This window comes from Bombus terrestris, chromosome 4 (genome assembly GCF_910591885.1).
Source record: "Bombus terrestris chromosome 4, iyBomTerr1.2, whole genome shotgun sequence".
Taxonomy (NCBI): Eukaryota; Metazoa; Arthropoda; class Insecta; order Hymenoptera; family Apidae; genus Bombus; species Bombus terrestris.
Genome location: NC_063272.1, coordinates 13,364,389 through 13,912,597, shown reverse-complemented (window position 1 = coordinate 13,912,597; position 548,209 = coordinate 13,364,389). Strand labels below are relative to the sequence as shown.

Sequence of the window (548,209 nt, the reverse complement as noted above, 5' to 3'; positions counted from 1 at the left end):
CGGTTCAAGGTGTTTTAATGTCTGAGACAATGGGGTGACATAGGGGGTGAAGTTGTTTGGGGAAGAAAGCGTTGTTGGATAATGTGGACGGAGACGTAAATATTGGCGGACTTGATTTGATAGGTACAAAAGAAAGTACAATGTAAAGAAGCTGCTTTATGCGAAATTATGACTTATGAACAATATTTTTATATTATGTAAGTTTAAGTGTAAGAGATAAATCGTTACATTTTTATAGCTACTTGAGTCTCTATACGTGCTACTGTTGATTCTGTGTGTAATCTACTGTATTTGACTTCAAACAAGTGAGAGTGAAATTAGTGTGAAACAAGTAGATGCGACGAAAGTTCACAGTAATTACATTTCTGTTAATAGTCTGTTTTATATAAATAACTGAATTTCTAAAATTTAAAATATGCTTCTTACCTAGGTTTTTGCAAAAAATATTCTCTATTTGTTAAAGAATAGAAAGAATAGAGTTTTTTTTTTGGTTAAAAGCTTTAACGATTTTGTAAACTATTCTTCCAGGTATCGATCTCGTATCTCTTAGGTACTTATTGCCCACTTACGCCCGATAAATCTTAAAAAGCCTAAGTCCTCCGTTAAAACAGACTACGTTTGATCCTGAACCGTTTGAAGCACAGGATCAAAGCAGAAAAAGGGACTCTCTTAACTATCAAAGGGCATTCGAGGAGTCTTGATATTCAAAGTACCAGGCGGCTTATTGAGCCACGTTTCATCCAAGGTACCTACTCGACTGACTTGACCATATCGTGAATATGTCGACAAACGCAAATCCCGCCAATAAAAACGAATCTCCAAGTCCTTCACTTATTTTGTTTCAAGAGACGATCGAGCGTCGTCAAAAGCTGCAGTACAACTAAGAAAAGGTCCATTTTAATTTGAAAATGAAGGAACCTTAAAATTTTTTTAATATATTCGAAAAATTCTCTTAACACCTGTATTCATAATATCATAAGCATAGGTTAGTAATTAGATATAATGAACCTATTACCAACATAAAGCAAAGAAGAATGATAGCGATAAAAAGATAAAAGCGTCTACCACTATAAAAAGGAGAGAAAGCTCGATCACAGAGGTCGCCTGTTCCACCCTTTATGGAAGAATGAGCTAAATAAACTAGCTAAAAGCTCAAAGAATCCACCCTCGTTTCCTCGCAAAGGGCACAACATCTCCACGTAATCTGCACCAATAATTCACAAACAAACGTTGTAGAACTTAAGCTAATTTGCCTCTGTCCTAACGTTTCCTTGCCGAAATTTAAACAGGCGTGCTTGCATTCAAGAAGGAAGACAAGGTGCCTTGACTACGAGCGAGGCGTTTTACAGTTGGGGAAACGGGCAGAATTAATGAAAGACCGAGCGTATAATACAGGGACAGAGTAGTTCGATCGCGCGCAGTCGAGTCATGAAGCCAGGCAAAAGAGACGAGTAGGGCGTCCAGCCAGCACAGTAAGAACGTAGAAAGCTGGGCAAAGAGAAACGTTGGCTCGTGAATCGAACAGAGACAAGGAACGTCGCCTCCTTCTGACACCCTCTGGAGTACCGAAGATACCATACAGAAAAGCGAAGTCGCTTTATCTGGGTTAGTGGACGTCGACCCTGACCACTTCCTACGCAAAGAGGATTGAAATAAACTCGCATTTATCAAGCGTTTCGCTGTTACGTAACCGTCGCCCGACTATCGTCATCGGTCACCATGGAGGACTTCCACGAGATCTACATCAGAAGAGAACCGAGAAGGAAGAGGAGGTTTCGTGGACGACTTCATTTTTAGAATGTCAGCTCGTGGACTCGAGAAACATTTCTCTGTGGCTATCGTGAGAGGAAAACTTCTCCAGACAACTTTCCCAGCCAGGAGGGGGAACCAAGTTTCTTCCAGTTTACGTGCCGAAAATCCTGCTGAATTTACCACCCTGAAGGTCTGTCCTTTTTATTTTAAGAATCTGGACTGGATCGAGACGCGAATAGTATTAATTATATTGAGCATGGCGTCGGTTCAGGATACCTTCCATAGGGTGGAAATTATACAACGAAGTTTTGTGCTTCTCTTTTTACGACTCTGTTTCTGACACAACTATCGCCGTGTCTTTTTTCTTCGAATGGTAATGAACACACTTTTTCTTCTTCAGTAGTTGCTTTCCCGTTGAAACTGCGAGGAAGGTTAAAATGTAATCAAGATGAAGCTTTAATGACAGAAAATGTGCGAAAAGTAAACTCTCCTCTTTGTTGTAATTCCGCATTAAAAAGGAGAGACTCTATCGTAACATTTTATTCGATGATTCTGCGATACTCCAGTGATGACAGTTTCTAAATTAGCCTTGCTTCTTCCTGAAAAATGATGCATCGAAGGTAGTCAATCATATAGCGCGCTGCTTTCTCAAGAATTTGTCACTGTACTAGGAAATATGCAAATTACAAGAAAATAAGAATCCCGCAGACTGATTCAGCTAAATGCTAATAATAATAATACCGAACAGAAAATCTGCAAAAAGAACTCTCCTTAGTTAAAATGCCCTATCTACCATTCCATTAATTAAGTTAAATTATTTTACTTAAAAGATAATCTCTGGATTCTTTCAATACATATTCCAACGTGCCTTGAAAAGTGAAAAAATACTATATAGAACATTGTAACTACGAAGAGTAGAATTTCCAACAGATTGAGACTTTACTCGTAGCAAATATGGTCAAGTCAATCCTTTAAATCCCAGATCAAACAACTCCATCGATAAAATAAAATTTATAAAACGAACTATATCAGATTTTCTCCTGAAACGTCCTCTTCCTTGTTAAGTTTCAGAAGTGGCTTCTTTAACGTCAAAGCCTCGTGAATTGAACTTCGCTGTGCAAAAGCGAGTTATCGAAAAATCACGGAAAGCTTAGCGCATTACGGTAATCGTGTAAATTCGTTCGTTGCGTTTGGATGCGTGATCTTTGAAAGACAATTGTCCAGGGGATCGAGAACGTCCAGTCACGCACGTTTCTTCGTTTGAAAAATTTCTTCGTTGGATTTTGCACGGTTGTCACGAAGCCCGCGATGTCTTCCTTCTGCGCGAAGACAAACATCTTGGCCGAGGCCCAAGAAAACTGCTGACACATTTCCGCGGATAATGTAACTCAGTTTACATGGAATCGTCGCTAACGGAATGGCAAATTCACGTGCCAACGCTCGAGAGACGCCGCGCCGTGAAAACGAGCAGAGAATAGTCGCGTGTCTGCTACTTTATCTCGTCTGGTGCGCGTATCGTTATCGATTTCGCACGTTTATTCTCCTCCAACGGGAAAATATATTTTATCGAGCACATTATTTCTATGAATTTTTCTATGAATTTTATTTCTTCTCTGCAATAGATAATTTTATTTCAGATGACGAATTTAATGCAGACAATTCGATTTCGAACCAACCGCTACGATTTTCAACGTTCCATGCAGCTTCTCGTGTATGAAAAAGGTAATAATGGTAAATCCCGTGTTTGCCACGTGTCACGATATAATTAAATCGCAGCGGAATAATGAGCCTCGTTTGAATATAAAATAGGATATATATACTTATGTTTGACCGTTATTGTCAGATTGTCCAATAATTTCGCGTTGCTGTGTATTCATACAAATTTTATACGATCGAGTTTGCAGTACGGGAAGGTATATCAAAGAAAGCGATTATTGTGCAGAGAACATTTTAATATTTATCTATGAAACGTCACGTTGTGTGAATCTCTTAAATCTTCGTAGTCAATTTTCTTCAAAATTAATCGTGAGCCCTGCAGAGAAGATCGTATTCTTCATTTCCGACTTTTCTCCACGATCTTCTTTTAAACGGGAGCATACATTATGTCGGACATCCTATATAATCCTAGAACAAGCTCGCTAATATTTTCACGCGAAAAGAAGCGGTCGGCAAACAGTCTGTTAATTCCATTTTCTGTATTTGCAGTACGTGAGAGTGAGCTGTTTTTATTATTTGCAATGATCCGGATGGCAATGCTGCACGCCGGCAAAAGTTTACAGAATGATCGAATGGCGCATTGCAAATATATTGTTCGAGAGTTGGTGTTTACACGATTGAGAAATTTTGCGTTCGCCCATGAGATGAAAAGCGTAAAAAATAATAGTAACAGAAGTTTTATTTGAATTCGTTGTATCAGTGCCCGATCCATTTTCTCGGTATTCCGAATGAAATGTACAATGGAAATCAATTTGAAATTCATTTTCTATTCGTCACGGAGCAATATCTATTGAATTGTCTCTACCAGCATTCCCATATCCCGTCGACTATTACGGTTTGCAAATATAAAACTAAAACGTGCGACTCGATACGAGGAAAGGCCGACGCGATCTTCGATACAGATACGTCATCTCATATCGAGACAATGGTTCATTCTGTCTCCTATTTCGAAGCTTCTTCGATTGTCGCTCGACGTGGATACATAAAGCGACAGCTACGAGTGTTCTCGCGTCGAAACAAAACCACCACGAAATATATATATCGACTGCGATGGAGGTCAGAGGAAGCGATATTGCGTCGCATGACGAAGATTGCTCCTTTCTCGGAGGAATGCCCGCCGCATAAATCATGATTCGACAAGGAAGCGCAAGCATCGAGTCGCGATACGCTGTTCCTCCCCAACGAAAGAGAATCGTCCACGAGCCGCCGGCGGCGAAAAAACGAGCAGAAAATGGCGCGTACCGCGACGAATCGTTCGCTCCTCTCGTTTTTCCACGCAATCAAACCGCTCCAGATTCGACGACACGGCTTTGCCTTTCTTTTGCGGCTATCGAGTATTTGCAGTCGCTTTTTTTCTACTTGCTTTTTTCACACACTCTGTCATTGTTTGCTTCCGCTCGTTCGTATGTTTGATTTTTCGCGGCATTTTATGATACTCGTACACGTTGATCGAATCGATATATTCTGGCTACTGTTACGTAATCATTTTCTAATGAAATTTTAAAATGTTTCATATAATACGTATAATATATTCATCGAGTTGTTTACCAACGTTCGAATATTTCCGTAACCCTGTGCGTACATAATTTGTAAGGTGTAGTTAATAAAATAAACTCAATTGGGAAAGAGAATCATTAATTTGATGAAAAGCGTAAAGCCAGACGGTAACCTAACGGGCATTTAGTCGTTATCGTATATAAAAGCTGTTACAAACATGATATAATGACTTGCGTGCATCATTTGTGAGATAAAAAGGTAGGGAAACACACCAATATTGGAGATATTTCGGGCCAGTGAATATCAGGCTTTAATAAATACCAGCATTATCTGTCACGCTATTATTTGTCATGGCCGATTTCGAATCAGCCGGAACTGTTCATTTCGCGAAATCGCTTCTACCCCGATAAAAACAGCTATGTCGGCTCTCCTGGTCCTGCGTTTATCGCGTACCTCGACCAACCAAAGCTTCCCTTCCTAGATAACGTTTTCACGCGAAATTAAGAGAATCGATTTCCAATTTCTTAAAACCATCTCAACCGCGTATTTTGCAACGAAGTTGCTCTCGTGATTAATCGCTCGTTCTCAGTCCCCCTAGACTTCATTCAACTCCTATTGACGATGGCTAATCACCGAAATACCACGGGTAATTCTCGCCAATTCAGATTACAGAGGAAACGTTCGACGACGTCGAAACTACCACTTCATTAACATCTCTTCGCCGTTTCTCTTGGGAATGCGTATTCTCCTTTCCTTTCGCGATGCATATAAATTAAACGCGCTTAAACACGATGTAACGGGCCCGGAGCATCGCTTATCCGTACCGATATTCGAACTTATCGTTTATAAAAATCCACGTGCACTACCGATTGCTGGTTTTTGGATTTACAATGAATCGTCCGATACGTTGCACGATATTTACGTTCTTTCGGTTCTGCAGAGTTCTTATTGCTTCTTCAGGGGATGACTGCAGTCGCAAAGTCAACAAACAAAAATAAAACTAATTTACATACCACTAAAACAGAAACAATAACAGAAATACGATAAAGTTCGTAAAAGGTAGATATAATTAATGGAAAAAGAAGAACGAAAAGAAGGCTACAGAAGTTGCCGAAGTTTTGCCAAAACTTTTGTGTTCACGCGAAACCAAAAACTCTTATCCTTCGGGTCTATCAAGAAAAAGCGAGAGATTTTATCTCGAATTTTCGATATGACGACAACTAACTTGATCGAAGCCGTTTGGATTCTAACGACGATAAATGTAGGAACACAAAAGGAATATTTCACGCGTGAAATAATTTTCATACCGAAAAAATTGCGTAAATTCGCGTCATCTGAATTTAGATGACTCGACATCTAAACTAGAATTAAGAGCTGCATTTGCTATATCGTTTGTTTCCGTGTTTCTAAACTAAGTCTCCCGTATTTCATTCCGTCCCTTTACAGTTCTCTCCCAAGTTCAGAAAATTTGCATACGAAGAATGTACTTGGGTGTAAAAGGACGAACAGTGATACTTTATGACCTTCTTTATTTTGTTGGAGACATGCGTTACGTTTTCAGTGAACACTAATTTTTCTGTGGTTGAATCATGAGCGAAAGATATGTAGGTATAGTGAACGAGCTGTATATTTTACGTTTTCGCGCGTAACACGTCCGTAAAACTACCCATTTGACGTATTGAAACTTTACGTTCTGTGGTTTACGATGTAACGCGAGAAACGGTGAAGTACGGCTGATAAAATGGGTTGAATTGCCGAAATAAATCAGCTTCATCAACGCGAAGATTGGAAATCTTATAACCATTGTTCCTAGTTATAAACATATAAAAGCATTATCAAGGAAACATTTTGATATTTATCTTTAGCAAGGTACAATTGTTTAATTCGCGTCGTAGTCTACCAGTCTACATTTCATCCCATGGGTATAGTTGAAAAATAGTACTTTAGATCTCGTCGCATCTGGCTCGATGTGGTTTTACATTGTAGATTTACGTGCGACGAGTCTAGTGCTTCCTTCTTATTTCGCCATTAGGAAAGTCGTTAATTAAGTTGGCAAAAACGAGGAACGACGGCGGCTGCGAACCACCAAAAGAAACGAATACCAATGGTGTTAGGTCGGCCGGAAACGCGGTTCGCAACTCATCGATCTTTTTCTTCGTCTCTTTCTTCCTACTTTCTTTTTCATGCTGCAACCTCTAATCCTGCGCTTCGATCTAAAGAAATTACCACTAGAATCTCTATCATTTTCTCAAATATTCGAGCCATGATTTCCCAAGATTTAATACGATATTTCAGAAAACCATATCATTAAAGCAAAACGTTATAAGCGTCTAAGATATAAGAAGTCGTTAGAAGTACTAACGTAACATATCGCTTCGGATTTCGATCGTGTTATTAGCAACTATGTTGCGCTCTCTTACGACGTTTCATGAGCATCCTAGTTCGCTTAACTAACTTAGTCCAAAGATATGTGGTTATGGAAGTTTAAAAATACCAATTAACGTTTTAAATATAAGAAGATGTAAGGACTATACAGAAACACGTCCCTACACATTTACTTTGTCTGGAAAAGTGAAGAGTAGCGAGCACCACCATGAAGATAAATCACCGTAGCGATCTGGGACGGTCAACAGAGCCAGACGATATTACTATGGTACATACCTCGACGAGACTGTGATTCATAGAGTAAACGTTCTCAGGCTACAATTACCGGGTATCAGAATGAATTTTCGATGTTATCCCGTTGTCATCGAGGAGCGGAGAAGCGGCTGTTGTCGGCCACGTGGCTTGTTAAATCCGCGTGGGCCCGAACCGAGGCCGTACATCATCCCCTACAACTTAACTGGGTTAACACGAGTTCGTACGAAGTTGCACCGATTCAAGCGTGAGTATTATACGGAAGCCGACTTGCACATAGCCCGAAATACGAGACTACCTTGATACAACGACTGTCATTACGCTGACACGCAGTTCTACCGATGTGTCTAACGTACATTACTGATGTTTGAATTGTTACTATTTACAAAGGTGCATTAAAAGTTTAAGTGGTAACTGACAATGTTTGGCTATTTCGATTCCTTAGAGATTGGCCCATTTCGTCCTAGTATGTCTCACGTGTTATTGTCGCCCTATTCTACCGATAAAGTTACGGAAATGTATCGCGTACAGTGTTGGCGATAAATATTATAAAATCCCTAATAAACTTTATTTTATTTAGTATTTTATATTACAAGGTAGATTTAGGGAATGGGCAGTGGTAAAACTCAATTTTCGCATTCGGTTTGTACTAAATATCAACGAGTGTCCCAATGTTTATGACCGACAGTGCATATTAATGGTCAAATATTCGGAATCAGTGCGTTTCTTTTATAGAATCCAGGAATTTGAAATTCTATCTTGGAAAACCTATCAAACTAAACGCTAATATTATAGATATTTATATAAATAATAGACATTTCGAATTAACATTTCGAGGTTTAAATTACTAATAAAATCAACAGGTAATTCAATATATGTAGTATAATATCGGGATTTTTGCCAGTAGTGTAGGTATTAAGGCTTTAAAAGCTGAAAAAATGCCTGCGTTCGACAATGAAATATTTTTACACGAACTGATGGCAATCATTTTCTCAGCCATTGGAGCCACCGTCATCGCGGCCTATTTATTACGGCAGAAATGTTCGATAAAACGTCGAACACCGTCGGTCGCGGTCGATTACGTAAATGCAAGCTCGCGGGTTTTAAATACAGTCACAGCTGGTACGCGTTGCGGTGAGAACCGTGATGGCGGATTCAGCACAAGAATCGGTCGGGCGTGTCGGCGACTACGCCTTCGTTGCAAGGTTACGCGGTTCTAATAATGCCAAGCTAGAAACTACATACTGCATCGCGGGTGGAAATCGATATTCCTGTGGTCAGTTTCGAGTTTCACGGAAGCCAAGTTGAATTTCGTCGAACCGTGAAATCGCTATGACACCGATCGATGAACGCACATGGAAATGTTTTCCTTTCGAGCAGAAATCGACGGGGTATAACCATATTAGGCTACATTTATACCTATGTACATAGGAAGATAATGGAGAAGAATGGCTGAATAAGTAATTTACAAACTTTTGATAAGTCTTATCTATATCGTTGCCAGGAGCAGTGATATTCTATTGTTCAATTTCACTTGGCTAGGAAGAAAGTGAAAGCGATTTGTTCCTGCGTTGGTACAGACCAATTAGGACCAATTTGTATGATGTATTATTGCAGCGGTGGAAATCGATACAGCGTTCGATAAGCCGCAGCACGAGTCCAAGATCAAGTTTCGCGGAAGAGAGCCTACGGTTTCGTCCAACCATGAAATCGTACGCCGACATGTAGAATCGCGACTCGGTTACGTAATCGAGAAAAATAGAGAAACAAGGGCATAATAGGTTTCTCGTTCACGGCGGAAAAGATGTAATTAATCAGTCAACTTTGTAAATTAACGCTAATTTGGTATTTCAATTAAATTAATTAAAAACGATCAGTTGGAAAGCGTCTCTTATATCGCATGTTTGTATAACAAGTATCGTATATTGGTAGCGATTAAGATATGAAAAGTATCGAAAATATTATGGGCTTGCCACGTGAAAATATTCTACGACGCTTAACTCCTTCTATCATGACGTTTTCTAAATTTCTCATACATCTTCAGCGTATATTTTCCCACTGCATTATCTCTGCTACACCTGTGTACATTTTCTCATTCTTCTTATGACACTGTCACCGACAGCATAATGTGTATGAATGAGAACATTTGAAGGAGATGGACAGATGCATGTAAATTGTCTCTGAGAGACAAAGGAATCTCATTCAAACGCGTGTCAGTGATCGTTGCTTTCCCAAATTAAAAAAGATAAAAAAGAATTTAGATCGAAGAGTTTAAAACGTATGTAAGTTATAAAGAACGGAACTGGCGAAATAAAATAAAAAAACATATTCGTTCACAGACGAGAAACTGAAGAGTTATTTACATTTTGACGAACCATTGTTTGGATGAAACGAGAAATTTCGAAGGTTCAATAGATTCGACGATCCTTGCAAAAAGGAACGATATTTTAACGTTTCGAATAGTCTTCGTTCGTCTCCAAAATCGATAACGCTCTCGATATTGGAAGGATCGTGGAAAGATTGATCTCTTCGAAGTTGATTTTTAGAAATTTGCAATTTTATTTCGATTCAAAATTTATGACTTAGCCGGTAGAGAAACTTGTTTCGCGTCGGGCCAGAGAAATGGATCATTACGACGTTATGCAACGCAGTCTACGCGCTTCCTATCGTTTCTAATGGCGTTCGAGGTCCAAACAGCCAGTAAATCAGCGTTCCATCGATTCCAACAATCTAGATGAGAATTTAGAATGTCTGAATCGATCTTGTTAAATAACACCTTTTGCGCGCAACATCATTTTCATACGTTTTCTAAGAATCATTTTAACATTATTGTATCTTATGTAGTCTTCCTGTGACGTTAAAAGGATAAAATTGAAATATTCTGGGCAAGCTGCAGCTTCATATGCATGTATGTACAAACATTATAGAAGTATCCTTCAATCTAATATTTGATAACGTTGTAGATCGTAGCAAGTTTCAATATTACCCCGAGGGAAAAAGGGAAAAAGGGAAAACGAAATCTGAATAGCTGAATCGCTCCCAGTGTTCTGGCGAATCGAAAACTCGATAGCCCATTCAACAAAATTCCACCGACTACAATATTGCACATTCCAAAACGCGGACTTCGACAAAAAGAGTGGATCGAAATTTTCCCATCTGGACATCATCATCTATGAGCAAACTTGATTAACCGAGGAATTTCTGCTCACGTACCTATTCCTTCGCGACCCTTCAATATCCTATTTTCTTATACGAAAGATATTTTTATCTTAGATACACGGATCAGAGATAGAAAATAAAATTTCGTACGAATAGTATAACAGTACAAAAAGTTCAATAACTAAATCCTCGGAATTTCCTGTTATTATCCAAGCTAAACGATAAAGAAAAAAGTTCGGAGTGAGTAATGTCAATCACAGCTGAAAAAGAAGTGCAAGTGGAATGTTGCAATATTGTCTCTTAATGGCTCGAACGCTGCACTTCCTGTCGCTCCAAAACTCCTCGTCCTGATGACGCAATTCATCGCCGAGGATGTCCATATTTTAATCGAGCCGACTAGATTGCAATTCTTCCTCAATGGTGGCCGGTGTTTGGCGATGCAGAGTACGCTTTCCAGGGAACGCGACCGGTTCCGCTTCTTATTAAGACATTTCGAAATTTATAGGCCGTAATCATGACCGGGACCTGTGGAAACGTGTCGTTCGGACGAACTCGAAACGAGGAAGGAATTGGAACGTTTCGGCGGCGTACGCGAAACGATCTCTCCGCGTCGTGCAGAGAGAGAGAAGGATTTCGACAGTGTTAGACGGACTTTAAACTAAAAGGCAGTGAAAGTGTTCCTGTCGAGCATGACGGGAGTAATGACACTCACACATAGGCAACGTCGGTGCATTTCTACCGGGCAGCCGTCCGTGTGGGGCCGCGATCATTGCAACTACGACTCCCTGGCCATCGGATCGTTATCGACGACTATGAGAAACCTGGCCACCAAGAAAATCCGTAGCTGCAGTCATTTTCTTGATCGAAACTCGGCTCGTCTGCAGAATTCTAAGACGAATCGATCACTCTGTACGAGAGTTAGTCGACGATGCGTGAATTTTTGATTGAGAGTTATAGAGATCTTACAGAAGAAAGATACGATACGATACATATTCTTAAGAATATCAGGTTCTTTAAGAACAGATTTATTAATGTCAAGGAAATATAATATATTATTTCTCAGTCGTATTTGTTTAACATATATTCATAAATATCAAATACAGTGCTTAAAAAAATTACAGGATATTTATTATTTATACTCATCGCTTGTATCTCTATGATGTATCTTTCTCAATGATTGTCTCCATGTGAATACCACGTCGATCTATCAAGCCTATATAAGACTTATATAACTTTGTTTGCTTATTTCATACTATAAAATCATTCGCAGTAACGATACCTTAATTGTTTTAAACAATATGTTTATTTAAAAAAAATATCATGAACCATCTAAGGTAAAATATCTTTGGTCGAAAACCAAATATGCTGGTATTTATATATACTGAAGAGTTTAATAACTGTTAAGTATAATTATAAGTTACAAAGAATTGGAAACCATAACATTGTTGCGAAAAATTGATGCGCTAGATCGTAATATCATTCTCTTCGATAAAAACGACTACACTTTGCATTAAAAGAGCATTGTAATTACATCGGCGATTTCTTGCGCGTGGCTACCACAACTTTCGACTTCGTTTTACCCAGCAACCGGTGTCGCGACTGTTGTTACACATTCGACAAACGGACATCGTTGCACGCGATCCGCGTTTCCGCGCGGTCAGAAATTTCGATCGCGAGGTGGAACGCGTGCGGAGAAGCAGGGTAAAAGCGTTCGGAACGATCGGTCTAATTTTCAAGCGGCGTTTCCTACAAGGATTGAAACGAACGTTCGATCGAGACGCGGAAAAAGGAGTAGATGGAGAGGTCCGGTTTTATTACGGGAACTTGGCGCGAAACACTGCCCACACGCGCGAGCAAATACGTGTGGGCATACGTGGCACGATGCATGTAGCACGCGCCCGCCACGTGATTAACATTCGACATAGAAATTTTCGATTAAATTCCGTGAATCGTCGAGTTTTCTTTTCGGTAATCAGAGATTATTATTCTTGCTATTTGAAGTTACGCGTTGAGCAATAGGGAAATATACTCCAGTATCTGAAAGTGAAATGGGACTGTGATGCGCGGACAATAGCAGAAGAAGAAAAGGATTAAATTTTATTAAATGTTCACTTAATAAAATACGGCTAATTTTTTTTTATAAAAGATGATACGCAAAATAAGTTAATTAATTTTACTAAAATAATATAACGTTCTATTTAATACGTTTTGTCATAAAATGTGTACATTTTTATCCCATACACTTTAAATCGTGTTCTCGTGAAAGGATTAAATAGCGAAAAATTGTCATGCTGGATTGTTGGAAATACTGTTGGAATATGAATCTTTCTCGTTGGTTCTATTTTTTTTATTTCCATTCCTTTCTCTTTTATGGAAGATTATAACCACCAATGAAAATATAAAACAATGAAACGACTAAGTGGTACGTCGAATGATATTGAATGGCTAAAGTTTGCTATGTTTGGATAAAATTACAAGGTCGTACGTAAAAGCAGTCGATGTTTGACCGAGCTACGAAATAGCAGCAATATTGAGAACCGCCGGTCGTTTAATATTTGTGCAAACAGATACAGCAGGTTGGACGTAATTGCGAAACCGTTTGAAACATCGCCGTTCTCTTGTTATTATGTCAATTATGCTCTTTCTGGTGAACACATTTTATCGTTCTAGCAAGCAGATTCTCTGATGCGAACGAAATAAAATGGAATGTGAATTCAGAACGCACAAAAATATCGAAGTGAAAAGAATTGTCATTTTCAAAGCGTCTGTCACATTGTAACCGCTTTTCTCTACACAATCGCGGAATATAGATCCAACAACGAAACACAATGTTCTCATTAACATGGCACAATAACGTAAGCGTAACATAGAAAGATGCAACGAATACGTCGTAATAACTCATTGTTTCGAACGCACAATTATTCAGCAATCTTTACACAAGATCAACTACGCGGAGCTATTTGAATTTTCCAATAAAAGCAGTCACGTTGACGAATGTATTTCGCAGAATCATTTCCACCCTCTTTTCAGTCCTTTCCATTCGAATTTGCACAAGTATTCTTTTTGTACAGCGGAATGTTTTACGTTCGAAATAGGCGAAAAAACGGAACTTTTATGGAAAAGGAGAAGAAGAACCCAGAAAAGAAAATCAAATGAACAAGTTGCGAATTACTATTAGGTCATCCGGAAAGTGTCTTTCTTTTACAGACACGTCTTTTACAGCGACGCATCTTTATACAAACATGAAACCTAATCTGTTAAACGTTATGATTTTTATCTTGATAAAACAAAATGGATCATACGTAATTCGATAAAATAATAAAAAACGAAAAACGTTGTGCATCCATTAATTCCTTATAAAACGGAAGAAACTTTCCGGACGACCCAATAGAAGCAAACACGGTTAGATTTGAACTGGGTTTGGATAAACAGGTTGTTCGGTGTTTGAAGCAGATGAAGAAGAAAAGGAACGTCTTATAAAGGAGAACCCAACGCAGAAACGGAGAAAGACTGAAAGATGGAAAATGTTAGAAGGAATTATTCAGATGGCAGACACAGCATGGAACAGGTGGAGGTTATTGCCGGAACCCGGCCACATGGCATCTCGTTACGATGCGTTTGTGGAACCGACAAGCTCACCTGGAAACACGCAACGGGAACGAGAACAAGCGTGGGCTAACGAGGAATAGAAACCCGCGTGAGAGGAACGCGGCAAAGTAGCGACAGAAAAATTATGCCGCGTAAATTTTGCGGCGAAATTATCGTTCAAGAGGAGTTACGTCTGTCGCGAAATTGAAATGACGTCGATTCAAATGGAGGAAAAGTTCTCGAGCTGATCCGGCCTCTTCGCGAACATCAGTAATGGCATTCAGATATAATGAGGCGACTGTTACGGGAGTCTTTTACTCGGTATGGATTGGCAAAAGTATAGACACCCTGGATTCGTGGATTCTAATAAACGTAATATGCTTAGGCGAATGAACGAATATAAATTTATAATTATAAAGTCCTATACTGATCATATCGGGGCTACTTTCTTCCTCTTTCCTTCGAATATCGAAATTGCTTTTAATCTGCTGATAAAAATATTTAGATCGTAGTTATGATTTACATTTGGGTTTATTTTATACGAATAAATTACAGGTGTCCTATAGAGCTATTTTTTGTAATCACTGTAAATTGCCAGTCACCCCATAAACACTTCCTCCAAGATATCAAATCGTCTTCATTTTGTGGAAAAGTTGCCTACAGATTCTAGAAATAAAATAACGGATATGCGCTCTAGCAACGAACTCTTCGAAGAACTCCAAATCGAATGTGAAACCAATCAAACGTTTCGTGATCTCAAACCTGCGGAACGTCCGAGTCTCAAAGACAATCTCGGGCGATAGCGTCTCGTCATGACTTTCAAGGGAACCAGAGACAATAAAGACGACGCGACACATTGAACGTGGATCCTCCCCAAGGAACGCGAGTCTGTTCACCTGAAATAGAGGTCCATCTGCTCGAGACGAAAGAGGCGGCGTTCAAAGATAAGTAAATGCTTCGACGCAAGGAAGAAGGAAATTCCTTGAACAAGCATAACGCATTAGCAAACCGCCTACCGGATTCTAACAATTTAACCGGCTCCTTTGTGACCGCGTAGTCCGCGATTCTCTTTGTGTCGTCTCACCGTGACTTCGACCGCTTCTTTTCCGTTTTCCAAGCGATTGTAGCTGAACATCGTCTTTTAAGGCGACTTACCCTTTTACAAACATCACGGAGGAACTACGACATCCTCCACTCGTTATTTTTCGCGCCACGAATAAATCCTTGACCATGGAAAATTCGTACGATGAGCTTCATGCTGGCGACCCACAATTTAACGATCTGGTTTAACGAAATTCATTATAAATCATCAAGGAATTGAGGAAAAACATGATTTGCATGTAATATCTTTTCTTATTCACTTGAAAAATAAATATTTAATTTCTAGAGTTTGAAGGATTTACGGTAGTGGTAAAAGAACCGTGAAATTTCTAGATAGAAAAACGAAAGAAAGAAACCGAGTCGTCGACCAAGGTTACTTCGGTGGCTTGAAGCAGAGAATGGCAGCGGACACAACGAACAAAAGGTATGCGTTATTGTGAGAATACTGTTACTCTAGAGATTTTTGATATTAGAAACCTCCAAGTCGCGAACATCGAGATTCGATGTGGTATTTCTTCGTTAGGAACGTTGACAGGTTACAGAACATGCACGCAGTATAGCAATTTTGAAAAGAATTGAATTACTCTCCTATGGTAGCTGTTCAATAATAAACTAATATTGCAACGAATGTCTAATATCGTAGTTTAGCTTCAGTAGTATGATTACGATAGTTAAAAAGTTCCCTCTGTGTATGATCGTCACATGAAACTAACAATCAGTAGAATCTAGTGAACGTTGTCTTCGATGAAATGGAATTCCTTTGTAACAAATGATTCGTAACGATTAAGTATAGATATCTAGATGCGTTGTGAAACATTTTTGTCTTTCTTCAAGTATGGACACTTTTTGTCCACCTCATGTAACAGAGACTTTAAAAAAATCCAACTTTATACCGTGAACCAACCACGCGATGATTATGTTGGATATTTTTCAAGTGCTAGATCGATGTTACGAAATCGGCGCGTATCGTAAGTCATTGTCCTTGGCAAAAAGGCGCGTGGTTTTTAATGAACGATCGTGAAACGAACGATTAATTTAGATTTGCGATAAATTCAATTGTAAGGATAATTATTGCAATCCGGACCGATCGTTCGACCTAGAAGTTTGCTTTCGCCGGCACCGTTGCACCGGAATAGTTTTCGTTTTGTCGCGATCGACCGATCCCGTTCAAGGGAAATCGTTTCTTGCCGCCGCGAACGGGAACAAAACACCTCGTCACGTCTTTCTTTGCGAAACGGAAGCAAGGACACGGCGTTTTTCTACGCGACCAAGTTCAAAAACGTCGCGGCGAATGGATTCCACGTGACCGGATAACAAAAACCCAGCTGGATCAAATCTATTCTTTAAATCTTAAAAAACCAAACTGTTCGATCATATACTCAGTAAATTTCTTAGTTTCATTATTCAGATACGTGATTCTCATCCAATTCCATGGAATTAATAATCACAAATAGTTTGAAGAATAACGTTTTCAGTGTCATTACCTGCCTATATTTTGCAATTTTAGGGAATTAACCAGTATTCCTTTTACCGTTGAGTGTTCTCTGTCTGACCTTGAACGTCCTATTCTACTTGAGTCCATTACGCTACTATACATACGCTACTACTGTATATTCCTTGCCTTATTCTTTATCTGAACTAACGTTTACTTATGAACTACCTTACTACTACTAACTTACTTACTGAACTAACATATACAAATACGCTCTAAGTTTCACGAGAAAAGGATTTGAATCCACGTCTAACAATAAGTACGATCGCCGTTCGGAACAATCGCATAAAACGCGCATTGAGTACGGAAGCACGTCCGCTTTGAAATTAAAGTCCAGTGCACGGTCCGAGCTCCTTCCTTTATCGCCAGAATATTTTTTTTTCTTCAAAATCTCACTTGGAAATCCTCCTGTCGTTCTTTGGTCGTCGGAGGGAAAAAGAACGTCGACCGCGTCCCATTCATTTCGCTGGTAGTTTTCTGAATGAAGCCTCGGGCAGACAACGCCGGTTCCGGATTCAAGGCGAACCAGGGGACAGTGCGTGTATGTCGGCTTTCTTCGAGACGAACAGAATCCCATTAGGACGCGAGATGAACTGCGAGGTGGAGCTGCCATTGCCACCGCGCCAGGATTGGAAAAATCACGAGGGAGATTGCCAAGATAATACGAAACTGCATATAACGTTTCTGAATGTCAGATTACAGTCAAACGTTTGTGCGAGCAACGTATTGGCTTCCATTTCGCACATTGACGAAATTATTTATATCGTCGCGCAATATTCTTCTGATTCGAGAGTTGATTCTGCATTGTGAGAAGATCTATCGATTCCGGAAGCAGACAGCGTCTTTTTATATAATAACCATACAATAACGTTTGCGTAGTACTTGGAATTATATTGAGATACGTCGCAATTGGAATTCATGGAATTGAAGAGGGATGAAGGATGAATGTGAAACAGAGAACACTAAATACATGACGAAGGTAAATAGAAAGTTGTTGAAAGGGTGAAGAAGACGATATGAAGCAATAATAAAGTAATGTATGGTACTTATTATTAGTGTAAACTGTTGAAGTGGGTCTCACTTCAAGGAAAACTCTACATCTTCTCTAGTGTTTAGTTTTCAGCCATTGAATAATGTTTAGCACTAAATCAATTTGAAGGATCTCTCAGCCTCATAGCCTTTTCTAGGAACATGCCTTATACAGATAGTACAGACAGATAAGTTTGTCGTAATTATATAAATACCCATAGGCCCATGGTTTCGGAGTTCTTTTTGTACAGTGACGCTGCCAGTGTGCGGATCTGGACTAACATCCAGTTTAGTTTCCTCTCTTTATTCCGAGGAGATAAAACCTCAACATAAACGCTAAGACATTAAGCTAGAGGAGATGTAGTGGGGATGTTATTTGACTACGACATTCTTCAGACCTTGCGTGACAAATGGTTAATAATACGGCTATTTCATAAAAGAAAAACACACATAACGTATTTGCATGCTCTTTTGCGTATTTCCAGAGTGCTGTAAACGAGAGGAAACTCGAGACCGAGCAATTTTATGTTCACGATATAGCTTTATGATCAACGATACAGCTATATGCTTCTGCGAGTTTGAACGATGACAATAAATAAAGAAAAACTACGTGCGCTCATGGCAGAATATATATCGACGGAACGAATAATAAAACGAATGGTAAAAGAGGGAATATCGTATTATCAGTGTTTGACGAAAAGAAGAAAAGAAAAAGAATTATCAGTGGATATATTTGACCGGTGAATTATTTCTCTGATCGCCTACCTTTTTATTTGCCACTCAAATCAAACCGTAAGTCTCTTTCAATACTGTCGAAACGCGGTCGAAGAAAGTGTAACGGAAAAAACGAGATTTCTGTTTTCTTTTGTGCTCATCTCAGCATGATGACAGTTTAACATAATTTACTTGGACTTCTTTTTTATCTCGTAGACCGAGAAGTTCGTTGCAGAGACAAGAGAAGGTAAACGGTTCCTGGAAACTATTAACAACGCGTAAACTTGTTACTTTCGGTGATAGACGGCGAAAACTTCTATTCTGGCAATTAAGCGTCCCATTAATCGTGAACGAGTGGAAGTTTGGCCCTCGAATTTGCGAAAACAGTCACCCTGTTCTCGCAAACGCGTTCGTGTCGATACGATAATTTTCCTCAGACTTTATCGCGCTCCACTGAACGATTATGCGATTTCCCGGCTACACCCTCGCTGATTACACTTTCCGCTGCGCTCGTCTGTGTTATCGCGTTAATTAATATCCCTTTAAAAGCCGAGTCTTCTAGCGTTTATTCATATTACATTCTCTTTCTCAAAAAAGTCCAATACGACTATGGTAAATATATAGGCACTGAACGTATTTTCTAGTCTAGCGTGCAATTTTTACGTATTTTGTATGTATAAAAAGAATAAAATTCGAGACAAACGTAATTTTATTTTATGGATACACCTTTTTTCAAGAAAACTATCACAATTAGGTTTATATTTATGATAACCATACCAATGTTAGGTATATGCTTATATCCTGTCGTTTAACGATTTAAATATTCGTCCACTTAAACGTAGCTTTTTCTGCGATTCTTCGTAAAGAGTGAATTTACAATTGCTTACTATAAATATCGAAGGGTCGTGACAGCTCTTTAACAATTCGTAAATGAATTCTTTTTAAAATTTCGTCAGAGATTCACGTCTGAGAAATCTCAACCACATTCTGTATGCTCCTTTTCGTTCGAGCGAATACAGGGATCACGCGTTTCCGGCGCGATTCCCTCCTAACAAGCACGAGAGGCGCAATTTGTCGAAGAATGGCTCTCCTTTAGCCCCGTGTTCGCGTCGTTACGCCAACCATGCCGACAAGTTTACATTGGGGATGAATATCGGCGGGTTTGACGCGGGAATTTCACGGATGACCAGCTGCGGATCCCTTCGGTAACATGGCAAATAGAACCTTTGACCCCTTCGCTTCTGAACTATCATATCTTCGTTTCTGCCTCTTCAAAATGCCATCATATTTGATACCACTTACGATGTCTTATCTCTTCCTGAAATTTTCAGATTTTCAATCATGTGTAATCTTATATTTTAACGTGCGACGTATAATGATTTATTTTTCGAATTTTATAGCATATTTTATAGCAGATGGATTTATTTCTGCTATTCCATATGTATCAATTTATGCAATTCAATTAGTTGCAAAATTGACAGGAAGCTGCGAAAGTCCAAAAAATATTTATCAAACGTACATATTTGGAGGCAGTGGAGCGAGTAACGGAATTATAAGGATTAATGCAGATAGCAGATAAAACAAATAAGATAAATACAAGATTATGGGATAAATACAGATTGTAGAAATTAAAAATATTTGGCAAAAGAATTGGATAATTGTGTTTTATAAAAGGTACGTAATAAGGGGCATAACAAAGTACGCATAAATACGAGATATATAATTACAAAGTATTCATCCATAATGATACAGCGATTAAAATTCTTAATAGGAATAATGTAATTGAACAAGAATATCTCACAGTCGATGCAACAGTAGCTGAACGCATGCAATTGCATGAAGAATTGCTTTTTTAGTTAATTACCTAGTAATAAAATCCAAAAGAATTCCAAGTAATCGTTTATGTAACGTCATTTACAATTTCCCATTGAACGATTCGCGATCATTGAATTGAATATACTTACATTAGCGGCTATTAATACCGGTTTGATACTTCCGATCACGTTGTTAAACGGCACAGAGTAAACGAGTTTTCCTATAAATCTCAGTCGGTAACCGCTACACAAGAATCATTAATATGCGGGAACGCGGGATCACGATAGGTGTGTTTGCTATCTTTAAACATTAATTAGCCAGCCAGAATAGTTGCATCTGATATTCTGCTCGGGAAACGGAAACACAATACTTTACTTTTTGATGCATCCTGTTTACCTGACGAGTTACGCGATCCTCATAGGAGCTTTTTAACATTTAACTGAATCTGCAACGAGCCAGCCTCGACCCGGCATCAAAGAACAAACGTCTCCACTTACGAGCTTTTGCGAGCGAATGATTCTTTTAGCCTCATCTCGGGTTTGTCGGCTTTCACGAAGCATCCAGTGTCTGCACAAAAAACATACCACCGTCTTAAAAAGATTGATATTACATTTTATTTAAAAGACCACGAAAGAAAAATATGATAGCTCAAACTTGTCGATTTTTGTGAAAAAGCGATTTTAAGATTCAATCTTATATAATTAGAGATAAGAATTGTTTGGAATTAAATATACATTTCTGACACTCCTATTGATTATTAACAATTTCATTGATTTCATTGATGATTGGAAAACTTTGTATCTGAAGTCTCAACTTCAAGATAACAACTTTTTTTCGTTGAAACAGGAGCAATTTGGAAGAGGACATAGTTTCAGGTCAGTGTTTTATTTCATCAAACAGCTGCACTTTGCATAGATACATGACAGATAGAGATACGAGGATCTCTTTGTGGTCGAATCTCCGATATGTCTCGAGAGATATGTATATACGTACATGGAGCGGAAATTCGAAATTGAATTTTACCTCGCCGCTTATTGAGCGCAACATCGAGCTTGCATAACACAGACCGTCTTTTATTCCGGGACGCTTGCTCGAATTTGTAATTATATTCCGCATATCCTTATCGGCCTTTCAAATCGGCGCACCAGCTACGCGCTCGCGAGCGCTCAGTCAATGCATGATAATTGCAAAACGCGATCGCGAGCGTTCCTATGCACGAGGTTGCATTTGCAAAATTATTCGCGAAATTGTCGCAATCGTAGGCGGTTTCCCTTTGCCGCGAACCACTTAGAACGAGGCAACGGAACTGTTAGAAAACGCGATTGTACCTTCCTTCCGCTTTCCATCGTTCTATTTTTGACCATGCGGATTTCAAGTGCAGCCCGACCATTCGAAAAGAACGCGTTGTGATAGCCAGCTGCGCTTTCTAAAACTCGCTACGAGGAAAAATAGCGTTTGCGTCGGAATTTTTGCCACGATTACGCAATATCGTACTTCGTTTAATTATTACAAATGATCGCGTTAGCAGATAGCTTCGAAAATACTTAGATCGTTTTAATATGTAATGTGCCGCACGGAGCAGAGGTGCGCGCTTTCTACAAGGAACTTGCGAAACCAAACGTTCGGAACTGACGATTTTACGGTTTCCAGTACACACACGCCATCTTATTGGCGAATTCGAAGATCTACAAATACACTGTCGCAACGTAATTTACTGCGTATTATTACGCAATTGGATTTGATCGGGCAATTCTGGGTGATCATAGAATTTTAGATTCCAACGTTTCGACTAACGTCCGAAATGAAATTTACTGGAACTTTATTGCGTAACGCTGGGTGTAAATCTTGAAAAATTACGTAACGACAAAATTTTCGCGAGAGCGACGATGATCGTTTCCGCGCAGAACTAAATATTTAACGCGGACTGACCACTGATTCGTTTCGCTACTTACTTTCCGAATCAATTTACAGAGAAACCATAAAGTCAGCGAAAGCGTATTCAAAATTAATTTCAATCTCGCCGACCGGTTGAAATTACTTTCCTTCGTACAATTACGGTTGGCTGTCGGTAACTTCGTCCTTAACTTTTGCCCTATTCGCCGGCAGGAAAAAGCAGAGCCACTAATGTCCCTGCTTCTTCCTTTATACTTTCATTAATTGCCCTTACGCGGACAATGGGGAGCGAAAGACGCCGGCTGAGAAAGACGGCGAGTCAGCGTGTTTCCTGTAATTGGACTTGGAATCTTTGTCATCGTTATGTATTATACAAGGAACGGAAGCCTCTGTAGGTGGCATAAAATATACATAAAAGACGAAGCATGTTTGCTAAGAACAATTAAGGGGTGCTATCTCGCTAAGGACGAAAAATGTCCGGGATTTACGACAGAAACTGACAATCTGATAGTAATTTCCCTTAGTCGATCAATCATCGTATATTGGCTCAGTTGATAGGAAGAACAGTTTAAAGATTCAAACATTTGAAACTTAAAGATTCAAATTCGAATTCACGTCTCTAAATTTAAAAAAAAATCTTCAAATTTAAATTCAAATTTTTTCATTTAAATTCAAATGTTCAACTTCAAATTTTCAGATCAAAATTCAATAGCTCAAATTCAAATTCAAATTTGAAATATTTAGAATTCAAATTGAAACATTGAAAGCTTGAATATTTATCGTTGAAAATCAGAAAATCGTGGACAAAGACGCGCTCGTGAAAGGCGTACGATTGCGCAACGCGGCTTGTTCCCGCTTTTTCGCTGACAACGGAATTACGCATAATGTCGAACGTAAACGAATGTTTCGTTCCACGGTGAACGTTCTAGCGACGAAACGTCGAGCAAGAACCAGCTGGAAAACGGTTAATTACCGATTAGCCGGACAGACGAAGGCTGCGGTCATGCCGCGGCATAGATCTATCGCTCGGTGAAAAAGGATCGCGTCCAAATTTTATTTCCCCTCGCTGAGTTACGCAACCTGAATGATTTTGCCTCGCGTTGCCTTTCACTTATTTCACAAAAACTTCGTGACGAAATCCGCGAATATATATTTTTTTCTCCTCTTGTCCCTTTTTTTCGAACAGCGGTTGACTCTTTAAAAATCATCGAATCATTCTTATAGATTCTTACACCCTATGACTTTTCAAAGAAGAGTTACGAGAGCCATAGATGCGGAAACATCAAGAATCCCCTTTGAAATAGCTAGCGGACGTTCGACAATATAAATTTTTTCGTTAGAGTAAAATAGAGCTATTTGAATCAAAAGGATATTTAAGTCAAATTAAACAATTAACCTTGCAATTCGCCAAATTCGATTATCAATAAGTTTCAAGCAATCTACAATTGAAAATAGATGATAAACTGTAAATTGTAAAAAGTATGAGATATGTATGTCATATGCTTACATTGACAGCTCAGATGCCATAACTTTTTTACAAGGATGTAACTTCTACTCGTCAAAAGGAGACTTCTTTATGTTTGCTCAATGTTTTCATTCTTAAATGTAATTATCATAATTCAAATGAAATGGGTATATTACTTTATTACTTACATATTCCGTGGGTATATTACTTTATTTCTGCAAGTTATCTTATTGTTTATTCTATTATTTTTTTACACATATAATATCGTCTTATCTATTTATCTATCGTTGTTAATTATCGAGAAAGTCTGACAATTAAACGGCAGCGCGTCTCGTTCATCACGATACGAGGTGAAAAAAGAAGAGAATCGTCGGTGGGATTCGGAACGAGCACCAACCATGGCGCCCCTGGGACACGTCGGTTTTTTAGTCCCGGATAGCTTCCGCTAACGCTATGAGAATTCAGCATAATGATAGGAAATTGAAAAGACCACGAATAGAATTCATTCCGAACAACTCTATGAAAGTGAACCAATGATCGTGCCTTCGATTCTCAATTCGCGATATTTTCTCCAAATCGTTTCCAAATGGTAACTGAATAATAATTCTACATTATTCTCACGCGAAAAGAGGGCTAACATTCGAACGAAAAGAGTTAAAATCAATGAACGATTGCTTTTCGCAATAATCAGCCGACATTGTGTTGATTGAGGCGAACCATAATTAATTCAATCGTTCCATTCTTCGAATACGTTTCTCTCTAACGAGAAATTGTGCAGAACTCGAAGAATTTCCTTGCAGCATTATTACGATCCTTTCGTATTGCAAGAATGTTGGTAGCAACACATGAAGTCAATTCATGGTGTGGCCGATACGGTTCTACCGGCTCGATTTTACTTTTTCTGTTTTTTTCCAAAGTTCTATTTGAAAGAGGACCTGCATTCGCCGGTTCTATCGAGAATTCGTAAAGAAACGACATCGGCAAAGTCTTTTTGCGACCATTTGAACAATTTAGATCGACGATCGCGATTGTTACACAAGCATTAGCGACTGTCGCGTTATGTAAAGGTTCGCTTTTTCTAAACTGCTCGCGGCCAGACTGGATAATCTTGTAATTGAAAAAAGTAAAGAATTCAAGGATTTAACGACACGCCATTGTTGGCCATTTAAGTGAAAATCCACGAATTAACAAGTTAAATGAGACGAAAGATTCTCAAACTAGATCCGTGCTGATAGAATCCTTTTCTTGGAATTCGCTTCTTTCTCGCCTTTTTCTTTTACCTAGGTTCTCGTATTCTCGATATTCATTTCTGGTGAATGTGTTATGCGAAGATGTGAAAGCAAATAGCACCGGTAAGAATGGAAAAGAATATTAAAAGGAAGTTCTCGGAACGAGATGCTATTCCAATTTAACCCGTAATCCCTATTTCCTTATTGCTTTTTCATCCCCATTTTAATTACTCTTCTAGCATATGCATATTTCTTCGCGCGAGTGTTGATTCGCAGAAAAGAAATGTTTCTGATTATTATTGTACGAGTAATTAGTGCTCAACACAGTGGCTAGAGTGCTTTTCCCATATCAATCCGCTCGGAAACTAAAAATCAGACAGCCGGTAAAATGATACTTAAACACCCGTAGAAAACGATCGAGAAGATAAAGCTAGTGTCATTTTTCAATTCACATCGCTTGGCTGAACGGCGAGCCACGCGTTAAGTAGTCAGAAATTCGCACGATGGAAACAACTTGGCGAACTTTATGCACTTTACAAAGCGCATAATTACAGGTGATTATGTAACGGCTTCATCTTAGTTAGCCTTAATTGCAACCTTTCACGGATAAACGAGATCTCTCTCGTCTTGAGAGCCCCGCCGCACTGAAATCTGTTAAACAGATGTTAATTAATCGCTCGCGATTCCAAAGCGCCAGGGCGTCGCATCGGCGTGCCCTCCCTGTAATCGCGATAATCGCGATAATCGCCCTCGTCTTGGTCACGCAATCAGCCTTAGAAATCCTTCGCTGTTTTATTTCCCTTTATTATAGCAGGCTTCTAGCGGCCAGCTAGCTATTATATAATCGATTTCTCGCTGCATTATCGTTGCTACCGCGTCGACGATCTTTGTCGACTTTTTCTTTCTTGGCTAGACAGCAGCTGCTTTGATCCGGAGATCTCTTAATGAAATTAGACGCTATTCTCGAGAAGCATCGTGATTAAACTAGGTGAGAGAGTTTCGAGCAAACAGCTGTTCGCAACGATTGATCTATGAGTCTACCTGTAAGGTAGAAATCAAAGGATGGATTAGTTACGTTGCTTTAACGTGTTCACTTGTCGTATTATCCAAGTACAACGAACGAATGTTTCAGCGAGATACATGAGACCACAGCAGCGAAATACTAAAGCATAATATATTACTTTCTTCCTAAGTGATACCATCCTATAAAAATTTGTTATGAAAAACACTCTTTATAGGTTAATGAAATTTGCAATGCTAAAAAAACTAATGGAAAGTTCGTTGCAGATACGATCAAAGAATCTTTGAAACACGTTACGCATAAGCACGAATCGCACAGCGTTTAATTATCGGCGTGCAGCAATTAACGATGAGAACCACTGTACCGGGCATAATGCTCGTAATACGATACGAAACAATGTAATTAACGCCAACGGCGAGAAAATACCGTACTGCGGTAATATTCGAAACGTAAGGTTTCACGTATAAAAAGTATACGCGATCTATGCTCTAAATAAATGATTGCATCGACGCGTCATTCTAGATGATAACGCCGACACCGCGTTTCTCCGCTTTTCACTCATCAAAATATAGAACCGTGACTGTGCAGTGTGCGCCATGCACGACTCGCGGTTCGAGCTTACGTCACGCGTTCGCCTCGCGAGTTTACATCTAATTAAAATCGACGATACGGCCAAAATGAGACAAACGTACCTCCCGTTTCGATGAACCACACGCACCTTTCATTTCCCGCATTCCTTTCTTTGTTCGTATCGACCTCGCGAGTTTAATCGACCGCGGAAAGTCCGTGACTTTTTTCGTGTCCGTGTCTACTCACACAAGTAGACTATAACTGGCTGGACACGGGCGCGCTATAGCGAACTATGTCACAAGCCTCCTTTTACAGTTAAATGAAGTGTGACATTTTGAAACTATTACTTAAATGGCACGCGGCTGCGACACAGATCATTCGATCTACCGTGACTATTGCGGATTTTTATGCATTCAGGGGAAACTTAAATGTGCGAAAGTACGCAGGAAAATTATATGAGATACACGTTGTAATATTTAGCTGATGAAACAAATCTCTGCTCAGCTACATTAACTGTGTTCGTAAAAATGGATCGTCATAATTATCGCGGTCTATTGACGAAGAATTAACAGCTTCGCCATAGCACGTATATTTTTGTGCTTGTAGCTTGATACAAGTTAAAAGTTGTTCGCGTAACTCTAATGTTTTTTTAAAATCTTGTAGATATTGGATTATGTAATATAAAATGTTCGACTATTATTTTACACTACCGTACATATTAGATCACGTAATACGGCGTGTTGAATTTTTTAAGAGAAATACAAGCCAATCTGTGTTGGGCAGAAGCAAATAGACGAGGAAAGTTTTAAGAGCGAATATCGGACTTGAATATGTCTTCTAATAATCCTAAATCTTACAATCCCATGTTTCATAATCATCGCGTCATATTCATCTTATCATCTACGATCCTTCAAGATAAAAATTTCCCTGCATAACGAGAAAGGTTGATTTCTATAGCCAGCGCCGAGACTCGTCGCAACTCGGAATCTGCCTCATCGGACAGACAGAATCCAGGCATTCGTTCTCTTTTCTCTTTTTTTCTTTTTTTTCTACGACCGCCGACGATGGAAGCTCGCGACAAAAACGTAGGAAGAACGGCGCGGAGACGAGAGCTGGTTGGGCAGGAAGCCGCGAACCGAAGAAAGCCACGGCTCTGCCGGCAGCCTTGCCATTGAATTAGAATTTCCGAGTCGTTAATTTCAACTGGCTTCTCCTCCCGTGAGGAGAGAACCGGCAAGAAAGGCATAAAGAAGCAGCACTTGCACGCAAGACGCGAGGGGGAGAAGATCGGAGCGTTGTGTCCGCGAATCGGCCACGTTTTTTCATTGCGTCGCGGTCGTGGTCGTGGTCGTCCACCGCTTCACTGGATAATTTCTTCTTCCAGCCAGCTTCATCCACGCTCGATTAACTCCTCTCTGGTCGAGTCCAGTCGAGACCTTGCTCGTTCAACGGTCTGTACAATTCGCAATTGCATAAGACGCATCGAGCTGACACCTACGCCTTTCTCTGCGTTCTTCGCCAACGTCTATTTCGTGCTTATTTCTCATTCCTTTGGGTAATTTCTTATACTTGTTAGTCTGCGAAATCTGTTCGTTCTTCTCCAGAGCTTGTTAAGGGTGGAGACTGGAAGCGCTATTCAATGGAGTTGGTATTGTAGATGGTTGATGCAGTTGTCAGGATATCTTTATGCTATTCGTTTTGTCGTTGTAACATTGTATTTCGTTCTTCTTTCCTTTTCTTTCAAGCCAGTTTTGTTATATTGAGAAAACTGCTTTCATCGTTGAATTGTAAATTGGATATAAATATCTTAAACAAAATTATGTCTTTCTAGAATTCAATGTTAAGGTACTTCAACGTGAATCCTATTATAAGCGCTTTTACAAATAAATACCACTTGAATAAATACGTTTCCGAATAAATACCAGTAGTTTTCGCTAACCAAAGATTTTACGATTACTGATGCGAATCTTTTAGAATGTATAAGTTAAAGGAACAGAGTTAAATGTTTCGTATTTATCGAATCGATATATTATTAGAGATCATACGAATTGAGTCAAGTGCTTCTTTGACGAAGAATCGAAGCAAACTCGATTCGTCAACACCACCTTTGAGTTTCCTCTGCTTTGAATCAACAACGTTTCCACTGAGACATACGTGTAAAATTATTTTTCACATTTTCGTGGAATCGTAATTCACGGCAAACGTTCAATTAAATCATTGATATAAAGAGTCAATGGAAATCATAGCGATTGGCCCGTAAACCGATTAAATCTTTCATCGCGTGGATTCACCAGTACTGGATCGGCAGATCGACTGTGTTTGACGTGAGCGTCGTAAATTTCCGCCGAATTTAACGTATTCAGTCTGTTTTACCGGTAATCCGTTTCGTTCGGGTGCGAATTTGAAAATGCAACGACATGCGAACGACTGAAAACATTTAACCATCGTCAATATTTAAAATACATCTGCAGAATCCTTTTATGAATATATTATGTGTGTAATACGAAACATGTTAAAATTTCATTAGCACTGTAAAGAGACTCGACTGTCATAGCTCTACATATTGATAAATTTTGAAATAAGTCTGAAAATAAATATACAGACGTAACAAAATACTTAGCATAAGCATATATTTTGTAGAAATATCAAAAATATCCAAACAGTCAATTATCTGTTATATTACAATAATAATCTTCGATATTCAGTTGGGCTATCACTGATGGCGATGCTGGAATTTCAAAATGTTTTACACGCGACGTAAAACATTTGCATAAAAATACCCAACGTTAAGTGTTCAAATTAATACTTTCGCAGGTCACTATAAATGTTTTTCGATCTCCAGAAGCTTTCATTTCAATAAACACCTCCTCGAGATCGAAATTCCGGATTGTACGAAACCACCGATTTCTGGTACACGTGACACTAGGGTCTTGTTCGCGGCGCATTTTCAACGAGGCAGAATTACGACACATTTGCTAACGGCGTTTATCGGAGCGGAAGTGACGCGTGCGGAATTCGCGCGGCTGAAACGCGATCGGGGTCGCTAGATGTGTGCACGAAAATAAAAGACGGCAGATTTCACTCGCGACCGGGCAACTTCCTAGCTTTCCCCGCGAAATGTTTACACGCTCTCGCGGCGCTTCGAGACGAGCTTCTGTGCCCGCATAACAAGTACCGATACGAGCCGAGATACGATCGTCGTCCCGTTACGATAGCGATCGAAATAAAAAATTCGATCCCCGTCTCCTTGGTTGGGCACAACGTGACAGATACGTTTGTGTTTGTGATCGATAAGATACGTTTTATACGAAATTGAACGGATAAAACGGAACATTTGCATGTGTACGCGGGCACACGTTATATAAAGCACAACAGGCGCGTGGCGATCACGAGTGAAATCGAACTAAATGGTAAAGTGGAAATCAAGGTTCAATAACTCCGTTATTCGCGGTGTTAATGGCCGAGCTAATGCGCAACCCCGGACCAAACGGACGTGTTCCATGCGAAAACGATTCACGAGCTACAATTCTTGTTATATTTGTTCTACTTCCCTGCTGATTTGCATTGGGGTTGAATTTTGGTAACGTCGTTAGCATATTTCTAGTGGGAAACGAATATTAGTGTAGTATGAAGGTACCAATGAGGTTGGTGAATTTAAAGATTCGGAATAAAATATTGTTGCGTTTCTTCGATATTTGAGTAGGATATATTCCATAGATATAAGATAACGCGTAATATTTGTTTATATTAATGAATTATATTTGAGAAATTTCCTTTTAGTTGATGTTTTCCCGCGGTGATGTTTCATGGTACATATTGACTGCATGATTAATAATAGAATATTACCGAGATATTGCATTCTCAATGTTTCCTGTTATTTATTTGTGAGAGATGGCAGCTCTCTCTCTCTCTCTCTCTCTCTGCAGAACTTAGCAGCAAATCTGAACTTCTTTGAAGTGGTTGCTATGCTAATAAAATTATACTGCTCAAACACGTACACTCTATTTTATTTTCTCTACTTTAGCATTCGATTAGTATTATAGGGTTAATTCAATCATACCAATATGAAATTCCATTTATGCGCGCCTATTTGAAGAACAAACATTTCATATAACTGAAGTTCATATAATAGCAATTCATGATTCTCCTCATTACCTATGTTTTATGCTCATATAATAGGGATTCAACCGAGTGGATTCTAATCATTTCATTTGATTGAGCATTACTGAAATTTCATTCCAATAAACGGAGTTCGGATAAATGAAATTACACTGTGTTCTATACCTATTCCCGTATCGTAGAGGTGCAATAAAATTCAAAGACAAGAGTACAAAGTTGAGGAGGAAATGTTATGAAAAGCAGAAAACGGAGTAGCAGATTTCACCGAACGACCTCACTGCGTACGATATGCATCTGTAAGGTTGAAAACACTCGACGATTTCATCAGCCAACGCAACGGAAAACGATGGCGTCGACTTCACGGAAAGGTCATCGCAGAGTCGCGCGCGGATTGCGACTAATCGGGCACTATGCTCAATCAAGTATAGTTTTTTCAGGCACGATCGAGATCGAGGCATGGCGTTGCTCGACCGGGTTGCATCGACGCGGTCCAATTATGAGCCCCGCTCTAATAGCGCTTAATTTTCCAAGCCTTCAGCTTAATTAAGACTCCTGGGAACCCGTTATGAAGCCTATCGAAATTATCCACCTCTTCAGTTCGCCTCGATTTTCACCGTCGGATGCCTAGAAATTTCGATCGTCATCCATCATCGTTCATCCGCCATTAAATCAGCCATCGTTCCAACTTACAATCGCTCGGTGATAATGAATTCTGTCGATGAAACCATTACCTAGCCGTTAAATGCAATAATAAAGGTGAGAATAAATTAATTAATTTGATAGTATAATATATAGAGTGCTATCGATTCCTGTAATTTTCTTATCGAGTAACGTTCGCTAAAGAATCTTCTTTATCTCCTTTAATTTATACCATCAATTACGACATTGTAAGCTACCGGTTTGATTCTAACGTACTGTATTATGTTATAATTATGTGTTCATAATGTATAGATATCATTATTTAAGTTTGTAAATTATCTTATTGTATTTTACTTTTATTACTTTACTTTATTACTTTGTTTTATTAATCGCGGTCGCTAATTACCATAAGAAGTGGTTTACGCGTTGTTAAATAAAATACATAATAATAATAATAATAACGTCTGCTAATTTTTATAGGAAATATCGGTAAGGCGATATATCCGTAATAAACGATGCGAAATTAATTAAATTGAATTCGTTTTAGTTTCTTAATGATTGCCAATCACCCTGAAAGCAGATCAAATTACGATATTGGATTAAACTGCAGTCGTTCGTAATAATTGATATGCGTGTCAAATACTTGTTAAGAGAAGAGAACGATATAATATCGGTCAAAAGATTACGATCGCTTCTGTACACTCTTCTATAGAACCTACGAATTAAAAGAGAAGGCAATTTAAAATTCCATTAATTTAGGAAATCTTTCTGTCAGAAAATCTATCGAAGCAACGAGAATTTGTAACATTTGTTCGCAATTACTAAAAAAAAATCAGTAGAAGATTCGGTATAAATATACGATTGGGAATTTGATACTAAATTTTTGACCAATAGTGTACGTAGATACCCGTTTTATAAAATTCTCTTCGTCGTTTATATCGTCTAATTAACCGGTGTTCAACGTATCTACGGAGAGGATATAATTATGTAACCTTAATTTAGTAACAAACTGTCAGACGCGTGGCGAACGAACGATCCTTCGGACTCATTTAATTCCCTCGAATTTTTCAGGATCCCCGTAACGAGAAATCGAACATAATTCGTTTTAACACGCGGTTGGAATCGCGGCTTGGTCAAGGTGAACGATTACCAACGAGTCACCGCTACTCGGACACGGCTATCGATAGCTCGACACGCCTGACGAGCCGCTGACTAAAAAGCGAACAGATTGCGGATTAAACCGCGCTGAAAAAACAATCATCCACGACCTGGATACATTATTCACTCTCTTTCTATATCTTTACCTCTCAGTTTAACTTCATTTTGCTCTCAAAATCTTTACTCCTTTGCAATTCAACAGCACCATTTTTGATCCACAAACGCTATCTTCAAACCCTACAATTCGCATATTAACGATGTCAAATTAAAAGACAACTAAAAATGTAAAAAACTGTTCAGGACAAATAAGATATTCATAAAACGTTCCTACGAGTGTTCTGAATACTTTCGTGTGCGGCTGCAGTTTAAACAGGCTTCGTAGATAAGTTTCTAATTGTCAGAACGAAAAGATCGAGCGGTCGGAATAGCCAGATCAGTCTGGATCGCGGCTGCAGCAGCGATCGGTCGGTCGGTGCACGACCAGCTCCGACTTAGGCGTGGTTCTTGCGTAATGCAAAAGCGAACGAGTTGCTGACTCGTTTAATACACGTATGCATTCTACGTGTACCGCCGCGCGACCTATGCGCTGTCCCGTGGCTCTCGTAACACAAGCGATAAGCGCAGAAATTCATATTCGCACGCGAGATCTCGATCCTCGAGGATCGTTACCGGCCGATAGAAAGTAGAAAGCATCTGCGCAATGGAAAATCAAGAGCGTTACCGGTTTACATACTTAAAGAGACAACAGGTAAGCCTTGTTTAATCTGAAAAAAATCTTTTAGACTCGTTTGGTAACGAGAAGAAAGTACCTCGTTATATTTGTTTTCGATTGTGCTCGTTAATTGAGATTCCGAGGAGTGGTTTGGTTAAAAGCCGCGTATGTATCGACCATGCATTACTAAGGCTGACCTTCAAGGCAATAGGGGCTTAGAAATAACGTAGCTGGATTCTCACGCGTTTAGTTTCACCAGCGCGCAATAAAATTCGATCTTTGAGACTGCTAATTGTTCCTCGAGAGCCTGAGGGAAGTAGAAAGTAATCGCCGTAATTGAGTGTTGGAAGGAAAAGTTCAAGGGAGAAATATGGGCCATTCGTATTGCCGCGAATCCGAAGCACACCCATAAGACCTGCACTTGGTGCAACCAGATGAAATGGAGCGTGCAACGTAGGGGCGTTTCTTAATTTTCCATTACGTGAACGGATGAAACGAAATTCCTAGAAAAATTGTGGAATTAACGAGCAAAAAGATTCGACGAATAAATACAATCGCGAAGCATTTTCTTGACATGGTTCGCGCCATCGCGACGCAATATACAGATATTAATCTTACATCAGCAGAGTATGACAGTAATATGAGAAAATCCCTCTCTCGTCAATGTAAAGGAACAGTCTCCTAGCTTTGGTTCGTCCAAGTTACTGAAACTCGAGTGAAAGGTGAGTTTTTCATCTTGACACCCTTCGTCGCTACTCATCGTCGGCCTTCTTCAATTTTAGTTGATTACTCGGACAATATACAGCCAACAAGGAAATGGTTCTCTTTGGCTTCGTTTATTACATCGTTCTGACAGCGCCAGGTCGCATCAGCTGCCCTCGGTTTGTCGATATAACCTTAAAGCTTCGAGCTGCGCTTGGTGAACTTTATGCGTCCACGTAAAACTGCCAATGCAACGTAACGGACACAACGGCAACGGACGTAAATTCTTTGCAACACCGGTGATACGATGTCGTGCTGGTTTTACAGGGAGCTGGATGCGTAAACCGTGAGCGATGTCGCTTCACGCTTCACGAAGGCAGTCATCTGGGCGTCTGGAAACATTGTTGAGAAACTTAGTAGACCCGTTTTTGCTTGTTGCACCCGTTACAAATTCCACGAGCGAAACAAAGTTTCGAGGATTGAATACTATTGTCCCGCCTGTAAATGGTAAACTTTTACGTCGACTCGTTGTCAGACAAAGTTTCTTGCCAGTCAGAAATCAACGGGCATGCACAGTGTAAATAACTGATTCCAAGGTTTATGTTCCTACCACTGTTACTTGTCATAATTAATTAGCCGGAAGAGCGCAATAAGCGCAACTGACAATTGCAGCATCTCGCAAGGGAACGCGTTCCGTTACACAATGTACCATAACGATGCGCTGTATGTACGCAAGGTGTTTTGACAAAGTTGACGCGAAAATGGCGTATTCTCGAAGTCAAAGGTAAGAAAGATAAATAAGAAATGTACGATTGAAAACAAGCAATATTGCGATATTGAAAACAAGTGGTGCCCAATTTGAGATTCGTTTCTCTTAATAAATATTACGTGGAATATTTGAAACATTTCATATATTTTTATATTTTTCATTAACATTTAAAGTTTTGAATAGTTGCTTGCTAATAAACGAACGATCATCTCGAATCATTATTAATTATTGCTACTATAGAAAAGTGTGAAGCTAAAAATCACCGTACAACTTTACTCAATCGATAACAAGTCTTCTATTTCTTATAACCCAGTAATAAATCATTTTCCAATATGCCTTCGCACGAAGTTTTTTCAATATCCTGACCTCTGCAATCGCTGCTTTGTATCAATTTTATACGAAGCTACTGAGACACCTGTGTATAGATGTATATATCGATAGATCGAGGAAAGATGAAACGACAACGATCGAGGGCATAACGCGCAATTTTACTCGACGATTTTACGCGACGATTTTACGCGATCGTCTACGCTCCCCCGTTTTATGAGCTTTTATATAATGCTACTGTAATAACATTCTTCTGGAATTCATTCGACGTTCTATCACTCCGCAACCAGTATTATTATATTATTATTACGTGAACCGAGGGGAGTTGCGGCTGAATGGAAAACTCGTCGCCGCAGGATTGGACGAAGCAGATCGAAGGTTGCCTGCGTGCACTCGGCTTGCTAATTATGTCGAGAAAACGTGCAGAACCTGTTAATTAAACGCGCTGTCGCTTTGATCTTATTCTGACCAAATTTACATACGGCGGCCAGCGTGCAATGTAAAAGGATAGGTGGGTCGGATGTCTTCCTTATGTCAAGGAAAAAATCTCAATTGGCAATGACTAAATTAACTAGTCTTTTCCATCATTTAGAGTGGTTTCTTCGGATTGCTCCTTGAGGCGTTTATTGCCCATAATACCCCCCATTACCACGATCTACTGTAATCCCGTTGAAGAGGTATGTATGTATATCTTCATCGTTCATGCAGATTGACATTTATAGAATTGTATTAAAATTCTACGTAAAATTGCGTACGAAATAAAATGTTTATTTGTACGGAATTTTTTCAAGATATTATTAAATTTAACCGAATAATTCAATGCATCTTTCACAACGGCTAACAAGTTTCGAAATTGATAAGAATCATTAACTCTGAAATTCTGAGATTCTCAGAATGGTGTTCTTACACGGATTTTTCACGTATTGTTAACATTTTTTTAGATAATATAAATTATTCTAAATCTCTTTAACGTTAAATACACGTATATTATAGTAGATTCCCTTTCCTTTAACGTAATTGATAATTGACGCTAGGACAAACTGTAACATCAATATCATAAAAATAGTAGCTCCTCTTCAAGAGAAGAATCCATATATTTTCTACTTCGAAACTTTGCGATGTCTCACCCTTCGTTGTACAAAGCATCTAGAGAATGAACAGTCTTCGACATTCTTTGTGAAAGAATTCTTTTAGACTTACGTACAATGAACGCAAAATCCAACTTGTAATTTTCTAACGAACGCAGCGGAGGACGTAATTAGAGCGTTCGGGACAATTTCGTTCTTGTCTCGAACGATGGAAGCGTCGCGTCGTGTCTATTAACTGACAGTCGCACGGTTTGCGCAATATAAACGCGAGCAAGCCACCGAGCTTGTTACACACGTCGCGGTCTCGTTTTATAACGAGACGAGGCTAGCTCCGCGGACCGGTTGCTCAGCCGCGATTCACCATTCACGCTGATTGGACGGTCGCTAATACTTGTCGAGGTTTTGGTCACAGACCGAACCGATCGAACCGACGACGTTTCCTTCTTCTCAAATTCTAGGTTCGCGGTTCACCCAGCCGTTTATGTAACGTGGCGCGCGTGGCGTGGATTCTAAACCGCAGGCGGTAAAGATCGAATAATACCGTTTGTGGGCTATCGATTAGCGGCTACGATTATCACGTTCGCTACAACAATGCATCCATGGAAGATTAAACAGTTGCGAGATTAGTTTTTTGGTGAATACACTGTGCGCGTTTTTTTTTTAAGTAGAATGATTTCATTTGAATCAGAAGACCAACTGAGCAACTTTATTAGGCGTATGATGCATATGGATATAATTTAGTTGTTGAAAAAGTGATACATCATCGTGTAAAATATTGTGAAAAACTGATATACAGGATAATGGGATTAGTAGAATTATGTATAATAGAAAGAAGTGTGTAAAAAAATTATTGAGAAACTTTTAGAAGGTAGACTTGATGAATCTGACTTTTAAGTGGCTAAATTACGAGGGATGTATTATATCAAATTAATCATAAATTTTTATTAACTACTGCGTTATTTAAAATTTATAAAATAAAATGTTATTTTTTATCATTTCTAACATAAACTACTTGACTTAGAAAGCTTTTAATTTAACAACCTTTTGGGAGATAAAAGGGTTTACTTGAAGTCCTTTGAACATATTGAGAGTAACGAGTGTCATCCTCAGAGAGAACGATTGCGAGTCTCGTTCAAAGTTAACAAACGTTCTCGTACGCGTGAACGATGCGTTTAATTATCATCAGCAAGCAACAGAACGGGGTACGAGAGAGTGGAAGTGGTCACGGGAGACCAACGGTAGACAGATCCACGGAGTCTCGGTGCAATCCCGTAGAAACCCGGCGACGTTAATTTCCAGGATCGTAACAGATACATGTTATACCTTGCACGCAACCATTCCACTCGTAATTCACTGATTTCACCGGATTTACGACTGCAATTCCCGACGAGTCCCGCGACTGCTCGCGTTTCCGCTTCAACAGGATTGACAACGAATCTACATAAAACTCGTGAATTGTATGCAACTGAAATGAAATATTTTATTATTAAATCGTATTAATTCTCTGGCAGATACGCAGGACGTTCTATTTATCCAGAATTTTATTTTTACAACATTCGAATTCAATAAACGGTGGTACCTCTAAAAAAAATTACATATTCATAGAAAATATTGAAAAGTTGAAATTTAATCAGGGTGTGCAAATTTATATTTTTGTGAAAGTACGACAGGACTCAATTTATTCGAGCTTCATTTATTGACAGCAAATTTTATTAATGACCAATCAACTGGACTTTCGCTGATCGAATTCACATATTTGAACGTGAATTAATATTACGCCAGTGAACAATTATAGGTTGCGGAGAAAGTTAAAATAAATGTATTTATAAATGCACAATTCGTGTTGTTGTTCGAATTTTTTGATAAATCCATGCAATTGCAAAACTCACGGAATATCTCTACCATAATGACAACGAAATGTGGAGTATATTTCTCGTAAGAGACAATCCGACACTTATGCTAACCCTTGCTCCTAGACAAACAAGAGTCGTATCCCAAAGGTAGGATCACACGCATTCCAGCGTCAGAAGTGAGTTAACGTGGTCGTTTGACTTTGACGAGAGGAATGTTACTTACGAAGGAGGATTTTATTAACATTCATGGGGAAAGTCGATCGCTGTCCATTAATTAATGCAACTCGATCGACAATCGAACATCGCGACGAAGTTGGTGGGATCCTTTGAGATCGAAATTGACTGAAACTCATCGACACGGTCTGTGCCCCTGAGTTCGTTGTCCAGATAGATTAGTTTTCAGAAAATTTCGAATACAAACATGGAAGTGAATAAACATCGGATGTTGTCGACAACATTGGTATCCGTGAAGAAACAGTTCATAAAAACTGCGCCTGATTTTGCAATTGTAATTCATTTTAATTTAAACAAAAAGAAACTTCTACAAAATTTATTTATTTCTACAAAAATTGAGTTAAAATATGCAACATATATATGTCAGAAGAATATATATATTGAATTTTCTCTATGAATATGCATGACTGTACGATTGAATTTATTAAACGTGTACATCCACTGTTATTCAGTAAATATCGAATAATCTCCATTCAACGATCGAAAATTTTACTTTCTTACGTTTATCAAAATAAAAACATATAATATATCCATATCGTTATGCGTGAATATGAAATGAACATCTGAATAGCTATCCTTTCATTTCTCTTTAATTAACATCGACTAATCTGCGTGTCTACTATAATCAAAAGTCCATATCTCTTCTTCAACTCGCCAAACCAAATAAAATCCACATCCATTCCTGACAATACCATCTCAGCTACAATCTTACGGCAACTATGGTCTCCGTTCATCGATCATCACAATCGATCATCCCCGACAGATCCATCCGCCGTGTGTTCTATTTCTATTCGAGCGAATCTTCCGGGCATCAGGGGAATAAGTGGAGTCTCAATGACTTCTGGAGACACAGCAGCTGGCTATAAGCGCGGTAACGCCTTCGGCCTGGATTCTAGAGCATGAACTTATCGGGAGCGAGCTGGCTAGCTCTATCATTGCGTAAGCCACGACTCACAATGCTTTCGGTCCGGGGCAAAAAGTGCCCGGCGAGCAAACTGGCTGCTGCTCGACCGATCGAACTATCAAGGGGATTGGTCGATCGGCCTAGTCGAGCTACGTGCACGGTAACTGCGCAGCATACTGCACCGGCACCGTTCGAAAGGGAAATCGGTTTCTTCGTCACGGGCGAAAATCGTACTCGAGGTCGATTCTGACTCGCTGGTGTCGGTTTTAAATTTGCCACGAAGGGTTGTAGAGGGAAATTAAAAATACTGAATAAATAGATAATTAAAAATACTAAATAAATAAATAATTAAAAATACGTGCACGCAATTCCGTATCATCGTACCTAAGAAAATATTATTATTATGTAAAATCGATTATTAAAGGCGTTGCTAATAATATGTGATGCAGCGAATGTCATTAGTTCTTTATGTACTGAATGTATTTTAAAGTACCGTTTCATTAAGATAGAATCTTCACATTAACTATAAGTATTACTTCTGCGGAGATTTATCTGTACATTTATATCCTAATGATTGTAAAAAACATTTAGCTATCTGTCTTGTAATATCTAGGATAAAGAAGATAAAAATAACGTAATTCAAGATGTAAAAAATTGAGCATAAAATTAAGAGAGCAGTTATGTATATATGCAATAATTGGCAAGGCTTTTAATATCTTTTTTTAATAGCGGTATTACTTGTTTGCGCGATTCTTTTAATAACAGCATTCTGCAAGCAGAGATCTTTATCCGAGATTTTGCGTTAATTTTAAAACGTAAAATTGCTAGTTTAATATAATTCCATGTTCGTCGGTGCAAACACTTTTTTCACGATGCATTGTGAATATTTCATCACGCATCGCGTGTTCTGTATTTCGAAAAAAGTCTCGGGTGCGGGGTAATTCGATCGATCGAATCAGAGTGGGATGGCGGGGCGTTATAACACAAATATCGTTTACAACGAACGTCCAACCCTCATCTTCCGTCATCGGCACGGGAAAATCGGCTTCTCGTGTCGACATTTCAAGGGATCCTAGAATTTTCTCGTAGTTAGAATCAATATTGACACGCCAGCTTTGCGAAAATCTCCGGCCGCCTTTTGTCATAAATTTTTTATCGAAACTTCCGCGAGCTTCTGACGTTTTACAATAGTCAATCCCATAAGCGGCAAACACTTTTACTAAAATCAACATCATTTAAACCTTCTATAAACAAAATACATAAAAAAATATTAAACTTTTATTTTCGAGCGAAAAAAGGATTTTAGTATAGGAGCTTTCCATGTAAAAAATTGCTGATCCGTTGAAAGTTATTGGCAAATTTCACGATCGAAAGTAGAAGTAGAGCAAAGGGGCAGGCGAAATACAACGAAGCTCTGAGTGTGTTTTTGCTGTGAATTTTATAGCTCGTAATCGCGCGGGCATCAAACCTGCAGTCAGAATAGCCATTATATGACGCAAAGAATTCAGGTTTCGAGTAATTCTGTTTTATGCACCTGTCGATCTTCGTTGTTCATATCTTAAAACCTTCTTCCGTTTTCCGTCCAAATAACAAATTGATATCATTCCTCTAATCTCACAATTGATTAAGTCTTAACTTTATTCACTGCTGTAACTTTAAATTAAACGATTTACAATTATAAACGTAGAACATTGTTTTACGAGAAATAACGGTGGATTTACACCACTCTAAGTCTCAACCCTCCGGATTTGTATATTTATAATGTAAAGTATTAAATGAGGTAAAACTGTAACAAGGCTACGGACTTCATGCATTTATGAAAAATTAAGATGTTACATTTAAACGCAAAAGACACGAAGTGCACATAATAACGGAAAATGTATAAGATTTCTAGAGTAAATTTCTCATTATAATATTTAAGAGATGAAACAGATATTTGTATACTTAGATTCCACGTGTTTAATTATGTTCACAAAAATATGAATTTGCATACAAAATTCGCGTTTTATCGAACTTATGACCGACAACGTATAGCATTTTGCATCCACCACTAGCAATCTATACCTTTCATTCTCTCCAATGCGAAACAACCAGTGCCCTTTATCGCCAGCTATTCTGGCCACAGGTGTGTACGAACGAACACTGATTCCACGAATTCACGAACGGGATCGGAGCTGTAAAAGCGCGAGGAATCGCGGTCGTTTCAGCGGAAGGAGAGTGAATCAGTAGAATTGCTGGACGAAGTCGCGTGACGTAACGGTCGTTCGTGTAGTATCCGGTAGCGGATACGCTGGTTGTACCAGAAGAAAATCTCGTCTCTGGAGACGAGTAACAAAAAGCAAACGAATCGGCACAGGTGTAATTTCTTGTTCGTGTAATCGTACAGGTCGTTGTACTTAGAAGAGACAAAAATCGCGAACCGGTGATTTCGTTTGATCGTGTTATTACTCGCGAAGAGGGAAGAGCCATTGTTCCGACGATTAACGATCGGTTGGCACGCGTGCCCGAGGCGCGCAAATCTTCTCGTTTCCGTCACCGATGTGTCACTTACAGAAGTAACTTCGTTCCATTACGTGGCTGTTACGTAAAACGCACGGTGTTCAGTTATATGGCGGGCAAAAGACTTTTCTGACAATTTAATTGGTTACAACTTCACCGGAAAGTGGTGAATACACCGTGACATCGTGCGGAACATCGAGGCGAGTTGTTAAGGCAGTGTTCGTTTATAAATGTGAATTTTAGCGTAGATTTGCCGAAGAAGAACTATGTACCTAAAATGAAAAATTTGACAATACAATGATAGATAGAAATTTCACATTTTAAAACTTTAATTTGAGAAATTTCAAGGTTTCCATGTAATGGGTATGTGTGCGATTAGCAAAGACTTTGGAAGAACGTAACGCAAACTCAACGTCAGCCTCAGACTCAAATCTAAACCAGAGACGAACCTCCTACAGGATATCCTAAAGATCAAATCTTCAACTTTTTTCCCTTCTTACGTGACATAAAATTCCACCTAATTCCACAATCTGTCCGATATCTCGAACAAAAAGAGGAAGAAATGACATGTGAAAGAAGAAGAAACAAATCGAAAAACTAACCCAATGCAGAATGAAAACTTCGCAAAGGAACTCGGAACAATTCCTTCGAAGGCTTACTATCCTGTCGAGCATCGAATCCAACTCGAATCGATCGATCGCACGCCGTTGCGAATCCGGCGAGCAATAGACACCGGTGTTTCACCGGCAGTTAATATATAGGGCGGCGTGTGTATATCGGTGCAAAAGGAGGCGAATTGTGTTCGTATACATTATACACTATAAACGAGCGGCGTCGGCTCGGACCCGTTCCGAGAGGAATGCAGTTATTATTCAACGTTTGCGCGACACGCTCGCCTGGCCGCGCGCTTAGTCGCCGTGCTAACTGGGGCCTACAGCCATTAATATGCGGTTAGGTATGCAAAAGAACTGTGTAGCTACTAGCACAGCCGATCGCTGATCCGGAAAAAAAATACCGATATGGTGAACGGGAGCACTTACAGTGGCCCGCGTGTCATACTTTTCCGCCTTGCTGTTCCTCGTCCTTGCGTTTTCTACATTTTTCCCTTACTATACTTTCATACGTTTCTTTTCTCTTCTATCTTTTTTTTTTTTATAGTTTAACCTCCTTGAAGTTGATTTAGAATTGGTTCGAGCATAATAAAATGAAATGAAACGAATTACTGCCTAGACGTATGTTCTGAGACGGTTATTATTTAGTTGAGTTTATTACCGGGTACAAGTCCTTCGGTATCAGATGCATAACGAAAGGGATGAAGTGAAATAAAAGGAAGATATAAAAAGTAAACGCGATATGTAGTTGCTAAAACGTTTCCGCGAATGTTATATTAACTTACAATCGAGTAAATATCATACTAAATTTCTACAAAATGTTATATAATCGTTGAAAGATATACGAAGGAATATGATTTAGCTTGGCATTTTATACGATAAAGAAATTAATGTACTAAAAGATTGCATCCATTTTAAAGTTCATAACCTGTATCCAATATATAAAAATTTCACTGAAAATAGGAAGTGTCCTATTACAACTTATACAAGCTTACGAATCATGCATATGTATACGTAACATGGAAAATATCGAGTTCTGGTTTTAAAGTCAAACTTAGGGCACGGTCACTAGATCAGTTTGTACTATACGTCCTGTTTGCCAGTCGCTTGAACTAACGATCGAAGAACAAGTTGATCTTTCAGATAGCTGATTTCCTCTTCTTCCATCCCGCATTCTTGGAAACACGTTACTTGGACAGGATTAATTATGCATTTAGGTATCGGAGATCTGTCGAGGAGCTGAGCAACTTGACTGGTTGAAGCAAGCCGATACGGCGAACGAAGCTGTCGGTACTGGTGAAACACGTTGAAATATTTATTGCGATTTAATCCAATTTAGCTATCCTTCTGGCAATTCGCACAATTGCTCCGAAATGATTTTTGCGATGCAACGAGTGTAACAAATCCTGTGTCTACATGCCGAAGATCGACGAGTCAGGGTCGCGGTGATCGTAGAAATGTTGTGAAACGATAGCAGGAGATAGGATTCTTTCGTATCTAAATTACATCGATGTCGTTAACGTTCGCGACTAACCGTCCAATGGTTTCCATTTCCATCGTTAAGCACCCTCCTGGTTGGCCACAGGGTTTAAAAGAAAGAAAAAGAGGAAAAAGGGAACAAAGGGTGGTGATGTCGATTTCAACGGTGGAAACAGGGAAGCCAGTGGTCGCTGGTTACAATGAAATTTCATTAAAAGGGCCTTTACACGTCGGTTCGGCTCGCGTTAACAAGAACGAGTGGTTATCCAGTTAAAGGTGTACAGATTCGAAGCGACGCGGCGCGAGAGTAAAACGGAAGAGGTGGACGCGGCATACAAAGAGAGTCATGTTTAAATTTCACCGTCTGCCGGAAATGCGAGATCTCCGTGTTACAACATTTTAATATCGTCCGTTGTAACCCAGCCGATTTCTAAGGACGCCTCTTTTTGTTTCCCAGGTCGAGAATCGATGCTCGTTCGCTGACATGGTTCAATAGTTATCGACGAGCAGAGAGATCGGCGTTCACCGAATGATACTTTGCCCTTTTTCAGGACGTTTATGCGTTCGAGCGGAAACCGCGATCCTACGATCAAACAGCTCGTCCGGAAACGTAACCTGTGCTTCCAGTCGAAGGGCCGAACGGTGATTGGTTTATATTCGGATCTGCTTAATTCCGTACAAAGTCCTTTTGTTGCGAAGAGTAGAATTGGTTCGTGCTACCATTTGATTGCGAGAATTAGGACTCTGTGAATAGCCTTCCTAAATTCGAAATAGGCGCTTCTGTTTGTGCAATGTCTATCGCATCGTAAATTAAAATTCGCAAATATTCGTTACTTATTTCTAAGAACATTTGTTTCTTATAAACGATCAAATACATTGCTCGATAATGGTTAGAAATTTTCCATTATAGAATTACCAATCAAACGAATAAGTAGAAAGAAAGTGGTATTGGTAATTATATACGTTTGAAATTACGATAAAAATTGTCTTTAGAACTTTCATCGAAATTTGCATCGAATATATCACATTGTTTGAATTCGTTTACAAATGGCCATTCGCAATAATGTTTTCTCTTTCGCCTTATTATGCAGCGCAAAGTTAGACAGACGAGGCCTCGTAATTTGGCTGCGGTTAATCCGACTCTTGGAGCCTGGTAATTGAATATAATGTTGGACGCTGCGACTTGACTTTCATTGCCTCGTTGTCCATGTTAATTTACGTTTATAGCGATCCCCAGTTTACCAGCTTATTCCATCGACTGAAAAGTGCTTAAATCTACTTTACTCCATCTTTCAAGTAATTGTTAATCTCTCTGAAGCATTTAATTCTTAAGTGCAAATTATATTATGTGACACTTGATATTTACGCATTCAACTCCTACTCATTGTTAGTTGTATCTTTCATGCACAAAAATTTAATCCTTCACACTGTTAAAGGGAATAAAAATTCGCCCACCACAAGCTTAAGTATACCAAAGGATTACAGAGGTACAGGATACAGGAAACACTACGAGGATCCACGATCCTTTCTCAATTTTTAATTCTACACACATCTCGTCCGCTACTCCAATTCCATTCTCCATCTCTCTCAGAAACAGTTCGGAACTACCATCCGTTATCCGCTTAGCCAGTCCTTTTCTATTCCGTCGAATAGAGAGGGTACGATTCAGAATTCTCGCCGCGGTCCAGCGCCCGCCAAATGGTCCGATTAGAATTTTAAATATCCATTGTACATCGAGCCTGGAGTGGATGTCTCCCAGTATCGATTAGCGTGGCCTATTGGAATTTTAGATAGCAGCACGACGAAGATATTCGAGCTCACCGTCTGTAAAATCCATCCTGGTAGCTTGTAACGAGCCTCGCTTGACACCAGAGCAACCGTGAGTATCCAAACGGGTTTCGAAATCGGCCAGTTGGAAACCGTGATTTGCATGGTTGTTCGTTTGAACGACGACTATCTATCTCATCTTTAGTTTCAATGGATCTCTATTATAAATCGAATAAGAGGATCGACTTCTCCTTCCCAGCCCCCACCGTACTCTTTCTCTCTTTCTTTCCGTGTCTTGTGTATCTTACGACCTGTTTTTACTATTTTATTATCGTTGTTTTATGGACGTATCGCAACACTTCGTTATTACACCCACAGCGACGGCCCACGATTGTGCGTTCTAGATTTTCTCCCTGACAATTACCGTACGCCAACTGACACCAATATCGTTGTCTTAATAAGATTAGCCGTGTAAGCTAGTAACAGACTAACTATATAGCTCTGTTACACTTACTTATAATTTGGAAATAATAAAGTCAAACGAAAAGTAACGAACCTTTGCATACGTAACCAGATTGCCACGATTGTCCGACAGATATATAAATATTGTTCGAAGCTTTGATATTTAAAGTTTCGTATGAATTTCGATGGAAACAAATCCAAGGAAAGAAGATCCGGATAAAAAATAGTCAAATGAAATATAGAATTAAGTATTCCGAAGCGGGTGGCCCACGCTAGGCTACACGAAAGTCGAATTCGTATCGCATCCTAAATTTTCCCTTGAACTCGTTAAACTCTAACAAAGAGTCCCAATGGGGTCGAAAGTTCTTAATGACCATAATGTCTTCATAAATATCGGGGCACATTGGATTTCTTCGAAACAAAAAGTCGAAGTTGGCCAGCCATAAAACTGGGCAGCGTAAAGCTGGAGAAACAAATCATCGAGCCTGTGAGATCCTGCGTTGCTTCACTCGATCGATCTCCGATCAGCGTGTCAGCGTGTACGCCATGCGAAAAATCATGTTTAACGAGCTCACGCTGGAAACTCGTTAACTTTCGTACATCGAGACTGGATTAGGGCAACCTGCGTTTATTTCCAAAGCGCGGACTGGACCATTTTCTACGCGGTCGGTTCTATTACCAATCGCCACATATAAAGCATACACTAGGCGTGTCTTGCTCCTCCCGAAGAAACGACAGAAACACGGAGAAAGGAGAAAAGATGAGGGGAACTAAGAATGGAAAACAGTGTAGCCACGTTTCTACATGCCACGTGTCTATATGTGTAAGCGGTTGGTTGTTACCAACCCTCCAACGCGTAGTTCGGATACCGGAAGACGGTTGCACAATCAATTAGCATACGTATACCGTATCGACTGGTGCAATCCTAACTACAATTCCAATCTCAGGGAAACCGAACTGTTCATTCGAAACGGTGCATTTTTTTTCATGCTAGACGATTCACGTCGATCGATTCCATATTCGTAAAGTGGAAATATGGTTGGTGATTTTTTTCTTTTTAGAAGATTATATCGGAGTTCCGCTTCCTTTGACGTTACCTTGGGTAAAACGTTATTACTTCATGCGTGTACAGGTAGATTGTGTAATTGGTTTCCTACATCGAGGTGTAGTTAAGAAAACTGTTTTATTATTAGTGCATGGAATTAGGTTTTATACTCATACTTGTGGTACCGGCCTAGCGACAATATTCCAGGCGACTAAAATATTCTATTAAAACAACCCTCACAGAGTTTCTTGAAAAATTGTAGGGCAGTAAAAAGTCCAAGAAGTTCAAAAGACATAAAGAAGAAAGAATTTGATACAGTATGAAACTTAACGCTGCGACGTCTTAAACATCGGAAGGTGGGTGGCAAGTAGTCTTTCACGTGTGACAGGTCCGCAGCGCCGGTGAACGTAGTCATAGCTGCTTTAACAATCTGAAACAGGCCGATCCTTATCGTCGTTATCGGTGTGTTAATTATTATCCAGCTTGACTCGTTCCTACACAAGCAATTCTAGTTCACTGACACCAGTGGACACGATCGTGTCACGAGGAGAAAAGGTACGTACGGTCGAGCTCGAAAGGCTTGTTCGCATAAGCGGCCGCCGATATTGCGGCAGAAAAGACGAAAGGGAAAAATGGTGCGCCGCAGAAAATTGCACGGCCGGCCAGCAACCACGGTTTTCCTTTTCCCTCTCCGGAGAGAGTTCCACCGTGTAATCGGCTGGTCGGTTGGAACAATGCGCCTCTGTCCTCGTTTTATTTAATTAAAAAGTTGATCCTGATTGGAAACGTTTTTTCCGAATAAGTTTGATTTAATTAAAGGATTCTCTGCCGTTCAATTAACATCCGATCGGGCATGTCCGACAACGGTGAGAACTGATACATCGCGAACCAGTAATCACGATGGAATTGTTTGTTGTTTAGTTATTTTCTCGTCCGCAACAAAAAATAATGCAACGCGGACGCTGCTAAAAAGCTATAATTGCAAAAAATGAGACCGTATACAAACTGTATATAAAGACACAAACGAGGAGAACTTTCCCGGCTATTTTTTGCAACGTCCCACATTTTCCAAATAATTTTTCTCGCTCCAGTGATATTTCAAATGCAGAGATATTTCACTGGTGTCTAGAAACCATCAAAATTATGATAAAGTACTATTCACGCCTTGTAACTTTAATATCATAGTCAATGGTTAACGTGTGTACAACACGATTCATAAATATTAGGATAGTTGCTGTTCTCATACAGAAAATTGTAATACATAAAAATTACCAAAGAAACGATTAATCGGTCAATGTTAGTCATACAAGATAACCAGAAAACAGACTTGTATTTTTCTCGTGTGATCTTTGCTTATGAACAGATGTGTACGCCATTCGAAAACAAATAAGCTATCAAATCCACTATCCATGTCTTCCAATTTTCCCAAAATACCAACAGCATGGAGATAGTGCTTGAGAAGAATATCATGGTACAGGAGCATGGGAGCACAGGTTAACGCGATTATGTTGGAATATGCGTAACGGCACAGCCACGACGAAACTCGGAAACTCTATTTCACCGTGCATCGTTGCGCGGTACGTTACGTCGGCGAAACGAAACTATCGTCCCGTCGTCGATAGCTTGGTGGATGTCAATGGATCGTACCGTGAGCTGGTAGCATCACGCGACCTGCATTAAATACGGAATTAACATAGCAAAGTAATTATTATATAAAATGCCATCGACCGTCAGCGAAATGGAGCTCGATGGGACGACTAGGGAATTTCCTTGCAACGCTAACGACGTTTTCACATCCTCCTTTGCGGCAATTATCCCTCCTGCACCGGTAACAAATTGCGTCAATGGAAGATGAGAAAAGCTGGTCACCATCGTGGAAGATGACCCAGAAATGATGCTGTTACAATAAAAAAAAAAAAAGATATTCTAAATGAACATAGTGAAATTTTCCTACTAAAATTGCTTTGATTTGTACATTAAAAATATCCTCAGTTATCTTATAATACCATAACGAAAGAGTCAATGAAATTTTGCATTCCAATCATTTTTCAAATACAACAGGTATTTCTCAAGTATTCGCAGAACTTCCAAACCATTAGCAAATTTTCCAAGAATTTCGTTCGCCGATCGATTTGTACGTTGGTTCGCGAGCTTTTACACCCGAGTGGAAAACTCTTCCCGAGAGTGGACACAAGAATGCAAAAGTCGAAAATTCAATCGCAAGGCGGCACCGAGAGAAGCAACGGTGCGGGCAATGCAGTCGATTGTCGTAGTGCACGCAGACAGAGAGGCGAGTACGCGTTTGCGACCGAGCAGTCAGTAGAACACGGAAATGATGGGCAGCTCCGCGCTGGACGGCGGTAGCCCACACTATCTCGCTTCGCCTATTGCGTAAGATACTTTCGAGTCTAGTTGCCGAAGCGAGTTATGGCACGCCGCGAACGGAGGCACGGGACTATTCGTCCTTTGTGCTTGATTTTCCTTCCTTCCATAACATCGTCCATCGTGTCAACCCTTATCGACCACGGTCTTACGGTTTACCTTGCTGCAACTTTTGAACTAATCAAAAACTTTCATAAGATTTAATAATACAATCGACGCTTGTATCGTTTATTTCTAAAGTCAACTTCATATCGTGTAGAATTTTGTTACGAATCCTCGTCCTCTCTTTTATCCGTATTTCTATTTTTGATTTCCATTAATTTTCATTTCTATTAATAATGAACAAGTGTGGCGATACTTTTGAGCGATCCTGTACATTCACGTTCTACATAGATACCCAAGAAAACTATTTCGAAAGGAGAAACATGTGATTTTGCATGGTGGAAGGATGGACGCATAGTTGCAGGCCAAGTGCATGCTATCGAGTTTCTTCTTTTTACCAACGGGGAAAGTGCACGCGCGAGCCGTGAGCAAGAATGTTACACGATTTTCAATGATAAAACGATAGAAAGCGACCTGGCGCTTGCGTAATGACAATTATGCACTTTTGACGATTCTCGTAGCCGACGGTCAATGCGATTCCATTTTGCCCTGCTATCTATTCGCGAATAAATTGTTCACGCTACAATGGTCAACCAACCACCCTATTAACTGCGTTTCGAATTTACTAATGAAAATTTCTCACTAATTTGCGGCGAATATAGCTACATATATGTATACATAATTACGGAATCGCAGCGCGATTTCCAGTTTACGCACCGTCTTCGATCGATTCGAAGCTCAAATCGCAGTTGACTATTCCTATGCCAATCCATCGCACAAGCTAGCGCACGAATTACATAAAAGGGTGAAACTTGTTGCTAATAAATCTATCCGTCGTGCTCGATGCGTGTTGGTATAAACGAGCGCACCGTTGCATTTACATTATCGAAATGCCATTATCGCCCATTTAATAGCGTTTCCTCATTGATGGAATAATTTTCATGTCGTGATAAATTGTCAAATGTTACAACGGTTATTCATAATGGACCAATTTCGTTATGTAATTTTGTATAAAATTCGCTCGCCCATGAATGAATTAAAATTCTGTACAGTTATTGTAGAAATGTTATGTGCAAACGTTTAGTAACTGTACCTGTATATAAATAGATAAGTAGGTAGTACCTAGCAAAAAGGATAAAAAATAAGAAGGCGTTAGGCAATCAAGAACACTCGTGAATGTTATATTCCGCACCTTAACCTTTAATGGTCGAGATAAGCGTTGGATTTCAGACTACGTCAAACTTTCCTGCTCTCGCTTTGTGAATGGAGGTAGCGTATCGAACACTGTTATCAACCTTCCACTTACAAACACACCTTCAATTTCCGCACTAATGTCTTTTACCCTCCACTCTACTTTGTGAAATTCCATCAGAGATCACATTGTAAAGCAAAATGAAATTACAAGAATGTATTTCTCAGACTATTAATGACGAAGTTTTCCCTATTTATAAATAACATAAATAATGTTAATCACATTAATTCCTCGAAATCAATTGCACGAGGTGCGTACAAATCTTCTTTATCCTTTGCTCTTGAAATTTCATCGGGAGAATCCTATAAAAAAGTAACACTAATCCTGTCAAAAACATATATCTTTGATTATGAAGTTTTTCATGCTGTTAGACACATTTAATGACGTTAATAAAATTAATTCCATGAAATCGATCGCGCAAGTGCAATGTGACGTTGGTAGGACTTGAACTCGGATGAAACAGGCAAGTGGGACGAAGTAGAATGGGAAGCACGCGACGACACGTGCGTCCAGACGTAGCCACGACGCATCAACCGCGTCAGGCTACAAGCATCCGTACACGTAGACTTCCATCCGTTGTCGTCGCGGCTCGTGCGGAACGAGCTCGCTTTTCCCACGGATACACCGCTTCGCCGTGAAAATTTCTCCGGTTTCACATCCTCGTGTTACATAAAAATCCGAGCAGACGCGAGCGCATCACAGCTAGCAGTGCGCGTCATTGTCCGGGTGTCGCGTCGTCGCATCTTATTATCGGAGTGGAGTCTCGTCCGATGAAGATCTCCGTGGAAGATCGCACGTCAAAGAACAGAGCTTATTTTTGCGCTTTTTGTGATATACAGAGTGATACGAAAATAACGTATACTTAAGTTTTATATATATATAAACTCGGAAATGGAATTAGTCAAAAATACAATAGAACTTGATTTATCCAAATACCATTTGCAGCAAATAAAATTGTAATTAATAAAATATTTAAGAAAATTCTACAACGAATGGTTATAAAGATGGTTGGAGACAAATGTTTGCGTTACTTTCGTGTCACTCTGTACAGAATCGAGAATATAATAAACTCTGGACAGTCGTAAAAATCGATCCACTATTACAAAGCTTCGACACGATGCTTTGTTTAGAGATTATGGACAGGTAGGATCTCAACCTTGTCGCCAAGGTCGCAACGTCTCAACTATTCTAAGCGCCCCGTTCGGTGTTGGAAATTTCGACATAAGGGTGCACTATACCGTGGGTCGTGTTAAGGTCCGCAGGCAGCGTAGAGAAAGGGACACGCTCCGATTGGTACGGACCAATGTACGAGTGTGGCGGTGGCAATGGTGTAGTTCGTATTCGCGACTGCACCTCGATACCAAAGTTCACCAGACGGAATCAGCCTCGACAAAAGGAGCTCCAACTACAAGTGTATATTCTACATTTAGAAACGCTACGCTTTTTCCCTCGAATTCACTCGTCACCGTTCCGTACACGTTGGATTTCACAACGAAGCACCCACAGCCGAACGAAATTTAATTGCATCGCATGAGGTAATACAATGCATCGCACGAAAGCTGATTTTTACGTGGAAACTCGCGAATGAAGAGGAAATAGCAGCCGTATTAATGGAATCGACTAGAATCTGGTCGTTATTAGTTACACGAGCGCGCTCGTACACGGTAACGACACCTGAGAAAAGGAACATTGCCGTTCTATGGATATAAATGTCCAATAGATTGGATATTTGTCCTCGTTCGAGAGGCGAACAGCGACAGGATAGTGTGCCTTGCTAAAGGAACGCGCAGTTTAGTTTCGATTCGATTCACGGGCTTTGAGAAAGTGGCTTTATCAGAGGAACGTAGGCGCGCGATCTGGTGTGTTCAGGCAATCGATCGTCGATCGATCCTAGGCAAATGGATATCGATTCGACGAAAAACGCCGGATAAATTCCGAAACGAGGTCAGAAACTACGTGTCTTTCTCTTGATCGTGATGGAACGTAAAGGTTCCAATAAACGCACAATTAATAGACTGCGAACGTTATTACTCAACCGTAACACCGTGAACGAAAGAAAAACGAACGATTGCACAATAGTGCACCGTTCGTTAAATAATCTAACCGATCGCACGATTTTCTGTCCACCTGACTTTCTTCCTTTATCCTTCGGCTATATACTGCGCTATTTTTCGCGATTGCATAACCCTTGATGACGTTTAGAGCACGATCGGAACACGATTTATATCTACAGGATGATCGGAACAGGTCTGCAAAGATCTATCGATCGACAAATGAACCGAGCGACTGTTAAGAGAGGAAATAATGGCAGACACGCCTGTCTAATTAACTTAGCGGCAGGGCAATCGATCAGGCTACCGTTTCGAGGGTGGTCAGGAAAGAGCTGACAGCCAGCAGCCGTATCGCTTTTATATATTCGAAACCGGTCAGGGCTGACGAGAAAAGATACGGCGTGCGGGCCACTTTCGCGGTAGACCGGCAGATTTTTCGCGGACGCCAAATAATATAATAGCTTTCACTTCGCGCGAGCCGGGAAACTAGCCGGCCGTAATACGTACGGCCGAGGAATCATTCTGAAACCAGGCTTTAATTAGATTTCATTTAATTAACCTCGCGTCCTAACCTTCCTCAACGGCGAGATTAAGTCATCCTGTGTTCGCCATTTTCCCAGGATCGTCCCTCGTTTCCCTTTTTCATTTTCATTTTCTCCTCTCCTCTCCTCCGTTTTACTCATTTTCCTACACAAATATGTTTATTTTTCCTTTTATCTTAATCCAATTCCTCCGTTAACATTGAATCGTGATGAGAGGACGTAATAGCATACGACCCAAGGAAAGTTGCTTATCGAACCACCGTTCCATTGTGATGGCGTTTCATCAACAATGGCAGAGACAAGCGATTTTTCTTTGGTAAACAGCGGTGGGATTGCTGATCAACGATTGCACAATTATGTAGATCGGGCTCGCGAGAAGACCGGCATAATGTTATCTTTGTAAATATATCGCGGGGAACTTCTAGATAGAAGCCAGACGAGAAGAAGTCTTCTCTTTGTTCGGTAACACTGAACATGGGATCGATGCCACCGGATGATCCAGACGAGCGTCGCAGAATTACGTCGTTAAAATTGCATGAAAACTGTACAGGCCGACAATGGGCCACTTTTACGAGCTGAAATTCATCCTATAATTAAACGAATGCCGATATTGCTCGTTTTAACGGCTGGCTTAACGGTTTTCTATTATTCGTTAATATTAAAAAAAAAAAGTTAAAAAGAATCATTCCATAAATATTGGAATATATCTAAAATCGAATTCTTTCGGTCCGGAATTCGGTGGACGAAAGCCAAATAAATAAATGTATAGATTTGCGTGATGCAAGTGCAACGAACTCGAAATATTCGTTCTAACGAAGACGTACGAGATAAGGTATTTAACGCTAACGAAAAGTTTAAATTGTCGTGGTTAAATTCGTTCGCGAAGTTCGTTTAAAACGGGTCATTGGCGTAATTCAAAATCGCCGAGCATAATGGAAGGCAACCCTCACGGGCTCGATCTTATTTCCAGATTCTCGCATTATGCACCATGGCAGCTGGAATTAGTAGGTTGAGGTAATAAGTAACAAGCGACGGCGGCGCACGACGGCAGGCAATCTATTTAGAAAAGAATCCAGGTTTCTTAAGGCCATTCAACGGCCCATAATTCCAACTCTTTAAAGCGTTTCACCTTTACCACTAACGTGAAACTCCTTTTCGATACGAGCGAGGCTCCTCGTCTTCACGTAACGAGCGGGTCATAATCTCGAGTCGACGCGTCACTATTCTTAGATCTGCTATTCTCCACCTTCTCGCCTTTCTTTCTGATTTTCTGCCCTTTCTTATCTTTTCCATTTGCAAAAACGATGAAACTCCTCCCGTTTAATAGCCACTCGTGCTCCAAGACAATTATCGGATGCCATCCTCGCGCTTGCTGGATGATCACGTTCGCGAATTTCAATTCGAGACGATCTTCGCGCAGCAATATCGCGCTTTTACTCTGAACGAGAGATCGTGAGAAATTGCATGCGTTTCAGGGCTAAATCCGTGCTCGCTTTTGCAATCGAAACTTCCTGCGACTATGTTAACGGAATGACTGCTCGCTTTCCAGAGCACGTAGCCAGCCCATGCTTTTTAGTATCCCTGTGTTGTCATTATAACGTTCAAACTGCGCTGTAAAAGATGGATGCTTATGCTGTAATGTACAGAACAGCTGATCGATCTGACTTTCCTCAACGACAAATATACATCATACTACTTTCCAATTGCGTCATCCGAAACTTTCTTGTCAAATTTACTACTCTCGAATAGCCCATGCAAGTAATCTTCCATGAGCGAAAATAATTCCAATCTTTACCATGAAAGGATCAAAGCATACGTATATATCTAACAGAATGATGAAACGTATCGATTAAATTGATATCAATATATCCATGAAACAAGCAGCGCAATTGAGAAAAATGATCTTGCATAGACCTTCTATCAGGACTTTCTTGCGCTATACAACTAATATTATCAGTCAAATTAATTAGTCACAAGTTATCAAATACCCAGTAGAAGTTCCATGACAAAATAATCCAAGCTATCGGTCTTACGAAATTTTACAAATTAGAAATCGCGCAATGTACAAAATAGTGCAATGCACAACATGTCACCTGTCGATTCGCTAATATTATTAGTAAATTATTACGAACAGAGCCCAGCTGTTAGTCTCCCTAAAGGATCATCATTGTTAGAGCATTATTGCTAATAAATCATCCCTATTGCACCTGTGCCTTGTATACGACCGGAAAGAAGTCAACAATTGCATCGAACGATCTCGTCGCGTAAATCAGCGTTGAGCTGTTTCGTTAGCGCGATCTGTGATATACGTCGTGCACCACGCCTGGACACGAGAGAGTTAGATATCGTAGGTGACCAGGTAACCCGGGTGGTGCCTGGTGTTGCACTTGGTGTGGCCTGGCGTGTGGATACCGAGTGTGTAGGCCAAGATGGTGGGGCGGGTGGAGTAGGAGGCTGCTCTCTCGGCCGTTAGACATGGACGAAGCCCGTGGAATACCCGCAAACAACCTACAACGTGCAACCTCTGTATCGGCGAGGTGGCAAGGGGGAACCCCCTGCCTGTCCCTAAACCAGCTGGTGGGACTACCTTCGGTCTATGCTGGCCGCTGGTACGACGTGGATTATAGTTTTTCTGGGGGGAGGGTGGTGGAGCGCCTTGCTTTCGAAAGGATGGTGATTGTGGAGCGTAGCCAGAGTAGAGTTAGGCGTATATAAGGCCCGCCGGCCCGGCCCAAGTCAGTCATTCACCGGACTACTAGCCCACCATACACACACCAAACATGAAGGCCTTTGTGAGTATCCACCACGGGGTTGGTGATTTTCGTGGGGTGTTCGATCGATTATCCGAGTATCGGGTTCGAGTTCTTCGATCGAGTTGTTCGCGGTTCTCTTCGATATAATATTTCGGATCGTGTTCTCGGTCTACTCGCACCTTCCTTCGAGTTGATCAGCGAATTTTCTATACAACTCGCGGTTTTGAATTCGATCCATCTAGTGTTTGTACATAAAGTAGCTGTTTAACGAAATATTTCCAATTCACAAGATTTCGCGGTCCGTCTACATCTAAATTTTCCTTTTGCTTCATTTTCTCGAATCGATTCGCTAGAATAAACCGCTTGGGACTCACGAGCACGCTCTCGAGTACTGCTCTTTACCCGAGACATTATTCGTGACATCGGTGGCAGCGGTATAGAGTCAACGATAAATCGCTTTAATTGGAACCTTCCATCCGTAAGCCAGTCGAAATCCGTGGAAAGTCGAAGTTCGAAAGCTCCTCGTTTGCAGTCAGACTTTGTGGCACCAAACTGACGACGTTCAATGTCACGGCTCGAACGGTCTCGTCCTGCTTGCTCCGTGGTACCAGAGTACACGAATCGACTTTGCCCTTCTTACGCGCTCCATTCATGCGGCAAGAAGTCCTCGTTGTACGGTACACTGACCGTGGAACCGGTTGTAATAGTATCATCGTCATTCAGCGAGCAACCGAACCCGCGACCGGTTTTATTCTCGGTGCATCTTCATTCACGAATACCGTTCGTCATCGTTCTCTCGGCTCACCGATTTCCTTCTCGGTTTGCTTACCTTATCCATCGTCCGATTTTTAACCTGAAAGCGAATCCAAATTAGCTCAATCGATTCTCATTAGTTCTACCGGTTGCGCGTCGTTTCTTCGAACGCAATTAAGTTCCCTGCGATTAATTCGTAGAAGTAACTAGCTCTAACGATTCTCGCCAACGCGATTTCATAAATCTCGAAGGATCGTAAACGATCTATGCAAAGTACCGGTTCGGTTTCGAAACAACACATCGGGTTCGGTCGTTTTCCGATCGCTGGGTCGCGAGAACGCTCGGTCGACCACGTCACACGGATTGCCACGGTTCCATGTAAACGGGATGTGAAAGTTTCGCGAAGTCGTTAGATATGCATAATGGCAGGGCAACGGTGCACTCGTTTAAGTGCAACACTCGTGAGAGCTTGGGCGTGACGCGTCGTTCAACCGATTTTCCAACTTCCGTCACACGCACATAAACGCGTTCTCTTTTTGTCGACTTAAACGGTCGAGTTTTCCATCTCTTCTCAGCCTGTTTCACTTGATTTTCTCCTCGTTTCGAAGGTACAGTCCTGATCGATTCGCGGTACGATGCTCGAGAACCGGTCGTTTCTAGTAATGGTAAGAAAAATGGCCGAAGGAAATAATCGGTTCGCGTTAACTCGAAATTGCGCCTTCGGCGGATTTCTAAAAAGAAGTAACATCTGTTCACCGTGTTTGTAACTCGCGATTTCCAGAAGACATTGCTCGTCGATCAATTACGAATGTCGATTTGCATTATACGGATTACGTTAGGATAATACGCGATTGCATAAAACGCAAACAGATCGGTTTTTCTTTTATAAAATAGAACTAAAAAGAAATTTCTTTCTCTAATATTTACTTGAAGCGTGGTAAAAAGAATTCATTGTGGATAACGGAGAACTTTCGAGGAAGGTTCGGTATTATTTCGAATTGCGAAACGTTACAACACTGTGTCTCGAGTTCGCATTTTCCCCAATAACACGCAGTCGTTATGATATCGACGGACGTAGAACGTTGCGAAATTTCACGCTCGACTTCCATCCGGTTATCGTTTCTTCGGACTTTGATATTAAACGAGGCAAAAACCAGTCACATCGTAGCTTTCACGCTTTAAAGGCGATCGTGTTGAGGGACGACGTTTTCCCAGGTGCCGGGAATCGTTTCCCGATGCCGCGGAACGCCGCACGCGCGGCCAGTCTATAAGCGTGTAGCGAGTATCGAAAGTGAAAGCCGCGGTTATGTTACAACGGGGCACGTGGTAATCGGTGCCAAGTCAATGAGAGTCTGAATTCACGGCGATAGTCGAACGTTGCTTCCGTAAACCAGCGCTGAGGATAGTTCGTCTTCGTTCGTTTTCGTTTTTTCTTCCTCGCTGATTTCACTTCGCGATATTACCGTGCCACGCGTACACCTTTCACGAACTTACCTACATAGACACATAATGTAACGATACGAAACGAACAATAGCTTAGAAACAAATTGGTCGTATAACGAGAAACGAGCGATACTGACCGGAACTTACCTGGTCGCAGGTTGTGTTCGCCTGTCTAGCAGTAGCAACGGCCCGTGCCGGAATCGCACATGGACCTGGCATTGCTCTTGCTGGAGGTCATGGCGTTGGCGGCCTTGGAGTTGGTGGAGGTCTCGGAGTTGATCTTGGAGGAGGCATCGCTGGAGTTGGCCTAGTCGGCGGAGGTGCTAGTCTCTCCGGTGGACTTGCAGCAGGTGCTGGTAGCGCAAGATCTCTCCAAGAGGGAGCGTCCAGCTTGGGATCCTCAGCTCTCGGTGCCAGCTATGCCGCTGGATCCGCGGCGGCGGCTGGTGCTGCTGGTGTTCAACAGATTGTCTCTGGTGGTGCGTAACTCGTCGTGGAATTGAACGTAAAGAGGAATTACCACGAGAGGGACAGTCGTTCACCGGGATTCCTTTTATTCTGTCGAGCAGGAGTGATCGGAGGCAGGGCTGACATTGGACCCGCTGAAGGACCCAAGGCTAACGTTGGACCCCAGAGTGGACCATCTGACAGCGTAGGACCCCAAGAAGGTGCCAAGAACGTTGGTGGACCTCGTACCGGCCCAGCTGGTCTCGTGGGACCTGCTACTGGTCCATTCACCTCCTTGGGTGCTTCTGCTGGTACCGCCACCATCGTTGGACCGTCCCAGGGTCGTGCCAACTTGGTAGGACCATCTACGGGAGGTGTAGCCTTCTATGCTGGCAGTGGCAACATCAACGGTGACGACGGTAGCTCTGGCTCTGCCGCTGCTGCTGCGCCTGGTGGTCTCGGTGGCGCTGGACTCGGACTCGGTGGTGCTGGTCTGTATTCCGGTCGAATGATCGACATTAAGAAACAACAATGATATATGATATAGGAGCGAAGGAGTTGGAACATATATTTTACCAAGCTATTTGGTATTTTCAGGTGCCATCGCTGTTGTGGGTGGTGGTGCCGGAATCGGCGCTGGAATTGGCGGACACGACGGTGGTGTTGCTGTGATCAACGGACCATCTGGCGCCATCCACGCTGGACTCGGCTCTCACGGAGCTATCATCCCCGCGGCACTTGGCAAGTACTAGACGTTCTAAAGCCCCAGCGATCTCGGCTCGGCGACGGCGGCAAACCCACCACAGTCACTTACCGGTCTCAAACGATCCTCAAACGCGCTCAACGTCTTCTTCCCAAAGCTTCGTCTAATCTAGGAACATGGTTATAGCGCCGGCGTTAGTGGTGTAGTCGGTATATAGTCAGAATATTCTAATCACAAATCCAGTCGGTATATATCGAAACACGGTGAAAAGCGCGAGTTGAAAGCTCGGCACGTTGGTCTCAGCCATCAAGGATCACGGGTTCAGATCTCGGTAAAGTGTACACCGTGGCCACGGCCATTCGTGATCCGCGGTTCTTGTCTCGTCTCATCCCCATCTCGTCGACAACGCGACTCGTCCCCATCGTAAGACGAGGCACGGGTAAAATTTAGTCAATTTCTTCTTTCATCAAATTCGCGTAACGCGACGGAGGAAGTCGAACGAAGCCGTGATTGCCAGCCACGGTTGCAACAACACTGCGACATCTGGACATCTTGGTCGCGATCTACACGACGAGCCCGTATCATACGATCGGCAACGCATCGAGCCACGTCCAAGTTTTCTAGTTGACGTCACCTGAACCACCGCGCCAGAACACAGAGTCAACGCAAGCACGTTGAACCCGGCTGCTCCGTCATGGACCCAGCAAGTGGACAAGCTTTGGCGCTTCGTCGTTGGACCAACTGGGTCTGTTCTGTTTTCTGAACACCCACCGTTGCTCCGGCAGTACTCTCTTTATATTTTTTTCTCTCTTACGTCTTCCACCATCCGTAAGGCCGCCGCTCTTCACACATATTTACTACTCTGTCTTTTTTTCTCTCTCTTCCGATGAGCCGTGCACGATCATATGATCGCGTCACGATCTCACAAGTTGTTATACTCACTGCCGCACTCAAGCATACATATTATTATTACATTACTCGTCCATGCGCATATATGTTTTCTCTTTATATATATATACATGTATACATACTATTACTACTACTTCCTTCGCGTATATATATATATGAACACATTGCCACACGCGCGCACACACACTATTGCTATATGTGTACTCGTATATATACACACACTACACATATATTATATAATCGTGTTATATGTTAGTGAAAGAGAGAGACCGGTAGATTATGGTAGGTCAGCCCTTCCCGTGAGTGAATGAATGTAAATAGATGGCGCGCCGCTGCCGGCCCCCGACCCCGCCCGCCCTCGTCATACCCTTTCTTTGCGATCACGACTAGCACCCCACCACCACCATAGATAGATACCACATATTTATAGCGTTTATACATTTATACAATACTTTATATAAAATAAAGCATCAGTATTTAAAACTCACTCTTGATTATTTCCTTCGATCATCCCTTAAATCACTCCCTTTAGCGATCGTTCTATTCCTCGCTAAAGTAAATAGCTCGATATCAACAACGTTGAGAGTAAAGACAACGAATTCCAATTGAACTTTGGATCTCTTGTACAAATTGAGCATCTGATCGTGATTTAATACAATCAAAATTAAATTATTTGCCTCGTCCTATTCATAGAACAAAGAAAGATCTCTGCATAGATATAAAGAAATCAATGGAAGCAAGAATCTAAAAATCGATTGCTATCAAGACATTGCCACCGAATATGATAAGATTATGTATTTAGTCTAACGATTCAACCCCTTCTGTAATTCGCAAGATATCTAAATACTCCTCTAAGAATCGAGTTGAAGTTGATTCCCTTTTTTATGTTCGTCGTTTCCGTTAGACAGTTAAAAGAAGGCAGATTCCAACGAAACATTAAATTCCGAATCGACCGCCTGTTGCTGCAGCCATCGTTTACCGATCGTTCGGCTACGGTTTGCTAACGATGGATTTGTCAAGAGTCGTCCACTCGTTAGAAAGTTCAACGTTCGAATCGAAATTGCTCGCTTAACGTTAGTTAATGACATCGCGTATCAACGAAATTTTCATCTTCGTGTATGCATATTTGTTTTCATATTTACCGCATCAGCAAAGCAAAACACGAAAAACACTGCATGTTACCGTCGATGATTGCGTTTAAGTTAATTCGCGCGGAACAAATGACTTTGCCGACGTGATGTAAGAATGGACAGCGTCAACGGTACGTAATGGTAGTTTAATAACGCGCTGACAGCTGTGAATAATAGACATCGTGTATAGGGCGAATTTTATGGTGCTAATCTTCATTTGATGTCTTTAGTTTGCATTGCGAGCTCTACGTGGAACTTTGGACTCTTCCAAGGCTGTTACCAAACACTGCAACTTCGAAACTTCACCTACCACAGGTATTTATTATATAGCTATTAAATATTCCGATTTTCAATTTCTAAATAGTATTCAAAAAACAGAATTTCAAATTCCGTAAACGTAAGTTGGCCACGAGGACTTTGAAAGGAAGTGTTGAACTCGCCATCAGTTTCTGTGGAATGGTCGTAGCGAGAACGGACCAATTACCTTGCAACCTCGTTACATCGGTGTCAGAAAGGTAAGTCTAAACTGCGACGATCGCCTTTGTAACGCTACGACACTTGGCATACAGCAATTTGGTTAGTCCATTACAGAGATCATTCCATTCGTGAACTGTGCACGAATCATTAGGTGGTACAAAAGGATAAGATACGCTTTGTAGCACGATATCCAGCCAGCGGCGATACTGCAAACAACATTTCAAGGAGATGAAGGAAGATAGTCTCTCGAACAAACTTTGACATTAAAATGATTGGAAACCCAGAATGTTTCTGAAAATTGGAACCGAAGTACTCCCCAGCTCCTGCTTATGTTAGACAATCGAAACAACTAGGAATTTCGTGAGAAACGTAAGTCGAAGTAGCATAATAACGATGTCATTGATTCACTGTGCATCTTACCTTTCAAATATTCTCATAGGCAAATATCTAGTGGAAAATCTGACGAACCAGATAACCATGCACCATAAAGGCTCAAAATTGAAAAGGTGGGTTAGTTATAAGTTTCTTCTATTATCAATTTAAAAAAACGAAAAAGAAGAAAGCTCGTCATTAATACGAACAAGTTACTGAGCTTCGAAATCGAAATAGGTCGCTCGAATCCCACGAAAGATTTGAGAAACTCCCCGATACATCAGAATTCAATACAGTTTTCTTTTTGCAGCCACGGCCTTTTAGACGATCAATCGAGGCTCCTCATTTCCATTGTGGTTAGAATATACGCTGAAGAAACGAAATTCCGTAGAAGACCGCCGAAAGAAGCGGTTCACGTAGTTGAAGAGAACTTAGGAATCCACGTTTCGGGATCAAGGGTCGATCTAGATCAAGCAGGCATTCAAGCTGATCGACCGGTGCTGACCCATCATATTCGGCGAAGAGGTTCGGACTTTTCAGGTCGATTTGGCCACAAATACGGCTTTAACCGCGACTGAAAAGTCTTTAAATCTCTTCCAGATTCGCAAGCGGCACGGGACTCGCTGGGTGAAGCTTCCAGTGGTCTGCAGTTGACCGTGAATAAAATAAAAGCCATTGGATGCGTGCTAACCCGCGGAATCCAGTAAAATCTGCTCTGGGGGACGAAAAAGTCGGACGTCGATCTGGCGAAGAAAGCAAAACGCGAGGTAACTACTCCATAATCTTTTCTACTCGGTTCTTCTATTCGTTTCTCTTCTAGATGGGGAAATATCTTTTCATCTACTGCCCATAACCGTCTCGAGCATGAGCACGTGGCTCATATCTCTAAAGAAGAAGCGGAAGAAGGAGATGGGATTTTTAAGAAGCTTTACAATGTTTCCTTCGCATTCAATTTGGTTAACATGAAAGGATGACCGATTTTTTGAACAGATAAAATGAGATAAAATCAAGAGAAAATTGTGATGTTAATCTAGTTAGGTAGATTAGACTAAGCGAAGACTATTTTCGACACCGTGCTGATAGTTTAAACATCTCTATCGATCGTTTTATTTGCGTTAAAACAAGATCAGAACAAGTGGGAACATTTCTTCAAAATGAAACATTTGTATAGGCCATAAACAGTCTCTCTTACCAAGTCTTCTCTTGTAGGGTATTTGCTGCGATTCCTCAGATACAAAAATGAATTCTTATCAGAGATTTATATTTATATAATATATATGTTCTAGACACTTGGCTTACATATATATTAACCTGATAATCGATAAGATTTTTTATTATACCTATTCTTTAACTTTATTTTTTAATTAAAATTAAATAAAATTAATTTTACTATTACTCTTAAGAAACGAACAATGTTACGGGCTACATGTTGGTAATGTTATTGATAAAAATTAATCGTATTTGTTGTGTTGGAAAAAGAAAAGGAAATGAAATACATAAACGTGCTATGAAGTATTTATTAAAATGGTAGAATGGGCATAAACTGTGGACTGTAGAATGAAGTCGATAAAGCGGCCGTTTTATCTTCTTCAAGACGAAACGTCAAGATTACGACTACCGAGACAAGTATTCTGAGCGCTCCATGCACTGGAACTATTCATTTAACTGAGATCTCCGTTTAGTGAATCGCCCCATTAAAAATCTTTTAGAACGACGAGATAAAACTAGAATCATATTTCAAACTCAAACCAGATCACCGACTTTTATTATATAAAATCCCCAAATTCAAAACCAACAGATAAACGTCATATTTCACGCGATTTTCGCTCAAGTTGAAATGGAAAGAAGTAGAAAGTGGGTAAGAAGTGGAAAGATTGTTAAATCACAGGTTTCGTAATTCCCGCCAACAGGGTAGGGACGAAGACGCTGATGCAGCAGGAATCGTTAAGCGCGATCAGGCGTGGTCCTTTCACTCTCGGGGGTGTGCGATTCCTACACAAGTTCCCAGAAGAATCTGCTAACTCGAGGCTCGAGAGCTCGGGTTTTGCGGCCAAGGTCATTTCGTCATCGAGCCTCTGACGAGATTCTGACAGTCTCATTGAACGAAATCACGATTTCTACGATGCTTCTTAGGTGCCTGCGCTTTAAGTGTCCATCATTTGATTGCACTCGAGATCAAACTCGAGAACAGCAACTACTTCTAATTTCATAGATTAATGGCTTAAGATGCTTTCATCCAACGACTTCATTAAACGATCCACTGTTTTAATTGTTACTCGTAGATCTACGAGATGAACTTCTGATCGAACGCCTGATAAGCAAAGTGCTATTGTAATAGTTTCTATTATTAGAAACTGGTATTGTAAGAAGTAAAGCTAAGTAAGATGTGAGAATTTCGTTTCGCTGCCATTAGATAACCTTTCATGTCTGATATTTTATTATATATGGAACGACCCTAAATTGGAAACGATTCGGACACGTATCCACTTGAAGCGGAACGACGCGAGAATCGGCCGCCAGTAGACTGCTCTGCTCTCATAAGAATTCCGATGCATTGCGTCTACATCGTGGCACAGACAATGACTGCAAATGTCAGTCTCACCATTAGCATTGATCACGTTCAACCTCGGCCGTTCCTCCTCGATCGCATCACTGGGCTACAAATTTCAAGAACCGCACCACCGTGCAAATCGTCCCGTGCCCAATATCGAAATCGATTACATGCTTCTACATATTGTTACCATAGGTATCGCCATACTCTGTTACGTGGTAATATTTTTGTGATGACAACAAATGTAAATATTGAAATCATAGGCTACTTTTTGCATCGAAAAGAATGTTTATAACAATATAAGACAAGGTAACAAAATAATCTGTTTACAGATTATTTTTGCTCGATAAACGTAAAAAATAGGCTTTTGGCAATTTAGAGAAGTTTCTAACTTGAATTTAAACGATTGAAAGCACAAAGATTATTCTATACGTATCGTTTAAGCCTTAGCAATAAGTTTCGCGGGGATTAGGGTAGTCACCCCAATGGGAAGAGATAGGAGACGATGTAATTGCTACTGAGAATGAGTGATGAGCTATCCATGGAAACTTTCTACGTGACATGGAATGAATACAAAGATCAATAAGTGATATATTTCGACACTTTGTCAATAGTATGGTATACATATTATCTATTTCAATGCATGGCCGAAAAACAAAAATTCCGAATAATAAACGAATTTACGGCATATTAAATAAAGTTAAAACAAAAATCAAGTGATACCATTTTATTTAATATGTCTCCTAATTTAACGAATCTTAGGACGATAAACAGAAGAACCACGGTTCACACGATTCTCCGCAGAAAGCTGGGGAATAATGGAACGGGAATAATGTAATCGAAGATTCGAGCGTGAAACGACTGTTTGCCGTGCGGAGATACACAAGTATCGTGGTTTGCATGGATTATTCGAGCGTGGACCAATTCGAGAGGAACAAAACCGTATATCGATCGACGCGCGATAATTGGAGCAACGAAGATCGCACCTTTTTCCGCGACCACGGAGGCATAAAGGTCACGTTCGACTCGACACGCTCATGCTACGAAGCTTCGTCTGCAGGCGGTACATACCATAGAAAACCGTATTAATCCCTGAGAACGTGACTCTTTCCCACCCATAATGTGCGGGCTCGACTTGTTGCCGCAAACCGATCGGTTACTTCATCGGCCAGGATGATGCGGCTAACCGCCTACCATTTTTCGACTACAAACCATACGATTAGAAGATACACGCTTGGTATCGAGAGTTTGATCAAAGAATAACGCAAGTTATTCGAGGAATTCAAAGAGGCAATTCAATTCTGATAAATGTGACAGAATCTTTCATAAGTTCTGTGTTATTTCTTAATTTGTAGCGTAGGACTTGTGGTATGATGGAAAATGGGAGACAAAAGAGTCAATTGACGCGACTAATCGCCCACTAATTTTCCACTGGGAAACATACGATTAGACGAGATCGATACGAATCTAAGGTCAAGAGTTAATCGATGAATTACACAAATTATTCGAAGAATTCGAAGAGGCGATATAAAATCGGATAAATACGGGTCTTTCGTAAGCTTTATGTTAAGCCTTAATTTATACCGTAAGTACTTGTGACAGGGTGGAACATGGGAGACCAAAGGACTAATTGACGCAGTATATAAGACGATAATTACGAGGAGCGATGTTGGTACGCTTGAAACATTCAGGCCAATTACACCGTAGGTTGAAGATCACGCCTGTTCGCCAACGGTTACCTGCCATTCGTCCCCTTTATCGCTGGAGAAATCGCAAATTACGCTAATTACAGCGCTTTCGCGTCCGTCTAATCGATTCCTTTGTTCGTGAACGTGCGTCGATATCAACCACGGCCATTCGTCTTCCCAAAGGAACAGACATACTTTCATCTCATACAAAAGTTCATCTATATAAAACAATTCTCCACCAAAAAATTACGTCGATTCATTCTAAACCATACCGTTTAATGGAGCAAGTATTTTACCAGTCGAACAAGTCGAATGACCCCGAGATTCCCGAAGACGAAAGGTTCTCACGAATCGCCGCACGAAACGCCCGATCCCATTACGACGTGCAACGAAACGATCGAACTTTGCCTCGTCGACACAAAGGAGACCCCGGGTGAATATCAAAAGTTCCGTTCGTCGAAAGACGGTCCTTTTAGTTACCAAGTTCCGCTCCGTAAAAAGGAATCGTGACGCGAACACGATAAATCTATTTCACGTTTAACGTCGTGACCGACTTCTGTCGCCAACGATACATCTTGGTTTTTGAGTGTTTCATTCTTCAAAACAATCAAATGCATATATAGATTCTTATGAGTATATGCATTTTTGAGACGTTTCAGCACACGCACCCACTGTAACCGTAACCTAAAGAAACGAGGAAATGGATGCTTTCTTCTTGAAATTCTATAAATTCTCATGAATGGATTCATCTTAATCTGCAGATGATTCATTCATTAGAACGACAATTCGTTAGAATACGTATCCACTGTAACCATAACCTAAAAAAGCGAAGAAACGGATGCTTTCTTCATGAAATTGAATCGTTTGATGAAACAAAGAATCGATGAAAGGCAACAAAGAAAAGAATTCAACGAAGTAGCAGTTTTGTTTCAAGAAGAACAAAGAAGAAAAAAATCCGACGATATGCTTCCCCAGTGGAAGCGATCGTTTCACAATGAATGGTCGTTGAAGGTCAGTCAAGGGACTCAGCATCCCGAGGGTGGGTGTGCCGGATGCTGACCTTCTTGCACAATGGCGCAGACTGTACCATCAGCGGATATGATTTGAAGGGATCAACTAGGGGCGCGGTCGGGATCCTGGAACAGTATATAAAGTCCGACCAAGTCGTCCGTGAGTACACTAAGCAATCGGTCGGTCGGCAAGATGAAGGCCTTCGTAAGTATTCCCCGGAACATCGGAATATCGCAACAGTGAATTTCTCGTTATGAGGCGCGCTACCGCAGAAGTTCAGTCTCTTTCAGTTTGGTGAACGTGATTTTATATTCTCGGTGTTTTTCCTTTGAATACCTTCGCGCTGCGAAATTGTTTCTGTTTGGAAATTAATATTCTATTGATTGTTTAGCAACTCTCTGTGGAGTTCTTGAGTGGATGGAAAAGTTCTAAATTGGACACCATTACTTTCAGTTGTGTGCTAGTTTTAAACACTAAATCTTGATAGAATAATTTAAGAATTTATATAGACTAACGGTTTGCTCATACCCTATATTATGTGTGTTTTATTTCGGTTGGCTTCTCTAGTTCGAAATTACGTTAAATTAGAAATTAATATTTTAGTGATTATTTAAGAAACTTTCTGTGAACTCGTAGCATGGACGGGAATGTACTAGACTTTAGCGTCAATTTTAAACATTAAATCTTCGCAAAATAATTTACTCATTGACTAAGTATAAATTTGGCGATACTTACCATTAATTTTGAAATTTTTAGTTAATTCTGACAGCTCTCTTCGCGTTCGTCGCAGCTGCTCCGCGGCTGCGCCGAGAGGCTATTTATGGTGGATATCATGGTGGACTTTACGGAGGTCACCTCGGATATTCTCATGGAGTAGCAATCGCTGGACCCGCCTTGGGACCAACCAGTGTTGCTGGACCTCACCTTGGAGCGACCATGGTGGCTGCTCCATCTATAGGGCCAGCCAAACTCTCTGGATCCGTTGCTGGACCGGTTCAAGTTTCTGGTGCTGTTGCTGGATCCGCTGTTGTTACTGCTTCTGTCGCCGGACCTGCTCACGTGGAAGGTTACAGCGGCCCTTATGACGGTGGAGTCGGTAAGTACTCAAACTCAAACTCAAACTCAAACTCAAACTCAAACTCAAACTCAAACTCAAACTCAAACTCAAACTCAAACTCAAACTCAAACTCAAACTCAAACTCAAACTCAAACTCAAACTCAAACTCAAACTCAAACTCAAACTCAAACTCAAACTCAAACTCAAACTCAAACTCAAACTCAAACTCAAACTCAAATTTGTCTAAAACATTTGCTAAAACACAATATGGTAAATATTTACCTATCGCATATAAAAAGATCCGACTTCGCTCTAGGTTTGGGATACACCGGTCCAGCCTATAGTTATACCGGGTATCCGGGATATGCTGGATACTCTGGATACGCGGGAGCCGGTAGTCACGGAGTGGTAATAGCAGGACCAGCATCGCATGGAGCTGTTCTCGCAGGACCAGCGTCCCATGGCGCTGTCCTTTCTGGTCCTCAATCCGGAAGCGCCGCTGTATCCGGCCCTAATGCTGGTTCCGTGGTAATCGCTGGTCCCTCTGGCAAAATTACTACCCACGGGACTGGTTTTGGTGGGATCCACACTGGACACGGTCATTGATAACGAATGAGAGCTGTTGGCAGAACAAGAACTTTAAAAATCTCTCGATCGTATCCACTTCTATGAATTATCAGCGGAGTTAAACTACAATACGATATCTGATCGTTATATCGTTAGATTTGTCTCACGACGATCCCCGTTAGCGATACATTTGATACTATGATTTTATAACGATAATGCAATACGAATAAGAATTTTTTATACAGTTGATATACCCTTACTTTTTTTTTAAATAGATAATAAATAGTTTGTGACATAGATATTCGTAGATCGCTCGCTATTTATCGTGTAACTTTAACTGATCTCTTACGGTAATACACGATTTAGTTACACACGTTTAATCATGTTGTTAACTATGTACTCGAAATTCTCGCACGCGATGCTTTAATGGAGTTATATCGTTATACGTCGTCAACCTTTACGTCGCTTTAAATTCGTTATGCGACCTATTTTAACGAGCTGTAAAATAATTATGCATCGATTCCATGCACGCTCTAGTTTTGTCTTTGCAAAAAGGAACCTCCACGTTTATTTATTCCACATTCCAAATTTACTGCTCTCAGTGTCTGTATCTAACCCGTTCATTTTTTATTCCTCTTTTATTGCCAAGAAGAATAAAACCTACATAAACAAGCTGGCATTCGTATCAAATTCTTCGATCGTGCTACCGCGCAACGAATAGAGACAGATCACAAAAGCGTTTTACGCGATCCACTATCGATCTTTATCATTCTGGTGTGTAATTCTAAAAGTTTTGTTAGTTTATCGTAGCCATTCGTGGAATGGCGACACCTACTACAAGGGGCCACAATCAGAGGGTAGACAGAACCGAAACCAAGTTGAACCATTGACACGGATATCGACACGTTGGAATAACATATCGATAGTTGTGGTAAAGGTTAATGTCGTTAGATGTATGATTCGCGACACGGTTCGACGATCTTCGAACAAACGCGACGATTGCCTCGACTTCGCGACATCGTTTAAAAAATAATCGACCTGTGTGTAGATCGATCACAGTGAACACGGGTGTGCTGGCACCACGGTTTAGAGCGAATAAAGCCAGACTAACGAACCACGCGTGCATAATTCACCGAAGGTCGTACACGAGTTCTGCGTTATCTCCTAAGTCGTTCTTTTAAGCGCTGACTCTATCGCGGAATCTGTACACGACAATTACCGCGTGCTTTTTTAAGGTCGACTTGATCCTCGTCACAGATCGTATCCACGACGATATTTTTCGCCTGTAAGCTGTTTCATTCGGTTTTTACGATTGAACAATTGCCATTTAAGTGGCTTATTTCGAGCTACCGATTCTCCATAATACGAGTTCAAACCACTTGATCATATTACAGCAATAATCGGGTAAAATTTCAGCGAAATACACGATAAATCCATTGTGAGTTAAAGTACCTAATAAGTTCACGCGCACTTGATAATTTAATGTATTAAAAGCACAAGTGCTTCAATTCGCATGAATAACCACCGAACATCCAAATTTTTAAACGTCTGCTACAACATTGAAACAATACGGTTGCATTAAAAACTGAATGTAGAGCATAGCTGACAGGCGAGAGAATTTATCACGAGATTCATGCACAATCGTGAGAACTATCTCCACTTAATCGCGTAAACCTACATCTTCTGCTTCTACGGAAAGATTTATTTTCAGAGACAACCGTTTCGCGATAGCTACGAGACTTAGCTAATATCGAGATACGAATTCGAAGAACGAGAGTTCCGTCTTCGTGAGAAAATCGTGGCAGTGCCGTGATGCATCAATCGATAGTTTCGCCACCGACCAGAGTGCATCGAACCTGCACGAATTCTAAAAGGTTACTAGATTCCGTTCGACCGATTATTCTGCGGAGGCAACACGACGACGAAAAAATTTACGATATTCAATCAGATCGTTGTAATTAAATGAAATACAATTAAAATAAAGCTTTCCATTACGTACGTTTAAAAATCAATAGCCTACGCGATTCTTCGAGAAATATAGATCATCAATCGTAGTTTTGTGATCACTGAAAAGGAAGATTAAATGTATCGTACTCTCGTTATTTTTCTCTGCTTTTCTTTATTTCATCCGTTTGTGAATGGCGTGTGTGCAGTATCATTCATAATTATTCCGACAGTATAATTATACCTCACTTCTATTGTGGAGCGTAAGCAGTCCTTTCTATTGTTAAATCATATGACTTTTTATTAAAACAATGAATAATTGTTTTAATTACTGGTTAAAAATAGTTGAACAATATTTTAAATTTAAATTACTCGATATTGGAACAATTATAAAAAAGTGTCAAAAGTACGTTTCTACCCTCCTATAATTTTTATTTCGTTATCACAATGACTTTTCACGAAATATAAATCGCGAATTGATGCTTTCAGTGAGAGAAATTTTTTCACTTTTTAAGCGCGGTCATTTCACAGCACGTTGATTTAAATTACGCGAAGCGCGGGTTATTTATTGCGATTTTGCTCTGCTCACAATGGTAGCGCGGAATTAAAGGAAATAAATGATGCGCCCTAATTTAGACTTCGATATGGATAATGAGTTGTTATTCGTTATTCCTACACTTTATCCCGAAGTCGTAAAATAGAAAATGAGGTAAAACGAAATAAGTAAATATGGTTGAAGATATTGTACGTTTTACGACTTTAATGGTTGATTATATAAGTCATATGCCTATTAATTACGTGCTTAGGTAATGAAGTTGAAAAAGACACAAAAAATGTAATTAATTAGTTTGATTCCTGGCAGTCTCGATTACAGCCAGTATCAACATATCAGATACCGAATATTATCATCAAAAAATTCTCCAACAATATGAAAAATGAAACAAATGCAGATTTATTTTTGCTCATAAGTATACGTTTATTTTTAAACAGTTTCAATAAAAAGATATATAATACAAGAGTGAACCACAAGATCCTCAATTGTTTTTACATTTCATACGACGAAGATTAGCACCCCACGCTATATACACAATATACAAGTTACAAAGACAAAGAAATCTACTAGAGGAAGCATCAACACGTAACTCCACCCTCTCCACCAGTCCGTGAGACACCCTGGCCCGTATTTCATCAACGAACGCGGCAAATTGCGGTAAATCAGTTAAGCTGTCTCGAACAGGAATTATAAGTTGGACAGATGGTTGACTACCGTGGACATTCCAGCGAATCGACCTCGCTCTGGCATAAAGCAAGAAGGTCGAATTGTTTTCGCGAAGCCCAGCGTTGTTACGGACAAGAACGACGAAAGGTGTGGCCGATAACGAGGTAGATATGGTTGTGGCTGGGTCGTTAGTGTCTCGTAAGTTGCCGGAGATCGAGGAAGGCCGATCGATGGATCCTTCGACGCGCTGCTGCTTTTACGCCCTCGATGGTGTACTGAATGTCCTAAGAATACAAAAATCGTGCAGAGGCAATAGAGAACCAGAAGATTCGTTACGTTCAAAAGATGATTTTCGTATGGATGACACGTCCACATCGAAGGGATATGGATCGAACGTGATCGTAGATCCGTAGATATTTAAACATCGACCCGAAACACGATCTCGTGGAGGGTCGTTCGCCAGTTGGAAAAATAACGAGTTATTTTTCAACAGGACGAGCGGGATATATATATGTGTGGTACGTAACGGCGTGTTCCGGGGTCAGAAAATCGGTCTAGAAACGGGAAAATAAATCTTACGCGTACGTTCTGTGTTCTCCTTGGCTTGATCGTTATTCACATCGCGATTCGCTTCGCCCGTGTACCACCCGCGGAAATTGAGAAACGTGTTTGTTTCGTTCGCGTCGTAGTCTAATTTCTCCATCCCAAAAATGGGAAATACGAACATATCCTCGATATCTCCGGCAACTTGACTCCAAACAAAACAACATAAATATGGAAGTTTCTTACCTGAAAGTTGATGGCCACCGTGTGACGCCATCCGTGGCGTCGTGGTTTCGTGGTGCACGCTCATAACGGCCACTGTAGAAACCAATACCAATTTTGTAGACTGAGAAACCCGAAGATGATGATGTTGATGAAATTTTAATCGAAGAATCCATCGTTGTCGCCTGTGGTGTTTCTCGACCCTTCTATCCCCTAGTTAGGTCGATGATCGTGAAATGTCCCCTCGTAGATGACGGAGGCCACCGAGATTCCGAGCAGCGACTTTCCATCAGCCATCACGGAGGAACATTGCCGTACATGTTGATGCTAAGTGAGCTTTTATAGGCGACACATGCGAACACGTGGGTCGGTGAACTTATCGGGGGTAAAGGCGGGGCTGGTAGCAGCGGTCTGTTAGACCGTGACGGGGTGAAAAAGCTCGGCCGATCGGACAAAAACCTGTAAATAAGGTGACGCAATATTGAATCGAATTGGAGACACCACGCCTAGAAATGAAAGAAAAATGATCTATGCGTTGGATTTGCGTAAGGAATGCATCGAAATAACGACCTACATACCATCTCTTTGTGCAAGATTCCTTTGTGCGAATCTATTTATTACAATGTAGCCTTCCGTTCGTATTTTCGAGATTTGATGTTGCGAATTTTTTATTACCCTTTCATATCAATTTCTAATTTTCTTTATTTTTTAAATCTTCTATAATTAAGTAATCAGACAAGATGAGGAAATAATATCGTGGACATTGATAAACGTTATCGAAGCAACGAACAACGAGACCATGCGGATCGTGTTTCTAAACTGATAATCCTCCTCTATTCCCATTTCGTGCTTTGTAATGGTAAACCAGTTACACGCAACAGACGATGCGCATTACAATTACCCTGGACAAAAACACCTACACATCGAAATCTTACCATGACATATACGTCAGTATTCCATTATCTTTCACCAGCTCTGTTCACGACACTAAAAATGGCACACAACTTCGTGTTAAAATCGCCCTGGACCATAAATCAAATACTTTGTCATTCTTGATCCGACGTTTCTTTATGCACCTGTCGCGACAAGAAATCTATTCCTGTTCTCGATTTTCTTCGTGAACGATTGGCCATCGCGTGATCTTCGATATCTGATCCTAACTGCGACCTTCTGTTTCAATCTTAACTGGGTCGTTTAAATCAAACGCTCATAACCACACAACCCTTTTGATTTCTTTAGGTAACAGTCCGTTCTAGTAATTAGAGGTATAATTTACAATATGGTGGAGCAAATATAATTTATTTAGATATAGATCTTTACACTGTACGATATATCTGGAAATTATATCCAGAGGGATTATCCAATATTACAAATATGTTGTTGGAGAAGTAGAAATATTATGGACGGCCACGAGTCGATGCTGGAAATAAATCAACGAGTAAAAATAATGCGAACGTATTGAATAAATATTGAAAGTACGGATGCATTTTATATTATTCCAAAAAGATATACGAATTGATAAAGGTGGTTTCTCTCTTATGAATTTTCAAATATCTACGATATTTACTATATACGATATTTTATTCTCAACCAGCAATATATAAAAGTAATAAAAAGTGATCAAGCGAGAGATTACGGAGCCACTTTCCAAATGAAAGTCGTTTGAAACTGCAAGAGGAGAGAAATTCCTGGAATATTTTTTCGACCGAGTAAGGAAAAAGCGAGTTGCTTTTTAAACCCCGCGTGCTCGTTCTAAGAAAAAGTAGACTTCACGATCTTCTCTTGTTCTCTGAAACGAGGCGTACCATTAAAGCCGCCCCTCGAAGGACTTCGCCGTGGCGGGGGACAATTATTCGAACAATCGCGTCGCCGGTCACCTTTGCCACCTTCGAAAGCGCTACGCCCAACAATGATATTCGAAACGATCCGTGGCGCGAGGCTCGGTGATGCATTGCGAGGCTGGTGCCACCGTAACACACGCGTATCCGACTACAATGAGACAGTCATTCCAGGCGACAATCGCAACTTGGGGACGACGCGTGGGCTACGCAACCCAGTGCCTCGCCTAAACGGATGTACAATGCACAATGCGGACGCATAGTGACACGGCTGTCGACGCGTGCTCGTTCAGATCTGTCTCTTTGTTTAGAAAATCGACAAGAGGAAGATGAAACGACTCTTCTTCGACCGTGAAGGTCGTGATGACAGGTTTCTTCGACCCTGAAATTGCAGGATCTTTCACAGGAAAGGATGATCTCGTCAATGGAACATGCTACCTGTACTACGACTTTAATACGAACGAATCGGTTCGATACGAAAGATATCGATCTTTAATTTGAGTCGAGTTTGCAGTTAGCGTTGATCGATCGATAGAGTCTGCACTCGGTATCAAAGGAATTAAATTGGAAATCTTAAATCTTGTTCGATTCTAAGTACGTAGATACTTTAGTTAGGCTTTTTTGCAATGTAGTTTAATTTCTCCAGAAATTCAATGCAACATTTTTAACCATGAAAAGCCCCGGACCGTGACTACCTAGACCCACGTTGAAGCCATTAAACACTCAAACTTTGTGGTATCGGCGTGCCGATCTTTCTGGTCGATAGAGTACCGTGTTCTATACGCAAGGCCAGAAACAATCGTAAAAACCGTCGCTGAAACGGATGCAACGGGCATGTTGAATTGGAGCGGGCGACCTCCAGGGGCACGGGTGGGCTGCGAGGCGTTAAGCATTAGCTATGTGTCGCTGCTACTCGATGACTGTCTTAATGCTGATAAGCTGAGGAAACGGCCACGCGCCCAGCCCGCAGAGAATGTTTGGCGTGTCCTGTGCCCCGCCCTTGGGGTTGGCGGGAGCAACTAGGTGCCCAGAGTGTACACAATGCCCCTATAAAAGCACCATCGAGCCAGCCAGATGCCAGCACATCCACTCCAGCCATCGAGGCAAACTATTCCAGTAGCCTAGCAACGAGCAAGCCCTTCGACAAATCTTTCAACATGTGCACCCTCGTAGCGGTCTTCCTCGTCGCTGTTCTTTCGGTAGCGACTGCGGCTCCTTCGGCGATTTTGGCACCTGGAGCAGCTCTGGCTGGTCCTCTCCTAGGCCCTGCTGCCCTCAGTGGACCGATCGTGGGACCCGCTGCCCTTGCAGGACCAGCTACCGGACCTGCTCGCCTCTCAGGAGCTGTGGATGGTGGCGCCGTAGTGACTGGAGCAGTTGCTGGTCCCTCTCTAGTTTCCGGTAGCGTTGCTGGTGCAGCTGCACCCTGGCCAGCTGTAGCCGCTCATTGGGGTGCACCATGGGGTGAGTAGAGTAGATTCGTAAATTCCACGAACTGACACTCGTCGGTATATTTATCCATAATATAGGTCTTGTAAATAGATTACGTTGATAAGAGGATGTCTTAGAATAGTACCCGAAGATAAGCGTACGACGGCGTTTGAATCGATGTACTTTTTTTCGTAATATTGATTGGATATTGTCGTTGCAAACCAGTCGCGTTCCATATATGCTTGTCAGGAAACTAGGGTACTTAATCTTTGAACATGCAACGATCCATATATTATGAATACGATACACACAATGGACGATAAATTCAGCCATGCGTAGTAGACCGATCTTTACTCATCTAGCGACATTTATTTGTTTCGAATTGTCACGTTTTATCGCGATGTCTTCCTTATTCGTTTTATCGAACACAGTACATGGTTCTGTCGTCTCTTTCTAAAATATGTGTGTGTATATTTTTGTACTAATTTTGTATTATCCTTTTTCAGGAACCGTCTTGGCCGGACCTGCAGCACATCCTGCAGCCCTTGCAGGTCCCATCACCGCTCCAGCACTTATTGCAGGTCCATCCGGTAGCATAGCAGCTGGACCAGCTGGAGTTGGAAGCATCCTTCGTGCTGATGGCCACTGGTAATTCTTAGCTCACGCTGGACACCCATACACATAATGACATCTTCGACTGATCTCCTCCGATGCCTGCCATTTTGAAAACGACCGCGCCACGATCTCCGTCATTTACCGCTAGTACCTCCGTCATTGTATCTTTTATATATATTTCGTGTACATAACAATGTATCGTTTATATGTTTATTTTATATGATAATAAACGCATACCACTTTGGAGAGGAAGTGCACTTCTCGTTTCTGTCATTATGTCCGTTTATTGCCTTGGCTGTAACGTTTGCAAACATACTTTGTTTCGATTACATACAGCGTAATGTTAATTGAATTATTCGACGAGAATAATCAGAATAATTATTTAACCGGAGGATTTAAATGAGAAGTAAATGGGGTATAGATGTACCGTGTTCGGCAACAGGCAACCATTGTTTCGTAAATTTCAATTGTTCCAGGTAAATAAGTTCGTTTAACATGTCCTTCAGTCCGGCCGAAACAAAAGACCAAATGTTGTAATGAGGACAATGGCGTTCCTCGAAGTTTCAAGTGCGGAAATGTTACAGTGTAATTGCGACTGGTGTACGAGACTAATGCGAAACTTTTAGTATTGTCTTTGTTTGGCAAACAATTAGCAAGCGTAATGTGTAAACTGATAGAGAAAGAAAAATATTTAGAGAAGCAATTCTGTACGCCACAACAGTAACTTGCAATATACTAAAAGTCCAAGACGATCAACTGCCACGAATCTACCACAGCAGGAATTTCATCGGAGTCTTTGTCGAATATCTCTAATTCCTTGAGAATTTCACACTCGAAGAGTCAAAGCAAAGACACCTATTGCGTAGTGATTGTGACATGCAATCCACGATTATAACGACACCGGTCGGCAGAGCATTGTTCTAGTCCCGGAATATTATCGTCGACATGGCGTGGCGTGGCGTGGCCAGGCTCCATTTCGCGGTCCATTATACCGTTGACAGTGTGTCGTGGGATGATACCTGTCCACCTTTGCCGGTAATTATAGGAAATTGCTTGAACGCCACTCCAATCAACCGAGTATTCTCCCCATTTGAACCGTACTCTAATGATATCCGAACATAGCTTTGGTAACGAACCTCTCCCTCTCTCTCCATCTATAGGGCAATTGCAATATGGAACACTTGATTTTAAAAACTTTTCAAAACGAGAAACATGTTTCTTCTCAATGAAACCAACTTCAAAGCACGATCAAATTAATAGATATTTGTTTGTTAATAGTTAACTATTCAAAAGTTTAAGTGTGCTGAAGTCATGGTGAAAAAGAGATCAAGTACAGCGAGTTGAAAAAATGACTGTTAATATTTGTAAAGAAATATAATAAATTGTAGAAATAATTTGTTAAGAAATTTCGAAAAATTCTATTTTTGCTATGAAAAATGAATATTTATTTAAATAAAGAAGACCCTGCAATCAAATATATTCCATTTTTTAAGCTTATCTTACATTATGCTATATTATATTGTATTCTATTGTATTACATTATGTTGATTTTCTTTGTCTTTCACATGTGAAACGCCTAAAGCATATCCCAGATTGTAATCCCAATGAAAACAGAACAATGAATACATTGGATCCATATTTCACCATTATTGTCTCTTTGGGAATTGCAACCATAAAATAAATATAATTCTGTATTATATTCGTCGGTAGCAGCATCATTGGCATGTTCTATATGACGTACACTCAATATGTTCAACATTGGGTACATAAGTATATATTAGGACAGAAAAATAATAATCACATTAAAAATGAAATAAATTTAACGGTAAATTTCTTTCGGACACTCAAAGCCAAATACGTGTAATGTGAAATCATGGAAAGATAATATATTTTTATTTTCTTCAACTAAAAAATTTTACAATTTAACTCTCTTCTCGAGAACATTTCTACGTTTTCAAATACAACGGTCGACGGATTACCACGGATTACCAATTACTCAAATGTGAATACGCTTGTCTTTTGCTTCCAACGAAATATTTTACACCGTTGCCGATTGATTTTGTATTATAATTACTTGCCGAGATATTGCAGTGTTCCATATTGAGTACAGTTACCATCCTACTTCATGGCTCTGCTTTAATCTCTGTTTTCATTCGCGCCAGCCTCTGGGAAATGCCACGACGAAGATGCTTTACGGCGTCTTTTTTACGAAACTCTGCCGGCTTCTAGTTCCTGTGGGAAGCTGAAGGAAATTATTAGCGCCACGCGCATTACCATTTCAAAGGCACGTCCACGAGCGAACAGCAACAAGTACCAGGCCAGTCGTTACGTCCCACGGTTTATGCATGAACAAAACGACAGTCGTTTAACACAGACGTGGATTCCATACGGCGGACATGAAATTCAAGTAGTCGAATAGCGAAGAGCACCTCGATGACTTTCAACGCTTGCGTAAGCAAACGTTTACTTGCTTCCACCGTGAGGTCTGTGATTTCGTGTGATCCGTCAAGATGCTGGGATTACTTGAGGTTTTCGAGCTTTGGAGTTCAAGCGTTGAAACAGGATGTTGGTAAATATTTTGGAGGATGTGAATTGTAGCCACAATTGCATAGGGAGAGCTTGAAATGTTTGCGAGTACTCTTCTTCGTTTAAGGAACACTTACAGTGGAAAAATCTAACTCAGAATCGAGAAGCGATACAATACCAAGGTTGATTCAAAGAAAGTGCAGAATTGTTCAAGTAATGTAAAAGTCTAGAGAAAGACACGCCTCCACAAGGACAGTGTTTAAAGAAATTTACTTCCGTCAAAATAAAGTAGACGTCCAAAACAATAACAAAAAGCACACAGTGGTTTCAAACATTTAACCAATAATTCATTTAAGATGCGATTTTCGGTTAGCATTTAGATAAAAATTTGTCTCAATCCTACGGTGTCTTCAACCACCAAAAAGACACGAAAAGACATTATCCAAATTCTCGAACAGCACTCGACTCTACGTCACGATGAATTCGCGAGACGGACGGGCACACCCCAGAAGCGAATTACCGTGACAAAGCGGCGTTTCCGACTACGAAATCAGAACGGTGCGCAACAAGTTCGAGTACTTACGTCAAGTAGTCTAAGTGGGATGAATTCCGACAAAACCAGAACAGCATAAAGATAACGAGGTAACGTCGATTCTCGTGAATTCCTCAAACTTATGGCGCTCAAGTTCCGTTCCCGATATTACGGGATGGGTGCAATTAATTCGCGTCGCACGATGAGACTGCCTGGAAGTGTCTCTTCGACGCGGAGTTTAATAGCTTACACAGACACGCGACGAAGACATTCTTCCATACAGAAATAGGTCAGGCCGGCAATGGTAATGGTGTGACATTTCCTAATGGAAAAATGTCGGGAAAGCTATAGATTCAGGGTCAGAACCGAGTATAAAAGCAGCTATCGCGGGATTAATTGGCAGTCTTACAATTAAGGCGATAGACAACGCTGAAGAATAAAGCAGCAACCATGAAATACTTGGTGAGCTTCTCGATTATATTTTATTTGCATCAATAATAACTTCACGGTATCGACATGTGTTGATTACTTTTTGAAATAATTCTTTAATCATTTTTCTATTAGGCTGTCCTGGTATCAATCGTGTCGGTTTGCTCAGCCGCACCGAGTCTTGTCAGCCCACTCGTCGGTGCTGTAAGCGTAGCTGGTGCTCATGTAGGATCAGCGGTCGTTGCTGGTCCCGCAGCTGGAGCAGTTAAAGTAGCTGGGCCAGTTGCTGGACCTGCAGTAGTCACTGGAGCCGTAGCCGGTCCAAGTGCCGTCGTAGGTTCGGTTGCTGGACCTACTGTCGTTTCTGAACCGGGACTTGGCGTCGTCGTTAGTAAGTGACCATTCTCTTAAATCAAGTTTACTTCCTATATATTACAGGAGATTTCGATAGTAATTGTAATAAATAAATTAATTTTCAGGTAATGCACTCGTTGCCCCTGCACTCGCTGCACCTGCAGTGGTAGCGGCAGCTCCAGCAGCCGCGGTTGTCGCTGGACCAGCAGCATCCACTGTCGTCGCTGGCCCCGTTACCAAAACTGCGGTAATCGGAGCTTCATCCTCCGCGGTTATCGCCGGAGGTCACGCCTGGTAGTCAAATAAAAACGAGCCTCATAGATATACAACGTACCTCGTACCTTACTCAAAACTATACAGACCACTTATAAATCATTCCTAACTGTGGCAAGATCACTGCCTACGTGTTCGGCTACGTATACGCTTATACAAATGTATCTGTTTAATTATATAAAATAAACTATATTACATCTCGAATTCTAGAGAGGTATCTAATTTCCTACATCCGAAGCGAACTATTTTCCTTTGTGGTTGCAAAATAGTTTACTAATCAAAAGCAAATTTCCGCACAAAGGCTTGCCTCTTGTAAAATTTGAGGTATTCGAAATACCTTTTTCCACGTGGTTAATCGCTTTAAATACCCTGAAAAGCCGCAGCAAATCCAGGAATTTGAATCGACGCGTCGGACGATCGATACGTCAGCTGCGCAATGGCAATCCAGCCCTGGCTCCTACACAAAAAGGCACGTACGAATAATTTTGTAACTGCGCGCACGATTCAGAACGCGCTTAGAGACAACTCTCGGCTAGATCTCCACCTGGCATCCCCATCATGAATATTTCAACGTACACCTCTGCCGTGCCACCGTTGGGATCATGGTAACGGGGAGGGAAAGGCAAAGCTTGCACCTGTGCACCATAGTCGGCTAATGCCGATGCGAAAAATCATCGAAGAACGTCAAAACGAAAGCCCAGACCGGGATAACAATGCGTACCGCTCGATCCATGGAATTATGTAGTCATAATCGATTCACTGTCAAGTACGGCAATCGACAAGTCAGCCGACTGATCGGCCGCCCGCTAGTTTTCCTCTCGTCGCGCTTATCGAGACACGGTAGCGTGGCTGTTGTCGCGGTTACGAGACTGGAACGGATTTTCTCTTCAAGGACCTGTAACGGTCGTCCGCGAGTATGCGATGGATTTATGGAGCTCGTGATGTCAAATATGATAAACAATGTCGCAACGTGAGATATACACCGACTGACATTATCGTTCTGAAAAAATGGAGATACGCATTCGAGTTCCTTGCAGGTGGTGGGTGGAAACTAATGGAATCAAGGAGAAGAGAGAAACAGAAGGTTTAATTAATTGTTTTTTCTGTGGTAATTAGTACAGATTACGAGATCGTCCAACTTCAACGTATAAAAGCAATTAGTAAATATATACGTATTCTCTTGTAGTTTATTCTCAATTAGTTTCGCCACCAGAGTAATTTTAACCGGATTTTAAAGTAGAATTCTGCAAGGTTGTTTGAGTAATTACAAGAAGGATAAGAGCTTGAAATTAGCTTTTAAATGTTATGTTTGTAAATTACTTAATTCATTATTTATTAATTCATTGTTATTATTCATTGAAATTAATGTAGGAAAATTTTCTTTCCTCAGAGTTAAATGTAGTAATACGTATTAAATGTAGTAACACGTAAAAAGTGGTAACGCGTCATTAAGTGCAAATAAATCATCTGAAGTTCAAGTTTGTCACTTTCAACTCTGTCAATCTTTGCTGCTAGAATTGAATTACGTACACGACTCAGACGCATTAGAAACAGTGGACAGAGATCATAACAGGTTTCGCGAGACTGTCGAATTAATTAGATACCTTTGTCCTTCAAATGCAACGACTTAACGGTATATTCTAGACATAGTAACGCGACACAATGAGATGCATAGAACTATCCGGCGGCTTAGCGCAATATCGGCCACGATGTCGTGTACTCGTGCGAGCCTACCAACATGAACAACGCGCTATTCGCGTTTAATTCTCCGTTCGCATGTTAGTACACACGTTTCATCGATCCAAGGCCTGTTTGTCCGGGTTCATTTGCTGTCACAGCTATCGTCTATGTTAATAACGTTAATTGTTCGAACCACCTAATTATGGTTTGTCACTGTTATCGTTGTTATATCGAGCGAAAAAAAAATATGATCCGGGCCCGATCGTTAAGCGATTGCATTTGAAACGAACTAATTAGTTCGGGAAGACACGATATTGGCTGTGTAAGTTGATAGAACGCGATTAACACGCGACGATAATGAAATCGAAATTGGTTGATTTGAAGCGTTCATTCGGATAAATCAGGGACGGTTGTAAATGTTTCGTGAAATCGTTTGATGTCGATTGCGAATTCTTTGTTTCTTTGTCACGAGTACGATACGATATAACGACAAATATACGATACTGTATAGTCTAGAAATTGGATTTATGGTTTATTTTTATTGGAAATGGAGAATAGACATGTCAGATCTGTAGTCAGCTTCAGGTATTTTAAATAGCAGGGAACAATTTAAAAAATTCACTGTTCTATCAAAAGGTCAAGAAGAATTCAGACGACCGAATTGTTTCGACTGAAACGGAGTCCTCTCGTCGATAAATCCGGTCCCGGTGATGTATTTGCGACTATTTTCACTCGACCTACTCTCAATCTCAGAAATATTAATCGGAATCCCACGTTTCCACTAATAATCGCGTATCTTCCACGAAAGGAGTGACACGAGCGATATTGGCGCATAGAGAGACGATCGATGGAAGGGAACGAGATGTAGCGTCACGCAAACAGAGCCAGAAACTTCCCGATAATCGATAGCCTTTGACACAAAGACCGGGAAAACCATTGAAAGGATGACGTCTGCGAATCAAACGGAATATTCTTGAAAAGGAATGCGGCCTCGCCAACTCTCGTCACAAAGACTTTGACTTTTCGATATATTCTCGCCTAGCCTCAGATTGCGATTTTCGACGCACCCCCTGGGAATCCTCTGTTACCCTGGAACCACGCGAAATTCGTCGCTAGCTGCGAATTCTAATTTTTTAGTCGATCTCTAACCGAAAGGTCACGTAAACGGGCCAATCGCAAATAGAACGAGAAGTGGACGTCGATGGCCGAATTTCACTTCCGCCCGCTGGCAACTGCTATGTAATAGAATAATAAAATGACATAATAGGCCAATAGCGTGTCGTGCCATCCTTGGAAAATGCGAAAATCCTTCATTGGGGAATTGTTCAGCGATTTTGCGACTCATTAACACTGGTTTAGAAGTTGAAATTGTTATTGGTTTAGAATCGATTGGATGTCGAGTTACGGAGAACATTCACACGATAATATTGGCAGACGTGGTTAATACGATAACAAATATTAATGCACGAAGTTAGCATTGCAGTAACAACTCCTGCTTCTTCGATTATTCGAGAACTCTAAACGTGACCAACGTCGACTCGCCATCTCTTCCTCCTAACTTTCCACCTAAACAGCGGAAGCAACTTATACTGGGACGCGTTCTCTTCCTCCAAGTTTCCCCAATTATTCTATCAACGGAGAGAACTCTTCCCAAGTTTGGTGGAAGTGCAACGTTTCGTGGAAACGTGGCTCGCCATAAATTCAAACGGGGACGACGTAAAGGCTCGCAAGTCACCGCGATTTCCAACTTGACAAATCTGACACGCGCAATTACACCGTTCCAGGCCGGTGCCAGCCAACGCGGATTCAAAGGACGGATCACCCACGGTCATCACGAAAAAACTGCTCGGCACGGTACGGACGAAATAAAAGGGCGCACGCGAAACGGCCAACCACCCTCTCCGTTGTTTTATTCGCACGCCATCGACGCTCGTTTATTCTTTACCATGCGGATTCTTTGCGAACAATCGACTCGTTGTGCCCACGTTTCCCAGAATTTGTAGCTGGAAATTGATTTATCCCATTTCGTTTTCCCTTTTTCCTTAACATGTATTGAGTCTCGTATATTGTACTGCTACCTGTCGTTGTAATGAAAAAAGAGAAATGTGATTTGATATCCTCGTGATGTACAGTACTGTGCAAAAGCCTTGCACCAAGTACTTATTCTTATTGATGTTTAATGAATGACGATTTTTACTAATAAAAATAAAAGTAACTTGTTCAATTATTCTGTATACACATTATAAAATCTAATTCAAGGATCTGTTTATCGAAGCATTTCTGAAAAGGTTATGCATCAGGAAAGCCAGAAATAAAAAATAATATGTGATAATATGCGATATCTGATACTTTCGCAGAATATTGTACGGTGTATTAAACTTGATCCTTTTTGAAGAATCTCCCAAATCAATGTGTGTATCTACAGTAAACAAGTAACTTAAAAACAGTACAGTAGACGTAAAAATAACTACGTTGCGCGTCTTGAAAACACAATGGGCTCGTTATTCCTCCATAGCTTTTTCAACCTCGTTAGACAACCGCTCAGCTTGTTGAAATTTCAACTCGCAACACATCGCGAATATAAACACGTCCCTTAATACCCGGAGCGTGTAAGGGATCCATTAAAATCGCTGGTTGTTCCCACGAAAAACATCGTTGCTCTGATTATCCCCTGGTAAACCACGGATAATTCGGACAGGACAGAATTTCCCTGGCTTGGTCCTGGATTTTAACAATTACACCTGCGTGCGGCAGTTATTAACGTTTATCAAAGTGGCTGAAATACATGGCGAGAATTTCGTGGCGAAAATGAGCTTGGAACGAGGTGATCAGCGAATTTGCCACACCGTACGTTGCTGACCAACGCGAAAATTCTATTCCCCTCGCGACAAACCGTTATTGTGGTAACAGGCCGCGCGCACACGTTTCGAGGCTGAAACACGTCTCCGCGTGATAACAGCACTCGTCCGTGTGACGTTGGACCCGGAACTCCGCTATGTCGCCTACTCTAATCCTGGCTGTCTGTGACCGCGCCCTGTCTCGTTTGTTATTCCCACTTTCATGCGGGGTTGAAGGTTGCATCGACGATATCCAGGATCATCGATCGCGTATATAAGGCGGCGTGTCAAGAGGGTTGAGCATCAGTCACCAGTCAGCTGAAGACAGATACAGCAATCAACATGAAATACTTGGTGAGATATATTCTTCTTCGAGGCTTCTCACTTGTATCGAAAGTTCAACTAGATTGATTTCATTATCTGTTCTTATCACGCTCTTTCTGTGTAATATTGCGATCAGACAGTAGCTACCTGTCTCGAAGTATCACAGAAACATCAAATCATAGCACTTTTTGTATCACTCTTTTTCTATACAATCTCTTGATCAAACAATAGTTACCTGTCTTAGACTATTATAGTGGCATTAGATAATTGCATGAGATTTTTTTATCATAATTTACATTTACCTTGATATCTTGATATCTGTTCAGATTGATCTTGATCTTTACGTAGCTCTTGTCTAGATAATTTAAAGCCCTGAACAAGTTGGGTGAAACACAGAAATCTAAACGATCTAAAAAGGTTGAATAAAACTCTGAGACTTTAATCTAAATAATCTATACCGAACTAGAGCTACATACACTTAAATCTATATAAACCACATCTCAGGTCGTCCTTGTTGCCGCCCTGGCCGTCGCCTCAGCCAGCCCCGAGCGTGAACGTCGTTCCCTAGCCTGGGGACACAATGGAGCAGTGGTGTTGGGTGGTGTGTTACCTGGAGTGGCAGTAGCTGGACCAGTGGCTCCTTCGGCTGCGGTTATCGGACCTGTCGCTGCACCAGCAGCCGTGGTCGGGCCTGCTGCAGGTGCTGCCGCAGTAGTTGGGCCTGCTGCTGGCTCTGCCGCCGTCGTGGGACCGGCTGCCGGTAACCTATACGTTCTATCGCTTTGAACTGCTTCGACTAAACGTAGATCTTGTACATGAAGTTTGGTAATTATAACAGATTGACCAGCGCGGTATGGTAATACTGGTTATTGAAACTTCGAAATCATTTTGGTTAATAATTCTGACTAATTCTGGAGATTAACGGAATTCAATTTGGTAGTGAACATTTTAAATACAATAGCGGATTACAGTATACAGTACATTACTGTTTCGTTATATTATTCTATTATTATATTATTCAAACTTCATTGTAAAGGATTATGTTAAAGTATGGATTTATTAGAGTAGCGAAAGAAATTACATGAAAATAATAAAATAAATTGTTTCTTTTGAAGGTTCCGCGGTAGTCGCTGGTCCCGCAGGAACCGTGGTGGCGCCAGGAGCCGGTCTACTATGGTAGAACGTCAACCGTAACCCTGGATTCTCCAAGACAACTCGAACGATCTCTCTCGTGAACCTGAAAGCGGCCACTCATCGATCTCCATCCGCGGGACTTCGATCCAAGCTCAGCGTTGTTCGATAACAGGTCACATCTCCTGATATCGAGAACGATGGAACAACGACAACTCTTTTTTATTCATAAATTAAATCTGTTCGATAAGAGTTAAACGAACAACGCGTTCGAGTTTCTACGAGGTTCTTTCGCGAATTTTTCTCCTTGTAATTAGCCATATTCTTGTTACGCTTTTGTACATTAATAAATGAAGCTCCATTGTACAATCACTTGTTTCTGCAATACTTTCAATTTCAAGTATAATCCCAATAGCCGAACCGAGACAACGACTCGTTTAAGTGAAGTTTAATGCTATTTAACTAGCCATAAAAGTTATCCACCACTCGTCGTTCTCCGAGGACCAGTTGTTCCAGTTTCTAATTAGATTGTTAAATGCATTACTGCTGTTCCTCGCCTGTGGCCGCTGCCAATGAAAAGACACGTGAAATAACGAATCCGGTGCAACTTGGAGGGCCTACCAATGGCCAAGAAGCTGCAACTTAGAAACTGCAATTTAAAGTACAACTACTTTCCTTGATTATGACTTGGCTTGTAAACTGCGTAAAAGCGACTGTAAATTGTAGACGAGGGAATTCTTTGAAGTAAATTTAATAAACGAGTACTTTAACGAGTACTGTTATATTACTTAAGCCTGTGCTGTGTTCTTTGAATCATTTTCAAGCAAATCGAATCTTCCTATAATCATAAATAATATATAATAATGTAATATTAGGATATTTTCTATAATCTCTTATAAAAATTTGTAGAATTTTAATTCTACATTGCAAAGTTCATTGAAAAATTAAACGTCTATTCGTTCATTGACAGGAGAGGAAAATTGAAGATCAGCAAAAGTTTGAAGATCGCAATAGAGTTAATGATGATTAGTAACGCTTTAAAATTGAATGATACGTGTCAAATGTTTCAATTAAACATAAATAATTGGCCAATAATTGGCCACGTTTCATCACTTACAAATGTAGATTGCAGATTTTGGAACGAAAATGAACGAATCAGACGTTATAAAGAATATGCCAACAGGCGTACATTGTATTACAACGAGGAAACATACTTAATTATCACAGTTCAATTACTTCTGGCATGAGATAATTACAAAATCGATTCTTTAGCTAAGCGACTGCACCAACTGTTGCATTAATGTCATACATTCATAATTAACTGATTAATCATACAATTTGAGTGTTTAAACGGTGAATACGTTATTAACGCGCAGCATATATAACTACGATAATTAATATATAAATCGAAAGACCGAATAATGCCAGACATTTTGAATTGTTGGGAATTTTCTGAATAATACACATTTCAATTAAATTGTTTACGAACGATTACACCGCCGGCATATTTCGATTATGTTCCTTTTCATTTGTCGTATTTTACTAGCCTCGCAAATTAGAGGGCTTAATGTTTTCGAAGAAAAATAACTCAGGCAGGTATTTTTGTGGTTTTTAAAATAAGTTTATTATCTGATAGAAAAATTTAAATTACAATGGGAAGGGGGAAATGTATAATTTTCCATGGTGCCGATTATAGGGGATCGATCGGAGTTGCGGCCGAAAAGGGGTGTCGGGTGTGACCAATCGCCAAATTCGAATTTTTCACGATGAGAAAAAATTCCCATCGTCGATGTTCACTGTAATACTTCAGGTCCAGTTACGCCGGGATATTAAATAATGATTTACCATCCTTTCAATCCCCACGCTGGGGCGGCTAGGGCGGGAGCGGCTACAACTGCTGCTGAAAAAAGGAATAGAAAATTTACATTTAATTTGTACTGTTTCGTGCAACGTTTAATTATTCATGGCAACACTACGGAGTAACCAAACTTCCATGAAAACGTATTTTCGAATGAATGCATAAATCAAAATGTATTGATGGTATATGAACAAAAAAAAAATGTAATAAAATCTATCGAAATGTTATTTCCCCAGAAAACCCTGGATATCGATCTCTCCATAGCAAGAAATAATCGGTTGTGCATTTTCCTCTATTACACGAGTCTATCGTATTGTCTATTGTACACGATATTCATATTTTTCTTAATTGATAAAAATCGAAGATACTTACGAGCTGCAAGGAGTTTAGCAGCGGGAGCAGCGATGGCAACGGGGGCAGCAGCGATTTTGGGAGCAGCAACCCATGCTGGGGCTGCGAGGGCTGGAGCCGCGAGGATTCCACGGCGTTCTCGTTCTGGTTCAGGGAAGGCCACAACGACGGCAACGATGGCGAAGAGGATCAACTTCAAACACAATTAAATCCTCTTGTTATCATATTATACTTATACATGACACTCGATAAAAATCATTAATATCGTGAACCATCCTGATTATCAACGATTACAAACGATTACTGTTGGTATTTACAACCATGTTTGCAAATCAATCTTACCAGGGATTTCATTTTGTTGGGTTTCTTGAGCTTCTTTCGAACTCGAAATAGCAAGCGACTGATGAAAATCCTACCTTCGACTTTGTCTTTTATACTCTTATTTTCCAACCTATATCTACGCCGTGTACGTCATCCACCCCGTACGAACGCGTGTCAGTCGGTTTCATAGTGGCCAGGCTATCGCGGCTTGTCGCGAGCGGGCGTGGTCGGGGACTTGAATCCGTAAATCAAGACAGCGATCTAAAACGATGAACTCGTACAGCGCCAATGTTGCATCAGAAATCTCGATGGCGCGGGTTGCGCACGCAACGGCGCGCGAATGTTGCAGAAGTTTCGCGCCGAGAACGGGGCCACGGATATATTTGCATATTTTACAGCAGCTACGTATAGATCTTTTTTTCTTTTTTTATTCAACATGTTTCTTTTAGTTGTTCATATACTCGCCTCGTTACGTCTAACGATCGACCCCAAGGTTTCGGTCGAAAGAGGGAGAAAGATAGATCAGCTGCGGTTGAATTTAGGGTTCGATTATAAGATGCAATCCGCGCGAGATGTTGCGAAATTGACTTTCGATTTTGCGTGAGACGGCCTTGAATACGCGGCGGTCAATGGACTAAAATGTTCGATCGCCGATATAGGAAAGCAGGAAATGCTGCCTTGAAAGTCTAGTCAAATGTTACAACATACAAAAGCAATTGACCGTATCCACGCGCCACCAATTCCATTTTTTCACGTGGCCTCTATTTTTCCTCCCCGAACGCTATTTATTCCACGTGCGCGCGCTACGCGATAATATAATTTTATTATCCGTTTGCGAAACAGATTGCAAGGACTGCTCTCGTGAGCTTTCATCTTCCAAGGTGCCGGATGAGAATACATCTGTATCTAAGATGTAAATCGTCACATCGTGTTCTTGGTTTTTTACTGAGGTACTACTTGGATAGGAGATAAATATAGAGTTAAGAATTCTTGGAAAGGATTCCTTCATCCTAGGAAAATCTTCAACGTTCTTAGACATCTAAATCTTTGCTTTCTGTGTAACGGATAATGCGTCTGTTCATTCTGTCTTCATCGTTTAATGATAAAAGTAGACTGTACACCGTAGAATTCCACTTATTTGATCCCATCGGCGGAACAAACACTTCGTATAATTGCAGACTCTATAATAGAAGTCCACTCATTCTCTCCACTGCCTATAATTCCTCGCATAATAGCAGTTCGCGTTCAGATAAGTGGATTCAATCGACAAGTGTTCATTTAAACGGGCGCTAACTACAGTTTCGCTTCAATAAACGTAGCTGCATCGTAATCAAAGCTCACCGTCTCGCGCAAGAGAAGAATCAAAGTACAAAGGAGCAACTTTTACTTCTCACCAAGCAAGCAAATTGCAAAACATTCCAAAATCCGATTCGCATCTTAATAGTGGAAAGTGGTAGTCGGCAGGGAACTGGTCTGCAACAAGTCATAGCAATTGTGCACTACGTGCACAGACCATGCAAGCCAGCGTCTTTGTTCTGCTTTTCTGCGCACGGAATTCCAAAGAGTCTGTATCTTTGCGAGGGAAACAGGGCGCGGTGACCATTTTTCCTTACTCATCATCGGAGGTTATACGTAATGGACTATATAACGGTTCAAGCCGGTTCGAAATGGTTCAGTAGACAACGGTATACTGGCGGGAAAATTCCGCGGGATACAGAGATAATAAGAGAAAAGAAAAACGGATTTGTCGAACGGACCGAGCCATGAAGTTGCTGGTAAGCTGAGAAACTTTATCGTAGCTCATCGAGCAAGTCGAAGAAGAAATTGTTACGAAAATAGAGGGAATCCGTGCAGCAGTTCCTGATGAGAAAACTTTAATCTGTTAGCTCGTAATGCACTTTCGTGTCGTCAGTGAAATATGAACGGCTCCCCGTCTCTGACCAATGTTTCATTGATATATAGAGCGCCACGGTGTTAGCTGACAGTCGGATAATTGAAACGTATGGCCGCGTTCTATAACTTTGATTAAGATGGGTAATCCATTGATTCCGTTTAAATACGTCGCATAATTGTCGCGTTACAGTGATAATGGTCTGACAGTTATGACGTTGAAATTTCGTCGCGTTGAAGTACGGAAATATAATAACGCGTATCATTTATTCTTCTAATTGGAATCTCTGCTATGAAAGATCAATCTCTAAACTTTTTTTTATCATTATGATTCCCTAGAATCTAATAGAACGGTATCGACGGAATATTTTTCAAAATTTTCTCATCGTTACGAATTCTATGCAATCCTAGTTTCATTATAAGTCCAATCATCGATTCGTCGATCAGTTTCGATTGTTACTTAATACCTATATGATCAAGGGAGCGAATTCTTTCTTCGAGGAAGCGTTCGCGGCGTTAAAAAAATTTGGCCTAATGCTGTCCACGTAGATGCAACGATGGGTGCAGCGATGACGTGTTCATGCGCGGCACGTCTGCCGGAAAACCAAGTTATGCAAATTCGCGATGCGTATGTGATTCTATCCGTGGCCACTGGATCGTGTATATGCGTGTCGGATATTGTTCTCAAATCAGCCGTCTCGTTAACACGACTCACGGCAGCAGATCATGTTTAAACTATGATAAATCTAGTTATCCTTATTACAGTCGACGTTTGTTAAATCCTCGAGAAGAAGTAGCTGACATTCGTTAATAAAACATAGCTTCCATTTGGCACGAGATAACGCAGATTCGAATGATAATTTCGAAATTTCTCAACGTGACTGTGAATAGCTGACGTTCGAGCGTTAGACTTGGAGAGAAACGGTGCATTTAGGACCTAAGTACATATACTCGACAGAGCTCGGCAAAGGTCAAAGTTCAAATCCTGATTCGTTAAATCGAATGATAGACACACACACACACACTCTCTCTCCATGGTGTTGGGTAATACAGAAGGGTATACGCTTGATTATCGTAATATTCATTGGAGTTGATGCGAAGGTGTTTTTAGGTTCGAGTTAATACCTGGGAGAGATATTTACGAGTAAGATTACAAGAAAGCATTTCAACTATTGTGTCGCTGCAACCCACGTGATAGTTTCTGACGCTCGTCTTAATAAATCACGCCTTATCCGTTTTCAGTTACGGTTTGTGGCATCGATTTTCTTAACGTCCGTTCGCGCAAGCAGCTGGCCTTATCATGAAATAGTGGGCGTCGGACAATCGGCGGGACCATTGCTCGTTGCACCAGTTTACGGAGTCGCACCTGCGGTGAGCCTGTTACCCGCGGAACCGGCCAAGAAAGCTCAAACCATAGTTGCTGGCCCCGTAACAAAAACTGTCATCGAGGGATCGTCTTCCGGACCAGTGACCATCGTGTCTCCAGGAATTCCCGCAACCAGCTCTCCTCCTCCAACGACGCTAAGTAATTTATCATTTGGGATAAGATTAAACGCACGATTGTTCTTCGGGGTTTAGAAAGTTTAGAGAGGCAACGAAATAGCCGGGGTTGTTCCGAAGGATTTTGAATTCAATCTGAATATTTATGGCGCCATCAACTGAAGGCTATATTTAAAACTATTCGACTTACATAAACAAACAGTCCCGGCTCTTACTATTAACATGAACATTTTACGAGATACATAAAGCCAAGAATTTATCTGTACCACGTTCCTTCAGCGAATTACAAATTTAGTACATCCATAAATTTGAACGTATTCAGGAGAACGTACTGGACGATTACGAGAAAAATAGATAAAAGTTGCTATCGTTATGAAAAGTTGCTAAAGTTATTATTTTGTGTTTCTTTTCATTTTCTTTTCTTTTCTTTTTAGAACCAACCGTTGCCTCAGCTGTGCCAGAAGATACAGTCCTCGTTAAAGGAGCTTCGGCTGGCGCGGTGACGCTAGTAGCGCCATCCGACAATTCCGTCGCTATCGCAGACACCAATAACGCAGCGTCAGCCGAAGCAGAAACAAAGAAAGGCGCCGTTGCAGCGTCAGCGAAGGCGGTTGTTGCAATCGAAAGCGCAGAAGAATCATCGACCACGAAGGCATCGACGAACGTCACGGCCACGGCAATTAGAGAAACAATAGGCATAGCGTCAGCGAACGCAGTAATAGGTCCCTCCACCGGGCCTATAATCATCGCCGGTCCAACCGTTCCACCGATACCGGCACCGGCTGGCGTTGAAGCTTCCACACCTGAAGCAGTGACTGCTGCTAGTGTTGCTGCTTCGGCAACCGCTAAATCTGTCAGCGTGTCTTCCAGTGCGGTAGCCAATGTGTCGGTTTCAAGCAACATAAGTGCTGAACAAACCAGTGAAGTATCTGGTTTAGCGTCAGGTAAGATTTTTCTTTAAATCCTTAAAAAAATGCATCTATTCGTCTATATGTACGTAACAATTAAAAAGAGAAAATTCCCAGTCTTGATACATATATTATATATAGTAATCGATACATATATTTATCTATAAGGACAAAAGATATTTGTTGAAAAGGAGGGAGTAAAAGATCGATAAAACGATATTAGACATTTCATACGATAGACAATAATATTTATGGCCGCGTTATGTTGAACGAACTTTGTCACCTATCCTGTTCCACGATACAAAATGAGAAAGATACTAGCTGCTAGAGATCGTTTTGTGATAGGAATCTGTCTTCGAATTGATTAAAGCTTCGAGCTGTAAACAACCCACTAAATCAACCTCATCTAGAACCTGGAAGATCAACAGTAATTATGTTACTGGGACCGTGTGACATCGATACTATTTACATATGCTCTATTCCAGTGTAACGAAATTTATTTGCAGATACTACAGAGCCAACAAGGATCGAGGGTTCAGCATCGAGCTCGAGCACGGTGACGAGTACTTCCGGAAGTTCGACGGCCTTCGCATCAGCGAGAATTAATTTGATTTCACCTCTAGGTACGATCGCACTCGGCGAGACTCCCTTAAGTAACGTTGTCGTATCAACAGGAACAGCACCGCCCGCGATAGTTTCCGGTCCCTCGGGGTCCGTCTCTACCGGTAGCGCATCCCCGTTGCTGCTTAAGGTTCCTCTGTACCATTTGTAGATCAAACTGCTTATTCCCTTGTACGTCCGTTTCTTTACTCGTCGCTTGTTGTTCCTGTAAAAGAAAAATCGAATCGTTTGTGAGAAACCGGTCGATGCCATGTGGCTATAGAGGCAGTTGATTGGCGAATCGGGCCTTTCTAAGGTGGGTTTTACACGAGCTAACGTGGCTAGACAAGCGCATTCGTTGACATTGCGTTGGCGACCGCGCCGACACGATACAAGGAAGGGAAAAGTTGTGCAAGGACAACCACTGGGACCAACGCTACAAGCGGTTGGCATTGATGGCCGCTGCGTTATTTGCCTGTGTACAATCATTGAATACAATAGCTACCACTTCTCTATATCTGTTTGAGTACCTCGATTTTTGTATTTAATAAAACCGTGCATAAGTAAGGAGCCAGTTCTATCTGTTTTCCTTCCTGACTGTTTTCCACCCCGCTAACTTGTTCTTTTCGCAACGATACTCGATAACGTAATAGAAACGGGGACACGTTGATGCAACTTTAAACGGCAATTGCAATTTCTACCAGTTTTGTTGAATTGTTTATAAACCAGTTTTGTTGAATTGATTGATATATATGGAGAACCTCTTGGAACCTTATTAACATTGAAATGAGACACAGTTACGGCTCTGTTAGTAAAATTTGGAATAAATCCAAAAATCTGTATACATGAAATTTTTACATAAGTATTTTTATAATCTCTGCGGAGTGTACGTTTGGAATAAATATCTTATAACTTCTATTTTCATCTTCAGGTTCGTTCCGAACTTCACCGATACAATCGCGTCTCTTTAAGATTCTAATTAAATTTTAAAATGTTTTGCAAAACTCACAAATGTGAGACGTTTTTGTAGTAGTAATTGCAGATAGTTCCATGAATCATTGCACGCACGACGTACTTTCGAGCTTTGGCACAATCTATTTCGTGTTATCCTAAGCATGTTATCCTATAATTACGACGTCGATGAATTTCTGTATTGTTACAAACAACAGCGCAGCGATTTAACGAAGTTATATTTATCATGTTTATCTAGTTAGTCGACTTGCGATTGGAGCGATCTGGCGTATGGCGCAACCTGTAGTTTGGGTTAAATCATGGCAAACAAGCCGAACCTAAACTGTACGATTAAGCTTGAAACTCAATTATTACCAGGCGGCTTTCACTAGGCAAACGAACTTTGTGGAAACAAGTCACTATAAACTTTTGCTCTATGTTAGATTGCAAACGTTCGCATATCTGTTCTACGTTTCAAACTCTTCTCGATCATTCTATACGTCTTTGTGTCCACAAGATGAAAGTAGTCGTTCGAAAACAATTTTCCTCCTGAATTCAATTCTAACTCATTATTAAATATGTTGATAGATAGAATTTTAAAAAGTTATAATATGTATTCTTTACTGTCCGTGAACTTATTAATATTCCATACACTAAATTATTAACAACTTGTTAGTTGTTAATTTATTTGTTTTACTTGTTAGTTTATTTCAAGTGTAAACAATTCAGAGAACTATTTATATTTATTTTATTCGTATTTATACCATCTGATATGTAATTAATATCATTTACCGAGTTACTAGTTGCCAAAGGAGTGTTGGATTGCATAAAAATTGGTGGTGACATTGTAGTAGTTTTTGGTTCGTACATCTGTTGAGTGTTTAACTGCCCCGCGATTTTACTGGATGTTGACCGTAATTGCGGTAAAATTACATCCTTGACTGCCGATAGAATTTTGTTGATCGAAACATTTTCAGTAACAGATTCGGTCACCTGAAAAATAAATACGAGTACTTTAATTATTTTTCATTTAATATTGATATTTTGCTGCTGTTTCCTTTTTTCATATCGCCATTAAGAGACGCATGAGTAACGATCGAAGATGAATTATATATTTTATCGTTGAGAATCGTGTCATGGACATTGGAGTGACGTAAATTAAAAACAAGTTAACTCGTTTAAATTGCAAAGTTTCTCGCGCACTCACGATACGTTCAGCGTTCTTGTATGAACATTATGCCTCGTTTATTTCAGTTTAAACCTTTGATGCTTCATTCTCGGTCGTTAAAATCGTTCATTTTTTCTTCTCTTTTTCTCTCTAAAAGCAAGCGACATGCATTGCGATTCAGGCAACTTGAAAATGCGAATTTTACATACCTGCATTAAAACGACAAGCAATAAACATGAAAAAGTAAATTTTCTTCCGTTCATGGCGAATACTGCGGAGAAATTCTTCTGATTCTATTAAGCGGCCAACAGCGAGTGAATTAAAACGTCTTGAGGTGCTATTCTCAAAGGTTCCACTTATATATTTAATTAACTCGTAAATATTTTCGCGTAAATGCATAACCTTTATCTTTGTACGTGGATAACGATAACGCGATGAGCACGATGCGTTATTCTCACGATTTTTGTTAATTTATTAAAATATATAGAAACAAGTATAATTTGATTATAGTTGAACAACACGATTGTTGAACACCTGAATATTCCTGAAATGAAACTTCCGTAAGATTACGAGAAACTCTGAATAAGAGAAAGATAAAGGACGGCTTTACGAGTGGATATTGTCACGTGCTGACAGTGTGCTTTCATAACATTTAAGATTGTCGATGAGAAAGGACACGCGTTCGTACTTTTCGAGAATAAGCAACCTACTGTAATTCAATCGAACGAATAAAAATGATAGGCTCGTCGAATCGAGGTAAAATGGTCGCGATGTTGGAATATTTTTTAATCGACGCGTCATGCTGGTTTATTGATTTTATGGAATCGAACGAGCCGTAAACAATGTTAACTGGCGTATCGTTTTATCGTGGAACAGCAACTTTTTACCGAAAGGTTGGAGCACGCTGCCAGGTACAGTTGCGACAAAAACTCGCTACACGACGTCGTTCCGTCTTTATCGTTTTAAGTGCACGATGTAACGTAATTCGTCTACCATTCTTTTCCTCTCGATTTAGCTTCTCGTTTGGACGTTATGTGGAAAATTCAATCGCTGGAACTGATATTTGACAGAAGATCGTGTGAGGTCGGCTGCCATTAAACATACTTTGCCCGATTGATTCGTTTTTCACCATCGAGAAATATAAATGGCGCTCTAATGAATCGCATGAAAGCACTCCCAACGAGAATCCGATTATCCTGGCCCCGGGGTGAAATTCTATGGAACCCGACGAAATCATGATTCGCTGCAATTTTGCCTCCATCGTGCCCATTAAATGAATGTTACACCTAGGATCGTGCCAGTTAAGTGAACAATACCTGATTCAACGAACGACATAAACATCCCTAGCAGAATGGCGTCGTTTAATGAAACGCCGCTGAAAACGTAACAAAAGAGACTCTTTGCAGCGGAGTATTTTGCGTGGAAGTTGCGTCCTTCTCTCCTTTCACGTATAAATCACGCACGGAGCGTGTTTCGCATTCATCGATAATGAGTTACTATTTACAAAAGAAATTGAAGCTTTAATTATAATCGCGAACAAAGGGCTCGACAATATTTTCAGCTTATTGAGAAGCTATTATTCGGTAAAACGCCGACTATGACGTGGGATTGAAACGGTAACGTCTCTCGAAAACGTTTATCGGGTCGAGGGGGGCGACAATGATGCTGCACGACGGAAATTAATTCGACACTGGCAGTCGACACTCATCCCGTTCTTCGTCCGATTGGTGTGTTGCAGCTCGTGTAAATACGGCAGAGCGCGCCGCCGAACGAGGACAACAATGAATCCCAATAAACGGGGCAATTTTACGGTAACACGGAGAAAAACAGAGAGAGGCAATGCAGTCGCGTTGGTAATTCTCGTAATGGCGTAACGCGCTCCGAGGGAGGTTGAATTCACTTTGCGCTAATGCGCTATCTACGACAATGTACGTCCTAGAATTCTCGAAAATGATATCATGGCCAAAATGATAATTTTATCGCACGCTGAAATCAACCAGCTTGCGAATAATAACACATTTTCATAATTTTCGTAGTACACTTCGATATCCCAGTCGGACTCAGTCCCGGCACCATATGAACAATTAAAATTCCAGCTTTGTTATTTAACGGGACAACAAGCGATATTAATGGACGAAGTTTTCGAAATGGACGAGCAGAATAAATTTGGAAGCGGAAAGGAAGACTTTGATGGATGCGAATTTCTGAGGTGAATTTGAAGGAGAAACGTGATTTTCGCCTGACAAGGTGGGCCACGGTGAATGCGCTGAATTTGTAAGTCTCCTTCTCGCGGTTAGATAATAAATCGCTGTCGAATTGGCTACGAGAAATGCCTTTAAATATCATTGTTCTCCGCGAAAAGGGAAGCTGAACTATTCTTCGCGGCTGACAGCACCGCCGCGCTCATATCCTAGAGAACTCGTTGAAAAAGATCAACGTCGATGCTGTCGAATATCTGAAACGAATGGACGTAACGACGGCACTGCTCGGAATTGTTCAAGACGTGAAAGTTCTTCGACGCAATTAACATTGACACCTTGGCCGACCACGCACGCGAAACTCCACCCACCCTTTGACTCGTGCTCGTTAACGAATTCTTTTCTCTCGTTATCATGAGATACTATCGACTCAGGTCACGGACGGCAGACACGCACATTATCTTCATTGGCCACGAGGAGATTCGACATCAAAGGTCGTTACGGTAGATTGCATGGAATGTCGTCGCTGTCTTGGAAAAGATTGCCTTTAAAACGAGCAGAAGACGAAAGACAGGGAAGAAAGGAAATGATAAAAGAAGACAGATATCAGGTATGCGTGACGTGTGTTTGTTAGCTCGTAGAAATACAGCTAGAGCCTGAGAACGAGCGAAATTTGTCAAAAGTAGTTACTTTCGAGGAAGAAACTCAGTCGTTGCGTGATATTTCGATGTCTCGATCGGAAAACAGAAGCTTTCGACGTGGTAGCGATACGTAACGCGGCCGGGCCAGTCAGAAACACAGATTCATGCGAAGTTCGTGACTCTGCCAGTATCGCGAATAACGCGTCGACTTTACGCTCGGAATCTGATAACAACAGAAGTTCGTGAGTAGGACGTCAGCGGAAATGGGGTGTACATGCGTTTAACCAGATTTTCGTACGCCGTACGACGCGTTGCAACATGCAAGACGCGATCTATCTCGTTAATTGAACTTTCTTCGTCGTCGGTGTCGTCGAGTCCTTCAAATTGACGAGTTTCGCGATTTTTTTTAAATCGGGACGAATTAATGTAAACTTTCAGTACGAGGAAATGTTCGTTACTCGAGTAATGAATGGTAGATGAACGAGACAAATCGAATCTCGCGCGAGTGAAAGTATGACAGATCCTATCTGCTATATAGCATTCCTCCCTTTCTTCGTTTTACGAGTCCTCAGCGTCGTTTTCAGCACTTCTTATCGATCTTCAGCGATTCCATCGGTTTCCCATTCATTCTCGTTACGATCGTCTCTACCCTTTCTTTACTCGTTTAATTTGACTTTCAAATAGCATGGCAACCGTCGAATCCCACCTCCATTAAATAAACGTTAACTTCTGATTTTATATCACTTCCTTCCTCGTCGAAGAATCGATCGATCAAAGTCTGCAATAGTTCAATTAAAAAGAAACGAAACAGAAAGTATCTTTAATTCTTACTCTTCCACATCTCGATCTTGTATAATTTTTTAAATCTCAAGTTATATCGAAATTCTTTACTGCTTGAGGAATCATTTTCAAATAAATCGACCTCGAAGTTGATTGATTGGTTTCTTTTCCGTCAGTATAATATTCCCAAGGGCAGAGTACTTTGCTATTACACACTAGCGAGCGCTTTTGTGTCGAGCTTAACTGGCGGCTTATCGTTTGGCACACGGCAGACATCGTTGCCGCCCATGATTGTTCCGGTCGGCAACCTCGTCGCGAGCACCGACTACGGAAGCACGAGTAATCTAAACCATACTGAAGATAACGGAAAAACAATACCAGGGCGACACCCTTGCCACCGTCCGGCCGATAAATTTTCAGCCAGCATACCGGAAGGGTTATAGGCGGACGGCGTACTCGAATCCCGATAAGGGACAGACGTTTAATCAAGGGCACCAAGCCAAATTAACCAGCACCGATGCCCTCCCGCTTTGCCGATCACCGCCTTTATTAGTGCCCTGACCAATAAAGCCTACGCAAATGTTGATAAATGACGATAAATCATAAATTTTTTTTTACGGAATTATCGACAAAGAACGTATTGTATCATTTAGTATTATTTAGTTACATAAGGAAAAATTTGTTTAATTTATTAAATAATACGTATATTGAAATGATATACTATAGGTAATTTACATATTTTGTATTTTTGTATAAATTTCTTTGAATTTCCCATAAATGTCCACAAAATTATCCATATTTCTATGCAAAGAAACGAGAGAAAATCATTTTGAATTTCCATAATTTCGTATTTTTTTTTAACTGTCATAAATGTTCCTTATCTTCGACGGTAAACGCTATCAAACTGTGAGAGTAATTACGATATCACATCCTAATGCGTATGTTTACCTATATCTTGCACGATTGTAATTTGCCTTGCATTTCGCTTAACTTATATGAGATTCTATAAATCGTAACTTAAAAATGGTACGTACTCTTTTGTAGTTTAATTCATGTAATATCCGACAGCAAGCGGTCCACGCCCGTTAAATAAATAAATAAATAAATAAATTCGGTTTCATTTAAAACAGACGGTTTTTCAGAAGCATTGGTTTCATTAAAGGATTTTTCGTTACCGTTATCGTTTTGCAAGATCGCTTTTCGTATCAATACCGATACACGGAGGAATCATATTTTGGTTCGATGTATATGTGATGATAGTAATATTTTTTAATTTACAGTAAAAGCAGTGGAGAGAAAATCCGGATCGTGTGATCAGTATTTGCCCGCGAAGAATCGTGTAACTTCTACAATATACGAGAACAAGTGTGAGAATGCAGGCGTTTCCAGAAGACCAAAATATTTCGAAGGATATGCGAATTAAATAAAACACCGTGAAAATTTTAGTGCGAAAATAGTGCAAAAGAGATATGAACAAATAATTCGCGCGTCTGTTTGCTCGATTGATCGATGTTTCCAGGGATGTCGGATTCAGCTTGTTACTCTTAACGCAACTAACGATACGATGACGCGTTTGAAAAAGGGCCGGAAATCGATGATTCAAAAAGAGGGAATTTGGAAAAATTCGTTGAAAGATTGAAATACGTGCGAATGAAACGTTTAATGCATGTATGCAACGTACCAGTTGATTCAAGAGTTTCGACGGATTATTATTTCGAACTGCGTAAATATTCTAACACGATTATCACAACGCAGCTACAGCAAAACGTTCAGAGTTTCTCTGATCCGTTTCCAAAACTTTCACGCTGTGTTATATACGTTGTGTAGTATGCGTTTTATGAATATGACCATTATTAAAAGCTGACTCCCTCCCATCGAGCCCGGGCAATTACGCGTAATTGCGGGTCGGTAATTAGTAATTCCGTTTCGTGGGTCGCATCTGTTTAGCCATTGCGAGCTGAAGAACGGTCATCGTGTTAGCGCGTCGATCGTGGAAATGGTATTTAATGGACGAACGGTTTCGTCCTGAAGCCGGTTATAAATTATATCGGCCATATTATGGTATATTCGTCTCATAACACGATATGCTGTACGCGATGGCAATTTGTTCCCCATTATGCCCGGCTTGCAATGCTTTCTATTACACATATAACACAGAATTGTACTTCGTCGTGTTAATCAGCTACCGTGCAAACCTCTCAGCGAACGTGTCATATTACAATGTATGAAACCAGTCGGCTGGTTAATTAATCGCACGAAAGAAACGGTGGAACGTCGATAAGGGAAGCGATAAATTTGTGAGAATAAACGTTCACTTTCTAATATCTGTTTCTAGAAAATGTATTCTTTAGTGGATCTTTCAGGATTGTAGCCGGAAAGCACCAGGAATTTCCTGCGGATATTTTACGGAATCCGGGCAAGAACGGAAGTCGGATACGGAAGTCACCGCTTTAAATAAGCCTGCAGTTTGCTTTCGCTTTGAAGAAGTGAGATAATCGTGTCTCATGGCAACTCTCCTACCGCAATGTCATCTTCTCGTCATCCCACTTTCTTACTTCAGTTTCTTCCTATTACTCGACCTCCGTTTTAGAATCTTCGATCTCGTCTTAAAATTATCCGATCCTACTAGGTATACTTGCTTGATTTGAAAAGAAACAATTTTTAAAGTAACGAAATTGTAATAAACTTCCACCATAAAAAAAAAAAACAAAATATTGGCATTCATATAGAAGTTTATAGCGACATACAGCTATAGGACCGGAAGTGATCGTTGAGGATGGGAATTCAACACGTAGAACAATATTTAAGTGTATGGAAAGCGAATTTCAACGCTATGAAATTCCGTAGCGCGTTTCTATAGGTCGTATAGATAAACAAGAAAAAATGGAATTCCATATGCCGATGTGGCTGTAAAAGAATCGGTGAAAGTCGCAGAGGAAGCATTTGCCGAGTTCGAGCGCGTCGCCATCCTCCGGATATACAAGCAACTATCTCGTTCACTTGGAATTGTAGCTAACAGTTCGAAAGCACGATTCCTACGTTTTATCAACGGGTTTGTGTCCCGGCTAAACCGTAGTCCTGATCTACACGGAAATATAAATGTCATGCGACCTGTTGCGTTCAATGCTTGCCCTGTTTGCACACCGTCGGTGTTACACAACCAGGCAAAGTTAGGGGTGCAGTTACCCCACGGAGAACTTTGGCGACATCCTGAAAATCTCACCTCTAACGATCGCTGCCTGAGTCATCGAATATGTTCAAAACGGTACGCAATTCTCTTCTCTATAAAACTTTCGAATAATCGGCATGAATGTCTTTAAGAATTTAAATATTTCTGTTCTTCTAATTAGCTTCCTTTCACGCTTCTCTTCTAGTTAGACTTTCAAATGTGAAAGTCATTCGTCACTTCTGGACCAGTTTGCATTTTGTTTTTATAAAATATTGTTATCTTCTTTAAATTGCTAATATTAGTGGAGTAAAAGTTGTCATAAGATAGAGGCAAATATTCATCTATTACAGGTAATCAGACGTTTTATATACAGATCGTACGAAGATATGCAAGTTGCTGAAATCTGCTTTTAGTTTACGACACGTGTTCCTTATTCCTGCATGTGTTCAGAGAGATGGATGGTAAAAAAAGGTAATAACTACTAGACTTTCGTAAAGGCTTCTCGCGTGCATTTTCTCATAAAATCTTGACGTCCCTGAACCATCTCCTTTTTAACCTTCCCTTTGATCTTAAAAAAAGAAAATCGGCGTGCGATAATTTTTCCATTTATAAGCATGACCATTTTGTATCGATCATACAAACTAATTTTCTCGTCTAAAATTCCATATCCCATCGGCAAAACCGAACATGTGGGGATATGTCGTCAGCACGTCCCAACAGATCGTGTGGTATGGCGATTCCAAATCGATTTGTTGCATTCACTTTCAAAAAAGGTCATGCCGATGTGCGTAGTGATGATGTACCGAGCGACTCATAAGGAGTTTGTCTTTTTAATTATACTTTCATTTTATTATGACGTAGGGCATAGATGAACGTACATCGAATTGATGCACTCCATTGTGGTGTCAGTGGGGACGTTGATCGATTTCGTGGAGCCTTGTCGATCAGCATAACGGGCACATACATTAATGCAAGGAGTTCTGAGATTCGAATTGCATCAACTTTGCGGAGAAAGAGTAGAAGTTTTAAAGACGGATATAAAATTCTGTTTGTCTGGTCCTAATTAATCTGAGCGACTGCTAGGTTTCTTTAAAACTCTCATGAACTTCTGCAACCACTTTCGCCTTATAAATCTTTAGCGTAAATAATGGGAAATTATTATGAAATTTTCATCTAGTCGGAGATAAGATTATTTACAGATGCCAGACTCTGAATTTCGTTAAATATTTAACAAGCCGAATTATACGCAGCAGAGCAAAAAGTTAATTTAAATTTGCGGTGCAAAAATATAGAAAGAAGTTTGTATAACGGTACCCAATGGTAAAAGTTGTAAGTCATGCCAATTTCATTTCTGCTTACTGTCGAATACCGCTCCCCACTCCGAAAAATGAATTTTACTTTAACGTTACTTGAAAAGTCGTTACCGTTTCCTGTGGCCAAGTTGTGGCGGAACAAGGAAGTAAGAAAGAGAAGTTGTTAACTTTGTTCTACAGTTGAAATCAATAATTCCCTACATGGTATGCAAGCTGTATGACACTTTGATCTAATATTCACAGAATATCATCGCGTATTTAATTATTAATATTTTAAAAATAAAATAATAAAATGAAATTCTAAATAGGGGAAAAATAAATCAGAACTCATTTCTGTCTTTTTTTCAAGCTAATAAAGAAACCATATTTATACCGTTCCAAAAACCTCAAATATTTATATTGAAATATTCTATAAATAACGTAATATCGTTCTAATCTTTAAATATTAAAATTTAGAAATTGGTATAAAATCATTATATTATTTTAATTTCAGATATTTAAATTTAAAAATTCGTCGAAAATCGTTATTTTATTTAAGATTTAAAACATTTAAATTGAAATATTTATCGAAAATTGTCATTTCTTATTACATAATTGTCAGTGTTATTAAGTTCCTAACCCTTAATTAGGTTGCTATTTATTATGAAAATTGTTTAAGTGGAGTAATATGTAAACGAAAGTGAGCAATTTCTATCGTCCTCAAGAATACCATAACGATCGATATTTCTTCTTCTAGTAAATGATGTTATTTACAATGAATTACTTTATGTGTCACGAATGTTGTATAGGAAGATCCATACTTAGACTTTGCAATAGACATTTTGAAAAAATTTGATTACATGAACAAGAAAATGTTCAAAAGGAATGTATGGAGGATTTGCTCTTGGTGTCTTCAAATCACGTAATAGGTAGCTTAAGGATCAAAAATGTGAAAGTATTGGACAGCTCCTAGAGGAAGCGTTAGCTTTGTTAAAAACTGTAGATATAAGTAAATATACATACGAATAGCTGTCTTAGTGATATTAATAACGATAACATTTTCCAATAAATATTATTTATTTTCTGTATTTACCTTTATATTCATATATATTATCAGTTTTTTATTTATATAATCCAGTTTTTGTTTTAAATATTTTAAATTTGTACAGTTTATACTTTCAAAAAATGTAAAAAATCTAATTTATATTTAATAATCTATGCAGCTGTAAATTGAAACATAGTTTTTCGTGGTTAGACCACAAAAACAAAATGATTAAAAAGCGCTATAACGCTTTGAATTTCAAAAACTTTAATTAAAAGTCCATTAAAGGAAAACAGAAAATGTTGCATCTGACTAGTACTTTAGCGGTATTCTTATAGGATAGACGGAGCACGTGGGAAGGCGCATGTGTACCAGAGGCAGGAGCACGTGGCCGGCTCGAAACGCGGATCGGTTGATTTCGGGTAGTTTCGCGAGTGGACGGCCGGAGGACTAGTGGCAGTCGCGCGCCGGCCGCTGCCTCGATAGGGTGTTTGTGTTTATGTCGTCGCGATGAAAATTCGACCGCCATAGAGGTTATGTTTACGCGTGCCGCGGGAACGAAACCGACCACGCATGCCCTTCTGCGTCCACCTTTTCGAAAATCCTCCACCGATCGTCACGTGTCCATCGGTAAATCCATCGATTTCCCACGACACCGCGTCCCTCGGCCTACGCAGCAGCTTGGCAACACTTGACACACGCAAAAAAGCTTCGTGAGTACATTTAACAGATCGTTTAAAACTGTGTAACTATTTGAATAAGCAGAAACTTGTGAAAACTAAAAAGCACATAGTGTCAGTGTCGATCTTGAGTGACCGTTAGAAACCGAAATTAAATATGGCGACAGAATCGACCAATTAAATATAACAGTCGAATATATGAATTATTTACGCGGTATTGCTATTCGCGGTTTAAATATCTGGGTCGGAACACCTTCGAACATCCAATAGAATGCCCCGATTCGAGTTCTTAAATAAGACGAAGCCAATAATATCTAACCTGTTTCTCACATTTAAATTCGTTTCGATCTCTATGCTTCTTTTGGTACTAACCTGCATATATGAGTGTTAGATATTCTTATTTCCAACATCGGAATATTCGTGTAAATTATATTTAACACTTTTCGACCTGAAAATTGAAATTCAGAACTGAATTTTTCTTCCAAACACGTGTGATTCAATATTACATGGTAAGAGGTTAAATTATACACTTCAATAATCATCGAAATGCGAATCCCTCGAAATGTACGAACGAGAAACAGAGCGTAACACACGCAGAATCTCGTAACATATCTGGCCCAATTTCTTGGTAAAACGAACGTGTCCACACTTGATTTGTTCGTCGGTAAATATCGGAGAACCGTGGCTCACATGACGTGAACTATCCTGACATCGTATTTTTTCACGCTGTCTGTATTTGTCCGCGATATTTTTTCCACGTGACTTGCCGCGCGTTCGGCGAAACAAGGTTTATTTTGACGCGTGATAGGTTGGCCGGTTATCCCAGCCAACCCTGTGCCAACTGACATCGGTCGTGGTTGAAGTTCGGAGTGAATACACGTCGGAACAATGGCACAAGCTTTAATGTCGTTCGACCGCTTATACCCGGCGAGAGGGTCGCGACGAAGGGTATGGGCCGAGGTAAATTACGGTAGCAGGACGTATTTTAGACTTGGACCACCAATAACAATTTTACAATTGACTATTCGTCGCGCTTTCCTGCACGGCAGATGCATTGACGCGTAATTCGCGAATAAATTATGCCTGGCGAACCGGTACAAATGACGCCTGCCAAGCAACCCGCACGTAGTTTACTCCATGTAATTTATTTGAAGCAGCCAGCGCTGTTGATTCATTGCTACATTTATTACGTTTGAAATTTTCGCCATTTGTATCAGGTACTCGTAGTTGCTGATTGCTTGGTAATTAGTTACACGTTTCATTGAGATGCTTTTGGAAGGACAATGAAAGAGCTTTTAATTTTTTAAATGAAGTGATTTAGAAATTTATCAAAAAATAATTTTACATACAAAAGATATCTCATTCACATTGTTTTCACTATTCGTTAGCCTGTTGATCATATTTCTTTCTTTTTTCTACGTGGATCAAAACGGAAACGTACTCTACCAGCTGCCGATAGTCCGTAGAACTGCCAGTCGAATTAAATTCGATCCACGAATCGCGCTTCCCCGTAATCAGTGCGACGTCAAATTTTTAAACGAAGGTTACAAGAAAACACGAAGGGAACATGGCGGGTTTCTTTATTAACTTTCGCGACGCGGCGAAACGTTGCCAGCCCTTTCCTGTCCCAATTTATTAAACTATATTTTTTTTCCAAGTCACGAAATCAAAGTAACTTTGAGACAGAATAATGATAAAACTAGACTCGAAATATTAGCCTCGTAATTTTCCACGAGTTCTAGATTTATGACGGCAGAGGTGCACTCCGCCGAAATAAAAAAAAAGAAAAAAATATAGAGAGAGAGAGCGAGAGAGGAAAAGGACTGAAGAGAACAACAAGCAGCAAATATAAATTTTGAACGTCGAGCACAGACCGGATTTGATATTCAGTCAGGCGACGTATTTAAATATTTCACCCGCTTATTTCGTACGAGTCGCTGCCTAATTCCGCGAATCTTTCAATGGCACGTGACTAGATAACACGATCGATAAAAAAAGGACAATGCTCGCAATCGATGAAGCTATTGTAAGAGCTGACGTAACCATCTACTGTCGAACCTTTTGTGGAATCGCCCGCATAAGCGAAAATCAGTTCCCGTCGATCGTCATGCGAAATATTGCAAAATTCCTGGCCCTTTGATGCGTGTATATCTTGCTTCACAATTGATTCACGTAACGTTGCATTTTATAATGAGAATTTTTCTTTGTACATTTCCGATTGAAGATTGGCAAGTTTTTAATTTCAAAAATAAACTATAATTGTGTGTCTTGTAATTTCTGTAGATATTTTCTGATTAGTTTCAAGTTTGACCGATATAATCTCAATGGTCGTGTCTTACTACAGTGAAATTACTGAAATTTCTAAATATGTTATAATACACATACAACATGGATATAGATGTAATGATCTAATAACTATCTAAATACTTTCGCGAGACAGTGTATATTTTTTCCCCAAAGAAATAACCATGTTTCTATTCGATGAAGAGGAAAGATAGAGAACTGTCGATCCAACATTTCCTCTATCTCCTTATCCCGAGGCTTTCTAGATGATCTCGGCAAGATGCTTCGAGCAATCATAAATCACAAAAGAAAGGGTGGCTGACAAAGGTGTTGAGCAAGGGGATGAGATAGAAGGGTTCAGATAGATAAAAGAAGAAAGAAGAGAAGAGATATTCAAAGCGTGGCGTGGGATGGATCAGTCCTTCTTCTTTTCTTTCCTAAACTTTTCTTATCTTCCATATCGGTTATTTTCTTCCCTTTCTCGATGCGATTAGAACGTTTTTATAGCGGATACGAATTATGGCCGGATGAAGCGACACGACGAAATTGAATCGAAGAAATATAAGATTCGAATCCCTTTTGTTTAACGGTCATATTATTTTCACCTGAAAGCGCAGTTAGCATTCGAAGAAAGGAAGACGTTATTTATCGGTAACGTGCAACTTTCTCGGCTCAACTGTTCTAATTACGGGTTGCCTAATTGCCGCTCGTTTATTTTCCAGCGAAACAATCCGGGATGTTGAAATTGCAAAGGTTCACCACGAAATTTACGCCTTTGCCCTTTCACTGTCTTCGCCTGGTGTTTGCTTAAATCCCCATTTCTATTAAAATATTCTACCAAAATATTCTATAGTCGGCAGTGTAAATAACCTCGGTCGAATCAACTAATGTGCTTACGTTTCTCAGTTAGCACAAATAGACGAGAGATTTAAACACCATGGGGAAGACATAAAAATCACTGTATAACGTGATAATACTTGCCTCTGCGCGACTCGCGATAATTTTTCAAACAACACACGCTTCAATTCGACCACCTCGTATTTTTCTTCAGAGAAAATGTTATTTTCGTTTAACATGTAACCAATATTATTCAGGGGAGAAAAATCGTGGGTGTAGATGTCGAATTCGCGTTGTAAAAACGTAGTTCGAACGCGAAAATGGAGCGAGCCCAAAGATAGTCGCCAACGAGTCTACCAGTCTGAAACTATCTTCGAATACACCAAGTCGCGTTATCGCCGGCCGAAAGTCGTTGCATTGTTTCTTCTAAAGCGACAGTAAGAAGCCACGCAACTTCCTAGAATTCCTTCTAACCCGTGAAACAATCGTTACATTGAATTAAAGTCGAATAAAAAGTCTACCAGCCGGACCAACTATCGATAGACGCGGCCAGACAATGACGCAATTTCGCGGCTTTATTTTCGAGACACCGAATAACGTTTAATGAGGTACTTTCGCATCGATTGAACCGCCGTGTAGCTGGAATCTGGAATTCGCAATTTATACGCCTGAGATTTGGAAAATAAAATGATAGAGACAAGATATAATGAAAGGATATCGTTTTTAATGGCGTGCGCCGTTGTACGTTTGATACGGTTTATATCTATTTAGAGTCGGATAATTCTTTGTTCGGGAAGAAATTGTTACTTCTTAATAGGTAACAAGTACTTGGTGGTTGTCGTAGGAGGATTTGTGACCAACACGAGGTCGAGTTTACACGGTGGCCAATGGCCGAGACACAGAGTGAAATAAATTGGACGAAATCCCTAAGACAAATTCTTCGACCCTGCTATCTACGAGTCGTACGGTAGCCAACGGACTAACCATTTATCGAGTTGCCGCGAAAATAGAGAGCGATCGTCCATTTCTTTTTTACGGCTAGATAAGTGACATTGAAATTGGAGAAAAATGTCTTATATCGAAATATCGTTTGTCCATTAACATTCGTGGTGATATTGATGCGCTCGGTGTGTATCGCCAACTGTTGCATTTTGCTTTTATCGATTACTCGTTGTTGTCTTATTTTGCCACGTTTCATAGAAAATATCGTTCCGCGTTGATAATGAACTAGGTGCTCTTGCGTAATTTAATTAATATTATTAGCAAGGCTTTAATAATCGCAAATTAGAAATCGTAAATTATTTTTACTGACTTTTCTCGTATAATAGCGGTATCTTTGATGATACAATAAACGAAGTTTGTTCGTGTTCAGTAATATTCCTGGATTAATAAAAATAATGAAACAAGTCGGTGCAAAAACATTTCTAACAACAATTTTTGGAGGAAATTTAAATTTCAAACAACGACAAAAATGCTAAAAGAATAAAATCAATCAACGGATAATACAAAAAACGAGCAAATAGAAACGATTGAAAAAAGAGCTACTGATTATTATCGAACAAGTTCAAATATCGCGTTAACCAATTCTCATGTGTTTCATTTGTGTCAGGCGTGGCGTGGCGCCCCGCTGCAAATGATTTCGAAAATGCTGAAATTCGGTGAATAAATTTCAATTTTACAAGGCTGGCGTTACGCTCGAGGCCAGGAATACACGTAAGCGCGAATGAGAATGTTTGCAACAATAAATTCCGACCTGGAGGGTGCTGCGGGTGTCGTGTGCAAAATGTAAATTCTGCGACAATGCTCGTAGAATCGCCGCGCGGCTTCTCTTTCTACGATCAATGAGAAACATTGCGTCTGGTTTGAGGCACGCAATACAGGTCACTGTAGCATATTCAGAGCAAAGTGAAAATATTCCGGTATTTCATGTTGGGGTAGTCTGTTCTTTCATTCTGCATTTACGTAAATATAGCTGTAGCGTTGAAAGAAATTTGGCACGTTTTCAGTCGCTGTGGTACCAATGTGAACTTTCTAATGTATAACTTGTAATACGAAGTTTTCAATTGGCCAAGAAATATCAGCTGCCGGGTGAGAAAGTGTACGAGTTCAGTTTAGTACGTGAGAAAGTAAAAAATTTTGAATCGCTATCTTAACCCTGAGTTTAACGATCCTGTTGGGTCAATGAAACGCGTACATATTTTACTGAATGAATTCGTACTTTGAGCTAAGTACTTTAAACGTCTTTATTAAATATAATTGAAACTGCTTGGAGGAATAAATGTGAATGAGCTATTTATATGGAGGAGATGAAAAACGTATTTTAAAGCGTTAATTGCACAGGATTAAAAACTGAATGAAAACGGTTCTTATTATGTCGACAAAGATTTTCCTGGTCCATGTAATTTGCTACGATCTATTCGGAATATCGAATAAATGGTTGAGCTCGAATAATTCGACAATCAGTAATTCTGTTCCAGCGTGCTCCCACATCTGCTCACATTAATTTACGGTAATTACCAAGCCGACTTGTAATAAAGCATAAAGCGATATGACTGCCATATTGAGCCGATGCTTATTCCGCCAATTTTGCGTCGTAGTGATTATTTATGGTCGCAGAATTGGCTATTATCCTTGTTTCATAAACGCGTAAATAATTTAACGAAAGATCTGGAATCTTAAATCTTGGAGATATTCCATAGAGAGTTGCTAACATTGTACTGTACCCAGAAGAGCTTAAATGTGCACGAAAAATATCACTTTTCTTGTAATATTGTTGTATGTTAAATTACTTTGAAATATTTTCAATTTAGTAAAAAAAAAAGGCGTATTTGTTTGAAACGAATATTGTTTCGTGGAAAAAATTAAAGGAAAATTAGCTGCACTAACGAGAGACTAAAGAGGGAAATATAGAGAGGGAATTATGAAAAGCCGAGAACTTCTTTTTTTTTCTAAAATACGCGAAATATTATTAAAATATCCTTAATTAAATATCCATGGAATGGTTCTAAAAATGAATTTCCTAACTTACGTGTAAATTCCTCTAAAAAAATCCCTCGATAAAAAGATATATTTAAACTCCAAGAAAGAATAAATTAATGAATTTAAAGAGCAACAGGGTATGGAGCAAGGAAAGATTTAGTACGGACTATTCGCTGAAAGCGAGTTTAAGGGAACTCGTATTATTATCACGCGAAGTTTATACATTAGCGTCATTGCTGGGTGTACGGTGCACGCAGTACGAAGCGTTTTCTCCGGCGATTGTCGCGTTGTGGTCGCAGCAGCGAAATGCACCAGAGAACCTGCAAGCTCATCCGAGCTTTGTTAACTTGCTTTCAGGTAAATGCACAGGAGCGTCGTGTGTGCTAGCTCTCGGACGTGATTGGTGAGGTGGTGTGCGTGTAAAGGGCCAACAAGAGAGGCCGCAACGGTGAGCATTCGAGATGAGCTATGAATTTGGGCTGCCTGGTAGCCACCGTCTTCGTGCTTCAGCTGCTGTTCAATGTCACAGCGCTACCCTCAGTCGTCAAGATTGGTGAGTCAATTTGATTCATGATTTTTTATTCGTTTGAATTAACAATTTCGACAAGATAGTCGCGAACATTGAATTAGTGCTAATACCATCGTTGTTTCAAAAGTCAGAGGAAATAAATTTTATTCGTAATTCCGTTCGGTTCTTTGTATTATTTTTAATTCAGTTGCGTTCTTCTATTTTCTATCTCTTTGGAAAATTTCTGAAGTTTGAGGTAAATATGAACGTACCGTCATTTATGATTTCAATTTTACGTCAATACTTTCTCTTAACACGTTCATTGCGTATGACACGTATTTTCATGTACGGTAACAACTTGAATGTGAAATTAAGAATATGAATTAGAAGTTGGGAGAATATAATATTTCATGATTATTTATTTTATATAGCTACTAAATTTATAATGGAAATTCCTTGTTAGAATTCGGCACTGTAGTAATTAAGAATCGAATTCACGTTGCTTACTATTGCTTTAAATGTAGAATTTTTTAAAAGATGTTTAGCGTTAGTAAAAGCCTCACAAATAGGTTCTTTGCTTATAAAACTCTCTATGATATAAAATTAGCTAACGAAACGTGGTCAAGCAAAAAGCTATGTTATGCAACAAAGCAATCAAGGAACATGTCGACAGGGACAAAATAAGTAAGAACACCGTCTGTAATCCCCAGAAAAGTACAGGGCAACAAAGTGGAGTGGAAAGGTCTTACATTTTAAGCGAAGAATTAGCGAAAGGTTGTGACGGTCTCGTTTCTTCGAGTGACGTCCTTTTGCCCGCAAACTTTACTGACTTTCTTTCCCCTCCTGACAACTAACTCTGTTCGCGAAAAATTACCCGTGTTCATGTACGCTTCGTTTCCTTCATAATTTACGTCTTGCTTAAATATTCAGAATTTCGTCGAAGTTCGTTATCGAACGCATTTTCAAACGATCGAAGTTCGATGGACGGAGGAAAGGACCGAGCTCGTTAACGCAAAACGAGAAGGCGAGAAATAAAATGCGACTTGCCGAGTCGTTAGTATTCCAGCGATCTTAAAGTTGAGGATGTAACTCGATAAATTGAACTTCTTAATGCAATCCGACGAAGTTGCAACCAGGACAGCTCCTTCGTTCCACTTAGTAATATGTACGTGACCACGTTGTTCGAGCGAAATGTAGCTGGGATAGTTTCCCAGTTACTATATTTCTACCGTATACAATGGTTCACGAAAGTATTCTTTTATGAATTGGATATTTGTTATACAAAACATCTTGAAATTTCATTAGCACTGTAATGGGATACGTCTATCGCGATTATGTTGGTCAAATTTGAATCAAATTTGCTGCATATTGCAGCTGCTGCTGTATAATGCTATAGCTGATGCGCTACTGTGGTTCAAATAAAAGTGTCTATGTATATCCGAGTAAGAGCTTTTAGATAGAAACGCCAACTTGGTCGAAGTTTACAGAGTATTACAGACCATACATTCTAGATTAGGGGCATTGGAATTCGTAAAAATGGACGTCGTATTCTTAAAATTGAACGCTTCGTAAATTCGATCTATATTTCATCTATATAGCCATGATAAACTCCAGCACAATCCATTTTCGTGTAGCTAGGTATTTTTAGATGTCAACAAGCGTATATTTCTTCGGCTTATATCGTGGTAATTCAGCACAAAATTCTACGTTCCTGGCTCGTTCTCCGGAAATTCGGGTGTCGTTTTCAAGAAATATCAAACATTCTGATTCCGTATGATACCGATGAAACATTTAGATTTCAGTAGATATCATCGATCTGGAAGTCACACGCCATGAAATGTTCGATATTTGTCTTACAGTATGATGCACCGTGTCTCGTGTCATCTATCGTGCGTCTCGCTAAATCTTGTTTCGCCTCGCGTTTCCAGTGAAATTGAATTTCCACTGCTGGATGCCCCTGGAGGCATCCAAGTTTGGTATGCAGGGGTCCTTTAGGCATCAGAAACGATCCTATACCGGGACGCACTTAGGTATCGCAAAGAAAAGGGTTAAAGTCAATTAATTAGACACGATCGATACTTTTCATTGAATGGGAGCTTTCAGCGGAGCTCATTGAAGCTCGATGAATCTTAATAAAGTTTCGTCGATTATTTTGGCTAGATCACGCAATTGTATCGATATTTAGAAATTTTATTTCTTTTTTAAATCACTCGTGAATTTTCACTGAGGTGATTCGTTTTTACGAACGATTGTATCAATTCTATGTTAGCTTGTAGCCTTGCCAAATTGGTCGCGCAATCTTCCTCGAGCAATTTTGTTCGATCAAGTACATCGAACAACAACAAGCACGCTCAAAACACATAGTGTTTAAAAGGATCAACATTTGCCGCAACAACGTCGAAATTCATAGGTCAACGAGAGGCTCAGTTAATGGACCGTCATAAATCATTTAATAATGAACATTATTCCGCGGTCTGTACCAGCGATGTCTACCTCATTCCGCTTTAATTAACCATCTCGTGCGATATTAACATCCGTCTCTCTTTTTTCGTAAAAAAAAGTAGCCGTTAGCATTCAAGGAATATTACATATTTCCTTTGCATTTGAATATCCAATTAATCCTTCTCGGAAATTTTCCTGGAGGGGAATTTTTTTCCGTACTCCAAGAAAATTAATGACATTTCATCTCGTCGGATGTCGTTGACTCATTGACGATTTTTCGCGAAATGATTTATAACGAAACGATTTATGACGAAAAAGCTGCTAACTACCAAAAATGGGCCTCAGGTTTAAACATTTTCTGGCGACGTTAGATAGGAAGAACAGCTACGGTATAGTAACTTCCAACTACTTCGAAATGACATTACCGGGCTCAGAGAAGTTTTAGCGTAGCAGCAACGTACCTGGCAATATAGCGACGTGTAAGACCAGACGATTCCCTTTTCTTAGTCTCCCCGAGTCTCTGTCTTCTGGACGAAACTCACTGCAAATGAATAGTGAACAAGCAGTCTCTTTCTTTGTTCTCCCGTACCCACGAAAAGATTTCGCCTTTAGAGGCTAAAAACTCATGGAGGATTTGCTGAAAGAATAAAAAGATGCGGATGGTTAAACATTCTACTTCCTTGTGTTTCCTCCCCTGGTCTGTTTACTTATTATTACAAACGATGCGGTATCCTTTTTCGATGGGGAACTGACTCTTCCAGGAAGGTGGCTTTTTATCTTGCCGTGGTAATGTAATAGCCAGAGAGAAGAATTAAATAGAACGCCTTTCATCCCATTGACTTATGTATATTAAACGAGTTGCTCCGCCTTGTTTATCTTTTGAGTCAAGCCCTGCTTTTCTACAGACGGGGGTATCCCTCAAAAGCATCGCTCGATAATTAAATACAATGCAAAACCGGTATACAAGGCCCACTGCCCGTTCATATTTCCTCGTTCCGTTTCCACTTTTTCAGACTCGCGTTCGTTCTCATTTGCTACATAAAAATCTCGCTTCGTCTTTGTCCTCGTTAAACGAGCTACGATGTTTCCCTCTTTACGGTTTCCTTTCTCGAAACGTGCTACGCGCGTGAAGAATCGCAGAACAAGGCTGTTGGTTCGTACAGGAAAGAATACCACGGTAGTAGTCACGACAAAAGAAAGAAAAACAAGCGTTCGACGTCAAGCCGTTTTTTCACATCTGCGAGATTCTACTTTGCACATTCAACGAGATCGAGGTGAAGACATTTCGAAAGATCACATTTGTCACTCGCCGAGAGAATCACCCTGGATATCCGCCGTCTTTCCTCTCAAGATCTTCCTTGTGCTGTTTTCATCCTGCCTTGTGACGAGTGACGAGCGAAGAGGGTGAATAAATGGACTAAGTTCGGCAACAAAGGGGAGACGTGGTTAACTCCCACTTGTTCGGCTACTCGTTCCCAAATCTTCCACGTTCTACGACTTTTATTGTCCCTGCTTTTGTGTACTTTTCTACAGTGTGGCCTGGGTCGTCGAGAAAAGATTGATAGAGACAACACCTGCGCCATACACGATCCAACGAATTCTTATTTCGAAATCTTATCATGTTCGCTACAACTGTTTCCTCTCATTTAACTTGTTCACGCATCGCAAAATTTCGTACCATTTATTATAGTTTCAACCTTTCTTGCTCTTAAAATGCTACGAACCACGGACGATTATTCGACATCAAAATTTCCAGAGCACAAACCAAACGTATTCCCTATCCCACAAGAACCATTAAACAAAAAAGCGGTGGCCGATTTCGAGAACGAACGCCATAGTCTCGTATATATTCGCGAGGTGAAACAATCGTCTCTGTTTCTCGACTTTCTTTCCGCATTTGAGAGCGTAGTATGGGTTGGCCGCAATATTAGAGGGCGCAAGAAAGTGACAGGAATTGCAAAGAGGACAACGTTGGAACGGTATGTAAATGCCGGAACAGCAGCTTCTCCATTTTCCCGTCGACTTCCTGCCTCGCGTTGAGATCCTCTTGATGGGCTTTCGTTGTCCCCTTGTGTCCCTAACAACGTAGATCCCAGGATAATATAATGGGGTGGCAGGATGGAAAAGAAAGAAAGCACGCAAGGAGTGGAGTAAAGAGAAAGACGGGCTTTGGGAATCAAGACTGGGTGGAACCGGAAGAGGAAGGCAACACGGAGGGTAGTTACGACTACGTGGCGCCCGAAACATCAGCGCACCACAATCTCTACCAGGATTTCTACGGGATAATTTATGGACGATTGATATATTATTTCTTGGTCCTCGGCAGCATTATCGACTGCTTCTGTAGTTAGGATCGATAGACTAGATTCTATCTAGTGCACAAGAATTCAACCGCATACCCTTTCCTAAGGATTTAAAGCTGTGCTTGATGAAATATTGAAATATAAATGTAAAGCGTTATATGGACGTCGATGAGGTGTAATCTTTTATAAATATCAAATAGTACTCTCGAAACATCAATATTCCATGTCTCGCACTACTGGTTTTCGTAGTACTAACTCAGCTTGTAATATCGAATCGCGCTTCCACGGTTTCAATTTGACAAACGCGAATGAATCTTAGTTTCAATTCTTACCGCTATTTCTGAAACGATAACGCTCTCAACCGATTAAATGTTTCTTTTTCTTACATTAAATCTTTGTATAATATTATAAAATTTGGCGATACATAAAATCTTTCCTCCTGCGGCTCGATCTTCGTAAATAGATCTTCGACTGGAACTCAGATGAGTGGTCACGAACTTTCCAGACTCTCATAAGTGTATCCTTTCAATCTCCCTTTTCACTCACAGTTACCTTTTTCCCTGTTCGATATTATCTTCATCCGGTAGACTAATGGTCTGTATTTATTTGCGGTTCTCTTTTTCGAGAACCCTCGTGAACTTGGCGAAGCGACTCTCGCTACACGGGGGTACGATCGATTAATTTCAGCTATTAACTTCTCAGGGAAACTGACTGGAACTGAAATCTACTCGTCGAGAATTTCCAAGGCGCTTCTTAAGGAAATTATCTTTGTTTTTCCTCTGTTATTTCATGTTGAATATTATCTCTATCCCAGAGAACAATAAACGATGTTTACCTCCTCCCTTCTACACATCCATAAATAACGTCAAATGACCGGTCGGCACGATTATTCTCTCGACTGGTCGATACTAGCCTCGCAAGCTTCTCCACACGGACCACGAGGCGAGCTTTCTCGCGGGGGATCAGGCAACCCGAACTTGGCCCGATGGGTTTGCAAACATCACGGTGTCCCGTGTAAATATTTGCTGGAACTCTCGGACGATCAACGTTCGTAAATTATCCGCTGGAAAGGTGATCTCTTTTTGATCAGACGTCCTGTGGATATTCAAACTACACTGACTTATGTTTTGACAATGTTTATCCACTATACATTTTGACAGATTACTACCTATAATTTATTTACAATTTGATAATTCTACGTATAATCTTTTTCTTCTTATGACTTACGATTACAAGATTTAACAAAAGTTTCACGAACGAAAGTTTATTAGTATTAAATGAAGAATCTAATGTAAAAAAAGTAAATATCTCTTGATAAAAGGTTTGTCACTTTACATTTTCTAAAAGGCATCGCATATTTTCTTTTCGCATTCCCAAACTGCGTGAAGCAATCGATTAAGAGGCACATTATCACCGAGTTTAAAAACATGAAAAGAAAAATACGCGTGATAACTCTTAAAAACAAGCGTAAATATTTTGCTCGTCAATGTAAGGGTTAAATCGATGCGTCCAATTAAAATTAGTTCTGGATGGTAACGCGGATTAAATGGCCAAAAATGTCCTTGAACAATCGTGTCGAAGAAGCTATCAGTTGTTAAGCGGCGTTTTCACGGGAGAATGAACCGTTCAACTTTCACGCAAGTCTTTTCCGTGAAAGTGAGAAAGCGTCACGACGTTGGTTCCTTGGTCGATTGCGTCTCGTCGTTCATAGACGCTCGTCGTCTTCGTCGAAATAGAATAGGGATAGGGATGGACGACGCGTAGTAGACGGTTTGGGAGGCTGGCAGACGACAGGAAAGAGATCGGAACGCCTGGGAAGTAGAAAACGACGAGATAAACCGAGCGGAAGAACGATTTTGCATGTAAGTGGGTTACCGTCTCGCCTTGGTCGAGCTTGCGGAAAAATTTTGAAATTGTTCGTGTCGCCCATAAAAGAGACAAGCCTCGCCGGATATTCCAGACGTGGTCGAACTCGAGCGGAGACGAAGATTTTTTGCATTTGAACGAACAGAATGTGTAAATCTTCGAGCAAAGATATATATTCATAGATGGTCTGTACACGATGCTTATACGGAATTTCTAGGGAAGTTATTTTGGTGAAGTTTCGAGTATGAGACACCTATACATATTTTGAATATTTGAAGCTTTATGTCGCCTCTTGTAATGGGGTGATCAGCTCCGCTTTTTATAAAGTTCTTACTTCCACAATGTGTTTGGAAGTAAAGTTGAATAAAAGCTGACAGTTCTCGTCTAAAGGGTCGAACGAATTAACCTCTCCGAGGTGAGGGACTGACTTTTTTCCCTAGCTAGTATCGAGTTACACGAGTTGACTTTGAAATTGGAGCAGGGAATCCAGAAGAAATCATCGACCTGCTGTCATCTACAAGTCGTCGATAGAGATGATGGATTATTGCCATTAGTTTAGCAAGTCGTGATAGAGATGGAGATTGCGACGAGTTGACGGGTTATGGCTTCTTCGTCCCCTTCTTGACACGTCATTCCTTTCCCTTCATGTCTGTTAATAGAACTCTTATAAAGGATAGGCGAAGATAAGTTATCGACTATTTGTAATATAATATTACTGGCAGATTCTTCAATGAAAGACAAATTTTCATTTATGCTTCGCCTTCTATATAATCTTCTATTTTGCTCCATTGATATTTTTTTAATGATATACGAGTGAAGCGTTTTTCATCAGCTTCTACATTTCATTTTCATAGTACATGTTAAATTCTTGTAGCCATAAGAAATGGTGCAACATGTAATATATTTGAATCCAATTAAAAACTTCTTTAACACATCCTTAAATTTTCGTATCAACATTTTGATTAATTTGAAACATACAATTTAACGAAAATTATTATTCCTAGTAAAAATGCACCGCCAGAAAAGTAATAACTTACATCGTCGTTGGAAACTTGGTAAGGTTGAACTGAAAGAGGAAATTCACTCTATCGTCACGTCCAACCAGCTAAGCACACGCTGTTACCCCAAACGTATCGTATAAGACACTCGTAACGGTAACCGGAAGCTTCGGTTTCCGCGTAACACGAGTGGAATTCTAAGCAACACGGATGCTCGCCTCGTGTCCACAAAATTAACAGAACCGCAACGACTTAACTGGATTACTTGTTGGAGAAATGTGCAGCCAGCCAAAGATGAAAACCCAGAACGCCGAGGGAAATGATTCGGTGGCAGGAACATCGATCTCACGCGACATGTCGTTCTTCGCCAGCGCTACATGCATTTCTGTATTCAGGAAACATACGGCTGGCGACACCGTAACATTGCTTATGCGTATCTTTGAAACCGCAACAAGTCAACCATTTATCTCTTCTTTCAAATCCTTTTTGGATTTTCCCACTAAACTTTATCCAATCGACTTTGTCCAATTAATAAAAGGCGACGTGTAATCCTCCTTTCTCACTCGAAAGATCTGTTCCTACAAAATGGAACACAATAACGATCAACCCTTCGTCTTTGTCATAGTTTCAGACATCCTTAAACCTTTAACTATATACCTTATGAGTGGAAGGAAATTCCTTGTTTCTTGGTCGCGAATTGTTCACGTGATTCTCGTGGAAATCCAAGAGTCTAGATAAACGTACCGCGTTTAAATTCATTTCCACATTTCAACCTGCTCGTTCCTCTGAACTCTAGTACTTTGACCTGACTGCCGCAAAACAACTCGCGTAGAAATAAATTGTAATGTTGCAAGGAATTCAAGTAACAAACTCTGAAGCTGTATTTATTCACTGCATGTGTGCGTCTTTCAAAAGTAGTCAATATTTGATACACATTGAACTATTTAACCCAAATTTTATCGTCACAAGAATTATCCGCGAAAGTAAACACGATAAAAACATATACCATGTCAAATATATCGTCGCAAAGCTGCGAATTTGTAATCTACTTTTCCACTTACATGCCGGTCATATGAATCATGGTGGAATCCAACGACAATTCAAGCTTATCACGTTCCATTCTGTTTCACGAGAAGCCAGGTTTCAACCCTTTTTTCACCCGCCGTAATAATACCTTTTGAGATATCCCCGCAGCGGCGAGCCTTGGCGGACAGCTAAATATGTTTTCCAGGGTTATCAACGACCCTAATTCACTTTGGCTTGACGTGTTATTCAACCTGACCCTCTCATTGTCTCCCGGCGGCTGTGTCCTTGTGCCACCTATGAACCAGCCCGAATTTCCTGGTGCACATCTTTCGACAAACGCAGTAGAATTGGCGTGACGAATGTACAAAGCTCGCTAACGCGTTCGTCAGTATCGCATTCTAATCACAGAGAGTACATCGTATAAAAAGAACGTTAATTGTTTTCTGGAGAAGGAAAATTGCGAGCGTTATTCTGAAACGAGGTCGTTACCATCCATTTCTCGTTCCTACCGTGATTTCCAGGATGGCTCGAAAGAAATGCTAGTAGAAAAAAGCGCTCACAAATATGGGGAAGATTAAAGATCCTGCAACTTATTCACATCGTTTAAAATACGTACACGAGGTGGACGTTTATCCACGAAATATATCGCCGAGTTTTAATATTTAACACGATCACTGAATACCAATATGGAAATCCTTCGTTTTTTATTCAATCCTGCATTTCTTGCACGATTATCGTTCGAATTTTATCGTTTAATTTCATGATTCGTGGATCGTTTTCCGATTGATTCCGTTAAGACGGTAGTTTACTCCGGACACGTAAAAATTAACTATAGGTATCTCTGGAAATTCATGGAGTATAAATCAAGAATAATTTAAATACAAATAATTGGAAAACTTAATTTTTGCAATCTTCTTAAATGAAATATATTTGCAATAAAAATGTACGATAACGTCCTCCGTTGGCGTGTCTTCATTTTCCCCCATTATTTTGAAAAAGCTATGCAACAAGCATCTGCTATCCTCCATAAAATTTTAAGATAGGATAATGTTTTCATCGTTTAAGGATCGATTTAACGCTCTAATCTACTTCTTTCGACCGCTGCCTTCTTTTCTCATTGTTCTAAGACGAAGTTGTATTTCATAGTCCTTCTTCTATTTGCCACGAAGATTCATGGATGGAACAATTGAACAAGCCTCGGGTACTTGGAGAAACAATTGCCATTGTCCAAAGTCAATCCGCCAGGCTATTAGGTAACTTCTCAGGAGAGGAGCATTGAACGCTTGCGCCGCTTATCAGCGTGTTAACGACGATAATAACGGAACAGCCTGTATGCAGAATGCACCTTGGCTAGATCGATGTACATATCTCCAACGCGTGGCAGTGAATACCGATAGCTGGTTAATCCCGTGTCAGATAATGGCATTATCACAAATTCGTACAGAATTACACGTCTACACCATGTCACAGCTTCTTCACGATCTTCCATATTAAAGATAAAAGATTCCATAACTATATCGATAAAGTTCCATTAAATTTAAAAATATGAATAAAATTCATTAAGTTTGCATATTTTAATAAATGAAATGAAGTTCCAAGTTTCGTTATTATTTCTTCCACTTAAGTATTATAATATTATGAAGTTTCAAGATATTCAAGTGTTTTACAGTACCGTGATGATTCTCTTTAACCTCGACTTTAACAAAACCATGATAAATTTCTTTTTTTAAATTCTACCACTTCTTGTTTCTTGAATTTATATTTGACTTCTATAATGATCTATTATTCTAATACTTTATCTATCTATGTTTAACAACGTTGCATATATGCAACTTTTACGCATTATTTCACTTGGTAAGTAATGGATTAACTCATTGAGAGCAAAGGAAAGTTATCGAATGTTAATTTAGTCGTTTTACGCGAGATTGAGTATCCCTTAAACCTAAACGGGTTAACTTAAACAGAGCAGAAAGAAGTTGTGGAAAGTTAATAAGTTGTAAATTTACAAGGGACTATATATCTGTACTATTAGCAACAACGAACTCCTGAAAGTTCGATGACTCCTTTCCCTCTCGTTTCCCAGATTACCCGAGTTGATTGTGAAGTTCTCAAGGTTCTCGAAGTAATTCGATGTTCTCTCCCTGTTCGAGTTCGTTCCCAACAGATTCTAGGTATAGGCTATAGATACTGAAACAATTCCAAAAAATTTACCGACTCCAACCAATATGATTATGCCAGTCAGTTCCTGAACGAAGATCGAATATTGCTCAAGGCCGTCTCGTATATTTCCACGAACAATAGTCATTGTCCAAGTTAATCTACAGGTCTATTGATCTAATATGCGATAGAAACGCGCCTTGACTCTTTCCGAGACGAGATATCTCACTAACACGATGTTATTTGTACGATGCTATAGATGAAATGTCTCGGATGTCTTTTATTAGAATGTGAAATTTCTCAGCAGAAAATTTGAGATAAATGGTCGACTGTTCATGTTTTATTGACTATAATGCTTTTCTTAGTGAAAATATCCTGCTTTTTTTCTATTTTTCAAGATATTGGAAAGATATTCCATCGATGAATATAGACGGAATATATTTTGTTCATAGTGCTATATAAGCGACAGTGTACCGAGATAACTCGCTCACAGCGACGTATACGAGACCTATCTCAACTATAATCACAGTGGTCGATTTTCAGTTTTAAAGCAGAAGCTTGCAGAACATAGCTTCTAGTGTTTCAAAGTTCAATGAGTAGAGCTATAGTACAACCACCGACCGTCACCTAGTTTCTCGACTAATGCTAACCCGGTACCTTCCACGCGTACGATTAGAGTAACTCGTATAGAGAAAAGAAAGGTGAAAGAGCACTTTCGTAACAGAAAGCGATGGAAAGTTCTTGGTCGATTTGAAGAGGAAAGCCGCATTGTTTCAGGAAGCACGGTTACGACGTTTATAGGGTTATACTTTATCCTCTTTGACTTCGTCTCTTTCATTTTCTCAAAAATACCGAATCGCATAAATAATTTCGCGCATAATTGGCCGACGACTGGCCTTTAATGAGACCGAAAAACTATTCTGATATCTCGTCAGGGGATAGCAACGCGAGCGTACAAAGTCAGAGTTGTCAACTCTGCGTAGGAAGCTTCGTTTCAGCGGACTCGTCCAGCGTGACAAAAGGGAAGGGGTGATGGAACGTCGGCGGGGACGTAATGAGAGCTATACACGAGAGCCATAATGCGATTACCCTCGAGGGCTTCAGCCAACTACCCCTGAACTCGTCGGATTTCTAGCTATTGCTCTGTCCCAGCTAAACATCTCTACGATTGGCTTGCGCGAAAAGTTGACGACCCTCAGGCTGAAATTTCCCCTCTGAATTTTTTAAACTAAGCAATTAAATTGCTTCGTCCACCGGTTACTTCGTGGATTCGATTTCTCAGTATAATGAATTTTTCAGTAAACGAAAGATCATCGAGTTAGCTGTTATTATACGTTTATTGAACTTTAATTTGATTCTCTTTTGCGGCTAAACGGTCAAACTGAATTTTGACGATATAGGGGGGAAAAAAAAGAGTAAGATATTGAAGATCGTAAAAGCAGTTAGAGTGGAAGTTAGTTATTTATTGACGAGAGCCTAATTGAATTTCTGTTTAACTGTTGCGGTTCGAAGAATCGATAGAAGCATTAGAGAAACGCCGCCGCGGAATCGTAGCGATGGTAAAACTATTCATCAATTATTCCTGCTAACTCTATTACATGATCCCACTCTTAATGAAAATTCCATTGACTATGTCGCTCACTGATTACATGTACGGATCCAGTTTAGATATGTGGCGCACTTATATATCTTTCTTTGTTTATTGTATATATATAACAATTATTTTATAATTATTTTATATATACAAACTATAAAGTTAGAAAACTCATTTGTCAATTTTCAAAATAAGAAAAATTCTACAGTTCGATACTTTTTCAGGTGCTTTAAAATAATAAAAAGTACATTAACACCTAGAACTCTTCCATCTGATTTTTTGCTTCAGTGATGAGATAAAGCTTCAAAAAGCAGACAAATTGTCACTACACGGGCATAATTATCTTTAAGTTTTATAATAGCTTCCCAATCTCCATTATTAATGTAAACTACACTGTATGTATTTTGCGAACTCTACTATAAAATCAGTAAAAACACATATCGTGAGACGTGTTACAGTTTGACGCTTCATCGGTATCTTTTCCTGTTGAGAGGTCGGTAGGAAACGATAAATATTTTCCGGGAGATACATCGCACACATCGAATAACATTGGATTCTTGCCAGTCGCGAACCAAGAACGTTGACCCTCGCACATCTCGTCGAAGATGGGTTATAGTTTCACGAGATGGTATCGTTCACTTTCTGTTATGCCGTTCGCATTTTCGGGTCCGCAGTTTTTTCAACTTGCCGCACTAATATGTCTCCCTCAATAAATTACAATTATCGCGTATGCTGCCTGAAGAAAGACGTTCTTCGATTGGAACAGAGACTGACGATTAATTTCCAGCCGTTGGACGACGAATATTGTTCGCAATTCGGGAAAGTAGAGCGCCTTCTTTATTTTCTGATCCTATGAATTATGCTTCCATCGATTTCTACCCTCTTTCCGACTGGTAAGCGCTACGTGGATGTTGGATTTACAATAAAGACGTGACTTTGTTTGGATCTTCGCGATCATGTCGCCGACTCACAATCTAAGTACAATAACTTTTCCCGAAAATCAATTTGAAATATAAAATTATTATTTATTCAACTGTTTAGCTCGATTACTCGACTATAAACAGTTTCTTTCCCTTAAAATTTACGTAATAGCGTTTGGGTAAGAATCTGCAATAAAATATTGTTTATCTGTCTCATTTTGGTTGGTAATATTTTTATGATTATTAGTGGTGTAACTGTGTTAAGTAATTATACCGTCATCTTATTAAGCAACCCTCTAATGAAATAAATTTTTACAAATATCTCTAAATTAACATTCTTTTAAAAAATAGATACAATGACTATAGTGATTAAAAATATCGATTATGTGATACAACGGATGCCCATGAAAATCCTATAAGGCTGTCCCGAAAACAATAACCTCTGGATTTTGTCGGTCCATCCTTTTGTTTCCGTTTTCCAAATCCCTTATCCAGAAACTACGTTACACGGTAACCACGCAAACTAAGCCTCATTATCTCAGATCCAATAAACCATAGCCCTAATCCAGACTTAGCGTAATTGGAATAAAAGTCGAGTAATCGCGGCCAATTGTTTCAAAGTGCGATCGGCTACGGATGGCCGGACTCTGGAAATTTTCGGCTTGACTTCCTTCTAAAATTACTCCTCAAATGGATTTAGTCCAAATCTGTCGGTAACTTGGTCGCTCGTATACACCGTTAAGCTCGGCAAAATAATGTGGATTCTTGTTTCCCGTTGTTTAAACTTTACGTCGCTATTAATTCAACAACGATTTTGCTAAACGACCGCATTTGTTGTCGGGAAAATCCGAAGCTAATGTCTACCGATTCAGGAAATAGCCGCTAAAACGTGATCGTTCGTATTTGATCTAAATTATATATCAAACAGAATGTACGGGACTCGGTTAATCCTAGAATTATTAACAATAATAACTTGTCCATTTTAAACTATAATAATTCTAAACACACACATATATAACATAATAAATTTATACAGTTTCCATAAGGAAATTATCGTCCCAACAGTAATTGTGACTACCTTAAATTGTGCTAAATGTATTAACAATAATATTAAAATTTCCTCCACCGAGAAAAGTGGTTGATTTAGTATAAAGTTTCTGATGATATTTCCACTGCCGTTATAGATCACACGCAAAAGTTAGCTCTAAGCAATCCCGCGGGGACTTGGCGAAATTTGGTCGTATTCTAGCCCAGCCTTCTCCGGAGGAAGCCAGTCTACGAATTGAATAACATTATCGTCACCGTTACCTTCGTACATTCGAGACATTTATCTTTACACGTAACCGCGGTCGTGTCAATTTAGATTCCGTACGCTGTTGCATTATTCAATACATTCGTCGTGGTAGTTTGCAGGTGCATCCTGCATAATATCTGACTACAGCCTGTGATAATCGTGGTATTAGTTTGAGACTGTCTGATCGATGTTTCTAGCCTTACGCAGGATCAAATTGCAAATTCATTCGTAGGTAGTGTTTATTAATCCTCATGAAAGTCCGATTCTTGTACCTTCGCGTTCGTTGCCTGGTTCCTTAAAATTCTCTCAGCGAACCAAAAATATTGAAGAATTGAAGCTCCTTGGATCAGATAACTTCGATATTCGTGCGGAATGGAATTAATTTTCTTTGTTTCCTTCGCCGAATTTCCTTTATTCATAGCATCGATTTATTCGGTTATCGCGTCCGTGTTGAAAACTGGAGGCTGAATGTTTTATTACCGCAGTCCTAGCACGTATAATCTGATAGGAAAGTGCTCCACAAATATGAAAACTCAGAGGCAGAATCTTATTTTCCAACAATCCTTGTTCGAGCTTACCATCATACAATTTTGATTCAGAACTTCCCGATGCGGAAGTTGAAAAACTTCGATCCAGAAACTTCTACAACGAATCTACATCTTATGGTATTATTAAATTCTCAAACGAGATGACGCTCGTAGACATAAAACGAAGATGTCGTAACATAATGGAAAAGTCGAGTTTTTACCTACAGAGGACTTAAAACAGAACGGAAAGCTTAATGATCTCTTGGACTCGCGTTATATATGCACGCAATTTTCTCTCTTTACACGAAACGGTCTCGAACATCTGAGAAATCGATTACAACCATCTTGGCAAAGGGCTCGATTTTACGACAGCACGTGAAAGGACGACAGTCCCTATAAATGAATTACGGGAATGGGGTGTTACTGCGAAGACCTTAACAGAAACGTCGATTATCGACCATTAATTCAAACGCTTCGTTGCTCCCGTCTATGAAATTGACTTCTTCCATTCCCCTTCAATTTATCGTCGAGTCCCCAGCAAAAAGCGAAAGTGTTCCTATGAATCCTGTAGACCTACCTTCCAATCTTTTTCCCATCTGTTTCATTCCGTGACTCTTGACAAATGTCAACACTATTCGCTCCCTCCTCCCTTTCCCCCTTCCCCATGATGATATATTCGTTCGAACAATATGATAAAAAAGCACACTCGTTCCAAATGTATTTCCTTCTTCTTTGTAAAATTCGATCAACCAGCAGGCGGCGAACTCAATTTCCACGCTTCTGCATCTTCCTCTTCGTCTTCTTCCTAACTTCACGCAACCTACATTCGGCCGTGCGTTTAGATACAGTAGGACGAATAACAGACTGAAAGTTTACGAGAAGGCTGATTTCGTATTCATGGAAAGCATCATGGGTATTCGTTCAAAGTCGGCGCAGCTTGCGGTACAGAATACTCGCGACTGACTGAATCTCGGCCTGACGGGCAAACGAGAAGGCCGATCGAACGCGGAAGATACATCTCCCCGGTTATTGAGTCTCTATTGGATTGCCTGGCAAATACCTCGGCACCGTTTCTATCTTAATGTTACCGACAACGTCCTGACAATCCTGTGAATCGATTCCTTTATCCCGCTCGTAACAACTGGATAAAGCTGGAAACCTACGAGTCAGCTCTTCGCATGTACCAGCAATTTAATTTTTCACGAAGGCGGATCAATCAAAGGGGATTTTTCTACGCGTTTATTAATTTTGTGTAATTCATTGCTCTTTTAACTGATCGTACGAATTTCGAGGCAATACAGACTGGAAGGGTTTGACGTTGACGAATTTGATCGTTTAATATCGGATTACGATGGGAGTGTTCGAGCGGTGAAAGGTGCTATTAGATTGACACGAATTGTCCAACCTTTCGGTGATTAATGATGACAATATTGCCACGGTAAATCGATGATATTTTAAATTTCCACAGTGATTTCGTTTCAACGTATTGAATGTGACTCAAATTCTTTAGATGCCTTGCATTGTTTTTTTTTTTTTTTTGCTGCTTTATTTGAGGGGTGACGATTTGCTTTTAATCTTCGAATGGGAATCATTGGTCAACGTTGGGATATTTAGATGGTTTGTGTCACGCGTTGATTCTACACTGCCTTGTTCCACCGCGATGAGAAATTTACGGAATTTTTCGTCTGTAACGTTGACTGACAGACACGACGGCAAATATATGCGTGTTTTTTTATGTCCGATTTCATGCAATTTATGAATGCTCCAGGATCCGTCGTCCGCGTAAACGCTCGATTATTTACGTTTATTCATGTAAAGCCTTCACCCGAGCCATTTTTCGTTTACACAAATCTGCTTTGAGATATTATTCAACGGATTTTTGCAAAAGAGGCGTTGTATAAAAATATAGAATGTAGGACGTTGTATAAAAATTGTACCAGCAAGATATTTATTCTTTAGCGTTGCTTTGAATTTATTGCCCGTTACAGTGATATTGTCATAAAACCCTATTTAATCGAATTAAAAATTCCCTTTGATGTTCCACCGCTTTTGAAACCATTCAAACATTGATTTTCAATATAAAATATATCATTGTGGTAAATCGAAAAGTATATTATATCGAAAGATGTGGATTATAATAAATATGAAATCGTTCGCTTTACTTTATAAGTTTTTCGTCAAAAAAATGTAGTTTAATTCCGATTCTGTATTAGCGATAAGAGTATTTTTCATCCAATGTCTCATTACAATCGAATAAAAATTCCGAGTGTTCAGCGATCATTTCTCGACAGACTGGCCCGCGCGAATGTAACGCAATCAAATATAATGGTCGTTTACTAATTACGTGGCCAGTGGTGCGAATGAAAGTCGATCGTACGTTTAATGACGGTACCAGTTGACGAATTTTGCGCGCGACCAGCCCCGTTTCTGGCTGTGACAGAGTTGCTGCCACGTTCTGTTCACGGTGGAACAATGAGGCGCATTAATGACTCCAATTTCGAGCGATTACGTACGGACGCCAGATACATTCTCGATTTTCAACGCGATACCCGTTTTCATTTGCAAAATTATTTCGAGCGAACAATGTAGGAAAAAATGTAACGAAGTACGCTGTAAATATTTTCACGATGAAGCAAGCTTCCTGCTTGATCCATCAGTATTGATCATTTTTGTACTAATGCTACTGACTGCTAATTTTCAGATTTTCTCTTAGAAATTCAAAACGGAGTCACTTGATAGGTTGCAATAACGGACATATTAAAACGGAGAACGGAGGAGCTGAAATTCTGATACTCGAGAATTCTGTTTGATTCTATAAAATATTGCTTATATGATAATTCTTTCCATTTATTTGATTTAATTTTCTTTACGTAATTATAAACTTCAAGCAGGTAATATCGCAATCTCTTTCATACGAAATCAAAACTGGGTAAATTAGGTTCAGGCAATTTCAAGTTTATATCCACAACGATCTCTACGAAAGATCTCGCGACAATATACAGACATATTTATATGTACGCGCGACGTTAATATCGCAGAAAGCAATTTGTCCGCTGTAATTTCTTATGATTTATTCATTCGTTTATACTATTAATATGTATAATACTGTTAATTTATGTTTTCAATGATTAATAATTTATATATTCTTTGTTTTAAATCCAAACTTAAGCCATTCTTATTCCCTGTTCAACGTAATGATAAATACACAACAAGGAAGAATAAATAGAATATAACTGCAGTGCAATATAAATATTTTGGCTCATGAAAAATTAATACTAAAAAAGTAGATTTATCATATTATTATTTCAATATATGTATATAATAAATTATAATATAAATAAGTAAAATAAATAAAGTATAGTATAAATTCAATAGCTTCGATTTTTACTACAGCAGTGCATTAACATATTTCCATTATTCGAGAGTAATACGAGCGAAAATTTATCCTTGAAACAATTCCTAGTTGCTCTATAAATACATCCGCGGGCATAAGAGGAGAAATACTGCCTATCGACTATAAAACCAGCGCTTACCACAATGAAACACGGCATTTGAATGATACTTAAAAATAAATCGCGGTCGTATTCGACACCAGACCGATAAATGTTTAACACTGAAAGCGTATCAGCGTTATCAGGACATAGGCGTTGGTGGCGGGAAAAATTCAATTTCGCCCGGATTTTTTCATTTTTTAATATTCATGACCCCGGTAAAGGGAATAGACAGAGTGAATAAGAGAGACCAGCACAGAGAATGCAGCGCTCTGTCGAAAAAAATGTAATCTTTGATTAAAATCGCCACATTCATCCCTGCTAGCGTTCGATCTAAATCTTTCCCAGCCCATTTTCAGTGAATCTCCCAGGCGAATCAATTTCCATTGACCACCTCGATTTCCCAACGCTGCCGAAAATCGAAAACCCCAGCTGCGAAATTTCAGCGAGTTTTGAAGTACAAAGAGGCTCATTTCTCGGTGAAAAATGACACGAGCGCGTGAACGAGAGCAACCTCGACGCGTGTATTCGAGTTTTTGCCAGTTTATGATGCGTTGATCGTTACCGAGGCGCACGAAAACCCGTCGAATTCACCGTTAAAATTCTAAAAAATTAGAGGTCTGTTGGCTGTAAACGAAACTAGAACTTCTATAGAAAGATTAAAGCTTAAAAAAAGCAAAAAGAAAATCGCGTCCGTGTCATAAGCCGGCTTAAAGCTACCTGCATATTGCCTTAATAGTAAGTCGAACACTCTCGTTCTCGAACAGCCGAATTTTCCACGTGGAAATTTGCTCGATGACCGGTGGGGCATGACGAAACCGCTAACGAGTCGCATTAGTTTAATAACTCTGCGAGCATCGCGACGAGAGGAGACGCTCTTCGTCATGCTCGACGATGAACTACGACGCGTCGGCTACGATGCAGCCCGCGCAAACTATTAATCACCCGCTAGCCGGCCATTAATTACCGCTGCTCCGAATTTCGTTCTTGCAGCCTTCCACTGGACCAACTTGAAGGGATGCTATGTGTATTTACGCCATCGCGTCGTGGCAATCCCTTTCGAGTTTATATCTACCGCGCCACCTCGAATTTGCCGCCATTAGGGGCTAACCATGCGCCACATTCCGTCTTTTATCTTTGAGGATTGATTATCGTTTTTGTGAAACACAGATTTTTTTATGCCCAAAAGGGAGAGATATTGAGATATTGCAAGAGTTAATTAATGAATAATGGTGAATACATTGGCGATGAAACATTGGGGATATCGAGATTCCATTAGTTAACATTCGTTGAAAAAATTGACAATCGGATATTGAGATCCAAAATTTGCATGTTACGAAATTTTAAGTTACTTATGTGATTTATTTAGAAAGAGTACAATGTTAATTGATCTTACACAAAATGACAATCCTTAATACTCTTTCGAAGAAATGCGACACAGATTATCACGTAACTTAATGACATTAAATATCGATAACAAAGCGTCAGTCACGTCGTTAAACATTACTCTCGGTCGGGTAAATACGATGATATTTAGTTAACCCGTTATCGATATACTGCGGTAAATTCAGTGATCTGGGAGACAACGAACAACAAATAGGCCATTGGCGAAAGACGGGAAAATCGGGTTAATTGGGGAAAGAGGATGGCGGTTCGCTTTAATGACTCGCATTATCGTTCGTATATCGCCAAAAGCCACGTCGAGTTTGTTGAACAACAAAGCTATACCATGGGTATTCAAACGCAGAAATCAACCGCTGACAATTCACACCACTATGGTTTCGATCAGTTCGAATTAAGGTTACGCAATTCACGAATTTGTTTCGATAATTATGTACATCCTCGTCGATCGGCGTGATCTCTTCTCTATTTACGTATTGGCATTGACACACTCGAAATATTCACAGCTTCAATTTGTCAAGTATAATACGTGATCTATTAAAAAATAATTTTGGCTTCTGATAATTCAACATCATAAAGAAAAGAAATTTCTATTATCGAACGAGTAGATCGATAAAAGTTACATAACAATTCCGCTATGTTCGTACTAGCGACAATTTTGTCGTTCTCGCTCGCATCAATCAAAAGTTGCAATTTCTTCTCCTTCTGAGAACAAAAAGGTCGTCCTGCAGTCGTGTCGCCAAATACGTGCACGTCCGTAAAAACAAATGCCGTAAGCAACAAAATTGTCGTGCGACAAATTGTCGCTAGTGTGCGCATAGTCTAACTCGCTCAATATTGCTTCTTTCCAGTCAATCTCATTTATCCACACGTTTCTGCTCGAAGATACCGCAACTTTCCAGAAGATGGAATACTTCATTCGGTATAATGTCTCCGACGAATGGAAAAGTTCTGCGAAAAGTTTCACTCGACTTCCCAAGTATCCAGCCTCTCATCTTCGTTCTCTTATCCACTCGTTTCTTCGTACATTTTCGCCTGTGCCTTGTTAGCCGCATCTACGTGTCTCCGGCTGACTTTCACGCGAATTCCGTTCTTTTTTTCCTTCTACGGCCATTTCTCGAGGGGAAAGAAGTAAAATGCGACGAGGAGAGAAATAGCAGTAAGGGGGAGAGTGTTTCGTTGCACAGAGTGATTTTCGAAATACCTCGGAGACCACGCGACAGTCTCGCGTTTTTCCCTTTCTCTCGGCTATTCTATTTTTCCCTTCGACTGTGCTCTTCTTACTCCATTCCTCGTGCGTCTCTGTCGTTCTTATCTTCTTCAAGGGTCGTTTCACTCGATGGAATTCCAGTCTCGTCCGTGAAGAGGGCTTGCGACGAGGGCTTTCCTCTTTTTCGCTCGCCGCGGCATCCTGGCACAAAGAAAGAAGGCCAATAGGAATTTAGGTTCACAATGCCGAGGAGAGAAGCAAAAGGAGACACGACGCGTTCGTGTAATTCCTAGTCTCCCCTGTGTCTCACGATTATGAACAACACGTAGAATTTTGCTAAAAATTCCTTGTCGAGTGTGTGGAGGTGTACCATGCCAGTTACCATGGCAATTATGAAATGCCAAATATTTGTTCGTTTAAAATGATCGGCTTGATTCTCGAAATTATCTATAATTCAAAGATTTAATAAATTTTTTCAATTTAGGACGATCAAGTTGGTTCTCGAAACTTCAAAACTACACATTGAGTGAGAAATTTCAAGTACTCCTTGGCTTATTATTAATCAACAGGTGATAAATTCTGCTAAAAATTTGTACATTTAATAAACTGAAAGGATATGGCACACGGTATATCGAAACAACTAAGAAATTTAAGATGTCCCACTTCATTCTCGAAACTGTACATTGATTTAGACATTTCAAATATCTGTTGGCTTAAAATGATCGACTAAAAACTTGTTATATATGATTATCTGAAGGAATGCTACGCTATGATAATTAAGAGACTTCAAACATTTTGTGATTCAAGATGATCAATTTTCTTGCAAACATGAAGCTTCTATTTATATCCAAAGACCAAACAGTTACGAACAGAGACCAAGAGCACATGAATTTCTTTGTCCAACAAATCTCCGATTAACCAAAGTTAGCCGCAAAAGAACCACGGCTTCAACGATACGCTCGCCGCACGGGGCGTCCGACAATCTCCGTAATAATTCATGAAAGCTAGACTAGGAGTTCGTAGGGTGCACGGAAACAGCGGTAGCAAAGTGTGTCGTCAGCGTTGCACGCCGTCCGGCTGGCAAAACGATGGAAAGTTCGCGGGATCTCACGGTCCACTGGAAAACTGGCCCATTCATCGTGTACGTAGCGAGAACCGCGGCTCGAATCGAGATCGTCCGTAATCCTGAAAATTATTGCGCGTTAGTGCTGTCACACTCGTCCCTCTCCTTAATCCACATGGACGTTGTCGAACGTGAATCAGAGATTTTTTATCGGACCGGAATAGCCGTCCGAATTCGCGTTAATCCCTGTGAAATTGTATTTTAGAAGTGTTTTCTAACAGATATTGTTCTTAAGGATTTTTCAGTGAATATTTTAATTCGTTTTCACAAACTGACGAGAGATTTTCGGGTAGAAGAATATGTAAAATAGATTTAATGTTGCGGAAAAATTGCATAAACCGCGAGATTCAATTTATAATAATTATATCAGCGAAACGATAAATAAAATCGGCGACTGGAAACTACAAGCAAGTAGCGCTCATCTCGAGTATGTACGGTATGAAGGGATAAGGAGGAACTTAACGTAAAAGTCTTTTCGCGTTCCACATGCATCTCCTATGAGCACGGTAAAAGTTTGCCTGATCGATTTGTACGTCGTTGCATCGACGGAAAAATTCTTCGGGCTTCCTTCTAAAAGCAAAGATCGCGAACTACCCAAGATTCCCTCGTTATCTATAACGACGTACACTCTGTACGAAATAGGATAGTCGATTTGAATTTCAGAAAATTCCCATTGTTCTCTCCCTTTTGTCTCTCTTCGAGTGCCTCTCTATCTCATTTGTTATCCGCGGAAATATTATTTCCTGGCTGAGATACTTTCCAAATTTATGTCTGGCCATTGCTTCGAGCAGTTCTTCTTTCCTCTGGTAGAACGCATCGTAAACTTGTTAAGTACACAGTAGAAAAAGATTATGGAAACAATGAGCCGCAGGCAGGTTTTTATTCAATAAATAATTCTCAGGTGGTGGCGTGAAAATAATTCGCGAATCACTGCTTTTCGCGTCGCGTCGTTCCGATGAAGTTCTTTCATTCGATTATCTTTAGACGGAAAATCCCTTGCCCTTTCGTTTTTCCTCTTCCGGGTCAAATCAAAGTTAGATACGAGGTATCGTTGTTTCCCAGAAACGCAATTACTTGCCGGCGTTGAAAGTGGCGCGAAGTAAAACACGGGGGTTAGGAAAGTTGTAAAATTTTACGCCACGAAAGTTTTAGCGTTGCATAGCGTTTCTCTTAGCGTAGTTTCCTTTGTAAATTTCAACTTCATTATCGTTGTTTGCCGAAGAAATATGATTAATTTTCTGCATTGTTGCGTTTCTTTCAACGGAGGCACGAAATTGGTGAGATGAATCAAGAGCGAAAGTTTAAAACTCTCTTTAATACATTCTAGCGCATTATGCTAAATCAAGTGATTCTTGTCCTGCGTGGAGAACCGTGCCATATAATACTTGTTTCTTTTTTACTTCTCTTCCATCTGGCTTATGCAGCTTCTTTTACTTGCAAGATAACTTCTAGCGATAGCGGTTCCTTGATGAAAATCCTAATGAAAAGTTGGGTAATTCCTGCGACAAGGCTCCTTCGAGTCACTTCATTTTAATATAACCGAATACAGGAATATTAGGAAAGAAATTGCAACTGCTTGTTTGATCTATTTGTATAAACAATCGGAAGAAAATCTTTTCTTTATCGTTGAAGAGAAAAGAAAACTTCATTCGAAGATGCAACATTAAGTCGATATCTGTTGAAAGAATATATCGAAGTGAAAGGCTCTTAAATATTTTAAGGGTACTTTACATTCTATTTTGCAACAAAAATTTCGAACTTTTATAAGTTTATTTATCTGTACAAATATATACAATATGTATGTGAAAGTTCGAAATTTTTGTATTGCTATCGTTTGATCGAAATTGCTGTCGTTCTTGATCGCGTCATGAATCTTATTTAAAGACGAAATCTAACAAATATGGTCTTTTTAAATTGTAAAGCTTCCTCGAAGTACCTAGGTATCTTGCACTTCGACAGGAGAAAATTCGGGATTCCGCGTTCGCGTTATTAAGTTATCTGAGTTTCTTACGATATTTCAGATTTACTTAGCAGCATTCACACTGGCGCGCTCCGGCGCGCCGCGGCGCAGCGTCTATCGTAGTTGTAATTCCGTAGAAATAGAGATTAATTTGGAGAAATTCCGACCACGTTATCCTAAGCTCGTGGGATTCACGAAGATTACGCCGAAAATGAATGTGGTATAGCATCGGTAACCTCTGCAACACGAGACACACTCTATCCCTTAGTACTTATATCGAGATTCGTTTTATTAACTTCTCATAGACAAACTAAGTGGATTTTTCACGCGCAAACTTTTATTTCCCTTGAACAAAAATTCTAATATTTGACTTAAAGAACAGTTTTGTACGAATGACAGAATCTTTCGTCGTATCACAAAATTTTTACAGAATTTTTCATCATCGATCACTTTTAGAATAGCAAAAAAATTAGGCTCGAGCATAATTGACTCGATTAATGTAAATGTCTGACTACGTACGGCTAAATTCACTTCAATTGATAATCTATTTGTTCGATAAAAACTTGATGGAAAAGAAATACGGAAGAGCTGAGGATTTTACGATTATTTCAAACTCTGAAACTAATATTCTTTTATTCTTCCTTGAACTTTAGCGATAAATCGGAGATACTCCTCCAAGTTTTCTGCCCGTTAAGAAACATCGAGTATTTTTCAGTGAGTTTATTTTGCACCGTAATGTTCGATTCTTTCTAGAGATATAGGTAAAGGAAGGAGTACATTTCCTTTGAAGATTGATTTATCGAGAAACGTATAGCCGAACCACTGTTATATTTCCAATATTCAATGGAACACGTTCCATAAAATACATCGCCAATGAATCACGTTCCATTAGCAACGTTCCTTTAACTCACGTTCATCCAATTGATCCTTAACGCGGGATACGCGGGATTCGCCTCATGAATAGACTCGAGTTCATGCAGAATTTTCCCTGTAACGTGCAAGATCCTTCGTGAATTGATCGAGTCCTCTAATGTATTGTCTAACATGGAATTGAAAAATTGTTACACGAAAGATGAAATGTTCCCTCGTCAGGCAAAATAATTCAGAATTGGTTGTAATTCGTTAAGTTGCATTTACGAACCAATTATTTTAGTTGAAATTTCTATTCACTAATTCTCGATACGCATGATGTTCATTTTTCGTGTAATATTATATTTATCACATTATCATTGGAATGGCAGCTATCTACCGATTTATCAAATGAAATTGTAAATAAACAAATATAAGGAAAGTCTGAGAAAAAATTGTCCGATCAACCAAACCTTCGAATATTTTTGTGAACTACTGTATACGCACCAATCGAACAAAAAATGAAACTAATATCTACAAGAAATCAAGGTGATTCAATATCGAGAGTATCTCGGAGGTTTCGACGTCGATGTTTTTCCGGAGAAGCTGAAGGTGTTCCACTTGGTGGCAATAACTCTCGCCTGCAACGAACTCCCGGAGGAAACAATCTTTATCCCGAGAAAAGCCCTTTGCTCTACATTTAAACGACGAATGATAAAACGAAGCTGTTAAGAGGATAGTTCTCTCGGGGCCTCGAAAGAAACCGCTAAAAGAAACGGTCTCCGTTTTCACCGATTCTCCCGAGTACTTATCACCGTTTGTCGACGAACGAAAAAACAGTTACACCACAACAAGCTGTAGACCGAGGGATAAACGTCGTGCCGACGAAAGAGTCGAGTTATTTGCCGATAAATGGATTAGCTGGGTGGGCGACGAACGAAAAAAAACTACGCAAAACATCAGCGTCGGAAGAGTTAAAGGTTTAGGCGAGAAAAAAAGTAAAAAATAAGGCCAGAAAATGTTTCAGAAGCGTTGCAAAGCTGGTCGTACTCGTTTTTTCCCTTCCGCGCTAGTTAGTCGATTTGTAGGATTTTTGTTTCGCGCGCTTCCGCCTGGGATTACCGCCATTACGTTTCGCGAATGTTTTTCCTAGCTCGCTTTTGTACCAAACACATACGCTAGAATTTCTAAGGGAGGAAAAGGTGTCGAGGACAGGAGAGAATACTCCGATCCTCGTGTTTCAAAGCAACGGATATCGTTTAAAGGAAAGACAAAGATCAGAGTTCTGACATTTAACAGAATCTTTTGGCTAAAGATACTTCCAATATCGCTATCTTTGCATCAAATTAACCCCAAGCGTAGCTCGAAGGCGTTCACCATTCAATGACCATACAAAGATGGTCGAAGCTTTCGAGTTGAAGAAAATTCTAAAGGAAACGTGCTACGTGAGTGCTCGAAGGAAAAGTATCTCTTACAATCTCGAAGATGGCCTCGATTTTTTATAGAGGTCATCCTCTTTCAGATCTGAACTTAACTCTGGAATAAAACTCGGCATAAAAATATCCAGAAATAGAAGCTTTTCCACTTCTCGGGTTAAGACTACCGAACGACATTTGATAGTCTTTTTAACTATTCATAGTTCGCTCGAAATTTCCCTCCGGTTATGTACTTTAGCTAGAGGCAAGTATGGTCGGAGTTAAAAAGGGTGATTTTTAAAACGGTCCTGACCCAGAACTGCCGGTTATTTGCGATACACGGTTAATAGTTGGATCAATTAGCGACCAAAAGCGATGAATGAGCTGCTCGTTGATAGCAAAGCCACACGTTGACACGAAAGCGGCGACGTTTCTATTACCTTGGTCTCGCCTGTCGCGGCCGTAAACGTCCGGATTGCAGATAGCAACGCCCCTGGAGGAGTTTCCTTCCTTGAGGAAATTGATAACTCCCCGTTGCACTGGACGCGGCGATTTTTCAACGACAAGAGGACAGTATCTCGCCTACCGTCCTTGCGCGGCTGCCGATTAATACTCGCGTTTCTTCTAATTAATTATGCAAAAGAATGAAACGGAGATGGATAGTAGCGACCTGGATTCTTGAAACCCTATAAATAACACTCGTAAGGGACGAGCGATTCGAAGTAACGGGAAAAGGGTGGATTTGGTGGAAATTGTTCGTGAAATGAAGATACATGGAGGATAGTGTTTTACTTTACGCCCGATGTGTTTTTTCGATACATACTATTTGAATTTCTCTAGATTACGGTTCTTTCGTGTTATTTGCTAAGAAAAAGAAAATTGGAAATCTCAATTGGATTTTCTTGTCCAAGGGACACCGACAAAGCTGAAAGCTGACTGTAGTCGTTCGATTTCTCTGCGAGTGTGTTGACTATAGAGAAATAAAACTTTCCGGGATGTCTCGTCACGATTGTACTCCTCGAAATCTTGTTTTCATTTCATGGAGGCATAGCCGCTTTAGGCGAGATGCCTTTGTTCACCGTTTGATCAGGTTTACGAACAAGAGAATCGACTTTCGTACGCAGAGAGAGAAACATCTCAACGAGTAAGTTTTATTACAGCCCTGGATAGCACGAGACATTTTCTTCCTCGACAAGAAGCAGCGTTAATTTCACTCAAAGTACGAATGGTATCAGATGCAGAGCCGGGTTAAATCCTTCGTACTAGCTACCAGACTTTTAAACGAAACTTCCTAGCTGTAACCAATATGCACAGTGCATTTATATACATGTTGCTGGCCCTTGACATGGTCCTACATGCGGCCTCTCTTAGTTTCGAAGCATCGATCAGCAATTAGTAAACGAGTTTGCTTCGCCTCTCGGTTCGCAAGAGAACTCGAAGAATTCGCTGTTAGGCGTACGATGGACTCTCAGGATGCAAATTGCCCGTGTCGAGCCATCCAAAACCGCTTTTATCACTTTATCGCGCTATAAAAAATGATGTAATTTAATAATTATTGCGCTATGGTTTAAAGTATATGTCGGGAAAAAGGACGAAAGATATATTTTGATAATTAATTAGGATTATTTTGTGGGATTTAATAGGAGACGTAATAGATCGGTTTGCCGATATAATAGGAGGACACTTGTCCTTCGCACGAAAAGAATAGCAGGGTCAGCAGTTTCTAAGTATATTGGCATGGAAAGGTGAATCTTGATCGCGAATTCCGCCCACCGTGGCGAAATCGATATTTAACGAACCACTCTGCTCTGGCCGATCGTGTCTGACACATTGAACGTCGATTGATTTCCAGGTGCTATATTCACTCATGACCAAAAGGATAGCAGTACAGAGTTGGCCTTCAAGTATGCCGTGTACAAGATCAACAAGGAAAGGCTTATCCTGCCGAAGACGACGCTGGAGTACGATATACAATACGTGCCAAAAGATGACTCCTTCCACGCGTCGAAAAAGGGTAAGTGATCCATCGATTAAATATCTTTTTACATCGATACGTGTATGAATTCTGATTTCTAAATTGTAAGTTTCTAAGCCATAGAGTAATGTGTACTTGTGTTTCTTTGTAATTCATTAGTAAGTAATTACTTTGAAAGTAATTAGAATATTTCAAGATCTGAAATAAAACGGCTTATGTCATTTTTCGTTGAAATGCTCTGCCCATTATGGATTATCTTATTCAATTTGTAGTATACATTTTTCCATAGTAAAATTTAATATCCACTGCCACGTTGATCCTCCTACTCGTCGGCATTGCTTTGTATCTCGTTACTTAAGGACGACAAAATTCAAAACGCCGGAGGAATGGATAGGAAGAGATATTAAAGGCAACGTGAAAATTGTTTCCAAGCGTAAGCCGATGCCTTCAGGAAAATTTATCACCACGGCGTTATAATAAGTTGACCAAAGGTAATAGCTTTGGTCGTGGCGTCGTTATTAACGTTGCATGCAAGTTATTTTATTCTTATCGACTGGAAAATTTACATTATCGATAATTAATTTTGCAGTATATTTTATAGAGCGATGTATCTTTTAAAAAAAACTTTATCTTTTTCAACTATTTAACTTTTTTCTGATTGCGATTCATGTAATAAAAATCAAAGGCGAAATCACGTTGGAGCATAGCAGTAAAAAGGAATTGTAAGATACATAGCCCCATTTCGCGTAATTATTACGTCGGCGCATGCATCTATTCAGTCTTGGTTTACGATGTCATCGGATTTACATCCTCTGAGTCTAGTCTTTTCCAGGAAGAAGATGTTATCTGTGACTTTGTTGCACTGATAAATATCAAGGTATCAATAAATCAGGGTATCAAACATGATAGATCAAATAAAAGGGGCATTCCGTCGTTGGAAAATCCACGGTGAAATTTAGTATTTACCGGGTAATCCGTCAGCTGTGCCGTTTTCATCGCGCTACGTGTCCCACGTAAATGTAGTCTCTGTAGAAAATCAGATCAGTGGATTTACTCTTTTTCTTTCTACTAAATCGTCTACCGTCCCGTGCAGCAAACAGATGGATCAAGTTCCAGATCGATGTACTCAACGTATCCTATCCACTATTGACTCGATTTCACTCTAGTCGAATTATTTCATTCTGATTTTGTGTAGCAAAATAGTAGCCATTGATTAGTATTCTGTGTGTTTTCCCTCTTATTTCTTAAAAATTGAATTTTGGAATGTGAAAAATGAAAAACGTAAGATGCAATATAGAAACATTAGCTGTTTCTGTATTACAGATTCGCTAAAATCGTTGACAAAGCAATTCCGCACTTCTTCGATCAACCAGAAAATCTAACACACGGATTATCTGTACAAAGTACTAGTTGGTCCATGGCCACAAGCCAGCAAACGCTTGTTCCACAATAGCCGTGACTTTTCTTTCGACGTCGACAATGACTGTTGTGGAAGCCCTCTTTCAGCATCATAGATTCTAATCACCTTTCAACTTTGGCAACATCACGAAATACCTTCGGCTCTGCCATATCATCAGTCTGTTTTCGATGACGATGAAAATATAATTTTCTTATCCAAATTTCCAAGCGAGACAGTGCCATGCTCGGTAAGTTATTGTTCGACAGTTGATTTCCTATTCACCCAGGTTTATGAGTCTTTCTTTACTGCCGACAACGAGCCCTCTTGCAAAATTCCTCCTTTCCAGTAACTTTACGAAATCGCCATCACCAATCTGTTTTCGATTACGATAAACACATATTCTCTTTAACTTAATACGAAATGCGAACATCATTGGAAACGGTATCGAGGTTAAAACCTTCTCACGTGAGAAATCTGTCGAAACGAAACGGTGTCATATTCGAAGTTACTGCTCGAAGATTCCCCCGACAGTTGGTTTTCCATTCACCGGGTTCGAGCTCTTCCGCTTACGAGGTCTTTTATCGTTTCATCCGCCTCTTTTAAACGACATCACTTCGAGCTTGGTATCGCTAAAGACAGGCCTGGAGATACGGGTTTCCACAAAACCGCTTGTAAGGCTCTCGAGAACAAGCGAACAACGCTGCGCCGACCTGCTACGGCCACGGTTGTATGCATGCAAATGCGCACACCTGCTGCCGAGATGAAGCTTGTAGAACCGTTTGTTTCGCGTAAAGCGTTATCTGCTCCTGGCCGTGGGCGTTTTTATGTTTTTACGGTTATGTGCATACGTGCCGGTAAACGGTGACCGGTTATCGGTAGCAGAACCGATACACTTCGCACTGAGGACGAGTCGAATTCGCTGGCCTATTCGATTGTCGTGCCTCGGTGGCGGTGTTATTAGAAAATTACGGAAAATCGAGTCTCACACAACGAATTTCAAGTAGCTCGAGGAATACGCGTGAAATTGATGATTATTGTAAGAAACGAATACCGTTAGAAGGGGATTCAACAAATCAATCGATTTAAGAAAGAGAAATCTGCTGGCTATGTACTTATACTACTATAGCTGTTCTCCCACACTGGAGGAATTTTTATTGAAACGAGTACTAGTCTTATTTCGATATACAACTTCTTATCTGGCTTCTAATATTTCAATATTTAAGATTTTGCGTTACGAGGAAAATATTGTTCCAAAGAAGAAATTTAAAGGACCTAACAGAAGGATTCTAATAAAAAAAAAAGGCACGAGGTTGCTAGCTTGACTTACCGACAAATCTCGAATAAGATAAATTAATAAGAAACATTTTGACAATGGGGTTAGATAGGACCATTTCACATTTTACAAGAGACGAGTATCTTTTCTTGAAATAAGTTGTCAGATTGTAAACGCACAATTAGATTTTGATACGAAGAGGAAGTTACGTATACAGACGAATGGTAACGAACGTGGTACAATGAACGGTTGGATAGAGCAGAAGAAAGCGGGACTCGGTACAACGTCACGTCTTGTCACGTGTTCGAGAGCATCTCTTGAAATCTCTGTTCTCGATGCCTTGCACGAATAAAGACCCTCCATGGTTGCTTCTCAATCTTCAATCTTCCGCACGGAGCCTTCTCGGCCGTGAACATGTATATTTGCATCTTCTTCTAAGAGAAACTCGACCGTGAACCATTTTACGTAACTTATGCGCATCTATAGTGTCTTATAAATATGCCGTTGGAACCGTGGAGAACTGAGTTTCTGGCGCGCATGTAATTTCCTCTTTGAGGAGCTCTGGTATATTGCAAAGGCATATTTTTTAACTTTCACTTTCTCTTTCTTTTCGCAAGACGTTTTACGCTCGATACTAAACAGATGTGCTACAAGCCCAGACACATTTTCCAAGAGTCATATACAGTCGCCCCGGAAAGTACGTTAATTATCTTTCATTTAAACTTGTACCGGGATTGTTACCTTACTTCACAAGATTATATCTTGTCGGTAATTCATCCACACACAAGTTGACAGCGCCTGTAGGAAAGATCCCGTACGGTTGCCAATGTTCCCCGGTCACGTTTGCACGCCCATTTAAAAAAAAGCGCTAAGGACGAAATGGAATGGAAGTGCGAAACCATCGCTTTTAAATTTTCGCTGTTGTTGTCAGTCAGCCCTCGCGGAAGCTAGGTCAACCTCGAAACAACCGCGAATCTAGCGTAAATAAATCAGTCGAACAGTAACATTTAGTACTTTTCCTCTTGTGTGAAATGGTCCCCCGAGAAGGTTTTTATTAGTCGATATATTAGTCGGCAAATATGCCGCAAAGCTCGACACAAGTCAACAACGAGCATAGCCGTATGTAGAATCTTATAAACATTAGTAATCTCTGTTAAACCACCGCTTAAATGAAGAACATATTTTTTCCTTTCTTTAACGTTGAAACAGTCGAGTAATTAGCTTTTCTTCTGTTTTGTTTCTTCGTGAAAAATATAGCTTCGACTGTTCTCTCATTGGTTCGAGGCAGAGGCATTTCACGACCGGAAGCTAGCAGTCGCGCCACCGCGAAATCTGCAAATAATGGAGCCTACGGCTACTCTCAAAGGTTTGAGGCTGGGATTAAACCGAGCGGATTTGGCGATCGTATTTCAAAGCCGGGTCAACGACGTTCGTGCAGCCGCTGCTCTTTTCGCGATTTAAGCTTCGCTCTGAACAGCATCTGCGACCCTGTCGCGGCGGAATCGTGCTATCGCCGATGCTATTCCGCTTCGTAATTCTCTATATATACTGGTTAATCGAAAATCAACACCTGAATCCTATAGTTCAGTGAACGATTCCTAGATTTCAACACTTTTAGCTTCAGATTAATATAAGTTCGTACGATATTAAACAAAGGGTGTGAAAGATACAGTATCGAGAACAGATCAGTGAATTTTATACTTTAACAACGTGATTTTGTTTAACGACGATTTTTAGTTTCAATCTTTTCTGTAACTCGTAATTCGTGGCATGTTTACCAAAAACAGGGGAGATTTTAGAAGAAAAAAGCTTTCCGTTTTCTCACGTTACCGGAATGTTGCTCTTTTATCGTAACGCAAACCACAGGGAACGAACAGACGACTATAGTATCGTTTTTCTTTGGATTTTGTTCCTTTCCTTTTATCAGCAAACTTAACTTAGACATCATAAAAAATGCTATTTTCGTTTCTTTTTCCCTTGCGAAAATTTTTACCGAAAGTCGATATTGATTTCTCAATTCTTTTCTTTTCGATTAATTACAATTTTTTTCGAGTCTTGTCAAGAAATTTGTAACTAACGATATTCCAAAACTAGGTTGATAATCTGATTTAATGTCAACGAGAATCATTATTAAGAATCAGACTCCAATAAAGTCAAGTCCATTGATATCAAATTCCGATCGAACTAGTTCGATTTGGATTTCTGACTTCGACAATCTTGGCATCTAGCATTCTTGTTATCAAAATTTACTTCCGCTATGGCACTCGACGACGTGCATGGAGAAATCGCTCTATCGACAATTTTCGAATTCATCTTGTGTGCACTCTTGCTCCGAATGGATACGTCTCTTTCGTCAGTTGATTTCACTGGGTATACAAGGAGAAGATAAGCGGAAGGCGAAGAAAGGATGAACAGAGCGAACTTGCAGATCAGGTACAAAAGGAAGGAAATGTTTGCTCTTTGCACCAATTCACCCGTGTGTCTTCCGACTGTGGGAAATAAATTTTTCTTCTAGCCTAATGAAAATCACCGATTTTTTAGTTTTCGTAGCATTTTTCCAAATTTGTAATACTTTAGGGAATTCTCACATTTTTGGAGATTTAAGTGATATTTCCATATAGTTCTCATTGTGATTTATCTGGTACAAATTTTATACCTTAATCGTAGTACTTTTAGTAACAACTGTATTGACATTTGAATTGAGAATTTTAACACTAGGACTACCGATAGTTAGCTGAACAAAGCTGTTTCTGCCACAACCAGTGAAAATGACTGGTCTTTAAAAAATACGTAATAATAGAATATTTTTATATTTTTCGATTTATTACTTTCTTACAGAAAGAGTTCCATGTTATATAGTACATTTTTGGTATTATTAATCCAGCTGGGACCATGATCCCTAAACGAGGATTGACACATTTATAAAATTGTTGAACCAGTCGTTTTGACTGGTATGGTATTTCTAGTGTTAGCATCTAGCGATCTAGTGATCAATGCGGAATTTTCCTGATAATTGATATCGTCATATCGAATGATACGCAGTAAAAATTTTAAAAACATGTGGGAAGTTGTACGAAACGAGGAAATTGGTTAATTGAGATTCCATAAACAGATTGCAGGACCCTTAAGCACCAGTCATTTTGACTGGTATTGGTATAAGTAGCCTTGATACAAAATTATTTTCAATTTGAATACATAAAAAACAAAATAAAATTCATTATATTATTCTTTTAGTTATCGTTACGAAAGTCATTACATCATTGCGAAAAAAAGATAAAACATGAAGTAGGAATTTTAAAATAAAATTATAAAACCAGTCAATTTCACTGGTGTGGTAGTTCTAATGTTAGTGACAAGTTCCAACTGAGGTGATACGGGGTGTAGTGCGTTAAATAATCACACGGTGTTTAGGTCAATAATATATTTATTAACAAGTGCCTTCTTTTAATTGCGTCACGTATCGCTTCTCAGTTCAAACTTAACTGTCGATCGGATTCGATTCTTTTCTTTTTGTCGCCTCTCAATATCCCCACTATCGTTTGTTAGGCGTCCGCGACCGTTGCCACGCACGCCTTCTTCTCGAACATTCAACGGAAGGACCATTAGGATACTGATGGCTCATTAGGCACTTCGCTTCGACGATATACATTGTTAATAGAAGAAAATTCTAAAGAGAAAATTCTAAATCTAAAGAGAAAATTTTAAAGAACCAGGAGGAAGATACCTGAAAAGGAACCAGGAGGAAGATACCTGAAAAGGAACCAGGATTGAAAACAATCAGTAATGCCATAAAGTTGAAAGACAGACGTCACAGAGACATTGATATAACATTGGAAAAGTAGAGTAGAAAGTTCTCAGATGGTGTGATATTGATTTCACGGCAGGCGAAGAGATTTAACGCACAATTACTCTGATTGAACGAGGTTGCTCTAGTGGTCGGGGGTTGGTCTGGAGAATTGGCGACATCAAAGGACAAACTGGCACTCGCCACCTCGTTAAGGGAGTTGAAAGGAGAGCCAACAAGGGCTGGACACATCCACGGAAAGGATACACGGTTCCATGTGCGTCTGCAACGGCCGCGAGTCATTGTTATCTGCTTCCAGTATTTCTCGCCGGTTCGTCCGCTTCGAAGTGAACGTTCTCCTCTTTATCGGCCAACTACGTTTCATCTTGATGAAATTGTGCATTACGAGCAAATTGTTACTTCCAATAAGTCTCATTCTTGATTGAATTTAGCGGTGTTTTAGGGATTTTTATCGCGGTGTTTCTAAATGACCGGTTTGACACATCGAGCGGTGTAATTAGGTATATTGAAACAATTTAAAAATATAAGAGAATAACGTAACGTGATATAACATGATACGATACAACGCAGAGAAAATAATCATTTTACTATGGTATCGCATAATAAAACTGGGAAATTACTTGCAAAGTTTGTTAATCTTAAAGTTACATGGCGCTCGCTATGCAGATGATTTTACTTGCAAATTAAAAATGTTTCTATTATAAATGAACTATAGCGAGCATTGTGCATAACCGTTATCGTTTAGATAATAACTTACTGCAAGGTTCACCCAAAGACAGTTTGTTATAATTCGCATCGGTTTTCATCTGAGGCTATTCTTACTTTCAAACAAAGAATGGCAAGTGATTCTCATCCACGCAACGACTACGCCGCAACAGACTGAATAGTCGATTGTAACCGATTAACGCTCGAGGAAATTCAGTGAAAAAGATTGTACATCGACATTTTAATGAATCTTCCTTTGTGAAACTGGCATGTAATTTTAGCCACAGAATAACAAGCGACTGACACTGAGTGTGATAGACACTCATTTCGTGCTAATTACAATCGCTTCGTATATTTTCGAAGTTATTTTCACGCAATTTCTCCTATTCAACCCATATATACCGTATTTTGAATAAAAATTCTAAAGTATCATTTTCAAAAATTCCTAATGAGCTCTATCCTGAGAACCTTCGAATTCATAATTACGTAAAGGTTAGTTAAAGTATTCCCTAAAAAGCGGACAATGTTCGCTATTGGTGCATTTTTGTTTGACAGACATTTCTTCAGGAAAATATTTCTGTGAAGTACTTCGCCACAATTTCCTATATTCTTCCGGGGTTGAGACAGATTTCTTGACAACGAACCGACGGGGCACCATTTTAAAAGTCCAGAATTAACTGCGTATTCGAGTCTGCCATGTTTTTAAAAATTGAACTAGCGTCGAAATGCATAGCGCGTCTGGTATCAACCAATTGTAAATCGATCCTCGTCAATGGCCACGAGTCACCTGTTACGCTACGAATAATATCGAGCGTGGATTTATCGCTTAGCCTTCTTTCCTGTTCAATCAAACTGGCCGCGAGCTTTTGACGCAGTGCGAATTTTCTTCGTAGTAGAAAATCAACGACGCTGTTCGTCGGAAAGAAAGAAGGGAGGAAAAAAGAAGCGGGTGCAACGTCCGAGAAACGTTGGAAACTCGAAAGTTTCGATATTCTTGTGGTTCTCTTGGTAAAATACGACTGTCGATTTTGCAAGTTGTACCGACGTTACTGGGAAGAAGAAGGGAATATAACCGATAGCCAGTGACCAAGCATAGTGTCTGAGTTTTTCCAGACTATATGATGCTTCTTTCGTTTTTGTACCTCAGCCAAACATAAATTCGCTAAACCTCGAATGTATTCACTTATTTTGAAAGGAATTTACGATCGTTGATCTGATTTCAATTGTTTTGTATTCATATATACAACAAGGACGAGAAGATGTAAAGCGCAGTAGAATAAACTGGAATTGATCAGACAAGTAAAATTCAACCTCGAAAAAGGAAAGACTATCTCAGCTTCTATTTTCCACCTAAAACCTCGTAAATTCTTCGGGTTTAGCGTAACCTTTGAGACGTTGAATTTCCCACAGCATCCTGCTTTCTGATGGTTTTATTCGGTTCAAAGAGAAAGTTAGAAGGTCAACGAATGGAAAACGAAGCTCCGACGAAACATTTGTCGATACTAACGGCGCACGCATGACGCGATTTGTTAAGGAGATTAAGGTCTTTTCCTTTTGTCGTTGATCGGGTCGTCGTACAGAAGTTTTCAGATTTTTAACTTCTTCTTCTATTCCCTTTTAATACTTTACCTTGAAAGCAATATTATCTTTTCTTTTTACACGATTTTATTTCTTCTTCCATATAACATAAATATCTATACATATGATGTTGTTCCTTTCGGACTTTTTTAGCTCTAAATCCATAAAGCTTTCATTATTTAATTTTATTAAATTTATCATTAACTTAGAAGCTTTTAAAATTCATTCCACTTTGTTCATTTTTGGCTTCTGCAAAAATTCCTCGCTCTATATGCCTCAAACTGTGGCATATTGAATTGGTTCAACAACATATTGAAGTTTAAAATTATACTTTCGTCGCCTGTGGCCTTCAGATTCACAAAAGTTTTCTGATGCTAAGTACTCGAACGTTTTCATGGACCACTGTCTGTCAGAGAATAAATAATTTGACCATGTAATACAAGTGCATCGCATTTTCATTCTCACGTGGTTTTCGAACCCGTTAATCTGGCAGATGAAAAATGAAAAATTGAATATTTTTCCTATCAAGTCGTATTGCTAAAAAACGTGACTCTCCAAACCTTGGTGACTGGCGAGATCGATGCTTATGCCATTTAATTGCCGCCTCCCCCCCCCCTTAACTATCCCTGCGTCGTTTCTACCCTCCAAGGTGACCTGAACCTGTCGTCGATGATGTAATTACCAGGGGCAGTGGTTAAAGGCAAATTAACCGGAAGTTTATCCTCTGACCCTAAGCCCTGCGGGTTAATTAGCTGGTCCGAATTAAGAGACGACTGAGTGGATCCGTACCTTGAGAAAAATATATCAAATGTAAGAGACTTCGGGGAATGACTGCACCAAGTATTATTCGGCGCTTTTAATAGAATTTCGCGATGAATGGAGAAGGAAAGTATTCAATTCATATTCGCTTATTCATGTGCAATTCATTTTAATGTGATTTGGAAAAATAGTGGAGCAACTGCACGATAATAATTGTGGTAATATAATTTATGATAGAAATTTAATATTATTTCCAAACACAAAAACCTCAATAATTCTAATGATTCTATTATAAATTTAATAGAAATACTAAATATAATATCGGAATACAAGACCCATCGAGTCTGCTAGGTAGTTTGTAAGTACAAATTAGCGTAATAAGCAATTATACACAGCATCTACGTTCTTGTTGACTATTCGATATTTATAGGAGAAATAGTCGCTCAACGGAATCGCCTGAAGCAACCACGACCCGCCAAACAGGTATTTTAAACTTCGAGCGGGTCTATAAACTTGTTCATAAACGTGAAGCTCCCTAAGTACTCGCACTTGAACCTCTACAGTGGCAGCCTTTTGGTCGACCACTGGTGCTCGTAAGAAAAACCACATTTCTCGCCTTCAAAGACAGTCTCCAACTCATTCTTTCTTTCGCTGTTCTTCGGTGTTACATTTCGGAAACTTCTCCCTCACATATTTTATATAAAAGAGGAAAAAAACTTAACGTGTGACAAAATCGATTCTATCAAGAATATCAACCACGACAATGGAGTTTCAGGGGAAAAAATCGAGATTTAATTAAAAACTTTAATTAAACCCGCTCCCTGGTCCAAGTCTCTAAAGAGTCTACCCCCTCGTATTCTAAAATACTTGGATCGTTCATACAACAGATCGCTATTTTGAAAATACGGACGACTACTGGCCCATGAATTTTTAAAATTAATGCAGTCGACGTTCGCGTTCAACGTAGGATATTAATTTTCCATCCAACGTTGAATTTTCTACGGCTGATGCAACGTGTTTCGCGTAACACGCGCGATTCTCTCTTTCCTCCAAAATAAATAAAGTAAACTTCGTTGTTTTAGAAATGAAAACATAAAACGTATGGGCCAAAGGCTACGGATTGCTATCAGATTCCAGCGTATACGAAAATGGATAATGGTTATCTATGGTTAAAAATAATGGTTAAATATAAATGTTGCGTCAAAGGTTTTTTCGCGTATCATGGGAGTACCTAAGGATGGCGCTACGTAAAGCTTCCGCTTTGTAGCGGGAACAATGGCGATCTCGCTATTTTTAAACGGCGTTAAAGCCTATTTTTAAAAGTCTCCACACCGCTTGAAGCCGGTCCGTTTTCATCTCAACTCGCATAATTTCTACTCCGTATCTCACGCGAATTCCTTTTCGCTCTTCCTTAATACGTTGTATAAGTTAGCTCTACACAAAGTACACCGAAACAGACATACTTACCTAGGAAACCGGTAAATGTTCTCTTTATTGGGGAATAAAGTTCGCCATTTCGGCAACTATCGTCTTGTAGCGTTCCTCGTTACGAGAGCCATCATTTTGTATCGCTCCTCGTTAAGAGAACCATTATCCTTAATAACATTATCACGTGGTGAAGTTTATTCTGCATGGAGCAAAATGCATAGTGTTTTTAAATTAAAAGTATGATTAGAAGTAGTCATAAGATGTACGAGAGAATTGAAAATTTGGTGTCTCATCATCTTCGTGTCTCGTTTATATCTCGTTTATTCTATTGTATTCGTTGTTATGTTTAAATTTTCAGTAACCAGCAGATCTGATAAGATTTCCGTAATATCTACACGATTACCTTACAACAACCTCATTCTTTATATATCTCTTTCTTTTATGGGCTTCGTTGCTCTTTTCATACTTTAACAACAGTTATATCGCCCATTGCTGTACTAAACAAGGAATAGTAGGTTTTTAGTATTTCACTATTACTCACTTTTTATTTTTAGTCGAATCTCTGCTCGTCGCTACCTTTATTCGTCGCCAGCCATTTCTCCAGTCGTTTTCACTTATTCACTGCTCGCGGCACAATCGCCACATCAAAGGATACGCTAATGGAACGGATATTAAAAAATAAACGGAATATGTCTACCTCGGAAATGAAAACAGCCACGGGCCTCGCGATTTGAGTTTCCTTCTCTGCCAATGTCTAACGACGATTATGTGATTAAACCACAAATTAGTCCCAACAAGCCAACCAGTTCATTAATTCTCCAAGCCGACTGTTCATTCTTCTTATTGTAAGTTTCTCTTTGTTTGACAAATTTTTCCTTTGGCTTTCACAGTTTTCCTGAAGAGTGTAGGAAGGGAATTGCATTTTAGCAAAACGGTCATCACGCGTATATCACTGGTCGGAAATTTAGAATTAGCAGGTATTTTATAGAAATCGAAAATTTAAGAAAAACGAAAAGAAAATCTATCGAAGCGAGGAATATATTACAAAATTTATTCGAAAAGTTATAACCATATCGTATTATTATTATACCATATTTCAAAGACCATAACGGCTTCGACGATCATATGAATAATCATTGACGCGTAGGTTTCGGGATACTGAACATTAACGTTTATATGCAAGAATTGTACAGCCGAGTTAAAATATTGGCCGACGTTTTAACGCACCAATAAATCCATTGTTATATTTATTTTGTAACTTTTTCAAAAACATCTGCATTAAATCTGTTACAGATACATAACGTATTTGGATGCTTGCATTCATATAATATACAGCAAGCTTCGAGTAGAAAGAAATTGCTCGATACCGGCATAATTCGAATATAATGACCGCGATTGCGTCTCGAACGTGAGCGCATTAACTCGACCACGGAGAATTCATTACCCGTTGGTTTCCGTTCTCACTGATCTTTTTCTCCGGGTCGTAAGTAATCGAAGTAACGTCCAGACGGAAAGCTTCATAAATTCCGACGCCGTTGTGATTCATACGACGTAACTAGTTTCACGGAAAACCACAAAACGTAACATTGCCGACGAGATATTCCGCGTGGGTAATATGTCGTCAGACCGGAAAACGATAATAGACATCGGATCGTTTTACCGATGAGGCGGCGTACTAAAAGTCACGACCGGATGCCACAGCAAGTAGATAAGTCCTTTATAGCCAGACGTTCAAAATGGTGCAAGAATTGCTTTAGGTTCATAGAAAAATCAATGAGCAACTCGTTCGAAGGATTATTTCTTCCGTTTTCTTTGGACTTACATCTTCTTCAGCCGTTTTCAGGCTTCTTTATTTCTTTTTTATTAATATTACTCTTCCCCTCGTTCCAATCGTTTCAAGTTTTTACGAACTTCCATACTCTCCTCGTTGATATAATTTTCCAGTCCTTTATATCTGGCACGACACGATTACAATACCTAATTTGTACTACTCATAATGGCCTCGTGTCGCGCTTTTCTCATGTTCACTGAATACGCGTTGTTTCATCTGTTTAGATCTGTTACGCGAGACGTTACAAAATTTCGTTAGCACTGTTCTGAGATTCGATTATCATCGTTACGTTGGTAAAGTTTGAAACAAATCTGAAAGTGTACATAAAATCAGTAAATCAGTGTAAATTGCACGTTACAACGCTCGGTTCTAAGATCGTAAAGTCGCGAGCAAGATTGAATTCCGAAACCGGTTCCAATCCCTTTATACGACACGTGTCCCGCACAATTCGAACCGCAATATAGGCCATGTGATAGCTGCCTGTTCTCAGCGAGACACACGAATCCAAATTCTTGCCCTGTGTATTCTATTAACTCGCAGGCATAAGGTAAAGTAACTCGCACGCCGATTGTCTGAGGTTTGAAAGGCACTGTAGTTGGCTAACTTAGGATCTGAATAGCACCCGGACAGACTGTAACAACTCGTTGCAATTGAGGCAAGATAACACCTGGAGCATGCCATTCGGCTACCCTACGCGTACTTCTCCGCTTTGTGCATCGTGCTGCAAGAGCCAGACACAGAATGATTTTACAAGCATTACGATCTCCAGTACTAGGTTTAGCCGGGCGTTAATTTGATAATAAGCAGACGCTTTAATTAATGCGTATTTAGCAACGTTACGCCTACTGGAATCCAAAGTATCTGACATGGATCCTTGTTTTCAATTGTACTTACATATATTGAATCATCTGTTAATCTAATTATTAATTCGAAAACCGATCGATCATTTACCAAGAAATTTTCTACGATAACACAATTCTAAGCTGCGTTTCCCTTAAAATCTTGAATTTTATACACAACATATAGCGATTCCAAACTTTTTGTAATTTTTTTATAACTTTCACTTCAACTAATTACGTAACATTAATTGTACGTGTAAAGAATATTTGATTCAACTGGGGATATGAGGGAGAGTAACGTCATTATCGGTAATAATCGACATTCCTGGTGTCCGTGGAACAATTTCCAATAGCCATAAACGAATACCACGGTCATGTGTTCGGCTTAGCGAGTCGTTAACGCCGCATTAACATCGTTCTCCGGTCATCTACACGTTCCCGATCTTAATGGGTCGCTGGCGCTCCTCATCTCGCCGATTTCTCTCTGTAATGATTCATCGAACGAACAAGCGCGTCGAAATTACCAACAGATCGCCAAGTAGATATGCGAATTTCTCTAACGATCATCAAATGAAGCAATCAACTAACAACCTCGTCTATATTTTGTTTTATAATAATCTCATGTATAGTTTAACTGTTCGCTTTTTTACAACGGTAAACCATCGTAAAACTATTGTAGAAATGAGGGAAAACTTGAGCTTCTGAAAATCCTACAAATTGATTGTTCTACTTTATTCCCATTTCCTTTCCCTCTGTGTGGATTCTTTTCTCTAGTTTGAAAGACCACTTCCGCTTTCATTTCCTTCCATCCCGAACTTTACTTAATATCCAATCATCTATCTTGAGTTTCCACTTCTCTTCTCTGCTTCCACTACACTGTTGTTGTTAATATGTATATATATAATATGTGTATATGTATATATGTTGTTACACACATTACGTACATTTGTTGTTAGATACTTATACTTGTTACTATAAAATTTACTTGCAAAAATACAGTGTATCCTTTATCACCCTTAATTACTGCGCATCTGCACATGAAATATTTCCCAATTTCCGGACGTCCAATATTATATATAATATAAAAAAAGTTATCAAAAAATTTAATGAAAAAATTTCGAATAAAAAACCACGCGTGGTATCTGGTTTCTAGTGACGTGTAAATGATATTGCATTGCAAAATACCAAGTGGACAAATGAATAGTCGAGATCTACGTTTGTTGCAGCGTGTCAACAGGTCAAGTACGGGGTGCAGGCAGTATTCGGCCCATCGGATCCCATCCTGGGCCAACACATCCATAGCATCTGCGACGCACTGGACATTCCACATCTGGAAGCCAGGCTGGACCTGGACACGGAGGCGAAAGAGTTCAGCATCAACCTCTATCCCGCACAAAGTTTGCTCAACGCCGCTTATCAGGACATCATGGAGTTTCTCAACTGGACCAAGGTCGCCATTATCTACGAGGACGACTATGGTGAGTAATTCCTTCATTTCTCTTTTTTTCTTTCTTTTTTTTACTCCTTCATTCCTTTATAAATTTTGAAAATTATGAATCTTGTCGAACGTCGTGCGATCCTTATGTCTGACGAAAAGTGTCTTGTACTACTCTCGGCTATCGGTTAGGGTTTCTCCCAATGTAATCGCGACATCGATGTCGATACGGAAACTAGAAACAAACAAAGTTGTCTTGATAAGGGTTAGTTTCGAACTACGCTGAAAGTTTAATTAGTTTTCTTTCGTGAATTCAAGAACGAGAATGAATTTCCAGAGATAACACTGACAAAACAAACATCTTGAGTCGTCTTGAGTACTTGATAATTGTATCATTGTAGTACGTTCTGGAATACCGACGAATTCGTAACTCTTTTCAAGACAGAATATTGACAGAGATATAACATCAAGTCCCGCAGATCGTTTTCAGGCGATCTATAATGAGCGTTAAACGGGATGCATATTTATAATCGGGCAATCCAATACGATTCCGATATCGACTAACACACGGATTTTAAAACACAAACGATCAAACCTGGAAATCCCTACGATTCTTCCAATTCCTCCTTCGTTACAATTCGTCTGAGGTATAATAAAGAAAGACGAGAGAGTTCGAACGGTCTGTCTGAATATTAATTCGGTTCCATCTCTGACGAATAGAAGTCGTTGTATCCGAAACTGAATAAAAGTTTCGATTTAAACGAGGTCTGAGTGAATCGAGCTGATTGAGACGAGGAACGTTAATTGCGCCGATAGTCTCGGTGGGTTTACTCCGTTAGATTATCAATTTGCTTAACAGCCGGCGGAGGGAAGCCTCTCCCAATTACCAGACCTATTAGGAACACTTAAGATCTACGGTAATGAAATAACATCGATTAATAACACTCGCCCGCGGAGTACAAAAACCAAGATAATGAAATTCATTCATAATGAGAAAACGTCCCGCGTTCACCGAAGGAAGCGTCCACCTGGTTGAAGCCGAATCGCGTCTAATTAATTTGCGAAATGGCGGTTTTGAACTGCACGAGGATTCCTTGCAGCGCTTTCAACCGGTTACGCCTCAGTTTCCCCGTTTCATCGCCATTCTTTGGGTCTCCTGATCTTCGACGATGAATAATGTAAGGGGCTGAATAGAATTATGTAAGGTGCACGTGCGCGCTATCAGACATCGTGCTCGGCTTCATTTCGACCCGTTTCTCCGCGCGGAATTCTAATTAACATTTTCCAAGTTTCGCGGTTCCCCTTTGAAGTGTCAAAGAAACGACGATCCGCACTGTTGCGGGCTAAATTGAGCGGACACAAGATTCGTTTGTTCTATGATCACGTGGTAAAATGAAATGTTTGGTCCACTGCTGCAGTTGCTGTAATTGACAAATATATAGCACTCTGCTGTATAATTTAGCCAGGACCAGGTCTGTTCTATTATCAAACTTTTATAAAAATTTAATATAAATTGATCGAATATTGCAATCGTTCGTGGTGTGCCAACTAGGTAAAAATTAGCTAGTTAGCTCGAAGGACCATCTACTAATGTGGAAAATAATTACTGGAACGATCGCTAGAGACGAAGAGATACCAAATAAAGTAGCTAAGGCGACATCTAATTAGAGACCACAAGCAACTATTAGCTAGGACAAGTGACGACTACGAGTGAAGACACTCTGATGAGCGACGACTAAGAGGAACAACTAGCACCTGAGGATGGCGATTGGCAACTAATTACTTATTTCTAAGAGGTAACCAATTTTGCAGTCACCACTTCCAATGGATTTGTAGCGAGGCATACAAAGTAGCTTAGCATTACAGACTACCAAGGATTACTAGATCCGGTACCGAGCATCTGAATGCCAGAAGATCCTTTGGGATATGACGTTATGATACTTTTCTAGCAAGGAAAGGAACAATGACCGACATCTAACAGGATGAATTTTTACCAGGTGCCGCGTGTGAGCAGCAAGCCGGTCTGCTAAGGAAATTTGTTGAATAACAAACTTTTACAGAAAAATGAAGAATTAAATTGAGGAAAGGATGAAGAAAGGAGGGACTAAATTTCTTTTATTTTATTTATGTGCTCTATATTTGTTAATATGTTTAATCGTTAATTTTTGATATTTATAAATAGTCTTTCTCATCCTTGACTTGATTTTGAAGGACTGTAGTTAGTAACATTAATAACATCTCTCAATTAGATGGATAATATTATTATTATCCGATTCTATATAGATTTCTCAGTAACTGATAAGCCAGGTCCAACCTGGATTACGATAGAAGCGCGTAAATTCATCCGCTGTAAGCATCGACTGCATACTCGAGCGTTGGAATATTCCCGTGACAGATTGTTACAACACGTGCGTCACCACCGCATTTCGTGCGCAGTGAAACGTGACTCTTCCCCGGGCGAGATCGAGGACTTCGCTGTCACCGAAGGGGAAATGGCACATTCGTCGTCAGACAGGCCTCCCGTTGCCCATTTCGAATTATAAATACATCAGATTATATGCCGTATAAAACGATGATGTAAATTTCTACATAAACAAACCACGACTCCCTTCCACGAATTTAATCCAAACTTCAGTTTATATCTCAAACGATTCAATCGAGAGACTTTTAAGGAAGCCGAAGTCAGGACACGAAGCGCGGCTAATACGCGCAAAGTTTCTTTAAACACTTTCCTTTCGAAGGCTCCATGGGATTTGCGCGAACTTAACCAGGTGCCGATGAAAACACACCTCGAGCTTAACCATCTCGACTAGCGAGCTTATCTATTTGCGGAGGTGCACGAAAGTTATACGTACAAGCCGATTAGAACACCCCTGTAACCTACAACTCACACTCATCGCCTACCACCACACTCGTCACCAACTCGAGACACAAACCATTCCCTATCCGTTACCAAACTGATTCCCAACAGAGATTTACCGAAGCCCCGGAATTTCTGTGTTTCCTTCACTTTCAAATATAGTCGACGATGTTGCTGCCAGAAAGTAACGAATCCTGGTCCCCCATCGGAATAGAACACGTCCGGATCGTGGCTCAAAGCTACCGACCTGCTGATTCTCTGTTCGTCTTAACTTCCCAATTTTCCGCAGTGAAAGCGGAACTACCGTCAGACGATTCTCTGACGAACTTTAATCCGTTTCTACCAAGGCGATTCCAACTTAACCACTGATAAACTATGCGTGATTTAGTGCTCGAATTTTGCCGAAAGTTACATTCAGTTCAAACTAGATAAAGTGCACGGGTTTTCTTTATCTTGGATAATTTAAATTTTATTCTTTAATGTAGCAGGACTATTAAACGTTAACATTTTTCAATTTCTTTCTTCGCTTTCTGTCCATCAATATCCATTCGCACGCGTGACAACGTGTCGCCATTTTCGTGGAGACAGATTGTTCTAATCCTAATTTTTTAGACTAAGGATTATCGTATACAAATTATATACCTTCCAAACTTAATACAATGTTACGAAATTGAACATTTAATTCCCATTTCCAATCTTTTTCTGCAGAAATGGGAAAAATGGTACTATTCGTCCTCAATTCAATATTTATAATTTAACGACAATTATTGCACACATGAGCTCAATAATTCGAGACGAAGTTCATGAATTCCATGATAAAGATCGCGACAGGTTTACCAGCAAGATTTTCAACGATCCTAATAACGCTTTAACATGACCCCGCCCTTCGTTATTTCGCTGTCAGCGTTAACCCTCGTTACTCAAGCTGCAGGCGGCGTCTTCCATGGAGTTGCAAGAACCGGAAGGGTGGATCCACGTGCTCGTGGGAAATTTCTAGTCCTCGAGATCGTCTGCTACCGGCGTTTAACGCACGTGTTAATTTAACGTCTTTGATCGTTTGCGCCTTATTAGGAAGCCACGTGAACGCGCCTTAAAAAGTTCCCACCCTCGTTTCTAAAGCCCTCCAGGGAATCCTTCGCGAGATTCGTCGCGAAAATTTAGAAACTTAGACGCTGCTTTGCATCGCGGACACATTCTTCGGCACAGCGTAAGTTGCTCGATGGGAATCTGCGTTTAATTCAACTTAAGGGAGCTACTCGCGGGTGAAGTTACACGACAAACGGTGGAAAGCCTTGAATTTCTATTCGTGGGTGAAGTTACACGCTGGAAAGTCTTGAATTTCTATTTGGGAGGTCTCCACGATCGGATTTCGATTTGAATTCTTGAATCCACAGCACCTTCTTTTTTCTTCTAAACCCTCCACTTTCTCACTCACTTTCGCGGTTTTCCTTCGTGCAACGCGACAGGAGATTACCCGTAGCTCTGGTCGCCGGAAAAAAAGACGAAAAAAGAGTATATTTAAATCAAAAATACGAGCGCTTTAACAAATAAAAACTACGTAGCCACAAAAGACGCGTTAACGAAGTCAGTAAATCTTTCGATACATACTCAAATTGCACAAAAAGCAGCAAAAGCGCGCCAACAAAGTAAATGAAATAGATAACCAGAAACACTTGTCATCGAATTCTTGTCGTACGCAAAATTTCCTTTCTTGTAACTGTGAACGCTGTATCACAAATGGCAAAATGTTCTTGGATACTTGAACAACGCGCGTGTTTCCACGCACGCTATTCTTATGAGCTAATAACTTGCCCAAAATATGAATTTGTCTTTCTCAGTTCGAAAACTGTTAATCTTCGTATAAAGTTGTTGAGACATTTTTACTCTTCGAAAAGCTCGGTAAGGCAAGATCTCCGTAGCTCGAAGACTCCAACTTTTTCCTTGAAATTCGCATTACCTAGGTTCCACTGTGATATTCAATAAATCATTTCGTTGTTTACCACACTTGATAATTTTTCCACGCAACCAAAAGAAAAGCGACCACTGAGGCTGAGAGACAACGTCAGCTCTCGTTTCCGGTGATTTAGAGTAACAAGTACGTGGCAGACTGGATACATATTTCTCCGATGTCCAAATCCCCTATCTCTCTACCTCGACAGGAGACGAACGTCATTCGCCACTTTTTCTGGCATGTTCCGGGAATCTTCAACGCGCCTGCCAATATCGCGTACGTCTGTCGGTGACGCGAACGTTTCAAAGCGATTTTCGTCTTCCGTGACAAAAATACTCATAGAGTGGTTTCGCGTATGGCTGTATACCTCAAAGAACTGCAGTTTCGAAGTGTCATGGACTGGTTGCTGAAGAATCTTCGAAATTGCGTTTGCCAAAATAAACTCTCGTCGAAGTGGATTTCACGATGTTTCGTGACTTCAATTGTCAGGCTATTGGAAATATTATAAGTCTGTTCGAGTACAAGGAAGGGATAAAAGGCATTCCTTCCGTTGCAGCTTAAAATGCGGCATTGCACCTTTCCATTGTCCAGGATGTTTCCTGAGAAGAGCGAACACAGAGCGTAGAATAAGGAGGATCGGGAGAAAGGATCGAAAGAGGCTATGGGGGCGGTGGCGAGAATTTTCACAATAGATGGTGATAGTCCAGGGCCATGGTTCATCGTTGATTCTCCAGACGCGAGGAAACGGAATCCAGTCTTCAGGATTGAAAGAATTGGATGCTTCCTTGGATATCCTTAGAAAGACTTTATACTATTAGAGATTTCGTATAGACGATTTGCCATCTTGACGGATTATACCGCAGGTCAAAAAATTGCCGCCATTCAAAACTTTCAGCATTCTTTGACCTTGTTAATAAAATTTCAAATCGTAATATGCACAAAGTTGAAAAGGGTTTCCTACGATTCTATTACTGGGAATCCAATGCTGCAGTAGAAGCTGAAAGATGACACGCTGCTCTGCCAGACGATCTCGAATGACTGTGGGAAAATTCAGAATTGCGTCACGTGAGAAGCTACAAAGATTAGGAAAGGGATAAAGAGGCAAAGTGTCGAAAGAAACAGAACGAAGGAGGAGGAAGAGAAAAAGGAGAATTGTTTGAAAGAAGAAGCAGATAGAAGCGGAGAGCGTGTTTGATGGAGCAAAGAGGAAAAGATAAGAAGGAAAGTGCGAAACGGGCTCGAGAGGTGGAGATTTCGCGGATTTACAGCCAGAAGAAAGGATCCTAGGGTGTTTAACGCCATCTTTGTGTCAGACACCGAGATTAAGGAGTCCCGTGACTAGAGACACCGGACCATTCGTTGTCACAACATAACGAAGGATCGCAGGGTACCTCGTTATCTGAGAAAAACGCGGAGCTGAAGACGGGCGCAATAAACCCAGTCATTATCGTAAAGGACGACAAAATGTCTTCTAGGAAATATGTAAATATCAGTGTATGTAACGAGAGCTTTAACAATGTATTTAGTGGAAAGCTCGTCAGAGCGGGGTCGGATTTATGGCATGTCGTTCTAAGGTGTGTATTATAATGATTAAGGGTTACGTGATATATCGATGTGTGGGAATCATAAATCACAGAATTCTATTCGATGGATATAAAATAAAATGATATAGAATGGTAAAAACTGAAAATTTGGTAATAGTCAGTTTATGAAATAAAATAACATGATAAAAAATTGTGAAAGGAGAAAATTTCATATTAGTCAGTTTAATTGTTTCAATAATCCCAACGTTGGTAATGAAATAGATAAACTTGAAATTCTCAAAAGCTTCACACACTATCCTTGTTATTTCTCAATTATATAGATCTCACACGCATAATGTTAAGTTCCTGAGGATAAATTCAGCTGCTCAGATTTACGAACACTTGATGCTATTATTGTTGTGAATTTTTTAATCTCCACTGTTTGATCTTCTCCTCTGTCAAATCTAGTATTTATAACCTTAAGAATTATTTTGTAGCAACAGAATCCTACGTCTGCGCGTGCAAAATGAGTTCATACTTAGTTGCCAAATCATGTGCCAATTTTGCGTAGCCCGTATGATCTACAGATCAATTACCGATATTAATTGCTACGTACATCCAAATTTCCTCGTGCATTCTCCTAAATCGACCCTCATTCCTTACCAATACTCCGGCGTAAACATTCACATTCACTCGTGATCCGCGTGAATTCTCACTATTGCATTCTCATCTATCACAAAAATGTCGGAAATCGTGGACATTAATTTCTTTCTATTAGCGAACAACGATAAAGTAACAGGATGTCACGGGCCATTAATCATCGTGATCGATCCGCTTGTTTCGATAAAATATGTAAACCGAAAAGACGCGAACAATTCAATTCCTCCGGAATACCAGCCGTTCCCGATCGAGGTGGAAAAAATGAATGACTTCCTTCCTCGCACCGTGCCGGCGCAATATTTCATCCGACAGCGGTTATCGGCATTCGAGGCACGACCGTAAGTGCTTGTCATTAAAGTAAGTAAATGCCGATATAATAATTTGTTTCGTGTCTCGAGCGGTCTTGAACGCCCCAAGAGAAATCATCCACTACCTTGAAGCGATGTTCTCCTTTTTCTTCTCGCGTTTTTACCCCTTCAAATCAGCCATGTAGTTGGAACAGTTTGCTCAAGTCTGAACTTCTCATTTGGTCGCAGGCGAAGATTTATAAACAGTCTCTCCCTTTTGATTTTTCCCTTTTATTCTAAGACCAACTGTAGACTTCTAGCAATCATAAAATACTTTGCCCATGAAGAAAAAAGGAAGATTCGATGATTTATGTTGTTATTGTCGCCACGTACTCCAGTCATTTGAATTTCAACACGAAGAACTTTCGAAGCGCGTCGAGAGCAGATGCTGTTCGTATTGAATTTGAAACGACGAATTGTGCCAGTTCATTTAACTTGCAGTGGAATTGCTTCACTCGCGTAAAATCCGCTCATTTGTAATATCGAATTGAGTTATCGTATTGCTCTCCGTTTACCACGAAAGAATTAATTCTTCTCTTTGTCTTATTAGCGATCCGTAATGAGAGAAAATTATCCAGCCGTTCGTCGAAGTATTCAAAAAAAGTTTCCTATAAAAAATGTAATTTCAATTAAAAACCAGGATAAAAAAAATTCCAACTCATTAGCTCGAGAATATATTGTACTTCCATTTTTACGTCGCTACCCTAACGATGTACCTTCCTTAACGATGGAGAAGCAAACAATCTCCACCACCAAAGGAAACTCAATGCTTACAAATACCGAGCTAACGCTAGACCAACTTGTTTGCAATATCAGCGACAATTAAATTCCATTTCTTGCTGAGGGATTAGTTAGCCTGTCTACGGATTTGCCCGCGTTAATTAACGGGTCTGCAACAGGAAAATCTGGCGAATTCTCCGCGAGCGAAATCGCGAGTGAAAAATCTATTCGTCCTGTTTGCTGCGATGAATCACTCGTTTAATTTGATCGAACAATGAAATATTAACCCTTTTCAATTTCACTCTATTTCACTCGATTTTGTTTCCAATTTTAATACATAAAACATGTTCCTGTGTATTATACCTCAATTAAATAGAAATGTGTCAACGTGGATAGATTATTGTTTAAAAAAATATTAAGCCGCATTCAAATTTGGCACAGCTTTTGAAAATATATAGCTTATCGACAGTTTGGACCAGAGTGTTCCATATGAATTCGTAATTTTTCGGAGAGATTCTGTGGATTCTGCAACGGTACATTTTTAGTAATCTGAATTTTTGCAAAGTACATAGGTAAAAGTGAATTATCTATATTTTCATATGTTTTTCATTTTTATTTATTTGTAATTTTACCGTCGATGATTTCAGTATTAAATCCTAGCCGTACTGTTAAATAATTCCATGACGATATGCGATACAATGGTCGTTGATTATTAATATACATCTATAAACCAACAAAATATTTCAATGTTACATTTTGGAATAATCGGCAGCAATGATCGAATTCGTGAAAGTTTGTTGATTCTCGTTGTTCGAAGGACTTGATCGACCTAAGAGAATGGACGAAACGTGAGTCCACCAGACGGGGAATCCCGGACGTTCAAGTTCCGAGTGGAAACTTGAAAGGGAACGAACTCGAACCTCGGAAGACCCGCAAGTCGAGATGATACCTTGATTACTCAGGCGGTGGGAAGTATTGATTTCATCGGGCGACGCGATTCACGGGTTTCCGACCCATTAAACGGCCACTCTAATAATATCTAAGAAGATACGCGAAGGAGCTACATATTTCGGCAGTCTCGCAATTATTGAAACAATCGGGGTCACTCGTATACGAGAATATTTTCTTGAGAAGTTGCGCCAAATTCTTGGTACATATCTACTGTAGCAATTATCGACTTTAACTCAGCACCGTCGAGCTATTTCGATCGAAAGAAAATTAAGAATTGAAGGTTTTCGAGGAAAAGTAGCGCGAGTTTAATTTGAATAAACTTTCGGAAATATTAACTAGAAACTGCGGATAAAATATTAGGTTGTCCGAAAAGTTTCTTTCGCTTTATAAGGGAATAATAGACGCATAATTTTTTTGTTTTATATTAGTTCAATGAATTATACACGAACATAATAATAGAAATAAAACGAAATGGATGATACCTCAATAAAAACCTACATTCAATAAAATAATATAAAACAGAAATTGTTGTTCATATATCATCACCTTATGAAACGAAAGAAACTTTTCGGACAACCTAATATAAATTGTACTGTAATAGAGAAATCTGTGTGCATCTGATAATCAACTAGTTGCAACAAGCCAGTTATTCTAAAAATTTAGTAAGAAAATTTTCACACATTTGATAACATTTGCCATCGCGTGATTATCAAAGCTCGTAAAATTGATGATCGTTGACGCGAGAACACAGTTACAAGAAGCGCGAGCAGTTTCGAGTTGATTGGTTCTGACTCTAATCGATGTGACAAGTAAATTAATCGCGTGTTTCAGGACTGGTGAAGCTACGAGAACTCGTCAGGTCGCCGAAGTCTCGAGAGATCGAGGTTAACCTCAGGCAGGCCGACCCGGATTCCTACAGGCAGGTTCTCTCCGAGATGAAAAGCAAGGAAATACGGAATCTCATCGTAGATACCAGGCCGGAGCATATGCATCATTTTCTACGAATGGTAAATACATATTCCTGTATCGATTTCCTGTGCCCGTGGCTTCGATAATCCCAATGCGTCCCCAATGTAAATATCTTGCAGGCATTCCGATCTTTCTCCGCGTTTGCTTTTATGCGATATTGATTTCGCAACACCGTCCCTTTTTCTTTTCTTTTGACATCTAAACCATGTAACGCAACATTCGCTGTCCTGTACGTCAAGTGATTTTTCAGAAATTGAAAATGGTATAAATCCTACTAGAAATTGAATTTCATTTCTATATCTTTACGGAAAAATTGCTCTTAGTTGCGTGGTATTTCCTTCTGCGGCGTAAAGTATAATTTAGAAACAAGTTAAGCGTCGTAATCCACTGAATTATTTAATTTTAAGAGAGGTCATGGTCACAACTTTTTATGATATGTGAACTTGCATTCTACCAGTAAATTATAACAATACGTAAATTAATAATCGCTCAGTAAATATCAATTCAAATCGAATCAATAATCGATCAAACAATAAATCATCGCCATGGAAAATAAATCGATGCACGTGTCTACTTTCAGATCTTGCAGCTGCAAATGAACGACTACAAGTACCACTATCTCTTCACAACTTTCGTAAGTACACTCAGCTTCGAAGAAGAGACAGATAGCCCCGAGGCGGGTCTTCTAAACGGTTCGGAAACGCGATCTATCCGTCCCTGTTCCAGGATATCGAGACCTTCGACCTCGAGGACTTCAAGTACAATTTCGTCAATATCACTGCCTTCCGTCTGGTCGACGCGGAGGATGTCGGTGTGCGGGGCATCTTGAGGGACATGGAACGATACCAACCGTCCGGGAATACGATCCTCAACAAATCGAGAGTTATACAGGTAAAAGTTCCATGTGACCCGAAACCCAACCATGCCAAATATCTGTGTCTGCGTTCTCAGGATGTTTGCGCGATCTGTTATCGCACCGCTCTTCGATATTCGCTTCGTGCACATGCGACGGATTGATTTTTATCCGGCTACGTGACTGTTTGCTCCGTTAAATGGATGTGCCAAGTCAATAGTCACGATTGCACGATGTTGGAAGGCTTCTAAAGGGATTCGAAATTCTTTTCGGAATTATAAAGAACGATAATATAGATGGATACTTTGGATAAGATGGTAATTTCGATAAACGATTAATTTATCAGCAGTTCTGACGTTGACGAAAATTAGAATCATTGCGGTTACGCCAAATACTCACGCTGCAGTATCAACTTTTACAATCAGTGTCAGAAGCTTTTGAATAAAAATGTAAAAATTGCTTTCGGTTTCTATTATAAGTTTCCAATTTCTTTTTCTCTTTTTACAAAGGACTATCCTCAAATCTCCACCGATCAATAATCGATCGTTCTGTTAATATTCTGATAATCTGAAGCTCTACTGAATTGACTCGCAATTTTTCGGGACAAAGGCAAAGTTCACCGAATCAAAAATTACGAGGACAAGTTACTTTGGACAATTTATAGTAATCGCGGAAAATCCCGCTTCTGTCCACCGTCGTGATACTTTATTGATCGCAAAGTACGTAGCGACGCAAAAACGAGACCGATGAGAAAGATAGAAGGACAGAAACTGGAAAACACGTATCGACTGTTGGATGTAAAACAATACGAAGAGAAAAACTCCATAGAAAGTAGCCTGTTCGATGCCACAGCGGACGTTTCGCACGCTAGTAAAATAATTTGAAAGCGATCGTTGCCTGACAAAGCGAGTCAAACAAGTTCGTTAAGCTTTAATAAAGAGCTATGGAAATAGTTCATGTTAAACTGGCACGCTCAATCAAATCTCGTTGACGATGTGACGTTTTGGAAGGCTGCAAAATAGTGACGTCTGTACTCGGAACACGCGGATCTTCCTACTTTTCCTCGATTTGCATTCAGATTAGTGTGTCTGGCTTGGCATCAGTTAACTGTCCTGTCACCTCTCGTAACGAAACGAAATTTCGAAACGCCTCTGTTGTCGCGTCTCTGGGGACTTCTGTCCCCTTTTTTTCATTTGGGAACAGAGAACCTAATGCATAGAAGCAATAGAAAAATATGAAATTTGGTAAAGAGAAACTTGTTCTACAAACTTACTCCAACTTATTTGAATGCTACCTGTTCGTCATTGTCTTTCTTCTCGATTGAGGATTCAAAAGTCCCTAAATTGATATTAAAGCTAACGTCTGTATCACAAATATATCTTATCTGGTTTAAAAAATTTCTTAAATTCAATATTCCAAATTTTATTGCCGCATGTCGTACATCGTCTCCCTTATCAATTACTCGAAGTTGTGTTACACTTGAGTTTTGATCTCATTTTAAAAACTTGATGAAATTCCACAAGAATTCTTTACCTTAATAACGTGAAGCTGCGGTGCTGAAAATGCAAACGTCTGTCAGGGCTCAGCAGGGCATACTGTATACAGGGGCCATCTGGTTCACATTCTCTTATTATTCTAGCCGACACAGTTCGTCAAGATAATCAAATTTTCTACGTTTTGTTTGTCCGAAACACCGCGCCCTTTTGTGGCCACTGTATTTCATGCAAACAAAATCTACGAATTCATAAAAAAAGCGACGAAGAAAAATTGGTACAAACAAGATCATACGTCTGCAATAATGTCAAAAATTTCTAGAAGTAACCTGGCCATTTTATTCTATATGTAACAAAAAGGATAAACTCGGGCATTGTTAGTGATTTCTTCGGAGAACGAATAAACTTAAAACTAGTCCCAAATCTTAATTAACCAACCAACTAATTAATAAATAGGTTTAGATAGTATATATAATCCTGGTGGCTTTATTTATGTTACTGCAGATGTTTCAATATTTCCAGGGTTTCCTTAAAAGGTTTCCTTTCCGGGAATGCAACCCTTCGGCTTGACTGTTATTCGAGCCATTTTCGAACACTGTTTTATATAGTCACTATAAACCACATATGTGTGTAGCTTCTGCTTTAATTGATCTACAGTGGCTTGTAGAAATATTCGAACATTTACCATACAAAATTTGTACATATATCTACAACATATTTATACCATATTATGTTATATTATATTATGTTACATTATTATATATCAGTATCAATGTAGCCGTCATAGTTGATTTTCATTATAGCGCTAATAAAATTTAAATATGTTATTCTATCTACACTGTAATGAATCGACACGAAAAACGCGATATTTCTACATAGAATAGCTGGGCATAGGCTGGTTTGGTAAATAGATTTTTCCAGGCCCGTCAGACGTAACTACTTTTATAAAACACAGCGCCAAGGAAAACGAGACGGAGTTGGAGGAATAGCTGTCACAAAAGAAACCGCATTTCTCGCCGAGTCGGGCAACTTAATTCGCTGGCTTTTAAAGTCGACGGTCGCTTAAAGTGCCCTCGAACGACTCGTTTGAATCGACAATTGCGTCCAGAAGAAATGTGTCTAGTAGAAAAGGAAGAAAAGAAAAGGAGAAAGAGAACAGGAGGGGGAAAATTGAATTAATACCGAAGATTTTCCTTCGAAGGTACGAAACAACGTCCGGAAATTCGAGAGAAGAAAAAGGGAAATAGATATGTCTGAAGGTTTAATCGAATGATGGTTGCAGGCGAAACGAGATTATGGTCTCTGTTCGATCCGCTATCTTTTGTACGGTGACAGATTCGTTCCGCTAGTCCGTGTTTTATTTCGAGGAAAATGGTGAATGAGGTATATGCAGAGAAACGAGGAAATACTTTGTGGAAAAGGGCGGGTAGATTAATGATTCACCTTAATGGCGACGTAAAGAAAGAGTTTTCTAATAATAGCGCGATGGCTGAACTTTTGTTACAGCTTGACTTTTGCACGATGGTAGAATATATAGCGCTGCATAGAAAATGAACTTTTTTTTTTTAATTCTAATTCTTCACGATATCAAAAGCGCCAATCTGTCCCAATTGCAGAAACAACAATTTCGAATTCTGTCGTTTTGGATAGATTTAACAAGTCAAAAGAAAATGTTATAATCATTATGGACGCAATTTGACCTACATATACTTTCTCTTTAACGAAACAATTTTGGAAGAGATACAAATTAATAAAAATTATTTATTAAAACATATTTTCATCGATTAATCAACTATAAAAAGGAAAAAAGAAGCTCAATAAATACACGTTTGTAAAGTGACGTACGCGTGTTTCCCCATTGATAAAGATTCCGCAATACTGGGCATTTGAATAAAAATACCTAGGTTTTTCCATTGGTATAAAACGTAAAAATATCGAGCCACCGTTATACAGTGGCAAATAGAGAAAAGTCCTGCTCTCATCGTATCACGGACGTGACCCAAATTGAAATATTACTGTTTCGTTCGTATTGTATAAAAATTCCCTTGCTGTGTTTGTTTTTCGCGTTAAAAAGAATCAACAGCGATCTTTAATTTTGCTCCACGGATTTAAACAAACGATTTTCCTATCGTACTGTGGAGGGGGCGAGATTGAATTTGCAAATCGACAAGAGAACCGTAAATTTCAATTAGATCCCAGGCAAGTACGAACGAAGAGAGCAAGTTCGTTAACCGAAGAGGGCAAGTTTTTGCATAGCGCGCGGCCAAAGTTACAGACGATACGAAAGGGGGCAAAGAAACAGTGACTGCTGGCTATTATTAGTTTTACCCAATTAGTGAAATGAGCGCAGCAGTCGGCCGTCACGTGATTAAGCTCGTACGGCTTCCTTTCGCTTTTCAGCGAGATTATCCTCGGCACAAAGACAGCGAACGAAGAAAGAAATCGCATCTCAAGGTTCGTCCATGTGCCTGTTTCAGCCCCGATCAACTAAGCGATTAGAAGCTTCGGCCATGGCTCATCTCGCTGATTAAATGAACGCGACCATTTGCAATGAAATCCCATAACGTCTCCTTTTCGGTAATTTTCATCGAAATTATTTCGCCCAAAAAGCACTCTAATTGCAGGGCGCTCGTTCTCGCTTTCAGAAACTTTATTGTTTCAAAAGCTTCTTGCTGCGAGCAAAGTAGCGTGCCTCCCTTTCTAAACCGAACTCCAGAACAAAGGAAATTGTACGTACGGTAGTTAAATACTTTTCGTTTAAATTAACCGTTGTTCTTAACGATAGACGTCTTTTGTCGTTTCTTAAACTGATGCTGTTCTTTGTACTTTTCGTACGAGGTATCTCAGTTTAGACGTGATATCGAATGTTGAGTAGGTAGGCTCGTAATCGTTAGATATAGAATGAAATTGTAAAATTATAAGAATTTATTTCTATGATTTTCCAATAATTCACAGAGAACTCTCCTGCTTCTCTGTGACACTCTTAAAGAAATTACACACATCGTACATTCTTGTCACGTGCAGGTAGATCTCCTCATGTAGCATGCATGTCAAATCTCCACGTGTATTCTTCGAACACATCTGCACCCTCTGCTACAGACCTATACTAGCATAAAAATTCTCTCGATCCTCGATCATTCGTCTGTCATACGAATGCTTACTTTTACAATACGCGTATTTCCAAAAATAATGTCCATCTATACATAGTATCTGTATAACCCTATATAACGAATTTACAAGAACAGTCCTATCCTACATAATCTCAGTTCTCCTCCCTGTCACTTATCTTCAGTCACCTTACGATTTTCCGAATTGTCAGGCTGAAATTACCTCGGACAGCCGTTGTTTCCAGACTTCCCACGGGTACGATGTCACAACCGTAAAATCTACTGTCTGCTTCCACCAAGGTTACTCGTGTCCTTTCTCGATACGATTCTCCTTCGGTTGCTCGAAGCTTCAGTTCACCCTTTTATCTTCCTCGATTTTCCTCTTATTTCTCACCGTTAAACGATCGAGTTAGCCAACAAAAAGTTCTAAAGAAAAAAAAAAACACAGCCACAATCAGCCTTAGTTGAAAGTGCCATGAAAAGAAGGGAAAGAGTGAGTTGAAAGAAGGTCGAAGCTTTTGAAGATGCATTGTGAGCTAACCACCTTGCCAAAGGGCACAAGCTGGCTCGAAATAAGGCTGTACACCTGTTAGACCGATCTTCTTGTGAAGAAAGTATAGGACGAACAAACGAGGCTCGTCTGGAAAAATAAACGCGTACCTATACGTGTGTGTCTGCGGGTCTCTTTTTCGACGAGAGCTTGTTACACGGTGGACGGACCTTGCATACTGATCTAGTTCCTTTTATAGTGTAGAGTATCAGTCTCGTAGTAATCAAGGTGGCTGGGTCTCGTTGCCGATTGAAGGTATCGAGCGAACGAATTGAATTTTAACGCGTTGCATTGGGCGGTCTATTTTTTAAATTTGTTAGAGATCGGCAGCTCTTTGGAATTTGCTTTCGCAATCAGCGCTATTATTTTCCAAAGACACGGATTTAGCAATTTCATGTGACTTTGCGAATTTGTCCGAATCTTTTAACCTGTTAATGATCAAGCAGCGAAATAATACTTAAAAATTACGTGAACGTATATAAATAAATCTGTGCTAAACAGAAATAAGCGATCGAAGTACTATAAATAATTCGCTGTGTTCAAAATTTCTAAAATTGTAGAATGTAGATGAAAAAAAAAATAGCAACGAAAAGAATATTAATAAGAATATTAAATCTTTGGGATTTAAAAAACTGATTGCAAAAGAATGCAATAAAATGTTTAACGTAACGTTGAATTTTGATAAGCTAATGAGAGAAGCTTGTCCCTTTGTCGAAAATAATCCAAGAGAAATAGTATTTTTTCCACTCGTTTTACCTGTTATGTCCCAGCCATCCAATGAATCACCGAATGCAGCTCGCGAGGCGGGATAACCTGGGCTTTTACCGCCATAAATCAGACTATCTCGTGCTCGAAGAGTTTTATTATTTCATCCGGTAACCGGCCTTGCGATGACGAGATTCCGCCGTTGGCATGGCAGTTGACTTTCCTTTCTCGTTCAGCTGCTACCCTAGCAGCTGTGAATCTGACGCGCATCCTAAAGACCGCTTATTAGATTTTTAATTTCACGCTATTGTAACTAGATCTTCTACGGCCCTACCGTGACATTTCCGACTTGTCTGAAACATTCCACGCGATCTTTCGCAAATTCTTCTACCTACCTCGTATCTATCGATCGTTAGAACGAATACCGTTCCTCTTTGTAACGATCGATACTGTTTCTCCTCCTCGTTTTCCTATTTGCATTTCCCACATGGATGCGTTCCAATAAATGCGAATCGTCAATTAATACATGACAATGCAGTTGACATAATTTATTTAATTGGAAACGAATGCACAGCCAGTGCAAATGCTTGTTCTTCCTCGATAATAAAATATACAATTGCAGGCGAAAGACAGTGTAAGATTCATAGTTTTGTAAATATGATAACTACACATTTCTTACTGTGTCGATAAAAGTCATCTCTATTATGTCCACATATTCGTGATTTAATTCTTTTTGTCAATTACAACTCCTTTTTCTAAAACCGTCACGTTCTTATACTGTTTATCCTTCAAAATTTCCTTTTATCACTACTGTACATCATAAAAATCTCATATTACCGCGTCTCTGTTCTTCCGAATATAAAAGACTGTCCTGTCGTGGACGAAAATTTCGTGGTCGACGATTGCTCGAGATTCGCTTTAAATGCTAATGAACAATCTGATCCGCGCCCTCGAAAACAGACTGTCCCGTACAATTGCCCTGGCTCTCCTCGTGATCCAGGTAGGAAAAATGACAGGACCAGCGAATTAATTTCCACCCACGCGACGATTACTCCGATATGAAGGCTGGGACAAGGATTAAGACCTAGCGGAAGTTCTTCGCCCTTCTACACCCTTAACCTAGCAATCTCCATGCTCGAAAGGAACTCGCAAAATTTGCGGTGCGCGACGAATGTTTGCTAACTAACTGACAATCTGTCTAATTTAGAGCGGATAAACCGAGGCGTCGAACTACGATGTTACGAATGTAATATCCGACATAGGAAATATGGAATCGTCTTGAGTGTCGCGCAGACTTTGCTTGGAATAAATTAAGACGATTTGGAGAAAAACAGATTAATCCATATATATCTGTTATCCTATGTAAAGGGTATTTATTTCTTATTTACTTATTTATTTATTTCTTATAAAGAATATTTATTTTTACTATTGGAATAGTGCATAGATAATGTACAACGTTGGACAATAGTGGAACAAAAATTTGGTCAATATATTGAAATGAATAGTAGAAAATGGCATTTTGAAAAATATAAAAGTGGAAACATAAGAGGAAACATGAACAAAATTTGGAGAGTTGTTTAAACATTTTTATGGGAATTATCATAGAATGGAAATAGGAATTAGAGAATTCACATGGTTCCTAACAGAATTTGAACACTAGCTACAAGATTAACGTAACTACAGTTAGTTCGCATTAATTAAGCGCAGTAACGTATATTATACCACGTGTATTATATAGAGCAGACATAAATATAACGAAATTCAAAGCAAAGTTCTCTACCTCTAGATATAATATACTTTATCTACTCTAACAAATACCATAACACCTCTTACCTATTTTAAAACTTCAACTTTTTTATTGGGAATCACAGAGAAACTGAGGAAAGAAAGGAACCTTAAATCCCTCTGTTCAAAAACTGTAAGGAGAAAGAGCTTAATAATCTCCAGATCCTTGAAAATCCTGATCTTACCTCCGCCAAAGAGATTACCTCGACTAATTAAGCTAGCCAGACTAACAATAGATTTCTTTCTCAACTAATTTAATATTTTAAACAACCCTTTTTTCTACTAACAGAAAATTTAGGAAAAAAGATTTGCAAATTTGTATTATTAAAGACAAATGAATGTATTGTTAAATAACAAATTAATGTATAATTCAAGACAAATTATCTAAGTTACTTAGTTAATCTTATTCTGAATGATAATGGAGAAACTCATTTAATGTTTAACAGGGTAGAGGCATCGTAAGTTACTCGCGAGATGTCTCTCAGCCTTGGGATAATTAAAAACACGCTCCAATTAAGCCAAAATAACGAGACAGCGTGCAAACTCTATTCAGCTACGAAATTTCTGATAGCGAAGAGCGAGCTATTTTTCAGCCGTTTGTTTTCCAATGTAGCCGCGAGCAATGGCGAACGATCTTGTTAACAAAATTCTTCACCAGCTTTGACGGCGATCTATCTGCAGATCGATTTTCTATTATAAATCCACGAGCCTCGGAGATTGAGATTGAGTTATTACATTTTTTCACCGTCACAATATTTATCAATTTCGCTTCTGTTTGAAATCATATGTTTCATCTCTTTTATTCTTTAGTTTTTTTTTTTTTTAATGATAAATTCGTTTTAAACGTAACGCAGCATGTTGAATTCTATTCACGTCAAAATATCTGTTTTTATTGCAAAGAAAAATTATCCTAAATCGTTCCAGTTTATTGAAAAAAAGAATTACAATTTTAATCATTTCGCGTGTGTATTTCAAAAACGTTTTGCAACATCTATGTACATTTTCAGGTTTGGTTTCAAATGTTATCAATATAGTCGAATCTCATAGGTGATGGCGCTAATGAAGTTTTAGAATGTTTCCTATAATACGCATAATATATTCATAAAAAGGAAAGTATGTACAAGCGTACGAATGCTTTCGCGAACCACTCTGCTTCTACAATTTTCTCAGAGATCATAATTTAGAATTCTCTCAAAACTTGGTCCCTTGCTTCCTCCACGATATATACGATTTCCTTGTTCGCTTTTATCGAGTGGAAGTTCACTGAGACCGAGAAAATTTCCAGTTGTTTTCATCGGAGGAGCAACGATGATACTGCACAGGAACGCAGTTATCGCTGATTATTTTCCACGATACCAACTTTTCGCCGCGTGATCTTTGCATTTCCATCGAATTTCCCGATAGCTCAGTAGGAACGCGTGCAATAACGCGCGTTGTTCCACGTCATCGCGTTTCACGCTGAAACATCTACGTAACGATGTATTGGTTAACGTGAATCAATGAGCCTGGATACGTCTGCTCGATCGGTCGATTCGCTTATTAATGGGTGGAGGAGAAATGGCCAATAAATATCGGCGAAAATTGCCTCCTGTCCATGGAGAGCCAATACTTTTTCGGATAACTTGTAACGCAGCATTCGATACGTAATTGGAGAAAGGCTAATGTCGGACATTTCGAGAAATTGAACATATTCCTATGTTTGTGTTGTCGAAATATGGTTGATCGATCGAGAAAATGGAAGATTAATTTTTGAGAAGTGGAGAAATTAAAGTATCCGTTCACTTTTCTGTCGATATGATCTGTTGTTGAATTTAAGAAGAATATCGAGGTAATTTCGATACACGTAATCCTTAAACTCGTTTTGTTGATATTACTTAAGACGTCGAAAGGAACTTGCTATAAAACCCCTGATATTTTATTGAAGATACATCATCTTCTCGATTTCATCGCTTCGCTGATTATCGCTTTATCGTTAATTAATAGGGTTCCTTGAGCATTATGACGATAATGAACGAAATATATTACTATGTTCATAAGTAGTCTGACGCTGTAGTACATTTCCGCTACCACGAGATAGGGATTTTAATGGAAAATTAATTAAAATTAGTAATTGTAGAATCAGCAAATTATAAATGAAAATTATCTGTAAGGAACTCGATAATACTATGTATATGCATATTCCTTTCTTTTTTAACGATTTTAGACATCACTGCTCAACATAACATTATAACAGTGTTTGTCTCGGTTTAAAAGATCCTTTAGAAATTAAGCAACCTGAAAATTACCGAGACATTTGTCGCAAACCTGCCTTAACTTCCGAAAACCTGGCAAGTTCACCAAAGACCATGCAACACGGGTCTCATGGTAGCTTTACCCTGGTATTTGCTGTAATCAAACACGTAGTACGCGCATATTTACATGGAAAATTAGCGCCGTGCAAGCAACGAAGGAAATTCCAGTTGATTCGCGTCCAGAGGGATACGAAAATAAGCCGAGCAGGAAATTGATTCGAACTCGATACGCTTTGAACCCTTTGTGTTATGGCGAATTTGTTGCATAAACAACTATTCAAAATTTGTTTGTTAAAAAATAACTTATCGGATTGTGTGAAGGGTTCATTAGCGCGACGTTGTTTTTCTCGTCAAACAAAGTTACGAGGAATGCGGCAAAAATAGAAAATTTCACGCACTGAAACAGAACGAATGCAATCTGATTAATGAACCTTCGGGGCTTGAATGTGCATGAATTCGAAAATATTCTCGTCGAAATAATTAGATCGCCAATTGAAATGGCTTTGTCGTTCGTATCAGTTTCCAATACCTCGAATATTCGACTGTATGCATATTAGTCGTAAAAGTTCAATCATTATTACTTTCAACCATTGTTATTTTCAATACAGTGTCATTACCCCAACGAAGGAACGTGTTTGTTTCTAATTTTATTTTACATCGATTGTTTGATATCGTAGAAAGAAAAACATTCGGCCGATCGGGATACTGGACCGGGATTCGAACCGGGATCTTTCGTTTACCGGCAAGCTGCTTTCCCAATTAGCTACCCGGGTGGTCGATGAATATTTTCTACCACACCCCTAAGCCTCAAACAATTGCCGCCTGACAATGTAACCGCCCTCGGTAACTCATAATGCGCAAAGCATATAAATACCAGTCTAAACTCATCACTGTCAGTCAATTAGATACGTAAATCATAATCTTCTAACGTCGAGGCACATCCTACTTCTAAGAATCGTAAGAAGTAAAATGTTCAACCCATCGGATTGCTAGACCCGAAATCAAACTCAGATCTTCCGCTCGCCGGCAGGGTGTTTTCCTAATTAAGCTACCCAGACCGTCGACGAATGCTTTCTGCTGAACTTCTAAGTCTCAAATGGCTGTCGCCTACGGTTGAGTTAGATTTATCGTAGAAACAAAACTGTAATTTCGTTTATTCGAGTTTAACTATTAAATCTAATATCGTAGCTGTTTAAACGAATCGCTTGTAACAACTTCATGGAGCAATCGATAATGGACAGAGCTCTTGGAAAAGCTGACAAAATCACAAATTAATGGAACTTCGTGCAAACGACAAATACTTCTTTAATTTCGTCAAAGCGAAATAAAATTGAAACGAATATGAAACGCATTTCCAGGTTGGCGCCACGGTGCTAATGTCACGCTGCCGCATCTCTTCTCAACAATTCAAAGTGCTGATAATTTCCATAACAGCGCAAGGCGTGCAGTCTCGTTTATAAAGCTCACTGCCAACAACGTGAAAAATAACCAGAATTAATTCTTCTAAATTAATTACAATCAACTCTATCCGTTCTTTCGCCAAGAAAATGTCTATCACTCTTTTCCTCAGAGATAATACATAATCAAAGATTGTTGTTTCAAGTTGATTGAAACGATCTCCATTTCTATTTCTTTCGCTATAACGCGCAAACTTGAAACTTCATAGAAAAATTCCGGAGAGATAATTCGTTTAACCAGATCCTCGTTTAAGTATCTACAAAAGCTCGCGATGCTTCTACCGCGGCGCACGTTTAATAATTTTCAAAGGCGACTCTCTTTCTTCTGGTGGCTGGTGGAGGTGGCTTACCCAGCTGCATAATTTAAATGATCTGTGGACGGTCGCCAAGCAAAAAAAGAACAGCAGCTTACGAGAATATTTAACGCGGCGGGGAGCATCGCGACGTTCTATGAATGATCTATACTGAGGAAAGACGTGCCTTTTTCAGGCGGAGCCAGCGCTCATGTACGATAGCGTGCAGGTGTTTGCTGTAGGATTAAGAACGCTGGAACAGTCACACGCGCTCAGGCCCGCCAACATCTCCTGCGAAATGGAACACCCCTGGGACGGAGGGTTGTCCCTCATCAACTACATCAACTCGGTGAGTTTTACTACTTTTACACGTGTGCGTGTTCTTTGAAACAGAAAGAAAGGCATGGTAAAGTAATATTTCACACATGTATTTGAAGCTCTACGTTCAAAGTCTATTCCTAAGACAATTAGATTCTCCAAGAATTATTAAATTTCCTGAATTTCTAATGTAACGTAACGTTACATGTATCTAATTATAATGTAAATACGATGCACGCAAGACGTGTTCGTGACGATTAAACTACAGATTTTTAAGCATTTGTCTGAATAAAAACTTATAAAGATGCACGATATAAAAAAAATATTTACAGTAAAATGTTCGTTAAAGTTTTTTAGTTGAGCGAAGCAAGTTTGTTTGAATCGTTGATTATATTTCAAGAAGTATAAATTTATTAAACGTCCGCAATCTAGGCGTGATATTTAATTCCAGTTGCGTTATATCTATGAGATTTCGTTAAATATTTTCCACTTCATATTCGAATAACAGGTTTTAATTGCCACGGTAGCGGTAAAAAAAAGTTCTAGCGTCTAATCGAATAATCTCGCGTCGCGTCGTCTCGCTTCGAGTAAGATGTGTCGCCTGAATGGCTAGGAGATTAACGTGCTAGGACATGCTAGGTATTTCGTATATCTTGAGGAAGTATTTGGACACGAAACGTTCCTCAAAACGGAATTTAATGTTTCATCGCATTAGCGACCCGCGTTATTCGTAAAATGTCTGGCTGAATGGGCGGAATGCTGCTGGAAACGCCATGGGAAGTTCCATGGACGTATTTTGTAAAATGAAAATCGCGAAGAAAAGTTCATTTCTGTCGAGCGCTTGTCCGATCCATTTTCAGCTGTCAACAAGCAGCGAGCGACGTTTGTTACACTCACGAAGAAAGTTAACCGACAATTTACGACGAATTACGGATGCAAAGAGACTGGACTGCTGCCAGGAACAACTGTATTCCGGATAATTGCAAACCCTTACGCGAGGACGAATGGCGGTTTTACAAACTCGCGAGAAATCGAGGCGTGAATGTTTTCAGTTAACGAGAAAACAGCGCGGAACGATTACATTGTGTTGTTATAGTAATATCGTTTCATTACATTTAGCGAATTTCATTATATTCAACGGGTTTCATTGAAGCGTAATTTGTGAAATTTCGATTCCGTTTAATGAAACTTTTTTAAGTTTCTGGACAGTTTCGATATCGAACAGAATTATTAAAATTTGAAACGAATAAAATGAACGGTTATGATGGTTTGCCTAATTGTGACCATATCGTAAGTAACGAAATAATAAGTTAACTCGATCACTTGACTAATAACAGTCTCGACAATTGATTTCATTTAGCCTCTGTTCGTGTACAACAAAAATTGCACACAACTATCGACGTATCGATGAGTATCGACATCGGCTCATGTCGATGATTTACGATCGTGGCCTTTAAAACATCGTCATATACATTCGCCAATATTCGACCGCTTTGTATTCGAGCGTCGACACGTCGGAAGGTTGTTTCTATGAATTTCAATAGGAATTTTATGAACACCAGACACGGATAAATTTTATGAAATATCGAACAGGTTTCCAGTCTGTCAGGCGCATCGGCCACACATCGTTCGAAGGCTTCGCGTGTTTTTGGTTTATTGTAATGAGTAGTATTACATTACATTCTTTGTGAGATAAAACAATTCTCGTTCGTTAATAACGAACTGTTGAAATAGCGTGTACGTATTATGGATAAACATTACGCGTTATATATTACGGCTAGACTACATTATACGTTATCACACAGTATCGTGATACATTGAATTAACGCTTCACGTAACGAATAATTAATAATGAATTTATGAATTAATCATGAATAATGAGATTTTCCCTTACACCTTGAGCAACGTTCCGTAATTTCAACGGGCAGAAAATCAGGTTGGTTCGTAATCTGGACACAATCAGGAGGTTCCACGTTCACCAGTATCCCCTCGAGGAGCACTTATGGTCCGCTATTAATTTAACAGTGAAGTGGCTAAATTCCGATATCGATGGTCGCTTAACAATCTGCGAACATTTGCCAACCTGCCGCTGAATATCTATAAGAAAATATATTACGCTGCATTTTCCTTGATTCGTTAAACGATCGTTCGATTAATTCGATTCGAATTGGAACGTATTTGTTCAAGCGACAAATTTCAAAATTGAAAACGAACAATATACTTGAACTCAGCTTTGAATTCAAATAATTCACCGCTTTAATTTGAACCAGTCTTAATGGGATCGAAATTACAAAGACTTTTAACAAAACTGATCTTAACCACAGTTTGACAGTTTCCTATTTATGAGAAGTACACCGCATAAGGAATTCGTAACGATTTTAAACGCGGTCAGTGTTTACGGTTTTAATGGCCGGTAACGAGCTGGAGCGTTCATAAACGATGCTTTTTTCCGCCATTTGAAAAGCGTCGCGTGATAACGTCAAGCCATAAAACTACTTGGCGCCACTCCAAACGCGTTTATCGCGGGATTAGCTATTCCGCGTTGTTTGTCCGTACGCTTTTCCGAGCATCTTTCGACCAAATTTTGGCACACACCAGGCCTTCCCCTGTTTATACCCATTGGCACCGTGCAGCTGGTTTCTTTTCTCAATTTAGAAATGCGTACTTTGCCGTTAGTGAATCGGGGAAAATGGGTCATTAGGGTTCGGTTACGAAACGCTGTTCTTCACCAGTACTAATGGAGTCGTTCGAAAACTACCACAACTTCGCTCGATATCTTCATACAAGATGCATTGCATGAAACTTTTTCGATTGTGAACTCGAAAACATAGTACACGGACCCATGTGCCGGAATCTCAAGTGAATAACAAAAGTCTCAAATACGAAACATGATTAATTCAAATGGATGGCCAAAAAATTCTTTCATTTTTTATGACATGTTCGTGTTACTATACTTTATTATAGAGGATCAGTTCATTAGTTAACTCGAATGCTGTGGCATTATAGCGATAACGTCATGTCAATGTCGTATGTGATCTGTCATCTAAAGCAAATATCGGACATGTGTTAAAGGAGAGACAGCTGTGTGTATATAAAATGGAAATTAGAGCGTGCAATATGTGGTATGATGATTAACAACATTTCTCTATATATGCATCAAACATTACTCGATAACTTCACAAACATCGGTAACTTGTACAGTTGATTAACAAATATCATTAAAATTAGTTTCGTATACTTATCGTGCGCGAAATAATCTTAGAATGGGAGAAAACAATATACTTATTCAGAGCAATACGTTATACTGTTATTATTAAGGTTAGAACATCATTGAAAGAAGCCCAGAAGAATTTGCCACAATATGTTTTCTGTGGTGAAATATGACGACAATGAATTCGTTGGTGATCCTTTACCGCAACGTCGAAAGGACCAGGTAATTCATAATGCTGGCGAAAAAAGTGCAATCGATGATTTACTTTGCCACAGCAATATTTCATCTATGTTTTGTCGACGAGTATCGAGGGTCGCCATTAATTCTCACGCGTACTTCCCCTATTCTCTCAATTCCTCTTCACTTCCCCTCGTTCTTCCCATTCATCCCCTTTTCTCATGACATGATTCAATTCTCACCTTCCGGGACAGAAGATACACGATTACGCGTCTAATCTCTTGCATAGGACATAAGTGAGCAACCACACAATTGCCAGTCGAAATTCTCGACACATAAATCAAACCAATTTCGCGATAAATCGAACAACGGTCTCCTTATCGCGCAAATGTCGATACGTCGCGTCGTATCAATAACCGCCCGGAAATTCCATACACTATATAACCGTACGAACGCTGCATACAGTGTGTTGAGAAACTTGTACAACTGTTACGAATGGAGAAAGTCTTTCTCCACGTAGAGGACGCGTCCTCGCGCTCCTGAAACTTCTTCAAAAAACAGAAAACAGAAGTGTCTTTTAGCATAAACATTCCTTATCTGAAGCAGCGCTGGAGACACAGCTGCGATGGAACTGAGCTTCGTGAGAAGGTCCGGTGAGCACCGCTTTCTAGAAATTTTAAACGAACTAATCCTTTCCCGCGTGCAAATGCATATGATAAAAGATAAACTCATGAAATTGTCGGATTTTTATGATATATAAGTAGCCAAGAAATCATGCTCCTCGGACGAAACGTCATGGAAAGTCTCTTTGTAACTTCGTGTCGTATTCATGAAGAAGCACTATAGTGAGATCAGGCAAAAGTTCGAGCAAAAGTTAAGCCACGCATTGCCAGTGCGCCAAACCCGAGCAACCAAACTATAAGGTAACACACTAAGCTACACCCATTTATTCGCGACATACACGCTTGTAACAATCTTTTGATCACAATACACATATCTGTGTTCCTCGTATAAGTTCGAGTCTAATTACTTGAAACTCCAACATTGAAGCCAGTAATCCGCTCGAATCGTGTTATTAATCAAAGTTACGATTTCTATACTAATCTTTCCGGCGATTTCCTGATTTCGTTTCAGGCTCGTTCATGCGTCTCAATATCCAAAAGAAGCCTTTCCAAGCAAGTGGCTCCCCGATTTCGCATCGGTTTCATCTATACAAACTGAACCCTTCTTGTAACTTCTTGCTTTTATGGCAGGTTCATCCGCAGGTGATCCCATCCTACAGGTTCTCTGTTTACGCATCAGGTGCATCCGCATACCTGCTAACACACTGCAAGCGTATTCCTTAAAAGTACATTCGCCAGCATCTGGCGCTGCTCGAAGCCCAGGCTCGTAACACAACAAACGATATAAATTCAATTCCTCGCTCTTCTTCCTTCGAAAATACCATAGGGAAGTGGATTTTCATTTTTCATGAGACTGTTCTGTATTTAAACGTCACACTCCTTGGTCTCTCCGATGTTTCCTCTCGGGACATTTCATTTGCCAGATTTACCAGCTTATTTCTTCTTGAAGTTTAAAACTCTTGCTTTAAACATTTCTACTTTTTTGCGCTCGAGCTCCCTACCTTTCAGCCCTTTCCTTCTTTCTTGCAATAACGCGATTCTTCCAATGTCGCGACGCTATTTTCCAGCTTCCCGTGTTTCATAGATATTACTCGCGAATATTACCTAATTTAAATATATTCAAATGTTCTTTTTCATAATTGATATTTTTTAATTCCTCTTCTATCGGAAGATCGAAGCAAATGTAGTCATCGAATTCTTGTATCATAGTTTGTTATTACATCGTTTGACTATTTACGGGAATTCATATTTTCACGAGTCCACTTAAAGAAATGGAATCCTAGATGTTCCTATAACGCATGCAATATAAACGTGAAAACTCTCTATGGTAAATGTTCAATTTCGTGAGCCACTGTACAATATTTCAGATACAAATCACAAGACGATGCCTTCTAATTATCTAAAAGGTATCATGTCCCAAACTTCCGGGATGCAAATATTTCACGAGTGGACTACGGATTATCACAGGAGCTTTGGAAAATATTCGCGTAGACGGCGCTCTTTTATTATGAGCCTCGCTGTCCTCTTGCTCGTCGCTTCGAGAGTTCGTTTACCAGAATTGTTTCCCACACCGTGCTTCGTCTACGGGTCGTTTTCATTTTGGACGACTTGCCCGTTTTCGCCTGGTATTTATTCCACGCGCGAAAATACATTTCTCAAAGTATTCGGAAGCGTGCACCGAATCGTCGACTTGCTTGCAAACGAAAAGGAGGAACAAAATTTCGCCAACAAAAGAGCAAGCGTCCCAATTTTTCTGCTTTTGCCACACTTTTGCAGCACGATGGCGTTCAAACGTTTTAGTAGAAATAACGAGACCCTGCAAAAATGTATTCATTCTGGTGTAGAACGTATCAGTTATTTGCGAATAAAAACCTGAAGAAGTGAGAAAGAATGATGTCTTTCGACTCGATAATTCGCAAGGACTAACTGCTTAACTGGAAGCACAAAGAAGAATATTAAGTGTATTCTGATACACGTCAAGCAAAGTAAATCAAGTCGTGTTATATAGTGACGTTTCGGTCGAATTTTCGCGAAAGAATGACTCGTCAAAGAAAAAATTTGCTATGGCTGGGGACGCCCCGAGATCCGGCGCGAGTCATGGAAACTCGGTGGTGCAAGTAATCGGACTACCGAGCGTTAAAATTGTACACGGTGCTCTTTTATCATGGCAACCCACGTGTCTCCGCTTTCCCCGTTATCTTCACCAAACCATCATCGTCGCCACTGGAAAGCGCAATGTTTTGGATGAACGCTTACCGAAATTGCTGCCTATTACATCTTTTTGTATCCTAGCCACGCATATTTCTTCTTCTGTTCCCTGTATCCGTGACCACCCATTCTATTTTTTATCTTCTATTGTTCCTATCCCTCTATTACCTGGCTCGTTCACAACCCTTTTTTCTCTTTCGTTGTCCAGATCGTTTCTCTGTTTCTACTATATTCGCGATTGCAGAAAAATCTCTAAGTTTGTTATAAATGCACTGTGAGTATTTATTCAAATCCATATTTTTTTTTTTTTTTTTTAGATCATAATGAATACTTTAATTTAATTAATTCGTATATTTTATGTGTTTTCCTATATTTGCGCATTTTTAACTTCCGCGTAAATGCGTAAACAGTTGTTAATTAAGAGTGTTTTAACGAGATTTATAGCAAAATAAATATTTCAACGAAATAGAGGCTCTTTACCTGCATTTAGTATATTGTTACATATCCCAAAATCATAACTGGCCACTTTCACGCGTAATTGGGAATCTGATTAATAGCCCTTCTTGTCTCCCACTTGCAATCTCCGTTCTTGCTGTTGGATGAACGATCCTTGAACGCAACTAGTTCGATCTAGTTGTAATCAAGCTACACAGAAGCGCTTTTGATTTCGTTTATATGTTATTTCGAAACTTCTTTACTAATTATTCCTGATTATACATTAGTCCTAAACTTTTAAACGGTAATGTATAACCATAAAAACAAAATTCATGAAGCTGTCCTAAGCTATTTCGCAAACATTTGTTTACAACTGTAAAAAGTCAACATTGAAACCATCAAAAAAGATATCATGATCGTAAAACAGCGAAATACGTGTATTAAGAACTGTGATCTAAGAAGTCTATAACCATTACACACGTACAGCCTAGTCTACTATCTTTTATATAGAACCGTAAAAACCTTTTCATATTTGAAAACTATGTTCGTAATGTCAGAGAACGATCACGTTGTTCGAATCCCTTTGACGATCCAAAGATCGTGGCGATAATCGTCTCGATTGTTCCGACCGATCGAACCGATCGAAGCACGTGACGAAGATACGTGGAAGAGCCACATACGTGACCCAAACAGTGAACGTTTTCTCATCGGCGTAATGGAATTGAATATCGAGCCGGAATACGTGGTCGATGCACATCGATAGGCTGCACGCTTTGGCATATTTCCAAATGCCGGCTAAATGCCAACCGGCTGTCATTAGCATTGCAAAGCGCGCGAGACTCTCTCGATGGATTGCGGATAACACGACGTTGGGACGACTAATGGCCCGCGGAACATAGTTATAATATGACCGAATTCTCATGAATTTTTATACATTTCTGTCAATTCCAGTGTACCAATTTTTTCGCAAATCTGTTTTTGATATATTCTCATATTGCAAGATTTGTGGATCCCAGTAAATGGAACGCACTTACATAAATGCAAAAATGTAGATATATTAGCAATTGAAGACCATACGGGGTAGCAAAACAATAATAAACCCACTTTTGTTCTTTTATATTAGTTGGTGACTGAGAAGAAGAATTTTTATATGAAATAGCCGGAGAAAGGGATAAACTCGGATCTATTTCTTTTTCGTTTGACACGTGTATTTTTGGCTAAGACAGCTTCCTTTAAGGATGCAATACTTGAGATTGATGATGCATTCTCGGTGTAAGAGCGACGTTCCTTCAAGTAGCATACAGATAGCCTAGCCTCTGAATTGTCGACGATATAACTAAGTTAGTTTCTGTTCTCTAATGGGGCATTTCGGTACGATCCTAAATCCTGGCCCGTGATATTATCGTCCTTCCAGCACGGTTTAATTGAACCGAACGAGAAATAATTGCCACGAATAACCTATAATTCTGCGACTATGGATTGTGGATACTATCGTACATCTGTTCCCTGAATTCGCAACCAGTTCTATTGCTAGAAATTTTTACGTCGTTGAAAAAAAGATATTGCAAAATAGAAAGAAATCCAGGAACAGGAAAGTGATAAAAATTTAACCATTACGAAGCTTAATTTATTGCAGAGGTTCTTACAAATTAACTTTTATTTAGAAACACGGCACAGTTGGCGCGCAATCGATGCTGAACAACGCGTTTAGAAGCGCAAATAAATGCGAACGTACACAGTCCCAACGATTAACGTAGCCGGTCGGCTCGTAATTAACGACTTAATTGCAATCATCCTCTTCGTGGGTGCTCCGTCATCATGAAATATGGATACGTGTAAACGAGGTATCCTTCCAGTCGGGTCGGCGAAAAAACTCGCAGTGATGCAACTCATTCCAGAGATGTAGTTTGTTAAATGGTGTTTCGTCGACTCGCTTGCTACGTAACGTTTACAGAGTCACGAGGGATACGATTGAGTAACAAAGAGCCCTCGACGATTCCCGTTAATTACGTACTCACGTATAAACCATGCAACTGCTCGTCTACAGCGGCCCTAATTGTTTGCTCAAGTCGCGCAATACTTAGGAGTTCAGAAACTGCTTCGCGAGTCGAGTTCAGAATATGAAATGTCAAATGAATACTCAAGTAGAGTTGTTGATTCCTAGACCCTAATTAGTTGCAACCTCAGCGATAAGTAAATCGTATAGACTGTCTGACCATATACGGCTTTTGTCTATTTGAACAAGAATTTCACGGAGAAACGCGGCGTCTGATCACTAAAGTCCTCTTTCTACTTAAGCTACTCTATCTCGTCGCTTGTGCGTTCCTATAGGTTTTCCGTATTTTCCTTTTTTACTTAAATTATTGAGCTTACAAAATATTTTCTAGTACGTAACTAAATGATTTTCAATTTAGTTTATGTACAAGGAAAATCGTTGATTCTTGATGCATGTTACGTCCAGTGACTTCCTACGCAAACCAGGCCCCACGCCACGGACAAGATGACTGCCAGATGTCTACACACCCTTATTGCGTACCCTCAATAATCTTAAGGACCTACCATAAATATTGACATTTTCATAGTTAAGGTTCTTCAGACCAAACAAGTATCTTTTTACTTCAAATGTTCCTTAAATTTATTGTCCACTCCAGGAAGGTACGGTGTCTCCTGTTAGCAACTTTCTGAAGGTGGCTAGAACCCTTCCTTGTTCACCAACCTTTTTCTTATCCAATCAAAAGCAATGACTATTGCCCTCACTTTCCTAGTCAAAATTATTATCAATAAATCCGATGATCCCGTACGCTAGACACACCCATCAATAGCTTTCCTCCGCCATAGCATCATCACCGAGCTTCATTGATTTTTCATCTTTAGATCAGTCAACATCTCTTGACTGGTTCTCCACCCTTAGATCAGTCATTTATTTAACTTAGATCTATACGCACCGAGCGTAACTGTCTATGTCTGTAAAGTTGTTGGAATAAAGTGTATATTGTAACCTGTTACTCCAGTGTTATAATCAGTTCAACCACCTCTATTATCCTAAACGAAATAGGGTATCGATCACTCCGTGGCGTCGATTATCTAATCGTAACGGGAATTTACGACTCCCGTTAGCACGCTTCCTCGTGACCGCGTCTCTCCGCGAACGGTCGAACAATGCATGATTAACCTGTGATTATGTGATAAAGCGGTCAGGCGAACTGCCTGATCAGACACAGCCTTTTCTATTCATCATTCTGTCCGATTACTAACGTCCGCTTCTACTTACGCGTCTATACCTCAATGCTCATGTTTTCCTCCAAATTTATCATACCTTTCTATCGAAATTGATAATTATACAATTTATGAACTATTTACCTATAGCATAACTTAGAAATTTCTCGTTCATTTTATCAAGAATTACAATTTTCATATGAATCCTCCAGTGACGTAACATCAATTCTAATAAAATTTTCATGAGCCTTAAACCAGATGCTTCATCTTTCATACGATAATCATGTTAAAATGGAGTATAAAGTATGCATAAACCCTACCTCGGACTACACGTCGCCTGTTACATTCACCATAAACCTTCCCATCAAAATCTGCCATAACAATGCACATAAACACAAACATGAATCGTAATGCGACTATTCGATGATGAAGTTACGAGACGACGCAACGGTAAAGTTGATGACGTTTGCTCATTGAACAATTTTGTCGTACGGCTACGTGATATCGTCGAAACCAAAAGAAACCGCGAGTTAACGTAGCGAAAAAAGCCTCTAAAGCCTGGTAAACTGTCGTGGCGATTGTATGTGGCCGACAAACGTGTGCCAAAATGTGGAAATTTTAAAACGGTTGCAAAAATGTTAACTCACTGGCTAACAGGATTTTAAATTTTGTTTGCTTCTTTTTATCATTTTTTGTTACAAACCAGTGACAGTTACGTAACATAGCTAAAAGTTATCGATCGCAAACTACAGCATTCTCGAGAAATTTATATCACAACTCCAAACATGTGTAGAAGTTGTGCGTAGCTCGTAACATACGATTACGTTGAAGAATGGAGCAAAGTAAAAAGGACGAGGAAAAGACGAGCAAAAACAGAAGAGTCGCATGGTTCACTCCAGCATAAGGCAATTTTTAGTAGATAAAAGTAGCTCAAAGGAAGTGAAAATCTGTCCACGTTATTTTCATCATATATGTCTCCTATATGTCTCATAAACGTTTCCCACCCTGTAGGAAAATTTATAAAATCATTGGTAGAAATTCATAAAATTATTTACTTAAACGATATTATGACAAAATTTAAATTAATGTTAAATGTATTCATTTATGTCGAAATTTACCAGAACTTAATACTATCGTACTTTTTGTTAAAAGCGATAGGAAGTAGGTATCTATCCACCGTACAGTAAAATAAAAGAAATTAATTTATCACGCAAAGACACTCGAGATAATCCGCTTGCCACGGTCCAGCTATCGCCCTTTTAATCCGACGCTTATGCCAACGAAACTTAACGAGCACTCTTGGCCAAAATGCCAGAAGTTATCCGTCGTTGGAGCGCAACTTAGATCCAGCTTGCACGCTTTAAACTGGAACAGAGACCATCCATTAATTTACGAACGCGGCGCGGCGTGTTGTCTCGACCGCTGTTTCATGCCGCAAACTCGCTTCCAACTTCCTCGATTTAAAGAGCCTTGCTCCTACTTGGCCAACGAAAATATACCTTTTCCTTTAATCCCCCTTTTGTCTCATTCTAATTCGCCTTTGTCTTGGATATAATACACAATAAAACCGGTCACAGGGAAATTGGTCATTGGAAAATGCTTCTTCGTATGTGTTTTTATTAATTAACAACGATGCATTGCAGAATATGCAGTACACATGGAATTATTATTAATAAACAAATGAATCATGAGGGAATTCGCTCGTGGCTTGAAATTGAAACGTTGAAATAACTGTATATTTATGATTATGTCCTGTGTATTAATCCCTCGAGATATGATCGTGATAATCGTGATCTAACCTTTGCCCATAAAAATCTGCCAGAGAATAAATCAAAAATAATTCACAATTCTTTAAACGTTGATCTTTCTATTTTAATTACACTTCAGCAAAGTCAATTTCCTTTTCTGCAGATTAATTAGCGGCGAACTTTTGTGGAAGTCGTTCTTTGCGGAATAAAATATCTACAAGAAGGAAAAGTTTCGGCGTAAGCCTCCGTTCAAACATTTTCTCGACCGTTTCAAAGGAAACTTATGCTTTTTTATTTTTTTCTTTATACATTCCTGCTGGTTTCGGTATTTCACGGTTCCTCGAAGTTGACAGAAGTATCAGCTATCTCCGACGAACAAACGTCAGCTGCAGGAGCAGTGAAACTTTCCGAGCTTTCCCAATCGTATTGGTATCCACAAAGGTTTCGATATATCAAAGGGGAACCATTTACGATTTTACATAGCTTACAAATCTTCGACGAATCTTACCCTACCAGATAAGATAATCACATTAACAACGAATAAAATGATCGACAGCTCCCAAACTTCTTTCTTCAGTTCGTCCAACATTTCCTTTCTTTTCCTTGCGACCCAACGAAGGGGAAATAAAGAGAGAATCACTGGTTTCCACGATCCTCCGATAAAATAGAGGTTCGTGTGTATTGGGCGAGATTATTTTGCTCGTCTAGTAGGGGATGAAAAAGAATTCGATGCTGCGGTAAATTCCCCGTGTCCGATAGAATGGAATTGTTCTCGGCTCGTTTCCTTGCCTGGATTCGACGGTGTCGGTCATTTCACCGCGAAAGGACTCCATAAAAATCAGAATCTAATAATACTCGTTGCCGGGTAACGGGACAGGAGGAAGTTGACGGTAATCCCCGAAGAAATTCCACGGAATTATTGTCCCGTGGGACTTATCCGCTGCTTTTATTTATTCGCTTCTGTTAGTTCCACGATATTAAGAAGTTCCTCCGGTTCTTTTTCCATCGGTTGAGACTGTTCTGCCGCTTATTCCGCGATCTAGAAGGGATCTAGAGAGAAAGAAAGTAAAAGGAGAAATCTATTTCCCTTTACACAGCCCATAAACGCGAGTAGGTACGCGCGGGTTCGGGCTGAGGCTCGCGAGTGAACGAATCCCCCGTTGCCTCGTAAGTTTTTTCACAAGGCCATAGCTAGAGTAATACTCTACGTTTCCTGGTATTCAAAGTGTTTTAATAAAGATTAAACGTAGTCTGAAGATAAAACGCTGCTGTATCTCCGGTAACTAGTTTTGAAATAAACAAGGCATAAATAAATTAAAAGATAAACGAAGTGTAAATTGAAAAGAGTTTTATGCATAAAAATAAACGCACGTATCTAGAATGTAAATTAAAATGAACATATAAAGAGCATTTTAACTTGCGAATATTTAAATTGCTTCTGCTGCTATTTAGGGTAATAAGAGATGACTAAATAGAGTTTATGCTATTTCAAGAAGCATATATGTACTGATAATAAAATTCCCGCAAAATTGTTCTCTTCGATTTTGTATTTTTTTATTATTATAAACCTTAAACGCTTCTTATTATTATACACTTTTTATTAAAGTGACATAGACGTTCAGTTTGAACGAGGTACTCTGTTTAACAAACTTGCCATGATTTCCACCATCACCCATACGATCTTCACGCGAAAGAAACATGACACGGAACGTGTTAATTAACGTGCTCGTCACCGGTTCTTTATCTACCCGTATTTCCCGTCTCGACAATACACCGCCGGCAAAACTGTTAAATTACAGTTATACATCATCGTGTCTTTCCTCTCGTCGTTTCTTACCCCACCCCCCCCCCCTCGAATTAGCGCCCTGCAGACGCAAATTAACGCAACTTTCCCCCAAAAGAAGCCAAACTATACATTCGCCAAGAAATGAAACAACAAAAATTATACAAGAACCTGGAACTTCTTAAAAACTACGATTATCGTGCATTTTATTCGTCCTTAACTTGCATGACATCGTTCCATGGGATCAGAGGCGCTTTCTTACTTCAGTTAAGAGTTACCGCTCTTAAAAAGTCGTTATTACGGCGAATCCTTCGACGACGGAAGTCGTTAGGCTGGCTTTCGTCGCGCGACGAAGTCCAAGCGGAAGCTGGCCGAGACGCTTGATCCACGCTTCCTTACTCCCTTGGCTACACCGCGCGAAAATATTTTGAGAACGTGCCGGATGACGCGTCTCTAGCTCGTGTCCCGTCGTCCAGGAGATCGTGGACCGCATAAATTTGAGAAACGGACGGGGTAGCTTTGACCCAGACGGACTTTTTAATCTCCTCGTCATGTCTCTAGTTCCACGTTACCTTTCCGTTTTTCTCCTCGACGACCACTGACTCTGGTACAAATGCGCAATTATGATTCAACGATCGTGAAAAGATTTTTTCGAACTTATCTTTGCGGACAGACAATAGAGAGACGTTCTTTATTATATTTTAGCTCGTGAGTTTCGGGAAGATTTTCTTGCAAGTTTGGTCTCTTTAAGATCTGAGACTTTTGGAAGTTGAAAACTGTTATAGTTGGTACACATTGTACGGTTTAAGTTGTATTAAAAGTTACCTTTTGTTATCTAGAACTATATATGTTTTATATATATGTATATAAGAGAGAGAGAGAGAGACTGAATCAGAGAGGGAAGAAGAGCGTGCGTGCGTTTTTGTGTGTGTGTGTAAGATATATGAAAATATGTGTGCGATTAATGTCCTATTTCTTCCCTCAGTTAACACTTTGACTGCCACGATGGTCATTGATGACCGGAGTGTTTGAACTTCTTACAATTGTAAAAATTGTATGAAAATTGACAATTAGGGCATTTTGAATATAACCGATAAATAGAAGATACTTCGAAATAAAAAGTGCCCCATTGAACAATTAAATATTTTTATTAGAACATCGATAAAAAAGAAATGAAAACAAATCTTGCATCTAACGGTGCATTGTGTTTGCATCCATATCTTTGAGAGGTAATCTACGAATATTATTATAAACACACCTTAGAAAATAATTGTAAATGCTGCTTTATAATCATATAATTAAATTTAGGAGTGTGCACATACCTTACTATTATATATAGAATGAGCAAATACTGTTTACTAATATCTTCTACATGTTTCAATAATATATTCTGAACGCTTTGCTTGCGACAAAATAACGAATGCGAATTTGTTAAAATAAATGAAGTTTTGTTATAATATGTTGCTATCAATTGTTACCAAGACGCCACGGTGGTCACCCGTGACCACCAATAAGCTAAACGGTCCATTGGGGAAGAATGTTGTCTTACATCATCTATTTATTATTATTTTGCCATTATATGCTTTGAATAATAAAAATACTCCCGTGACGTCCTGAGCGAAACATGTGACTCTGGCGTGGCAGTCAGTATTAATAGTAACCAAAATATTGAAGACTGACAAACTATACCTTCCACGATAATTCTTGCATATGCAAAATACAATTCTGAAATAAATAACCACCATATCTTGTTCTTTCAGGTCGAGATGAAGGGTATTTCCGGTCCCATCGAGTTCAAAGAAGGGCGCAGAATTCAATTCAAGCTGGACCTGCTAAAACTGAAGCAACATTCGCTCGTCAAGGTACACTCTCTGTTTAACCATCGCTTGAAATTTTTTCACAGACATCATAAAGAATCATATGAGAATGAAATAGGTCGGTGAATGGCGTCCAGGCGCCGGCGTCAACGTGACGGACACCGCGGCATTTTTCGAGCCAGGATCAGCGAATGTCACTCTGCTCGTCATCACTATATTGGTGAGTCTTAACCACTGAATTTTTCTCCTTCAAATGTCATTCATTCCTATTTAAAATCACGAAAAGGCAATCTCTCCCATTTTAATAAATCGCAGAAGGACTAATTCGATACGTTTTCGCGTCTATCGTTTTCGTACGAGCTACGTTTTCGTACTGTTAATCGAAAACGAAACGTAGCCGAAATAAACTCGAAGTAGAACTTTATAATACGTGGATAACATCGAAGCAACAAGTGTAGGAAAATTTGATAAAAATGGAGAAATCGATAGAATGTCATCGAACGATCGCATCGTAAAAAGTTGAGGAACGATTGTCTGAATTGATCATGTTAGGTGACGTTTCAGGCACACGAGCAATAACACGTCACCTGAAAGACTTCGACACGAAGATTCGAGCAATAGAGTGTTCATTGGCAATGATCCGTAGGAAGGATATTTACGAGCCACCGTGGCGAAGTCCGCGTAACGGAACCTCGTACTTTATGTCCGGTATCCGTACTACCTAACGCGTCATTCCGATCGAAGGATAGAGGCTAAAGTGGTATAAAATTTCTACGTTTCCCGGGGATAAAATCGACTGCATCGACGAGTCGTGAAATCGCTAACAATCGAACCAACATAGAGTTGCTATAGTCTGGCTCGAAGATTTCCAGAGGTTAGGGCCATTTTCCTCCGCTCAAATAGGATAAACGTAGAAACGCAAAATTGTCGTAGGTATTCTGGTTCGGATTATGGCAAATTGTATGCAATCTTTGTTTAATTTTCCTTTTAAAATATTTCTCAAGTTTCCAAAAAACGAATATAGGAACATGAAATTGTTGTATCGCATTCCAGAACCCTTTCGCACAACAATAGCAGTAAACTGTCAAGTTACAAATTCTAGACTAGTTATAGACTTTTCATTTTCACAGTTTTACCCTAAGTAGAACTATCAAACGACTTGCCATTTCTAAAATTTCATTTGTTTTATTATTACACAGCGAAATATATTAACTTGCGACGTGAGAAATTTCACTGATAAAAATTTTAATTGTTACAATTGTTTAAGGCAGCTCGAACTACAATAAATCTTGCGCTATCGACTTTTTTAGCGTTTAGAAGACACTGATAGTTTCTACACGATAAATCGATAATTATTCGATCGATGACGTTGAAAATAGCTAGCGATGCGAATTTCTCCCATTTGGAAAAGCCTCTCGGGAGCGATTAGGGAATCGTACGAACGTGAAACATGTATCGTCCTGTGTAGGCTCGTGTATCGTCCAGATCTGATAGCGTGTTCCGTTGTTTGCATGGACCCCCTGTTGCGACACAGGAAATTCCGTACGTGATGATGCACTACGAAAAAAACTACACGGGGAACGCGCGGTTTTACGGTTTTTGCGTGGACCTACTGGAGGCGGTGGCAAGGGAAGTCGGCTTCTCATACAGATTGGAGCTGGTACCGGACAGGAAGTACGGCGCGAAAGACCCGGAAACCGGGGAGTGGAACGGCATCGTCAGAGAACTCATGCGACATGTATGATTTGGTTTGTTTAATTTCTCTCATCTCACTTGGTTCTCACACCTTTCTCTCCCACGCGCGTGATTTCCACCTAGGTAACTATAGATACACAACCAATCTTACACAGTTAACATTCTCTAGACTGTCTTTGTTTCTTCCCAATATTAGATCACTCTTTTCATTCTTTTAGTCGATACAAGTTCACATAACGATTTAATATCTCCTTACACTTGTGAATAGTCTCATACGCACCTGATAGTTACATTAGCCTAGACACACGAATTTAACGTTTAACAAATTGAAACGTTATCGCTTCAATATGGAATGCGCCCATTGGTGTCGTATTGGTATTGGTATTCTATCCTAATAATGAAATAATATTATGTGATATTGAATACTACTGAATGACGAAATATCAATTAATATCTTCTACGTCTAATGTAGATAAGGTAACTTTTAGTTCGCACATCAATTGTCGTGTTCCATAATTAAAGTGTTAATGTACAATGCACTCTCAGTGAATTAGGTGATTGCTGTAAACACAGATACATAGATAAACATAGATAAAAGACATTTGTAGGTAATAGACAGTCCCTCGGGAATACTTTGAATAAGCGCGAAACACCGACTCTCGATAGGATCCAAGAGTGAAATACTTGTTACACCACGAAGATTTGCTGCATGAATCGAAGGCGAAAGTTGCAACCAACGTACGAAAAGAATTTTTTGATCACTCCATTTCGATTAAAATCACCTCTCACCAGGATGATACAGAGCAACATAAAAAACCCACCTCCGTTCACAAGACACTTCTTTTGTACTCGCGTTGATTATTAGACGTTTGGACGTCTCTCGACTCGTCGTTTATTCAGACCTGTCCACCTTCTAAATCATCGTAATCGATCATTCGCGCGACTTGTCTCGCCTCGTCTGACCGAGGAGTCGAAGCTAAATCATCAACTGTCGCCACATCGCGTAATAAAGCCCATAAATCGAGCATGGATCGCAAGCTGTTAATTGACATCAGTCAACGCGAATCACTGAGAAACCTATGAACCAAGTCTCAAATTTTTTTCATGATAAAATAACACGATATAAGAATTTGCAACAAATTACTTAAATACAGATATACATATTTAATTAATCATATATCCATTAAATTCTTGTACATGAATAGTTGTGTTTCTACGAAGGTTGAATTTCAGAGGCTACTATCATTTCATATAAATTTCGGCCTATTATATTATAATTATATCATAGTATACTATACGTATTACGTAGAAGTATTATTTAGAAAAATTATTATTATTATTATTATTTTTTAAAGAGACTGTAAAGGAAGTAACTATGATAACTAGATTCCAAGAATTGTTTAACTTCAAAACTGGTGCTTCTTGTAAATTTTGATTCATAAAATTACTTATTCGTTGAGGAAATATTAAGTATATGTATATATAATGTTTAGAAGATTTTATACTCTGCTATAAAATAATTTCAAATCACCTGATGGTTACTCAAACGATTCGATTAGGATGAAAAGTTAATCACGGACGGGGATTCTTGTCATAACGCAGAAATTTCGGAACTTCTCTGTCTCCCTCTTCGGGAATCTGTTCGTTTCCGGGTAAAATTGTCGTGATTAACGGAACTCGCGAACACACATGCCTAATTTGCAATTCGAGAGAATACCGAAGGTTCGATGTGCGAGCACGCCTCTGCATTTCCCCATTTACCGAAACACCCCGCCCCGCTGGCGGAACTTAAATTAAACTTAAATGAATTCGATTTTCCAATTACTCGACCACAAACCACTCCATCACCGCAAATTACACGGATCTCTTCTATGTTCAGCGAACACACGTGTATCAGGAAAACAAGATCTTTTCATTCTCCTGCCCCAATCGTACCGCGTGTCACAAAGTAGGTGGCAAAGTTCATTTACGAGTTCAAATGAGTTTTCGTTTGAGTCTTATTCGAGCCTCTCAAAAGACAAACTGCTCGATTCCTTGAACGTTTTATAGGATTGTTGCTTTGTAAAATTTCCCAATTTCATTACATAAGAAATAAGAGGTGTATTTCATTACATAAGAAACAAATTAATTCCAGGAGTTCATTTGTTATGAAAATTAGCAGGAAATTCTTGTAAAATTAAAATACAAAATGCGAAGATTAAAATAGGAAAATTGATAGAATCACTAAAATTATCAGAATTATAAGTTACAAGCGAATGGAGAATGTAGATAATATTTTGCGCCGAATTGTACACAAAGAGTGTTTAAAAACCAACTAGATGAATTTTCGAGTCATTTTACCCATCCAGAGTGTCGCGTTCATTCGAGACTTTTACTTTCAAAATGAATTATACCGTCGCGTCGAAAATCCCCATGCGGAAGAGGAAGCGCAGGTAGAAACATTCTCTTTCGTCGTTTCGTTTGCTTTTCCACGTTCTTGCAGCTGAGTTGCCTTGTACGCGTGGCTACATTATCCCGAGGGAACGTTCGTGGTAATAGTCTATCGAGTGGTAATCCATTTAGCCGGTAATCAGCATCGAACGCCGTCCAGTACGAGGCTCTGCGCGTCGTGCATTTGCGGTAAATATCGATCAGATTCGTTCGAGACACGTGGAACAATGGAGGCTCGATCGTCGACAAACGTCGTCTCTCTCTTTTCTCTTTTCCGACTACTTTCGAGTAGGAGACACTATATGCGAAGAATAATTGGGATAATTTGTAAGTCGAACTGTAGATTGGTACAAAGTAGCAGCTATCTTACAGTTAAATGCCTTGAGGAACATTAGTAGTAAAAGCTGAAATGTTAGAAAGAAGAAAGGAAAAGCTAGCTTCCCATTTGTGTAACCGATTATCCTTACAAAGAGTGGGTAGAAAATTTTCTGACAAAGATAAAAGGAAACTAAAAGCAAATTAGAGAAGCTACGAAGGGATAGAGTAGTAAAAAAATGATTAATATTCAAGTAGAAATGCTCGAAAAATGAGAGAGGAACAGGGGATCTTAATGAAAAAGGGAAGGTTAATAAAACAAAAGTAGAAGAGAAAACATATGAATGATGTGGTTGAAGCAAGGTACTATAGGATGGGGGAAAAAGAGTCTTACAGATACGTACGGATAAAGAGAAAGCAAAAAAAGGTCGGGGAAAGTGAGGTCAGAAAAGAGAAGAAGAAGAAGAAGGGGACAAAAGGTAGTAGCTCCTTTTTATGGTCCCCGTAGGAGCAGCCGTACGTAATGCTGAAGAGCAGAGGGAATTTCAGCGGGAACGCACGTTACGAGGGCTTCTGCATCGACCTACTCAAGGAGATAGCTCACATGGTGGGCTTCGCCTACAGGATCGAGCTCGTGCCGGATGGCAAGTACGGCGTTTACGATTACGAGACTGGCGAGTGGAACGGAATAGTCCGCCAGCTGATAGACAAGGTGAGTATGTCTATTCTCGAAGCGTCTACGCTCGTGGAAATTTACATGTAACCGCGCCGCCACGCCGCAACCTCGTCACGATCACGCTCTGGAGAGTACACATTACGTTTGCTCGTAAGTACATTTCGGATAGTTGAAGCAAGTGTCCCCATAGACGAGGATACTGAAGCATCGACGATGAAGCGCGGGTTCAGTACACCCTGGGAATGTTGCTTTATTTATAGGATTTTGTATGTCACGAATGCATCTACAGGCGTTTTAAAACAGCCCAAAATAAATTAATATCGATTTACAATAGAACCGCGGATCACAAGTGAAAAACATAAAAAAAAGTCATATGTATTTCCTGTCTTTTATAAAAGAGCAATTTTAGAGTTGAATGTGCTTTTATCTTTGCATTATCCACTAACTGGCATAAAAGTTAGGAAACCAACAGGAATGGATTTATATTTTTCCCATGCTGTCTTCGATTAATTACAAACACTCAATTACGAATGAATTGAAATTGACTGAGAGTTGCAGTTCCATAAAAATTGCCATAGCCAATTATAAACTGGGTAGTCTTGTCGATAGTTTCAGTATTGAAATAAAAATCTACGTTATTGACAAAACAACCTGACATGACCTAATTGAAAACATAACAAATATGAAGATGTATCTTTGCACATGCTTCATCGTTCAATGATGATGGAGCGGGAGAAGAAGAGTATACAATTTAATAAAAATTGGTTAAAAGTTTGTTAAAAGTTCGTTAAAATAATATCGAATATCCTGGAGGAAGAATAAATAATGTACCAATGAATTGATGATTGCGTTATGAAATGTCTATTCCGTACATTACACACGTAGCTGTAATATATCGGATAAAAAGAACTTAGAAAATCTTTAGCGCGGTTGCTAAGATACTTGTCTTGCGAACTCGAGAGTTTCATTATCGCTAAATTCGATTTATTATTTAAACTTCTTTTTAAATTAAATAAATTATATCTCCAGTACACTGTCGTAGTACTTGAAGCTAAAATAAACTTCTCAATATCCATCGTGATAAAAAATTGTTTAACTCGTATAGAAGTTAAAAAAGAGCGATAAAACGAAGATAATGAATTCCCCTTCGTTAATCCCCTAGCGAATTCGAAACTCCGAGTTCCAAGTGCAAGTTCTCGGCTAACTACCGTCAACAAAGATACGGTGGGTGCGACAACACATTCCGGGGAAACAATTTGCAATGCAAATCGCGAGCCGATGCAACGGAACGATGGAAATGTGTGCACCGTGTTCCCTGCTGACTCGTGTGAGAGGTGCGAAACCATGGTTCCGTGTATGGTAGCTTCAACCGTCAACCAAATGAGACCTAGGTAGCAGCTAATACGCGCACAGCCGATTGATTAAGTGCGGATTACGTCTAGCAGATCTCTGCCAACCGGGAATCAAATACTACCAGTGATAAAGTTAGCAAATTAGCGCGTTACCAACAACTTGACGGAACGTTCCTCTTGCACACTATGTGCAGCCCTTGGGAGAGATGAAAATTGCATTAAAAGAGATGAAAATTCATTCGACCAACGCCCCGTATGCGTTACTTCGAAATGAATCTGTAAAATATAGCAACGCTTCGTTTGTTTCAGGATCATATTCTGGCAACAAAAAAAAAAAAGAACAAACGAGATTAAAACCGTCGTGTCGTAAAAAAATATAAAGCTCGCGCGTATAATAGTAGATGTGTCCGTCCAACTCTCTCTCTCTCTCTCTCTCTCTCTCTCTCTCTCTTAACAGGGAAATTCCAGAAACTACTTTCGCAATAAATCTCGAACGTCGGAGTCGGACTATTCGGTATTCTAGAAAGCTCAAGTCGAATGTGTACTTTCCTGCGCGATGCATAATGGATGAATCCGGGGTTCGCGGATCTTCGCGTCCGTAGAACAAATTAATATCGCGGTTTCGGAGAAATTAGCGCGGCAATAATTTTCTCGCGTTTACAGTCTAGTCGAGCAAAAACACAGGCGCCCGCGCAATTGTGAAACGTTAGGGGAAATCGAGCGCGCGCGCCATGTATTCGAACTTAAAATTACAGCGGAATTCCTCGACAAATGGAATTAACAAAGACTTGGTTGGAGAATTAGTCGGAGCAAAAGATAATTAACGGTTAAACGAAAATCAGTTTAAAGGGGTGCGCGATTGCAAAGGACTGAAAACGAAGAGAAATTTCCTGCGGCTAGGAGTTTTTCCCACCGTGTACCTAGCACGACAGCTGGCACAAAGCGGACGGCGCTAAATCACCCGAGGTTGCTGTTATTAATTTTGTCAGATGATCATTAATAATTCTCGTGTCTAGGCAGTGGCGCGCCAACGGAAAAGTGCGACTTAATCGCCGCGATTTTTCTGTAATAAAGAAGAAGGGGAACTCGGGTTGAATAAGTGGCTCTACTTAGAATTCCCTTTCGCTATCTAATGGCGATAGATGTGTATATAATTTACGCGAGCCCCGTGATTAATGAACGAGCCTCTCCTTTCTTTTTCTTCTCTTTTACATAGGTACACATAGGTAAATAAATAGCGCGCCGATATCGCGTAAATGCGTTCGCTGCAGAAATATTCGATCAATAGGAAATAATTAAAACGTTCCATTTGAAAATTCCTTCGATATTACGAGAGGCTTATTTTCCCTACGTCTCTGCCGATCCAGGAATGCAGTTTTCGAACGAAGTTACGGCAGCACGATCGAAACGATCCGAATGGCTGGTAAAAAAAGAAAAGAAAAGCAAGGTGGAACGCTGACGAAACTCTCGCCAACTCCTCGTAGGACTGGATTAAAAAAAAAGGGAAGAAAATTCTGGCTCAATCATCGGTGATTCTGCGCGAGGAACTATGTTCGAAAAGTCTGGTTCGACGGCCGGCTCTGTCGATGGCTCGGCAAATTGATTTAACTGATCGTTTTTTACGTTACGTTACGTTACGTTACGTTACGTTCTCGATGCGTTTCCATGAAAAACAGGCCATCTCGACGAGAGTCACGATGTTCGTGGAGAATTATTTTTTTACTTTAATTCTTCTCTTTACCTCTCTGCCGTTCCCTGTTCGCTGCAGGCTGAATCTTTCCGATCTTTTTCACCTCTGGAATATATTCTAATACCATCAATGCTAGAAGTACCGACGACGATTCGAGTGTAAAACTTGTACGAAAAAGATCAAGAATAAAACGCGTTTAGGCAGTGTACTGTCGGTAGAAAGTTCGAACATTTCGACCATTCTATTTAAATCATATTTCAAATACCACGAGATACAAGGATAATCATTGAGTATTTGATAAAACGGTCGTTAGAACTATCGTTTTATCGAACGAGATGGAAGAACAAAGGAAGAAATGGTGGAAAGACACGCGAAGGGGTGAGCTGAGCGGTTTCTTTCAGCCAGCCTTATCGGTCGTGACCACATATACGGTTTCCAAGCAGCCGCAGCCAGAAATAAATCTGCCTAGTCTCATGGCGTGCCCTATGGCACAGCAAGTGCTTTTCCAGACGCTGAAAAAGCAGCGAGATAACGTATCTCGGCTGCGTATGCATACCGCGTTTTGCATCGTAGTCCCGAAAACCGTTTTCTCGGCCAAATCTTTTCCCTTCTATCAAGTCCTCGAGCGATTCTTCGGTTTTCGCGAAACCTGCACGCGGATTGAATGGATTTTTCAATGAATTCGAATCGTACGATTCGTCCACGGGTTAACGACGTTCGATTTCTTTACCAGTTTTCATGAACCTCAGTGGGATATCGCTCTAAAGATAGGAAGTAAAAAATAACGATTCCTGTAGAAATTTCATTGTACCTAGGTAATGTCCACACGAGGTGATTTTAACGTAGACGTAGAATTTGAAATGATATACATTTAAAAAGCGAGTAGATTTCCTAGCGTTTTACCCTTGCTTCCGTAGCAAGTCTTAAATCCTGCACCAACTGCACGTCATTTCACAAGAACACCGCCACTCTCACTGCTTTCGATTAGACATAGGAAATTAGATTTAGGAGATACAGATACACGCAGAAACGTGAAAGAACATGGAGAAAGGTAGGAGATACACAACTACCAGATACAACCGCCAGCAAATGAATCCATATATTCCATCACATTTTCGTGAATTGTGGTTAGATACTTTGATCTACGTTTTCCTTCGATTATCCTTCGTACTTCTACATGCTATATACCATGTTTCATACTTATTTTTCTTTCAAAGAATGTATAGATCCATGTATCTAACCGCATTGCATTTACGAAACATTATATCCTCAGTTTTGTCGTTTCCTTTGTTTCCGTCGACTAATCAAACGTATTCGTCTCTATTCGCAGAAAGCAGACTTGGCAGTCGGCTCGATGACCATTAATTACGCCCGCGAAAGCGTGATCGACTTTACGAAACCGTTCATGAACCTTGGCATTTCGATTCTCTTCAAGGTAAGATTCTTTAAGAATTTTGTTCTATTTTATGTAAAAGTAAACAAAGAGAAGAAAAGATAAAAATGTATTTAAATGTGTAAATATCTGCAATTCACCTAATCTGTGGATACCATCTATCTTTTTGGAGGAAACGAGGGATCGAACGCGCTTAAAAGAATCGCTGGTCCAAATAAAACACTCGTTTAATCCGGCTCGATTCGATACCGCGTCCATTCTCATCCGGAAATTCATATTTCCTATTCTACCACTTATACTACCATTCGCTGGTTAATCTGACTTTTTTCCGCATGCCTTTGCATCTCTGGCTGTTTGAATTGGTCTCGCGACCAGCACATATCGCGACTATAACATTTACGTTGCTCTGACCATTTAATTAAATACGTATTAATTCCTGTATTTGTGATTTTTTTCTTTTTTTCTTTTTATACCTTTTCATCATATAAAGTTGAACATTTGTAACATCCGTATTAGTTTATTCTCTTGATTAAAGAACGAACTGTCGCTAAGAGGCGATATCGTTACGAAAGGGCTACTAAAACGCAGAAACAGCCATAACTTGGGAACGAGGACGAACGACAAAAGTAAACTCGCGTGAACCTTTTATTGCTTTCCCAGTTGCAGTACGACAGCCTGAAAGTTATATCTGCACATTAAAATACCTTGTAATTCACCCTCTCCTTTTTCTACTTTGTCGGTTCTCCTTTCGTCACTGCGAGCGTATTAAAATGCTTGCGTTTTCATGGAAATCTGCACGCTGTTTATCTACAACTAATTGACCAAACCATATGTTAATTTTCAACTAGTCTTCCACCTTATCTTCTTTCGTTTGCTTTATGAATTTCAGAAATTTGTAGTTCAAATCACCGCTAAAACCAGATTATATCCTTAAAATACTCTTAGAATAAAACTGTAAACTGTGTAAAACATTGTTGGAGAAAACGACCTTGAACGATCGATCGATTTCAGTGAGACTACGGAGCAGCCTTAACACGCTTTTCAATTTTACTCGCGACACGGAACAGAGACCGCGTCAATCGACCAAAACGTAACGTGTATCGTTTCCGGCGATATGTCGTCCGGCTCGAGCCGCATTTCAAATCGATCTACACTCATACATGTACAGTGCACTCATACATAGATATGATTCATATACCTGGAAAGAATCGCTGATCAAATCGGCGCGATCGAATTGAACTCCTCGTGAACGCGTCCCAAATGAATAAATATTCACGTGGTGCGTGTTCAAGCGACGATTATTATTTCGCGACGCGTGAGAAATTGGCGTGACAGGTCACGCCACGTGGTGCCACGTGCTAATTAGACCCGCAGATGATGGCGCTCGAAACATTCGATTAGCCGGAGATCCGGTCAAGCGAGAAATTCGATTTTCGTTTGACCAGCCGATTCCATGGCCTTTTCTGTTAAGTCGATCGTTTGGAACGATATTTCTTTTGTTGAGTTGGTTTTTTGCGAATAACGGGTGATCCAGTTTGCGAACAAAATGTGTCGAATGTACTTTTAAATTACGCTTGAGTGATGGAATAGTAATAGGGTGAAGGTGTACGTGATGGAAATTTTATGAAACAGAGGTAGGAAATTTAATGGAAAGATGGTAAAAAATTCTATTTGTGTGAAGAAATTCATCACTGATTAATTACTGACAGATAGTTGATTATCTTCGCCTAATACATCTGCCAACGAAAACAGCGTTATTTGTGAGCTGAATGAATAGAAGTTTGTAGGAATTACTATTAGATTTCTGCTCCTCGTCTTTTATTACTGATTACTATTCTTCATAAAAAAAATTCTACTTCCAATGCATTCTTAACGAAGAAACCATTATTTGCCTCGTAGTAAATCAGAAAATAAATCAGTCGCTTTGATAAACCGCAAAATTCTCGCAGAAACGATGTTAGAAATTCACAATAGTAACTCAGCGAACAATACTAAGCTGAGTTTACATTGGTCTAGTGGCATTCCAGTCCGGTGATCCAATCCAGCATAGGGTCGTTGTTGGAATGATGAAAACAATGTTCTCGTGCCATTACAGGGACGTCATTCCAATAAGTAAAGCAGCCCAACGACTCGATGATTCGGAAGTCTATTTTACTATCCGGTGTTTATTCCCAGCATGGAGAACACAACACTCCAGCATTACTGGACTCATCTAAACATCTCGATATTCGATACTAATCGACACGTAGTACAGTGTATCTATTGTCATTACAATCTACCACTTTAAACGATGAAAAAAAAATTTGGAATGACATAGACATTGATCGATTTCCAGTCAAACAACTGGAATGTAATCGCTTGGCTCAGCGACTGAACTAATGTAAAGCCAGCTTTTTAGTGTGCGTACTATGGAAGAACAACAACGACAGTAACGACAGCAAGAAAGACAAACGAGCGTCGCGACTCCTAAATAAAATTTTCTAGACGATCGTGCTTCGTTCAGTTTCAGCCTCGTTCCACGTTTTGTCTTTTATTTGCCGGCTAACGATGGAAAGCCCAATCGGCCGTTTCTCAATTGAGCCAAATTTACAGAACGACCGTGTCAGTTCCACTTTTCGCTTCTCGATCTTCCACCTCTTTCCCTTTTCTATCGTATTTTTCCTTACTTTTTTATTTCGTCACCAAAATCAAGTAACATACAATTATCCATGATTGACTTGAACATAAATGAAATGTTCACTTTGGAAGACAAGTTAATTCGTTGCTCGAATTGAAAATCTTTTTCACATTTATAGTTACATAGAAAAAGTCTTTATACAGCTTCCAAATTTTGTTTAAATAAGATATATAAATCATCTTTGGTTAAATAACGATTTCTTAACGTGTAAACCAATAATACAAATAATTCTTATTCATCTTCGCATACAACGCACTAATTTTACAACATTTTGTATAACGTTATTTTCATGAAAATGACTCTTTTGTATAATATACCAAAATTTATGTTGAGTGTAAATATTTTTTACTTTATTTATAAGTCTGAGGTGGATAGGTCGTGATAAGTATGGAAGAAACACTCGAGTATAGTTAACAAGATATATTTATTAACAAATACTCCATATGTACACTTGGCGTAGAACTCGCGATTACTATTAGGGTTTCGCGACTCGCAATTACTATTAGGGTTTCGCGACTCGCGATTACTATTAGGGTTTCGCGACTCGCAATTACAAGTTCGGCTTCTGGGCGATGCGTTACGATGCACGATACAATTTCGGATGATGATTGCTTACGATGCCAAGGAACTCGGGTCAACTATTACTGCCAATCACCAACTATCGACTCTGACTGACGTCTAACGATTGACTTTCTGTCACGATGATGCTGCAGAGGAAAACTATGATGGGGTGTGTCTAAGGATACGAGATCATAGGGTTCATCGAGGAAAGCCTTCGTTCGGAAAGTGAGGGAAATTGACGTTGCTGTTAATTGGTTAATTTTTGTGTTGGTGGTTGAGAAGGATGCTGACCGCCCCCGGGAGAAGGTTGCTAGCGGGAAGCATCGTACGTGAGAAAAGCAGATTTCCTGTATCTTCCTATAGTAGGTGATAGATTTAGGGACTGTCAAGACAAAGACTACTTGTTCGTTTGAAGAACCTTAGCTAAATAAATCCTAAGATTTATATAATAGCGGGTCCTTAGACTACCTGAAAATACACCGTGAAGATGTATCGACATCTGGCAATCATCTTATCTATCCGCAGAATAGGGTCTTTGTGTAGCGAACCACGGGACAGAAACCATTGGAAAGTTTATTGTCGGGTGCCGCTACAAATCCTTATTTTTTACACGTTGTTTAGTCTTTTTCAAAAATGAATTATGCCACATGTACATTTGCAAAAACTAAACCTACCAAAAATGAACTTGTCTTTGTTAACATTTTATTTCGTGTTCAGAGAAGTTTCATATTAAGAGACGTTATCAGATAACAAGAAACGAGGAATTAAAGAAAGCATTTATTTCCAATTCTCGAATGCTGTAACTCGCCATAAACAGCATGCTTAATCGCTTAACATTGCCAGCTTTTTAAACGATAGGAAATTTAATTAATTTCGTTTCACGTTCGCCATGGAAATTAATATTTTGCTGCAGCTTGTTTCAATTTCACCGGCGTGTTTGCTTGTTTCAAAGCAAAGTGAAGATACTTTTCTTTTTCCCCCTTTTACAAACTCGTTGCTCGTAAATAACACGGTATACACCACTGGTAGTATTCGAATTACGAATGAAATCGTTATTCGCACGGTTTTTGTTGTTGCCGTTGTTCTTGCTAATTCATAGCGCAACCACGCTAATTGCCAGCAAATTTTCTCCCTAAGAGTTACTTTCCGCAGCGAGCAAATACGCCAAGAGCGAAGGCTATTCTTTTATCGCGTATTGTGGAAAACACGCTGTTCTGGAAAAGCGGTTCTCATTTGTACAAAATTTCTTAGTTCATATAATAATCAAGATAGCCCATTGTGTGTGGTCATGTCACCTAAGGCAATGTTCAGATAAAGGTTCGTCAACCTTTTCATTTTCTTTATAATTCTAGCATAATAATGCTAATAATGCTAATTTATAATTAGCAGATATACACGGTAAAGGATATTCTAAATATTCTAAAATGAAGAATTTCCAAGTTGACTCCTTGTTAAATTCTTAATTTGCAAGGATAACATTAGGAATGCGCAAAGGCAAATGGAAGCTTTCGTTAATGACTTTTCAACTAAATATCCGAATCTGTATGCATAAGAGACGAGGTATTTACTAGAAACAGTATTTAAATATTAGGTTGTCCGAAAAGTTTCTTTCGTTTTATAATGAAATAATACACGCACAATGTTTTTTCTTTTATATCAGTTTATTGAATTACGCACGAACATAATAATAGAAATAGAACGAATTGGATCATACTTAATCTGCGATACCTCCGGACAATACATACAAATACCTTCGGACAACAAATACGACCGGACAACGACAGTGCAGTGGTTAGCGCCTTAGGTTACGAACGTTCGGGACCCGGGTTCAAATCCCGGCGCCCGTAGTCCGATTTTTCTTCCACGACATCTAAATGAGAAGAAAAAGCAGCAGTAACCCCTCAGCGATATCTACACCAGCATCAGCACTATTACCGACTACTACCGCACCTCAAATTGGTGAGCTTGACATGATCTACAGCGAAAGAGGTGTTGTGTGACCGTGATAGCGCTACCGAGACTTCGATCACCGCGAATCTAAGACTGTGCAATCTGAACCTACCGCTATGACGAACATGGAAACGGCTCTTCCACCTTCAGCAAACCTCGGCGCCTCACCTTCGACCGTCGCAAGCAGGTGACAGGATACGAGCCAGGAGTGATGAAGCCAACGAAAAGTCCATGGACATCATCTCTGCACGTCATACTAAAGACGAATGGAGACCTACGACCGTACGCTATAAACGCCTACCAACACCGCACGATGATTGAAACCCAGCGCGCTCATCTGGGCCCTCAGTTGGCTCATTTGGTCACTTAACGCGTTGAAAGGGGCGAGCCATGTTTCATTCGTTCCAACGTTTTGAGCTGATGGATCAATTACCGTCGTTATTCGGGCAGTACACTGATGATCATCTCCAAACTTCTCTGCTATAAGGTCCGCTGATCGCATTAACTTTTCCGGGTTAGTGTCGTCGACTGCGGCAAGGATACGTCTGATGCGGGTGCGGGATAGTCGATTCCTCCACAGCGTGAGGATGAAATCATCAAGCGTGGAGGGGCTAACGAGTTTTCTAAGGTGCTGATAAAATTGAGATAGCTTCCTATCGCCCATCTCTTCGCTTTCCACCATCTTCTTTACCCGAGCACTGTCTGTATCAGTTAACATGCGAATGAGTTCACATTTCAGTTTCTCGTATCGCCCCATGGCTGGGGGATTCGTCATTACGTTTACGATGTCCTGTAGGTGCCGACTGTCGAGACATTTGGCAAGGATCACGAACTTTATTTTGTCGTTCGTGATCTTCGCTGCCTCGAATTGCCCCTCCAATAGGGTGAACCATGCCGTAGTATTCGTGGGCTGCAGTGAAGGCATACTGACCGTCTGACTGGCTGAACTTCCTTGGTTATTATTATTTTCCATTTCACAAACATACTTAGAATCGCGGTGATTGAAATCTCAATGGCACTATCACCACAACTACTATCGCACCTCAAATTCAATAAAATAATATAAAACAGAAATTGTTCGTCTATTATCACCTTATGGAACGAAAGAAACTTTCCGGACAACCTAACGCTTAAGATTTACCACTATTTACTAACTAGTAGCAGCACAAGAAATCTAGTATTTGTTTTTAATATTACTTGCACTTAATACCTACAGTCATTTGCTTATTATTATGCATACGACCGAGTGACTCGAAATATTTCTTCGATCGTGCACATTTTTATCGCGCAATCACTGAAAACGACTCTATCGAGAATTCTCTCATTGAACGGAAGGAAACAACGGAACGATCCACGGGTCTCGTTTAAAACTTTTAAACGTCGAACCATTCGTTTCTTTTCAATTGAGGAACAAAGGGAAGAAGGGGTTTGGGAATCTTCGCAATATCGGGATGTAATCAGCGTAGAACGAAGGAAGCTTCTCTAATTAGTGTAATGCGACCGCTTAATTGCAATCAGTGTCGCCGGCGTGCCCAGTCGAGGTGTCCTTTAATTATTCGATATCGTAATTGATCGTCTACGGTTCGCGATTCCAGCGTCAAAGCGCTTACCACGATACTGCAATCTGTTGTTGCCGCAGACGCGCGTTGCACAATTCCTTGCTGTCTATTCCCAAACCGTTTAACGAAGAAAAAAAGGTAGGCCATAATGTTCCAGCGGAACCTTTATCGATTCGACGTTCGCGCCATTAACTTAATAATATTTTATTGCTACGTGACGATGCAAGAGTTCTTTAACTTTCGTTGAAACTTTAATGTCAATCATCCTACACCTTCTCCTTAATCCTCGGATAAATTCTTTATAACTATATTTGGTATTTTCTACGATATATTTCTGCGATACACGTCCGATTACATTTAAAAGTCATAAATCGAACAACAGATTAAACAGTCTAGAAATCACGATAATCCAATCAGTCACCTACGATCTATTTCCAAAACTATGTCTTTTTTCTGGATTTCTGCCAAACATAGCGAGTCCAACAAACGCAGTAGCGAGCATAAATGTACGAGACCTCGTAAATCCTACTTGGTGCAGGGAAGAAATCGCGTGATAGTAAAATTTCACTACGCGTTACAGCCTCGCGAATCAGACGGACCTATACTGTATCATTGTACTTGAAAAACGTGGAAAATACGAATTCGGTTAATTGTCGTCTAAGCATTTCGTCCAAGTTGAAACTTCTCTCTATACTTTGAAGGTTCAAGCCTTAGGTAAAATAAGAGACAATTTTTTTTATCGCTTGTCAAAGGAAAGGAATGGAAGTCTAAAAAGTGAATGGAAAGGAAAGAGTTCATGTGGAAAGCAATAGAAACTCGAGTTAACTGAAACAATTCATCAATGAAAAGAAAGCACCAAACATAAAGCAAACGAGATGAACGAAGACTAAGGAGAGTAGATTATTCTCCGAGACGACGATCTTGCCTGCTTTGCCATTCTACTGGATCGAAGAAAGAATACAAGCCAGTCTGTGGAACGCTCGTTACAGCTCTTACAGTTTCGTAAGCGGAATTGACCGATTTAAAATCGAACAGTTGTCGAAGGATCGAACAAAGTGTCCCCTTCAATAGTTCGTAGAAAATCGAAAGAAGAACCGGTGGAACGTGCAAGATACGAGATGGAAATACTTGAAGCGGATAGAAATTGCGATTTCGATGCTTAAAGTATGATTATAAAATTGCTCCTGATGCAAATTTAAATTCGAAACTTTGATCAAACTGAAATCTCCCTTACTTTTACGTGGTTTTAATTAAAAATGGTTTCTGTTAAATTTACACTGAACTTCAACGTTCAAAGAACCATAATAAAATTCTAGAATGCTAAAACCCTGTTTCGTGACATTTGACCGTACTTTTTCATCGCTCTTTGTAGAATAGTAGCCGGTAAACTGCTCGAGATTAAACGCGAAGCGACAAACATACCGCGCTCTTCAATTTCGACCTCGCAAACGGTACACGTTTACACATTCGGTCGATAATGAACTCGCCAGTTAGGCAGAATTTACAGTGACGTTATGAGCTAGGCCTGCCGGCTAGCAATTGAAATGAAAATCGATATGCATGCACTTTCACGTTTAATAACAATGTGATATAGTTCCTTGGCAATCTGTACGGTTAATCCATAATATCTTCGTTATCATCTAGCGAAGATCTTCCAGAGATACTATCAATCAGAGATTATGATATAATGTAATGGACTTTGAATCTGAGAAGATAAGTTACTGCTGAGCATATTATGACTAAATTGCGGATGTTTATATATTTATGCTAAGTATAAAACGAATGAAAATATATAAAGAAATATGTAACAAGTCAAGATGCATGTACAGAGCTTTCAAGATTTTTCAGAAGTAGCAAAATTTTGTAATAAATAAAAAGGAATAGAAATAAATCGAAAGATAGTTCTAGTTCTTTAAAATATTCGTGCTCGAGGGTACAGTAGATTTTTGATTCGATTCGATTGATAATCCGATTCGAAACGATAGATGAAGTTCGTTTACAGGTACCGACCAGTCATCCAGCTCGACTATTCTCCTTTATGAACCCGCTGGCTATTCAAATCTGGCTGTATGTGCTGGCTGCGTACGTCCTTGTCTCAGTGATGATGTTCGTGGTTGCCAGGATCAGCCCGTACGAGTGGAACAACCCTCATCCCTGTCATACAGAGTCGGAACTTGTCGAGAACCAATTCTCGTTGGCCAATAGTTTTTGGTTCACCATTGGCACTCTGATGCAGCAGGGTAGCGATCTGAACCCTAAGGTATGTCACTGTAATTTTCGTGCAAAATTAACACACTGTTCGATACGATTTTAGAAGATCGTCCTTCGGGTTATTTTCATTTTTATATCTACGTCTTGCGTCTCTATGTTTCTTCGTTTTTTAACTCTTTCGAGTTTCGTCAGGAAGGGACAATGGACTGTTTGGGGCCAATTTTACCGGAAATATTAGGTTGTCCCAAAAGTTTCTTTAGTTTTATAAAAAAAAATAATAGACATTTCTTATGTTATATTATTTTATTGAATTATGTATGATCCATTTTGTAGTAACAGAACAAAAGTAGTAATAGAACAAATACAAAAGAAAAAATTATTTCCATGTAACACGAAAGAAACTTTTGTGGTGACCTGATAAATGCATTCGTCGTTTGATTAATTAACAGCTTGTTAAAACGTAACGTTGCACACGACACAATCATACGAATAATATTCATTCGATTGATGCAACAGAACCTTTTGAAAAATACATTACGATACATTTATTTATTTCGATAAACGTAATACGACATATTCTTTCCTTAAAAACAACACGCAAATTTACCTACACACGTAGACATGTATATGGAGGGTGAGATTCTACCATGGACAGTTTCAACAATTTTATTTCAAAGGTATTGACAACCGTAATTACCAAATTTACAGTACAAATAACTCAATTTAAATTAAACAGATTATTAAGCTCTTCTCTGGCTATATATTTGCGCCAGCTCTTTCAAATGCCCATGCATATTAATAGAGTGGAAAAACATTGACGAATAGCCGCAAGGGGAAACCGGACGGATCGATCGACGAGAATATCATCGAATCGACGATCTGTTTTATGTTATTTTACTGAAACCTGTTCGTACGAAAAAAACCACTCGTAAATATCGAGTCGATGACCAGAAAACATAATATGCGACATATCTGATGCGTTCCGTTAACTTTGTCGCGCTATTTCGATCGATGGGCCGTGATGGTCGGACGAAATAAAACTTTGTCCAAGGCCTCGTAATTATCGTTTCAAAAATGACGCTGTTAACATACGAATTTCGTCGTAATATTATCATCCTAACGATAATTTTTCTATTCTTAATCTAGTGGATATGGAATAGTGAATAATAGACGAGAAAATGTATCATTTTCAATAGTTTCGTCGTAACGTTTAAAACGGAATTTTAAATGATATTACAAACTTTTCATTTCCATGCGTTTCGTTTTACAAAATTCTTGTTAAACCTTAAGGCGATAAAGCAACATTTTTACGCGAATTAACTCGTTTCTTTTATAACTATCCTAAAAACCTAGATTTCCATGGACATTCGTACTACGAGTAATTAAGATTACGCTCAAATGATATAACTTTATTTCAAATAAAGATTAACGTGGCAGACTCACGTAAGAAAAATATTCAAACCTCTTATTGCACTTTGTCAACTTTATATCGCGAGCGAATATTCTGCAGAGATTTGTCTTTCCTTCTACGATGCTGACCAAACAGAGAAAATACATCTAAAATCTGGAATTCTAAAACGATCTCCGAGCTGTCCGCCGGAGAGGAAGCTCGAAGAAGTCTCATTGCGTTGTTCGGTTAGCCGTGACGTGGAACGATGGCGATCGGTCCGTTTCATTAAGCGGAGTGAATTAACCCGGCTTCGAGCCTTCGCTTAGAGACTTAGAGAAGCGAAATTGCGCCACAGAGATAATAGAATCTCAGCGGTGGAACCACGATGACTCTGGTTTATCGATGAAGGTTGCTCTGCTCGAATATCCACGCGGCGCGGTGGCGTAAAATTTTTATCACGCCACTATGCACGACTTTACCTTGCCTTTTCATAAAACTTAAAGCTCTGGAATACTTGGCGATATTCCGTGTTTTTACTACTTTCAACGCGAAACGGTATAAACTTAACTAAACCGGCGTAAAACCTAGCTGATAGCTTCTGGAAGATATTGCAGTTGATAAATTTGATCAGGCAACGAGCACGCGGATCGTGGGTGGCATATGGTGGTTCTTCACGCTGATCATCATATCGTCGTATACTGCCAACCTGGCGGCGTTCCTTACCGTCGAGAGGATGATCACTCCCATTGAAAATGCGGAGGATCTCGCTGGTCAGACGGACATCGCTTATGGTACCTTGGATAGCGGAAGTACCATGACTTTCTTCAGGGTAATCTTCTTTATCGTTCGTCCTTAATTAGAAGTAGCGGAACAGTCGATATTAGCAATTTAATATTGCTATCAGCCAATATTGGAACAGCAGTCAAGGAGATGAGATTACATAAAAAGAAATATCCCAAGGAGAATTGAGATTAAAAAATGTTATTGGTTTCGAGATAAAGAAGAGATGCGCCAACGAATATGACAATTGCTAGAAATAATCTTTTAGTTAGAGATCAGTCTCGTTCGGGTTAATTGAATACTTTGCAGCAATAAGAGGGCAGCTCCGGTATTTCAATTATATTTATTGGAAAAGAGAGAAAGATACAGGTTTCATATGCAAATGTGGAAAAATTAATTGCTACGAGTATTAGTAGACTTATAGTACTTATAGTACGTATGAACAAAATAATTTAATTTCGATTAATTTTTAGTTACTTTATTCGAATTACTTGAAAGTGGAGCGCCTCCTTATCGCAGCAATCTCTCCAGTTATTTCCCATAATTATCTGTAATAGTACGAAGCGTAAGTAATGCGAACAATCTAAAGGATTCGATGATCGAGACGTACAAGAAGATGTGGCGGTTCATGGAGAACAAGAAACCATCCGTGTTCGTGCCCACTTACGAAGAAGGGATCCAGAGGGTTCTTCAAGGCGATTACGCTTTCTTAATGGAGTCGACCATGTTGGATTACATCGTGCAAAGGGACTGCAATCTCACCCAAATTGGCGGACTTCTGGATAGCAAAGGATACGGCATCGCCACGCCAATGGGTGAATTTTATCTTCTTCCATGTTTATATAATAGATTTTCTATGATTGTAACGATTCATATTGTTTGTAGGCTCACCATGGCGAGATAAGATATCTCTGGCAATCCTCGAGCTTCAGGAAAAAGGAGAAATCCAAATGCTGTACGACAAATGGTGGAAGAGTCCCGGTGATACTTGTATGAGGACCGAGAAGGGCAAGGAGAGCAAAGCGAATTCCTTGGGAGTGGATAATATAGGTACTTTTTTAAAGAATTTTATTTACAATAAATATTTACAATAAAATTCTTAAGGCTGTAAAAAGTATTGGCACGGCATTGTTATAACATCTACCAATACATGATATTTTTGGCTCTGATTCATACGTTTTCAAAAATATCATGTACATATTGTACATTATGAGTTCTGTTTCAGAATAATTTGTCAAACAGATCTGTAAACTTATTCAGTTTCCTCCCGAGACACCCTATATATTTTGGTAGAATTTGAACAGTAATATTCCACAACACCGGATATCAATGTTTCTAACTCGTTATTCCTCTGTTTCGACTTGCTACCGTTGCCACCTTCAGTCGAATCTCGTCGAACCTCTTGGGTTAGCGAACAATTCGAAGAAACAGCGTCCTGTACGCGACCAGGACCGATGAATTTTTACATTTGCTGGAAGTTGAACTTCTTGTGCTGTCTTATAGGTGGAGTATTCGTTGTACTGCTGTGCGGCCTGGCGTTCGCCGTGTTGATCGCGATTTTTGAGTTCTGCTACAGTACCAGGAGGAACATGCCGGCGGAACGGGTAAGTATCTCTCTTCCACTACGAATATTAGAAACAAGAGGAAATGAATAAGAATATCGTGGACGTTGATATTCCACGGGATATCGTTCTACGATCACAAATTGGATCAATTTCCCCCGTTCTGTCACGGATTGTATTAATAACGAAACAATTCGTGGACAGATGGCGAGAAAACAGAGACTTTTTTCCAGGCGATGAACACGCGCGATGCATGAACTTTAGGATTGCATGAAATTTTCTGTCACTTTTGTTTTCCATTTTGTGTGGCCCACCGTGGATTTTTCCGCGAAGCAGCATGAACTCATCCTTCATTGAAGCATGCCGGCCGACTGCAAACGCACGAAGCTCAGTCCACGACCAAGGTCCGTTATTTTTGCATTTTTTCCAGTTGAAAACTTCGTTATCTCCGCTTAATTCGATTCCCCTTTTGTCCGTTCTCTTTTTCAACGTCTGCTCGTAATTGCGCGCGCTGTTGGCAACATTTTTTGCTCGCCTTCCGTTCGATAGCCAGCGCAGTATCGAGGAACGAACCTGCTCGTTCGCTTAAATTACCGATTCGCTTTGATTACGTACGTTCGTCGTGTTTTTTCATTTCCGCTTCTGTTAGCCGTGTCGCGTATCAACGAGCAGAGCTATCTGAATCGATCGTTGATCGATTTCACGAGGTGTTCCCTCAAAATCACATTGACTATATCGTTTTCTTCTCTGATTTGTTAAATTCGAAACGCAGAGAGCTGCGGTATCGACGCCGATCTGCACGGATTCTTTGCAAGGGATCTCGCAATCCGTGCAGCAACAGCAACAACAGCAGACGCAACAGCAGCAACAACAGCAGCCGCAACAGCAACCGAATCAGCACCAGGAATCCCTGTGCTCGGAAATGGCGCGGGAACTGTGTCGCGCGTTGCGCTGCCACGCGTCCTCGCGGCGGCGTCGCGCCTGCGAGAAATGCTCAACGCACGTGCTCGGCTATACACCGGACAACCCCACTGCCACCCCCTTGAATGGGATGAGATCGCAGGTTCGTTGCTTTTACAAAGTCGACAAGTCTTTTTCTCTTTTTCAAACGCCGATTCATACGCTAATTATTCTTCCAACTATCTTGCATGATCTCGATCTTAAATCCGCATCACGATCTTTTCCAACTAGATAAGGAGATAAAGCAAAAGACACGATACTATATCGAACACGATTTTGCTGTTACAGAGAAGCAGCCTGGGTGTTCCCACAGTGGAACTGCCGCCACATGTCCACCTGCATCATCACGCACCACCGCCACACGACTATGACGGAACTTAAACTCACGAATCTTTTTACACCTTTTGCGGTCACTTCTTGCGGCCTAACGAATGGGAAGAACGTACCAACAGGAAGAAGAAGTGGTACGACTACGGGCGAGGAAGCTTCGAAAAGAAAAGAGAGGGGACAAGATGGAAAAGACCGAGAAGAAAGTACAAAAACGCATCAAGTAGCGCCGAACGGACAGATCGACCAGTTCGTTCTTTTCCTTTTTTCCTAGAGAACGAAGTAGAATACCGCCGCGAGTATCACATACGTCGAGAATCACCGAGAACCAACGTTGCACAATTTCTATGAAGAGCGTGTGTTCGTCGTCGAACACGAACGAGAGAGGAGAAAGAAAAGGCTCTTGTGTTCCCGCGAATCTCCCCTTCCTTTTTTCACCAAGAACACGGGCTCGTTTCACTTTCTACCGTAGAATCTGCACCAAGAGACGATTGTTCGCGTACGTTGGCTAACGCGGAGCGGAGGGATCGATCGTGGAGGACTCGCATAACCCGTGGCGAAAATCCAACAAGACCTGCCATTTCTCAATTCTCGTCCCGCCACTATTTCATCCTCTCGCTATTTCTTACTTGCATCGCGTAGAAATATCATGGTATTTGTCATACGATCAACCAAAAACTCGAGGAACTTGCGTTTCGATGACCCACACGCAACATTTCCCTCGATTAATCGAATAGAGAAGGATATTTCAAATCTCGCAGCGATTTCTCTCGACGAAAAGAAATCGTGGCGATCTAATAAGTCGAACAATTATTTGATATTATTGAAATTAATCACAGGATACATCGACAAGAGCTGTGTATCTCGAAATACGATCCTCGAGTATTATTTAGCACGACTAGATTTTGATCCATTTGGAGGAATCGTCGAGCCGAAGTACAAAGAAGAATGTCGAATTTTCTTTTTACTTTGCGCTAACGAAAAGAATCGAACAACCGATTTCAGTCTCGGAACATTCCCTGTACATTCCACGTCTGTCGGGAGAACATTCGTGTTCGAAGAACGATCGAGCCCGAGATTAAACAGGAACGACACTTACCACGCGATTTTTCTTCCGTTTTCGGCAAGACGAGATGTCGTTGCGACTGACGCCAGGCTCGATTCGGCTCTTCCTGTATATTTTCACGCGAGAATACAACACGCGATCGATCGTAGAAATCGGAACGGCCGAGTAAGGCGGTGAAACTATCATCTGTCGATCAGACCGTTCCTTTTTTACCCTTTTGCGTCCACGTAAACGAACTGCACCGTAAACGATTCTTGCATACGTAAACGACCACCGGAGGCACATTAACTCACATAACACACTCACGCAGATACAGATTCGTGTAACTACCGCGGCGGCGCGCGCGAATGTAGACGATACAATTTGCAAGTATTTTAAAGTAAAACACAGAAGGCAAGCGATTAACTGTCTAGAGTTAAAGAAAAAAAAAATGAGTACAACCAAGTAGACGTTTGATGTCATTTCACGTGTGTATATGCAGACGGCGAATAAACGTAAGACATGATGATGGACAGGATGGATCGTTTTCTCGTTTACCTTCCCCTGATTTTCCTCAGATTCGTTTTGAGATTGACGATCCTGGTCCAACTCCACTTTCTATTAACTTCTTAATTTCATTACATAAGCAGATAATTCTGAATGTTACAATTTTGGAAATAATATTCAATTCTCAATAAGTAAAGGACTCATTTCTGCATGTTCATTTATCATTGGAAAATAACGACAATTTTGAAAACAAATTTCGAGAACGGTGTTTGTAACGTCCTCGCTTTTTTCTTCTTTTTAATACGTGGAGTTGAACAGTTGTTGATTTCGTTTTGAAATCGATAAAAATAATAAAATGTAATATTGAAGTTGATTGGCGTTATGGTTACAAAGCATCGATGGTTGTATGGTTAGTATTGGCCCTGATATATTACATCTACGTAAACACTACGTTGTACAGAACTATACAGGGTATTCCTGAAATCTTAGTAGAACCGGAAAGCAGATAATTTTCCATTTGAGGTAAAAGGTGATTATTATTATTAAAAGTAAGTATTTCCCGCATATATCGCATTTCATATCCTTTATTTCATTTCTCGATTATTACTCTATATCTAATGTAGACAAACCGATATTAACATCAATATTGACATCCAATATTCCCTATCCATTACCATCTTCTTATATTCAACATTCTCTATCCTAAATCTCACAGGCCGTTCTCCACATCCTAATTGAACAATTTGGTCCTTTGAAATTAGGCGCTAGAAACGACACAGAAAATGCCAATAAGATGTAAAATACAGCTCACGAATTGCTCAAGAGGAATCGTCACGTTCCACAAACGAAGCTCGCTGTCTCATAAAATTACATTTGTTTTCCCCAGTCATGTCAGTCCCGTGGTCAAACTTCACTCGGGCATGTCGGTTCGGTACTGTAAATCTTCACTTCCTCCTACAAACGAAATTTCTTATCCTACAAAATGAAACTCGTTTTCGTGTGTTGGAAAATATATTTATTTATTTACTTTTGTTGACTGTACTTTTCAGTGCGTTTAAATCTTAGGTGTCTTAGAATATAGAACATTGGACATGGATTTGAAAAAATTGGTAATTTGATCGTTGATATAGGAAAGAGAAAATACAGCGTAGGATGTGGCATATAGAGGCGTATACAGAGAGTGTGAAATATGGTTGGACCAAAATATTGGACGTGGGATGTGGGAAAGAACATGTAAAAAATGTGCCAGAAAATGAAAAATATGTAAATAAGAAATATGAGATGTGGTATGATGGTATGTAGGCGCTGCAGAAATTAGGCTGGAAGATATGGGCTATGGATACGATATACCGGGTATGAGATATAAGAGAGGAGACAGGGAATATAGAAAGTTAGATGCTGGATGAATATACGTGTGCTGCGAGAGTAAGGACAAAAGATATTCCCTGGAAATATAGTATGTGATATACAGAACACGAGAAACAGAATGCTTAATACGAGATATAGAATGGAGACGCGAAATGTGGAAAATAGTGGCCCACAAAATAAAAGATATGGATTGGTACTACTTGCTATGGAATATAGGATAAAATATATGAAGTGAAATGTTGTATCGAAACTGTAAGATGGTCTTCAGGTAATGAACGTGGGATAGTGAGTATTATATGTCGAATATAGGAAATAGAATTGTATGCGTGTGTGAACAGGTGTAACGTGTGACGGTGTGATGCGTGGGTTCTGATATGCAACATTTGAGGTTTAAGTGCAGAGAATGAAGAGTTTGTTATGGGATACGTGATATAACATATAAGACACGAAAGTTGAAATAGAACTGGTACGAAATGAAATGGAGATGGGAATGAAACTTATCAACCAACACAAGTAACAAAGAGTTATCTCTTAACAATTATTATCTCTTAACAAATAATTTAAAAAATATCGCAGGATTAAAGGAAGATAAGAAAAGGTACAAAGTTAAGATCGATGGTATATCTTTTTTTTTATATAACATCATTTATTAAGGGATAAAATAAATGACAAATAACATATCACTTATATGAAACTATAACATTTCTTAGTGTTCATCATTCGTTATGATATAAAAGAAATCACATCACATACGACCCTCCACGTAACGCTTACACGCTCGTGTCGGCTCGATTCACGCGCTATTTTATCGCGCGCGATTTCCTCCCCTCTCTCACTCTCTCTCATTCTCTCTCTCTCTCTCTCTCTCTCTCTCTTTCTCTCTCTCTCTTTCCCTATCGTTCGAAACTTGGAAATCTTTTTACCGCGAACAATATAAAATACACGATCAACATCGAATCGATCGACGGACGAAATGGACAACGAAGAATAGATCTCGCGAAACAATCACAACATGCTTTGTCCCCGGAATAATTCCATAAAGTACTGCAATTACAGCGTCTCACGCTACGGCTCATGATAAGATTAGGCTTCGACCGCGTCGCTTAATCGAATCAACGTAACCGTGATGTTACAGGCGGAGTCGCATGAATGGAATTCTCCGAGTTTTCGGGGATGAGAAATCATCTCTGCTTAAATAAGGAAGAAGAAAAAAAAAAGGAAAAAAAGGAAAACGCGAGAAAAAATGTATAAACGTATAAAACCCGAGGGAATTTACGATCGCGGCAGATCGAGCGGATTCGAGCAGACACCAGCGTGCCCTACGACTTCTTCTGATACGATACAATAATAATAATATAACCGACTGAATCCATTTTGGAAGGGCCTAGTCAAATCACTTGTAATTATCACACGATCATACTCGACACGGTGGCATGTAAATGTTTTGTTTCTCCGTTATTCTTCCTTTTTTTTTCGTAATATTTTTTTTGCGGTTTTCACCTTTTTTCTATTGTAATATGCTTGTTTTTTTTTTCTTTTTTTTATTTTTATATATGTTTTTGTGACTTTCGGAGGTGGCTCGAGTTCGCGATGCGAACATGTACGTTCATTCGCGATCGATAAACAATATTTCTTCTTGATAATACGCGTTCATACTTTATATAAGAATGTGTTGTCTGTCTCTATGTGAATGTATGGGGTATCGTGTTTGTGTAATGCTTTATAGCTGTGTGTCGATCTATCGTCGAAATTGAAAAAAGAGAAAGAAAAAAACAATGAAACGAAGTAGAATAATAGTAGTAGTAGTAGTAGTAGTAGTAGTAGTAATAGTAGTAGTAGTAGTAGGAGTAGTAGTAGTAGTAGTAGTAGTAGTGGTAGTAGTAGTAGTAATAGTAGTAATAGTAATAGTAGTAGTAGTAGTAGTAGTGGTAGTAGTAGTAGTAGTAGTAGTAGTATTAATAATAATAATAAAAATAATAATAATAATAATAATAATAATAATAATAATAATAATAATAATAATAGCACGAAGAAGAAAGCAAAGAAACGATACACGTACGCGTGTTATGTATGATGCATGTGTGGTGTGTCTATGCATGTAGAACAAATGCCTCGTTCTTTCTTTCGATCGACTACTCTCTGGGTCTTTTTTTCTCTCGTCCACCTCCACATGCTCTTATATATTTTTTCTCTGGCTTACGCAATTTTTATCTTGGGGGTCCAACTTCACCCGATATCCTGACGGGATGATATCCATCGTTTATTTTAAAATAAACACATAAAACGGAAAAGCTGAAACTGTGTTTTACGATTTGTATGGCAAACGCGGCTCTTCCACCGATACAGAAAGGAAAAGTGAAGACAAAAAGGTAAAAACACGCGTTGGCTGTTTCGCAAAACTCGATCACGTCAGGAAATCTAGGCGGAGAGGAAAGAAAATTATCAATGAAGATCGTTGTCTCCTCGCTCAACCTTCTTCCCCTTCTATTTCCGTTAATAAACGATCGTTTCCTCTTTTTCTCTAAATCTAGCAATTACGAAGCTCATTCTTCCTTACACTTTTTCTCTCACCCAACTATTAGAATGCTTATTTATTTTATGAGATCAGTCCGGGCGTTAAATCGCGCCGCGAACACCGCAACTTCATCCGTTCTTTTCCCATCCTCGAGGCGATTTCTGTCGAGTTCTCTCGCTCGTTCGCGATCCACGAATTTCTTCTAATTTACGGATGTTGTTCGTACGAACTAGTCATTGGACGACACAAAGAAACAGAAAAAGAGAAAGGTAGAGGAAGAAAAGTGGAAACGGAAGAAGAAAGCAAGAGACAGATGGAAGAGATAGTGAGTGTGTAGCTCGAAGACGAACTTCTTTCTTTACTTTTTTCATTAGCTATCGATCACTCTGTTCGAACGATGGAGAATAAAGTACCCTTTCGCGATCGATCTCGATCAGGAACGATTTCGTGTAACGATGAGAACTGGCGTATAAAAATGGTTGATGATCGAATGACGGTTTTAAAGTTGCCTCGAAAAGCCTCGATATTAAAAGTTTTCTTTGGTCGGAGAGATCTGCTCCTTTTTCATTTATTTCATTCCTTGTTTTTTTCCTTTTTAACCGTTTACACGCCGTGTGCCGACGCGCCGTATCGAAAACATTAAATACATATACATATAATATACGCGTTAAATAATTCCTTTTATACAATCTACGTTATTAAATATCGTTTAGGACTGACAAACGGACGTCCTTAAATACAAACGCGATCTTCGAACCGGTTTACGAAAAAATACATCAAAGGTTTCCCGTTCCTGGAACGCGCGGAACCGAGAACAAGAGAAAAACGTCGAGAACGATCGCGTCAAAAATGGTGGCCCTGTAAACGGTTAACTTTCTTCTGCGTTCTCTGATCGTGCACAGGTAAACGACTGTATTTCGCGCGCGCCAGCGCGTGTGTGTATGTGTGTGGGTGTGGATGGGTGTGTGTTTGTGTATGCGCGTGTTCCGTCATCAGGTGCAAGAAGAGGAGAATCATACGAATGGAGAAGAGAAATACGAAAAAATCGAGACGCGCGAAGACAAAGAAGAAGATGGAAAAGAAGAAAGAGAGTTATTGAGAAAAATAAATCGTTAAAAAAAAACTACGGAATACTGTGATCGAGTAACTCGTCACTTCCCTCGTGTTTTCGGTTGCTCAGCTGTTACGACATGGCTGATCGAAGGATCTTGTTTTTTCTTTTACTCTTGGGACCTGAATAATTAATTATTTGAAAATTTCTGGTGAAAATTCTAGTCTTCCGATGCATCAGGATGCCCGATATCGATGCTTGGCTCGATAGTGCGTGTCGGTGGAACGTTAAGATTCTCCTTCGGAGGATGAGAATTTTGATCAGAAATTTTCAGAAAACTCTGGAGAACGTGTAAAGCGAAAGACGAACGAAGGAAACGCTCGACGGCGCCGCTCTAAATCCTGTCTACGGCTAAGATCGCGCGAGAGCGATCGACGCTCACGAGACTCGTCCTGAATAAACTCTTCATGTGATATGTGAGGACGTCGTCCACCCCATGTGAACGCGTCGCTGTTGGTCGAAAATTCTAAGATGTGTGTGTTTGTTCGCTGCTTCAATCGTAATAATTAATTTCTTAATTCGCCGGGTCATGCGCCGTATATTCGCTTATCCTCTGCTCCTCTATCTCTCTCGCTCGTGAATCGATCCAGGGAAAGAGTCTACAAGGTTAAAAAAAAAAAAAAAAAAAGAAAGAAAAAACAGGGAAAGGTCATAGGAGAGTAAATCTACGATTGGACAGATACGTCGAATCAGTTTCGCGTTACCCCCCGAACTCGATTCACGATCGTGAGAACAGACGGCGCTCTCCATGAAAACGCAATTACTCGGAATCATATACACGAATATACGATAATTCCAGAGCGCGCATATACACAATTACATAATAAAGAGACACCGTTAATTACAAACGCTACACTTACATCTCCGATGGATTTTTCTTATCTTTTAGTCGTTTTGCTTTCTCTCGACTCTCGTGCAATATCGATAATACACCGCCCGCCCGCCCGCGCTCCTCTTTCCTCTTTGTCGTAAAACGTATAGACGCTTTTCGTATGTACCCGTATGCGTACATACAAATATATAATATATATAATATTCATATATATATATATATAATATATCGGTCCTTTTTTTGTTTGTTTTTCATCTCGATAATGCGTATATGTGTTATATATCTATTATATATATATATATATATATATATATATATATATATATATATATATATATATATAATATGCGATCACAGACACGTGTAATTCGCGTGTATAGAGTTTGCTTATTTTTTTCTTTTTATCTCCTTTTCTTTTTGTGCCGCACTTTCTCTCTCCCGTGTACCTTAACGACTTAATATTGGATTTGATTTGTTTAAACAGCCTCTCTCTGTCCTGCTCGCACACTAACGCCGCGCGTGCGTTCTACTGTTGCCAACCGTTCGATGGTCAGAAGGGGCGAACTTATTATTCGCACGTTCCTTTTAAATTATTTCTCGTCTTCTCTTTGTTTCCTACGTCGATATAGTAAAACGACGTTACGCGAAAGGCATGAAAATTCGTTGATAAAACGCACGCGCATATGCGGTCAACCGTTTCGAGTCTTCGTTCTCTCTTTTTGTCTCGCGATCGTTCGCCCCTTCGCTTGGTCCTTGCCGATTTTCTCTTTCACTTTCGCCATGAAAAAAATCGGAGCGGTTCGCGTACGCTGCACCGCATTAATGCCAAAAAGTTTCGCACAGCTTCCAATACAATAGCCGTTTTAAGTTTGTTCGAAGACGCCTGGTCTTCGAACAACAAGGACGAAAAATTTATCGAATATTTGGTGCGGCGCGCACGGCTCTTTGCCCCCGATTTTCTTCGCTCCTTTTCTCCTTCTTCTTCGTTCGATTTTTGCTCGAGATAGTAATACATTGCCGTATATTTCTGGTTGGTGACAGTAGCGCCATAAACCATCGTAAATAAACACAGCCGATAGGCATTGCTTGTCTCTGCGCGCGCGCTCATGGCTACCCGAGCGACGATTTTGAAAAAGACCGCGCGTCGAAGCCGCGCATGTGCCTACGCGCAGATCGTCCTACGATCTAAAGACTTCATTTATCACCTGTGTTCTCGACACACACGGATACGACGAAAACGAAGGTACACTTTTTTGTCATTTTTATATTAATAGCTTTCTCGTTATACGATAGTCAGTGAAATAAACGAGGTTAAAACGTATATAATATGTACAACGCGAATCGCGGTCATAGCGCGAAAGACAAATTGTTTCATTTCTTTCCATGTCTATTTCACTTGTTTCTCCTGTTCGTCGCGTTCCATCGTCGTCTTTGTTCGTCTATTCGATCATCGAATTGACGAATCGATACAAAGGCGACGGAGGGGCGAGTGTCTCGACGTGGAGACGCAAAAACGGGACCATCTCAAATTGGTCAATTCGAATTGGAAACAGTGTGTTCTAATAGACTTCTTAATTTATTCTTACAATTAACTGCAGTGCCGTATTAGCAAATCTTCTCGATATATATATATATATAAAGAGCCGCGATTAGTTGATTAATTTGGAAAAAACGGACGCGCGATGCTCCTCTCCTTCCCCTCTTTTCAAACTTCTTTTTGTTTCGTTTCCTAAACGCTATCGTTAGTAATAAAACATGCAAAAAAGAAAACGGAAAGGCGGATAAAGAAAGAAAGAACCGCGAGCGTACTACAATAATCGCTATAATAATCTGTCGTACCTACAGCTGGGTATTGTATAAAACTAAAAGCGGGAAAGAGTACAATTTAAAAATGTGTACGGAAATTTTACCGAAAGGATAAACGCGGCGATCGGGGAAGGGGCAAAAGCTTCAACAGATCTGAAATGCTTATAACGAAACGCGCAAATAACAGTCTACTACACGATATCTTGGCAAACATAGAAAAATACGAGTGTCTATTTACAAAACGAATCATAAAATCTCTCTTTCTCTCTCGCGTGTATCCTCTTCTCCTGAACCCCCATCGGGGTATCTAAAATCCAAAAACTAAACCGAGCAGAAAATAAGAACGCACCAGCGTTTCCGGTTTACAGAGCGGAAACGGTAGCGCGTCAAACACAGAACGATCGCTTTGGATGATACGCCTCCGATTCAGAGACGAAACCATCGATATCTTCTAACTTGCCGACTCGGCTATCTTCTATCGCCGTGACCGATCAACGTTTGTCAGCATCGATATCGACGCAACTACATCGAAATTTTCATTTCTTCTTCCATGCGCTTCGCGGAGCTTTTCTTTCAGGTCGATTCTCTCCTTCGGTTCAGCATTGACTCATCGAAGAAATCTTTGTCGTTTAAGGTTACGAGCGACGAGCAAACGACGGACACCCTGGCAACGCCGTCTCACAATGGACACTCGAATTTCGGGGTTCCGCTTTTTCTTCTTTGCTCACACGCGTGTTTCATTATGTTTCTGTTTTCAATTCTGTACGTCTGCGTGTGTACGGTGAGTTTATTATAACGTGAACTCCTCTCTGTTCTCTGCTATGTGTACGTATGGATGAATAATATAGCTGTGTGTAAATGAATGTGTTTTGTCACTGTGTGAAGGTACATTGTTATATACTGCGTGAGAAACAGTGTCGCGTTTGCTCGTTCCTTACTGTGCCGTGTGCAGAGTCCGCAAAGACGCCTCGCAAAGACGATAAAATAAACCGACGACAAACTGACAGACAGCAAGTAGACGAAGGAGCAGCGACGATGCCTCGCTTAGGTCATATATTGCATCACCGCGCGGAGTGCGTACAACAGCTCCGCTTGCATTCGTGCCTCCAGAATCATCAGGTTTACGTGAACCTGAAAAAAACGAAAAATACATTTTTAATAAAACGTAACAGAACATGAGACATTAATAAAGCACAAGCACTGTTAAATCCGAACAAATAAATCGACTATCCCTAAGTCATTATGGTGGCACGTGAAGTCGAAATGCGTGCGTATGTCACGGAAATCATATGTAAATAAAATTATGCACATATCTTCTTACGTAAACTCGTGCCAGCTCAAAATCTACAAACAAACACGAGCAAAACGATAAACAGGTTCGAGGTAAACAGGCAACCAACCTTCTCGCTGTGCTTGAACTCCCTCATCACGCGATCGTAGTCCCTTTTCGTCACGAGTTCCGGGTAACAAACGGCGTTCTTGATAAACGTCTTCAGACTACGCTCGAGCAGCTGGTTTACTTCGTTGTAATCGTAATCGTCATGCCTGATGCCAAACATACATTGAATATAATTCCAGATCGCTCGTCGGAAACGGGACGTGTCCACACTGCTGTGCGTGCCCATGGTAAAGTAAGTGAGATTATAAGTTGTCTTGAACTTTTCGTCCAGCAGATTACCGACGTCATTGTATAGACGGTTCACCAGCGAGTAACCGTGATCGTCCCAGGAGTAGTCTTGCACGCGAAACGTTGGTCTATCGTTCAGTTGACCACGCTGAAACGAAAAATCGTTTGATTATAGATTACATGTATCTTTAATATATATATACATACGTACATAAATACATATTATGCACATATGCATATTACATATAAACGATAAGTTACGCTATAATTTAGTATAGCAGTTTACATAATTACAATGTGATTAGATAGCGGCAAGGAATAACGTTTGTCTTTCCTTTGTTGGTGAATTCGATCGCATCATCGTTGAAGTTAAACTACTCGATTTCGACAAAGCACACGTGTCGTAAATATTCATGATAAAACAGTGGAAACGGTGATTGAATCGGCGGAACTTAAATATTCATCGGCGGGCGTCGTGTCGCCTTGAAACGTACTTTCGAATTGGTCCGGCAAATTCATATCCACTACGACGACATATATAACGATATTTTGACCACGATGTTAATTCCGACACTTTATGGAAGTTATATACGAGACTGATTTTAGTCTAGACTTCAACCATGTCCCGTATTTATATAGTTATTCGTTATCGCCCGATCTAAAGGACCACGTTATTCCAACCGAGTCTGCACATTGATAAATTTCTAACGGGTGAATGAATTAAAATCTACCTTGGCGAAGTCTTGATAAATGAACGTAGGATCTTCGATGAAATGACCGATGTCAGAGTCGAGAACCGAACTACTCCTCTGAGGCGCTGCAGCCAATTCGGCAGACTGCGTTTCTACAGTCTCGAATCTTTTGGACAGCTCCTCTTGCGTGATCTGGTAGGATTTGGATTTCTCAGAAAGACGTTTCATACGTTCCATCAGTGCTTCGACGCCGACTTCCTGTTCACCCACTATGCTCGGCGAGGATGGCGGCGACGGCATGTTCTCTGTGCAGATTCGAACGATATCTTGTTATCACAAACACTTGTTGGTCATTAGCAATGATAATCTTGCGCGATCTAGCGGTTGAAGGGCGCGGTTGAAAGACCGTTAAATGTCGTTGAACTTGGAGAACGGAACTGCGTGTTTTTATAAGCACAAAGAGAAAACAAAAAATAAAATAAAAATCTGTGATTTATAGCATAAGTTGATATTATAAATACTACTTTAGCAATTCATATCTATAATGAAACGATAATGGTATGCGGTAGAATGTAGTTAATGATATTCAGCGTTCGTGAGAGAATGAATTATATGTTGTTTGGGTTTTACGGGATTAGGAACAGGATTTTAAACCTGGATCGGTGACCGACTTACCAGTCTTGCCATCGCCATTCGGAATCTTCTTCGGACTACTGGAAAGCTTATCTTTGGCAGTTGGTACATTATTGCTATTATCCTGGACATTCTCTTTGTAATGGTGACCGGCTACGTTGTCCAGCTCTTCGTTAATCCCGCAGGAAAATACGAAAGACGAAAGGGAGTGAAAGTGGGCCAGAAGAACTATCGCGTGAACCACCTCGGCCAGGGACCAACTGTCCGCACCTTTGGTCAGTTTCTGTAAATAAATAAAAGACCACCAATTATTTTCAACTTTTTTCTTTTTTTTTTTTTTATTTTATGCAATTTTACCAACGACTGTATTTAACATCAGAACAGTGAATTACGTCGTACATGAATGATTACAATTAAGCAGAAAATATAAAATGATATTTCAATTTGAACGATGGCGAGGATTAATTATGTAAAAACGTTTGAGTATTTGAACGCGATTGTAAAAGCAAATATATATTTAGTAGTTCTAACGTTAAGACTAATCTTGTTCGAACCAACCTCTATGTGCGTTTTGTTCAACAACCACGGCCTATGAGCTAAAATCTTGTTAATCTCATAGAGATCTTGTAATTTTCCTGGGATTGACTTCAGACCTCGGAGCCACGATGGGTCACCGCCTTGAAGGATGAATTCTCCTTTCTGCAGATTTATGAGATAGCTGCACTGATGCCTTCCAGCAGCCTAGAAATGGAAAGGAAACCAACAATTTTATTTGCCATCCTATCAAAAATAATTAATTTCAGAATAACATCGTTCCAACAGCAACCAGCTGTGATTTTTAAATTTTGTTTTTCGAATAAAATTAAGCATTCTCCAAAGAGAAGACTTTCTATTTTTTTTCTTTTTTTAGAACTGAAAGGAAGTCTACGAGGGACCATAGAATAGAAGTTTCATCCGCGTGAGGCGACCAAGTTCCAAAGAAATCCCTAAAAAAAGAAGTCCTCGGGCGTGGAGAAAGAAGGTAAAGGGATCAACGAAAAAAATATCGTCGAGGGATGCTGGAGAAGAGACAAATTGCCGACGACGCGGCGTATCGAGGCGCGAAATTGAGCAAGAGCACGTCCATCGTATACATTGCGTTCCCTGGAACGTTCTTTGACACGATATAAAACATAAGGCCACAATGAACGAAGGAAGAAAGAATGTTCAACCCTCGAGTGACTGTTCATCGCCAACTTCGTCACCATTTTAACATAATGAATTCAACGTAGATTCGATACGTTTAAAAATAATAATTGCGTTTACCACCTTGACATTCTTTAACACACGTTGCGTGATACTTTATTTATTAGGAGAAGATCTCCATCTTCCCGCGCATCTCAGTATATAAATAACATTTTTTATCTGTAAATTTAATATCGAAAGTTCGAAAAATAACCGCTCGATTCGAACAAGCCGTAGAAATAGATGAGGCAATCTTTGCAATAATTTAATCGCCATGGTGACCTCGCTTCTCGTACTATTGATGAGAAACATTATAGCGAAAAGGGAGGAGGCGACTTCGAGGGAACGCGACACAATCGGGGTCTTCTTATTGGTTTGTTTTGATCGCGCTGGAATTACATCAGAAATTCAAATGACCGGTCGTAGAACGAGTATCGGGAACGCGGAGACGTCGACAAAGAAGAATAGGTAGGTGGACGAACGTCGAGGAAAGGGGTAGAGGAAGCAGGATGATGAAGCGCGTAAACAAAACACGTGTTTACCATGCGGGGCCGCGGATCGATCGATTCAAGAGCAACGATAAGCGATAAGAGAAGTCTGCAAACACCATGATGACTGTGAAATTTTGCGCGTCGACCCCCTGCAGACCTTGGGAAAACATTGTCCATCGAACGAGACAATCAAAGAGAACGAGTTGAAGTGAGAAGTGAAAAAGCAATTTTCCCTGAATTCATTTTATGGCAGCGGGACGCTGTTAAGGAAATGAAACCCGATGCTTTCTGCTTTCTACGAAGTTACAAATGTTTTTTTTTTTCTTTTTACTGTTTTTATAAGCAAAGCTTTTACGAAATGTTTCGAAGAGCTTTTTTCTTTTAGCTCTCGAATGATAAATTTTGTACAGAAATGGTACAACAATCTCGGGGACGGATGATAAAGTCGACGAAATGCGCGAGATAATTTCGAATTCCAGTGTAACAGAAGACGACGATACCAGCCACGTGTATCCTCGTTAAAAATTGATACAGAGTCAGGCAGGCGAGATATCCGTTTATTTTCCTTCGTATGGCATTGTTCTCTCTAAAACTTGGTTTATATACCGACGAACATGCAGCATATTTTGATTATACGTCCCTCCATAAATTATTCCCTGACAAATTTCTATAAAATTTACAATCTCTGTTATACGCATGTGCGTACGTATTTGTTTTCTTTTTTTTTTACTTCTATTTCGAAATAATCCGATCGAACAAAAATACTTTATGTCGCAAAACATCCCTCCGGATAATCCCAAAGTTCTGGATGGTTCTTCAAACGACCTTGAACGCTGCCAAATTGCGCGAATTACGCGAATCTCGGCGCGAGAGCGTCACGTGATAGAATGTTTACCGGTAGAAAAGCTGTTTTTCAGATATCTTATCGTTTTATCGTTCTGCTCTGTGTAGCGACTACAATCGCTACTCCCCTCTTACCCTGCTACTTTCAAGAATCTCTGCCTCCCTTCAGCCCGTGTCAAGGAACGTCGACGTTTTATCGCGCGATAAAGCGTTTTCGGTTGATCGTTTAAAGTTTAAAGAAACGATATTTCGTCTACGACTACGTACTGGCATGTTGCGAGCCGCTAGTTATCGCGTTATCACGTATGCTGTGACATTCAACCGCTCAGACAGATTGGATCGCATGTCACGAAACGAGCAAGCTGCGACCATCTACGAGTTAGATTAGGAATTGGAAAGTTGAGATGATAAACGGGGTAAGTGACAAAAAGAACTTCTAACTGTATTCCGCGCGGAATTTACAACTTTTCCTACTAAAAGATATCGTTTCTTAAGCTTCAAAGAAGGTAATAAGTTGTAGAGCTATCGGAAAACGTAGCTACGATCGTAAGTGACAATTAGGCTGTTGCTGAATCAGTGAATGAACAACTGTCGTTTCGTGAATCGATTGTTTAATTCTATAGCGACGAACGACGAGCACCAGATATGATACTAACATTCTCTCAAGGAGTACAATTCTTTACAGTTCGAATAACACGATCGAATAACAACGATTTAGGTAGTATACCTTAGAACGTAATAAACGTAGAACGAGTTGAAAATGACAGACTGCTCCGTACAAGGATTAACGTGCAATGTTATTCTTCGTTGAAAGAAAAATTAAGAAATATAATTACGGAACGTAAGTAACGTAATTACGACTAGTTCGAGCGGCGAAGAATACATAACGTTACGAAACCCGTTGCACTTGCTCGGTTTCTTGATAATCTTTGGCCCAAAGCACGACCCGTTGGGCGAGGGACGACCGTGGAATAGCTCGGAAAACGGGCACACGGTGACGCTTGAAGAGAAGGCAGCGTCGCGGCGCCGACCCGTTCCACGACAATCATATTACCGGCTTTGTTTGTCGCGCATAAAAATAACGCGCAAAAATAATCGCCAACACGTGAACAAACGCGCCTCTGTTGATCTAACTGACAATGTATTTAAATTTCTTCACGCGACTATCGTAATCGATAATAATAGGATGAAAGAGCATTCTTTAACAACTGATTAACGCTAATAATTATACGCACGCAGTAACTGTTCGCTCTAAGAAATATTTAACCTCCTCATCTTATTTCATCTTAAACGACTTTCCTTTATCCATTCAAGTAAAAGAGAATCCCTGGTGAGATACGAACGTGAAAAATAAACGAGCAGAATAACAGGATGAAATAAATATACGATAAGTCCGAGGAATGAAAAAAAATATTTTTCTCAAACTTTCGTCAACAAATTCGGCCCTACAGCGGTTGAAATTTATGGACCACGGAGCATATCCCAGCATATTTCTAAAAAAATCTTATCGTGAACTCAGGTACTTCGTAACGAGGCTATAGACCTGATTTCACAACGTAAACTATTATATCATGCGTTTCTCTAGTGTCTGATTAAAATTCAACATTGGAAACTGATCTTCTCAACGTTGACCCCGTTAATATTGCCGTTCGTGTATACAATAACGAGCTCCTTCTGGCCAATTTTACGTAATCCGTTTGAACGGTCTTTCAGCGTTCAAAACACTTCCCCGCTGCGTATAATTGCACCGTTAATGTCACCTCCCAAGGCGACGTCTTTATGTTAATAAGCATCGCGGCCATTCTTGCTCCTCCAAGCAGTCGACGTTCTCTCGATTTTACGAGCAAACGAAATAAAAATCTAGCGTTCGTGAAAAGAATTTTCCCGTCTTCCGCCCGCACTGCGTTCGCCAGATGGCGTGTTATCGCCGCGTGGAAAAAAGTTGCCGCCATTACGATGAATTAGATAAAGAGAAAAACCAGTAGTGCACTTACCATAATGGCGATGAGATGCCTGTAGTCGTAAGGAAGCGGTCCGTCACCCCTTAAAATGAAATGTTGAGTACGTAGGAAATGTTCCAAGTACGAAGGATGCGAGGCCATCACCCTGGAGACATGATCCAGCCTGTTGTTCTGGAGGAATGCATCCATCAACAGAATATGAGTCTGTAACCAAAGGAATGAAAAAAACGGTTAGTCGGTTGCGCGATAAAAAAAAAAGAAAGAAAGAAATAAAAAGGAAAACGAGAAATCGCCGGACAAAATTATTGGACAATTAAGAGACACGTATGGATTAACATATTTCGTTTCTATGGATTAGAAAGTTTGTATTTACGATCAAACATGGCCAATTATCATTAACTCAGATAAGCCTGAACTTTTTGCCAAGCTTTTTAAATAATGTTATCTTCTTCTTATTTAGCAAAGCACAACAGTGTGGCAAAAGTGAAATAAGATTAGATCGCAATAATTTTAATTCGTTTGGGAAAACAGAACAAACGTCGGATATATTTATCAAACGATAACTGAAATTCTTTTGATCATGTTCTGCTTCTATATATTTCGCTTGACCTAATGATACACTATATCGTGGAAATCGACGTAACGTACATAAACGGTGCTCGCATAGTCGCATTAATGACATAATCGTGTTTGTCTCGAAGCCCGGAACAAGAAAACCGGGTTACTCGGAAGCAAACCTCGAAATCGAGCTTGCATCATCAACGACGTGGCATGCTCGTCTTTGTACCTGATATCACCTGTATAACCATTGCACTTTGCACACGCGTAAGCTTGCAACGTGCACTCGTATTAACACGATACTACACAGTGAAAAGTCATGAAACTAATAGCAGTGTTGACTACTGGCTTCTCGACACGCAGATGCAACCTCTAAACTTAGATCTTACGCATCGAGTCGTTTGGAACATCCTTTTACTCCCCGGCAAGGGGAAACTTAATTTTCCTACGGCTCTATGCAAGTGTGTTTTTCTCCTTCTTTTCTTTTTATTTTTCTTTTTAGTCGAAGGTTAGAGTCCTTTAATAATTGGTAATTCGTATGGGCAAGTTAACACGAAAGACATAACGATGACTTCTTCGACGTCCAACTAGCGCTACGTGGGTAGATTTATCGACTCTCATAATGGGGAGAAAGTGCTGGAGTTACAGACTTAGTTGAAATTTAGAACACGCAGGTTTTAACATTCTGCTTGTAAAAATATATCATTATAGAGTGAGATATTTAAATTACCCACTTCGGTTGAACTCAGTCACATTAACCGACTATGTGTTGAATAAGCACCATACTTTCAACGATAATCTAGAAGAATACTAAACTACTTTATCCTATAATTTTTGAAAACAGAACAACGGAATCTACCAGTACCGAAAACCTAAAGTAACAAATCTAAAACATCCTGCATTTTATATTACATATCTTATAACATACTCGAGAATAGAGATACGAGAGACCTCATCGTGGCTGTATCTCAAGTTCTATTGACCAGGCCGATATCGAAATCCTCTGTCGATTGTTTTCCACCGCGAGGTGACCAAAGGCAAAAACAGTGGACATTCAGACACGATCGGTGATCGTACGAGCGCGATATATTAATGCGAACGGTTACTACCGTCCTTGCAGAGGGTCAATGACCCGCTTGAACAAATTAAACGGGAAAGGCATTTCACTGGGGATACGCGGACTTTCGTCACGCGAGGAATATCAATTTCGACGTGTGTCGTTGATCGGTCACAGAGGATCGAGGGAGGATCGCTATGTGGGTGTGCTCGAACGTTAGAAGACTACTTACCAACGAGCTTCTTTCGCATGATCAAAAATATCAAAGGGACGATGCGACGAAACCTTATAACAGTCTACGAGCGTTAATCTTGTCAGCAAAGAAGTTTCACGACACGCGCTAATGCTTCAACGTTTAAGACAGGTTTAACGTTTCAAAATAAAACGAAGGTAACGTGCTAACGCGTTGATTCGTGAGATCGTAACTTACACGCGTGATGTCGTTAAATTTGGATTATTATCGATAATTATTATCAGAGATCTAGATTCGAATGGAAACAACGAAGCTATTTGTCTAGTGGCGTGTTACGAAATAGCGAAGAAGTTTTGTTTAAACTACAGGATTAATATCGATCATTAAACGATAACGATCTTGAGGAGTTGTTGGATTACGAAATATGTATGTGTGTACATATATAAGTAGAAATGGTGCTATCAATAGATTTACGATTCATGTGAATGGTATCACAGGACGAGCTAAGAAGCCATATTGAAACACGAACTCTACCATTTATAATAATTTGCAAGGTGAAAGACAAGGCTACGAATGTAGCCATTAAGTGGTGGTGAGCATCGCATCAACCCACGTTAATGTACCTGTTTTAATTTTGTTTCCTCACTGCCACACAAAGCCCACTAACGATGCTTATATTATACTGCGGTTCTTGCTGCATTTATGGGAAATATACAGATATTTTGCATCGCGTGTTTCCGTATTACGCATTTTGTCTTATGTAACACGTTTTTACTTCTGTAATGCCGCGCTATAAATCAGTAGACCATAAAATCTAACAATTTGCAACATAGTTGTTATTCTTTGACGGCGATAAAAAATTAATACAATATCTCGAGCCGGTCTGATAAAAAAAAGACTGTCGCATTTACGACAATTAAAAATGCGAGTCTCGATAGTCGAAGTCGTCGAGTGTTTACCGGTTGCGATGAAAATAACAGAAAAGAGGCACGATAAGAGGAAGGCGTACTTACACCTGATGACCTTACAATTAGTCATCGAAATTAGTTGACTTATTTTCGCGATTTTCTGTCGGTTTTTATTTTCGCGATTTTCAACCGAGTTACGAGCAGCAATGTTCGACAAAATATTGATAACGCGACAAAACGTGGCACCTTCGCGACACCTCAACTTCGACAAACTGTTTTGATATCGAACTCGAGGTAAATAACATCGACTCGTGAAAATATCAAAAAAGATAGACGATAACACGGAACAGATAAATAAATTTCAACATGGTACCAACGATACCAATAATTCCGCGAAACAAGAAAATTACTACAGAAGAAAATTAATATAATATTTGGAAGAGAACTTCCGAAACACCGGTGTTTATTTGAATCGGAAAACTTTGTGGTGGTGAAACGACGAAAAGTAACATGCAACCTCGTTGTCAATGAGTTTAATCAACGATGAAAAGGTACGTTGCTTATAAGACGAGGAGGAATCGAAGGTAATCAGCTGCTGGCCAATTAAAAATAGTCGCCTGCGTCATCAACGGCAAAAGTATTACTCAATTAACCCGTACGCGAGATTTGGCAAGATCCCGTGGCGGATTGTCCCCAGCGAAGCCCTCGAAAGCTGCAACCAGCTCACACACGCGAGCGAGAGGAGAACCTGCTGCTCTCTTCCGAGAACTCTTTTTCTTTTGGCAAGAAGCCTCTGGCATCGAGCCCACGCACAGTTCCCTGAGACTTGGTGGCGAGCCTCTTCGACCGTGTGTGTCTCGATTCTCCTGTATTTCTACAGTATTCTGCTCTATTCTTTCTTCCTCTTCCCCTTCCTCTTCTTCAAGCCACAGGCTTCAAATCATATGGAATTTTCCTTCCGCTGCTCAGCAATCTCTCCAGGGCTCGTTTTCAACTCTTGATTCCCAAACAAACTATCACTTCCCTTTCGCAGATATTTTTGGCACTGCTTTTTCGCGAGAACGTGATGCGTCCTGCTCGTGTAGCCGATTTCGCGTTCAATGATTTTTCAATGAATTTTTGTAATATTTTTAATAGTTTCTTAATTGGAACATCCAAGGAAAAATAGTGCGAATGCATCGGTGTCTAAGAGTTGTATTTATCACTGTGTCACTCAAGCGATATTTCTCTTCGTAGAGACGTGGCCTTAAATTTCGAAGATCTCATCCTATGAGATGTTCTTCTGGATGCTTAACCCTAATTATAGGTTAGAACGCTGTTCCGGAGGAAAGAACAAAGCACAATGAATTTTTAAATACTTTAAGGACCCATTAACCCTCTATCACATCCAGCTCGTATCTGAAAATTTTCTAAAATTCTGATATAATCCGGCCACCGTGCCCGTTTTAAACGTCTAGCCAGACTCAAGCGGTTTCCGGCCACTTTTCTCGAGATACCATAATTCGGAGGTTTTTAACTAATGACGCTCTGAGACCTTATCTGAAACCTAAATGTAGCTCGGCTCGAGTGGCTTACCTTAACGACCGCTGACACACATTTCTTCTTTGTGATACATTTACGATGACGTGAATGTTTCAATGTTTCTGTTTAACAAAATACTAGGTTCTTCGGGAGTAGATTATAAAGAAGATGTTGCCTCGTGTTGACAATCGGAACGAAAGCTGATTAGGTGCGCCACGTAAATAGTCAGGCTCGTAAATATCGCATAAATAGCGATGCAGCGATCGTGGATATGCCGTGAGCTTCTAATTATAATCGCGGGACCGGTCTTGCTCCCGCGGCACGTGTCTTCGAAGTAAACGAAGAGAAAAAACTGCGATGACCTTGATAGACGACTTATATGGAGCAAAAAAAATTGTAGAATGGAATAGATATAAAATAAATGAAATTAAACAGGAAAGAATAGTACAATGATCGGCTCCGTGGGGAGGAGCGCGAAGATTTCGATTTACAAGTATTTACATGATAATCTTTCGCTACGTTGTTATGGCTGGTTAATCTGTGAAACGAAGTTTTCCAATGGCTATCAACGAAATTTTCCCCGTATAAGAATTTCTACAGTTGGCGCACAGCATTTAAACAAGTGTAGGAAACTTGTGCAACGGTGATAAATCACGTGATGTAGCAACTCGAGGGGGGATTAGCAAAATGACGGCGAGATTATGCGCGAATCTCGACGTTCCCACGGGCACGCATAATGGGATGATTCGCGACGAGAACGATAAAATTAACGCCAAGTTACGAAACGTCGAGCATCGAACTGGCCGACATTATCTGTCGGTGACGTTGCTTGAAAAACGAGGGAATTAAAGCGGGCTTACTATCTGGGCACTACTGAATCGACTGGTGAATGGAGTTCGCGATTCGCTTCACACCAGTTGCTGTTATTTTGTATTAAGTTCGTTTTAATCTGCGTTTCTTAGAATCAATGATGTTTTCGAGCGAATTTTTTCAAAAATTATAACAACGTTGACGCGTCTAACAGGAAATCTAAACGCGTAAAGACGTATATATCTTCTATACTTCTGTATCTTTGAAAGCATGAATTTGCGTAAACATCGTAAAGATTAATTTTTTATTGATATATAGAATCGACGATAATCAAACGGGGAAGAAGAGAAATGGAAAAGTGGAACGATACATTTTAAGAAACAACAATATTCACAAATCAAACCAAACATAACTGAAGGGAAATAATTGTTTCATCGCGCGTCGATTTCGGCCGATTAAACCAACATCTCGCCCTAAATTCATGGCGAACATAAATAGGCGAAACTTATGGACATCACGTACACGATCAAGCTGAATAGATTAATCTCGATTGAGGCTGAGTTTAGACTAGTCGGACAAATGTTTACCGTGTGCTATACATTCAAGGCGAATAACGTTGCAGACACGGCAGAACTGTAATTAGAAAAAGCTCTGTAATTCCCTCTTGTATTTATGCACAGATCCGAAAACGAGCTACTTAATAACTCAACGTCACGTTTATCGACGATTCAGTTTCTTCCTTTCCACGTAATAATTTCAAAAGCGTGCACGATTGAAGATTATGCGTAACTCGTGCGGTATCGTCCAATTTATCTTTCAATACACGCGCGTTTTCGCAATTGAACGAACGAAGAGAGATGAAATATGTTATTCCAATATTTTTCTGCTGGTTTCTCATCGACGAGATAAAAATTACCAAGATAATGCTATTTCTCTTTCGCTCTTTGTCTCGCGAACTTTTTAATCGTTCGGTAATTCCGCACACCGGACCACTGTTCGAATATTAAATTACGATTAGAGTATCGCGGTTCACTGATCCGTGAAGTTATTAAGTGCGCTAAAACCGCGTGGGAGAGAGAAACTTGTTGTGTCGGTTGTTCAGTTTATTAGCGATTCGCGCTCGCGATGCTCCAGCTAACACAAAGAAACAAAGGGGCCATTAGCTCGGGCACACGTCGTTTTGTACAGGCTGTACAGCCCGTCGCTGCTTTGTGTGAGCGCCCGGTAATTGATTTTGTTCCGAATACTGTCAGGATTCCGTTAGAGGAAATACCACGTGCCGGGGAATGGATATTGTTTTACGCTTGCATTATTCATCCCCGTTTCCATCGAGGTAACGAACAGTCGTTCCCAAAACGGCCGCTGTGTACTCATGGAAAAACAGCCGAGGACTTTTTAAAACGGTCCAGTTTAGATCTGAAGCAGGTGTGACTTCGATGCAATTTTGTAGCTATGATGCTGCAGATGCCATTCATTGTTCAATATATATATAACCATCCACATGTTATTTAGCAAATAAGTTGGTCTGTGTTGGACATCGCATCACTGAGAACGTAAACATGTTCACTAGCTGTCCGCCAAATTTGATTCAGGATACAGTAACTTATTGTTAGATAATGTCAAAGTAAATTATTCGGGGTAGGCCAAAACATATCTGTCAGTCATCGGTGAGTCTGATATCTGAATAATCGAGTTGTTCGTAATGGCAAAGGCACAATTCTGCTCTATGTATTAGTGGTACTTTCTAAAGTTTCAATGGCGAAATTACGACTGCTACAGAGACGCAAGAACGTCGCATCTTTTGTTTACATCGCGCTCTACTAATATTACATTGAACACGTACATCTTCACGAATATATCTTTGATAATTTCCTGCAGTCATCCCATTAATTTTATCGAACATTATTTGGCAAAAAATCGCATGCAATAAATTTTAACGACGAGTGATACAGCGTCGCTGCGATTTTGTAGCGATGACGCTACACGACTTATCAACTTTATCCCGCTAATAGTGGAATAGCACTTACTGCGCATTACATCATTAGAAACATAAATCTGCCAAATGGTGGAGCGTCACCGTCGCCAAATAACCGCGTTGCGTGTTGCGTGTACAACATGCTTTAAAACGTCGAAAAATGGTCGAAACGGGCGTTTCCGGTATGCCGCATCAAAGACAGATTCGAAGAGAATTGCGTCATTAGAAACAGATGTGGAACAGAAAACAGTTCGGAAGGGGGCTGCGAAGAAGCTCGTAAAATTGCTACGGTGCGGACAGAAATGGAATTTAAGTTCTCTCCGAGTGACGATGACTGGGAAGATCAAAAAAATTCGACCTAATTTTATGCTTGTGACGACTGCTTCAATTTCGACACTGACAATATGAGTCAGCGACACCGTTTGATGTCAGATGTTCGCTGCACGTATGAGTCGTGCTGGATAAATCAGCAGCGATATTCTTGCGGATTAATGGGAAGCTGATAAACAGTTTCAATGTTCTCTATCTGGTGGTATTCTCACCAGAAACAATATATGAATTGAGAGTTGGAGGACCGAAGGCGATACCATACCGAAGAACGTGTAAACACGCCGATATCAATTAATGATATTGTTTGCTATTAATGACTGTTCCTCCTTTCTTCGTATTTTTCGCTACGAAACTATCATGGAACTTGGAATCTCATCGATACTATACGAAGTAAGCTTCAAAATGCAGAGAATTCTGTCAGTAAGAACTTGAGAATGTATTTGTTATTTTTGCAAGTCAATCAGTATTGTTATGCTTGAAGGAATCGAGCGATCGAACCACTGTTACCGTGTTCAGCGAATAAACTCGAACACGTGCGGAAAGGAATTCAAAACAGGGTCACGATAGAATAATAGGAAAAATGAAGAAGCCGAGGCGACTCGGTCGTCGTTATGGTTGTCTCTCCGCGTTGGTAAAAGCGAATGCAGCAGAAATAAGAGACGCGAATAAAATAAAGAAAACCGATCGAGTGACAAACAACGCTCGACCAGAGACCGGAGTGCCGGGGTAATACACTCGGAGGCGTTGATTATAAGAAACCTTGTACCATATTATTCCGTGTATATCACTCCCACGCGCGAGCGGCATGGTCGCAAGCCACGCCATTCCTCCAGTTGAATCTTAACAGCGACCATGCATCTTTGAAAGATACCCAATAAAACTGGCAACGAGCGCCCCTCGGTGTCTTCTGTCAATAAACGAACAAAGATACTGCTTTTTCGTCAGGGCTACGAGATACAACATGTACAAGGAAGAAGAAAAGAAAATAGAATTTGTACGGTGAAGATGTTTATCGAAGATGTAAGTGTTTGAGAATTACTTCAATCTGATGTCGGTAGGATAAAAAAAGGCCTATAAATATTGAGAATATGAAAAGTGAATTGCTGAAAGTTATTAATTATTATTATTAATTATCATATGATCGAATCAGTCAGAAACAGAACTAATTAGCACCATTTTACGATACGTGATCAATATTTCATTTCTCAGAAAGCGTACGATTAATTATCATTTTTAGCGAATAAAAGTTTCGTCAAGTCGTAACGATTATAAATGTGTATTCGAAAATTAACGTCAGCAAAGTTGATCGATGTGACGCGACTAAGATTTACCTTTGAACGCAAATGAAAAAACGTTGGTCACGTTTCGTAGTCTTTCATTGGTGGATTTAGGCAAACGTTGACCCGTAAAAACAGCCGGGAGAGGAAGAGCGAGAGAAATAACTTTATCGCAGGAGTGAGTTAATACGTCAATTATCAAGGCGACACATAAACGAAGAATTAGGGTAGAGCGTTAAAAGAGGTTGTACGTTTTACGATCTGTACGTGACTAAATGGACGCGAAACGGACCCGGCCTGAAGGAACGGAAGGGGACGATAGAATAATATCGTTGACGCGCCACCCACGGCCAACGTTAATCGCAATCGTTTACAGAGATACGGCTTAATTAACATCGGCGATTAACGCTGCGCCGTGACCATTCCGTATGCGACAACAACTGCACGCTGCTTGTTTTCGCATTTCTCACGATCCTCTTTACTCCATTGCTGTTGTTTGCTGTTCTACAAGCGGATGTATATTAAATGAAACAAGGCAACCGAGCCGTCTATCCGAGTCGTTTTATTAACGGCTTTCCAGATGAATTTTTTTAATATTCTTAACACCCTACGCGCTTGGAATTTCTGAACAACGTAAAACTTGTACGCTCAATTACCTTAACGCAGCAACGGTGGAATAAATAAATGAATAAGTAACTACGTATTTAAAAGGACCTTTCAGCACCGGTAGGAGGATATCTAGAAAAAGAAGTTTGGCATTCAAAAGGCATGCTAGATTTCGTAATCTTTTAAACCGTTTATCATTACAAGAGCGGAGTACAAAGCGTGGTCTGTCGGTCCAGGGCATTTGTTTGCTTGGCCTAAAACAACATCACCCAGCATACGCCACGGAATGTCACTGGCCGTATCGCGCGTGTGAAGCGACGAGAATTCGCGAACACATAAAACAAACCCGGCTATTCCGTATCTAAAAAACCGGCAAAACAGTCGGTCGTTTCCCTTTCAAAACCTTTGAAGACAGGTTCTCGCTTCCGATACTCCGAGACCCGATGACGCAACCTGTTAGCGATACACCAAGCTCCGATCGAAGGAATTTAAACGATGTTTTTGTTATTCAACTTTTCTCCACACGGTGAATAAAATATTTTTTATTGAATGAAAGGAAGCAAAGAGACTTCGAACAAAACGGAATACAAAACCGTGATTAAAATCGAGCACGCCGCTTATAGGTAGGATTTGAAGGACACGAGATCTCGAGATTTAGCTTCTTGTGCTCGAGAGAAAAATAGAGACCCTAATGGCCGACTTAAAAATGATTACACTCTTTAACTGACCATTTATTTCCCACTCTATTATTCGACGCTCTTGAGGGAATATCACGCTTAAAGAATATATCAAAGTGAACGTTCACCCATGATGATATAAATGAAATTTCCCTTGATAATTGCTTTCAAGGATTAAAAATTAGTTTCACGACGAAATCGCAAAAAGTAGAATTTATAGATAAACCTACAAAGTTCTGAGTAGTGTAAGAAAAAGGATGCTGGAAGTAAATAAATTAGATTCGACTTACCGCGAATTTCGAGTCACGCGAGCACACGGGTTCGCTTAGCTGACGTATCGATACCGTATCGCTGTATCGTATCGAGACGAAACGTGTAGCCAAGGTCGCGCCTTGTAAAATCCGATAATACCTTTCAGACGATCGTCTACGACCTTCTAACCTCTCATTTGCAAAACAACACGTTGTAAAATGAGGAGGAAATAGGTAGAAAGGAAAAAATAACAAAAAGACACGAGGCTTTGCGGAGGAAAAACAAACTCGGCTGGAAAATATGGAAACGCGAATGGGACGAGGCCGAGAAAAACGGGGGAACGTAGTCTGGGAAACAAAGGAGCTTTTGCGAGTTCGATGCTCCTTTCTTATCAGCGGATGAGACTGTTGCAGCTAAGCTAGACCGTGGTTTGATTGGTCTGCTCGGCTTCGACGTCATCGTATCGATTGTGAATACGACACGTGATAGCAAATGTGTCTCCGCCTCTATCGTTTGCTCTTCGCGTCTTTTTTCAACGTGCCTCGCCGTGTCTGTCTCAATAGCTGGCTCGACGACGCCGGTGACAAAGACCGAGTACCAGGAAATGTGAAACAACAACGCAAAACTTTCGATTTTTAATTAACACAATGTGAAGGACATTCGCTAAAAAAAATAGTTGACGATAAAAGAGAATCACAAATAAATTTCAAGACGATCGGAAGGTTTGTAAATATCGAGCACGAGATTGATAAAAATTCAGGGCAAGATCGAAAGAAACGTTTCCCCGTAAGAAATATTTGATAGAACTGAAATTAATAAAATATCACGGGAGAATAGCGGAGAAGGGAAAGAAGAGGAAGGACGGTCATAAGAAAGGGCCACAAAATAAAAGAGGAACCCCTTGGAGAGCAATTACACCGATCGAGGACAAGCTTATGGGCGCCACTGCAGGGACTCCCTTGGTAGAAAAACCGGTCAGCGAGTGGAACCATAAACAATGACTTTCTAACCAGGATGGACGGCCGCACAGAACCAGAAAACATCGCGAGAATTATATACGTTGACTGGCTGATAGATTCCAGACGCCGTTGGATGCTGGTGTAACGGGTCCATGAAATATGGATCAGATCAAGAGAATAAAGATGTCGCTTACCATCATAGTGGGAACCGGGGACACGAGTGCATTGTGAAATTACCAGCAACTGAACTGTCTTTTCTTCCGTGTCGTCCTCCATTGCTTTCGCAGATATATCTCTGTCCCTAACGGATAGCACTTGAACTCTGAGTATATATCGGTGTATTCGTTCATTGTTTTGCCATGAAATTAACCAAAGACGTTAACCAACGACTGATAACAGTACGTTCATTTGCTTTTCCTTAGTTAGCGCTAATAGTTGGTTACGAAACTATGACAAAGACAAATATTTTTCAAGCGATTTATTGGAAAGTCGTGGAGTATCGAGTAATCGATTAAACAGAGTAACAAAGTCAGATTAGTGGAACACGTGATGTTAATCCCATGGATCAGGGAAAACAATCGTTTAAGACTAGGTAAAAGGAACAACCAGATTATTTTGCCCATTAACGAATCCATACAGATAGTTATCTGCACTAGCAAGTATAATTATCAGCAACTTTTTAGTTTCTAAAACAAGATAAAAGGCTTTCTGTGTTTTCTATGAAAATAATAATGGAGCGTTCTTTGACAACTATTTCTTTTTTCTCGATATAAAGGTATATTTAGTTTAGGTATACCTATTTCTAAATAATTCTGTTTCTGGCTGCACTAATTATATTACTTTCTATTTCTGGCTGCATCGTTAAATAATTTATTTCAGGAAATATCATTTGGAGAAACATACAAAAATTAACGTATCCAAGTTAATTGAGAAATACGAGGAAAAGGAAACTCGGATATCTCTATTATTAAATTTTTTGGTAGAGAATATTAACCAGATACGACGTTTCTATCCAATTTCATCAATTCTAGATACGATATCTTCTCTTCGGTAGAGTTAAGAAACCCAAAAACGTAAAATCGAGGAAGATAAACGCTGATCAGGGCACTAGAGTCCATCTTTATCCGCAAACATTACCGGCAAACATGTTTATCAATGGCGTATTACGTTAAAATTTTAACATTTACATAAGAGCTGGCGCGACGATAAGCGAAAACAACCCACCCTGTGCGCAAACACCTCTTCGTTACCTGGCTGAACATGTACATTAGATCGGTTAATTATCGTTCGTATCTTTTACAGTTGATTCTATTCAAGAATTGTAGAATTTCGTTCAAACCTTAAGGTAAACAACTTCCATTCGAAATACGAGGCGTTTGAGTTGAATTTTTAAAAAAGCGGTGCGTTACGTCAGCGGCAAGCACTTTATATGTAAATAGAGAACGAGTTGATTCGTTTCTGCCGGGATGATCCATCCGGATCATAATAGATTCGTAATTGTAGACGAGATTTATACTGAATGGAATAACAATAGGACCATTTCAAATCCATTTGCTTGGCTATAGATCTACCGAAGGACGTAACTAAAGTGTAAATTACATGTCGTGTCCTGAATTACTCCTGCCTCGTTAATTATGTAACGACAATGCTTGAAACTTGGAAATAACGGGACAAAAATTTGTAAAAGGTGCATCACGTAGATTTTCCTTTAACGAAGCCATTGTTTTCCTTTCTTATTTGAAAAACATCGTACTTGAACTGTGATCGCTGTATCTGATATTCCTATTTTACGTTGAAGTGGCAATTTTCTAAAAATTCCGCACATTATTCAGGAAAAAGATGCATAAGCTTGTCCAGTCCAATAAACGGTGAATTATTCTTCGACGTGTTATAAGAGTGTTTCATAATGTTTCCACTACCAAGGGGATTGAACGCCATTAGCTTCTAAAACGACGACGAAAAACGCAACATCGAATTCAGAGGATTTCATGGGACGAGAGAAAAAGAAGGAGGTAGCAAAATGCTGGTTCATTGAGCGATGGTTATGGTGCGGCTGTCGATGACACGAGAAAAGAAAAAGCAAGAAAACCTGTTGGCCCGAACGGGCCCGGACCCGTTCTCCGAGGTCTTCGAGAAGCGAAGGCGGCCTATGACCGCGCTCAACAACATTGAAAACCAGAGCCCAGATCTCTAGAACCGGTTTACACTTGGAAAACAATTTTACGATCTCGGGGGAGCTCGACGAGGAGGAAAGAACATATGTATATCTATATGGGGAAAGGAAAGAGAACAAGAGTAGAGAAAAGAAAAAATGGAGAAATTCGATGAGAGCCTGTCTCAACGGGCCACCATGCCCAGATGGAACGTGCACGCTCGTCACGCTTTACAAAGGAAGAAAAAGAGGGTGAAACAAAAAAAACGAGAGAAGTAAAAAAGAAAAGGAGAAAAACGAAAGGAGGGAAGTAAAGAGGAGTCGTAGGGTAAAAATAATCGTTTAAAACCAGGGTAGTCTTCAAAGCTACGCACCCCATCTCTCTCTCTCTCTCTCTCTCTCCCTCTCTCTCTCTCTCACTCTGTTAATTCCACGGCCAATTTGCAGTATACTTCAAAGAGGGTTGTGAGGAACGTTCGTACAGTTTCCCGACACGATTGCATAACACGACTCCGGCGCAGAGGAAAACATTAGAAATGCAAAACTGCGCTCGGACTCGACGGAACTTGTCTCGTAACGAACTCGCTCCAGGCGAACGGTTCAACCTTCTATTATTCCTGTGCCGATCTCGTGTCACAGTCTCCATATGAAATTGAAATACGGACGTCTTTTCAGAGAGGCTATCGAGGATTTATATAAATCAAGAGGTAGAGGGCAATACACGAAACGTGTTTGACCAGCTACACACGTTTATGAATGAAGCTATGACAAATAAATATGGATGAAATTATGGCAAAATGCGGAAATTTACATGTAAATGACGCGCCTGGCGGACTGACCAACCTGACCAACTAAAATCTTTATTGATCTTTATCGACTTAGCCGCAAACCGTCCCTAACTTCTTTCTTTTTCTAATACCTGCTCCGCCTTTTCTCTACTTTCCAAAGTTGACTACTTTAAGTAATTTACTTTAATTACTTAGCACAAAGGTAAAATTTATAATCTATTAGAGCCTCGTCATTTAAAATATTATATTTCTATTTACGATATACGGCAGTGTACTGGGATCTATGTGTGGATATAAATTGGATACAAGTGGGCTCGAAGCCATTCAAACGGTTTCGCAAGAAAAATGCTCCCAGAGGAAAAGCAGGAAACGCCAAACATGGCGTTACGTTCGAAAAAAAACTCCTTAGAAGCTGACTACTGAATAGTTTCTCTTTCTCCCGTAGATCGCTCAAAATGATTAGAGCAGCCTTATTTAGATTGTTCGAGCTGATTAGAGGAAGGACCGTTCAAACGGGTTAGCGATTATTTCCGAAGCTACCCGTGTTACACTGGCTAAACGTCGAGCAAACATCGATGATTTTTTCCCTCTCGTTCGACCCGTTTCTGTCGAGGGGCAAAACCCTCTAATTATTCGAAATGCTACACGCGTTCGGGTGATCAACTCGAACAAAGCGTCGTTCAATTATCGTCCGTTGACGACAGTGAAGGAATTCCATAGGTAAACGTTCGATACGTGATAACAAGACAAACACGTACAACTCACGAGTCGAATTTATTTCAAAGCGAACTTTGATATTCATAAACGCGTTTGTACAATATATGAAAGTCACGTTGGCCATATGTGAAAAAATATACAATGTCTGACAGAAATAATTAACGATAGGGTGGCCTTTGTTGCCATATTCATTAGATAACTCGCACGTTGCACGAAAATACCGACTCGTTTGCTGAGGTAACAATGATAAAACAACGATAAATTTCTATGACGAAGATCGAAATGCGTCAATGAAACGATCAATATGAAGAACGAAAAATAACAACGTGGCTCTGCTTGAATGACGAACCTATTAACACCCGATGTGGCTAAACAGGTTGGAAAATGAAGGTTTCCGGTAAAATTAATGTATTTAACGAGTGTTAATATCGAACGTAATGTATTATAAGAGGAAGAAAAACAAAAGTTTGGGAATTTAGGGAACTGTGATAAAAAATGACGAAACGTGACGAGGAAGGTGACGATATAAATAGTAGAAATTACTGCAAGTGCCTTGGTATTTATTAATCGACGAGCTATCGACAGGAAAACTTTTACAAAGGTACAGAAAACAATAATCGATTTCGAAATGCTCACGTCATTGGCTTGCAATGTTAAAAAGGTATGAAATTTATGAGTGGGAAGTGAATGGTTACTGTGAAATCAACAAACTGACATCCACAGTAGCTGAACAAAGCTAGGTCGATTTTGGGTGAACGCTCAGGATGATGAAACGCGTCAACAAAATTGGCAAAGTGACACAGGGCCGTGGAAAAGCAAGGGAGGGATAAATGTCTGACGCAAGAACAGAGACCGCTGCGAGTCATCCGTGAGCCAGGTTCACCTGCTATCTCCCAATGAAGGAAGTGGTAAATACTGTAAAGAGAATATCTCGTCGCATTATGAAATTATGTTCGAGATTTCTGACCTGACCACGAGAATAAATCGAAGAATCTACCAAGATTGTCATGTATCGATAGGGATTAGGTCAATATCGAATTCTGGAGAATTCAATATCGAAATTTGAAAGTCTGAATTTAAAAGAGAATTTTCCAAATTTACAAAATCTAAAAATAAAAATGTTCAAAGCTTAAATCTTCAGAAACTTGAAAGTTACGACGGTCCGGCGATTGGCGAAAATTCGATCGACCTCCTCCGACTAGAGATACGACCAGCACGAGGAAAAGGTAATGTTTCATGGATCTTCTTTTATAGAAGCGTTATTTCCAGACAATCAACCCTTTATTCGTTATCGAACGAGCGTAACGCATACGAACAAATCCGCGTAAAAAAAATGAGCTGGAGTCCGATCCTCACGCGCGATATATCGGTCTCACGCCACAAGACCGACAGCAGCTTCTCTTCGAACGAGCTACGATTTAACGAGCCATACACGCGAATTGTGAATCAAATGGTTACGCTTTTCTCTAAATAGAATCAATTACCCGGTCTTGTCTATGTTATCGAATCGAATATATCGGGAGAATTCTCTATTTTTCGTCAATTTAAAGATACGCGATTCGATCTATTCGAGTATGGATGACGAAAAAAAGATGCATGCTTTCAACGATCGAATAGATCGACCGAGGCATCGTATATACAAATATAGCGATTCAAATACGATAATACGAAGCTAAATATTAAAAATGAGCACATGACAGCTTACATTATAAATAATAATTGAACATGTTTCAAAATTCGGAATTAATTCGTGGGAACGCGTACGGAATATCAATTCGACGGTATTACAACAAATATCGCCTTTCAACCCTTTCGACCGACCATCTTTTTTCCCTTACTTCGTATTACACTTTGTCTTTACTCGATGAATCGTAAGGTCTCGGTGACTTTCCGAATGCGCCGGCCGCATGCGTGAGCGAATAGAAAAATACACGTATATGATGAATGCCGGTACACGCAGATACGTCTATATAGGCTGTAATTACGAAAAACACGAAGAAGCCCGAAAAGCCGGTCGATCCTCCCCCTCGCTGTTACCAAGCGAAAAAGAAAAATAAGAAAAAGCCGGTAGGCAGCGACAGGCGCATTCGTCTGGAAAGGGGGCGACCAGGGGGTCGGCTTCCTGGGCCGGGATTTAAAATTGAAAGAAATCAAAGAGAAAAATGAAAAAAAATTTGTAAAAAACTCACGTCATTTCCAATCTGACCCATGCTGGCGGCACCACCACAATTCGCGATCGTATCCGCCTTGGGGTAAGACTCGGTCACGTTAGCCACAGGAATTTTGGACGATTTTAATAAATACACTATATATATGTATATATATTATACGTATGAAAGAGATATTACACGAAAGACTTCGGCAGACGTATATAATAACGTAAAAACGTACGCGTATATGTTGTACGTAATAAAAAAAGGAGAAGGTCTCTCTTCAGTCCCTTGACGATCTAAAGCTCTTTTGGTAAAAAAAATGACGGGTATACGTATATACGTGACGTCGCGAAATTTAAAAGAATCGTTTTCACCGGTAAGTCTTAACGGTAGGTTTTCCTTTGGGATAGAACGTCCGTGAGTTATCACACGCGAGGAACACCGGCGAGAAATTACCAATCATAATAAATATCACAGAAATATTGCTCGTACCCTGGCGTTGGGTATTATGTATGCGACAGGCTCTATTCGATCTTCTCGTACGACTGCACAATTTTTTATAAAAGTACGATCGAACGGTAAAAAAGCAGTAAATGTAATAGAAAAAAGAAGAAGGTAGAAAAGACTACGATCGTTCACAACACCGACACATAATTAGGAAGAGCACAAGAATCAGGTTACACTGGACATTACGTGCTGGGGCTTTGCTACGGTGAACGATGTATACGGAAAGAGAGCCGGTTGCTAACTGACGATAACTGATGCTTCGATAGTCGAGCTAAGCTACGAGCTGCGATCATCTGGTCGAGGTGGCGTGGTGGGGAATGAACAGCTGGTGGGGAGACTTGCCGGTTCCCCGGTCCTGCCATTGGTCGACAGTGCCGTAGCAACAGCGCGCACCATGCCAGGGTCGTTAAAGCGAAATTCTGATAAAGCGCATAAAAAGACGAGGGTTTTGCTTTCAGATAATTCGTGATTCATTGCAACGTTTCGTGAATATCTAACTTGGTTATGCGTTCGGTTAAAGTCAACGGGCAACAGGGGAGAGGGGACCATTGGTGGGGACGTTAGTGTAGGTAGCTATAGATACGGGGCTGGTGCACGCAGGCAGCCGGCTTGATCAGCTGATGCCTTAGCAACAGGAGTACGAACTGTGCTAAAAATATCGATCCCATCTGATTATCGGTACGATGTAAGTTGTAATGTGTTATGCGGTCCACTGGTAAAAGTGTAAAAGTAAACGAAGAACACCGGCCCGTTTCGTACTTCCCTTGACTTCTCAGCTTAAAACGTCGGGAGAAAGTCAAAATCATGGGTTTGAGACGAGTGTTGCTGCATACGAGCACGAAAGCAGCAGAATCTACACCGGTTGCTGTCCGATTTGTATATCTCTACTCTAAATACACTTTCATTGTCGTTACCTGGTAGTTTGTCACCGTTCTCGCGAAACGACAACCGGTAATCTCCCCTTGCATAACTGAAAAGTATATAATCCTCGAGAAGGTGGAACGTTCGCTGTTTATCAGTGTTAATGAAGAGGCTCTTTCTCAGTGAAGAGGCTACGTTATCGCGTTGGGTGTATGTACATACGAGGACGCTATGATTCGCGAATATTCCTCGTAACTGTTCGGATCAATGAAACTATCCGGTCTCTTTGTATTCAGGGAAGAGAAGATGAAGAACCTTTTAGGGCCTTTAAGGTCCCTTTGTCTTCCAAGGACAACGTGAAATAAAGACTCGGCCGGAAAGGAAGAAGGGCTCTTTCCCCTTTTCATTTCCACAAAATACCTACGACCCTTTGTCGCGAGTACGAAACGTCATGATGGCACCGCATCACGGAATTCTTCATGCGAACGAACCTACAAAAATCCCTCGTACCGAGTCGCGTGGCCTAACTAGACGTCTCCTCATCGTAAGAATAGAAGCACCGTGTCAGCAGCCGCGACGTCTAGTACAATGACGCTGATTGCGTCTAGTCACTCGGCTTTTCGATGACGATCGATGATGACGAACCATTAATCGAACTGCGTTTGAAACTGTTCCAGAGCCAGGAACGATGCCGTTCTCGGTTTTCGAAACCGAGAAGAACGTACCAGCATCACGGTCGGTGCGTTAACGCAAGGCTAATGAAACCTCTGGAGGGAAATTCGCTCGGGAAATGTATTACAATTCTTTCATTGTTCCAATAAATACCCTATGGATGTTAAAATTTCCTTTTAAATTGTAAAGTATTCACGAAAAAAAGGAAAGCTCGCTTAGAGGCAAGTTCCGAGAAAAGGCCGGTTTAAAAGGCCGGAGCAGCTTGCTTCCGGAAACAGCTGCAGAACCTCACTTCTACGCGTTCGGTGTAAAATATAATAAATCCTAATGTAGAATATAGAGGGAAGGGAAGGTCTTTTAAAGCGCAATCGAGGTTTCGAGATGTTCTCGGTCAATCGGTTTCCAGGAAGGCCGACGATCTCTCAGCTCGAGCCATACCGTTGCAATGAGAGACACCAAAGTTTCTACATACATATTATGTATTTCGTATTCCCGGGAGCGGGCATTTGGGCGAGGTTAGTATTGGAAGCGCGAAGAGGTCAACGTTCGGGAAAGCGCCTCTCGTTACGGCACTGCCATACGATATTATAGGCCCCGTCGCTCGGAAATCCCCTTCTCCCAATCCACCACCGTCCCGTACACTCCTACTTCGCTCTCTGTCCTTCTTTCACCACCGACTCCTACTATCTCTTTTCCTCGATGCCCGTTTTCCTCTCCTTTTCCTTCTTCCTCGTATATGTATAGCTTCTATATCTTTTTCTGTCTCTTTTTATTCTCCTCCCCCACCATGGCATGCACTCTTTCGCCGTGTCTCTTTCTCGCGTCTTTCTCTTGTTCATTCCCTACATCGCGATATTCCACCGTGCCTCTTTTCTCCGTTTCCACGCCCTCCTCCAACATCCATCCGTCTTTCTCATTCCGCTTTAATCCCCAATTTCTTTTCTCGCTCTTTATCCGGTCTCTGTCTCGTTCACGTGCATCCCCCGCCTTCTCTCTACATCTCCCTACACCAAACGACCGAGCAACACTCTCGGTAGCTTCGTTTTGTTCTTGCTTTCTCCGCTTTTCCGCTTTTTTTTCCAACCACCCCTCCACTATATTATAACCACGCGTCACCGTCTAACCCGTGACCGATCTATCTATCCCTTTCTCTTTTCCTTCGTTTCTTTCTCTTGTTCGTTCTTTCCTAGCGTGCAGTAGCTTTCAGCCGGTCGCACGCATTGTGCCGTTATAACGGAAGAGAGAACTACTCTCTATGCGTTGCAACGGTCAGCTGTTGCTAGCAAAATCATCGAAATGGTCTCGTCAACTGCCTCTAGACGACACGGACTGCTAGGTTGATGTTTGTTCGAGAAAAACCATCGGTTGGATCGTAGCACGCTGAGTCACGTTATCGAAATCATTATACTCTTTATATAGGTTCCTGTAAGTGCTTTTAGGCGCATACAAGAGCACCCGAAGTAATGGATAATAAATAAGCCGCGGATGTTTGTGAATTAATGAAAAATTTAAAGATATAAGAGTGCAAAGAGCGCGCACAATATGTAAAGATATATAAAATCTTCAAAGTATAGTGTAGTTCAATTTCGAGTCGGTATTAAATTCTATCTGTTTGCGTGTTCATAAAAATATGAATGTCTATAAAAATCCGCGGTCAATAAGTACAGAAGAGCAATATGAAGTCGTTGCAGCTAGACAGATTTATATTCTCAATGATGCAACGTACACGATCATCCGATCTCGCTGTTAAAGTCACGTAACGAACTGTATCATGATAATAAAAAAAAAAAAAAGAAGTGTGTCGCAGCAAGAATAGGAGCACTACAGACGCGAAGGAAAATAGCGGAATGATTGATCGACGCGTCTAATCGGCCGCCATGACTTAACCGAAGTGCTCGTTCTTCCTTTTTTCTCCCTCTTGCTCTGAACGAACTCTCATCGAACTGGCGGATCAAGGCCGCCGATGCAAAAACACTTTAGAATCCTTTCGCGGCGATGAGTCACATCGCGAACCCGGCAAGGTATTACGTGGCAATGAAACGTTTCAGCTGTAACGTTGCGAACTATCGTTCCATTACATTGTGACGAACTGCAAATCGCCGGTGTAGATTAACGGATCGCGTTCATCTCCGGTTGCAAAATAGACTTATCTATCCGCGGGAATTCATTTCTCGTCATCCCTCTCTTATATGTATATCAAACTTCTCTTTTTTCTTTTTTCTTTTTTTCTTTGTATTAACGTTGGGAATTTTATAATTATGCCGACGCTTCATCGATTGAAGATTATCTGGTCTGTCTTTTCTACATAAAATCATCAGGCAGTGTCCTGTGCTCTTACAGTGAATTCCCTGTTATCCGGTCTCGCTTTAAGTCACATTTCAGTTAAGATAAAAGCAATTGACCAGCAGAAAAATTATTGACACGTTTTACGATGACTTCTTGCCGTCAGAGTTTCAATAAAATCGACAAAGTACAATAACAATAATAAGTTTTGATAGTTTGTGAGAAATTGCGCGACGGAACGCGAAGGACGTCGATGTAGCTCCGAGTCACGGGGGAATGAGTCATCATAATGTCCTACACTAAAACGACGTCCGATAAGCGGCGTTACAGTGCTTGTTGCAAGATAAAAAATAGTCACGAATTAGTTGATGAGGGAACGAGCAAACAAACGTCGAGGTGGTAGACGATGGACGACCACGTGCCGAAGACACGCGAACCGTCATGACCACGGAAAGAAACGCAACTGCAACATTGGAAAAGAACCAGCGCGGAAGTCAAGAGGGCTGTTTCCGGAATAGCGAGTAAATCAAGAGGGAAGTTCTGTTCAACTCACTTGGCGCTCCCTCGTTTTCCTTTTTTCTTTGTCGTTCGTGTTGTGCAATAATGCCTTACGGACCGAGAACTCCGGAGGATCGTAAAAGTTGCGAACACGCACAGCCTGACACTTTCTCCCTTCCATGCTGGAACTAGTGGAACTAGAACGTTCTTTTTACCCTTTTTCTGTAATCTTGAGCGTTTTCTATAACGATGTTATGCTATAACTTTCCTTTATATCCCTATATCGTATCTGTGTCTTATTGCTTCTTACAGGTCTATTCTCATTCCTTTTATTTTCTTCGTACATATGCATCCTCTGTTCCTGCTTGTCTCTTCCATTCATTTTTTCTTTTTTTTATTTCTATATCTATTTTTCTGTAACCTATATTAATCTGTTATATCAAGGGGCAAAATAAAATCTTATATATTCAATAAGCTAATTTTAAAGTATTACAAGTACTTGTCATAATAGTTGGAGGAAATCTCTTTTCAGCCGCTATTTCTTCAGTTTCTTTAGTTGGTAAAAACATAAATTTGCATAAATATTAATAATATGCCCGCAGGTGTCTTTCTTGAATTAAATTCCAACACAGAGAGCAATATGTTTCATACATACATACGTCGACACTGAGAATAATCGAATGAGACACAATATCGAATTTAATTCGATATGCGACGGCAGAGGATTAACAATTATTGAAGTAAATTACGTAATATTTTTTAAGAGATCTTTTCATGAATTCTCCTCTTTCATATTGATAATTTGTAATCTCTGGTCTTTGATACTTAAGTAGAATATATCTAAATCTAACTTTTGGAGCTGCTGTCGACTGCTTATCGATATAAAGTATAAGAACCGAATAATCTACACGTGTGGTATTAACATGTTTTTCCAAAGAAGTTCAAAGCTGCAAATATGTACCAAGGAACTTGTGTACAGACATTTCGACCGATTAAAGATACCTTTGTTCTAACCGTGACTCAATACTCGAGTCAAGTCGCCGACATTTTCTTTGGCTAGTGTGTTATCAGACTGTGTAAAACGTTTTTATGGCACGAGCCACGCTTTTGGACCACGTGGCATTAGTGGATCATCTTTATCTTTGCTAATGACGCATCATTGTACATAAAAGCCTTCGAAACAATGGAGACGTTATTATCGGTCGAAGTGGAGCAAGAAGCCACAATGAAGCAGAAGACCGAAATCCATGAATTTTAATGACACGAAAGACCATTACCAAATTTTACTGCCGAATCGTGTGTATAATACTTTAAAATTCGAACGAATTCTTTCATTTTATATACATAGGGGCCGTTCAGAAGCCACATGCATCGGCTCCACAAATTACAATTTACTATTATTTATTGCTCTTTATTTCTTACGATAAATAACTTATAGAAATAATTCATTTGTTTATCGACAACTGAACACCAACCGTGCACTTAGGCAATGGAACTAAGAAATTAACAAAAAATGGAGTCGATCACTTTGGCTTCTAAGAAACTCGCTAATTAATTTAGAAAGCTGCTGCTCTCTTCCATTTCGATGATTTTTAATATGTCGTAGAAACGAATATTTTGAACTTTATCGTTATCGTCAGACTCTTCTAGTTTTCGAGATATAAATTTGTAAAAATTGTGGGTGCCGCTACATAGAATTTTACCCGTATGTGTGCGTGTCTGTGACACAGTCGCAAGTTCGTTGCTTGGCGATCTGTTTACATCCGTCAGCCACTGATATCCTTTATCTTTATTCTATACTTTACGAATCTAGATAGTCATACACAATCGCATATGCGAGACAGCAAGAAACATCTTTGAAGATCTCTTCCAACGACAACACGATTTTGAAAGTGGAAAATTAAACGCCTCGAAATCGCGACTGGAATGTCTCCAATTTCAGATGATAACGATAAAATATAAAGCATAGCATGAATTGTAATTGTGTTATTGTTTATAGCTGAAACTTGTGACCGCCTGCCCCACTCTCGTTGACGCGCTTCCTCGCGATCGGTCGAACAAATAGATTCTTCTTTCTTTTATTTGCGAGTATTTTACAATCAATTCTCATTGAGAATTATAAGTAAATTATTCTGGCATGGTGCTATAACGTGAATAATAAATGATTCTAGCTGAATCTAATGTTTAAATCTAAAGGGTAATGTCTTTTTATCCTGCGGATCTGATCCGTCGTGAAGAAACAGATAATCACTTTTAATACGCAGTTGTATACAGAATTGTAAGTTGAATTGATCCCAGAATACTCAAGCACACGCAGCCCCCGTTTACATGCACTACGTATAAACAAAAGATAAGAGTTGGGTTTGGGTTAGCTTTTTAAATCGGGGCGCCGCCGCCGCGCTGCAAGGCGGCTGATAACCGATACCAACGCATACTCACAATTATAGACAGAATTCACTGTAGTGGTAGTACCGACAGATTTTTGCCTATATCTCGGCAACTAAGACCGAGCGGAGGTTACACGTATATAGAATCAATTGTTGCCAATTGGAAATCCAAGATGGCAGCAGCTTTCGAAGTAATTAGCAGAAGCTCGTACATCGTTCGAATATTTTGAAATAATTTTCGATTCAGTAATTATGTTCGTAATATCGTATGATTAGCATTTAGTTAAACGATAGAGTGCAACGATCTGACATACACTGACGATGACTCAACAATGACCAACCAACACAGTGGAGACCCTCGATAAACAAATTCCTCGAAGGACAATAGTTCGATTCTTACGTCTAATCGGTTGCATCGACTTCTTAATTAACCGGCTGTCAATTAACGCTGCCAAGTCAGCGAAAAATCAATTAGAAGAAATTGTGTCACGCTATCGGAGCTTTGCTCCGGAAGTTTCGCAGAATTCGAGCGTCTGTTATCAGGGGGCGTAGCTCAGATGGTAGAGCGCTCGCTTAGCATGCGAGAGGTACCGGGATCGATGCCCGGCGCCTCCAAGTTGCTTTTTTTTTCCTGTCAAAATTATCATTAAACGAGTCATTTTCAACGATCTTATTATTCCATTAAGCGTGTACGAATTTCGTTTCTAAATACGAGTATCGTTTTCAAACGGACGGACGACTTTATACGATATAAAATATGTAGATTACAGCGGAGAAACATGACAAGTACATTTCCTGGTTCCAGTGTCATTATGCGATCAGGGGAGGAGAATTTGAGGGTGACGTAATCGGAAATGAGCATCTGCTAGCTCCAAAGACGTGTATTTTAAAAATAGCTGACAAATTGACGAAGTTTTGTGGAAGCCAAGATATTTTATAAATTTTGGACGGGATGAAAGAACACATGTTTAGTTTCGAAAATAGATTTTGGAAACACGGGATTGGTTGAGAACTGCTTCTCTGTAAAAGATAGAAAATGCGACTTGTCATGTTCTTCCTCTGCAGTCTTCACATATTGCGATACTTCGTCCTACTATTTAGTTTTTTACGTAGAAAAGGAATATATATGAGTTATAGGCCAACGTGATAGGTTACATAAAAAATGTGCTACTTGATACACCAGTTACCACGTTACAAGAATCGGAGCCACAAATTGAAACCCGATGTCGGGTAGCAAGGGAAAGGCAGGGAATATTTGAGCACGTGTGGTACTCCATAAAGCCAGCTCTAATGAATGAGAATCGTATCGAACATTTGTCGTAGACGAATATGTTCTCTACCCTCGTGTCTATCACAGCCGGGTAGTTTGACAACTTCTGATAAGTCACGTACATGTGACGATATCGTGGATACTTGAGTACTATGTCTACATTTAATATTAATAAATACGTTGTAACCTCCGTACACATTTTCCAAATGGTTTCGAATTTTACCGATACAGTTATTGTTATCGCGTTTCAGTTTAGCGTTAATGAAATTTCAGGAAGCTTGACATTGACGCGCGTTGTATGTACGCGAAAAATATCTACTTTATAGAGTAACTAAATCATCGATTACGTATCTATCATTTTTTATCGACACGATTAGATCATCTACGCACACAAAAATAATCGCATCTGTGTTTACACGGGTATCATGGAACGTCTACATAAATAGTCATCGCAAATATAGATTAGATCGTCATCTAAATTTCGATAGGGGATTTATTTAATAAGATTTATTGAATAAGGACAGCCACGTTTATCAACACGTTGTCCATGCATCTGTCACGCTACAATATCGATACTAAGTCCAGTTAAACAACGCGATATGTATTGTTTTCCCCTCGAATCAATCCGATTTTAACGGTGACATGTAGTAGCTGTTCGCAAGTTTGCCGCATTATCATACAAAACAGCTGCGGTACAAAGATTTTCTCTAATAACAAGCGCACGAACTGCCTGTTTCACAGATACACAAACGCCCGCTATGGCGTATAAACGCTCCTCTACTCCATCGTAAAATAATTCTCTGACGCAAAACGCATCGCGTTGTTCCATATTCGGGGTTACTCTGAAACGTGGTTTTGCTATTGTTATAGATCGTTGCCTACGAGCGGTGGCTAATTTAGACGGTGAGGTTCGGAGGGCAAAGGGATACAATGGGCAGAAACCAGTGGCTTGGTTATCCGATGCTCCATCATTTGGCAAAAAGCTCTCTGGTCGATCAGATTAACTTACTGTAATCACTGCATGTGAATGTAGGTTTTGTTTTTCTGTAATTTAGGCTTCATTCCGAAAAATACAATTGAGGTTACCAGACGTGAATATTCCTGTAAGAAAATGTCAAGTACGAACGTCCGGGTCGACTACTTGGCCATCGTTACCCTCGGCTGTAGGAAGAAAGAGCGTCGACATTTGAGGGTGGCATAAATTTTAAGCCCTCGCCCTTACGGTGTCGTAAACTAGCGGATCCTGATATTTTGCGACTGCGACCTCCAGTACATTCGATTTATTCTTTGTAGAATCGTCGACAAGGGCGAATGAAACTGACTATTTTACACGTTTCCTACCATCCTGAATAAAAGTAGCGTCTCGAATAAATCGGAATACGTTTTATATCAATAATAAATTATATTCCCTTAAAATTGACTTACATTCCTGAGATAAATTATCTTATATATAAATTATCTTCAATACCATATCTATATATAACTACGTACATAACTATATATAATGCATTAGAAAAAAAGAAATAGAAGATTATCATCTGTTTCTAGTGCTAACCTCTTCAAAGATATCGATACGTATGTGTAGGTTTACTTTTTCTGTAATTGAAGTATAATTCTGGAAGATATGATCATATATGTGTACACTACGTTTCTGGATGGTATCCCGCTGGGGGTAGCCACCCATATGTTATTTAGCAATTTAGTTAGAAAAATTTACCAAATATCCAGCTGGACAAATTAAAGTACAAATTAAATAAAAAAAAAAGAAACTATGTTTCTTGGACCTATCAATATACTCTTCGAGTATTGTATCTTCCATTTAGTACCCACAAATATACAGGGCTATAAACGTAAAGTGTGACAGCTGAATATTGTGGAAAATATTGGTGATGCAATACGAAAGACAGGGAGAAACAATGTAGTATTTTTCTGTTTTTGTTTTTCATGATACATACGATAAGTTTTAAATACATTAAAGCTAACGTATTTTTTTATCTAATCGCTTTTCGATCTTATATTTTCGATTTACCTTATTACTTGTTTGTAAAGAATTAAAAAGTGCATCAAGCAATGTATAGAAAAATGTTCTATTTAGATAAATAGAAGTGACCTTGAGATATTCTCGATTCCTTCATGTACAGAGAATTCAATCACGCGACAAGTCGTGGCTCCCAGAATATTAAAAATTTTCTCAACAACGTTTTATTCTATCGTCAATAATTTCGACCATGTTCAGCTGTCACGCTTCACGTATCTGTATATTTAAATAAACACTTGATCAATAACGAGCAATTATTTTTTCCCCAAAAATTCGCCCTTGAAGAGGCTAATAGATTCGTCTGCAAAGTAGTTGATCACAGCAAATATGCAAAGGCAGAGGAATGTCGAGCGATACACGTGTATTCTTCAAACATTGCAAAGTTAAAACGTGAATATGAAACGAAGTACAATCAAGGAGTGAAACGTGATGTATCTAGATAAGAAGATTAGATCTTTTTTTTTTCCTGATCAACGATATCGGCTAACTCGATAAATAATACCGAATAACAATCACCAAACGTCCTCTGACTAATGGAAAAGAGAAATTAATAACGCTGTGGTAATCGATCGTTCGAACAAAATTATGGGACATGGCTGAAGCGACCAATACATAGCGGTATTGTCAAGTACGATTCATCGGCGCGATTTCACGCAGCAGAATTTTGCAATAACAATGCACGAGGCTGATAAAGTACAGATATCCGTGTCATCCCGACACGCGTTAGTCGACCGATCGTTTCGCTTCTCGTTTCTCATTTCACGAAAACATCGTGCTGAACATTATCAGGGACTGGTGAATACGCGAGCGTATTATCTGCGAGTCTATTGACAACGAAATATCAATAATAGAAGACGAAAATGCACGCTCTTCTTATTGGTCGGAAGACAATAAAGCGGTATCGGTCGAACGATCGATACTCCCGGCCAATCGCTGCTCTGACGATTCTTCTTTCGCCAATCGTTGGTCAAATCTCGCTATTGCGACACGTCGTGAAACGTTCGATGCGATAAATAAAATGTAATTATACGAAGGTTAGGCGTGCATTCTTTTTTATCGAGAAACAGATAAATACAAGAAATGATGCATAAAATTTATATTTATTTACGGGATTTTATAATGGAGTTTCATGCTTTTATGGGTACCTATAGCGATATATTTTAAGACTTAAAGTCGTATAAATTTTTCTATCACGATTTAACTTTGCTGGAAGTTTCTTCAAATTAACTAGAATTATTTGATTAAAGAAACAGAAGTGAAAAAGACAAAGTCTGGATGATATCCGATTGCCACTGTGAAAAATATTCGATTGTTTTGCTCGATCTTACGGTCAGCATAATCGACACTTACAAGCAACTTTTCCATTTACGGTCAGCATGAAATAACAATCTTGCATAATTTGCATGGTACATCAACCAAGTACAAGTGTTGACCCGTACATAATCTGTTTACTGAATATCGTCAGAGTCGTTTAATTGCTGCATTTTCGCGCGATAAAGACAGTCGACTGTAACACCTGATAGCATCGAGCAGTCATCGGAAACAGGACCGCAAATCATTAATTACTAATGAAATATAAATGTTTCCAATCATTCCGATGATAACATAACATAATATATATCTTCACATGGTTTCGTAGCATTTTCAACGCGTTATAGGACGCTATCGATATATTATAATATTATATTACGATAATTACTAGAGTTAAATAACATAATTAATAACAATTCCAGCGATGAAGGTTTTAGAAATCATTGTGAATTTCTAAAAAAATATCTACAGTCATTGCTAATATTGTTTCACATTGATTACAATCTCGATATTATTTTGCTGATAATCGATCTGATGAATGATTTATTTGTCTAATAATCACGGTTCGCTTAATCGATAATCTACGATCGAACATATTATCTACTCCAAACGAAGTCTTTGTTAGTCATAAGAATTACGAACGTCATTCTGGGGTTAAGAAGGAAAATGAATTCTGCCATAGGTCACCTAACGTCTTGAATGACTATGGAACCATGTACACTCTACCTCTTAATCGCTTGAACTTTGATCGAAGTACAGAAAGATTAATGTTACCCTTCATTTATAATCGCGTTCAGTTCGCTGCTTACTCGTTCATAACAAGCTGATCTATCGATTTGACCGTTTGAACGAGAATCGAACCACTCATCAAGAATATCGAAAGAACGACTGCCATAATACTTCCTATTAAGAGTAGTTCCTAAGTACCGGAATTTCGTCGCGGTATCCTATTAACGTTGTAAATACAAGAAGAACGGTTAAGGAGCTGCTTGTAGAAGTTTCATTCAGAAGACTGGTGCTATTTCTTGAATGATAATCGGAAAACGATTAACCTGTCGAGAAAAAAGGACGATCGTATTTGTAGAAGTTTGAGACGGTATATTTGATGGTCGGTATTAAGTAAGACTGATGTGATTGATATTAAGTATAGTTTTAAGTATACATACCGTCGCTGTTGGCTGAAATGTTCTATCTATCACTTTGAAATCGAAGGAGATAGAAATTAAATCATTTTCTCTATGTCATCTTCATTTTTCTTCGTTCGATTACAAATATTAGCTGGCTAGGAAGTTTAATTAATATTTGAGAGGTAAGAAATACCAGAAGCGTCAAAAATGAAGAAATGCTAAATAGAACGTTCTGACTAAGGAGGGCAGTATAGGTGTTATATAAAAGATCGAACGAATTGGATACTCGAAATATCAGAAAAAAATAACCGCCCCCACCTTAAGATGACGCAAGCAAAAAATTATCTTCAACGTTTTCAAGCCTTTCCGCGTATCGACGCTCGTTCGACGCAAACACCGGATGGAAATTTCATAAACAGCGCTATCAAACAGCAAATAGCCTTGATATTTTCTTAAATTGCTTTGAAAATTCGTGCAACGATATCATTTTGAAATTTCGATATCAATTTCCTTTTCTCTCCACTTTCATTATTCATTGTCATGTCATTTCTTTTCTTTCCTTTGTATCTCATTTATACATTCCGACTGATTTAATTTGTTCTTCTGAAATAGACAGATCGAATATTATATTCTAACCGAAGCTTCCTCTCGAAACAAGCAAACTAAGTAAAATCGGTCAATATCGATGAAATGTTTTACTTTATCTGTCCATCTTGCTCTTTTCGCGTACTTATTTTTCACTATATTGTCACGGATTTATCCCAGCTTTGGCTTTGACGAAACTTAATAAACGATGAGTTAGTCGTAAATAGATTTCATTGAAAGAAGACTATGCTGCAACGGGCGAAAGACAAAGTTAAACTGAGGCGTACGTTATTCCAGAGATTCTTAAAAATTTCATAAAGTTATTACAAAATTCCACATATTTACAGTTCTTCGGATTCGAAGAATTCGCTAGAATTACTCTTTCTTATCTCGTTTCTATTCTATCGCTAGACCGTGAATTTTTATGTAAACGTTTCCATAAATACCATGAAGTAAATAAAACTTCTTTCTCGCTCATATGAAACATTGAGCGTGGAAGATGAAATTTTCTACGAATGCGTAAACATTTCCAGTCTACTCGTGTATATTCGAATCGAAGCGACGAAGGTAGCTGTTCCCATTGTTATTACCGTTATCAGTGTCTTGTAGAACTTCGAAGCGTTCCCACGTGCACCGCAAGGGTGGTTTTTATGTTGGAATAAATTTATCAAATTACATTGTATCACAATAAGATCAAAGGACAACGGCGTCCCTTTACGCAACATGGCTCCTTTTGTCGCGGACTCTGCCAAATCGATGCGCACCCTTCACCGTAGCAGTCGACTTTTATGCGATAGTAAATTAACCGAAGCTCGCAGAGGAAACGCGGGAAAGCGTGCCATGATGGCGAAAAACTTGCCTGTCCGGGCATAAAATCTCATGACGTAAGGTGATTCACAAAGTGTTGGGCCGCTTGCCATACAAAACTTTCACGGATATATTATGCGCGTTAGAGAAAACTTTTTGGAACTTTGTTAACGTCGTAACCGGACAAAATTATTCTAACATATTGGGAAAGTTTGCAACAAATCCGACAATATATATAGGAGATATAAGACATTTATTGCAGGCACAATGCATCATTTCACTTCGCAAGAAATTAATATACAGTTGCCTTACCTTGGCTTACTCATCACGGACCAACGTTGCTTCAACGCAACATTTCATTCGCAATTTCTCTCCATCGAAATTTACATTAGAATTTACATCGTCCAACTCTGTTCTTTTAGCATCGCAACTACGAAAGAAAATTCTAAGGATAACGTCCGACATTTTCCACCTAGACTGAAACAATGAATATTTTATCCGACCTTTAAAATGATTTTTATAACCCACATGAAGTATATTTATATAAGAAATTTTTCTATAAAGCGTTCAAATACTTTCGTGAGTCATACTAGACACATTTAGCCATTGATTTTGCGCGTCTCGTCTGACGCGCGTTCTTCGTTAGATTATACGACCTATAATCTATAATCTATAGGGTCACGGAGGATCGAGGAACGCATGCGTGATGCATTTTACGATCGAGATATAAAACCATGACGAATAGTATATATCATATCCTTGCCCGTTTTCCTATGATCGTAAAATACCGAGGTCGATCGACCGTTCTCAGAACCACCATTAGCAGCGGATCAGGGTAGCCATCAGTAGTGTAGAAATATTGAATTGCAGCAAGCATAAGATTAGATTTCCGACTGATAAGTTAACTTTACAATAACTCTCGTGCAACGCGATTCGATCTTCCCACCGTATCTTAAATAATTCCACGAAAAACGACGATATGGAGGAAGATAGAAATGAAGCAACATTTCTATCTCGATGAACCGATACGCAAGGATCGGTGAAAGCGACTGTGGATTAGACGCAAAGAACGAGAATCCCTTACAAGTTCCCCCGTCACGAAGTGAGCCGTGACTGCGGAAGGGTGCAGAAGTGATTGCGGGCCATGTGTCAACGGAATAATGAAAGGACCCCGTCGAAGGACGTGGCTCGTTTGAAATTGCGTGCCTCACGAGTAATAATGCCTGGACGCAGCGCAACGCGATAGCTCGGAAGAAAAGATCTTGCAGCCGGTCTCGTGGCGGACCTTTTATGATCCTCGGATAGAGAAATTGACTGATTCCAGGCTCTGTAGAAACAGAAACACGTTTCGTTTCCGGTGGAACGAGAACAGGCTCGTTGAAAGGAAACATGGATCTCGTTCTTTCAATCTGCTTGTCAAATCCTCGACGCTCGTTCAGTGATCTAATACGAGATTAAAATTGAAAAATCGGAGAATGTGGGATCGTCACACTCGAGGAAACGTTAGAGCTCGTTGCTCAGAGAATAGCACGTGAATAAAAAAAAAAAGATACGTATTTCCTGCTGTCAAATAATAGATATACGATTTTATTTGTATAATGTAAAACTTTCGAAACTTTCGAAACTTTAGATCTACGAAAAATAATTCCATCTGCAATAACTGCCTCCTTCTGAGCGACGAACGCAAAATGCACTGTGCTCATCGTCGAAATAACCAACGTCCACGTGAAAATGCGTTTTTCTGGCAATCGCCATTCCTGCCGATTGATAGAGCGGAAATAAATCGAGTAGTCGAATAAATATTGCACCCTTCGTTTCCGGCGCTTCGTACGGGGTGATCGAGGTTGTATTAAAACCACGGTATTCGTAGAACGCATGAAAGGCCGCTTACGACCCTACCGAATTTCAACTGGATCCGGTGACTGACACGACACGAGATTTCCATGAAAAATTAAAGACACGGTCAAATTATTTACAAACAGGAAGGTGAGTGTGGGCTTGGTGATTTTATGTGCGCGCACGACTTTGGGGATTGGTGAGAGTGATCAGCTGTTTCCAGAGACGTTGGATCGTCGCCGAATGCTGGAAGGAGAAGCTGTTTCGTGTTACGGTCGCAGAGCAGAAATGCTTTTGGGGAACTCTGCGAACGCATTAGGGTGCTACAATGCTGTTCTAATATTTATGGCAATGCGTAACTTTCGGTGGATGAAACGGTACATAAACGAAATAATCGATCGGTTTACGTGAAACGCGGATTGCGATTGGATGAATATTCGAGATGAGACGAGAGAGATTCTTGGCTCGTAATCGAGGGTATCGGTGTTTTGACAAGAGAGATTTGACTTTATGGAACAGATCACGAGAGAGGAAGGAGTGAAGATAGATCGAACGAAAGAAACACAGCATAATTATCGACGATCGGTAAACAACAAAGTCGGTTATCGGACGACTGATGCAACACGGAAACGAGTTTCGTCAGCTGCTGCAAATAGACTACGAGGGACTATAGATAGACTTAATCGGTCGTAATTGTGCATTTTTCCTCGGATAACGATCGTATAAGCCTGACAGCAATCCGATAGAAACACGCTCGACGTATCCTTTGTTCTTAGGGGAACGAACCACGATGATTCATAAGAACGTCAAAGAGAAAATTCAATTTACTCTTATTAATATATCGAGACTTTCTCCTCACGATAGAGAGTGAATTAGGAGCAAACAAAAAGTTGATAACTTTAATCTATTCCTTTTTTTTTTTCGTATTTATCGAATAAGGCTTATCTTCAAAGGTTCTCGAGTCGTCACATGTGACCAGCGGATTAATCGACATTAATCGATACTTCTATCTAGAATTTAAAAGAACCTTCCAGAAGCGAGGAAGACAGTACGAACCATTGATTGGGGATGCTGGCTAACGCGAGAGACTAGAAAGTCTCGGTATACAGACATTTATCTGGAAATTTGTTCTACGGCCTGCAGATAAGTCTGCACGAGTGACTCCGTTGTGTACGTACACGTCATTGGTCAACACACACGCATATCCACCGCTTCTATCGTGACCTATATTTGTATGAAGGGTGATTATTTCCCCTTGATTTTTTCCCTCCTCGTTGCCCGTTCAAAGAACAGGCCATTGTTGCACTCGAGGGTACCGCGTGATTCGAATCGAAACGTATTTTTCTTTCTTCCATCTACTTCGAGGTTCACCCCTTTATTCGGAACGCGTCATAACAAAATTCATGGATAATTTGTTACCCGCTGTTTTCCGACAGCGGAACTTTCACGCACGAACGAACGGTCCCGCGGCTTACAAAATCATCGTTTACGATCTCTGTCGTTTCAAAACACAATTTCTCTCACACCATCGCAGCGACACGTTGGACTGAAGCAAATATTGAAACTTCAAAGGTTCTATCATTTCATCTTCGATACACAGCAGAACAAATATCCTCCGTGGAACATCGTCTTTTACGTTTCGAGATAATTTGAAAGTTCAGTCAGCATACAGTGGCTACGGAAAGTACGGCGCGTGATTACAGGTCTGTAAATCGGTAGATTTAAGCAAGCAAGTTCATATTATTATCGCGAAAAAGAGGATTTAAAGAGCCGTTGATCCCTTGCATTGAAATCACTACGATCGATCATCAGCTTCTCTTCGCCAGACCTCGCAATAATATGACTAACTCTATCGTTTCAAAATATAGCTTGCAACGCTTTATCGCGGTTACATAGCCGATTGCTGAAACGTAAGTACATACATTAAAAATGTATACACGCGTAATTGCTACGCAAGTAGCCGCGTTATCTCTCCACGCGTAATACAACGATCAACCACGAACACATGATTTCATTATCGAATGCTGCGAATCGAAGATTTCGTCGGACATTTCGATAAATGAGAGTTATCTTGAGAATTGATGATCCTTTACAGGAACCCTTGGAGCCCCTATACGTCCCAACGAATTCAAATTACTCTCTACAGGTCGGTCCATGCTTTTTCTTCGTTCGCAGCTGTGTTCGCTCGTTTCTCTCCAAAGACGGAGGGATGAGACTTGTCTGCCTCTTGAGAATCCTCACGAAATCTCTTCCCCTTCAAGGATTCGTTTCCCTTGCCCAACAGGGGTGTCTCAGCTATGCTTTGCATACGTTTCCCAAATCCCATGCAGCGTTTCGAGCCCAGCCACCTACCTTATCTCGTAGAAATAAACGTCCTGACAGTGACGATGTGATTAATGACTCGTGCATAATAGTTGCAACAATTATTCTCGTCGAGTTTTTCTTATTACGAGAGAAAAACACATTCACCGCGCATGATCACTGGCGGATCTACCGTGTTCAATGAATATCAGTCACGTGAGAAATTCGTGTCCAGTGAGAAATAAAACTAATAATGCATCATTCGACGTATATGTTAATGTATTGCGCAAATCCCAAGCCCTTTTGCATGTAACAGATTCCGTGACAAAGTCTACTCTTACTTGCTTCCCTCTGATAAATCAAACACGCGAGTTTCGATAGACGTACATTGTCCTTTGTGACTGACCATATACGCGTACACCGATTTGGTTTTATCCCCGAGGCAAGAGCGTAGCTTTTGTTTCCACTCGTTAACCCAATTTCGAAGTATGCTCGGTATCAAGTATTTTTAATTTCATATTGACACGTGGAGTGGCACACGCTCGAGTAAAAAGAAAGAAACGTATCGAAAGATACAGAAGACGAAATACGAGAAATCAATGGTTGTTCGCTCTCCGTTACGTTTAACAAAGTTACGAAGAGCGAAATTTGGTGCCATCTTCGCGATTTACTTTGACGACCAGTTAAAGCAAACAATAAGAGGAGAAGGAGGAGAGAGAGGGAAGCCATTAAACTCGATCGATTCACGCGCAAATGTAAACCTATATTTGCTAATTAAATTGGAGACTAAATTCAGTCATACATATGTAGCAGCCGCTGCCACACTGTGGTCTCGTTTACGTGGAACAAAGAGACTCTCTGTGAAGCTCGATCCAGTAGCCGTGATCCGAGATTATAAGCGAGGCGTTAAAGTCACTTTGCAAAACCGGTCTTGCATACAGTAGCCTTACCAACCGAAGAATGCAATAAAATTACCAGGCAATTGTATCCACGTGTCGGTTGACGACGAAAGAGCAAGTAGTTTCGGTTTCCCCATCTCCGCGACCTACCGAGCTTGTAAACGATGATTAATACGCAGCGATCGAATCTACGCGACATCTCCCCGACACGGGACTTCGTTACATAGCCTTCGCGTTCCTATCAGCATACGTAGAAAAATTCGTCGTCTCTTTTGGACAGGCATGATTGATGAAACCTTTTTTCATCTGTCTTTTTTGTTTCGAAGATGTTTGAAATTAGATTCATTCTTCTGTCGTTACGAGCTGTTTTGAAATAGTTACACTTTCGAAAAGTTACCATAGTTCAGACTAAAATAATCTGGAAATTATTTAACCTCGTTGCGCAACATCGGTACGCGTCCGCTTCGTTGGACGAAATTACAGGGTGAAATGACGAAGTGAAACTTTCCATTGGCGCCATTTTCTGGCCCGAATCATCGTTAAGATTTCTTCTAAGCGAGCCATACGGTGAAAAGGGAGGCCTGGTAATGGAAAGAAGCTGTTCCGCCGCTTCTCGGAACAGTTACGGCTGATTTAAGAACACCATAACATATTCACCATAACACAACAGCTTCTCTAACACATTCAGCACATGCTTCATGAAAATTCATGCAAATTAGATGTCGAATAAACGAGCGAACGGAATCATCGTTGTTGAAAATCCGTCGTCTCGCGAGAACAAAAGTGTGTCGGTGAGAAAAGACAAGACAAGAAAGTATAAGATACCAAAGACGTTTAATCGTGATCATATAGAAAAAGAGAAGAAAAGAAAGTCTTTCTTCTTTCTTTTTTTAAAAGTAAATGTTTTGACGATTGAAACGATACCGAAGAGAGGAAAAATTCTTCCAAAGTTTTCCTAACAGTGATCGAAGAAACAGACAATGATATTAATGATACATCTTTCGTAAAATTTGAAAGTACCAATGAAAAGAAAGGGAACATCAGTCTAAGTAGGGAAATACATTGGTAGTAGGGAAATAAAGAAATAGAGCAAGGAAATTTTGGAGAGGAACGACTCGAAAATGTGGTAGGTATTTTTCTTTCAACCATTAAGTATTGTAGAGGGACGTGGGTAAACGTGTTCATCTACTCGGACCGCCTACCCAGCTTAATTTCTGCTCTTGGTAAAACCGTCTTGGAAAATTCCACTAGTCTTTTGTACGCAGAACACCGAACTATAGACGCTTCCTTCAGAAAGGACCCAACTATACATAAACGCCCCTCTGCAGCGTCGATCCGAGACCAAAAATACAGGTAACCAGGTGTTTCGTCCAGAAATTTCGAAATACTGAATGACGATGGGCAAAATGTGAACTTGGAACTGTACAGATTTTATATCTTCTTCGCGACACGCGCGTTAAAAGATAGAGAATATCCTTACCCACAAATTGTGCAATCATTTGCAAACAAATGAAACAACGATTTGAACTATGCTCGAGAAGAGTACACTGAATCATGTGTAAATTTCGGATATTGGTGATTTGAAATGCAAGATAACGAAATGGTGAAAGATATCATAAATGATTCATTTATTTTATCGCGTCTCCATCAACGTGGTGCAACGGTGGTTGAACGTTTCGTTTTCTTCGCGAAACCCCTTACACGCGTTGCACAATAGTTAGCGTAGACAGTGCAAGGTATTCGAGCCACTGTTTTAATTGGAATATTGACATTTGTTAGCCACTTAAATACATCGTTAGTATTTCGCAAATGAGCCTCCAACGTGGATAGTGGGAAGAACGCGTGATTAACGGCGGATGAGTAAGAGGGAGAGAAAGAGAGCGAAAGAGAGCGGAGTTAACAAAAGATCGGTAGCATGGACATTAGTTACGTAATCACAACCGGTAGTAGAGGCTGTATTTTCTTAGTTTTTAACAATAAAAATTACATCCCCTTCGTCCTTAACATGCTAGTAGATTTCGAGTTAATGAAAAATGAAATGAGATTAACAAAACTTTTGATTAAAAAATCGTAAGTATGTGAAAAAAACATTGAATATCTGGGTAATATAAAAATATTTTATAAGCAAAATAGAATTGTAAATAGAAATCTATCATCGTACCAAAGTTTCTATTTATTAAACAAAACGAAACAGAATAATGATAACGTGCTTCGATTCGATTCCCTGGTGGAATAACATCGTTCACGCCTTCACGGGACGTTTAGCTGAGCACGTGTTCTCTACCGAAGCGAGCTGCCTCGATTAATGCAAATATTATATTGCCCTCGTTACGCCCCGCACTTCTGTTCATATAATTCGATTATTTTTAAGCGGTCGCATACAATTAAGCCATGCACCGTAACACCGAGGTATTATATTCATTCGACGACTGCTTTTTCATTAGATGACCCGTTAATTAAAAGCAAAAGCTGCGCACGTGCATGCCATGCGAACCAATCATCTTTCGATCGACAAATCTTACTTGCCTCGTTAAATCGTTATCGCTCTTCTTTAATGTAATTTTCGTTCCATGACATTTAAAAATTGGTCGAATATTCTATCTCAAGTAGAAATATCTTTTACGATTGATAGGATATGAATGCACGCAAAGGATATAACGATTTATTGAAAGTAAATTTTATTGGGAATAAATTACAGATTCTTACGTAATTTTGTTATTTCCACTATATTGGAATTGTAATTAATATTTGTCAACGGAATACGAACACAGGTTCGTTATTCCTCGAATATTCATCTAAAACGATGAAAGCGTAAAAAGATAAAAAGGTAGAAATAATAGAAGGAGCGAAATCATGTTGAGAAGTAGAAAGATTCGGTAAATAAGGCAATTCCAAGGCGATGAATTATTTAAAGGAAGCACGATACGAAAATAGTGGGGCGATTCACAATTCGATTACCTGATTCGAAACTTTTCCACTGGCATCAAGAGAAATATGTTTTTTCCGCGCGTTCCCGTTTAATTAGTCATGAATCGTCGATAACATCGGCAAGGTTACTCGTAACCCGGTACAAAGGCGATCCGCGATGACTTAATTCGAAATCAGGCTCTCCTTGTTCGTTTTTCTTTCCGTCCATTCTTTTATAAACGTTGCGTGTTGTAAAAATAAAAGAGAAGGAAGAAATAACTCTTCTTTCACTCGGAGAATCAGGCGAGTAATTAATATTCTCGCGATTGATAAATGAAAATAAATTGTTATACAGCGTTCTCTACATATGTTTTTTCTCATTCTCTCCTTTTAAATGACCGATGACTACCATTTTTATTTACGTATATGGTGAATAAAACGAGATATTACGTCAAGTGAGATAGATTTTACTTATAATTCTCAATGAGAATTGATCGTAAAATTCCCTCAAATAAATAAAAAATAAAAGTGAGATAGATATTACGTCGAGAATGACAATTTATTTCTAACCCAGAGACAATTGTACAGATGTTAAAGAAGACGCTGAAATTTACAAACAGGCAGAGTCATTCTGAACGTGTTTCTGTAACCATTAAAGAAAATACGTACCACGCCAGAATAATTTGCTTATAATTTTCAATGAGAATCGATTGTAAAATTCTCCCAAATAGAAAAAAAAGGAAAAAAGAAAATACACGGGAAGAACGGCAACACATCCAAACCAGCTGGTTGCTGAGGCGAGCAAAACTCTCATAGAAAGAAGACTAAAAAGAAATCACCCCACTGATCTCACTAAAGAAATAAAATAGTCAAACTCGAAGATGGTATCTCGCTGGGGGTAGCCATCCACATGTTATTTAGCAATTAAGTTGGAAAAATTTACCAAATGTCCAGCTGGACAAATTGTAAAGTACAAATTAAGTAATAAAAAAGAAAAAGCTTTTAGAGAACCACAGTGCTGGTACTTACACCATCGACTAAAAATTCTACGAAGAATGTATCGAAAACACTTGCTCACTGCCATCTGTTGTTTGTCGTTCGGTTGTCAAGCTTCCGTACATCTCGTCGATCGTTACTCAGCCTGACGACGACAGACATGGACTTTACGTAAACGTCCTACCAACTTTTATAACCGTAACACATTTTGGACATAACCAGATCGTTTAATAAAGCGGATTGGCGCTTGAATAAATTCATTATATAAAGAGTGCAGTGGGAAAGTGGCACAAGTACATTGTTTCACATACATGAATTAAGTATGAGACGATATAGTATATTGTAATTGTACCATAGTATCTTTATCCACGGTCTTCTTAAGTTATAAATACTTTGTCATTTTTGTTTCTTACATTTCCTTTGAATCTATAGTCTGCTTCAGATACATAGTTTAGACAAGTTAGCAAGTAAAGCCGAATTGACACTGTTAATTCATCGACAAACGTTCGTTTTCATCCTCGTTTAATCCGCAGCGAATCTCCAGCGCGCAGTGTATATTTGGCTTTGCTTGCTACTTGACTCAAACTACCGGCCGTGTCTGAACCAACATTAATATTTATACTATATATTTAGGCGAATCCGGAAGAACAGAGAGCACGAGTTCCGAAATCAAAAGAGAAACAAGAAAGCAAAAAAGGAAGAAAGAAAAGACGCGAAGGGACAATGAGAGGCCATTATGCCTGCGTTGCATCGCGAAATGCAATTCAGACACACCTGTAACGACGACACGGTCGCGGCCGTCGTTCGTAAAAATATTCATCCAGGTCGACGAACGAAAAATGAATTCTTCTGCGACGATCGAGGCACCGAAGACGGGAATTTCCATACGGTAATATGTCACCGAACTGCATAACTCGATTGAATACAAAGGACCGACGTTCTTTCACCGGAAGCGGCATGGCAACGAACAGAAAGCCACGTGAGCGAGGAGAACCAGAAAAAAGATAGCGAAAAATTCGCAAGAATGAGGAAACATAGAAATTTTTGTATTTATTTAGGTTCTTGCTAAAATCCTGGAATATCTAAAAATTGCGATTCGCCTTGACGATTAAACGCTGACTATGTTTGAGCAGCAAAACGGGAAGACAAAACAATTCGGACGACTACATTAACGAAACAAATATTCCATCCACGAGATCATCTATTCCAAAGATCCTCCACGTTTTTTCACGTTCCTGAAAATAGCATTTTTGGTACTTGACACAAGCATCTACCATTGACATCACAGTCCTTTTTTTTTTATTTATTTCTTAATATTCACAATTTGGACATTATTCCATTTTGGACATTAGGTCGAATTTTTTAGCAGTTATATTATCATGTAGGTGGCTACCCCCAGCGGGGTACTATCCTCGCGTTTGCTAGGTTATATCCTTTGTGAGATCTGCTGGGTGCTTCCTTTTAAGCCTTCTGTCCGTGTTTAAGGTGTTGAGCGTTACCGCAGCTAGCCGATTTGGGTGTGTTGCTATTCCTGCTTTGTATTTCTCTGCGTACCTGCTAATTTCTTCCTTGAGCGCTGGGATTCCCAGGTCCCTCCGTATGTTCTCATTTCATGGGACATTACGGTGATCAATTACTTTCAAGCATGACCTTCGCGCGAAAAACGAACAAACGTTAATGTGCAACAAAAAGATGAAAATAATAAATAAGTAAGAAAATATCGTCAGACAGGTCGAAGTAATTGAATTCGCGGAACCGTTATCGAGATATATCTGACAAAAAGCGAGAGACAAGAGATAATGAACGGAAGTGTGGCAAACGCGTGAAACTGGCCGAGCGATAAGTGAAACTATCGGCTCGTAAATCATCAGGATGACATATAGGAAGGGTGTACGTTTATTGGCACTCATGCGATCCGCGTGGCATCAAGATCGTCCTGCCAACCCGGCTACTCCCGTATTCATGCTATGCACAGCCATGTGCCGCATTGTGTACACGTTGCACATGCAACTGCAGATGTATGCACATGCATTTAGGTCGGGCCCGGTATCTCTGCCGGTGTGTATGCACGCCGCTGCAAAATTAGCTCCCAGTTCTGTCTTTCGTTCTGTTACCAGGCGCGAGACTACCGAATCTCCCCCGCGAGGGCTTCTTCCAACTTCCGCTGCCGAGTTACGAGGCACCGCATCGCCACGTTAACTGACCGACATTTCGCCTCGATATCTGGCCATCGCGATTCTCAGCAGTTCTTGGAACTGATTTTCGCGTCACGCGCGTCTTCTTTAATGTCAATCGTACCTCATGAAAAAGGATTCTTTTACCTTCTCCCTCTTATTCGTCTTAAAATCTTCCCAAAAGTTCCACAACATACTGGAATCGAATACTCTTGACGAATGAACGTCCACGTTCGAGTAGAAATAATCGGCCATACAGAACGGGTGGCATTCGTCGACCCGGCAACATACCGTGGAAAAGTTCCACAGGAAATTTACGTAATGCAGACTAACACGTGTACACATGTACTAACGTTGATTCAACGCTGCTCTGATATGTAGATTGCAAACTTTTGCAGCACGTACATAGTCGCAGCCAGAACGTTCGAAGTCGATATAGGAAAATTATAGTGACCATTGTAACCAATAACGACTACTAATGAAAATCCATGTTCATCTCCACGATTACGTGAACGACACTCGGTGAATTAGTTTGTCCGACATCAGCAAATAGGAAAATAGTAGATTCAAATACGGGATACGTATAAGTTGTATTCGGAATGAGAAGGAAATTCCTATTTACAGCGATTTAAAGACACTCAACAGGAACAAAGAAAATACGGAGAAGAGTCCGTACATACGTTGCTTGCCAAGCGTTCAACGAGACAAAGATAGAATTCTGCGCTGATAATATCAAAGAAATTTTCTTTCCACCCTCGAATACACGAGAGAGCGAAGTCCACCCTTGCACACAGATTAACATCCCTACAGAAGTTAGATGTGCTCGAGCACATCGCCCTTGGTGCACGCGGCGAGTGCAACGATTGCCGCAATTATACACCAACAGATAAGATTACGTAAAAGCGCGAGTTTGGCTGCTTTAGTTTGACCTCCGAGCTCACAAGCGACCAGAGGAGAAGGAAATAGATGTAACAAAGAAAAAAAAGGAACGACGACGAGGGAAAAACGGTACAGAGAGACGGAGAGACACCGGGCATGAACGTCGAAGAGAGAAGAAGAACGCGAGGAGAAACGGGTTGGAAGAAACGGGAAGACGAAAGAGGGAAGAAGGAAGAGGGAAGATGAGGTATAGTGCAAAAGAAAAAGAAGAAGAATCGAACGAGCAAGGGAGATAGAATGCGAAAGAGAGGGATACGTATGACTGCTGGCACCAAGCAGTCTGCTCCGCTCACCTCGCTATTCCCGCAAGCAATGCCAGCCCGAGATTGCTGCTCGGTACTTGACTCGCGTTCACGAACATTCACGAACACGTACGAACACGTTTGAGCGTGCATCGACATGTACACCGACTGCGACGCGACGGCCAGTTGCCCCGGAGAGAGAAGAATTGTCCATCACAGTCCAACTCACAAATATTCCAAGTCCTTTTGTGGAACACGTGTTTATTCCCGAGCATCCCACAGTCACAGTTCCTTTCAAGAAAACTGTCCCTTTTATGCTATCCACGAAGAACCGTATTTTACGCGGTTACTCAGAAAAGCTAGACAACTTCGAGGAAAATAAAGAAGCAAGGACTTTTTCTTTCTTCCTTTTTTATGATACAGGTTTCCTTCGTTTTATTGGTATTCTGTATTTGTAAAGAACGTTGGTAAATTCTTGAACCAACGTAAACACGTTTATCGTATTTTTAAAAGAACTATTGCAAGATAGATAATTTGATATTTTTATTTCTGACGCAATGTTCGTATAAAGTAACGTTCATGATATAACGTATTATGATCATACTGTAATAATAACGAATATCGTCAATGCGATTTAATTTCTATGACAAATAAATGGAAAACTGCGTTATCTTGGAAAAGTTCGAATACGCCTTCGGTTCAATACGTATCTAGATATTAAAATTCAGTAATAAGCTTTATCTCGTTCTTATCGAGCGAGTATATCGCGCGTCCTTGAGCACTTGCACTCGCGAAATCGTACCCTTCGCGATATCCTCCTCGAAATTTCATTTGACAGCTCTGTGGATTATTCATATTCCTCGGAGGAATCGTACGAACAATGACGTCAGACGCGTCGAATACGACAGAAGCCGAAATGTCGCGCGAGAAATTTCTGACAAAAGAGATGAAATGCAAACGATTGCACCGATCAGTCTTGCATATAGTTCCGAAAATAAATCCGTCGATATCGAGCAAAAATCGATGATACGTCAAGAAATTTGTGCTCGTGGCAACCTGAAATATAACCGAAAGGGCAAAAGCTGGAATAAAAGAAGACAGTACGTGGGAAAAGTAAGTAGAGACAGCTTAGATCGAACGGAACGCCAAGATACGGCTCGATTCTAAATTTGGTCGAACCACGAGAGAAATGCAGACACACGAGTTGGGAAGAACCCTGGCAGTTACGCAGGGAAAAAGCCAGTGTAGAGGGGCAAGGTGTACTCGAACAGACCGTTCATTGTTTGCAATGGACCGCCTGTATATACGACTCGTTCTAATTCCCTTCCTGTTTACGTTGCTCCACGACTGACTACTGTAGCCTGCTCTTTTCTGCTTGCCAGTTAAACGCGTTGGGTCATACCTCGGAAGTAATGTCGTTTCAGAAATCCATTGTAATGAAAAGATAATACCGGTGATATAACCGAACCGTATATATTTACGAAAATTATACGTTTACGAGCAGTGCGAGGTAATAGAAATTTGTTATCTTTAAAATATTCTAATAAGAAACTTACCTTGAATATATTTTATACCTTTGTCTTCCACACTCTGATAAGAACCTCACTTTGTACATATTTATTTACATAATTCAAATGTTCTTTAAATTTAATTTCCCCAACGTCGATTCCTCAGAGGGGACTATTTCCCCATTCATCGACCAACTTTCTAACGCTTATCTCGGTAAATTTCTTATCTCTCGACTTCGTTTAACTCTCAAGCTTCCGTTCGACGCACTTGGGACTAACCTGAGCCTAAAAAAAACTATTATTTAGAATCCATCAAATCGAATGTAATACGTGACTAACGTTAATTGGAGTCGCGCCAAAGATTAGAGAGACAAACGTGGCGCAAACTTTCCACACCGGGTTCCGGGCTATCGTGATTCATGTATTCGCGAGATAGCTCTGACATTGCGATAAAACTGCAAGGTTCCGATAGTCGTAACGATGTTCCCCGTCCATAATAGTCATAAAGGGAAATGTTTTTTTAACGCGTCTATTAACACGGGGTTCCTGATGCATCGAGTAAAACACGGTACGAACATGATACAGACACTGCAACGCGGAGGGATGTACACAATGTTAACGGTTTACGTGCAACTCTGGATCGCCACGGGTCATAACTTTGAATCGGAGGAGCGCAGGTGTCGCCGGAAGTCGTTTTACGAGCGAACGGAAACGTAAATCGGAGTACGACCTTCGTCACGGGCCGGAGGAAACTGAATACACGCTACGCATGACGGTGCCCATCGAACAGTACCTATTATTTATGCGTCTCGATAAATTTTTACTAGAAGCTTCTGTGACATAACCAAAGTTATATAGAAAAAAAAAGTGACATTTACGATGCAAAAAGTGTTATTTTATTTTTACTAAAAATTAGAATTTCAATTCTCGCATCTTTTATTCATATTGGAAGAAAGAGTTTCAAGTATCTGTGTAACGTAGTATTTACGGATATTATTCCACACAGAAATATGGCAGCATTTTTACGTAATAATAAAAGAAGATCAGGTTCGAATGTAAACAAGCTAATTTGCCTATGGTATACAAAAGTGTACTTGATTTTTAAATTAAAAGCATCTAAATTACAAAATACCATTCGTGTACGATATTCCATTTCACTATCACATGTATCCAAAAGTCACAGTGAAAAAGAACCGAGAATCCCAGTTCTAAGAACATTACAAATTTGTACGTGACCGCAATCACGTTTACTTGGAGTTTGCACTGTGCTCTAGAGTATTCCAAATAGGTTGGACAACTCGGTGTGAACCGAGCTTTAAAGGATCGACGAAAGCATGCTGTAAGCTCTTGAATAGATTCAATCGCCGGGAGTGTCTTCTCGGAAGTACTCGGATGCATTTAAATGCCCCTGGTCAAATAAACAGGCCGGTTGAATACCGATCGTCCGGCCGATATGATTTTTGCATTTGAATGCCGCGATCGCTTCCGTTTTATGACGTGCATTCGCCCGTTGATAATTACTCGTTTAATTGCATTTGCTTTTTCTCTATGAATCTTTAAATCTATACCATCTTCTTGCACTTGTATTACTTTATGAAAATATTACGCATGGAAGACCCGTTGAATTGTTTTAATTTTTAATCATTGTCTTAACCAACCGTTATTTTACTAACAAGCATATTTGCAATTTTATCGCTTTCAAACGAAAATTGTTATTTTTTTCATTTTTTGTTCAAAATAATAACGAGTATAGTAATAATAGGTTACTCTCTGGCCATTATTTTTAAGCTTCAACAGAGATATACATTTACGTAAGAGAAGTACAAAAAAACCAGATATTCTAACATTTTCAATGCTAATTAGCTCCACCTGTTTAACGTTAATAGCTACCGAGTTTGTTCAAAGTAATTCCACGAATACGATTAGTAAAAGTCCTCTGGCTTTTCTACGAATCAATTTACACATATCAGCGTTCTCTCTTGATAACGGGATTTCCTAGGTTTTATGAATAAATAAAATACGAATCCCCCCCCCCCCAAAATGTTCTTAACTCAAGCGATTTACGATGACAGAGCCGACCTGAGCCTTAATCGTCTAAGAAAAAGTGGACAACAGTAGCGGAGCAAGAGAGGCGAATAGTTGCATCCGGTGATTCGCGATACCGGAAAAAAAGCGAGATCGTCACGTTGCCACGGTCGTGAAACGAATAGAGAAGTGGCTGAGCTGAGTAATCGATAATACATGTCAGGCAACGAGGGACAATAATGACAGACGCCAGCCTCTGATCGATCATAATCGTGCAGTTTCAAGGATAATGCCTTGAAGCGTTTCGCGGGTCTTTGCCAAGGACACGATTGCCAGCGTACCTTTGAATAGGATTGCATCATAATCCTCGCACCTGCACGGTTCATCGCGATGTCTGACGAGGAACTTTCGCGAGAAACACGGAAAAATACGCGAACCTCGAGCATCTTTTCTCTGAAAGGCTGAATACTTTCCGGGTTTCATCAATGGAACAGACGAATGTTGGAAATTTACAGAATTCTATTTATAAGAAGGAATTTTTTATTTCGCTTATTTAAATTTCTCTTATATGAAAGAATAATCAATATAATGACAGTGAAAAGAATCGGTGTTCTATGTGATTAGCGCATGGACTTAAAGGATAGTGCGATGTGACTTGTAGACTTTTCATCTGTTTGCGTAAAATAGGGGAGTAACAGGATGTAGGTTTAAAGAAAGTCGTAAATTTTGTCTAACTTTTAAATGCCAGGGGTGAAACTTCAAAGAAAAGTGAAATGAAGACACTCGTCCTGGTCTGATAGAACAGTAGCACACCCTACAGTGCTGCATGTATTAGATACGTAGTATGTGTTAGAGTATACTTTTTCTGATCGTGACGCAGATACTATTTATGACTTACGATCAGTATCGTTTAGTTTCTCTTCTACATTGTATTCGTTGAAAAATATTATCATCGTAACTGAAACGCATTATCCTTCTCTTTATATTTAACAGAGAAACTCTTAGATAATGAGAATTCCATGAAACATGCGAGACACGTAACAGTTCAAGATCTATTCTGACTCGCAACGAAGACAAAACTTTCACCGGTAAAGCTACAGGCGAAAAGAAAATTGTGAGCAGGATCTGGTATTTCAAGAGAAGAGGGCTTTGTTTCTCGTAAGCCAGGAGATCCCGGTGAAAAGCGTAAATATATAGTTGGACGAGGTAAAATGAAAAACAAACTCTCCGTTTGACGTAATGCCACGTGGTAACACGCGTGATGCACATCGTTGGGGAGTCGTATCGTGTAAAAGAACGCGTTCACAGAAACGAAATTTACGAGGGTCGAGAAGAGACATGTGCGCGCGGAGCTTTCTTTCGGTGGAAGTATAGAGAACCAGAGAGAAGGGTGGAAAAACGTGGGAGCACCGTCAACACCCATGGTATGTGTACAGTGCATAGTGTACACGGACTCGATGCCAGAGACAAAAGAACTCGCGGGGATACGACATCGTTAAAGAACGCCTAGGAAAAAAATAACCAGCTGACGGAATAATAAACTGAAACTATCCGTACAAATACAGAGCACGACCATTAAATTCGTGGAAGAACAAATAAATGCATTCTACGAAAGCTCCAGTATTTATTCATAGTGGTGCTAGTTCCCAGTTTATTTTTCGATAATAGCACCAGTCTTCAATTGTAAATAACTTTTTTTACGTACATCTGGTACGATGCACACGCTGAAATCCTGTATGCGATGTAAATAGATTGCAAAGGGAAAGTCACGATCGAGACAAGCCGGAGATAAGACATTGAATTAACGGTAATTATTTCTTGCTTAGCTGTATTTTTAACGATGACGAAACGATAGAAATGGCAGAAAAGAGTCGATAAAAATAGACTCGGACGATAACGTATCCACGGGAAGTATCATAGAGACTCGCGATCTCATTGTGTAAAATTTATTGTGACATCTATTATCTGCATAAATACACGGTAGTTAGAGCCGAAACCGTAGCCATCTAGACGATATTAAAATAAACATTCTGATGAAATTTTTCGACGATTTACGTGTTCCCGTGTAATCAACTTTTCCACTAGATACGGGAGGACGGAGAAGAGACAGACACGATTCTTGCACAATTTCTCTTGTTTTTCAGCTTCGTTCGCATTTCGAACTAGATAAGAACGAACACGACCATTTTCGCCTTGAAACAGTTTGTCCTTCTGTCCAATCACGTACATGTACACGGATGCGTTCAATTCGCGATCGGTTATATGCTATCGGTCGTATGTGCAATTCGAAAAATAAAACATCGTAGGCGACGAACATCGCCGTGGAAACGTATACGAACACACGTGTGTCTGTCATTTGCATTTATACTATACAGATCGTATTCCGGCACCATCGTTTTATATTCGCCACAGTAAAAAAGCATACCGTTTCACCGTTTCGTCGTTTTCTTTATTATTCGACACTATAAAAAAGATCTGCCTCCCCCCGTCACAGATTAGATAACCACGATTCAACGCGATCCAACGACAGTCCCTGAAAAAATCGTCGGACATAAGTATGTTATTTTGCAAAAACTTGAAATTCGAACTATTCTCGAGTTAACGTCGATCGAATTTGACTGAGACATTTTTTTTCAAGTATTTAAATAGAGTGAACGTTGCGCGAATAAGCTGAAGATCGTATTTACAGACGACCACTTATTTCGTGTTATGTTAATGTCGATCGTGTCGATGTAAAAATGCCACGTTATTTACTTCCAACTCCATCAACCCTTACCAACTGGTCGGTTATTTGGGAGCAGGCTAAAGTATGGTAAATTATAGCGTTTCCTAAGAATAAAGCAAACGTGTTTTCAATGACCTCGATTCTTCACATTTTTTCCCCTCTTGCAGGAAAATATCGGTATTGAATTACACTGCGGCCACTATAATATTTACATGTTGGATATGCGATTGGAAAGCAGTATGCAAACATGTTCCATTCTATGGTAGCAAATACGAGAGAGGAACGCCACGGAAATACTCGCACTATTAGCGTTACACTATCAGCAAACAGTGGTTATTATTTTGATACGCTCGATGAAATCCATGTTTAATTAATTACATAAACTATAATAACTGATTATATTACGTTATTTGATTGATTCGAGACGTTATTAAGTGAATATTTGAGTGAAAAAAAAAATCGCCCGAACAGGGACTCGAACCCTGGACCCTCAGATTAAAAGTCTGATGCTCTACCGACTGAGCTATCCGGGCGCTCTGGAAGAACCGTAGCTATGAACAGAACACGCTTTTCGAGTCGTACTATGACTTGGCTCGATATTTCGAAGGTACAAAAGTATAAAAGAATTTTCGCCCGAACAGGGACTCGAACCCTGGACCCTCAGATTAAAAGTCTGATGCTCTACCGACTGAGCTATCCGGGCGCTCTGGAAGAACCGTAGCTATGAACAGAACATGCCTTTCGAGTCGTACTATGACGGCTCGATATCTTGATAGTATAAAAGTATAATAAAAGAATTTCCGCCCGAACAGGGACTCGAACCCTGGACCCTCAGATTAAAAGTCTGATGCTCTACCGACTGAGCTATCCAGGCGCTGAAATCAACACTTCCTATAGTATTTTAAATAGACATATAACTCCTTTCAAACCAACCCCTACAATAATCTTATTTTAATAATTATAAAACTTTCATTAACTTTTTCTTCAACTAAAAATATTTCTCATAATATGAAATCATATAGGCAGACATTGGTCATCTTTCCAGGTAAAATAAAATGTTGCAATTTTAATAGCTGAATCAACGTCGACTGACTTAATGTTTATAGCGTCATGATTTATCGCGATGCATTGATCGGTGCTGGAATATAAATCGAAAGGTCTAGATATCAGGAAAAAAACGTCACTTCGCGGAGGATAATTATAAACCAAGCAAGATAATATTATTTTACCCCTTCGACTCGAACAAACGTTCGCTTGCTGACGAGTTAAAAAAGAAAGGAAATAAAAATAACAAACATTTTTCCACGCGTGTAATTGCTCACGATGGACTATTATTCCGCTTTACGATGTAGTTAGCAGTTAGAGAGACGATGAAACTAATTGCGGCGCAATCGTGGCAAAATATTAACGCACATCTTGCAGAACTTTATCTTTCTCTACGCGCGCCGATAAGGAAAAAGCGAGTCGAGGATCGTGACAGATGCGTCCGTATACCTGTTTTCTTAGCAAACAAAAGATTCTTTATAAGGATTGGGCGATTTATGTCGAGATAATTAACCACCTATCGAGTACCATCACTTTTAATTTGTAGTTTCTTCCTTGAAAAATAAAAAATAAAAATCAACCAGTTAACAACTTTACGCACAGAAAATTTGTCGTGGTCAGGGTTATAAATGTTTGTCGATTTAATAATTGTACAATGCCTGCCTTCTTTCTTTTACGTTTTACATCAACAAAAATAGTACGAAATTTAGTTCTTTGCATTATCAATGCCGCTATGACAATGCCAATGAAGTATAAAGGGTTAATCAAACGAATATTAACCAACCACCTAGTAACGACATAATAATATCGTTTACCTGTGGCAGCCGATCAAAGAGGCGAAATTAATTTGATCGAACAGATAGTATCGAGAAAATTGCTAACACCAATCCCACGGAGTGGAAAATCCGTCGACCAAAAAATCTTGGTCCACGATAAACGCAGCGAACAATCGATCTTTTCCTCTTCGTTTCTTCTTGTAAATTACACCGTTGGAAGTTTCGTTCGTTGAAACGATAATTCTTCACCTTTATTGTTAACCATAAAGTAGTAATAAGATTAAACTATTAGTACCTGTTGTATTCAACTTTGGGATATCAGGACGAAATTGAAGCTCGTTTGTTGCATCAGTGAACAACGGATTATCCATTACCTAACTGTCTACGACTTAGCTTTGGCTCCGAGACATTTTTCCACGAACTGCTTCGTAAGTTTTCCACGACATTTCTCCCCACTATGTTAACGCTGGATTCTCCTAATCGTCGCTCGTTTCGACAAGGAAAGTTTGCAGAACGTCACGTCGTAATCACTGTAATTGATGTATGATTCCTAACAAATTACTTATTTCAGCCTCGACTTCACTGATTATCGTTGCCCTTGTTTTTAGTATTTTTGTTTTCGCGCACATATACTTGGAAAGACATTACGATACCGCAATCTGTATCCTGATAACAAAGATACGAACACTGGCATGATATTATATTCCTTTCACGAAAACATCAGGAAAAATATGTTTCTATCATCGCGATAGGAAAAAGATCGTTTCGCAGAGAGAAAGGAAATTGGATCTGGTAAAAGAGCTGAGAACGAGTGGAAGAATCCGCATCGTCAAACATGTATAACGCATCTATACACACCACTATTATACCACCATCCATCAAATCGTCTAACAAGCAACAAAACCTCTAGGTTCTAGATTGTAATCCAGAACTTTCATTCCTGTTACTTTGTAGCAACCAGACAGTAAACTCCGAGTATTCAAGGAAACTGGCCACCGGTGCATAAAAAACACGACAGAGTGTGACCGGTGTAGCGACCGGTTCGTCGTTGCAATGTTGTTTCGTGTAATTGACTTTGTTCGCAGCAGCGAACCGATTACATACTTCGAAACCCATGCTTTTTTTTCTTCCATCTCGTTGTTTCTACAAGCTTTAACAACTGCCATCACGACGAACCTTTTTAGACTTTACAAAAACGAATTTCCTCACCAACCGTTGGCCAGAGCTTTGCAACGAGGGCCAAACTAATCATCCAGGAAACGCGTCACGGTTCAGGCGATTGTATCGATTCCGGCGAATTTTTAAAGCTTCGCACGGATGATTTCAACGAAATTGATGGGGAATTGAATCGTCAAAACGACGCTCCATAGGTACAGCGGTTCGTGAAAATATCTCAAGCCTCACCATAGAAAATTTTTATTTCCTATTCGATATTTATAAAACACTTTGATATTTAATTAACATCGTAACCGGACACGACTGTTGCGATCACATTGGTAAAATTTGAAACTTGTTTGAAAACTGGAAGCTTCTAAAAGATAGTTCCTCGTTTTTCCCGAAGAACTCGTTTAAGTTGTGTGTGTCATTTCTGGAATACATGTGTGATATGGTTGTGCGACGATTCAGGGTCGTCGTCCAGCGGAGGCGAAGAGGTTTCTCGAAGAGTACGGCCTCTTGGCTTGGAGCCATTAACTTCCCGATGTGTCAAGTTCTCAATATTAGAAGTTACGCGCAGACCCACGGACCACCTTTGTTCCGTGACGATTGACGACTTCGCTTGAAATTTGCTTTCCTACGCGCCTCGAGAAAGCGCGCGTGCAATCACAGTTACACTCGCATCTAAAATAGAAGCGTCATTTCTTAAGCCTGCTTTTCTCAAGCTTCTGTCTTAATCTCGATCTCTGACTTTGTTTTGGCAAACCGACAGATAAACGACGTTATAACAGAGGGTTGAGACAATCTTTAGCGTAAAATTGAAATAAGGCAACACATCAAGCACATGAACAACGATTTTCAAATATACGATTATAGTATAAAGTCCGTTCTAACCGCGTATTTATTCGAAACAAACTACAATGATTTTAAAATCAAATGGCTTTAAAATCCAAGTAAGATTTTACGATTACTTGTATACAATATACTAAGCGCTTATTTCTTAATCTATTTTCTTTTTTTCTTTTTAACAATGATGTATTCTTCTTAACGTCGACGTAATAAAAGATTCTAATATTAAAAAAGTCACATGAAAATTCGATAAACGAGGAATTACATCTATCACAAATTCGTGATAATCAATACCAAAAAAAAGAAAAAATATTGCTTCCCTAACTGCGTCATTCGTTGAAAAGAGATATGTAGTATCTGAATAAACGTAAAATCGTTAATCTCTTTCCGAGAACTTGAAATGACAAAATTTCGATTACACGTGTAATTTCCGTTTAGCGTAACTCGTCACTGTTGCAATCGAATAAAGCAACAATGTTCCAATAATCTGGCCGCGACGCCCACGATGATGTGACGCGTACTATATATTATACATATATCGTCAGGATTATATCGTTGTTGCGTACGATATTACGTCAGCAGTGCATTTCATCAAGGAACGTTGGAAGCTTGTTCTCGCGTTGGCTCATCGTCGCTTTAAACAACGATTTCCCGGCCATAACAACAGAGGAGGCCGATAGCGCACGATGCACTGCGATTCGTTAATTTATTACTGTTTATGCGACACACAGGACATCAAGTTTATCAATCGTTGTCGTGGGAAGAATGACTAGATCACTGAAGCATCGAATCAATCGTCAAAACCGACAGTTTTCCGCTGTCGTCACGTATACGTGTGTCTGAACACGTCCGCAACAATCATTCACAATAGCGATATTAACAATTGATCGATGAGCATCGACGACCTCTCACACACGAGTACAAATGGATATATACATACTATCGATCAAGAGGTTTGAACTACTATGAATTTCATGAAATTTAAAAATTTCATCTGTTAACTGGGGAAAATGAGTTAAATCGTCGCTCGAATTTTTAATCATTTGCAGATAATATTATTAATTTAGGAATTGTCTTTTTCTTACCTAGCAGCTCATCATATCGCGAAATGGATATCTGTCGCTCATCGACCACCAGCAAAATTAGCGTGACGTGGCGAGATCTTATCGATCGTGAATCGTATCGAAGATCTATTACAAGCTCGTAAATACGAGCTACGTCCGCGTGTACGTTGAAAAGCTCGGTGATTAACCTAGAAAACCCGATGATCGTGCATCGACCTGCGAATATACTCGCGGCAAAAGACGGGCAAAGAGCGAGACACAGAGAGGAAGAAGAAGGGGAAGCAGCCTGTTTCTAAGAATCCCAACGTGCTAGCAAGCATCCCTTGGAAGCTTGCCAGTATCAACCTATCGCAAATATAGGTAGTTAATGCTGGCTTCACACCGAATCTCTTCGATTTTGCGTGAGAAAATTCATTTTACCGAGATGTCCCTAAATCTTTTGATTTGTCCACTTTGAAATCCTTTCTTACGTATTCCATCGTGCATCTTTTGTCTCGATATCTTCGACAGATGATTTTATGCATTTTAGTTGTTGCTAGTTCTAACATTAACAACAAGAAGCAACCTTTAAATGACATTAAATAAGGAATAATGAGTCTTTCAATTGATCGTGATAAGAGCAATATTATCGATTCTCTAATCTTATTCATTTGATTATTTGTTGGGCGATAAGAGAATAGATATAATTAGTCGTAATTACATATCCGCGTGTGTAGAATGTATTGAATCTTGCGCCAACGACTTTTCTAATTACCATCGATATCTCTACCATTATTAATTCCTTAATTCCTCGCGTAAACCTCGGCAAACACATCAAATATTAATTATCAAGACTATAAAATTCGATGAGTAATTCCAAGTTGCAGATAAGTTCGCCAACAATTTCCGATTGAACGTGCTTCCAATTTCCAAGGTAGCCCGGCTAGCTCAGTCGGTAGAGCATGAGACTCTTAATCTCAGGGTCGTGGGTTCGAGCCCCACGTTGGGCGATACCAGTATTTTTTTTTCTTTTTCTCAAAAACACACAAAACTAACGACATGTATACTCGAGATTTAACTCCACAAGTCTATCTCGAAAGAATTAAGCATCCGATAAGGATCGCGGGATTTTTGCACGCGCACGAAATCGAAATCGTGTCGGAAATTTTTCCCGTTTCAAGGTACAAGTCGCTCGAAGAATGTAAATAATCGAAATCTTCGCGTAATCTTATCAGAATCAACAGACTAATGGATTCGCAAAGCTACGTGAGAGAGAGAAAGGGAGAAAGTTAAAGACGTAGAAGGAAGGAGAGGAGAAAGAGAGATGGTTAAAGAGGAGAGAGAGAGAGAGAAAGAGGGAAAAGCACATCAAATACATCACGCCGTGACAAATCCGATTTCGTTCGAACGAAATAACCAGACACGATGACGTGACGTAACGTCACCTTCGTGTAGACGAAACCACAAACAAGTTCGTAGAACGACGACGATGCGCGTCAAATTCGTTGCTTCCTTTAAATGGGCCCCTTGGTCCGGTGCCTGCATGTTATCCGGCAAACCCTCCTATTAGAAGTCTCCGGGGTGAATTCAAGTTTTCAAAGGCCTGTTGTCCGTGGTGGGGATTAGAGGCAAGTGAAAATCGTCGGACAGGTGCGCTCGTTGGTGGAAAAATCGTTGCGAGGGCAAAAAGAGAAGGAGAGAATAACGGGGAGAGGAGGAGGCGAGATCGAAACGTGCAGAATAGACAGGCCGAGGTGCCAGGTGTTTCTGAAAGTTATTTTCGAGTGCAGTTTCGATGAGAGTGCAGAGGGGGATAGGGCTGGTCCGCGGAGTCGTGTATTTTTAGGTGGTGCACGGCATGCGGCACACCACCGCAACGTTTCGACACGACCCGAAATAAAGTGTTTATCGAACGACACGGTAGATCGCAGCCGGCACCACAGCCTTTCGTCCCTGGCCGGCGAAAGTAGATCGGTTTACGGGACACGTACGGGAGACAATGCGTAATTAATAGCCCGTGGTTCCTTCCGTTTCCGATCACCACTCTCTGTCTCTGTAATAACGTCAATCTAGCTGGCAACGCGTGACTCTAATTGCCGATTCCGACTGTATCGGTTGAAGAATGCGAGGGATGTGCTATAGAATATAATTGATTAGTTGAATAGTTGATTATTACATTTGGAAGAAGGAAAATAAAATGAATCAGATGATGATGGATGAATTTAAATCGATTTAAAAGATGAAATTTTCCGATTGCTAGAAATATTCATGAATAATTAATCGAGATTGGAAATAAAAGTGTGGAGTACTCCAATTGCATGCTACCCATACCGATATGTTCGATTTTTATAGTTTGGCAAACAGAACGGCCATTTATTAACCAAATGATTGATACAAACTCCGAATATGTATCTATATACAATGTACGTTTCTAATCGTTGTTGACTCAAGTCTGTTATTGATTACAATACGTAATCATCACCTTAATAGCCACCTTCATAACGCTGTTTTTCTGTCGTGCAACGATTATGAGAGTACAAAGTAATAGTCTAAGATTAACTCGAACACCGTCGCGATTAAGTAGTCTAGCTAATAATGCTCGTGATCTATACATAACTCGAGCAGTTATAACTTTCATACTGTACACGTAAGAAGAAAACACGCGGATATTTCAGTTTATAGTTCGATTGGTAGAACAAGACGAAATTGTCTATGAAGCGGAACAGCTATGTTTACGGTATGAAACGGTTGAAATCGAAAAGCGTAAGAGAACGAAACAGAGAAGACGATCTGCCAGAGAAGAAAAATTTCACGCGTGTGTCTCGTTCGATCCCTCCAAGAGACACAGGAGATAAAATATCAAGAGCATGTTGGAGTAAAAAATGATTCTGCTTGGATAAAGAGTGTTGGCGTACTTTATACTGGATTTATCGCGAATTGGCAGATTTCATAGGTGAGAGGAACCTGGCGGGTGAGTGCCAATGGGGGCCACCACGGAATGGACACGTGATAATGTCAACAGGGAGTGTAGGTAAACGCACGTGCGACACGTAAAGACGAGCGGCGAGAACGCGGGATCCAAAGTAGTGAGACGCGTTATAAACGCGTCCGAGTACAGCTATTTTGCGACTGGCCTAATTCTGACGTGGGAGACTGTTTGCCGACGGATTTTCGTCGAATTAAATTCGGATAAACGTTTATCTACCTACATAATATATACAGTCAACAATTTCAGTTCCGTCACTTTTGTATTTATCTTCAAATACAATAACTTACTAAGTAATAATTGAAAAGCTATTACGAGATAGATTGCAGACTACAGAGTTTTATCACGTAAACAGCTCTTACGATCTTACGTCGAAGAAGAGAAACGTCTAGTTCATTTGATTACATTTTTTTCAATTTTGCGCAGAGCTTAACTTGTTGTATTATCAAACTTTTCCTTATTACGTACGACAATTTCTTACCGCAACTAACTCGTATAATTAATAACTTACAAAATCCCCCAAAATATTTATTCAATAGAAACAGGTCCATTAAGTAGTTTGTAAACAACGACCAGTCCAAGCTAATGGTAGTAACACAAACAATCTTAAATTGCAATGTTTGAACAAAATAAATAACGTAGTAAAAGCATCCACCTGAACAACCAAGAACTGGCTGCCAACAAGCTTGAAAACAGTCGAGTAACTCAAGGGACGGTAATAAATTCGCAAGATGTCTACTTTTGAGGACAGCTCGCAAATTCACCCGCAAGATTTAACCGCGGGGCTGAATGATTCGTGGAATCTTCGGTATTTGTTTTAAATAGAACGCAGCATGAAAATAGTCGATATGTTATTCGAATAAGTCTGTATACCGTCCGGTCACTAACGTAACGAGGGCTTTCCGTTCCGCGATCCTGTTGGATGGACTCCATTGTCGCGTATATTCGGCCCTTGCCGTCTGAGAAATTGTGCTGTTGAAATATTGCACGGCACGTTTCCAAAACTCGAATGCGCGCGTATTCGCGTGTACTCTCAAAAAGCCTCGCGTCACACGAATACGTGACTACCGACAACGAGCAAAACACGCTGTGTAATAATAGAACCGAGGAAGATTGATTAATTTTCGACTCGTTTAGAGACCTATCGGTGCCATAAATCGATATAAAGTAACTTAAGAAAGTATTTCTATCATTACCAAAACTTTTTCTGAACCTATATATTATATTATATGTAATATATGTAATATATTATATGTAATTTATTATAATTATTATATGTAATATATTATATGTAATTTATTATATGTAATATTTTATTTATTATTGCTTGGTCCGTGCCTTTCGGTTTTGGACGAACTTTCGGTTTTACATCTCTTATGTCTATTTCTCCTCTTATATGTCTACCTCCTCTCTTTTCCACTCTATTCTATTGCACTCCCTTAATTACTCTATCTCTAAAAGCTAAAACTAGGAACTACAAATTAACAACTAATGACTAAAAACTATTGCAACATTGAGCTTTAGCCTCCTTGCTGTGCATCCTTCCTGTCGTTTGCCCTTCTTTTCTCTATTATTGCTTTCAGTTCTGTTAAACCTTCTCCAGTATCATTTAGCGTTTTTCCTATGTCCTTTGGTCCCGTTATTTCACATTCTTTTATTACACGTCTCAGGTCTTCTTCTTTCTTTTTACATAGTCTGCATCTTTTTTCTCCCTCTTCTTTCCAGTATTCTCTTGCTTTAGTCTCGCTTCCACATCCGAATCTTGCCAGTATTCTTCCGTCCTTCCATTTCATCGTCCCTTCTAGGTACTTTGATAGTTTTTCTTTGGCTATATTTCCGTAATGTATATTATACTTGGATTTCCTTATCCTTTACCCCCTCTCTTCTGCTTTTCTCTTTCTTCTTTCTTCACTATCATCACTTTTTCCCGCTTTTCAATTTATGAAATTGCTCGATCGTCTTCTGAACGGCTCGTATATTCACAAAAACTTCCTACGATGACCAAAAGATACTCTTGCATAGGTTCGACATTGCTGCACATTCGAAAAGGCACTGCACGTGGTCGAAAATTCGATTAGTCATAATGCAGCAGCGTATGAATCATAGTTGCAGTTGTTTCACGCTCTTCTAATCGCGGCTATAAAACGAAACATGTCGAAAAAAAAAAAAAATGAAAAATAAAAGATTCACAGAAGAAAGAAGGAGGAGCGGTACTCGGTTGGTTACCAGCGACCGAGTGACTCATCGCCAACAACTCTTCTTCGCGCAATGTTATTTCAGCGTCGACCGAGCGAAATGATAGGAGTGAAAGTGCTATTAACGCGATGCGTATCGCTCGATGCAATTGTTAATTAACCACGCCAGCGTCGACCGGCCGCGCTTCGTGTGCGGCTGCAAAAAAAAAAAAATCCATCTGAGTCACTTTTAATTGGGAAAAGCCGGTCGGCGAATCGATCTCTCCACGGTCCTTCGTTGCCATTCTTCGCGCGAATTTTTCTGCCACGTTGAAGAAATTTTACGCGAATCTCACGAACGATCGAAACACTCGGAAACTCGATCGTTAAGTCGATATGACATTGATAAAAGTTTTTCAAGAGATCAAATACTTCCGTGTAAGCTGTATGCACAAGCACCGTATGTACGATTCTTAATCTTAAGACAATCGTTAAAGATATGCGGACACAAAATTACACAAGTATAGATACAACTGTTACAATATGCGATGTTCTACTTATTTTGAGCAATTTAATTGATCAAGAAACGTCGCGTCGTTTAAATGCTCTTTTAGAAACAAGTTGTTAACGTGCGATACATCATGACTTGTGTTTACTTCGATTTTGTTGGCAATCTAAAGCGAACTGTTGGCTAAGATAGTTCGAGTACTCAGAAATTAGCACTATTTTAACCGTAATTGTTCGATTTCGCCGATGCAACTCGATGTGTACGTCGTTGTTTTCGTATAGCGTGTGTTTGACGTCAAGAGACTGTTTGAAAATACGATCCATTTAAGCGCTTCAAAATACATTCCACTCGACTCAAGATTTCAAACATAATATCTATACTTTCGAACGCCTCGTAAAGTTTAGAAGATTTATAGATTATTATTCTGGTACAATAGCCAATATGTGCTGTGATGTTTCCTTTTTCGTTTCATAATTGCAGCCAGTCTCTTTTAGCATCGATCCATGTAAACAACGTAAAAAAATTATCATAACATGTTTCGTTCATAATCACAAATCACGTAATAAGGTCCCAAGTTTCTTTTACGATTTTACTCAACCAGAATCTTTACCGTGTATCACTGAATAAAACACGTTAAAAGCTCCTTTGAGTTGTTTCTCTATTTTGTACATTTTCATTATTTCCTCGACGGTGCGAATAATTTCTGTGCATGTAAATGTATGTAATTGTATATCTCTACGACTTATATCGTACCCACGTGGATGCAACCTTTTTTTAACTCGACATGGAATTTAGAATGCAATAAGAGTGCCTACGTGCCTATCAATAAGACGATATATCGATAAGAAAATATAATAAAAATTAGAAAACACGTAACTTTCGAGTTACAGCATAATAGAAGCGTCATAGAACGAAATAACAGGAGACAGATGAAAAATGTGCAGAGAATCACGCGAGATCCTAAACTCGGGCAGTGGGTAATTATAATTTGCCGTCATCCTGACGAATCTAATGATTCTCGAAATTGTTTCGCAACACGTGGGCATAAACAAGCCAAAGATATCGTCCGATGTTAGCTCATACGCGAAGGTAAAGATAGAACCTGCTCGTTTCGCGTTTGCATCGTTCGCGACTGTGTAATAAGTGGCAAAGGTGTCTTATTTTGGAACACCGGGTGGATGCCGCGAAGAGAAACCAACTAAAGCCGTTCGATGCAGCCGATCATCGACTGTTTCTCGTAAAATCTCGACATCATCGACATCGCCGATAAACCGTCGCGTCGTGTCGATCGAAACGGGCCATCGCGGATCTCTCCTGTTTATTGGAACAATTCCAAAGACATTTCCGTTTTGGCCGAGTGCAGTAAATCTTCGTGCTGTAATATTCGTATAAGTTTGCGACTCGTGTAACTTTGTTTACAGCTGTGTTCCATCTGGATCTGTTCTCCGCGAAATATTTGGAATTTTTAACGCGAAACACCACTTTTCGTAATCGTTACGCTACTGTTTAGATTGCAATAATACTGGTACTGCTAAAATTGCGAATTGATCATATTTTATAAGAACTTATAGACTGATAATCGTTGATGGACATTTAAGGTACGTACAATTTCTAACCGCTAATATATACAAAACAATGTTCATTGTTCCAATAAAGAATCGTACGTGTTAACAATAGAAAGGAAGTCTTAGCTTTTATAATAGAAGCGAAGTAAAGTATAGAAGGAGCATAGTTCGAGTAATTAAGAGTGGTACTGTATAATAATAGACAAAGGCTTATTTTTTCCTCGCATTATGTATCCTTTCGTGTATTTTCCATGTGGCTTCCTATGATGCAAATTTCACGCCTTGGTCGTCGATAACTCGAGCGTTAATTTATTCGTTTGTTACGTTTATTTATTTTTCTTTTCTTTTTCTTTTTCGAAGCGAAGGGAAATTATTATTGGAGCAGAAAGGCGTGCGCGTATAGAGAATAATATTTGACAGAGGAGTGTTCTGCAATCGCTGTACAAACTTTACGACACGACAAACAAGAGACGAGTACATCATGTTTTGTTTCCAAGTGCTAAGACAAATACACTCGTTCCTTCTTATTTAATTTTTGATACGAAGAAAGAAAGAAGGAATAGCCGAACCAACCAACTTGTAGACGACGACGATGACAAAGAGACGCCAACGTTGACTGAAATTCAAATTTCCATCGCAGATTTTTCATGCAGCGTTTTGCGTTTTATATGCCACGATTTGGGAACAATAACGATTCGAATGTTGAACCTGGCAAATTTGCATGCTAGAAATCGGACAGTTTTAATACGGTGTCTATATAAAGCGAACAATCCTTCATTGTATCGATCGGCTCGTTTAAAATGACACATCGTTTATCCGGCGAGAAACGCGCTATCTATCCCTTTGATCTGATGCCAGTGACGTTCAACAGATGTACGTGTTCCGTTACTAAATCATCGTTAAGGGGATACAAATTGCGCGCAATTTTCCAAACCAGCTCGTATATTAATCAGTGTAGAAATGAAAAGTGAAATAAAGGGAGGAACGCACAGGGGAGGAATAAAACCGAGCGATCGATGCGTTGATAAACGGAGTAATTGTTAACGTTCGCGTAAAAGCCGATTCGCATTCGATATCGTCGTTACGTATCGAAAGCCGGTAACCGTCGCGTGAATAACAAAAATTAAAGAGGAGAACAAAAGCAAATTACTCTGTAATTATCCGTAATCTGATGTCGTTGATTCTCGTTATAATGTGAACAGAGTAGAAGGGATTGTCGCGATAAAGAGGCAGCTCCAATTTCCAGTAAATTGAGTAAACCAACAAAAATCAACCAAAAATCGATCAAAATCAAATGGTCGTTTTTAAACGTGCTTTAAAGTCATAGTCAATTGATATTTGTGATAATAACAAATTTGTCCACTTTTCCATACCTATATCCTTTTATTTTCACTGCCAATAAATCAAATTCAGATACTGCTGTAAATATTTCAACTATCGACAAACACGCCGAATTGCTCGATCGAATCGAGTAACACGAAGGGGTGCTGAAGCTTATCGACACGCTACTGAGAAAAGGCAGTGTACTCGCGGATATTATGCAATCGAGAGAATCTCTGGCGTCTCGCTTGATGCAACAAGTGTCTTGCGAAGCGGCAAACGCGTCGTTCCTTCCGCGAAAGACTTCACCGGTTTCGAAGACCGCTCCTTGTTTTTCTAGAACGTATCTTATCGATGACCGATTGCAAACCGCCGTGGGACACTTTGCACGTGTTTTCTAGTCTACTCTAGTCGATACCAGACTACCTATATCATATATTACAACGTATATTGGAAGACATGTTAGTCCTAAATTCTGAAATCCTTTCCAAGTCTAAAGTCTTAAATCCTTTCCAAGGAATCCTTAATTTCCTAGCTATTCCAAATATTCTGCTATCGTTATCTAAATATTATCGTCGTTCCAAAGGTATCAGCGTTTCTTTTTCTCGACCTTACGGTCGAAATTCAAGGAGACCGCGCCTAGATCTAGCAAACAGTATCGTCACGCTGTGCCGTCAAGAACAACGGCGTCTTTGAGAAGATTCGACGCGTTCGATCGACAGGATCCGACGAGTACATGCCCTTCGCGCGAACGTAAGGTAAATACAGCGATAAAGCGAAATGAAACGTGCCGTGCGATGGAATTTAGTCTCTCGCGATAGAGAAACGCTGCTATAGATGTTATTACATAAAAGATAACGGGTGCGGACAACCTACTTTGCTCGTGCAAGATTATCTTTTTACGTAACCCGTGGCCAAGCCGAAGATATTTAAAGGACTTTGTACTATTGCCACTGGTTACGGTCGTGTTTTACGAGGCGAGAGGGATGATTTGAGCGAACCAGAACGGCCAACCCGAGGATGTTTAAATTTCATGCAAAACGTTTCCTGGTACGTTTGGCCGATCGTTCACCGTTCCAAGAATTTCCTCGTTAACCGGCGGTACACACCTGACTTCCTTGGTTTGAAAATCGGAAAAAACATCCTCCGGCGAGATAACGACGATAACCGTATGATTTATAGTAATTCGTGAAGTAATTACGACTTGACTAAGCTGCCGCGAATGTGATAGGAAACAGCGATTCGTTCTTTGACTTTGACATTCTGTACTAATTATTTATCGATGTAAATATATATATATATATATGATACTTATCATCATTGTGTAATAAGAATTTATTTTTTACTCGTGAAGATTCCCATTTCTGAGTCTGTTGGGAAACAGATTGACAAATAACGATGTAATAGCATAATAATAAAAGTTATCGAAGTAGTAAATGTATGAAGTAATAATTAAAAATGTAGATATATAAATACATTTGAAATCACAGAATGTCAAGGATCGATTTTAAACGTCCAAACAAGTTATATCAGTCGAGTTAGAAGCGATGGAATTTTGCGCTAGAATTTAGTACCTACACCACCCACTGTACCGGGTTGAAAGAAACCACAAATCGTTCTGTCCGATAACTGTTGTATTAAACCTGCGAGCAAACAAACAGATAAACGAATCGTCGACTCGTTGACCCAGTTACTATACTTTGTGGTAGACACTCGTGTGCGCAGTTCGACTAACCCGCGAGAAAACCAGTCGCGTTTCTATCTGAACGACTCGACATTCCGATCCCTTGTCAGATTAAGAATAATCGAACGAATGACAGTCGATCGCGAATCGTCTCGGTTATCTTCAACGAACAATTCGCCGATCGAAAATCAACCACGAAGAAGCATGTCGAGCAATTTCAATTTTACAGCGAAATGACGAATTGATCAAACCACAGGCAGACATTCGGCTTATGTAACCGGAATAATGTACAGAATGGATTAGGCCAATTAAATGTAGCTATTTGTAACATCGCGACTTTTATTGTGCCACGCGTTATCGCTAAGCGTATCACGTAAAAGATGCGTTAGAAAGTTGCGGTGTCGAGTCGAGACGTAAACACGCATGTACTTGACAACATACCGATTAATTTCTAATGTAATTTCTAATGATCGTTCCGAGTTCGTGTCAATGGTCTTTGCAAACTTTCCTTCCTCGATTCTATTATTTTCATGCTCTCTGTACTTACATATTATATCTAGCGATTAAATTCCAAGATGTCAAGAAGAAAGCTAATCCGTCCTTTAACTGTTAAAAATAGTCGCGAGATTTTAAAGGACAAACACTACATTATATGAATCATAAACAATACAATAAAAATAAAACTATCGTCGTTTTTCATTGCTTCTCATTATAGAAGAATTACCTACAGATACCTACAGATAAGCACACAGATCGCGTAGAAAAATCGGACCAATCATCATGGAAGAATCTTTTTTACGATTTTCTAAACTCTCCGATTTCTATCAAGCAAACGATTACTCGAATAAACTGCTAGCTCTATTCGAATGAAAATGGAAGCGATGGAAACGGGCGAACCTATTAATAAAAATCACTCGTTCCCGTCTCCTTGAGGTCTACGTGTATGCATTTCCTACGTGTGTTCAGCATGCGAACGATAAGCCGATCGTTAGTTTGCACGTGTTCCCTGGTACACACGCGTAAGTACTTTTGATACGTGACATCACTCAGCGGCGGATTGCTCCGTCAATCGTAGCTTCCACGCTCGCCAGAACAGCGTCGGGGCTCTTCAAGGCCTGCTATAAAATTCATCAGACAACCATAAAGCTCTGTAAATTCAGCGTGTGGACGAGCGCGTGTATCGCGACGGAGGAAGCAAGTTTCGAGGCGATCGCCGTGCCGAGTACAAATCCATCGTGAAACGGTAAACAACGGTCATCCACGCGCATTCTGATCATCGTAGGCGTAACATTACGCGAACAAGCTGACAATCACGACAGGGAGTGGTGAAAGGTCGAATGAGACGACTTATACGCATTGAAATTTCATTATTTACGCTGTATCAAATATTTTCTTCGTCTCAATAAAATGTACAACTTCGATACATGTCTTGTGATTTCTATGTACATATTCAATTTCACTTTGAAACTTTCAAATCTTCGTTTTTTGAATTTTAATGCGATGGTTTTATTATTGTCGGGGACATCTAATCGAACGTACGAGAAGATCTATAACAGATCTGTAACACTAACACTCAAATTCCACGATGGTTGTTATGAGCGTTCGTAGAGGAGAGCGTTCCAAGAATACACTGTTTGAACGCATTGTAACCAGTTTCTCAGATCTGCCAGTACGAACGACGTCCCGAAGATCCGAAATTTATTTCCCTTCGTAAACACGCTGACCACTATCACGTTTTCAACGTCCGATCTTTGCATCTACCAATCTCTTTTCGCAGCCATAAATTCTTTGTCAATTCCGCAAACTCTGATCTTCAGAAGAGAAAATAAAATACTGATGAATTTTTCGAAAAGTATCCGAGGATCGACCGTTCGATTTTCGTCGATTTTTTCCGATTTTCGCCTGGCAATTTCCCCGTTAGAACGAAGCATAGCGGGCATCGGGATGCAATAAAGTATGAAACGAGCACAGATAATTAGTCGGAACGCGAACATGGCGTAATCGTGAGGAAGGGAAGCGAAACGGCTTTGATAAAACACATAAAACTCGTGGTAACCGGTCGTAAGATAAAACTGTACAGTGCAGCAGCATGATAAACAATGCAAAAAGAACAGGCTTTTTGTCGGTTGAGCCGATAAAAAGAGCAAGACGATGTTGGGGAACGCGCCGCCAACAGAATCGCCACGATTCGCTAGCTGCAGATAAACCGCTAACGATACGATTGCAATTTTTGTGTTAAACAGATAATTGAAGAGTTGAAATGGTACGTAAAGTAAACGCCACGAGTAGAGGATTCTTCGTATGGATTGCTGCTTTGAAGTCGAATTATTCTAACACTTCTAACGTTTACGCGAAGTCTGTGCTCAGCGAGTTGAAATTCCTGGAATTTAGATGCTCTTAGTAGAAAGAAGATCGTTCTTTATTTTTCGAAGAATCTCGTGATCCATATATAAAAAAAACCCAATTTCATTCCTAGGCTCCGATCTAACTTTACATTTTCTCGTCGTAAAATAATCGTTGACAAACAACGTCGTATGTTAGAAAGACAAATATTATCACTAATAAGAGAAAATTATAAAGGACGTTGAGGATTGCTAGAGCGTCACGCTGGTCATTTATCGATTCGTACAGACTTCTTCTGTTTGGACACTAAATAGTTGGCCAAAGATCGCATGCAGATTTATTCGATGAAAAATAAACACACACGGTGGATAGCAACAGTCCGACAGCTGACTATTTTCGAGTCACGTTTATCCCTGGTTCGACCACTAATTTCGCGACCGGAATTCTACCGATTCGATCGAGACAACGTAAGTAGATACTATACGATATATCACGTCTAAAACATAAGAGCACTAAGAACGAAAAATAAATCAGTAGGACCTTGCTGAAATCCTACCATTTACCATAATTCTCATCTAAGAATTCCGCTATTGTTTATGACGCATCAGTGTTTACGAACCATAGGATACAACGTGCGTGTATACAGGATGTGTTTTACGTGGAGGAGACGCGATATGCGACGGTCGAGGTAAGTTAGATTCGCATTTGGCGGAATGCCCGGCTAGTTTATCGCAGCGGTTCGTATGATGTTATATCTTACGTCGTTACGCGCTCTTTCTCGTTTTATTCGACGCATACGCGCGTGCCTGTTGTCGCGAAGGATTACGAGGAGGATCGCGTGGGTGAAACAAAGTCTCTGACGACGGACAAGAATTCCGTAAAACAAGATTACGTAATCGACTCTTCGTATTGCAAAATGGCCATCGTAACCGGTCATTGTGAACGAACTGCAATCTCCTTTACACATTTCTGTAACAATGTCGGTGACTCGATCGCAAGACAAAATTTTGTCGAGGTTCGAACTAAAAAGTACAGAATATTGTAATAAAATTATCATCATTATTATTATTATTATTTACGGTTATATAACCCTTTAGCATACAAATTCGATCGCAAGTTTTTTGCGGCTGATAATACTCTATCGATATTATATTTGAAGGAGAATTGCAAACAGAAAAAGTTAATCGAATCAGAAAATTTATTGGCGTTAATTATTATGCGATTAACATGGTTAAGTTGGCGAAAACTCGTACGGCGAGCTTCTTCGTGCAGTAAATTACGAGTTCTTTTGAATAGCATCGACGCTTTTAACTTAAAAAGAGGTAATATTTCAGAGTATAAAATAATGCTATTTAATATTTTATGCGTCATTAGCGAGTCAAATATAATTCAAGAGGCCAGAAATTTAACTGACTTCGCATGTCCAAGAAATCATAATGATATGTGAGCGACATTGGACGGCCAATTAAGGATCTAAATTTTATGAGCTTGCAATACTCAATGAGAGGATAAAGAAATGTTTCGTCAACACAGATTCTAAGATCAAACTTGTCCAATTAACGTGAGATAATATTTAAACGAAGCTGTTGAAACGGTGAGCGAGAAAGTTTAATACTATGGCCTAAGTCTAATCAATTATTTAACTTGAATCCGCTGACCTAGTACTCGTCATCGATAAATAACGCGGTAGACATACAACGAATAAGAAACACGTCGATAAATAACATAGTGGACTTACAACGAATAGGAAACATACCGATAAATAACGTAATGCATTTACAACGAATGAAGAATGTGTAATGTATAACACGAGACACAGTAAGAATACATGAAAAAGTAACATCGATCCAGGATATGCAAATAACACTCTTACGTCGAAATCAGAATACATTGAACATTTTTTTCCAAACATGAAAATAAATTATTGTCGATTTCACGTGATTTCGTGAAACGAAAGAATTCATTTTTAAATTTATTAATCTGTAACATATATTTGTCCTGGTTTTCCCGTTTGCATATAAGAATAAAAAGAGGATGCATTTACGTTACAACATAATATATCGATTAGCAATATTTCCTTATTTCTCGATGAGCACTGTCAGCTCGCAAAATTATACAACGAGCGTTCACTTGCGCATGATTTCAAATCGCGAATACGTCTAGCGAATTATCTTAAAAATATAAGCATCTTGGATGAGTGCTAATCGATGTAATAATTTCGTAGCGGTGGGGAACGGCGCAATATCTCGACACGTGTAACGTTGTTCGCCGAATGCGAACAAGATCAGAACACGGACCTATCATACGTGCGCCACGTGTACACCCGTCCCCACACTTGGCGTAGTTTATTTGTTGATAGATTTCAATTTCGGTCGGTGTATTTCTTAGTCGAGTCGTTAACGAGATCCTAAAGATATCTGAAATTGTTTGGCGCTGACCGAGAACTAAACAATCCTTGTTCTATGTAAATACATGACGTATATGTTTGTTAGGTATGTACGCGCCTAGGTTCGATACAATGTGAAAGAAAGAAGATCTAAAAAGGTAACCGGTACGAGATACTATAATTTTATAGAAGAAAATTATGTACGTTTAACAAGAACAAGAAATAAGATCAATTAAATCGGAGATAATTATGCAGTTTGAGAAATCTAGACGAACAAAGTTGTACTGAACGCACATAACATTATCCGATAATATTAAAAGAATGAAACAGATCTCTAGATTCTAGGTAGATTCTAACTCTTCGTTTGAATTCATAATAATTTGAATTTGCATACACATCCGCGGTACAGATATAACACATATTCCGGAATAGATAACCATTACCCTCATAAAAAGTAACTATATTATTCATGCACACAAGTATCTATTAAATCTGAAGCTTCTTCTATCCACCACTACGTTTACAAACTATAATACAAACACAAGAATCTCTTTTTGCTAACTCAGCGATTTATCTGTTTCTTATCCAACTTATTTCTGATCCACGTGATTTCTGACAAGCGACTATTAATCGTCTATATTCATTTTCGATAAAAAAGACAAGCAGTGTCGATTAACAACAGAAGAAGGAACGAGATGTTCGAACGACGAGCACACATAATTAATTATTACGTAAACTTGCAACCTGTACATTCTCCACGTGAGTCACTGAGAGACAGAGATCCCATGAATTCGAATACATTTGGACGATCGACCGAGCAGAAAATCGCGTAAACGATTATTGTTATCGTTCGGTATCGGTAGCACTATCGTGGTATTCACCGAGCGCGTGCGTGGCCGCGTGCACGCGGAAAAATGCGAGACGAGCTGCGATTTGATTAGCAGCAATCGCGATGTAACGCATATAAAACCGGAACGTACTATACTTTCGACTGACCTACTTGTCTTGTTTTTGTACGATACGCCCAGTTAAAGACCTAGGGGCACAGATAGAACGTACGACGATAAGTAAACGATGTCTATGCGAACATGATGAGCTTATCGTAACTCGAAGCGCTTTATTGCACCTCCTAATCAATTTTCCGAGTTGATTGGCTTTTTCTGGTTCAACTTCAGAAGGTATTTTTCTTGTAGTTTGCCCGTTTATCATTGACTTCAAGGTTTCTGACTGAAAGGTTATCCAACCTGTTAAACCATAATAACGTAGCGCATTGAAACAACAATAGAAAAGATCAAAACTGACGCACTGATCTATGTAGAAGCTTATATTATTAGAAATGTACGATAGAATCGCTAAATTTCTAAACCCAGCCCCATGATCAGTAAATGTCCTATTCTACTTGATTTAACGTTAGTAATAGTCAAACTCGGAGGGTGAACCGGTTTACCCCTCCAGGGAAAGTAAACCAAATGAAACGACAGGTTAGACCAAACAGGTATAACTAAATGAAAGCTGTACGGAAATATATGCGCATTTTAGAAAGAGTCGTTCGATTCTTCAAAAATGCACTTCAATGAGCCTGCAAAATCTCAATGAAAAATCACGAATTGATCATCTTGACTATCGTAATAGTTTCAGTGTTAAGCTAGGTATTTAATTAAAGTAGAATAAATATTAGAATCATTGCAGAGAAATAATTAAATACCAACGATATCCTTCAATAACCAGTAATATCCTTCAATAGTATTGTTTCGTCGGGTGAATCCTTGCGTAGCCCGGAATCTATCCCTCGATCGAGGCGGTCACTCGCCACGTCAACACAATTAAGTGGATCGCAATAATCCTAAGGAACTGTCATAAAACGAGGCTTTTCGATTTACCGCTAAGGCCGTCAATTGGCATAAAGCATCTTCGAGTCAAGAGCTTCCTTATGGTTATTGCTCCATCACGTAAAAATTGGGGAAACGTGGGTTTCTCCATGTTTCCCAGGATTCCACCCGCAAGCGACCAGTGGTGGAGCGATCACCACCGAACGCGAGTTTCCCTTTGCAACAGCATCGTCACCGAGCTTCACTGGTTCATCATCTTTAGAACAGTCAACATCTCTTCATCGGCTTTACATCCTTAGATCATTCACCTGCTTCACTTATACCTTACGCATCAGCGTAACTATCTTTTCTACAAAGTTGTTGGAAATATATACTATCTTTGAACTGTTAATCAAGCATTATACTCATTAAACTACCTCTATTATCCTAATCGAAATAGGGGATCGATCCGTTCGATTATTCTAATCGTAACGGGAATTTTCGACTCCCGTTGACGCGCCTCCTCGCGATTGGTCGATTAAACAAGTATCGTTCATCTGAATTTCTCCTGTGAAAAATATTCAATCGCCATGAGGATTATTAAATCTATCCGATCTTCGACAGCTTAAGAAATTTGAGAGAAGCATCTTTCACGAAGATACTTTGATCTCCATGTACAAATAATCGGTTGGTGAACGTCAATTAGCAAAAATCGATTAGAGTTACGATGTATTTACGCGTTCGCGTATTCTCATGCGAAGGAATTGCGATAACAGGGCGTTTGACCCCGGTGTATCGCGGCTGGACTATAATCCACTATATGACGTAGTTTGGTATTACAGTGAAACGCTGGTCGTGCAACGAGTATTGTGTACGGAGCGGATTTACGCGCATACCGTACACGCTCGACGAGTGCAGCCTGTACCCGGCGTCTAAAAAAAATCTCGACGCTTGATAACGAATAGGGGACACAGTTGAACATGTGACGATGACTGGCATGGGTAATTGGTGATATCCGACCATCGTTTCAGCCGGACTTCACGAAGATCAATGCAATTATGCGCGCAGTGTCGTCGCCTGGATTCCATCCACGAACAAATCACCGAATATCGTTCGATTCGGATCGTGAGATCGTCGAATCCTCGAGAACGATCGTCGAACACTTAAATAAAATCCATAGTTCTTAGTTTGTTGCATTAATCACGCAAGATTCCAACGAAATATAAACGACTTGAGATATTAATATAGATAAAAATATTCAAATATTCAAACTTTTGAATATGTAATTGGCAGAATGATAATCATAGTGGTTTAAGACAGGACTTTTTAAATTCGCATTTAGTCACGTATTTCAATTTTTGATTAATTATGATTTTATTCCTTGAGATTTCGATAAAACGTGTATTTGTGAATTTTGTGATTTTGTATTTTAAGATAAGATACTCGAGATGCTCTCGATAAAATTACCAGTCACGAACGTTTTAATAACAAGATAAATAAAAGAGGAATTTAAGTGAATTAGCTTCTATCATAAACGATACTTCCACTCCAAAAATAAACTTGTGCTCTCCATGAGTAGATTAAGAAACGTTGACGCGACACGAACTAAAGAGTATCTTGGAAAGTCAAGCGACAATATTCGACGATTCTCGTGGGATGTGCGCTGACATCGAGAACTGTCAACAAGGGCAGCCGGTTGTCTGACACAATTACTGATTGCCAGTTTAGCCGAGCCGTCAGAGCAGAGGGTCAATCGAACGATTAAGTGCCCCTTTCACGAGGCCTTATCGAATTTTTCCTACATACGTCGATGAAACGACCCTCTTTCCCGTCTCTCTTCCCCCAGAATTCGCGATACTTTCTTTTTCCTGCATCGATACGCTCGCGGTGCCATTCTGCACGCAGCTCGTAACGCTTTTATCAACACGCTCGTCAATAAATCGTCGAACCCTCTTCCAATGATAAACAACTCGATGAAAAAATCGCTGGCATGCGACTGCATCTTTGCAAATATACAATATTTGGTAAAAGTTTCGAGTTATATCGTTAGTCAATGAACTAACTTTATTTTAAAGTAGCAAAACGAAGGATTTGATTAGAGTGGATTAGGTTACGGCTAAATTTCAGTTTCGATTAGATTCCGGAAGTTTCGTAAATTTTAAGATTGCTATTTTTACAGATCGATAAAAGAATTCTAAAATAAAGTTTAATTGTCAATTTTGTTATTAATTTAAAATTGCAGGTATCAATGAAATCCTCTTTTTTTAGTTTAATAGATCTTTGTCTGAAGATATCTCCTGAAGGTAGTAGAAATTCTAGGATTGCAGATATATAGAGAAATTTTCTTTAATTCGAGAATTAGATCTTTGTCGAAAGATTTGACGAAAAACTACAAACTTCTAAGACTCGTAGATATTAATTGAAATCTCCCTTATATCGATTAATCTATATTCAAAGACTTTACGAAAGCAGCGGAATACTAAATAGACATTTCCTTTTCAATTGTACGATTGTATGCAATGAATCTAAACTTTTGGCGGGTAGTGTAACATAATTGAGGCGGGTTCGACGGTCATGCGACAACGAGGGAAAGACGCATTTTCTTCAAGTTATATACCACTACATCCGAAGATAGCTAAAGTGCAGAGTTTGTCACAATGTGATGATATATGTATGAGACATTACGAAACGACGTTTGACTCGAGGTTTTTGCTTCGTGTGTCGTTTCGAATCTGAACGCGCAATTGTTTATTCTAAGTAGCGCGACAACGATGAGACATGTCTTGCTCTGATACAGGCCGCTTAATAAATCCAATCAACCGACTGTCCTTTATTCGAGCGACACATCATGGTGGAGGTTTCAGTAAATGCGATCACAGAAGTCACTCGTGACCTACGCAGAAAATAACGCGGCAATATTATCATAATACGAGATAAAGCGATGTAACACGTTGCATCTTAAACCTTGTCTAGATTACCACTCGAGTCAGTGGAGTTAACGTGTATAGCGGATTCCACAGGAGAAAATAATCCAAAGCATAGAATAACTCTGAAGGTTTTTATTCGTATCACATAAAATCAACACTCTATCTGTGTATTCTAAAAAATATATAAAAGTGTCGTAGAATATATTAGAAGAAAAGATTGAGAACTGAAAGAAAGTTCTCCTTTTCCCAGTATGAAAGGAGAATTGTGTATGCAAAAAGAATAGGAAAAATGTCGAATGTTTTCTGGCGAAATCAAATGTATCATCCACGAATATTCCGTTGCGCCGTGTGTTTTTCATTGTCAAATACAACAAAGACACGAGTCAACAGAAACGTTAGTCTACTGTGAAATTCTTCAAGCCGAGAGTATTTTGGCGAATCTTAAGAGTCCATTTACTCGAAAACAAATTGTATTCTATATTTTCTTCAAAAGTTTTTTCTTCTCGTGCAAAATCATCTATCCGTCGATTGTATCATTAGCTACAGGATACTCTATATAACGGAATGTGATCGTCGAAAAGCGGTATGATCGAGATCACAGACGGCATGGATGGATGGTCGACCAAGCTTTGCATAACAATCGACGCGTGAACAACCTCACGTTCAAGGAAAGATATGCCGTTTCGTTTGCTCGTGTGCGTCGTCCTCGCGTGGCTAATTATAAATAAAATGAAGATAAACTTCGCGGTTCAAAGGGTAGATGAGGAGAAGAAGGAAGGAAGAGATGGAGCGGAAAAGAGATAGCGTACGGCAAAACGCATTGCGTGGGCGGTGTTACGCGTAAATACGCGAGGAGACGCGAATGGCGACGAGAGGACGTGATGAAATCGATTAATCGCCAACTAATTAAGAAATCAAACGCTGTACGCGAGAAATAAGAAAATCCCGAAGTTCGATGTTTCTATCTTCGAAGATAATTGGAAATGGAGGTGGCACGCGACGATCGTCACCTTGAAATTTGCATATCGATATTTGCATTCGTTGTATATCGAATATTAAGGTTGTCACACGAATGTAAATTACATTTTCACCGAGCAAACGAGGAAGCAAAAGAATAAAAGAACTCGAAAAGCGTTCGAGCTGATACGTACGTCACTGGCCATTACCCTGCGCTATTTTTGTTCGCAGTTGGTTAATAATTAGGCGATAACGTATGCGAAAGATGAGATTGATGCAATTATAGATTATCGAGGTCGCGATTAATATGTCGCGTAACGTCTCGATACGCGCACCGAACTCGATCGAAACTCGGATGCTTCCTTGACTCTGATATCAACCGACGAAGAATCGTAGAATTAAATTAACGTGACCATCTATGAAATCCTTGAAAGCCTAATAACAATTCTACGCTCTATCACTGCGAGCTTAGCACCTCAACGTACGATAAAGCAACGTTGTAACCTAAACTCACACGGTTTATCATCAGCGAGATAAATGTGAAAAATAAAAAGAAAAGGATATTCTTGGTTAATTGCTAATTTCTTGCATCAACATTTATCAACATAAATATACATAACCAACGTGTAAATGGAAATTGTCGCGTTGTCAGAAACCAGTTATGTTTATCGATCCCCACGAAATTGCGTTTCAACGAAATCCACCATCGAATGCATCGCTCGAGTGGCGTATTATCTTTCGAACGACGTGAAACGATGTGGACAATCGGCACAGAAAGTCACCCTATCGCGAAACCAAAATCGAAAATACAACGCACCACCTGCGTATCGCCTGGCGTCTGATGATATCATTGTTTTGCGATGTTGCATCATGTGGCTGCCTCGCATAATTCAATGCAAACAACATAATGATACGACGAAAAATAAAAGATATCTCTTCGAGTGCTTCGGTGAACGATAGATAAATCATAGACTTGAAAGGCAAGCGGAAGAAGAGATCGAGGATCCTGATGTTGAGCGTTATTCAGATTAAACCAGTTCCTTGTGTGATTTTTGTATCGATTTGTTTAATTTATTCTACTTATTGGTCAACACGGATGATCTCGAAATAAATGAGATTTAACATGAAGCAATTAATCAAATGTTACGAAATGTTCGAAGAAAATTTTCATTTCGATTGAGGGGGGACACGAAAAACGACACGAAACCAGGAAGAATATCAGATCACCAACTGCTGTCCCTTTTAATCTTAATTAACACATCGTCTGCAACCTTATTTTTATTGACGTCGTCTATATGCTGATTTAGGTTTATGCACCTTCTTTCAGGTTTTTGTGTTTTCGCAAATTCCAAAAAATTCTTCGAAACTCTTCCAACTTTCTAGAATATCATCGAATAATTTATTAAATTGGTATATGTCGTTTTAATCTTTTTCAGTAAGACGCAATTTATACAGAATACGAAAGATGATGAAAAATTACCTAAAATTACTGGTTGAAAACGACTTAGTATCCAGATGAAGCGTTAAATAAAGGTGCACGATGGTAGTGTACTTGGACGATGCTTATAAATTTAAATAATTTGACTAATTTCAGCCAGGCTTTAGTGTTGTTTTTCTCTCTTGTCATAAAAAAGCGGATCCTTCTCAAGAAAGAATATCGTGTCCTTCGCACGACTCGCGAAACCGGCTATTAAAAGTTCCACGTTCGTTTTCTCGAACGGTGATGGCCCTCTTCCTCGTACCCACGCCTGTGTATATACACAGAAGAACGTGAACGGGCCGTGGCCGATTGCGTGATCTCGACAAATAGAATAACTCGATCTGGGACGCAGAGAGTCCTGCTGTCATGCCGGTTTGGCGCCACTCGTTACAAACAGAAGCACGCGCCACGAGCAGAACAAGGCGTCCAAGAAAAAGGCAGGGAAACGGGTGGGGACTCGACAAGAGGCTCTTTATCGAGTTTCGACGCGGAACACGAAAAACGCGGCGGGGTTTCAAAATTTCTCTTGCCTGGGCACCGGCGTTCACACCTTCGATCGCGGCATTTCGTGTTTTCACGGGTGTCGATTGGGCGAGAACGAGAGTGTTTCGTTGTAGAATTCATTTACTTGAGTCCCTCGGACGTAAACAATTCGTTTAACTGAAATTCGACGTGTTTTCTCTGTGTCTTCTGTTCAAACTATATTTCTCTTCCTCGTGCTTCTCTCATTCATAGGAAAAGATTTTACATTTAGACGAACGAATCCAATCAACACCTTACCTTCATAATAAATATCTCGCCATACTTGTGGCAATGATTCAGAATCAAACACAAAGTTTAATCTTAGCTTTGAGTTTAATTCCAGTTACAAGTGTTACGGATCGCTGAGATAGCGAGTTTATGGATACAATATTTCAATACTTTTCCTCAAACATCGTAACGAAACCGTAAATAAGGTTGACGTGTATATTCAAAAAACAAAGTCACGAGACAAGAGGTTAATTGGTTACTAACTAAAATTTCGTTCAAACAAATGAAGTCTCGATAAATAAATAGTATTTCGCTCTATGTACTTGTTTGTTTCGTACATGTGTATATACCCGTTTGACGTCACAAAGAGTTTTGATTCTTTACTATTACACTTGCTCGCAAGTATTTTGAAATATAATTCATTCGATCAAGACGGGATGGTTTGGTGTCCCCGTCAATGCCGTTAACACACTTTTCTTATCTCAATTTCTGGTAAACAAGAGAAAGCAGAAAGCAGTTGGAGTGAGAGATCGCTTATTTTTGTAATAGCTGCAGACACGTGTCTCCCGACGCAGGGAAGAAGAGGATCGAAAGCAGATTTAGCTCGAGCATCGAACGAACAGGTTTCGGAATAACAAAATATCGAAGCTATTAACAGAGCTATGCGGCAACATTGGCAATGTATTTCGAGTTTGATGAATTATATTGATATCACGCGTTCCTTTTGTAAATAAATCGAGTTACGAGTGCTCGAGTAAATAAATTATCGAACGACGAATGTTGCAGAACGTATTCCTAACCGTACGATGACCAAAATTAACGTGAGAGCCAGTTGCATTGGAAAATGCTTCTCCAAGTATAATGCAGTCGCGTGCAACGAGATAGATACGAGATAGATAGATACGTCAGCTAAAAGAGAAATTCGCTTCGCGAATTTTCGAGAGCCAGGGAACCTGAAGTCACGCGTATAATTTTAACGCTTTTATTTAGAACTTGATAATGACAAACGTGCCGTGAAAATCCCTACCTATAGTACATCTGCGAAAGAATGCACGGTTAACTCGTCTCGATTCTAATACTTACGACCTATGCAACGGAAGAGGAATTACTTAACCTCTTCAGGGTCGAATTTATTAAGATCAGGAGATAAATGTTTTTCTTATTTCTCTGAGAAATATCGCGTATTCTACATGAATATCGCCATAAAGCATCGAGGTTAATTATTCGTGAAACGGCTCGGTATACATTATTTACGATAATTTTCATTGTTTTTCGTCAAATCATGCTTAAACCAGCCATTAACATATCCATTGTTCTGCACATCAGATATTCGTTCTAATTATTCTTTCATATCATATGATTCTGTTACAGACTACTCGTAACGAGCATGAATTTGATATGTCTAGTAATTATAACAAATTTCTATATATTTCCGTCTGTTACAAACCTCTCGTTAGCTTTGTGTAAATTCTAGTGAATTATTCGTGAAATTCTACTTAGACGAAGGAAAACATCACTCATAAACAAGCGATACCGCGCACAACACGTTAATAAATTATTCAGCCATACTTGTAGCCAAGAAATGCGACTTAGTTACAATTTTCTAAACTACCCACTTCCTCGTCGGATTTTCTCACTCATCCTATCATACTTTATTCTTATGCTATCCTTAACCCAGTTACTACGTACTAAGAATCAACGTTAGAAATTCTTCCTATTCTACAACTATTATTTCTGCTAACCACCCCTGCTGTTAACCGTCTGCTTATTACATCTTTTAATCTCTGCTTATTTCCTTCTACCACTTCTTTCTCCATCTCTATCCTCACTTACTCTTTCTATTTTCCTTAATCATTTCTCCATCTGTTCCTATATCTCATCCTTCAGAATCTTTTTCACGCTCGCTGTTATTCTTTCTGCTCCTGTGCAGTCCTCCACCAGATGTTTCAACCTACCGCTATTCCTCTCGCAGATTCTTTCCTTTTCCGGCCTCCAATATCTATTCCCCTCTTCTACGTTCCCGCATCTCGCACTAGCTATAATACTTTGCTTGCCCCCGCTCTTTTCTTCTTTAAATAGCGCGACATTCTGACGTCTTGTATGTACAGAGCATGGTATAAACAGAGTATTTGAACGATATTTAAATCGACGTGTTTACCGGTATCGTTCAAGAGGTTAATAGAACAGGTAAATTATTCGATATATCAACGATGGAATATTATTCGACGTCTATATTGCACGTGTAATAAGCACTAAAGCGAGCCGCAATAACCTGATAGTTTCAATCTGAATCCAACCACGAGTAATTATCATACGTGTGCTACACTGTATACATACATACATATATAGCGAGAATACGCAGAGATAGAACGATCGACTTTATTAGCGTCTCGTTGCACTAACTTCCAGTACGCTCGTCACAGTGTATCGTTGCGAGCAATCTGGACGTAAAGCGATCGAATATCGTTCCAGATGTGCAACACCGTATCATAATCGTACTCGAAAAATTTCCCCCACCATAGTTTATAGAACGACACCCTTCAACGACGCTCGTTCATACGTTCGCGCGTAGGAATTCGCATATGTACATGTTAGGAATTTCAGAAAGTTCGAATAAAATGCATTCGACAAGATTCCATTTAATCGGATGCTAATTGCAAATACGACTTTGTCCCAATAAATAGAATTCGAATAAATGAGCTTCTATTGTTATTCATTTCATCCGTGGATCTTAGTATAATTATTCACCTATCGATCATTGAAGAAAGATTGTTCGAATACCGGTTTTGTGTTGGCAAAACCTGATCACCGAATTGAAAAAGATCTATCGACTATGCCCACATTTTGAGACATCTTCAAACACGATTTTCGTGAGAACGAGGCCTTCGACGAACAAATCTTACTGCACACTCATAGGCTGCAATATTGCGCATAGTATTATGCTATTGATAAGCAATAAAATCTAACATTGCATATACTCGTCTTGTTTTCTCACATTTTCACCCTTGGTCGGCCAGGAACTCGGCCGATTGTTCCTTGAGCGAGCAAAGACGCGAGACACAATAATGAAACGACGCAGAAGTGGTTCATTGAACACAAGTGTCCCGTATAGCTTGTGTTACATTTATCGACTATTCAATTAATGTTGTGTTCACGGAACAGACCCGCATAGTGTTTACCATTTTGCCTCTAGCCCGAGGTCAGTTTAGCTCGAGGTACACCTAATAATCGTCTATATTTATCGCCGGCTAAAAGACACGTGGGCAACCTGAGAAAACCGCAAACAAGCGAACACCGTCTGCATCCGAGCAAACATTCGTTTTGCGTAAGCACGAAACGGCTAACCGTGAACAGGTACTAAGAGAAACGATCTATATACCAGGCCATCGCGTCATTCAATAACAATCGGCAGAGGTATCTGATCGATCGTAGGTAGCGATATTAAAGCACTAAACTGCTACAAGTAACCAACAAACATCTATTTATAACCGCTTAATTCGATCACATCAATGAGACGCTTGTCATACATGATTCACGATCATTCTATAATTATATAATGATATATCGATCGTACAGACGATAGGGTATATTACAATTCCCTTTATCAACAACCTACGATTTTCTTTTTTTACTTTTCAGACAACGATTGACGATCGCTCGAACAGATATCGCTTGACGCTTGGGTAAACCACGTGTGACCAATTTACTATGATTTTCCAGAAAAAGACACTGTATCTGATGAGTGATAAAAATCGCTACATTTTTATAATTCTTTTTATAATTCACCCTTTCGGGCCATCAATTTTTAACAAAACCACTAAATATTTATCCTGATCAAATACCAAATCGAAGTGGTCTCGACCAAAGACCGATTGATCGTGAAAATTCGCGATCATCGTTACGCAAATGATTATCTTACATATTTATTAATAGCAATCGCGATTTGGCAACCACTGTTACCTATCAAGACCAGCCATATACGGGTCGTTCGTGTGTGTGTCGTGTTAGTACACGATTAATAGGTGAGCACCGCGTGGGGTTGTTTATGCCGATGTTCAGTCGCGTTTGTGCGTACACGCGTTCTTCTTCAATTTGCACACAATGCGCAAAATCGAGTCGTCGCGACCAACCGCCGCCGCTCCGATTTGAACAGAGCCACAGGATCCAGGCCAAAGAATTGTTGGAAATAAGGAATAATTATAAAAGAAGGATGTCTCATTTTGCGTGCTAATTATTCAGAGGAATTAATTAGGAATTTCGAGGATCAAGCTTAAGGACTGTAGACGATTAGGAAAACGAAGAGTGGTACGGTGAAGTTACATAAACTTTCTAAGGAGCATGTTTATAATTTGAAGAGATACTCGCTAACTCTGTGAGAATTTCAAAGAGGACTTAAGCGTACTTAATAGAATATAAATGGAGCATGCTTCGCGCGTATCTTTATTAAGAATCGGTTGCTAAGAAATATCTCTTGAGTAAGTGATATTGACACCCTTGCGTTTATTTCTTCTTTTATCGAATATTTAAGTTTCATCTGTTCGCTGGTATGACACTGCGTCCAATCCAAGATAATGAAAATTATACGTAATTTCTACTAATTCTTATACTCTTTCTTTGTACCTGTTCTATCTACCTCTTACCGAAGAATTGAAGTTAAAGTTGAAGTCGAAACTCTAAAGTTCGTCGCAAACATATTCTTCACGTGTCCAAACCATAACCCGTTTCGTGATCGTGATGTAATATTATTATACGCGCAATCCCAGGATTTGATCATCGATGAAACCTATCAAAATCGATCTTTGTATCTCGAAGATACGAAACTTCCTGAATGCCCGCGACAGTCGGTTACAAAGCCGACGAAAAGGAAAGAAGAAATATACGTAACAACTTCTTTCGATCGTTCGGTTCACACATTTACTTTCACCGAAAAGTGGTCGTTCCTCTCTCAGACTTTGACGCAGAGTAGAAGTTCGAGCTCCTCGATCGAACCACGACCTCGATGCTTCGCTGCAGCAGGCGCCGACAGTCGCTTGAATATGCATGCAAATTCCATCCTGTATATAACGACTATCTGGCAACCGGTCGGCCAATCGGTACGAGTGACACAGATATTTTCTTAACCTCTAAAGGCACCTACGGCTGGTTCTGAGCGTAGCCAGTCGCGCGCAACACCGCTCGTGTACATATGCAAACGTGGCTGTTCTCCGCGACGGATCTCTCGCTAGCATGAAACGATTATGCAAGAACGCGCGCGCGATTTAACTTTCAAGGGGCACGCATAGTATCTTCGGTGTCTTTGTATCGCTGCATACGCTTTGGCCAATAAATAATAAAAAATATTAAATGACAAAAAACTATATAAGTTAGATCAGCATTAGAATCGGTGTACTTCGATGATTGAAACAAGTAGCCTGAGATATTTCGGAGGCTGCAAGAACTTAGATATACGATACATATATGTAGTTCAAGGCTTTCTTCCTAATCTTTAGATCGAATACGGAATAGAAGATTTACTTTTCGTATCTACGATCTTAACTTACTGTTAAATATAAAAATATATAGAAACAGATTTTAAGCGGTTCGAACGCGATTCGACTTTGATCGATGTTCAGTTAGTTTTTATAAGTTTGCTCAAATTACTAGCAAGTGGAGGGAAGTGGCTTCTTATTGCAGAAAGCTCTTCGATTATAAAGTTGAAAGGGCTGTATACCACGTATAACCCTAAATACGATTGCAACACTGGCAATCGCCACTGGATGCTTGAATCTACGTCCTAGCTATATCTGTTCCACTAACCACTGCGTAGTATGACTTGGTAGTTATGATCGTTTCACGCGTCGAGGCTGATTCCCGTCTAGCGATTCGGAGCGGGGTCATCGAGCTATTTCGCACGTTTTCCACGCGTGGGCTCGAATTGCGAATAATCCGTGGGAAGGGAGGTTCGTCCAACGTTGGATCCAAAAAGAACGAAGAAAACATCGAATTGACAAATTTTGGATGGTCGTTCAAGCCTACGGCGTAGCCTGCCGGGGCGAGCAACTGTCGCGTCCGTTGGCACGAAAACTAGGGCTTCTTCTAAATTCGATATTATTAGCGACAATGTTTGCTGATTTCTGTCTGGTTTACTTTACTAAGTGCCAGTTTATCATGACGGCTATTGTGTTTACGACAAATTGTCCGCCTCGAAAATCAGCGTAAACACCAAGAAAAATTCTTTCCTGGCGCCTACGTTATGTTTGTCACAAAATTTCGAAATATTTCCGCGCAACCGCAAAAATTGAAAATAATTAATCGCACGTACTAGAGATTTCCCATAACCTGGTAGGTGAATGCTTAACCCATTAACGGTAGAACTAGAACACATCGAAACGCCTGGTATTAGAATTGTAATTACTTTTCTGTTCGCAATTACTTTGTGATTACTAGGTGGTAAGGGTAAGTAGGGTTTTTGCCAGTACCGATGTTTACTTCCATCGAGATAGAAATACGATTGCATATACTTATTTATTTTTATCATATTGATTTGCCAATTAATTATATATAGCACACCTAGATACATAATATTAAAGTACTAACGTTAATCGGATCTAATCGGAAGACGATCTAATAATAGGTGAAGAGCTAATTTGCCTTCCTTGACGAACTGGTTAAATTTGAAGTCTTGTCTCAGAATTATAAATTGATTAATGGAAACACGCTTTCCTTCCGTGATTCCTTCGCTATTTACATCGTAGCGTGTGCGAAGGCGCCCTGTTTCGAAACACCGTTGCAAAACCGAAATTTTGGAATAAATTTCATCATTTCTTCTAAATTTTCTCGAGCTCAACGACCGATTCTCGGCTGCCAAAACGCATTAACCCGAATACCGGGAAACTTGTTACGCGAAAATCGCGTGAAAATCGCGTGAAGTTCGCAATCAAGCGATCGTTACGCGAAACAGCTGGCGAACGTGCATCTTGTTTTTCTTTCTATTTTTCCTTCCTGTAATTTCGAAGAAAACGCAGCGCAGAAGAAACGCGGGAACGGCGATAAAAAGCAGCGGGGAGTTCGATGACCGAGTTAAGTAGATAATGAGCAAAGTCGCCGTGGAATTGGAGGGAATTATTCCGCGAGCTGAATTGCATAACGCGGTGAGGACGATTACGCGTGGTGTTGCGCAGGTCTAGGTAAACGCACGCATCCGCGAGGACGTTAATCATTTAGGAAGATTACGATCGATGTGGTAAACTGTTCTTACAACTTTTCAGCTTAATACGAATCAGTTGATTACAACGATCTTCATAAATTCCGACCTTAACCTTTAATCGATTACACCGCTATACGTCAACTTTCACGATCGGTTGAGATGCTCGGATGAAAATTTTTTATCTGAACTTGCCAGTTATAATCGATGATTCTCGAGACCTTTATTTCTCTTCAATTTCTCGTAAAAAATATGAAACTGCATAAAGATCCACGAGTCTAGGACTCGTTCGCACGTTATCTGAAAGCCATATAATATTACAATGATGTCTATAACGTTCGAGATATTCCAGAATCCCATAGTAACAGTATGAATAAAATATCGCTTGAATAACTTGATGGTGCAGTTGGAGAAATGAAAACTGAATTATACTTTTACTATATATACATATGATATATATATATATATATATATATATATATATATATATATATATATATATATATATATGTGCGTGTGTATGTATATGTATATATATGCGGATGGAAATATTCCTATGAAATGTAAGGTTCGAGCAATTCACGGAACAGTGGAAGAATTTGTCACGTTCACGTCACAGTCCAATTTCTCCGAGCTCTCGAAACATGTATAATTGGAAACGTTCGTAGAACTCGTTTCCGGAGGAAGAACGGTGGTCTCGTTGTTCTGCGAAACTAATTCGGTTTCCGTCAAACGGTGTTTTCCAAGTAATCGAACACCAACGATGCTTGGAAACGACGACACGGAAAACAAACAGGAGATAATGTATGTACGTACGTTTCTCGATCGAGAACGTTATTTCATTTTAATAGAACGTTCGATCGAATTCGTTTCGATTAACTGAAGAACATATACATAACAGGTAAGTATGGAAATCACCGAGAAGATCAGGATACATATTCATATAAAAGAAAAAAGAGATAACTGTCATAGCAGAATCATTTACATTTTTTGTATGGCATCTCATTAATGCCATTAACGTGATAATAGTCACGTAGCTGTTTCATCGAAATACTCGTTCTTTGTTTAAACTGCTCTTTGCTTTCATCGATGTAATTGCATTTCGAACGAAAACACATAACGTCCTGACACGAAATATCGGTGATGTAACAGATATAGTATAGAAGATAGGAACAACGCTTAAATCAAATAATAAACCGTGTTTTTTCTCACGTGTAGCTGGCCGATCGAAGGAGCGCACCTTGTCTCACGATCAATTATCTTAATGATTCGTTTCCGCGTGCTTCCACCTATGTTCCGTCGATTCGGCCAGGCTAGTTTCCTCGGTCAATTTTAAAACACTTCTAGAAACTGTAGCCTTTGCGCGAGAACTATCCGAACGAATGGCAAGCTGTATCTACTAAACAATCAAATTTATGAAAGACAGCTTGATCGTTGTAAGAAAATATTAGGTCACTGACCTTCTAACAAAACGTGGGACGATACGATCACGCGTAGATAAATTAAATTACGAATGGTTGAAGCGAAATTTCACTCTTTGAATTACTCCTCGCTGAATTTTACTTTTGTTTAGAAAAAAAAAAAAAAAAAAAATTGTCTTCCCTAACATTTGTCCGAGCGGAGGATTATATAATACGCAGGAGACGTTGATAAATTTCTTCGAATATTTTTAGATTAGTTGGAAGCGTGTAACAGTAAAAAAAATTACTTGGAAAACTGCTTGAATATAAACAGCTATCAAATGGATATAGAAAAATATGTGTGCGTATGGAAGGTCAATTCTACTTGAACGTGCTATATTTGCAACTGTTCGCTATAAATATCGCCAACAATAAACTACGTATTAATAAATGGAACGTATCGACTAAGGATCAATGTATTAATGAAACAACAGCTGCGCACTTTAACGAAGTTGATGGACGATTGAAAAGACAAAGCAGGTGCGATTACAAGTCCAAATAAGTAGCCCCGATAAGAAAAGGCTTTCGGTTTCTTTCCTGTTTTTAAGTTCATAAACCCGTCGTAAACAAATTAATGAGTCCATGTCAGTAAATCGAAATTATAAGATCGATCTTATCGATTGCTTGATGACTAGAATTACTGTGCGTTCGAGGATGCTTAAGAACGGGGTTCGGTGTTCTGTGTAATAGCCGATTAAATGACTCGAGAAGCGGTGCATCGAGATAGGCTACATTCCATGCTCTAACTCGCGAATGATGAAACGGGTATTAAGTTCGTACACAGGAAGACGAGGCAGGAGCGATTGGCTCTCGTGCAAGTTTGCATTAGAGTAATTGCTCCTAATACCATCCTTTCGTTCTAATACTGTCGGAACAAAACTCGGCAAGACCGATGCTATATGGAGATTCAATGGACCTATTTAAATCCTGTGATTGCTACGTCTCAAATGCAAGCAACCTTCACTCCATAATGGATGATTATTAGAGTGAAAAAATGTTAGAACGGAACCTGTATGTCGACGATTTTCCAGAATTATTCTTCGATTAAGGTTAATTGCAAATTTCACAATAAAATATATTCATGGATTAAAAGCCTAAATATTGAATAACTAAAAGTTGAAATATAACATGCACTATATTAAGAAGAAGAAAGCTATAGACTGTACTACTATCTAACACAATAATTGTTAATCTCTTACACGGTAGTATAAGTACCGGTGTATCACTTTGGTACAAAAAATACAATACCGTTTGTAATAGCGCGCCGAAAATAATCCACGAAACAAATTCAGGGGCATGCGCGCGCAGGTCAAGAGGCGCGAGAATAGCTTTCAAAGATGTTTACCAGCATTAACGACGATCGTAAGCCGCATGCTTCTGCCTGGAAACGTTCTTAATGGTTGCGCGTGTATCTTTTTCACGGAGATTACATAAGTCTCTTTGCGTGAGCTTAATTCATTCACGAACAGCTTATTCGTGATTCCAGTCACGTAGCACTTTAATTCTGTCTCGAATATTTAAGCCACCATAAAATCTTATATCTAACAATTAACACGGACTCCCCTCGAACGTGATATCGCTAGATTTATACACGATATTATACAATATTAAAGGAAACAGGCGAATTTTGTGGCGAGATGAATATCCAGGTTCGATGGTTAGCACGATATGAAATTACTCAAATACGTTCGAGCAATTACAGAGATGTTTATCGCATTAAAAACGAAAAGATCTCAGATTTCACTTACCCTGAAGATATCGCGATTAATGTGAGATAGGTGAACGGGAATTCGTTGGTAGCACTCACCTTTTCATCGAGGTTGTTCAGATCCGGTAACTGAAACAAAAACAATCGAGTCGAGTTAGTCCTACAATCGACACCATTTTGCAATGGTTATTACGAAACAGGGTTAACGTTCCATCGTTTGAAATTCTTATACGATAATAATATTAAGCGTCGTAGAGTAGACGAGCGGGAGAAAAGCGTTACCTTAATAGATGATACGAATGTTGTGGGTTCACATGTTGATTAACAAACATTAACGAATTATGTATGTACATAATAATTAATTTTAATCGCGATGCGAGCACAACAACAAGCTGACACACATATGACCGTGAACTGGAGAACGAATTGAAATTCACACGAGCAAGCGTCATACTGCCATCTGTCGACCAATTCGGTACTAACGTCTCTGTGAAAAACGAGACGAAAGGCTACGTTACCTACATAAGTGTCTACTTTATCTACGCACGAGTTTAGTCGGTCGGCAGATGCCGCCCACGGTACATGAATTTTTTTTTTTTGGTCGCTTGCAAATTGAAGGAAATTGAAGCCAATTTGCAGCAATCAGCTGTCATGCTTGAATATATTCCGCGAGAGACTGTAGATAACGTGCAAGGATTAATTTAACGCTTGATACGTCAACCCATCTAATTAACCTTCATTATCCTCCTCGTACGTGTCCCGAACCGAACGAAATAACGTGAAAGCGAAGAAGAAGGAGAAATTTCCTTCCGTGAGACATTTAAATAAATTGTTTTACAGCGATGACTAGCTCAAAGAAACTTCATGCAAATTTCAACAGTATCGAAACGAATAAAACATTCTCTCCACATTTGAAATTCATGAATTCCTTCGTCATGCAGCAACGGTTATAGTCTCACGACTTGTTTTCTAATTCGAAAATAAATTATCGTAATATCGCTGAAAAGCAAGACAGCTGCGAAGGCTCGACTTAATTACGAGATCGTCGCTGAATCCCGTTGGGACACTGTTTAAATGTCAAGATACACGCGCTAAGAGACCGATCACGGCTATCATATTCTTTCGCGCGTTCAAATTTCTGGTTCACCTCGATCCAGATAATCCGTAGCCAACCAAACCAGTGATTCACTTCGATATGGAAATAACTGACGCTAAATAATATATTTAATAACCTTGCCCGCTGTTGAAACACGATAACTCTCTTCGAACTAGGGAAAGACGTTACGTAAATGAGACGAGAACGTCTTTGAATTATACTTACACTTTGACCCTGTCTTTCGGCTCACACCTCGAATATTCCAGAATTTTCAACTCTATCGTAACTATTTCATCGTAATAACGTTGAATAACAACTTCATAACAAAAAGAAAGACCAGAAAACAAAAGTCGTATTGGTACGTCAGAAATGAGAATCGATGAGTCGAGACCTGAAAGACATTTCGCAGGTCTGTAAAGGTCATTTCAAGGTCAAGTATATATTACCACGATGATATTTTAACGGAAACCGAGAAAGAATATCAAGTGCATATTTCGCCTTGAAGATGGCTTTAGCTATTCGAGTCTTTATAAATGGTAGGAAGGAATGCATATCAGTGAAATCTGTTCAAACATTTACACTACAATCGATGCGTTATTTACCTGTCTTTGTCTGATACTACTTTCAACGTGTACCGAGAAAATAACACGACGTTTACAGCTGTGTATCGAGCGATACTCTACATAGTACATCATCAAACAATGGCATCTAGTTCTACGAAATCGAAGTTGGCCATTGTCAATGATCTTTACAGGGCTATCATAATTCTACCGAAACGTTTCTTTTTTTAATTTGTTTGCTGTACAGTCAACGTTGAAGAAACATTGATCATTGTTGTTATCACCGATTGTTTGCATAAAATAGAGATAACGTGGCCGCCTTCCGGAAATTGCTGGCTAAAGGAACGGTCACCGAAATCTGGCCTGATCTCGCGCGTATTCACGAACGAATAAAAGAGAAGCAGCGAGAACCGCGATGTATATTTATGCGATCACGTTAACTGGGAAATTAAATTCTCGCGCATTTCATCGAGGTTTACGAGGCGGTGCGAGAATTTCACGGTCAGACGTCAAAGAGCAAGCAGGGTTTGGACAAAATTTACACGACCTCTTTTCTTTTCACTTCGGTGACTTTGTCCTCGTTCCAAGTGACGTTTATTGGCTTTTTGCGGCAATATCCCTGCAAATGATTAAAATACCGATGTATCGATAGGATGCGATCCATTAAAAACAAAGGCACTTCTTTTCACTTACGAACCCAGCGAGGGTAACGCGTAAAGTCCTAACGGTGATTTATCAACTTTGTGTGTATTTATCATGTCCTGCGTCTATAGTCTCTTTGATCTTTTAAACGATTTCAAGAGAAATTTTGAACAAAAGGGAACAGCAAGTGGGAAAAGAAGCGAATATTCGAGGCATCGCACCGATACAAACGGACACTCTCTACCTTGACAACGCGGCTGTTATCACCGGCAACGTATTAAAACCATTATCCAAGTTATTTCGCTTGAAAAGAAAATCTAAACGCGGAATTTGCACCCTGCAAATTGGCTCCGGCTACGCTACAATTGCAAAGCAATCGAAATCGATCGGCGATGGGATTAAAGAACGATGGAAGCATCGCCTGTTCTCATTCCGAAAACTATGCGTGTTATATATTTATATGAAATACGAAATGCGTGCTCGTCGACGTAGAAACAGGATGTACAAATGCAAAGAGAGTAACGATGATTAATATCCGCAAAGAGTTAGGTCAAAGGTGTAATATACAAAAATCACCAACATACAGCTCGTTCAGAATTTTATTAGAAATATAAACAAATAGTATTTTACACTGATTGATTGGAATCGTTTGATAGAACCTCACACGTTATCCCAGACGTTCGTATCTTCGTGCTCTCCCCGAATACACCACTTTTATACACGTACGATCAATCATCGGTTTATATTTAGAAATCTCTTGCTCTCTTTCTCACTCTCAAAATTCCGCACCCATACGCACAGATGATTTATCGAAGACGTTCTGCGTGGTAATCTGGGTATTGCCAGATTCGGGGTTCGTGTAAATTGATCGCGAGAACACCGCCACAGTCTACGTTTAAGTTAATCGAAAACACCAACGATGGTTGCAACGATCTTCGAAGCATTTAAAGATGCTCGCAAATACAAATTCACAATTTCAAATTCAGCTATAGATACTTAAATATTTACAACGTGTCATTTAAAATCGCGTTATTATCGTAACAAAAATCATTCCAGATCCGAGCATCCAATATGACGTCCAGCCGAAATTTATTCGACGTACCGTTGATTCTCTGGTTTCTGGAAATTTGTTCGGCAGGCAACGGACTGTAACGTTATCGATAGTCGACGGGTTCGAAACTTCGCTCGATTTCTCAATCCGACGCCGGTTCGTCGTTCTCCAACTTTTCCATTTGCTGACTTGGCACCGTGCAGAACTTTGTAAGTTTTACCAAGTCCCCGGACTGTGCCCGCGAAAAATATGTAATTGATCGGGAGAATCGAACGCGGACGTCGGAATAGAAGCGGAATCCGCTCAACGCAACGGTAAGATTATTGTTTCGAAACGATATCGAAGGAGGAGAACAAGGCCGATGTGTATCGTGCATTATATTTTCCCGTTCGAATGAGATGTAACGACTCGATTATTACACGGAACATCGATAGAAGAAGAAAAGGAAGATGTACGTGTATACGAATGCACGCGCGTTCAGGCCGCGATGCAGCTAGTATTGAGAAAAGAACGTGTGTTTGCGTGTGCAAAAGTAAGCGGACTGCGAATCACGAAAGGTTTCAACGAATATCTCGAGTATTCTACTCTCGTTTGGCACAAGATCGCCTTCGTTTCAGAGACTACATGGAGGATTTGTCGATACCATCAAACGAGTAAGGAGGTTTAATGTACGCTCGGATACACCCTTTTCCCTTTGATGTGTTTTTTTTTTTTTTTCTCATCTCGTTTTCCGCATCTATGCAGAACGTCCATGCCGAGCAGTTTTCTTTCTCTCGACTTGCGCAAAATCTACTTGAACCGCGAGTCCATCTAAAGACCGCGTTTCTGTCGTGGAATCGTGTTTCTCGCTACGGAACGGAAACTTAAAGCAAACGACAAAAATCAACGAATAAACATAAAGTCGTAGGGTGTTTTAGAGACGAGGTTTAGTCTCTCTCGTTCAAAAATACTTTTTTCTTTCGGAGAAAGAAACGCCAAAGGCATTTCACGATTCAGAAATTCCTTCGTGTTTCTTTCGTTTCAAGGAAGTCATACCGATCGTATAAATAATTACATGCATCGTCAATGTATAAGCTGGCAACACTCGTTTTAACGAAACTACCACGTTTAGGAACTTTATCCATTTCCATGTCGAGCCTCTCGATGAGAATCTCTTCAACGAATGCTGAAATCCACCTGATCCTCTTCGTCTTCCATCTATCAGCGATTCCAACAGACCTTTCGTAATCAACGATCTCTCTGTGTTCCACCTACGCGTCAAGCAATTGTCTCATCATCTTTGAGCAATCCTCGGACGACTTCCGTTGCCAGAGGTTATACGATCGCCCAATACCCCCCCAAAATCGTCAGTTCGTGTTTAACCACCGATCAACAACCACGGTAGAATCACGGTCACGCAAAGAGCCGCCAGGCAACTGGCACACATTGCCAGCGGACTGGCAGCTGCCTCCGGTTCCGCCTCGATCGTGTAATCCTCGTCACGCTCGAATTCATGGACTTCGACGTCGCACCGGAAACAGACTCGACCGCTCTTCAAATGCGAGCTGTCCCTCCGAAGCAACAACGCTGAACCTTTGCGCTCGATCTTCCATCCAGGTTCTTGCAGTAGCATACGAGTCATCATGTTTGATCCTTCGTTCTTCACCGTATGCTTTGACAGAATTCTTTGTTTCTATTCGTTTGCTGTCGTTTTGACGTTTTCCAGGCGAACTGGAGCATCCGGTTTCTTTTGAAAAAGTCACTGCTTGTTCACCGGTGTCTTATTCGTAGAGTCAGGTTGCGTGTTTGGACGTTCTCAAGGCTGATACCACCGGTGTTCCGCTACCTGCAAGACAATACAGAGTTAATCAAGGGGACACCGGTGTAGATTGTTTGGACGTCAATTACGCGAACAATAGTCGAGTTGATAGATGAGACGTTGCTTTATCTTATCTTCCACCGTTCTAATTTTTATAAAAGATACAAATAATCTAATCTAACTGACTCGAGGCTGTGATTCGCCGCGAAACATGCGACACTTATCAGCTTATCGACGACGATAGAATATCTTCTCTATGAGCATTATATCTTTTCACTGAATAAGAATATGTTGACCGATGCTAATTGCTTCCGAACGGAGTGAAAATACGAGAAAAAGAAGCATAGAAGGTACACCGTATTGAAACCGAGTTGCGGATATTTTTATTCAAGTGTTAGTGAACTGCAAACTTGTTTAGCAGCCGGCGGTCCATAAAAACGGACCTAAGATCGATAAACAAAAATACGATTCTCGAAGAATTATGTACTAAATTGTATTACCTCTTCGTTTCTGAGAATATGTAACGAAATATTGTAGGATCTTACTATAATTAGTTTATTTAATTTAGATTAAACATGTGTTGGTTAGACAGGAAACGATGATTGTTTAACGTGAACTAAATAAAACAATGTACTATAATTAGGACAACTAAATAGTTAATTTGCAATTCTCGTCACCACGGTTCCAACGCTCTCGCACACGCGGACTACACTCTCTTGACAACGCGATTCGCACTCTATGACTTCTCAACTAACACTGCCTGCCAACTCATCCTTGTCCCTTAGCATCCCTTTGTCTTTTGTTTAGCCCCACCACGCACGTGTTTCCCAACCATTCGTGGCCAAGGTCAGACAGGCCTTTTCCGCATAACTATTCCATTGAAGAACCGACGATACATTGGGCCTGTCTTAGGCTTTAGGCTTAGGCTTAGGCTTTCCAGCGACATTATTTATGGTTCGCCCAATATCTCTTAGGCCTTTTGCCCACGCTACTACGATATTAATCCCAGCGAGAACTTGAAACTTCTCCGGTAGAAATTCATTGAAAATGTTAAGCTCTCGTTACACGTGGAAAATAGGAAAACACAATATGCCAGCTTTCGCCAGGCTTAATGCGGCCATTAAGCGGCAAACGAAGCTACGAAATTCAACTCGCGACTGGAGATTTAGCTAGCAGGTGCTTCGGATTTATGAGCATTTAATACGCAGACACCGATGCCGTGGGCGCTCCATCAACTTCCCGCGCGGCCAGAAACGAGAATTAATCGAAGCAACTTCAGCTATTCCACCATAGCTTCAGCGAACACCGAGCCAAGTTGACTGCTAAACCAACCGAAACTCGCGGGCTTGAGCCACGAAACTTTAGCCGCGATTCACTGCAGGTGATACCATACGATTACAACGCAAACAACGTTAACCTGTTAATAAGAAATTCGGTAGGTCAGCGTCGACGACGTTCATGTGACAACGACTATACCCAAATCCACGCCATTTCATGCTACCTGACAGCAAACCATTAGGTTTTGACCTGGTCTTTGCACACGGCCCAACATTGCACTTTCCCTATGACGTAGGACAATCAGGATCTTCCCCTCGCCCCTCAACACCTACAAACGCAACATACAAAAACTGCTAGCATTCGACCACGAGGCTGGTCTAGTGTACAGTTTGGCTGTGATTTGAGCAACTATTTTAACTTCGCTACTTCATTGTAATATTGTACTTGATCATTTTCGCGAATAAAAGCCTACAAAAGCCTATAAAAGCAAGTTAAGTTATTGCTCAACTACTCCTTTTTTTATCCTTAATTTTACGCAACATTCACAAACGTTTTTAACCGTCGTTTTATCTTACGTAGTCTCTTACCGTCTGAATCGGGAAAATAAAATTTTACGATACAGTTCTCAGTAAACACGATACAACAAACATTTACGTGATAAGGAATATTGGATTCACGTTAGGGCATATAGCTTCCTATGTGAAAACATCACAAGAGAAAAACAGTCAGATTTGCGTTTTATCGAGGTTTTGTAATCTTCATATGAATCCAATTATGAAATTTTGTTCCATCATAAATAAGTTAACCGCGAGCAAATCGTTACAATATTTCTATAATGTAAGCAATTATGTAATACGACGAACACTTCGTGGATATTGAAGTCTAGTAACGCGAAGGTTAAAGATGCTAAATTGCTTTCTCCTCTCGCGGAGAATGGCACAAAGTGACAAGATTTGTAGCATTTAAATAGCACTTTAATTACTCGAACTTATAATCCTCTATTATACCTAATTACGATGTGTACGTACGCTATGCGTAGAGTAAATAACTAATCAGAATCACAAATCTCTCGAGGAAGCAAGTATTTAATGCGTAACACGTTAGGAAGCTAATCGAACGACGGATAGTACGCAATTGAGAAATTCCTACATGAAAATGAGTAAGACGGTCGAAAGGAAGAATTTTAAGAGTCTGACGGATTCGAGCGAGTAATAAATCTTTCAGCGAAAAAATAAGACCGTTCAAAGTACGTGTTCGAGCGAGTCGGCCGTTTCTCAGGAGAAACGAATCATCAATAATAAGCTGTGAAAACTGGTCAAGAGGCATTAAGTTCGGAAACGGAGAACTTTCATCGGTACGGCCTTTCTGCCACGTACTGCATCGGGCTTTGCCCTAGTTTCGCTTCTTCGACGACTATTAGTACCGATTAGACCAAGTTTAAGACATTATCAAGTGGAAAACTAGGCAAGAGGAAAGTGTTTCTTTCTTCTTTTTGCTTTTCTTGCCGATAAATTAAACGAATGTAGCCACTTAATTAAATCTAGTGCGATACCTAATCAACGTCGCTTGTAATAAATCTCTGTCGAGAACGCTACGCAACGTTCACATGCCACAAAATACAATGGGCTGCTGACTTAACTACGACGGTGATTCAGATTCCGGCCGACTTTAATAATAGACGTAGCAGTGAACTTTGCTCGGTAAATCGGTCAGCTCATATCGTTATAAATCGTCGCCCTATTTTGAACAAATACAGGTCGACAACTGTGAAAAATTTTTGACCGAATCGAAAATTTTCTTATTTAGTAATACGAGAACGATCGACAACGTACAATATTGTAAAAATGCTTCCTTGTAAAAATTAGGGATTCCGACTTATCATGTTACTCTGTAATCTTCGCTTCTAGCGATGCGACGAAAATATAAAGCTGCATCGCGAAAGCCCACGAGGTTTGGCAAAAGCAACGAAACGTTATCGCATTGATGGAAAAACCAAAAAACGGACAAGCACAGGGGAAAGATATAAAAAATTCCATTACACGCGACTATCGCCAGACCGGGCTAGAGCAAATGCTCGGAGGGATGCAGTTCGCGGTACTTTATCTCAGTCTGCTTTTGTTCATTGCTCGCTGAAGGATGTAATGAGATTCAGGAACAACAACACGCTTGACCGTACCCAAGTGGGCATACGCGGCCAGTTACATCACCTTGCCAGCTCTCGATGGAGGAAAGAAAGAAAGAAAGGAGAAAAAGGAGAGTACACGCGGGCTGATTACAAACGTGAGCGGTAATTATTCGAAAACACAATACAGGAACGCCTCTCTTGTGCATTTCACGCGTACATTTCAAGCTTTAATCCGATCAGATTATCGAATATCGGTTTTAAAACCGAGCCACCGCGATACGAGAGTTATTAACAGCTACGCAAAATTCATAATTCGATGCATCGTTGCGAGTTCATATAATGCGAAAATTGCTGAATCATAAAGGTACTTTGTAACATCGATAGATCTTTTCGAAAGCTGCGTTTCAACCTCTTAACGCGGAAAGTTATATATATATATATATATATTAATATATCTGAATAGAGAATAATTAATGACGAAAATGGATGCACATTTTTCATAAATAGCGTGCGGATATTTATGTATTTTATTTAAGGAATTTAAAGATGCGAGAGAATGCACGAAGCATTCAAAATTATATGAAATATTCAACGTAGATATTGTAATATTTAATAAGTGAAAGAAATCTCTAGTTAGGTTCCATTTCTCGCGTTATACTCATAAAAATATAAATTTCCATAAATACCTGTAATCAGTTTATCAAATGATAGAAGATATTTTAGTACGAAAGCTGTCGCAGTTTCAATCGACGAAGATCAGTGGACGAAATAATCGAGTAAACTAAAACAATCTGTGTACGTATATGCGTGTCAAGTGATTCATCTTATCTCGGCAAATATTTGACAAAACAGAGATAATGAAAACGAGGAACGCGAATCGAGAATCAGTACAGCGGAATTAAGTAGAAGCGGACGTTCGGTGGTCAGACACTTTTCGGCCAGCTGTCCCTTTTAGAGTATTTTAATCCGACGGAGAATAAATGGAGCAACGGTTCTTCTCATTTATACAGCAAACTAAGGCAACGAACGAGTCGTGCCAACTTGTACGAGTTGTACTACGACACTAGTCAAACTCTAAGACTCTAGGAACGCCGCTTACAATCTGCGATGGAAACTTGGAAATGTCATAATTACATTCCGCATCTTTTTGCGACTCCTATTTTTATGAGCATACGCCAAATGAAATAAAAATTGAAAAATCATTTACTTCGCCTCATAAATATTCCAACGAATGTTTTACTACTTTGAATATGTTGCACAGTTTTAAATATTTAAATTTCTTAGAACTGCGTAAACGTCTGTAATTCAATTACGAAGTTTCAATGACGTAATCAGAGTTTTTTCAGTGGTAGACTCTGACGTTAAATCCTACAGCCATATACATAACGTTTGAACCACTTAAATATACGAGACTTACTTTTCCTTCAAAGAGCGACTCGAGAAATGTGTCGTTCCATTAATTGTGGTAATTTCGGGTTGAACACTTTGCAAACGGTTCCACCGCTCTCTCGTTAGAGAATATTGCGATAAAAATGTGTTGCGCGAAAGAGGACATTCTAGAAAGTATAAGCGAGAGTCGCGCGTTCTTTTTTTCTAGGTCGTAGTTTTCTTTTTCATTACTAAAATGGATGCTCTGTTTTTGTTTGGAGCACTTAACGATTTCCTAAAAATTTATAGCTACTTTCGATTTGCTCGAGAAATCGTCGTAAAAATATAAAATCGGTAAAGTGTTTTCCAAATCGAGCTAATACCCGGAGCTTCCAACGATTTCACCACGATGATCGTTGAACTAGTTCACGGCTAAAACAGGAAACCGAGTTTCCAACTAAACTGTCTACAAATACCCAAATGAATCTCATCCCTTGCATTTCCAACGCAAAAATCATAATACCAACGAAACGAAAAAAAAAAGAATTTAATTTTCAAACGAAAGAAACACAAGCAGGAAAATGAAAAGTTTGGAAAGTCCAGTGTGAGAGCTCGGCCATTATATTCGACACGTCTTAATTCCCCGAGTCTTTAATGGCAATTCTCTGTCAAGTTAACCCAAATTGGCGGTTCAGTGACAGTAGTTTCGCAAGCTTTTATCCAGTCAACTAATGGTTTCCTGTTAAAAGAAACAAGATTCTTGAAACGAGTTTCTATCACCGTATCACTCGGTGCAACCAAAAGAAGGAGAAGAAGAAGAAAAAAAGAAAAGAAAATAGAACGAGGAAGCACACGATTATAAGAGAAACGTGCGTTTTCACGATCAACAACTTATAATTACATTGTTTGGCTTTTCGAGCGTCGAATGAATGCACGACAGGTGCAAGAAATTGCTTTCCGCTGTGTTTGAATATACAATCAGCACATTATTAGATCAGAGAAACGGAATGGCAATCGTTACCGGCTGCATCGAGTTAATTTCATTGGAGACTCGTAGCAGGGGGATGCAACGAAGCTGATTCGGCTTTAAAGACGGCCCAATAAGAAGGCAACGATATTCAGTCGCGTCCGAGTCATGGCAAACATTTCCACTTGAATATTCGCGCGAAGACATTCAGGTAAAACGTTGCAATTTAGTGAATTACGAAAGAGATGACACCGTTTGCTTATGTTAGTTCCACGTCGTAACCTTCCTAACTCGTCGTATCCGTCGAATCTTCCGAGTCGGTTATTCCATTTCAGTTATACGCTCGAGTTCTTCGAGAATACGTCGAATCGAGATACACGAAAGGTGAGACCGGAAGATGGATGCTAATTAATTGGATTGTTCCGATGGTGAAATCGGCGAAGATTTCATTTTAAAATCGTTTCGACGAGCTTGGGAAGACGGTATTATTTAAGTTGTGAAGAGCGACGTGAGCAAATTGCTCGGGTGCGATGGGACTTTTTAGCATGTTTTAGAACGAGGAAATTTGCACATCATTTGCATATCAGTGCGCGCGTCGTAAAAGAAACGTGAAACCGCCAGAACCGTATGCACCTAAAGTTTCCTTTCTGCAAGCTGCTCGAGAGGTTTTTAAGCGTGACATTATTTTAAAATGTCATTTAAGGACGACCTGAGAATGACCATTTACGTCTATAAAAAAAAAAAAAAAAAAAAAAGAAACTGGAAGAAGAGAGAAAGAAACTGCATTTACATCAGCGTATCACGCGAACATTTCATAAAAGTATACAATAAAGCTTTGCCGTGGCAGCGGGCTTTCAGATTACGCGCTTTAGTACGAACTTTGGCTTTTCCTTTTTATCGCTGACGAATATTCGTCGAATGGGTACGTATGGAATTCGAATCTAGCGGGCTTTTCGAGGACGCGCACGGATTCTGTATCGCTTTCGCAAAAGCTTTGAAACGAACGCCCCGAGGTCTTTTGTTCGTTCCGCCAGCGAACGTCTACACCGGACGTTTCAGCGATGGCGACACAATTTTCCTAGTAAACGAGTGCATAAAACGTATTTACGCGCGTTTAAATGCACGCGGCTCAAGTCTGACGGGACCAACAATGTGAAACTTCGCGTTCGAGAATTTCATGAAGATGCAGAGAGAAAAGGAGCGCGAGAAAAATTGACGAGATCGAAGGAAATTATCGCGACTCTCGTTTCTTTGCACAATAAACGCACGATTACGATGGCAGAAAAAATGAGCAAACGTTGAGCGGAATTGCATTACGGGACGATAACGAACGAAATATTACAGAAATAAATGTCTCAAAATGAAGTACTGTCTCGCGATAAATAATATCGATATCGTTGAAGTACACGCTGATAGAGTAACTTTGAACGAAACCGAGCAACTTTCAATTTATACGTGAAATTCGAATTGAGGAGAAATATTTCAGCTTCGTGTCATAATTCGCACACATAAGATATTTTACGTTGGCTGGTCGCTTTGACGGGATAAATCTGAAAGCCTTGAACCACAACAGCAAATAATCCTATTACAGGTATCACGGCAGCGGTATTAGTAATTCGGCACGAATCACCTTGCCTACGCTCACTGGTAAATTCGTCACGTGTTATCAATTCACGTTCATCCTCGCCACTGTTTTCGTCCACCATTACTCACGTGACATACGAAACTGCCTTTGCGAATAATTTACGGCCGCGTAAAGCAAATGTAAAAATTGACAACGCTTAAGCAATGTTTTCGTCTACGCTTCGATAATTCCATGCTCATAAACTAACCAATTTTATTATTGACAAATCCTTGAGAATTCGAAATGTTCCTGTATAATACAAACAAAACGTTGGTCATATCTGAACGATAGCTTTTTTTCCGTCGAATCTTCATGGCGATATGACGCATGCTAACGATAATTCACAGGAATACGAACAGAGAGAGGATTGAATATACCATCGACCAAACTCGTAATGAGTTCTACGTCTTACTCCGAATGGTTCACAGTCAGATACGCTTGCACGCTTTGTAATACCGCGCGAGCAGAACGTTTTTCTCATTCAGGCGGTCCCATTATCGGAAAATTTGCGGCAGACATTTTGCGTGGAATCGTGGAATTCGCTCGATTGTCCGGGTGGTGTGTTCGTAGTCGAGGGATCAGATCGTAGTGTGAATTCGCCAGAACTTGGGGCATAAAGACCGGATACGCTTCCGTGGGAAAACATTGTCGCAACGAGATTCACGCTTGCGTGCGACTTATACAATACACTTTTAGTATACGATATTAGCATCGCAAATTTATGGAACGACTGCCCAGACGATTTTTACGGCATGCGCGACGCGATATCGTCGCCAAGAGGAAGTAAACAACTAGAGCCATTCTCAACGTCGAACGAAAAGGTAAAAGTCCAACTGGACGTTGCTCGAGGCAATTATTCGAGTAGCGAACATTTAACGAGCAGAGAGATGATTAATAATAACGATCGAATAATAACGATCAACAATATGTCATACGATTAACCCGATCATTGCCTCGATGACAAATAGCGATTGTCATGCTATGGCACAAGCGTACACATCGTTTCGAATTTACGACATTGCGGAAGTCACGCCGACTCGCTGCTGGTGGCACGCGCGAATCTACAAGGTCTCACGTTTGACCCGTAAAAACAATACGCCACTGCGTACTATTCAAACCTACGCATTCCAAGCTAAACGTGGTATCACGAAAGAACAGAGCATACAAATTTGCCAACAGTGACGCAAACGTCACACGAATATCGATCACAACAACAAAACTATACAAAACATTGCCTGTTTGACTAACCTCTTCAAGAACGAAACAGATAATTATATTTCACTGATCTCAAAAAAATGTACGATGATCGTTGAGTTCTTAAGTTTCGTCGAAGGTATTTTGTACATTGAGAAATATTTATTCGGTATTTATTAAATCTCTCGTTACTGAACAATTTAAACAGTAAACAATATAAGTGGCGAATAATTTCGTGCCGAATATACCGTTAAACGTTGTAAATGTAAATGTAAAAACAATTTATCCGAATCTTTAGAAATATCAAAGATAAAACCGTAAGCGTCAACTTCGCTCCAACGTCCCTCTGTTTACCTAGACGTCTCTACTTGTCACTTACATCATTGCCACTTCAACTACCCTCGCGGACCAAAGAGAAACATACACGTTCCTGTTGACACGTACCTGTGATGCGAGGCAGCAAAATGAACGAGATAGACGCGATCGTCACACGTGAGTCTTCGCTAATGCGGAAACGGTCTGAAGAAGCGAAGGCGCGTCGTGTCGATGCGTCGCGCACGTGGAACGGACACGTTGGCCTTCTTCAACCTCGACGGAGAGGGAAAGAGAGAGAAGATTGCACGAGGTGGAACGTAGAGACGCGCGTCCTACCTCAAGCACGTCTGACACGCGAATGAACACCCGCGAAGAGCGATGTCGCGACGGGAGCCAGCAAGGGGAGGAAGCTAGTGAACGCGCAACAGACGCGAGAACCGGAGACCCTACACCGTTTGCTATCCCCGCCGCCTATACGACCCTCGTGATTCGTCGTTTCTCCTCGAGGCGAAGCTCGATTGGTCCACGAGTACGGCGACGTGTACGAAACGGGTGGCCGGTTTTGCCTCTACAGCCTCTCGTTAATCGAACCATCGGCGAATTTCACGACAGCTGACGGTGTTTCTCGATGGAACGCAGGCTACGATAACGGTATCGAAGAAAGCTAGTTTCCAACAGTAGACCAGGTTAACAATGATCGATGCCTTGGTCCAGGCAATCGCTATTTTGTATTGCGTAAATCGAAGGTCACCTGCAGCAGGTGTGTTGGAAATAGTTAATACGATGGCTACATTTTGTAGTATTCGAGCAAAATAGTAAGTTGCGCGATAAATTTGCTTTACGATGTGGTTATATTCTTCGTGATGTGTTTTCTGGACACGAATTGGCGATCGAAATGACTAATCTTATCTTATCTAGTTTGATATAGAAAAATGTACATAAAATGGGAATAGTTTAATTTCTACGTTTTAATTTCTACGTCGAGGAATATCGAGGAATCGTAAACAACACAAAGCCTCGTATCGTATGAGTGTCACAAAAGAAACACGACGATAATTATAAAGGTGTTTTATTGTTCTATATTTGAATGAAATGGTTTTTGTCTCTTTCAAAAAGATACTTCAAATTTGAAAGTCAACCATATCGTTTTACATGCATCGTATCGTTAGATAAACAGTTAACCACATTCGTGATCTACCGAATGAAACAAAGTGTCTGACGCATTATGGCCGCATTATCGATTTCGAATTTTCTGAATGGTGCAAATATCACACTTCCTAGTTATCTCTCTTTCTTCTATTTCTCTTGTTTGAAGATAAGCTGCCTCCTGCAAACAACCAACACACATTCGGGGAGTCTTAAGCGTAGACCAGATGAACGATACAGCGGGAAGTTTCTTCATACTGTAAGCCGTGGATTTGCGAACTCGAGAAACCACTCGCATGCCGTGCAGAACCTTAGCAATCGTGTGAACCTGATTTCCGGTAACCTAAATTCTCGTGTTTTCACGACAATCAGAGAAACCACGACATATCATTCTATACCCATTATAATCTCTATCGATTGTTTAAGAACAGATAGAGAAGCGTTCAAAGTATAAAATATTTAAACTACACGTACGCAGATTATTTTATTCGATGGAAAAATAAAACTTGGCCGGATATAATGGATAAAACTTTCTTTCGCGTTTAACTCATTAAACAGTGGTTCGTCGTATATCACAAATGATAATTCATTGGTAGGTAAAGACCTACGAAGGTGCAGTCTAAGCTGAGGTGGAAATAACCCTTACCGTGACCGCAGATCGTAATTAGCTGCGAGTATGTCAAGCTGATACCCAGCAAGACCAACCTAGGCATCTTGTTATAGATTAGGAGGAACTAATGCGTGTACAGTGGAAGGCGTGTCAGCCATAACCACCAATGGCTATGAAACGCAAGCTACCGAGAAGCTCTACAACGATAATGTCAAAGAAAATCGAAGATACAATCCTCGTGGAATTAACTCACCCTGAGCACAAAACTGGTAATAGCGAGAGACAGAGCACGATAAAAGCAACGAATAGAAAATGCTAGTAGAAATGAAAAAACTAATTCGTCGGAAATAATTGACATAAATCTAAGTTCACTAAGGATATCGAATGACCTAAGCAAAAAATGGATTTTATTTATGACAACTTGCCGAGAAAGCATACGTACATATAACGATTCGTTGCGACCACTGATTATCAGTTTTTCTTCGACTCCTCCCAAGGATAAGAGATCTTCCAATTTCTCTCCCTGACCCTTCCACCTATTTTCACCTCTTCTCTATCCCCCTTTTTTTTTTATTTAAGCTACCGCATTCGTTCATTTAATCTACCTCTGTCTTAATCTAATTCTTGCACAGTGTACGTATGTTTATGCCACGTGTTTATAGTTTGGACAACTTCCTAGTGTAATATCTTTATGCTCGTTACGCGGCATTATGTAATAAGTCGTGGAGATAACCTAACTCGAGGTTATATCGATATCCAGAATGGAACGTGTGGTAACTAAATGAAAAATTCCTTATCACCGGACAACGTCGATATCGCGGTCGTTTGTTGCCACTGGCGATATCGACTCTAGTATCGAATTATCGACGTAGCAATTAGAGTACAATGAGCAATATTTGGGAAAAATGTTATCCACGTCGACGAAAAATATAAGCAGGGGAAATATAACGAATGTTTTATCTGGCGAGAATACGTTCGATAAATAACTTGATACTGTTAAACAAAACGAGGTGGCATGGAGTACACCATGAAATACGTGAAAATTGGTGCCACGTTTATTATGTCAGAATTTATATGCGAGTTTGACACGAGCACAACGACACCGAACAATAAACATTAAGCGCGCAACCAGTTACAAACTGGAAATCGAACAAAATTCGGAACGTTCTGTCGAAAAGACAGATTGGATCAAATATCGCACCCATTTTCAATTCGTCTCTGAAAATATTTCTGGAATAATATTCCCATAGGTATTTCAGAGGCAGCAGCTGGTTATTTACGCGAAGGCTTACAAACCGAGCGTGGACTACGTGGGTGGCAGAGGATTTACATGAGAAATTTCGCTATTTCTATCCCTATCCACCGTTTTATGGCTTTCTCTCGTGTCGGATCTATATTTTACGATCGTCCGCCCATTCGCATCACAATTGAACTTTCACAATGGCCTTTTTCTTAATGATCTACATCATACGCACTAATGCACTCATGTTGCAGCGCAACGACGCGATTATAAAGTCATCGAGTCATTTAAGAATAGCGTGGTATCGCGGAAGAGTTATTTAGGAAAATCCCGATGAACTACAATGCAGGGAAAAGTGGAAATGCTGACGGGTCGGGAAAGATAGGAAATCCTAATGGGCCATATGGCCAAGTAATATGCTCGTAGCCCTTTATAGACAATAGGTAATTGAAAAAGGTACGCGTAATCATCTTGGGTCATCAACAGCTGTGACACACGTGTGCGAGGTAGAAGTATTAAAATTAGTATAAAAGGACGTTTTGATGGAGAAAGTTAGTTAGTCGTTAGTTGGAGTAGATCATGGGTTGTGAGTTGTCATTCAAAAGTTGACTAGTTGTAACAATTTAGTTGTTTTAATTGCATTACATTAATACGTTAAGAAATAGCTCATGGTTTCCTGTTTCATCATTATACATAAATCTATCATTATAAATAAATTTATCAACGACGTGGAACTTTTTAGAATTAGCGTACTTCTATTCCTTTCTTTAAACTTAGCGCAATTAGCCAGACACTTTAACGTAGCGTGAGGTCATCTTAGGGCCTGTTGCTACTTGTGTGAGCTCTTTGAAACACGCACTCATCAATTGCTTCTTTCCCAAATCGAGAAATTCCTGTGTCCACCCCCCAGCAATTTGCCTAACATTGAACATCGTTTCTATCGTTCTATAAATTTTCTTTTCTTTTTTTTTTTTTAGTACATGCGCATTTCCTCTACAAGTCTACGCGCTTATGCTGAGTTTCTCCGTACTATTCGTACGCTTTAAAGAGACTCGATCGCATTAAGCTGCAATTCGAAGCAATCGAGTAGAAGTTCGCCTGAACGATCTCTCGCACTACAGTAACTCGCGTGACGTAAGAATGCATCTTTAATTATTAAAGCTTGTTTTTAATAAAGCTAAGAGGATAAATGGCCAACGCGTCAACGTGGCAATGTGTAAAAATTTAAAGAAGAGGAAGGAAAATTCCGAGTAATCAGAGTAAATCAACTAGATATCACGATCTCCGCCGTTTCTTTGAAACGTATAAATGAATATGTAAGCGAAGTACTGTGCAAATGCTTAGATCAACTAAACATGCTTTCAGGATACACTCCCCTTATAGTACTGCTTATTTATGGTTTCTCTTGGCTCATAAATTTTTGAAGATACTGCAATAAATAGAGCTCTGATTTAATAATAAATGTTGTAGAATATGTATAAGGTTATATAGAGAAATGGAGATGAGAAACGTGAATCAGTTTCGCGAAATGAATAAAGAATAGCGGCAAATATACGAACAGGATATATCAAACTATTTTCGCTAACATTTCCAAATATATTATTGCTACTCAAATATATAATATAAAATGTCTTTCGAAATATCAATTATTTGTAATCACGCGACACTGATTCGAGCAATCGCTTATTCTTGGACAACAAATGGTATTGACATCAGATATTATTTCACAAAAGTGACAAATTTTCATTTAACAGAGTTATAAGTCCTAAGATTTTTGCACAGCGGTGTATACGTAACATATCATAGCTGTAACACGCATCATTTGCAATAGACATATATCAGATCGTCAACGATGAATAGTGGTCAGACAATTGAAAGACGTATACGAAGAAGTCAGTGACCCCGATCGTTTATACACGACCCAAGATGTCGAGTGAAAAAGCGGTGTTAATGCAATTACACAAATTCGAAGATTCTAGTTTCGCGTGATCGTAATACGATTTCCGGTACAGAAAAGGGGGTGGACGGGAGCGCAAACATCGGTTTTCAATAGGAATACCGTTTCCAATGGTGAATTCAAGCGAGCAGATAGCAGAGTGAGCGGAGAGGAGGCCGAAAAATAAAACGGCAAGAAAGGGATTCAATTAGATCCTTAATGGAGCTTGTATACGAGACACTTGCAGCCACTTGCGGTTGCTGGACCGAGTTACGACTTGCAATGACCTGACCAGGATTCCTCTGAGCCCCCATCGCTCCTTTCCTCTCTATCCTACCTTCCGACACCCGCCCGTTGCCTCTTTCTCTTACCAAACTTTGGGCATCTCTCCAAGATACCGCAGAAATCGCATACCATGTTAGAAATTCAGGGCGGTTTGAACTTGGCTCGATGCACCACTAGCTGAATTCCGCTGCACAAGCACGTGAGATTGGCTAACTCCGAGGGAGCGATCCGGAATTCGTGTGCACGCTTTTCCTCCAGAATTTTTCGATCCGAGGAACTCGATCGGTGAACGAGGCTGTGGAGTCGTGCGAACCGGAAGGCGTGTTATCGATTACCACGTGAGAAGAAACGTGTACAGCTGCGTGTCTCGCCTTTTACCGCTTGTCCAACGATATCGAATCAATCAGGTGACAAAGTGTAGAAGATCCGGTACGAACAAGGACCATGTTCGAGTTGAATATTGCGATTAATTTCAAGTTACGTATGGCGTTGGTGTGAATGAATCTTACGTTACACGGTATGTAATCAAAATGTTTGAAGAGCGACTATTATGTTTGATGAATGTAGCCATAAAAGAAATCATAAAGTAAGGATTAACGTTTATGGCTGTAATTACAGCAAGTGCGAATATAGCGATGAAAAGCGAAGCAAATGGAAAGAAACGTCTGACTTTTCGATTTGAACCGATGTCTGCAGGATACAGCTTATATATTCGTTTCAACGCACTGAATAATGAGAGCTGCGTTACCACGCGAGTATCGGAAGAGGTTTGTACACGTAACCTAGGGGCAGATTTACGTAAAACATTAATGATTTCAAAGTTGCAAATATCATGCCTATACGTATGCATAATACAGTATGTAAAAACACAGTGATGCATTTGTATATTAGCATATTCGAAAATGTTAAAAAAAGAAAAAAACAGAGAACTTCGTAATGCCGGAAATTTACATTTTCGAATATCGAAAGATAAAAAGGATGGAAAATAAGATTAACGTTAAGTTGGAACTTATGGTATTCGTAAAGATTGTAAGATACTTTATTTTACACTTACCTGCTTTATATCTTTTATTTCTCTTCAGTGACAAACGCACAAAACATAGGTAACAAAAATATTAAATGACGCGAAGTGAAAATTCACTTTCATGCGGAATACCGTAAGAAAGGGATTCGAATCGTGACACGACATCGAAGAACGTACATTCGATGCAATTGGCGAAAATAAATTTTACAATAATAACATCTCATAATATTTCATCCAGCCGCAAAATTATTTGATACGTTATGATAAATATGATTTATCAGATGTATAGATCGTAAGATTCGTCATTGGAAACACCTGCAAAGCTACGCTTCCATTCGTGTATTCCCCCTTTGCAAATTCACGCGCATATTTCTATTATCCAAACAAATTGTTCTTATCAGAATTACATACCGAAAACATTATTCTTCCTATTATCTAATCACGTATTAGTTATGTACACGGTGATTTTAGCAATACACATATAAGAGGATTAATTCAGATCCATTTTCAGATAGATAAGAACAAAAATATTTGAAAACATAACCAAGATCGTTTAAAGCGTATTCAATTTTGTAATTTATCCCGCTAAATGAATTTAATTGGCTCGACAATTTGTACGCAACGAACACCCGCGCATAACGCCATCTATCGGTTACCGCAGGAAACAGTTTGAACAGCCTTTAAACAAGTAGTTTAAACAATCGTTAATACATTGGTCAACATGCAAAATATGTTCAAACAATAAAATGAATTCGTATTATGGAAACGCAAAGTTAAATAGATTATCGACGTACATTTAATTACCAATGTAAAAAATACGGAAATTTGATAATTATGTTAGTGTAAAGATCTTGATATAAATGTCGATAATTCCGTGTTATTTTCATAAAATTAATTGAATTAAATACTTATGGATTGGTTGATAAAGAAGGTTCCTTTAACTGACATGTTGCAGAGAATTGCAATTTAAGCACCGAGACTAAGTACCTAATTGCTCTTAATTAGACTAAATTGAAGGTTACCAGGGGACAAGTAAACGTGAACCAGCCCATGGCATCGTCTTCCTCTCAGCCAATCGTGAGACTCGTTTTTACCGACAACTACCAATCATAAGGCAAAACTTATCGGCGCTACGAGCGCCAATTCGATGTCCCAGATTAAACTGACTATAATGGTTTTGTTTTTCTTGCCCTAATATTCCATATGTAAATTTCATTAAAAAACCGTATGGCTACGTATCAATCGTTTTTTAAATTTTCAACGAACCTCTTGCATATTTCATAAGTTCGAACCTTCGAACATTTCATACATCTGATACCATCGTTGATCGATCAATTTCGTTGCAATGTTACGAAAATAAAAATAGTTAACAAAATATTGAAAGAACGAAACGATGCAAAGAACACTTAATAAAAGTACTTACCTCGGACGTAGGGACGAAGGCACTAGGTCCATCGAAAGCCGGCACCGGAACTGGAAGTCCTCTATCCTGCAATAAATATTTCAATTATTTGACATTTCATTAAAGACGACTAAGCTAGCTGCAAATCAAAGAGGTTTCTCGAATGCCCGGCTAGCTCAGTCGGTAGAGCATGAGACTCTTAATCTCAGGGTCGTGGGTTCGAGCCCCACGTTGGGCGAGTTTTTTTTCTGTTTTCGCATTTAAAAAATAAAAAGATATTTAACCACGATACGTTTAATTACGTTTTATAGAAAATATATTAATTCTAATATATTCTTAGAAAAAAAAAAAATTATCGTACATCTTGGAATTCGACTGAAGAGTACGTTTCACGTCGCTAAACTTTGTTTTATGATCTGCGTGTATTTTATATGAGTCATACGAAACTATCGATCAGGCTTTACATAGTAGGCTCGCTATATCGATTGTAAAAAGGACTTCCAAAAAGCCGTGACTACAAATAGCATAGCCGACTTACACATGTTTAGCCCCATGCAACGAGCAAGTCAAAATGGCTGACATATTTTTAGGCCACGTTTCGACGCTGTTCCATAAATAGACAGTTAAAATAACTCCATTAACGCAACGTATCAGTTCTTGCCGATTCGCGGTCCAAGGATTATAACATTGGCAAAGTTTGCGCGAAAGCGAACGTACATACTATTTTCGACGTTCGAGAAAATAAAAATAAGCCTTTCTCAAAATGAAGTGACCATACCGGACGTTTATTTACCAGAGACTCTAAGAAACGTAATACATACTGTTCCACGTACACCGTTTCTAAATGATTATAGCGAGACGTTCGGATGAGTACTCATAAAACGAATGACTCATCGTTTAGTTTTGAGAAAGAAAAAATATCCTAAGTCCAACTTATCCTAAGTAAGTTTCCATCTTTAATTTTATCTCGGCTTTATTTAAGTTCATCGTTTCGAAAGTTCGTAAGCTTGGCGAAATTATTATCGCTATACAGAATACCGATCATACTCGATTACTAGAGGCTACGTGATTAAAGATTTAATATACGCTCACCTTAACCATCTCCAGGATCTCGGCGCATTTGATCCTAACGTTCTGGAAGGGGCAGTTCACGCTGAGCCTCAATATTACCGGTAGATGTAGCGTCACCAGGCTCAAGTACTTATTCGCCTGAGCTTGCCTCGGACCATCCAGAGCATTTCCCAGATTAAGCATCCTGCCAACGTCCCCAGGAGTGACGTCGGGACTCTCCAGCACCCTGCCGCTCTTCGAAGAGACATCTTCGTCCTGCGAGAGCGGTCTTTTGATTTGACCCGCGCTAAATTTCCGTTCTTCGTTCTTACGCAAGTACTCCTGCGGTAATTCGGCATGCGTGCATCGATGTCGGCAATCGTCCAAAGGTTCGTCTTGGTAAATTTCGAAATTCTTCAGTTTCGTATCCTCCGTACGATTATCGTCTTGTCTGTGATAAATTTCATTGGCGTTCTCGTTCTCGAACCCATCCAGAGTATTGAAAACTACTCCGTCGCGGTTCCTGATCGTCATCTCCGTCTCGTCGAAAGAGACGTCGTCCACGCTGTCATAACAGCGACGATCGCGCGGCAGAATGTCACCCTTCGGGCGGAAGTTCAAATTCCTGCGGTCGAAATTCGCGCCCAAGTTCTCGTCGAATTTCGGGCTCTTCCCGTAAATCCTGATGTCGGCATCCAACTCGTCATCCTCCAATTGCTTTTGTTTCGCGCCTTTCACCTTCACGTAGTTCTTCGTTCTTGGTCTATCCTCTAGACTTACTTCGTTCAACCTCTCGTTCGACGACGAGCCAAGGTATTTTCTCTCGCTCTCGCTGCTCGATCCGAATCGGGTCTCTGAATTATCCTTAAACCTTAGAAATCTGTCGTGAGGCTCGATCTTGAAACCCTTCCCCTCGTCGGACGAGGTCGAATGCCCGGACCTGTAACTCTCCACGTCACACCCGTATCTTCTCCTCTCGTTCGGCGTACCGTAGCCCGTTTCGTTCCCAAGTCGGCCGTCGACGCAATCGAACGAGCCCGATGGATATCTCTCGGAGCATTCGAGGCTGTTGTCCTCCAGGAAAGCGGGATTCTCCGTGACGCTCTGAGGGAAGAAACCCTCCGTCCTGAAGGAATCTTGAAGCAACGGCTGCTGCAGAGAGGGCTGGACATTCTGCGGAGCCGATTTGGTCGGGGAGCGCTCGATGTTCATGTCGTATCTTCGCGTGAAAGGTTATGAAGTTTCTATTAGCGCGCCACGAAGCTTAGATACAGCGGAGAAAAATTCGCGCGGAAGTGAATGGGTGAGCCTCGGGTGACTCGTGAGTTTTCTCTGGCCGTTTAATGAATCCTGACTCGTTATATTATATTGGATAATAAATCTTTCTTACCATGTAGACGTTCGAAACTTATGAACACGCTATGTACTATAATATTATCGTTTGATTTCTATTTTCCTAGAGCTGCCTCGAGTATAAGATTCTATTTAAAAGAACTGAATTATATTATATGTAATTCATACACTGTTTTATTACAGTATCTAAAATTTATGGACGACGTTATATCGTTCTATTTGATACGAAGATATATTATTACTGTATATCATAGGGAACACACGTACGTAGAAATCAGAGATATTCTGAATATCGACACGCAAAGTTTTATCGAGGCGTATCGCTGCAAAATACATATGTATATATGTAACATGCGGGCTCACCTTCCATCTTGGCTCTTGAACTTTCCCCCTACGTTCTCCGGATCCTCCATCTCACCGGTGTCGTCCCAGTGATTTGGACTACCAACCCCTCCAAGCCATCCCTCGACCGTGTTCCTAGCCGCCGCCAGGGCGATGTTTCTGGCAGTTTCATCTCTCGCACACAAAGGCGCTAAAAATCTGCTAACGATCTCGACCTCGTCGTCCTTTGTGGAGGTGCCGCTTCCCGAAGAACTGTTCGGATCTCTGTACATCTCGTCTTACTTTCTTTCGTCGATTCTACTCCTATATGTGTATATATATTTGTATATATATGTACTTCCCTCTGTCTACTCGAATTCTCTCGCTTTATACGCGGCTGTCGACGCACGTATCTCAGGCTATACCACGTATGCACGATATAGGTAAAAGTACGTTCGCCTTGATCCCGACGACAAATCAAAAGCGTTCGATATTTAATTTAATCTAATCTAATCTGCTTATGATACAAGCGTGAACCCGTCTAGCTTCCCTCAGATCACCGCCGTGTCCTTGTTCACTCTCGATATTATCCTCTTGTTACGAGCTTTCACGATAAAGACTGTGTAATAAAGCTGAAAACAAGAAAACTCGTTTTGTAACGAGCTTTGAAACGAGATTCGCGTAAGTTCGCCACACGAGCTCGTTGTTTAGAGTCTGACTGTTCCGTCCGAATCTCTTTTGCCTCGGTTACCAATCCGATCGATCCGTTTACGGTTAATCGATTATCAACCGTATTCCAGTTCTTTCGTAGAACCGACTACGGTTGAACAAAGGAAACGAAGAAACAAGGAAAAAAGAAAAAAGGGAAAAGAGTGGAAAGAAGTCGATGGAGAGACTCACTGTACTATCCTCGGGTAATTACGGTCGTTTCGTCGCGTTTCGCTGTGAGAATCGGCCGTAAAACTCGTTTCTCGAGGATTTTACTAGCGGTGCACCTCGGGAGTCGTTCCAGGGCGATAGAAAGTAGGCGGTGTCGACTGTCGAGCGATCGTGTGGCGATCTAGCACGATTGAGGTTCGTTTCCAGGGAAAAGAAAGAAAAAGAAAGCCGGGTGATCCTAGCGAGCGCACCTTCGAAAGGAAACGATCGATCGGGCGCCTTGTTTTTTGAGAAACCAAAACTTCCCAATTCGTTCCCAATCTTTTTTCTCCCTCGTTTTTCTCGTTCCACACGTGTGTCGCGGTTAGCTGAACGGCAACGATGTTACATTGTTCTTTACATCGTTGCAAACGATCTCTAGCCGTTGAAACGTCTTCGAAATTCCAATTGGAATGGACTGTCCTCGATTCCACCTCTGTTCACCGACGTAGTGACACTAATCCATTGGACGTCTGAAAAAAGATCAACGAAAATTACGTTACATTAACATAGTCTCTGCTGCACCAATTACGTAATTTGTTCTTCAAATCGCGTAGATCACGAGTGGCATAACTTGCTATTACATCGCGGATGTTCGTACTTTTAGGAAAAATTTCAACGCGCCAATATGCATAGAAGCCGCATAACGTGTAAATCGTTCAAACTACTCGTTATAATACTTAGAGCGCAAATTACCTTTATTTAATCGACCAATAAATCAATAATTCTTTATTTATGTTGCAACTTTTTAATCGTGTTTAGAATAACATAAATTGGTACAAACGCAGTGTAATTATTGGAAAGAAAAACGTTAATGTACAATATATGTCGCAATAATTAACGTAATTTAGTTTCGTCTCACAAGCAAACAACTCGGGAAAAAGATCATGGACCACGAGTGACCCACGAAACACAGAACGTGTTAATGGATATTTAAATAGGAACGGCAGAGAAGTTGAACAAAATGCAAATGAATCGGAACAACGAAAGCTTGCCGTTCCACTATTGATTTGACGGTGGCCGCTTATTGAATTTCAATTTACCCGACAGCTTAATCGTCATCGATCGACTTAATATCCATCGGAGGCAAAGGTAACGCGCTCGCAACGTAACCGAAAGCTAATAAGGAAGCACTTCTCCTCGCGGCCGCGGAGCTGCGAGTAGATTATCGTCGATCGAATCATTACGCAACGAACAATTGAAAGCCGCTAACCCTACCGAGAAGTACTAAACTTCAACCGCGTAATTAGCGTCGCATTGTATCGGTTAATTCCTGCTCGAATCGTTTGTTATCGTTTAGATCTCGATGCTACTCGTTCATCGTAGCTCTCGTTTCAACGCTACGAATCGATCGTCATTTAAACGTCGATTTGCATCGTCGTTGTAAATGTCGATGGAACATCGTTGTTGTAAACGTCGATCGATCCAACCATTCTGATCGTGACTTGGCCAACGTAAAAATTTCACGAAGCAAAACAGTTTCATAGACCTGCACGATTCAACTTGGGAATACTTGGAACAAACACTGCTATCGGACCATTTACGCAATTAGTCGATGTCAGGCTGCGCCAGTCTTCTCATTGATTGATCGACCCCCGCGAGAGAAGGTCTAGGTCAAGGCTACCGGGGTCAGGAAATAAGAGAGGTCGCGTGAACGCTGCAACTTGTCGAGAAGGGGAGAGAACGAGCCCACTGGTGTCGTGGAGAGGATAAAAAGGGGTGCATTCGCTGTTCTCGACGGAAGAAAGTCGACGTCGATTTCACCGCATTACAGCTGTGATTGGAACACGTCAATGTGGAGTAGCCCGATATCGGAAAAACGCTGATCCAACAATAAAACCTGTTCTCCTACCGTGTAGTAATCACCTGTCAGGTAATTTCTTTAATATCTAATAAAGATAATAGTTTGAACACACCCCTGGTAATCGGGAACGTGTATATTACTGCGTATTGTATATAATGTCAGGATGGATTGAAAATCCCAATAATTACGGGTCTCCGTTACAATGATTTATATAAAATACGTCGTGAAAAAGTAGCGTAGTAAGACGAAATGATTATAGCGTAAGGTCGAGGTATAGCTGTAGCTTGTCGTTAATCGATATACGGTGGATGAATAACAAATAAGAGAAAAAATAAAAGCAAAGAGGAGCGAAAGGATCAGTCGCAACATCTTAAGGATAATATAACGAAACAGGAAAAGATAGTATTTTAAAATTCACGAGTTACACGGCAAATTATATAGCGCGACTTAAATATCCAACCTCGAATAACTTTACTCTACCCTAAACATGTGTTCAAGCAACAAAATAGTAGTAGTTTCTAAGCAGATAAGATGCGTTCTACTTTGTACATTGCGTAAATCGCCGGGTTCTAGTCGCGGCATTAGCCGAGTAATAAAAAGCTCCCACAGCAAAGAATTCGATCCCACGCACCGAAATGCGCCGGTAACGCGCGTTTTCCTATTGCGTAAAGTGCGGAGAACGCCTGTGGCGGATCATTTCCCGGTACACGACTCGGTAATTCTGTCCCGCTGAAGTTGCCCCGCACAATGCCCATTTTTTCCTCTTTTTTTTTTCACTTCCTGGTCCTCTCCTTTCCGAGATCCACTCGAAAGCCTTTTCCCCCGGACCATCGATCGTTGGTACTCGATACGCCAAACAACAGCCGCGTTCATCGTTTCCGATTTTTAATATGCGCGCGTCCTTTCTCGATTCTCGGTAGGCCGATGCCATTTCGAGAGATCGTTCGCAGGACAAAACTCATGAGCAGAATTGCGTAACGAAAAATAGATCATAATACGGCTATAGTTTAAAAACCAAATGTAAAAACAATTTTCATGGCATGTGATCGACGGACGTCATACTTACCGAATTTTCAATAAACTTTCTTGCGAAAGATAAGAAATATGACTTATCGTATTCTTCCCGTGTAATCTCCGGGCATTTTATATCATTTTACATTTAACGAGTAAAAATCCAGCTGCAGCTCGACGTTCTTACGAGAGGAAAAAGAAGATCGATAATCAGGATATAAGAGAGTAAGAAGGAGTATAGTCACGCACGCACAATGTATGAGGTTTATCGGGCATGGAAACGAAAAAAGCAAGGAGAGAGAGAGAGAGAGAGAGAAAAGGAAAGCAGGGAAGAAAGGGCAGAAAACGGCGTTTCAGCATTTCTTCGCGGCGATCTCCAGAACGATCTAAATATTTATAATTCCCCAAAGCCTAACTCTACCCCGTTCGCACCGCTATGAATTATTAATGTCGTGCCGTGCTACCGTATGCCGGTGCACGTTGCTATGCATTTCTGATACGTGTACTTTGTCTTCGAGATATAAGGATGGTCAGGGCCTCGCGGATATAAGGGGCGATAAAATGATCGTCTCACGTGCCAGCGGCCATTAGAATTTAATGAAATCAGGATAAATCAAAACGATCGGGTTCGCCACGGGACTCGCGATTGAAATACATGCACCGTTTTGTCTACCGGCACCTGAGAGTTATTCGTGATGTAAGAGCCGAGTGCCGATGTCCAACTACCTCTTCTTTTTATTTTCGAAATGTTTTCATACCAAGACTCCAAGATAATATTTTTTATTAACCGTGCTTATTATCATCTTCGTCGCATGTAATTATCATGCACCATAAAGAATTATCGCGGATCACTGTGGCGGCTCGTCAAGACGCTCGCTTGGTGCATCGTGACGCAACGAAGAAAATGCAATTTCTCTGATCGCATATTTATAAACTGCCGCCCGGTATCACAGGTTTCGACATTCGATCACGTTGCGCTCGATCGTCCGTTTCAACCAGCACATCGCAGCTACGTATGCATCTGGCCTTCGATAATGCGATAAACAAAATTCACGGATTATTCGGCTGCATTAAAACGGATTGAAAAAGAAAGGAAAGAAGGATAAGAAAAAGAGATGGGATTTTGAGCAAATTATGGATCGCGTGATCCACCTTGACGCGTCGACGATCCTCGACACCGAAATGTATCGTGCAGTTGGATCGGACAGCAGGGGCCCTCGTCGGATTGTGGGAAAACATTATACATCGCTGGTCGCGGCGTTTCACGTGGAATATTCCTCGAACCAGGCCTCGTTGTTCAGGTAAATAAGTTACAGCGTAATGGGTTTCTCGTATTAACGAGACCCGTTTCGCTTCTCAAAACCAATAAGCGAACCAGCACACGGCGGCTGTATCCTGTCGATGTGCTATCTAATTTCCTTGTTACGTAATTCTATGTGGATTCTGGATAGAATCGTAGCATGTAGTAGCCTGAACACGGTCAAAGCAGCAGGGAGAGTCCTTTCCAGTGGTAATTTCTTGCGGTATAACAAACATGTATCCAACCGAGAGCAGCCGAAGCCGATTAACTGAAGCATCGCTAAATTTACGACAACCGAGCCGGTTTACGGCCGCTTGTGAAACCGAGATTAGAAGAAATCGTTATTATACATATACATATATGTATTATATGTATTATAGAAGTGGAACTGTGTTTCTAAAATCGCTCGATACATGTATTACTAATTCAGAGCCCGAGGCAGACTTCACCTGTGGATACCTGAACGAAACTAATCACAATATGTCCGACGGATCGATCCAGCCGATAATGGTTCACGACAAAAAGCTTGCTAAATGCGAGGCGTTGTTACGCTCGCTCGCCATCGTGCTTAACGCAAATTGCAAAACTGCCGAGTCGGCGTTACGACCTTGCGACACGCGAGACACCCGCGATAACACCCGGTTACCAACGCCAAACCGAGAATCACACTCACGACGAGCCCCTTTCCTCGCCAAATTAATCACTCTCGTTTCGATGATTCATAAATACACCATTAATCAAACGGCCTGAATGATCGTTATCGGATAATTCGATTACTGTGATGGAATTGATAAAATTGTAGATTAATATAAACGAATGTTGTCGTTCTTTGTGGATGATAATTGCGAGATAAAGTTTGATAGTTTCTTTCGCGATAAATATAATAACCGTATTAAAACATAGCTACGACGGTACACAGGTTCAATTTAATTAAACAAATTAAGTTTCATATAACTTAATTACGATACTTTAACTTTAACTTTAACTAACCAGTAGGCGATCTATGAGGTGTTGCGAACGACGTTATTGATCAAAGACGTTGAGTCAAACGAACCTTTCATCTTACCAGATTGCGCAATACAAATAAGTCTTTCTGAATATCACGGAACAACACCGCAGTTCGAATCGATCGAAATGTTCGTTCACATACGGCGCACAACATACCAACCATGCAACAATTATGATAATCAACGCGCATCGCGGGTCATTCAAGATGCCCCGAAACGTTGTACAGTAGTTGCAATATAACATAAAACTTGCTTACTACACCATTTGAAAATAACATGGCTGAAGTTACACGAAGATCAGGTATCGAGTAATTTCTATCAGTGGCTACAATGTTTCTCATTCGCGTTGTATCGTTGCTACATGCTACACAAGATTCTCATAATGAAGAGTCGATAAGAAACCTCGCAGCGGGATTCCTAATAATTTGCCTAACGATTTCACCCAACGTTTTCCTTTGCTAGATGCTTTCCACTATCGACGATCGGAGAAACTCGATAATTCATTGCTACTTCGATTACTCTCTGAGATTTTCACGAGAACGTAATGCTTGTGCGATTTGATGGATTTAACGTTAAGAACCGTACTTAATATCCGGGCTACCAGGCTCGTAATTTATCGTAAAAATTTCACAAATATACATACAGGAATTTAGAATCTTGCGGAATGTTTGTTACAGTATATGGCTTAGCTTGAATTATATATTTTTCCATACACCCTGCATTTGAATTCCTTTGACGCAACTTTTATACTTTTAGTGTTGAACCTCTCGTGAATAATTAAAACGTCGACTTTCACTTTGATCTTTTTGGTATAAGTTCTATACTCTAGAAACTGCTAGCTCTGATGTTAAGCTTATCATAAATTAAAACACTAACTTGCCTTTTGATCTTTTCGATACGAGCTTCATACTTCGATAATCGATAGCTCTGTTATTAATGTTATTATTAAAATAGTTGCAATGAAGTATGGCAAATTAAAACGCCAAACTCCATTTTCATTTCTTTCGTACAGACTTCATAGTTTTAATAGCCATAGTATTCAATGTCTTGTAAATTAAATACTAATGTCTCTGTGCGTAGCACACAGATATGGCAAACGAGGCAACGCGAACGAGACTGGAAATAATGTCCTTAATATAACCACCTATTCCCACTTTTCATTAACCTAAAATTACATCCGCGTCGCGATGCTGAACGTACGATATTCTTGCACGCGATACTTGTTGAACGTTATTCCCAAATCAGAGGGGGTGGTAAATTGAATTTTATGGATTTAACGCCATGTGGATGACCATGGGTGTTTCGAGCGTGTTCGTAGCAAATGCAACTGAAGTATACATATACCGAGTGTCGGTCGCACGGCACCGGCATAACAAGTAAGAGAAACGGGACCTAAAATAATGTACTTAATATCGCTGCCTTCCATTTCCCGGCTATACGCCCTCCATTCGGAACAGAACAGATGTACGGGATACTAATGGGCCGCGTACCATTGTAACGTATGCTTTCCAGGCTATGTATGCAACACTTGTTGAACATTAGTCTCATTCTGCTTGAGAATTTTGTAGACTCGACGTCGTTGATCCTCTTAAGTACGCCACAAATGTCGCATTGAATCTTTAAACTTTCGTAAAAGGGACAAAAATACTCCGAAACTTCTGATCGATATTTATACCTTGACAATGACAGAAATTTCTTGCAGAAAGCCCCTACGTTGCTGTTCCAATTAATCGTGTCACGATCGATGTATCAAAGTTTATATTAATAAACGACTTAATTATAATATATAATTATGAATTAAGTATAATAATGATTTCCATTATAAACGAGCCTGCAAATTAACAAAGACAGATGTCCAGGATTAGAAGTCTAATGAAAATCTCCAAGATGTCGAGACCTAATTTACAGTCTTTAACTTTTCACAAAACGAATTAGAATATTCGGAAATTTTACGGACCTCGTTTTCTTCTCTGATATACAGGATATACAACCTAGGTTAACCAAAGGCTACATCGTTAGATAAAGCAGTTTGACTAAGTTTGCTCTCTCTCTCTCTCTCTCTCTCTCTCTCTCTCTCTATCCGGAAGGCAAGGCCAGATCTCGTCTGGCGTTCGAAACATCGAGTAATCCGTGCAACGACATTGCTCCGTAACAATATGACATGCCGTGCTCCATTCCTTGCGTGCAACACTTGTTGAACGCTTCTCCTTTGAGTCGGCGGACGAAATTTCACGGATCGAACACGCCACTGACCGGTCTAACGTCGAGTCTGCATAACAGCTAGCGAGATAGGTAATAGTATAATACGCGGCGAGAGGGACGAGGCGGAAACAAGGCTACTTCGCTCGAGATAGTCACGTAGAAGGAGGCGGAATACGACCCTGATTGCCAAGGAGAAATCTGCAGCGTGATCTCGCACGAGCTACAACCGTGGAATAACGCGTGTCTTCGTTTCATGCCGCACGCGAGAAGAAGAAAAGGAGAACGACGAGACTCGAGTTCGAATATAAAAGTTGTTACATATTAAGAACGATCTTGATACATCCTTATCGGTGGATATATTCGTCGTTACCAACCAGCCGAAAGGAGCCGCCATTCGTTTGCTTAATCCACTCGTTCGCAATAAAGAGATCACCTGAGCAACGAGAATAGGATATTCCTCAAGTAGCAGTCGCTTTACACGGCGAGTCTCCGCGTTATCATAGAACTAACGCTGTCGCAGATAAACCTGAGAAAATATTTGCTTACGAAACTAACGAACCCTTTGTCGAAATGAGCGTAGCTAAGAGAACATGGTTACGCCATTGTTGTCCCAAGGAAAGATTACTTTACCGATCCGTTCTTTGTGCAAGGTTGTAGCTAGTTTACGAAGTCAGCCAGCTAACGCTGCGACAATGTGGGTTGCGGATTAAAAAAGGAATATAAAAAACAGGAAGAAACCTTGCTGCTGGTAATGCTGATGGTTTACGCGTATTCAAAAGGAGTACCGAAACGTTTAAACCCGATTAATACGATTTTACACGGCTCGAAACACGAGCAAAGTTCCGAAGGAATAAAAGAAGGCGTTAAGTGGAACGCTTGCACGATCAGCAAGAATATACTGCGGATCTCGATAAACACGCTGCACGTTCCAATAAAAACGAAACCATTCGAAACGAAATTACAGGCATCTGGCTGTGGCCATTGATGGACGGGCAAATGGATTCGAAATAAATTCACCGATCCAACGCGGGCTACGTCATTTAATTATAGATAATTATTCGTGACAGCGGTACCGACGCGTCTCAACCGGCCTGGTTATATAACATTCGTAAATCGTGCCAGAACTGGCCGCGATCTTACGACTCGCGAACGTCACTGACCAGTAAGTGGGCGAATAGAGTCATAACACGTACGGTCGAGCTGGCGAACGTGCACGGGGACGAAGGTTTAGTCACGCATTCGACCGGGCTATCGGATCCGTATGGAATCCTTGCCTCGCACACAGGAACACCTGGCCGTAAGCGTCACGGTTAATTTGCACTTTCTATGAATTTTAATCAGCCTGTGAGCAGAGAAGGATCCGGAGACAATGGCACGTAGGGACCGGCTACGATTATCGACCGTATGGGTTCCGATGTTCGACCGTGTATCTCGTCCAACGCCGCGACCCCAAGGAACAATCCTAAACCACAAACCCAATGAACAGTCCTTATATTCCTTATAAGCAAAAAACTCAAAGTCCTCTTTGGTTTACAGATTACGACTACAAGGTTACATTTTCGTTTCACCTAACAACAAAGAGAGCAATGGGAAGGAAGAAACGGCGGAGATCACGGGAGAGAGGGAAAGGAACGCGCCTAATGATCGCGTGTTCCGCACAGGTGATCGCGAGGTCAAACGTTGCTTCTCCAAAGTCCGATAACCACCGACTGCGAACGAAATGATTAACGATAGCCTGAGAAAACCAGACGTAGAACCAAAGAGGAGAAAAAGAACGATGCGAGGGAAGAAAGGTGTGCCATATGGAATTCGGTATATAGCAACGGTAAAATCTGCGATGGAATTAATAGAAATCGGAGAGTGTTATGGCACCTCAGGCGCGGACAATCTGCACTTGAAATCTACACAGCGAACGACGAAGACTAGAAGCGAAGAGGAATAACATTTGCCGGCAGCAAACCGTGTAAACAGCAGTTCCTTTTTCGTGTTGGTGCAGTAACGTTGCTAAAAAAGAAAATGGCACAATGACCTGGGACACGCGGTGTTACACGCGGGTCACCTACGCGAAAGCGAACGAACAAGCGAGCGAGCAAAGACGATGCGGAACGTTTGGTGCATGGTGCAACTCGCGTACCACGCGGGCATGCACGCGTGCATATCAATTCCGCGGGCGCGGAGGAGTCGCCAAGATCTCATGTAAATCATCGGGACAAGATGGCTCCTCCCTATTTTCTTGGCGCAATGTGCACGCAACGACGGAGCGGTAATGCTCGAAGCATGTTTGAAAAGCGAAAACGTGGTTCATCGGAGGACCAGAGATCGAGCAAAGAGGAGAGACGGAAGGAGAGAAAGAGAGTGGAGAAGTGTCGAGTGTTACACGCGTGAATAGTGCGTTTCGTTGTATAATGCGCGCGAGGAACACACCGAGCCGATGCACTCGCGCAACGGTCGACCAAACCGAAGTCTATTTCATCGTAAATCATGACGAGCAACTATTTACTTATCGTAGAATCGTAAATAACGAGACAAAAAGACACGCTGCATACCGGCAAAAATTCACTTTACAATGCTAATGAAATTCTAAAAAGTTCTGTACAAAGGATATAATAAGTTCATAAAAATTTATTATGGTAAGTGTTCAAATTGTTTCGCGAGTCATCGTACATAAGATAAAAAAGCAGACTTTTGATTTGACGTTATTATCTCTAAAGCACTTTTTGAAAGAAATTTCTATTTTTCTTCGTGCAGCGCCACTTAAGAGAGGTAGTCCATTACTTTTATTGCCCGACCATCTGTGCGTTACCTGAATTACCGTAAACTATTTGTCCTCGTTCGCGACACAACACCGGTATTTTCCCGAAACAGAATTATTTTCCTCTCTAATCTCCTCGGATTAGCCCGGAAAGTATCCCGGTTAAAAGAAACTCACCTATTTCACTCTCAACGATCAAGGAACACCAAGAATCGACTGCAATTCGTAATCAACCCGATGAATGATCGAATTACCGGGATGTTCGACGAGCCTGCATCCAAGCATCAAGAGGAACCACCGAGAGTAGACCAACTGTCTGTCGATGTCTAATTACGCACTGATTTTGTCCCTTCTCATTTTCGTTCGGTCTTCACAACGTTAAGTAACTGACGGTCCTGCGGGACGAACCTGCGCAACTTTCGTGGTAGACAGAGAGGATGAAACCGCATCGAAAGCCTCCCCTGCCTAAGCTTCGGCCAGACTCCTCGAGACACCCCTTTTTCGCCTAGCTAAGTCAAATCGACCGAACGTGCTCATCGGCCCCTGTAATCGAGACGCGAATCTTTCTATCCCCGCGCATGTAAAACGTGTGTGTACGTTGCAAAGCGGCCTGGTAAACGCAAACTACACAGGGTGTTAAAATATCAATCTCTCGACGTTTTAAATTACACGCGAGAGAGATCTCGAACGCACGTGTTGCACGGGGACCGGTATCGTTAGACTGTGAATCAACGACGGAAAGAAACGAGCGCAGGCCGTAGTTCTGTAGCCAGTTACGATGACTAGGGAGAACGAGGGAAAAATGTAAACGGAAGAAGCGAGCTAAAAGTGCAAATAAGTAAACCGCTAACGACTCTGCCTAGTCGCTTCTCTCGGCAGATTTGCAAGACGTATTTGCAGACTCCACCTTAAACCGAGCCACATGGCTACGCGTATACTTTCTAATTATATAGTATCTTCCCGCCATCAGCTGTGCTCGTTGGCTGACCGAGAAACTCGCCGGGATAAAAAAGAAGGCGGGGGCAAAGTCGAAGAAAACTCGGCACTCAACGGATAGCTCTCGACGAAAAGGTGGGAGATGCGCAACCATTATAAACCTGCGACACGTTGCGCGATTCGCGCTATTGCAAAACGAGAAAATAGAGGGGTCAATGCGCGCGATCGCGGCGTTATCCTCGGAGAGGAAAAAGAGGATTTCAAGCGCGATCTTTCGACCATGGTCAGAGGAGCGCAAAAAAGAAACTCGTAAGAAGAGTTAACATCCCGTACGGTTTCGAAATGATAAATAAAACGAACGAACAAAATTTAAAATAAGAAAGCGTGCTGCATAGTGCGCAAAGGGGATATAATAACGCGAAAGTTAGTACGCGCGGCCCCGAAGAAAACAAACGATCGGTGATATGTTTGCAAAAAGGGTGCTAGGTAACAGTGTGTGATACCACCGTGTAGAGTACGATACAGAGGTTGGCCGTGCAACAACCTCGTAGTTCACCGACTACGCCTGCAGCTTCTGTACGCCACGCGAACATACACCATCCACTTTCCTATTTTGCGTTCAGTAGCGACCGCTTCATTTCGATAACGGTAACGCAGCTCGATCGTTCTGCCAATTTTGTTGCCAATTCAACCGGACCGATCGTAAAGACGATCAAAGTTGAAGGCACAGTAAATTAGCTACGAAGCGATCAGACGGTCAGGCCGACTTTTTCTACTTCCGCGCTCTCCGGAATATGACTCACCTTCTAGTCTCGTTCGGATTAGACAAGTCGCTTTCGAATTCAAGACGTTTGAGTTCAATAACTCTACTTCAAGTTTCTGTACATATAAGTCAAGTTGCTTTAAAGTCGTTTCAATGTAAATGAAATACTTCAACTTCGTTTAAGGCTTTAGAAATTAAGTATTCCAAAACAACCGAAAGAACAGTTTGTAAAACGGTTTCAGATAACTCGAAGTCGAATGACTTGACTAATAAAAACGAGCTTATGACGAAGATGAAAACTCGCAACTCTAAGCAAATAACAGGTTCGTATTCCGTACATAACAAAACGATAGATTCGCTACTATAGTAATTTCAAGACGCTTCAATTCAGACAACTTGATTAATTTGAACGGAGCGTTAGAAATTCTTACAAACAATCTTGTTTCCCGATATATACATCAAAGTTTGGGAAACGTCGAGTAAAACTTGAGGCACACGAGTAACGTGCTCTAATAGGTTAAAGCACGAAGCAATTACTCAAGCTACAGCATCGAAAACAAGCAGTCATCTTTCGAAACGTCTTTCGAGACTAGACGCCTACGTTAAAAACCACTTGCAGAACAAACTCCATCCAAGTTGTAGCGAACGAAGGAAGTACATGTTATACGAGTATCAAGAAGTAACAGGATGGTTATTCGCAAAACGGTCCCGTTGCTAATGGATAGACGCGTCCGAGCAGAAGGTCAGTTTGGCGTTAGTAAAGGGTCAGCCATATAAAAACGTAGATCGACTCGAGCTTTCGAAGAGAACAGGTTTTTCACAGTTCACCACTTCTTCGCTCGTGTAACATCGCTCCCGTTCCGCGCATAATACTCGCATAGAAACCTGCGGTGCACCTATTCTCGCCGCGGACCCGTGAGAAAGGACACGGAAGATCGACGATCGCTTGTAAACATCGAGAAGAGTTGCGGAAATTTTCGCACGACCCTGATATTTTACGAGCCGACTGTGCACGTGATCCGTACCGCGCCCACGTACCATCCATACGTACGATTCTTTTTTCTTTAACCGTTGTTCCGTTTCTATACGTCGAGCTCGCGAATTCTACGCTAGAGAGAAACCTGTACGCTAATATAGGGTGTTCCAGTTTTTTCCGACTGAAATTTGTCGCGACATTTTAGGAGTATAAACGAGAAAGGAATATTACACGGACGTAGGTCGTTTAAGGTTTTATCAAGAAATTGTAGGAAAAGTAAAACCTTAGTCTTCATTATTGCGATGAGTTAATACGCAGAATCCATTGATCATTTGAGATGAAGTTGAATCCATCTTCGTCGAATAATAAATATTATTTCTTACCACTATCAATCTTCTGTCGATGAACGTCTAACTAATGATTAGTAATTACGTCGATTGTGAGCCTATCAAAGGATTTTATCATAGCATAAAAACTACAGCTTTGTTAACACGTCCTTTATTTTTATATTACAATATTAATGTATTACAACTTGGTAATGAAGCTTCGAATCTGCTATCTTCATATCATAATATTTTTATATCATTCGTACCTATAAAGTACAGTTTGACTAGAAAAAGTCTGAAACACCCTATATTCGTTGAACATAGAAAAAAAAGGTGCTGCAGCAGCAGCAGAAGAGCAGCGAAGTTGAACGAAGTTTAACTTCGTTAAAGGCTTAGAGGGAAACTTTGAGCGACGGTATTTTCAGGCTGTCGCGAGCACGAATAGGGTAACAAGCCCTATTCCAAGTTCTTGCCACGGCTAAACGTGTCGTGGCAAGATTGCGTACCAACCAGCAACGATTCGAATCTCGCAAAAGTCGCGGCGTAAGTTCACGACGCTTGGTACATACGCGTCTAGTAATCAGAAACTCGCGTGCTCGACTTTGTGTACGCGGTCAACGTCTCGAACGTCATAAATTATATCATGACCCTGCGGTAGTTCGTGATCAAGATGATCTATAGGTACTAGAATATTCACATGGGGATAGGTCATGAGCGTAGACGGAAGAAGAGGAACGAGGAAATATTCCAGTTGTTTACGAGATGGTTTCTCCGCGGAAGAAGAGGAACGAGGAAATATTCTAGCTGTTTACGAGATGGTTTCTCCACAGTTGATCTAGGATAGATTCAACTTAGCTAAATCCCGTAGTTGGAGTATCGCCAGAGAGCAGAGAGAGAGAGAGAGAGAGAGAGCACTTAAGAGCGCAATCTCTTCATCTAAATGAACCCGTGGCACGAAAATTACCCATTGTAACTGAGGCTATTTTTCTTGCACTTCAAAAGCCCGCGTACCTATAGTAGAAAGAAATTCACACGAGCTCTTGTATGATCGCGATCTTCATACAATAGTTCATAAAAATATTCCAACATTTGTAGAAACCTTTTATGAATATATTATGCGTTTACGAAACATTTTCCGATTTAATTAACATTGTAATGAGACTCGACTATCACTTTGAAGCTACAAAACATTTAGTGAAAATATCCTTAATACACTATACATAAAATAGCTATTACGGTAGAGTTTCCTACGTCCGAATACTTTCGTGAGCCCACTGTATGTGTACGCGAGTGTGTATCCTGAATTTTAGAAAAAGGAAGAAAAAAGAGAAGAACGTGTATTTGAGCGAACAATAATATACCGCTGCGCAAAGAGAAGCCGGCGTCGTATACGAGGAATTAAACAATCGACCGATTGTTATCGGGCGTGACGTCTAATAAATATGCAACGGGAATGCATCTACCCGGCGGTCTGTAAAACAAAAAACATCGGAGGTAGCCCGGAAATCGTTTAATGGCGCCGGCAGCTCGGACACGCCGGCAGCCTCCGAAAATTTCTACCTTGCGAGCATGCGATTTAAAGCGAGTCTAATTTTAAAGCAAACAAAGAGTTAACATTTATTACGGCCGCTCCTCTCTGCCATCAACCAGTTCAATTGGCTACAATTGTAAACTCATTATGACGAGGCAGACTAAACAGAAAAATATGGAAAAACGTCAATGTCAAGGCTTGTGCGATCTTTCCTAGTTTTCCTGTCTCTTTTTTCGTTTTTTGCTCGTTAAAACGAGAAACAACGAGCGGACAGCGTTTCTTTTAACGACCTTTCCATGCGCATACGTAGAGAACGCGTGATTAAAAAGATGTGCGAGTTTTGGAAAAGGTACGCGCCGCTCGATTCTCTCTTTCCCTCGTCGTTCCTACTAATTTAAATCTCGGCATCGTTATCCAAGAACATCGTTACCCAATTATACTTATACGGTAAATGACAAAGTGATGGTCGTTTTTCGGATGAAGTCACCGATGTCATCTCAAGGTCGGCCTTTTTTACACGCTAATAAAACCTACATGACGATGCAATTTTTCAAGTAACCGATAATATTTTTCTTCCTTATTTCGTTTTTTATTTTTGCGTAACATGTTGACCATCATGAGTAATCGTTATTCGTGATCGATATTGGATTTGCCAGAGACGCCGTATGATGAAACATTTGAATTACATAAACGCTGTTGTGCGTTCGTTCTATGTATAAAACAAGGCCCTGTAATTAAAAAAGAATTCTTGTCGCAGCCCACGCGTTAAGTAATATAAACTGGAACAAATAAAAAAGTTGAACGCACGACAATAAAGGGGCGCGTATCAGATAACAATTTTTAATCCACCCTAGGCCTCAGTTAGGTAATTTCGCGAGCCTCGATTTAACCGGGCTACCTCGGTCCCGATTAAGCCAGTCAATCGAGACCCCGCTGTAATTCGTATCCACGTGTTTCCAGCAAGAGAGGGGAGAGAATGAAATGACCCGAACGACCGGCGAAGGTCCTCCGACTTTCCGAAGCACCGAACGGAACGCGTTTTCGCGTTCAAAGACGCGAGACCGATCGTCGTTCGAACGGAACGAAATTTCCAAGGGACGGATGAGACAGGAATCGGAAACGACGAGCAAACCGAGCTCCCGACTAGCGAAAAATAGTCTTTCCAGGCAACTCGAACGAAACGAATTCGAATGGAACGGGCGTGTTATTCGTATTTCAAGCGAAAATAATCGGTTCAACCATCGCGATATCCTGCCGTATGCATTGTCAATGTTCTACGGTCATGCCGCGTTAACTGACCATCAGTACTACGAGAATTTTATCCGGCCAATTGTAGAAGATGTAATTCTAAGTAAATAGGAAAACCTGACGCATTTACGACCATTTATTTTACACATAATACTGTCAAATAAATTTCATAAACCACCCGTCAAACAAAACTGTTTTACTTTAAGAAATGCGTAGAAGGATAACAAGTATCGCGTATCTATTTAAATTTTGCAGTTATATCTCAGAGAGTATTAAACGCGAGAAACAGTAATTGCTTCAACAAATTTCATTAATTAAGCATACGATCTTTTTTTCCTATCTTTTGCTATTTACAAGAATAGTATTATACCTTATACATACGTAACGCTAATGGTTAGTTCCAAGAAGTGATGGGGATATAAACGGGCAGTTAACGAAGCAAAATACTAGTCGGCTAACGTAACACTGTTATACCTGTCCGTTGATCAAGTTCAACGACCGTAAATTTTATTTACGAAAATCCAAGTACCTCGTAGCCTAACTCCTATAGTCGAGTGAGTGTAGACCCGATCTCCACTTGACATGACTTTAACGCGCGTATCGACGAGCCACCGGGGACCGTATAAAGGGACCGTGATTTGCTTAAGCAAACCTAACGGGTCTGACTCTAGATACGAGTCAATAAAAAGAAACATACTTGCGCGATATCGATCGAGCGAATTCCATTTGATCGATTCGTACGCTAGATCTTTTGTAAGATCCACAGATTCTTAGCCTCGTTATCGGCATTACTCGTTATCTTGCCGCGATGCTTCTACTTCGAGCTTTATGTAATTTCATCATACTATAAGTCCCGAAATTGTATAGCATTGTAATTTATTTACATTTTTGCCTAGTTTAGGATATCATCCTTTTTCAATAAGTCACAAGATTTTTAGCAGTTAATTTAATTTTATCAGTCGTATCGTTATTAATAAATGCGAGTGAATAAATTCTACGAGTTGATTTTCAGTTCCAATGCTACCTCCAGGCAGTATTTTTTCTGTGTATGTTTCTAAGTTTTATGTGCACTAAAGGTTTAGGTACACCAAAGCTCCAAAACTCATTAAATAAATAAATAAATTCAATATCGTTATATAAAAAAGTATTCACAACTAACCGAAGGCTCACGATCCGATCGAAGGATAAATGAAAGTGGTCCCGAAGCTACCTACCTATGGTCACCGGCGTAAATCAATCTCGTTGCCGGCTGTATGTGATATCGAATCTCAACTATGTATATCGAGGATGGTGGAAGTCGAAAGGCTCGAGTGGACCGTAATAATTTCCCACCGAGGAACTTGCCAATGTGAACGTCTCCTCCAATTGAGAAACACTGGGGTTACTACGACCACTCGCAGACAGCAAGGCGCACAAGAGACGTTCGCGCAATAGTGTGTCATTTGAGATTGAATAATCGCGTTTCACGATTCGAAAAGCGCAATCGATATCGCTGCGTGAGTCCGCGAACTTGATAACCGATAACGCGATCGATAGCGAGTCTCCGATGAACCTGAACTTTCATTTATCGCTAAAATCGGAGCTAAAATCGATTCATGACCGATGATAAAATCTTTAACTCTGAGAGAACCGAAGGTAAAGTTAAATCTGTATGTTTCGAAACATTAAAATATGTTACTATATCCGATCGTAAGGATTTGTAAATTCGTAACAAAATTCATTAGATAAATGAGGATGTTATGTATCACTTTTTGTGTTTATCTTATTTTTGCAGAGGGACACTTATAATACTTTTCCATTGAGGTCTTAATTTATTATAGTAGAACTAATGGATTAGAGTTTAACCGATCGGAAAACTATGAAGCCTAAAAGTCTGTGGTTGGATGAATCTGTTGTGTTAATTGATGAAAAATTGCATTGGTTCCTCCGATTCGTTCCCCATTTTTAATTTTACTAGCTAACTTGAATTGGTTCGATTTAATTCGATTGGAATATAATTCTCTGATCAACATAAATAGAATTCGTCGATTCGGTTTCTATTCGCTAAGAAATAGGGAAACTTGCAATCATCCTGTATATGCGTCTGTATCAATGCTCCACGAGATGAAGATAGAAATAAAGGCGATTGCGTTCGACAAAAACTTTGTCGCGAATAGGTCCCTCGTGAATAAAATGCAATCGACTCTTCTGGACGAGCGTATTGTTCCAGACCAGCGTTCGGCCCAGAGAACAATTCAATCCCGTTCTCTGCAGCCCACTTTTTTCCACGATTTCCTGCGTTACTAAATACCGGCAGCGTGACTATCCGCGTCGAATCGATGAATTCGATCGATTGAATTTCGACAAATATCCATTATACACGGAAAGCACTATTTCCAAAAGAATAGCGTACCGGTAGCGCTAGAAGCGACGGGAACACGACAAATCGCACTTCCTCCGTTCGTAGTTCTCCATACTTTCACGAACGTAACAATGCAATCGCAAACGTAAACAACAATCAACATAAACATTACAATTATCTAAAATCCTAGCAATAGTCTCTTATTGTCCTTTAGTAAAGCTTTAAATTACCCATATTTAATGGTGTAATAAAATTGTTTCCTTATTTATATTTATATCCGACAATAAATTTATTCAGAGAAAAAAGTGGAATACCCTACGGAACGAATTAAATACGACAGGGTTAAATGAATTACGTATATTCATTATTGGACACTATTTGAACAGGTGATCCTTTAATTATTTTGAGCGGTGTGCAGCAGCTTCGTGTAATTACATTACAGTTTACCACCAATTATCGTCGCATTGTTCTACGGGTTCCGTATTATCGGACGTACTACAACGTTTGCAATTAACCGGCTCGTCGTACAATCGGTTTAAAACGATAAACGCGGTGCCATGTCGGTGCGATCTCCGCAACCCCGCCACGCTGTATAAACATGAATTTTATTGCAACGGGACAGGGATTCGTCGATAAAAAAGAAAAAGAAAATGAAAAGCGGTAACAGCCGCGTGTCGCTTTTGCTTCATTAGCCAATCGTGCACAATAAGAAATAGCAAGCCCGTAGCCAGGAGTCCGTAGCCAGGTGACTCACGCTGCGTACCGAGCACGCGAGACCCGATTGCTTTTAAATAGCGATGCATATTATATGCGAGGAAGGTCCACGCTCGCCGACCGATAAATTATAGCCTTCTATATGCTTGCATGCTAAACGCAAGTGAACATTTGTAAGTTGCAAACGAGGAACTTTTTTCCTCCTTTTTTACCTCCTCTTGTTTTTCTTTTTTCACTGTATTCTATTCTAAACAGTTCCGGTATCGAGCTTGCGTGAAACTTTCTTCACGAATAATTCATCGTGACCATGGTACGGCAGTACTTCGCTAACTTGCTACGGGTCACGACCTTATCTGGCCAATTATCAAAACAGCTAAATTTCTAGAGAATCCTGAGTATCTCTATTCTTCATCAAACGAAGGTAAACTATAGATACCTGACACATTTGTTTATTTTACATACGTGACATAAGAGGTACACTTCTCGAAGTCGATTCCAAGAACCGATGAGGATAGCAATCACTTAACGAAGTAAAATCCAGTCGTTTAACGTGCTATTACTGGCGGTAATGTCACATAATAGGAAAGCAACTTGTAACTTTCAATACACGGCACAAACGAAATTTAAACCGATATAGAGGTACATAAATAACACTACCTACTCATTATTATTTCAGAAACGAGTAATGAATCACTATTGTCAAGTGACTAACGTCGACCTCTGAATAACATTGAATTCCCCGAATCGAGTTGATTCTCGTGAACAACATCGGCTGACCGTATCGCTATATACCGCGTAGCGACACTGTCCCTCGAAATCCGACTAATTTCCGAAGTAACACGTTACACCCTCGAAATATCGCGCGCGTTGCACCGTGACGTGTCACCTTGAGACACAGAGAGACCGACTAGTAGAGTGTAGTTGACTCGGAGAAGAGCGCACGGTGTTGAACGTGCCGCGAAGAAGAAACACATAAAAGAAAAGGTTCGGAACTGGTTCGGCGAAGTCGAGCGTTCTCGGGTGCGCACGGCGTACACTACGAACAATACGATTTTCTAGGAGGAAACGGTGCAGAAGAAGCGGCCGAGAGGAGGTGGTGGTGTTATACACAGGAGGAGAAGGAGAAGGAGGAGGAAGAGGGAAAAAGAGAAACAGGCATGGAGGGTCGCGGAGCACGTGAAAGGCGATTTAAAGGGAAAAAGAAGGAGGTGGCCTTTAAAAAAAACAACGAAGGAACATGGCGAACCGGTCGCAGCCTCCATTCGTCAGCTGGGAGCTCAGCTGCAGCCGGGCGCGGTGACCTCGACGGAGCTTCACGGAAAACCGAGTCAATTTGCAAGCAATAACGGTGTCATACCGCGCGTACTTTTCATCGGTGATTTAACGAGCTTTTGTATCTTTCACGCATACGAAAATACTATTACACATTCGTGTTTCTCCACTTTCTTCTTTCTCTCAACATTTTTTTTCTTTTGTTTTTGTTTTCTTTTTTTTGTTATTAAATTTGTTATTTTTGGACAGTACATATACATATATCGATAGATCGGCGAGGTACTTTCGATCGAGTGATCCGCCGACATTCCGCGGAAACACGGTCATCGGTCGCTTTACAGGTGATCGACAGTACCCCCGACCGACTGACAGTTCAACGACATTCGTCTTTACCACTGTACGGAAAAACGCGTTTCCCTTTGCATACTTTGTGTAAACGCTCCTATCGATATCGATCTCGACTTCAACGAATCGCGAAATCATTCAAGTTTCCCGAAACGATCCACGTAACTTAATTAATCGGATATTCAATTCGGCTATGTTTAACAAAGCTTTTATCCATCACTCCCGATTTTGATCTACACTTAAAAGAGATATATAGAAACAAGTATGATTTTATCCTTAACTAAACACGTCCATGATATAAACAGTTAAGAATTTTCAGTTCACTCACAATTTGTGTAACGAACATAAGATCCACTAACGTGTCTGTTTACTAAGCGTCGTAAGTCGTTCATCACATTCAATCTTAATATACACTTGAAAAAAAAAAATGTACAGAAACATAATGTATAATTCCATCTATAATGTATAACATCGAACTGACAAGATATTCGTCACGAACGTACATCAGATATACCGATTTAACCGATTTGACAACTGATTTCCAATTCACTCACAATCTATATATTAAAGTTCAAATCGATGAAACAATCGGAAAAAATAAAAGGCTCTCGCGGACTGTTACAATTAAAGGTGAAAGAGGTTACAAGATAGGGATCGGAGCACCTCTCGGTATCGTAAGAAAACTACACGTATTTACACGAAACGAGACTCCTGAAGAGTTATCGCGATGGCTACACATAATTTGAACATGAAACGAAGGCAAAGGAAAGGAATTACAGTTTTTAAAAGAAAGACGGTGAACCGGTCGGTGCGTCCGTTCATCAGCTGAGAGCCCAGCTGAACCCAGCGGCCGCTGTAACCTCAACCTTTCTAATAGGCTGTATCGCATGAAAAACGATTAACCCTCAATGTCCGCGAGTCCTCTAAATACAGATTAAGCTAAAATACCTGTCATTCGAGTTTCATCTACGGGCGAACGACGGAATGCACGAAAACACTGGATTTTCAGAGATAAAACTTTTTGAAAGCCCACTCACAATGGAATCTTCCAGTAGACTAGCCGAGCCGGCAAGCCGTTCTCTTTTGCGTGCTCACCCACCGTTTCACGCACTGTCTCACGTTTTACACCGTTAATCCTTCTTTCGTGAACCGTTTCGACTTTTAAAACAGCGGAAGGCTCAATGATAAGGTTTAGCCCTCGTTTCGATCAGTTATAAAGTGCTTATTTGCAGCAGAAACGCGGCGGTATGCATACCGCTGACAGTTCGAGCTGTCACTTTTTGACGACCGCGTACGTGCCGCCATCTGATGACGCTGCCATTAGACATTGATACGTTTGAAAGAACCGCGCTCAGATCACCTAGCAACAAGATCAATAGACTAAGTTACAGCAAGTCGAGCAATAACCAATATATCTATTAATGATTTAATTAATTATTTAACTAAGGGTAAATTAGTGAACGCAGAACTTCGTTTACTTCGTACTTTTTGTATTGCTGTTTTAATCGAGCACTTCCTACGGTGTTGAATAACGATCAATTAAAATATTTCATTCGATTGATTGATTAATTTTTAATCCTCAAAAATCGCAATTGATAATTATGCACTTATTCTGATCGGTAATTCCAACTGTACTTCGATTGAAGTATACTCTAATCATTAATTCTGACTGATAATCAGCCACTTATAATTGTAGTCATCAATAATTGTAATCGTTGATCATTAACCGCTACAATATAGCACAGCACTGACTTCCGGTACTGTTCTAAAACTTACACCTGACCTTTAAAGGTTCAAAGGTACAAAGTTCCATATCTTTTTAAAATTGAAGAATTGTAATGAGGTAGAGTAACTGGACAATTGCTCGATTTTCATTTATGGATTTATTATAACAATCTCGTTCCGCTAGTACAAAAAACCGGACGTCCCCGCAATCATTTACAAGATATAACATTTTATACAAACATTTGTGTTCTAGAATATTTACGCGATTTTTTTCTTACTTTGTATTTAACTCTCCTATCACTTTGTTCCAATACCTTTGTTCAGTGGTTCATATCACAATTGTCTCATATTCCTAAGATGGGAGTACAAACTGCTCACGATACTCAAGAAATATTCGCAATATCAATCGTGATCGTACCATTTTCTTCACGATACACAATTACACCTCATACATAGCACGTATTTTCATTTTTTAAATTTCGAGAAAAATCTTCAACAAGTAAGATCGAACTAACCTTACGTAACAATAATAAAACGAAACCCAATTAATAACAAATAACAAATAACGTCACGAATATTTTGAACAATGTAAGAAAAATAAAGTATTTAAACATAAGTATTCAGGAAGATATGTAGTTCCTAAAAACGCTGTAAAATGTAAATTCTAAGCGAAGTACACAAACATTCGATGACGTTACATTCCTTTTATGAGTAACGTGTTTTTTAAATGTTTTTCTGATAAAAATATACAATTCATAAATCTAACTTTTTCCTCCGAATATCACTCTGTGATACAAAATGAGTAATAACAGAATGCTTTCTATTACAACAGTACAATAATTTGTATATACTAACGCTTCAAAGGTATAACAAAAATATATATATAAGACCTTTGAATGTGGAAGATCAGAAACGTGAATGGTGACATTATTAACATAGGGAATGTGACTGTACATGATTGTTAAAATTATTCTATACTCTGAACAATTTGTTTAACTAGAGATCCGATGCAAATTACTTACGCCACTAACAAAAAACTTATACGCCATTGTACTTGAAACTTTTAGCTAGTACTAATCTAATCTTTTCTGAAGTCTTTGTGCGATTGCAGCAATCAATGCAGCACCCTTTCCGCTTCCGTCCTCGGCATGGATCATCTTGAACTATATATACACGATTAATAAGTTAATTTTGTGGGCCAAAATAAAACAATAAAATATATTATATGAAAGCATACTTCATGATCAGGAGCTAACAGTGGAATATATCGTTTTATCCATGTCTCTAGTCTAGGATGATGTTTGTAAAGAGATCCATCTACAGCAATTGTGACGCTCTTCTTATCGATTCGTTTTAACAAGACTGCTAGGCCTAAAGAAATAAATTTGGTTAACAAACTAATATTATTTAGTACTACTAGTTCTATTACACACTTCAACTTACATATCGAAACGAGAAGAGCTGCACGATTAGATACCACTTCGCAAACGTATTGTACTATTTTCACGTCCTCGTTGTCCGGAACGATACCAAACTTCATTAAAATTTCCTTCGTACTGCTATCGCCACCGTCCACAGAGTCTCTACAATTTAATATTTACGTATAGTATTGGAAATAAAGATATACTATGAAGTTTTTTAATTGAAAACAACATACTGTTCGATATCAGATACTAAATCGCTTGTGAGATTGCCCGGGACTAAAAGGGATCCGGGCGTGTGATCCCCTATAAATAGAAGGCCTTCTTTGGTTAACTTTGCGAGCACTACCCGCACAATCTCGCCTAAGTATTTTCCACTAATATACTTCTCGAATCTGATAATTTAAAAAATCGTAGTAAATTTACCAGAAGTAGAGCTTTTATGTTCCACATTTTTCAAGGGAATTGATACTCACGTAAATGAATTTACAATAAGCGAATTCGCATCATTTTCACGATCGTAGTCTGTTTTAATGAAGTCCAGGACACCATTATCTCCAAATGCACCCCATTCAATGTCGATAATAACCTGCAATAACAATGAGCAACTTAATATTCGAGGACAAATGTTTGCCCTATATCAAAACAAAATATTTAAAAAAAGTACTTCGCGTTCTCCGTGTCTCTCAGTTTCCCAATGTTCGACTCTGTCAGCTCGTTCAAGATAACAGGCATTGCTACCGGTGCCTAAAATAAGTCCAATTGCAGTATTATGATCTAACGTTGATCCCTGCACCAATGTTCCTGTAGTGTCGTTCAGAATCGCCACGACTTTCACTTTAGTGTCTCCTCGACGATCCAAAGCTTCGTGAAGCAATTTCACGGCATCTTCGTTAACAACGTCGGGACAATTGAAGGTTTTAGTCCAAGTCACCAGTACTCCAATATCCAACGAATGTTGAATTATCGGGAAGGAGAACGTAAATCCTGAAATGTATACTCGATGAATATATTCATGTTGTATATTAATCATCCCGTTTGGAGAATTATTGATCACGTATGAGATCAGGATAATCTAATCGACAACAAGTATCATCCACTTGGATTCGTAAAATCAATGTAAGACACAATACTTAAGAGCTGATAGCAAGAAGTGCTTGAAAACATTTCAAGATTAACACTCTCAGATAGAATTTTTGCTCGAACTCGAAACAATTGCAATTATCCTAGAATCACAAAAAGTTATTTCTGAGAAACTACGGACCACAGACAGAGCAATTAAAAACCTCACACGTGATTCTCCCGATGTCTCAAACGTGAAGTATATTGATTCCAATTTACCAAGAGGAAGCTCTACATCCTGAAGACCCTGTGAAATGACGAAATCACTGACGCATTCTGCTAGGTAATCAAACAGACGAATCCCCGAGCCTACTCTCAAATCAGAGCTAATGTGATATTTCTTCACTTTTTCGCGTATAGGTGTACCATGAAGCAATTCTAAAAGAAGCACTCGGAAATTCGTGCCTCCAAGGTCCAGCGCCAAATACAAGCCCTCCTCTGAAAATATTTTGCATTGATCTTTCAATATTGTGACTAACTAGACAAAACTAACAAAGTTAGAAGCTACAGTTGTTCCACTCGTATTATTAGATTACAACATATATACACAAGATATCGTAATAACTATTGTATAATCGCATAAAATTCCTGCTGATCACATATTGGAAAATAATATTTATCAAATTGGGAAAAAATCCTATCAAAGATTTGAATTATAAGAACCTGTGCCATCGAGAAACTCCGGGACATAGGTATTCTCCATCTGCAGTGACGACGGCTGCTGGTGAATTCCTTTATTCATTTCCGACACAAAAACATCCTGGATCTTCCTTACAGTGGCAGCCGAAAACCGTAGCCGTGCCAGTCTTGTTTCGATCTATAAATAAAATCCTTTAAGCCATCGTTATATGATCCGCGTGATAGTAATAGAAATTGTTTGATCGAAACAATGTCGTCGGGAAATTTTCCGCGAGTTATAAATCTTAATAATCCTTTGATAAAGATTATAAGGAATTTTCGTATTTACCTTGCTCTCTGTTACGTGATCTGTAATGGGATTCTAATAGACACACCAGAGGTAGAATCTACGTTCATACTAATCAGATGGCAAATCGCGATGATAAAATGGTTAAATTTTCCGACAATAGAGACATTTGCTACTTGACGGAAGTTCTAATCGAACAATAAGATACTTAACACATGCGATAAAATAGTCTTTACGTTCGAGTTTATGTAAGAAATGTAGTGCTATAGCAACAAATGAACGCTGTTTGTACATTGTATATTTTCGTTGGATATCTTCGCCTGTACATTGTACACGGATCAAATCTACAAATTTTCAATACCCCATCTCGATTATTTTCTATTTTAGAGTTCAACATACGCATGCAAGTAGAATATCAAAAGCAGACATCTCATAACCAGGATAATACTAATATTTCACTTCCTCAAAGGCAAACCGGTTGCATTCACGCAAACATCACTACCAAGGCAGAACGTACAAATTCTGAAAATCGATATTAAACCGACGAGTGAAAGACAAGAAAATGTCTTGATCAAATAATGCCATCTTGTTGTGGAAATTACGAGCTCGTCGCTAGGAAAGAAAATATATCCGCGTACTGCTCTATATTCGTACGTAAACAATCTCCGGTACTGCACAAGACAAAAGGTATTAAGCGACACGACAGTTTAAGTGGAAAGAAATTTATTGCTTGTTTCATGGATTGAATTGTCAACGCGATATACAGTGATAGCGGTAGATGAAATTATTACCATGTCTTGTTCTCGTGACGCTTATCTGCTTTATATCGATTTGAAAAAGATCAAGGAAGGAACTCGAGTCATGGAGAAATAAGAATAAACAGAAATTAACCATGACATTGCTGGGTCTACTTTAATCAAATACAAAAAGAGCGCGTGGGTAACTTGTTTCCAGTTGCGTAACATTCTCTATGAAAACATTTATCGTACGAGCCCACACGGACGTTTGCATTGTCGATTGTTACGAAATCCTATTCAATTAAAGGAAACATGAAAGCTTTGTTATTTTTTGATCTCCAACCGATTGTTACAGTGGATCAATAGAACTATTAATTATTCTCATTCTATCCGTTTTATCATCGCATGAAGCAACGTATCTTCGTCGATAACTTATTTGAAAATCTTGAACTCTTTATAGTAAAAATTCGTTATGATAACCCTATGCCCCGACTCGTGATAAGCAAATGACTTGCGACTGGTTTGAGACTAAACGAATGATAACTGGTCGAATTCAGTTTAATCCATCTTAATTGTAGTATCTTATAGAAAAATATTAATCACATCGTATATCGGTAATTGTTCATTTTGCGCTGAATTCTTTGATTATCAAGCTACAAAATATTAGAAGAAAAATTCCCTTGAATTCTCCTTAAGACACAGCACGCATATTGTCACGAATTAAACGGTTTCTATATAAACGACAAACGGTTACGTAAGTAATCATACGTTCAAGAAAAGTGCATATACCAGACGGAATAAATTGCTCTTAGTGGGCATTGCTACAGAGATCGACAGGAACAAAAGTGAAAGTATGTGTGCAGGATCGATCGGTGCCAGTAAACTCTTAACGAGAATGTCGTAAGGTTAAGGACTCGGTGTTCGCCATTTCTTACATCGGAAATGATTCAATCTAGTTGACATTGATCGGTCAGATATCGATCAATTATGCAAGAAGCGTATAGACTAGCCGGGAAAAAAACATATAAATACATAGATACAACGTCGGAGCACGGATGTTTTTTAGCGATCCGATGACGTATCGCTCGACAAATTCTTGAAATAGCAGGACGCGATCAAATAACATTCGTAAGCAGTAAGTATGATGGATGTTTGAATCCATGATTTTCATAACTTCGTCTTGTTTCTTTCAATGACATCCTTATCGAACGTTCGCACCCGCCCGATTGCGACAGAACTGCGAGTTCCCTCTGATTCGTATAAGTCTAAAGGATAAAAGTTCAAGACAGACAAAAAATCTTCTAAATAACAACGTGGAGTGTAAAATGCAAACGCATTATATCTACTCACTTTATGTCTCTTTACTTCGTCCGAAAGTACCAACGGCGCTACTTGTATCGCCTCGTTAAGAGCATGTTCCGTAGGGACGACCATGTTTGCAAGTTTTTATTTATCTGGAAAATAAGAAAATCATCAGCCAATATAGAATATTTATGGAACTTGACTGGCGAAACACGAAAAGAACGAACAACGCATAATAAGAGTTCTGGTACAATCTTTGGTCTAACGTACAACAAGCTTTAGAAGATCAGTGACGATAGAGTCATTAGAAGAAAAAATAAAAGTAAAAAACACATATCCCGTGCTCACCTGATTGTCACAAACGTTATCTTTAGGTAGAAGCTTCTTGAATGAGAGAAGCGATGCTACTACGTGAATGAATTTTCTGTGACGGCTGACAAGGTAGGTGTGCGCGACGAAACGAATTGTCGCGTGGTTCTTCACGAGCACGAGAGACTTTCTGATGTCGAGTTAAAGAGATCACTCCGTTTACTATTACGCTTATTTATTTTCCCTACTTCCACTCTTTTCCTTGACTTTCGGCTAGATGATAACACGAGAGAGTTGCTGTTAAACGAAAAGTTGAAAGTCCATGATGTTTTATAACGTTTGATAACACCGTAATCGAGTCACGTGAATTATAACATCGCGTTCTCAAGAAACAGCAACCAGACGTTTACGTTACGTTACGTTTAGCATTTCCTTTGAACTAATCCGCTATTAACCATGACGCAAATAACGATTAATTCTACACCGTTCGATTACATTACTTAAATTAATTAATACCGGATATAATGATAATTCTACAAGCCAAATAACGAGGCATAAGCTTTTTGGATGTGAAAACGGCGGTTCATCTATTCGGTAAGTCTGAAAAGAATTTAACAAACAATCATATATCGTATGCACCTGCAACTACATCGACCACAATGGGAAGGAAAAGACCATTTTATCTAAAACTTATAGGAAGACATAATTGCTTGACCGATATCATTACCAGATAGGCACTCTTTGCTCTACAGGTCATCAACCATCGTAACATTATCTCGTCATTAATTGATAAAACGGAAATATACGGTTGCTTGATGTAACTCGTACGAACATTCCTTCTAACAATTTCACGATAGCCATGATACATTGGCTAAAATATTTTGCTCATACAGACAGTCTTATCGACCAAATAGAAAACCTTAATGATAATGAGGAGCCAATCATATGAACTCGTAAATATATTGCAACAGTGGCAGACAAATGATAATACTGATCACAAAATTTAAAGGAGATCCACCAAGGAGAAGAAATACACCGTTCACTAATCACACCCTGTCGAGGTTGCGACATTCTTCAAATTCGACGCGAAAGAAGTGCAACGTACAGAATCACTCGCCGCCATTTATGGACGCGATTCTTTATCCGAATTTCTTGTGTGTTCGATGGATGTCTCTGTAGATGCATGTTGTCGGTACACAATAAATACACTCGTATGCTAGAATCAGAATACACGCGTTGCGCTTGCGCGTACTTACATATTACAAGTGCCTACAGTCTTATGCATAAACTGACCATTTGAATCGATCGAGTAGTTCAGCGAACTTAAAAACTTAATTGAATTTTAAAATATTATCAGCTCCGTTATCGAGCTGTTTAAATACTGAAATGTAATGAAGAATATTCATATCTCGAGAAATAAAGCGTTCGGTGCATTAAAAAAGAAGATAAATTCCAGTCTTGACGTCGATATTAAGGACATAAAAGTTGAAGAACCCGTTCGGTGAGCAAGATTGTTCGAGCTACATCTCGTGTTCCTCGCATATCAATGACATACATATTTCTTTTATTATCTCTTTACCCGTTTCTTAGTTACTTTCCCTCCACGGTTTCTCCCTGATATTTCCATTGTTAATGTTAATTAATTTGCAATTATTTATAGGCAGATAGGAAAAAATTGAACGTAAAAGAATGAAATGAAAGAAAAGACGCTGACTAACTTCCGAACTAACAATCCACAAGTAAGAAAAAGAGAGACGCAAGAAAAAACGTACTTATAAAGTACGAACGATAGAATTGCTATGTACTGGTCGTAAATTGTAGCTAAACGTTAGAATCCGCGCTGTAACCGTATGGAAGCAAGCTCGATTACTGTGTTCTTAGCTTCGAACCGCAACGGTCTCTGTCTGATGAGTCGGTTAATTTGATCGATGATCATTTAAGTTGGTCAATTCGCGATAGATTTTTCACGGTCGATTACCAATGGAAGAAGAAATCATGAAATGTCACCAGAACGTTCTTCGAGACAGCAAAGTCGCTTCTGAACGAAGCTCCATTAAAATCAATTGGAAGGTGCAAAGCATCAACCAGGATAATTTAGCCACTTGACTTGACGCGATGATTCTAATCCATAGTGCAATACGCACACTCGTCACAGGGACCATGCCAATCGTCACGGCACCTTCTTCTGCGAATGATAATCCCATTGAGAAATACGAACTCCGTTAAGCAGTTCTTCGCCTATCGCGATTAAAGATCTCCACTGTGCCTTTTTTTTCGTTTATCGTTAATTTATCGTTAATTTATCGTTACCACGTTCAATTTATCAGATTAACGAATATGACGTAAGTAGAATGACACGAGAGTTCGACGTACGAACAGCGTGCAAAACGTACGTTGAGCGCAGTGTTTATTCAATCAACTTGTTGTAAAATTGAACTCATGAGCAGCTTTTGACGAAACGCATTTTGCATTCACGATAACGGACTGCCCTTTCGTTAAGAGCATGGCCAGTTATTATGTATGATCTTTACCGCTTGAATTATAGAGCTTCCGTGAATTACGGGACCATTATCACCAAGGTCTCGAATAAATCTTAATCGAATAGAATTCCCTTGATAACGCAACGGCTCATTTTACGTTTCGAAATATTGGATTTCTTCATTTCTTTCTTTTACCAATGTTGAAGTGGTCACCACTTCTAGGAAAACTCCACATCTGGTCTTTTTAGCTTTCTCAAGCGCTGAAGCCATCGACAGCATATAGACAAAAGAATAGCAGGGAGGCAGACCATAAACTGTAGACAGGCGACGTTGGCTTCGGGGTTTTCAGTCATAAAGTAACACTGCTAGCGTGCGGATCTGGACCAGCTCAAATTGTATTCCTGTATTCCACTATCAAGTTAAATATATATTTTGTATCTTACACTTTATCCACGCGTTTTTCTCTCTTTATATACCGAATAACCTCAACAACCAAAAACTTAAGCAAAGTATCGAGCGACGAATGCAAACCTCGAAATTGTTTGTCTGCTACTAAAGAAGAAAAAGTCGTTATCTATTTTAGCGATACCATATCGTAGTAATACACAAGTAATAGATGACATAATTAATGTACTAAAATTTTGCAATTAAACGAGAAACTCGTGATAATATCGTATGGTTTACGCCATCAACGCGTTATTTTTAGAGGCATTTTAGTTATTGGTGAAATCACTAAATCCGAAACACGTTCATAAACACGTGTTGCTTAAATAGCTGTCAATATTTCGTGTTGATTGGTCGCGTTTATGCGCCAAGGAAAATGTGACAGTGACGACTATTTAGATATATATAATACATTTAGAATATCACGGCGAAGATAAAGTACATGACTTTAATTTCAAAAGGTATTAAAAATCATGCGATAAGCTCATACGTCTCTCGACACATTGTATTTTACAAAATTAATTTCATCGATAACGATCGGACCAGAAGATAAGATATTTATCAGAAATAGTCGATGTTTGACAAACAGTAATACCCGCAACATAATACATGAATCGTCAATGACAAAGTCTAATAAAGTGCAAAGAAAATGCAGCGTGAATATGTACGAGATGTGACGATAATAACGTTTGAATTTTGAATAGTTCGATGAGCGTAAAGTTAAAACTGTACTCGAGTAAAATCATAGGAATACGTTAAAGTACGATGACAACACCTGCAGTGTAACATTTCAAGGACCCACGTGGTCTCGTCAACAAAGTAAACACTAGAAATAGATGCCTTCACATTGAATTTCTCATGCCGCGACAACGACATCAACGTTTGAAACCAGTTAGAGAAATAATAAGTCTGCGTTAATCGAGGACTCGGAAGCAATACATAATATTACGATGACATCGACGCCGTTTGAACAAATCAAACATACTCCTATTGTCAAGGATCAACGAGCCTGATGGTGTTGACTAGCGCGTGCGCTCCGTTCTACGAAAACAAAATATAAACTCACCCTAATACTTTCTACGTATGACTGTCGACTCGCGCGATTCAGCTTCTTGATCCTTTCCTATCCTTCGCTGGGTCCAGTTACCGGTCAGTGACTGTAAACTTCTCGAGACGTGACAGAGCTCACTCACACGTACAAGCACGTGGGTGGGATACCGTGAAATGTACTCCGCCTCAGAGTAGCAACTAGTCGAGCCTCCAGATTGTCGCTTTCCCCACTGCTCGAACTTTAAAACCATATCGGCGCGTATTACGTGCGCGCGCCTTCGTGCCCACACACGCGTTTACACGTTTCACACACGCGACCACTACATCTGTCCTATGCTTGCCCCTTTTCGTGCACAGACAGTCTTAACTCGTGACAGTCTCTCTGATGCATCGCGTGAATGCGGATACACACACGCGTTCTAGGATATCGCACGCATTGAGACCACGTGATATTGTACTCGCGATACAAAACCATGTAATACGCGCATAAACGTAAAGCTTTCTCAAGCGTCGCGCAGCTGATACCTCTCGCCTTTTTCCCACAATCTTTTCGGTAGATCCATGGATCCTCAATTCCTACGATAATCTCGTGATGAACTCGGTAAAAGATGAGAGAAATCGAGACCGTAAAATATATATATATATATATATATATATATATAACTACTACATATAACAATAGAAATTTATTTAACGTAAATATGATAAAGGTATAGAAGTTTAGAACAGTACGTTCCCAATGTCCTTACAGGTTCGCATTATGTCAGTTGAATGAAGTTTGAACATAGCTACAATAAAATAACATCCGTCCCCTAAGCTACATAGGCTGAATGGAGTTTGATTAAAGTGGTCAGTGTGTTTAAATTTAGATCGTTACAATTGCTCGACCCTCGTGGTTTCGTAATGTATAGTACCATTCTATAGACAAGTAAGTTGCACTTCGAAATGATAATTCATAAAAACATGATATTAAGACTTCGGTATATTCAGACTTGACTTTGAAAACCTGATGAGAACATGCGAAGGAACGGTAATAACTCCATTTCTGAAGTTAAACTTTACGACATTGATGAAGTAGATAAACGCGCACGTGAGGTTTTTCATGTAAGCTTAATTACTGATACCAAACGAGATTAACTCAAGTGAAAAAGATGTATAAACTTATGTCTCTATTTTCATTTATTCGTTGCCATAAAATTAAAACACGTGAGATATTTTGCTTTGTACTTTTAACTAGCATTACGTTTATAAAAACAATAAGATAAAATATAAAAATAATAAATATAACAAATTCATACTATTCCGGCAACAGATCATCCCCGAGTTCTTCATCACCAAAATCATCATCTCTTTTTCCGGCAGACGTCATAGGACGAACAGGTAACGGGCCAATGGGATCAACATAAGGAGTACCTATAGAAAATATTTTACATGCACTTGTAACACCTCTTTGTGTAGTATTTCCTTTTAAATCGTTTAAAAAGTCGATAATAAACAATAAGATGCCGTACAAGTTTGGGATTCATTATTGTATACAAGGATCAAAAATAGACTATTCAAAATAGCTAGACTCATCTATCATCTATTCAATCCATTAGCGTAGTTCAACTATCATCGGTAAATCATCCTTGTTAATGTTCATTTCAAATAAAGCTACGTATTCCCGACACTTTGATAACTGTACTAAGCATTCGTATATCTACTATTTTGCAAATTATACCGATCATAAAATTTATTATTTTTTTGTAACGGTTTCAACGCAAAAGAGTGCGTACCTGTTTGATCAGTGACATCGTTTGCCACGTCCGTAATATTTTCAGTTGCAGAAACTCGATTAGGTCGCGCGATACCAGCACTACTTAAACCTTGATTTTCTCTTCTATTAAATGTGGGACTTGACCTGTGGTCTGATAATACGCTCATTCCAGAACCAGTTCGTGATGATGCCCCACTATTACTTCTTCTTGAACCTATATATAGGTATTAAATATAGTAATAATACCATGTTTCATACAGTCAAAGATATACACCGTTTGTACCTGGTCTTGCTGATCCTTGTCTATCCTTCAATTCTTTCGCTTTCTCGGCGCGTTTTAATTCTGTTGCATATAATTGTGCTTCTTTTAAGCCGAGATCACTACATAAACGAACCAAAAATTTCAAGCATTCAATATTCTCAGGAAACTTATTATGAATATCTTGATACTCCAAAACAGCTTTGTGAAATTGACCAATTCGTCTTAAACATGCAGCGACAAGTAATCGCCATCTTGGCTCATCAGGAGCAAGTTCTACTGCTTTCTTAAAATAAACTAGCGCTTTCTCAGCAAGTTGCATCGATACGAAATATGATCCAAGCCAATCGATTACCTCAAAATTGGCGGGAAAAAATCTATAAGACTGGACAGATATAAACTTTAATAATAAAATATAGTAGAATAAAATAAAATATGTGTACAATAAAAAAGTTTACATCGCTATAAAATTGATAAGCTTGTTGTTTATCTCCACCAGCATCATACATTTCGCCCACTTTTTGCAAAACTCCAGGATCACATGGTATTATACCAAGTAATTGATTGTACCTAATATAAATTCAAATATTAATTACTCAAATTAAAATCAATTTCAAGATGCATATAAAATCATAATACCATTCTGATGCTTGGTCTATATCATTCATAAGTTGATATAATTGACCAATTTGATATACTGTTTGTGGATCATGTCTAACAATATTACGAACTTTCCAAAAACATTCCAATGCTTCTTCATACATATTTTGCTTTTTATATACTAACCCTATTAAATGAGATTTCATAAAATATTTGATATTTTTACTTCCACGTTAGTAGTAATAATTACCTAAATTATAAAGAGCTTGCACGTGACTAGCATCCGTATCTAATGAGCATAAGAGAAGTTCTCTAGCAATATTTAATTCACCCTTTCTGATTGCACAGGCTGATAAATTAACATAAGCTGCTGCATTGTAACTATCCGCATTTCGAGCGATTTCTCCGCATCTTTCCGCTTGTTCGTAATCTCCTTGCTGAAAGTGATATAAAAATTATTTTATTGATATTTTATTCATAATTAATGAAAAAAAAAATATCATTTCTTACAAGAAAGTAAATAAATGAAAGCATTGTCGCAGCCGAACTATTAGCTTTACTTTCACGATTTTCAAACATTTTTAAGGTATCAATAGCCAATTGCGTTTCTCGATTATGTAAAAATACCATAGCTTTACTTATTTCCAAATCAGCAGCTAATGGTCCATAAGTTGAAGACTTTATAGTATCCACACACCTATAAAAAATTCGATTATAATTAATACACAAAAAAATTTAGCAGTGTTTAATTTAAGTAGTATTTTAATCTTACCAAGCAAAACCAGCTGTGAGTGTATCTTCAATTACTGGTGCAATGAGTTTTGCAGCACAAAGAATAGTTTTCTCTGCTTCCAATTTTAGCTCTTTCTCCAACTTAGACAAATCATCATTTTTTAAAATTTCATTCAATATGTTAAAAGCAGCATCATCCTACAAAATAAAATACAAAAATTTTAAAATAGAACTAGAACAAATATTTTATTGGGAACTAGCAATGTATTTACATTGTGCTTAGTGGATACAATATTATCAATAAACTTAAAATTGCTACATAAAAACATTAGTGCATAAAATCATAATCATTTTTCAAAAATGTGTTTCCCAATATGATTTAAAGCACAAGATTAAATACTTATATAGCTATTGAGTGTGGGCAATGCTCAGAAAAACACTTTGCATAGTGATATTTATAAACGTGCCCAACTCACTGTACTTATATTATATCTGTCCTCCTGATCTATGTTAAGTTGAACCTCTAATAACTCTAAAAATGACCTTTTCATTTTATCCCTATGAGATAATGCAAAATGGCATAAAACAGCATGCAAGCCTGCTTTAAATTCAGCTCTTTCTTTCATGACCCATTCAAAACTATTAGCTGCTTCTTCCAAACGACCCATTTGTACAAATAACATTCCAATGTTATGCATTATTTTTATTCTGTGAATTATTTAGTAAGTTAATATAAAAATGGCAGACATAAAAATTTAATATTAATAGCCCAACAAGTTCTTATAATAACTCTTAATCATCTCATTACCTTAAATCTTTATGAGCTGCTGGAGCTTGATCAAATGCCATTCTGTACATTTTAATTGCTTGAGACAATTGTCCCATTTTGACATATATATTTCCCATATTCACTTTTAATCTGGCACTATTGCTGAACATCCTATTTCTTGTTATAGCTTGGTAAGTTGCTATAGCTTCAGTAAACATATTGTTGTTAGTATATTGAGTTGCCAAATTAAAAATGACCTGAAAAATGATAAAACATTAACAATCTTTGATATTTTTGGTAAAACATATTTCAAAAACAAACTTTAATCCTTACAGCAAATGTTAAATCTACATTATGATTGTCACTAAGCCCAGCTTGTTCTTGTAGTCTAATAAGAGCTCTTTCCCTCGAAGAAGCTTCTCTGGCTCTCTCTAAAGCAATTTTTGTATTGTTTTCATATGATGCTTGTACTGAACTTTCTATTAGTTCCATAATTTTTCTTTCAGCCACTTTTATTTTTTCTTCAGGCCTTTATAAAGTATTAAAATACTACTCTTAAAAAACTTAATACAATTTAATTTTATTTTATTGTCAATCACTATGATCTTACGTGTCTTCCTTTCCACTTTCTAAAGGTGGTGCGGGCCCTTTGGTAGAACTATTCATATTCAATGGATCAAATGGTTGACGATTACTACTAGTATAACCAGCTCCTCTGACTGCAGTCATTGGCCTTAGTCCACTTGTATTAGGACGCACTGGTATACCAGTACCACTTCTGTGAAACTATAAATATTAAATTGCCTATTAAAACAATATTATGAAATACAATACAGGATAATATATTCATTTACCCCAGTTGAAGTACCCAAACGCATAGCACTTCCTGGTACTTTTGGTGTAAACTGCATAATTAAAAAGTCAAAATATTTTATTATTCAGTCCAACTATTCTGTTTTATTGTACATGCATTCATTATCACTTACAATTGATCTTTTTGCATAACTTGTATGCAGTGTTTCTTGAATTAATTCATCTTGTTCAAGATCTTTGATACTATATATTGATGGATAATCATTATATCCATCGTAAATATCATCATCAATTTGTACATTAGACATTGCGGATGTTTTTGTAAATTATATTTTTTAATCGTACTTTACTTTTCTACAAAGCAAATTTATAAAAGTGTATTTTAGGCAAAATAGTTGAATAGATTTATTAATTCTCACGATACAATTAATATTTTGTGATAGTTTTTATCATTTTTCCTTTATAAAAAGTACTTTAAAAAACGAACAATAAGTGTCATAAGAGACGCTATAATTGATTCATGCCTGATTCATGCGTTGCAGTACAAACAAACCTTATCTAGTTACATCAATGTTGGAAATGTCAATAGATTTATGTTGCTCTTATATTATTATAGATTATAGTTTTATCGTAATTAATTGAATAAACATGACTTTTAATAACAATGATCATTAATAGATATCAGATTGTACGGTTTTTCTTGTAAATAAAAATAGATTGCACTGTAATTACATTCAATTGCATTCTGCAACGGTACCTAACATTTATTGGTTGGCAATGTAGGCCTTCATACACTTTTTGGACGACAGATCTATAAAACCATGAACGTAATGAAGTCTCATATAAGCTTTACGTAAAAAGAATATTTTAACAGCGTATAACATTTTTTATAAAAGAAGCCAAGTCTTGCAATATAATTGATTTACAAGTATTAAATCTAATAACTTTATCTTGGCAATTTGACAGTACGTTCTGTATTTGTTTCCCAAAAAGGTGGGGTTGCTTTATGCAGAGTGCCAAATAACCTGTTTTGTACATCCAATAATGTTGATAAATAGCCAAATTTGACATGTGTTACATGATAACAGATAAGTTTCAATTCTTGAAATCATGTGGAAATATTTTAATCGTTGACTCGAATACAATACAGTTCGAGGCTGTATCAGTAATGTGATTTCGAAAAGTAATTTTAAGAAATTTTAAGAAAATGACAACTGAGCAAAGTGCGCACGATCATTCCCTTGCAATTAGACAAGAAATACAACGTTTCGAAAGTGTTCATCCATCAATTTACGCTATTTATGACTTAATAGATCTGATATCTGATACACACATTGCAAAACAAATCCGCGAACATGTTGTTGCAATTGAAGGTATGATACTTATTGCAAAAAAAAGTAATATATATATATTTTTTTATTTTAATATTTCTAAATATATTTTTTTATATAATAATAAGCAAGTTATTATTTTTTTAATTACTATGAATTAAAATCTTTTGTTAATAGATTCATTTGTCAATAGTCATGAATGGACATTGGCTAGAGATGTTCCAGAATTACATTTGGGAATTATTGGTTCATCTGACTCAGGGAAATCTGCTTTAGTTCATAGATATTTAACTGGTTCATTTATGCATGAAGAATCTCCAGAAGGTGGTCGCTTTAAAAAGGAAGTCTTTATCAATGATCAGAGTTATCTCTTGCTAATTAGAGATGAGGGTGGTGTACCAGAGTCACAAGTACACAATAATATATTATATATATAATTATCATATAGATGTACATATGTGTATTTATGTATACATATGTTCAAAAACATATTATGCATATTATTGTGATAATATTCTTTACTTAATAACATTTAACACAGGCATCACTTATTTCAGTTTTCTGCTTGGATAGATGCTTTATTACTTGTATTTAGTTTAGAGAGTGAGGAAAGTTTCTCAATAGTTTGCAGTTTTTATAACAGAATGTGTTCATTTCGAAATATGTCAGAAGTACCAAAAATACTAGTAGGAGTTCAAGGTAATACTTATACATAATTATAAAAATATTTCTTGTTACATGAATTTCTTACACATTATAATGTACACTAATATATTTTGTATTAAATCATGTTTATTACATTATTTAGATTCAATTAATGATTCTAATCCCCGGGTTATAAAGGATGGTAGACCACGAAAATTGGCATGTGACTTGAGGTGTCCTTATTATGAAACATGTGCTATTTATGGTTTGAATGTTGAAAGGGTATTTCAAGATGGTAAATAGTTTAGAACAATTCCCAATGTTGCATGCAAATTTAGTTTTATTACAGAATAGTTCATAATGTAATAGTTTGTTTGTATTAAATTCACAGCATGCATAAATATCATTCATTTTTTATTGTATTCTTTCTTACATCATTACTATTATACTGCAGTGAATTTGATAAATATTTTGAGAGTATTCTGAATATTACAGTATGTCAAAAAATTATACAACATATATCTGCAAAACATTATCGATGTAATGGACAACAAGCAATAGATAATGAAACAAAGTATCCTGTTCCAATGATTGCCAAAAATACACAACTTCTGACCAAAGAAATGGAAGCAACAAATTCGTCAAAATTAAACGTGAGTTATTCTCTTCTTTCAATGTACTGAATTAAAAAATTTGTGTAACAATTTATATTTGTCCAGGTATCTGATAAAGATGAAGATTCTAGTAGATCGTTTCATCATAGTTCTACCCAAAATGATTCTGGAATAATGGGTGACAATTTTCATAATGCACAGAATCAACATGGAGATTTTAGATCCTCAATATTAACACCAACCACTATCAGGTTTAATTTTTGTAATATATAATTTTTTTTAATTACGGAAAAAATTTGTCTTATTCAAATTTTATTATATAGGAAATTTAGAAGAAAGTCTAATATATTTACTCCATCAAAAAAGGAAAAATATAACATGGGTGAGATGGGTGTTGGTAGGGAAATACCTGTTAAACAAGGATACTTATTTAAACGCAGTAGTAAATCTTTAAAAGAATGGAAAAAGAAATATGTTACATTATTGGAAGATGGTCGTTTAACTTATCATTCCAGCTTACATGTAATTGTATCGTAATTTAATATTTTTATAAACATTGTGCATTATGTTTAAGAAATTTACATATGTTTCCAGGATTATATGAATGATACTAATGGTAAAGAAATATTATTACAATATGTGACTGTAAAAGTGCCTGGAAAAACGCCTAAAGGTTCTAAATCATCCAATGCTCAAGGTGCTTAAATATTTATTTGAATCATCCTATATTCTATATTGTAAACAACTTGATTTCATTTTATGTGTATCTTAATTTACAGAAGATAGTTTTGAATTTTCTATCATTTCATTAGAAAATAAGACATGGCATTTTGAAGCAAATAATGCTGAAGACAGAGATAGTTGGATTTCTGCTATAGAACAACAGATATTATCGAGTTTACAAAATAGCGATGGTGATAAAAAAAACGAAACTGATGCTTTCAAAATGCATTGTATAAAGAACAAAGTATCAGGAAATGATGCTTGTGTAGATTGTGGTGTACCTAGTAAGTAGTTCACTTCTAAATTTATTAGAGAAGTCTTTTTGATTTTATTCCTTATATTCAATTTATAATCGTATTTTAGATCCGGACTGGGCTAGTTTAAACTTAGGTGTATTAATGTGCATTGAATGCTCAGGAATACACAGAAATTTAGGTTCACACATATCAAAAGTTAGATCTTTAGACTTGGATGATTGGTCGTAAGTGCGATAGCTACTTATTTTATCGTTTCAATTTTTCAATCTATGTAATAATGAATACAGCAAAAATAATAATTTTATTAATAAATGATTTGTTCTTGAACATATAATTATATAAGTGTATATTATTAGTATTGCATGTGAACTATGCATGTATATACAGCATAAAATAGCCTTGACATTAATTTTAGCGCAGGTCAGTTAAGTGTAATGTTAGCCCTTGGTAATGATATAGCAAATAATGTTTGGGAATATTGTCTAAATGGGAAGCAGAAACCAAATTCAGATTCTCCTAGAGAAGAGAAGGAACAATGGATCAGATGGAAATATGAAGACAAACTCTTTTTACCACCGATTAATCCGAACATTTCTTTAGGAAAGCTGCTTATTGATTCGGTTTGCCGGTAAATATTTTTAGACTTTCGGACGAGTTGTATTGTTATAAATAATTGTTGGATGATTTGTTGTATTAAATGTAATGTAGGGGTGATATGAGAGCATTTACATTATGCTTAGCCAGATGTAGTTATGAAGATATCAATATGCCTGTCAGTATGGAAGACTTAAGAACGCCTTTGCATTTGGCTTGTGCCACAGGAAATTTAGCTATGGCACAACTTCTAATATGGGTGTGTATTTACTCTTGACGGATTAAAGTATATATGCATATGTTATAAAAATCATATAAGTATTTGTATATTATTGAATAATTACAGCATAAAGCAAATCCACAAAACTTAGACCACGAAGGGCGTACGTGTATGTCGTATGTACGAGCACTCGAAAGAACGCTTGACAATTCATCAGATTCTATGGAAATGCAGAAGCTTCTTGAAGTACTTGAACAAGCTAGTATTTCTGGAGTAGATGATGTAGAAACTTCTCAGTATTAAAATTGTTTATGTTATGTACTTATTGCATGGAAGGTCATGCTTTAATTAATGGCTTAGAGTTGATATAATTTTTATCATTAATAGTACTGATACTTATAAAGACAACCAAAGTATGTTAAATGGATTCAAAGCATAAAACGGTCTATTTCTATAATATAGAAGACTTACATTGTATGTAACAGTATATATCTTTTTAATGATGGCTATAAAGTTCATAAAAAATTTGACCAGATATTTTAACGAATATAACATACTTTGCATATATATTTGTACATTGAAGAGTAGTTTGAATTAAAAGTATAATTCATACTATATATATATATATATATTTAACAAGGTTTAGGTCAGTGAAAGTATTGTCTAATAGTAAATTGGAGTGTACATTATCAATGACTGAGAGTACAAACACTCATAAATCTAGTTATATTTATACACTGAATACATTTTAATGTATTTGAAAAATGCTTTTATAACTTTTATTTTATTAATTATAAATTAAACATATAATTACCTCGCAATATAATCGGATTACTTTTAATACCTAACCAAATAAAGTTCTAAATTTTGCTTGTTTTATTTTGTCAAAGTATGTTGAAATCATTATTTTATTTAATTTTATTAGATGAAAACATTGTTTTGAGAACATAATATCCTTCACCTATTATACTTGAATCGTCTAAAAAAAAATGTTAGGAACAATTTCATGCATGTAAGTATTATCTTAAATATTATATTATTTATAAGAATTTTACCTAATGGATATATACTTGTTGGAAAAATCGGTAACTGACTATAGTATTTAATTGTCTTTAGTTTTCTCAATTTAGACTGAGATGAAAGTGAAATTCTTCTCACACTCGGAATTCTGAAAGCAACATATAATATATATTTATATGAAATTTATATTCATATAAATTTAAATTTATAATATGTATTATTATATTAATATAAATATATATTAAATTCGTTATATGAAAACGATATGATTTACTAAATTATTACTAAACTTACTCATGTAAATGTTGCACTGCTGAGATGGGAAGAGGAGTTGTCAAAGTATAAATTTTGTTTTGATGTAAATCACAACTTTGTATTGGCGATTTTTCACTGACATACTGTTTGAATACACAACCAAATAAAATTCTTAAATCATCACTTGAACATTCTAAATTATCTTGTATTAGTAATATAAATTCCAAGGATATGTGAATTTGTACCAAATATAATAATTTTTTTCTAAAAACACATACAACACATATTTGCGTTGGTCGACTACATAAAGTGTTCAAGCTGTTTTCTCGGAAACCTCAACAGATATTGACTAATTCCTTCTTTTGATTTCAATGGTACAGGAGGACTTTTTCTGTCATAATTCTTTAATTATGCAAAATGATGCAAAATACTTCAAGTAAATGCTATTTAGTTTCATAAGAGGTATGTAAATGGACAAATATTAATATGGCATGTCACTTTTAAAAAATAGAGAGTCTCCCTAGCAACCTTAACAGTTGTATCAGAAAAATCTATTGTTCCTAAAATAATCAGTCCTCGTGTAATTTAAAAAAAAAGTATTAGTCAATATCTGCTACGGTTTCTGAGAAAACAGATTGTAATATATATAATGTAATGCATTAATAACTTCATTATACATACCTATAGGTATCAATTGTAAATTCATTACAAGATATCTTTTTTAATTTTTGTTGAATATCATGCAATTCACCAAATCTTGCATTTGCTAAAATGCATATGTAATCTCTGCACAGCTTTTCAAAGCCCATGTCTATAACATATTCTAATGGTAAACTACCTGATAATAAATGTGAAATTACTTTCTCCTGATGTGGATTAGTAATAATCTTTGCAAACCTTGTTGAATTTGTATAATTAACCTAATTATATATATATTATATTATATTATATATATATATATATATATTAATCATATTAAATATGATCATATTTAATACAAAAAGTAAAATTAATTTTCTTTTTAAATATTAGTATTACCTGTGGCAAACAATCATTCACTAGAATTTTATCAAGCACTATATGAATGCATTTTATCATTTCAAAGTAACTTGAATTCTCTGTAAGCATTAATATTATTTTAAATATACAGGTACAAATTTACTTTTACATTATTATAAAGATAACATATACTCACTTATTAATAGTTCCCATAAAAAGTCTGTAAAATCCAAATTGTGTCTAAATGGAAGACTCTGAATATATTGATGAATTTTTGTATCATTTTCTAAATTTTCTTCATTTGAAAAATTAATTTTGTGTTTCTCAATATCACTAGAATGTCTAAAGCTGTAATCTCCATTTAACAAAAGATTTAAATTGTTCAATATATTATCATGCTCCTATTTTAAATAATCATCAAAATGACATTATTAAATCTTTGGAATGGTACATAAATATCTCAGATACAAAAATTTTTGGATACCTCTTTATATGGATTTATAAAATTATGTGGAAATTCCAAGGGAATTGTATTATAATGAGAATCTATATTCTTTGTATGACCTTCTATCATACACAAATATTGATTTAACAATAATAATTGTTTCCATAATTCTTTTAAAGGAGTATTATTTGAATTTGTAGTAACTTGAACAATCTAAATAAAACATGAATTAATTAAAGAAGAAATATGTTCAATTCATTATAATTAATTAATGTTACCAAATTATTTTTGGATGTTCTTGTAGGTGTACATGATAAACTACAAGTATGTATTTCTACACTTAGACTCCCTTCGAAGTTACTTTTTATATTATTATGTTTGTCAATCATTTCCTCTTTTGTTCCAAATAAATCAAAAGTACTAAATGCAGAGACAGCAATCTACATACATGAATAAAATTATGTTATAAATATTATGTATAGATTATTAAAAAGGATGATAATACTAACATCTTGTTTAGATGCATCTGATAGCTCCAAATGATCCTGAAACATTTTAGAAGAAGAGTTTTTAACAGTTTCAAAAGTTTCAATACCATCAAAACAAGCTTCTATGGTGGTAAACCATTCTCCTTCGATTGTTGTACCTAACAACCTGCTTTTCTTATGATCCTTGCCATCGCAAAGTGCAAATATTGGTGGAAAGGAATCATTTATAAATTCAATGCATATATTCAATGCAATGCTAAAATAAAATCATGCTGTTACTGTTACTAATTATATTTACCACAAGAAATATCTTTTATGTAATTCTTATAAGTTTACCATGCTTCTGTTCTACTTAGTGGTAGGTATTTTTCTTCCTCTTTATACCAATTTTGCTTTGTCAAAATTGTGCTATCCTCAAAATCATCTTCTCCTCCAAATGAATACTTCAAAGGCGATCCAGTAAGGTCAAATTCTAAAATAATCAAGTAGCTTCTATAACATGAATAAAAAAATTTTATTGTATAAAAAACTTACGTGTTTCATCAATATCGGTACATTCTGAATGATTATTAGTAGATTCAGAAGCCTGATAAAATAACAGAGAATATGTTTACTAAAATAATCCTTTTTCTAAAATGGTAACAATTATGCAACATACTTCTTTATACAGAATAAAATACGGTATATCTTTGAACTCTGGAAAAATACGATTTACATATGACAAACAAATTTTATCTACTTTTACAAGAGGATCTAACTTTTTTCGCAATAATTCAAGTTCAAACATTGTGATAATTATTTGTAATTCAGACTTGAACTACAGTTTATTCAATTTTATCTCATAAAATCGTTCCAAAAATATTTGAATTGCAATTTTAAACGTTTGAAATATTGTGTCCAAGAAGACATCATGATTTAATATCATTTAAGCTATATTTCTATGTGTTATTGTACATTGGATACTAAAAATCCCAAATTTCAATTTGTAAAACTTGATATTCGAATAATTTTAAATATGTGATGTCTATCTATTATAAATATAATTATTATTCAGAATATAATGCACTTGAGAAAAATATGTATAACACATATGATATATCGAAAGATAATGTTTAGCTGATTTTTGGAACGGTATTCAGGTATTCGTTGTTCGTCTAATCCTCGGACAGCCGTTTCGCGTTTGCGCTACTTGCAGTGGATGACATCGATATGTCAATACTTGTAAAGTACAAAATCTTGAAAAAGAGTATGATGTCGTAAAAATAGGAGATACTCAGAAAATAATCATAGTTACGTATAGTGATTAGGTTATGAAAAAGTCGAACAAATATTGGACAGGTGTGGGTAACATTTCAACAGTGTGTTTGTCCGAGGTGAAGAGGGACCGTGAGGACCTCGAAGACAGTGTTCCGAACTTTTACATGAAGGAACAAGATATTCCTGAATATTTGGAAGGCTGTGGTTTAACCACCTGTACAGCCGGCGACATGCCTGAGGATGTGGATGTCCTACGGGATAATAAAGAGCAAACGAAAGAAAAAAAATTGTCGTCCGCGTCCATAGCAGGACCAGACACTAAAAAAACAGTAACTGTCAAACACCCGGAATCGAATAAACCGAAGCCAACTACAAAGAAAGGGAAACCGATACAAGCCGATTTAGATGTTTCTAAAGAATTTACCAGATGTAAAGAAGAATGCTTAGAGCGCCTGGATTTAAGTAAATCGAATATTACTCATCTACCTAGTACGGTACGGGACTTGACGCATTTAGTTGAGTTTTATCTCTACGGTAATAAACTCGTTACGTTGCCGCCAGAAATTGGTTGCCTTGGAAATTTGGAAACATTAGCTTTGAGTGAAAATTCTTTGACAAGTTTACCAAATACGTTAGAGAATTTGAAATCTTTAAGAGTCCTTGATTTAAGGCACAACAAACTGAGCGAAATACCCGATGTCGTATATAAACTGACGAATCTCACAACATTATTTTTACGCTTCAATCGAGTCCGATATGTAAGTGATAATATAAGAAATTTGACAAATTTGACAATGCTGAGTCTGAGAGAGAATAAAATCAGAGAACTTCCTGCTGGTATCGGTAAATTAGTCAATTTGATAACATTTGATGTTTCCCATAATCATTTGGAACATTTACCTGAAGAAATTGGGAACTGTGTCCAGTTGTCTACACTTGATTTACAACACAATGAGCTTTTGGATATTCCAGATACAATCGGAAGATTAGTCTTATTAACAAGATTAGGACTTAGATATAATAGATTAACTAGTATTCCAAAGTCCTTGGCAAATTGTAAATTAATGGATGAATTTAGTGTAGAAGGAAACCAAGTATCTCAATTACCAGATGGACTGCTTGCAAGTCTTTCAGACTTGACAACAATCACATTGTCCAGGAATGCTTTTACTGCATATCCATCAGGAGGACCAGCTCAGTTTACAAACGTTTATTCCATCAATCTAGAACACAACAAAATAGATAAAATACCATATGGTATTTTTTCTAGAGCAAAGAACCTTGCAAAGTTAAACATGAAAGAAAATCAATTGACTGCTTTGCCATTAGATATTGGGACATGGGTCAATATGGTTGAATTAAATTTGGGTACAAATCAACTTACGAAAATTCCTGATGATATCCAATGCCTTCAAAATTTAGAAGTCTTAATACTTTCTAATAACTTATTGAAACGTATTCCTGCCAGCATAGCGAACTTGCGTAAACTCAGGGTGTTAGATCTTGAAGAAAATAAAATTGAATCTTTACCTAATGAAATTGGTTTCTTAAGGGACTTGCAGAAGCTAATCTTACAGTCTAATCAGGTAACTTCTTTGCCAAGAGCAATTGGTCATTTAACAAATTTAACATATTTAAGCGTTGGAGAAAACAATCTAAATTATTTACCTGAAGAAATTGGTACACTAGAAAATTTAGATTCACTTTATGTAAATGATAATGCTAACTTACACAATTTACCATTTGAATTAGCTTTATGCACAAATCTCAGTATTATGTCAATTGAAAATTGTCCACTTTCTCAAATACCACCAGAAATAGTAGCAGGGGGACCTTCTTTAGTTATTCAGTTTTTAAAAATGCAAGGACCTTATAGATCCATGTAACAAAATTAAAAAAATTATTTCTGATATGATTTAGATGTCGATTCTTAGTAAGAATGATACAAATGATATTTGATACTAATATCTATTAATACTACATTCTCACTGTAATGATCTCACATCAATAAAAATTATATAAATTATGGATATATAATATATGAAAATGTGCATATATTTGTATTCTCATAAGATGAATAATAACTAATCACATGTCTGCAATTATGGATATATAATATATGAAAATGTGCATATATTTGTATTCTCATAACATGAATAATAACTAATCACATGTCTGCGATACATTCTCGATATGAAAAAAAGAAACATATATAAATAAATTATGAAATTGGTGCTGACTTGGAAATATGCACAACCGCTAATAAAGCTATAAGAAAATAAATTCATGATGAAATATTTTAGATATAGTAATGAAATAAATTGTACTCATACTTTATTAATATATATAGTTCATATTTCATACATTTATTTTGTTTATTTTATGTATATTATTTATCAATATTATAAAATATAATGTATTTTAATTTTCTTGCAATATATTGTTTTACATTATATTATGCATTACAGTTATCTTGTAACTTCAAAGATACATTAAGTTCACAGTTTCTTACAGACAGGTACATGAATATCATTTTTGAAGATATAATTATTATTTTCAAGATTTACTATATAGTAAACTACAATGGAGTGAGATAATATTATTCAATTGAAGAAATACAATTAAGAATCGGCATCAATGATTTTATATTTCAGTTACTGCTATCCATTGCCATACAAACAAGATATTTTAACAAAAGAATTAAAATTATTTTTAATGATAAGTTTACCTTGTATTATAGCGTGAAAGTAGATATTGTGTTAGTTATTTTATGTTATACCACAGGAGCTTCATTTTTGAGAGGTTTCACAAGAAAACACTCTTCCAAAAGGCAAAAAAATCTATTTATATATCATTTAGCATACTGTAATGAATAACGTATTATTTTTTTATTTCTAAGACTAAATGTAAACAATCTTATATTTAAATATTCTAAATAATTATAAAAAAATATTTTTTTCACATTTGTTAAATAAGTTGCAATATTCAGTGGCAATTATAATATACATTTACTTATACTTGTATATGTTTACAGAAAAGTTAAAAATTCTGACATTTTAAAATAATTAACTGTAATAATTAGTGCAATTATGATTTTTAATTGAGTCATTAGTATGCTCTCATCAGATGAAGGAGCTGCCAAACAACCATACTATTATCTAGTTTTAATATTATATTATTGTAAGATCATTTTTTGCTGAGTTCCATATGTGCTTCTGATGTCATTTAAAAAGGCAAGTATTTTTATTATTAGTAAAATTTTCGTATTTTTTCTGCACTGGAATATAGTGCCAATATCAATTACAAATAATTATATCATAATTGATCGCATTATTGAATATGGTGAATTGTATACAAACTTATATGTATATGTATATATGTATGTTTTATATTGGATTCATAATTGTAACAGTTGATTGGATTTTATTTATAGCCAACAATATATTGATTTTTAAAACATGTTACAGATTCTTACACTCATACACCTGATACTACCTGTTTTTCTTAGAAGCTAATAAATGCAATCATAAAAATTTGATTTATAATCTATTTTACTATGCAATGGCTGTGCAATAAGAAATTAAATAATTAGCACAATTTTAATTGTATTAATTGTATAACTCAAAATAATATTATATTAATATATTGTAAGTTATATATATAGCAAACAGATATTTTTTATTCTTTAGTTAGTGTTATTTCAATATATCGAAAACATTGACTATATGCTTGTTAGTAAACAAAGATTATAGGTATTGAAACATTGTTGTGTATGATGTAAGTGAACAGTAGTATTCATAGATTCTACTTCAATTTTTTTAAGTTATAATATTTTGTAAATGAAAATGTAAAATTATTATTTTTGAGAATTATGGAAACATATAAAACATAGAATGGAACTTAGCAAACTTTTAATTATAATTAAGAGAAAGTATGTCTATTCTGTAACTGCTCGTTGACATAAATGTATGATTTGTTATGTGTCTATTTACACAATTTTTCTACACTAGTTATGTTTCAACTATAATATAATGTAATGTATTTGCATTAAACTTTGTCTTTCAAACTTCTACAACTTGTCTATAAAATAAAGACAGATAATAATATTGTATAAATAAGACTTTACCTAACTTCATGTTAAAAATCTTTTCTTTATGCAATGTCAAATTTTGTAGATTATATCAATAATAAGTTTTATGCTATTAATAACTTTCAAATTAATTGAAATTAATTAAATATTAATGTCAATTTATAAATTTCATGTCAAATTGCTTATCTTTGTGTTATAAACAATAATAGTTGTGTATATAATTTACAAAATATATTCATTCATCTTCCTTACTAAAAAACAAAATGTTGCAATTGAAATATCATTTTCTTTTAACAGTATATACTTGTGTATGTTTAACACACAGTGAAATATTAAATAAGTATCAGAGTATATCTAAGAGTTGCCAAAAAGAGTGCTATAATACAAATTGTTGTGATAAACTGTTCAACAGTTTTAAAATACATAAGTAATACTATAGTATGATTGAAAAATGATTAAATTTGTATGAAAATGAAATGAATTACTTTTCAAATTATAATCTTGTTGAATAGTCTATCAAGTGCGACATTACGTATATATAATTTTAAAATGATATTAATGTAATTCAATGTATATGAATATATAGGATGCTGTATATTTCTAAATATATAAATATAACATAAACATTGTGGGACTGATTTTATTCAAATTATTGTTTAATACTGAAATTAACTTATAAAATACTTTATTATATATATTAGTAATTTCCGCAATATTGCAATTACACTATATTATTTTTACGAAATGAAATACTTCTACGAATACATTAATTCATTTCTCTCATCCTGAATTTCTTACATTTTTTTTTTTTTCATATTTGAGAGAAATAAGACTTCGTGTTTTCATAATAAATCTTCCGAACTTTACATTATGTTTAATGTTATCACACTGCAATTTTAAATATGATACAATGAAAAATATAATTTCATATAATAAGTAATAGCTATATTATATACTTTAGATTCTTTAGATTCTTCAATAATTTTAGATGGAGAAACAATATTTTCAGTCAAAGCACTACCGCAAAAATTAGATTTTTGGAACAATTTTCTTGCACTCGTAAATTCTTTCATCATACTTGTACCTAATTTCCGATTTATCATTGTATTGTATACATTTTTCCCTGAAGTAATTATTAATCTAAAATTAATATACGTCAATATAAGTCGCTCTTTTTTATTGAACATAGTAAAGGTAATATCTATAAATATTAACAATAATACCTTATAAGTTGTAATATCTCTTCCGAAAAAGATTTTAGATCATCTAAAGTAGATTCATAATATTTTAAATCGGTTTCTGTATTTTTGTTACGAATGAGTATTATTTCCTTATTGGTAATATCAATTTCATTTTTTAATTTTAATACTTTATTACACATATCAACTTTGTTTAAATTTTCACCAATCACAGTGTTATATTTACATTTGTGAAGTTCGTCTACTTTTGTAATATGACAATTTTGATTAAAAATAGAATTAAAATTATGCCTTAAAGAAAAATTCCAAATTTCGTTACAAAATTCATCTTCTGTAACCCATACTTTGCAATTTATATTATCCTTTAAAGTAAAACAATGTCAAAATAAATGTAGAAGATATATGATGTATATATACATATTTAACAAACAGTTCTAGATTTATTAATAATTTACCAAGTCTTTATATCTTTCTTTGAGTATTTCTTTTTTAAGTCGTAACGTATTAGTTTTTGTATTTAAAGTACCTCTAATAATCTTTAGTTCTGTACTCTTATTGACATATTTCATTAAATGTAAATCGTATTTTTCATTATTTGGAGACATCATGATTTTCATGAATATGTATGTATACATATACATATTAATTCATAAGACAAATACATTAACAGTCATTAAATTTTTTTATATAATTTCCTTTAAAATATTGTCCATATTCTTCTAAGGATTTACAACCATCGATTAAGAATATTATTTTTCTTAAAAGATATATTTCAAAATACTTGCTTACTATAATTTATTTATTAAATCTATAAAAAGCCACTGACTAATATTAAATATATAAAATTAAAAAATTTTATATATATTTTTTTCACTTTATGATACTTACTATATATGACTCGTGATTGGTAATTTCCGTTAAACATTTCCAAATAACCTACCAAAAGCAATTACATTTTGTGTTATGGCGTGTTGGAAGCTTATTCAGTAAAGTAACCTATTTTGCATGTAAACAAACTTCGTTAAAAATTGTATTGGTCATCGAATATAAGTTATTAACGGATTAAATATAACAAAGTATGAATATAAATATAATATGAGTTCAAGCGGTTTGAAAGTGTTAAAGAAAAAGTTAGTATAAAATTAAAATATTTTTATGATTTCTTTACTTCTCAATTATTTTAGTAATATGTTTCTCATGAAAATGCTATAATGGAAGAATAACGGATGCATAATAGTATAAAATTATAATTGATTTATACCACTTTATAACATTTACAGTAATTCTTGCCCACAAAAGGTACGATGCCAAAAATGTCTGGAAATGGGACATTGGAGTTACGAATGTAAGGGAAAACGAAAATATTTACATAGATCTTCACGTACATCGCAATTAAAGAGAGCCTTACAGAAGCAACAAGAATCTAATGGGTAAATTTGTAAAAACATGATTAAATTATTAAGTTTCAAGACAAAAAATCTTAATGCTAATAAGAATCGTATGCCATATTTACAGTGAAGACCATAAAAAGGAAGTGAAGAAAAGTCGTTTACAAAAAAAAATGAAAGAAGATCCTAGTAGTTCTAGTAATACAAATTCTAGTGCTGATAGCAGTAGTTCCAGTAGTAGTAACGATAGCAGCAGTAGTAGTTCATCTTCAGACAGTGAATCAGATTCTAGTGATAGTGTTTCCAGTAGCAGTGGTAGCAGCAGCAGTAGTAGTAGCAGCAGTAATAGTAGCAGTAGTAAAAATAGCAATCATTCTAACAATTTTCTATTTTCAAAAAGACATTCTAAATAAACAATTTTAGATAAAAAATAAAAAAACCTTATGATAAGCATATTCATTTTTTAAATATTTATGAAGTACTCTCTTTTTCTTTGTTCATTCAAATATAATAAATGTGCATACAATAATTTCATTGTAAAAAATTGAGATATTTAAAGTACTTATATGTAACATATTTTAAATAATAATTTATATATCGCGGCTTGTAATAGAATTTTATTATTTATATTATGATACCAATACCCTCCTAATTATATCAGGTATTTGTAAGTAAAAAAGATCATAATTTTGTACTAATGACTTTTTCATAGATTAAGAAATATTTATTATAAAATCAAAAGCGCGGAATATAAATGTTAAGAAATTAAAAAAAAAATAATTTTTTATTGAACTATTACATCAAAATATAATTCACTGTAAAAGTTTATGTTTATATAACAAATATTATCACGTTGTAAATAAAATTATGATTTTATTCTGACAATTTTTGTGTTTCATTAGTCATCAATTCCTTCAGGAAGTGTTTGTATTATTACTTTTCTCTTTGCATCATAAAGGAAATTATTTGATTTGAAAATCTCACTTTCATAGAATGGATGAAGATTGCATATATCAATTTGTCTAGCCTAAAATAAAATAAGTACAAGATTTTAGTACAAGGTTTGTGGACTTATAGGAGAAGAAATGAAATAATCCATACCCGATCCAATAAGTCTTTTTCTGAAACTTCAATCGTTGTAATACGATTTCCGTGTATCGCTTTTTGAAACGCTAAAGTATCTAATGTAAGCTGCCTAAGTATATAATACAGAAGTTCACTGTGATCTTTGTTATATGACAGATATTTCTGGAATGTCTAGAAAATAATAGAATATTTATTATAGTTTCAATAAAATCATTGTGTACGCATATGTATTCATAATCATATTCACGATCATACCTGGCGCATACTTTTCATTACTGAATATTTCTGTGTATCAACAAAACTATCAAGCATCATTCTGATAGCAAGATTAATATCACCTTCTTGAACGTGATCACGTAAATGCATTTTAGCACTTGCTTCGGCCATACGTATAATACTTTCTATATGTCGTACAGTAATTGGTAAACTTCCAGTGGCCTATTAGGATGAAGTTTATATTATTATACTTTGAAAATTTTTGTAAAAATTTATGAATGTTTTTAACTTACCAAACTTTCTTGTCTTAATTGGCTGTATAATTTTGCTACCTTATCTTGATCAATGTTTGTTAATTTAGGATGAATGTTTTGTCGCACATAAACTATGTATTTTTTTAAAAGATCTTGTGGAATAGATATATCATTTGTCTTTTCTTGTGTTGATGTTACTTTTCCTGTATTTGATGGGTGATGTCTGATATGAGAATTCACAACAAATTTAGCCAAATGCCGGTCTTGCATAGGATCTATTTCATCTTTTACTACACAAAGAATATCAAAACGAGACAAAATCGGTTCTGATAAATCCACCTATGTAAAAAAATTATATAAATATAACTTATGATATATAATACATAAAATAAAATAAAAATATACTTCCTCATCTTATATTATATCTTACATTTTCTGAAAATGTCATACTAGCATCATATCTGCCTCCAATGGGATTGGATGCAGCTATTACTGAACATCTAGCATTAAGTGATGTAACAATTCCCACTTTTGAAATAGAAATACTTTGTTGTTCCATAGCTTCGTGAATAGATGTTCTATCTTGATCATTCATCTAGAAATACAATAATAATTATATTTTATCACAAGCATTTCATACAAAATGTACCTTATCGAATTCATCAATAAGACAGATTCCATTGTCGGCAAGGACTAAGGCACCAGCTTCTAATGTCCATTCCCGAGTAGTTGGCGACCTTCTTACAAAAGCAGTCAATCCCACAGCTGAAGCTCCTTGACCTGTTGCAAATACTGATCTTGGTGCAATTTTTTCAACATACTTCAAAAATTGAGATTTAGCTGTTCCTGGATCTCCACATAATAACACATTAATATCTCCTCTTACTTTATGTTTGTTACCTATGTAAATATAAGACTTTTATTGAATAGTCTTGAATACTCTTCAAATATATCTAAAATGATGTTAGAAATGAAAATACCAGGATTTTTTGATTCGCCTCCAAATATTGCTAAAGCTAAAGCTCTTTTTATATATTCGTGACCATAAATTGAAGGCGCAATACTTGCGACAATGCGATCCAAAATTCGATGATCTTTACTTAAATTAATGATACTAGAAATATCTTCTTCGGTTAAGGATTCTACAATTTCTTTCGAATCTTTTACTTGTAAATGATTAGCAAGAAGGACCGTTGCAAATACAGGAAAACCCTTAAATACAAAATTAATAATAATTAATAAATATAAAATTTTTAAATAATCATACGTAAATATCTTTTACCTGTTCTGTGTTCAAGGAACCATCATAATTATTCGTATAAATAGCGGTAACGTCTACTTCATCTCCAGGTTTACAGCGATCGCAGAGATCTGATAAAAGAATACATTCTTTGCTTCTAGGTATTCTCCCTGCGGGAATTTTGCCTGGTGATTCTTGAATTGTAATTTTTTGATAGTTTCTGTATATTGTTTGTTCCATGTTAATCTGTAATTAGTATTACTATATTTATAGAATGAATATATTATTTATATATAAGTAAGATTATATTTAATATTTGAACTTACCATAAAAGGTCCAATGCTTTGACATTCAGGGCACGAGCCAGGCTTAACTTCAGTGTTTTGATGCTGTACAAAAGGACCAAGTACATATCCACACTTTGTACAGTCATATTTTACAACAGACAATTGTGGTAGTACTCCTGTGGTTGCAGTGACAACTCCTAGAGTACGTACTAATTGGTTCAAATGTAATTTCCTAATTTTCACCATAAATATTATGTTATATTTTTGAAGAGTGAAACATTTTTGTTGATACATAATTACGTTTTACCTAAATGTACGAATTTCTTCTATTAATGGCAGTTCTGATATTCTGACATGAATTTCACCAGTAACTCTTTCATAGCTGGGAAATATATTTAGTACTAGTTCCTTTGCAACTTCATCAAATATTTCTAACATTTGAAATGGAGCTTCTGGTAGAAAATAAGCCAAAACATGTTCTTTACTAGCAAGGATAGGGAACTCCACAACAAAGCTAGACTATTAAAAAATAATATAAATATCTTTTATGTCTTATATGAGCATTATTACGATTAATAATACAAAAATATTACTTGATTACTCTCGCACATGTGACGAATTCGTTCTTTGTACATATATTGTCCTTTTGAATTAGTATGTGTACGAAGAAAACTTTTAAAACGATTTGAGATTTCAGTTTTTGGTCCTAACATAGACACCCACTCTTTAACTGAATGACCTTTTGTATCTTCCAAATTCTCAATAGATTCAATCATCTAGAATGAAAATTAATATAGTTATATAACATAATAAAATAAATTGTGCAATAGAACAAAAAGCAAACAAAATACTTACCTCTGTGTCTTCTATCTCACCTACTGCTGCTTTTTCAGCCATACGCCTTTTACGGGCATGTGTTTCTTCTTCATCACTCTCATCTTGAATATTTAAAATCTATGTTGTATGATACATTTGCAAAGTATATATTAATTATATTATTACAATACTAAAATATACCATAAAGTAAATATCTATCATCTCTAATAATTCCTGCAGCTCTGTCTCTTTTAAGCATAATGGCTTCAGCAACTGCACGTTCTCCTTGAGACATTTCTGAGTACTCTTCATCATCCACTACATCTGGATCATATCTATCTAATGCTGGCATTGGACGATAATCACTGAAATAAAAATATATTGTCCAAAATCCAATGTTACATATACCTTATGTAGTATATGAAAAAATAAAAAGAACTTTACGCTTCCATGTTATCTCCAAACAATTCTTCTCCTTCTTCTTCTTCTTCTTCCTGATTAACATCATTGTCATTACCAAGTAAATCTGCTTCGTCTTCAAATGGTTCATCTATTTCTGGTGCAGGAGATGTCATTGCCTCTGTATGTCTATCAGAGCGTGCTGGGCTACTAGAATCCTAAAAAATATATGAACCAGAATAAAAAATAAATGAATTCGAAGATTTAGGAAAATGATACCAAAAATAATAGGATACAATGAAAAGAATATATTAGAAAGGAATTTAATTATTTTTACAGATTTTTTATTTCTAATATCTTACCATTACACTTGTATTAAAAGAATCGGGATGACGGTTAAATAAATTTTTGAATAAAAATGTAAAGTAGATTTGAAGTATCACTTTTTCGGTTCCAAGACTCAAACTAAAAGGTAGGAATTGGCGGGAATTTCTTTTAGGGATACTGTTGTGTCATGCCAACAATTCTTCACAAATAACTATGATGAACCAATAGTAAAAGTTCTGCGTAGGTAATAAATGAAATTTTTAAATCGTATTGGGTAGCAGACTTTATCACATGTATTTTTATTAATTACAATTGTTTTGATATAAATTTTACTCATACAAAGAAATATTTACAATTACAAACATAACAATTTTTTTGTAAAAAATAGCTAATAAGATAATATAACAAGACAAAATGACAAAACTTATGGAATTTTATATTTTAGTGTCATTTGTTGAACAAGAAGTTTGTTTTAAAAAATATAAAGATTGTAATTTATCTACTACAGAAGCAATTTCTGCTTGTATATTTGCTGCTCTCACAATAAGATAAAGAGATTCTTGAAAACGTTTTTGTGCAATTCGTAAACTCTGTGGGACCAACACTCCAAACCATTTTATAGGATCTTGTATCTCGTCTTCACTTTTATCCAATCTCTTTAAGCTTATGTCAAAATTTGGAACTATTTTGCCAGTTTCCTCAGTCAACTTTGTCTCCAATTCAAACAGTGTGACTACTCTCTCATTGTCAACAGGAACCTGCAAAACACTTATACTTTCTTTGCCTCGTATGTATTTAGCCTTAGCTAATTCAATGTAACCATCACGTAGTATTCTCTCCATTTGGACATCAATATCAATCTTTTCTTGCATTAACTCCAGATTACGCAATAAATTTTCATCAATAGCTTTACATATACCATCTATGCTTTCATGCATATTGTGTACTATCAGATACTATTAACACAAATTAGTAATACCTGATTACAATGAGTGGAATAGTACCTAAAATATACAAATAAAAATATAATGCATATTTATATATATTATAATGTATAATATAATGTTATATGCTCTTCATTATCATTTTGTTAATGATAATAACATTTATCTATTAGATTCATACATTTTTTTATTTAGTACATACCAAGTATGACAATTATTTCTTTTTATAACTGATAACTTGATAACAAATTGATATTTTTTCATAAGTAATTGTTTCTAATTTTATAAAATCTATTATTTCGATAATTTTATATGTAATTATGATTCATATATATCAGATTTTTAAAACAACAATATACTACACAATGTTCTAAAGCTAACAAGGTTGTAACATTTGGCTACACTGCTTGCATCACCATTGATATTAAAGAATGTGAGCGTTATAAAATTGACATATCCTGTAATTTTATGAAAATTAACGATGGCAGTTAAAGAGAAACAAACAGACGCTTCTGTCGATGAAATAGACTGGAATGTTGAAAATGAAATTCAATTATTCTTTGCTATGAATGGACATAAACCTGTTGGTAAGATCTCAATTCACACAATGACATTACCTAGGTTATGTTTACATTGATAACAAAAAGTAGTATTCATAATTTTAAGTAATATATATAAGTTTATGCAAAAGAGATATAGCTAGTTACTAAGATTTTATTAAATATTTGCCTTTTAAGGTATTAATAAATATTTTCATATGGTCTGCATATGGGAAAAATTTCGTGCTGCCATTCACAAGGATGTGTCATTAAAAATAATTTGGGAACATTTGGAATCAATGTATGATCTAATGGCTCTGGTACTTACTATTATGTTTTAAAAAATTACTTATAATCGTTTAAAATAATGTTGATAATGTATTCAAAATATTCCAGGATGATATGGAGGATTTACCATTTCCTAGTCAAGAGATAGATTTCTCTTTACCAGAAGAATTTTTGGGACCTCTTAAATCTCGAAAAAGAGAGGAACCAGAATTAAAGCTGAAAGAACAAAGGGAAAAATTTAAGGAGCTTAAGAAAGATAAAGAAATTAAAGATCCTACGAAAAAAGAAACTGTTCTTCGTGACCTTAAAGGAAGTAAAGACATTGATAAAAAAAAAGAAGAATTTAAAAAATATGTAAAGGATATAGAATTAAAAAAGGATAAGCTTAGAGAAATAAAAGATGTTAGGAAAGAATACAAATCTTCTAAGGGCCGGTCAAAGGGAAAGGACGATCTTGAAGAAACTGGTATATGTTTATTTGTCCTCAATATTTTTAAGTGCATCTAAAACATTACATAATTTCTTTTTTTAGCTTCAAATGGCAAAAAGGAACGTAAGGACTCTGATTCTGGTCGTGAAAGTTTGAAAAGAGGTACAAAACGACCAACTAGGCAAAGTATGGATAGTACATCTAAAGCATCTTCCAGTCCACGTGATACACCTCCACCAAAACGAAGAAGGATATAACAATTTGTATAAAATTATTTTACTTGTACCTTATATTGTGTATAAATATTGCATTTTAACGTATGAAGAAAATGTGAATCATGTATTTTTCTATATATGAATTGCATTAGGTCTTAAAAGAGACTATCTTGAAATCCAATTTTATAACAAGAACGTAAATTAAATCACTGTAAATATAACATATTCTGTAATCAATACAAGAGAAGAAAGTATTAAATGTATGAAAACTTATGTACATATAATTTTTTCATAAAATACACGAGCATATTAATTAGAACCAATACGATTTATTAAATAACTTGCTGTTTGCAACATCACATTTGTAGAATCAAATATGTGAAAGTGTGAAAAATAATACAAAATTAAATATTCAATCAAATATTAGCCAGTATTTATTACAAAAATTGGAAACATCTTCATTGACAGTGATTTTTTGAAACAAGGCGGCTCGTGCTATTGGAGTAGTTGGATCGTCCCAATTTTGTTGATGGAATGAATTGTATCGTTTGAGTCCAGACACTGTTGGTGACTTTCACGTGCTGGCAATTCATTTTCCTTATGTGCTTATCGAAGTCTTCTTGCTTCACGTTCAGATTCCAGCAAGGTTAATAAATCACCTTCTCGTACAGGGCCTTTCACGTTTCGGATAATTTGACGATTTTGCTCACCAAGAAATTCAACTTTTACTTGCGTACATTGCCCTTGTGAGCCAGTTCTTCCTAGGACTTTTATGACACGAGCCAAAACCACTGGTTTATCCATGATTCTCTCACGTGGCTTTCATGCGATACCGAAGAGAGGTTTCACGCAAATGAAGGAATTTCTCCCTCTTCGCAGTCCAGTAAAGATGGCAACTTCCGGCAAGCTTCTCCAGTAGTATCATTAAATTTAATTTAGAAAATTTTAAATGATATGGTTAATGTAAAAAAATATAACTATATAGTTAGTGATATAGAACGTGTATTTTGTAAAGATAAGAATTATTTGATTGTCTTAAACATAAATAATTAATGTGATCTATCTACTAATGTATAATACGTAGATGGCGTTTTGAATTTAAATATGTTTTCAATGTTACCACATGTAATTTAAAAATAATAACGAAAATGTTATAAGTATTGCTTAATATTATTATTTCATTTAGTTATCATAGGATTGAAAACATTTAAAGATTGATTGATTGCTCAATTGTTATTGAAGTTTTATAAATTATACATTATACATTTTTTTTTCTATATTTTGACAACGTGTATTTGTACTTATATCAGTTTTACAATATGTTAATTTTTCTCGATGCAACAGTAAGTCACAAGTCCTAATTAATTTAGATTGTATGATAGTTCATAATTATTTATAAAATTACATAAAAAAATCTTTTTACATTTGTATCATGCATCTTTTCTTCAACTACATGATCACGTATTACTTGATAAGATAAAAATTCAATTCAATAAAACATGACTGTGACGGATAATATGTTTAGAACTTATTGTCAAGTTTCAATATTTATCATATTGTACAGTAATAAATTACATAATTTTTCAACAGGTAAACATCCAAACCTGTTTTACATAGAATTTTAATTCTCATCAAACAATCAATCGTAATTAAAATTTAGTTCTAAATGCATAAAATTTAAAATAGTACGTTTTTGTAGTATTTCATGTATGCTATAAGAATCAAGGTGTAGACAATATGTTTAGTTTGTTAAGTCTCCGCCATTAGATATTAACAAAAACACTAAATACATTTTGACAAGACGTATTAATAATACTTGCTAAAGAATATTAAGGTCTAAAATGTTCCTTAATCTACAATCAACGTTGCAGTTTAGCGCTCCAAGCAACACACTACTGAAATAGTAACAATATCGCTAACTCTTTAAAACACAAGACATATTTTTTCCAGTTGTTACAAAAATCAGTATTAATAGCACATAAACATAGTAAACAAATTTTAAACCATTCAATACATTTCGATTACGTACAAACATTGCAACATTATGCTAGAAAATAAGTCTGCTTTTGAAACGAGAAAAGTCACGGTTTAAGTAAATTAGCCTTTGATATATAATTTATCAAAGAACTTTAACAGTCCGTGAAAACTGTTATATATCTGATTTTCCTTTATGTTTCGGGGTAAAAATGAACTATATCGCAAACTATGCTTATCGTACTAAAGATGCTTGTACTTGTTTAAGTATAATGAAATCGTTTGCTATAATGAAGGTGGACCCTGACATACATTCATCGTGAATACAAAAGCACCCATTTTTAGCAAATAATACAATTACATTGTCAAATACATATATACTGTACGTCATGAACAACTCTTTATAATCAGTCAAAAATTCGTTTTTATTTGTAGTTCCCACTTTTCCAACAATTACGTTGAAAGCTAGCAAAGCTTTAGAAGAAAAACCTTTTAGGCTCAAAATACTGTATGCATTCACGAATTAATTTTCAAAAATGACAGTATTCGAGTACTCTTCATTTGTGTCTTTCTTGTGTTATATCCCAGAGATTTCCAAACTAATATGGAAATTTAATCATGTTGGGTAACAAACATTCGACACTAGTGTACAACACTGAATGGAATAATCAATCAACTAATAATATCCATAAGATTTTTACTGCCATAAATTGGTGGAAAGTGTTTGTCCAGGAAGTGTAGTTGTAGCAGCAGATTTCCCTGGAGTACTTGAAAAATTCGTGCCACCTAAAGAAAGTTGCGCCATTTGTTGCGGTAACTGAAATGTAAATATAGTCATCATTGTCATTACAAGAATTTATATTACATATAAGTCACAAATTTATATACCTGTGGGCCAAATGTAACAGATTGTTGCTGTTGTTGAGACGTTAAATTGAAAAAAGGATTGCTACCAGGAGCTGGTTGAAGATTCTGTGTTAACATTCCACTCCAACCATTATTACTATTAATATTAGACTGTCCTAATTGCATCACCTAACAATACATAAAACAATTAGTTTATCGACAAATAGTTCCAATATGTGTAGCTTGCCACACACAAATTTATGTACCATCTGGGATTGCATTGTAATGGCAGGGTTAGGTACACCATTCATCTGATTTATCTGGCCTACATGTAAACAGTTCCCTAAAGTATTTGATGCCACTGGTCCTAATGAAGTAGAATTCACTGTAATTTGATTCTGAGTGATAGGTAGTTGATTAGGTGTAACAGACATCTGGGTGGGAAGTTGAGTCAAGGAACTTTGTTGATTTGGAAAATTAGTTTGTTGACCAAATGGTACTACAGTTGGTATTTGATTATACTGAACGGTAGATTGTTGAGCATACATTCCACCTAAAACATGAAATACAATTACAAAAAAATACAAAATAAAAATTGTATCCATATTTCAAACTCAGTAGTGTATTTAAATTAGCAAATGTATGTATACCAGGAACTGCAAACATTGCTGATTGTTGATTACTTGGTGTACCATACAAGGCTAAAATACTGTCTTTGGACATTTTATTTTTTTCTTGAGGTGATGGTGCTGGTTGATCGAAAAAACTTTCTTCTTCACTTTTACTGATTGTTGTTGATGCATTTGTAGTTGTATTAGAAGTACTATTACTTGTTGAAGCTACTGAAGCTGGAGGTGCAGATAAAAAGGAGGAAAATATATCATCTCCAGCACCATTTACACTTGTTTGATTTTGTGCTGGAGCATCTATTAAAAATTTGTGTATCTTTAGAAATATAAGTTATATTTAATATCATTATTGAAATCTAAGGGAAGAAATATATACCTAAGCCCAATAGGTCTAGAGTTGCAGAATTATTTGCTCTATTAGGTTTAGGACTAACAGAACTTTTAGGTTTTGGCAACTGAGGCACTACTTCTGGTTTTTTTACAGGTGGAAGTATAGGTTGATTATTTGAAGTTTTAGAATTTTCCTTTTTCCTCCTACGTTGTCTTTCTGCTTCTTCATCAAGCTCTTTATCCCAATTGACCTACACATTTATTAAAGAATTTATTTGTATTTGAATTTTTATTATACTTTAAGAGCAGTTGATTTTTTTTAAATGTGATAGTGTTACCTTTGGTAAAGGAGGTGGTACCCATTCCCTGGCTATATATTTTTTATGTTCATACTTTGCACGAATAAAACTTTCAAGACTACAAACTGTTTGAGGTCTTCGAAAACTATCTGGAAGATTTGCTTCATAAACTGCTCTTGCACGGGAGTTACCCATTTGTTGTAAACTCTAAAAATAAAAATGTGTTACATTTATCATATGTTACACATGTGTTATAAATAATATTCATAATTAGAACCTAGGAAATAAAGATATAGCTATAAACATACCACTACTTGTTCTGGTGTCCATGTATCTAAGTTAACAGATTTTACTTTACTTATATGAACTCCAAGATTTCTATGTATTCCAGCACAACGAATACACAAGAATATACCTAGATTCCAACTAGCCCATCTTGGTCCTATGAAACATACATAAATGTGGAACTAATGCACATAATAAAAGAACATATTTGTACTTAATTTTTAAACAATATTTAACAATATAGATAAAGAAATACAATGCCATAAAATTTTATTTGTACAGAGCGTATATACCATAAGAAGAGTACAATTTAACAGAATTTGACATAAAATGAATGACATTAAAGATTCAGGTTATTTAAAGGTTTATTGATATGTAAAATACACGAAATAAGGAAATGATAAGGAATGGTAAGTGTCACTTGTCTGAAAAGTTCTTTATTAGAGATTCACAGAAAAAAGGAGAACAAGTATACGAATAAAGAATGAATAACGAGGAAACCACAGCGACGTTCACTCGTAATCGCTGTCATCTAAGGTTTTGTCACAGAGGAATTAAAAATCTATAATGTCTTACTAGGCGGAACTAGGTCGTTTTCAAATCAATATCGATGACTTAGATGAACCGTTACATATAAAAATACAATTTTGTAATATTTGCAGGGAGTGGATAGAATAATGGGGGTTCATCGGTCGAAAGGAAACAAGACATCGCTAGAAAATATACAATTGACGCACGAACCTTTTGCATCGCAGTCGACACAATACTTATTATCCTCATCACGTAGCATTTGTATCAAAAGATTTTGACATTTCTCTTGTATTTGCTTGGAACGTTCTTTTTCCAGGCGGGACGTCATTTCTATACAGTGACGAGGTTTTCCTGCACACAGATCCAAAACAATGTTTTCTTCTTACAATGCTGGATACATACCACATACGAGAATCGCCAAGTAGTATGCTGTAATGGTCAGCGAACGCCCCCGATAGTTCAATTCGTTACTCACAGAAACGTCATGTAGTTGAAAGAATTCTATTCGATTGTACTTACACTCTCGTTCCAATATCTGAAACGAAATAATGAGTAGATCGTCAACGATAACGACTCTAACATCTATCTCGTGTTTCTATCTATCGATACCTTTTTGAATCGTGTAGTCACTATAATTCAAGTAAGCAAGTATATACTCTACTGCTCTATCGATAAGCCACGTAATCAATTCGTATGTATGTGAATTCAACATGTGCTTCATTATAACACAGACGATATATTATATACATAGATAGATCTAATATTCAATGTATTTTGTATCATACGATTTATGGGATTTCCAATCCTTTTATTAGTAGTTAGTGGTTTAGTTTCGCTTTCAATGATTTTTTTAATGTTACCGATAGAATATCGTTATTAAATCGTTAAACAATTGTAGAATAGTTTCTTAATTTTAATTCCAATCGTTACTAACGTCGTAATCTTATTCTACATCGAATAGGTAACATCACGCATCTGACATAAAAATGAGAAAATGATTTCTCTATTTATCGACTGTTGGAATTTTTTTACCGGCCGTCAAGATTACAGCTCAGCTGCTGCTATCTAGTGGAGAAAATGTATCTAAGCCGGGGCGTACTCGCTTGATTGCGTCATAAGAGAAACTGATTTTCCTACGTAGTCAGCCATATTGACTCGCGCGTAAGGATATTGAAAGCAGTTCCATATTCGTTGTGCTTACGGTTTGAATTAAATAGTGCGTTGTTATCACGGAAATTTTCTAATCCAGTTTCATTTTCTATGAACTGTGATTGCTCACTGTGCGAAGAATTAGGAAATATCAAGGTACGTAAGCAATAAATATTTGTACTCGTGAGGGGACTATTTGAAAATGGTGCGAGTATGGGCCGTGGCCGCATCCAGCGTCGCCCCGCGATTCGACGGACCTGTTTCGTATTCGTAGCCGTCGGTGGAATTGGAACAAGAGTTGTTTATGTACTTATGGTAGGAAGTAATCCGTTATCTGCTAAGGAAAAAAATAATTAGTGGTTAAACCCTGTGTACATTTTTTCTTATTATATCTTTATCTCCGATTTTCTCATCGTGGTGCATTATTTAAGAAAAGATCGCGTCTATATCCTATAGGTAAGTTTATTAGTTTTCAGATTTCATTTATTACTTTCGTGACACACTGTAACAAGGTTTTCTTCGACAGTATTAAATCATTTTAAGATATTAGACATGAAATTAGTAACAAATTTATACAGTTTTCAACTTAATGCCGATGAACTAGAACGCATGTTTTTAAATACCAATGTTTACTATCATTTTACAGAAGTACATATGTATATACCGACTGTTACATAGTGATTAAATTTCTGTCATTTTATTACGAATGTCTCATTGAATTTTTGTATAAAAGTTGATATTGTAAAAAGAATATGTATTATTCACATAATCTCCAGTGATGTCAAAGTACATAATGGAAAGAATAACATTTATCCACTGTTATACATGTTATTAAAAATGTCGAAGATATTGATACGTAAATATTTCGTACTCTACATATATATATGTTTCAATCAACAGTATACGGAAACATCTGCTTGGTCCGGTTGGTAGAAATTTTCGATATACGTTTATATCTACTATCGTAGTGTTTTTCTTAAATTGCATGAATATTACAGCATGTGAAACAGTGTTTAAAAACTAAACTAAAACTATTGATCTGTATACTACAAAAGATATACTACACAGATACAATTTAGATCGAGACGATTTGATGAAAATAAATAAGCATATAGTCACAATTCTGTGTCTATCTTAGTAAAATTCAATATGTATACTTTATCAAATACACCTGTATATTTTTAGTAATTGCAAAGACCATAGTCTTACCATTTCAACAAGTTTGTTACATTTAGTGCTAAATTTGTAACAAAATTTGTTAGGTTGTATAATGATATATCGCTGTTTACCAAAAACTATTCGATTAAAGTAACCTAAAAATTCTGACAGACAAATGGAATCGATAGAGTCAAGATTGAATACATTCTTTGTGTGCGATGTGTCGTATTTCGTCAGAAAGACTATGTATCATCCATTCTTTTGTGAGTCGTGATACGAGACGCGCAGAATCCGTTGGAAATCGGTGTTGAGCGAAAATTAAGAAAATTACGCTGTCACCAAACCGAGAATAATTGACAAATTTTAAATAACACCGTGCAATTTATTTCCATTATCGTATCATTCCCGCTTTCATGCGCGACCCTGAGGCTAAAGTGCTTTCCCGAAGTGTGCCACACGCTTGGTACTTTGCCATGCACACTCTCTCTTTCTCTCTCTTACTTTGTACTGTAGATTCAATCAAACAAGGAAATTTCCAGTGATTTGTCGAACTTGATAAATTTTTGAATTATCTGCTGGTTCTTTTTATCGAAAATCTATAGTCTTTGGAATCTATGGTTTAAAATTATACGTTAGATGTATATAGATTGTCAGTCAAATTATTTTAAAACTATGAATATTTTTAACAAATGATTTTATTGCTATTAGAGCTATATACCGTAGAATATTATGGTATGATAGAATTAATTTCTAAGAATTAATACAAATAACAAAATTAATATCTACATATAAGTTATCAGATAATACGGAAGAATTTTGTTGCTTTAGATGACATCGACGACTCGTATGATTTTACCTTCTACGAGACCTTTGGGATTTCGTCATTTTGCCGGCGAACGCTTGTTACGATCAATTAGGTCAATTATGCACTTTGTCACAGAAATGCCAGCTTTTCGAAACATCCATTAGCCCGGTTGCGTTTCTAGCTCTTGCCAATGATCGATCAGAGCTTTCTTTTCTGCATTTCAATCCACATACATTACATATATGCATACGTTCTTAAAACTTTCTGCAACGACAACTATTCTTCGCGTTATAAAATTTTCTTCGTACGTGTTGTACAGATTATTCCATTTTATGTGACAACATGAAATCAAAGGAATATTTCAATCATTCTAATCGGTTCAAATTATACATAGTAGCGGAGACTAGCTAACACGTAGATTAACCAATGTAAGTATAGATTCCAGCGTGTATTTAGGATTATTGCCTCAAACGATGCATACCCGTTAACCAGAGCAAGGAAGTATATTCACGAGCGATGCGTGTAGGGAGGTGTGACGTTGATAGGAGGTGATACACGACACGACCAAAGTTACAATGAACTTGGGGGAACCGAGCTTACACACCGGTGAAATACACCGTATAATGTGGCTTTCTCCCATACACACGGAGTTGCGTGCACGTGAACTATGACACAAATCCCGTTCAAATGTCGTGACTATTCCAATTCTCAAATTGATAGCAAATCCACATATTTTTAGTTACATACTTTGCAAAACATTATCAAAACGAGACGCATTGCGTTTTGTACAGCTTGTTCAAAATAAAATGTTTGTTAAGGAAATGTAAATATAAGAAGAATGATCTACTTTGTAATTGTGTAAAAGGATTAGGTAGTTCAGGTTTAGAAAGTACACGAAATTTAGCTCAAATTAGTCGAGTTATTCGAATCGAAAGTGTTTGGTCAACTTAAATAACTTCAAGCTTATGGTTATATAAGTTCAGTTAATTAAAATCGCTTGAATTTAAAACACGATTAGTTCGAAAGATTCAGTATGAACACAAAGAAAAACCATTCAGAAAAGACCGACGTACTCATAAAAATTCATATATCAATTTGTTGTTATATCAAGTAACACGCGATTCGTTGGTCGACCGGTACATCGGAGAATGAGTGGCATTCATCGCGAACGATAATCGGTGCTATTATCAGACACTTTTATCAGTCTATTGACACTCAGTCGGTATTCTTATCGAGAATTTCCATATTCAATAAAAATTGGAACACGTGGCTCCATATTAGTTCGTACGATATAATAATAGTATCTAACAGTTTCAAGCGTATCACACCTGTTAGCATAGTAGCGTATATACTCCGCGTGGTTGGCCGATTCACGTAAAATTTAATTGTACGGCTGGCTGGCACTCGCGTACTATGTATGTATCTGTCTTCCGTAAAGCAATCGCCGGAAGTATTGGCGTTCCCCGCGAGAAAGAAACACGAAAGATAAATGCGAACAAGGCGTGGCTACGATCTACGATCGTCACGTGCTCCGCTATACTATGATTGGCACTGTAATTTGTGATCAACTTAAATAGTCGTTCGTGTAATCCTTCACGTACGACATTCAAAGCAACATGTAGAGCAACAACGTGCGCTTAAAACACATCGTATTCTTAGCTTGTATATTCACCACCGATTTATATTCTTATTTATATATATATATATATATATTTTATCGGGTATTTTATGGGTTACACCATGTTCACAGAATATATTTACCATACGTTTTAACAACGCTTGTATCCCTCGATTAAATCGCGCATGTAATAATCAACGAGATACGTGCTTTCTTTCTTTCGCTTTTTCTATTTCCGTCGTGGCCGCTTGGCGCATCTAATCGTTGAGAATATTTTCTCTTCGGCGAATCCCCGTGGCACGCAAAGCTTCGTTCAGTTAGTCAAGTTACTTGAATTGAAGGCGCTCGGTGAATTCAATAAGTTGACTTCAAGTTTATGGCCATACGAGTTCAGATAGTCGAGTTGGAATCGTTTGCATTCAAGCAACCTTACTTACGATATCTAAAGCCTTTAGATTAGTCTAAGTTAGAAGAATTTAAGCAGTTTAATAATTTAGAATAGCTTTCGCCTCGTCGTATCTTGCGTATAGATTATCGTACTTTTCTAATTTTACAATATGATATGAAACAAAAAACTGGCTCTAGAAATTAATAAAAACTGATTAGAATTGATTAGAAAAATTGAATGGGATCGACTGGATTAGCTTCCTAAAGACATACACGTGTAATTTAAGTAGATGTTACGATAAGATTATTATACGAATTGTATGTCGAATTTTATTAAAGCTGAACAATTTCCAGCACGCGAGATGTGCACAGTTTTGCAAGAATGGAACACTTCTGTGTTTCTACGAATAAAGGGCATGGAATTAGGGTCGTGAGAGATTTGGAGATCGGAAAACTTCTCACTAACGGGGAACTTGGAATAAATATTCCGCTAGTGAAGGCGCGCACTGGGAACAGGGAACGATTTAACCATGAAAAAGCAGAGCGCAATAACGATGCAGAGTAACAGCATCGTAGCGTTATGGTAGGACACGGCCAATTATCTCAGTTTACGCGAGGAAAAAGTGGCCGTAAAAAAAGGCCATTGCCATTGTTGCCACCAAATCACTGTGAACCCAGTGAAACAAAACGGAAAGACTGCTCGTTTATGATTGCGTTTACGTTTGTACAAAGAAATTCTATTGTCCTCGTGAAAATTCAACGAATTCAGCAAAAACTGGTTGTTCTTTACACATACTGGAACATAAATGGCATACTGGCATATATAATATTTGTACTAACGTTCTTGAAATTCTTCTAAAATTGTGTAGTGATTAAAATTAAAGATGACTCATGCGGCATGGTGTGTAACACGCGATCGAGGCTGTATTATACGTTTTCGTCGTGAACGAGCTCTCGAGCTTTTAATTCTACGCACACGTAACAGACTCCTCTTTGAACACTTGTGAACGAATCCTCGTGTAAAAATATACGAGGGAGTCGTAGCGCGGTGTTTAATTAAAGTTCGAACCTTTCACTCATTCTCCAATCTAACGCACACGAGGTCGCTTATTCTTTAGTTCGAGAACGTAATTGCTGGTTAATTTCGCCAGTTGAAATTACGAGGCGAGGCGTTTGCTTGCTCCTTCGACTGAATAAATCTACGTGCAACCAGCGGAAAAGAGCGTAGGGTAAAATTCGTAGGTCTGATTTGAACGAACGAGAGAAGGAGAGAAGAATCGGTATATCCTGGTTGGTAAAATTTTCGACGACGTTTTTACAGCTTTCAGACCTTTAATTTCACGCATCAAAGAATCTTCCTCGCCCTCTGTGTCTGTTTCCCCTGCTCTTGTCTTCTCACCCCTACAATTCCTACCATTGAAACTCGCGACAGAGGAAGACCTACGATGAATGCCGCTGCGAACGCGATGAAAGAAAGGGTTGAACGAGAGAAGGAGATAAACGCACGGGGAACCCCGTTGTTTTCGATCGGTGAAGCGGGACGCGTCTGCACGACACCGATAAAAATTCTCTTAAATTGTGTACGCACCCTCGCGAATGAATCGACTCTACGGTTAAATCTGCGTCTGTCTCTATCGCTATGAAGAGTCACCGTCACTTCATCGTCTCTCGCGAAAACGAGCTCTGATTCTTTCTTCCCCTTCACCATAATTTTCACGCGCGAGAGATTCGTTCTACTCGTTAATCTCCCTCGACGTCAGATTCTCCTGAGGCGAGCAGCAGGTCTGCTTTCTGGTTGAGATCTAAATTTCTTAGAGATGTGGTAAAAAATCTTCCTAAAAACCTTCTTGGAAGAGAATCGTAGCTGACGAAGAATAGTAGAGTGCGAACGTTTATATAAATTTACATTTTTATGAACAAAATGAACGAGGTGGTACCTAAGCAGAGATTTGTTTCACGTTAGATATTTTATATCTATATGGTTGTGTATTAAGAGCAGCTTAAAATATTCGCAGTGTAGTAACAAGTGGTGTATTTTCGTAATGCATCGAATTTTTTTACCTCCTGGAAGATCAGGTGGTTGGCAGGAGGACAAGCAGAGTTCCTTTTTCTCTTTTTAGTCGTATCAGTTGCATGGTTAGTAGCCTTAAGTTTGGCCATACTTCAGCAGTCGTTTGTTGCCACTCACCGGCCGGAAAATTGTGAGCTGGCAAATGAGCTACTCCCAAGTCGCAATGATCAACTCAACGCCTTTCATAAACGTCTGAATTTTATCAGAGCATTAAGATTAGAATATAAATTTACAGGAACCAAGCGATTCGTCATGATAGAGATAATCAGAGATTCGTCTTCCGTATGATTTAAATATCGCTCGTTGAAACGTCGGTCGATCAAACATCCCCTAACGGAGGTTGATACTCGCCTCTCGTGTCTCTGGAAGAACCACGTGCATTTTTATCGATTCGTCGAGGACACAATGTCTCACACGCGAACCGGAAACTCGTATTAGGTAGAAGTCGACGTCGACACAAGGGATTTAAATGCCGGCATTCGAAACGATCGGGTCCACTTGTGCTCGAGTTGGAGCACCGTGTATTCATTCACGTACAGTTACGAAGTACCACCACCATTGGGTTAATAAACCCTGTGATGCATGCATATGCAAAGCTGACGTGTTTTCTAATGACATCCTCTGCGCTTCGTGCTCTTCCGCGAGTACGGTTTGCGGCATGATTTCGTTGATTCGTTAACTGCGTGCCTCGGTATTTGATGTGGTACACCTTGATAGTTAAATTACTAAAACGATGTATTGTCTTCCGTTAAAGTTTCGTTAATTGGGAATTATAATACAATGCATATAGGTATCCTTTCATTTCTCGTAACTCGAGTTTTATTAACCTTAGGACCTTAACTCGTTTCTGAGAGGAGTTTGAATTTTTATTTCATTAGCGCAATTTTGGAAGTTTCAGCATTTAAGCACAGAGTGCTTTATGTACTAAGTTTAGCACTTAAGCTCTATACTAAGTTTTAGCACATCTTCGAATGTAAAGAAACTCCAACAAATAAATACATGAGAAGTTTAGAGCAAAACTGGTGATTTAACAATACTGGTGATTTAATGAAATAGCAAAGTAGTGGCTAGTAAAGTAGTGACAAGGCTGCGAACATCTATAGGTAAAGGTGAAGGTCGCGACCGAGGATTAAAAAGCTATTTCTTGACTTTAATTTCATGGAAGGGTTTTTGCATGTTTACTTGTTATTTGAATAGTAATTTATTTTTTCAATCAGATATACTAACTTTCTGCCTCGTATTTTCTTCCATCACCGCATCATTTAGGAATTTGCGCAAACTTTAATAAATTTCAGTCTCGGAGATGGAATAAATAATTCCGTGCAACCGGTCAGAACTTCGATCTCATCTATTTTTATCAAGGTGGAGCAACACGCCTCGAAAGTAATTCTGCGCCGCCGTATCACGAGAGGTATGAATTCATTCATTAAAGACGATAGCTCTTCAATGCTTATGGAGGATGAGACGGTTGTCCACTCAGTCTCACCGAACGTGTGTACACGATAGTTGTGGGCGTGTGTCGTGGATCACGCGACCCTCGTTTACAATAAAACTCTTTGACACACACGGCCAAATGAAACCCACGCGTTTCTTGAAAGGATCTCTTCGCGACGTCGACGAAAAAACCGAATTCTTTCAAACCGGCTCGCTCCATTCAACAGGCCTTTAAACTTTCAGCTGACCCGTTAGCAAAACGAGACGATCGACCGGTTTCTTCTACGTGTCTCGTGAATCTATGCTGCCCGTTTTAAGTTTCCAATGTTTCTTTGATATCTATCACGCCCTGGAACGTGGCCTGCGCCGACTGTTGAAAACCACGTCTCTTACCTAGCATTTCTGGAATATCGTTGATTCACTTAGTCAAGGCTTTAACCTGGTCGATCTTATTAGAGTATACATGTATACGTATATATGTATAATATTGGTCAACGCGTCATTGTGCCTGTTAACCGAGATATTACTTCATCGCGCAGTAAAGAGTATAGAGTTCTGTAAAGGACGTCTGCTTCCAGCGATGACGACATCAGACTTGTCGAACTTGCACCGCCACGTATCTCTATTTCTATGAATTCCAGCACGATTTCTGTGATCTGTACGTGTTGTATTTAAAAGTTGAATACCGTTGAATCATAGATATTCAATGCATCGCACCTGTCTCTATACCACCACGACTAATTTTATCATTTGTCTAATAAAAAGTTTGTTCTATTTTGTGTCAGAGTATAGTTACCAAAGGAGTTTACTCTTCCTTTCTTTTATTCTTTTTTTTTTTTTTTTTTTTGTTTGCTCGCTGTTCAGTTGTAACGTTACGCAACAACGTAACAGAGTTCAGATTTATGTAATTACTCTTTTGTTGGGATCGATGGTTGCGTGTCTGTGTAACGAGATATTCGGACAGAATTGAACGTTAAACCGTGATTTCCGTTTTAATGATAATGCACGCGGGTCTCTCCCTTTGTGTATTTGCTCGTGCGTGACTCATGGGCCGCTCTCGGCTCCTCAAACTATCGCGAAAACTTCGGAGAATCACTGCGAGTGCATTTTTCCGCTCGCTCTCTTGCAGCAAGGCTGCACTAATGGTATTTGCAACGACGAACGGCGTCCTAGTATGTCTCTGATTCCATGCAATTGAGGTTGAATTACTATTTGCTCTCCGGCATTGCATAAGGGACTATGCTCAGAGCTACAGACCTGTGCCTGTCGATTTGAATACTATGTACATGGTCTCAGCAGACCGTGTCGGTCAGGGTCATGCTGCACATTATTTTCATGGCTACATTTTACTTGGAAAAGATCGATTCTGGATTTCGAAGGATTTTTACGCTCGATGTTTTTTTATTCGAAACCCTTTACCATCGACTCCACTCTCGAAACACGCTCTCTTCGGTTGATTGTTGAACAGACGCGATATTTTTATAGCCGCTTTATCGCGTCTAACAATACCTGGCTTGTGTATTTTGGTAGGCTTGGTGTTATAAATATCGCCGGCTTATTGGCTTTGTATCGAGATATCTTGCGTGGACGTGTATTACCTTCTATCTGTCTCACTCAGAAGGCGAACGACCTGTGACAAATGCGCACACGTGTCTCTGTTGCACGTAACTGCAACTTGTTCTCAAACTTTTTACGAAATCATTTGTCTAGTAGTATTTTTCTTTGGCGTATGTCGATATTGGCGGATCCTAGACGTTGTAGAAACTCGTGTCGTTGGGATCTAGGTACTCGATGTAACAGTACATTCTATCTACAATGTTTTCCTCTTACTGTCTGGAGAACTCGAAGATAGAAGCGAGCATGTTGCGTATATGCATTAGATGATAAAATGAGCAAACGTTCAGATCGTTACAAGAAAGAAACGAGTTTTTATTGCGGAAGATCTCGTTCAAATTATACGCTTGTACAAAGCAGTAAATAATTTCAAAGTACATAACTTCGTTGTATTTAATGTTATTTTTTTTTCCTGATATTTTCCTTATAGTTAAGGAGATAGGGGTTGGGGTGTTTTATAGACCGGGGTATGTGTAACTCGAAGAGCTCCGGCAAATATTGATTATTTCTCTACATGGCACCCTCTGGTCTAGACGGGATCTATACTCGAATACACTGAACCAGCACGCAATATTATTTCTTCGATGTAGTCGACGATTAAGAAAGCAGATCTGTTTAGAGGATTAATTCATGCGTCGTTGGTAGCAAAGTAAGGAACATGCTATATAACATGGATTAACACGCACAAATCTTCTTAGCACAGGACTGAAATATGCCGGAGGAACAGAAGTCCGCTGGTAGTCAACCAGAGGTAACAGCAGAAAATGGGACTGGAACAAACTCGCCGACCAAAAGTCCAGTGAACAAAGGCAAAACAGCTCTTGCAAGAATCACTTTGCTAGATGGAACCGTGAAAGACTTCCACATAGATGTAAGCTATGAAATTTTTCTTTCATCCTTGCAGAAGGATGAGTTCCCTCGACGTTGACGAAAACCGTATGAGAAATTGATTTTGTTCCAGAGGAAGGCGAAAGGCCAAGAATTACTTGACATGATATGTCAGAGTATGAATTTGATGGAGAAGGATTATTTTGGCCTTATTTACGAGGACAGACACGATTTGCGAAACTGGTTAGATCTGGATAAAAGAATCGCAAAATTTGTGAAAAGTACGTAGTCTTCTTTTCTCTTTCTTTTTCCTCCTATATTATGTGATATCATTGTTGGAAGCAATTTGTGTTGGTTTTATCTCTGCAGACGAACCGTGGAAATTTAATTTCGAGGTGAAGTTTTATCCTCCGGACCCAGCCCAATTACAAGAAGACATAACTCGTTATCAACTATGCCTTCAAATCAGAAACGATATTATCACAGGCCGTTTGCCGTGTTCGTTTGTAACTCATGCTCTTCTAGGTTCATATTTAGTTCAGTCAGAAGTCGGAGATTACGACCCAGACGAGCATGGCCGTACATATTTAAAGGATTTCAAATTTGCCCCTAATCAGACTCCAGAGTTAGTGGAGAAAGTAATGGACCTTCATAAAACGCATAAGTTAGTCTCGTTTAATAATTAGCCATTTATCCAAATGATGGTAGAGTTAATAATAAAGAAAATTGTATCAATTTTTAGAGGTCAAACACCCGCGGAAGCAGAACTCCATTATCTCGAAAATGCAAAAAAATTAGCGATGTATGGAGTTGATCTTCATCCTGCTAAAGATTCTGAGGGCGTGGATATAATGTTAGGTGTATGTTCATCGGGTCTTCTCGTCTATAGGGATCGATTAAGAATCAATAGGTTTGCTTGGCCAAAGATACTAAAAATCTCGTACAAAAGGCATAACTTTTACATAAAGATTAGGCCGGGTGAATTTGAGCAATTTGAATCGACGATTGGTTTCAAATTAGCTAACCATAGAGCTGCAAAAAAGTTATGGAAAGTATGTGTAGAACACCATACTTTCTTCAGGTGAATAATTATCTAATAATGATTATAAGTAGCATAAATAGAAATATATGAATAAAGGTAAAGTATAAGATAAAGTTATATGCACATTTTTTAGGCTCATGAGTCCTGAGCCTGTAAAGAAAGTCGGTTTGATACCACATCTGGGTTCTCGTTTCCGATATTCAGGAAGAACTCACTACGAGACAAAGAAGACTCCCATTGATAGACAACCTCCACAATTCGAAAGATCTTTAAGTGGTCGTCGTCCTACATCTCGTAGTATGGATGGTAAAAAGACTTCTGATACTTATTAACTTTAGACGCAATATGCAGCCAGTGCCGTTTTGACACTTTTGTCGCAAAGTTATCACTTTAAGATTTTGAAAGGTATGTGTGCATTATACAGCGTTAGGGGGTCCTAAACAAGTTGAATCTTATGGTTCAGAACCAAGTAAGAGGCATACAATGAGCTATGAACCTGAAATGATTCCTGACATGGAGCATATAGATCAACGGCCTAGTCCAATAAAAAAACAGAAAGAAAAGGTAAAAAAGAATACATTTAAATATATCAAACATAGTAATAGTTAGTAGAGGATGCATGGAATCGTCATGCAAATTGAAAATTATTCCATGAGAAATTCTTTTAAAGGCAATATTTCTGCGGTCTACGCTTTCAAACAAAGCTTTTTTCTAAAGAGTTTGATGGTATAATAATAAATTTAACTAATTAATTACCTTTATTGTTATCATATATAATCATTCTTTTTAAGTACTATTGAAATCCTAATTACATTATACAACGGAGAAATTGTAGAACATCAATTGGTTCACGTATAAGCAAGAGATAACATATTTCACAAAAAGTTGGAATTAATCATTATGCACTATTGTTTTTAAGTCAAATGGATAATATCTGTAGACATGGCATGTTGATAAGTTTTTGTGTGCCATGTATTAGAGATAGTTGAATGCATTAGATATCTAATACGTTTACTCCAAAATTCTCAAAACAAGTTGAATAATGCACATGCAAGTTAATTAACGTGAATTAAAAATTGCACATATTAAGTTAAAAACTTGATGGGAAAGCCAAACTTAATATTGTCTCTATCCATTCTACGTCATATTTGGTTAATTAACTTGTATATATTCATACGGACTTGAAATACTTTTATGCAAGAAACTTAGAAATGTGTAGATTTTATAAAGTTTTATCTTACAATTATTATCGGAAATTGAACACATGGCATTTGTATGTAATAATTTAATTTCACAAATTTGAATTCAATATTCACATCCTAGTGCTTCAACCATAAAAACTAACTGACACCTAACTAACACCGGTAGCTCTCACGCAAAACAAGTGCTGGAACAACATCAGCTAGCAGTACCAGTAGTCTGGAAGGAGAATATGATGCAGATCGTGGCAAAAAGGTATAGAATTTCACCTGGAACATACTGTCATGCATTAACCAACATACTTTTATCTATATTAATGTATGTGACCATTTGGTGTTTTCCTTTTTTTTCGGTGCATGTTGCTATCTTTTATTTATTTTTTGCAAATATTATACGGCCATCGCCTCAAAGTTGGATTTCTCAAATTTTTTCAAATTTCTTTTATCATACATCACATGAGCATACGCAGGCGCAAATATTTTAATAAGCTATTAAACTGCGCTAATGCTTATGTTAGCATGCACATAACGATTACTTTATATAATGATTTATGTCAAGAAACATTCAAGCAAAGAAATGTACCTTAGTTACAAGTAAATTCTTCAGGAAAGTATATTCATATAAAAAATTAACAACTGATATTTTTTTGAGAGCGCAGACCGTAATTAGTTATCCAGCATGAAATATATGCTAAGAGAATGTGAAACACGTAGTTTATAATAGCTTAGCGATAGAACTGAATCGTGCTTATTGCATGAAGCGATGTGTGACTATAAATTTACTTATAGAAACCGGTCGGAGGAATTGCGGTCCTACCGCCCGGTGGTCTATTTAAGAAGAAGAAGGATAAGAAAAACGAAAGCGAAAAGGAAAATCATAATGATCTCAACAATTCTGATTTAATAAATGAAAGTGCTATTATTGATAACAACGACGTGAAATCACCCAATAAAAAAGAATCGAAAAAGAAAGATAAGGAAACACTAGAAAAAAGTGACAAGAACGAAATAAAGTCACCTAGTAAAAAAGAATTGAAAAAGAAAGAAAAGGAAACACCAGAAAGAAGCGCTTTTATTGATGAATTAAAGTCACTCACTAAGAGAGATTTAAAAAAGAAAGATAAGGAAATGCTAGAAAAAAGTGCTACTCTTGACAACAATGAAATAAAGCCACTCAGTAAAAAGGAATTGAAAAAAAAAGAAAAGGAAATGTTAGAAAAAAAAGACAAGGAAATTTCAGAAAAGAAAGATAAGGAAATGTCAGAAAAGAAAGACAAGGATATGTCTGAAAAGAAAGATAAGGAACTGTTAGAAAAGAAAGATAAGGAACTGTTAGAAAAGAAAGACAAGGATATGTCTGAAAAGAAAGACGGTGAAACGCCAGAAAAGAAAAGCAAGGAAATGTCAGAAAAGAAAGGCAAGGAAACGCCAGAAAAAATAGATAAGGAAATGCTAGAAAAAAAAGATAAGGATTTGTTAGAAAAGAAAGACAAGGAAACGTCAGAAAAGAAAGATAAAGACAAGAAAGACAAAATAAAGGTAAGTACAGTAGAATTTCATTTATCTGAACACGTTAGAGGATAAACTTCATATAATAGGAATAATAGGATTCTTTTTTATTGATTATTTTCACTACGTATGAATTGTTATAGATGTTTATATAATTGGAGTAGCACTCAGAAGTAGTCTAGATAATTAATTGTAGATAATTAACGTGGTGATCTATTAATAATAAATGTAAAATAATGTAAGATAATTAATGTTGAATGCTATAAAGATTATCCGATATGCAACTGATATACAAAGTATTAAATACATCATGAAGTGCTTAAATAATTTTATTTTCTAATAAAGTATGTCATAGTATTTTACCTTGTATTTACCTAGTATTCAATATGTTCATTGGACATTACCTAGAATTTTGTTCCAATAAATAAAGTTTTAAAATGTTATAATGAACGATCCAATTATGTGAACTGTTGGTTCCTTTTAATGGGTTCAGATGAATGAAGTTTCACTATAGATTCTATTTGCACTGTATGATATTTGCATAAACAATTTAGAGTATTTAATTTGCCACGTTGTATTGCTGTTCCATTTTTTCCCTAAAATTTGTCCTTCCTTTATTAGTATGTGTTTTCACTAAATGTTGATTGAGTATTAGAGCTATATTATATATCTCATCTTCAATGAATTCCTTTTTATGCCCTTAATTTTTTGATTTACGAGTTTATCAATTTTAGTTGTAATATATCCCTATTGATTTTCTAATTTGAGGTTATTTTGATCTAATGGTTTATCATTCTTGGTATAAATAACATTTACTTTCAAATCATTTGGAGGTAATGAAACGTCAAAGTTCCTTCATAAAATTTAAAGTATTAATAAACACCATACTTGGTTGGTAATTAGCACTTTCTTATTAGTGACATAATGTGCAATAAACATTACTGGTGCATTCTTACCAATGTTTGATATTTGCTGTTTACTCAATTCTATAGATTCCACATAATTGAGACTAGGAGAACTGAAACAGGAGTTTCAGATTCTTTAGATTTTCTTTTTTCTGTTAATACTACTTAGTACTTTTTTCTCTTCATCAGGCACACAATTAAAGCCAAATCTTCCCCACCTGCAGTAGTTAGTAGTTGCTAATTGCGAACTTCAGATACAACTCTGTTTCTTTCATACGAAAGTTTAAGTAAATGATCTTCTAATTGGAGAAATTTCGATTTCTTTGTAATTGTGGCAATTCTGATGTATTTTTCGTCTCTTCCATACGTGATTTTTGATTCAAGAATTGTCCTATTTACTTTTCTGACACAGATTCTTCTGTGTCATTTTCGTCCTTTGACTCTTCTAGTTCTACATTATACTATACTATTTTAAAGGATATACGGGATGTAATAAAACCATTTTCTTCAAAAACGAAGAAAATTTTAACTTCAAGCACTACCCCAACAATAGTGAAAACCACAACTAAACAATCTGTAGTGAAGGATCAAGAAGGTGTGACACAAAACATAGAAGAAAAAGTAGAAGATCTTACACCTGGAGGCACAGGCCAAGTAACTGTTTCTACACAAATTAATAAGGTGATGAAACTTTTAAAACTATCCATGATATTAAGATACATAAAGTAAAGGGAAAGATATTGTCAAAAAATTAGATCTTTTCATCTTTTCTCTTTTTTTTTAGTACTTTTTATTTAGCTTCTTATGATTTTAAAACAATTTATAGTATCCATATCCCTTGATTAAATTTCTATTGATCCCAGCTTATTGAACTGTTTGAATGATATTTATTGAATGATATATTATGGTATATTGTGAGTAGTCTTGTGATATAGATAGACTGTAGACATTGTTATATGATTCTTAGATATTAAGTATTTAAATAATGCATGTAAGAAATATATGTCATTAATATAAGTAGCAAATGTGATTTTTAAACAAAGAAATTTTTTATTATCTTGAAAAAATATATAAAGATATAACTTATTAATATTCCTCTATTTACTATAATTTTATATGTACATACATATTGCTGCTTTATTATAAGACATTAGTTACCTTGTAGTTGTATTTAGGCAGAGGCATCAGATGATGGTAGAGCCCCATACATGACAGCAACTGCTGTTACTACACGCACTGCTACAATGCATGAAGATCTTGAAAAAAATCAGAAAACCAGTCAGGTTTGTAATGTTATTATTCACGTTCTTAAAAAGTTGTAAATGACCTGCTTATTTGATTGCAATTTTACTCTACTTGTTCATATGTTGTATGCAAATATTTTTAACTCTTTTATATGTATTTCATGATATATTTTTCTATAAAGCTAGAATTATTTTTTTATATTTTTTTTATATTAGGTAGAGGAAAAAACTGTAGCACATACAACAGCAACCAGTGCAACAAGACAAGAACAGAGAGTAGTAACTCAAGAAGTTCGAACAACAAGTCATGTACTTTCTGGTGAACAGGTAATGATTCATTAACAGCTTAAAATGCTAAATATATCAAGCTCACCACTAATGGATGAAGCATGTAAGCATTTATGTAAGTGATAATAATCACATACCGTGTTTTGATTGATCCTAACATTAAATCATTTAGAATATGTTCCATGTTAGTAATATGGTCATTGCACATATATATTTAAATAATTTTCTTTAATATTTACGGAAGTTCGGGTAATATCATGAAGCTTTTTGGTTTTTATAACATATACTTAATTTTAAGTGTATAATATTCATTTTTTATGTAATATACATATTGATAAATAAGAATCATGCACATTCAGTAAGCATATCACGGTATCATATGTTTAAACAAAGGGATCATAAGTTTAGTATATCAATAATACTTAATTCATCCAGGATATTGGTTGACTAATAAAGTTTAACCAGTGCTATTTTTATTTAATTATTTTTTTATTTTTGTAATTAATTTTGCCGGCTTGGTTAACACATTGCATGGTGTAGCTGTTCTCACGAAGGCTCAGTACATCCAGTTCAAGCAGTGATGATTCAGGTACTCCAATTGACCTTGAAGATGATCAACAGGCTTTCTACAACCAATATTATCAGGTAAATTTTTAGGATTGAAAATTACTAAAAAGTTATATACTTTTAGAAACAAGATTTTTTAAGAATTTAGAAAATTTAGTTCTGAGGATGAATCTTCACAAAGGTACATGCTTAAATATGTTTACTGTACAAGAAATATGTCCTATAATGGATACAAATTCTTAGAATAATTAGTAAACTATTAACGCCAACTTTTCATATAGATTATATATTATTTAGATTATACACAGATACATCATATACTTTTAATCAATATTCATTTTACACTGATACTCATTTGTTGATATTCATGGGAACATAAAAATGATATTCATAAAATCATAGTAAAAAGCCTAATCTACTCATTATTTCAAAGGCACTGGTTTTAAGGTATTAATCATTAATCAATAAAAGTAACATAAATTCTATACTTTAATAATGCTTTGGTTCTTTGTATTATTTAATGTATTTATACTTGTAATATATTAATATAATTGTACAGTAATATACTGCAATATAACTGTTCAGTATATTATTTTTGTATTAGATATATTTTTTAACTCTTCTTTCTGAGAAGAGAGAAAGAGAGAGAAAGAGACGGAAATATCAATTTATAAATTTAATTCAGGGTGATCCAGCTGGTGTTGTTGAAACAGAAACGCATGTTTACAAAGGAGAGCCAGAAAATAACGTAACAACAACTACCACAGTTCCACTAGTAGCAACTGAAACTAGAAAGGTAGCTGTTGAAAGTGAAGATGGTATGTACAGTGCAACTGGGGAAATAGTTAGTTCTCAGACAATATCCAGTAAAACTCGCACTGTTGAAACGATAACGGTAAGATTCGGAATTTTTTAATTTTTAATTGTTAGTATCTGTTAAGTGCATACATGATTGCATTTTTAGTATAAAACTGAAAGAGATGGAGTTGTAGAAACTCGTGTAGAACAAAAAATTACGATACAATCAGATGGCGATCCGATTGATCATGATCGAGCTTTGGCAGAAGCAATTCAAGAGGCAACAGCAATGAACCCTGATATGACAGTAGAAAAGATAGAAATTCAACAGCAAACAGCGCAGTAACTTGTAATGCATCAAAAATCACCTTTGTAAGAAGGGCACTCTTTGTCTAAAAGATATAATGCTCGTAATTTTAAAAAAGATAAAATAAAAAATTAAATTGATATATATATATATTGTGTATATCTTGGATATACAATGAATGGCAAATGATTTGACTCAGTTTTTGCTATTGCCAACATTTAATTAATTTATCATTTAACATATAAGAAACATTTCTTATAACAAATGTTGTTCAATGCTACGAGCTTCAACTTGATTAAAAATCAAGTTCTTACAAAAAAATGTCATGGTATGTTGTACCATAAACAGCAGTGTTCATATTCAAAGTATGTATTATTTACATACTTAAAAACATAAATATATATTAAACATATTATGTATACATAGCTATATATATATGTAAACAAAAGCTAATTTGTTTATAACTATAAAAATATGACAGAGTGCCCACAAACTTACATCACTGCTTCAGAGCGAACAAAATCATAATATTCACGCGATGTCTCATGTAATAAGCATATTAAGCTATTCATATAAAGTTCGTTTAAATAATGTTCAAATCTTGTTCAACAATATTAGAGGAATATTCAAAAGCTTAATTTTTTAAAATCTTTTGCAGATTTTCTGTTGTAATTTAAATTTCTAATTTTAAGACTTCGTCTATGAGCCTAATATAATAAAAAACATAAGAATTAAAATCATCTTAAAAAAGATTGAAGTTTTGACAAGTCAAGCATATGTAACTGTAACATGCGTTTACATTAATATGCGTTTAAACTATATGAACATTATAATATATATATATAAGTCACTTGGAGAAGAATATATAGAAAGTAACAGTGGAAGACTTATAATATCTAAGTAAGAGACATACAAAATTTTTTTATAAGGCTTCGTATGATTTAAATGTAGCTTTTTTGCAATAATTTTTTTGTATATGTTAATTATTTGTGACATATTTTTTTCAAAGTGGATATTACATAATGTTTACTGTATGACAAAGTCAGATTTCTCTAACTATGAAATATTAATATATACATTAAAATAAATACATATATATATATTATATATATGTACATGTACACAAACATTTATGATTATTTGGAAAAGAAAATAGAAATCTACAAAGTTTCCTGTAACTTATAGTATTATTATCCAGCAATGTAAATTAAAAGGAGATACACATTGTTAACATTGCTATTGTATACATCTTTTATTTAATAATTTAAAAATATGTATTTGGAAACTATGTAGATTTTCAAAATATACTTCAAAGATTATAAGATTTATTAGTAATATTAAGATAAAAAATCATATGTAACTTCATACCAAGAGCTATGATGCATTGGTCAGCGTATATGTCTAAATTTAGCTGTAACTTTTGTAGTTTTAAGACTACAAGTTCATATAAGATTTTATTTGTTTAATAGGTTATTTAATTTTTGTATGAACAACACATAGATATTGCTAAGAAGGAGGAAAGGCTGATAACCTGAATTTACAATAAAATTATTAAGATGCAAGTTATACTTTGCAAAAATAAAGCTATATAAATATATAATGTTATAAATATTAATACATACCGCTGCTTCATATATTTATGTGTGAATAATATATACGTATATATATTGTACATGCATCAATTATGAAGCAACATTAAAATATGCATGTCACACTGTAGGAGGCTTGTTTATACCTTTGTTCTTTTAAGTATTGATTAAAAAATATCACTATATATTACGTTCGCATTTTGCACAAAGCATTTATTTTATAGTACTAAAAAATATATTTCACATGTTAATAATAAAAAAATCTTTTTACTTTTCTACTTTTTGCATAATACATAATAAAGTGGAAAAAATATTACCATATACATTAGTTTAATAGCTGTTTATATTTATTATATCTTTTCTTAGTGATTGTGAACTTTGTCCATGTACAGTACCAGTCAGTATTGTTGTATTGTATTATGTCATTTTATACGTATAAATAAAAAACATTAAAATTTCTATAGAACAAAGGATAATCATAGACCGTCTACGTGCAAGTTGCATTTCGTCTTATGTGTCACATTCTGTTATACGCTGGCAGCTAATGAATTGTTCAAATTTTATAAAATATATTGATCGCAATCTCATTTTACTATATAGTATTAGTTTATATTTCAAATATGCTCAACAAGTATATTAGTTCTTATTTTTTTATTTATGAGCAGTTTTAGAAATTTCGTAAATCGAGTTTTATGTCTCGATATTATAAAAGGCAGTAAAATTATGTTGAAGAAGAAATTGATTTCCTACTTGTACCTTCTACACCATGTAATTCCATAATTTATATATTTGTTTTTATTGTATCTAACATTCCATGCTTATAGTGACTAACAAATATGTATTATAAAAGCCTGTGTCATTTAAAACTTATTTATTCGTTTATTCGTATTATTATATTTATCGCAATTTTATATTAGCTCTGCTTGAAGAGGTTTTTCATTACATTCAATTCATGTGCTTCTTGTGTTTCAGTTGTTACTCACAAAGTTAAGCTATAAAGATAAGATAGAAATCTTCAAGCAGTGTACAAATGTAGTTAATAGTATTTTGTACTTTAATACTTCTGTGGTTCATTTAGTGATAACACGATGATTATAATATTATATACTTAATATTATAGTTATATAATATAATTATATAATAGTATTTTATGTGTAAGAACGTCATAACTGTTTAACTATGCACGTTTTGTTATTATTAAATTGTATTATTGTTTGACACGCATGAATTTCAATGTACTTTATTTTAGTTATGAAAATGTTATGTTAATGCACATATAATATAAATGTCGCCTTAGTGCTAGAAAGTTGTACAAAATAATTGTAATTAGTTTGCCTCCAGCTTTTTAAGATAATTTGCCATACACTTTTTTTCAGCGCGATTTGATCATAGATTTTATTTTTATCTCATACACGACTTTCCAGCATGCAGGCAATAATTAATGGTTCATATAGAAATTATTTAATACATAATTATAAAAAAAATTTAATGCAAATGAAAAATATACAATGAATTATAAATAATTTTCTAAAAAAATATATTAATAAATAAGAAGAATACCTCTCATCCAAAAAGTTTGTTTTCTTATATGCAGTGTATTATGTCATTAATATGTTCCCAGATTCAAATAGGTGGCAATTTAATAATTTCACTGTTTAACAAAGGTTGTACACTAGGAAAGTTCTTAGTCTTAATTACATTACTCCGAAATGGTTTTGTGGTAACATGACCATTCTTTATAATATTTGTACCTAATGTAATTATAATAGTTGATTAAATATTAATAACATTTTTACATGTATTAAAAATTATTTAAATAGCTTTTTGTATCAAGTTACCTATTTTCCATGATGGAAATATATATGATTGTGTTTTATTCATCGCAGATGTAGTAGACAATTTTGCATCAGGATATTGAAATATCGCTCTGGATATTGATTCTTTTAATGAAGGCGGTAAATTTAACGAACCTGTAATATGAAGATATTCATTAAAAGTTTATGTTTGTTATGAAAAAATTGTCAATAATCATACTTGTAATATCTTCATCTAGTGTCGTATTCAATAATTTCTTTGTGTGATAAAGATGTTTATTTATCTTAAATCTTTTCATGAAACATTTATATACATCTGTAACCATTTTTCCGTCAAGAGTTTCTGTAAATTAGCATTATTTAGAGAGCAAAATGTAAATGGTAAGAAGAAGAAATCCAAATAAACTAACATACTTATTGTGTCATTATTTGCGATAAGATTTTCTTTGCACCTATAATATTGAGTTACAGGATTGCCTTGTAAAGATAGATCTATTAAAGAAGTCAAAACACTTATACTTTCTGTTAAATCGTTGATATCATCAATAAAATTATTTGTGGCGTCTAAAACTTCTAATTTATGCAATTCTTTAATGCTTTTTAAAGATGCCATTTTATTACCCGAAATGTTGAGTACTTTCAGACAACCCTGAAAAATATTGTATAAGAATAGAGAATTAAAAGATAATAATCAATTCAAACTTACAGATAAAGTGAGTATACTCCGTGGATCAAAGCATAATGATTCTCCAACAGATAATTTTTGATTTTCTACTTGCAAAATAGTTAAATTTTTTAAGCATTCAAGACCTTCCACTACCAGTATTTTATTATATCCTAAATAAAGTGTTTGCAACTTCTCAAAAAAATTTAAATTTTCTATTTTACTTATTTTGTTATGTTGCAAATATAAATGCGTCAAGTTAGATGCAAAGTGCAAATTTTCTATTTTCGAAATATTATTATTTTGTAAATATATTACTTTAAGATTTCTATAATTAACAAAATTACCCTAAAACAACATAATTATATGTATAGATTATATCTCATTATTATTTTAACAAAATTTACTTACGATGCTACTGATAAACATATTGTTCATACGTAAATGAGTTAGACTATATAATTCGTCCTTTTTTACTTTCTTGCTAAGAGATTTACTTAATTGCATTTGTGAACATTTTCTCTCGATATATTCAGCTGTTAATCTCACCATGATTGTAAAATTTTATTAAATATAATAAGCGTAAATATATAAAAAATTGAGCGGTTTAGTCGTAATTGATCAAACATTTGTTGGAATGACGCGCCTTTTAAACGTGACATCTATATATTTCTTCATGAACTGACTACTCTTTATTTTAGCGACACTTACAATCATTTTCAAACTAAGCTTTAAATGGTAGAAGATGAACCTGAATCTTTGATGAAGACGCAGATACATATGAAAATTACAACTTCTCCGGCCTTAAACGTTTGTCTAAGTTAAAAATAATGCGATGATGGATGTGGATTTATTGAGACCAGGCACTGTGCCTATATCTCCTGATACAATTCTTTGGTTTGAATTTTTATTAAATCCATCTTTATTACAACAACATTTATCCAAACCTTCTCCCGGTAAATGACAATCTAACCTCAATTATTTGATGCAAGTAGAATAAAGTAATTAATAAAATTATTATGCTAATCACATTGTCATAAAATTATTCTAGATCCTTCAGCGACGGATTTAATAATCAAGTTTATGACAATAAATTCAGAACAAAAGGAAAATGAAGTGAAAATTGTTGATACAGAAATGAATGATACAAAACCTAACACCGCAGTTAAATGGAGTCACAGAAATCTTGCTTTGAAAATTCTTTCTTTGAAAGTAGCGGCTCATTTAAAATGGGATTTGGATATATTAGAAAAAAAATTACCATTACCAATACAGTTAACGCTACTCCAAGACCTTCTTTATATAACATCAGATTTAACAGTTGAAATACCAACTATACCTGAATTTGTAATGCATCCAATTTCTGATCAACTACTATTTACAATTGTTTTATACCATAGATGGCATATAAGAGCAATTCTTTATAGAGCCTTAAATAACAAACAGTCAAAGCAACAATTTCTTCATATGTAAGACTTTAAATATTCACGTGATTAATTGTAATATCTTGTGCATAACTTCTTTCTTAATTTACTATATATAACAGTCCAGGTATACAAGAATCAACCTATGTACCACCTGGGGTAGTAGATGACATAATTAGAAAATTAGAAACTCAAGTGTCTAATAGTATAACCGTCCTAAATAATGTTCTTGAAAGTAAAGATATAAATCCAAAAATGTTATCCTTTGATACTTTCCAAATGCTATCTGAAGATAGCACAGAGATTAAACAAAATTGGGAGAATATGTATTCTATAAATTTAGAAGAATTTAAATGTCAGGTATGACATGTTTATTTATTTACTATTGTTATGTAATATTTCTTGTATTTTATTATTTATTGTAACATGTTTAGATACATTACGATTTGGCAAGATTTCATTTGTTAAAAGAAGAATACCAAGAAGCAAAGCGTCACATTATACAAGCCAAAGAATTATTTTACAATTTCGATAATTCAGAAGGGAAGTTATATTGTAAAGTTCAAAAAGAATATTTAGATGGTTGTTCCTTAGCATGTGAAGTACCTATAGAAGGAGTTACTTCCAGTCTTACCCAACAATTGCAAGCATCAATTAAAGATCAATATACTGTATGTATCTGAACATAATATAAGAAATTGAATTCTACATAAGATGTTAATAATGGTTATTTGCTTCAGAACATATTGCAAATTCTACAAGCAGATAATATTACAAGAGAAATTCCTCAAGTTTATAGAGATAATTTGGAACTTGATGTACAAGGAGGATCTGTTAATAGAAAAGTTGTAGTATCTCGCGATCTTTTGCTCCAAATTCAATGTTTAAATTTAGTTAGAAAAATTGTAGATGGTAGTATAATTCTTGGTGATTATATAACAGAAATACAAGCAGCTGGTAGCAAAGGAATGGATGTATTTCTTTCGGTAAGGTAATTTCTCTATTGTTTTAAATTATTTGTTATTTTATTGTCCATATTACATGAAAACTTTTTTAGGCTCTTGGAAATGTTTTGGAACAAGCTACTGATATAGACAAAGAACGTATTTCTCGCTATCTTCTTTATTTCGTACATACCACTAATATTTATAGGTTTGCTTCTAAAATACTCAGTGATCCATTGTATATGACATTATTTAACGAGAAAGAATTAGAAGAAATCAGAAAATCGGCCACTGTTGAAGAACTTGAAATACCGGATTTATTATTGAAAAATGATTGGGGTATTCCGCTAATAACATATACTCGTCAGTATATGTGCATAAGTATTAATTATATAGCGTAAAATATTGGTCATTAAGTGTTATCGCAATAATAAATTATTTCAATTACAGAAAGCTCAAGGATAGAAATATTTGAATTAGAACAAAGATTAATACAGTCATATGATACTAATGAAATTAACGAAATATTAATACATTTAGATGGTAAACATCGAATGAAACCATTATGGAATGTAAATAGTTGTTGGGAACTACCAATACCATTACAAAGTGTTGTAATGTCTCTTCCCAGAGGATTCCTTCAAGATTATTCATATGTATTGTTAGCAAAAAGTAGGGAATTAGTAATGTCTAAAGATTTTGAAGGGGCAATTGAGATATTAAATGTATTGGAGAAAGAAGTGCAGCAACATTCACAAAGTGGAAATACATTAATATTTAAATTGTGTAAATTAGTAAACTGGGAATGCCTTCTTGTAGAAATTTGGAGATGTCTTCACTTATGGCCAGCAACGGGTATATGTATGTACATTTGATTTCATAATCTATTATGATTTAGATAATTAAACAAAAATTTTGTAGGTGATACGCAAAGTTTAGTCACAAGATGTAAACAATGTCTTGGAGCATTACAAGCAACAGATCAAGTTATACCAAGACAAGAAATTATTGAATATTGCACTGTTTTTCTTTTAAATATGACTGAGTGGGATTATTTAACAAGTTTAGAGAAACGTTGGAGTTACTCAGAGTTTGCAGCAGCCATCAGTAGCGTTTGTCAAGATATTGTTAAATACAAAGGTGGAAGGAAATTTCCAAGAGAAGCATGGGATATGGGTTAGTTTTCAGAGCGCCAAATAAAAATTTCTGCGTTAAAATATAATATGAAATTTTATTTTTAGTATTGACTGCCTTTGGACCGAGTAGAGATCAACCACAGAAACGAAGCAACAGTGGTAATAGTGGAACAAGTACTGGTAGTGCTTCAAGAGATGTTATTGCTAGCATTGGAGGTACACTTAGTAGATTACGCGAACCTATGGTTCTTACTGTTGTTATTTCATTATTAGCACGTTTGCGAAATGTTTTACGTGATGAATCTGGTCTTGAATTACATACACAATATCTTCCTCTTTGGCCTGCTGGTGTACCAAAGTAAGTTTTCACATAACACAAACTGTATAATGTTTTATAATAATACATAAATGTAATCTTGCAGCGCTAATTCCTATAATATTAGAAGTATTGGAGAATTGTTGTTTCAATTACTAACACAAGCTTTGAAATATTATCCAAGTAATGTTCCTTGGTTGAGATTGATGGGAGACCTTAATTTTGGTATGTATGAAAAAAAAGATTAATTTCGAAACTAAATAAAATATAATATTTTTAGTTTTAGGATACTATGAAAGTGCAATAAAATATTATTTAGAAGCTATTATGGTAGCCAGTGATTTGTTCAGTCAACCAGTACCAAGATCACAGATTGATGATCTCGTTTATAGGCGTATGATTAAATGTTGTGCTCATTTACAATGTTATACCCAGGCTGCTGTACTGTGTCAATTTTTGGAGGAAGTAGACTATACTTTAGCTTTTAAAATGGCAGCCAGCGATCAAAAAAGTTGCGCACCAGCAGATGCTATGGATGCGTATTATCATTGTATTTGGGATACTACAATACTTGAGTATCTCATTCATTTACATACAAAACGTGGTGAACATCATAGAAAACAATTAGCGGTTAGTAATTATATATAATTCATTTTAAATATATACATATATATTTATAATTTAATTATATTTTAAGATTAAGGTAATTGGTTTATTGGAATTGAACTCTAATAATAATGAAGAAATACAAAGGGAAGCAGCGAACATTCGGAAAGCAAAATTTTTAAGAGCATTAGCAAAACAGTATGTTTATTAATAAAAATGTATATAAAATTTTGTATGATTATATAATAACTTTATATAATTTAAATATAACGATTTTTATATTTATAGTCTGAATTGATAATTAAAACAATCAAATCTCCCTCCTTTACCGCGTTCAACTCGTACCAATCACAGCTTTTTGTTTTTTACTCTAATCGATCTAATGAAACACGGAATTGATAGAATTATTTTATTACATGAAATATTTTGTTAAATTAACATCACGAAAAAATATTTTTTAAAATATAAGTGATTATTTGTTTATTATAATAAAGAGTTTTTAATACTTTATAGCATATCATCTTTTTCATATGAGTCATCTACGATCAGCCCTTATCGTTGAATACATTGTCGTTGCGTAGTGCGATGAGTGCATATTATTGCTGTACGTAAACGTATACATAAATTATGTTTATATGTTGGAAATGAAGTGTGCAAAAAGAGTTAGCTTCGGATGAAAGATTATAATAAATAGAGCAACTTAACAAATTGTAGGTGACGTGCATAACATTTTTAAAACACAATTCTCATAGAATTGCCTTCGTAAACAAGGCGCCATGATGTTCTTGCAACGCCATAATACTGTTATACGACGTTTCGTTCTTTCTATGATAAATATTTATAATTAAAACTGCATGTAAGATACGAACGAAATCAGTTACTTTTTGTGTACTTTTCTACATTGTAATAATCTCTGGCTATCTGATTTTGGTGAGTACGTGTAAAAGTTAGTGACTTCTTCCTAAAATTCTGAAAGTTCTCGGTACTATTGCTTATTGCAAATACCCTCATTCTACCACGAAAAGGAGTGAAAAAGATAGAGATTGGAAGACAGAGAAAAGTCGTAGTGGAAGAGAAAAAGAGAGAGAAATATTATGTACGTTACGAGTGGCTGTACTGTATTACAAGAAAATTTGCTCAGATATTTATCGTGTTCGTAGAATTGTTGTCATCAAGAATACGATAAACTCAAGGTGAAAATCGATAAATTCATAGATATTTTTATTTGATTGTGATGGCGAGAGGTTGGCGTCAAGAATGTAGTAACAGGAGTGGGAGATTGTAGTAAAAACAATGCTGGATCGCTAAGCAAGTTCTGCGTGAGTATATATATGTATGTGTGTGTGTGTGTGTGTGTGTGTGTGTGTGTGTGTGTATGTGTGTATGTGTAATTTATTATTAGTTATTTTACATTTTTTGGATGCACATTCTTTATATCTGCGATGTTTAATATCATTATTTCGTTTTATATTTTGTGTATTCTGTATATCAGATTCCTTATATGTCTAACCTCACATCTAACGTAATATTTATTTTTTCATTTAACCAACGTTAACATTTCTTTAGTATGAATTAAATGGACCTTAAAACTGTCACAATATCTTTCTGATATGCAGAATATTAATTTAAAAAATAAAATGTATTGGACAAAAATACTTCTGTAAACGACATCAGAAAATTTTGAATAAATATGAAAATTGATAAAATGATATTAAATTACAGGTTGCTACAAAACGGAAACTGTAAAAAATTCATACATATAGTTTACATATTACAGTATTTTTAACATGGACGATGAAGAAGGATCATCAAGTTCTGGACCTATGTCTTCATTGAACAGTTTGTTTTCATTTACTAGTCCTGCTGTAAAAAAGTTACTTGGCTGGAAACAGGGTGATGAAGAAGAAAAATGGGCAGAAAAAGCAGTTGATTCATTAGTAAAAAAATTAAAAAAGCGGAAGGGTGCAATAGAAGAATTAGAACGTGCTTTGAGCTGTCCAGGCACTCCTAGTAAATGTGTAACAATTCCAAGAAGTTTAGATGGTAGATTGCAAGTTTCACATCGTAAAGGTTTGCCGCATGTAATTTATTGTAGAGTATGGAGATGGCCAGATTTGCAGTCACATCATGAATTAAAACCATTGGAGTTATGTCAGTACCCTTTTTCTGCTAAACAAAAAGAAGTTTGCATCAATCCTTACCACTATAAAAGAGTGGAGAGTCCAGTGCTCCCACCTGTATTAGTTCCTAGACATTCAGAATATGCTCCTGGACATTCATTGTTACCATTTCAACAAATAGCAGAACCAACAATGCCACATAATGTGTCCTACTCCTCTAGTGGATTTAATGCTGGATCTACTGGTGGTGTAAATCCAACATCACCTATGTCTTCTGTTGGATCTGTTCCCAGTCCAGGAAGCACAACATCACCAAATCCACAAAGTCCATATGGTACTAATGGGCTACCAGAAACTCCTCCTCCAGCATATTCTCCACCTGAAGATGGTTCACAACCTGGACAATCACCACCACCTGATCCAGTAGCAATGGATACAAGTGGATCAGCTGAAGTAGCTCCAGTATGTTATCAGGAACCACCTTATTGGGCCTCCATTGCATATTACGAATTAAATTGTAGAGTGGGTGAAGTTTTTCATTGTCATTCTCACTCTGTTATTGTGGATGGTTTTACAAATCCAAGCAACAATTCTGATCGTTTTTGCCTTGGACAATTGTCCAATGTAAATCGTAATTCTACTATTGAAAATACAAGGAGACATATAGGCAAAGGAGTACATTTATATTATGTAGGTGGTGAAGTTTATGCAGAATGTCTTTCTGACTCTGCTATATTCGTACAATCTAGAAATTGTAATCATCATCATGGATTTCATCCTAGTACTGTTTGTAAGATTCCACCAGGATGTTCATTGAAAATATTTAATAATCAAGAGTTTGCCCAATTACTTTCACAAAGTGTTAATCATGGTTTTGAAGCAGTTTATGAATTAACAAAGATGTGCACTATAAGGTAAAATGTAGGATTTAAAAATTAATGTTAAGTAGCGTAAGCAGCAATATGTAAGTTGCAATAAATATATATTTGTTGCAGAATGTCATTTGTTAAAGGATGGGGTGCTGAGTATCACAGACAAGATGTTACATCTACTCCTTGTTGGATTGAAGCACATTTACATGGACCCTTACAGTGGTTAGATAAAGTGTTAACACAAATGGGTTCTCCTCATAATGCTATAAGTTCTGTATCATAATTTGTGCATCAAATTTAATAGCAAAGGGAGAAAATAGTGAACTGTAGGAAAATCTGATGATTCAAGAACAGTTTTTAATATTATCATATAAACTAGTTATTGTAAGAGATTTATGAAAGTATCAGAGAAAGTGGTAAATGAAAAACTGCCTAATGAGATTTTTCTCATGTGAGTACACTGAAACTAATACGATTATGAAAATAAAGGGTTACAAAAGTTCGTAATTATTGAAAGTGATCCTTATGAAAGAAATTTCGGAGATTACAGTGTACACATAAAAGCTGTACAATTTTTTGGCTGTTAAATAGGAGAAGAATTATAGCAGAAAAAATATGTGTTATATATGAAGAATCATATTTTTCAAATATATTCAATTACACTTATATATAATACGTTATTTTATATGGAAAATTGTTATGAAAATATGCCCTAATGCTATATCACGAATGCTTCATTAAATTGTTTCGAGACTTATACTGAAATCTACATATGCGTAGTTAAAGAACAAATCAACTGTAATTAAACAAAAGACGATTACTGAATAATAATATACGAGAATGATTCAGAATTACATCAAATAACATTTTAACATTTATAGTTTTGAATACAATATGCATGCTTCTGAAGCATTTGATTTATGCCTAAACAAGTCTTAGAATATTTAAATTCATTACTATTAAGATTATAATCTAAGTGTAATTAATTTTAATTTTACTAATTGTAATACAATTAATATTTTAATATAAACATCAGATGCTGATCTCACGTTAACATTTGAAAGTTAACTGTATCTGATGACATATTGGAATATTAACTTTGATAATGCATATAAAAATATTTTTTGCGCAACGTTTCCTAATATTCGCGAAATGTAAGCCTTTGGATGTAGCCTTATAAGAAATTAATGTGACAACTAACATAAAGTCATCTACTTACTACTTGTCAAATTGAGAGTAATATAAGACTTATGTGTTAGCTTTGCACTTTTCAGAAGTGTTTACAAATTTCAGGCTTTGACAGAAGTTTATGTACATATAAAAAGTATACTATTGTATGATGTTATATACAATTCAAATAATTGGCATTACATTCGATACAAACCATATGAAAATCTTGTGAATTGAATTCTGAAAAGTGCCAAAAGTGTATGTATATAATGCCTTTCATTTAAATCATGTCGAAAATTATTTTTGTTGATCGTTAATAGGAAACTTAAGCCAATGGAGAAAGATTTACTTAGAAAATATTCGGTTACAAAAGATATTGCTTGTTTTATATATTTTACTGAATAACATGCAAATTTTATAAGAACATTATAATAGTGAGCATAAGAATTATATATCACATACACATTCAATAATGAGCTGGGAAGGTCATATGAATACTTAGTTGAGATTAAATAAAATTAAATCAATGGAAAGTGTTATGCATTGAAATTTCATTACAATCAACGCTCATGTCTGTGTCTTTACATATTTATAACAGAACATTAGCTTCATGATGTAGACGTTTATTGTATGCATCGATTCTCATCTTAATTTTACATTAAGATACGCAGGTATTGCTGAAGAAACACAAATCTCAACTTAATGTTACTATTGGAAATACCTATAATATATATTCGAATGATCTTCTGGCTTGCTGATAAACTTACGATTATAATTCAGATTATTTTTATGTATATCTTATGAATATTTCAATTGTAAGTGAATGAAGAAAGTATACGGATCATATAACTTTAACGGAGAGTACTTGAGAACTGGAACAGAAGTCACTGCCGCTTGCTGTTACTTATTTGCCGATGTACCTAGCTGTGATTGTTTGCTACCAAATTTAGCAAATTACGTATGGGTGATCAACGATGGTAAAAGTATTTGCTTTATTGAATCAATGAAGATGAAGATATGTATTTGAATTTAAAAGCATAATCGTACAAGGAAATATGACAATAACGCTTTAAAAAAAAATACGATGAATAAAAATATTCAATCAAAGGAACATTTATCGTACCACGTACCATTTTTTCGTGATCACCTGTAATACCTATTTAGTTGAAAAAAAGAAAGATAATAATAATAAGAGAAAAGTATTTTTCATCGAAATGATGCTGTAATTGGTATAGATAATGTCTTAAAATAATGTAAACCTGTTAACAGAAATGTGGATTAATGTTTTAGGTATATCGAGCTTGTAGCACTCGTAACGAGCACAATGCTTTATCGCAATATGTATGTATGAATAGCTATATATGTAATAACTATATTTAGAGCTTATATTCTTTGTTGGTATCGTTTTCAATTTTTTTACTGTTAATTGACGCACCATATATTGCAAATCTCATTTCCAAATCACCTGACATTGCTTTTTAATTCCTAAGTTTTACAGAACTGGATAAGAGCTTAATGAGTATTGCAACAACAACATTATCATGCTACAATTTATATACTTAATTATGTGCCGCCCAAGTTGTGCCTTGGATATCTTTTACACAATATATTTCAAATAAATATACAAATATGGAATGAAAATTTGCTACAATGTGTAATGAAACAAATGTATTGTTTGTCAAATAGTGCTTACATATATTTTGATCGTATATTATGTGCAAAGTCCACTGCCTATAATGAGATTCCTAAATGCATAAATATATATTTAAAAATACAATAGTTTTATAGAAAGAAATGTATATAGATTATCATGATTGGTGATTTGGGAAAGATTTGTGATTATTTTAGATGTCAGTCAGTGTAAATAAATTCTTTTAGCTGTAAAAAAACATTTACAAAATCCATTCCACATATATCATGTAGATCCGATAGCTACGGGCTTTCTCTTTAATATTTTCTTTACGTCTTTTAGAGTGTCGGTATCATTGTATATCATTCTAGACGATGATCGTGATAATAAAAAACATAGCTATTTATCATCGAAAGTACGATATCAAATAAATTCTGTTGCAGAATCATAAAGATTATCAACAGAAATATCGATCAGATATAGCTAAACATGATTAAAGCTACATAAATTTCTTTATCCTTGAAACTAATATCATTCGCACATATAGAAATCTTCATACTTTCGATGATGTAACAGCAGATGCTGATTTATTGTAGCAATCAACATTATGATATCGTACAGCTCTGCTATCGTTATTAAAATTATGAAATTCTTTAAGAGAGAGTTCGCACATATTAGAATATTATCAGAAAAATGTACTCTTGTTTCCTCTGTCAATCTTTCGAAACAAAGTCAGACTTTGTTTGATGATTCAAAAATTTTCATTTGTGCTACTGTATCTGCATTTCTGGTAATTACTGTGTTGTGCAGTTACCGAGTATAAATAAAAAATGTTTCCTATCTGTGTATCTATGTGCAACGAAAACACGGTAGTTTTATTAATCTTATAATCGATCAACACAATCCGCAATACCCTGTATTATTCCCCAAATTTTCTTATACGACGCTGTATTTTTGTATATTATAATTTTATAAAGATTGAAACATTTGTAAATGATAACTATTAAATTAAATATATTTCAGATTTGAATAAGAAAAGGAAGAGCAGGACTTTTACACTAGTGACTAGTGTTATTATAGGCCAGTTCGTACGCGAAAGTCATTGGTCTGTTTACAAAGAGCGTGTAATCCGATTCGCTGTTTTTCGTAGGAAGAATAGTTCGAAAGTATTAACGGATATTGTTATGTATTTTCTATTTCAGTGCTCTCGTATTAACCTATTATTTGAATTAAGCCAACCAGTTTAAGCCAAATAACCCAAATGGATGATTTCGATCTGGTAAGCTTGCGAAATACAATTTTACGCTTGTTTGTCATTAGAAGTATATATTTTTTAATCATGTGTATGTATAAATATGTAGTATTCATTCTGCAAATACGAATGGGGTAGCATATTTGAGAGGAAAGGTCATTAAATCATTGATAATGTTGTTTAGCACGATCTAATTTTGCAACCTCCAATAGGTAACTCTTGTAGATTTTTATGAGCTAAACATGAATTTGCAAATCGTTATTTTTTTTCAGAATCCACAGTTTTCGAAAACAACAATTTTGAAAAAAAAAATTGTACATTATCGACTTTGGAGATGTTTTGTGCTTCTAAAGTAGCAGATATCGAGTTGTTGTTGGGCAAAATAGATTCAGTGGACTCTCCCGAATAAAATGATATGTATTATTATTACATTATACATATTTAATTATGTTTAAATAATGATCAAAGTAGAAAGAACACAAAACGCACTATTTTTACTTATATTTCTTAATTTATTTCAAAAACTAATGGTCTAGTAGAAAATCTAATCATAGCACGCGATAGAGCAGACATTTCTGCTAAGGAAAACATAAAAAAGAACTATGTACTGTTTCCAATATAAAAGCGAAGCAGTTTAACAAAACACGCGGCGACGATAGTGGTACTCAATGTTGGTAGTTGCCTTACCTGCTGCTCGGCATAACGGAACCACTAAACGTGTGCGACTGTTGTTACCTGTCGGCATTGAGTACCAGTGCCGCCGCTGCATGTTTCGTCAAACTTTTTCATTTTTACATTAGAATTAAAACATGATTCTTTAGTTTTCCTTGCTGCTCCCCTTAACAGAAATGTCTGCTTTATCGTATGCTATGGTTAGATTATCTTCCAGACATTCAATTTTTGAAATAAATTGAAAAACATAAGTAAAAATTGTACGTCTTAAGTATCACTTTCTCTTTGATCATTATTTAAACACATTTGAATGTTTATAATGTAATGACAATACATATCATTTTATTCGGAAAAGTGCACAGCTATTCGATAGTTGCTACTGTAAAAGCACGAAACATTTCCAAAGCTGAAAATTTGTAATCATTTTTAAAATTAATTTTTTTGAAAACTGTGGATTCTCGGGAAAAATGGTTTGTAAATTTATATTTAGCTCAGAAAAATCTACAACAGTCATCCATTGAAGGTTGCAAAATTGGAAAAAGGTTAAAATGTGTAATTATCCTTTATTTTTTCATCGTTAGCAGTTTTTCTATAATTATCATAAATTTCACATTTTTCTCATACATTTCTCTGTTTTGCCAAAAATATGCCCAGTCCAGTTTTGGTATGGTAAAGGGGTGAGGGAGGGGGAGAGAATTAAAAGAGTCTACGACAATCGCAAAATGATTTTCGACGGTGGCGCTTCAGTTGTCATTTCCATCTCCATCGGAGCCACCGTCAACTCGAGTACTATCTCCGTCACCGGTAATTCCATCCCCTTCTCCATTTCGCGGGTAGCGACGCCTCCGCACAGCGTCGATCAATAACGTCGTTCTCGGCGACGCCGGCGTCGGGAGCGTCGCTGCGTGAAGGCACTCGCAAGCAATCGACGTGTCGCTACGAAAACTTGTACACGGGTGCGATCGAAAAGGAGAGTCGCGTGAAAAAAAGAAACGATTAGGAATGCGACCCCTGCAGTTACTGCTGTTTTGCAGAACAAGACTTATGTCAACGAAAAGTACCAGCCATATCCGGAGCCGGAATCAGATTTTTTCGGACTCGAACAATCTTTAGGACCCACCCACGACACGATGGCTAAGGTGAGTTTTGGTCAAAATAAAGGATTAAAATAATTTATTGTGTCACTCAAGTATGGTGTATTATATATGTCTAGTAATTGTATATGTTTTACCTAGTTTTAATTGATTTATACTTAAGACTTTGCACCAAGAACGTGCTACTGCTAATCTGTCAACAACTGTTGCTGATTCTTAGAGAAGATCGTTTCCGATAGGATAACCAATTCAATTGGCAATTATACCTCTTCGAGCGAGTGAGCGAATTACTTTATTGTAATTAATTTCTGAATTAAAATGCTATCGGTACGTTTTGCGATGTATCGACTATGCACAGTAGTCATGGTCTATCTCGGCAGAAAAAGTAGTTTGGCGCCGTCATGATCAGCCGGACTGCGGGCACATAGTCGACATTGCTGTTGGAGTATGAGGGAAGGGCTACTGATATGGCGATAATAATGAAAATATTTGCATGATTACTTTAATGATTACATATATCTTCGTTAACAATTTTTTACTGTTAATTAAATTTTTTATTCATATATAAACATTTGATGTATTATTCGACGCATACTATAAATACAGTACCTACTTCAGATACACGTGGGGCTAATGGGCAGTTAATTTTATTCAATTAACAGTATCCGGATACTGATTTATCAATAGGTTCAAGTGTCGCGCTATATATACATGTGTGTTTATATATGTACAATGTATAAAAAGAGGTTTAATTGTAAAAAAAATGTACTAATTCTAGAAAAAGAGTTTTATTGTTAGTTAAGTACAAAATGGTAAGAACCGTAAACAGTTATTTATTCGCAGTAGTGCGGAAACCGTGACGATCTGATATAAACATTTATTTGTGCATTGAAGAAATTTCTTAGCAGTAACCCATTTACAAACGAATAGAGCAGGATTATCTTGATTCCATAACATCGGCTAATGCTTAAGCTCCGACTATCATTATGTTCTCTTCTTTTTTATTCGATGCCATCAGTTTCGATACAATGCAGAATATATATCTCCATGTTACGTTTATACAATGCACGGACGTTCATATAAGCTATGTCATGAATTTTTGTGATCGATGAACAGTGCATACGTGCTCCGTATAGTCAACACCGATTTGATTCTTATAGTATGTTGAACTGAAAAACATTGTAAAAGGATCATGCACGTTGTAAGAGGGAAAAAATAAGAGGTTTAAGTGAAATATATGCAAGAAGTTTGGAATAGTATTCAATGATTATTGTCGATGATTAGAATAAATTTATAAATTCATCGTGCAATATAATATACTTGTACTTAATATTTCGCGATATTCAGGATGATTTATTTCGCATCATCAATCGAACGCCATAATCATTCGCGTCAATCATTGGACGTCATGTAACTATCATCAAACATGTCAGATGCATAGATAGAAGAGAAAAGACACGCGAACTGGTTGTAAAAGCGGTGTTTACTGACTGACCCATTATACGACCAGGTGCTTTCTTCATAAAATTTTCACCGTGTTTAACGGTCCTTTGGAGACGTGCTCGTTTATACGAACCGGTACATGTGCAAATAGACTTTTTCTAACGTGCACCGACTGCAAATTAGGCAGTTATATCGAGATCGTATCCGTACAAAAGTCGCACGAACTAAATCTCGTGAATGTGGGCGATGCATCCACAAATTTGTTAGACAACTGCATTTAGCGCTTTCGAGTGGACCTGTGTGTATATATAATAGTTGGCACGAAAACGCAGTGAATTGCGGTCAACTGTATTATATTTCTGTCTAGAAGAGCGAACGCTCATAGATGATATCGGGGTAGGTGAACCGATAATGGTCGTCGAAACGTTTTTTATTTCAACTGTTTCATCGCCGTTGATAATTCTTTCACGTGTTGTAAAAGAACATAGGAAACGCGTAAAATAATTCTTAATGACACACCAATACTTTTCAAAGGAAATTTACAACGTGAATTATTTTTTAGACGTAATTGAGAATTATTATGTAAAAGATTATTTGTTAATAGAATCAAAGTAGAAATTTGTTTCACTCTCTAAATATTATAACGAGTACCTCATATTGTACATTTTTGCACGTTTAAATTTTCCATAAATGCATGAACTTCCGCAATGTAGTTACCAGACATTTCGTTACGATATCGTTTGTGATGTAACCGAAACGAAAGACTGTGTGAAACTGCAAGTATTTTTGTGAAAAAGACAATCATTTAGTTAGACGCAAATTTCACGCGTATATGCGGCATTGCATGAAAATGTGCCGACTTGGCCAGTCGGCATGTCGAGGTTAGGGAGAGGCCTTTCAAGGTCCTCGGGGATTTTTATACGGCGGGAAGTAGGAACGGATGTATATAAAGGTCGACGAGGACCGGTCGTGTAGCTATAGAACGAATTCGATCCTAAAATCGATAAACATGTCAGATACAAAGGGACCGTTCGCCGGCATGTAAAACATTTGTACTATAGAACACTGTGAAATTCCAGGCTTGCGAAACGTGTCGTGTTCGGTGTATTCCGGCCGATCGAAGGTTGATTTTCTTCCGGACGTTTAACATAGTGTTGTATCGCGTCAATATGTTTCCCGTGAAATAACTACTATTCATTAATGCCTCCACGTCTGAGCGGTTTTTACATCTTACAATGCCTCTCTGTAACCTATGATTATGCATATAACACGTAACTTCACTTGTTAGGCTTATCAAGTATCAGCGACTCGATTTTATCGTGCGTACAGTGTAGATAATCGTCGGTGAAAGTTGTCTTTTACGTTTATCTCGTTCTCTACTTTCCTACGCTATATTCTTCTACACGAGGGAAAAGAGAAGATGAAAAAGAGAACGGAGAAATATTTTCAATAGCGATCCTCGATTTCTACGAATAAGAATTTTTCATTTTCTCTTTTTATACATGCACTTGCGCTTATCGATAGATAGAACAAAGTTTACTTCAACCTCGATAAAATGAATTCTACGAGAACGTACCGCTAATTACGACAGTATGTAGGAAAAAACGTGGAGTCAAGCTCGCAAGTTAAACGTAGCCTTGTTCTTCGGTTGATGACGTTCACTGTACAGTCTTCGTGTACATCGGCACCGTGTGTGCTCGTATACGGATTCACGGGCCGGTGAATGCAGAAACCGTGTGTTTCTGAAGAATAGTAATCGTTGTTGCGGAGTGTCAGTCCACATCGTTCGCGTGGTGAAGGTGTATATGAGGAGGGCACGCGTGTATAGCGTATATCTATCTGTTTGGTTGTATGGTTGTGTATCGGTGTGCGGATGCTCGCGGTGGTGGCATAGGTAGTACCAGGGGATCACCGAGCGAATCCGGAACGTTTCATTGTCGTACACGCGGCGGGCGCATCGCGATCGTGCTGTCGCTATCGATCCGGTCGCTTCTCTTTCGTAGTTGGAAAACTTTCCCGCGTTTCCCTGCGGAGGGAAATTTCGGTTCTCGAGTTGAACTCGTTCGCAACGGGATTCCGTTTTATTGTTTCGCATACGTACATAATAAAATGCGCGTCGCAAATGCGTCGTATTTACGAATTACTGGAACGGGGTGAATCCTCCTCGTCCCGTGACTCAGTACACGGAAAGTTGGCTTTATTAATAGTCCTCTAGCGAGGACTATCCAACCGAAGTGTTTTTGTGCAGCCAGGGAAAGTGGCGTCGAATCAAATTATGAGGCGACCAAATAACCGTGAAGAGGAACGTTGAAGCGATCGTGAGTTGAGCTTCTCTTTTCGCGTGACTCTTCATGTTCTCGCTTTTATTCTTGTTTTATTTCGTATGGATAGGTAAACGGATGGAAATCGGAGAGGGATAGTTTTGTTGTGTGGTTTCGTTCGCGTGTTGAATTCGGTGTTCCAAAGATCGGTGATTACGCAAGCAAAGATGCGCTAAGTAACGGTCATATGCTGATGTGTTTCGATTGTGTTCTGATTTTACAATGTTCGGTCGCTGTTCGACGATATCTGTGTAAATGTTATTGCGGCAATGAACATGTATTTTTCCGTGTTTGATACGTGGCCAGGTCCGATGGACCTTCACTTATAATCTTATCAAAGCTGTTACGTGTACACGGAATATAAACGTGTCGGCGTAGACGATCGCGGTCGAGAGCACAGTGAAGTTCACACAGGTGCAGTAATTAATTCTATTTAAATTACGACAAGCCGGAATTATGTAGCTATGGAATCATAACACGCGTCACGTGTGCTTGTCACTTACGTGGTCGCGCACAGCGGATCGAGTAAATCGTAGACCAACGTTGCCAAACGCTATCTGCAACTTGTGCCTGCCGGCTAGTGAAATTATACAAAATTGCAGCAACTTTTTTATTTCCTCATCCAGTTTCTTTTCCTTCTTTTTTTTTTTTTTGCTGTTTAATTTGAATTAATGACGACATCCGGCAAGCAAAAACAACTGAATGCGCAAATGCGTCGCAATTTATAACTCTAAACGCGGCGGCCTTTTAGAAAGTCTTTCTGTTCGTAGAAAGCGTTTCAGGCATTTTTCATCTCGATGCTGATTTCGCTGATCGAAAAAAATGACATTTATGCCAAAGCAAAGTGTAACGATTTCAAATAGCGAATTGGACGGCTAGTTAAATCGTGTGAATATTTCTTTTTCCGCTTCCTATTCTTCTTCTTTTTTCCTTCTTCTTCTCCGTTGAATGATAGCATTGTGTTGTCGGTGAGATTTTAAGGATTTGCTGTGATTCCGTTAGATCGACGAAAATCTAAACGAATGTGCTCCTAATTAACACAGTTGTTTCGTCTCGCGTGGTAAGAGATAACGACTGGGTAGGCGGCTCGAATTGACACAAATTAAGGCCTAATGGAATAAAGTTATGCTCGGGGCCTGGCCTTTGCTCGTCATCGGCTCGTCAACGCGTGTACACGCGTTGATTCCGATTCTTGCCACGTTTCCTTCGCGCCATCACAAAGTCAGCGCAATATTTAACATACTATTCGTCTTGTTTGATATCTACTCGTTGCCCTGTCTGGCCTTGACATTTTCCTAGATCGATAACAAGCGTTTTGCGAATATCGATTGATTTAGAAACTACCGAGTCGCAATATTGATGTTGTGTTGTAACCACTAGAAAAAGATGGGTACGTCATATATTGTACGTAGATAGCTATATATGTATACTGTGTATATGTATGTATACGTGTGTGCAATGCAATAATGCACGATTCTTGAATAATTTATCGCTTTTGTGTGAAAAGTTATTGGACGAAATATTAGCGTTCGATGTGAATGTAAATATAAAGAGTAAAACAGCGTTTCAGTAAAAGAATTTGCACGCAGTGTTCGGATCGACGAGAACCGATTCGTAGTAAATAAACTCGCGAGCTGTAACCCAGTTCTCAGCCGACGACGTCGTTCAACAGGATCGTCGGTGAACGCACTCTGTTACTCTGGTAGCCGGTTCCTCACTTTCAGCTAGCCATTGGTAATACTATTATTAGTAACAGGCTAACGTAGCTTTTCGTTCTAGACTGTTACAAAGCTGCATAGCTAAATCTTGTTTGTGGTCGATTTTATCAGTCGGATTACGAACAAATACACCAAGTGTCTGATATTCGAACTTTGATAGAAACGCTTCGGCCAGCTTAATGTTTGCACGATACTAGATAGACGGGTACATATTATACGAGCGGATTCGCGGTCGAACGATAAAGCTAATCGACCACCGAGTAATGTTTTCGTTGGTCGTTAAACAGGCTAAAGGGGAACGTGTTACGCGTGTTCTTACGTACGAAGATGAGGAGAAACAGGAGGCACTGGGTAAAGGTGGCCACAAGAGAGAAGTAACGTGGTTGACCAGGGCTAAAATTAAATTAGCCAACTGCCAGAGAGACACTTCTGATTCACCTCGGGACGAAGGGTTTTATTTGGAGATGGGCCAAGGGCAACGGACTCTTCGTCTTCATCTTCGGGTCAAGAATTTATCTTAACCTTGAAAAATCAGGCATTTTTTAGATTCTTTTACCTACCAATAATCTAATTGAATGTTGTCTTAACCTTTGACGCGGTCTAAAGACACCAGTGTGAACCTACTACGTCATTGCGACGATCACTACAATGCGATTAAGTCTGTCTATATTCAGTTAACTGAAGCTTCAGGCTATGGAACGATTCAACTAATTAGAGGATAAATGGAGGAATTTGTAACTCTCTCGATGGAATGTGTGTATGTCTGTTGACTGGCTAAACGAGTGCGTGAAATAGTTTTATGGTAACCTAGTTTACGCACGCGAATTTATCATTTTGTCTGTGTGATTGCAGAACGTCGGGGAAAGTCGGATACCAGTTCCACGCGCGGCACGGCCGTCTTTTTTCCCGAAATCGAGAGTACTTGGTACGCCGACGCTTGTACCTGGACATCGACGTTCATTGGTACTCCCGGGATGTTTATCATTCGTCGATGCCGAGGACGAGACCAGCGCTCCTAAAACGAAGTGCGGGACGCGGGCTGTGTCTACACCGTCGATCGAAGGTGACAGTAATTATTTACCTACTTACGGACAGAAATAGTTAAATGAGAAAATTTAGCTATTACGTATTTCCTTACTTGATCAACAGATTCGGGACATAAGACGTTCACGATATCACCTGTGTGGGATATTGACAAAGATGACGTGCAACAGTTGGTTCACTTTGCCGAAGAAAAGAGCAGCTTTTTCAGGTACACCATAACATTTATTTAATTGCGTTTAAATTTTAAATGCAAAACGCTAGTGCTCACTAGAGTCAGGTATTAGAAAAATTACTTAACAGTCGTTTATGAATCTCCTCATAAACCTGGTAATTTAAAGGAAAACCGTTGTTCCACCGATCGAAAAAAAATGTAGCAAGATAGTATTTTTTTGTCAATTATTATTCCTCATTTAATAAAAATTTCTTTATTATCATTTGTACAGTTTGCTCGAAAATTCTCAGTTGAATATGATCGAGGACGCTGGTGAGAGCTGCCTCTTGGAAACGTCTCTAGGCAATTATAATGATAACGCAGTAAATACACCACACTATTTGATGCTCAATAAGCAGAATTCTTTTGAACACGACGAAAGCCTCGGCATATTGACCCCCGACCAAATGACCGACTTCACAGTTGCACTAGAGTGCTCCAGGACGCCATCCTGCGAAAATCTTACGGGATCAGCAGGCTCTAGATTGGCGTTAACGCGAGCATCTGCATCGAGGCCATCAGCGGATGTTGAGCCGACCGAAGAAGCTTCAAGCGAGAGAACACCATCTCCGGAAGAGTTACCGCTCGATCCTAAACCAACGGAACCTGTTAGGGGCACTGTTCCTATCAGTTTCGTTACATCGGTAACCAGTATCACTAGTCTCGAGGCTGGTTATCAAGGTGACGGTGAGAACTCGAGGCCAGCGAGTCGTGGGGCTGATCCACCATCCGTCGCACCACCCCCGAATCTACCCGCTCCTTGCAGGCAAGATCCGATGACAGATTCGGATTTCTTTACGGAAAGCGATGCTGACGCATATGAAGAAATCGTACGTGGCGATAGGAAAGCTCAAGTGATCGACGGTACCCTCTTCTGCGCGCCTGGTGGTCGAAGATGTCCGAGTTTTACAGGAGAAGAGATGGATTCGAGTGGTATTTATTCGGATCTCGATAAAAGACAGGACGAACTTCATGTTCCTGAAGAGGCAGTTGTGGAACACGAGGATCGCACTCCCGATACCATTGATACGGAAGTCTCACAGAGGAGCCAGCCGACACCAATCAAAGCGGATGTTATTATGGATTATTTACAGGCGAGTTGATAATTTTGTTTATTTGGTATATGCTTGTATATATTTATATATAGCTCGTATATATAGCTCGCCTAACGGATAATATTTAGGCTCCTGTAAATCCTCTGGATGGATCGGCTGACTCCAGCGGCTCGATGAATCCCACTGATATTACGATAATCGAAGTGGAAAGAAGCAATGATAATATGAGATCGAAAACGCAGAACAAAGCTGACTCAGTCCCATTAAAAAAATACAAGATGCCTAAGAGGAACGTTGTCTCGAAAATCAAGGCTATGATCGAGTCTGGGCCGAAAGATGAAGCCGAGAAAGAAGCTCGACGTTTACCGAGATCTGCTAGAAAGAGTGGACGATGGGACGCCGTTATGAGCAAAATCGAGGCTGGGAAAAGCGAACAAAGGACTAGGTCGATCAGGAAGGAAGTAAAGTCAAGGGTACTTCAGAGCCTTAATCAACCATCTCCTACGGGATCAACTCAAAAGAAATCTGGTGACGCAAATAATAACAGTAATAAGGATAAGAGGTGAGATATTAATTGTTGTGATCTTTGTTTCTAAAAGTTTCTATTGATATAGCCTTGATAAGAAGTTACGAATTATCAGGAGAATACGTGGCCGACAAGAAATAAAATCGCCAATCGAAGAAACTGCCAGAAGCTCCGTTCGTAGCTCCTTGAGTGATCTCAGCACCGGACCTAACAAAGACGCACCAAGTAAGTCAAATTAATATGTATTTTTAAATGATTGCAAATTAAATTAAAATGTAGTATATCTACCACTTCATGTGTGTGTGCTAATGATTGTGTGTTGAATGTTTAACAGAATGCCTGTAACACGTGCCGCAATTTAATTTTAATTAACGTTTTATTCGTAACTGCTTCATTTATATATTTCAATTTATATATTTCAATGTATGATTGATAGTGAGGTAGGTTATGGATTAGTAGTAGTCTGAAGCGAGACCTTGTGTAGATCAGTGGAGCTCGAATAAATATAACACCAGCTGATTTTGCGATATCGAATTATGTTTGACCGCATACCATTTTACAAAAAGAAAGAAAAAACTCAGAACCGCAAAGGTCAAGAAAACCAGTAACCGTTTTGCATGATATTAAAAACACTTCAGTATACTATTCTTTTTCTTTATGTCGATATAGAAAGTAGAGCTTGAAATGAGAAACATTTTACCGTTTGAAAAATGTTAACACCCATTTATACAAACTAGTAATTTAGTGCGCATCTTTTCAAAAAAAGGGAATTGGTAATTAACTTTCACACGTTCGCGGGGAGACGCGATCTCGAAGAAGCGCGCCAACGGGAGTCGTAAATTCCCGTTACGACTAGACTAATCGACACCATGAATCGTTCGATCCCTTATTTCTCATGGGATAATAAGGGTAGTTGATTGAATATAACTCTGTTATTAACAGGTTACTATATATTTTGACTTATCCAACAACTTCAGTGTGATACAAGATTGAGTATTTGATATGACAACTACGAACGAGTACGACCTGAGACTCCTGTCGTGTTGACGATGATGACTGCTTGACTTGTAGATTCTTGCTGTTCCTTGCACTGCCCTCTAGCTCGAGTTGATTTAGACTGATTGATGAGATTTGACTGTTACTTGACTGTTCTGTTGATAAACTCCAGTTGATAGACTGTTCTGTAATCGCGAGAACCAGTCTAGTGTAGTAGTAGAAGTTGAGTTGACCCTCCTGATGTAGTAAAAGAAGTGATGTTCGTTCTTATGTGATTACGGAGGGAAGCTCGATAAGGGTGTGCCCTTTGAACGAAGAACGTGGATTCGTCGCTCACACTTTTCGTCAGGAAAGTGAAGGTAACGATCCACGATGCCGATTGATTATGACCAACGTTAAAAATGAAGATAGGAGGAAGGAGCCTCCTACCAACGTGGCTCATGGGCGACATTGTTTATGGTAAAAAACCAGCTTTTTCTTTAGACAACTATTCGTTTTTCCAATTAGGTGACTTTCTCCGTAATATGTAAGAATGTGTAACAGACCTAAGGACTGGTTTATGGTAGGGCCTTAGATTTATTGAGGGTCTGTCTAATGGTGCTTGGGCCTTGACGGTCAGACAATGAAGGACGTCGCGTGGACTATTTCACGCGACGTAACAGACCGATCGTCGTAACAGATCGTCTGACCTACAGAGATTACTCGTTCCTTCTTATGATAGACTAGAAGAATACAAAAGACAACAAAAGTCATAAAACTTCGATCTTGACGACTAAAGCCTAAAATAAATTTTCCATTGAAATGCACAGGTGCAATGTAGATTTTCAAATATATCATTCCCTCTACTGGCTTTAATTCAAAGCCAAAATATCCTTGAAGCTGTCGAGACAGAATGGATCAATTTTGGAGTTTAAATACACGTTTGCCGTTGATTCGTCGCGGAAACCTTCCGGTGCAGACATATCGCGTAGGTGGTTCGTTCCGCAAAGAAGGGTGGGAGTAGTCGTAAAAGAGGGCGTAGGAGGGTGTTTTGTATCGACCCGTCCTAGGCGCGCGAAACTTAGATAGGAAAAAGAGCGAGGGCGCCGATGCCCCTCTTCCGGCGCCACTGGACAGTTTCGCTTCCATTGGATGGAGACAGGCCGTGAGCAGTCGCAGCAGCAGCATCCAGTCGGCAGTCCTCGGCGGACCTCGTGCTCGCTCGGACGCTGTTTATGCACGCGTGTTGCATTTCCGGTCTTCCATCTTTCTCGCTCTTTCGCCCCTTTGGTTTTCTGGTGCTGCTGCGTCTTCTATCCTTCTCTCACTCTCGTTCTCTCTATTCCCCTTTCTCACGATCTCTTACTCTATACTCTACCCCATTCGGGTCAGCAGTTTTATCGGGGGTATACGATAGAGGTTACGTGTGTGCGACAAAAAGAGCAGGAGCGAGCGCAAGAACGAACAGCCGGTGTATCGTCGTCAGTGAATGCCGCAAGGTGACGGTGCAAAGTGCATCGAAGTTGTGCTCGTACAACCTCGAGCTTCGAGCTAAGCGCTAATCTCTGTATAATTTCTCCTGGTTTCTGTATTGTTTGTTTCTCGTGTTAGGGTAGGGTATATTCGACACCCTTCGAACTACACATACATGTAATGTGTCAATCGTATTCACGAACGCGCTCGACGTGACCTGATTTTCTACCCATGTCACAAGAGTGTTCGCGTTTTTTCTCACCCGATATAGAAAGAACGATCGAAGATAACGTTGAGTCTGGGCGAATATCAATAAGAATACGGTATTTCGAACCAGCAACCCTGCTGTGTACGCCTACAATATGTTATGCCACATTTCGCATCGATCGCCAGAGGAATCTGAGCCGCAAGACTGAATGCTTTAAGACTGGATTTTACCATCCCCTCTCTGGGACACTCCAATGAAAGTTTCGCAAGATACCGTTACGGAAGAAATCTTTGGCTACGTTCCTGTTTGTACTTGGATAGAGCTATACGCAAGAATAGAGGGATTCAAGGCGATCAGCCTCTCGGTCTAACTCTTCGTTGTACATTAGCAGCTTCACGTCGAGCTTACAGGTCAACGGCACTAGTGGTTTATTTCCGGCATTGCCTTTCTTCAACTGGCCACTTTATACTTGTGCGTACACGTCCTTCGCTCGACGCCGGTGGTTCTCTCGGTATGTCCCCACCCTTTTAGACAGGTGCACCCGGCGACCACGTGCGTTCCCAAGGCCGACGACCACCGGTACGCACCCGGTTCAGATCTACCACTTACGCAATCGCCATCAGAGTCGGATGTTAAACCCACATGGTTGTAGACATCGTCGATCGCGCCGGTGAAAGACAGTCGTTACACTCTGCGATTCAGGTCGCCGAAGGAACGCGCAATCCATGATCGAACCTGTCGATCGTACTTTCATCCGCGTTATTTCTCACGAAGGAATCGGATTCTTCGAGGGAGCGCGAAAGAACATGCGCGACGTATCGAGAGTAAGGTCGATGGAGCGAAAGTGAGGCTGCTTGTGCGAATTGTACTAATTGGTGTCAACCGTAACCGCGACCAGAAAGAAGAAATTTTGCAATTTGAACATTTTCTGGAATAACATCGGAGGATGGTGCCGGATAATCGTGAGCGTTCACGATGTCAGTGTTTAGTTATCGTCACGGAACCCACTCGAGTAACAAGCCTCGCCATGGCCTCGGAAGATACGACGGGGTGAAGGCGCACATTTACTTGGCCACAGTCCTACATAATGATTTTATCGAGGATGAAACGACGGTGAAGCGACGGTGAAAGTAGAGGTTTGAAAATGGGACAGCAAGGATCGAAGGGTAGGCCAGCTCTTCGGACGGATTTCGTCAGAGATTCGGCGAAAATGCGACTCGGCAGTTTCAAGCGAGGTATAGTCATATAAATAAAAGGTGCTGCCGACGTACACTCACCTTTTAGAACGATTTTCATCGCCTTCAGATTTTAATCTACACGACGGAAATGCGAATAGGCCATCAAGCCTCTTCTCCTTTTAGTCAATCGTTTAATCGCGTTCCATAAAAAGAAAGGAAAAAGGATGTCCGTGACTATCCACCAGCTGTCTTTTCCTTCGTGGTTCATTTAACGCTAGAAAGTTGAAGCGACGCGAGTACAAGCGAGACTGACTCCCGATGTGTTGCATAGGCATTCAAAAAGGTAGACGGATCGAACGGTTTCTCTTAAACAAGTCTAAAACGTTACGGCCGAGGATCAAAGGTACCCTACTTACACACCTTGTCGCGTGATTTCTCTTTTACCCTGGCCATCGATTACTGTTATTTTGAGGAATCTTTCAGAAAGTAGTTCGCCTCATTATATCACACTCGATCACCGGTAACTGGCGAAACGCGAATGATTTATGATATTTCATAGGCATAAGAAACATGCAAAAATACTATATAATCGTGGCTCGTTTCAATGAACGGCTTATCGTGAAATAATATCGAAAAAATAACAATTAGAGAGGGTAAACTTTCCGATTCTTAAAATAGAATCGTAATGGTTTACTGGATACGCTTAAAGAAAATAAAAATGCATTATTTTGTAGCTGACGCGTTTGATTGTAAGTACAATTAATAACGTGATTAAGGATTGGTGTAGAAATATTACTTAACTACCTGCTGTTGATTATTTTAAACGCGTGTCTTGAATATTTGCGCGGCTAGTTTCTTTCATGTGTAAGATCGGTTCGAGATATTATGCACACGAGAGCTCGTATAGGCCGTTATATGCAGAAGCTCGTAGGCAACGGCTACGTGCAGCCTGGTATACATAATAAACGTTTTCTTTTCCTCGTTGGTTTAATCGACGAGCATGGTTCAAACTTAGCTCTTCGTGTCGGGCTCGTCCCGCTATATTGCCTCGTCAAGCACGAATTCCGATGATGCGCAAAATGTTATTAAAGTAACTACGACTGACGAGCGAAACAAAATTCCACGGTCGATGAACTATCCGACACGTAATCCTACGTGTTATGGAAACTACTTGTTTTCGTAATTCCCTGTTATAAATAGGCACGCAAGAACAGAGAAAGATGAAACCATCATTATTCCATCGCTTATATGATAATGAAGAAATTCACTTTTACGTTTGTATTTTCAGAGAGATCACCGACATCGGTAAATCCACCTAGAAGACTGGTAGCAAACGGTCGTGGTAATCAACAGAATCGTGTCAACAGTTTCGACACGAAGAAGAACTGTGTAGAAATTTCGCCTATCAATCTCGGTGAGTTATGGAGGGTCCGGTTTGCTCGCCCTAAATTGTGAGACGAGTTTGCACATATCGTAGTCCAGCATATGTGCGTATATACATATGTATACACATAAATGCCTGCTATTCACTGATTGAACGGAGGAAACGAAAGGTCGAGGGCACCGCTGCGTGCTTCCGGTTGGAGACGTTAATGCGACGAGAACGCTTTTTTTTCGAACGCCTGCTTCTACGCAACACTCTCTCATCCTCTAATCGTTTATATTAACGAGCAAAAATATAAAAACGCGTATATTTTCGAGCTATCGCGGGGAGACGCGATCGCTAGAATACGCGTCAACGGGAGTCGTAAATTCCCGTTACGATTGTAATAATCGACACCACGAATAGTTCGATCCCCTTATTTCGGTTAGGATAATAGGGATGGTTGCTGTAATAAAACACTGGGATTCCCAGAGTTATAAAAATATATATTTCCAACAATTTATACAATCACACAAAGTAGTAACGCCGTTGATTAAGATACAGGTAACGAAGAAAAAGATTATTCGTAGATGAGAGAATCCGTGTATATGTTGACTTTGACTATTCGTTCGTTATGAGAACCAATATAGTGACTCTTCTGATGGCGTAGAAGCAGTAGAAGTAGGAACAGTCGGAGCAGTAGGAACAGCCGGAAGTGTAGGAACTCTGAGAGATGTAGGAACGGTGAGAACTCTGGGCACCGTGAAAGCTGTAGGAGCTGTCGGACTTCTGGGCACTGTGAGAGCCGAAGGAACTCTGAAGTTCGTTCTGATCTGATTACGGAGGAAAGCTCGGTATGGGTGTCCTATTTGAACCAAGAACGCGGATTAGTTGCTCACCTTTTTAGTTAGGAAAGTGAGGGCAATGATCTGCGATGCCGATTGGTTGTGAACACTGTTGGGAATGAAGATGGGAGGAAGAAGCCTCTTACCAACGTGGTTCATGAGCGATATTGTTTATGAGAAAAACCAGCTTTTCCGTTAAACAACTATTTTGTTTTTCTCATTAGTTAACTACTTCCTTTCTCCGTAATTTGAAAGGATGTACAATAGACCTAAGGGCTTTTTAAGTACCAGTTATAAGATATATATATAAAATATATAAATACTTGCAGGATTAAAGCTTCCTGCAAACTAATAAGACTTGGTTTGTGGTGGGGCCTTAGGTTTATTAAGGGTTTCTCTAACGATGCTTGGGCCTTGACGGTCAGACAATGAAGGGCGTCGCTCGGACCTTTTCACGCGACGTAACAACGCGTTCAACGTTATGTCGACACTCGGCTATCAGGGTAGATCTATTCTGATCCAGACGTAGCATTGAAAACATTGGCAAGTGGCCATGTTCGATTCGCTCAATACGTTGTACGATCAATGTTGATGATGTATTTATTATACATTGATATTCTTACGAATTCTTGATGATTTCAAGTCTTCAAAGCTTCTTATTTAGTTGCCTTACCTTATAGACCAATAAAAAAAAATAATAATACTTATTTATACCTTATAATTAGAATTATTTATACCTTATTAACGATCTTTTCTCCGGAGTGAAAAATTAGTTTATAACAGCAATTATGCTAAATCTTTAAATTTCAAGATTTATTTTCATTGTATGCCTGTGTTTCATTGTATGCCTTTGACGATAAGTAGTCACAGGTATAAATCCCCGGTCGCTTTGTTTATGATGTATCAGAATTCTAACGGTATGCATCCCTTACCTCAACCGTCTAAGCGGTTTAACTCCCCGACCGAATACTATTGATGTCCTAGCAATCCTTCAGGAAAGTTAGTGTGCCACTCAGTCTGATTGTTTGACGGGTTTCGTGTACTCCGTTGAAATATTCCACTAGAGGAACGTGATTTATGAACAACGTGTTTATGATATAACTTCGTGATCGGCATTCTTAGTGGTAACGCGACTTCCGAGTGTAGTGTGCTATAATAGATAACGATTACAAATAGAATAGGTAGTTAAGATGGGGTGTAAATTGCGCTCTCAAGGAATCATAGCAATCATGGTCTCCATGCACTCCAGTAAATATCATTTTAAAATATTACTTCGTGTCCGAGTTATCTTACATGAGTGAATGTGTTTCTTGCGCTCTCACGTATGGTATCTGACGCGGACAGTAAAACGGTTTACAGCGTACGGTACTTGCAAACTCGATAACACATCATTTAAGGCACTACCGGTGTGTATGTACCATGCTCTCGTTAACATAGTGAATTCTGTTTCTAGAGAAGAGCCCATCAGCCACGCGAAAGCCGACAATAACCAGGAGATTAACTACTGTCCCAGCGAAGCAGCATAATTCAACGATATCCATAAAAGGTACAATTTCACAAAATATTTGGAAACAATTCTTTATGCTATTTTTGTAACTGTTTTGTTTTTACCAAGTTCTCCATTCATATAACATATATATATTGAACTTTACAACAGACACCTCAATCATTTTAAACAACTTGTTTTAATAGATTATTGATTTTTATGGAGTAGAAAAGAGCGTTGTTCTCAATGTTGTCTTCTGAAAAAGATAACACCGTAAGGAAACATCAGCAGGTCGTGCTTTCTAATTCATTGACCGCGCTACTCCGGCAACAGCTAGTTTCTAAAAAAGTCCCACGGTCATTTTGCGGTGCGTACGACCGTTTCTCCGCATGCACGGGGACGCACACGTGCGTATCACTCTATACTGTTCGTCGTTTCGAAGAAAGTCGTAGCTTTCACTAGTCCTCGGGACTAAATCCTGCTCCCTATCCTCGCTGGAAGGTGCTGAAAACCCCGCGGGGCAATAGCAGAGAATAAAGTATCAGAGCAAGTAAGGACCAGAAATAGTCGAGCGAAAGTAATTCTTTAAACCGGCAGTTTCGGTGATAGTTTCGAGAGAGTCGCATTTCTGCTTTCAAGATGATTTTCTTATCAACGTTTCATCCTCGATTTCGCTGACTTCGATTCATTATTAATTGTTACTTCCAGTGGATCAGTTTTTTTACTCGACATGTACGCTTATGTGGAACAAATTGCTAGAATTAGAAATTATTATCAATGACAGTCCATGTCCTAGAAAACATTGAATTACGAGTTGAATTTCTACGAGTCACGGTCTTGTACTTCATTTCGTTTTAATTTATTGTTTTATTAATCATTTATGAAGCACTCACAGGAAAATATATCGATAAGTAGTATAAATTAGGGAAATGCTTACCTAAGTAAAACTAAGTAAGTAATCCTAAGATCTCAGTAAATTGTTTCGTCCAATCCGCTGTTTCTTTTTTTTTTTTTTTAAAGGGCATTATGAAGTATTATACTTTCAAGAAAGTTTTGTTGTGAATTTATACATAATTTTATTAGCATCTGGTTAATCGAAAATAAGAGTACCACACTAGAAGCAAAACGTGTCTCGTTGCCATCAGCCAAAATATAGTTCTAATATATCATTACATTCACGTTACGATGTGACGAAACAGATAATGGTGAGTAGAATTAACAATTGTTTGCAAAGTTTTCTTAGCGGAAGAGAGCTATCGATCGTCGATCATTCGATTCATTATCTTCGAATCACTATATCCATAGACACGAAGGTATCTCCGTTCCATACGAATACGGTCACTTACTACCATGTAAGGGTAACTAATTCCAAATGGAAAAGCGAATTTATTCGGAGCACGACGTTTTGTAATAATTCATCGCTCGTTCACCTACCGATTTTCATCTTCTACAACCTCACCTTTCCTTATTACTAGAACGAGTTATACCGTTGAAACGGAATTTTAAATCGTCCTCGTTTTCATGATCCATAAACTTGAACAACTGAATGATAAATAAACCAATAGGTAGTTGCTACTGATACTCCTTAGCATTCTGTATGTTAATTTCTTAGTAAGGCGGTATGGCGTAAATTACGCTTCTTGGATTCCCTTTTGCAAAGTAGAAAGAAAACGAGCCACATTAAAGCAATTATGGAAACATATTCAGATATTGTGGGTCATATTCAAGTCGTGCGTACGAAGTGCGTAGAGCGCGTGTCCGGCCAGACACAGCTTTCCGCGTGTCCATCGTCTTCGTATTCTTCGAGGTTGCACCTCATTTCAAGGTGGTAGGAGTGGTCGACAAGAAGGAAGGAGGGATATATCGCTCCGCGAGGCAGCCTGTGGCTCGTGCTAATTCAGTCGAAGTGCGGACTTGGCCAGCAAATCGTTACAAATGACGATCCCGTTTAGGTTTCTCTCATGTCTGTTGCTCGATTATTGTTATTCAATGATTCCGACGTGATCGAGTTCACTTGCATTTTTCAGCTGAATCACTGGTGTAAATCGAATAAAAAGAGCTCATTGTGCAAATAGACTCGATTCATATAAATGGAGAACACATACTTTTTATTGGAAAAAAGTGTAACGTAATCTGAGATATTTTTTCAACCAGAAATGTTGATGGATCGCAGAAACGTTACGATGTTAGAAAGATAGATCGAATGGCAATATGTATAGATTTACAACTATGTATAAATAAATGTGAAAGTGACAAATATTCGATACTTCGTAGTCCTGTGGCGAAAATAAGCCGATCAATTTCGGGGAAACTCGGGTAATAAGCGATTTGGATGTTCCCATTACGAAGGTCATTAAGTACCATTAACTTCTTGGATTTTCCGTGTTCACGGCACGACTATCGTATAGTTGACCTTAACCCAGTGCGTCTTCATTGACTGGCCCGTGATCTTGAACGTTTTCCACTGGGGTTGACTGTTGGATTAAATTCGATCGATCTACCAGCTGCACTTTTTTTAGCTTGGTCCAAGGTGCTCAATAGAATCAAAGTTGTGGTGGTGCGGGGCTACGGACGCATCCGCGTGCTTTCACGTACATCGGTAATAATGGGAGGATGAAGCTCAAATGACGTAGCCAGGCCAAATTGTCGTTACGATTTAATGATCTGTACATGTGAATTTTCCGCGTGTCACAACGATAATTGCGTTTTCTCCAAAATACCTCCGCATCTGCGGGGTCAGTGCGTCAAGCCGAATAGCTGAAATATCCTGAAAAACAGGTAGCTCGACTTTCCAAGACTGGAATATACGGTTTTTTCTCCTAAAACAAGTTTTCCGCACAACTTTCTTCATTCTACCATCTAAATTTATTCGTATAAAATGTCTGGACGTAGTCAATTTTATAAGGTATCGGTATTATATCTACCACGATATCTACTTCAACTTTCATCGTGATGAGTTGTCCGAAGTCGAAGGATGAGCGTGGTCAAAGCTATTATTCATATAGATAACGATGGAATTACTTAAGAAGCGATAGGAATTGTACGATCAATAGCTCAAAGGAATAAATCTATCAAATCGAAGTGGTGTACCAGTTTGACGGATAACAAATAACTTCTGCTACGATTTTAACAAAGAATCGTAATGGTGATGGGACCGGTGGCATTGGTTGCAGATCGCGAAACTAAGGAGCACAATAATAGCTATGTGGTGACAAGAGCGTCTTTAGAGACGCGAGATCAGGCCGCACAAACCGACATACCTTATGATGCACTTCGCGTAAAACCGGCGGAACAAGTTATACAAGCCCTTTCTATCACCATACAATATTTGGCCTATGAGGTACGTAGCTTTCTCTTTCTTTTGATTTTTTATTATGTCTTATTTTACTGCCTAAACATATATCATCCAATTTGACCTTATATTCTCTTTTACAATCTAATGTTCAGTTGGACGCCTTTTCTACCCCAAAACTAAAGAAAGATTACGAGAATATGAAAAAAGAATGGATATCTTCGTGTACGGAAATCGAAAAATTAACAGCTAGGAACCTCGACATTGAAGATAGATTAGAGTCGGAGAGAGAGAATCATCGAAAAGCCTTGGACCATCTTCGTGAAGATCGTAAGTCTTGCCAAGAATTATTTGCGTTTCTTTTACTTAGAGAAAGTGAGAAACCAATATAATGCATTGTGCGTATATATTGTAACGCGCAGTTTCTAAAATTTGATGTCCCTATTTTTATTACATTTTGATTCCAATTACTTTAATATTCGATTAATTTTGTTTTTTCAAATAGAGCATATATGTGAAGTATATTTTATATTTTACATACTCTGTGCCTGACACAATGCATCATATGATAATGATATTCTCTTGGTAACAAGCATAATGATCCTGACGTCGTGCTGAATAGTAGAGCCTTAAAGTAGAGCAATTGTTAATTAAAATCTGCGAGGCTGATGTGCCTACGCGCACCTCGGGTAGTGTTAAATAATTCAGAGATAGAATTTTCAAAAGTGGACACACGCAGGAACTTCACAAACGCTCAATTTAGTGCCCACGTAACGTTCATCGTAGTTAATTATAGGTTGGCACGTTCGACGGACTTAATCCGTTCTCTCGTCTCCTAACTTTGTTTTTCTTCCGTTTTTCAATTTATCTTCTATGACGTCAATCATACTAAGAAAAAATTTGTATCCGATTTTTTTAGTGGAAGCTCGACACGCGGAACAAATTACCATCTTGGAAGCAGCCCTACAGGAGGAGAGGCGCAGGTGCGAGGTCAGATTGCGAGATTCTTTAAATGAGGTCGCAAAGGAACATCGTGCCGTAATCGTGAAATTGCGAACCGAACAAGAAGCTGAACTTCTACGAAGAGAAACGGAGTTTAAGAGGAGATCTGTCGTTCACGATCAGGGAGCTGCGCTGACAGCAGAAGTCGAATCTTTAAGATCGGTGCTAGAAATTAAAAGCCAAGAGAACGCTTCTTTGAGATCGGATCTCGATAATATTAAACGAGAGATCGAGGACAAGGAAGCTTTGCAACAGCGTGTAGACACTCTTGAGGCCAGATGCGAAGATTTAAAAGCACAGCTTCAATGTAAAGAGGCTGTGGAGAGGCAAATATCTCACGATAACGAGGTACTGCATGAATCGATTCATCAAATATCCAAGCAGAACAAGCGTTTGGCACAACGTAACGAGGAACTGCAATGGAGATTGCGTCAAAAAAACGAAGTAGTGACCGTTCTTGCGAACTTGACGCCTAGGCTTTCGCGTTCTTTAGGCCCGGAGCACGTCGAAAATTCTCTCTCTCCCGACAAGAACGGTCCACAATCTTCACAATCCATGGTAAAGTTTATGGTAGAGAAAGGTGACTCAGTTTCGTGGACATTGGAAATCGATGATGAATTCAAAGGAGGATGCGATGGGTCGTCATTGGCAACGCCACCCAAAATGGGTAGATCGGAAACAACGACAACAGTGTCGAGACAAGGATCGCTCAGATTGACGCCTAGAAGGGCTTCCGTAGATATGAGAGCGAGATCCAAAAGTATTTCCGTTACGGATTCCACACGAGTCGAGGAATCTGCATGGGCGCCTACGTTTAATTCTACACCGAATGCTCGACGAAGACCTAGAAGCGACCCGTCTTCTTCAGCCTCGTCTACTTCTTCGACATCCTCTTCTTCTGCGACAGCAGTAACTACGAATTCTGCAGTGGCCGTTGCCGTTGCTGCTGCGGCTGCGGCTGCCGCAGCCGCTGAAGATTGTGGCGCAGGTCAAAGGCCTCAAGAAGCAGGTGGCGAAGCAATGATTTCAGAAGAGACGTCTGCCACGAGCAGTGAAGACGAATCATCCACGAGTAGCGATATTCCACCATTGCCAATACAATTTGCTTGGGGTAACGTTCAAATCAAGTAACGTTCTCACGATCCTCTTTAATGTATTAGATCAGGCTAATGTATTAGATTAAGTAATAAGTTCGCTTTTCTTTACAAGAATATTTATATAACACACACCTAATTGATGCATGCACTATTTTGTTTCACGAACTTTTGCCATCTTTTTAGGGATTTATTTATTCCTTCACTGCAAAACTTTTCGTTTTTTTTTTTTATTAAAAAATTTTGATTGTTTTTGTGTCGTTTTAACAAGGAATCGTATATTCAGATTTATTCTAGTAAATTTTTCTCGGTTAATTCGTGCGGAATACAAACATCGGCTTATTTGTAATTGCAAGTTTGTTTAAATGTAATGAAACTGATTTCTATGAATATTAAAACTGTTAGTAACGTCTCGAGTTGTGTATCGTGGGTTTCGTTCAATTAATAATATTGCTATTTCATCAACATTAACCTTTATTAGTCATTCTCCCCTATTAAGTCTTTCAATTCATTTTTGAGTAGTATGTTTATTAACGCTAGTAACATACACATTACAAATATTTTTTTTTTATTTCTGTTACATTTATTTTCTCGAAATGTGTTCGCGGTTGAGACAAACGAACTTATTACTCAATCTAATAATTCGATTGGAACAAGTTCATTCGATGATTCCATAATAATTTTGTGGCAATTACTTCAAATATTTCCGAGGATAACATGATGTCCTTTTACGCAAATGAACGTTCAAATGGTTATTTCAAACACTGTACGCGCACTTTTTCTATTACTTCTGTACCTGTAACTTATACGTTCGATTGCAAACAGATGGGAGATGTATCTTTTACCAAACCAATGAGATAGTTTCGATGATGTTTTGTCACGATTATATATATTGGTAAAATCGGTTGAAGATGAAGAAGTTGGTTCTTACTTAGATATTTAGATTAGAAACGGTGTTTTTATGGTGTTGCGATATTTTTTCAAATTATGACTCTTTGTAATATCACAATTACTATACCAACTTCTTTATCTTCGCATCGACTCTGCTCTTTAGTTGTTAGATACTTTGGTACGCGAGATCGCACAATAAGAAATCGTTCGTTACATATGCATTATAGTAACTAAGTTTTAAATATATACATATATGTATATACATGCATATATATTTTGCGATCTTAGGTACATACTAAGAATTTTGTTATGTTTTCCTGCGTTTGTTTTATGTAGGAGGTGAATAGAGCGAAATCAAAGTATGTTTTCATCTTTTATATGTCATTGTCACTGTATCTTTTAGATAGAAAAATTGCGCGTAGAAGTTCGATTAATTTCGTTTGAAAATTGTTTGTTAGTTTTGATGTAGATGTTGTGGGCTATTGGCAATTATAAGCCATGTATTTTTCAAAACCAAGTCGAATCAGGTCACTATTTATTTGATTCGCGACACTTTTACACATGTCCATTTTATAAGGTATGATGCGTTTATATTACGTCTGTACATAAATAACAACGATGTTTATAAATTAATTAGTCTTTATCGCAAATATTGTAAATAGACAACGACCGTCAAATCGATCCTGTCCTCGAAAAAAATGCCGATGAGCCATTCGCTGTGTTTACCGAAGAATGCTATTCTTCATTGATATGCAGCTTACCGAACAGTACGATTATTATGGTTCGTTGCATTAAATCAATTACTTGCCAATCTTTTAAGACATAATACCAATTATTGTTAAAATTGCAACTTTTGTAACATTGAAATTTCATTTCGTTGTAATGCGCTTACGCAAAGGAATGTATTACACATTCATAATACATCTTCGACATAAAAGGAAGAAATTAATAATATTCTTAACGTCACATGTTTTAATTGCCAAATACTGATGAATTGATACATTTATCTGTATTCCCTTTTACGTACAACATCAAATCTACCAGAGACTATGCTCTTTCAGGTGCGACTTGTTAACCAACTACTATATGAAAAGATAGTCGGTTGGATAAAAAGTTGATATTTAAAGAAAAAAATAAAAAAAGAGAAAAAAGAAACTCCGTTCCATGAACAAGAAGAAAAGTACATTCGGTTACAGTAGTGTAGGAATATAAGAGCAAGCAAGTATTAGTCGCCGAGAAGTGTGTTTTCTCTCACTTGTGCTGACAAATTCAATGTATTATATACCTATCAAATAAATACTATCTGAATTAAAGCAAATTTTATCAGTGTCATTTCTGTCCCTTATTTGATATTTAACTTCTAAATACTTGGAGAAGATCGTTCTCTGAGTCTCTGTTCAGATTTATTATTTATATACTAAACAAACTTATTTCTTACCACAAATAGAATATTTTATGTACCAAATATTTCTATATATTACCTTTTACTTAATAATTTCAATTTTAAATATAAATATATATATATATATATATACATATATATGTAATCAAATTTTGTTTACGTTTACTGTCTCGTCTCATTGAATAGACTGTGTGTATGTGTGTGTGTTGTGCGCATACTATATCTTTATCTTCATGTCATGATCTCTATAAGTTTGTAGGGACACTCCCCACTTTGCCGTCAGATGGTGCTGATGGTTACTGATTCGATGACAAAAGAACTTTCTCATTAATGCTCTGGCAACAAGCACCATCTACAAATACAATTTCTGAACATCTTATCCTATCCTGGTGTCTAAAGCGCGAAACTGCTAGGTAAAGCCTGATAAGCCCTCTAGTAGGTTTTGGACGAAAACACTCTCGCTTCTACATCATCCTTAAAAGTTCTATGCATTATCCCTTTATGCTGTTCAAAATTTACCGCAAGATATCGTTTCTATGTGTTTATGTATAGTTTATTTTTATGGGAATCAGACAATTCAATCAAGAATTTTGGTCCGGTTTCTATATCACGTGACTCTATTGTTTATTATCTTCCTGCACTTCTAGACAATGTAAAGCAAAGCGCTGTAAACAATAAAAAAGCAAATATAATTAAAAAAGCAAATGCATTATTCAATCCTTCTTAATTTGTTTTTTTAATGAAAGAATAACTTTGGACGATGGAAGGTTCAAAAATAGGAAAAAGGACAACATTGGATGATTCAGCTGAAAATCTACACGCACCTACTTTAATAAGAATTAATAATCAGAATTACATTCCTCATAGTATTCACATTGATAAAAATGAGGTATTTTGACAAACATGAATCTTAAACTATCTTATTTAATAAATTGCCTTAATCAATTTCTTTTTCTTAATAACATTGATTAAAAATTTTCTTCGCAGTTTAGAATAGGTCGTGCAAGAGATAATGATGAAATCATTTTGAATGCAGTAATATCTAGAAAGCATTGTATTTTAAAATGTGAAGAAGACGAGTGGACTATTAAAGATGTAAGTTCTTCTGCTACATTTGTTAATGATGTTCCGGTAGTATCTGGTCAGAGTAAAAAAATCTATGAGGGAGATGTTATACAATTTAGTGAATCTGAAGAATTTAAATATCTATTTACCCTTGATGTTAAATATAGACACAAAGTTAAAAAGCCTAAGCTAGATGAACAGGTATTAGACAATGTTCTAGTTAAAAAGTCTAAGCTAGATAAACAGATATTAGACAATGTTCTTGTAGAACCGAAAACATTTGCAGAAAATCAAGAATGTCAAAAAAAAGTTCTTAAAGACAAATTACAAATGAAACAAACGGAACAAGATAAACTAAAACAGCAATTAGAGCAACTTTTAAAGCAGCAAAATGTTACGAAAAAGAATGCTGAAGATTTTACAAAACAAATTACAACATTAGAAAAGAAAATAGAATATGGTGATGTTCAAGAACAATATTTAAAATACAGGTATACTGAATTATTAGAAAAATTGAAAAATGAACGAGTTGAATTTGAAAAGAAATTGAATGAAGAGAAACAAAAATGGCAAAAAGCATTAAGTGTAAGTAAGCTTGAGAAAGGAATATTGGAAATGAAAATGAAAGAGCAAATGGAAAAGTGGAGAGAAGAACAACAAACTGAATGGAAAAATGTGATGGAGAATAAAGTTAAAGAAGAAAAAAGTATACAAGCTCAACTGTTAAATGAAAAGTTAATTTTAGAGGAGAAATTAAAAATAGCAGAAAAGGCTTTAAAAGAACAAGAAGTTAAAGTAGGAACAGTAGAAAATAATGGTACATTCTTTTTTATAATAAAAATACTAAATACTTTATTAAATTATAATAAACTCATTGCTTTGTTATGTATAGTTGCAGGGTCTTCCAAAAATTTCAGTGATAGTTGTATATTTTTAGAAATTATGGATAATCCTTCAGAATATCAAATTATAGATACAATAGATTTAACAAATACTACTCAGCTTACTATAAACACTGAAGAAGAAGAAAGTGTACTTAATAAAGTCAATGATATAATGGATGAACAACTAACTTGTAGTATATGTTCAGAATTATTTGTGAAAGCAACAACATTAAATTGTATGCATACATTTTGTCATCATTGTATACACCTATGGATCAAAAAGAAAAAAGAATGTCCAGTGTGTAGAGCACTAATATCATCAATGAATATATCAATAGCTATAGATAATTTTATTGAAAGTATTTTAGAAAATTTATCTACTCAATTGAAGGAAAGAAGAACAAGAATTATAAAAGAAAGACAAGGTATATGTATATAGGTAATGTTTAAATGTATAAAAGAATATTTTTTAAATAACTGAAAATGTTTCAGCATTGGAGTGCAAGAGAAAAGATCATTGCAAAACTACTGTGAGAAGAAAATAAAATTTAGTTTGATATATTATTTCATTAATATTGTTATGTTAATATATAGTATTTTACAACTAACTTTTACCAAGAAATAGTTGTATTAAAAGCCTTTAAATGTTAATATTATAAAATTGAGGTATAGCAGTGAAGTTATGTAAAAAATATATGATTTATTTTTGTTATAAATTTTTGTAAAAGAAAAATTTCTTCTTATTCTTTAGTAGTTTGACTATATTTATGAAAAGAACATTATTAAGAAAAAGTGACGCCATTTAGAGATGTAGTATTAACACGTTGAATGCCACACTAATATTACAGGGATTGCCCGTGACCCCACGATGAATTTTTTATTATGTGATACATATAATATTGAAATATTATCTACAAGAGATATGTTACGGTACATAATTATGATGAGTCTATCTCACTGAGGTCACCGGTGACCCCCGTGGAGCTGAAGTGCGATTTCACGCGATTCACTTATTTTTTGCGGTTATCAATTATTTCATATTGTTTCTTCGCGTTGTTAAATAACTATGTTGTTACGTCCTGGGACCTATCATAAACTATAATCCATCCATCGGCCATACTTAATCGGATCCGCAATAATCTATAGAATTGTCACAAGAGATTAATTTATTGTCAAGGCTCTTAATTGCCATCAAACATCTTTTAAGACAAAACGTTCCTTAGGGTTATTGTTCATTAAGGGGGTATTCTAGTCTACAAATGTAAAAAACCGAAATTTTTTTTTTTAATATTCTCAAAGTTTAGACATTCAAGAAAATGTCGTTAAAAGGATTTTTCAAAATTTCAATTATTTTATGAGTTACAGCCATTTTTGTGACGCGGCATTTGTTCCGGTCCGACCGGAACAAATAAACAATAGACGGTAGGCACTGACCGAGTTCTTAGGTATGAATACTCTCATAAAATCTTTATTGTATTTTATCCCTTTTTAATGTATTTTTAATGTATTTGTTCGAAGCACATTCACGTAGGAACGCAGACAATTCAAATTTCCACTTTCCTCGCAGTATGTACCTTTAATGAAGGTTTTATACTCATATTAAGAAGGAGTTCTAGTCTTGAGGCACGAATTTCAGGCGGCTTTTGAAGCTCTGTACAAAGGAAACTTCTTAATATGAGTATAAAACCTTCATTAAAGGTACATACTGCGAGGAAAGTGGAAATTTGAATTGTCTGCGTTCCTACGTGAATGTGCTTCGAACAAATACATTAAAAATACATTAAAAAGGGATAAAATACAATAAAGATTTTATGAGAGTATTCATACCTGAGAACTCGGTCAGTGCCTACCGTCTATTGTTTATTTGTTCCTGTCGGACCGGAACAAACGCCGCGTCACAAAAATGGCTGTAACTCATAAAATAATTGAAATTTTGAAAAATGCTTTTAACGACATTTTCTTGAATGTCTAAACTTTGGGAATATTTTTACATTTGTAGACTAGAATACCCCCTTAACACTAGGTTTACGGGCGTTTCGTATATACCTATCTCTACGCGACCCGTTAAATTGACGGGTAAACGAAAATACGCATTTTTCTTTAAAAAATCGATTTATTCAAATTAAGTCTGCAAGGAACAATATTAGGCTTCACATTTAAATAAATTATTAATAAATAAAAAGTCTTTTTTTAAAATTATCACTAAAAAAATAACAATATCATTAACAGTACAGGCTAATCATATCTATTGAGCACATTTTTTGCAAATATACTGAATATTGTTTGTGCATTTTCCGCATACGATCTTTTTGCAATATAAACAATAATTATTACTTCTATTTTTTTTGCAATAATCCACTTGGCAACTTTTTCGCACTTCTGACGCTGAAGGTGACAGAAATGAAGCGTCTGATCTTTGGCAAATGTTGTCCTTGTTTTCTTCAGTTAATTCCTCGGCTAAACAAAATATGAATTCCTTTCTGGATATTTTCGATCTGGTACACTCTTTATATAGTATCCATGCGTTTATCGCTGCCAAATCCAAAATATCGAAAAAGACTTGAAGGGGCCATCGGAAACTCCTTGCTTTCACGCTATATTTGCGTGCCATTTGGTCAACGCCATACTTTGTTTTATTGTAAAAAGCAATGGTTTCTGGAACATGTTTATAATTATCTTCTATTCGTACACCTGTATGTTTGGTGCTTAGAAGGAGAACTTTTACTTTAGATTTACTTTTATACACAGTAAGTGTGCAGTTTTCTGATTTATATAAATTTGAGGAAAACAATGTCATCTTGTCCTTTTTTTTCTTGAGCATCGAGTTTCATCTTTCCCCATATAAGGGAAACCATTCAAAATATATTTTGTTTGGACGTCAACTGCTAACCAAAACTTAATGCCAAATTTATGAGGCTTATTCGGTATATATTGCGTAAACCTGCATCAGGCTTTCGTTGGAAATAATTGTTCATCTATTGAGATATTTTCATATGGCTTGTAACAGGCCTGGCTATTACTTATAAATCTGTTCCATATTTCGGATATCAGCGCAAATTTATCTGTTTGTAATCTTTCGGAGGCTTTCAATGATCTCGCTTCATATGCGCCCCGGGTATATAGAATTCCTAGAAAACTACGCAACTCAGCAACTGTGATTGTCCAGTCCTTTTTTAAAACTCGATGCGCCTCGGTTTCAGTGCAATCGTTTGCGTGTTCCATTATGTGTCTGTCAATTATTAATTCGAAAGCACTAGTTACATAACCCGACATAATATTTCTCTTAGCATAGCCATTAGGCCCTGCGATATCCTTGAATATCATACGAACGGGCGTCCTATCCCTAGATTCGCCTGCTTTCAGTTTTATGCACTATGTCCCGTCAATTGCAATTTCAATTTCACCTATTACATTTTGGGATATGCTTGGAATGCTTGTCCTTTCATCCTCGGAGTCAGAACTAAAAAGAATACGCATCCTTTTCTTGTTACGACACACTTTCAAGAAGTGTTCCTCTTCACTATCCGAAGATCCTTCTATCTCTCCACTTTCGATGTATTCAAAGCTTTCACTGTCAGCTTCGCTTTGGCCTAATTCATACTGATCTTCTTCGGAGGTATCCTGAGAACAATCTTCATTGATGTTGACATTTTGTCCAATATCTTATTATATTTCTTGAATTTGTTCATGATTGCTAGAAAAGGGGGATTGTTCAAAATAAGAAAATACTGTGCCCAAATTCAATTATCCTATTGTAAATACTTACAATAAGTGGAAACAATAATGGGAAAACTTTTGCACACTATCTTTGAAAAACGGATTGTTTATGAAATCAGCTATGCCGTCAATTTGAGGGGTCTTGTAGAGATAGATATACTACATACAGATTTCAAAAATTAGAAAGCCCAGGAAAAAATAATTTTGTGCATAAATTCTTTAGATGAAGTGATTAATTTACGATGCAAAATGGTTAAAATTGATGCTATGGTTTTTGAGATATTTCATTTCGAAGTTCAAAATCCGACAAATTGGCGGGTCGTGTTAATGTTATTATTATTTTTTTAGTGATAATTTAAAAAAAAGACGTTTTATTTATTAATAATTTATTTAAATGTGAAGCCCAATATTGTTCCTTGCAGACTTAATTTGAATAAATCGATTTTTTAAAGAAAAATGCGTATTTTCGTTTACCCGTCAATTTAACGGGTCGCGTAGAGATAGGTATATACGAAACGCCCGTAAACCTAGTGTTAAGGGGGTATTCTAGTCTACAAATGTAAAAATATTCCCAAAGTTTAGACATTCAAGAAAATGTCGTTAAAAGCATTTTTCAAAATTTCAATTATTTTATGAGTTACAGCTATTTTTGTGACGCGGCGTTTGCTCCGGTCCGACAGGAACAAATAAACAATAGACGGTAGGCACTGACCGAGTACCTAGGTATGAATACTCTCATAAAATCTTTATTGTATTTTATCCCTTTTTAATGTATTTTTAATGTATTTGTTCGAAGCACATCCACGCAGGAAAGCAGACAATTCAAATTTCCACTTTCCTCGCAGTATGTACCTTTAATGAAGGTTTTATACTCATATTAAGATTTTATGAGAGTATTCATACCTAAGTACTCGGTCAGTGCCTACCGTCTATTGTTTATTTGTTCCGTTGCAGCGGCCCTGTAGCATTCAACGTGTTAAATGACTATCGCCATCTACAGACAGGTTGTACAACGTACACGTATATATATAACCGTAATTGTGCGAGAACTCATGAGAATCTGCCAGTAATCGCTCGTCGACGTACGTACTTGTGAAAACGCGACTCTTAGAGAATTGCCAGTTACTATATACTAACTATACTGAACGTCGTGTAAATGGCGAAATATATACTACGACATTAGTGTAAAGTGAGACTTTTTTGTGCGGTGGAGTGTTTTATTGGTCCGTTAGTGCGATAAACTTTTCGTGTCACTGACGGACCAAGCGCGACGATATTGTTACGTTGTTTTTCGCAGTGAAGAACGACACGTCTTTGGAAGGATGGCGACCTGACCCCTTCCGAATAATGGAATACTGTGCACAACGGTACGTTTCCCCGTGTAAGCAGGTCGTATTTACCAAACTATAGATAATTATTTCTTAGGCATATTGAATTCATAATGTGCATCTGCACAGCAACTGCTTCTCTGAATTCCCTGAAGGTTACACAGTGTTATTAAAATAGTGTCACGCTTACAGCCGTCGTCATGACAAACTTTTTTCACCTTTCTTTGTACTTCATCGACAAGCATAATTTTGCGATATCAAATTTATGACCACGTGTTATTATTTGTAACATACGTAATTTCTTCAACCATAATCCATCGATGATTTGCGCTAGTATTTACATAGTCGAATTTTTCTAGAAGCTGTGTTTCATTATCCATAAAGAAACTGAGGAGGGAGAATGCTGTCAATGTAATTCTTAATATAGACATACCATAAGAAGTTTTATACATTTATTTTTGTTTCTTTTTTGTATTTCCTATTGGTCTTTTGTGAATTAAATATAGTATGCTTTAGGTATTTTCCAATGACATTTATTAATTTTGCATTTTTAAATAGGATTAATATTATGTTAATATTTAATGTACATATATCTTAACTTATTCTGATATATATTTATTTTGTTTCCAGATTGTCAGTTTGAGGTATACTTAGGTAATTGGTGCTATAAAACTTACAAGGTAAATTTTGTTATACAACAAAAAAATTTACAAAAAATATATATATATTTTATATCATTTCTTTGTAATTATATAAGTATTAAACATATTCCTTAATATTATTTATATGACAGTATATTAAGACTTGTACTTTCCATATACTGATCATCTTCTTTTATAATTTATATTAAGATGGCTGATGTTGATCCTGAAACTCTATTGGAATGGCTCAGTATGGGCCAAGGAGATGAAAGAGACATGCAGTTAATTGCTTTAGAGCAATTGTGCATGTTATTGCTCATGTCTGATAATGTTGATCGATGCTTTGAATGGTATGTTGAAAACATTCATAATGTTCATTATTTTAACTGAATAAAATATAATAAAATGTATTTTTATTTTAGCTGTCCTCCACGCACATTTCTTCCTGCATTATGTAGAATTTTTTTGGATGAACTTGCACCAGATAGTGTTTTAGAAGTGACAGCTAGAGCTATTACATATTACTTTGATCTTTCACCAGAATGTATACGCAGAGTAATAGCCATGGAAGGTGCTGTGAAAGCTATCTGCAATCGTTTATCTGGAGCTGGATTAGGTTCTAGAACTAGTAGGGACCTAGCTGAACAATGCATAAAGGTATTATATTATTTGATTGTTCTCAAATATAATATTAAAAAACATTCAACATATATGTTATTGTAGGCATTAGAACTTGTCTGTGCAAGGGAAGCTGGTGCTGTGCTTGAAGCTGGTGGCCTCCCTTGTGCTTTATGCTTTATTCGGGAGCATGGAGCTCTTGTTCACAGGGATACACTACATTCAGCAATGGCTGTGGTGACCCGTTTATGTGGGAAAGTAGAACCTCAAGATAAATCTTTGCCAGATTGTGTTGAAGCTTTATCAATGTTACTTAGACATGAAGATGCACATGTTGCTGATGGAGCACTCCGTTGTTTCGCATCATTGGCTGATAGATTTTCAAGAAGAAACACGGATCCTGCTCCATTAGCCTCCCATGGATTAGTTTCTGAACTTCTGTATAGGTATTATTTTATGATAAATCTTGTACAGATATTTATTTCAGAAGTATCAAGATAATCCTTTTATTTCTGTTTATCAATAGATTATCAAATGCAGCAGGGCCTGGTACATCAATAGCAACTACTTCTGGAAATCCAAAAACACCTCCACCATCTAGTACAGCTACAACACTTCCTACTCCTGAAGCGAATTCTTGCGCATCTGTTTCTACTATAATTAGTCTTCTATCAACCCTTTGCAGGGGATCACCATCTATAACTCATGACCTTTTACGTTCTGAACTACCAGATGCGATTGAAAAAGCCTTAAAAGGAGATGAACGATGTGCACTTGATTCCATGAGATTAGTTGATTTATTGTTAGTTTTACTATTCGAAGGAAGATCAGCATTAGGCCGCAATACAGGCGGTGGTCCATCCGGTCCCGTGTTACCACGATTTAGGCGCCCAGAAAGCGCTGGTGAAAAATCTCACAGACAGTTGATTGATTGCATTCGGTCAAAGGACACAGATGCGTTAATAGAAGCCATAGATTCTGGAGGCATTGGGGTTAATTTTATGGATGATGTTGGACAAACATTGCTTAATTGGGCATCCGCATTCGGAACTCAAGAAATGGTTGAATTCTTGTGTGATAGAGGAGCAGATGTTAATAAAGGTCAAAGATCGTCTAGTCTGCATTATGCTGCTTGTTTTGGAAGACCAGCTATTGCTAAAGTATTACTTAGACATGGGGCAAACCCTGATTTGCGAGATGAAGATGGGAAAACGCCATTGGATAAGGCTAGAGAACGTGTAGATGAAGGTCATAGAGAAGTTGCCGCTATATTACAATCTCCCGGAGAATGGATGTTGCCAAATCAAGAACATAGGAAACCAGAAACAGAAGCAGAATTCACAGAACCAAAAGGTGATCCTGAAATGGCTCCAGTATACTTGAAAAGATTATTGCCAGTATTCTGTGCAACATTTCAGTCATCTATGTTGCCAAGCATTAGGAAAGCCAGTTTAAGTTTAATCAGGAAAATGGTGCATTATATTCAACCAGAATTACTTATTGAAACATGTGGTTCTGATAGAATGGGAAGCTGTGGTGCTATGCTTGTAGAAGTAATTGCCAATGTACTGGACAATGAGGTAAACATACAATATTTTTTATATAAATTTATTTCTTCTTTTTTAGTTTATACAAACTTTTTAAGACCCTGCGAGATTGATATAAGATAGTATAATCAATGTTTTAAAATCTTTAGTATTCATGCAGGCAGACAGGCAGCAAAACAGACAATGCTAGTGATTTAGTTAAGATTGTTCACAGGAGCTTGAGATAAAAGCACCATCACCACCACCTCCGCCTCTCAAGCCGATAATTGGCCCAAAATTGCGTTGTCTCGCATCGCGCAAGTCTTCCAGTTCCCTGAACTACATTGTTGATAAGACGGTAACGTCTGTTGTATATTTGCCAGTCTCTAGTTGAAACGTCCTTTGTGCCCCTTACATGCTATTCGTAAATCCCACTTTTTACTGATCTCATTAATAATTATGCAAAGATTTCATTTACTATTAACATAATGTATTTATGACACAATTCGTATAAAGGGTGAGATCTAACAAATATGCGCATGTTTTATATTCCTTTGCTGAGAAAATTTTTTTTACATCGCATATAAATACCAAAAAGTGCCATGTGCATTAATATATAGAGTCAATGTGCAATTTGTTCTCTAGCATAAAATGTGATGTAAGAAGATCATTAAAGTACAAATTTTGTAAATAATAACAGTGAAGGACACGCAGATCTTTCAGTGAATGGCCAGTGAAATTGCTCTAAACAGGTGTTAATTATGATAGATTAGACACGAAGCTGGTTGTCCACTTCTATTGACTGTCTGCCTGCTGCTGATGGGATTAATGGGCATTTGCTTGTGATTTCAATGGATCGCGTAATCATTTTGCTCATAAATAAATTTGTGCTGTTATATTCGTGCCATACAAAGTATGACTGAATAAAAGGACTATAGATATGTTCTATAAGAAATTGTGCAGTATTTATTTTGTATTAAACTAAGAAAAAAAGGACCAGAAATCTTTGTTTGACTTAATTGGACTTTCAATATTTATAAAGGATTGTATTTACAACATCTTTATTTTAATCTTAATAGGAGGATGAGGATGGACACTTAGTGGTTTTGCAAATGATACAAGATTTGATGATAAAAGGCAAAGATGAATTTCTAGAACATTTTGCTCGTTTGGGAGTCTTTTCAAAAGTTGCTGCATTGGCTGGACCACAAGAGGCTGTTCCAGAACCAGAAGCAGAATCAAATCAATCTGAAGAACAAAGAATGGAAGATGCGAGAGAACTTTTAATTGGAAGAGCTTACCATTGGAGAGATTGGTGTATTTGTAGAGGTCGTGACTGCTTATATGTTTGGTCTGATGCAGCAGCTTTAGAACTATCAAATGGAAGTAATGGATGGTTTAGATTTATACTCGATGGAAAATTAGCAACAATGTATTCTAGCGGTAGTCCAGAAGGCGGGACAGATACATCAGGTGCGTTCTTCCCATTTTTAATATCGACACAAAATTCATCACCTATGTCTCGTCCATCTTGCCACTATCTTTCTTGTTGAAGTATTCTTTTCACCCTCACACACCCTTCGCGACAGATAAACTGACTCTGTTGGAACCACATTTTTATGTTATATCGTTTTCATTTGTGATTAACCTCCGCGAGGGGAATAGTTTAGTAAATAACTGGTTTTACTAACTGCCTACAGGAAAGGGGAGGAACACAGAGTCGCTTACCACTGAAGGTAGGTACACACATGTTCAACTTTCCTAGTTGTGCACGCTATCCTACCTTTTAATGTACATCATCAGTTGCATGGAAATTCCTTTATTTCTGCATGACTTAAACATTCTCTGCCACAACATTATTCGGTTCATTAAAAATCTTTACACCACTCGCAGTTTTACTAACTGTATCAATTACTAGAACATATACTTTGCAGAAAACCGTGGCGAGTTTTTGGAAAAATTACAAAGAGCGCGAAGTCAAGTTAAACCAAATTCTGTGAGTCAACCTGTACTTTCACGTCCTGGTACGACCCGCCTAGTGGTAGGAAATTGGGCATTATCTAGTAGAAAAGAGAGTGAATTATGCATACATAACAGCGATGGTCAACAACAAGCAACAATTTTACGAGAAGACTTACCAGGATTTATTTTTGAATCAAATCGTGGCACTAAGCATTCCTTTACAGCAGAAACAAGTTTGGGTAAGTATTCAGTTTTTATTTATTTATTTATACGAATAAATTAATATTAATGTTAATATTTAGTACTTTACTACAAAAAATAAATATTTTATTATCTTCTATTTTTAGGTCCAGAATTTGCAGCAGGTTGGGCTGGTAAAAGAGGAAAAAGATTGAGATCTAAAATTGAAGCTATTAAACAAAAAGTTAAAGTACAAGCTCAGGATATTTATGAATGTTATTTTAAGGCTGCTCAAGCCCAGCCACGTGGAGTAGTTGCTAAACTAGGAACAATTGTTAGTCAAATAGAAAAAGCTTGTCAAAAACAACAATCGGGAAATCGAGAGTGGCGCAATATACTACAAAGTGCACTGGAAGAACTTAAAGATTTATTAAACGAGGAAGGGAGAGTTTCTGCATACGAACTTCATTCTAGCGGGCTTGTGCAAACTTTACTTTCATTATTAGCAGCTCCACCAGGACCACAACCACCTACATTACGAGCAACAAAACTCAGGATGCAAAGAATAGCAGTATTTAAAAACTGTTTTCACTCAAAAGACGCTAATAAGGAGCATAATTCTGCTAAAATTCTAGTCCATAAATTGGTTTCAGTTTTAGAATCTATTGAAAAATTACCTGTTTACTTGTATGATACACCAGGTTCAGGTTATGGCTTACAAATTTTAACAAGAAGATTGCGTTTTCGACTGGAAAAGGCAACTGGCGAAAGTTCTTTAATTGATAGATCTGGTCGAAGTTTAAAAATGGAACCATTAAGTACTATACAACAATTAGAAAACCATTTATTAAAAATGGTAGCAAAGCAATGGCATGATCACGATAGGTCAACGTTTACATTTGTTAAGAAACTAAAAGATAGAAATAAGATAACTTTTAAATATCAATATGATTTCGATGAAAATGGATTGTTATATTGGATTGGTACAAATGCAAAAACTTGTACCGAATGGGTTAATCCCGGTCAATATGGTTTAGTCGTCGTTACATCGAGTAATGGAAGAAATCTTCCATATGGCCACCTTGAAGATATCTTAAGTCGAGATCCATCAGCATTAAATTGTCATACAAACGATGATAGGCGTGCATGGTTTTCGATTGATTTAGGAGTTTGGATTATTCCAAGCGCTTACACATTGAGGCACGCAAGAGGCTATGGTAGAAGTGCCTTGCGGAATTGGATGTTTCAAGCATCAAAGGATGGTATTATTTGGACAACATTATACGCTCATGTAGATGATTCATCATTGAATGAGCCTGGTAGTACAGCTAGTTGGACATTAGAACCACCAGCTGATGAAACACAGGGCTGGCGTCATTTAAGATTACAACAAATTGGAAAGAATGCTTCTGGTCAAACACATTATTTATCTGTATCTGGATTTGAAGTTTATGGAGAAGTTACTGGAGTTTGCGAAGATTTGGGACGTGCAGCTAGAGAAGCTGAAGCTGGAGTTCGAAAACAACGAAGATTAATTAAAGCTCAAGTTCTTCGTCATTTAGTCGCTGGCGCTAGAGTGGCTAGAGGTTTGGACTGGAAATGGAGAGATCAGGATGGTGTCCCACCTGGTATGTTTATAGCAAAATGAAATTTGTTGATCAAATGTTGTTTTTATTCAACTAGTATTTGAATCAATAGATTTTCTTTATTATTTCAGGCGAAGGCACAGTAACAGGGGAATTACACAATGGTTGGATAGATGTAACATGGGATCACGGTGGTTCTAATTCTTATAGAATGGGTGCAGAAGGAAAATACGACTTAAGATTAGTTGGTACCGGTCTTGATACGGATAGTGGAACAAAAAGTAAAAATGGTGGCGGAGTTTTAACAGGACGAAAATCCAGTAGTACTCCTAGTTTACCAGATTGTACTGATACTGCGATGCGTGGTTCAGTAGCTTCTACAGATCAAGCGGCAAGTGCGGATAATTTAGCAGTTAAGGTATAATTTAAAATATTTATCATTTTATATGTCATTTATATATAATGCGGAGCTGGAAAGAAGACTAGCGTAAAGAATGTGAGTCTGATTAGTTATTTTGTATAGACTCAACACAAACGTTAAGGTAATTAACATGTATTGGCTGAAAGCGTTACACATACAAATGCAATATAGCAACGCGTAACGTATCGTCTCGGTAGTTATCTTTCCAGTTTCGCGGTATACATGATTATATGCGTGTTTTAATTACATTTGACCTAAAGCATTAAGACATGCTACTATTAATTAGAGTAAAAAATAATTCGCCTAATCTAGTGCCAATTTTGTATTTATAATAAACAGCAAGCCGTTGAGTCGATAGCTGAAAATGTATTGTCGGTTGCTCGCGCTGAAGCGGTTGTTGCTGTAACCGGTGAAGGTGGGGCAAATTCAACAAGCGAATTGTCTGTTGTATTACATCCCAGGCCTGACACTACTGTGACAAGTGATCTGGCAACAATTGTTGAGAGTCTCGCCCTTAACACTGATTGTCCTGCCAATAGTAACAGCAATCGAGCATCTAGTAGTTCAAAACCATTTTTTGCAACTGTGCGAGGAAATAAGGTGTGACACCCACATCCTTATTAAGATAATTGTCTTATGTTTACAATTCATTTAAATTTAAAATATTTTTACAGCCAGGGTCAGGCCTATTGAGTCTTGAAGCTACTGAAGTGTTGGATCGTGTCAGAGAAGGAGCCGACAGATTACGCAATAATACTAATAGCTTTTTGAGTGGAGAATTACTTAGTTTAGTGCCTGTTAGAATCAGTGTGTCAGGTGAACTAGAAGAGAATTCATTAAGGATTAAATCTGTTCAGAGGCATCACTCCGGAATTACTGATGGTATGATAATTATTATTAATCTTAGTTTATATACCCCATTTTCTGTTTTTTTTTTTCTTTCTTTTTTATAAAATAACTGTGAAATAAAACAATGTAAAGATTCTAATCCTACGCTAAAGTTTCTATAACTCACTTATGAAGAAGTGTATTTTTTTGCTCCTTTTTTGTTATTTACAATCATGTTTCCTCTAAACTAGCTGCCAAAGAATGTAGTCGGGACAAAGAAGCTAGCTCATCTACACAAAATACGGCAGGTGGATGTCCTGTTGTTGTTACCAATCCTATGTCTGTGTCTGTTCCTAACCTTGCTTGTTCTGATGCTAACAATACTTTGGAACCAACAACTGCATCTGGTTTATTAGAAACCTTCACTGCAATGGCGCGAAGACGAACATTGGGTTTGTGTCTATGTATTGTTGCTTAATAGTATTTGCATATTAATAATTTAATTTTCTTAACTGTATTCTATATAATGCTTGTATTTTCTAATAAATTAGCTATATAAGTTACTAATAAAATTTTTTAGGTCCTACAGGTGGACAACATATTTCTTCCAATTCTAATGCTGGTTCAAATTCACGTGGACCTAATTCTGTATCGAGTTTAGTTCGACTTGCCTTGAGTCCTAATTTTCCCGGTGGTTTACTTAGTACTGCTCAAAGTTATCCAAGTTTAACCAGCAGTGGTCAAGTAGCTGGTAGTGGTGTTACGACAACGACTGGACCCGGCCTAGGACAAGCACTTACAATGTCATTGACTAGTACAAGTAGTGATAGTGAACAGGTAAAGCTTAGTATCCAAGAAATTATATAAAAAAATGTTTTTATTGTGAAATAATATTTATTATATATCATGAATATAGAATTTAAAATATAGTACATGATTCTATATAATGTAATAAGCAGTTATGGCTACAGGTTAGTCTTGAAGATTTTCTGGAATCTTGCGGAGGTATTGCAAGTTCCAGTGCTAGTGGAGGTAGAACAACAGGTGGACCAACTCTTTTGACTGAATTAGAAGACGATGAAGATGGCGTCCTTGAAGAAGAAGAAGACAATGATGAAAATGATCAAGAAGTACGTTAGGAAGGATTGTTTTGTTTTAATGTAGAGAAATGAATATTTATTTTTTGTGTCCTTTTTTTATAGGAAGATGATGAAGAAAATGAAGAAGAAGGAGAAGGTTGCGATGGTGATTATGAAGATGTAATGGTAAGTCGTAATCTTCTAGCAGCGTTTGTGGAAGAAGAGACTCCTCAAAATAGTAAGAGACGTGCGTGGGATGATGAGTTTGTTTTGAAACGGCAATTCTCTGCTCTGATTCCTGCCTTTGATCCACGGCCTGGACGAACTAATATTAATCAGGTTAATTGAGTAAAAAAGTTTAAGAGACTTAAATGATGATAATAATAATCATTTTGTTTATATTATGAAATATTTTATAGACCACTGATTTGGAGATTCCACCACCTGGTAGTGAAACTCAGTCAAATACACGCTCAGGCTCATTGCCAATGCCGAAACTTTCTTTGACACTAAAGGGACCAGGCCTTCCTGGGGTATCAGATGTTGAGCTAGCTCTTACAGAACCATACGCCAGCATTTTCCAACAAGTACAAGAATTAATGCAACTGACAGAATTGGGTAGTCGACAAGAAAAATTAAGAAGAATATGGGAACCAACTTACACGTAATATATTTATTCTTTAATGTATTATAAAAAATTAAATATTTACATACTACGTATAATAATAAATATATAATAATAATAATAAATATATAGTAAATATATAATCATAAGTAATAATAATAATAATAACAATAAATTACATACTATGCTTTTTTATAGTATAATATATAAAGAAGCAAAGGACGAAGAATCATCTGGAAGAGCAACACCAGTTGTTACGTTATATTCTCGTAATACAGCACAAAATTCTTCAGTATGTAGTGTAGAGGATGTATTGCAACTATTGAGGCATGTTTATGTATTAAGCACTACTCATGATGATGGTAAACACATCGATTATGAAGAACTTGAGGAATCAACATGTTGGGTTCATCCAGATGACTTTACTTCAAAGAAAATTACAAACAAGATAGTACAACAAATTCAAGATCCTTTAGCATTAGCTGCCGGGGCTCTACCAAATTGGTGTGAAGAACTAGCAAGAAGTTGTCCATTTTTATTACCATTTGAAACTAGACGATTGTACTTTAGTTGCACTGCCTTCGGAGCCTCGCGATCCATTGTGTGGCTTCAAACACAAAGGGATGCTGTTCTTGAAAGACAAAGAGCACCAGGTTTAAGCCCACGACGTGATGATATTCATGAGTTCCGCGTTGGGAGACTTAAACACGAAAGAGTTAGTGTACCTAGGGGAGAGAAACTATTAGACTGGGCAGAACAAGTAATGAAGGTAAGTTAATAATTCAATAATTAAATTTAATGTTTATAGTATAATATATTATTTCTATTAGAAGAAAAGATAGAAAAACTGTATTGTATCATAGGTATAAGTATATGTATTATAGATATATTATGTATATAATAGGTACATGCAAGTCGGAAGAGCATACTAGAAGTGGAATTTGTGGGCGAAGAAGGAACTGGTCTTGGACCAACATTAGAGTTTTTTGCACTAGTTGCTGCAGAATTACAACGTAAGGACTTAGGTTTGTGGTTATGTGATGATGAAAACTCGCCTGATACGGATCAATCTCGAGTTTCTGGAGATCAGGTTCGACCTCCTGGATATTATGTAACTCGACAGAGTGGACTGTTTCCTGCTCCTTTACCACAAGATTCTGCAGCTTGTGATCGTGCTATTCGATATTTCTGGTTTTTGGGCGTGTTCTTGGCAAAAGTTTTGCAGGATAATAGATTAGTAGATTTACCATTATCCCGTCCTTTCCTAAAATTAATGTGTCACGGAGACATCACAAACAATGTAAATGAAAAGATTGGTCTTAGTGGTGTAACACAAGAAAGTATATCTTCAAGTATGTCGAGTAGCTTTATATCCGAAGAGGGTGAAGCAGATACAGCATACTCTTCGTTAGAACCACTTTCTTGGTATACTGGATTACTGGATATTGAAGATCTAGTACTTGTCGATCCAGTAAGAGGTGAATTCTTGAAAGAGGTACAAACGGCAATTGCCAAACGTGATAGAACGCTTTCCGATGGTCGTAATTCTACCGATGAAGAAACGACATTAAATATTACTCATTCATCCGGAATGTCAGTGCCTATTGAAGATTTGTCTTTAACTATGACATATTCTCCAAGTTCCAAAATCTTTGCATATAATCAGGTAGAATTAATAGAAGGAGGTGCGGAGATTTCAGTTACTATGGAAAATGCAAGAGAATACGCTGAGACGACAATTAATTTCTGTCTTGATCGAGGAATTTCAAGACAACTAGAATCGTTTAAATCTGGTTTTTCAAAAGTCTTCCCAATGGAAAAACTTCATGCTTTCAGTCCGGAAGAAGTAAGGGCTATGCTTTGTGGAGAACAAAATCCACAATGGACCAGAGAGGACCTGCTAAATTATACTGAGCCAAAACTAGGTTACACAAGAGAAAGGTAAGGATATTCGAAATATATGTAGATAACTAACTATTGCACAATTTAATTTACTAAATAGAATATACTTTTTTACTGTTTCAGTCCTGGTTTCCAAAGATTTGTCAATGTTCTACTTTCATTGACTGGTCCTGAAAGAAAGGCTTTCTTACAATTTGCTACTGGATGTTCAGCTTTACCTCCTGGGGGATTATGTAATTTACATCCTAGATTGACTGTTGTGCGGAAAGTAGATGCTGGTTCAGGTGGTTATCCCTCTGTTAACACCTGTGTTCATTATTTAAAATTACCAGAATATCCTACTGAAGAAATACTTAAAGAAAGACTCTTGGCAGCAACTAGAGAGAGAGGATTTCACTTAAATTAATCTCGTTTCTGCTTAGGCAAGGAACTGCTACGATAACGTAGTAAAAAATATTCGCTCTTAAAATAAGCGAATGGAACTTTGCTCCACAGATTATATTGTGTAATCTATACGCAAAAATCGAGTTTGGTCTTGATGTTATTTACAAAGAACTAAAACAATTGTTCAATAAGAATCAGTACAGGTTTACAAAAACAATTTAGTGCATCCTGGAACGGAAATATTTACGATATCCAAAATTATTTAAAAGAAATTAATAAGAATTCATAATGTATCATAAATATTTAAATATTTAATGTTATTTGTTGATATGTTTAAATTTGTCTATTTTGATAAATATCTATAATTTAACAGATAACAAATTATTTCTTTATTATTTTATGTTATGCGTTTAAGTTGTATTGTTTGAACTGATATTAGTCTCTTATAGAGTAAGCTGATCTTTAAATTAATATTGTGATATGCACTGCAGTATGATATCAAATGCTTATTTAATGTAAAAAGTTAACTTACAGTTTAATAACATAGGTCATCCGTTCCAGGTATTGGCTACAACTATATTATAAATTTTGCTCGGATACAATATAAATTGTATTTTCTCAAGAAATGTAATTTATGCGAGTGTTTTCAAGTATATTTGCTATTTTTGTGGAACAAAAATTTTACAGTTCCTCATTTTAAAACGAATGTTCGTATTGTCTTCTTTATGGAATATTGTCGTGTTTGGAAAGTAATTCATATGTAAAAAAGAAAAGGGGCTATCTTTAATGAAAGTTTTATTTTCTTTATCAGAATGCCTCTCACATATATGTATACAGCGTTATAAAAACGTATAAGATGTGAATCAAAATTGACTTGTGCAAAGTGCTAAGTTTTTATCAATCACAATGAAAACGATGTTTTTTAGCATCTAGACCAATTTTCACAGCTTCAAATATTTGTTCTTTTAACTAAATATCAATGCATCACCATGTTTATAAAGACGCGCGAGTGTCTAAATATAATACACGAAAAAGAAGATATAAGAAGTTTGAAAGCATTTTGATGAAAATGTTATAAAGACTTGGCAAGCTGAGCACTCTGCATCTTTGTACAATATGCTACTTAATGCTCATTCAATAATTATAATTATAGGCGGAAGTCAGTATACTTGTAATAATAGTGTCTAGAAGAAGATATAAAAATAATATAAATGTGAAAAGATTGATTAATGATATCGATATAAAGAATAGTTACTATTACTGTAATATAAATTATTATTGATTCTTGGGGAAAGAATAAAAGAAAAAAAACGTTATAAAGTATAATATGTTTTTCAATATGATTTGTTATGTTTTATACAGTTTATGAATATAAACATATATATTTAACAATTCCTGTACTAGTTAGGAAAAATGTATAGATATCTCATTAGATCCCACATCATGTATCATCAATATATACTACTAACATATTGTGTCTTAAAACCATGAATTTCATACGGCCATAACCATAGTATATTACATATCACAATTTATGTCATTAAACATTTTTATTTTATTCTTTATAATTTTGCTGAAAAAAGTAAGTCACTCTCAGTATCATACTTTACTGATCTTAGTCACTTTTTATGTAGCACATTATTTGCTTCTGTACGTTCCTCTTCTAATTCTTTGGATGTAATATTTAATTTTGATTTAGCAAAGTCACTGATTGGAAGTCCCTGAAAAGAATCAGTGTAAGTAATTGTTTTGTTTCCAAAGTATGTATAAATATAAAAGGTGATATAAAAATATATTTACTTGAACAATTTTGTATTGTCCATTTTCTATAGTAACTGGGAAAGAGAACACAACATCTCTTGGAATTCCATAACTGCCATCAGACAACACCCCCATGCTAACCCATTCTCCTGGTTTGGTACCCAACCACCAATCTCTCATGTGGTCTCCAGCTGCTTTGGCAGCTGACATTGCAGATGACATTTTTCTAGCAGCTATCACAGCTGCACCACGTTTCTGAATTGTTTCCACGAAAGTAGTATTTAACCAGTTATCATTGTTTATGGCTGAAGGCACTGACTTAGTGGAACCTTGAAGGGTTACAGTAGCATGAGCTGCATCAGGATATTGAGTTGAACTGTGATTGCCCCAGATAATAACATTTTTTACTTTATCAACCTGTTTAGAAATATTAAATTAAAATTCATTTACTTTTCAGGTAGAAGTATATTTATGCTTAATATAACGTTGAAACTAATTACCTGTACATTTAGTTGTGCTGCTAAAGCTGCTTGAGCACGATTTTGATCCAATCTAGTCATAGCAGTAAAATTTTGCTTTGGAATAGAAGGTGCATAATGAGAACAAATTAAGGCATTTGTGTTAGCAGGATTGCCAACCACTAAGACCTTAACATCTTTTCGAGCATGTTTGTCTAGAGCTTCTCCTTGAACTTTAAAAATTTCTACATTAGCAGCTAGGAGATCTTTTCTCTCCATTCCTTCCTTTCGGGGCATTGCTCCAACAAGAAAGGCAGCAGCTACATTTTTGAAGGCTACATTTGGATCAGCTGTAGGAACAACTTCTACAAGTAAAAAGTTCATACAGTAAATAAAATATAAAAAAGGATATATTTGTGTATACATATATAATGCATTTTTATTAAAATAAGAAAATGACTTAAAAATATGATTTAGTTGCTTACATAACACTGATGTTATGTTTTCTGTCCATGTTATGTAATGTTTTCTGTCCATAATTACATTATAAATTATATGATCTTATGAATTTATATGTTCTTATTTATCATATACAATGAATCGTGAGAAAGAAATCTTATAAATTTACTTTTGTATCATAATCTTGTGATTTATATATTCTATATATTATTTTTATATTTTTATTAATATATAATTTTGTGGATTCTATTTATCGGACGTACAACAATTTTCCTAAGACATTCAATTAAAGAATATCTATATATTTTTTCTAATATGCTTTACATTCTTATATTCTTAATAATTCCTTAATCATAAATTTATATTTATTAAATTTATATAATTTTACCTTTCAGAAGTGGAAGAGCTAAGTCTTCTAATTCCATAACTACTCCATCCAATACTTTCATCATAACAGGAATATCTAATAAACGAAGATTTATTGGTTGATTTGGACCAAAAACTGAACCAGCAGCAAGCTGGTACAATAAAGAATATGCAATTTGCCCTGCAGCTCCCGTAACCACCACATTTATTGGCTCGCTCTAAGAAATTTAAGAAAACATAAATTATTCGCATGGATACATATTTTTAAAAATTTAACTAATAATATTTTCAATTTCCAATTGTAAATATAATAATAAGTTTCTATATATTATTTCATTTTGAACTCTTATATCATTATTAAATAATAGTTCCCTTAATACAGGTGGTTTCATTCAGTATAGCATGTTACAATAATTGATAAATAGTAAATTGAAAGCAGTGATGCTTTGAAAACTTGTTGAAGGTCGAATGTAGGTTAAGCAATTATGTTACATAGAATATTAAGTTATAAAACATCTTCCATTACTTTTACAATATAAAACAATTAACATATTTCTTAAGACTTACCATCTTTTATGCTGATTTCCTATAACAATATCGTTCTCAAATGACAGAACTGAAGATACTTATCGAACTCTCCAGGACTGATTGAGGTCAATTAAAACGATTGGTGTAATGACGACTGAACTGGAAGATAGATTTCAATTCAACTGATAGTACTGGAGGCCAAGCATTCTAATTATGTTGTTCCATATTTCAATCGATAAGAACGTTACAGTATTTAATTTATAAATTATATAATGTATATAAAAAAGACGCAATCTTTTACATGATTAATATAACATTATTATCCAAAAATGTTAATATTTTATGAGAAATAATATACAAACTAAATTCTCGCTGCTTTCTCCGTATATGTGAATATACTTAGGGCTTTGTGTGTGCTTAGTAAATTAGAGACCTATTAATAAGAAATGTGGAATAAACATTTATTTTCGTTTTATTTCAATGTCACACTTCATATGTAAAATTTTGTTGCATAATATTTACAGGTATCACGTAGAAGTTCAAAAATTTATTTCAGCACAGTATCCAATCGGAATTTAATATACGTTGCTGCCATCTATTTAACAGTATTACAGAGTCAATAATCTATTTAAGTTAGTGGCGTGAGTTCCCCATCTAAATACTGGGTATACACAGATACCATGGTATATAATTTCAACATGATATTGGAATTTTATACTTGAATTTTTATATCTTTCATTTAAAAATTTAGTTTTGATTAATTGCAAATCTACATACATTGATATGCACATATATATTAAGAGTTACTACTTTATTTGACCAAGATATTTTTACCGAAGCAGAATGTTAAATATATATTTATTCATTGAGGTGATGTTATCGATGACATGAACAAGAAAATGTTGGCTGCTATGACAACTTAAAATTTCAACATCTGCTACGCTCATGGAATAGTAGCACTGTATAGTCAAGTATAGTGTATAGTGGATCGTGTCGTGAAGAATAAGAGAGATTAGATAAGTGCGGAGGTTACTCCGATTTTTCCTAATTTCGAACATGCTAATTCAAAGATTAAGTTGACAACAATTTGATAATTAATGTCTAGCTAAGTTTACATCATAATCTACTTTGCGTATATGTACAGATCATAATTTTTATTGTCATTATAGATTATTTTTTCTCTTGTGTTGTATTTAATTTTTTTGTTAATTTGTATTCTCGTAATACGCATTGTAGAAAATACTTGGTAACAATATGAAGTTACACACAGATGTATATGACAAATTATATTTGTGAGTATCATTCTTACATGCTGTTTTAGTGAAATTAAGTGATTAATAGTTAATAGTTAATAGTTAATAATAATTAATAGTTAATAGTTAGTCAGAGTCAAGGATCGTGTGGTGACTCCTTAACTATATTGATAATCGATTGTTTTTTCAGATACGTAACGCCCGAAAAGTTTTATGTAGAACCTATTGGAACTAAAGTGTTGCTTGTAGTTGATAGAGTGAGTCAGCAAATTTATATGCAAGGTAATTAATGACATGTAGATTGCATTTGATATTATTGTAAGATAAATTTCCTAAGCACTTCATTCATATTTCAGCTGGTACAGCTAGTCAAATTCCATCAACTGCAAGTCGTAGAAAGATATGGGGTATAGTAGGAACTATAAGACTATTAGCGTGTCGATATCTTATAGTGATAACAGATGCTGCAGAAGTTGGAACAATAGCTGGTCATCAGATTTTTAAACTAGTTTCGACAGATGTTATACCCTATACTAAATCTTCATTACATCTTAGTGAAAAACAAGTCCAAAACAATTCAACATATGTAGAAATGATTAAATCTGTATTAAATACACCTTATTTTTATTTTAGTTACACATACGATCTCAGTCATACAATGCAAAGACTTCAAAACACCCCTCCTGAATTTTTACAGGTTATCATTATTTTTATCACTTTTATCACTCTATATTGTTGTTGCTGTTTGATGATGGATTATGTCTTTTCCTATCAAACAGATGCCACTTCATGACAGGGCAGACATTAGATTTGTATGGAATGCTTATCTCCTGCAAGACTTAACATCAAGGCCTGAGCAATATAAATTTTGTCTGCCTATTATTCATGGATGTATCCTTGCAAGCAAAAGAAAAGAAAAGAATACACTATATAGATATATACATACACACATATATATCTTCCTTAATGTTGTATTCTTTAGTTGTATCATTAAATACTATTACTGTAACTGGTAGTACATCATTTAATTTGGGCATAGTATCTAGACGAAGTGTGCATCGTGCAGGAACAAGGTTGTTTTCACGTGGCATAGACACTACTGGTAATGTTTCTAATTACGTAGAAACAGAGCAACTAGTTGAATTTAATGGACATCGCATGTCTTTTGTACAAACGCGAGGGTCTATTCCTTTATTCTGGTATCAGGCACCAAATTTGAAATATAAACCTAAACCTCAATTGAGTACTCACGAGGATCATCAAACTGCCTGTGCACGGCATTTTGAAACTCAAATATTTCATTATGGGAAGCAAATATTGATAAATTTAGTAAGTTGATAAACAGAATTGGAGGAAATTAAATTTTTATCACGGCTACTCTAATTCCAGTATCGTAATTTTAATACAGATTGATCAACGTGGTCCAGAAGCTGTACTTGAAAAAGCGTACGGCAATGTAGTACAACGAATTAATAATCAGAACGTTCGGTACGAAAGTTTTGATTTTCATGCTGAATGTAGAAGATTGAGATGGGACCGGTTAAATGTATTACTCGATCGATTAGCTCCCGAATTAGAACAGATGGGTTACTTTTTATTGTTGGAAGATGGAACACTGTTATCGGCGCAAGACGGCGTTTTCCGTACCAATTGCATCGATTGTCTTGATAGAACTAACGTTGTTCAAAGTATGATTGCAAAGAAAGTTCTTAATGATGTGTTACCAAGGTTGCAGGTCCTTAGAAAGATTGAAGATCATCCTAGCGTCGAAGAACAATTCAAACGGGTAGGAGTATAACTTTAATTGTGCTCTTTTTTCTATTTCAAATTTCTTATTTCACATAAAACTTTAACACATTGGTTTTAGATTTGGACTGACAATGCAGACGTTATAAGTGTTCAATACTCAGGTACTGGTGCATTGAAGACAGATTTTACTCGAACTGGAAAACGAACTAAATTGGGCGCAATCAGAGATGGTTTGAATTCTTTAACAAGATACTATAAAAATAATTTCACCGACGGTTATAGACAAGTATGTAACTCTTTTTTCTCAAAGATTTCTCGTTATTGTTTGTATATGATAAGTTACAATATATTCATTTAACAGGACTCATTGGACTTATTCTTGGGTCGCTACATTGTACAAGATGGTGAATGTACGTTACTTCAATGTCCTTTGGAATCGGAAAGGAATTGGCGTTATGCTACGTTCCCTTTGGTACTCCTTGTTGCATCATCCATGTTGGTTGCTCACGTAATTTTGCCTTCGAGATATACTACTGAAATTTTGTTGTATATGCTATTTTGGGGTGCTATGGTAGCTGGTACATTTGCAACTATTATCCATCACGGCAAACAATACGTGGATAAACCTAAGCTACTTTAAAAAATTTTTTAGGTTCAGGTAGCATATATTATATAATATTTCTAAGCTGAGAAGCGTTACAAATTTCTCGTTATTTTTCACCATCTAAGTTTTTATTAAATTTTCGCATCATAAAGTATTAACGTTCGTTTGAAAAAGCTACAGGCCAATCCAATATTTAGATTTGTAAAATCTAACTTTACGCATGTATTCTCGCATTTTTATGTTCCAGAAATCGTAGTTCTAATATTACAAATGAGGTAAATGTAGTGAATTGGGGCAAATGTGTTCTTATTGATGTACATATATATATATATATATATATATATATATATATATATATATATATATATATATAAATTAAGAGTGTAGTTGATATTTCTAATTGAGATATTGTTAATGCTCTCGCATTTTCAAGTAGAATAAGGTGTAAGGAATACTACTCATTCCTTCTTCATTTAGTTTGGCACGTTTTAAAAAATGTAGTAAAGTATTGTAAAGAGTTTTTTGAGCAACATTTTCTCGTATATAAAATCAATTCGCATATAGCATTTAATATCTACCGTCCATAGATTACCTGCAATATACACTATTTGAAATTCTGTTTATTGCAGGTGCCTGACGGCATGTAATATATATGCATTTGCAATGTAAGCAAAATCGGAACGAAGTTAGTAATAAATTAATACATCTTTTAATGAAAAAAACAGGTTTTAACAAGTAATACAATTTTAATGATTGTTCATAATGTGTAAATGCACATTACACCACAATCCCTAGTTAAAAGAACGGATTGCATTCTAAGACATACAGTGTTATGTATTCTGACAATTTAGTAGGCAATATCGAACCAAAGTATGTAATGTTTATAAGATTGTAATGTATCATAGGACTGTAATAATTATCAGTTACAATTTCATATAGTCATTCTAATTATGATAAAAGATTGGGGGATATTCTGGTAAAAGAATATTTTTTAATATTTAGAAACTAATTTTCATAGTAAGGTATCTATCCAGTTAATATCTTTGATCTGTTATGCGTTAATAAATTAGTTTTTCTCTTGAAAGTACGTGTGACGTATTCTTATCGCTGTAATGGGGATAGATAAGAATAGTTGCATCGATTTTCATTGTAATTCCATTTATTATTTTAATGATAAATGATTTTGGAATACAAATGTTGATTTATTAATTAAACATCCAACGTTTCTCAGTCTATCTATTATATAAATTCAGCAGCAATTAGGGAATTGTTATTTACCTTGAGGTAGAGGCGTCTCGTATTTGCTTTGGTGTTCAATCTACATGTTTCCCTACACGAAGCACGAGTAAACTCTAACCATTGTATGAAATCCATTCAGTTTGCTTAGTAAAGAGCATAGGGAAAATAGATTAAACAGATATTTTCAGTTCTTTATTTTTATTACATTTATAACGTCACAAGTTTCTTGTTAAATTTTCATTATGAGAAAGTTCGTAATTTTAAAAATTAAATCAATGCTTATTTTGAAAAACAAACAGTATCTTATACAACTTCTAATACCGCATTGTCTGTGTATAGACGGCACTTTTCTACTTACGGTATCATAAGAGTGCATTCTGAAAGCCAGGAACCTTTTAAAGGATCATCAAGGACTGTTAACTTTCCTGTACTTCTTCATCCGTATAAATTGACGATATATAGAATAACATGTACTTTCAGAAAGCATAATTAATTTAGCAGTCGAGATGGTTACCTAAATAGGTAGAATTGCTGCCCTATTGCTCGCGGTCAGATTCGTGATACGTGTTAGTTTAGGGAATCGGTGAGAGGCTCTAGGAGTTCATCGTATCGAAATGTAGGACGATCCTTGACAGCACGTTTATTTATTTTCTTGTATTTAATCAAGGGAAGGGGACACTTGCCACCAACAGACTTTCTCCGATTAACACGAATCCTATGAATTTATTTTGCAACTTCCATCAATACAAGCCGAATATTTATGAAATACACGATCGACTGTAGCCAGACGTGGTAAACAGACGGTACACTTGATTATACGATTTTCTGAGTATCTTTTAAAGCTAATGGCGGGTCGGCCGCGCGTCCGTCGGCTTCTCGTTTATTCCTATTGACAGAGACGGAGGGAAGAAAAACAGGCGGGCGACGTCATTTCCGAACCGAGGTGAAACTTTCCGTGGCTTTGAGCCTTTGACAAACGGTCGCTCGTAATTGGATTCGTTTTATAAAGTTCCAACGAAACGTGCAGCTTTCTGCTATTAATTGGAGATGGTAAGCGGCGCGCTCCTACAACGATGAGAAGAGTGTGGACTCGAGGTCGACGAGGGTGATTAATTTGATTCAATTACAAACCGACGACAGATCCAGGGCATCGATTTTATTACCATTTCTCCTCTTCTCTCGCAGCCACGAAATCTTCGTGTTCGATGCCCGACGAAGAAAGAAGACTATCCCCGACGATGGGGATGAGGTTCACTTTGTGTTCACTGTTCGTTTGATGTTCCAATTTTCTCTTTTTGTATCTGATAAAACCGATTATCGTCATTGGAGGTCGAGTATTATTCATTGCTGTCACACACGCGGTGTAAATTGCAAACAGTATTTTATATCCACTTTTTTTTGTAGGGTCATCTCAGGCGTTCGAGTGGGTGTCGAGATAAAACGAAATTCACGAATAATTTATCGGGTGAAAAGGAGAAATTCGTCTCTTTGGTCAATTTTATCTAAAATCGAGTGGAATACCGAAAATCTGGTTGCGCGTTTAAAATTAACGAAATCGCCGAAGGTATTCGTGTTTCATGGCAGAGATGAAAAGCGGAGAGAGAGATGGAGAGAATTTCCTAGTAACAGCGGAGGTGTAGGGGTGTAGTCATTGCTCGGTTTTACACCTACTCGCACGCGTGGCTGTAGACCGTTCACCGGTTTGCATCCGTGGAAAACGCGGCTACCCGCCATTATACGTGCTTCACGCCCCTCGAGTGGAAAGCGATCTGATAGCGGATTTTTATAGCGCGCCAAGAGAGCTTTTCAACGCCACGTGATCTATTCTTTTACACCGATGGAAATTTTTTCGAGAAATGCACTTTCCAGGCGAGTCATCGTTTTTGTTGGCGTAATCGTCCAATTCCATTTCCATTTCTTTTACGTGGTAGCCAGCACTAGCTCATTTTCTCCTTTAGAAATCCTTTCTTCCGAGCATTAAATATTCAATGATACTCTGACACCATGTTAAACCATAACATTAAGCAAATACGAGAGACACGAGCAATTTCCACCTTCGGCAAACACGCGATACAAGGACATTGTACGATCCTTGGGGAGACTAGACCCCGTGTAGCGATCTCTCTGTCATCCAGGTAGCTTGGTGGTTTCTGTAAATCTCGCTTTTGTGCCGAGCAATTTGCTGGCTCGAACGTTTTGTGCGTCGTTTACAGTTTACGCGGCGATTTCCCGATTGGGCAAATCGCTGGTAGCACACCTAGAGTGGCTGCCGCGTGCAACCGTGGTCTCTGCCCGCGCGTGTACAACCCGCGTACATGTAGGATCGCGAGGGTATGCTGTGTACGTACGTCGGTTACGTAGCTACTTACGGTAGCTTCCGTGATACATGGAGGTCGCACCTAAATTTCCCCTGGGAGTCATACGTCTCTTCGGCCTCTCGGCAACCCTCTCTATTTTCCTGTGTTTCTAGCCTCCTCTTTTTCTCTCTCGCTCGATCTTCGTGACGATTTTCTCTTCCTCCTTTTGCATCTTTCCTTCTCCAACAGCGATCTTGCCTTTCGTTTTTTCCCTTCTCTCTCCTGAGCGCATAACTCTCGAACGTTTACCGAGAACCAAAGATCAAACGTTGGGCCTGGTTGTGGAGAAAAAAGAAGCGCTTTCTTGGTTCGCGACCAGCCGTATACATTAAAATAATTGAACGGGAACAGATTCCGTCTGGGTGTCGTTACGATTCCTCTCTACTTCCTATTTAAATTTCTTTCCTCTCGTCTGCCAAATCCGCAGATACCACGCGATTTCATTACAAGCGATCGTTACAAGATTTCCTCTTTGATTTTCCGTCCATTTTCCCAATAAGATGGAAGATTTTCAATTACAAGAGTAGTAGGAGTAAAATTGTGAGTAAATTGATAATTCGATCGATGCCTATTTCAACATATTCGCGGGTAATTTTACAAAAATGTTTAAATAGAAAGCCACGGGCTCCAGTAATTAAGACAACGACATAAATATACATTCAAATATTATCTTCAGAGTTACCAATAATGTAATTGGTCTACGTGATTACGTTTGAACCACGAGAAAATATTAGTCGGTTTCCATTAACGCGTTAGTCCGATTTTCGACGGCTTTGCACAATTGCACTTAGATCAACGAGATCAAGGCTGGTCAACGATCGCGTTCTACGCGACCTGGTAGCATCAGGCGGATTAAACGCGTCTCGTTCTCGAGAGATATTAAAAGCCGCGATAATAAAGCTATATCGCGTTGATCCTATCCTTTCCTCGTGTCGCGCGTTTTTAATAAAAACTACTCCCTCCCCTTTCGCTTGTTATCGTGCATCCAAGCAGGACGTTCCAACGTTGCGCGCAATTTTTGCGGAAATGCGTCTTACTGAAATTTTCATGCATACGTTATTGTAATGTCTAATAAAACGCGCGATACCGCCGCAGTTGAGGGTGGCGAAAGATGGAGCGTGGAACGACGACGTGGTCGTTGCAATTTTTGGAGAAATATCGTCGCGGCTCGCGTAATTTGCGTCGATGGGCCACATCTGGCTAGCTGGGCGTGCGTTGTATACCTCCGGAATAATAAATTGGTTGGCGACCGTTCTGTGCCAGAAGCGACGCTTCTTCGAGGCATGTTCGCGACGAGCTTAAAGCGGTATTATTGAAATTGCGATCTACCGTCGCCGAGCTTTTAATAACCCCACGTGATATCGTCGGATATTTTGTCGGGAAAATGGTATAAACAGAGAAACAAGCGGTATAAGCGGCGCAAACTTGCATTTCATTCCGTAATGACTTTTGCAGTTACCGTGTCGCGATGTTCAACGGAGAATGATTTAAATAATAAATTAAAAGCCTGTCACATTTGTATTTGGTAAATTGAAACGATCAATTCGATGGTAGCAGGAAACGGGCAGCTGGCGGCCGCGAGGGTTAGTCGAATTAGCGGAAGGAGCGAATCAAGCTCCTTTAAATGATTAAAGCGAGCCAGGGTGGCGCGGGGCGACGTGATTCGATGTTGGCGATGCTCATCGATTCCGTCGTATGATCAAAGCGCGATCCGTGGATTAAATTTTTGAATGGGTGGTAGTTACCGTTGCCGAATGGAATCAAAGAAACGAGAAAGGGAGAATCAAAGGATGGTGCGCGTTAAGCTCATTTCGTCACGTACCACTAATCGCGTGGAATAGTTGTACGAAGAAATTTCCAGCCCTGACCGTAACAGACCGAGAGTCTCTCAAAGAGTAATAAAGTTTTATTATCTGTTAAAATTGGAACAGTCTCCTTTGTATCGCAAAGTTACGAATTAAAACATCTAATTGAGCCTATTGACGCAGTGACGGCCATTGTCAGAATGATATTTCATGTTTCTTAAAAAATATCCAGCCAAGTAGCAAGTAAGCTAAGTTGTAACGAACTATGAGGCGAATTTTAATGTTTCTGTCAACTAACAAGTTCCAAGTATCTCGAACATAAACATTGCGTTAACTACGCCGTATACACGCGCTCTAAATATAATTATATAAGCACAACTGTTAACCACTTAACTCGAGTAAATTAAGACAGTTGCAGTTGCAACGGAAGAAACAATTAAGAGAACATTAGCCTCGTGTTGCACAATGTTGATGAACCTTGGCTCGTCGATAGACTGCTTTTAAAAACAGAGGATCTCCACTTTCACGAGATTTTACCGCAGACATTTCGTTCTGTTCGAGTGTCATTAACGGGAAGTAGCTTAGCCGCTCGTTCTCGCCGCTAGAGTGGATTTTGCAACTCGAGCTTGTCTACTTTTACGCGTGTCACCCTTTCCAGGGGAGGAGGAAGGGTCGATCGTGTGTCAGCGTGTAGATGTGCGTGCACACAGCGAAGGCCAGCAGAAGAAACACTCGCGAAAGAGGAGAGAAGCGGCAAGGAAAGGGGGTGAAAAACAGTGCAACAGGGGGAGAAGGTTGGTCGTAACGACGAATAGAATAGGGGTATAAAATGTCGCGAGGAAGGCGTGTTTGGTCTCCCGCAATTTCCACGGGATCGACGAACTCAGCCAGCCGGCTTATTAACTTTTATGAGGGAGCAGCAGGCGGACGAGTGAGAAAAGGACAGAAGGAACGCCACGGAGGGAAGCACCGCGTTGAAAAAGAAGCCACCGAGCGCCATTTGCAGTTCGCGAAAATATTCCGGCACCCTTTTCTCGACGGAATACACAGAGGGTTATTAATTTCTCTACGTTAGCTCGATTCAGGCTACAGGTGCCCCTACAGGATATATCAGAGAAAACAATACGCTAAATATCGGTATGTGAAACGCATGTTTCGATGGGAAACGCGTACGTAATATCGGAATTCTTAGTGAGCGACTGTTTTAATGATTTCATACTTCAATCTTCCAGTAATCGTTCTAGTCTCTCGAGTAGGAGATGAAAGATGAAAGCAGATGTGAAATGTAAGAAGATAGGTCGAAATGCATCGAGGAAAGGGAATGAAAATGCGCAGGAATGAATGAGAAAGGAAAAGCAAAGGGAAGTGCACGAAAAAGTTAGAGTTGCAAAGGAAAAAGTCCGATGCCATCGAGCTTTATGTAACGCCGAACCTGTCCGTGTGAGTCGCAATATCGAGTCGATTCTTTGCCTATCCTCCGTTCCTACATTATCGCGAATTGGATACGCATTGACGCGACATTTTTCACTCGAAACGACCTGTAGAAACGTATCCAGCGATGCGTTAGTTTTTTTTACTTTAGACACAAACGGTCTTTGTTTCGCGTGTATTATTTTTTTCTGTCTCGCGTCGGCGAAGGTTGCACGCGAAATATGAACCCACGTGGAAGCCATTCTCGTTAAAATTCACGCGTGTTTCGATTCCAGCCGAGAGATCTCCAATTATGTTAGGTATTCAGGCGAACGATTTCGTTAGTGTTTGATAAACAGTAGTTAGCAACGAGTCCCGATAAAATCTGCCGAATCGTATCGACGCGATCGCGCTTCTAAATTAAAAGTCAATATGAGCGTCGGTTCGCTAGTTCGTTCGCATCACGGATATCCGATCAATTCGTGCGCGTATTATGAACGCAGATCTCGGAAATTTCCGCATCGGATTAACGCAATACTTCTTTTTTCTCGCTCTCTTTCTCTCTCATCCCCTACCTTTTTGAAAGAGATTGTTTCGAGCCGATGAAACGTTCGTAGATTAGCACGTTTCGTGGCCTCACTTTTGGCACCGTTCTTGCCGGTAATTTGTAGATAATTTTCCCCACCTGACTGCAGCCGGGTTGCCGCCGGCGAATTCATGAATTAAACAACGCAAACCGACCGACGCTCGGATTCTCTTTGTTTGTATTCGCTGTGCGTAGCTAAAAAATACCTGACTTTCTGACTATTCTTTTTCGTTTCTTCCAGTGCTCATCGACGTTTTCTCCTCATGAGAAAATGACCACAAAAAGGTCGGGAAAGAGACAAACGGGGTGAAAAAAGGAGAAAAAATAGGAAGGAAAGAACGGAAGAAAGGATAAAGAATGGGACGAAGGAACGATGGGGTTCAGCCAATTACCTACATCCTCTGGCAAACCATTGGCATGGTTGGTCCATTTGAGAGGTTGCAATTTTCTCTATTCTTGTACCGACGACCACAACGAAGGCCACTGACCATCACAAGTTTCTAGAAAATTTTTACGTCGCGGGAACAAACTGAATCGAGAGGTTTATCGCGTTTTGGCTCGTGTAACAGGACAGAGCGGTAGGCATTAATTTCGAGGCACGCTCCACGACGGATATTCGCGGCACGGTATCGTTTATTTTGATTTGCTGGATTCGTTATTGACTGCCCCCGTTTGCGACGAGGGTGCTCAATGCTTGGGATTAAGAGATTTCGATGGGGAATTTATGGCGCGGGCTTCTTCGCTGCTGGGACTTCATAAATACAACGTTAGGTAGTTCGGAACACAACCCTGTTTCGCGGATCGGACATTCGTTTCGTTGTCGTTAGTTCCAGCTCTTTTCTTAGTCAGAGCAACTGGCTGTCGTTTCGCTGTCGTTAGTCCCTGCTCTTTTCTTAGTCGGAGCAACTAAAATATTTTCTCGTTACTTTAATGTCTGTATTTCGTGGTGGTTTATCGGTAGGAGAGGAGAAATCGATAGAATCGCTCTTCCAAATCATTGAGATGATAAAAGCCGTTTCGATACGCGAATTTTGAGATTCGGGGAATATTATGTCGAGCTTGCGAGTCTTTGGCCTGGTTCTGGATATATGTCTCGCGTGTGATTTTGTGTCACCACGGGCGTCAGCGAATTTTGAGTTCTCTGTGGAATATGTAGGAGTCGGTTGGCGTGCAGCGCGCGTTCCTTGTCAACGATCCAGATAATCGCAAATATTCCACCGACACGACGTTATTTTCCTCTTGAAACCGAAGAAAATTAGAAATTGAAACCGAGTTCGTTGATTTCGTGGAATCGCTCGTAGCGTAGAATTATGCCAGAGGCGTGAAATTACATTGAGCATTCGGCATTATTAAACGGTGGCTCGTGTGAACGGAGCTTAATGTAAAATAAACGAAACAGCTCGCGAGGTCGAAAGATATCCGGCAATTTAAATTGTTTTCTCGAATTGTTGCAACGTTTCGATGGATTTTTCCAAGTCGCGAGTTTACTATGGTTATACAAACATTCGATCGATTATCGGCAAACTGTGTACCATCCAAGATGTTTATTTTAGATTGCTACTAGGATGGAACAAAGAAAGCGGAAAGTGGAACGACAAATGGAAAATTAAAGAAAGCGAGTCACCGGAACGATAAGGCCCGAAGAGGTAGAGGTAAGACCTTTGGGAAAAATGCCAAAGAAAAATCTATATTTTTATACATATATGTATTTTGTATTTATATACATATATTTTTCTTTTCTTGTATTTCGTATTTACCTGTCTGGAATCGTGCTTCACGGAGTAGAATTATCGGGGACAGTACAAAGTGAAGAGTATCGAAAACCACTCGAAGGAGAAACGAAGTAGAGAGGGATATGCATAAAGAGTGGGCGTACAGTGGAGGGTTGGTTCCATTGGTGCTCCAAGGTAATTAACTAAAGTGCCGTTACAACGTAATACGGTCGAGCGAGAAAGCCGAAAAAGCGGGAAAAAGTAAAATACAGAAGCACGTGACACAGAGAACGCTGTGCCGTTGGATCAAGGGAATCGAGTCGTCTCTGCCTTCGCGTGCTTTACTTTGCCTCGCGACTGCGGCCAGCGCGTGTTGTTGCATCTGCTTTTAAATCGAATCGACGAAGAAACCGTTCGTCGCTAATTTAATAAAACCATCAGCCACGATGTACATTTTAACGAGCCTCTACCTGTTGTTCCGCGATCCAACGAATTTATTCGCGTCGCGAGCGAAGGACAAACGAAGTCGGATAGCCATTGCGGCGTACCGAACGGGTTGAAATTCCACGAGAAAATACCTAACAACGAATGGAGGCTTTTAATACAGCAGAGAGTCGTGATTCATCTATTAGGTATATGCAGGATCTTATTATAAACATCTTTTTTTAGAGAGTCCACCGTGGCGCCTTTAAAAATGCGCGTCGAGTTTCGCATTGTGAACCGATGCACCAAACGTTACAATGTCGTTTTGGTTAATGTTCAATGTCCATCTCTATAAATACTCTTCATGAGCAGCGCGCGTTACGTCGGCTGTGCTAGTAGAGATTGATCAATTGTCGAGGTAAGTCGAACATAGTTAGTTCACTGGCAAACATTGATCTTTCGTACGCGTTCGTTGTAGTTTGACCCCCACGTCTCGTAGAGCTGTCACAGTCGATGCACTAAAGATATAAATTACTCGAAGCATCGCAGTTATAGAATCATAATCTTGGACTTTTATTTATGCTTACCTTGGAAAAATATTTTTACGATTAAGACACATATGATACGCAGAACGCGATAATCGTTTGCTCGTATTTCTTCTGAGTAGTTTTCCGGATATGTACATATATCATAGAAGTAGTTAAAGCTAACTGATAAGATATTTTCAATCGAGTGTATCTGCTGCTACTATATTTTTATTTCCGCAAATCATCTTCATTTCGACGGATGTCACTGCTATTTTGAAGAGAGATAATTCTTTCAAATCATTCGAATGATCTCAGAGATTTTCCGTAACACTGTAAACTTCCGAAACTTTCTACAAGTTTCGACATTCTTATCGCGTTAACACGAAGATCGCAATAGCAAGCGTGTAATAGGGAAACGTTAGAGAACATGCGCGCTGTCATTTATCTATACACAATCGAGATACTTGGTACCATGAACTCTTTTAAGCTTCTAATTCCAACTGCAGCGGTAAGCCCGGAATAGCGAATCATCGTTAGTCGTTACAGATTGCGTCATAAGCCTGATCTATTACGTAAATGTCAGGCGCGTACGAACAGTGTGACAAGTAATCACTTCCCAGTCCACTTTTGCATTCCTTATCATATCGATATCTAATCGATTTTCGATTTTTTATATGTGGGACGGTAAAATGAACCATAAGTTTAATTCTGTCAATAACAAGTACATAGTTCTATATTTGGAATTTGGACTGTGACAAATCGATAACGAAAATATTGCTTTTCCAATAAGTCATATGGATAGCTGTAACTATGCAAATAACAACTGCAATTATAAAATTATTATATCTATTATGTTTTAACTACAACATAAAATGTTTTTAATGCTAATGTCTACAGTAGATAATATTCATGACACTGGTATCGACGTTTCCTCAAACCGTAACTAAATAGCAGTGCATTTAAAACTTTGGATTTATTTAATAAAGCTTCTAGATTTTTTAAAGTTATTAATACATTGAAAATTCTATATTGTTTATGTGTACACCTTCACATGTTTGATCTTCGTATCAGCATTATACGATATCATTATGATATATCATGATATCAGCGATGTGTGATTACAATTGCTTGGACATGTAAAATGAATTAAATTTATTTAACTTTTGACTGTAATAAAAACGTAAAAAAATTACGTTTGACTTACTATCAGTAGATAAAATATTGAATGTCACTAAGTGTCCCAAAATACTGTCTTTTTTTAAATTAAAAACGTTAACGTTATTCGGAAGTAATAGTAGTTAATCGTATAATGGTAAACGTCAACAAATTTCGTCATTCGATGGACTTTTTTTGTTCACAATCCTTCTTCAAATATCTATGATATTAATAGAACAGTACACTAAATAGAAATGTACACTAAAGTGTTATATACTTGTGAATAAAAAAAAAAGGAAAAGAACAAGTAGGTGATACTCGTTAATTTCGTTTGTAGATAATTCGAGGTCATGGTCAAATTAAATTGGAATTCCCTTTAAAGAAATAGAACTGTTCGAAGTGACACACGTTTTGGAGTGGGATCCGTGGATTCAGCGGCGAATCTGACGTCGATAGAAGAGGAGGGATATACATATAGCCAGTTCTCGAATAGTAGTCCGTCAGAGTACCGATCATCTTTCGAAGAAGAAGAAAGTTAGTGTGTGTGTGTCTGAGTTCTACCGAGAACTGGAAACTGTTCAATCATGTGGATTACTGGAAACCGAATTATTTTTTTACTTTTCCTGGTGGTTCTAACATCTTGTTCAGACGCTAATAATTCCACGGTGCCAAAGAATCAGCTGAAAATCTTGGCAGTCTTCGCTCACCTCGGTAAGAGTCATTTCGACGTGTTCAAACCGCTTCTTGAGCAGCTAAGCCGTCGAGGTCACGACCTGACGGTAATTTCTCATTTTCCAAGAACTGAGAAGGCGATCGCGGAGGAACCTTTGCCCACTTACAAGGATATTAGTCTGCGAAATGAGGAACTCGGTGTGTTTGTAAACGTAGTCGATCTACATGCGATTTACAGTCCCTACTTTCAAATATTTACTGACTTATACATGCTGTACACTATGTCGGGACTGGTTTGCGATATTGCCCTGAAGAATCCAGAAGTAAAACAGTTGGTCGACTCTGGGAAGAAGTTCGATCTGATGCTTGTCGAAAGCTTCAATACAAACTGTTTCATGGCGCTCGTACACAAGTTTAACGTGCCTTTTATACAAATATCCACTCATCAGTTGATGACATGGGCCATCGATGATTTAGGAGTCTCCAACGAGGCCAGTTACATACCGTCGATGTTTACTCGATTGCCAAGGCCAATGAACTTTTTCCAAAGAATGATAAACGCGGTATCGGCATTCGTAACAACGATGGCATTCCGCACGGTGTTCAATTGGCGCGATTACTCCGTGGCAAACGAATTTTACGGTCCGGGAATTCCGGATTTGAAATCGATCAGTAACAACGCATCACTCATGTTCGTCAACACGCATTATTCTATTCACGGTGCTATCTCGTTCCCGCCGAATGTGATCGAGGTAGGTGGAATTCACATCTCACCGAAAGTGAAACCCTTGCCACCAAAAATTAGAAAGTTTTTGGACGAAGCTCACGAAGGTGTCTTATATTTTAATCTCGGCTCGATGGTGAAGACGGCCTCCATGCCAGAGGACAAATTGAAAGTGTTTATCAAAGTTTTCACCTCTATACCTCGAAAAGTGATTTGGAAATGGGAAGTGGATGGCATGCCGGATAATTCCGGATTGGATAATTCCAATAACGTCCTTATAGAGAAGTGGTTGCCTCAGTACGACATATTGAGTAAGTATGGTACTTTATTCCCTGATTATCTTTTTTTGCTATGTTTTTCTAGTCTTGACTGATAGTTTCGTATTATCACGTGTTACTACGATATTTGGAAATGGTATTTGGAGTAACCTATAGCGGGATAATAGAGCGGCAAAAGCCAGCCTGGTATTATGTGAAAGTAATGACTTGTAGTAACGTGTTCGATGCGAGCGTACGCGGCCATTAGAATCATGTTTCATCGATAGGCCTCTACGTTTTCTAATAGCTTGCCCCTCACTGCAACAGTATAATTTTACAAAAACTGTAGAGAGCTTTCGCCTCTAAAGGGTTTATCCGCATTTTCCATTTTATTCCAATACAAAAGAAGCTTCTATATGATCGTTATCAGATATAGGCTTTACAATGCGATGTTTCATCGTTGCGTAACAATATACAAGCTACTTGTCGTTGAGCGAGATAAACAATGAATCATTGTTTGTTCCATTAAAATCATCCTGTTATTCGCATGCCTGCATTTTCCGAACTGTATCGGCGCGCTAACGAATCCGAGTGTCTCCTTCAAATTTTTCGTCGCGTGCACGTTAATTTTCATTTTTAACTCGTTCCACAGCTCTGACACGATATGCATAATTACAGTGAGCAGTTTGACGGCGATTGCATATGTTGAAGCGTGGGTCGAAATCTAGAAACGTTTTACTTACGAACCTTTTGCCGTTGTCGTTCATAGGTGGTCGATAAATAAATTAGATTCAACGAATTACAAGGTCGATTTATCTTTATGCGCCTGGTACAGTCGAAAAATTTAAACTGTTTATAAATGCTTCCCCCATTTGGAATTTTGCGAGTCATCATTGCCACTTGTGCCATTATCAACGGTCGAGTGGATCGCATGAACGCGTTGTTTCTTCTCTCGATCGCTTCTATTTAGACTGTTACTCCATTTTTCTTCTTCCACTTTCTTCTCATCGGAGCTAGAGCATTGCCTTTTACACGGTGCGTTGGATATAGCAAGCTTATAGATCGCGTTATAAATCGTGTTGGAATCGGTTTGCTCAACGGTGCGGCGTACAGATCATGCAACGACGCGACGTTGCGCGAGAAATGGATCGGTACTAGGAATCGAAATTGAAATTCCATGCCGCTGGATCGAGCTAATCGAAACGGCCCTTGGAAATCGCGGCGAAATATAGGAAGCGAATTTTGGGTGAGGCAGCGAGCCGATATTTGCCATAGCGCGGCGGCCGCAATGCCGAGCATCAAACAGTTTTGAAACTTTCAAAACGGTATGCATAAAGGAGGAGCTTTCGTTGCCTCGAAATGATATCGCGTCATTGATGCCCTATGTGTTATGCGTATACGCGTCATCGTCGATGATTGAACATCAAATTATTTTTCGATCTCGAAATTATTTCGGCGCGTAGGATGACATCGCTTTCGACGCGGCCCTGATCGACTCTCTGTATTCGATTAATCGTGATTACCGTTTGATATAACGTTCTCTCGAGCAATTATCGGTTTCTCGTGATATGCAATATTCCATGAAATATTTCACCATCCATGATATTTCGTACCGCGTGACGCAGTCCTGGACATCGAAGGAAACGATTTGAAACGTTGTCAAAGTCGAACATTCACGTTCTCAGATCGTTTTCCTGTTTGGTTTTCTTCTAGAAGGTAGGTATTTCGTCGAGGGTGCGGTAATTATCGCATCGAAAGGGCAGTCTTAAATAATTTCTTCCTGGAACCGATGTGGTTGCCAAAGGAGATCCGTTTAAAGGACGTCATACTGTCCTGTCAGTCTCGAATACAGCAGACCATGGCGCGGATGTTCTTTCGACGAATTGGTTGGCCAAGAACGAAGACACAGGATCACCGAAACTGTAACAGTAAGTAGTTTCGCAGCTCTTGGCCACTGTCGAGTGAAATGACATTAATTAGGCAACTCGCTAACGACCTGCTGGCAACATAAATCACCGTTAAAACCTCCGGCGAAGGATACCTTGGTGTCGCATTGTTCATGTCGGTTCTTCCATCCTCTTCCGCGATGGAACTCTATACTGTAACTTGGATACTAACGTGGTCAGCCTCGTGGCATCGATCTCTACTTGATCACGCACACATGCTCGTGAACCTTCTGCTCTGATGTCGCAAAAACCACACGTTGTCCGATGTTGTTGTTCGATTACGAAATTCCTTACGTAGTGGAATTACATCACGTGCGTTGGTCATATTTCACCGAATAATCTTGCGCGACAGAGATAAGCTTAGTCATTTTTATCCATTGTTCGTATTTTAAATAACTTGTGTTAGTCATGTCATGGGTGCAATTACGATATACGCGATTGAGATGACTATGTATATTGGGTTTTTTATTCTCACGAATAATGACACGTACACAACACTGGGATAATATGCCTATCGGGTTCACACTATGATTAGGGTTAGGGGCGTGAAACGAATCTTCATTTGGATTACACATTATTGTTATGCAATAGAGAATATATTGACTAGTGCAAATATGAATATTACAGAATTTGACAAGTAACCGTGATAATTAGATACTCGAGAAGCAAATGACAATGATCCTAGGGTTCAACAACGAATCCGCGGTCAACGGGATAACAGAATGCGCTTCCTTCCAAAGCCCAAGTTGTACTCGACTTGCTTGTCTACGGTACAAGTATTATTAAACTAACTCTTTGTTAAAACGTGGAATATCCACCGAGCGTAAAGACGCTAAGTAACTCACTAATACGACCTCACGAGAGAATGACTCTCCGTCGCGATGATGCTGCAGAGGAAAACTATATGTGGTGTGTCTAAGGACACGAGATCCTCGGATTCGTCGAGGAAAGCCTTCGTTCGGAAAGTGAGAGAAATTGACGTCGCTGTTAATTGGTCAATTTCCATGTTGGTGGCTAGAGAAGGATGCTAGCCGCCCTTGAGGGAAAGTTGCTAGCGGGAAGCGTCGTTCGTGAGAAAAATAGATTTCCCCTATCTTCCCGTAGTTGGGACAAAGACTGTTTGTCTGTTTGAAGGACTTTAGTTAACTAAATCTTAAGATTTGTAACTCAGGCTAGCTGAACATGTACTGTGGAGATGCGTCGACACGGGACAGAAACCGTTGCAATGTTTACTATCGAGTGCCGCTACAACTATTTCTTTTTAAGGAGAACTATACTATTACTTCATACTTTTGTTAGACAAAACGTTCATCCCTTGATCGCGGCTTCGTTCGGCGACTGGTTGTCGCCTCGAGCCCAAACTCATTATCACAAATCTCGGACAAATACAATCGGATTGAATGACGACAATTGCTTAATTACGGCCATGGCAGAATCTAGATCAAAGTGTTAAGGGATTTTCCCAAAATTCCAAAGGGAAGGTTCCGCTGTCCTTTCATCTCCGACATGCCTAATATGCTTGTACACTTTGCTATTAATTTTACAACGGACTCGTCGTATGTCGTAAATGTACAATTTAGATAACCACGATGTCTGTGACATCATTCGTGACGTAGATGTGTATTACGAAATATCATTCACGTCTCCTTTTCATGCATCTAGTCGTCACATTACGTTACGTTACACCGCCCTGCCTTCTGATCAAACCTTACTTTAGGATATGGATGGATCGGCGTATTACGTAAGTTTTGTTTAACGCTACACGATCGTACAATATTACACGTACAGTCTGCCTGGAAAATAAGTTAACGATTGATACCTACGAGTAAATGAAGATAATAAATGTTTAGTAACAACGTGAATTTTAGTAACATATTCTTTTATTTACTTATATTACAAAAAGAAACAAAACAATTATTTGATCTTATATTATTAAATAGTGGAAAACAGTAAGTAAGGAATGTCTATATCGTTTATTATGACAGTATCAGAAAGTAAGTTAAACCTTTGATATTGATATTATATTACAAATTTTCAACGTGAAATATTACAAATTTCAATCAAATGAATATCGTGTATGAAATCCTTTTGTTTCGACTACGACTTTAAAAAGTTTTGTTATGCTCAAATTTAATATGCTTGTAAGATTCACGTTTGTGCCGTGCCATCCTGATTTTGATGCATTTATAAAAATATTTTTAATTTCTCTTGCATTTTTCGTGATGCCACAAATGTTTGTTTCGTTCCTAGACGACTATACATGGTCGAGATTCTTATTTACGACCATTAATCGAGGGTTCGTTGTCGAACGTTGTTTTAGAGAGATCGGTGTCAAGACTGTAACGATCGAGTTTTTCGATGGCTGGACGATTGCACAAGATGGGCAGCCTTGATGGTCAGATAATCTAGCTAAAACTAGCGGCAACTCGACCGGAGGCTGGGATCGATAGCTTTAATTTTATTATCTCTCTTCGTGATCGGTGTATCCCGGTCCCGTTTCCTTCGTCTCCTTGCAAGCGTGGCCAGTGGCCATCCCCCACGGTCTTCGTGATCTTGATAAGATCTGTGGCTACGCTTTGCTCCTACCCCTGCTGCTTCGCACGCTTTAAACGGCGCACGCGAAATGGTGCACGAGTCCGCTCGTAACTTACGGTAAGGGTCGTTCTTATAAAACCGTGGAAATCGTTAATCCTTGTCCTTTAATTGGCGCCACGTAGCCTCCCCCGTTCGACCATGGTAACTACACTTTTATCGGGCAAGTTTGTAACGACAGATAGGAGAGCTATCGAACGAAAGTATCGTGCAAATTTAGCTATACTTTCGAACTGGGGAACTCGCTATTGGCGAATTTTATCCCTTTCGAAGACCGGGATAGTTTAATCGGAGAAGATCATTCGAATAAATAGGATCTGGTACCATCGATACATTGACTCAAAGGCTTGTTCTAGATTCTAGATCGTGGAACGGTTCTGTGTCCCGTTTGCCATCGATCTTGTCAATTCGCATAGAACTCGCTAATGTAATTGACTTTAGAGGCAACGATATCGATGGTATGGGAGATGTGTTGACACGCAATGCCCTCGAGTATCGCATTTAACGATATAACGACAGGGATGAAACGATAGATTACATTACCCCGAGGAACAAGGAGCGGAATCATTCTATCGAGATCCACTTTATTCCTCCTGCTTTCCATTAAGGAATAGGGTATACTTCTTTACTACTTGTACGATTTTATTGGATTAAACTGGTCAGGCTGTCGCACCGTCCGGCAATGCTAACTCTTTGGTGATATACCACTGAAATTCCAAATACCAATACCAATACCAATCGCTATTCAATTTGTCCCATAAACTTATTTTCTTGGGAAATTGGGTGAGTCAATGGTTCAGATAACTTCATCAAAATAGGTAAATTATCAATTTTTATCTTATATCGATACTACTAGATACTAGATACTGGGTTTGCGTATATTTGATATTCGTAAAAGACGACGTACATTATCCCTCGAGTATGGTTTGTCATTGTGAAAGGTTACCATCGTAAACTATCGTTTTATAGGTCATTTAGATTTGACCTTTCAGTCTTAACGTCTTTAAAGATTCGCCAGTTCTTTAAAGTCTTTCAGTTTCGTTCTTAAAGCTTCGTTCAAGCCACTTAAGTTTAGATATACATTCTTTTATAAGATATCCACATAGCCCATTAATGGGTCAGTAATTTTCCGTTTAGGGGATGATCAGATCGTTCAAATCGAACGAATAAAATACCCTTTTTTATTTTATATATTTTCTATTTTACAAGGATATCGTTTATAACGTAATCAACCTGATACAAGATATATTACAACACGTACGCTCCTACAATAAGAAACAGCTCGTTGCTCTCATTACATTGGTCTTACGACTAGTTCAGCCCATAGACGGCCAAATATCAATTCTCAGGAGGGGTGGGCTTGCCGACGGTCGTAAAAGACGATGCTAGCTAGCATCGTCGAGGAAATACCGTGGCGTTATTTTCTCGTTACAGCGACGCCGTAAAAATGTATCTCGCGGCTGACGGAAATCTCGAGCAAATCGCGCGAACGCCCGACCGATTTTCTCTCGGTCTCCGGTTGTCGTATTCCCGATGTCGCTCGCAAAAATTCAGACCAGCCCCCGATAGATATCCTCTGTCACGTATCGACGCGCGCCGATGCGACGATGTATCGAGCGAGCGCGAAACCTCGAGAGGTGCTCTGCCGTGGAACCTTCGCCCCTCTGAACCACCCTTACGGTTCTGCAAGGCGAACGTAACTCCTACAGCTCGTCTACATCTGTACCCAAATCGAGAGCGAGGGGGAAGGGATACTTAGGCGTCGGGGGACCGAAGGGTTGCTACAACGGCGAGAAGATGGTAGGAGGTGTCGTGTGGTAATGGAATTTGACATTAGGATCGACGCCGGAGGAGGTATGGAATCCTGTATGGCAACGGGGATGTGGCAACCGCCCTCTTATAGAGGGTGACTCCTCGCGATAAACGAGGACGACAGGAATTTTTCAGCCGAATACTCGACACTGGGATTTATTTAAAGTCGAGAAATTCCCGAGGGCTCGTACACCTCTGCCTTATTATACCGATTTCTGCCAAAATGCTCATACTACTCTAATCATTTGTATCGCGTATTCTCAACGTTATCCAAGCGATTTCCTTTCTATGAGATCATTCATATTTTACATTTTACACGGCGATCGAATGAAATCTAACGTTTGATATTTATGAATAGGGACACGTCACGCTTCCCCTTTTCATCGTGAAACAAGAAAGGGGTAGAATACATATACGTGTCGCGGTGAATTCGAGGCATGGATTTCCGATATCGAGAATCGATTTCTACGGACGTATGGCTTGATTTCGGTTTGGTTTTGACACTCAGCTTTTACAGTCATGAGAAACGATTTAGTTTCCCTTCGATCGATTCATTAAGTGCGAGTTTGAATGGCTCGTTTTATAAATGAATCGACCGAATACACGAAACCGAATACACCGAACGAAACTGAAGTAGGTTTTTATTTATTTTACAGATCATCCAAACGTTAAGTGTTACTTCGGACATGGTGGTCTTCTCGGTTTGTCGGAAGGTGTTCAGAGCGGGGTTCCAATGGTTCTCATGCCTTTCTTCGGTGATCAATACCAGAATGCGATCGCGGCTCAAGCTAGAGGCGTCGCTTTGGTGGTGGATTTCATCAAACTGGACGAACAAACCTTGAAGCACACTTTGGATGAAATATTCAACAATACCAGGTACGTTTCTTCATCTTGTTTATTCGTCCATGTCGTTCGATTGCGTATAATATTAGACAGGGAAGAAAAAGAAGCTGTGTAGAATGTTACACGTAAAATCGCAGATTACTTTAAGGTTTTAAGAAGAGCATGAGAATATTTCTTCTAGAAGATCGTTGAGCTATTTAAATCTTCGCGTCACAATAGTCGCGGCTATGAATGGGTGGAATAGACGTAATTAGTTTTACTTTCATCGGCACATCTCGCGATCGAGGAGACACGGATATCCGGCAAGTGATGCGATGGATTTAGAACGTTGAGACTGCCAATGATATCGATACGAATATTTAATGCTACGTTGGCTCGATAACAGGACGGTCGATCGCGGTGACAAGAAAGTCGAATCTCGGCCACTCATTTTCCTCTTCTGATAAATATACGAATCAATTTCTCTTACGAATCCAGTCTCATTCAAAGTGTCAGCTAAGAAATTCTCACGTGAAATTTCGGTTATATCGAATACCGTCGATGTGTCAGAGATGTAGAGATAAGATAAGAAATATATGGAGAAAGAAATAGAAACGAAAGGGGACAAAGGAGGCAGAAAACAACGAAAACGTAGACACGGCGGTGGAGGGAGGGGGAGAGGGAGACCCGTGACAAAAAGGAAAATCGTATAATCTGTCCGGATATTCGGTCCGTTGAATATCTCACGAGCTGTCCGGACGCTCGGATATCCGGGAAGTGCATCGTCGTTGTAGCACAGGCGCCCCCGTTAATCCGTAACGCGGCTCACTGGCGTTTTTCCACCCTTCTCGTTCCCTCTTTCAGCCTGCTACCGATCTCGCCCAAAACCCTCTGCCCTTGTCTTTTCACCGACGCTTTATATCTCGTTTTTCTTTTCATCCGCCCCTTCCCTCCCTTCACCCCTGTACCCACACCTTCGGCCGTGCCATCCCTAGCCGGCAGGCATCCCATTTTTTCTTCCTTTCTCCACGTCGTTGGCCGGCCCCGGTCCTAAATTCAAGGCACGAATTGCGGAAAGAGCGGACGTGTTCTCCGGATGGTTCTCGTCCATCGACAAATACCCGGACTGGTCGTGCAGCCGGGCCGTATCCGACCGGTCGCATGGGAAATTTCACGGCCGCTAAATGTTTCACGGCGCGAATCAACGCTTGGTGCCCGCTGCGTCGATGAGGACAGCGGCAGCCGAGATGAAATTAAATTCTACATTATTCAATGGCTGCCCCACGAATAACTTGTTAACCGCACGGGTCGAGTCGCGCGCCACGCCGCTCGCGTTCGCGTTTACGGACGTCACGACGCGACGCCCCGACCGTTTTCCCCCGTCCGAATAATTGGTTGACGTTGAATTTTTCAACCGGTTGCGGTACACCCGTGACACCGTGTCGCTGTGAAACGAACCTGTCTACCTCGCTACGCCTCGTCTACCAATGATTTTTCCAACCCAAGCTTCTCCCATCCTTCGTGGAATGGAATGGAACGGGATAATGGTATGCTTTGTCTCGGTGTGTACTCTCTTTCCATCGCAGGTGGGAGGGGTTTGATGGAATAGTAAATTTGTCGTATTTACAGTGACGTAATTTCACCGCTACGATGTTACAACATTGACTGTGATTCGCTCGAGGGTCGGTTGAAGGAGTAAAATATAGAAATGTGTTTTCTCGACCTTCGCGAGAAGAAGAAATCGGAGGCATCGATTAGAACGGGAATGGGAAACTCGGTGAACCGCGATTTAACTACGAGGTCTTGGCATGCGAGTCTCGCTTTGGAGGATGAAAGCGGTTTAATAAATCAGTACGGATATGAAAGCGTTGGCAGCTTCGCGATCAACGGAGCCCGGCTACTGTCCCGGTAATTACAACCGTCTAGATTTACGAGCTCGCTGTCTTGGACCTTCGACAGGGAGGTAAAGGGAGGATTGAAACAGAGAAATGGTCGCTATCCTACGCAGCGCTGTGACAATGCAGGTGCGATTGTATCCTCGTTATGCGACGCCTTGAATATTAATTAATAAATAGATTCGAGCCGCGTAATTGGATGATCGCGATTTGCATGGTTGTTACGTGATCGAAATATGAGGCTGAGTTAATCGGACGTTTGACGGTTGCCCACAGCATCTCGATCCGACGTCGTTCGGTCGAGAATCGAACGTGGAACGCGATTCGCTTCGACGTGCTTCGAGAATTCTGAATTCATCGTCAGACTTTGTTTTTTTCTGATATTTCATTGGCCAGAATTTTTATCGTCGTCGCAATGCAAATTCCCGACTGTGCAGACAGTCGTTCGCGGGATTTACCTTTCGATTGAACGATCGTCGTCGATGCGCGAGTCGGCGTCGATCGAATATGTTCGTCGCGTACAACAGACGCTAAAGGTAACGACACGGTGAAATGCGAGAGGAGTACTGGCGTTAACCGAACGTTGTTCTTCCATGGTTCGCGTGCCGCCGCGCAATTGTTAAGCGCAACGTCTCATGCACGAGTGATATAAAATTAACGAACGATTTGGAAACAGTGTTAGCCGGGGTTGCTCGTTGTCGTGCCGTGCCGGTTGCCGTTGTGCTCGCGTAATCACTACTTCTCGGTGATTTACGGCTACGGTTCTTGTACTTTAGAGCAACCTGAAGTCCGATGTAAGAAAGTCGTCGCGGATAAACGTAATAATGCTACGTTAAACGATGTAATTCCGATAGAAGGAACTCTGCTATCTCGAAAGAGATACCATATCGGTTTATCATTGAGAATCTTTGATGCTGTAGGATTCGTTTGGACGTCCATGGAGCCACTAAAGACCGACTAGAAGATCGACAAAGTCAAAGTAGCAGTCATCAAGTTGTTTCATAGATCGCGAAACACATCGTCCTTTGGTACTTCGGATGATAGATGCGATCTTAAAACGTTATAACCAAAGTTATATTATTGTCTGTGGTTCGCGACTTCTCGGAAAGGAGAAACAGGGTGGGAAAGAGAGAGGGTGGCTTGTGACCCGTGTCACCGACGTGTAGCTTGTTCGATTTCCAGGTCTCCTTTTGGATACCGCGAGGCGATGCGAACTGGTCATTCAATTCCCAAAGATCTCTGCGCATGATTGCGCTTGTAAGCCAACTTCGAGTTACAACCATTCCTATTGAGATCAAACAGCATACACGGCTACTGGATGTAGTCAATGTCAGTGATGGTCTCTGTTGTCCGTGGCTCTTTCCCCTCTCCACTATCGTGTACTAAGGACGATCATATTCAGCTTGTAGTTGTAGAGCACTAACTATGAGATCGTAACGATTCCAGGGTCTTAGGTTGGACATAAACGTCGCGGAAATTTCGTCGAATTTATCGAGCCCTGGAGACATTCACGGCGTTCTTCGTCGCAGCTCGTGTTTCCACTTACACACTACCATACGATAATACGTTCTTCTCACCTCTGCCACGCCACCTTTTCCCATGAAAAAGTCGCTCTCTTTCTCTCTGTCTCTCTTACTGTCTGTTTGTCTCTCCTTCCTCTCTCTCTCTCTCTTTTCCTCGTGGTCTCGAATTATGGACGAAGGAACACGGTTTTTTTATATAATTAGCGTAGCTACTTTGTGTCTCCTCGTTAATTTCCCTCCAGCCAAAGAAGAAGAAGCGTCACAAAGTCGTATTTAATCACGTGTCCTCGTGTTACTAGCTGCACGAAAACCACTTCTTCCTCGCCCTTCGTTCTCTTCCGTTGATGAACGAAGTTCCAGGGTGATATTAAACGGTGCTATCGAATTCGTCCGACTGCTCGTACGAGGACTTCTCGCAGGCATCATTCGAGGGTACCGTATGTTCTCCAAAATCTACACGCGCACGCAAACATGTACTTTGCAGTCAAAGAAGACAGTATACTTACTATATACGTGTGCAGGTATACTTACGTATGTATGTTCGCGTGTGTATGTGCGGTCTATGTACGGCGAGGCGAGCAAGCTGCCACGTAAAGCCAGTAGTCGGAAGGGTGGTAGGGTGGTAGTCAAAGTTTCGACAGTTTGTAAGGAGGTACGAGGCACGCCCCTGTTCCTCTGCTTCTTCTTCGGTTACGGCTGAGGGATAACATAGTACAGCTCCGTCGTCAAGTTAGCCCGACACCCGATTCGCTCCCCTTTCCTTTTCAACCCCTTGCCTCTCATCTTCTTTCCGTTCTCCCAGCGACGCTTTGTCCTCTGATTTTTCGCTTAGTTCGCGCTCCCTATTTGACTATCTTTCTTCTCCGTTTACTCTTCCCTCTCTTTCGATCTCCCCTATCTCTCAACCGAGCATCGTCTTACCTCGTCCTCTTTATTGTTCTGTTGTTCTCGTTCTTATTCTCCCCGGAGCGTAACCCTTTCGCTAGACGAGTCTTAGTTCCTCGACTATGACGGTCCGATCGGCATGGATGCCAGTCCCCGCGGCTCGTTTACCGACCGTCCTTTCGCTCGGATTTATTCGAGAGGCGAAGTGTAGTCGGAGATTCTCATTCGTCGCGCGCTAGAGGGTGGGTATCTTCTTCTTTGCGAGACTCTCTGTGGCTTCGACGAGTGCTTTGCCGCACCTGCTTGCTCGTAAGGGACGCGTAATGGTCGAGCGAGAGCACAGAACGGATTAGAGAAGGAAAAATCGGTCAAGAGAGAAAGCGAGAATCGCGAGGGAAGTGTATAATAGAGAGAAGGGTCGAGAAGGGCTGAAAATGAACAAGGCCGGAGACGCTGCGTAATGACGCGTGGAACGTCCCCGGACGAGAAAGTAATTGGACGCTTGCCGGGGATAACTGTTCCGTCTCGGTGTGCCGCTTTGATGAATGAGGTAACGTTCGATAGTCTGCGTCAGTCTGCGAGTAACCGGAGAGCACCCAGAAACTTTGCTTCTGATTGATGTTTCTTAAACTGTAGAGTGGAGGTTTGTAAAGGAACTACGCCCATTGAACGATCTAAACGACTTGCGTCTCCCGCAATGGCGTCAAAGAATACGTTCTCCAACCCCGGAAACTAGATCAACGTTGAATAGACTCGACGAGTTTGCTGTATCGAATGAGAGAACGGCTGCAAGGATCAAGCACAATACCTTGTAATTGCGGGAATCTTCGTTTTTCGTTGAAATTACGTGCTCGCTGAGCACGAGATGGAAGGATTTGGCAATGCAGGATGTTAGTTTTGTTTCCGTGAGAGGCAGGTTTCACTGCGAATTCGATAGTTAACTCGACTTAGGCACGAAGTTTCAGGGTATCGTTTCCCCCCGTAGGTAGTCTCCGTGTCGGATTAAAAAGTTGCTTATTTGCAAATGGAATTTTCACGTCTTTGGTATTGCATTTACCGGGAATATATTTCGTTGTGGAGTTATAGGAAGTCCCGGGGCAAAAAGCCGGCTTTCTCGGATCCGCTGAATTTCATTATTTAAGTTACGTGTACGGGTACAAGTGTTTGAATAATGCATTTGGCTCGATGTACACGAAAGCCGCATTTAGAAACCACCCTAATACAGACGTTCGCGAACGTCAACCTAACATCTTTATACCCAGTCTCCTTCGACAATCGAACGTTATTTCGATAGTAATTGATGTTAAAACTGTGCCGTTGGTTTATTTTTACCGGTGCATGATAATTATTTGAGTCGATATTTTCGAGCTTGACGAACAAGATGAATTCAATTCAGAATTTATATAACATATTTTCAAAATATTCTGCAATTTTAATTAGAAAATATATTTTTGTTATGTAGATATAGTTGAAATCGCTTGTATTTTTAGTGGGATAAAAATCGTCGAATAAAGACAGTTAAGACTACGATTTAAATTCTTTTTAATCTTCTTCGGTGAAAAATTACAAACGAGGTTCTTAAATTCCCTTGAGGGCAAAAGGAAGGAAAGAAGCGTGCTAATCGAAGTCTCTCATTAAGGATAAAGCTTTCTCGTAGCATCTCACAACTTCGAACGGAGGCGTATCGAAAATCTCCAAGTAGATACGCTAAGACTCTGATCTTGTTTCGCAGCGAGTTTCTTTTTCGTTCGGTCACCATTTCACTTCCGTTCGTTGAATACCGCCTTCCATTTTCTTCGTCGCGTTCTAGCATTCGACCGATTTATTAAGCTCCATATACACGGCTAATCTTGACAGACGCCTTTGATCTTGTAATAATCGAAACTTCTGAGACGAATTCAATTCTCCCGCGAGAGTTTCCTGCTTTCTCCCCCTCTCCTCCGCGTCTCGTTCGACCGAGAGCGGGATTTACTTCGCTGAATGAACATGCTTTGGTGAAATTCGTCTTCTCGAACGATTCGCCATCGTTGCGAGAAGTACGTTGCTGAGAATCGAGCGAAATTAAACTGTATTTGGCCCGACATCGTGTCAAACGAGCAACTTTTCTTCTCCAAACGTTCAACGAGTGTTGCCCTCTCTTCTGGTAGAGAACCGCAATTTTCCACCCTTCTATGGAATATATTTTCGTTTAATAACGTTCTGTGTCATGTCGGTCTCACGTATTCAGAATTGCATATGTGCCATTGATGTTATATGGAAATGGAAAACGTTATCAACCTGCCGATGTATTCTCAGCTTGTTTTCTTAAATTTTTATTTGTTTGTTTATTTATCTCTTCAGTTCTACATTCATAAATTAATACTAATATTATTTTATTTACCAATATTTTATCTGTACTACTACGTAAAAATTAGATTTTTCCAAAACAGACAAAACTATCGAAGGAATATGGAAAATTACCGTAGCTCGTGTAGCGACCAGAACCGGTAGAAACGCATCGGAATATCCGAGAAAAGAATAAGATTTCCGGATTTGGATCTGGTTTTATCATGCTCCTTTCTGCACCCTCTGTCGCCCCCACTGGCCGTCGAAATTTTCTTCCCGAGACCATCCCCCTCTTCGCGTTACTCGGCTCGACTTATCGAGTTACAAAGACGTATATCGTCGGGAAGCGATTGGATTTTCCCAACCACCGTCTAGCACCCGACGAAGAAGCCTCTGGGGAACGAGATCAGGGTTTTATATACACGCACATATCCACGTGTCTCTCCGTGTGTAGACCTGTAAACTTGTCTTTGTGCATACACGAATGTACACGGCGTTTTGTATAGGGTGTTTCATTTTCGCGAGACACATTCTTCAAGCAACTGGTGAGCGGTGTTGCTGTATCGAAATCGGATCGCTGTCGTGCCGGAAACGCGAAGCCAAGAATTATCGGCTCTCGCTGCGATTAGTTGGGATGATATGGCGCGCTCGCGTGTTATTATTACGGTGATGTAGCGACGGGTCGTGGTAGTCGATAGGGAATCGACCGAGAAAAAGGAGAAGTTTCTGGTTCGCTTTAATCAACGTAAGTTAGCGATGACGGAGTGAATTTCAATCGAGTCGACGCGCGGCAAGCTTGATTTTACAAGGTTATATATGGGACGAGGCTCCGGGGAGGAGCTCGTGGATCGACAGAATCAGCGGAATCGAAAGACGGCCTGCATTAAGCGACCCGGCCGTTATTAAAACCGACCTTGCTTCGCTGTAATTTCTGTTTCATAGCTGGCGAGTAATCCAGCTGTGTTTCTACTTATTTTAATTATTTTCCTCCAAAATGTTCGTTCCTTTTGATGGGCTCAGTGATACGACGGTGATGCTTTTGTCGTTTGAAATAAATATTTAGTAACTTCCGATGCGATTCGAAGTTTCATTCGTTAAGTGTCACAGTCATTTGCAAATTTGTTCACATTTCTTTATCGTTATAGTTTATCATTTTCCTCGCTATTTCCTCTTCCACGATTCTCTACGATTTTATATAGTTTGGAGAAATTGAAGTATTTATAGCACTCTGATAAATTACCGTCCTTTAAATCGTTGAAATTCTTTCTGGGAAAAATCTCTGATTTATCGTGTTGAGCTGCTGCAAAGTATCTATTACTCTACTAATATATCTTTTATATTTTTTAATAATGATACATTTAATCAACTTTCATGCATCGTTTTAATGTTCGATCCTTAATAAGTTAACTGAATGCGTGACCAATTTCGTTCGTTGATTGGACAAACGTCATGCGTTGAACATGGTGATGGCGGAAATACATATATCATTGGAAATGAAAATATCGGGAAACGAGCAATTTCCATGTCTCGTAAATTCCTGCCTTTAAAATTCTTATATAATACCATCCTCACGCTTCCCTACAGAGTTAATATGAAACGTTCCCGTATCGACTCTGATTAATTGATGCCGGTGATAAAATCGAGTCGGTGATTCCGCGTTATTCTCTTTGTCTCTCTCCTGCGGGAGAATATTTCTTGCCAACAACTCGTATATTTTCCAGTACATGTTTCGCCGGAGTATTTTTCCGGTCTTATTGCTCTGAAATCTGCCAAGGAATTTCGATAGCACGAGATGGCGAGCAAGTACGAATACGTAGATTTTACATCTCTGCCTCACTGCCGCGCGATAATTTAGAATCGTTGCCACAGACAGGCACAACTTTATGCATCTACGCTGCTTGCCAACGGTACCGCCCACCTTTCGAACTCGAAATACTTATTTGGAAGAGTAATCGCCTGGAACACGTCTTCACCCGGATCGGTCCTTCCGGTTCTGAGGATCGCCGTTGGTCAGACTCCTCCTTGTGCACTCGTTTACTTAAAACGAGAAGAGCCAGGATATACCAGCTCGATCCAAATGGAGCTCGCGTTCAGCGGATAGCTCTGATTCACGAAATTACTCGAACATCTCGTTCGTGCAATCAGATTCGTCTGCCATTTTCACCGTCGCGAAATTATACTCCAGGAAATATGAATCTTTTCTTCTCTTTCCTTCTTCCCTTTTACGATTATCCTTTTCGATGTGTTCCTTGATGAATTTTCTAGTAAATATTTTGGTAATCTCTTGGTAATTAAGTACTACAACCACGCGAATGCTACCGTATAATTAATACCACAACGTTAACAGTCGTCTGTTCCCGTGATCGATCAAAATGTTGATCGTTCGCGATTTGCTGCAGTGTGTGTTCCGATTAATAAAAAAATAACTCGAACAACCATCCACTGTTGTGAGAAATAACTGTTGAATCGAGTGAGTATTCTTCAATGAACAGTGAGCTCAGGGCTACTTATCTTCAGTTCCAAATGTTTGTACAAGTTTGAAGGACGTCTAGGGATTATGATTGTCAAGCTTTCGAGAATTGATCGCTATGAGAAATAAACTATTTTTGACGATGCTAAAACACTAATTAAAACACTACTATAGTTGCTCTGATGCCTCGCTCCCCTTCTGCTTCTTAGAATTTCAATTTGTAACATGAGCGGAGCTTGAGAGGAGGTCCCTTAACGAACTTATTTTTGAAAAGTGACCAACCTCGAGTCATTGACTCCCAGTGCGCCAGTGGCGCGATACTTCCTTGGAGCAGGGATCGTGAAGTCGGTAGAAGGGTAGTCCCGCTAGATTAAGGATCGACACTTGGAATTACCAACGGCTGTTACCGAGGTTCAAACTGTTAAGACCCTCTGGGATATGACTTTATGATACATACTTGCAAATGTGGAATCAAACAAAACGACTGGTATTTGACAAGCAAATTTTCACTAAGACCCGCACCTGGATTACAATTTGGCCCGTTCAAGAAATTTACTAGACGACGAACAAAAGATACACCAAGATTTGGTGTATCATAAAGCTAGCCCATTGTTTCTTCTAGCAGCACTTGTAATATCGATCGATAATCAATTATACAGTACGTAATACATAATTAAAAAGAGTACGACAGCCAGAGAATATTTAATCATTCATTAATTAGTCAGCAACCATAAATAGATCGGTCACCAAGTTACACCTGCATAAACAACAATACATCCACTGCGAGTAACGGGGTCGTGCAAATATTTGCAATCAATTTAGTACTCAATGAACGATTGAGTACTCGTTCATGGCAGAGAAGCCCGAAGGGATAGATGGGAAGTTTTTCGCGTAGGAAATTAGGGATTTCCCTGTATCGTTTTTAAATAAGAGACAGGCTTACGAGCCTTTAAATACACCACTGGCGGTAGATCATCCGGAGGCAGGGCATCAGAAAGGTTAGCCTGAGAACTAGTTAATCTTTTTCTTAGCCCACAGAGACGCAAACCGAGAACGTGATTCGCGGAACGAGACAGCGGGATGGGTAAACTTTTATTAAAAATCTAATTGGATCTGAGCTCGAGGCCTGAGGGCATTTCACTGGATGTTCTCCCTGTTCTTTCTTCTTCCGGCGTGCTACGCGCCTCGATAAGTACGCGTCTAAACGAGAATGTGTTCGCTCTGCCGTTTCATTTCTGACCTCGCGAAATTATCACACGATCGTTGAAACTTTTTCACATTTTAATATCTACGCACGTCTTCTAAGAATTAAACTTCCTTTAAAACTAGTTGTAGTTCTTTACAGTAGTTGAGATCAAATAACTTGAAACTCGTTTACCAGCGTAAGTTCGATATTTGCTTGATTTGAAATATGCTTCGAAGTTTCTATGTTATTGGTCGAGTAGTTGGAAATACTTTCGTTACATCCAATTTCTGTCGACATTTAACCCGTTTAAAAGTCACATTGATCAATCTCATAAATTGAAATTTTCCATTCTTTCCATTTATATCGTATCATATCGATTTTCTTTGTCTTCTACACGTTAAACTCGCGAATGATGCAGCCAATACATTGGACTGATTTTTCGTTATTATTGTCTCTTTTGTAATTACCCCCACGAAGTAACTATAATTCTGTTTCACCACGATCGGTAGCAGCATTATTGATATATTTCATATTATACGTACACTCAACGCGTTCCACATGGAGTACTTTCGACTTACGTTAAGAGGAAAATGAATTTGAAGGTAAAGTTGCACTGAACGCTCGAGAACAAACATTTTTAATGCTAAATCGTGTAATATTTTTTAACTTGCTTCCACTAAAAAATGTTGCTATTTAACTCGCCTCTCGATAACGCTTATACGTTTTCAAACACAACGATCGACTGCGTTCAATCACAGGTTTCCAAGTGAAGCTCGAATGTGAATCTGTGTTTGATTTTTGCTTTTAACGAAATATTTTACACTGTCGCCGATTGAGTTTGTTGTTACTTGCCGAGATATTGCAGTGTCCCGTGTTTAGTGCTGTTCTATATTAGGTAACCTCATCCTACAATTTGTAGTTCCATCATTTAATGCGATTAGATCGTAAACAAGGTAAGAAAAGGCCATTTTTACGAGAGTGATCCAGTAGGTGATTTATTCGTGTCCCGCTGCTGTGCTCATTCGCAGAAACCGCGCGTTCGAAAATTAACGGCCACGTATGTCAAACGGATATCCTGTCCGCGTAACGCGCCAGCGACTGTAATTGAGGATTTAAACGTTGTTTGTGTCAGGTGCGAATGAAACATACCCAGTGTCGGACTTTTCTGTTTCTGGCCCAATTAGTTGGGGTGCTGTAGGCCATGCGCGTCGAATCATTCCCGCGGTTGTTTGTTAAGCGTTTCGCGGTCCACGTTACAGCTGTATCCCGTTTCGCGGACGAAATAACACGATTATTCGCCAAACTTGAGCTAACCTTCGCGCTTCGTGATCGTCTGAAGCGATTTTCCCTTTGGTTTACCGTTAATGCGGTAATTCGATTATGGACGATTCTTCCAATGTAGCATCGCGTTTTGTGGCGATTTTGTAAAGATGATGCAGGTGATTCACGTTGGAAAAACCGCTAACGGTTAAAGTGTGCAGCAAAGAAATTACGAGAGAGTTGCAAAAGAGGAAATAAATCTTTATCCGCGTATTAAACCACAGTAAAAATTTCCGCAATATGCGTACTGTTGGATCTCCTGCCATCAGAAATATAAAGAAATTCGCATGACATTGACAGCGCGAAATCGACAAAATGACGTGGCGTCGCTAGTCCGTGCCGCGTAGCCGCGTGCTGACTTAATGATCGTGCAGAAATTTCACGGTGTAATTGCGTCGCGATTTGCAACGCAATCCGAAATTTATGCTTTATAATTTAGAAGACGGCGCCGCGAGAATCCTGAATAATGCGCAGGAAGATAGGTGTACGTGCGCGAGTTCGGTTACGCCGGCTAATTGGCCGCTCGAGAAGGAGAGCAGGCTTCTCGGTTCGCCGCGATAACGTTACAAGTCGGAAAGTAAGTTGGTAAGGTGTCGAGGAAGCTAGTGGTAGTGGCAGAATAGTGGTGGCGACGTAGTGGTCGTAGTAGAGTGGCGATGTGCGACAACGAACCCTGGAATCGTAAAGTAACTTCGAAGGAATTACGAGGGGACGAAAATTACTTTTCGCGCGGACTTGCTGCCGTCCGCCACGAATTTCACGGGGGCATCTGATATAACGCGTCAACGTAGGAACAAGGGAGCTACTGGAATTTTCATAGATCATTTCGCTCGATGATGATGCAGTAGAATTACACCAGGACAGATATAGGAAAACGTGTGTAGAGAGTGTCAAGAGATTAACGATTAGGTACTTTTAGTATTTTATTATTGAACAAAAGCAGACCAACTTTTCGATCTAGTTTCGGTTCTAGTTATAGTTTGTATCGTTAAACTCCAACGCAGTAAATTATCGACTCAACGGGAACAAACTTTAAAAAAATTTAACAGGGGAAATTAGTTTTCCTCCCTGGCGAGAAAATTGCACGAGATCGACGGTCGCGTCGACGAATATTTTAATTGCGCGTATGCGATTGCATATTCAGCGAAGCTCGACGCTACGTTGGTGGCTGTGGTTTATTCGTAACTCGTTCCCAGAGAACTTGCAACCGACAAAGGACCCTAGTGAGATCCCGATAACCGGAAGTCTCATTTATTACGTGCCTCTGCACCTTCCGTGTTTCTCGCCAACAGCGAATTTTTCCGCCACGCTCGAGCAACCTCTGTTTTAGCCTCTGTTTTCACACCTAGTCACATCACGAATACGTTAGTAAAGCCTGGGCGAAATAAACTGGCCCTTTTTTGCTTTGCATTCGTCTACCTCCTTCCATGGTTTATACATGGTTAATTAGAGTGCAACGCTCGCTCCTGGTCGTAGACAATTTTATCTTTTCCCTCGCTTTTTTTTTTCTTCTACTTGGTTAATTCGTGTTCTCGAAATATCATCCCTTAATTCTGTGCTCGTGCTATTTCAAGCTACGAACGTGGTAGCATGTTACTCGATGTTATTTTATCTCGTCGTAGAAGTAGAGAAATCAACGCGTATTCGTGAGAAACAATCGCATTTACCGATACTTGTAAACGCTTGAACATTATGCCGAGCAAGAGGGCAAATTTCACGTATTCCACGAAATACTAGCACGAATAGGGTGGAACAAAGTAATTCAGCCGTAGGTAGGACAACGGCTGCAGCAGCCGTTTCTACGGCGGTGGAACACAGTAGTAGAACATGGAGGAACATCTTTCTTTCTCCGTTTGCAATTAGAATCCCCAAACCGAGTAATTCTGCCCGCGCAGGGTGGTCCGTGTGGATGAGTTGCGGGTGCACGAGTTTCGGAACGGCGAAGTCGCATCGGGGGAGCCGAGCACAGGCCTCCCCGAGTCCCTGCGATAACGTTACAAGTCGGAAAGTAAGTTCGTAACGTGTCGGGGCCGCTCCAGCCGGAGCGACAACGATCCCCGAGATATCGCGGGAATTATGATCCCCTGGAGATACGAGTCGGCCTCAGAAATGGGGATAGAAATGGTTTCTCGCGTAACTTTCGCGACATCTGCCTTCGGACTTTCCCGGCTAAATAAATTCGCTCGTTTTCCGATAACGCGAAACCCATCTTCTTTCGAACTGTCCTTCGATCTCTATGCGCGGAGAATCACTGACGCGTAAAATCAATTACATATAGGTTAAATAAAAGAGAGATTTAGTTTATTTGGTATATAGGTTTTTATCATCGGAATGAGACTTTGGCAAGATTGTTTATTGCGAGATACGTGGAAGGATCGAGTGATTGAGATTAAGGGATGAAAAATGGGTATGAGGGTGTCCGCGTAGTTTATTCAGGGAGAATATATATCAATTGCGTAAAAGTCCGGGAGACTATTTCGTGTAATTTCATAACTACACCCTTGGGAAATATTTCCACATAGTGTTAGTGCATAGAAACGAATCTCTAAATATTTTCTTCGTGTAGCTCTGCTTGTTCGTAGTTTCCCGTTGGTTCTAAAGCTTGTTAGAAACACATCGATAAATAAAACATCGAATTAACTACTTTCATATTCTTACCTTTTCACATCTCGCGGGATATTATAATAAAAATTTCTACAATATTGCGCAACTTTTTCCCTGGATGAAGTGAAAATGGTAATATCCCGAGGATTATAATCAGATTCGATTTTTCGAAATATCGCACGCGCGATACATCTTCAACGACTCCTGATGGTATTACGTTGCATTATATTCAGCTCGAAAGTGACACTGAGCCGACAGCGAATCATCGATCTTCGATTACCGTGTCTCTGTCGAATTAGTCGGCTTATAGCGAGCGCGTTTTCAGGTTTGCGTTCTTTTTCCAACTTAGCGCTAGTTTTCATTCATTCCGCTTTCCCCCGCATGAAAATCCTCCCTCCTATCCCCTCCTCGCCGCTTTCTGCCGGCAATAAATTAATTCCCTTCGCGCAACGTCTGTCCGACACCCTGCGAAACATCGTGGCCTGTCCCCGCTGGTGGATGGATTGTGCGCTGCGTTGACGGAAGGGACGTCGAACGCGCTTAAAATTGATGGTTAATTCAAAACCACCGCAGGGCTGCGACTGAATTTGACCGAGGCAAATAACAGGGGGACCAGGTTGATTCGCGGCCTGCAGCTGTAAACACGAATAATGGAGAGTACCGATTGGTAAATTGTGTGCTCCGGGTCGTCAGGGCTGGTTGCGAGCGCGCAACCCACTCTCTCCCTCTTTCTCTCTCTCCCGCTCCCTCACTCTCTTCCTCTTCATCCGCTTCGTCTATCCACTAGCGTTTCCCTGGCCTCTGTTATTCCTCTTCATCCCTCGTTTACTCCATCGTTGTAACCTTTTTCTCTCGTTTTTCCTACTCTTCTCTCTAATTTTTTTTTTTTTTGCGTCTATGTTTCTCGATTGGTGAACCCAACATGGTCCACGTATGGTATCTCCAGGCACGCAGACAGTGCGGACAGCGCACGTTTCGAACGGACACGCGTTTCAACTCGAACCAACGACGATTCTTTTTGCTTTTGTCGAAACGGTTGCAACGGGTTGTCATCGATAGCGGGGTCGGAGTTGTTTCCGGGTGAACGATAAGCGTACCGTTAAAAGCTCTCGGAGATATTTATAAAGTATCCCGCGGCATCTTTTCCCGTTCGCCGCGATATCGAGTAGCGGATCGATCGGTATATTGCATGAATTATTCATCGAGTCGTTGGCTATTGTATCGGGCACGGTTGTTAAAGTTGAGGATAGAAAAAACACCGAACGTTCTGCGTCACCGGTGACTTGCTGTGCCGTGGTAAATGGAAACGCGAGCAAGTAAACGCGCAGGAAGTGGAAAGTCGTTTGGTTGTATAATATGATGCGACTGGGTTATTACGATCTTGTCCTTTCTGCCTGAAAAATTTACGTTATTTCGTCTATTCCGTTAGTGTTATTCATTTATTGCCTCTGTTATTTCAAATTTTTCCGCCGCTGCTGAAATTTCATTTTGCCAAAGAACGATAGGAATTTTTTCCAACCGGTGTTTAAGCAAACAAAAACAAAACAGGAATCAACAACGAATGTTCAATGAAAATAAAAAGCAGAACAATTGCGCCAGTAACGTTATCGATGCAACGTGACAATGCGTCGGTGCCAACGAAAGTTAAATTTTCCAATTGTTATAAATCTTAATCCACTCAATGTTAATCGCGATGGCCCGTTTCTGTTACAGGTACAGTAAAAATGCCAAGAAGCTTTCGAAAGCTTTCAAAGATCGACCAAATACTCCGTTAGAAACAGCAGTATGGTGGACAGAATACGTTGGTCGGGGAAATGGTTCTCCATACATCAGGAGCGAGGCAGCGAACATGTCCTGGTGTCAACGCAATCTCATCGATGTCATGGTTACATTAGCAGTCCTTGCCTTGCTCAGCCTCTATGTTTCATACAGAATATTGAAATGCATTCTGACCAGAGGCATGAAGAGACAGGACCAGAAGAACGGAGCAATGTCGAAGAAGAGAGATTGATGGCCATGCCGTTGCAAGTTCCAAGACGACGAATAGCATAAAAAATGAATAAGATAGGACCGATGTTTTCGAAAGTGTACGATGGAACAAAGAGATGACGAAGTTCACGAGACATATACATACATACCTCGCATCCATATACCCTTGATTTAACGCGGCTAGGAATGTTGCATGGCAAAATTTTCCTGCAGCTTTCGTTAAAACAACGGGTCGATCATGCTTGAAGCGAATTCCGACACGGTGTACCGACAATAGCCAATCACAGAGTTCTTTTATTCGAGCTGCCGTCGGTCGATAAATTAAATCATCAGCGTCCGAGAGCGCGTGTTCGTAATTCTGATTACATCGCTCGAGAGGCGGAAGACTGTGGCAATTTTCGCAGACGCTCGGCTCTCTGTGCTCTTCTTACTTGAACAACTGTAGCTATTGAAACAAGGACCGAGGATAGTAGAAATAGAAGGCTGTGACTAAAGACAGACAGCGTTACGAAAAAAAAGGCGACCTTAAGGAGAAACCCGGAAGAATTCGGGGAAAGAAGTAAGAGAGGAAAGAAGAAGAGAGGAAGGAAGGAGGAGAGCGAGAGAGGAAACCAGCTTTGCGGGCATTACTGGGTATTTCCCAGGTGGCCGAGTCACTGACTGCGTCAACTGGCTTTGGCTCTCGCAACAACGGCAAAGGGAACAACGCAAGGAGAACGACGAGGCTTTACTGCGTCGAAGAGGACGGTTGAAGCTGCGCGTTCATGGATGGAGGCAACAGTCCCGGGGAACCAACGGTGTACTCGACTACGCGGAATATACAGCTCGACGTTAGACGAGCTTGCTTAAAGAAGAAGGAGGACGAGTCAGCGAGGACAACAAAGATGGATCACGTCTAACATCGGCGGATTAAACGGGACTGGATGGATGTTCGCTTCTATTCGCCCGCGTCTCAGTTTTCCCTTCACCGGTTTCAGCCTCTTTCCACGTCGCGGATTTTCGCATGAGTGCCCGAGCAGCATAAGACACGTGGGATCGGCTCATGAAGATACAAACGAGACGATAAACGCGAAGAGGTTCTCTCTCGTCTTTTACGAGATAAGCGTCTGGATAAGTCGACGTCGTGATCGTGCCGGTTCCTAACTCTTATCGGAATATTCGATAAAAACGTATCTCTTTAAAACAGCTTATGACGAACTGTTTTTCATTCGTTTGCTTCTGTTAGAAAATAAAATTTTAAGAAGGATTTTACGAAGGACAAAACAATAGACAGATTATTCGGATAGCGAGTATATCGTGGATGGAATTCTGTAGTTACATGGATTGTTGGCCAGATTATCGAGGAATATTATAATAGATCGTTAAATGCTTTCTCTCTGTCCATCTCTGGAAACTACTAATGCATCGGAACAGAGTTCTGTGGTGCTTTCAGCCGCAACCGGATCCCCTGTTTCAACGGGGAGGACGGATTGTTTCGTACTTGCGCCAGATTGTGTCAAATATTTACTTGACAAAGTTTGCGCGGGCACAGCCGCAAAATGCGTCGCGAAACATTATTCCACTGAAAAGTGTATACGCGGATTCCTACGGGGTGACCTACAGTTTGTCGAGATGAGTTTGAAAAAGAACAGGTCGGGAGATAGAAAATACGCGTGTATTCCCAGTCGTTGCGGCTTTCGCGTTGTGTAGCTTCTTTTTTCTCATCGTTGTCCCACGTTTCGTAAGCTTTTGTAGTCGAAAAGCGACTCGAAAACCGAACGAAACGAAACGATTGTCAATGGATGTTGAAGATTGAAACTTCGTTTCGCGCGAAGAAATAAAATTCCTTGCATAGCTGTGCCCGACCGCGGTTGTTATTTTTCGGTGGTCAAAAATTCCAGTATTTAAAGAGTGAAGAGGGAAAACTCGGCGTTTCGCTGTCGGTAGCGTGCTCGGTCAGACGATAATATTTATTGATGACGAGACCGGATCCGTTGCGATGAAAGTTCGAAGGATCAGCTTCAAAGGGGAACTTTTCTTGGAGCAGTCTCTTTGGACAGATAGAAAGCTTTTAAAAAAGCGATTCGAGACGTGGACCGAGGGTCGAAGGGGGCGCGAACGCGCGCGGACTGGAGGAAAACGTACTTCCGGCGATACGGTACTTTTTCTATGGCGCGGCGTAATGGAATGTAAAGTTCCCGATTAAATTGCGTCTTTAAGCGATCCTCACCAGTGAGATATTTTTTGTGAAAATATAGCCAAAGTAACCGAGAAATATCGTTGGCACTGTGTCTTCGGTCGATCCACCATCGGCGTTGTTCGCGAACTTAGAAAGCCCATTAACCGTTCGAAACACAACGGGAAAGCGAGATCGTTTCCCTGCGAGACATGTTGTTATAGAAAATACTTTTTCAAGTTATTTTATCATCGGAATACGGTCGTTGCGTACTACGATGGTGCACGGGAGAAGTTCAATGGTTCCTCTGTCTCGTAGACTTTGAACGATCTATCTTAGATACATTGATTGCAGTTTGTGTGTGCGACTTTCTATTTGTTATCTTGTTACATTTATAATTGTTAATATTTCAGACTTGTTTACTTATATTTTTGTGTTTTTTATTACAACATCCAGCACTGGGAAGTTCGGTGTACCATCTATGGTACACGAAATACGTTAAAACACTCTGGTCTCGGGTCGAAGCGTCGAAACGCGAGCACGATTCTCGTATGAATGGAATTCGAAGAAAGGATGGTGCGTTCCTGTAATGCGTTCAAGGGGATGAAAACTCGGGGATAAGCCCCGAGTTTGTGTCGCGTCATTTCGCGCTCGCTTTAACTTCGTTGATTGAATCATGAACGGGTCCCGCCCCATTCCTTGCATCGAGTCTTCCTTCGAAGGATATTCTCTCCCGCACAGGTTGGAACACGGGAGCAGGTCAAATGGAACAGGATTTGACTGTTGCTCGTGAACGTAAATAGGCCGTACGTAATTTTGATCCAGTTGTGTTCGTTACAAAATGGACGACAGAGCAACAAAGATATAATTGTAGTCGTCGAGACATTAAGAGAATCGACAAAGCTTTTTAGAAAATGGATAGAATAAGCATTTTCGTTATTTAGTCAGGTGGAATATTCAAAAGAATCTGATGAAATTATATGGAAACGTTAAAAATTATTTCTCCCGGATTGGTATTTCCATGTAAGCCGGCTTCGTTAGCGAGCTCTCATCTGCTTCATTTTTTATCCGTCGCCGCAAAATTCCGGAGTATCGATGTTTCTCATCGAGGAAAAGTCTGAAATTCGTAAAAATTCACGAGAAAGAGCTGCCACGCGATAAACATGAGAGGCGCACCGTGATGCGCGTTTTTGAGTTTCAGTATCTATCCCTCGCGGGCTAGGAGCATTTTTTTTTAAGTTTCTGTATTTTCCGCCTTTCGAATGGGACTGCGTTTAAAAAGCTGGCATCCGAATGCGCTTGATGTTTACTCGTGTTTTCGTTCCCGAACTATAAAACCGGGCTCCATATTTTACCAGTTAAGTCACAGTTCAAACGTATTCTTTCATCGTGATTTCAGTTCAGGCGATCTGCTCTGTGTGCGTGTGCCTAGATCCGTGCGTGTTGTGTGCGCACGTGTGGATGGGTGTGCAGTGTGCATTTCGTGGAAATGCGCAAGATTCAGCAAGAATCCGGATTTAATTAAGCTAATTAAATTCCAGATGCGCGTGCGTTCTACTTTGCTGCTACCGTGGGTCAGCGTGAATAATACGTATCAACGAAATTAACCGGAAGCAAAGGGCGTTTCCATTCGCGGGACAATAGAATGGTATAATATTCGAGGGAGAGAGTGATATTTATTCATATTTTTTAATAGGATTCCACCCGAGCGGCGCGGCGGCTAGAGTAGAATTCCAATATTTACGCGACCGGTAATCTAATTTAAATGTAATTCCTTCCGAGCTTTACGTCCCAGTTTAAACATTTACTTCCTGTTTGCTGAACTGTTTGGTGAACCCCTGGAGCCTAGTTCATCTTCCATCCACGTAGAAAACTTTTTCAATTAGGCCAACGTTTTCCTTTAATTTCGCTGATTGACTGTGTCGTCTTTGCAGCCGATGTACATCGTCTTCTATTTTTCTTAGAAAATCATCTTACGACGTCTACGTTGCTTCTCCATTTCGAAGAAGAACGAATCCATTTTCTTAATGACCAGAAAGCCAGACAAGAAGCTTGCCGTGCTTCCAAGATGCTTTTTTCTTGTCTATTGAAATGTAAATCCTTATCCCATGGGAGGTATAACTGGCGCGCGCTATATAGCAGAACCAAGTCGATACCCGTCATTGATATATCATTGTTTCTTCGCAACTTCAATTTCCTTCTAATCGGTGATTATTCTTCGGCTAGCAACAACGTCTACGTAGAAACAATTTATTCAAAACTAAGGGTTCGATTTGGTCAGTTTTCAAGAAATTATCGAGTGGAGAGATCGCTGAGCGGATGATTTCGCGTCGAGGAATTAGCCGTCTGGCTAGTGGCAACAGGTGCCTTTCGACGCAGAGATCGCCGAACGCGATTCGTTTCCGACGTGCTCGTACATAAGGATAAAGGGAAAGAAGGTGAGACTCGAAAGCCGCGTATGTGGCGATGATCGACCAGACTTTGAGTCACGTTCACAAATAATTTGCGAAAATAGTTGGTGTGAATAAGGGAGTGGTACAGCGAGGGCCGCAAACGTTTCTTAAAGGTATTAGAGGCAACGTCTCGCGGAAATTTAGTTCGTTAACCGGAGGCCGAACGACTCTCGACCGAGCCACACTTTCGAGGAGCCTCGTTCGAGAGCCAGACAGAGTTCCAAGTACTCACGTCGATCTCATCAAGGAACGTTTGTAGAGCGAGTAAGCTACTGCGGCCAGCGAGACCGAGACCACACGTTACTCATGGCTCCTCGAAAAGGACTTGGTCGTTTTCACCCTTTCCCCTACCTTCAACCCCGTTTCCTCGACGACCCACAGCAGGCCACCGGCTCCCTTTCCATTGAGACTGTTTATTCGAGAAACGGCACTTCGGAACGAGACCAAAGGAACAAGGGGGCGGAGGAGCGTACTTTGCCGAAAGGAGATGGTGGCCAAAATGAGGGGACGAAGGAGACGGTATTAGAGGTCGAGCAGTCGGACTCTGTGTGAAGAACTCCCTCTTCGTGTTCGCCTCTCTCTTCGTGTTGGTTGGTTGTTAGCGTCGAATGGAGAAGTTACAGATTGCCTTGGAAAGAGTCGCGTGCAAACTCCTCGTCCTCTCGTTTCTTTCCTCTCTTTTCATCCCGTATTCTTCCGTCTTTGGTTGGCTGCTGTTTCATCCTCCAATTCTCCTGGTTAGGGTATAATTTGCGGTACGCGTTAAAGCACCTCTGCTTCTCACTCTATGGAGCAACTTTATGTCGGTAGATTAGCTCCTCCAGCTTGCCAAGCGAAATTCCGCCATTCGGCTCTTTATTTTGCCTTCCTTCGTGAGACACAGGACAAACGATCGTCATTGCAGAGGAGTATGACTTTCTCCGCGATGCTTATACTTGGCTGATCCCTGCCGCGAATAATAACGCGAGACGGTGCTCCTCGTTCTCGCGATATTCCTGCTAATGCAGGATCCTCCCTATTGGCAACGTCTAACTTTCGACTTCGCAATTTCAACTTTTCAATGATCTTCGCATAATTCTTAATTCTTTAATGTTTCAAGAGATTGGAATTTAAGTTTTCTTGGCCAAGGTATATATATATGTAGAAAGATGAAAGGTTGGGGTAGTCATTTAACGATTGAAGCTATGGGGCTGTCGAGAGAGAGCTCAGAGAGCTCAGAAAGGTCTCCAAATGACTCGACTACCCTCGAAACTGTAAAGTCGGATTCATCGTTGACCTAAGCCTGGACTAGAAGACTGACCGACTGAAAGTATGACGTAGTATGAAACGTGAAAAGTATTCCCTGAAGTTTCTCTCGTATTTACAACACGATTCAATTCACTTGCAGAAGAAAATTTACTTTGTTCGAGCTTAATGTTCGCACCAAACATATGCAGTAGCGGAGAAAAGTTTAAGACGACTACCTTTCCGACATCGCACCATATTATATATAGAACATATACCAATTACATATACACTCACACTTTATCTACGAACGACCACCAGATATTTAAAACATGAACAATACTTGAGAGGTCAAGTATGAAACGATTCGATGCTGTATTTGCTTACAAATATATTAGCTTAAGACGAACATTCGAACACGGTAGTGTTTCGAATTAATCGAACAATGATTAGTTTATTGAACATGACATATTAAATTTATAATAATAGTTGCTAAATTTAAGTGATAATCATGAGTACAGCCAGTGATCTACGTCCAGAAGATAGGAGAATCGTTACATCACTATGCAAGAAGAAAAAGACACCTTGTAAGCAGACGTGTTACCTATAACTTTAGGACGAAATGGACGCTATTAAGACGTATCAAGAAACAACCAGTGCATGCACCGTTTATTCGAAAAGGATCATTTTCGGATTGCTACTGATTTTTCAGAAGGATCTAATACTTAGCCGTAAAAATCGAAAGCTGGGAATTGCTTTCGCTGAAGCACGCGATCACTGGACGGTACTAGATCTGTGAAAAGTGTTGTTTTCCGATGAAATTTAATAGGGTATAATAGAGAAGAATTTAATAGCCATATCTGTATAATACAACGCTATGATTTATTGGAAGGGTGGCTGTCTTAAACTTTTGACCGCTGCTACAAAATATACAGCAATGGGTTAACTAGAAGGCATCTCACACTCGATGTGATCCATGGAGAAAATCCAGGGAGTAAAAGATCTAGAAAAGCCGGGCGAAAAGAAAATGGTAAGAGGGCGATGCGTTTCAGCGCTTATAGGCGTCTAAGACGCTTACTTCGGCCAGCGACTAGCTCGATATCTTCGATACCAGAAATAGCCGCGGGCTCGAGTCCGAAGAATCGATTTCAGAGCCCTGCTGACACAGGGGATTTAACGACATTTCGAAAAATTCTGTGGTCCATTGATCCCAGCGTTACCGGCTTGTCGCACGTCCCATCTACGGGCCGCTGGACGTATCGCTATTTTATCGGTCAGTCAGTAAATTCTTCTTCGGTCTCTCCCGGTCAGTGTATTACACCGAGAGACGTATTCCGATAACTGGGATCTCGGTCGGGAGGGGCCACGTGCACCTCTAAATAAAATATTCTCCGCTGTTATTGACCATCGCTTATCGATGTTTTTCATCGGTTATAAAGTGCCTTCGAATTGGGCAAGTTGCGCTGCTCGTTACACATGCTCGTCGATCCGTCAGTTTTCGTAACTCTTTTGCCCCCCCCCCTCTCTCTCTCTCTGTATTTCTGTATTTTTTTTGAACTGTTCACTTGAGCGTTTTAGAATCTGATTGGTTGTTTCGTTGGATGATCGATAAAAATATATCAGTCACCGTTATTGGTTGGTTGGTATTTTTTTTCAAGGGGAGCCTCTCGTTGTTTTTATCCGTTGCTCGATGATCAATGAGCGAGAATGGTTCTTAATGCGACCGGGACGTTTATCGATTTCGTGCTGTCACTTTGTTGACCTTGAACAGCCTCTGACCAGGGATAATTGACGCTTCAGAGGAGCCGGTGTTTGGTCTTCCAGCCAGTCAGTGGTTTGGGGGATCGTTCAACGAGAGACTATTGTTCTCTGGTCTGGAAAAAAAGGTTGTACAAATTGCGGACGTTTTTCTGGCACGGATAGAGAGGAGGGAGAAATCTTTCGGCGAGTTAAGATCGTGAAACGAGCCGCGATGCATCGGAAAATAATTACTCTTGTTCAAACGAAGTAGAAAGTCACAACGTTTCTAGCGAGTCGACGCGGCGATTGAATCGATCGATTTTCAGAAAAATTACCAGGCGAATTGCGTCTGGCAGTTAGGTCGAACCTCAAATGGCTGATCGGTTCGAGAATGCCCACGGCCATTTCTGTCCCAATTAATATCTACAACATTCCCAGAGTGTCTCTTTTCCCTGGCGAGGAAACAAAAACAAGACATCGGCGAATGTTCGTCGAGTAGAAACGGTTGCGCGAAGTAAGACAAAGAGGAGAGAAAGAAAGAGAGAGAGAGCAAAGACGGCGTGGCATGGTGCGGTGAGAGACGCGTCTAGAAACGTCGGTGGTGCGCTGGATGACGATGGTGGAAGAGACAGTACGCGGCAGCTGTACGCGGCAGCGGAGAAGGTGGAAAAAGAGAGATTCTGCTTCCGGCCACCAGGGAATTACTCGGTCGAACCGCTTCGTCGAGTTGAAAATCGTAGACGAGACACGAGAAGTAAGGCCGAGCCGCGAAGCGTACTCTCTTACGTGTACGTGAAGGGGATGTAGTGGCTGACGGGGAACCGGGAGTCGCGTGTGTATCGGTGGAAACGAGAGAGGAGGACGCACGAAACGAAGAGGAGAACGAAGGAAACACATTCGCGAGAAGGGGTTGGAGGAGAGCCGGGGGTGGTGTTGCAGAGAAAAGGCAGAAGGGTAAGAGGGCGAGGATACAATAAAAGGAGCGTGTCCTTGCTCCGGAGCTAACCTCTTTCTCGTGTCTTTGCCCTTCTGGCTCTTCTATTCCTTCCTCAGACTTTTCCCCTCCTCGCGTTCTCTTGTTCGTCTCTTCTTTTTCATCGTTCCGTTCGATCCTCCTCTCGTCCTCTACGCTCTTTTTCTTCCTTCTTACCTATATCCTACTTTCTTCGTCCTCTCCACCGCCCACGCCACCGTTCTCCTCTCGTCGAACTACGCTGTCCCTTTCTGGCTACACTCCGCCCCAAACTTGAATCCAATTTTCCACATCACATCCCGCAAAAGTTACTCCGCGGCGCTCGGCAGGGCAGAAAGCAGCGCGACGTAGCTACGACGGAACATTTTTATCTTCTCTTTGCTCCGGCCGGAGTAAAACAATTTCGGAACATATTGCCCGCTACGGCTCCGGCCTTCCCCCGATCCAGGACACCCTCTTACCCCGTTTCCTGCTTCGCCCGTTATTTCACTCTCATGGTATAGTAGACGTAATAACGCGTGTACTTCTCGTCGTTTTGCGTCCTTCGACTATGTCCTCTTCGAACCACCCTCGGAAAACCAGTCATCTTTCTCGATGCCTACTAGAAATCGTTTACTCGATTCTTCGATACCTTATACCGGAAGACGTGCAGTCTACCTTCATCGAGAAACAACGGGCTATTATGTCTTCACCACCGTAACATTCCGCCGCGTAAATCACGACAACACGGACTTACGTTCCAGCCTCTTGGTTCGTTGTAAAACGCAACTTAGCTGGTTACACTCCTCGGAAAAGTTTTATAGCCGGCTGCGTTCCGTTTCCAGGACAACTTCGAGGAAGTCTTCCACTTTCTCTCCTTCTATTCCTTTCCCAACTATGCGCGTCGAGGTGGTGTGATCGTAAAAAAGGCTTACGAAGAGAAGCGATATCGTGCGTACCGTGGGACTGCCCTAACCCCTCGCAACCGATTGGCGCAGGTGTTTTAATCGCGCTGTTCGTCGCTGGCATTTGTTTGAACTGTTTTTCTCCAGTACGCCGAGGGAAACAGCGTGTTCCATCATCGGATCATAAAGCGGACGAGAAAATCCCGCTTTACAGCAGCTGCGGATAGAAACGTTCGCAATGTCGTATCTGAGATATTACTATGCGAGTTGGTGGTAAAATAACGAACGTTAACCGGGACCGGACGCGTTAAGTTTTCGACATGGTATAACATACGTTTGTCGATGCGACTGGCTGCCGTTACAAATAACACGCGCGTCGATCGGGAAGTCGTATTCACGGGGAATTAAATGGTGGGACGCTCGCTGACGAAATTACATCTGTTCGTTAAACATTCTTTCCTCGTCCATTCCGTATACTTTACGAGTAATCGTTTTTTCTCCTTTCTTTTTTACGATATTTTTACGCGATAGGAATACGGCCTCCGGATCCGTGGAACGCTTACAGGCGAGTTTTCGCGCGTCGAGGTATTCCATGGAGACGCGCGGTACCATCGCATCGTCGTCGGCGACGACGACGGCGACAACGACGACGATACACCGCGGAGGGAGCGTGAAATTGCCGTCGCCGCGGAATATAAATTAATTTGTTAAGATCTCTCGCTCCACCTCCGTAGCGCCTCCTCCTCGTCGCGTGTTAATGTTTGGCCAACATTACGGCCCATTCCCGAGACGGCAATCCTTTCGCGACCGTATGAAAATTTATGCCGACGATTTTTATTTGAATTAGAATTTACGCTGTGTAGGATCTCATCTCCCAACTGGCCTCGGTTGCGAAACACCGAGCGAAAGCTAAGCGAAATGCCGGCGAAAATTCACGTTTATAAAACGAAATATCTGGAAAACTCGTTACGGAAATGAAAACGTCTCTTTGATATCCGATATCAAGCTGGATTCGATTAATTAAAAGGCACGCTTTTGTGCTCGGGGAAAATATAATGATGTTTCACGCGAGGCATCCGAAGGCACGCTGAAAATTTCCGCCGCTCTTTCCAACACAGTTCTCCTCGATTTCTGCTCTTTTCGAGGACGCATCCGTTAAAAAATCTCTCTCTGCCTATCTTTGTCAAACCGATTTTCCCTTTCTCTCCGCTTCTCTCTCTGTCTCGTTTCGTCGTTCTCCGCATCGTTCCTGTGCTACTCCGTCGCGGTCGGTTGAGATTACGAATGCCGGAGCGGTTTTCTCATTTAAAGTTCACTTCCCTCCGCACTTAATTAACGCGCGGCATCAGAAGCCAGCTTGAATCTGTTTAATTGTCTATTCAATTACGCCGCACGCATTATAGCCTGTCGTATCAACGGCTAGCGTCGACCAGAGGATGCCTTTTAATCGTATTTTCATTTCCTCCCCTTCAAGCGCCTTGCATGTCCTTCCCCTCCCTCTTATTATTAATCCTCCTTTTACTACAGTGGTGAACAGGCATTTTTATTAAAGCATTTCTGCATGGATGAAAAGCTAAGGCTGTGAAACGGTTTCAATCCGAAAATACAATAGCGCTGGACGTATACACAGGCTGGCGAATGTATGCAAACGCTTGTAGAAACCTTCTATGAATATATCACGCGTGTTATACGAAACATTTTGCAATTGCATTAGCACCGCCACGAGATTCGACTATCACGATAAAATCCGTTGAATTTCAAATAAATCTGAAAATACATATATACACGTCCGAAACGTATGTCCCTGTTATTACTTGAGCGATCAGAAAACGTACGTAGGTGGAATTGTTTCTTTCTCTGGCGAAATCGTCCGGCTGTTTGTCGTTTCGGGTAATCGTCGTTAATACGTTGTATTCTTTCGATGTCGTGACTTTTTCGCCCATGGAACAAGAGAGCGTGATCCAGTTCGAAGTATGTGTTTTCCGGAGAGAGGGCAGATACTTATCGAGGCGATTACCGTTATTGCACGAACGTGCCCCTGTACCAGCCAGTGGCATAACCCGAAGAGCTTTTCCGGACTTCAGGCCACTTACAAACTTGCGCGAGACATTTTCAATGGAGATAAATGAAAATGAGTTCCTTCACCCCGGTCGCGATACCGAACAGCGACCAGCCCCCTCCCCCCGCTGTCGTGCTGTTCAATATGTATTAACTGAATATTAAATTTCCTGCGTTCCATCGATACGTTAATATCTACCACGATACCCGGTAATATTGTTCCATAGGAAACAATATTTGATCCACATTCGCGTTGCACGGATGAGAGAAAGGCATCCGGCAACAGCGTCCTTTCGCCATCCAAGAATTCCCAGGCATCATTTGAAAGAACATCGTGGATCTCTTTCACGGTAGAAATCCCTTTTAATTTGTTCCGCTCTGTTCTTTCTCCTCCGCCGTACGCGATATTCTCTTTAATATCGTGATTGTCGTGGCATCCTCGTCGTTCCACGGGAAAAAGAAACGAGCAAGAGACGAAAGGGGAAGGTGAAAGTAAACGACGGGACATGGACGTGGAAGCCATCGGCGGAGTGCGCTAGCGTAGATAAGGTTCGGGTAATTAGAATTGCAAATGGTCCTTTATATCTAATGCGAGATTAAAAGTAATCGTTTAGTAGCGGCTGGCCAATGGAAATATCGGTCGGCGTTCATCGGCCAACCAATATCGTGCCGAATCGATATAACGCCAGGTTTTTGTTACGATTGTCTTTAATTTCCAGCGATATGGCCGCCAAGAGTACGAGAATCTCTTAAATCCTGTCCTATTCACGTCGAAAATGTATTCTTACGATAAAGATGTCCTTAAGCCATCGTATTTCACCTTTCCTATCGCCATATTTTTCCGATCGATTTTCCACCGTGATAGATTTTAGTTTCGAATTTGACGTCAAACCGTGTTATTAAGACTCGAATTGAGTCGCGAACTGAACGAGAAAGATTGCAAACGATATATTACACGCTGATTGACTTCGCGTCTTACCGATTCGGAACCAGAGATCTTTTATAAATGATTTGCCGAGTTCTTCGTGTCCGTTGCACGTATCTAAACTCATTAAACACTCGATAATATCTATGAAAAATAGGGCAAGAAGGAATACGTATGCAAAGGTTTCGTCGGTGTGATGATGCATACGAAAATCCGGTATCGGTCTCGACGTATTCGTCGACATGCTTCAATCTGCTCGTTTCGCGTACGCGAGAAGCGAGCGAGATTACTTCGCGACGCAGGCGAGCAAATATTGGCTCTTATTCGAGTCGGTTATACGGCGCTTATGTACCCTGGGGTTTTCCCCGGCTGTCAAGCCGCTTCCCTCGTGCCCTCGCTACGTTTGAGTGTCCGACTTTCCGGACTCTTTCGTCGATTTTCGTCCTCGGCCGGTCGCGTAATTACGAAATAGGGACGATTTGTTTCGGGCATCGACCTTATCGGAATTTGCTGCGGGTAAACGAGCACCGAGACGTTCCTTAATTCGATTCCTCTTTCGCCTGTCCGTCGTTGCTGAATAGAACTCTTTTAGGGATTCCGGGGCTTGTATTATATCGCAGAGAATCGTTAACGACGCGCAGCTCACGATGACTTTATGCGATCCGATTTAATGTAATTAATGTTCTTTGGAGGAGGGTAAATTGATTGCAATATGAATCGATTTTCTCGCCCTGGTCCCCTCGCTGCTTCAACCGGGCATTCGCCTTTCTTCAAGCTTGATTTAATTACACGCTTTCTCTCGGGAGACTCGCGCGTTTCTTTCTTTTTCCCTTTTCCATCGAACGGTTCCATCGATCGTTTCTTGGCCGTTTGTAGTCGATTCCGGACGAGAAACAGGTCAGCCTTCCCGAGGCCGGCCGGTTGAAAAACTAGAAAGGAACTCGGAATTGCCATGCTCGTGTGCTCCTCGTGTCCTCGCGAGACCAGTTTCGCTGCCCGGACACTGGCAAACTTTGAAAATGTCTTTCCGCTGGACGTCCATACGCGTCGCACCCTCGAGACTTCTTATTTATATAATCAAGAGTTTCGAGATTGTCCCGCTTGTTTTCCCGGAGAAAATTCAACTAGTCTGTTCGATGATTTCTTCAACATAGGAAGCGTGGTCCAGTCGAGTCTAAAGAGACAAGAAGATTGTTTGTTTTGGTCGATGGGATGGAGAATTAAGACGATCGGTTTCTTCTCTGTATCGGCGTTCTGCTTTCTTCAAGAAACATAGGAGATCATT

General features: G+C 38.7%; 32 protein-coding genes, 8 long non-coding RNA genes and 6 other non-coding genes across 90 annotated transcripts; 26 read left to right on the top strand and 20 right to left on the bottom strand.

Annotated features, from left to right (window-relative positions):
• The first annotated feature begins 54,178 nt into the window (after positions 1-54,178).
• On the top strand, positions 54,179-60,864 carry LOC100645188 (apidermin 3). The gene is made up of 4 exons (XM_020862760.2): positions 54,179-56,167; positions 58,482-58,803; positions 58,894-59,262; positions 59,369-60,864. Exons 1-4 carry the CDS (start codon positions 56,156-56,158, stop codon positions 59,521-59,523), a joined length of 858 nt encoding a protein of 285 aa, XP_020718419.1. The 5' UTR covers positions 54,179-56,155; the 3' UTR covers positions 59,524-60,864.
• Positions 60,865-67,804: 6,940 nt separating this feature from the next.
• Positions 67,805-70,211, top strand: LOC100651155 (cuticle protein 64-like). Its single transcript, XM_003395187.3, has 3 exons — positions 67,805-67,816; positions 68,369-68,708; positions 68,986-70,211. Exons 1-3 carry the CDS (start codon positions 67,805-67,807, stop codon positions 69,273-69,275), a joined length of 642 nt encoding a protein of 213 aa, XP_003395235.2. The 3' UTR covers positions 69,276-70,211.
• Positions 70,212-72,142: 1,931 nt separating this feature from the next.
• On the bottom strand, positions 72,143-80,325 carry LOC110119218. The gene is made up of 3 exons (XR_007223660.1): positions 80,158-80,325; positions 73,189-73,623; positions 72,143-72,683 (listed from the first exon to the last, which is right to left on the bottom strand). It is a non-coding gene; the product is annotated as an uncharacterized LOC110119218 (long non-coding RNA).
• Positions 76,070-77,300, top strand: LOC100645440 (tetra-peptide repeat homeobox protein 1). The gene is made up of 2 exons (XM_003394900.4): positions 76,070-76,466; positions 76,940-77,300. The coding sequence occupies exons 1-2, from the start codon at positions 76,160-76,162 to the stop codon at positions 77,083-77,085; spliced, it is 453 nt and encodes a 150-aa protein (XP_003394948.1). The 5' UTR covers positions 76,070-76,159; the 3' UTR covers positions 77,086-77,300.
• Positions 80,326-80,443: 118 nt separating the features above from the next.
• LOC125384851 (dirigent protein 10-like) lies at positions 80,444-81,366 on the top strand. The gene is made up of 3 exons (XM_048404884.1): positions 80,444-80,568; positions 80,671-80,926; positions 81,015-81,366. The coding sequence occupies exons 1-3, from the start codon at positions 80,557-80,559 to the stop codon at positions 81,185-81,187; spliced, it is 441 nt and encodes a 146-aa protein (XP_048260841.1). The 5' UTR covers positions 80,444-80,556; the 3' UTR covers positions 81,188-81,366.
• A 4,515-nt stretch (positions 81,367-85,881) lies between these two features.
• Positions 85,882-87,506, top strand: LOC100645869 (glutaconyl-CoA decarboxylase subunit gamma). The gene is made up of 3 exons (XM_003394904.4): positions 85,882-86,033; positions 86,508-86,763; positions 87,119-87,506. The coding sequence occupies exons 1-3, from the start codon at positions 86,022-86,024 to the stop codon at positions 87,181-87,183; spliced, it is 333 nt and encodes a 110-aa protein (XP_003394952.3). The 5' UTR covers positions 85,882-86,021; the 3' UTR covers positions 87,184-87,506.
• Positions 87,507-88,733: 1,227 nt separating this feature from the next.
• LOC100645985 (cuticle protein 16.5) lies at positions 88,734-89,845 on the bottom strand. 2 transcript variants are annotated; one of them, XM_003394905.3, is made up of 3 exons: positions 89,686-89,845; positions 89,365-89,536; positions 88,734-89,034 (listed from the first exon to the last, which is right to left on the bottom strand). In XM_003394905.3, the coding sequence occupies exons 1-3, from the start codon at positions 89,695-89,697 to the stop codon at positions 88,976-88,978; spliced, it is 243 nt and encodes an 80-aa protein (XP_003394953.1). In that variant the 5' UTR covers positions 89,698-89,845; the 3' UTR covers positions 88,734-88,975. The 2 variants fall into 2 exon arrangements, with proteins under 2 accessions (XP_003394953.1, XP_012163318.1); XM_012307928.2 differs by having other exon boundaries at positions 88,734-89,031.
• A 1,109-nt stretch (positions 89,846-90,954) lies between these two features.
• Positions 90,955-95,132, top strand: LOC100646104 (endochitinase A1). Its single transcript, XM_003394906.4, has 4 exons — positions 90,955-91,439; positions 92,797-93,079; positions 93,489-93,998; positions 94,469-95,132. The coding sequence occupies exons 1-4, from the start codon at positions 91,428-91,430 to the stop codon at positions 94,732-94,734; spliced, it is 1,071 nt and encodes a 356-aa protein (XP_003394954.2). The 5' UTR covers positions 90,955-91,427; the 3' UTR covers positions 94,735-95,132.
• An 11,117-nt stretch (positions 95,133-106,249) lies between these two features.
• On the top strand, positions 106,250-219,850 carry LOC100646221 (glutamate receptor ionotropic, kainate 2). 7 transcript variants are annotated; one of them, XM_048404803.1, is made up of 20 exons: positions 106,250-106,516; positions 112,940-113,135; positions 141,519-141,680; positions 156,485-156,736; positions 166,537-166,712; positions 167,255-167,308; positions 167,401-167,565; positions 179,405-179,557; positions 194,688-194,789; positions 194,863-194,964; positions 196,279-196,482; positions 199,693-199,896; positions 204,233-204,337; positions 213,045-213,302; positions 215,275-215,472; positions 216,013-216,238; positions 216,309-216,473; positions 216,927-217,027; positions 217,758-218,048; positions 218,234-219,850. In XM_048404803.1, the coding sequence occupies exons 2-20, from the start codon at positions 113,051-113,053 to the stop codon at positions 218,324-218,326; spliced, it is 3,096 nt and encodes a 1,031-aa protein (XP_048260760.1). In that variant the 5' UTR covers positions 106,250-106,516; positions 112,940-113,050; the 3' UTR covers positions 218,327-219,850. The 7 variants fall into 7 exon arrangements, with proteins under 7 accessions (XP_048260760.1, XP_048260759.1, XP_048260763.1 ...); XM_048404802.1 differs by having other exon boundaries at positions 196,213-196,482; XM_048404806.1 differs by lacking the exon at positions 218,234-219,850 and adding an exon at positions 217,322-217,389 and having other exon boundaries at positions 196,213-196,482; positions 217,758-217,896.
• A 3,478-nt stretch (positions 219,851-223,328) lies between these two features.
• On the bottom strand, positions 223,329-369,970 carry LOC100646339 (sestrin homolog). 3 transcript variants are annotated; one of them, XM_003394907.4, is made up of 12 exons: positions 369,644-369,970; positions 348,380-348,640; positions 347,292-347,881; positions 345,618-346,794; positions 344,547-344,612; positions 322,964-322,993; positions 234,961-235,131; positions 230,967-231,149; positions 230,451-230,691; positions 229,815-230,080; positions 228,857-229,231; positions 223,329-228,587 (listed from the first exon to the last, which is right to left on the bottom strand). In XM_003394907.4, the coding sequence occupies exons 3-12, from the start codon at positions 347,540-347,542 to the stop codon at positions 228,501-228,503; spliced, it is 2,847 nt and encodes a 948-aa protein (XP_003394955.1). In that variant the 5' UTR covers positions 347,543-347,881; positions 348,380-348,640; positions 369,644-369,970; the 3' UTR covers positions 223,329-228,500. The 3 variants fall into 3 exon arrangements, with proteins under 3 accessions (XP_003394955.1, XP_012163321.1, XP_012163322.1); XM_012307931.3 differs by having other exon boundaries at positions 369,733-369,970; XM_012307932.3 differs by lacking the exons at positions 322,964-322,993; positions 344,547-344,612; positions 345,618-346,794; ... (1 more) ...; positions 348,380-348,640; positions 369,644-369,970 and adding an exon at positions 251,897-252,644.
• On the top strand, positions 259,611-259,683 carry TRNAA-AGC. The gene has a single exon. It is a non-coding gene; the product is annotated as a tRNA-Ala (tRNA).
• Positions 285,219-285,291, bottom strand: TRNAK-UUU. Its single transcript has one exon. It is a non-coding gene; the product is annotated as a tRNA-Lys (tRNA).
• On the bottom strand, positions 285,389-285,461 carry TRNAK-UUU. The gene has a single exon. It is a non-coding gene; the product is annotated as a tRNA-Lys (tRNA).
• On the bottom strand, positions 285,560-285,632 carry TRNAK-UUU. Its single transcript has one exon. It is a non-coding gene; the product is annotated as a tRNA-Lys (tRNA).
• TRNAK-CUU lies at positions 290,563-290,635 on the top strand. Its single transcript has one exon. It is a non-coding gene; the product is annotated as a tRNA-Lys (tRNA).
• LOC125384820 lies at positions 296,394-301,283 on the top strand. Its single transcript, XR_007223618.1, has 2 exons — positions 296,394-296,891; positions 298,765-301,283. It is a non-coding gene; the product is annotated as an uncharacterized LOC125384820 (long non-coding RNA).
• LOC100646463 lies at positions 325,744-337,227 on the bottom strand. 2 transcript variants are annotated; one of them, XM_012307930.3, is made up of 2 exons: positions 337,012-337,227; positions 325,744-328,038 (listed from the first exon to the last, which is right to left on the bottom strand). In XM_012307930.3, exon 2 carries the CDS (start codon positions 327,835-327,837, stop codon positions 327,571-327,573), a length of 267 nt encoding a protein of 88 aa, XP_012163320.1. In that variant the 5' UTR covers positions 327,838-328,038; positions 337,012-337,227; the 3' UTR covers positions 325,744-327,570. The 2 variants fall into 2 exon arrangements, with proteins under 2 accessions (XP_012163320.1, XP_020718586.1); XM_020862927.2 differs by lacking the exon at positions 337,012-337,227 and adding an exon at positions 332,101-332,497.
• On the top strand, positions 339,262-343,339 carry LOC125384821. The gene is made up of 2 exons (XR_007223619.1): positions 339,262-342,616; positions 342,718-343,339. It is a non-coding gene; the product is annotated as an uncharacterized LOC125384821 (long non-coding RNA).
• TRNAK-CUU lies at positions 344,691-344,763 on the top strand. The gene has a single exon. It is a non-coding gene; the product is annotated as a tRNA-Lys (tRNA).
• On the top strand, positions 348,647-363,848 carry LOC125384818. Its single transcript, XR_007223616.1, has 2 exons — positions 348,647-350,040; positions 357,028-363,848. It is a non-coding gene; the product is annotated as an uncharacterized LOC125384818 (long non-coding RNA).
• Positions 369,971-370,559: 589 nt separating the features above from the next.
• On the bottom strand, positions 370,560-380,383 carry LOC100646701 (hexokinase-1). 4 transcript variants are annotated; one of them, XM_020862926.2, is made up of 10 exons: positions 380,227-380,383; positions 375,976-376,079; positions 373,627-373,780; positions 373,183-373,401; positions 372,509-372,828; positions 372,318-372,430; positions 372,078-372,236; positions 371,864-372,003; positions 371,658-371,791; positions 370,560-371,583 (listed from the first exon to the last, which is right to left on the bottom strand). In XM_020862926.2, the coding sequence occupies exons 2-10, from the start codon at positions 376,057-376,059 to the stop codon at positions 371,494-371,496; spliced, it is 1,413 nt and encodes a 470-aa protein (XP_020718585.2). In that variant the 5' UTR covers positions 376,060-376,079; positions 380,227-380,383; the 3' UTR covers positions 370,560-371,493. The 4 variants fall into 4 exon arrangements, with proteins under 4 accessions (XP_020718585.2, XP_003394957.2, XP_048260752.1 ...); XM_003394909.4 differs by lacking the exon at positions 380,227-380,383 and adding an exon at positions 376,276-377,756; XM_048404795.1 differs by lacking the exon at positions 375,976-376,079 and having other exon boundaries at positions 380,227-380,382.
• Positions 380,227-385,675, bottom strand: LOC100646898 (intraflagellar transport protein 88 homolog). Its single transcript, XM_020862923.2, has 15 exons — positions 385,313-385,675; positions 385,181-385,231; positions 384,937-385,112; positions 384,660-384,855; positions 384,366-384,583; positions 384,034-384,265; positions 383,598-383,755; positions 383,336-383,522; positions 383,076-383,262; positions 382,865-383,012; positions 382,684-382,795; positions 382,250-382,610; positions 381,986-382,180; positions 381,509-381,623; positions 380,227-380,786 (listed from the first exon to the last, which is right to left on the bottom strand). Coding segments are annotated over exons 1-15 (2,472 nt in total). The 5' UTR covers positions 385,448-385,675; the 3' UTR covers positions 380,227-380,785.
• LOC125384817 lies at positions 380,701-385,157 on the top strand. Of its 6 annotated transcripts, none has more exons than XR_007223613.1 (4): positions 380,701-380,811; positions 380,962-381,138; positions 381,523-382,190; positions 384,962-385,157. It is a non-coding gene; the product is annotated as an uncharacterized LOC125384817 (long non-coding RNA). The 6 variants fall into 6 exon arrangements; XR_007223615.1 differs by lacking the exon at positions 380,701-380,811 and adding an exon at positions 381,201-381,240 and having other exon boundaries at positions 381,063-381,138; XR_007223612.1 differs by lacking the exon at positions 380,701-380,811 and having other exon boundaries at positions 380,832-381,059.
• A 258-nt stretch (positions 385,676-385,933) lies between the features above and the next one.
• On the top strand, positions 385,934-390,344 carry LOC100647017 (centaurin-gamma-1A). Its single transcript, XM_003394912.4, has 13 exons — positions 385,934-386,512; positions 386,648-386,880; positions 387,028-387,169; positions 387,279-387,410; positions 387,611-387,768; positions 387,835-387,980; positions 388,053-388,251; positions 388,324-388,426; positions 388,509-388,736; positions 388,816-388,933; positions 389,125-389,337; positions 389,418-389,562; positions 389,650-390,344. Exons 1-13 carry the CDS (start codon positions 386,347-386,349, stop codon positions 389,824-389,826), a joined length of 2,160 nt encoding a protein of 719 aa, XP_003394960.1. The 5' UTR covers positions 385,934-386,346; the 3' UTR covers positions 389,827-390,344.
• Positions 390,345-390,367: 23 nt separating this feature from the next.
• Positions 390,368-393,760, bottom strand: LOC100651279 (protein zwilch homolog). 2 transcript variants are annotated; one of them, XM_048404791.1, is made up of 12 exons: positions 393,389-393,760; positions 393,265-393,316; positions 393,067-393,202; positions 392,752-392,986; positions 392,521-392,682; positions 392,282-392,455; positions 391,994-392,198; positions 391,837-391,916; positions 391,480-391,718; positions 390,838-391,062; positions 390,579-390,691; positions 390,368-390,502 (listed from the first exon to the last, which is right to left on the bottom strand). In XM_048404791.1, exons 1-12 carry the CDS (start codon positions 393,515-393,517, stop codon positions 390,432-390,434), a joined length of 1,821 nt encoding a protein of 606 aa, XP_048260748.1. In that variant the 5' UTR covers positions 393,518-393,760; the 3' UTR covers positions 390,368-390,431. The 2 variants fall into 2 exon arrangements, with proteins under 2 accessions (XP_048260748.1, XP_048260747.1); XM_048404790.1 differs by having other exon boundaries at positions 390,419-390,691.
• A 145-nt stretch (positions 393,761-393,905) lies between these two features.
• On the top strand, positions 393,906-398,537 carry LOC100647139 (leucine-rich repeat protein soc-2 homolog). Its single transcript, XM_003394913.4, has one exon. It carries the CDS (start codon positions 394,041-394,043, stop codon positions 395,871-395,873), a length of 1,833 nt encoding a protein of 610 aa, XP_003394961.1. The 5' UTR covers positions 393,906-394,040; the 3' UTR covers positions 395,874-398,537.
• A 208-nt stretch (positions 398,538-398,745) lies between these two features.
• On the bottom strand, positions 398,746-400,255 carry LOC100647653. 3 transcript variants are annotated; one of them, XR_007223609.1, is made up of 5 exons: positions 400,165-400,255; positions 399,732-400,084; positions 399,301-399,638; positions 399,034-399,200; positions 398,746-398,965 (listed from the first exon to the last, which is right to left on the bottom strand). XR_007223609.1 is itself a non-coding variant. In XM_012307936.2 (5 exons), the coding sequence occupies exons 2-5, from the start codon at positions 399,915-399,917 to the stop codon at positions 398,858-398,860; spliced, it is 816 nt and encodes a 271-aa protein (XP_012163326.2). In that variant the 5' UTR covers positions 399,918-400,084; positions 400,165-400,255; the 3' UTR covers positions 398,746-398,857. The 3 variants fall into 3 exon arrangements, 2 of the variants coding, with proteins under 2 accessions (XP_012163326.2, XP_048260755.1); XM_012307936.2 differs by having other exon boundaries at positions 399,034-399,217; XM_048404798.1 differs by having other exon boundaries at positions 398,746-399,200.
• On the top strand, positions 399,770-401,274 carry LOC100647375 (zinc finger CCHC domain-containing protein 10). 4 transcript variants are annotated; one of them, XM_048404801.1, is made up of 3 exons: positions 399,770-399,899; positions 400,576-400,706; positions 400,792-401,274. In XM_048404801.1, the coding sequence occupies exons 2-3, from the start codon at positions 400,600-400,602 to the stop codon at positions 401,075-401,077; spliced, it is 393 nt and encodes a 130-aa protein (XP_048260758.1). In that variant the 5' UTR covers positions 399,770-399,899; positions 400,576-400,599; the 3' UTR covers positions 401,078-401,274. The 4 variants fall into 4 exon arrangements, with proteins under 4 accessions (XP_048260758.1, XP_048260756.1, XP_048260757.1 ...); XM_048404799.1 differs by having other exon boundaries at positions 399,776-399,899; positions 400,557-400,706; XM_048404800.1 differs by lacking the exon at positions 399,770-399,899 and adding an exon at positions 400,225-400,406.
• Positions 401,275-401,415: 141 nt separating this feature from the next.
• On the bottom strand, positions 401,416-405,453 carry LOC100647256 (DNA replication licensing factor Mcm2). Its single transcript, XM_012307942.3, has 15 exons — positions 405,325-405,453; positions 405,008-405,180; positions 404,765-404,928; positions 404,603-404,685; positions 404,341-404,523; positions 404,055-404,266; positions 403,787-403,979; positions 403,503-403,706; positions 403,201-403,432; positions 402,870-403,120; positions 402,651-402,815; positions 402,260-402,559; positions 402,006-402,188; positions 401,766-401,921; positions 401,416-401,691 (listed from the first exon to the last, which is right to left on the bottom strand). Exons 1-15 carry the CDS (start codon positions 405,325-405,327, stop codon positions 401,563-401,565), a joined length of 2,631 nt encoding a protein of 876 aa, XP_012163332.1. The 5' UTR covers positions 405,328-405,453; the 3' UTR covers positions 401,416-401,562.
• Positions 405,454-405,559: 106 nt separating this feature from the next.
• On the bottom strand, positions 405,560-406,576 carry LOC100647893 (coiled-coil domain-containing protein 115). Its single transcript, XM_003394919.3, has 2 exons — positions 406,436-406,576; positions 405,560-406,293 (listed from the first exon to the last, which is right to left on the bottom strand). The coding sequence occupies exon 2, from the start codon at positions 406,225-406,227 to the stop codon at positions 405,724-405,726; it is 504 nt and encodes a 167-aa protein (XP_003394967.1). The 5' UTR covers positions 406,228-406,293; positions 406,436-406,576; the 3' UTR covers positions 405,560-405,723.
• A 103-nt stretch (positions 406,577-406,679) lies between these two features.
• LOC100647768 (MRG/MORF4L-binding protein) lies at positions 406,680-408,559 on the top strand. The gene is made up of 4 exons (XM_012307944.3): positions 406,680-406,820; positions 406,971-407,092; positions 407,169-407,526; positions 407,593-408,559. The coding sequence occupies exons 1-4, from the start codon at positions 406,715-406,717 to the stop codon at positions 407,745-407,747; spliced, it is 741 nt and encodes a 246-aa protein (XP_012163334.2). The 5' UTR covers positions 406,680-406,714; the 3' UTR covers positions 407,748-408,559.
• On the bottom strand, positions 408,115-408,582 carry LOC105665663 (40S ribosomal protein S28). The gene has a single exon (XM_012307943.3). It carries the CDS (start codon positions 408,507-408,509, stop codon positions 408,312-408,314), a length of 198 nt encoding a protein of 65 aa, XP_012163333.1. The 5' UTR covers positions 408,510-408,582; the 3' UTR covers positions 408,115-408,311.
• LOC100648201 (stromal membrane-associated protein 1) lies at positions 408,115-413,260 on the bottom strand. Of its 3 annotated transcripts, none has more exons than XM_048404793.1 (9): positions 413,119-413,260; positions 412,810-412,950; positions 412,092-412,225; positions 411,823-411,990; positions 411,531-411,735; positions 411,176-411,451; positions 410,792-411,078; positions 410,568-410,714; positions 408,115-410,496 (listed from the first exon to the last, which is right to left on the bottom strand). In XM_048404793.1, the coding sequence occupies exons 2-9, from the start codon at positions 412,925-412,927 to the stop codon at positions 410,377-410,379; spliced, it is 1,455 nt and encodes a 484-aa protein (XP_048260750.1). In that variant the 5' UTR covers positions 412,928-412,950; positions 413,119-413,260; the 3' UTR covers positions 408,115-410,376. The 3 variants fall into 3 exon arrangements, with proteins under 3 accessions (XP_048260750.1, XP_012163336.1, XP_048260749.1); XM_012307946.3 differs by having other exon boundaries at positions 412,810-413,028; positions 413,119-413,249; XM_048404792.1 differs by lacking the exon at positions 413,119-413,260 and having other exon boundaries at positions 412,810-413,112.
• Positions 413,261-413,741: 481 nt separating this feature from the next.
• Positions 413,742-435,353, top strand: LOC100651519 (protein 4.1 homolog). Of its 10 annotated transcripts, none has more exons than XM_048404781.1 (15): positions 413,742-413,904; positions 423,539-423,706; positions 423,797-423,944; positions 424,033-424,327; positions 424,406-424,744; positions 424,839-425,011; positions 425,130-425,269; positions 426,074-426,160; positions 426,694-427,443; positions 428,796-428,999; positions 429,494-429,601; positions 429,779-429,889; positions 430,391-430,495; positions 431,103-431,312; positions 431,382-435,353. In XM_048404781.1, exons 2-15 carry the CDS (start codon positions 423,548-423,550, stop codon positions 431,559-431,561), a joined length of 3,009 nt encoding a protein of 1,002 aa, XP_048260738.1. In that variant the 5' UTR covers positions 413,742-413,904; positions 423,539-423,547; the 3' UTR covers positions 431,562-435,353. The 10 variants fall into 10 exon arrangements, with proteins under 10 accessions (XP_048260738.1, XP_048260740.1, XP_048260743.1 ...); XM_048404783.1 differs by having other exon boundaries at positions 423,534-423,706; XM_048404782.1 differs by lacking the exon at positions 413,742-413,904 and adding an exon at positions 413,963-414,204.
• LOC125384822 lies at positions 414,135-417,296 on the bottom strand. Its single transcript, XR_007223620.1, has 2 exons — positions 415,763-417,296; positions 414,135-415,518 (listed from the first exon to the last, which is right to left on the bottom strand). It is a non-coding gene; the product is annotated as an uncharacterized LOC125384822 (long non-coding RNA).
• On the bottom strand, positions 434,725-436,370 carry LOC100651637 (protein phosphatase 1 regulatory subunit 42). The gene is made up of 6 exons (XM_003395191.4): positions 436,001-436,370; positions 435,632-435,937; positions 435,340-435,574; positions 435,146-435,268; positions 434,950-435,081; positions 434,725-434,862 (listed from the first exon to the last, which is right to left on the bottom strand). The coding sequence occupies exons 1-6, from the start codon at positions 436,139-436,141 to the stop codon at positions 434,735-434,737; spliced, it is 1,065 nt and encodes a 354-aa protein (XP_003395239.2). The 5' UTR covers positions 436,142-436,370; the 3' UTR covers positions 434,725-434,734.
• LOC100648316 (integrator complex subunit 8) lies at positions 436,296-440,300 on the top strand. The gene is made up of 12 exons (XM_003394922.4): positions 436,296-436,545; positions 436,641-437,058; positions 437,136-437,373; positions 437,448-437,684; positions 437,754-437,999; positions 438,071-438,320; positions 438,408-438,818; positions 438,879-439,133; positions 439,199-439,451; positions 439,516-439,634; positions 439,690-440,039; positions 440,107-440,300. Exons 1-12 carry the CDS (start codon positions 436,425-436,427, stop codon positions 440,224-440,226), a joined length of 3,018 nt encoding a protein of 1,005 aa, XP_003394970.1. The 5' UTR covers positions 436,296-436,424; the 3' UTR covers positions 440,227-440,300.
• A 218-nt stretch (positions 440,301-440,518) lies between these two features.
• On the top strand, positions 440,519-446,672 carry LOC100648431 (protein mothers against dpp). 2 transcript variants are annotated; one of them, XM_048404797.1, is made up of 4 exons: positions 440,519-440,945; positions 441,041-441,334; positions 441,738-443,049; positions 443,131-446,672. In XM_048404797.1, exons 3-4 carry the CDS (start codon positions 441,803-441,805, stop codon positions 443,288-443,290), a joined length of 1,407 nt encoding a protein of 468 aa, XP_048260754.1. In that variant the 5' UTR covers positions 440,519-440,945; positions 441,041-441,334; positions 441,738-441,802; the 3' UTR covers positions 443,291-446,672. The 2 variants fall into 2 exon arrangements, with proteins under 2 accessions (XP_048260754.1, XP_003394971.2); XM_003394923.4 differs by having other exon boundaries at positions 440,519-441,334.
• Positions 446,673-448,592: 1,920 nt separating this feature from the next.
• LOC100648551 lies at positions 448,593-472,268 on the top strand. 2 transcript variants are annotated; one of them, XM_012307952.3, is made up of 11 exons: positions 448,593-448,870; positions 455,160-455,370; positions 455,457-455,559; positions 455,795-456,656; positions 456,746-457,179; positions 457,259-457,368; positions 462,266-462,391; positions 464,639-464,731; positions 467,845-468,011; positions 468,119-468,293; positions 468,883-472,268. In XM_012307952.3, the coding sequence occupies exons 1-11, from the start codon at positions 448,862-448,864 to the stop codon at positions 470,094-470,096; spliced, it is 3,504 nt and encodes a 1,167-aa protein (XP_012163342.2). In that variant the 5' UTR covers positions 448,593-448,861; the 3' UTR covers positions 470,097-472,268. The 2 variants fall into 2 exon arrangements, with proteins under 2 accessions (XP_012163342.2, XP_012163344.2); XM_012307954.3 differs by lacking the exon at positions 448,593-448,870 and adding an exon at positions 454,556-454,810.
• Positions 449,837-454,369, bottom strand: LOC125384819. Its single transcript, XR_007223617.1, has 2 exons — positions 451,845-454,369; positions 449,837-449,994 (listed from the first exon to the last, which is right to left on the bottom strand). It is a non-coding gene; the product is annotated as an uncharacterized LOC125384819 (long non-coding RNA).
• Positions 472,269-472,742: 474 nt separating the features above from the next.
• Positions 472,743-475,017, top strand: LOC100648742 (E3 ubiquitin-protein ligase RNF8). 3 transcript variants are annotated; one of them, XM_012307957.3, is made up of 5 exons: positions 472,743-472,765; positions 473,099-473,241; positions 473,340-474,234; positions 474,310-474,726; positions 474,794-475,017. In XM_012307957.3, the coding sequence occupies exons 2-5, from the start codon at positions 473,113-473,115 to the stop codon at positions 474,844-474,846; spliced, it is 1,494 nt and encodes a 497-aa protein (XP_012163347.2). In that variant the 5' UTR covers positions 472,743-472,765; positions 473,099-473,112; the 3' UTR covers positions 474,847-475,017. The 3 variants fall into 3 exon arrangements, with proteins under 3 accessions (XP_012163347.2, XP_012163346.2, XP_048260829.1); XM_012307956.3 differs by lacking the exon at positions 472,743-472,765 and adding an exon at positions 472,772-473,004; XM_048404872.1 differs by lacking the exon at positions 472,743-472,765 and having other exon boundaries at positions 472,772-473,241.
• Positions 475,018-479,079: 4,062 nt separating this feature from the next.
• LOC100648856 (E3 ubiquitin-protein ligase HECTD1) lies at positions 479,080-492,666 on the top strand. Of its 5 annotated transcripts, none has more exons than XM_048405194.1 (21): positions 479,081-479,385; positions 479,977-480,026; positions 480,198-480,337; positions 480,410-480,644; positions 480,711-481,051; positions 481,132-482,185; positions 483,211-483,604; positions 483,832-483,867; positions 484,066-484,332; positions 484,441-485,901; positions 485,991-486,277; positions 486,620-486,880; positions 486,955-487,162; positions 487,360-487,560; positions 487,689-487,945; positions 488,080-488,238; positions 488,311-488,526; positions 488,607-488,851; positions 489,011-489,581; positions 489,717-490,753; positions 490,838-492,666. In XM_048405194.1, the coding sequence occupies exons 3-21, from the start codon at positions 480,198-480,200 to the stop codon at positions 491,118-491,120; spliced, it is 7,653 nt and encodes a 2,550-aa protein (XP_048261151.1). In that variant the 5' UTR covers positions 479,081-479,385; positions 479,977-480,026; the 3' UTR covers positions 491,121-492,666. The 5 variants fall into 5 exon arrangements, with proteins under 5 accessions (XP_048261153.1, XP_048261152.1, XP_048261151.1 ...); XM_048405193.1 differs by having other exon boundaries at positions 488,068-488,238; XM_048405196.1 differs by lacking the exon at positions 486,620-486,880 and having other exon boundaries at positions 479,080-479,385; positions 488,068-488,238.
• LOC100649206 (malate dehydrogenase, cytoplasmic) lies at positions 492,415-495,125 on the bottom strand. 2 transcript variants are annotated; one of them, XM_012307958.2, is made up of 6 exons: positions 495,033-495,125; positions 494,710-494,829; positions 494,165-494,360; positions 493,360-493,682; positions 492,899-493,276; positions 492,415-492,819 (listed from the first exon to the last, which is right to left on the bottom strand). In XM_012307958.2, the coding sequence occupies exons 2-6, from the start codon at positions 494,710-494,712 to the stop codon at positions 492,718-492,720; spliced, it is 1,002 nt and encodes a 333-aa protein (XP_012163348.1). In that variant the 5' UTR covers positions 494,713-494,829; positions 495,033-495,125; the 3' UTR covers positions 492,415-492,717. The 2 variants fall into 2 exon arrangements, with proteins under 2 accessions (XP_012163348.1, XP_003394978.1); XM_003394930.4 differs by lacking the exon at positions 495,033-495,125 and having other exon boundaries at positions 494,710-494,936.
• Positions 495,126-495,306: 181 nt separating this feature from the next.
• LOC100648971 (phosphatidylinositol-3-phosphatase SAC1) lies at positions 495,307-499,490 on the top strand. Its single transcript, XM_003394928.4, has 8 exons — positions 495,307-495,962; positions 496,114-496,205; positions 496,280-496,620; positions 496,703-496,814; positions 496,906-497,252; positions 497,332-497,709; positions 497,791-497,958; positions 498,034-499,490. Exons 1-8 carry the CDS (start codon positions 495,925-495,927, stop codon positions 498,310-498,312), a joined length of 1,755 nt encoding a protein of 584 aa, XP_003394976.1. The 5' UTR covers positions 495,307-495,924; the 3' UTR covers positions 498,313-499,490.
• Positions 499,491-507,359: 7,869 nt separating this feature from the next.
• On the bottom strand, positions 507,360-508,828 carry LOC125384964. The gene is made up of 2 exons (XR_007223841.1): positions 508,396-508,828; positions 507,360-508,326 (listed from the first exon to the last, which is right to left on the bottom strand). It is a non-coding gene; the product is annotated as an uncharacterized LOC125384964 (long non-coding RNA).
• On the top strand, positions 507,412-537,095 carry LOC100649407 (UDP-glucosyltransferase 2). Its single transcript, XM_003394931.4, has 4 exons — positions 507,412-508,226; positions 509,828-511,197; positions 518,150-518,369; positions 534,237-537,095. Exons 2-4 carry the CDS (start codon positions 510,075-510,077, stop codon positions 534,532-534,534), a joined length of 1,641 nt encoding a protein of 546 aa, XP_003394979.2. The 5' UTR covers positions 507,412-508,226; positions 509,828-510,074; the 3' UTR covers positions 534,535-537,095.
• Positions 537,096-548,209: the final 11,114 nt, after the last annotated feature.

Bases quoted from the DNA above. Each gene is read 5' to 3' on its own strand.
- LOC100645188 (XM_020862760.2), top strand. The intron at 58,804-58,893 runs GTGCGTAACTCG...TCTGTCGAGCAG, and splicing joins TCAACAGATTGTCTCTGGTG to GAGTGATCGGAGGCAGGGCT. The intron at 59,263-59,368 runs GTCTGTATTCCG...TGGTATTTTCAG, and splicing joins ACTCGGACTCGGTGGTGCTG to GTGCCATCGCTGTTGTGGGT.
- LOC100651155 (XM_003395187.3), top strand. The intron at 68,709-68,985 runs GTAAGTACTCAA...ACTTCGCTCTAG, and splicing joins CCCTTATGACGGTGGAGTCG to GTTTGGGATACACCGGTCCA.
- LOC100645440 (XM_003394900.4), top strand. From the start codon at position 76,160: ATGTGCACCCTCGTAGCGGTCTTCCTCGTCGCTGTTCTTTCGGTAGCG. The intron at 76,467-76,939 runs GTGAGTAGAGTA...ATCCTTTTTCAG, and splicing joins TCATTGGGGTGCACCATGGG to GAACCGTCTTGGCCGGACCT.
- LOC125384851 (XM_048404884.1), top strand. The intron at 80,927-81,014 runs GTAAGTGACCAT...ATTAATTTTCAG, and splicing joins GGGACTTGGCGTCGTCGTTA to GTAATGCACTCGTTGCCCCT.
- LOC100645869 (XM_003394904.4), top strand. The intron at 86,764-87,118 runs GTAACCTATACG...TTTCTTTTGAAG, and splicing joins CGTCGTGGGACCGGCTGCCG to GTTCCGCGGTAGTCGCTGGT.
- LOC100645985 (XM_003394905.3), bottom strand. The intron at 89,035-89,364 runs GTAAGTATCTTC...TCCTTTTTTCAG, and splicing joins TGCTAAACTCCTTGCAGCTC to CAGCAGTTGTAGCCGCTCCC.
- LOC100646104 (XM_003394906.4), top strand. The intron at 93,080-93,488 runs GTAATTTATCAT...TTTTCTTTTTAG, and splicing joins TCCTCCTCCAACGACGCTAA to AACCAACCGTTGCCTCAGCT. The intron at 93,999-94,468 runs GTAAGATTTTTC...ATTTATTTGCAG, and splicing joins AGTATCTGGTTTAGCGTCAG to ATACTACAGAGCCAACAAGG.
- LOC100646221 (XM_048404802.1), top strand. From the start codon at position 113,051: ATGAATTTGGGCTGCCTGGTAGCCACCGTCTTCGTGCTTCAGCTGCTG. The intron at 167,309-167,400 runs GTAAGTACACTC...TCCCTGTTCCAG, and splicing joins ACTATCTCTTCACAACTTTC to GATATCGAGACCTTCGACCT. The intron at 217,028-217,757 runs GTAAGTATCTCT...TTCGAAACGCAG, and splicing joins GGAACATGCCGGCGGAACGG to AGAGCTGCGGTATCGACGCC.
- LOC100646463 (XM_012307930.3), bottom strand. From the start codon at position 327,837: ATGATGACTCGTATGCTACTGCAAGAACCTGGATGGAAGATCGAGCGC.
- LOC100646339 (XM_003394907.4), bottom strand. From the start codon at position 347,542: ATGTACAGAGATCCGAACAGTTCTTCGGGAAGCGGCACCTCCACAAAG. The intron at 344,613-345,617 runs GTGAGCGTATAT...TATTTATTGCAG, and splicing joins AGATCCTGGAGATGGTTAAG to GATAGAGGACTTCCAGTTCC. The intron at 229,232-229,814 runs GTAGATTTTAAT...TTTTCGTTTCAG, and splicing joins TTTATCAAGACTTCGCCAAG to CGTGGTCAACTGAACGATAG.
- LOC100646701 (XM_020862926.2), bottom strand. From the start codon at position 376,059: ATGGTCGTCCCTACGGAACATGCTCTTAACGAGGCGATACAAGTAGCG. The intron at 371,792-371,863 runs GTAAGTTGAAGT...TTATTTCTTTAG, and splicing joins AGCTCTTCTCGTTTCGATAT to GCCTAGCAGTCTTGTTAAAA. The intron at 371,584-371,657 runs GTATGCTTTCAT...GTGTATATATAG, and splicing joins TGTTAGCTCCTGATCATGAA to TTCAAGATGATCCATGCCGA.
- LOC100646898 (XM_020862923.2), bottom strand. From the start codon at position 385,447: ATGTCTAATGTACAAATTGATGATGATATTTACGATGGATATAATGAT. The intron at 385,113-385,180 runs GTAAATGAATAT...TAATATTTATAG, and splicing joins GTTTGGGTACTTCAACTGGG to TTTCACAGAAGTGGTACTGG. The intron at 382,181-382,249 runs GTACAAACGGTG...ACCTATATATAG, and splicing joins ACAAGGATCAGCAAGACCAG to GTTCAAGAAGAAGTAATAGT.
- LOC100647017 (XM_003394912.4), top strand. From the start codon at position 386,347: ATGACAACTGAGCAAAGTGCGCACGATCATTCCCTTGCAATTAGACAA. The intron at 388,737-388,815 runs GTAAGTAGTTCA...ATCGTATTTTAG, and splicing joins TGTAGATTGTGGTGTACCTA to ATCCGGACTGGGCTAGTTTA. The intron at 388,934-389,124 runs GTAAGTGCGATA...CATTAATTTTAG, and splicing joins TTAGACTTGGATGATTGGTC to CGCAGGTCAGTTAAGTGTAA.
- LOC100651279 (XM_048404790.1), bottom strand. From the start codon at position 393,517: ATGTTTGAACTTGAATTATTGCGAAAAAAGTTAGATCCTCTTGTAAAA. The intron at 393,203-393,264 runs GTAAGTTTTTTA...TGATTATTTTAG, and splicing joins TACCGATATTGATGAAACAC to AATTTGACCTTACTGGATCG. The intron at 392,456-392,520 runs GTAACATTAATT...TGTTTTATTTAG, and splicing joins GAACATCCAAAAATAATTTG to ATTGTTCAAGTTACTACAAA.
- LOC100647139 (XM_003394913.4), top strand. From the start codon at position 394,041: ATGAAAAAGTCGAACAAATATTGGACAGGTGTGGGTAACATTTCAACA.
- LOC100647653 (XM_012307936.2), bottom strand. From the start codon at position 399,917: ATGTATATGTATACATACATATTCATGAAAATCATGATGTCTCCAAAT. The intron at 399,639-399,731 runs GTAAATTATTAA...TTTACTTTAAAG, and splicing joins AAGAAAGATATAAAGACTTG to GATAATATAAATTGCAAAGT. The intron at 399,218-399,300 runs GTATTATTGTTA...TATTAATTTTAG, and splicing joins GAGATATTACAACTTATAAG to ATTAATAATTACTTCAGGGA.
- LOC100647375 (XM_003394915.4), top strand. From the start codon at position 400,372: ATGAGTTCAAGCGGTTTGAAAGTGTTAAAGAAAAA. The intron at 400,407-400,556 runs GTTAGTATAAAA...TAACATTTACAG, and splicing joins TTGAAAGTGTTAAAGAAAAA to TAATTCTTGCCCACAAAAGG. The intron at 400,707-400,791 runs GTAAATTTGTAA...CCATATTTACAG, and splicing joins AAGCAACAAGAATCTAATGG to TGAAGACCATAAAAAGGAAG.
- LOC100647256 (XM_012307942.3), bottom strand. The intron at 402,560-402,650 runs GTAAGATATAAT...TTTTTTACATAG, and splicing joins GTATGACATTTTCAGAAAAT to GTGGATTTATCAGAACCGAT. The intron at 401,692-401,765 runs GTATGGATTATT...ATTTTATTTTAG, and splicing joins AAAAAGACTTATTGGATCGG to GCTAGACAAATTGATATATG.
- LOC100647893 (XM_003394919.3), bottom strand. From the start codon at position 406,227: ATGCATGAAAGCATAGATGGTATATGTAAAGCTATTGATGAAAATTTA.
- LOC100647768 (XM_012307944.3), top strand. From the start codon at position 406,715: ATGGCAGTTAAAGAGAAACAAACAGACGCTTCTGTCGATGAAATAGAC. The intron at 406,821-406,970 runs GTAAGATCTCAA...TTGCCTTTTAAG, and splicing joins GAATGGACATAAACCTGTTG to GTATTAATAAATATTTTCAT. The intron at 407,527-407,592 runs GTATATGTTTAT...TTCTTTTTTTAG, and splicing joins GGACGATCTTGAAGAAACTG to CTTCAAATGGCAAAAAGGAA.
- LOC105665663 (XM_012307943.3), bottom strand. From the start codon at position 408,509: ATGGATAAACCAGTGGTTTTGGCTCGTGTCATAAAAGTCCTAGGAAGA.
- LOC100648201 (XM_048404793.1), bottom strand. From the start codon at position 412,927: ATGACGTCCCGCCTGGAAAAAGAACGTTCCAAGCAAATACAAGAGAAA. The intron at 411,991-412,091 runs GTATGTTTATAG...TTTTATTTTTAG, and splicing joins GGACACCAGAACAAGTAGTG to AGTTTACAACAAATGGGTAA. The intron at 410,497-410,567 runs GTATATAAATTT...TTTACATTTCAG, and splicing joins CTGTTACATTTGGCCCACAG to TTACCGCAACAAATGGCGCA.
- LOC100651519 (XM_048404781.1), top strand. From the start codon at position 423,548: ATGCCGGAGGAACAGAAGTCCGCTGGTAGTCAACCAGAGGTAACAGCA. The intron at 426,161-426,693 runs GTATAGAATTTC...ATTTACTTATAG, and splicing joins ATGCAGATCGTGGCAAAAAG to AAACCGGTCGGAGGAATTGC. The intron at 429,890-430,390 runs GTAATGATTCAT...TGCATGGTGTAG, and splicing joins ATGTACTTTCTGGTGAACAG to CTGTTCTCACGAAGGCTCAG.
- LOC100651637 (XM_003395191.4), bottom strand. From the start codon at position 436,141: ATGGTGAGATTAACAGCTGAATATATCGAGAGAAAATGTTCACAAATG. The intron at 435,269-435,339 runs GTATGTTAGTTT...GCTAATTTACAG, and splicing joins CGCAAATAATGACACAATAA to AAACTCTTGACGGAAAAATG. The intron at 435,082-435,145 runs GTATGATTATTG...TTCATATTACAG, and splicing joins ACTAGATGAAGATATTACAA to GTTCGTTAAATTTACCGCCT.
- LOC100648316 (XM_003394922.4), top strand. From the start codon at position 436,425: ATGATGGATGTGGATTTATTGAGACCAGGCACTGTGCCTATATCTCCT. The intron at 438,321-438,407 runs GTCAGTATATGT...TTTCAATTACAG, and splicing joins TCCGCTAATAACATATACTC to AAAGCTCAAGGATAGAAATA. The intron at 439,134-439,198 runs GTTAGTTTTCAG...TTTTATTTTTAG, and splicing joins AAGAGAAGCATGGGATATGG to TATTGACTGCCTTTGGACCG.
- LOC100648431 (XM_048404797.1), top strand. From the start codon at position 441,803: ATGGACGATGAAGAAGGATCATCAAGTTCTGGACCTATGTCTTCATTG. The intron at 443,050-443,130 runs GTAAAATGTAGG...TATTTGTTGCAG, and splicing joins ACAAAGATGTGCACTATAAG to AATGTCATTTGTTAAAGGAT.
- LOC100648551 (XM_012307954.3), top strand. From the start codon at position 454,571: ATGTTTTCGTTGGTCGTTAAACAGGCTAAAGGGGAACGTGTTACGCGT. The intron at 464,732-467,844 runs GTACAATTTCAC...CATTGGTTGCAG, and splicing joins TTCAACGATATCCATAAAAG to ATCGCGAAACTAAGGAGCAC. The intron at 468,012-468,118 runs GTACGTAGCTTT...TCTAATGTTCAG, and splicing joins TACAATATTTGGCCTATGAG to TTGGACGCCTTTTCTACCCC.
- LOC100648742 (XM_012307957.3), top strand. From the start codon at position 473,113: ATGGAAGGTTCAAAAATAGGAAAAAGGACAACATTGGATGATTCAGCT. The intron at 474,235-474,309 runs GTACATTCTTTT...TGTTATGTATAG, and splicing joins AGGAACAGTAGAAAATAATG to TTGCAGGGTCTTCCAAAAAT. The intron at 474,727-474,793 runs GTATATGTATAT...AAAATGTTTCAG, and splicing joins AATTATAAAAGAAAGACAAG to CATTGGAGTGCAAGAGAAAA.
- LOC100648856 (XM_048405193.1), top strand. From the start codon at position 480,198: ATGGCTGATGTTGATCCTGAAACTCTATTGGAATGGCTCAGTATGGGC. The intron at 484,333-484,440 runs GTAAGTATTCAG...TTCTATTTTTAG, and splicing joins TACAGCAGAAACAAGTTTGG to GTCCAGAATTTGCAGCAGGT. The intron at 489,582-489,716 runs GTAAGTTAATAA...TGTATATAATAG, and splicing joins GGGCAGAACAAGTAATGAAG to GTACATGCAAGTCGGAAGAG.
- LOC100649206 (XM_012307958.2), bottom strand. The intron at 493,277-493,359 runs GTAATTAGTTTC...ATTTCTAAACAG, and splicing joins CAGCACAACTAAATGTACAG to GTTGATAAAGTAAAAAATGT. The intron at 492,820-492,898 runs GTAAATATATTT...GATTCTTTTCAG, and splicing joins GACAATACAAAATTGTTCAA to GGACTTCCAATCAGTGACTT.
- LOC100648971 (XM_003394928.4), top strand. From the start codon at position 495,925: ATGAAGTTACACACAGATGTATATGACAAATTATATTT. The intron at 496,815-496,905 runs GTATCCTTGCAA...TGTATTCTTTAG, and splicing joins TCTGCCTATTATTCATGGAT to TTGTATCATTAAATACTATT. The intron at 497,710-497,790 runs GTAGGAGTATAA...CATTGGTTTTAG, and splicing joins TCGAAGAACAATTCAAACGG to ATTTGGACTGACAATGCAGA.
- LOC100649407 (XM_003394931.4), top strand. From the start codon at position 510,075: ATGTGGATTACTGGAAACCGAATTATTTTTTTACTTTTCCTGGTGGTT. The intron at 511,198-518,149 runs GTAAGTATGGTA...TTTATTTTACAG, and splicing joins GCCTCAGTACGACATATTGA to ATCATCCAAACGTTAAGTGT. The intron at 518,370-534,236 runs GTACGTTTCTTC...TTTCTGTTACAG, and splicing joins GAAATATTCAACAATACCAG to GTACAGTAAAAATGCCAAGA.